The 564,507-nt window shown below is 44.6% G+C and overlaps 13 protein-coding genes and 4 long non-coding RNA genes across 37 annotated transcripts in view; 12 read left to right on the forward strand and 5 right to left on the reverse strand.

Annotated features, from left to right (window-relative positions):
• ANKRD17 (ankyrin repeat domain 17) overlaps positions 1 to 29,132 on the reverse strand; it is a 93,757-nt gene extending 64,625 nt beyond the window's left edge. For 2 of the 6 annotated variants that reach the window (XM_064450734.1, XM_064450733.1), the window contains exon 1: positions 28,584 to 29,128. In XM_064450734.1, the coding sequence (XP_064306804.1) occupies positions 28,584 to 28,937 (354 nt within the window). In that variant the 5' untranslated portion in view covers positions 28,938 to 29,128. Of the gene's footprint in view, positions 1 to 8,268; positions 8,434 to 28,583 lie in introns of those variants that run through there. The other 4 variants (XM_064450738.1, XM_064450737.1, XM_064450735.1 and 1 more) reach the window with 3 other exon arrangements.
• A 25,846-nt stretch (positions 29,133 to 54,978) lies between these two features.
• On the forward strand, positions 54,979 to 67,806 carry LOC104045477 (albumin). The gene is made up of 15 exons (XM_009505452.2): positions 54,979 to 55,112; positions 56,657 to 56,717; positions 57,550 to 57,682; positions 58,610 to 58,824; positions 59,551 to 59,683; positions 60,743 to 60,840; positions 61,908 to 62,037; positions 62,822 to 63,036; positions 63,582 to 63,714; positions 64,522 to 64,619; positions 64,760 to 64,898; positions 65,427 to 65,650; positions 66,167 to 66,299; positions 67,325 to 67,381; positions 67,614 to 67,806. Exons 1-14 carry the CDS (start codon positions 55,028 to 55,030, stop codon positions 67,373 to 67,375), a joined length of 1,848 nt encoding a protein of 615 aa, XP_009503747.1. The 5' UTR covers positions 54,979 to 55,027; the 3' UTR covers positions 67,376 to 67,381; positions 67,614 to 67,806.
• Positions 67,807 to 67,902: 96 nt separating this feature from the next.
• Positions 67,903 to 100,098, forward strand: LOC104045480 (alpha-fetoprotein). Of its 2 annotated transcripts, XM_064450741.1 has the most exons (19): positions 67,903 to 69,701; positions 70,724 to 70,871; positions 72,673 to 72,794; positions 73,578 to 73,833; positions 74,647 to 74,778; positions 85,228 to 85,354; positions 86,836 to 86,896; positions 87,123 to 87,258; positions 88,206 to 88,408; positions 88,927 to 89,074; positions 89,919 to 90,016; positions 90,594 to 90,723; positions 91,350 to 91,564; positions 92,484 to 92,616; positions 93,255 to 93,352; positions 94,423 to 94,561; positions 95,356 to 95,579; positions 96,492 to 96,624; positions 97,609 to 100,098. In XM_064450741.1, the coding sequence occupies exons 3-19, from the start codon at positions 72,760 to 72,762 to the stop codon at positions 97,651 to 97,653; spliced, it is 2,313 nt and encodes a 770-aa protein (XP_064306811.1). In that variant the 5' UTR covers positions 67,903 to 69,701; positions 70,724 to 70,871; positions 72,673 to 72,759; the 3' UTR covers positions 97,654 to 100,098. The 2 variants fall into 2 exon arrangements, with proteins under 2 accessions (XP_064306811.1, XP_064306810.1); XM_064450740.1 differs by lacking the exon at positions 70,724 to 70,871.
• A 987-nt stretch (positions 100,099 to 101,085) lies between these two features.
• RASSF6 (Ras association domain family member 6) lies at positions 101,086 to 120,854 on the reverse strand. 2 transcript variants are annotated; one of them, XM_064450742.1, is made up of 11 exons: positions 120,697 to 120,854; positions 116,074 to 116,163; positions 109,833 to 109,911; positions 108,504 to 108,655; positions 106,471 to 106,562; positions 105,840 to 106,024; positions 105,311 to 105,412; positions 104,088 to 104,139; positions 103,130 to 103,248; positions 102,947 to 103,044; positions 101,086 to 102,183 (listed from the first exon to the last, which is right to left on the reverse strand). In XM_064450742.1, exons 2-11 carry the CDS (start codon positions 116,142 to 116,144, stop codon positions 102,108 to 102,110), a joined length of 1,026 nt encoding a protein of 341 aa, XP_064306812.1. In that variant the 5' UTR covers positions 116,145 to 116,163; positions 120,697 to 120,854; the 3' UTR covers positions 101,086 to 102,107. The 2 variants fall into 2 exon arrangements, with proteins under 2 accessions (XP_064306812.1, XP_064306813.1); XM_064450743.1 differs by lacking the exon at positions 120,697 to 120,854 and adding an exon at positions 120,455 to 120,509.
• Positions 120,855 to 126,206: 5,352 nt separating this feature from the next.
• On the reverse strand, positions 126,207 to 128,635 carry LOC135313305 (uncharacterized). The gene is made up of 3 exons (XR_010372921.1): positions 128,489 to 128,635; positions 127,143 to 127,948; positions 126,207 to 126,550 (listed from the first exon to the last, which is right to left on the reverse strand). It is a non-coding gene; the product is annotated as an uncharacterized LOC135313305 (long non-coding RNA).
• Positions 128,636 to 134,362: 5,727 nt separating this feature from the next.
• LOC135313306 (uncharacterized) lies at positions 134,363 to 223,443 on the reverse strand. The gene is made up of 3 exons (XR_010372922.1): positions 223,353 to 223,443; positions 135,364 to 135,467; positions 134,363 to 134,496 (listed from the first exon to the last, which is right to left on the reverse strand). It is a non-coding gene; the product is annotated as an uncharacterized LOC135313306 (long non-coding RNA).
• Positions 148,922 to 150,204, forward strand: LOC104051163 (interleukin-8). Its single transcript, XM_009512171.2, has 3 exons — positions 148,922 to 148,982; positions 149,166 to 149,301; positions 150,117 to 150,204. Exons 1-3 carry the CDS (start codon positions 148,922 to 148,924, stop codon positions 150,202 to 150,204), a joined length of 285 nt encoding a protein of 94 aa, XP_009510466.2.
• Positions 154,328 to 158,782, forward strand: LOC104051164 (interleukin-8-like). The gene is given in 5 exon segments (XM_064450776.1): positions 154,328 to 154,383; positions 155,154 to 155,294; positions 156,078 to 156,102; positions 156,104 to 156,165; positions 158,662 to 158,782. Coding segments are annotated over 5 exon segments (405 nt in total).
• On the forward strand, positions 162,651 to 165,929 carry LOC104051162 (interleukin-8). The gene is made up of 4 exons (XM_009512170.2): positions 162,651 to 162,774; positions 163,526 to 163,661; positions 164,433 to 164,516; positions 164,995 to 165,929. The coding sequence occupies exons 1-4, from the start codon at positions 162,714 to 162,716 to the stop codon at positions 165,023 to 165,025; spliced, it is 312 nt and encodes a 103-aa protein (XP_009510465.1). The 5' UTR covers positions 162,651 to 162,713; the 3' UTR covers positions 165,026 to 165,929.
• On the forward strand, positions 193,216 to 194,977 carry LOC135313221 (alveolar macrophage chemotactic factor-like). Its single transcript, XM_064450777.1, has 4 exons — positions 193,216 to 193,285; positions 193,454 to 193,580; positions 193,657 to 193,740; positions 193,923 to 194,977. The coding sequence occupies exons 1-4, from the start codon at positions 193,216 to 193,218 to the stop codon at positions 193,939 to 193,941; spliced, it is 300 nt and encodes a 99-aa protein (XP_064306847.1). The 3' UTR covers positions 193,942 to 194,977.
• A 6,074-nt stretch (positions 223,444 to 229,517) lies between the features above and the next one.
• LOC104045807 (methylenetetrahydrofolate dehydrogenase (NADP+ dependent) 2 like) lies at positions 229,518 to 284,261 on the forward strand. Of its 4 annotated transcripts, XM_064450745.1 has the most exons (11): positions 229,521 to 229,765; positions 240,108 to 240,292; positions 241,604 to 241,726; positions 246,437 to 246,589; positions 247,380 to 247,487; positions 253,153 to 253,245; positions 259,938 to 260,063; positions 272,742 to 272,855; positions 279,044 to 279,164; positions 279,936 to 280,088; positions 280,397 to 284,259. In XM_064450745.1, exons 1-11 carry the CDS (start codon positions 229,620 to 229,622, stop codon positions 280,449 to 280,451), a joined length of 1,377 nt encoding a protein of 458 aa, XP_064306815.1. In that variant the 5' UTR covers positions 229,521 to 229,619; the 3' UTR covers positions 280,452 to 284,259. The 4 variants fall into 4 exon arrangements, with proteins under 4 accessions (XP_064306816.1, XP_064306817.1, XP_064306815.1 ...); XM_064450746.1 differs by lacking the exon at positions 253,153 to 253,245 and having other exon boundaries at positions 229,518 to 229,765; positions 280,397 to 284,260; XM_064450747.1 differs by lacking the exons at positions 272,742 to 272,855; positions 279,044 to 279,164; positions 279,936 to 280,088; positions 280,397 to 284,259 and adding an exon at positions 268,253 to 269,968 and having other exon boundaries at positions 229,520 to 229,765.
• A 19,967-nt stretch (positions 284,262 to 304,228) lies between these two features.
• On the forward strand, positions 304,229 to 315,332 carry EREG (epiregulin). Of its 2 annotated transcripts, none has more exons than XM_064450750.1 (5): positions 304,229 to 304,251; positions 312,570 to 312,653; positions 313,108 to 313,231; positions 313,792 to 313,938; positions 314,927 to 315,332. In XM_064450750.1, the coding sequence occupies exons 1-5, from the start codon at positions 304,245 to 304,247 to the stop codon at positions 314,985 to 314,987; spliced, it is 423 nt and encodes a 140-aa protein (XP_064306820.1). In that variant the 5' UTR covers positions 304,229 to 304,244; the 3' UTR covers positions 314,988 to 315,332. The 2 variants fall into 2 exon arrangements, with proteins under 2 accessions (XP_064306820.1, XP_064306818.1); XM_064450748.1 differs by lacking the exon at positions 304,229 to 304,251 and adding an exon at positions 305,625 to 305,768.
• Positions 315,333 to 332,501: 17,169 nt separating this feature from the next.
• AREG (amphiregulin) lies at positions 332,502 to 340,413 on the forward strand. The gene is made up of 6 exons (XM_064450751.1): positions 332,502 to 332,639; positions 332,770 to 332,952; positions 335,556 to 335,739; positions 336,190 to 336,348; positions 338,106 to 338,208; positions 339,158 to 340,413. The coding sequence occupies exons 1-5, from the start codon at positions 332,516 to 332,518 to the stop codon at positions 338,191 to 338,193; spliced, it is 738 nt and encodes a 245-aa protein (XP_064306821.1). The 5' UTR covers positions 332,502 to 332,515; the 3' UTR covers positions 338,194 to 338,208; positions 339,158 to 340,413.
• A 37,389-nt stretch (positions 340,414 to 377,802) lies between these two features.
• Positions 377,803 to 425,399, forward strand: LOC135313211 (uncharacterized). Its single transcript, XR_010372847.1, has 7 exons — positions 377,803 to 378,189; positions 389,127 to 389,215; positions 389,971 to 390,171; positions 391,577 to 391,661; positions 424,173 to 424,251; positions 425,043 to 425,143; positions 425,236 to 425,399. It is a non-coding gene; the product is annotated as an uncharacterized LOC135313211 (long non-coding RNA).
• Positions 425,400 to 426,799: 1,400 nt separating this feature from the next.
• On the reverse strand, positions 426,800 to 463,016 carry USO1 (USO1 vesicle transport factor). Of its 6 annotated transcripts, none has more exons than XM_064450753.1 (26): positions 462,821 to 463,016; positions 462,191 to 462,277; positions 462,003 to 462,067; positions 455,726 to 455,805; positions 453,554 to 453,565; positions 450,046 to 450,146; positions 448,051 to 448,153; positions 447,841 to 447,896; positions 447,101 to 447,221; positions 445,556 to 445,734; positions 444,670 to 444,810; positions 443,765 to 443,853; positions 442,892 to 443,046; positions 442,435 to 442,640; positions 441,592 to 441,612; positions 437,512 to 437,622; positions 436,734 to 436,852; positions 436,176 to 436,357; positions 435,125 to 435,246; positions 434,054 to 434,192; positions 432,642 to 432,805; positions 432,015 to 432,104; positions 431,168 to 431,254; positions 429,692 to 429,790; positions 429,015 to 429,230; positions 426,800 to 427,826 (listed from the first exon to the last, which is right to left on the reverse strand). In XM_064450753.1, the coding sequence occupies exons 1-26, from the start codon at positions 462,884 to 462,886 to the stop codon at positions 427,749 to 427,751; spliced, it is 2,889 nt and encodes a 962-aa protein (XP_064306823.1). In that variant the 5' UTR covers positions 462,887 to 463,016; the 3' UTR covers positions 426,800 to 427,748. The 6 variants fall into 6 exon arrangements, with proteins under 6 accessions (XP_064306823.1, XP_064306822.1, XP_064306824.1 ...); XM_064450752.1 differs by having other exon boundaries at positions 442,435 to 442,646; XM_064450754.1 differs by lacking the exon at positions 453,554 to 453,565 and having other exon boundaries at positions 442,435 to 442,646; positions 462,821 to 463,015.
• Positions 463,017 to 466,054: 3,038 nt separating this feature from the next.
• G3BP2 (G3BP stress granule assembly factor 2) lies at positions 466,055 to 495,881 on the forward strand. Of its 2 annotated transcripts, XM_064450758.1 has the most exons (12): positions 466,055 to 466,254; positions 474,133 to 474,251; positions 479,055 to 479,136; positions 480,178 to 480,351; positions 481,236 to 481,326; positions 482,263 to 482,365; positions 483,879 to 484,059; positions 485,032 to 485,130; positions 489,553 to 489,655; positions 491,724 to 491,852; positions 492,046 to 492,164; positions 492,940 to 495,881. In XM_064450758.1, exons 2-12 carry the CDS (start codon positions 474,157 to 474,159, stop codon positions 493,210 to 493,212), a joined length of 1,449 nt encoding a protein of 482 aa, XP_064306828.1. In that variant the 5' UTR covers positions 466,055 to 466,254; positions 474,133 to 474,156; the 3' UTR covers positions 493,213 to 495,881. The 2 variants fall into 2 exon arrangements, with proteins under 2 accessions (XP_064306828.1, XP_064306829.1); XM_064450759.1 differs by lacking the exon at positions 485,032 to 485,130 and having other exon boundaries at positions 466,057 to 466,254.
• A 3,816-nt stretch (positions 495,882 to 499,697) lies between these two features.
• Positions 499,698 to 503,578, forward strand: LOC135313213 (uncharacterized). Of its 4 annotated transcripts, none has more exons than XR_010372850.1 (4): positions 499,698 to 499,766; positions 500,677 to 500,911; positions 501,436 to 501,605; positions 502,852 to 503,578. It is a non-coding gene; the product is annotated as an uncharacterized LOC135313213 (long non-coding RNA). The 4 variants fall into 4 exon arrangements; XR_010372851.1 differs by lacking the exon at positions 499,698 to 499,766 and adding an exon at positions 500,425 to 500,442; XR_010372849.1 differs by lacking the exon at positions 499,698 to 499,766 and adding an exon at positions 500,458 to 500,584.
• The last annotated feature ends 60,929 nt before the right edge of the window (positions 503,579 to 564,507 follow it).

Here is a 564,507-nt window from a genome sequence, read left to right on the forward strand (position 1 = left end):
GACAGGATGAACGCACAAACAGCTACTCTGTTTGAGTCCAACTCAGAATTCCCTTCGGCATGAATGAAACACTGATGTGTGCATGGGCTTGTTCACAGCAATACAGTATCAATTTGTGTGCAGAGATGTAAAACAAAATGCAGGAATGCTGGGACAATTTCTTTCTCCCTGCAATGCAATGCGTAGCTTAGCGCACTTGCAGCTTTTCCCTTCCCGTCAAAGTGATTAGAGCATCAGGCTCCCGTACAGGGCGCAGGGGTGCAAGTATAAGATGACTCCATCCCGCTCTTCATGGTCTTAACGCAATATGCTATCCCAGGGACTAAAAAAAAATGAAAGATACCTTATGCACATCCCACAAGTCACCTTTCTGATGCTAGCGGTAGCTCCTTTAGTCAAGCCCCGTTGTGCTAAGTGACCAACAGACAAGACACGGGGACACTAACACACATTAGAAAGAAGCAAAACTACACATAGTGGCAAAAAACATATTGTTACTGGAAAGACCAAACATTTTGTTACTACAACAAAAGAAAAAAAAAAAGGAGACACAGCAGACACTGGCATTTTGTTTCCAAACTCCTCAATGTTTAAGTAGAATTGCTATTCTGTTTAGCATATGCAGGTTTCGCTACCATTCCCTCCCACCCTAACTTCCAAAGGTAGGAAACACCAAAGAGACCAGCCACGGTGCTACTGCCTCCACGTCACCATCGCAGCAGAGCCAGGAGACTGAAGAATGGCTCCTTCAGGAAAGCACTTCCAGTCAAGATCAGCAAGCAGGGTTCAACCCAAGCAAATCCAATGCTACATGCCATTCAATTGCATAGGGAACCACAGAAATCCCTTTTTTTATCCTGTGCAGCTGACAATTAGCAACTTGCTAGTATATACTGCCTCCAGAAGTTCTGGGGTCTGCATCCAGCTGAACCCATCAGGAGCAGGGAGGGGAAAGCACACGTCCTTAGAGGGATTCTGCTTTCCTTCATGTGATTATCCTGCTGAAAACTCCCTGCACCATCCCTCATCATGCAGCATAGCCAATTCCAAGTAGCATGTAGAGACTTTCATGAAGTTAGCCAAAATCAGTTTGGGAAGATATAACTAGTTAGGTCAAGAGCTTGGAAATTATTTTGAGTCATTCCAGTCTTGTTTATTGGTATTTATTCTTGTCCTGTAAATTAAATGGAGAAATAGCTACGCAACTATCCCAAAACAAGTGACCGCACCTACCAACATAAAAACTGAGCCCAACAAAAAAGTGAAATGGAACAGACTGAAACATAAGGCGGGTTTCCTTTCCTTTTTCAGAATTTACAATGGAAGCCTTTTTTTCAATAAAGGAACTGGCATGGCCTAGTTAACCAGTCTTCCCTTCCGATGAGAAGGGAGAGGATAAAGTTACAGTAGGAGACAGTCAAGTTCAGTATCCGATTAGAATTCCTATTGTTACTGCCTGGGGGACTGAGCGCAGAGGGAATTATTTCTAATCATTTCAACTCTTTTGGTTAAAATTCTGACAGGCTTGATAGCCACCGAATTCTTCCTTCAATACAAACTAGTGTTAGGCATACCTAATAAATGAATTCCAATTTTTTTTGCTCTACTTGGCACACCCAACCGAAAGCTTCTGCATACTGAACAGATTTGAACAGTTTTTCCAGACGGTAAATTAACAGACTTGTGAAAGTAGCTCAAGCATTTGACTAAATCCATATCTATCTTTTTCCCCCTCTTATCAAAAAGAGGTCCCATCAAAAAAAAAAAAAAAATCAAGGTTTAAGGACAGAGCAAAGACAGCAATTTTAAGTGGAGTCCTTCATTTTCACCCTTTGCTTTGCATGCCAGATGTAAACATCAATGTGCAAAGTTCCTTCAAACCACTACTACAATTTTGATTTCTGCTCTCCCCTTAATGCTTCTGATCACATCTGTTCCACAAAGACATTTTAGCATATTTATTCGATGTTTACGTGAACATAGCTCCGGTATTGGCTTCTCAGTAGGACAAATTGCATCATGACTCGTTTCCTCCCCTTTCCTCCCTGAGCACAAACGACATTCAGATCACAGATAAAACCCCTAGTACAAAGTTCCTTTTCCTATTACAAGACGCTTGTCCACAATGAGAGACAGGAATAACACATTTCTTCCTATAACAACATCTAAGATGTTCAAGTCCATCATCTACTAGCAGTAATGTTGCTGGTTCAAGTGCAACAGAATTGAAGAAACCCTGCAAAAACTGTGCAACACGGGAGATGGTGGTCAAAGCCACAAAGAACCACCACTATTTACGCTAGCCAGTTACCGACATCTCTTTTTCGCACGATTTCGATGCTGAGGCCGTATAATGGGTTGTTTTGAGCGTGGGTTACAGCTTTGGTGCACGTGACTTCCTATCACTCAACACAGCCAGCAAATTCCAGCATGGCAAAGATCTGAAGAGATTTCACGCACACGCAGGAAAAAAGGGACAAATACCTTTGCCACAAAAATAACCTTTCACACATTTCTACAGAAGTTTAAAGACAGGATTGGGGGGGGGGGGGGGGGATCTAAATTAATTCACCTGACTAAAACGTCTCTCTCAATTCTCTTACTGTTTTTGATTAAGTGTCTGATTTGAAGGAACAGCTTGAAAGACAGAAGACTCTGGGTTAGAAAAGGCCTTTGCAGATCACCTCATCCCACCTGCTAGTCAAGGACTTTGTTAGGTTATCCCAATTAGCAAGACACTCACTGGCACACACAGCCACTGAGTAACAGTGACCTTTTCAATAGTGGTTACCCAAGTACAAAGTTACTTACTGCCTGAAACGTTCCTCACACAATAATCGCATTTTCATATTACTGTATGAAGAACAAATGGTTACTGAAAAAGAGAAAGCAACAAAGCATATGTAACAAGAATGGTTTCCAATTGTACCATCACACTTGTAATCTCTTCCTGCCCATGAAGGAGAAACAGCTTAAGACCCAAAGAAATCACATCTACCAGCTTTTACTTCTTGTCTCACAAGGAAACCCAGATCCAGCAGCTGAAAATTAGATCCTTGCCCTGCAAAACAGCCCTAACCAGCTAACTGGAAGGGGGGAGTAACAGAAATCAAAGATAGGATTTGCTGTTCTAGAAGACTGAACGTACACACTTGTTCTAAGCTCTTTGCCTCACACACCACAGGAAAGGCTGGCAGAGGCGGCGGTGTTAGGAGGAGAGCAGTTTCAAGGGAAGGGGAATCACCTTCCCATGCTTTGTTTGAAAGCACTAGACAACGTACAGAAAAAGCCCTTGGGAGCCAGCCAGGCAGCTTCACTCTAGTTTCCACTCACCTTCGCCAAGCTGCAAAAGGAGGAGCTAGCAGGGCCTGGGTGATGCCATCACTGCTCCTCAGTCAGACTGACACCATTCTGTCAACTCCACCGAGCCAGGGGAAGAAGGCAGCAGCGCAAGGATTTTGTGCTACATAAACAGTTGCATAGTAGAACAGTAAGCTGCGCAGAGTATCTCAGCCCTCAGAAAGCCCTTCTTTTCTCCAGCTGATTCAAGGAAGGGGCAAAATAAAACATATTTCTCCTCTAAAATTTCCTAAAAACTCATATGACATTACCAGCCAAACAGAGACATGGTACAAGTTCTAGCATCCTGGTCTTCCTACTCACCTTTGCTGCACACATACACACTAGGGGGATTAGTGCCACCTCCTAAATGTAAGGTGCCTGATGGATTTTGGCCTCCTCCGTTAGTATCTTCAGCTTGCTTTCCTTCAGGCCGGTTTTCTTCCCTGAACAATGCTTCAGACAAGGCATGTTCAGCTACCTTCAGTTCCCCCTCACACAGGCAACTCCTGGAACCTAAGTTCACCTCAGAACAATTTAGTCCACACCCTGAAACAGCAACCGAAACTACTCGTTTTCCTTTAAGTTTGGGCAAACTAGGGCATGATCAGCTAGCTATTGACTAACACTAGCACACTGACCAGATGCACAAAACATAAGGTCATACCCATTCTTCAGCAGAACACACACCCCGGGAAAAAGTCAATTTCTACTTCAGACAACAGCACAACTTCACAGCACCACAGAAAGGAGGAGTGCAGCTCTTGTCGTACTTACAGAGCTCCATACTCTCCATACAGAGCACCCTTGCTCCTTTGTACCAGCCTCAACTAAACATTTTAAAGGTCATGGTGGGGGGGTGACATCACAGCATTTAAGTGGGGGTCATCTTGTTAACATTAGCTCAATATTCCTTAAGAGAAAACCCACTTAAGAAGAATCCTACTACCTTGGACGCCGTCAGGAAGACAAGCTGTTCATCACCTAGGGTTTGGGACTAGATACGGTCCAGTCTTAGTAATGATGCCTTAATGAAAGGAATACTACAGCAGTGCTCCTACTTACTTGGAAATAACACGTGAAGGAGCTGTTGCTCTGGCAGACAATGTATGAACAGCTGCAATGGATCACTAGGCAATGCTGGATCACATTAGTAGCCAATGGTGACTTCATATAGGCAAACTCTTCAAAAAGAGAGGCAAACAGGTAGAAAGTAAACAAAGCAAGATTACCAAGAAAAACTATAAGAAAACAGGGAAAGGATTAGCCTGTCTAAGAGCTGGGACATGGGAAAGCTACTAACGCCCAAAACGGAGATGCTGTAACCCCAATTTTAATCTTCTGACCAGGAGACTACAAGGTTTATCAATATTAAAAGCCTTGGCTTGCTAAAAAAAGTTGCACTGCAGAGGCCTCCCTGATGCCTGAGCATGCATTATCGACATTACTCTTCTACGCCATGTTTGCTCTTCCCTCCACTGCTATTCCATCAAGCACTCCTGTACTCAGGCAGGATAGTCTCCACTTTTGGTCCATATAAACTACATGCCACTGTCCACACCGTGGCTCAACTAGGCTACTGAAGGTGTAACAGATGATCCTTCCTTATCACCTCACTTCTTAGGGACATCAGTGGCAGCTACCTACAAAGCAATACAGGTAGGACCTTAAGGGTTATTAACATCCCTGTGACTCTAATATAAAATTGAAGCAACTTCTGCAGTTAGAAAATACTCCCACTATCACGGTAAGAAATGAAGGTTTGTACACAATGATTTTCAGTTTCAGTTCAAGGTCAGTGAAAGATGTTTACCTTAAGCTAGGAAGCTAAAGGATTATTTTAAAATTCACTTACTAAGGACACAAAGAAATTGCCACATGTGGGCCTGTGTTATACCCCAGTCCGCTTCTCTTAAGTCAAGTGCAAACAAGCTTTCAAAGAACCTGAAGGTCAGAACACATGGTTGCTTCTCTTGCAAAGTCTCAAGTCAACACAGGGAATATAAATTCACCCCTCTACTGTCATAAGCTTCTCAAGAGGTTTTCTGTGCTGTCAGTCTGAGTTCAGGACACAATACAGACCACACCCTCATCTGTCACAACAAAACATATCTCCTCTTCTCCCAACCACAAAAATGTTTCTGTTGACTAGCTCAAGCACCAAAAACACACCTATGGGTTTATGCCTCTCTGAATACCACAGCAAGGTCTCCAGTAGCATAATTTTTCCTTCACCAGCATATGCGAGCCAAAAACTGAAAAGTTATACCAACAAAAAAAACGCCTTGCTGCCAGTTAGGTCACACATCAATGAAGAAGTATGGCCAAGATAGACCTATCAGAAGAACCAAATGAGCAGAAGCTAACTGCAGATTAAACCCATGGTACTTAAATTTTCTTCAACTGTATTCCCCCACAGCACTCTCAATACTAGATTCAAGCAACGGAGCCAAGACCATGTTCCTCTTCAGCTGACAGCAGCAAAGCCAGCTCAAGTTCTGCATTAAGTACACCTTCTTTGAAGGTGGGCTACATGCATGGCAGCCAGAACGCCACATTAAATCCTCCAGGCTGACAACCATTCCTCCCTGCAGCTGTATTGAACTTGCTCAAGAGCTGTTTTAGTTTTATCCGCTGATATAAAAGTAGTAGGTGGGAAAAATTATTTCTAACAGAGTCCTGCAACTTTAGTAATGCAATAAGCAGAGACTATGCTTTCACTTCAACTTGTTTCGTCGTCTCCGCCAAATAGTAGCCTTCACCCTAGGGCAAGCTAGAATGTGTGAACTACAAACTACTTGATTACTATCTACCTTTTTAACTCAAAAGTGATTTTTTGCCCCAGCAGCACCCATGCACTTCTTGCAGTAAGGACCTCTAACACAATTTGAACCTGCCTCTATGCTAACTGAACCTAAGTGTTTTAAGCTACAACGAACTTAGAGGTGAAAACATTCTTGAAGATTTTATGAAGAGGCAAGGACTGATCCCTGCAAATTTTACTAAGGACTAGGCAGTACCAAGTCTGCCCAAAAAAACCAGAGACCATAGATTCTGCTGCCTAAGCAAGAGTTCTTCTCTCAATCTTCATGCTGCTGTCTTCAAATGAAGATCAGACACTGCTCCACAGGAAGGAAAGAAAAAAGGCCCTAAAACATGAAATAAAAACACACACTATAAACACATTGTTCAAAGTCACAACAGAAACAAGTTCTGAGAGAAACAAGTTTTACTTCTCGACCCATATTTTGAACACAAGACAATTACATTGCTTCTACTGAAGCACTAAGAAGCTATGAACAGCCTCCACTGCTACCACGGTATTTCAGAGATTGCTGCCTGAACAACAGATTCAGTCATAGTCTACTCACAACTCAACTAGATAAGCCATACTTGATCTTTAAAGATGTTTTACCTGGATACGGTCAGTCTCACAACCAGGAAAAGAATGTGTGATGAAATTACCAAAAGATAAGTCCGCATCCTACTCTGAGAAGTAAAATATAATTTAGTTCACACGTACAAACCCAAAACGCTGCTATACTGACAGAATTAATTTGCCTTTCCAAACAAGCCTATTAATAAATACCAAGTATTTTATTTATTTGACAAATTACGGAGCTGCACATGACAATTACAGTTGAAGTAAAGGAGGGAAAAGAGGAAAAAGCTTTCAGCATTCAAGGAGACAAGTACTGAAATATTTGTCTGGTGGCAGAAAGCCCAGTTGCCTTTTGGTCTTCCTACCTCACCACAGAAAGCCAGCCACACAGACTGATACTGGTATAGATGTCCTGTTCATCCACCTGTACCAGTTCCTTAAGCACACACTGAGCAATTGTATTAACATTCGGGATGCAATTACACTGAACAGTTCCAAAGTTCACAAGGAAGTTAACACCAACACAAAGTAGTTCTATTGATTTAAAACGTTAGAGCAACATAAAGAGCATCACGGAAAGCACAGTTTCGTTTAAATTTTGACAGGGGCTAACAAGGTAGCAGCTTCTTGTTACAATAAGGAATACATGCAAATGTTTTGAGGAGTCACCGGGCAACAAAATCATGGGTTTTTTTGCAAAACCAGAAAAACCACAGGTCAACAACAATGAAAAAATATATTTCCTTGAACTGTTACAGCTAATATGATCTGGAATAGAGATCTATGTCACTTTGAACCGAAGTTTCACTTCACGGTTCCTCGGCAGGGCTCTCTTCGTTCAGCCGAAATAGCGTTTTCAAGTTTCACTCACACAAGGAGGAGAAAATGCCATTTATTTCATAATGCAGGACCTACTTCTGCAGAGGAGATAAAAGCAGACTATACTTAAGGCGACTGGGAGCACAGTAACAGAAATTACACAGGCCTAAGACATACTTGGTGCAAAGAAATAGGGATGCTAGCAAAAGTAATAAAATAAAAAAATAAAAAAAGAGGAGTTATGACAGGCGCTGGTTCTGCAGAAGGGCCGAGGCTGGAGCGGTCTTACTGCAATGTCAGCCGCGGGCAGGCAGAGGGGCTCCCGAAAGCGCTGCCTGAGGGCGCAGGAGGCCTCTCACCTCGCCCCGCGGCGCTCCCACACCCGTGCAGGGGTCCCCCCCCTACGCGGGGTGCCGGCCCCCAGCCCCGCCGGGCGCCCGGCCGAGAGCGGCCCGGGGGGCCGGGGCGGGGGGAAGGCGGGCGGGCGGCCGCGGGGGCTCGGCGCTCCCGCCTAGGCCCGAGTCTGCCTCCGCTCCCAGACCCAACTCCCGCCGGGCCGCGGGGGCCCGCCTGCCCTGCGGCGGGACGCACGGAGGGAGGGAAGGACGGCGGGAGGGGCGGGCGGCCGGTGTCCCCGGCAGGCCCCGGGCTGCCCCCCGCCGCTCCCCCGGGGCTCCCCCCGCCGACCCCGCGCACCCCTTTGTTCTGCGGCCCTCTCCCGCCCCTACCTCCAGGATGTCCTCCAACACGTACGCCTCCATCGCGGCGGCCGCCGCCTCCGCCCTGCCTCACCGCCCGGCCATGCCTCACCTCCCTCCCTGCCGCCCCCCGCCGCCGCCGCCGGGACGGACGGACGGACGGACGGACGGGCTGCCGGCCGCCCGGCAGCAGCACGCTCGCCTTCCGCACCACCCCCCCGCTGTCAGCACGGGAACAGGAAATGGACTGTTCCACGCCGCGCAGGGCGGGCGCCTACCACCCCAGCGCGGGGGGGCCCGCCAGCGGCCCCGTCGGGGCTCTCCCCCTCCCCCTTCTCCTAAAGCACCTCACTATTTAGAAAACAGAAAGAAGAAATAAAGAAAATAAACCCTAACAAAACTAGCATAATGCGTTCCACCGCCCTCCCCTAGCCATTACCTCAGCGGCTGGGGCTTTTCCTCACCTTCCTCCCTGTGCCACCCACTGTTCCAGCACAACCCAGCAGAGCTCCCACCTCACACAAAAAAAAAAAAACCATCACCGGGACCCTCAAAGTGTTGCCAAGGCCTCGACCAACTCATGCACCCCAAAACTGGGCACACTGGCTGGCCCAGCTGCCGCCACCAGGTCCCCTCCCAACAGGAGCGCCATGCGGTCTCCTCAGGGCACCCCGGCCTGCTGACGGTCCCTGGGTGCTGCGAGGGCCTGACAAGCTCTTGGGGTGCACACCAGCAACGCTGGGGATGCTTTGAGGTGCATACTCATTCTGACCCCATAAAGTTCACAAATCCATTTCTCGCCGTTTTCCTTGGGCCTATTTATTGCCATCCTATCCTAACCACTCTTGATAACAAAGCACACTCCTCAAAAATGTTAAAAAACCCCCAACTCTTAGATTAAGCAGATCTAGAGCATGGCTCACAGATTTTCTGTGCTATGATCTGACTTCCCATTACAGCAAAACCTCCTAAAACCAACTAACCCACCTCAAGCGCGGCTTCTAAGACCGCCCCATCGTTCCCTCCTCCACTGCTCAAGGGAAATGCAGGGTGGCAAGAATTCCACGAACAGCCTGACTCCAGTAACAACGGTAGTGACCATGTCAAACAAGGTCTCCACACAGTAATTTTGAGAACCATCATCATCTCTACACTTCTTGGCTTCACCCAAAACAAGCAGCGATAACTTGGACCAAGAAAAATGAAGTTTTACATGCTCCTTCAAACACTAGGTGACAGTGATACTCATTCTGCACCTAGCAGGTCTGAATCAGTGAGCAAACATATCTGCAGCTCTCAAAGCAGTTAATTTTCCAGCTCAAAAAAATATAGCATAATAAATCTTGTCAACTCTACAAAAAAACTCCTCTCTCATGAACTCATTTTAGCAGTTCACAAAAGGGTCTAACGGCCAAACCAATTACAAGTCACATTTTGACTTGAATAAATGCTAATAGTAATCACTTCTTTTAATCGATATCGTCTTTTTTTAAAAAAAAAATCTCTAATTATAACAAATACTCTCATAACAGCAAAAATACTTTTACCTGGCTTCAGACTGATGACCAGGCCGACTGCTAACATGACAATGAGAATTTCTAGTTCATCAGGCTAAATTTTAGGCACAACCACGTTTTTCTGCTAACACTTCTGTCCTTTAACCTAGAGAAGTGGGAGATACATCCTGCTCACCTATCAGAAAGCCCCTCATTTTACACAAACTCCACACCCGCTCAGGCAGTCCATACTGGTTTTCCACCCTAGGGAACACCCTGATTTTACACTGTTTTTACTAGAATTCATTCAAGAAGCACCTCCTCTGTGGACTGTTTATCTTTGACACCATACAACTTGTCTTGAGCCTGTTGCTAGAATTTATTATGTCCTAAATAATTCGTGTCACAGAAGACTTTTTATGCTATTCATCAAATACCTTACTGATTTTGCCTGTTCAGGTGGTCAGGTTTCCTTTCAGAGGTACTATACTGGAAGAGTTAACTGATAAATCCAGCCATTACTATTCTGTCTGCTATTCAGCCAGATTTGGTTTGTTTGTTTAAGTTCTAGGCAATATACAAAGAAAAACCTAATGACTTATCCTTATAGATTAACTCTGAGGACAGGACAACTCTTGTCAACGTTTATCATAGACTTCAACTCACTTAGGTTTGTCTTCAGAGTATTTGCCGCAGGATCACTTCTAGTAATGCCTTCCTATCAAACGTCACTGGGCTTGTGTACCTATGGAAGCGAAAGCTCAGCAGTCTAAAGTTAGATAGTCAGGAGTATTTGTATGTGTCTTAGCTGCCTTGAGGGAAATGAATCATACAGACATCTACGTATCACAGCCCACGTTCCGTAGGAAACTGTTGTCCATGCGAAGAATCACAGGACAAAATTCCATGGTTTCTCACAACTAGTGTTTTCAAGTCAGCATTTCTAATATCCTTAGCAGCCCCTTGCAACTGATCCTGTGTACCTGCAACCTAGCACTTACACACTAATATCAGCCCCAATACAAAGCTATTCCTGCCAACTTTAAGGATTCCTTTACTTATATATATATATATTTAAAAAAAAAACATGAAGAAAACACCCCCAGAACGCAAAACAGCCATCACCTCTTACCTAACACTCGTGTCTCAAAAGACTAGCTATTGAGTCATTTGAGCATCAGAAAGGATTAACAGATACCTTGTCCCACACACACAAGCATAAAACACACAACTAAGCACTGAGAATAAGATACTTAACATATAACAAAAAAGATTTTCAAATGGGAAGATGTCATAACACAGGAACAAAAGAAGTTGCCTGTTCCACACAAAGCAAACAGAATAGCATCACCTTCTTTTCAGGAGAAGGACAAACAAGCTCACCTCAAGAGCTGAACCATTTCCCGTCCCACTTGGAAGACAACAGTTCGTTCTGTCTGCAACAACATAACGTCCTTCACAAAACCATAACCAAAAGCATAATCCAGATCTTCTCAAGTTGTCTTACACCATCAGAAACGCGACAAGGAGTCAGGTTTTACGTGTGAGCAATGAGGGCAAACAAACAACCAAACAAGCTAGATAAGCCGCTGAAGGCAAGACACCCTCAACATTTGGTTGCTTTCACACTCAAAATCCTGATACCCCAATCCCCTTCGTGCCCCTGTTGCTCCCTCACTCCTCCCCTCTCCCGGCCCACCTTCATCTGCAGCCCTTTGGTGCAATCTTAGAAGTAAGCATTCATTTGCCAAACAACATCCACTACTTCACTTAGTACTTCAAAAAAAATTTGTAGTCTGGAACACCAAATGCTAAAAACACCATTCCCAGTTCTTCAGTAAAATGTAAAGGCTATAATGCAGGCTTCCATTCCATTCCTACATGAGAAAGAGTTATCGGGGGGGGCAGGGAGGGAGGGGGAAGAAAATCCAAGCAAACAAAGAAAACCCATCTAGATACCCATGATTAATTTCTTTCATATTTTGACTGTGTGACTTTGCAAAACTTCAAGATACATTTCCTGACCTGAGCATAAAACCCAAAGGTGAACACAAATCCATTTCTTCCTGGCTTTCAAGTCCAGCTCCATAAATTACTGCAACTAGCTGTTTTTAGAAAAAAAAATTGTTATCCTTTTGAAACATCTCAACTTCTATTTGAAAGCTTGTTATCTTTGTTTTGTCTTACTCTGAAGGGCATGATCTAGTCAGTGCTCTCATCTATTACTACCCACTACTAAAAAGCAGCCGTCTGCACAAGTGGTACCTTAAATCAAAGCAGCCTTCCAAGTCATGCACATCCATCATGTTTTCTTATTACAGTCCCCTTACATTCTGTAAGCCTGAAACGCAAAAAAGCCCTTATGTTCCCCACACAGAAGGTGGGAGAGTAAACATCTGAAGTGCAGCTTGAAGAGACAAACTTAGCACGACACTGCTTAAAACCAGGGGAAAGTGAGTCCTATTTCAAGCTATGCTGAAGCGTGTTATACCAAAGGGAATCCCGAGATAGCATTCTGTGAAAGCCAAAGCCAGGGCTGAGTTACAAATGGAGGTTGGTTTACTCTCCGCTGTGTTTCCCATACAGCACTGCTAACTACAATTAAGTGAAAAGCAAATGATTTGACCAAAGTGAGAATAAAAGCATCTGCAAGAACACAGTTGTTCGTGCAGGGGGAATTACACAACGGAGCTATAAATGCTCAAGTGCTAGACAGCGGAGAGTTTTTTAAAAGATTCTTAGTTTCATCTTCCAGTACCACACAGGCCACCACGAATTTTGAACTAGCATCGCTCAGATTACGTCACCCTGAAACACGAGCATTTTATCAATTGATCCGAGACAGATTCTGGCACCCAGAAACGCAGGCATTCGAACAACCGATCAGACAATTCCCACTCTTATATCACAAAAGCACATTGTTATCTATTTACAACCGATCAAGCAGTACTGGTCACCAACCGCCCCAAAGCATATAAACACACTTTTTTGTGTGTTTTCAGAGTCACAGAGCTCAGTGTCAAGGTTGGGTTATTTAAACTGTGTCCCACGCGATGCTAACACCTTACTCAGCAGAACCATGAGGTGCATTCATTACTAAAAAACCAAATCATTCTGAGATGGAAAAATAAGAGTTGGAAAGAGCCCCTTCAACACAGTACAAACTCATCTCTCAGTCATCCCCTTTAGCATGGCTTTCCCAAGTATTTCTCCTTCCAGCAGTAGGTACAGTCCTAACAAGGTGACTTCAGATAGAAGCAAAAAGTGCCTGAGACCGTTAAGACCAAAATGCAAGGGGGGTTTCCAGCCAAAATTTTGCGACATTCCCATTTTCTGCTAAGTGCAGAGCGCCGAGAGGCAAAAGCCCCACCACTGTCACATGAAACACCTTGCAAGCTGAGGCATATATCACAAACAACATGTACTTGAACGTTTTGACTATGACAGCATACGTTTGCAAAGAGAAGCCTGTCATATCATATGGATTAGAAATGCCCATGACATCAGAAAATTAATCCACAAAGGGGAAAATTCCATCATTAAAACTTTCAGATGACCAAGTTTCCTCCTAACACAAAACAAAAAAAACATCATAAGATACATGAGCACTCACTTATATCCTAGAGAAACATTCAGTGTGCAAGTAGATGTGCAGATCACTTTTTCGAAGGCTGCTTCAAACTTGTGGTTGAAAGACTACGTGGGTCAGAAGCACACCCAAGTTACAAGCAGTAAAGCAGTGAATATGGAGGTGTAGTACGTCAGAAAGCAACCCGTTATAGATTCTGTCCCGAGCTTTATCATTAGTACTGGGAGACTGCTCCTTTTACTGCCCAAGGGGAGAGCAAAAAACATGTTTAAGACACGAAATCACCTACAGAATAATCAACAACAACAAAAAAATCAGTCACATGCCATGACAAGTCATCACACACTGAAGGGGTGATTTTTTGTAGTCTGCACTTCCTTTATTCTGTTTTAAAGGCTGCAGAAGTGGATGACCAAACCAGCACTTCAAACGCAACCACCTCATAAAAATCTAGGAAGCCAGTCTCCCTCTAAAACAGATGCAGTTACTGAAGCTATTCTGTTTTCAAGAATATGCAGTCATCAAAATTATCGTAAAGATAGCACAGGGAAAAGACAAAAAATAAAAAGCAAGAACCCTAACTTAATTGGGCAACACACTAACAAGTAAACAAGTCAAAATGACACGCTACAATTATCTACCACCTAATGTACATCTCCTTCTGCTAATACTAGCTTTCAGCTCTGTGTTGGGCCCATTTCTTCCTTTTTTAGAAAGTCATGATACTCCTACCCACATTCATTTTGCTGGACCGAGCCAAGTTTCTCCTATCTGCTCTGAGAGTAAAAACGCAGTTTTTCAAAACCCTCTACAACCAAGTCAGAACTGAATGTTTCTGCAAACCGACAGGGTACGCACCACATCAGTTCACTGCCTCGGAAAACTGCAGTAGTATTTATCAACCTTCATCACGAACTACATCCCCACCTGTGCATATACCTTTCATCACTCCATCATATCAGTAGCTAGCTCATATAGCCACTAAGACACTACACATGCTCTTCTCAGGTACTTCTTATACCATCAGGGTTTTGGGGTGGTTGTTTTTTTGAAGAAAAATCTCATTATACTGCAAAAGTATGACCTCATCTTTTCAGTAGTTTGCATCACTTATCACTTGGTGCATTTTGTTAAGTCCCTTAGTTCTATGTGTACACACACACAAAAATATCTTTAAACCTACCATTTCAGCTTCTCTCTCCAGACAGATTCGTCAAACCCCTACTCTTGATTCCCAGTGGTTAGCGATTACATGAAATCAAGTCAGTCCAAAACCGGACCTCAGGAACCGTCTCCAGTCATGACCCCCACCTGTTTTTTCTATTTTCACATAGTAAACTGTTTTCTTTTTCTTCACTTCTTACAGCAATCACACCCCCGCAGTTGTCAACCTGACTAGATTTCCGACATCCTTCAGGTAGGTGCTTTAGTGAATTTCAAAGCAAAGAAATCTACTTTTTCCCTTTCCCTCTTCCTGAACATTCCAGACTTTTCTGCCAAAAACTGCAGAGGAGCATTCACTGAGTTTTACCATCACAACATGATCCTTGCTGCCCATCCTTACTATCACACCACCCTTGTTGCAGCTCCCTTACCTCCCACAGATAAGGAAACTTACAGAACAAAAATATGTGGATTCATTACCCAACAACTATGTAACAACTTTTTTTGACTGTCCAAGACTATTTCCCACTCAAAAACTAAGCTTTCTCCCAAGACTGAGCTTTCATTTCCATCCAGCATATTCTTCAGTTGGCCTAGGGCAGCAGCAAGGCACTCAAGAGCCTTCTGCCGCATTCAGTGTTTTCTGTTCATTTAGCGTTACTCATTTTGGTAAGCGTACAAAACTGGAGAAATTCTACTCCTCAAGGGGCCTTAACATGGTATTTCTGAGACCTAGGTTTTCCAGAGCTCCAAGGAAACTACTGTCTTTGAAAGGCGTCTGTACTCAACTACCTCTGAAAGCGCCAAGACAAACGCATTCTGAGCTTCTTATGTCAATTTAAACCTCTGCATAAAACTAAAAAGGTCTGAAGACTGACTGCTGACAGCAGACTCAGATGTTCATGACCTGTCTGATAGAATAACACTGCCCGATTCCCTCCACACAACCCTCCTCAGAACTGTTCTCCCTTAACAGAAGGACCACACCAGCCACATATACTTGGCAGCTTGCGTGAGCTATCAGGTTCTGGTGGCATCAGAGATGACGACACCTCCATATGCACAGAACCCTTTTCCAGTATGTATATTATCTTCTCTCAGCAAGAGCTGGGGGATGTCAGCATTCAGGTTGCATTACCAATTCATAGAAGATTTCTCATTTGAGGGTCAGTAAAAAAGGCAATCACTTCCACAAGTGAAATAATTTAGTAACATAATGCCAGGAAACTAAGGAGTCACCAACAGCACACGGAAGCTCCAAGCAAAAGCATTCAGCTTAGAGCACTTTTTCCAGGCACTGAAAGACAAGGGATGTCAAAAGCTAGCTCGGACTGAAGTGAGATTGCAACACTCAAGTCAAGAGTCCTAAACTAACAGTCTTAAATTCTATTAGCAACCTCTTATTCTCACACCATCAAACTCTAAGCAGAAGGTAGATGCACAACATAAAAATATTCCTGAGATAAGTCTTCATCTATGCCTAAATGAACCTGACATCTCAAGGGAGTTTTATAGCGCTGCAAATATGCAGCATTCTGGCACAGAGTGAGAGAAACCCTTCTAATCAGCAGAAAGCCTTTTTCCCCAGCAAGGGCTTACCTCAGCCCTATTATTTTGGATTTCAATTCGGTAAGGCAAATCTAAGCACGGAAAAAGAAGGAAAGAAAATATCTTGACTCATCCGTAGCACTGCCCTGAAGATGAACTGAGCTGGAACACCATTAAAAAGCAAATGTGTCAACATACATTGCTGCGGTTCTGCCTTCGCTTTTGTCCAGCACGTTTTCTATTTTCTTAGAGGAGCCCCGACGGTTTTGCTCTGGAGGAACTGCCCAGTGCAAACTCAAGCAAAACTGACACAAAGGTGCAGAAGTGAGACCAAGTTCCATAGCATTACACAGGCATTTTAAAAGTGTTTTTCACCAGAAGCGTAAAATTACTGGCACAAATTTTTGTCTAAGGGGAGCTTTTTGTAACAAAACTCCCTTTAAGTTCTCCGCTTTAAGTAGTCCATGTTTTCACCGAGTAATACTTGTTCCAAGCCTTTAGTCCAAAAACTTTCAATTTACTAAACACAACTAAGATGGGCAACACGTTCAGAAAATACAACATTTTGGGACAGGGAGGATCCTTCTCCAAACACATTCAAATACATTCCTTTCTCATTCCGCACATGAAATATTGGTGACAGGAAAGCAATGTATAACGGAAGTGGCATTTGAATAGCCTCTAAACAGTAATAATTTCTCACATGTAGGAGTCACATACAGTCCAACAACATTCATGCTAACACCTCTTGAATTCTAACAGAGGTACTAATCCAAGATATCTTCACAGCAGTGTGTAAATTTGAGTACAAGCTCAAAACAATATATCCTCATTTAACATACGCTCTAGCCGTGCACTCTGTTTGATATAAAGATGCCAGCTTCGGGAGAAGCTGCCCTTTATTTTCAGCCGGTTAATATTGGTATGCGAGCTCCCAGATTTAGACACTCTCTCTTATACGTGCTGTAACACAATAAGTTTTTGGCAATTTTGGCTAGGCACTCGTAGAACACAATGAACAAATAATAATGCAAGACTCGGTGACCATAAAAAGGACTGCAAGCAACATGCAGGAGGCTAGTTCCTTACCTCCAGTTCTTCAGTCATTAAGCTTATAGGAATATCCACTGGAACTTGTCTAATGTTTTACATCTAAGCACTTTTTGCAGGTAACAGCCGTAAGCCACTGGAAGCTCTTGAATACTTAAGTGCAAATACATTCCCCTCAAAGAGTTAGGAAACCTTTTGCCAGAAAAAGCCACTTTCTAGAATGAAGTCTCTCCTTTTTAGAGTGGCCTAGTCCATCATTTTCTTCTATCCATAATAATCCAGTTAAGCAAACACCGATATAAAGTATTTCCGTGTCAAATTCTAATTCAGGATCTGCTGGGTTGGGATGTCCCCGACTCCTTTCTCCCAGCTGGGACCCAGACAGTTGTTTCAACAGCTCTGCATTCAGGTAGGCTGTTCGAAATTAATTTGGACTTGGTTAATACCAGGTTTTGAGACCTTTCCTAACTGTCACGGAAACAAGCAGGACCAATAACAACGTAGTCGATGTTTCGTTCTTTGACAAAGCTCTCAAAATCCAGAGTTACTTAGCTGGCATCTTCAAGTTCATGGACTAAACCAGCTACAAAACCTACTCTGTTCATTGACAGCAACACCATGCCTGCAATTTAACAGAGCAAACTGGTTGAAAAGGCTGAAGAGGGGAAAATATGTAAATTCAATAAAAACAATGAGAGACTTCTGTGTTCTCTACGCTCTTTCAACATGGTTGTTGACTTCTTGTTTCATCTGAAGTCACTTGGAAGATCAAGTCAGACTGGGGACCACACACCAGAACTCACAGCATTTATCATCAGTACACTTGAGCCAGCTGCCAGACTGAAATACTTGTAGCTGAACACTGCTTGTTCACTCAACACCTCATTTTCCCCACCTCTTCTTTGCTGTGTCTCCAGGAATTAAATCACAGGTTCAGTTTATCTGAGATTGCCAAAAGAAATATACAACAATTAACTTGCAAACATCTGCACTTCTCAGTTCAAGATGCACTCACAATAAGAGCTGATTTTAGCCCAAGACTAACCCTAAAGGCTTGCAAGAGTCCAAAATCTAAAAAAATCTTCAGCAGTCTTCAACAGCATCGCTGGACAACTCACCACCCTGACCCTGACAGCTGAGGTCCCCTTTCAATCCAACATATGTGCACCCCCCTCCCCATAGCAGAACCTCTCCCCCTCCGCTGGCATTTAAATTGAATCATACACACCGAGCCTAAAGGAATTATTTTCCAGTAACAAAATTTAATAAATGCATGGGAATATCACAAAAAGTTAAAAAAAAATAATTTAATTATATCCCAGACTATGCACACAATATTTTTGTTATAAAATCGATTGCTCAAATGATTTCTATTAACAAGTACTCCAATGGTTTAGAAAGACTGCGTACTCTGCAATACCCATCTCTGGATGACAGTAAAAGAAACCAAGGAAGACATCCACCTTCCTTGAAAACATTTTGGGTTTTTTTTTTAATGTAAAAATAGGGGGCTTTTAATTAAAGTTCATGGAGCGTACTACTACTAACCTTATTTCAAGTCTAATTCACTCAAGCAAGTGCTTTCTAGGTGGCACTACTTCACACACTTCAAAGCCAGTACTGTTGATAGTTATCGAAAGCCAAGAGATTTGCAACCTTGTGGAGGTTTTGGCCATACACTGACATAACCAAGCAATGCTGGGACAGAACAGCACCCAACAGGTCCAAAGCAGGGGAGGAATTAACATCGACATCAATTTCACAACAAACCCTGCACTCGGCAGAGCTGTTTTGTCAATGCTCAGCTAAAGAGGCTACACCAAGTCCACAGAGACGAACAAGGCACATCCTGAGCTGATACAACACACGTCCATTCCAGGCTCCGAAGAAAAACCAACCAAAGAAAATAATGCACACGGCTTTCTCCCCCTTCCCCCCCGTACCCACGTTACCACTGTTCAGACAGACCGCAGTCCAGCGCCCTGCTACGGAGATAGCTGGCCAAACAGAAGCGGTGAAAGGGCACAGCTGGGAATAGCTCAGAGGGAGAGATTCCCCCTGTCGCGGCAGAGGTAAGATCAACTCATCACATTACGCCATCTCATATCCTAAATATTTTTGCAGAACCCAGCTCTGGAGCACCTACTAGCACACTCTAAAAACCCACCTCAACTCGAAGACACAAGTACACTTTCCCAACCCAGCCACACAATTACATTTAGAGTGGTTTTACAGAGAAGTTGTGTAGAAGCATAAACGTTTCCCCCGCGTGCACGCTTTAGCGAAGACCTTCTTCAAAGTTTAGCACATAAAAGTTTGCCACTATATTTATGACTGCGGAGATCCTTTATCAAGCTGATGCTTCACAAAAATACCAGCATGCTGTTATGCCAACTTTCACTTCTGTTCATGACTGAGATGGACAGAAGGCATATGTTCATCTATCTAGCAGACTGCTACGTTCAAAGTGCTCTTTTCCGTTAAACTAGCTGGGCTATTTGTATTACGATTACCACACTGATCACATTTGTGCCTTGTGACCATTTTAGGGTAGCCAGTGGACGAAAAGACTCCTTTGCTGCACTGCGCTACATGACACCAGAGCGGCGACGGCGACGCTCACAAGTGCAGCAACATTTTAAGAAAATACTGCTTCATTCCTCTCTCTCCCTATCCTTGATATGCTGCTCTCAAGAACCTTAACAAATAACAGAGAGTAACCAAGTCAGTGCTGATTTTATCTCAAGAAGCTTTCAAGTTTTAAAGCTGCAAACAAAAAAACCCCCGACTTTCTGCACTATTTATCTCTCCAGGACTGTACCAGCCACTTTCAAATGGAAGATCCAAAGGAAGTGTCAAGAGGGCCACTTAGCCCCTTAATACAAAAATTGTCACAGATCTGTACCATTCTTAAAAATTCGAGTCCTCAAAGGCAACGCAAGTGTTATTTTGACAGGCGTTTCAATGAACAGTTCCACTAAAAAAGGCACTCCTTGTCCCTCCTCCCTGCCCAAGTTCCTGGCTCTTCGCTGTGTCAGCACAAGCTCTCGTGCGACTGCCTGACAAACTGGATCAAGGAACTGATCAACTGTAAACATGCTTTTTCTGTTGCTGAGTTTTTTTCAACAAGATAATTTCCCGAGAGGCTGGGAGGAGCAATGAATGCCTTTTTTTCCTTTTTTTCTCTGGCAGCAGCGTGCTCACTGCAACCTTCCTGCAAGCCCAATTCCCCCGACTTCGATGGGATTAGTACCCACGCTGACACAGGGGCTGAACAACACTGAGCGCTTGAGGAGAAAAAACTATGTCACATCATGACTTGAAATATTAAACTTCATTAAAGCATTGTTCACCATTCTGTGGAGGAGAGCAATTCACACCTGCAGAACAGCGTAAAAAGGAAAATTCCACTGGCAAAGCATTTCAGGACAAGATGGAACAAAAGGAAAGAAATACCTCAACTTTTTAAACAGCAAAGCTCAGGGACAGGAAAACATGTGAGTCACCAGATACCTGCCAGATACAGATGTACTAGGAACAACCAGCTTCTCGTGTTTAGTCCTATTCCTGCTCGCGGAACGAACTGGGAGGACAAAAACAACCTTCCTCCTATCATCTCTGAATCACTCCCTGCCCTAGAGAGGCTTCAGATGTTCCCCTTCTGCTGAGGCTGCAATCCACAACACAGTTCCTGCGAAGGGCAGACGTACAGGCTAAAAACAACCATTCCTTTTTCATTAGGGCAAGGGGAAACAAACCTGAGCTCAAAGATGAGGCAGCCTCCTTAGCAGTAGAAAGAAGTTATATTACTGTGTGAAAGATGCCTTTAATTTTAACCTAAAACAAAAAACCAACCAATCCAGACACTTAACTTTTTGACTCTTTCTAAGTGAACTTGAAGAGGACAAAGGCCAAAACCCCAAACTGATATTCTAAATAATGACATTTCATCATACTTTTAATATTCCGAACTTCTTCCTAGCATCTCAACAGCTGCGTACGTGGACATGTTATACATTTTTAATGATTAACACCAAAAAGACCTAGGATATCGGGACAGTGCAGGGAAAAAAAAACTAAAATCAAGGTTTATTTCAGGTCATTTCCTAGGATACACCATTATACTCCTAAGACTTGAGGATTCAGCTAAAATACAGCAGAGGAAAAACACCTGCACATCAAACTACCAGTGATTTGTATTTCTCAAAAACGGCTCTGGGTAACGCAAACAAAATCACCATAATTACAACACTGAGCCTAAAAGAAAGTACTGCAAGCACAAACAAATATATATTAAGGACATACTTGGTTCTGTGGCCGATTTTTAGCCTGGTATACAACTATTACCTAATGTGAAAACAAGGTGACACAACAGCTAAATAATACCTCCACATGGCTTGATCTGTTCACGTTACTTATGAGCTTAGGACTGCACGTAGTGGGGTAAAAAACGTGGCTGAAAAACACCTCGAACACTGATATAACCTCTCTGAGTACCGATTAACGCAAAGAAGTAACTGCTTAGTGGAAACAGAAAGGAAATGCTGCCCTTCATTGGTCAAGCTTGGTTGTTTGTTTTTTTTCAAATATTCCTGTTGACGCCGCACAATGACTGCATAGAGGTCACCAGAATTCACACACTAACACCAAGACATGTTTGCATTCACTGGTAAGGCTAACCGCACATTAAGGAAGACTTCTTTTTTTCCCCCCCTAAGTACATGCGTCACTTTAATGACCTGATCCAAACCCTTTGCTAGAGTTAAGTCCTTCCCCACCCACACAATTACTATTCTTTCTCGAAACATCAGAAGTTCTTGACTTAACCAAAAAGTCCGACGTAGGTACAGAAGCTCTACAGATACAGCACATCTTCAGGATGTTATTTCAACTTGGTCACCTAAAATGCCGCACCAGCAAGTAACCAAAAGCACATCACCACTTCTGAAAAAACGCAGGTTGCCTACCAAGGCAACCATAGATTCTGCCTCAAATAGTCTAAAAAACTAATATCAAATTCGTGCAATTCTTTTCCCCTCAACGCTAACGGGGCTTGTTTTTTTCACCTCAGAAACAAAGCCTTCTTACTTATCTTGGATCCACAGCATTGATTTTTCAATTCCTAAATCCCATTTCCAAATCAGCTATATCCTACATAAGCACAAATAGTTTTGTTTTGAAAACACAGAGAGAGGAAAAAAAAAACCCCAAACATACATAATTCCATTTACCTTTAAAACTGACAGAAGAGGAAATGCTCTCGGCTAAACCTCTTCCAGAAAAATCAGTCTCTTTAAAGAGCTAAATTACTAGCATGAAGTATGGGGTGCTTAGCTCCAGCCTGCACGCAGCAGTTATGTTTGTAAGGACATTTCCTGCAGAAGTACCTGAGTAAGTTAACAAATTCACGTGGTGCCACCAATACCTAACTCCACCGTCTGCAGTGGTCATTTTACGCAGGGGCTTCTTTTTAAACCCAGATATTCAGTAATAACTTCAATTACATAGAGCAGACAAATGTTTAGGATTTTTTTTTTTCAAAATATGCTCTCAGTCTCACCAGACGCCACTTATCGGCTCTGTATAATGCACATGAAGATACTACGCTTAACCTTTGCTTACCACCTCAGCCAGTCAACAGGACGCTCGATCTCCTAACTAGCATATGAATTCTAGTCACGTAACTCCCTTAGATAAGGGGGCATATGCTAGTCATCATCCATAGGGTGACGCGAGGAATGACTGAATGGTGGTTAGCAGGGAGTGGCGAAGCCAGCCAAATCATCATTCCATCTTTCCAAGCTGATTTGGCTGGAACATAACCTAGGGAACAACAAGGAAGGGATGTTAAATGTTTTTGGCTAATGCTTCTTGGGGTCAGCTATGGCAAATTTCACTATTGTGGAACTTGGTTGCGGGATTCACTTACCAACAGCCCTGTCATCTCATGGATTTTTCAAAAACATCCTTTACATGCTTCCAGGCAATCTCCAATTCTAATCACCTTCAGAGACAATTAATGGATGCTAACTCCTAACAGTTACATTACATCATACTTAACATATCCCTCCCCCAAAATAAAACAAAAATAGCACCCATAACGCCAACCCTGTTAAAATATTTTCTCTAGGAGCAGGCTTTGTGTTGGGAGTACGGGCCATAAAGGTGAGAATTGGCCTTTCTCAAGTGGCACGATACGGTTCTTCCTAGAGATGGAGAAGTGGTCTGCCGCGGTCCCTGCTGTGGTTCACCTGCTTTTTCAGTCACATCAATTCAACTGATATGAGGTCACTATTGCTATGCTGAACTATACACTGGAGTAACTATACTGACGAGGAAAATGCCAAAGTCACCTCAGGTCTTACGCAAGTTCGGCTTTTCTCGTAAGAGATGTCAGTATTATTTCTTCTTTTGTACGGAAGAAACAAAGCAGTACAGCCAAAAAGCTGTCAAAGACGACAGATGGAAAAGAATTACAGCATTAAAGGCGGCACCAGAATACCAGACTGAACTGTACGTCAGGATGCCACACACTAACAAGGACAGAGCCCGGTTGGTTGCATGTTCCATCCCATATTTGAAGATGCGAGGAGATGAAAGTCATGGTATAAAGAGTATGTATCATATGATGGTCAAGCGAGACATACTGGCTCTTCAGCAGCCCTACGAACCCAAGGGCCTTATTCCAGGATTCTAATTCAGACAGCTGGGATTTAAGAAAAAAAAGAAATTACAAAATAAATTCTGTGTTTCAAATCAACAGCTTATTTCAACACTTAAGCTGTTCAAGCCTTTTACAATTTAAATATTACAACCGTGTGCCTGTGACGCCCTTGAAATCACACCAGTAAGCCCAAGTTTTCGGATTAACCCCTTACATCTGAAGCTCAAGAAGTTAAGAGCAGCTTCTTTGGCAGGAAGAACTTTTAGAGGACCAGTGGTGTTTTCTTGTTTTATTTACTTCATCTTACTAGTTCAGTTAAGTGATTAATTCAATTGCAGCTGAAAAAACAAAAATGAACTTTGAATTACAGCAGCTATGAGGCGCAAGTAAAAACAAGAACACTTAAGAAACAGCCAAACCATCTCAGTAAACATCCTTTGCATAGAGCAGCACTTTCAGGTACAGCAAACGTTACTGAGGATTACATTTAGAAAGCTAATTTGTACATCGTATGAGAGTCCAGTAACAAACGATACCACTCAGAGGAAAATGAAAGAGAGCAAATAACACTCAAATCCAAGACTGATCCACATCTAATCGTCACGAGACTTTGCTCTCACAGACAAAACTGACCTTACAAACTCTTGAAACAGATACGATATTAGGGAAAGCAATTATAAACTTCACTGCCAGCAGCAAACACCCTCTAAGTTCAAAGACTTGAAATAAGCTTGTAAACAGTTTTTATTATACAATTAAACCTGTGTTTAGTAAGAGAAGCCCTAATGCACTCTGGACATCAGACTTTTCAGTAGCAACTTGCCACTAGGACCTGGACATTTTTTGCACTATTTCACTATTTATCGAAGGCAAATGTTTAACAAAATCAGTACATAGCAAAACCCTTTCAAGAAACCTGCATATTTATGCTTTTTTATCCAAGGCCGTTCAAGAGGAATGGCTAAACTATGTTTTCATTAAAAAAAAAGCAAATAATAAAGTTCCCAAACAATATTAATGTTCCCAAGCTTTGCATTATACAACACCTTTCATTTGTCTGACATCCTCCCTCTGCCTTTTTTTGCCTTGGTTTGGTTTTTTTTTTGACTCACGTCCTGAAAATCGTTCTTTTAGGCAGCTGAGAAGACAGACCTTTGACTTGCCATAAGGCACAAATTGGACGGGCAGTTGTCTTCGTATTTGTCTCGCATATTTACATATCAATAATAAGCCATGCTAAGCGGAGGTGGAGGGTACACTGTACAAAGCCCCACTAAAAAGCAAAAACACCTTCCCGTTAGGGATGCAATGAATAGACTGACCCAAGAGCTCAGCCTTCTTCAGTGACACTCCTCACAGAAATCCGCTCGAGAACAGAGGTGTACCTTGGTCTCACCCTTAAACATCTAACACGCCAACCAATTACATTTTCCATGTGTCACTGCAACTATCCAATTTTTGCCTGACTGCACACTCCCTGTGAGTTATCGATCAACGGGGCACCGCAGTCCTATTTACCAACAGTACAGCTCCTTAAACAGCTTAAGAAGCTACCTCTATGAAAACAGAACCCTTTTGCTGGTACCTGATTGTCCATAAACTAAGACCAGAACTCTGCCAAGAAGCATGCAAGCTGACCTCCCCCAGTGCGTAATTTCTACTCTCGTTTTTCTCTTTCTTTAAAATGCCTTTTCCTGGGCGCTGAAAAGAGTTGCCATTTTTTTATTAACTGGCGGCCAGGGAAAAGGCCATTTGCCATTGACAGTACTGGACCATGCTACCTAGAACCTTGAGGTTTGGCAAGCAGCGATTTGCTGCAATTTCAAAAAGAAACCTTGGAGGTTGCCATGAGCATTGTAGTAGGAGCTCATTAAGTTGTTGGTATGAAATTCCAGATCGACTTCTCCCAGAGCTCTACCCAGTGCCTATGCTTCCACACTCAGATCTAACAGAGTTTAGAAGCAGACTGAGATGAAAACATCCGATTACAACTTTTTATTCCATTCCATCAGCTCAGCAACAACTGAGCCAAACAATGGCTTCCTGCTCCTGGGGTTTTTATGATTTAGTATCTGCCAGGTTTCCGATTGTAACTCCTTTGACTTGTTGCTACTGTACTCCTGAATTTTAGAAGCGGTCTCATTAGTAGTCAAATCTTGAAGTACTTTGCTTCAGAGACTAGAGAAGCCTTAATGTAATGTAATGTAATGAAGGTCAAAAAATAGCCTAAGACACACTGTCTTAAGTTTACAGAGATAATGAACTGAATGGCTGGGAGGGAACACCATCTTATGCAGTGTTTCCACAATAGTTTCCATTTACAGCAAAACCATAAACTTAGATTTCTTTGTGTTCTTCCTTCCAGACTGCCAGTGGTCAGAAGACCACAGTCCAACTGCTGAGAACTACATAAGCTTTGCACATCTCAAGTAGGTCTGAACTGAGAAAAAAAAATTTAAACCCAAACCAAATAAAAATTCCTCAGTGGAAACAAACCCCCTTTTTTTAAAAAAAAAAAAAAAAAAAGGCTTCTAAAAGGCAAAATTAAACATCAGGTTGCTTTCAGACAAGGAAAACTCCCTTTTGCTGAGAACACTCAAAACACATTGCCTCCCCAGGAGCTGCTGGGAACTACTTTGAAGTTAGATCCTCTGCTCCATTAATCAGGCCATCCGCATGTTCACATTCCTAAAAACTATGATTTCAGCTGCGCATATTCTACAAGCTGGACCATTTCATCCTCAAGTCAGCGGGAGACAGACTAAAGCGTTTTTTTGCAAGCAACCTGAACGATCAAGAAAAAGAATTACTATAAATAAAGCTAATATATGACAAAATTCATGGTATCCTGAACTTAAACTCAGTATTATTAACTTGTTTATCGCACACTCACTTAACCCTGCTTAATATTTAATCCCAGACCACCCAGAATGGGAACACCTTCACTTACTATGATTACAATGAGAACATCAGGGAAGCTTCCAGATACCAAAACTGCCTTGACAGCTTCTGGTACCTACAGCACATGTCATTCTGTCAGAAAAAAACGTGAAGCATTCTTCCGCTGCCTCATGATACTTTAATGATCATTTGCTTTTTTAATCTCTCTGCAGGTCTCAAAGGATATTAAATAGGAACCTACGGCTGCATGAGGCACAGCATGCAAGCTAAGGCTCACCTCACCTTACACTACACGTGTTCCTCGGTGGTCTCTGCCCTTCTCATCACTCTATGCCATCTGATAGCTATCAGTTTAAGGAGGCTTTTAGAAAGATGGCTACGGACCGCAAAATAAACCTGCCTATGATTCTGCCATCAAGTCTCCTTTCACACAAATTCTGCTGAAGGTTGCCATCACGTGCAGCTCATCTCAACGCTCAGCTATCAACCGATACATCTGCTAAGTCATGAAGGGCCTTCACCCCTTCGCCACACACCACCAGAGCGAAGCTCAACCAACTGTGGTGAAGGTTACTCTTCAAGCACCTGTAGGACTGCTAGGTAGCACAGTTCAGCATACAACTGCAGCTGCCTAGCTTGCAAGTTTTACATCTCAAAGACTTCTACCTACAAGAAGATGCTTGCTTTCCTAAAAATACACATTATTGAAACAAAATGCCAGGTATAATAACTCATTAATCGAGACACACTTAGTGTGCAATTTATCTCACATTAGTTGTACAAAATGCTTCTTGTATCAACTCCTGCAGAAATGCAGAGTGCTTCTTAACCATGAAAAAGTCTATCACCGTCTTACCCCAGCCCTTCCTTCAACATATCAGACTCTTCCTTCCCTTTCTTCCTGCTCATTTTATTTTCTAGCACAAAAGTAGATACACCACTTAAAAGCCAAACTGCTTAGAAATCAAGTTCAAAGAAAAGCTTACACACTTCAAGCAGACTTTTTTTGAGGACGCTATTCAAAAAAAAGTGGAAGTGAACATTCAGCTTACAAGGTTACAGAATTAAAACTACTCAGCAAAGGAACTCTGTGAGACTGCATATGCAAATAAGAAACGGGCTTCAAGTCTTGCTTGGCCTTCTCCAGCGATACCTACCTGAAAAACCCAACGTTAATCGAGAGCAAGTTCGTAACGCTTCCCTGTGCATGTTTCAGCATTACATTGGAACTGTGGCTGCTGTCAGGTTCAGAGAAGGCGGAGGATGACAGCAAAACGCCCCGGGCTCTAAGGAAGCCTTGGCATTAGCTGCACTCTCACCTGCTTCTCTTCAAGATGATCTATTCCCACGGTGGGGAGCGCACACCGCTTCCTAGCCAGGCACCCGGAGCCCAGGCCTGCCTAAAAGCCTCAGCACGGGCATCCTGCAGCGTGCCCGCCGCCACGCTCTCCAGCGAGAGCCATCCCAATCGCGCCACGGCACGTGTAGACGCAAAACGCGGCGTCGAGGAGCACCTGCAACACGCCTCGGGCCCTTCCCTTCCCCAGCGCCCGAAACGGGGGAGCGCGGCCGCCGCCGGCGCAGGCTCCCGGGGAGCCCCCGGGACATCCCCTCCACCCAGCCCCGGGGCACACCGGCGCCGCCGCCCCCGCCCCCCTCCCGGGCACCGCCGGCTCCCCCGCGGCGGGAGGTGCACGGGGGGCTCCGGTGTGGGTCCCCCCGCCCCGGTCCCGGTCCCGCCCCCGGGCGGCGCGGTGCTGCCCCCTTCCTGCCTCTGCGGCAGGGCCCCGCGGGAGGCGGGGGCGGCGGCGGCGAGGAATTATGAAACCGGATCAGTAGGGCAACCCCCGGGCCGCCCCCCCGCCGCCCCCGCCCCGGACATCGCCCCCCTCCCGCCCCCCACCCCCGGGGACCCCGCTCACCCCCGCCGTACCTCGGACACCTCCTCTTCTTCCTCTTCCTCGTCGTCTTCCTCCTCCTCCTCCTCCTCGCTGCCGTTGTTGCTGCTCTCGCTGCCGCCGCCGCCGCTCTCGCTGCTGCTGGCCGGCCTGCCCGCCCGCCCGCTCCGCTTGGCCTTCGCCGGCGCCGTCGCTTTCTTCTTCAGCAGCAGGTCGCACACCCGCACCAACCCCCGCGGCGCCGCCGCCGCCGCCGCCCCGGGTGAGGTGGGTGAGGTGCCGCCGCCGCCGCCGCTGCTGCTCAGCCCCTCCGGGGGACCGGGCCCCGCCGCGGCGCTCCCGCCGTCCCCGCCTCCCTCCGCCGCCGCCGGTACCGCCGCCTTCTCCATGGCCGCCGATCGGCCTCGCTCAGCGCCAGCACCCCGTGGGGAGGAGGAGGAGGGGGAGGAGGAAGGAGGAGGCACCCGGGGCCGCCGCCGCCGCTGTCTCGGTCACCTCTAGCGCCGGCGCCGCGCCACTTCTCGCGATATTTGTCGCCGCTGCTGAAAGCGCTCCCGCCGCCCCTCGCCCGCCCCGCCCCGCCCCGCTGCCGCCGGGCCTGGGCTCGGCCGGGCCCCTCACCGCGCTCTTCCCTTCCCTCCCGCCCCGCTCCGCTCCGCTCCACCGCGGGTCCCTCCCGGCGGCGGCCCCTTCCGTGCGTGCCGCGGTCACCGCCCCGGCGCCGGAAACGGCTCCGACGTCATCACCCGCCGCAGCGGCGCCCTACCGCCTCTCCTTCGCTCCTCGCCTCACCTCGCCGCCGCTCCGCCCGCCCGGTCCGGCCCTCAGCGGGACCGGCCTCGCCGGTCCTCCCGCCCCGCCCCGGTGGGGAGGCAAGGGGGTCAGTCAGGGCAGCCCGGCTCGGGGCGGAGGGAAGCGGCGCGCGGGCCGCTGGCCTGGCTGTGGCCTGAGGGAACGGCCGGGAGAGCGGTAAGGCTCGTCAGGCACCGCTCGGGGCGGGGCGGCACCGGGGGGAACCTCCTCAGGGAAGGACGGCCGCGCGGCTGAGGCCTCCCCCCGCCACGGGACGGCCGCAGGCGCGTTCCCGGCTATGAAGCCGTGTCCGTTGGGGCGGTCGCGGGGCGCCGCGCGCGCCAAGGCCGCCTCCCGCGCGCTGCTGTGAAGGAGCCGGCGGAGCGCCGCTGAGGAAGTCGGAGGGCTCACGGTGCCCGTGTCCCTTGGACCACACGCTTTCGTTACGCCCTTCACCTGTGTCGCTATACCCCGCTCCCTCCGTGAGGGCCCCCGCCGCGGGCTTTCGTCCCAAACACGCACTTGGGACGTTAATGCTCAACTGTGGTTTATTTTTTGTCTGGTGAAACACTATTCCCTCTCAGATCCTGCCGTAACGAGAGTCTCGTGGCAGTTCAGTTGAACATAGGCGGTCGATGCATGCTCACTGAAGGAATGGGCTTTTTTATTTTCAGACCTGATGGAACAACAAGGAAAATGTTTTTTAACCACAGAAACACATGATCGTCAGGATTGGTAACGGCTCTGATGAGCTGGTACCCTATGGATGTCTTGGAATTGGTGTTTCAAGCCAGTACCACCTATTCCACTTATATTTTAAAGAAACGCAAAGAGCTTGTCATTACTTCATTACTTGACTCTTATGTCCTATTTGGATAATGTTGGAAAGCACCAGTCATGTCTGCAGGGCCTCTGAAATAAAAGATAGCTTTTAAAAAGAATTCTCTAAGAAGCAGCACTCATCATGGCAGCAAGTCTACGCAGTTTCCCCCCCAAATCTTTGTGTTCCTTACATCCCACCACAACTTACCTCTTCTTATATGCCTCTATATGTCCTTAAGAAAAGGACTACCTAGTGGTAGCGGCACCACCATTAAATTACAGCGTTATTTCTAAATCATCCGGCTGTAACTGTAGTTCTTCACCTCTAATCTTCAGGTACGACGTCTAAGCTGAACAACACATTTATAAATAAGGCGATAGATGACAGTTTAATGGGATCCAGGAGGGATAAATGGAACATTCCAGCGCCTTCCTACTACTTGCTGGTATGACTGCACAAAAAAATCTCAAAAATGGCTAAAGTTGCATGACAGCAGATCAGCGAGAGTAACGCGTACGTCCTCTTGTGGCAAGCGCACTGAGTTTTACTGATGTATGTTGAGATACAAGCACAAATTAAGCATTTGTTCTTTGTTGTAATCACAACAAGCGGGAAAGAGAATTGTAAGCAAATAGAGGTAACCTCAGCCTTACCACCTGAGATTCGTGGTGTGTGTGTGGACAGGTCGTCACTTTTTTCAGGTGATAAGCCCGGAAAAGTGACCTCCTCTTCATGGTTTGATCCACAAGGTGACTGACTTCTTTAAACAAAATACGCCTTAGATTTCCTTGGCTGGAGAAGCAGCCCGGCAGAGGGACAGGCTGTCCAAATGCACCAAATTCACCTGCTTGGAGTCAGGAAGGGCGGCTGCAGGACTGGGATTTTACCCTTTGAGCTGTTAGCAAGGAGGTGCCCTCTTTGTCCCTTTCTGGTGCAGTGTAGAGTTGGGAAATGGTGCCGAAGGATGGGTCCGCCACTGAGGCGGCCTAGGCTGAGCAGGGTTGCAGCAATGCTCAGTTCAATTGTGTTACAGATGTGCGTTTTAATACTGAGCTTCAACCTTTGCACATTCCTGCAAGTAGCCATTTAAGTTGTTAAGCTTGGAAAGGGTCTCTTGAGGCATCCCGTCCAGTTTCTTGCTAAGGAAAAGAACTGTGTTATTTTATGGCTCTGCATTGTGTTCTCAAGCCCTGAATCAGGTGGAGTAGTTAGAGAACACCACTTCTGTTGGCACAGGCAGCATGGCCTATCAGAGGATATTTGTTCAGTTCCTTTTATGATGGTGACCTCTGTTCTGATCAAAGAGTTGCTCCTTCTAATCTGGCAGGGTAGAGCAAGGCGTTTTCTTCCATTTTTATAACATACAGTTTATACCTGCTCTCCCTGCCACCCGTACTAGTTTGAGCCTTTGTGAGTACAACAGCAATTAAAGTACTTGTGGCCTTTAGACAAGCTTAGCGTTAGATTCACTGGGCTTATAAGCCCAGTTTTTGTCACGGGCAAAAGCTGCTAAGCAAAGTCAGCTATCCATCTTGTGGAGCTTTGAACGAGAGCGTGCCTTGGGAAGGCGTGGAACTTCTCTGGGTTGCGTAACAGCGCTTTAAATTTCAGAAACCCAAAATAAAATGTTCTTGTAAACACCATTGTAATCATCAAGATGGGCTTATAATGAAGGAGTACATAATTAGGATAATTTTTTTTTTGTATCCCAGTTTCCATGTGGGTGCATGACCCAAAGCTGTGTTTCCTGTTCATAGGGCTCTTAGGTTATGGATTGCATATGGATTGGTCACATATGGAAATCAGTATAGGCCCTAGTCAGGGACATAATACCTAACAAATACATTTCCTTTTGAAAGTACTTGGAAGTACTGAGTGATTCTGTGAGATTGATTGGCTTGGAGATTTGGTTTTGTTGCTAGCATAAAGCTGCAGGAAATCACTGAGAAAAACGGCAATCCTTCGTTATCCCTTTGACCTGTGACTGCTACTTCGGTATTTGCTCAGTTCCTTTCTGATTATTGATTATTCCACTGAACACTCAGTATGAACAGTGGGAAGACCTGAGCTCTGAATCCAGTGAATGCTTTCAGGAACTGTCTGCTGTGTGCCAGATTCCTTAAAAAGTTCTACGGGACAGCTCACATGTTTAAACCTATGCTGTGGAGTCACTGTCCGTATGGATCCGCTTTCAGTTTCGTTTATAACTGCTGGAAGCAGTATCATTGTCAAAGTCAGGAAACAGGGATTTTGAGTTTGGTTTGCAACTTACATAACTAAGACAGGAACTGGAAAAAGTTATTGCTGGTTTGACTTTCAGTAACCCCCTCCAACGCACACGCACGCACACAACCCCGCAAGGCTGACTTTTGCGTCCACCTCCCCTTCTACCCTGATCTTACACGTGCGTGCTCTCCCTCCCCGTTCGCGCACATGTCAGCTGAGTCAGCCCGCCCGTGCTCTGTCCCCTGCCATCCAGCTGCCCTAAACACGCTCTGTTCACACTCAGCTCTTGTTTCATAGGTATTTTTCACCCTAGGGGCTCCTGAACCACGATTAGAACTTCTGAAATTATCAGTTGAGGGCTGGAGGAAAAAAAGGGTGAAAGAAGGTATCTCATTCTTGATGTGCAAAGATTAAATAATCTAGCTTTTAGCTTTGATAACTTTTATGGTAAATGGACTAAAATGGCACTTCTGAATCACTGAAATGCTTCTCTTTTGGGGAAGGGCTGAATGTATTTTCTCTCTGTATTTGTTTTTGTGAAAACTTCTTGTACTTTTAACCCGAACTCAGGACTGCTACAGCTGCCACAAGGCTACCCTTTCCCGTTGTCTCACTCTAGCAGTTTCAGTATCGATTTGGCGCTCTCTGTGAACACAACTGCTTCAGTTGAGTTCCTGTAAGTGCTAAAGAGCAACTGCCTCTTATGAAGGGTGAATGCTGTCAGCCTAAAACCACACCCCGCCACATTTTTCTCCCTTCATGTCAAGACTGAATGTGTCTAGTTTTGTCACAGTAAGAGGCACACAGAAGTTCTGCATCTCCAGGTGAGATGATTGTCCAACTGAGCCATGAAATTAATCCAAAAACCAAATCATACCATTCTCACTGGTTACAGAATGAGTGATTTCTTTGGTTATCTTTGGTGCATACACTTTTGCGGTTGTTGCAGCTTCTCTATGTGCTGCAATATTTTTTTTCATATCATTCTGGGAATTGTGAACCCCCAAATGATGATATTCCTTCAACACGTGTACCAAAAGGACCAGCTCACTGATCCTCCTTGATGCATAGTGGTGTCTCCAGAAAAAAGTTGGGAGACCCAACAGAGGCAAACTAAAATTAGACCATCATTAAACAGAAATAATAAAATTGGAGTTGTTAAGCAATTAGGCACTTACTGCGGACCAAGCCAAAGGGAGAAAGAAGGGAAAGAACACGAAGGTCTCCGCATTCAGAGAATTACTGTTTTCTGTGATATATATTTTAAGATTTGTCTAAAACATTCAGTTTTAATAACTGTAAATTACATGTGGAAATGAATTATTAAAAATTGTTTTTATGCAGCTACGGCTTTAATTTACATTTTTTAAATACCTGTATCCCTCCATTACAGCAGGTTTCCTGCGAGCACCTCAATCGGCATGGCCTCGTGACTAAAGACAGTAAAGAAAATCCAGACAGACTGAGAATGTAACACAAGCGGTGCTAGCCTGGAAGAACTGCTTAGCGTCGAGGGACAGCACCTCTGTACGTGCAGAAGGTAGAGCATTTCCATTGCTGCTCAGGTACACCCAGTGTGAAGGCCCGTTTGGACTGACTTCTGCCTACATCTGGCAGGGTAAGCCAAGTGATTTGGCCATTTGCTGTGCTTATCCATCATCAGTGTCAGCTTGAGATACATGTATATCCTGCTTGCGTGTCCTGAAAATTATTTGTGTTCCATCTCACATACTGGTATTACATGTTCTGAGAGCTGCCCTTAAGCCTTAATACAACATCATGCCAGCTTTGACCACTTCCTCACAGGTAGGACCAGGAAAGTAAAAACAAGTCCAGAAAGCAAAACCTTTTAAAGATTGATTTACTGAAGAAATACACAAGTGCTCTGTTAAAAAAGAAAAAGTGCATTTGTTCTACAGGAAATGACTGCTAACAAAGACTAACCTTCTTGTTCCTTTACGATGGCATCACTATAAGCAATCAACGAGATTTTAAGTTGTCAGATACCAGGGCATTTGCTGGGAGGCCATTAGGAGTGCTGGAGACATTCAGCAGCACGGAATGGTTCTGGTTTGGATCTGAATGCAATAATGTCTCCCAGTACATTTGGAGTTGGTTCAGATAGTTCAGTGGGACCTACTTGCCGCTGCTTCTGGTGTGGTTTTGAGGGACAGCACTCCCAAGGTTGGGGTGCAGTTTTTTCACCTTGCTGTTCTAGCTCGAGTGTTTGGGCGGAGGCATGCATGTTATCGGAGCGGTGAGCTAGCTAGTCGCAGCCATGCTGGCCATGTTTTCCAATGAATCTGGCAAGTGTTAAAAATAGAACAATGGCACAAGAGTAAATAGTGATATATACTATACCAGTACTATTTTGGGGGCTGGAAATTCAGGCTTCTACTTAGAGGCGGGAGACTTGGAAACACTTTTCCTGTAAGAGTACTGCAAGCAAAAGACTACCATCTAAGATAGCACTTGAGAAATCTGTGCACAGTGTAGGTGATGCAAGGAGATCGACTCTGACAGAAGACTGGGCTGAAACACTGATGGCCCCGGGCAGATGTTAGGCAGGCACCCTAAGCCTGATGTGGCAAAGGGAAACAACAGCTTTTGTATTAAACTTAAGGTATTGATGTAATTTTTGTACTCTGTACTTTTTACTATGAGCTTTACAAACTGGTCACTATTTTATACCTTCTCTGTAGTCCCAGTACTACCCAGCATATAGCAGTATTTTGAACTTGAAATTCTAACAATTGACCTAAAGTGTTAAGCTAGAATGGCATTTATTCTGTAATATTTTTAGTACTTTGGGAGTCTCCATCTTATTTTAGGAATGGCTTAAGCACTTGGAATCCTAAAACTTATTAGTACTCTGGAAGACTCACATTTTTACATGCATAAATGATCCTTAAAGTAGTTTTCAGGTTCTTAATTTGCTCCACGTGCTTTCAAGATGTTTACCCTTTGTGAATATAAAATTGAAAAATACCGTGGCAAATGGAGGCAAATAGCATCTGGCTGAGATGCTGTATTTCTTTCTCTTAAGTGCTGTCGATGATAAAAAAATAAAATAAAATACAGACAAATCATAAGATAAAAAGAAGTTTTTGCGTATTTTAGGCATAAAGGATCTGTAATCCAAAACTGTGATTGAGACCTCTCAGCCAAAACCACCTGTATTTGAGTATCAAAGTTTACTTGTCAAAAACAATTTTATTATTTGGGTTTGGTTTTTTTATTACTGGCTTTTAGGGTAGCATCAACTGTAGACTACACAAGAAGCAGCTAGGAGGTTAAACGTTTCTTACGTTTCATGTTTTGCTTGAGTCCTGCCAGTCCATAATGATAATTTCTATAGTAACGACTTTTTAAGTAAACAGTTGATTAGTTCTGAAATTAGTCCTTGAAATTGTTTCTCTTTGTGCAGCTCAGGAGATCTTAATGCAGGCAGCCTTCTGCTGGCATGCAGAATAACAAGGTTCAAGCTGTTGCTTTTCTATCTTCATATAAAGTGCGCCTAGAAAATATTGATACTACCAGGCTAGTTTATCTCTGGACAAGAAAGGGGGTGAGAATCTCCGTGTAAAACTTTTTAGGATCTTGGTTTCAGCGAAGGCAATGTAAGAAATTTCTTTGGTATCTCAAAAAGGTATGTGAAGTGGAAGAAAAACATTTTTCACAGAGTTCAAATGATAACTGGAAAAATTGTCTAACAGCCCTCAAGCGTCTAAAATTATCTAACCTCCCCAGGATCCTGTGGAGCCTCTGTTTTTCAAAACAGAGCATTCCCTACCTTGTTTATTGTGTGCTATTCTACTTACTGGCTCATGTTATTTGCCATTTTGTCTTTACTTCAGTGCATTTCCTTTCAACAGCTATATATTGCTGTTTCCTGATCTCCTATTTTAGAGAAAGGTTGGGATACAGGTTTTTTAAAAAAAAACAGGGAAGATCAATCGTTCTGTTAGTTCAGTTTGACACAGTAGATGGAGCTAGAAGCTGGCAATTCCTCTTCATCTAAAACTAGTCAGAACTGAGGGCCATGAATGCCAAATTCTTACTCTCCCCAACATTCTGGAAATGAAATTTTACTAAAGCATTTGATTCTTAAATATATATGTCCTAAAAATATTTTTTTCCCCATTCAACAGTAAATATAAAGTGGGTTTTTTGGTTATTTATTTCCAGCAGGCTAAACAGGGATTTTCTTCTTGTGTGACATTTACAATGCCATTGAGTTTAATGCAAGCTAATGACAAAGCTAGGTGCTGCCTTGAATAGCTTTGTGTTCCTGAATTAGTGTCCTTTTCAATAAGCATTTCGTGGACATGGGAGGAAAAATGCTGATGGGGAATTTTCATTTTGTCACCTGCATTCTCTAATTTTCTCATTCATGAACATGAATTGGGTTATATCGCTAACTGAGGAAGTACCACGAGGCAGTACCTGAAAAGAGGGCTGCAGTAAGTCAAAATACACGTTTATTTATATAGATGCCTGGTGAGCAAGCTTATCCGTGTCTTGAAAGGTAAATCTGGATCATTTATCCTCATTCGCGAATTCTGATGCAGAGGCTCGGCCTAAAACATCTAATTTCTTTTCTAAAGCATGCAGTTTTCTATTATACACAAGATATTGCTTTCCAGTACTTACCATCGTATTCCAGAAGTCATTCTGAACACAGATTCATAAGCTTCACTTCAGGCATCGCTACAGTCTCTCCATGTTCAGCAAAGCTCTTCAATGCTACTTAACTTCAGTGCGATTTAAAACATCTGCTTCAGCCGACCAGCATTCAGCAAAGCACTTCACATGTAACCCTTACGTACCCTAATTCCGAACCATGCACACTTCTTTGTTAGCCAGGGACTGTTACTAGCCAGAAAAGCTGTTCCTAATTTTTAGAACACTATGCTTTATCACTGTTAACTAGTATCTTGAACTTTTCAGGTTCTATATTTCAGATATCTTTCTTCAATTTAAAAAGACCCATGTAAGGACAATGAAAACATTTTTCAATAAAAGTACTTCCAAAAGTCTTACACAAATACTTTGCGATAAGAGCACCAAATAAATCGCACATCCTTATTAATCAACAAGTCTTCTCTTCATTATTAATCAAAATCCCAGTGAGAGCTGATGTCTTTGTTATACACATCATTATTGCAATTTTTAAGACTGTCACCAGCATATTACACGTGGGTTTTTGTTCTGTGTGCTAGAATGTTCTAAATCAGGTGTGTTACTTACCTGCCTATGTGCACTGTCAGTCCCAAGCATATACACCTCAGTTTTGTTAAACAGATTGTTGTAGAGACAACTGCTTGCTTAATGACTATTCGACTCTGAATTTTAACCTGTCATGGAATTACTTCCTGTGCTCTGCTCATTTCTTGTGTGTGTTAGCCAGAGGATTTGCCCCTTCAACTCACTGCAGACAGATCCGGGTACCTTTAGCTTTTGGCTTTTGTTTTATTTTTGAATTCCAACAAATATGCACCCACTTTTAGCAGGCAGCTGTTGCAAAATACTACCTTTTTAGCATGAGGTACTCATGCTAATCAACGCAATGGCTTTGCGTTATATGTGTTGTGATTTGATTCGACCGTTGACAAGCGAGGGAAGACTATTGCAAACTCTTCATACTGCCATTCAGCCCCCAGCACCGACAGGGACAAAGGTGCACGTCAGCCTCCCAGAGGCCTCGTTCTTCCTACACTGAATCCAGTAGAAGTGTTCGCAAAGTGTGGTCAGCAGCTTGCGCCCACGGGCCTAGCTGGCCCAGGAAAGGTTTGATTGCTACAGATCAGATCCTTAACAAGGGCCTGGCTAGGGGAAATGCGTCTTTTTAGGATACAGTTTTCATCCATAATGTGAAAAAGCTACGTGCTACCTGACTCAACTGTGGTGTTGGGGGCTGAAATTCGGAGTGACTACGCTATAAAAAAATTGGTTAGTGTGGTAGTGGTAACTTTTTTTATATGCTGTCTCCTATAAAGCATTTCAGTTTAGGGCCATTCCATACGACACTTAGCTACTAATAATTGTAAGCATGAGGTGACTACTTTGCCAACAGAATTGTTGTGACATCTATGCAAATCAGAAAACTCAGAGCTTGAGAAAGCAGCCTGAACCAAAATTGCAGCGCTTAAAATATGGAAAAAAGAAGGAAAAAGAAAATTTCCCCTTCTGGCTGGAAGAAAGGGAATTTAAGAAATCAACAGACAGCAACTTCATAGCCGAGTCCTGCACTTCTTCCGCCTCTTGTATCTATATAAGCTATTTTTGTAGTTCAAATTGAATTCATTTTCCTTTTCTAAGCAACACATGATCATTCCCTACGGTGTTTTAATAATGTTCAATTTCAGACAGCTTAGCTGTAAAAGAAACTGTGATGATTTAGAGCTAAGGGAAAAATCAGATCCTTCCCTGAACCGTGGTTATTGCTCAGTGTTTGACAAACATCTTGTGCTGCGTGTATTCCCCAGTGCCAAACCAGAGGAAGCTAAATGTTTTTGCTACCAGAGCGAAGGCGGGAGATTTATAGATATGAATGCTTCTTTTGCCACACATTGTTCTACTTCTCTCATTTAAGATATCCCTCACCCCCTCAGTGACCGCATTTTTAACAGATGCTGTGATGGCAGAGACATTAACCGCCTGTATATTTGTGTGCGTGTTGTGCGTATTCACAGAAACGGACAGGTAAGAGCCATGTGCTTTGCGAATCTCTGGCTCTGCACACCTATATGAGACAATACAAGCAAAGTCAGTGGTTCCTAGCTACAGTGTAGCTCAGACAGAGTGATGATATTGACATTTTTTAAAATCTTTTCCCTAAGAAAAAAATCAGATGACATGTTGAAGTGGTATTTTATACTGAAGAACAGACAACATTTCTTCAAGGAGCCTTATTCCATCAGGCTACGGCTGGGTATTGGTGGGGCTCCCTGCACGGCCAAGGAGCAGAACGCCAAAGACCCCGCCAGCCCAGTAAGAAAAGGGAAATTGCATGGGTATGCCATCTTTCCATACTTCATTAACACATCAAACCCCTTATCATCATCTGATGCTTGTTGAATATAACTATTTAAAGTAGCAAACATTTCTGCAAAGTTCTTAAATGCAGAAAATGCACAAATACTCAGACTCCTGACAACACTGCTGTTCTTGAGCACCCCACAATTTCCCTATTGGTACCATACCCATCCTTTCTGATAGGCAGTCCTAACCACAAATATTGGTGCTGTACAGCGATAAATCTTACAAAAGTTACGAGAGGAAGCAGATACAAAGAGGTCTAGTGAAGTAGAAATGGTGGCAGAGAACATTAAAGGCAAAGCCAAGAATGGGACCTATCCACTGCAAATGCTTTTCCTCTCTGGTTTTGTTCCTGTGTTTCTACCTTTGACCGTTTGCTGTAATAGGTAGCTTGCAGGGTTATTCCAGCAGTATCAGCCTGATCATTTCTAGCCACCTGTAATGTGCAATTATAGATTCAATGCTTTTACTTAATATTTTACATGATAAGAAAGGGAAGAAAGTACAATTAGCAGAAAGCAAATTCTTACCCTGGTGTAATAGTATGGCCCAACTGCTGCAGTACCTGCCAAACTAGCACAAATAACTGATATCTATATGTTTTTAGATGCTGCTGAGGCTTTCTTATGTTTTAGTGTCTTTCAGCAGTCAACAAAGTATGGAGAAACACCTCACAAGCTTTTTATGCTGGAATAGTTTGTAGCAATGATGTCTCTGATTAACTGAAAGCATCGCCCTTTCTTGGCCCACAGGAACATCACGTTTTTCTCAACATTGAGACCCACGGCTTCTCTTGTGCAAAAGAGTTTTGTTAACAGTAGGTGGCATACATCTCCCACCGGAGTACTTCAAAAGACTTGCTGCACGTTAGTCAAGGCTAGCTCTTAGCGAATGCTGATACCTGTTTACTTCAGAACACACAGCAGCTTTCTCTGCCAGAGCTTCTTTTTAGGAAAGGATTAGGCTTGAATATCGGTTTTACAATAATCTCAATCTAACCAGAGGTAGGCCTGCTTTTCACTGTCCATACCTGTGCCTTCTGCATTTATGCCAGAGCTCCTCCCAGCCTGGACTTTTCCCACAGCGCGTTGCAACAGCCTTTTGATCTGTTACCGGTGTGCTGTGTGCACTAGTCTTCACCTGCATTTTGAGTGGGTTGCTTGGCCTCACATGCAGGAGGTAATTAAACCCATATCAATTCTTTGCTGCGTGGCATAGACGTTTCCTACTCTTCTGCTAACCAGACTAAAAATATTTGTGTAATTTTGTGTGAAATAGCTTCCTTAAAATATTGTAGAGAGCATCTGAAGTCCAAATGGAGAGATCCAACGTATGATATCTCTTGGCAGTTTTGTAAATTAAACCCCTGCCTTCCAAAACCAAGGCCTAATAAAAAGCCTTTTGCATAAAGAACAGCAGCCCACTTGTAATTGCATCCACTTGTGTAAAATAAACCATTTCTGCACTGTTCATGCTAACCAGTGCCTCTGCTGTAGCTTAACCTTGCCTACATTGTCGACTTTGATGGGGCTATATGTTGTGCACACAATTAAGTGCACGTGTAATTTGTATCTTTGAAGACCCACTGGTATAAGGGCTTGCTTGCACAGACCTCGTGGCAGGAAAAAGATTTTTATTATGACCTGATGTGAATGAATCTCTGATTTTAGATATTACTTTACTCAAAAAAAAGTTTGATTATTGCTTGATTATTCGGCAGTTTCTCATCTTTCCTTTGCTAGCCAGTTTTCTGCTTGCAACTGAGGTAAAGAATGAGTGCACTTTTCAAAAGCACACAGTTTTATCTAACTCAGGTTCCAGTGATGTCAGGTGAGTTTTAACACTGGCTTCAGCATGACCAGATTTAGGCCACTGCTGGATATATTTCAAAATCCTACACTGAGGACCTGATAACCTTATTGAGTTGTCAAATAGCTCCTTAGGCAATATCAGTGCCCAATAGACAGGAGCCCCTGCTTTGTCTCATTTAAATCTGTCCTTACCCAACTTAAAGTACAGTTATTTACTAAAAGGAGGAAGGGAGTACTTGATTTTCTTTTCCGAAGTGGGAGGAGAAAGATTGCCTACTTGATAACCAGGAATGAAATAAAATAGTATTCTTTTTCTCTGGGGGGGGAACCAAATCCAAAAAAACTACACAGAAATTCCTTGGGAAGCCTAGTCTAAATTTCACCTTCTCCATGCCATAGTTTTTAGTTCCAATGTTACATTGTTCTGTATTGAATTTTATAACCAGCTTGATCACGAAGTTTTCTTTCTGTGGGTGGCGAGATAAAACGACCTAAGTCCATGTCAGTGGAGTTTTTGTTTGTTGCCACATGGTACAATAACTGCGTTTTTTTTCCAAAGAACAGAAAACTCAGTGCAAAGTTTCATGAATAAATGCCACGAGGACTGATAAAAATACATGTTATCAGTAAAACAGTGGAGGTTACTAGCCAAGGGCTTCCGCATTTGTTGTTCTAAAACCACAACAGCTACAAATCTTTTATAGGGTCTGTGTCTGAAGGCCTTAAACAAAAAACAAAAGGTCATCCTTGAATTTCCACAGAGATGATATCTTAGTTTTAGAGGCAGACCTGGTGACAAACTTTTTGTTCTCTTGATTTTATACTTGGTTCGGATGGTCAGATTTTTAGTGGAAGGTCTGTTTACAGGGCATCGTCTTATTCATATCTGACTATGGCGCGATACCGAACTATGGCACCTGACTATGGTGCCTACCAAACCAGTTCAGTTTTGCAGGTATAATTCACATCGCATTAGTCTCTACTCATTCCGTTTCATGGAATAGTGGGTGTAGGACAAAATGGGGGCTGCAGGATCAGAAATGTTTTCTATTTTGTGTTAGTGGGAATGGCATTGAACGTTCTGCACTTACACTGCTGATAACAATGGGTCCTGCACCTTCCGTATGCAGGATTTCAACTGAAACCTCATGCACATCCAGTTTTGCTTACGTTGTCTTCCTTTTTATACAGAATTTCTGACAGAAATGAAGTACACGAGGAACATGAGGCTTGGTCTCTTTAAGACATATTGAACTTTGTATATTTTCCCCTGGAAGATCTCCAGGAATTATATTAATCATCTTTTGGGTGATTATTTCCAGCCTTTCAAGTTGGTAGATTTAAGTTTGTTCCTTATGATTGGCAGGATAAATTCAAGACTCAGATTTGCATTTACAACTTGGAAGACATGGAGTGGGAGTGGGCTTACATGTCTGAGAGTGTCGCTGGGACTAATACAATGTAATCTGCACATTCCTAGGAGTCTGAAGAAGAAAATAATAACCACTCTAAAAGGCTAAGCCTGTCACAAAGAGCCAGTCTTGGTCTGTGAGAAGAGACCTCAAGGTCAGGCGCGTTGTTGGACTCTGTCATTCCCAGTCTGAGAAATGGGCATTTGTCCGTGTAGGCCATAGTTGAATATTGGTTCTAGCGTAGTTGTGTCGTAGTTTGTTAATTGGTTCTGAATTTTTACTGGGCATAGGTCAGGGTTAGCAGATTAAAAGATGTTTGTCATTGAAAAGGTTTGAATGTTTTAAACATTCACTCTTTCTTGAGCTGCTTTGACTGTAGGTCACAAAACACCATCCCCAGGGACAAAGAATGCATTCGGAAGGGTGATTTCCCATGGGTTCGGTGCTGCCGTAGCTCAGACTCCTGTTGGGAGTTTTACTGTTGTCTTCAGTAGGAGCAAAGCTGTGCTGGTGATATTTCTCATCAAGCGACCATTATGACATAAAATAGACCTATTTATTGCACAGTTCTCACGTGAAATGAATTAATATTTCACTGGAAACATCAGGGTTCTGATAAACTTTCAGGAAATGCAAAGTTGTGTTTCCTGTAGAACCATTCTGGCTTTAACAAAGCTGCAGGGAGGGAGGCAGGCCTTGTGCTTTTAGTTTTCTAGCTCTGGGGCACCCAGTCAAGTGAGTGAAGAGCCTCAGTGTCATGGGATGCCAAAGCATCCTTCCCAAAACTCCTACAGTGCTGACAGCAATGAGGCTACAGTGCCCGACTGCGCAGCAGGACCTTGGAGACTGCGAGACATGGGTTCATGTCAGCCTCTCAACATTTTTCAGGCTTCCTGTTCTTACAGCAGGAGCTGAGTCCTAGGTCTTGGCTCAGCGCTAGGCTCTCCGCTCCGCCAGTAGGAACTGTGAGAAATTTGGTTCACCACGTAATCTGTACAGCTTCCAACTTCCCTTCCCAGGGAGCCAGGAATCTGGCAGCCTTAGGCAGCCCTGGCATGGAAAATCCTGTCACCATAAGGGACACAGGGCAGGATTCCTCTCTTTCTAAATCAAGCACCTACTTTTAGTTAGATGACAGGCGTCCTTCACTCCATGGCTATATCGACTGGATCTGCACTGACTTGAGAGGAAGCCTCGAGTCTCTTTGCACTGAGAATAGCTCAGGTGCCTGTGTTGTAGACACCTGAAGATCAGTAAGGCGAATCCCATTCTCTGTTTCCAGCACTCATAGCCACGGAGAAAAGTCAGAAACCTAAATTCATTGAAAAGCGCAGGAGCCAGATAAGGGCAATTCTACATCATTCTTATAATTTAATTTCATGAGTTATTTGTGAGACCTATAGGTAGATTATGAATGTGCTTGATTGGCAATACTGAACCACCGTTGGAATTAGAATAAAAGGCATTTGAACAGACAGCAAATGTCAAGGACTGTGAGCAAGAGGTTGGAGGGCAGAATAGAGGAATGGCCTAGCGAGTACAGGCACTGGCTAATTGATCCAAAAGACAACACTAAAAGCTTCATGTGCAAAGAGTTTGTTAATGTTTCTTTTGATGACTTGAGATGGATTCTCGGGTTAGCATTCAATTGAAAAAAACATAAAACAAAACAACACAGCTATTCTGGCTCTGCAAAGCCACGGTTCTATCTGGTGCCTCTTTAATTCCTTTGATGCGACTGTCTGGACCAATCAGTTTATTACTTATTTAAGAGAACCGCGTGAACCATACAGATCTTTGCTAAGCTTAATCACATTTCTTGGTCTCGGATGAAATTTTGCTAATTCTGGGGATGTCCCATGGAACCTGTCCTTTAAACTCACGTCTTCCTGAAGGCTTTCAAATTAGGTACCCCAAATCACTTGTGTCCTTTGAAAATCAGAGTTTGCAAGCACTACTCTAAAGAAAAAACAAGCAAACGAAGCAACATTTCCTCAGTTTCATACTATGTTTAGTCACTTCCTTAACAGTGGGAACCCCAGGTTTCCAGTATTACATGCTATATTGTAACAAATACAAGTGAAAGAGAAGAGCAACCAGAAGACAGACAGTGTTTTGTTGCTGCTGTTGCTGCAAGTGGATTCCTCTTGTAAGAGATCATTACGTGCAAGTAATATCATTGGGAGTTGGATTCACGTTGAAGGTAGCGCTGGACCTGGAACTACAAGCCAGAGATCACCTAATAAATGTGCTCTGTTTGAATGCTGCTTGAAAAGCCTTTAGCTGTTAAAAACAATTGATTTTTTCGGACAGAAAAGTACACATGCTTAGGTTTGGCTAATTGAACTTTGCTTCTGAGGCTAAGACAAAAATGTTGAAATATTTCGCTGTGCTTTTGCATTTCACCTGCAGGGACAGGAAGCTTCACATGTAATTCATGGAGCCTCAGAGTTCGTCATAGCAGAATAATATGCAGAAGTGGATTATATTTTTATGTCAGTGAGTAAATGTGGGTGCCAACTTCCAAAATGTCTTAACCTGCCTGCTTTGAAAGAATGGATGAGGCTCAGTCCTAGCCATGGCAGGCCTGCTTGGTGGGCTGCAGAGCTCTGGACCCCATTCCTTCCTGTTCATCGTTACCCCCCTGCTCTCAGAGTTTTAGGGATCCCTGCCGTGATGTCAGGAGGGGAGTCCTACCCTACCAGATACTGGCTTTGAGGAAACTGAAAACCTCGGTTCTGATAGGCGTGCTGAAAAGAGCAATATTTTTGAATACAACTGTCATAGAACTTAGTTCGGTATCTATGGGACTGAAAGGATTCTTGCCTACGCATTCCCCTCTCTCTCTTGCGCTATGAACAGTCCTCCAGCGATGAGGACCTACAAATGGCTTTACAAACATCTATTCTCCTGGTAAGGTGGTGGTTCAGGCCCTGACTCTTACCTAAAGACATTCCGAAGGCAGTACGGGATATTTGGGGAGGAAAATGCCACTCCTGCTCCAGGGCTTCATTTAAAATAACCATCTCTCAATTTTTCAAAGTTTTGAGGGCTTTACCTTCAGAAACTGCTTATTTGGGAAGAATTCCATGAAATATGGAATTTCCTCCAGAAATGGAGGAAAGAATGAGAACAGGATCACTCTCTTTTTCTCCTTAATGCTTGAGCAGTTACAAATTGTCTTAAATAGATCGACTAGTATCTTCCCAAGAAACAAACCAACATAAAAAAATCCAGAGGCCACAACAGACATACCAGCACAAAATCAGAGAACAATGGTAGCAGTAACACAGATTCTGTTTCTTTGGAGATGGACATGAGAGAGGAAATATTTATCAGCTCTAAAATTTTTAGGCCAGAATGGGAAAACTGTTAAGTTTCCAATGAAACTAAATGAAAAACAGGACAAAGTAAGAGAGCAAGCACTGCTGAGGGGCAAAGGCTGTCGGTGATGCGGTAACACCTGGGTGCATCAGCTGTAGAACGGGGGAGTCTGTGTAAAATCTCAGAAATTTTCCAGATGTCCCACAGCCCCACTAGACATAAAGCAATTTTTACAATGGTAAAAGTGCTTGAAGTTCGGGGCAAAACCAATGGCTCCCAGAATCATTAGTTCATTTTCAACATGCTTTTCTTCCAATTTTAGCAAACATGCCTGCTTATACTTAAAAAAAGTTTGTTGCCACGTTTTTTATGGATTGGAGGTCGCAGGTAAACGCCTTAAAAGAATTCCAAACAAAAAACCGTCCAAAACTTCCTGCCATTCCTCAGAAGTTTTCAGTATCTATTTCATTGCTAAACCTGAAGTCGCCAAGCCTAGGAAAGACATATTAATGCTCTCTGGCCAAACAAAGGCTTTCAGCTTTGGCTCTTGACTGAGCTGTGTTCACTGAACGGTTCTTCTATACTGCAAAAGACCATCAAGCCACAGAGGACTGCAGTTGCACTTTTCCAGGCACAGTGCCACCAACGATTTCTTTGAGGTTGAATGCCATTTATTAGCTATCGGAAACAAAATAGCCGCAACGGAGATGGGCTGTTGAAAAGGATGAACTGCAGAGACTCTTAGTGAGAATTTTCAGAGAGCTTCCAGCAGATCTGTTAGGGTCATTAGAAATACATGAAGTAGCTCCCAGATAAATATAAGAGTAAGTAGAACAGATTCAACAGCAGTTTACCAAACATGAAAACACATGAAAAATATATGAAAATGGGCGGGAAGTGAAGCAGAGAAATAAAAATAGCGTTTAAATAAAGTCAATGCTTTGTGTGCTATTGAAAAAACAGACCTATGAAATGTATATAGTTCCGCATATATCAGCTACGCCAACTGGTTTTAAACAGCACCTTAAAGAAGAATGCAAGCAGCCCCTGAGAATATGAGCTACTGTGGAGATACGACATCGGCGGGATACAAAACAGCAAATAATAGGTGGATCATAAAACACAAGAACTCAGGCCGCAAAGCTCAGGTGGCAGCATGGAAATTGGAAACCGAGTGCCAAAACGTTTCTAGGGCACAAGTGAACGTACTGGATTCCAAAGGCCTCCCAAGAATTATGTAAGAGGAAGAAAAAAGAATGCCACCGACGGTTGTATCATGAAACAAACATCAATCACACTACTGCAACAATTTAAATTCCAGATAGCATATCAAACAAATTTGTAAAAAATACTGAAGCAAAAGGTTCTTTCTGGTAAGGACTTAATGAAAACTGAGTAACGCTGCACCTAGGGCAATTCTTTCCTAGATCTATTTTGTAATTAGATGTGCACTTCACTCATACCAAAACTTTGCTCTGATGTTTTCTGAGTGACCTTATAACTAGAAATGGACAAAAGGATCAAGCCAATACCTCCTCTACTTTGCAGATTACCTACTTGTATTGATAGAAAAAAAAAAAGTCACGGGGACACAATAAAAAGAGACTAATGCTGAGAAGTGACAGAACCTGCCAGCCAATAGCCCTCACAAAACATTGAAGGCTGAAAAACTGGACAGGTTCAAGCAATTTAGCGCATTGTAGAGGAGTCAATGTGAAACGGCTATGATCAGTAAGGTATTACCTCATGAGGCAAAACAATACCGTTCTTGTACTCGCTGCCAAAGCACGACACTGGCAACATTTACTTGATAAGGAAAACAGCTACATCACCACATCGTGGATTTCGTGAGGCAAATTGGTAGGGATGGTAGAATGCCGTAGGGATCAAATGCACAGGATTTGAAAAGCAGGACAGGCAACAAGACTCGCTAACAGGACTCAAACACTTCAGAGTTTAATGCTGAAATGGGGAATACTTTGGATGCAAAGACAGCATAATAAGAAGTGTAGCAAGGTATGAACTCAGTCTCTTCTCTCTGACTTATTTAAATAGGGAACGTGGAAGAGCAAGGTGATTTCTGGCTCGTTGCTGCACCGTATATGATATACTTGCTAACTTACCCACAGCTTGCTTTCAACAGGTAACAAGAACAAAGAAGATATCCCCCATCTAAAAGATATTATTATGTCCTATAAAGCCTTCATTAAAAAATATTTAACGTGGTTTTTCCCATGTCAACCTAGTGTATATAAACCCCCAGGAAGAGTAGGAAATGGGTATGCAAGATACGCAGTTCATCCAAACGATAAAGCAAAGAGCAGGGACTAGCTTGCCCATTCTCAAGTTCAGTGATATTCTGCAGTGTGAATGACCAGACAGCTGCAAAGCATGTTGCTGCCAAGATGGGGATTGGGACATTGTTTCTAGAAATATGGCAACCAGGAACTCTCATGTTAATTTTACTAATACCCATAGAAAAACGTACGTGCGACTGAAGGATCTTGCAGTCCCCTGCATGTGTAATAAGCTCCGCCAGCCTAGTGGGGAAGGAGGGTCTTCAGAAACTGCTGTAAGTAATCCGAAGGTGGTTTTATGAAGGACCCCATGCACCCCCAGAACACTGTTACACGATGTTCTTGGAATAGCAGAGCTAAACTGAGATGCTATGAGACGCATAAATATGGTTTCTCACACAGCAGTCCTAAATCACAAAGAGAAAGCTATGAAAAATGCATTTTTTCCTAAGGGAAACATCATTTAAAGCTACTGTATGGGAGATTGAATGTAGGAACTTGAAAGAACAAAAATAAGCTTTGATCAGAGGGTCATAATTGTTACCAGCATCCTAAGGACACTTGGAAGATCTGCATATGAAAAAAAAGGCATCATATAGAAGCAATATACTATTAAACACATATTCTGGAGAAAAGTCATTCTTGAAAATATACGTCAGAGCCATTTTGACTTGTCGTATGCAGGAAACTAGAAAAGAGATGAAAGACCTGGTAAATAGCTGTGTCATGCGTAGGAGAACCCAGGGCCATGAAAATGTGCAGCGTTCCCAGTAGAGCTCAGTATACGTTAGGATTACTGTAAACCATTATCTAGGTTTTTGGAAGTGATACCTGTAGTGAGATACTGCTGCAGGGGTTACCGTAAGCAAAGCAACATAGCATTTCAGTGGATACTCTACTACAGTAACTGATATGGAGCCCATTGATGCAACTTGGCTGGAAACCGACATTTAGTTACATCTCCATTTTACCACAGCCAGGCAAATAGTAAAGGTGAACTTCTCACTGGTGTAGTAAAGAGCACGGCAACAAAGAAATATACACAAGCGCCACAGTGAATAGGATAAAGCCGATTCAGAAGCCTGATGCTGGCAGTCTTAATATCACTACTATTGCCAGTAAAGTAAAGGATGAAGTAGGAGGAACAGGGAAAGCGTGTATTGTCTGAAGCCTAATATAGCCAGAGGCAAACAGCTTAGCAGAAAAATTCTAGCAGAAGACCACACATGAATCATTTTCAAACTGTGCACACAAAAGGATGTGTCTGACAGATACCCGCTTCTTCAGGGAAGGCAGCACGGAATATACTTTAATGAAGCTATAAATCCTTATAGTCCCATAAACGAGAAACAGTAATGTTGACAATATAGAGCATAGTGAAATAGGGAGCCTACTGAGACCTCGTCAACAAGACACAGAAACAAGAGTGGCTTGCACTGGCTTCTCCTTCATCTGCTTGTGAGGCCTTCCCAAGGCCTTTAGGGCCAGCACGGTGTGAAAGAACCTTTTCCAAGCCCTGCCACAGTAAATGCCTTGTTAACAGGTAATTCGGGGACTACCTAAACAAAAAGAAGGGAATAACTACAAATAGCAGAGTCATTTGTGTGCGTGTGTGTGTCTTGAGATGGACTTTGGAAGATAAATTGTCAAATTATGCAATCAGGTTATCAAATTCAAGCTTAATTTGGCAGTCTGGAAAGCATATATCCACCATACCTAACAATACATATATGAAACATTTTCATACAGATATGAAAACCTTTTTTTCAGTATGCTTCTCAGCATAACTTTAAAAATGTCTGCTTTCCAGATGGACTTGATGAGAGAGAGGACAAGGAGGTCCGCACGTTACCCTGTCTGAGGTCTGAACAGAAGCAAGCACCGAATGCTGCACCTTCTGGCCTTGTCTGTGTTCTGGATTTTGGTGTGAAGTTCAGGTTTGCAAAACTATCTGGGTGTTGAAGGTGCAGACTTGTGGTGTGTTCCTGCAGAGGACTACAGGAGTAAGACAGTAAATGACAAATCAAGCTTATTGGAATTTGGTGTTTGAATTATTTAGGTGCAGCGAGACTATAAATAGTCATTCTGGATGACTGAAAAATGCTTATTTTAGTGAGAGGAAACTCTGTAAAACTGCAGATGAGCGGCTTATCATCCAAGATGAATGGCATAGCATCAGAACTGAGACTGTGCCCAGGGAATATGCCCTGTCATGGAATGCCGTTAGCTACACCTTAGCAGGTCTCTGCCTATTCTGCTGCAGTGATCAAACCCTTTCCATGTTTATCTTTGCTCACCAGACGGGCCTTCTTGCTCATTTTATATCTGTGAGTCCATCTCTGTTCAAATAAAAGGCATATATCTGTTCGAGGTGTTTGACTTGTTTTGCACGGGAGCCAAACATCAGCGATAAGAATAGCAAATATAATGCACCAGAACAGGAAAAGACTAGTACCTGAGCATGTGTCCAGAGCTACAGACATTTATTTAGAAATATACTGATAATTAGAGTTATTCAGAAAAAAGAGCTACTGTCCAATGTTTAAAAAAGCCAACAGCTAAGCCAGATGTCTGTAGGCACAGCACTGGAAGTAGGAAATGGCGACCCCTTCTTCAGCATTATCTCACCCCCACCTGCAGACAGATGAGAAGTAGCATTCTTTTTGCTGGTTCCATCCGCTTTGGCAGAAGGTTAATTTTCATTCTGAGGCAGAAAAAAACCTGCTAGTTGGCCACCTTCCTTCATGTTATCATTAGATTCTTAAACAGCCAAAGCAAAACAAAGAACAAAACCACCTCCAAAACAGGACTGCGGTTACTGGTGGTGGTTGTGATCCTGGCACACGAACGCCTTTAGGTTTGGTGTATATCTCACGGTCCGCTCTCACAAACAAAACTTTTGATCTTTAAACCACATAAGAAATGGCAGTCAATAAAACTGAGGGCCACAAAATTAGAGGGTTACTAACAGTCTTTGATTTTTGAGAGATCACTTTGAAAAGGACCTACTTTCCAAAAATGCACAGGCAGCTGTTCATATGATGATCTTTCAGATTTGTTACTCAAAAGTCTCCTGCAATTTTAGTACATTTCAGTCCACATATGTGTAACTTTTAGTAGGAACATTAATCCAGTGAAATATGAACAGCTATCCCTTCAGTTTCTGAATGCTTTCCACTCTCCTGCAATTACCTTCAGGTGCAAACCACCTGAATGTAGAGGTGAATGGGTGCGGTTTTTTCTGATAAAGGAGATGTTACTGTAAAATTCATGGCTCAGAAATTCCTCAAGAGCTATGGCTCTACCACGGCATCTTTTCATCCCTAGTAATTATGTTGTATCCAGCCTAAGAAAGCACACTGCACAAAATGAAGCAGACAGAAGTTGGTAAATAGGTATCCCTGAAAGTATTTCTCCAGTGGGAGTCTGAGAATGCAGCAATCCCCTTTGTATCCACTCTTTCGCTTTGCACAGCACGGTATGATGGAATATTTTAAAATGGGGCATCCTTTTTTTCCCCCAGGTCAATTACTCTTAGAATAACTGTCCTCTGGTCCCCCACATCTACGATAAGACTAGTTACCACCTGTAACTTTAGACATAAACGTGTGTGAAAACGCATTCATCTTAAAATGCAATTGGTATGTTCTTTTCTGTAATACCAGGGCAACTTTGTTGAAAGTATACTCAGCGCAGTATGGAAGAATTGAGTAACAGGAAGCTCAGTATAATATTTAATATTGTTAAACAAACATCAGCATTGGAGTTCAGATCTTTCAGCAATTATATGAAATGTTGGCATGAAGTACAGGACAGACAACAGAAGATATCTAGAAATAAACATGGACCCTGTATTACAAACTTACATATTAACTCTAGGGGTCCAGTAGTGTTCTTGCTAACTCTGCACAATGCTGCAGGGGAAAATTCCAGATAGCTTTCAAGATGCAACATTACATATTGAGACTTCTTCTTGTGCTAAATTTCAGTGTAACAGAAAATACTTTCCCCTCCCAGTCCTTAGCTGTCATTTTCCAAAGACTGCTTTGATAAAGCCCGGGACCATTTCAAGAGCTGTTCTGAGGCATAACTCACCACTACCACAATTTTTTCACCACTTTGGCTTGGGCGGTGTTCCAGTCTGGTTGCCTTTTACACTGACTTCATGGTTATCAAAAAGACACCTAATTGTATGTATCTAAATCACGGAATGCTCTGTTAAGATTTGAAAGGAGTCACAGGTTCAAGACACAGATAAATCAAACTGGCGTTTGTAGGAAAGTTATGTTCTATTTTTACAGTGGCTTCCATCGGGTCAGAATGTACTTGTCAGATTGCTGAGTCAGCTCCTTGCGTTTATTTTATCTGAGATCTTGGAAAAGTATTGTTAAGCCCCTGGATCCACCATCCATCTCTCACCATTTATATCAATGCAAAATGCGCACAGAAGTATCCAAACTCAGAGTGCTGATATATCCAAGCGTCATTGATTTCAAGGACTATGCCAAAAATTGCCAGGTAGTCTTCAGCCATTCTGAAGGTTGCAGGTTAACCAGAAAGATCCACATTTTCGTGATGGGTTCTTCTTTGACAGAGGGATATGGTCAGCAAAACCAAGTACAGACTGAAGTGTTTAACCAGCTCTTGCCTGGAACGTTGTTAGGCTGAAGCAGCGCAGGTCTGAAAGGCCCAGATTGTTCATCATAATTCCCATCATTCTCCAGAAAGTTGGGATTTTGCTACAACCATCTGAAAACAATCCCTATTTCTAACATTGTCACTAAAACTGGGGTGCTTTTCTGCAAATTTGGCTTTTGCTCACCATCCTTTGTGTACAAGTTATCCAGGTAACCTTTCATTCCTCAAAATAGAGCCTTGTTCCTTTAAATCACTAACAAGAATGCTGTTTTTCACCTACAAAGATACCAGGACTGGACTTGGGAAAATGCAACACTCTCCCGCAAAAGCAGCAACTAGGGCAAGTCTCATTGTATCAAACTATGCTGTAAAGTCATTTGAGTTTTACATGGTTATTTATGGAGAACAGGACGGTCTTTCTGAAAGGCGAGATGCAGTGCCTTGACATATTTCTAAATGAAAATGGCCTGCAAATATTTTATGCTTAGACACGTCATTTATTTAAGACATGTTTAAAAACTCGAGTTCAGAAACAAAGTGAACTTTGGGGTTTTTTTTGTTTTTTGTTGTTGTTGGTTTGTGGGGTTTTTGGTCAAATTTCCAGAAAGCTGAAAATTTAATTCCTCACACTACTCTCAGTAGGCATAATACAGAGTTGTGGTAAAACTTCCCACTTGCAGGAAAAAAAAAACCAAAACCAACAGAGTAGAAAAGAGAACCTTAAGGACTAAGGAAGAGTTAGAAGACGTTGCTGTAAGCTATAGGGGGTGGGTACTTGCTGCTGGAAGCAGTGGGTTGCGAGGCAGAGCATGACCTGCAGCAGCGCACTGAGAATCGTTGTGTGGGTTGACATCCAGCCACCAGAGAGAGAAGTTCATTAAAAGCAAATCACAGTATTTCCCACCGTGGAACCACATCACTTTGCACTCGGTGAGGATCCAACCTTATACTTTTTTTTGGGTGTGGGTTTTATTTTTTTTTGTTGTTTTTTTTTTTTAACCTGTCCCTGAGTGTTGTGGAAAACTAATTTCAACTTTATTCCATGTCCCGGGGCTCTGTGCACAATTCTTCCTGGATCTGATCTCCTAAGTTACTGACTAATCAACAGAAATTTTTCAGAAGAGAGCGGTGCTTAATTAAGAGATTACTCTTGGGAAGATGTCAGCGCAAATGAGGAATTGCTAAAATCATGAAATGACGGCTTTTGCATATTTACACATGTATTTGGAAGTTTTCTGGATCCTGCTGAATAGCAATAGCCCCAGCAAACCAGAACAGGACCTAACAAATCAGGTGCTCTCATCGGCCCTTTGGCTGCTTGAGCAGCTTTCCTCTTGGACAGTACCCTAAGCGTATGTCCCAAAATTTAGAGTGAGATGCAGTGTTGAACAGTGTAGAAGTTGAGTTCCAACTTACTGATGCAGATCCGTCGTCTGCATGAGCTAAAGATATAGTGAGATTCAGACTTCTTGGTACCTGTTCCACACTTTCACCTTCCATTTCTTTAAGAATTCAGAAGCCAATTGAAAGCAGAGCTGCTGTTTACCTGTATCTTTGTGCTTACTGGTATAAAAAAAAGTACGAATTGGTAAAAATACAGCAAAGTCTAGATGAGCCATCTCTTTTAAGTGATTTAAAACTAATATTGTCTAATTGCAAGCAAGTATGTGGACTGAGTCCTAATCTGGGTGAATTGTTACTGTATGATACCAACCTGCTTTGCTTTTGGACAAATACTAGCGAAAGAAAAAAACATAAAAAGCAGAGCTTTAGGATTAGACTGGATGACTTCTTTGTCTGATGCCCTGAACTCATTGTTTGTCATTTGATAAGGAAATTTACGCAAAACTTTATCTATTTGGGTGCTGGAAGGTTCAACCTTTGCAGGACAAAAAGGCCCAGAGTAACACATAATAAACAAATAATATCAAATTCATTTTTGACAAGGACAGTCCAAGTTTTGTAATCTTCTTCAGACCACATGGAAATCTACAAATGCCAGTTCTATGGTTAATATTTTACAGGCGCAGGTAGTAAAGGGTATATAAGAAAACGCTTTCCCTTCAATCTTCCTAGCATTTCTGAGTAATTTAGCCCACATCATAATCTGCAATCATGAAGTGGGTAACATTGATTTCCTTCATTTTCCTCTTAAGTTCTGCTACATCAAAGAATCTGCAGAGACTTGCTCGAGATGCAGGTAAGAACGGGCTAATTGGTTGCTATAACAATGGCTGCAAAGACTATGTCATGACTTTAATGCAGTTTTGTGAGCAATTCTTGCAAGCCTGATCCAAAGAGAACCGAAAAAAATTGGTTGACTTAAGAAGAGACTAAATGAAGAAATGGTGAGGAGATGGGTGGAGCGCTCCAGACAGCCTAACTTAATGGGGCGAGTAAGTTGGGTGACATCGCTTTGCAGCCTCAGTGTAGTACATGAACGGAGGTTGGTTATTCAGAATCTGTTACTGTCCAGCATAGAGAAACTGGATGCACTGTGCTTTTGGAAGTGCTGTCTTTTGAGCGGTCATTCGTAAGCGAGCTCCTCACCAATTAAAGGCAATGGTTTTTGCACGACTAGGTCAAAAATCCAAAAAAAAATCTACACCTCAGTTGGCTATAAGAAGGCTAGCCAAAAGCTTCCCATCGTGTCATTTCTCCCTGTGTTATAAAACTGTAGACCCTGGTCAAATGAATATTTCTGCAGGCAGCCCTAGAAATTTTTCCAACTAGTATTTTTGATTTTTGTTTGAAACATGAAAATACCCAGATTTAACAAAACTTGAGTTTTCAGGAGCCGGCTGGTAATGCCAGTGGGCAGCAGCAAAGAGTCTTTAAATTACAATTTTCTGCGCCGAAACCTTTATTATCAAAGCAGGCGTATGCCATTAGGTAAAAGAATGACTCTTCACATTTTCTATATGTTCCTGAATGGTATTTCCAGAACAAAACGACTGCCCCATTCCAGCTCATTCGTTAGTGTGGCCATATGACTTGGTATCTGTTGGGAAAATCTTGCGGGAGCCTTCTCTCCAAGAGCAAGGTGTAACTGCAGCCTGTATTTATTACCATCAGGACCAAGTGCGTGGATTTATCTGCTCTCCTTCTCTTGAAAAGCACAGCTGATGGGCGCTGGGTGGAACAAGAATATGAATCTGCCCAGTTCATAATTTTGTGTTCAAAAAGAGGAAATACTGCTAATGCTTGCTCTAATCAAACAGCAGCTGCATTACTTTATTTGTAGCGTAGGCACAATATGTTGTTGGTTATGCGAAGGACATGCTTGCTAATCCTTAATAGTAAGCTACAGCACTCATTTTGAATATTTGCATTAAGTATGTGCTTACAGAGGTAAATATTCTGTTAAAATCCTAAAAATCATACACTTGGCTTCTTCAGAAAGATGAGCGTGCATAAGAGTTAGGTATCTGCAGACAAATGGACAAGGATGGTCTTCTGAGGCAGGAAAGGCTTCAAGGTGGCTCAAGGAAAGCTTTAGACTGAAGTTCCCAGAAAAGCAGTAGAGATTACCCAGTATTGTGTACGCAATGGAGGGGTTTTACAGGTGCTCAGCATTAGCTGGGTCTGTTTCAAAGCCATGATACTACCCCCTTAAGTATAAGAGCTGGGTGAGTACTGACCACTTCTGAAAACCTGGCCCAAGGTGCCCGGAACGCGTGCTTTAAGGGGTCTCACACAGCCAACGTGACAGTGAGCATCGTTGTTCTCTGTTTTTCTTCCTAGAGCACAAGAGCGAGATTGCCCGTCGCTACAAAGATTTGGGTGAAGAGACATTTAAGGCCGTGTAAGTGAATGTGCAGCTCATGTTTTCTAATCGTTTTCCATCTCTGTTAATATCAGGCAAAAAAAGGAAAGCTGAAACACACCGTATGAGCTAGTGAAGAGTGTATCTGTCTCACTGAAGCATGGCGTTGACTTAGCCTTCTTACTGTTAGTATACAGAGCCTACAAATATTTTAAGACTTGCAAAAGTCAAGATGACTTTCTTGCTCTCTGGGAAAAGACCTCCCTGCAAACCTTATGTGGGAAGAAAATAAGCCTGAGTAAGACAGTTTTGATAACCGTAGGACAGAGAGGAGTTATGCTGGATTGAGGTATTACAAAAAAAAAAAAAAAAACCAAAAACAAACCCCAAACCAAAACTAACCACCAACCTCAAAAAAACAAGCCCGTGACAGGTTTTCTGAGACAATTCAATTATTTCCTTTTGAAACTGGTTTTGGGAACAGCAGAGGGCCCCGACAGGAGCGTAACTACTTCTGAAAGAATGCAGCCTAAAGATCGTCGTTTGTAACAATAGCGAAAACCATTGCCATGTTTATGGCAGTTACAAATACACTGCTAAAAGTAGGAGAAAACTCAAAACACTGGCTCTGCTGTTATCCTTCTACTAGTATTCAAGACTCTTGTCCTTGGGAAGGAAGGTCAAAAGCATTTTTCAGAAAGGAGGTGAGAAGAGGAAGGATATGGGGTGCGATACTGTGCTTTTCGTGGTACTCTGTTTAAGCATTTGTGCATGCCATTTGAACAAACAGTTTTGAATCCAGAAGCACCTTCAGAAGTATTGACTGTTACGTTTCTTACCTCCATATTCCAAAATGTGCTTTGTGTTCCAGTACGATGATTACATTCGCCCAGTACCTCCAGAAATGTTCATATGAAGGACTGTCTAAGCTGGTGAAGGACGTCGTTGATCTGGCACAGGCGTGCACGGCCAATGAGGATGCTCCGAAGTGCACAGACTCACTGGTAGGCAGTGAATCCTTTGGTATGGGGTTTCTCCTCGTTCTGTGCAGCTACCACAATCATCCGCACTGAGGATTTAAACCTGATCATTTCAGGTGTTGCTGTTGTCAATGGCCAGGGCTCAGATTTTAGTGCTGAAGCAAAGAACTTGGTTTTGCCAGGTTCTGAAACTCTGCCTTTCAGAAGTGCCTAAACGATGTGCGGAGCCATATGTTGGAGCACAAACACAACACTTTGGCACGATAAATTTAGCATTGTCCGGAAATAAATAATAGCATTTAGTACAAATACCCTAGCTGTAAAATACATGTGTAATTCTAGGTATTGAAGTGACCAAAGCGTGTGGGTTTTCACACTGGGGTGACCTGAAAAAGGTATGTGTGCTAATTGAAGGTGCTTCGTTTAATAAAGTTTAAGAAAACTCCCCTAAGAATCAAGTAACAAAACGAGTTCGCAGGTATGTGAGATCCCTGGAGGTCTAGCAGGTTTGGCCCGGCCCTCCAGGAAATTAGGTGCTTATGCTCTTGCGAGCTCTACCATTCACCAAACGACATGACTACCTTAGTCCTCCCTAAAGGTTTCCCAAGCTGACCATCAAGTAGATTATCAAATCCTGCTATAGTTCACCTGAAAATTCAGCTTAGTCAGATTGTAAGGAAAAGGAGATGGCTCTCTTGCACAGAATATTTCAAATTTTGATTAAAATTAATTTTTTTCAATAAAGCATTGTCACGGTTTTGGTATCAGACCACATAAGACAACATTTTATTAAATCATATTGAAAATAATGGATTATTCTGAATTGTGGTCTAAATCTTATCCGGTAAAAATCTATTTCCTTTTCAATCTGGGTTTTCTTTTACAGATAAGTAAAATGTACATTACACTGTCTATACAGAATAATTCTGACCCTCAGCATCTCCCATACAGCCCTCCATTTTCCTGGGTGAAATCTGCGAAGTAGGACAGCTCCGAGAGTCCTATGGTGACATGGCTGACTGCTGTAGTAAAGTTGATCCTGAAAGACATGACTGTTTCCTGTCATTTAAAGTTCACCACCCAAACTACGTTCTGCCATACCAAAGACCAGCTTCTGACGTGATATGCAAGCAATACGAGGACAACCGGGTGGCACTGCTGGGAGAGTAAGAAAAATGGCCATTTTCTACTGTAGAAGTATTTAATCGTGCAGAAGAGGGATCCCCAGCCTACACAGACTGTGTGGACATGCAGGACATTTGAAAAAGTTGCAAGTATTCAACCTCATATCTGCACGTATAAAACAGTTGAGCAATCACTAAATATTCAAAGCTCTGATCACTTTTTTTTCATTCCACGCTAGAGCAGTTTTTTCCATCCAAAAATGGGTTTCAAGGGATCACATTTTATAAGGAAATTATATTTATAAGTTATTGGCTGCCAAAAAACCCCAAAAAACACAGTGTTTCCAATATTGATTTAATAATTTACTTGCTCCAGGTTCTCACTCTCCCCATTGTAATTGGAAAGGACAAAGAAAGATAACAGTAAAAAGAATAAGAATTGGCAATAAAATCTTGGTGAAATGGCCACAGATTCATTTTTCACACTCAAAATCAGATTTTTCATGTATTTGACAATGCATTTAATAAAAACCAGGTGTACATAAACTAAGTGACTGACAATATAAGGAGTTCATCCTTCCATCATTGTTATTGAGTCCTGCTTTGGAAACGGTGAGATTTTTGCAGCCATTTACCATTAGTAGGCATTGTTAGTAAAGTAGATTACATGTCTAAACTAGAAATAAAAGTTATAGAAGTTGTAAGAAATTTAATGCCATTTGCTGCAGTCATTGGAACATGTGACTTATGTTTTCCTTTTCCTTATAGTTTCATCTATTCTGTTGCAAGAAGAAACCCCTTCTTGTACGCCCCAGTAATCCTCGGCCTGGCTGCTGATTATGAACATGCACTTCAAACCTGTTGCAAAGAGAGCGATGTCGGTGCTTGCTTGGATAAAGAGGTATGTCAGGTTTTTCACTGCAAATAAAAACTAAGCGACTGGTCTGCTACATACAGGTCCCTTCTCATCTTAGCAGCGATTCTCTTTAAAGCGAGAAATAACTTTAAAAGGCTAATGTTAAAGTATGGTTTATAATTCCAAACTTGTGCTTTCCCATGGTGATTTTCAGTAAACATTTGCATAAGGCTTCACAGGAACTGAGATGGTAAAAAAAAAAAATACGGGTTTTTTTAAGTGCAAAAACAAAAGAACCAAACTGTAGATAACTAAGCTTGTCCTTTTGTCCCTTTGCTAATACATTATCAGGCAGCCATGAGTATTGTGCAGATGTGCTGAATCCAAATAACGTGTAGCACTTGGATTTTTTTCATCTGTGGTAAAGTGTAGGGAGAAGGCATGCTGCCGAAGCGGTGCTAGGGAAAGACAGCTCTCCCTTGGCAGCCTAACGTGCCATCGCCACGTCCAACATGTAGGTTTATGAGAGGTCTCTCCTATTCTTCCCCTATTTGTTGCCCAGGCAAATAGAGGAGAAAGAGTGAGAAACAGGTAGAATCTTCCTGTTGGTGCAAATCTTTGTATGAAGGACTTCTAGAAAAGGGTCAGGATTGATCATGTGTTAGCCCTGTGAATCAGTGGCAGGTGACTTCCACATAGCTTTGCTTTTTAGAGAACTGTAGTCAAGATTTCACGTTAACCTTGAGAATGGCATGAGCCAAACTTTCCCTTTGCCTCAAACTCAGTCCCAGTGAGTTCTGAGGAATCACTGAGGGCTCTCAAAAACAACTTCACGCTCCTTTGAAGCCACAGGGTTTCAGTGAAATTGTATCGTTTGCTGAACCGCAGCACCGTGCCGTAAGGCATAGTGTATAGACTGGAAGTTAAACGTTGATCGCAAACCAGTTCAGATGGCCTAAGGAATTCTCAGTTGGCTTGGCTTTTCATCAGAGCTAACTGGACCCAAACCTGCTGTGTTTCTGAAGTGGGATTTGCAGATTTGCTTTTCTCTAGTCCATTAGATGTAACGAGCTTAATGTGACAATGTGCATCCTGTTACTGTAGGCAGTTGCCATCAAAGAAAGAGCCAAGAAACTAAGTGTGAAGCAGCGGTACTCTTGTGGAATCCTCAAGCAGTTCGGCGAGAGAACCTTCAAAGGAAAGTAAGTTCCAGTCAGTTTTTTATGAAATGTAGGCTTGTTCATCTAACCATGAAACTACTCGAGAGAAAGATATCAGCATATATAATTTGCTTCTGTACACTGAGTTTGAAAACTGCTCTCATGGTACACTGTAGCATACTTTTGGCTGAGGACTATTGGCCTAGTGTTGGAAGACTGACCCACTGATCTCTATTCCGTTGGACAACAGCCATTTCTTAGCCTTTTTATTTAGATGTAGAATTTAATTCTGATCAGGTTTCTGCATAAAGACTGGACGCAAAGGTGAACCCGTGTATTCCAAGCTGATAGTGAGTCCTAGTAAGAAGATCAGCCGTGAGAGTTACAGAGAAATGAAACCATCTCTAGAACCAGTCCAGGAGATGCAGAGTTAACTGATACAGCGTCACTCGGAACCAGAGACTGCAGTGTATTTAGTCTATGCTTTTGCCAAAGCTGTGCCCCGTTCTGATGCTTGCAGCTTCTAGTGATAGGCATGTTGGTAATCAGCAACCTAAGTTGCTAGTTTGAACCTTAAACCAGTCAAAGAATCAAATTTAGCAGAATCATAGTTGTTGTCAAAGGTGTGTTTTTAAGATTAAGAAAGACTTCTGCAATTAACAAGTGGATCACCTGCCTAAGCACACAGAGAACTGCTTTCATTCTGTGGCTAGTCTAATACACTAACATCGATGAGGATTGCCTTACTAGACATAGTCAGCTTTGATTTAAAGGTTTAATTAGGACTATATACATGTGTGCCAAGTGATCTAGGGATGCTTTACAGTCACTCAAGAGTCAAGGGGAATTCTAGGGTGTGATTCCCACATAGACACCTCAGATGGAACAGAAGAATTGCAAACTTGTTTCTGTTGATCTAAAGGAGCACTGGGTACTGGTGGAGGTGCCAGTGCCCTCTTCTTCTAGCCGCCAGAAATTAGATGAGAAGAGTGAATGAATACTTACTTGAAACAATGCTGATTGACAGGATCGTAAGTGTTAGTGACTTGCAAGGTTTCTGTTCAATACGGAGCTTTATAACAACTGTATTTTTCTTCTTTTCCGCCTAGTAAACTTGCTGCCCTGAGCCAGAAATATCCCAAGGCTCCGCTCCCAGAAATTCTTAAAATCCTACATGATGCTAAGGACCTCCACAAAGAGTGCTGTGAAGGGGACATGGTAGAGTGCATGGATGACATGGTAAGCCCAGTATTTTTCCAAAAATGTTTACATACTTGAGAAACGTTTAGGAAAACAATAATTTGTGCAGCTACTCATTCCCAGTCCAGGGAACTTCTGCTTAACCCTGCTGGAAGTTTCCTTGGCCACTGAAAAACCCATGGCCAGCTCAGCTGACGGTTACTGGAACTAGGTTTTGGACCAGTTCCTGATCTAGCCCTTCATGATCATGAGGGCAAGGAGCCGTAACTTACAATATGGCATGTGCGTTTGGTTGAAATCAAAACGTTCATCAGGGAGATTGCTTGGTGGTATTGACCCATTTAAAATCAACCATAAACAAAGCAAAAGCAAGCAGAGGCAAAAAGGCCACACTTGTTTTTGCTGTCCTGTTGTCTGTACTGCCATTAATCCAGTGCTGGCTTTTTGAAGCTCTGGGGTTTCTCATGTTTTGCCCTCTGTCAGAGCTGGGCACCTGACAGGACTGACAAGATCAATGAGGCATCCTTGTGACAGACCATTCAATGACTTCCCTTGGCTTTCAAGAGTTTGCCTTCTTAAAGTCTCTATGGTCAGGGAGGGAACCTCATTCTTCCCCCTGCCCTTGAATGACACTCACAGGATGTGCTTGTCCCTCTGATTTTTTCCTCTTTGCATGGAGACAGCATTTCTTTAGGGAAGTGCTAAGTAAATAGGTGCCCTAAATGAAAAAAGGGAGGAGTCTGAAAAAGAGAGGGGAGATGAATTAATCTACCTGTAATCTGTTATTTCATAGCTTGTCTGATAACATGTTTTCATTTTACAGGCAGATATTATAGCCTATATGTGCTCTAAACAAGATGTTCTCTCAAGTAAAATCAAACACTGCTGCGAGAAGCCAGTTGTGGAACGAAGCCAGTGCATTATAGAAGGAGAATTTGATGAAAAACCTGACAATCTTCCCTCACTAGTTGAAAAATACATACAAGATAAGGAAGTGTGTAAAGCCTTTGAGGCAGGCCATGACGAATTCTTATCAGAGTAAGTAGTGCCAACAGTACGTGTGCCTGTATTTGAATGTTCCTGTAAACTATCCTCTGTCTTCTCTGGGCTACGGCCTTTTGCACCGCTGGAAAAACTGTCCTCTTGGGTGTTTTCAGCACGTATGGAGAAAAGATGTGACCACATGGAAGTCTGATGTAACTAATGTAGCTTCAGCCCTAGCTGAATCCCTAGTTTCTCATTCATGCCTTGTGACTGTTTCTGTTCAGCGTTGTCCTGCTTATCAAAGCTAAATTTATCAGCGCCTTTCTTTTATTCGAGGGCTTTGTGCATACCCACATATATTATCTGCTTAAGAAGTATTCTGACCTGGGCAACTATTTTGTTCCTCTCACATATGCCCCATTGGCAGACACAGAGTGACCAAAACAATCCTGCTAGAACAAGCAAACAGCATTCCAGTCTTGTCGTCCACCTTGCTTGATCCCATCTGAGGAACTGTCATTGCCAGTTACTGTGTTGCACGTGACGAAAGCAGCGTGTTATTCGAGCACTCTAATTCTGTCAGCTTGTGTGTCTTTCAGGTTTGTTTATGAATACTCACGAAGACACCCCGAGTTCTCCACGCAGCTGATTCTGAGAATCACTAAGGGATATGAAACACTCCTGGAGAAGTGCTGCAAAACAGACAACCCTGCTGACTGCTATGGAAATGCTGTAGGTACAAAGCTTTGTTTGCAGACAACTAGAATGTTTGCTTGGTACCTATCGTGAAACAACTAGGTTGAGCAGCTCCTATGGAAAAAAGCATTCTGAGAGACTTATCACAGGGGAGGTCAGTGTTCTGATGGGAGATGAAGCAGTCCAGGGCCCATGACAAAGATGCAGAGTAACTTCGTTGGTCACCTTAGAAAGTTTCAGTCTAGTCTCACTCAGCTGCCTGGTGCCACTGTCTCTCAGAAGTGATTCTGCTTGTCCTGAAGATGATTAATAGCTGGTTAGCTGAATTATTCTGTGGGTTCCACTGCCTACACCGAGTATGGCCGCTCCTGGATTATGATGGCAACCTGCATGGCCGGCTCATGTCGAGCTAAACTTAGGTCTCCTCATTGTCCACTGAATTGCACACAAGTCACAGCACAAGTTGAGTCACTGACAGCTTTGGCCAAGGGCTAGAAAGAGGATGTTACCCTCGTGGGTATAGCCTATACTTGAAAAACATTCGGCCGATTTAAACAAACAACGCCCCCCGACATTGTCTAGAAAATAAGTGCAAAAGGTAATTAATTTAAACTAGATTTCAAGAATCTTCCTGTCTTTTTAAATTGAAGTTCTGTTAGAACTTAAGAGCCACGTGAGAATCAAGTCCTCCCAAAGCCATCCAGGCTATATGGAAGTGGCTGGCCTGGCAAAACAGGTATCTTATAGCTAATAAGATGTAGAAGAGGTCAAAAGGTATATTTCTATGACTGTTACCAGGATGTCCTGCTCTAACGTTACTAATAAATTCATACTTGTCTGCAGCAAGTGGAATTGGAGAAACATATCAAAGAAACTCAGGATCTCGTAAAGACAAACTGCGAGTTTCTCAATACCCACGGCGAGGCAGAGTTTCTTAAAGCGTAAGTACTTTCCGATAAATATTCTTGAGTGCAAACAATGATGGTGGCTGCTTTGGGCAGATTTGATCTTCACTTCTATTTTCACTTCAGTGGTCTAGCATTCTTCAAATGCCAGAGTCATTTTGATATTACTTTTTCAGACTTTTGATCCGCTACACTAAGAAAATGCCTCAGGTATCAACTGACGCATTGCTTGAAATTGGAAAGAAAATGACAGCCGTTGGTACTAAGTGCTGCCAGCTTCCTGAAGACAAACGTCTACCTTGTTCTGAGGGATATGTGAGTACATTTCTTTGTTGTCCCTACTCCTCTTGGAGATTTCTTCTGTTCTCAAAAAAGTTGATTTCTGGTGAGATAGTAAACTCACAGTGATTTTTCATAAACCCCGGGCTAAGCATCTACCAAACACAGTTTGAAGTCTGTTCTTTTTTAATGGACGTGAGAACCTAAAATAGGTGTCTTTCAGTAGCTTGTGAAAATCTTAGCTAAACTTTGCTCTCCCGCAGAAAGCAGAAGTCAGTCGATTAGGTCTGCAGCAGCTTGCATTTGGAAAAGCTAAACAGCCTCTTAAAAAAGAAAGTGCTCACTGATTGTAGCCCAAAGCACAGGCCATTTGCAGAGGAAAAAATGCCCGACTCCAGGAATACATTCTTATTTTAAATTTTAAGACCATGCCATTTCCAAGCAGGTGTTTAGATCCAACAGGTTCCACTTCCAGCTGTGCTATTGTGACACAAAGATCACATATTTCTCCTGTTATTGTAGAAGGTGTCGCTCATGTTTGTCCTTTTCCCATTCTCTTTTCAGCTGAGCATTGTGATTCACGACATGTGCATGAGACATGAGGCCACACCTATAAATGACAACATTGCACATTGCTGCAGAGACTCCTATGCTTACAGGAGGCCGTGTTTCACTGCACTGGGCGTAGATACCAAATATGTGCCTCCACCATTTGACCCGGATATGTTCAGCTTCGATGAAAAATTGTGCACTGCTTCTTCTGATGAACGGGATTTAGGGAACATGAAGTAAGCTAAAAGAAATACCTTGTAGAAAAACTTCTGAAGTGTCACACTTCAGATGGGGCAGAGGGAAGCTACAAACCCCGTTTCACCATCTGACTGGGACTACCCTAGCAACAGGGAGAAAACCAGATGGAACTATGTGTTTGTACTGAGCTTGTCAGTGCGTAACATCATGTAGAAGAGGCAAAATAGGGTATTTTCTTCAAATAAAACCAGTGTCTTCACTGACCAGTTTCATGTAGATCCCCTGCCGTTGCAAGTCTTAACATGTACTTAATTAAAACAACATACAGATCCTTTCAATAACATTTATTCCCCCTCCTGTAACCAGGATAACAAAAAAGCGAACAGATGGTTGTGGTGCACTGGGAGTTTGGAGTCACAAATAGGCAGAGACTCCTCTAGATGTGACAAAAACAGCTCATAAATGAGCTGTACCTGCATAGAATGGCATATTTTAAATTGGCGAATCAAACTACAGCAGGTAGCGTCAACTGTGTATTCTGGCTTTGTTTTCAGATTGCTTATCAACCTCATCAAACGCAAGCCCCAGATGACAGAAGAACAAATAAAGACAATTGCTGATGGTTTCAATGCTATGGTAGAGAAGTGCTGCAAGCAATCAGACGTTGAAGCATGCTTCGGGGAAGAGGTACTTCCTATGTCCTTTTGAAAAACAAAACAAAAACATATACAGGAAACCGGAAACTCCCTAGGAAACCATGCACTACAAAAGCGGTTCCGCTCACTGCTGCGGTTAACTTGTCCCTGTGCCCTTACAATAAATTGACCTGCGGAGTAGAGCATATGTTGACTGTACAGATTATAGTCAAAGATTATATCACTGGACAACTTCACGTGGAAGGGTTGTCTGGAGGTAATGTAGTCCAGTCATCTGCTCAAAACACAGCTAAATCCTAGATGAGATAAGGTTCTTTAGGGCCTTGTACGGTAGAGTTGAGTATCTAAAAGCCACAGTTGAAAATTATGCGTGTGTACAATTTAAACCATATCTCTAGAAATAGCAGATTTCCTTTTGTGCTACAAATTCTTATAGAACTGTGAAGGATTACCAGTAAAAAGTGCATCTGGATCAATTACTAAAGACACCTAGCAAATACAGATAAACTGGCAGGGAATCCAGCTGGTTACACCCTATGAACAGTCATTCCATTTTTTTTTCCAAACTCATCAACCACACATACATTCGTTCATTCAACATTCACTCGTCCTGGAAAGAGCCACAGGAGATGTTTATCTGTAGCCACGCCGGTGAGCAAGCACAAAGCATTTACAGGAGCTATACGTGACAGTTTCCAACAGGAACCCATTATCATTTGTAGCGTAGAACTGTATTACTATTATCTTAAACTGCTTATTGACTGAACCCTTTTGTGCTTATAACCAAAGTATTTCATAGGTAAATTTTTAGAGCGAATCAGAGGCAAAATAATTCCTTCCTAAGTCTTCCTAATACATTTATTTTTTACCGGCTCAAAATTGAAAAACACCCAACATAGAGGAGTGCAGAGATCCTAACGTTAGGAAGTACAATTAGAATTATCCTTCGAACCATCAGACAGACACAAGTTTAAGTTTGTAAAAATTCCTGCTCAAACACTGTACACTTGGCTCCCTTGGTTTCTGTCTCACAACTGTTTGTCTTCCTTCTCCTAGGGTGCAAACCTAATAGTCCAGAGCAGAGCCACACTAGGAATTGGCGTTTAACACATGGTAGGTAACAGCAATGATGTTTATATAATTGGGTCATCTATTGATCTATCCCTCCCTTCCACCCGTGTAACTCCCTCAACTCAAAAAAAGCATCTAGCTCCCCTTAACCTCCAGGCGTTCGCTTCCCCGAACAGATGGCTTACCGTCTGCCGTTACGTAGCATACGGAAAGTTGAAGTGCTACTGGTATGCTACCATTTCACAAAATAACCCTTCTTGTTTCTCAAATCTAGGTTGCCAGTGGGAAAAAAATGAAGAAAACTACTTCTGTGTAACTTCTCCCGCCCATTTCCTTTTTTCCTTTGGTGTTAAATGAGTGTTTCATAAATCTTCAGTGTTTTGTCAAACCACATGCTTTCCCAGAAACTTTTCAATTCTATTACTTTGAAAAAAATGAATTATAAATAAAAGCTTTATAAATCTGCATCTGTCCTTGTCTGCCAGTGACTACCACAAGGCGAAGCTCTGCAGTGCTCCCTAGACCAAACGGTTGCTATAAGTGTTACATATGGGCAGGGATTCCGTTGGGGTTTTTTTTCCTGTTAATTACTCTTGTAAAGGAGGTAGGAAAGAATATGAAAGGTTTTAAGACATGTAGCTAGACTTGAATGCTCCGATTCAATTACAGGTTCATTTTCACTTTACTTCAGCCATTGTAATTACATATTAAGAGCATGTTCAAAGGAACTGTTCAGTCTAAGATGACTAGCAACAAGCTCTTATAAAGAATTATTTTTTTTATATCAGCCACAAATCAAGTATCTCGCTCCTTGAGAAGAGTTGCAAACACACCTACATTTAGACACTTCTTTTCACATCATAAGTTGTTTTTAAAACAGCTATTGACTTTAGAAATGTCTTTTGAAAAGCCCACCATCTAAATCATGCCTTTAATTGCAAGAAGCTTCTAAAAGAGAAATTTTTTGGTTCTATGCCACTAAAGCGGCATGATCTTGTAGTACATATTTAGTTTCAGTCCATAAACACAAAAAGCTCAAGTCTTCTACACTTTAACAAGGACCCTCGCATCATTAGAAGAGCCCTTGTGTAATAAAGCATTTCATAAGGGCAGTTTTCTTGGCCTTGAGACTCTCTGTGCCTATAGTTCATGAACTGGGAATCTTCTCCAGGAACATAGAAGTACACTCAGAACGAAACATTCAGAGATGTTGGGTTGAAAATTTAAAAGGAAGAATCATCAGTCTTGTTATGATTGGAGTGTTTGAACATTCAGTCACTCGACATCACAGTTATGTCTCGGTTCGGAAGAGTTTATGGGACCCCAAGGCATTCACAAACATCTCATTCAAGATTTAAAGTTTTGTGAATTGGAGCAAGGATCACTTCTCAGTTGCAGTTAAGCACCTTTTCCCTTAGTTTAAGGGAGCACAAACAGCCACTATAAAGACCATTCCCATGATCTAATTCACCATCCAAAAGGCTGACGGACATTCACTGCAGGTAAAACAAACCTGCTCTAGCACAGCATAGACATAGTTAATTAGGACAAGTTAAGCTTGTTCAAGGAAGTGGTTCACTGAAGAGCTCAGGCACAGAAATCAGCAGCCCCACAAATCTATCGAGAAGTGTGGGTTTCTCATTAGATTTCCAGCTAAGCCCCATGCCGGATCACGTTCAAATTCTTACGAGTGCTGGGTAGCTTCCCGTCACATCTGGTATGGCTTTTCAACTGCACGTTGAATAATGCCAAATACAAAGCAGGTTAAGGATTCCATCAAGATTTAGTAATTGAAAAGGTGTTTATAAATAATGTGTTTGCAATTTTGCTGGCTCCAGAGAGATACAGAATTAATATGTAAATTATTTCCAAGCTGCCTTTATCATTTATCAGTGCTGAAGAGAGTAGTGTGTCAAGAGACTAGGCTCAAGTTGAATCTCAATATACCATAAATATGTGAAAAGAATTTTTTTCCCCCCGACCCCATCCCCATTTCTACAATTCATAGGAACCCATCTATTTCACTCTTGCATGTCCCAGTGTCTTTCAGTTTGCATAAAGACAGAGCACTGTGGCCAAGCTGCAGCACTTAAAGAAGTATCCTAAGCCTCAGTGTTGGTCTAGTTTTGGAAATTACTTCTTAAGAGCTGTTGCTCCCATGCTGAGCAACCTTCCATGTATTCCCAGGTCGCTCTTGTGGCTGTGGTTTCCCACAACTGATGTGTCTTTGTCCATCTGGGTTTCTTTGTAATGAGGTGACTTTCCTTTTTCCCTTGCAGAGTCCCAGTTCAGAAGGAAAAGGAACAACCACACCTGCAGCTGTAGCTCAGGCTGCACTTGTACGAAGGTGTTCGTTAACCACGTAAGTGTTGCCTGAAGAGGGAACGAAACTTCCCCCTAATTACCTGCAACATATTTAAATACCTGCTACCCCACCTGATCGATGGCTTCAAATTTCAGGAAGGCCAACTGTTACGGTAACTATTGCCTACGACACCCGTGACTTGCTTTCATGCAGCAGCTTTTGTTAGGTTATTGCAAGAGTCTTAAGTTTTATATTCCTTCTATCACAACTTCTAGTCCCTAGAGCTCACTGAAAACTACACGTGTAATCCCGAGTGTTCAAGGGGGAGAACAAAACAAAAACCAGCACATCGAGTTGAAGGCAGACATGAGGTTATTTTGAAAGCCCCTCTCCTTGCCTGCGAACAACTGAGTTTGCGAGAGCACGCCCATTTCCCATACTGTGACAATTCCCTTGGGACTTCTGCCGGCCTGCGATGGGCCCTGGAGAGGCTGACATTTACTGTCTCTGTCTTGCTGAACATAGAAACGCCCTCCCTGGGAGATGGTGTCCCAGGAAACAAGATGATAACAGTGGGAATAAAGATCTAAAACCGCCAGACATTCCTGATACGAGCAATTCCACACCTTGTAGTCCGCTCCTGTTTGTATGCACCATTTACCTTCTCTTTCCTCTACAGCACAGCATAACAAACAGATACGTAGTTGTAGTCTGTGACCTACTGTTACCCCTCAATAATATGCAGGCTAATTTTGACTGCCTCCATTTTCAATTTTTCTGTATGCCCATCACTCTTTTTCATGCAGCCTCTATAAAGGTCAGTAAAGCCACAGCCAGAGAACTTCTAATATTCCCAAGAAACAGTCCCATAAATCAAATTTTCCTATCCTTAGAGAAAGCCTGATGGGAACTACACACCCATCCTTTACAAGAAATGCAAATTTGACAGCACCAGCCATTAAGACTAAGTAACAGAAATCTCCTCAGGCTCGACTCCTCTAAATTAACATATTTACTATGTGCAGATTTCTTATGCTAAGACAGAAAAATAAACACAAAATCATTGATTCTTAATGAAGGCAAATCCTACCGTTGCTGCTCAAAGAAGTTCCATCTGCAGATTCCAGACCTTTCAAAGCACCAGCCAGATTCAGAAGATCACACTCTCCTTTTCACTGAGGGAACTAGAAGGCAAGGTGTTTATTCCACTGCTCCTAGGCTGGAAGGGTAAGGGGCTACACCCATTTCCTCCTGCCTTCTCCTTCAGTCTTTAATTCCTTCAGCTGACCACATACCACCTGCATCCATCAGACTCCCCTCCCGCCTGCCCTAAGCTCCTTTCTGAATTGTTCAGCCACCTTCTCTCCATACCTGTGCCACATCATAAAGGCACAGCTGTCCTGTCTGTAAGCACAGTTTCCTGTATCTTCTAAAACAGTGGATATTGGTAGTGGTCTTTGAGGGGCATCCCCGAAAGCTTTTGTTGTCTGTTGGTCATGGCGTTTCCGTGTTACTGCTTGATCTCCTGTGGTCTCTCTGAAGCTGATGAAATGTCATGACCTCCAGGCCCCAGCTGCTCTGCCTTCGTTGCTGATATTTGGGAGCTAGGGTTAGTATCGTGACTCTGGGGCATCTCTTGTAAGAAGGCTGCTAGCTCTGGCCTGCGGGAGTTCCTTTAATGCATACTGCAGATTTCACCTGAAACACTCATCCATTTCATGAGAAAGCAAATAGAAAAATTATCAGGGAGCAAGAATGTTCTTCCAGCCCTCTGTACCAGCTTACAATGCTGATCTCACAGCACTCAGCCTTAATAAAAATACAGCAGAGCGCATCTGGGGCTTGGTAACAGGCAGTGGCTTTGGGCCAGGGCACATTCCCTGGTTTCTGAAAAATTATTCTTGGTTACCCAAGCGCTTAGCCTGTTCCTGCTCTCAGGTAGGTGTCGTGAAGCCTTCTTGACTCAATCAGATCAAAGAAGTGCAACGCTTTTAAAATGTACAAGAAAGTCCGTTGCTAATTTGGGGTGTATATTTTCTTAATCTAAACCCTTACAACCTATCGGGCTGCCTAGGGCTGCTCTCCGTTACCTCGTACGAAGGGTATCGCTTGCCTCGCTGCCCAGCAGGGGACACACCTTTTGTGCTAGTTGCGAGTAAGCATATCCCAGGAGTCAGCGCTGTCGAAATGACTTCATTGGTGGTGGGTTCTGATTCCTGGTTTATTACTGTCTTTGCCCAAAGACTCAATGTGACTTCGCTGCAGGCTAGCACTAGTAACTGCACTTCAGCTAACATAACACTGCTACATGCCAGGGGTACCAGGATTAAAACACATGGTATTTAGCTTGGGTTGCAGCAGTGGCTCATTTGAACCTGCCAAATTTAACTGGATTCAAGTATTGAACCAGATCTGCAAGCACATTCTGCATGGTCCGGGCTTTCCTGTGAGCAAGTGAACCTCCACTTTAATTCTTTCAGTGGAAGCGTGTAAAGCACCAAGAACATGCTAACGAAGCCGTACTCAGCCGCGTAAAGCAATTGCAACTGGAAATTGACATTGTAAGGATTTGCAGCCCTAGGTGAATTGGGACGGTGGTTCTCACCTCTGCCTCAGCCATTAATTGCTTGTACAGAGCAGTACTCAACAAAAACTGTCTTCTCTGCTGCCTCCCCCCCCCAAAAAAAAAAATTCCCAAGGGGCAGAAGAGAGCACAAATCTAGGATTAGACCAAGTTATATTTTACATGAAGGCTTGTATCCCACTTCTTACTTTGCACAATTGCTTATGCAGCTGGGCAAAGCGAAAATGTGAATTCACAAGGTCTTTTCAAAACTGCTCCCTCTAAATGTGAAACCACATATTTCATCAGGCCCCCTTTTAGCCAAGCCGGCTTCAGCCTGGGAGCCCTCTCCAAGTCTCAATGGAAATTTACAGCAATTTACATTCGTATGGTTAATTGTTTACTGACACTGGTTGATAACAGCATACAAATTACTTCATTGCCTTCAATCTTCTTCGTTTCCAGGCTCCCCTGCGTGGTCTAGACCTGCAAGTAATCTGCAATAATGCAGCAGATACTGTTTGTTTCCTTTATGTCCACCAGTTTTGCTACATGCAAAAATCAGAAAAGACTTGTTCAAGATGTAGGTAAGAGCATTCTGGTTGAAGACCTTTCCTTCTGCTGTTGTCCTTACAAGCTTTGCAACTGTGTCAGTAACTGGTTGGAGTTCATTTTGCATAATTTCATAATGAACATGAAATGAAACACCCTTATTTTTAGCCTACTGGAATACATACAACATGCTACCAGTGACGAATTAAACATTATAGTTGAGGTTTTTTGGTTAAGGGTTTTTTTGTTGTTGGGTCTTTTTTCTCCTCAAATGGGAGACCATTGGGGTCTGAAGACACAAGGTGGCATACAGCAACGTTCATGATCAATTTGGGCCATTAGCAGATGCAAAAATGGATCTTGTTTATTTTCTCAGTAAAATACTGCTTCTTAGGAGCTTCCTTCAGCATTATAATGGCTTTCAAATTTTCTTTTGATTACGGTTACATTCATATGGTTGCAAGCAGGCCTGCTTCTCTTTATGCTCCTACACTAGTTGCGGTTGTCAGCTACGAGCGCGCAGCTGAGAACTGCTGCAAACAGCCTAGTCCCAGCAGTTGCTTGAAAATCAAGGCATTATAGTTTTCTCCATCTAAAAGAACAATGTGTTTTGGTTTTGTTAAGAGCTTCTGTTTGTTGAATTTTCTTCAACCTCAAGTGCATTTTTTTCCTCTACTGCAATGATTTAAAAAAAAAAAACCAAACTCCTCCAAATCCAAATCATGTCAGATTTATATAAGAAAGTAAGTTTTCAGGGGTTGTCTCTATTCATTTGTGAAACATGCTCATTTCAACAGCTACCTTGCTCATTATTGTAGATTGTTCAGATATGGAAAGGAGTCAAGGAATTATAACAGGACTCACAAGTACAACTGCAAGACTCTTAAGAAGATTGGAGAGACAGGTTTCACAACAGACCGAGCACCCAAATGCCATTTAAGACAGCTACGTGGACCGGCTGTCCCAAAATTTGACAACACGGCGGAGAACAGAGGCGGGATAATCTGCAACTCGCACACCATACTTAAGCAGAAGATTGTCCAGAAGTGTGTCCATTGTTCTGATGCTGCTGAGGTAAGTCCTTCTGATTTTAATGGGGAAGAGAACTGATGCTGAAGCTGTGTCTGTTACTGTAAATGGAGGGAATAGCATGTACTCCTAGTTAGAAAGGAATGTTACAGAAGTATCAGCTACAGCAGCTAGATTTAATCAGTTTACGAACCCAGGTCCTCCTCTCACCAAGGCAGCATCAGGGGATTCCTTATAATACTGCAAACACTTATGCTGCATTTTGGCAAACTTACTGTCCGTAGGAGTTGAATTTTATCTAAAGCTTTGGTCACTTCAGTAGAAAACAAAATTAAATATCAACTCTCACAGACAACAGTGTAGGATGACTTGGAGAGCCTGCCCACAAAATGGGTCTTTTTGTTGTTGTTGTTTTTTATTTACATGTTTGGCATTTTGGATCACATTTCTAGAGACTCGTAGGCCTTACAGTTCCCAGTGCATCCAAGCACGCTGGTGGTAGGTAGTGGCATTCAGCTGAGAACAACTCTTTAACCAATAGCACACAGAGTTTCTTATCGATGTATCTCAGTTGACGAGGCTGAGGTCTGTACCCCAGCACATGTAGGTCTTACTGATGGGCTTACCTGAAAATATCAACATGTACTCAAGAACACTATTCCACTGCTCCTCCTGCTGTGAAGGGGAAGGAAGCGAAAGGGACAAGGCAGCTGTGGGAAAAGCAGACACAAAGTGAGACAGAAACGGAGCTGCAGGGGCAGCCATAGCATACGCCCTTCTGGACACACGGTACAGTGACAGACAGATACGTCAAGCTGCAGTAACTAACCCTAACTGTGCATTTGACTTCCTTTCCAGAGTGCTGCTTCATCTCGTCAAATGCCACCCCCGGATGACAGACAGACAAGTGAGAAGACAATTTCCAGTTTTACTGCTATGATAGACAAACGCTGCAAGCAAACAGATGCTGTGACGTACTTGGGGGAAGAGGTATTTCATATCTTAACAAACCGCTTGACAACAAAAGCTGGCATAGCAAATATCTGCGAACATTTGCCACTCCGAGTGGCTGTTTGTACAGCTAGTTTTGCCACGCGTTTGCCCGCAGAAAATAAACTACACCTTTGTGTACACACAGACAACTTAATCTTTACATTGCACTGCAAAATTTATGTCACCCATGACACATAAGGTAATTTTATTGTGACTGATCCACTTCCGGCATCTCACACAGGGAAGTTGAAAATTATGGGAAAAGATGGTGTATATAAAAGGACCGCAACAAACAAAAACAAACAAAGATGAGGTGATTGTGGTCTTGGGTTACAGAATCCATTTTTTTTCCCCAGCTTCAACCGCGATCATTCCTTTAACCCTGCTATCTCTGCACGCCGTGTCAGAACAACCCAGCAGGAGAAATCAACATTAAAACACAAAACAAACCTACGTGCAGCTGCTGAGTGGTCTCAAAGCACAGTTTGAGAAATAGCAAATATCAGAGTCTAAGCCTAAATTTTGCTCTGAAAGGAGATTAAGAACTTGACAGTATTGCATACATTTTGGTTACATTTTCCTTATTATCCTGATCCTTTGGTGAGAACACATGAGCTCCAGAGAAAGTATTCTATGCAAACAATTAAGAAAATTTGTTTTTTTCTGAAAAATCTCTCTAGAAGGGTGTGTTCTGTGTCTCTTGACACCAGACTAGCAGACATCAACTGTAGGCAAGGTTGTGCTCAAGGTTCCCGTGGACCCTCTCTCTGTGCTGTGTTTGCATTCATCTTCTACGTTGCAAACCTGGTAGCCCAAAGTAGAGCCATGTTAGCAAATGGTACCCAAAGCGCTGCACGTAACAGCGGCAACGTCCCATTACTACACATAAATATTCAGACCATGTAGATTTAAAGTTAAATGCAAAATTTCTGTGCTAAAGATGTGAAACCTGATGTCATGAGACAGCACGCCTCGGTCCTAGGAAAAGGTAACTGCAAAACAGGATTGTAGAAGAGAAGATTTCAAGACCTAGCATAAAGGGCAGGAACCTATTGTCTTTTTGTAAATGGGCAACGAAGGATCACTTCACAAATTTCCATTGTTCCTGTTCACTGTTTAACTCTGTAAAGCAGAAATGAACAACTCGAGCAATGCAGCAGCAGTTTGATGTGAGAGCAGAGATGGTAGAAGGGAAGGCCATTGCCTCCTTATTCTTCCATGTTGTTTCCTTATAGAACACCTATATAGGTTTGATCATCAATTGTAGCAACTGTGGCTACTGCCACTGACTAATTTTTAGCAGGTAGGCCATTTTAGACTCCTGCCACTATTTTTCTTCCCCTACCACGTATTTCTGCCAGGTAGACATACTTGAATACTCCTTTGTAGGGGGGAGCAATTTTACATACCTTTCCCCCTACAGACAGACAAGCAAGCCCTTAAGTGTCTAGAAACCTAAGGCTTTTATGCTTTTCTGATTATACACGCATACAGCAGCTACAGGTATGATTCAGTTGCCTGAAAGTAAGCATCTGATGCCATCTGAGGTACCTACCCTAGGTAAGCTGCACGGTCTCTACCTACTACTGCAGAAGTTCAGAGGTCTCCTGTGGGCAAAGCGCGGCCTAGCCAAGCCCCACACAGCATTGCAGCTACCTGATGACAGGTCACGCTCAGCTTCTGTGGTCAGGGAACTCAACCCTACCATGCGTGCTTCCATCTTACACCCAAGCACGGCACACACAGGGAGCGCTAATCTGTGGAAAATAAGGAAATGTGAAAACTGGTAAAGTCAACATATTTTACTTACTTTCTTCAAAAAGAAAAAAAAGGAACAAAGTCAAGTGCAGGCTTTCATCTGAGATGACTCCTTATCAGGGCTATTGCAACTGCTCTTCAAAACTCTTTATTCAACCATAAACATATTTATTACATGAACAGCCTAAAAGTTGTCAGGAAAAGGTGAGGATGGGATAGGCGCCAACAACCCATTGCGGTGTTGGCCTGTTTAGGAAAAAAAAATCATGGGGTAAAACTCCACTGAGAAACAAGGCCCTTGACTGGAGGCAGTGTCTCCTACAGACCTTTACTGAAACCTGCTGGAGTGGAAGAGGAAGTTTCCCCTTGCAAGTGCAAGGCAAAGAGAGCTACTATGTGCACTCGAACCCTTTCAGAAAAGGATACGAAATGTCAGGCAGCATGGCTTCAAAAGGGGATTCGGACTTGACAGCTCCCTCTGCTCTGTGGGCCCACCCTAAGAGTCACATGTGAGGGGCAGGCTGCAAACAGAGCCGTCTTAGGAGAACTACCACTGTTAAAAAATGACCCAACGAAAGGACAACTCTGTCCGAAGAGAAAGCCTGGGCACGGCAATGCCAGAATTTGTACTCCAAGAACTCAAACTCCACTAGATGGAGAGTGAGCTGTACAATACTCCACACCTTGGGAGCAGTGCCTTTCACAAAGCAGCTTCAAGGAATTAATCGGGGCTTAGTCAAAAGCGCATGCAAAACAGAGCGTTTTGTTCCCTGTGGGCAGATATAGTCAGTTCCCTGCCTTACTCAGAAGTGCTGTGTAAGCAGGTCACCGCAACCTAAGTTTGCCTTGCGTTAAGATAACAGTGATTGTGTCCTACTAAGATAACTTGTTTTGACGTTCAGCGATGGTGTTTCACTTGGCTAGACCATCACGCCTACAGGTGCCAGATAAAGGCAAGGACAAGCTGTAAATGTCACCCTTTGTACTTTGTTGTGTCCAGTTCAGCTGCAATCAACCCATGGTGGGATTTGGAACATAGATAAAAGGAGTGTTTTGCTTGGGAAGGTAAGGGGAGGGTGGGCCTGGGGCGAAGGATTTTAACTTGAGGAATTTCTTACCTCTTCCATTCCAGATGTTGTGGGTTCATCCTGTGCTCTCATAATTAGCTGGCACATAGGCTTTGCTTCCCAATAAAGGGCATATTGTGTTGGCAACAAACATGTACGCAGCAGCCTCTACAAAACGTCACTCCTTTAAAGCGTTCACACTAAACACTGGGCTGCAGATCCCCCTCCCAATAGCCAGGAATCCCCCAGGATCAGTGATTAATTCTTTCCTCCCTCTTAGGAGGTGCCAGCTACTTCAGTCCAGAACCTCCAGAAGGACATCCGTTGTGCTAAACACAGGAAGTGTAAGAGCCTCTCCTGGAAACAATACTCACCAAAGGCAGAAAAATGTTATACCCAACGAAACCATTTCATTATAGTGTGGAAAAAAGCATCCTGCAGAGCAAAAGCAGACACTCAGTTCTCTTGATGAAGCCATATTGGCACCAATACCTCCCCTTGAACTTGAACTCAATAGAGGTGTCAGTCCTCCAAGTCCAAGATAGGTACCCGTTTTCTCTCCTTTTTTTACTGTCAAATACATTTGCTATAAAAGAGACTGCCTCCGAGGCGAGCAACAACTCCTGGAGTTTCTAGAATGTTTCTTTTCTACCTATTAGGAGAGGCAGTCCTGGAATTAGGGGCAAGTAGAGTAGTGCAGGGTGGAAATCCAAGTAGTAAAACTAACAGGGTACAACTCGGTCCTCATGTCATGTATGTGACCGAACTGCACTTTAGATGGAAGCTTGACAAGCTGTAGTTGGAAAGACTGAAGCAAAAGTCCGGCTGCCTGCTGTGTGGAGGAAGCGGGAGCAGTGCGGTGGAGCTCCCCTTCAGCAGGCAGCAGCGGTGGGATCGTTGCTTTTCCCTCTTGCTCTTGTTGCTTAACAGCATGCCTGGGACGAAGGCACAGCGTCATGCAACTGAAGCTGGGAGAATAGCCTCGAATATGGCCAAAACCTGGATCTTTCCATAGTAGCTCAGGAGTAATTCCCTCAAGACCAGGTCACCCAGGAATCCTTCACCACGTATAAGTAACAATCCCATTGGTTAGGGCAATGAGGTGGTCTGTCACAGCATTTCAGTCACGGACGGAACCTCTTCAAAAACCCGAGGTGGCTCTGTCCCCCTGCTACCCAGGCTGCAGCACACAGCCTGCAGACCTCCTGGAGAGCAGCCGCCCCGCTTCCAGCATCCCACCAGCGTCACAGCAAAAAGGAAGGGGAAGAGAAGCGGCACGAACGGAAAGAGAAGTCACACTGCAAGAAAGGTTGTTTTAAGTGAATTTATTTTGCAACGAGGGCTACAGAGCCTGAGGCAAGCAATACATCCTGTACGCGAAGGTCTAATCTGTCAGTTAGTTAACAGGCTTTAACCTCCTTGTTTCAATTTGTAGTACTCCAGAAAAAGTTACCAAAATCAAATAAGCTAAAGACAAGGCAGATTTCTGGTGCTTGACCTTAATAAACGCAATAACACCGAAGGACCAACAGCATGAGTGGCAGCCCACCAATCCGGTGAGCTTCACCAGCCCCTGTGATGGGCTAGGTCTTACAGGTGGTGCAGCAGGACAAAGGAGGGGAGCACAGGTCTCTAACACTAGACTTCCCTGGGGCCCCTCTCGGGAGCACCCACATTTGACACACAGGGAGATCTGTTTAGCAGACCTAGACTGCAAAGAAAAGTAAAGCTTTCTCCTGTGTTGGCATGCTAAGACTACCAACACCCACACAGACAAGTCCTCCTGGGACACACATCAATTAATTTCCAACGCTGGGGCCACGCAAAGCGCCCAGGGCGTTTTCCACCCACACGCCACTCTGGCACAGAACACGCGGCACATGTGTCCTCACAAGCCTAGAGACGAACGGGACAGACAGAGGCGCTGCCAGAAAAGCGGTGAGAAAAGTTGTTTCATTCCCAGCCAAGTGACTCAGAGGAACCAAAGGACAGAGGAATTGGTTGCCAACTTACAGCAGCACGTAGGCGTGCGTGGCCTGGGCGTGCTCCCACCTGCGCTGGAAGAGGTTATCCTGTCTCCTGTGCCGACACGCTCGTACACCCACAGGGTGAACACTCCTGAAGACAAGGGCTCAAGGAAAAACTGCCAATTCGTATCAAACCAAGGGGCCACACTGAACACCTAAGAGGGGCTAAAAAGAAGGGAGAAGCCAGACATCATACATTAACCTTCTCGTTCCCTCAAATTAAAACAATTTCAAAGGGATCCCTTTGGCTAAACAAATTATGGTCTGTGTTACACCATGTACGTCTTCTCAATGGATGTCAGCGAAGAGGGATGGCTGGGGAACAATATAATATTTCAATACTGTGTCAAAAATTGCCTGGTTCCCATGAAACAAGTCATTCTTCGCTATGTCTTGATAGTCGTGAATTTATGAAGCCTTTCAAAAATAACAAGGTCTGGATTACGTATATAGTCAGAAATGAGGTTAAGACATACACTTTTGGCAAAATATACCCACACAGGAAATAATCTCCAGGTCAAACAGAAGTTCATGTATTATTTTGATATAATTAGTCATTTGCAGTGGCTGAAAGAGCAATTCTTACCATCAGCCTTCCAGGCATAGCCAAATAATGTTAAATCATTTGCAGTGATGAAGCTAACAACTTGGATTTCCATCCTGTATTGCCTCCAGGCTACATATACCAGAAAACATTTGCTGAATATACAGATAATGAAGTTTTGTGTAACACACCTGATGCCATGCCTTAGGTTTTGAGGCACAGATTCGGCAGCGAGTGCCAATTGTCATACCGTCGCAAGCGCTTTCCAGAGAACACCTTCCACTCGCTTCAGTGAGCGTCCAAGCAGACCCTAAAACCCAGATACAAAACTCTGCTCTGCTTCAGTAAGCCTCAAGCTGTAGCACTCCAGCCAAGGGCTCTCACGTGAATTAGGCCGGATCTGGCCCATACTACCATCATATGCAGAGTAAACTCAGTCTAATTTAGCAAGAGGAGCTGAGCATAATCCGAGTTCAAAGCACTTGGAATGCCATTCACACACACACAAGGGGCAGGGAACTGCTGTTGAGTTTTGTGCTCAATATTTGCAAGAAGAATCAAATAAATTCTGTGAAAGTGAGTTTTCTTGGGGAATCTGCAGTTAACTAACTGAACAACGTGGAAAAGTTGAAATGGTTTTGGCTTTCAAAGGATAATTCTGTGCATTCAACCACAAAGCAATTACTGGAAGACGAGGAGGAAGGGACTCAGGGTTTTTAATGAAAACTAAACAAAGCAAACCTATAAAAATGAACCAGACAGTGCTGCATTTTTGGCATTTAAAACAATGCTTTCACCCTTTTATTTTTAAATCGAGTCATTACAAGTTCTTGTTCTTCAGAGCAGGGAAGTACTCCTCATTTCCCAAGAGGCGGAAGGTTCTGCTGCTAGGGCAGAACAGCTGCCACCTGGCACCCTGACAGCACCTCTGCTGCTGCTGTGGGCGAACGCGATCAGCGGATCAATAAACGCAACCTGCATCTTGCACCCCGGGAGTGTTCCGTGATACGCATCAACCTACCTCCACACCAGCCGGACTCTTCGTTATTAGCGATACAGAAAGGGACTCCCTATGGAGGAGATGTTTCAAGGGCAATCTGTGACCACCTCCGTTTAACAATCTGGAGAGAGTAAAGGGTTAAAACAACTAGGATTTTTTTTTTACATTAGTATACACACACACACACACACACACACACAAATCCATCTCTGTTATATTTGTTTATTTTGGTCTTTAGACACAGCTGTTTACAGGAAGGCAGTGAAGAGCTGCACCAGCCACCCTTCATTCTCCAACGCTCATCTTTTGTGTTTTTCTTCCATTTCCGTGAGAGGCCAAAAGAGCGTGTGAGATAAGGGCGGACTTACAAGCCTTTACTGAACACAGTAAGTAGCAGGCTCAGCCCTACAAAGACAGAACTAAGCTAGATACAGATAAAGCTTTTGCAAACAGCGAAACAGTCGAGCCCCTGCTCAGTGCACCAGGAAGTTTAAGTTGGGAGACCCCAGGAGTGGAACGTAGGCCTAGCGTACGGAAGGGCCCGGGCACAACTGACCATCTCTCCAGCGTATAGTCTAAACCTTATTTTTCCTGGCTGTGCAGATAAATGGCTTGAATAATGAGGGTTCAACAACCTGCAGGTTAGAGAGAAACTCGTACTGCGTGGCTTTCTGGGAGATGGATCTACAGAAGCTACAGAAACAATAACAAGTTGCAACTTATCTCATTATCAAGTTTCCAAATTCCTTTTCTTCCCCCCCTGCCTTTCTTTTTCATTCTTTTGGTTTTATTTAGGCAAGAAACATCCTAGGGCTCCCTCTTCAGATATTTACAATGCTGCAAATAACATCCCATTTACCAGCAAAGGCTGCTTTGCAAAAAACATGGTAGTTACAAAGATTGTCCTTTACATGCTAGCCTATTTGCAGTTATTAAAGGAATGCTGCTTCCCACTGCCACTTCCAGTTCTCCTCGGCCCAGCCCGTGCCCCAGCTGACCAGCAAAAACCCCGAAAGCTGTAACATCATAAAATTTGGCCTCGAATCTCAGCTAAGGTAAAATGGGATAATTACATTGCCTTCAGCAGAACCAGTTTACACAAGCTGGGACTGTCACTCCTCATAATTAGTATACATTTCTTCAGAACATCATTTGATCCCTTCTGTAAAATTAAACCAACCACTCAGCCAGGGCTGTCGGTTTCGCAGGATGCTTAAGGAGCACAGCCTAGCTCCCCAAAACCGACGTCAAGGCAACCCACAGAGATGACTCGCTCCTCTGGGGCGAGGGGGAAGTGCTGGAAACTTGTTCTTGCCGCCACCAAGTGGCTCTGCACACCGAGTCAGAGATACCAGAGCTGGAGAACTGCTCATGTCCCACGTAGCACCTGAACACGCACCAGACGGTGCTGAGCTTACCTACCTGCCATAGGCTCCCCAGCACGAGTAAAGAGTCCATTACCGAAGGAACTCATGAGGCTTGTGGTGATGTGGGTCTCTAACAGAGAGAAACACTGGTGAGGAGGAAGGGGGAAATCACCAACTCATGTTTCAGAAGTGTTGCTGCATCCTTTCTTCTCCAGGCAGGAGACCCCTGGACCAAAACAAGACATATTGAAAAATACCTGATCAGAAAAAGGGTAGCCACCTTCCTTTCATAATACTTGCATCTAAAAACACAAACAACTTCATCTTTAGAAAAGAGTTTATAATGTTCCAACATGCCTATTATGCAACACATCCCAGTACTTGAAGTTACTTACATGGAAATAAACACCAAATATCATATCAGAGCAGCACAGGTATTTTTATTTTTTAAGACAAACCTTCTTACTAGTTGGGAAAAAGCCAAGTTGTTCTAAGTGCATGAACTGCCCATGAACATTAGCCTTTTTAGAGTGAATGCACAGGATTTAACACAAATGATACTCTACACCTATTAAAAGAATAGTATATATAACTGAATCCTGTAAGCACACTACCAAAGTTACCAGAAAACAGCACTGTTAAAATTCAAGAAAAAGAATTAAAGTATCAATACAATTGTGAAGAAATCAACCTAAGGGAAAGGGGGATTCACAAATTCTGCTCTCGTTAGTAGGTGGAGAAACAAAATATCGCAGCTCTGAGCAGACAGGTTTGCCCTTATTGGCCTAGTTTCAGAATGAAAACCAATAACTGAAACCTACCATGAACATACACCAACCTAATACAGACCCCCTCACCAAAAGCCAGTAAATATTATGAAAAAGAAACACACACTCAACACTAACTCACCTCTCTGCCATGTAACACACCGAGCCCAAGAGCTCCACACCAGCAACTGCCCAGGCAGTTCAAGAGTGCACCGAGCACCCGCAGCGACCACCCCAGCTGATGGCAACTCACACCTCCACACCCTGAGAGCCAGCAGCTGCTTCTAGCTCTAGCTTCACCTTGAAAGACACTTTCTCAGAAGTTCTGGAAACACCTGGGTCCTCAATAGTTGTAAAACTGAATCAATCACCATGGCTTCTGTACTTTGAGGAACAACAGAAACTTTTAATGAGGGATCTAAGCTCTTCCTCAGATCTCATTTCTACTGTTAGCCATGCTCTTTCTTTCCAGTTACCTACTATACAGACATTTCCCTCCTGCAGACAGAGTGTTCACTGTAAATAGGCAGATTGCCACCTGAAGAGCAGCAAGTATTTTCAAAGAAAAGTGACAAGTGCTTAATCATCCTGCTGAGTGTGGAAAAATCTAATTTAAAGGATTTTCAATGTAGCAGCCAGGTGCAGCTTCCCGGAATGCTCAGGACAACACAGCACCCATACATAATCTCTGAAACACACTCTGCTGGGCCAAAGCAGAACCTGCTGTACAAAGCCTTTGACATCAGTGTCTCTGCTGTTTCTGCAGCTCCACCTCCAGTAATACACCCCCACCTCCTTTATCCTTCCAGATTACAGTAACAGGGCCGTATTGAGGCGTTATTCTGAAAAAGACAGGATCAATCTGCTTCTTTCCCTGCTGCTTCTGGGGAAAATGTAGAAATATGGTCTGTAACCTCCAGACCCTTCTTTCAGGTAGATTCTCTATTTCATGTGGGGCTTTTTAGTTAACATTGTGACAGAGTTTATTTGTGTCTTCCTCAACAGATGTAGTTTCACCTTAGACTTCAGATCTCCGGCTCTGGCAGCCGTGCTCCCACCCTCCCCCTCAGAATCCTTTTGATACCGTCTCATGTGATAACGAGCACGCCTCATCGCCTTCCTGCAGCGTGGAGCGGGCAGTATTGCCATTTTTCTCTCCAAAGAAATAAAGCGCTGTCTTTGCCTCTTCCTTCAGACCAAACACATGTATCCTTGCCCACCTACCTCTTTGTTACCAACACCTGTGGCTCTCTAAAGGTGTTCTCTCAAAAATGTTGTCATTTTTATTATGCTGATGCTCACAGCAAGCTTTTTAAAACGCCAGTAAAATAACAGTATTAACTGAAATTTTCCCCTTCGTTCTACCGGTTTGGAGTTGATTTCGTTTCCACATTTGGAGACATTTTGATGGTAATTGTTAATGCTGCAACAATATTGTAGCAGGTACTTAATTCAGCCTTTTCACCATGACACCTTGGGAGCTGGAGCAAGACATAGCTGGTACAGCAAGGCAGGATACAAAAATATCAGGTTAACAGCTGGACTAGGGATTTTCCAGTCAACAATGTGTTACGAAGGCATCTCCTGCGCAGCAGTCACCTTTGAACAACTCTGTAAGTCGATGAGCTCAGTATGCACAATAAAAAGGCCAAGGAGTGTTTAAACTTCTTGTTTGAAGTGTGATAAGTTTAAAATGTCTAAATTTTAGGGGGGAAAAAAGCATCTCCAAGGTCCTTCCTTTGCAACAAGCTGGTCAGTTCCTCATACTGAGCAAATAATGGCATGTCTAATTATTGTGGGAATATTCCAAAAGGGCTAATGTTATATATGACTGTAAAAGGGTTTTGATTAACCAGAAATCGTCTGGAAGAGCATAAAAGTAACTCTTTGCGCCTAATTCTTTCTACCTTTCACAGCTGGACCAAACTCACCCCCGGCCCCTGCCAAAATCTGACAGTATGAATTGGAGAACAATAATATATGTGATTTTATCGGTGAGCCTTACTGTAGTCAAAGCCCTGCCTAGAAGTTATCGGGACATAGGTAAGAATATATCTCCTGTTTTTACTCTATTCTTTTCTATAATACTGATGGCTGCAACTTTGCAAGCGCGGTTATTTGGTATGTCACTGTGCCACCGCCAGGTCTACGTGGGCATTTGCGTACGGGTAAAAGGTACACAATAAAACTGTATCTGCATAAATGTGAGTTGATCAGCCTTAGCTGTGTTGCTGCGTAAGGGCTTGAGATTCTACGTAGCACGCAGGACAGCCCCTGATTACTCAGAGGAAGTCTGTTGAAGGGTAATTTAACACACAGGGATGTGGTTGCACGACTGATTTTAGGTACTCCAGCAACTGCTTTAGGACAGGCTGTGGTTGTTCCAGCCTCCCTCCACAGTCCATGAGGAAGCAAGGCAGAGACGTGCCAAGAGGGACGCTACCTCCAGTGGCTATTCAGAGCAGCCAGGTAACGCCGTTGCCCTGTGTTATCCTTCAGAGGGGCCGTACTCTCTCCTCACTGACTACGGAAGGAGCCTACAAGGACCAGGCTAAGGCTGAGTGCCTAAAATGAGACAGCTGAAAACCTCTCATACTACACGGTTCAGATGCTTCTCTTGCAGTACATACTGTTATCATTAGTCACCTTTTTTTCATCTTTATAACTACCAAATGCACTAAATGCCCTAAAAGTGTAAATCGGAACAGATGATTGTGTTATTTACCTCACGTTATCATCACAGCTGACACCCCAGCATTACTGGGAGGGAGAGGCTGGCTTATTTCTTTGACCCTTTTACACCGATCTCAGCCCTACTGACACAAGAGTGAGATAGTAATGTCTTGACCTGTGAGCAGGCCCCTTGTTTTAAAACTATCCTCTCAGAATATTCTCTGACAAACAAGGAACTCAAGAAATTACTGCATTTAGGTTTGCCCATTAATGAAGGCCTAGTGGCAAAGGAAAAATATTTGCACGGGATCTTCACATAGATTAAACACACTTGTTTTCCTCTGGGCCGGTTCCCAAGATGGGCAGAAGGATGCAGCTCTGTGAATTTTTGAGGAGCTTTGCCTACCAACATAGTCCTCAACTTATCCCATGTTTTTTGCACAGAAAATCCTTCAGCTGTAGCTAAAGAGCAGTCAAGCACGCCTTTAAATAGCTGAGGCGAGGTTAAAAGGTGTTTTGTAAGGTGCATATTTAGTCACGTGACGCGCATCATCGAAGCAGCTGAACGCCCTCCAGGTTTGAGCGTATTCCTCCCCGCAACACTTGACCTAGGCAGGGAAGTTAGCTTGGCCCTATTATATCGTAGGGCAGAAAGAAATAGCTTCTCATCCTCATGCTTAAGTAAAAGAGGAAGTTCAACCTCGTGCCTTCCTACTCCCAGTGCTAGTACCCCAGGCTCCAAACTGTTGTCTTCCTCCAAGACTCCAGTACGAAAAAAAACCCCAGCCCACCAAAGGTATTTGATGAAGCACTTAGTAAACACTTTTTATTCAAATTTTCTTGTTTTTCAGAGGAAAAAAACAGCATTGGCCAACGTTTTTCTCAGCTGCAGGAGAAGAATTTTAAGGCCATGTAAGTTGTCCAGATAAAACGTCTACTTGAAAATTTCCATGCCCTGAGCATCCTTGTGTCACTTGGGAATGAACACGTACTGTGCGGCAAACGCTCACCCGCTCCGCCCACCCGCGCCAACTCAGCCCGGGGCGATACGGGTCCTCTTACTGCCTCGCCTCTACAAGTCATATAATTAGTTTTTAGGTAGCCAGCAACAGATTTAACGCTGTGTGTTCTTCTCTAGTGCCATGATCATGTTTGCTCAGTACGTGCAAGGAGGCACGTTTGGCAAAGCAGTGAAAATGGCCGAAGCTGTGACAGACCTTGCCAGAAGCTGTGCCGCTGCAGCCAGAGACAGCCCCGAGTGCCTGAAGCCTTTGGTAAGCGTGCTCGTGCTTCCAACGCAGCAAACATTTTCACAAGTGACTTGTAATTTCAGAGACCTGGTATGTGTTTTTCCGAAGAGGAATGAGTACCTTGTTAAGAAATGTGCCTTTATTCACTCCTCCGTTCTCCAGGCTCCCATCTATAAAGCATTTCAAGCTAGATGGAGGAAAACAAAGCCCCTCTCTGCCTGCCCACCCCCAATATCACAGCATCTTTTGAAATCCTTGACCTCTATCTTTCTAAAACATGTTCAGGAAGTTGTGCTTTTATGGCTGGTGTAACAACACTCAGGAGAAGCGAAATTCGGTGTTTCCAGCAAATATGATGGCTACAGGCATCAGCTCCACTCCATTAACTCTCATCGCTGGTTTTTGATGGCATCTGCTTCAACCCTCTTTCGGAGCTGACAGATTGAACCATGAAACATGAATGTCAGTCTGTGTTACGATGCACGTCTGATTTGTTAGCCACACTGAAACAAACCCTATATTAAAAGACTTCCCCGCTGAGGCGTGGCTGACAGCTGAACCTGAGCACTGCTACTTGAACAAGAAACAAGGCCCTTTTCATTGGACAAACCTGACTGTAATTAGAAAAGCATTGATCCTGCTACACTGCGAACTGCGGTCTGCAAATCAAACACTCATCTCGATTCTTATCAAGAAAAAGGGTCTGAATATCGTTTAAGGTCAGAGTGTTTGAAAAACCCTTCCACTTCCAAGTCTGTCTTGGCGTAACAGTAGGTAGGAGCCCGAGAAGTCATCACTTATAGGTTTTAGAGGTCAGTCTGGTTTTCACTGCAGTCAAAGCAGGAGGTAATAAAGAGAGAAACTGAGTTTATGCAAGTCAAGGCTCGTAGGTCTAAAGTAGCCTCCTCAGAAATCTCCCAGGAGTAAAATGGACTCCTCACACAAAGCAACTTTTTTCTCATTTTTCACAGGACAGGATTTTCCTCGATACAATATGCCAGGAGGAAAATCTTCCTAAGTTTACTGACTGCTGTGCTAAAAAGGATCCTGAAAGAAATGACTGCTTCCTCTCCCTTAAAAATTCATCGAGAGGGTTCATTTCTCCTTTCGAAAGGCCAAATGTTGAAGCTGCCTGCAAGAATCATTCACAGCATCAGCATTCATTAACAGGATAGTAAGTAAATAAATAATCGATTCATTGCCTAGCTATGGTGGTTACAAGCCTAAAGTCAACAAATGCAGCATCAACCAAAAGTTCAGTCTAAGGTTCTCCATAATCTCGTACTTCTTTTTTTCCTCCTAAGGCAAATGGTCTGCATAATTCATCTAGCTGTAACTGTCATTATGTGAAGCCTCTTCTGCCACCTCCTGCTTTGGCTATAGCTCCAAATGACAATTTATTTTGGTCTATGTAAAAGGCTCGTCTGAAACCAAGGGCATCCTGTTAGCCTTTAAAAGGCAAGCGTATGTTCTGCTGCCTCTAAGCCAGAACTGGCAGGAATTGAGGCTTCAATTTCCAGGAGAACATCAGCCCCGTCAGAATTTTTCCAAGATAAACACGGCACTATACAGCTCGTCTTCATGACAGGAGAACAATCGCTTTTAGTAGTTATCATTTAATATATGGAAGATGCTGCCCCCTGCGTGTAAGGGCTTGCTTGGAAACTAAATGCATTTCTCTCTTGGTTTTAGTTTTATCTATGAGGTTTCCAGAAGACATCCTTTCCTCTACGCCCCGACTATCCTTTCTGTCGCTCTCCGGTACGACGAGATGATGAAGAACTGCTGTGGAAGTGCTGAAGGCCACGCTCATAACCTGGAGGAATGCTTTCGGAGCCAGGTATGCCACCGCAGGGCTGTAGTCTATGAATGTGCAACCAGGGACTTTCCTATAGCTAAACAAATCCTGAAGCAGAAAGATCAGCTGTTTCTTTTTCAGCATCTGAACCTGATACTACAATTTTCCTTGTAAGGACAGGCTGAAATCATTCTTAAATGCTCTCTTCAACTATAACTTGACATCCTAAATAAAAGCATGTGGCGGCGGGGTGGTGGGCAGAGGCAGCTGTACAGGGGGCCCGAGGCACTCCCCACGCCCCGATTCTGCCACCTGCACCGGGTCTGTCGTAAGGACGCGAGAGAGGACGTGGTGCTGTGCGTAGTGCAGAAGTCTGGGGTGTGTTTTTCCTGTCGATAGCCCCATGACACTTCCGCTCGGCCGCGCATTTGTGCTGCCGATACAGGCCCCACACAGAACCGGCGTCAGAAGTTCAGAGCCAACTAGCTGGAACGGTGGAAAATAAGCACGGGCAACCTGCCCTTGCTGAATGGCTGAGTATGCCTTTCATGCAGCTTAGCTGGGCTGCAAGGGGTGGCACAGTTTAACATTAGCTCATGGTAATGCAAAGCCAGTCACGTAGCTCCCAGATGATGATTTCTTCCCCTATGCTAAAAACACTGAACTATTGTCTAAAAGGGTTCGGGTTTCTTTTCACAGAACACTTGATTAATAAACACCAGTGACTAAATAGCAAGCACAACAGTTAGTTCATAGTGCAGCTTAGACAGCAATTTTCTTTCGCTGGTAAAAAACCCCTGTTCAAACAACCGTCTCGCCACAGTAGTTTTAGCATAAAGCGTTGAATTTTCTTCCACTTTCACGGTCTGCAACTTCCTTCTACCAGGCACCAGAGGTGGTGAAGCCAGTAAGAGAAGATGGGCTGAGGCAGGAACACACATGCGGAATCTTGAAGAAGTTTGGAGAAAGGACCTTAAAAGCTCTGTGAGTCTTCCCCATGTTTATCCTTATTTTGACATAAAGGGTGGATGTCGCATATTAGCCGTGGGTGGCTCCCCAGCTGCACGCGGCACGGTGACCCCGAATGCCAGCCACGTCCTTTTTGTGTGCCGGTCACCACTAGCATCTAACAGGGAATATAGACGAGGAGTACAAATTTACGCAGGACAGCAGTCACCGTTTCCTTACAAACTGCCATTAGCTTTCAAAATCTAAACCCAGAGGCTGAAACTAACACATCTCTCTGTGACCAAAGTTAGAGTGATTGTGAGCAAAATGCAACTCACCTCCCTCACCCGTTTCTGACACAAGGTTGCTCCTGTGATTTCATGCTCCCCTACCACGTGGCTTTCCACCTTCTCACACTGCGACTCACCCAGCACCCGTAGGTAACCCTGAAAATCTCAGCTATTGGCTTCAAGGGACGTTTGTTGGTTAGCTTCAGTGGGAGCAGGGAGAGGCCATTCCTGCGCAGTGTGGATACCCCCTCCGCAGGAGAACGATGATAGCTGTCACAGTTTCACCTGTGAATATCAGCAGTAACTGTTTTTCTTTGTTGTAGGAAACTTGCTCAGATAAGCCAAAAATTCCCAAAAGCTGATTTTGTTACTGTTACCAAACTTGTGACGGATATCACTAACATGCACAAGGACTGCTGTCGGGGAGATATGCTGGAGTGTATGCACGACAGGGTAAAACTCATTTAATGCTTGTTTGCAGACATCAAATGCTTTTTTGTTGTTGTTGTTGTGTAAAGATTTTTTTTCCCCTCCCGTGCTGTCCTGATTGCTCTCCAGAACTGGAGTTTAACTTCAGTCTAAAAAGGTGCTTGATGTTCCCATTTGACTTTTCCTGGTGTGACGCCATCAGCAAGGGCAGAAAGATCACTTTGTGACTAAAATGACCTAACACTGCCTTCAGCAGATTTGGTTGCAGCTCCCAGCTCTGCCATATCATGTCTGTACAGCTTTCGGCAAGACACAGTATCTGCCTGTCCTCCGTTCTCTACCTTCTAAGATGCCACATCCATTTGTCTCACCGCTTGTCTGTGGCGGGTAGCAAGACAGCTGCCTTCTCGGGATCGCTGGGTACCTGGGAGCACCTATCAAACGGCAGGCAAGGGGCTGCAGCAAACAGATCAACAAGACTTCAGCCTTCTTCCTTGTTCTGCCAGGTGCCTGCCGCACAGCTTGGGCCAGCCACCTCTTCTCTTCGGGGGTCACCTCCTCTGTCTGTAACACGGGCATGAAAACACTGATTCATAAAAAAAAGACCAGAACCTGGTAAAATGTCTTTCCTTCTCCTTTTTGCTTTACAGGAAGAGATTCTATACTACGTCTGCACCAACCAAGACATCCTCTCAAGTAAAATCAAGAAGTGCTGCGAAAAGCCTCTCTTACAAAGAAGTGAATGCATAGTTCATGCAGAAAATGATGACAGACCTGCAGGTTTGTCGCCCCACGTCAGGGAGTTTATAGAAGACAAAGGAATATGTGAACGTTTTGCCCAGGAAAAAGACGCGCACTTAGCCAGGTATCGTGGGTCGCCTTCTGCTCTTCAATTTTGCTGTTTCAATACTTGGGTTAAAAGGTGACAGTTTGGACATTAAAGCCCAGCTCACCAGCCTCATGTTTGTCTGTCTGTCAGCACGTAGGCATGGGATGCTGAGCAGGCTGATGTTAGTGCAACGCCGCTCAACCCTAGGAGGTATGGAACAGGAACAAAGGCAGAACAGGGCACGACTGTTATTTTGGAGACAAAAATTGAAGAAATGTGTGTGAAATTTCGGCACTATCAGTTCTGATCTCAGGCCCAAAATACAGCTCTGGTGCACTTTGAAGTGGGAATTCAAAAACACGTGTTTAAGTCAGCCTCGCGACTTGATTCAAACAGGGTCAATCCATTTCTGTTCCAGCTGTGTTCCTTTGTGCAACAAAGCCCGGATCCTACCTGTAGTAAACTTGGGCAAGAATGCCACAGGCTGTAACAGAAACAGCATCAAGCCCCAGAGAGAGACAATTCACTTCAAATAACATACATCACTTCCATCTATGAAAAGTGCAGCTAATCCGTTGGGTACGACGGCTGTGGAGGGTGGCTGCTTCCGCACAGCGTGTCTCCCCAGTGTCTGCTGAGACACGGTTCTGTAACTGGAACTTATTTCTGTGTCATTCAGATAGGATGAAAAAAAGGGGCAAAACCCAAAGCCACACAAGGCTCTAAGCTTGACCCAGGCTAACCCTGAGCTGGGACTGTTACATGCAAGGCTGTGCTCAGCCAGCCACGTTTCATTCAGGTTCAGTCCCGGGCTGAGATGCTGTGAAAATCTCTCTGTTCCGCCAGACGTCAGCCAAAACCACCCTGAGAGCACCCCTGCTGTCCTTCCCATCCCTGACCTCCTGGGGGCACTTGTTTGGTTTCTCTCTAATTCCCGATACCCCACATATTGCAGGTTTCTGTATGAATACTCCAGGAGACACCCTGAGTTCTCTGCCCAAATGCTTTTAAGAATCGGTAAAGGATACGAGGACCTGCTGAAAGAGTGCTGCAAACCCGGTGCTCCGGCCGACTGCTGCAGCAGAGGGGTGGGTGCCGTTGTGCTTCACACAGCATGCTGACCGATTCCAGCACGTGACCACGTGGCTGGGTCTGGTGAAGCAGTGAATATCCCTGCTCCAAGTCTAGAGCCAGTATCCACAGCTCCTGCAACGAGCCTAGCAAATTTTACATGGCCCGACTGATTCCCATATGGAAAAAGCACCGGAGCCTTCACCATCTTCAGTTGCGAAGCAGTTTAATACGGATAGATGGATGCCGGGAAAGGAACAGAGCTAACATTTCTGTGAGCCCCGCTCCCTTTTGGCCTCCCTAGCAGTGCCGATCGCCCTCTTGCAAATGTAAAAGGTGCTTATGGTTGTTGCCGCAGCTAAAGACAGCGGCATTGTAAGTACCTGAAGTTAGGAGCCACCCTGTGCCTCTGACCTACCCTTCCTCCAGTGATAAACAAGTTAAATGTTTCAGGGTGGTTGAAGGTGGCCATTTATCACCTTCAGGCAGTTTAGAGAGGTTTCAGACAGATGAGGACATTCTAATGCAATGAAAAATGGGTAGTGTACGTACCAGGTGACAGGTCACTGTAGATATCCAGGCCTTATCACGAGGCAATAGGGCTTTCTGCATTCCCCCTGATCCAGAGACTCCTCAAATTTATTTATTTTTTCAGGAGGAAGAACTGAAGAAACATATTCATGAAACTGAAAGTGTCATGAAGACGAGCTGTGACATTTACAAGGCGAAAGGAGACTACTATTTCCAAAACGAGTATTACTTTTTTATATGCTTACATTACTCCTGTACCAGCCGGGCGCAACTCGGCTGGAGTAAAGCCACACATGTCAAAAAAAAGCTAGGCTGCAAGGCACCACTTGAATATTTGGACCAATATATTAATGGCTTTTAGGATTTTTTAATCAGCTTCTCCAAGACAAGGTTCTGGCCTCTCACGAGTTGTCCCCTTAAGCCAGCTCACAAAGCAGCGAAGTGAAACCTTGATCAAGCTCCTGTCCGTGTTTGCCGTGATGTTCTTGCTTTATAGCTGCATTTTCAGCTGCGAGCTCTAACTTGAGAGACATAAATCTGGCCAAAAGACAGGTGCTGAGTCGTTTGCAAGAGACTTCGCCGCACCCAGCTCCCGCAGCAGATGTAAACATGAAGAATTGTAACAAACATCTGGCTACAGCAGGCAGAGCAAAACGCGGCTACCTGAGCCCTGTGCTGTGCCTAAGTGCAACACGCAGGCACGAGCCTCCCGCAGGAGCTTCGGCCCTGATTTGCGACGTTCATGAGCACGTGCCTGACTTGGAGCGTGTAAGCCGTCTCGGTGAAACGTCTAAACTGCTCGTGTACTCCAAGTTAGGCTTCAGCAAGCCTTCTCTCGAGAGATATAGCGGGCTTTTTGCACTCCCAAGCACGTTTGGTCTTTAAAAGACATTTGGAACTAGAGGTTTCCAAAAAACCTGGTGGGCTGCTTCTGCCTGTTGTATCAGTTGTTAAGGTTTTCCTGGCCATGATGGTTAATAAGCACAGTTTCAGTAAAAGAAAAAACAAGGGAACTACCATCTGGTAAGAGAGCCCACCAATGTGTAACTGGCAATGTTATCACTATTTTTACTTGTTTAGCCTGGTAAGAGACTGGTCAGAAATAGGGGAGAGCACAAAAAGGACCCTTACACTTGCCTACCTGAGTTTATAAACACCAAGCTTAGTCCTGCCCTTGGCCTCCTGAGCGTTCTGTGGGGCTTGGCTGGAGCTTTACACATGCGAAGGCAGTGGCTTGCTCACTGCTGCCTGGTGGAACAAAAATACCAGTATCAAAAAAATTATCATTTCAGGCTTCTCATGAGCTTCACCAAGAAGATGCCTCAGCTGACATCTGCAGAGCTGATAAAATTCACCAAGCAAATGACTACAATTGGCTCCAAATGCTGCCAGTTAAGCCAGGACAAGCTACTGCCTTGCGCCGAGGAAAACGTGAGTATGTTTCTTCCGTACCTCGGTCCTACTTTTTTCTTGAAACTCCGCCACAAATTCTGCTGCCAGCAGGGTCCAAGAGCTTGGAGTAAAGGTAAATGAGGGAAATGTTCGCTGAGCCATACAGCTGGCCCAAAGATGTACTTCCAGATACATGCCTCAAGTACGCCTAACTCAGCGTCACTGAATTAATGTTTGAATTAATCTACAGGAGGATCAGGCATTGCCAGGCTAGTGCTAGGCAGTTAACGGTTACGCAGCGCAGGCGGCCCCGACCCTGTTCCCTCTGAAGCTAATGATGCCTTGGCTGAGTTCATCCTGCCTAGGTGCCTGAAGCGGTAGTACTCCACGGAAAGGGTCAATTTTGTGTAACCCCTCCGTAAGAATTCTCCAGGTCCGTAAACCAAAGTGCTTAAAAAGCTTCGGCCTGTCCTCCAACCCCCCATTTGTGCTTCACCACCTTTACAAGAACAGCCAAACATACCCACAGAAATCCTGCTGATGGAAACAAAGCACACGCAAGCATGGCTTTATCAACAAACCCCATCACTTCTGTGCACAAAGAACAGTTCCTAAAACTGCATATACATACTGCGGCTGCAAATCTGAGCCATTTTTGCAACGGCAAAAATCAGCATTCAGTAGAAATATAAACTGTTGTCTATCTTACAAACCAGGTTTAATTTCAATTCTCAATTATTTTTTATACCTTTAGTCAGAGCAGCATGTTTTCCAGGGATGATTGAAAATGAAAAAATAATGTAAAATTTTTTTTTTCACCTCTCTTGGTAAAGCTGGATCTCGTGCTTGGAGAAATATGCAGAAGACACCTGACTGACCCTATAAACGCAGGAGTTTGCCACTGCTGTAGCAGCTCCTACGCTCTCAGGAGGCCGTGCATGGGGAAACTAGAAATCGATGAGAATTACGTGCCCTTATCGTTGACCCCGGGGCTGTTCACTTTCCACGAAGACTTGTGTACAATTGAAGAGGAGAAGTTACAGCACAAGAAGCAGGAGTAAGACATGCCTGGTTTACTCTGTTTACCCTCTGTTTCTTGTTCTTATCCTGGCAGCGTTCGCCCTTCCCTCGTCCACTCTGTCTGGCCTTCTCCTTGTGCAATGTGCCGTGGAAAACCAGCCATAGCCCCCCTCAACCCCTCTTCAAAGCTCCTTTTCTTACCTCTCACGCTACTCCCAGTTTCTTCTGGTATCTGGTTCAACCTGCATTTACCTGCCTTAGGTGAGAAGGTGGTCATTTTTAGAGGTGGGTAGCTCCCCTGGGACGTACGCCACCAGCATGGAAGCAAGAGGCATCCAACGTTAGGCCTGGTAAACACGCCCTCCCGCTGTCCTCTATGGGAGCGGCACAAGGCACTGCATAAAAGATACCAGAAAAACGAGGAAGCTACTGCCTGAGCTACTGCATGACCTTTATGGCTTAATTAGGGCTCATTTCCCAGAACAGGAAAGCCCAGGCATTTTTTCTTATCCCACACACTCCTTCACTCTGAAAAGCTGGTGTTTGGTTGCCTTGGTCAGAGAAAACTTGCATGCTGGCCCCTACTCCACTGTCGCTGCAAGGAAAAAACCCTCCCTGGCCCTTAACTTGTGCTGTGGCAAAGCCATGCCATCCTGGACCCTCCGGAGCCGTGCACAACACAGAAACCATCTGCACGTTTTATTCATAGACACTCACGGTGGAGCTGCTCCAAAAACGAGTGCTGATACTCTATTTCCCAAGGGAACGGGGCGCGTCTTTGCTCCCTGATGCAAATCCCTACCTGGGTGGGGAATAAAAATGAAAAAGCTGTAGAAAGGAAGCGGGCAGTGACCGAAGAGGGACTGTGTAGGAGTAGCATTTGAGAAGCATTGCGTAGGGTGTGTGCTCACCCCCCAGCTTCACGGGGTGTGCTTCGCTTTTCTTGCAGAATGCTCGTCAACCTCATCAAGTACAAGCCCCAGATCACACAGGAACAGCTGACCTCCGTCACAGCGGCCTTCGCTGCCATGAGGGAACAGTGCTGCAAAGACGACAGCCGCGAGGCATGCTTTGTGAAAGAGGTATCGTCACTGTTCTCACCCGCACATTCCCAATCAAACCAGAAACGGGGGCGGGGGGGTACCCAGGAGCGACAATGTCGCCATTAAGCAGCCAAACCAAAGCGTGACTAGCCGGAATCCCTGCAGTTACATTTCCAAAGACACTCTTCATTGCCTGCGCAAGTGGATGTGTGTACCAGCCGAACGATCGCTGGGGAACTCACCTAATCAGCGTTTTGTTTATGTGCAGCAGTGTATAGACACAGAGCTCAGCTACAGCTGTTGCTTCTGGGGAGCCACTGGTACTTGCGCTGTTGAGGATACGGGTGAACATTGTTCCCTGGTTAGTTCTTAACTGAATTTCTCCTGAAAAGTTCTTCTGCAATAGGGAGAGAAAAGGTATATTCAAATTCTAGATCAAAGCATTTTCCCTATTTGTTCTCCCGACCTCTGTTTTCCTCTTGCATTTCCTACGTTATTTGAGCTCACTGAACTTCATACCATGGAGCTCCTTCGGCTACTCTTTACCCTCCAGTAAATCTGCTGCTGGCTACTTCTCCTCTCTCTCTCTCTACGATATATTCCTTAACTGAACGTTAACACGCCATCCACGACCCTTGAGCCTTGCTCTCTTTCCCTAAGTCTTTGCCTTGCTTTGCTTTAAATGGTAAAATACAGAAAATTCTCTTTTATTAATATTTCCACCTCTGATTACGCCCAGACAGCATGCCTACAAAGAAGCGTTCCACTACATCTCCCTACTAGAACTGTATTTCAGTACTTTTCCGAAAAATACCAAATCTTCTAAGGCAAACTGAGTTGAAAAGGGAAAGCAAAACCTGTATTCGACTTAGGGATATATATGCACTCGGCGTATACGGTGTTTGTACATAACTCACAGAGATTATAAAACATTACCTACGGCTGCCACACTCAGTTAACTTGTTCCCAAGTACATCATCCTCCTGACTGTACTGCTCATCGGTATTTTGCTTTTTTTCCCAGGGTCCAGAACTTATAAAAAGAAGTGAAAAACTGTTGTCGGCGTAAAGAGCTTGCGTAACGTATTGCAAGGTACTTCTGAATTACAGGAAGTCACACAAACCTAACAGCGAGCGTCTCTTTTCCAAATGTTCCTGAGGTATAAACAGGATCATATTGTTTGTCATAGCAGAGAAAACCTCCTGGTGGCTCTTTACTCACAAATCTAATGACGGGTTACACCTGCCACGGTTCTGCCACTCTGATCTGCTGCTGGGGGCAAGGTAACACAGGTGCCTCAGAATAAAACGTCAAATTTCCACATAGATTCTGCTGAGCTGTGGAACTGTAAAGCCTGGTCTGCTCGCAGAGCTCAGCTTACCCCAAAATTAAACATGGTTATCTGTTTTATTCAGATGGGGGAGAAACCCATATGCAAGCTTCGCCTCTGGCTTCCACCACTTTGATTCAAAATTATTAAGGATACAAAAAATTTAAACGAAAAAAATAGCCTCAAGCCATTTTAAGTCCAGAGAGAGGGTGCATCACCTAAAAGAAACTGACCAAACGATTAAGTTAAATGGATGGAAATTCAGGGCTTAGACGTGGCCACCATCTTATGTTACAGAATATTATCTCTTATACCAAATAGTCACAGACACCAAGGAAAAAAAAAGTTATTTTAAATCTTAAGGTTTCAAAGCATAAACATAAATGAAATCAAGTTAAGAAAATCTGCCTGTAACTGCCTCTAAATTATTTTTCAATCACCAAATAATTGTTTTTGCATTTTTATAGCACTGTCCTTGAGATACAACTCACTGATGTGGGCTGCTCTAAGGGAGTTGCCTTTAAGCACAGGAAAAGATTACTTTGGGCATCCCAAAGAGGGTGAGAAAAAAGTGAAACGAGCGAAATGTCACAGAAAGGACAGATGAACTGCTGAAACGCCTGGTCAGCAGACGAGCGTTTGGGAAAGCAGCAGAAGGCTGCCAGATTTACACTCCAGGTGGTTTGGCACAAAACCAGCTTTTGGGTTCTTGATTTGTTTTTACATTAAAAGAAGCGAGAAGGCATGTTAAAAATCATATGTCAAAGCCAGTATTCATAGCAAGGAGGTTTTTTCGCTGGAAACCTTTGACTCTAAAGCAGATACACACAGGTATCTGATTCTTTTGGTGGATATCCCTAGCAGTAATTATCATAGGAGCATTTCAAAATATCTGTAAGGTAAAGAAGCATTGCCCAAACAAACATCTCATAAAATTCAAACCCAGCTTAAAGTATTGCAGTCAGAGAAGGTTTCAGAGTCAGCCTGAAGAGGTCGGCCAAAGGGAGTCCCACTGGAATCTATCCTGTATATGCTGCTAGGCAATATTTTGATTAAGGATATAAATAATGAGAAGAAAAAACATTCGTTAGATTTGTGGCTGGCAGCAAGGCAGAGACACACTGTTTCAACTCCCTTAGTGAGAACTAAAATGTCAAAATCATCTTGGCAAATTAGAGAAACAATCTAGAAAAAACCCAGCTATGTTCTATGAGGACAAATGCAAGATGTGACATAGGTACCATTAACCAGCTGCACCATTTCAGCACAAAAAAACCTCTTAATTAGAGAGTTGCACAGATAACACAGCTACAACAATCCACAAGCTGAGCGAGAGCCACCACGTGTTGCTGCTAATTCAAGTCTAACACCGCGCTTGCAGACCAGGGCGTAGGCAGAAAAACAGATGAAACAAAAGCACATATCATGGTTTCATTTCCTCGCCTCCAGTAAGGCCTTTGCCAGAACGCTAGGACAACTCTTGGGTACCTCACTTCCAGAGAGCATTTCACTGAGAGGAGAACAACAGTAACGGTCAACGAGCCAGAAAACACAGAAAGGCAGGCTAAAACAGACTGGGGTTGCCTGGTTTAAGAAGAAAGGCTGCAGGAGCTTGGAGATCTTCATATACCAAAAAATGACTGACCCCGGGCCAAAAAGCAGCCAGTCGGTACCCCGTAAGGGGAACAGAGCACCGGCATCAGCCAGCAGGGAATGGTGGGGAGCCGAGAGGCACCCACTAATATTTCACAGGCTTTACCCACGTATCAGTGATGTTCCCAACACCAAAACAAGGATTAGGTGGCCACCTTGGGCTTCTCTCAGCACTCTCATTAAGATTTTATGTTCTAACAAAGATCTCTTGTGGAATTTGGGGTAGGTTTCGGGGTTTCAATTGGTTTTCTTGGGTTGGGTTTGGTTTTGGTTTTTGTGTGTGGTTTTTTGTGGGGTTTTTTTTTGTTTTTTTTTTTTCTTTAAATCCAGTGATGAGTTGGGATTTTTCTCCTGGGGTAGCTTGGTAGTACAAATTCAGCTAAGATATACTCTAATTACTGTCTTGATCAAAAATGGCTTAGGCTCCGAAATCAAAAGCAATCCCTGTTTTGTCTGTCACCACTGTTTGCATTGCTGTGTTACCTTGAATATCCAATAATGTTGTGGAATAAATTCTTCCCGTCATTGTATCTGTGAGCAACACTTCATTTTAACAAGCAGAATATTCACAAAGAACTAACACCACAGTGGAGTCACAGCTGTATTTCACTAGCCCTTAAAACCCAGCAGACTCCAGATCATCTGTGCTATCTTCCATAGTTACTTTCAGCATCTTTTGATGCCAATTCAGCAGGACAAGTGAAATAAAGATGATTCAAGTATTTAACATCAGAGGGTAGCAAGAATTGCTCAATTCAGCAATTGTGTGCATACAGAGAGGGTTGGAGAGCCGGCTTGAGAACACTTTCTCTTATCCACATGGTCTGTGCCCTCGTTTCTCTTTTCATCTAGACTGAGAAATTATTAATAGTTTATATCCTGGTATTTTCATGCTGCACCCTCACACAACTACATGGCTGAAACAGGCAACTTCTGCTTGGGGTCGGGGAAAGGAACTGGACCTTGGCCTACTGCAGACTTACCTGAAATTTCACCTTACCTCCAGGTATAGCCTGTCACGTGTTAGGGTGGGTTTCACCCCTCCTAAAGCTTGGCTCACATTTATTTGAATGGGTGCCCGGGGAATTTCTGTGACCCTTGTGTGCATACTTCTATGGCTTCAGGGAAAATATATTTGCACCTCCAAGGCTACTGTTACGTAACACCACGCACCTTGAATGCTGAATTACTTTTATTTCTGCCCTCTGTGCTTCCTTACCCGTAACTGTTCTCCTTGGCAGGATTATAAATAGACCGTAAATCGAAGTAAAAGCCTTGCCCCAAGCACAATAGCTTCAGTTAGCACACTGACTTTTTTTTAATTACCATCCAAGTAACATGATCTCAGACAGTGTTAAGTTTTCCACATTCGATTTATTCCACATGATTTCTAGGCAACATTCTCTGCACACTGATTCCCTCCCTCTCACAGTGTTTATCTTATCTGAGTAAGCTAAAGGTAGCTCAGGCAAAACACAGTTACCATGTACAAAAACAAAACTAATACAGGAGGGCAATTAGTTGTACACAAATTGGATTTTATTTACATCTCTACACTATGAGCTTTAATACTCAGCACGACTCGACCAGACAGGACCCGATGGCTGGCTACTGTACACTGCGCTGGGGCCGGACTGTCCCAAACTGCGCCTGTGGGAAGGCCAGTCTGGCCCTGGCGGGGCTGTGAGGCTCAGCCTCTCTCACTGCGCACTTCGCACTTCCATCTTCCAATATACAACACAGGAGTAACACGGAACCATTTGTTTTAACAGCAGCAAATGCTGAGGTGCCTTCCAGGACCCAATCTAGTAGACACAACAGTATTTAGCGAGAGTTCTTACTTAGCAGTTCAAGAGATTTTTCAGAGGTTAATTCCCTCTTATGTTTAAGACCTGAGTAGCTATTAAGTGGGAAGGTTTTCATTTGTGTTTCTCTAACTGCAAGTCAAAGCTTAAGCAAGTTCAGCCTCTACCGATCTGAAGGCAGTGGGATCTCAGGTCTCTTGCCCAGGTTGTGGGATTTTGGTTTTTAAGTTAAGTGAAAACCCTAACAGATCTTAGCTACATAAATAACTTTTGCCCACTTACCTCTGCTGAGAAGCTTCCTCCTAATATAATTCAGCATTTCTCTAGTACAAGGAAAACCATATACATAATTTCTGTATTTCCTGCACAATTAACACATCAGTTATTGCAATAGTTTTCCTCTATGCCAGACTTTTGGTAATGGCTTGTAAATTAGTAGGTTTTAAAGCTTTGTGCTTTACTGTTTGGTTTTTTTCCCCCCTATCTGAAGCGTAAGGCTAGACTCAGCGTCTGTCTTTGGTGGGATCTAGTGCATCTTCTTAGGCCGTTCCCAACTTGTATTGCAGAGCTGCAGAGGAATGGGTTTGGTTTCGGTTGCGTAATTATCCAGAGAAGTTTAGCACTTGGAACACCCCTGTGCTGTAAGTGCTCTTCAGTCACAGCACGTTGAAGCAAACATACTGACTTTCCTCTGGCAAAGGCAGCGGGTGGGTATTCGCCATAGGCCATGCACATCACACAGTAGTCTCCGTTTTTTTACCATTTCGACTACGAAGCTGCTGCTCTATCATAATCCTCTCTTTTCTGTACCTGAAACGGAGAGGGAATGCATTTAAGTAACACAGAATTTTGCAAAAATTGAACTCTTATTCTAATGTGCTAGTTGAAGGCTGGAAAATATTGTAATGAAAGCTTTTCTGATAGAAAATGGCAATTGTTTTCTTCCCCCTCGCCTTACATCTCCTGGCCACTTTGATTCAAAGCGATTATCAAATGGCCATTTGGTAACAGGTCCATAGCTGATATAGACTCCCATTGCTTTTGACCTCAGGGCTCCAAATACATATTCAGAAGCACGAGTGTATTTCTAACTTGTACCTGTTGGGCATTTTGAGCTACCATCGGAAAAAACTTAGGCCATTTAACAGAAGTGAAGTTTTAAAGGGAGTTGAAGAATATGCCACTAATCTAGTTTAAATGCTATGCCACCTAACTAGTTACCCCAGTACGTACTGCATTTAGACTTTCCATGGTAACGAACAGCAAAAGTAGAGACTGAGGAACCAGTCTAAGGCTCCAGAGATAAAGAAAGTACACAGAAGCGACCCCGAGGTCTGGATATTCTGGGATGATCCCCCCTGTGTATGCAGCCACTATTTAAAGCAGCAATGGCTCATCTGGGGTTGCAGGTTATCGAAAGGATTATAAATCCCACCAAGTTTCACATAAGTACTCACAGAACAGTGTTCTAACTGCACTCTGCTCCGGCAATGCATTCACCTCTTGAGCCAACCCATAACTGGAAATGTTCACCTGGACTCAGAGTCGCCCCCCTCATTTTACTTCTATTTACCTTGCAGTTGTCTGCTCAATCTCAGCATCTTCTTCTTTTTTTAGTCTGTGCAGAATTGACTCCAAAAAGGGAAGATTAAATTGAATATACTGAGCAACCTATCAGGATGACAAGAAATGCCCATTAGCAAGTACACTTACTGGGAAAGACACTGTGAACTCTTAGAAGTGATGAGATACGTACATCACTGCTAATCTCTTCCACATCACTGTCCATAAGAAAAAACTTGGCAACCTTGTCCGAGGGCCCCTGCAAGAGTCTGTGCAGTAAGGGAACGTCCCCACTCCTCAGCTGCTTCTTTTCTGGGATTTAAAATACATGCCGTGATGTGCAGAACATACAACATTGCCTCTAGGTACCTCACACGATCAGTAGTCTTTTCTTGACAACGATCCTACATTCGAGTGAAGTGCAATTGTTAGATACCTACAAGTCTCAGAAATTTGCAGGAGGATGTGGCACTTAGCTTACACTATGCATTTTGAAAGAAACTGGCAGATGCAACACCAAGGAGTTGCAATTTGGGCAACCAAGTAAGCAGTTATGAGACAGATCCTAGGCCCATCAGCTTGACCATGACTCTGTAAAGCAAAACCTATTTCATGATTTTCAAACAGCATTTTAACTTCATATTGACATTTAGAGTATATGCCCTTCAGTTGTCTCTCCAATTCTGTCAGGTATTCCTTCTAATAAAGATATAATTTCCTTTTTCCTGAAGGAATACAGTAAGCTGTTGCAGAAGTAAATGTTTTCCACTAAAAATGATTACTTGAAGTAGGCACCTGCGATCCAGGACTACCATCCAAAACAGTCAACTAAAATATCCCGTAACACCGCCAGCAGAACCTGCCACCCCACGGTTGCAGTGTGGCTGTGAAGAGCAGAAGTTACAGGAGAAGACCACCATCTTACACACGGCCTGTATATACAAAGGCCTGTTTAGCTGAACCACCCATACCGGCAGCACGCTGAAAGCACCCAGGACACAGTTACTCAGATTTTCCTCTCCCTCAGGGGACAACACATCCCTAAGGGTTCTTCAGAAAAGCCACAACGCCACACTGCACCCACTCTGTCTGAACAAGGACAGATGGCTGTGACGAATCCTGTCACCCCGAGGTCAGTGCTCCACACTTACCTCCCGATGCATGGATTATGTAAAGTGCAAATTCACATGGGCTGTTTTCGATCTGTTAAACACAAACAAAAAAGTCCACTCAGACTGACTGATACACTTTCCCAGCATTTCACTGCCAGCAGACATTCGCTGTGCTCTCAACTCATTTAGATCAACGCCTGAGACTGGGATCTTGCCAGTCGAAAGGTTAAAAGATACTGGATTTGGGTAATGTAGCAAGCTATGCTGCCATGGTCATTACCCCCGTTCCCCACTACTCATGATCGCTTACATTACGGTATTGCCAAATCAGTGCCACACCCTCTTAGACAGCAGCAGATCTTCAGTCTTGTTTCCCTGGAGCATCACCTGATTGCCAGAAATACTACCCTCAGGGTAAAACCCTCTGTTCCCTTCCCATCCACTTGCCTGCACAGCCACCTTCAGAGAACAGCAGTCCTTCTGAACACCCGTTTTTCAACTTACTTTCTACAACTCTACAACCTGCTCTGCAATTCCATTCCTTATATTGTTGTTCATTGAAGTCAGCTTCTCTTTTTAGTATTACACTACCGAGCCTAACTGTACAAACTGATTGTGCAATAGCAAGGCCTCTAGACAAGTTGAAGAAGTTATCGAAAATTGTACACTAAGAAGCTACATAGAATAAAGATACTGAAAAACATACAGCACCGATGGTAAATATATCTCTGATTGTTGAAAGATGGTACAAAGACACTCAAAAAAAAAAAAGCCATTTCGGACAGCACAGCACTCATCTTGAGCACTAGTTTTAACTGACTTTCTGGAGCTTTCTATGTGCCTGGATCTAACAGGAAGGGTTTCCCACCACTTGTATCCAAGAGGATTCCCTTCTGTTGTAAGCAGGGTGCAATGACTAGCGCCCATCGCTAGAGGGCAGCACGGCCGCGCGCATTAAACCGCGTTTCCCCTGTTCGGTACCTGCCGGGTGCGACTGCATGGAGCAGCAGTTCTGGAGGTGTTCGTTCACTGCCCACTACACACCCAATACACCTTCTCTAGACTCAAATCGCCATATAACAGCTGTAAAACTAACCCAACCCATTCCTTAAGAACGGCCATGTGGGTTTTTTTGCTCTGCTCCATTCCATGCACTCTCCCCCTCCCAGTTATTTCCTGCCTTGCACGCTGCACTGGTGCGACGCACAAGTTAAAGTTGCTAGAAGATGGCTGCACTTGCCTTTGCAAGCACACAGAGTTACCTTAAACTTCCGAAGCAATTGTTCTATTACTTGTCTTGTTCTCATCTGGCTGTTTATTCTTATTTTGGTTTCTGATGCAAAAGCTGGAGTAAAAACTGATGTCTATGAAAAAAAACCAGCAACAAAAGGGGATGAGTATGAGGACTGCTGTGCTCAGTGGCTGGGACTGCAAGGGGTATAAACCAGCACAGCTCCAGTACGAAGCCAGCTGTCAGGTATGCTGCTACCATTGCCATAAAGCAAAGGGCGGGCGGCGTCCTCAGGAGCACACCCCGGAATGCGGGACGATTGTGGGCCGCCACCATGCAGTGCCCACGCACCCCTGAAAGCCACCCGGAGCAGAGGCCAAAAACAGACCCCAGGGGTTCAGCCCAAAGCCCAGTGACACCAGCCTGGCCATGCAGGGGGGCAGAGGGGAGAGCCTCTCTTGGCTAAGGGGTGCAGGGGAGGTCCAGAAGCTTGCTGGACATATTGGTCTGTACCCAGTACCCAACCTCGTGTGATCTAAGACAAGCATAAAGATTCATACCTCATAGTTGTAAAAGTGGCCATTAATTGAAAACCTGTGAGTTTCTTCTTCTGCCCTTGCTATCATGGGGAACTTGGTCCTGTTGCGCACAGCCGCAGCCTTGCTGACAGCCCTGGGCAGAGTAGCGCAATCATGTTCCTGCTCGCCCTTGGACTTCAGAGTATGGCTTTCATAACATGAATAACCTGGACAAAATGAAACCGCATCAGCACGTTACACAGCTGCTCTACCCTCCTTGCCAGCATCCCCACAGGAAGGTTCGTGGTGGAGGGCTTGGGGATTTTTTCCCATTATTTTTTTTAGTCAGGGAGGCAGTGGGAGAGGACCAAGGCCTGGGCATCTTGCACAAAGCAACAAGCTGTCTGCAGTAGCCAGTTTGCTACCGTGTTCACTTCTTGGGCATGATTTCTCTAGTGAAAGCACAGCCCGTTAGCACTAGCTGTTTGAAAATTTACCTGCACAGCACTGTTTTCAGTTGTCAGTCATGTGTCAGGGTTTCATTATCACTAAAGATGTTCAGAGACCAAAAAAGATTTCCCTTTACTGGCAGGGAAGGCCTAAGGCATCAAATTATTTTTGCACAGTCACAGAACAAAGAATTTGTGGTGAACTTAAGAGCACCGACACTAACTTTTCTCAAGGTTTGGCTTTTCTTCAGTGGATCTCAATGTCTCCCCACTTAGATGATGTAGATCATCAAATTCTCCCCAGCGCGTCATTCCCCTGGAATACCAAACATTGATAGTTGGTTACTGCTCATTAACACGGTGATTTCAGTTTACCCTGTAGCCAGGCTTCACGTAACACATTCCTACCCCTGTTCAAAACTTTATAGAACACAGCTACAGACTTCGGTGTGGTATATGAAGCCAACATTCCACTTTATGTGATAGTACAATTAGTTAGTAAAATGAGGTATGACTAGGGATCCCACATGTAACACAACCCTCTTTAGAGCCCATTGCACATGGAGCATGATGTCCGTCAAATAATTGGCAGTTATTTTTGATCTGATAGCAATGCCCTGGATTAATTGCGTGTAGGATACCAGGCAGGCATACCAAAAACACATAAATTGGGGTTTAAATCTTCACAGGACACATCACATCTCTTATACAGATGGGGATATGAAAGATGGAATTACCATACTAGCCCCTCGTGCTGTCCAAACCAGATCTGCACAAGAGCAGGGAATTCTATCCAGCATGCTTTAAACCCCAAATTTCTTTATGCCAATATTGCCATAATTCATTGCATAAACTGTAGCAGAAGGGCTTTGGCCAGTTACTGCTCTGACTGAGAATAAACCAATTTGTAGGAAAACATTAAATATTCATTTCCTATATATATTAAAAAAAAAATTCAACTACCTCCAATGAACGTGCCAAACAACAATCTCAGTTGTGTTCCATGCATTTAAAAAGTTCATTTCAGATCTAACAGTCAAGCTGCTCTGCATACCTTAAAGCATGTCAGGGCAGCTTCACATTGCTGTGATGATGAATTCATATTTCCCTGAAGATTCAGATCTCTACCAGTCATAAGTTTTTCAAGAAATAAAAGGCAAAGCATAACTTCAACTGCCAGACTGGACCCTATGCTACAGGTCACATGCACCCCGTACCAGTAGGCCTGGCCAAGGTAAGCTAAGAGAACCGGATTCGCCTCAGACTCGAGTTCTTCGCTGGTTACCCCTGTCAGGTTACACACCTTATTTTCAACAGCAAGAGACAGGGAGGAAGAGTGTCCCTGACTTCACTGGAACTGCACAGCTGCAGTGATAGTAGAATTAAATCCACAATTTGAACATGTACTACATGCAATCTAAGACAATGCATAATTAGGAAAACAAGCTCTGAAACACAGAATTTATCAGAGAGGCATGCAGGGTAAACATTGGCTCAGCCTCCACATTGCACATTGCTCAGCTTCAGCTCATCAGATAATATTCAAAATTCACCATCCAAGGCTGGGAAACAGTGTTCAAAACAGGAAGAAGAAATGATTTAAGAACCTACATCAGTTTTTGAAGAAAGAGCAAATCTAGCAGGGGTCAGAGCAGCACGATGCACTCAGGAAATGTCACAGGCAGCAGCCTGAAGGAACACCTGAGCTGTGTGTATTTCTAAGGCATGTTAATATTAGACTTCGCACAGACAAAGCCAGTATTTGTTCCCTGGCTCCACGTTTGCCCTGAGAAGCGGTGGCATCCCACCTCAAGTACCTGGGAAGGTAACCTGCTATAGACAATCCCATAGCACTAGCCTGCCAGCTTTTCGCTTCTTGCTGTGGGATGTGCACTGACACGAGGTCTTTCGGGGGCTACTAATGTTATCAGGTGTACTTATATACATGGGGGGTATCTTTAGTAAACTTTGATATACATAAATTTCCCAGTACTTGCATGGGAATAGCCAGTATAGATGACAACAGCCTCCTTCACCTTCTCAGCTCTTGTTAAGCTGAAAGCCAGACAGAGATACATCCTTCCACCCAGCAGCAACTGTTGCAAGACCACACCGCATAGAGAGCACTGCTGTGCAAGCGACCACCACAGCCTTTGGGCCATCTGGGATATACAACCAGTCGTATCCATTGAAGCCAGCTACTTGAGCTCTCTTAAAATACTAGCCTGCCTGCTTGTTATGGAAGTTAACACATTACCTTTTACTGGGGAACAAACCCACTTTCTCTGTTGACTTCAGAGTTACAAAAGAGGGTATCTGCTTCTCATCCTGAATTTTTAATCGGATGGGATGGCGGACTCCCCAAAATATTGACAAGATTCCTTCAATAAGTGGTTTGCTTCCTTCTTGCTGGGGAAAAAAAAAAAAAAAGGAATAAGGAGTGCTGCATAATCATTGAGTAATAGCCGTCATCAGTTTCACCTCCGAGTAACAGGACTATGATGAAATCTCTAATGCCAACAGAGCCCTGGAACATGTCACCTAGAGAGGCCGTGTAATCTGCATATGCAATATAGTTCCAGAACAGCTAAAGCTGACGCTGACCTGATCTCATGTCAGCCGTAGCCCGACTGTGACCAGGAGGTTTTCCAACCAACAAGTCCGTAACTCCATAGAATCGCAAGTCAAATCCTATTTGTTCGACTTGGATGACTAGCTCTCTTGAACCAGGGTGCTGAAAATTTGGTGAAGGGGAAGAATGACTGTTGGTAAAAGAGGAAGAAGCAGTTAATGAAACAGTCCTTGTTGACGCAGGGCACTCTATCAGCCCAAAGCATGGTATTGGTCCCCGTTCCTGCTGACTTAGAACTCCACCACTGCAGAACAAGCTGGGACAGACAAGTGAGGACTGCCCTTTTTCAGGGTATTTTTGCTCAGATTTGTTCTAATGTCCTTTTGGGTCTTGGTATCAGCAAAACAACAGAAAGGCAGCTTGTGAAGGACAAGGAAGCTCAGGCATCTAAACCAGGGACTCTGTGGTATGAGATACAGATTCATGCTTTCATCTGTCCTTCAGCTCCACAGAGGATGCATTCCTGGGGCTACACTTATGAGCGTTTCCTCTGTATTGGAGGTTCACATCCGAGGAGAGCATCATAGTCTCCTCTTGACCTGAGTGATAGCAGTCCCGCCATTATATGCTGGAGGTTCAAGCAGAAGGTGTGGGGGTAACTGCACCCCATAGAAACATTTGCAGTACTACTCCCTCCCAGCTAACAATTTAAGACTGAAAGATCGATTCAAAGAACGATTTCCCGTGATACTCCACGAAATGGGATGGCAAGGAGATCATACTGCTCAAAATTTCAAACTCCCACTAGTCCGAACATACCTATTTCTGCCCTCTTCTCCTCACAGCATTTGACTCTAGCACTTGCCGTAGCATTTATTAGTGACACATTTAATATACTAACACAGAACAGGTGTTCTACACTGTTCAGTCTAGCTCCATTCAACATCAGCGCCCATTAGTGCTTTTCCTACTATTACATTGTGCTTTTTAAATTACTTTTGCATACATCCTTACCTGGTTATGTGACAGTTGCAGATTTTCTTGATCAGAATAGTAAGAGTTATAAGTCTTCAGCAGAGAACTGAGCTGCTCTCTAGAAAAGATCACAAAGGGAAAATTAATTTTAAAAAATAATTTCATCACTGTAAAAATCCAGGTGGGAAGTGGCAGGGTAACACTCTGTACCTGTGTTGCCCACTGCATCTTTGTACACATGTTTTAATGATTAATACATCACTTTCCAGAAGTAAAATTTTGTCAGGATACTGGGTTACTTCTAATTTGACTCTTTCAAGACCTGATACACAGAGGAAATGGGTCAGTCAGATGTGACATTAACAACATTTCCCAGCATAACCTGTACTTTGGACTTCCGTTACAGTCACACAGGGGAAGCAAACAGGAACAACGCTCCCATGCACCAGTGTTGCAGAATATTTCAGTGAGGTTACAATTTGTTTTCCCAGCATGATGGTTTCCATTGGGGTTTTATTTTGTGTTTTTTTCAGATACTCTTCTTACCTGTAATTATCTACAATAGGCTTAGACAAAATATTTCCATTTCCTTCTGCTTGAACTATAATAGCTTTGGACTAATATTTGCTCTGAGGAAAAAGGATGGAGATGAAGGGAACTTCTGCCAACAAGCAAGGATTATAAGCCTGCCCATCATCTCTGATGTCAAACAGAAAATCATGATTCAATTCGTTAAAAAACCAGCATAACATTCTGCTTCAAAAACACTGCACTGAGGCAGGAAGGCAATATGAGGCACAGTAGTGCTATTTATGTTTAAAACTTCATGTTTAAGAACCACCATGGGAGATAACTATGCCTGTCTCCATCCTTGATAAACTTAGAACACTGCAGAAGAGGATTTCAGAAAGTGTTTCCAGTTTGATGGCGTTTCAAAATAACCCAGTTAGAGCTACCGCACATCCCAGTTTCTAGGCCACAGCCACCTCCTCCTCCCTCTGGCAACCTTGTCTGTAAAGAAATAACTTCAGCGACTGGATCTTAACCATGTGATTTCCAAACCTCCTGGAAAATTTCAGCAGAGACTGAAGCTATTCAACATCCCGAAATCCTGAGCAGCCCGTGGGTGCACTGACAGCACTGCTGCAGCATCCCAGGTGGGTTAAAGTCATAGTGAAGGGCAACAACAGCTCTCCAGTGACAGCCAGCCAGCACAAACACCGCTCCCACCTGAGCTAACAGCAGCAGCGCTACGGGCAGCCCACATGACTGACATGCCCATATCGCCCTCGTAAACGAGTAAGAAGCAATAAACACCACGTTGCACAAACATAGGCTAGGGGAGGATTGCTTTGGCAACAGCACTGTGGAAAAGCACCTTCAGGTTACTGCTAAGCAACTGCTGATCTCAAGTCCGCAGTGCCATGCTGTTGTATAAGTAACCACCATACAAGGAAGTACGCATAGAAATATCCTTTTCAGAGCAAGGCTGCTGGAATTACAGCTCAAGGCCAGATTTGGCCGAAACACTCTGCCTTCTTAGCACTACTTTTTAAGGAAGATACACACTAATTGGACAAAGCCTAAAGAAGAGCAAGGAGAGTGATAAGACACATGAAATGCGAAGACAAAATCTAGTTGCAGCTCGGGCTAAGGAGGACCAAAAAAAAAAAAAAAAGAAAGAATTGATATGTATTTCAGGACCATATGGAATGAAACATTCTTCCCCACACCAGGTAAACACCAAATATTTAGATAGCAATTTAAGAAATCAATATCCACCAGCAGAGATAATTAAGCATCAGAAAACAATTGCATGAAAGCATTATTTCTTCCTCGCAGACAATTTTTAAGCACAAAGATGCCTAACATCAGGATGGTTTAGCACACTGTCTTGCAGTGGTCAGTGAAGACACCAAGTTTGCTTCCAAATAAGAGTCTAGCATTTCCATGCTTTTGTCTAGTATGAGATACTGTAACAGCTGAACCAGAGAGCAAAACAGACAGCATTTGCAAACTGTTTTCACAATAAGTTCCACAGAAACCTAGTGAAACTATTCAACACCCACGTACAGTCAGAAGAATTATCCCAAGTACTACACCAATTTTAAGTACAACCAAAACAAAACCCCAAAAACAAAACCAAGAATTGACTTCTAGCGCCATCCCTGGAAAAGCAGTCACGCATGGGAATAACGCTCAGTAGAAATTACATTTTAATATTTCAGTCAGAGTTCAGCAAGAACATCAAAGCAATAGCATCGGAGGTGCACGAATAAGGGGACCAAGACTATATGCAAAGTACTTCACACCACCTTCTGTGAGAGACACATTTACAGACAAACTTTACAGTACAGCCTTGGGCCACTGGAAATGCTGCCATGAATAGTTTCAGACTTTTTAGCAGTTTTTTTCCTGTAACAGTCACAACACACCCACGTCCCAGAACATGAGGTCATTATTAAAGGTAACAGTGTCACCCTTATCAGAGAAGACAAGAGCAATCTCTCTCCTAGGAAAGAGATCAGCTTGCCCATCACAGCAAAGAAGTTCAGAAGGGCATTTTCAGGGGTGAAGTGAGTATTACTTCATAGCATCTCTCACTGATCAGATTGTGACTCAATTTACTCAAACTGCCTGTTTAAATAGCTGCACAGTTGACTGTGTAAACTTAAAAATCACCGTTGCTCAGGGGTATCTGCCCTAAGATATTAAGAAACTCCAAGAGCTGAGTGCAAGAGAATAGGAAAAGGATGGATTACACCAAGAAATATGACTCATTTTGGTTGTTAGCTCCTAAGTACGATTTTAAATATAACAGACAACAAAACTATCTTCTCCTGGGACTGCCATAGTCTTAATCCAGCAGCATACACCCTCTTCTGTGGCTTATGACACACGGGCTCTTCTTCCACCTCACATCTCCCCCATGTACAGCCTCAGAGCTCAAAGCAGGTGCCTTCTGCAGGATTGTGTTTCTCAGTCACCTCTTACCATTTATACATATCCAAAGCACCTGGACAACACGGTATCTCTGAATAACACCAAGCAGAACTCTGTCATGATGGGAGTCTCCACACAGTATACAGACCCTTAGTATCTACTTCTTCCTTCGGGGCAAGGCGGGCAGACACTGTGTCAAAGCCGGGTGCTCAAGCAGGACTGACAGACACTGCTGCCCAAAAGCTGACATTAAGCCTGGTCAACAGGAACATGGCCTTCCCCCAGGCCTGGCTGCTCACGCACTGGAGAGGGACGGTGGGGAGCAGGGAGGCCAGTTAGCCTGTATATGTTGATTTTGGGGCCGAGGGGCCAACAGAGGGTGCAAGTGAGAAGCTTTCCCTGGCATACCCTACCCCTTCCTTGCTCCACGTAAACTGAACTTGTCCTGTTGCTCAGTGAGCCTTTTCCTGTGGTGAGAAGAGAGAATATTAAGAGGGCTTTTACTCAGCAGGTAATATTAGGACAAGGGCTGCACCACTAAACTCAACAAGGTTAACTGCATTCCCTTCTAATGCTCTGGATGTAAATTATTTACTTTGTTACCTTAGTGCAACTCCCCCCAAAATATTTTTAAGTGGTTTTATCAACCAAGTGCTGGGCTCCAAAACAGCATTTTCAACATGTACTTCAACTCACTTCGATCTTAAATCCTAGTAATACAGGTAGTAAAAACCTTTCTTTCCATTGTGTTGGAATAGCTCATTACAAGTTTTTGTGCCTCCCAAGCTATAAGGGATTGTATTCAGGTCATCCCACCGAAAGGGAAAGTTTTAATAGGCTTATACATGAATCAGATACAAGCGAAATTTTCATCATGCTGGCTGAAGGCAAGCAAGATCAAGCACATCTTGGCCTCATACAGAGGCAAATCCACATGCAATGCAGAAGACACCTAGCTTTTGCTCAAATGTTGTGACAGACCAGCTGATATTGCTTCTGAGGTGCTTAAAACCCAAGTCTTTTTATACTTATCAACCTCACACCTTTGGCCATCATTTTATTGACAGCTGTTATTTTGCAAGCTTTTTTCAGGTAGAAAGTTCCATTCCCTGAAGACAGTTAGGGCACACTTAAGAACTTGGGTCACACTCTGAGGCCCATCTTAGTCCATGTTGGCTGCCAAGGCAAATAAAATCATAGGCTAAAATTACTAAGTGATGCAGTAGGGGTTATCTCCAGGCCAGATTCCCTTTTTTCAGAGCAAGTTCTCAAGATTATAACTTAGTTTCTTGCCTTACCTAGAAAAACTTCCCATTAACTTACACAGAATTTTGCACAAATAAATCTTTCAGGTTTTACTCTTGTGTTAGTGCAGCCAATGGTGACAAGGCACACAAGCCATTAGAAAAGCCCTGAGGGACAGATTCACCAGCAGTTCTCACTGACTTGTTCATCCTTGTGCAGTGGAAAGACACTAGAAATGAGACCCTTTCTTCTTTTAGCCCCAGAAGGAAGTAACACATTTACCAGCCTGCTCATACCAGAACTCGTCTTATTTTAACAAATCTTCACTACAAAGGCCAAAGACTGCCCTAACCTAGAGGCACACGGCTGTCTCTTCAGACCTAAGCTGCCAGGAAATCAGCAGCTCTGCTGTGTTGCAAGGCTGTCCCTCATAGCACAGCTTTGTGACAACAGCCAAAAGCAGCCATTACCAGAAGCCAAAGCTAAGTAACTGGTAGAACAACTTAGAGAAAAACCCAAAATAAGTAACATTTACTGCAGATTCACTACTTACTTCAGTAATGAAGGAAGGATACCAAGCTGCTGCAAGGTCAAGCACCCTGGTAGTAAACCACAGAAGACCCCAGATTGTGTTCACTCAAAACACTAATCCAGGACAATTTACCTGTGTCCTCTTTTGCCCCAAGCTCTACACACTTATTCATGCGTATTTATGGCAGTTATGCTTAAAGACTTAATAGTTCAGCCAGCCAAATAATCCCACATGCTTTTGTCAGCCTTTTGATCCAGCCATTGTGCAACTCCCCAACAGCAGGCTTGCCATGTCAGCAACATCTGCATGATGCAGCTCAAAGATGAGTAACGTAACAGCAGAATCAAGGTATAGATGAGTGACAGAAGTCTGGAAAGAACATTGGAAGCAAGCTTGAGTGCATATGGAATATGTTAGCGATTCTTGAAATGCTCGTTTTTTCAAGGCAAAGCAACTTGAACAGTACTTCAAACCATGACTGTAATGCAGAAGGTTCTCGACCAGGATACACATTTTACTACTTGAACAGGGAAATATAGGGGAAGAGAAACCCAGAGACATCAGTTCATCTGGTACCTTTCCAAATGCTTTTGTATGCCAAGTATATCTAAATTAACACAGATTAACTACCTCTGACACTAAAGCACTATGTCTCAAAATAGTAGCAGTATAAAAGGAACAACCCTTTAGAAGGGGAAGCACACATTTATTGCCTATGTGCTTTGGGCAAAACTTTGTCACCCTTCCTTAAAAAGGGAGAAGTCCACAGCACTGCTCATGCCGCTGAACAGCATTGGGATTCAGATGCAAATACCTATCGCAGCATGAGAAATTCTATCACAGGTCCCATCCCTGGGTGCATTTACAGTTAGCTTCTTGTCCCAGAAACGTCAACAGGGATGGAAATGAAGTGGGAAGAGAGGCCCCTCTTCCAGCTCCTGTGCTCTGGTCCACAAGGGAAAAATTAATCCCCTAAAAAAAAGATGGAGCTATATGTCAGGAGGCCCAGGGTCTATGGCAGCATTACAAAAACTTCCTACCAGCCAGATTTAACTGTGGAAAAGCATCCCACAAAAGACAGTTTGAGTGCAATTCAGAGCTTTTTACAAATAGTTTCAAGACCCACTTTCACTGGCCACAGAGTAGAGCTGGCAGCCTGATAGGTCTTTCTGCAAAGAAACCCTGCCATCTGGGACTACAGACCAAACCCCATCCCTCAAACAAGTGGAGCTCGAGTTAAACACTGGAACTCATCTTCAGTCCCAACGCATTTCAAAGATAGGACAGCAGTCTTCTCTAATCTGGAATTTTTTCAGTATCCTCTGTAAGTGCTGTCCTACCTAATGAACAAAACCCACAGACCAAAAGGTTTAATGCTCTGTTCTTTGAAATCCACATAAAGAGCAACTTTGCTCTGTAGATCCTTCACAGGAAGCAAGTTGTAATAACTGCCGCTGCTACCAGCTCAGCTCTCTACAGGCCCCCCTGTTAATGAATAAACATGGTATAACTTGAAAGAAAGGAACAAGGGCATTAATTTTTTTCTTTTTAACACTTTACCTGGTTATGAACTTCTCCTCATTGATGGAAACAGAATGTAGATGCTGTGCTTTCATAGTCACTTTCTTCATTTATTCAGAAGAGATGAAGCTAAAAGAAAGGTTAAAAAAACAATTATATCCACTAATGCCACTAAGAAATACTAAACGGTAAACACAACAACACAGCCTTAGTTTGCCAAGTGAAACAGGCTCAGACACTCAAGCTAAGGGCTAACTATACCACATTTTGACTACTTCGTACTCAGCCATAATAGCCAAATATTTCCTGCTCCTAGTAAAAAAAGCCATTAGCCATTCTCACCAAGTATATCACAGTACCTTAAATCCCAAGGACTACATACACCAGGACTTTCACAAGCAGTTTTAGGACTACTCTACAGCTCCACAATTATAACTGCCTGGATAGTAGACTGAGACTGCAACCCGTTCATTGGCTCAGATTAATTTCTTAATTATGGACAGAGCATTGCCCAGGGTCACCAAAAAAGAAGTGACTCAGCAAACCACCCTTAACCAGGTTCATAACACTAGACAAGAGAAGGAGAAGTGTTGCTCATTGGCAAAGTCCTGCAGCACACAAACAGAGCAGCTCAGATATTAAAGCGAGAACAAGGTTATAATTTAAGTGATGTAGCAATATAATTTACAGATCACCATGTAGTGATTCCAGCACGTCGTGTAGGCAACAAGCCAGACCTATAAAGACTCCAACAATGCATTCTTCAATCGGCTTAATTAAGGAGTCTTGGCTGCTTTCTTTCCCCCTCAGGTGGTAGAAGTAAAGGCAGACTGAGGAAAGAACTGAAGACTCAGACTCAAGGTTGACAAGTAAGACTAGACTGAAAAACCTTATTCTCAGCCCAAGAAGTGGCATCACACAGATGGGTGGAAAAAAGTTAATCCCACATAAAGCAGTAAAATCTCCGACAACTGCACTGGAAGTCGATTATTCCACTTTTATTACTCTCTTACTTGGGCATGATGACAGAGGAATTTGCCTAACAGCACTTGACATCCCTTCTCCTATACACCAGGAGGTTGACTCGAGTCTGATTTCAGACTGCATGGGACAGAGCCTGGTTAAATATGTCTGAAAAGTCATCTATTGTCTACAGTAGTAATAACAAGTAGCCTTCACAAAATCTATTTAGAAAAGAACTTCAAGCTTGAAAAGATCATGGCTGAAGAATAAGTGCTTAGCTCCTGTGCAAGGGATCGTACACTACTGAGCTATTTTAGACAAAGTTAAATCAAGTTTCCACAGTCTTAGATGAACAACTTCTTAAGAGGTGTGTCCAAATGAGAAGTTTGGCATAAAAACACATTGTTTTCAACCTATAGGTTATTTCATAGCTCTAAAACCAAGGTGGACTACCAAACTGAGCTTTACGTGAGCAGCTTGATCAGTAGCTCACTGAAAAAAAGCGGGAAGGACCCCACATAGCCATTGTCCTTCCAGTTAAATCCATCAAGGCAAAACCACACTCGGAAGCCAAAGAAGGCCAGGCACTTCTGTACAGACAGGAGTTTTTATGTAAGGAAGAGATTGCTGTACGCCAGTATAATAGCATTGGTTTTTTTGCTTCTGATATGAGTTCAGTAACCATTTGCCGCACCTTGAAATCTGCTTTTATGTGATTTACTAATACCTGTATCTGAATCAACTGCCTGTGCCAATGCAAGTTCAAAACAATTTTAAAAGATGTGGAGTGGTTTATGTACATTGGCACCTGAATAACTGCATATGCACTTAAGCTTCCTCCCATCTGTCAGGAAACAACATGTTAAGAAGAGCAGATAGCCAAGTCACCACTATTAAACATAGAGCAGCGACTCTAGCAAGGTCTAGCACCGCTTCATTGCTCATGCTCGCTTTCTTTTCAATAGAATGTGACCTTAAAATGGTTCATATGAAGGAAAAAGCTGATCTCTACAGACTGAGAGGAGTGATCTTTACACAAAAATAAGAGAATTATCACTGAACTACCTGTTCTGTTACACAGTGAATGGCTCTTACTACAAAGTTGCCTTAAATCCTTGAGCATATCTTAAATCAGCTGGATGCCATTAAAATGCTGGCAATGAAACAAACGGGAAGCGTGGTTGGCAATGGGAATAACTCTTCACGAACACCACCCCCTTCTCTCCCTCGCTGCCCGATTAGCCTGGACAAAGGCCGGCCTTTTCTTCTATAGCTGGCACAAAACACACTTGTTACATTTCCTCAATTATGTGACCAGTTCTGCTTATCAGGCCTGAACAAAACATTTCCACACCGCCAGCTCACCCTAGAGATAAAACACCTCTCCGTGTACCCTTTCCCAAGGTGCATTTTGGCTACACACATCGCGCAGCCCCTACTTGGCTAACCCTGAGACCTGCGGGTTGCGAGCATGCAGGGAGTTCCCCAGCACAATTACTCGACACCACAAGTGACAGTATATCTACAGTGGCACTCCATGAACCCACAGACCTGCCACATTTTCTATCACGTCCCGGTATCTCATTGTTTTCCATTTAACTTCCCCGAAGCTCTTTTAAGGAAACAAACAGGAGAAGTGAGCTGTGTTTTTTCCATTGTTCTCTTTGATCTGAACTTACAAAAACGTGTTAATTTTCCAGCTCTTCCAACAGTACACGGCCATTTATTCTAAGCTATCTCCTGACTGGCTTAACATCAGGCAGATGTCTTCAGCATTTTGTTCAAGTGGACTAGACCCACAGAATTCTCAGATACGTAAGACCTTGCAAGTAGGACCTTGGCTGGACTAATCTCCTGGCCTGAAACATTTTCCAAGCATTAAGTTCCATCTTGGTTAAGACTGACTAAAGCATAAAATACTTTTGAAAGCAAAGCAAAGAAACAGAAAGGAAAGACAGGACTAAATCAGAAGTGGGGCAGATGTAAAACGAGCAACTCTAGTGGAAGGCAGCAACTACTGGAAACATCTGGGAAAAGGAGAGGGAAAAAGGATCACTGCACAATCCCAAAGCTGCGCCAAGATTAACAGCTACATCAGGGCACAAGACCAATCTTACAGAGGTAGTGAACTTTACTTTGCTCTAAGATTTATATCTTATCTGCAATGGTTTTTTTCCCCAAGAAAAAGTGTTAGTGGAGAAGCAGATGAGAAGACTTGTTTAATTTTCTTCAGTAGAGTGATTTTTAAGTTATTTGCTTAAGGGGACAACAGAAGTACAGGACAGCGGAGGAATGACAAAGCAAAGGTAAGAGCAACCGGCTACACAGATTTTTTTACACAAGGATGAAAGGGGGTAACTGTAGAGGAGGGCTGGAAGGAGAGGGACTTTCAACATCCAAAGCTGAGCCAAGCAGGAACAGCAGAGAAGCATTTTAATTTATATTTAACAGCCTGGATGTGCCTTTGGCACGTCCATATATTAAGACAGGGACTGCAGAGCAAGCAGTGTGCTACACAAAGCTCCTGCCAGTGGTAAGAAAAACTAAAAACCCAAACCTCCCCTAAGATTTCCAGGTATTTTAACCCACTGCTTCCCACAGCTGTTCCAAAACCACAGGAAATCAGGATGGGGTGAACCTTCTCAACAGTATATATAACCAACCCATTTTCTAACCACTGAAGCATCTGGCTTTTAGCAGAACTTTGGACCATTATATGTTTCTATAAAAAATGAGTTTTGGATTAATTCACATACATAATAAACTCAGTATCAGCAGAATACTTTTACTAGCCTTTACCTAGTCACACACTCTAGTTATATGAGCCTTCATGTTGGGTGTTGGGTTGTTTTTTGTTGCGCTGGGTTTTTTTTAAGTGTGATGCCCTCACCACCAAAGGAAAGGTCTAATCAAAAGGAAGTACTTATTGCAAGCACTCATGTATTCCCCACAGAAAAGAAGGGGGCTTTTTTTCTTTGTCTTGCAGTCTTCTTGACACTTCATTTTAAAAATCCACTGCTACAGCACAGGCCAGTAACAGCACTACTTGATTAAAAAACTCTGTGTAACCTCTCTGCTCAGGCAGGTTCAGAATTGGCTTTGATTACTGAGGACAAATATAAGTTGGTATTTATCTAAATATGGCCCCTTAACTTCCCGAGTCACAAAGGACTAGACGCACAAGCTCCCTGCCTTCACACAAACAACGATGATAGAGCAGGGCTTGCACCAAATCTATTTCAAACACTAAGTAATCCATTACCATGAAGAGTAGTTACTTTCTATTTCAGGTTGCTTAGGAAAGATAGCTTTTACCCGCTAAAAAGAACAGACAAGGTCACCGATGTAACCTTTAAAATCACACCGGCAATTGGCAGGGCAGCAAAGGCTTATGCCCATGTACATACGGAGCAGCGGCACTTATTATCGGCCCGTTTTAATCACGGTTCTTACTCACCCAAAGCCACCTCGACATTTAGAAACTTCTTTGACGAGAATTTCTGAACGAACATTTCTCCTTCCCTCCGGCACCCTAATTACCCAAAAGGAATTTGACTCAAGTTCTGGGTGACTGCAAAGAACCTTGCTTTTCTACTGACACTGCAGGTTACACAGCAAGCAGAACAGCAGCTCCGGCTTTACGTTTCACTTACCTGTACACACGATCAGAGAAGGAGAAGCAAGAGGAGTTTCACATACCTTTCACTGAGCCTTGGACAAGGCATGACAGTATTGCACTGCCTGACAGCTACCTCTGCTACTTCATGGAACCCGCAGAGCTGCTAATTACTATTTTGCTTAACAAACTGAGAATGCTGGAAACCCAGGACACTCCCCACGCCTCGGTGCATGTCGGGAATATTTACCTACCCACTTTCGATCCTCCAAGCAGCTGACAGGAGCACTCCCTTAGTCACTGTTACACCTACGGGGAGGCTCCAGTTAACACTTTAATCACTAACTGTGTAATGAGAGGCTACCTGCTGACACCCCGTAATTATTTGCTGACAGGGCATACCCTAAAGCATCCTGCTGCGAACACACTGTTATGCTTTAACCTCTTGTCTGTTTCCTAATCCGTAGGGTAAAAATCCCTTTTCCTTCTCCAGATATACGCCAGGCTTTAGCATTTACTGGAATAACTAATGCATAAAATCAGGTGACACCCAAGTGTTAATATATAGATTTACATTATGACAAAAAATCTGACAACACGACTTGATCACTTAATCATGTACAGAGGTACGCACAATGTCCTGCTTCACTGTATAATAACCTTATGAACATCATTCATTGGGCAAGAGTTGTCTGTAAGAGAGAATGCACAACTGATGAGCGTAATTTCTCAGCAGCTAATCATGTAAGCAGATGTTAACACTGCAAAAATATTTGAACCAACACATAGCTTCCAAGTTCCTACTGTTTGTCCATCTATTTATAGCAAGAGATTTATTCACAGCATCAAGCCTAAAACTGAAAGTCATCAGGCCACAGAGACAAGAGCATGAAAAATACTGCGCCTGTATTTGCATTTGTACTCATCTTACTGCATGGTGGTTTATATCAAGCTACTTCTGGTTTACGTAATTTTATGTCAGGGAGAGGCAGAACAGACCCTTGAATATTGGATTCCTGATCACATCATTATCCTCTGCTGTACTCCTTTCATGAGCCAGACTCATTGCTGTACACACAATATACTTGGTATTTGCCATTACAGTTAATGCTGCAGTATCTAGCTCTGCACAAGACGACTAGTTAATGTTTTATATACCAATGAAACCTACGAAGTCTCTAAACACAGGAAGGAGACAACATACGCAGTTTTTGCTCAATTCACAACAGCCTAGAAGCTCCATGCTGTGGTGGGCTTGGAGCTTCACACCAAGCTCAACCTCTGGTGCTGGTCCGTCTCTTCTGCAATTGTTTAACACAAATCCATACAACTTCCCAACTTGTTTAAAGCGAGAGGTTTGATTTTTCCTGTCAGAGCTTCAGACACCTGAGCACTGCCTGGCGCTCTGGGATCAGAGAGCTAGAGGAGACTAGGCACAGCCTGGCGCCTTCAAGTCTCTAAGCCAAGTTAATGTCGAATCTACCTGTTTCTGACAAGCATACCACCCTGCTGGACACTTCCACTGTAAAGCTATTAGGGACATGGAGGTACCTGAGTATTTTTGGAACTGAAGACCACATTGTTACCTTACAACATGATGTTAACCCTTCAGCATAACTCAGGCTTCACCCTGACTCCCAACTTCTAAGGTTTGGTTGGTTTTAGTTTTTTGAAGATTAAGTTTTTAAGGATAGCTTTGTTAAGTTCACAAGCAAGGTAAAAAACACAAAGCTTAAATTACTTACACTCATGGAAAGATTCTTCAGTAAGAAATTAATACAGTGAAGTAGTAAAAAATCCAACTGTAACAAAGGACTCCATTTCTCATTTCTGGTTAAACCAGGTGGGTTGACCTTTACACTGGCTTAATGAACACAGCTCAGGTTTGTTTCTAGTTTTCACTGTCATACGTGAGCTACTACCAATGCCCTAGTTCTGATCTCACTTCTGTCATGCACAATTACCTGCCAAGTACTTTGCAGACACTGATCAGTGCAGACTAGGTATATATAAATAGAATAGGTGTTGCATCAGAAAGGAGGGGGGCAATGTCTTTAGGGCTACACAGCAGGAATTAGTTTTCTGTATACACCAATAAAATTAGGAATGTTTCTATTCCTTTCACAGTAAATAATCAAAGCACAGGGAGCGTGCTTCTTTCCTCTTTCTTAGTAGACATAGCTTAAATGCCCTGGCAATCTAAGAACAAGACACAGCTTGGTTAGACTACTTAATCCCTTAAATAAAATGGTAACCATTTGTTTAGAACAGTCAGGAAATGTGATGCTCCTTCAGTCTTTAAAGGCTGTGTTACATTTCTGTCTCCTTGCATGATTAATATTAAGATAATTTTAAGTTAACAAATAACTGCAAGTTGAGGATCAGCTGTTTAATAACTTGGCCTCAATTCATTAACAAGCACACTGCTAAAGCTAGAAGAACACCTCAAACAGGAAACTAAGATTCCTGTTCTACTTTTGTAGTACACAGTCATAATAAGCAGGCTGGCCATGGCAAGATCATACATGCGTGCTGGACTTCACTGGAAGTGTTTTTGATAAACACAACAGGACATACATTAGCTCACAACAGATTACTTTATGGTAAAAAGGAAAATCCCTGATATCATCTGTAAACAGCTGTTTCTGGGCCAATTCAGGTGATTAACTCCAAACATGGAAAACACTTGGACTTTCTGAGCCAGCTACTGCAATGCAAAGTTAAATCCTCAACTGACAAGATCTGAAATTAACATAGGACAAATGATCAGTTCTTCCCCTTTTATTACAACCATTACCAGGCAGATAGTGCTGGTAACAGCAACAAATCAAGACATTTAAAACAACTGGATTCACCCCACAAAGGGCCTCCATTCTTTAGCAAGATTATTTTCTGCCATCACACTGAAGTGTCAACAGCATCGCTTTTGTGCCAAGATGTGTTTCGCAGACTTAAGTGATCAGCATGGGAAATAGAAACTGGGAAACAGATGATGAGCTCAGATAAATCCAACTGTAACACACACATCCACTACAACGACCTGTTACCTATCATGGCCCATAATGCCTCACACACACCATTTTGTGAATTTTGGGGGCCACAGGTTCTTAGAGAGTAAAAAAAAAAAGCACAGCTGAGATTAGCACTAGTACATGTGCTAAAGGCTATGGTTTTTGGCATCATTAAGGGAGCTGGAACCTCCCAGGTACTGTCCTTTACCTGTCTGAAAAAGGAACTTAGAGATATCACTGTCTTTATCCTCATGAGCCGCTGTTCAAGGGGCATATCTTACCCAAGCATCTGAATCTTCATTAGTCATACATCCTGTCTCAGCACTGGTTGTACACACCCATTAAGTCATCCATTTGATATTGCAGAGCTTTATGAATCCACACAAGGATTTTCATTGCTTACAGCAACAAAATATTATAAAGGGCAGAACCACAGAGAACTGCCCTGTCCCAAAGAGCTACAATCATACAGCCACTCACTCCCATTAAAGCTCAATTACAAGTAAAATCAAAACCTCACCACACCCAAGCACCTTACACAGCACTTATAAACCCTAACACTTCCACATTAAATGTTTCCAGAAGCAGATTTTTCTCAAATACAAGATTTCCATAAACATTACTTCCTCAAATTTCTTTCTAGATGTGAGTTTAAATCCAAGGCTTTTTGTGTTCAAGATACAAAAACTGTCATCTATTTTCCCTCACAGAAAAAAAATATATACCCTTCAGCAACACTCTCTTTACCATCCTCCCGCTCACAATACAGGATCCTTATATGCTCCGGCCACTCCTCTGTAATGGTCAATTGAGGGCCATATGACCGTAGCACCTGACTCCCATTTCCAAAATGTTAATGATTTTTCTTTAATTACTTCTTTCTTAAAGCACTCAAGTCATAATGTGGGCTGTCCCTTATTTTCTATTCCTTTTAAAAACATGAGATCACTCCTCTCTACAACCAAACAGTCATACCGCATTAAAAGTAAAGTTTTGAGGAAGCTTCAGATTTTAATTCTGACTTGAAGCTATTACCATTGTTCCTGTGACAACATACCCAGCTGCTGCAGCTGCAACTGCCCTTGCAAAACAACCAGCTATTTCTTCTGTTGCTTCTAAGCTTGCCTTTAGATTGCGTACAAATGGGAAGATTCAATTTACAAAGTATTGTATGACTATTTGAGAGGGGACGATTATTGTGCCCAAATTTTCCGCATACTCCTGTCCTAAGAGGGCCTAAATTGTAAAGCAAACTTCAGCAATAACTCTAATTCCAATATATTTTGCATCACAGACATACACATGCAAGTTTATATTTATTTTCTCCATGAACTCAGTGAAGAACGGGGAAATGTTTCAGCTCCACTGAAGATCAGTCCTAGAGTCACATTATAAATACGTGAACCTTACATAAAAAGGTCTACCAGTAATCACTCCAAGCTTAATTTCTAATGAACACAATGCAAATCACACATTGTTTTCATGATTTGCTGCAGTACATGGCACTGTGTAATGAAACGCTTAAGCACCTCTAGCATAGGGTCTGCAGCACTGCCCTGAGCCCTGCCAAATGATGCCTGCATGGTACTGGGATCAGGGAGGCTGTCGGTGTTCCCTACCCTACTGGTCAGACTTCAAAGACATTATCTCTTTTTCCTCAGACTTTAATCTTCTGAATATTTACACAGTGCCAGATCCTGATATGCTCTGAGGTCACGCAAGTCTCTAGCAAATTTCAGAGGTGACCTCAGCAGTAAATTGTTTTGTGTGTAAACCACAAGATGTACTTGAGGAAAATGTTTGAAGTAAACTGCATTTCAGGAGCGTCACTATTATATAGTGTAGTACCACCTAAATGCAGTGTAACGTACTATTAAACTAAGATAAATATTCTTGCTTCATAGCAACTGACGCTGAGTCATAATTATGAAGCAAAAACCACCTCCTAATGTTACATTAGCTTAATGCTAGGCTGGATATGGGTTAAAGAGCACTTGTGTGAATACCTTGCTATTCTCTGTGTAAACACTTTAGAGGTTAACAAAAGTAGTCCATATTTCTAGATAACATTCTCTTCACGCTTGCCAAGAGAAAGCACAAGTTTTTCACACAGTGCTCTGCTCTGGGACACGAAATGGAAGTCACTTTAAGAAAGAATGACGACCTGTGCTAGCCAGCGTTGCTAGCACTTACATACTTCAAGAAAATGGTAAGGACAAGAGAGGATATGGAAATGGATTTAGTAGATGTTTTACTGAGATTGAGATTATAAAGCTATTTTAGTAAAGGTGTGATACAAAACTACGTGACATCTCCACCGTATTTTATGTGAATGTACTAGACCAAGTTTCCTGATGGCATAAAATGATGCAACTCCATCAATACTGAAGGAAAATAACCTTTTAGATTACATGGCATCATTAGGGGACCTAGAAGATTGAACCTCAAGTCACCTAGCAAAAGCTCAGCTCCTCTAATGCGTTCTTGTATCAGGTGTCCAGATAAAGAGTATGAAGAGCACACTCACGCTCATTTATTCTAGCATCCATTCTAGAAGAAAATCAGATTTCCTTAAAGACCCATTACACACCAGCACTTCTCCTGTACAGATAAGGACCCAGTTTGTCTCTACTGCAAAGCACACTGAAATAAGTTCCAGTTATCCTTACATATGTGACACTTTGTGCATAAAAGTGTTCAGGTTGTAACGGAATAGCGTGAGAAACTACTCTCTCGTTGTTGCTCTGTGATTCCAAAGCGAGGAGTCGGAAGCTGGTGGGCATGCAGGGAATGCATGGCAATTGCAGCCTGCCTGTGTCTGAGCAGCCCACGCTCCTCTGCTCACAGTCGCTGCACAGCACAGACATTCTTCACATTGTGTCCCGGTGTCTCTGCACGGCACAGACAAGTTCTTCATTGTAAGCTGCTGAGTACAAATAACTTGAGTGATACATCAAACTGCTGAGAAGCTAGCATAAAAACAGCAATGTGCAAGATTTAAAAACACTTCCCTAATGAATATTGATTGCATAAGCAAGTAACATCCCTTAAGTGCATCATAAAAATTGTTCCGAGAGAGAAATGACTTTTTAATTTTTTATACTGCATTGGACATCTAAACAGACAATAGAGCGGACAATCTGTAAGCATCTGTAACATTTCTTCATTAACTTGCTCTTGAAAATCTCACACAAGCACAGAGAGCACTGCGAAGGAGAAAGGGCAAAGCAAAACTGATTGGGCTGACTCACTGAGGTTCTGCCTTGGGTTTGGCGGTTTGAAGAGGCCTCTGTGACTCCTCAGTTCTCTCTAAGAAAGCTCACCCTCTGGCACTTGGACACTCCTCAACTCTGCTCCATCTTCTTCCTGAAAATCACCCCACAGACACCGCAACGGCTCGCTCTGGATCACTCCTGTCCTTCCATAATGCTGCTTTTCTATTACAATACCAAATAGCCCCTTTGGGTGCTCAGCTGCCTGACATATTTTACCAAGAGTAAATACATTTGGGTACTTACTGTGCCATATTCATATTCTTCTCCAGAGTGTCTGATTGTATGGATCACATCATTCTCCTCATTCAGATATCCAGGGCACAAACTCTTCCGAGGAGGGCCCTAGAGCACAGTGAGCGCTGCATGCTATGGTGCCACTTACAAGTCAGCTCGGTTGCAGAGGCGGTGGCATCTAGGTGGTGCTGGATGAAAGAACAGCGTCTCTAGCTTTGAAAGGCTAAATCTTCTTTCCATGCTTGGCTAACACATTTACAACCTACGGTAGGTTTCGTGGGAATTTACAAGGCTAAAATTTGATGCTATCATTGAGGGCATCTGCATGTCTTTCTGGTCTAGAAGAGCTTTGGGAAAACAAAGCCAGATGAGAACGGAGGCATACGGAACAGAGGTATATAAAATCACTATCTGATTTGGACTATGAGATCTGCATGTTCCTGTGTAAGGCAACATAAACAAGTCAATAGCTGTTTGGGAGATGCTGAAATTCTGGAAAGATTCTTCCCTGCGCAGTTGTTTGCAGGGTGTGTCTTCCAGTTTGGAATTCGATCCCTCTGAATGTCATTCTCAGCCCTGCAGGTGATACCTTGCTTCTAGCCGGTACTCATGTCCTTACAAGTGAAGAATCTGAACAAGCTGCCCACTGCAAATGCAAATTCAGCCTCTGGGATGGTGTAGTCCCAGCTTCCACAGTATACGACACACAGGAGAAATGTACCATGCTTGCAGGTAGCAGACCTCACCGCAGGGAACCACGGGCTGTTGGGTGACAGAGGCAGTCTCCAATGAGACGATGTTCATCAGCTAAAAAGCTGTAGAGAAATAGGAGTGTCTTTAGGACTGTAAGTTGGATGGTATGCTCGCCCAGGTCTGTGCAGGGAACACATGTTCTAACAGGTGCAGGAATGGAAGCAATTTCAGGCATGAAATTTTATGCAGAAGTTATTGCAGAAACAGGAACCACATCTGAGTGGTAAATGTCCAGCTGTTACTGGAGCCATGTGATCAGGGAGCTGAAGGCTCCTCTCCCAGAGCACCTGGATCTGCATATATCCTTTTTGGCCACTGGGCGCTTCTGTAGCCGTCAGCTCAGTAGCACTGCGAGAGTTGGCACTAAATTTTCAAGCCTTCATTTATAGCAATACGTTTCATAATTTCAGACACCTTTGTGAAAAAATAAGGAATATCTAGTGAAATACCCTGAAACTGAAGACTCACAGATCAATGACCATTTTTACAAAACTGATGTGAATATTGACATATAACACCACAGATTTGCACTTAAACGATAACGCTTTTCAAAGAGAAACAGTCCTTTGTCTCTGCTGGTCATGGACAGCTGCCTTTGTTACCTGAAATTTCTTCAATGGTGATGTTCTTCTGGGGTTGGAACCATTTACTTCCTCTACCCCACACCAACAGGCAAGGCTCTGCCAGGTGTAGGATACGCTTTTTCCCTGCGTAATGGACTTCATACGGCAATGACACATCCATAACTTCAGGCTGTAAAAGGAAAAGTAAGATCTTTCAGTGTCTGCACTGAGGGCACCAATTCACCTTAATGATCCTGATTTGCCTCACCTGGAACCTCCCTGCCCCCTGACCCAGCCCACAGACCCACGACCCTATTTAAGCTCAGCCTGGAGAAGTTGCTTACTTTTTGAGGAGTGTTGTATGAGTGGGTGTTTTTATTTCAGTGGTAGACTAATCTATGCTTGGCTGTAGAACCTACTGATTTTCTTCTGCAGAGTGCATGGTTTTTGTTTTACTCTTGACTTGATGGGGAGGTATAGGATGATCTGATTGTGACTTGGGGATTGATTTCTTGTCCTCGTTTTGTTTCTGTTTTATCACCGTGCTTTTGTTTAGTACCTTGGTTCAATGTGGCTACAGCCTCGAGCTCTGCTCAGCCTGCCTTGTTAAGGTACTATGGGAGACTCTGCAATAATCAATGGAGGTGACTTAGAAATCAAACTTAGATTTTTAGACAAGGTACAGTATTGAAGAAGCTTTCAGAGTGGAGTGCAGCTGACATGTGAGGAAGTCATTCCATGGAAATGTTGGCAATGCCAGGAGAACTTGGTGTACTGACTCTAAGAGGAGTTGTCTTGGAGGGTGGAGTGGTATGGAGGTATTCCTTCCCAAAACCTATCCACCTCTAAGGTGCAACCACCCCTCACTGGCTATGCACCTTAAATGTTTCCAGTCTACATCTTCTTTTAAAGGTATGTATGACTAGAGTCACTCAAGCTCCACCTGAAAGGTAAAAAAATAGAATAAAAATAGTTTAAGAGAAAGATGGTGTTAGGGAAGATACCATTGTGTTAACACTCTGACTTCTGGGACCAGTTGATGGGCTGAGGGTCTCTTCTCCCCTCACTGGGATGCTTTTGGCTAATATTTGAACACTTGGTTATACCAAGTGTTTCCCTGTGAAAACTTAAAAATGTCTCTAGAGACTCACTTTAAATCTCTAATGCAGGAGATAAATTTCATATTTGTTAATGTGTTTGTAGCCAAGCAGTGTTAGTCACCCTGAGTATTTGTGTGCCTTTTAACTAGCAAATTTATTGCTGGTAATCCAGAGAACCTGTGTATCTGTTGCTTTAATCAATTGCACCACTTATTAATCTAGCTGTGATTGTTACTGAATGCAACTGGCCTTATGTTAAATTGGGCATCTGCCAAATTAGTGATTAACAACAAATACTCTAATGGGTGGTTACGTCTATGATCCCTAGAAAATAAACCGTTGACCAAGTCTGAGACTAAGACTGGACTTAGCCGCACCTAGGCTCCTCTTGGAGAAGGAGTTTAGAAAGCAAGGGGGTCCTGTCTGAACCTCGTGACTCAACGGGAGGGTCTCCCCCAGCCACTCCTCAGACTCTACTATTAATGCAACAGACTCATAGCAGGTGAGATGACCAAGGGGTCTGGGGAGCAGCTGAACTGCTTCTAGGGAAGTAGTGGGGCAGGGAGCCTGTCAGGGCCAGCTGGGCTTGGGCTGCAGGTAGTTTGCAGCCTGGTGTGGTGAGCTTGCACTGGCCCCTGTTGGCTTCTGCAGCAAGTGCACCAGAGACCTAATGTGAGTCATGGCTATTCTTGCTCTGCTCCATCTCCCAGGCTGCCTACGGCTGCTGTGCCAGAGACGAAGGCATTCAAAGATCTTTGTCTACACTGGGTTTTTTTGCTTTTCTTATATTACTACTACAAACAAACACAATGGCAAATCTAGTTAAAAAGGACTGACCTAAGACTCAAATCTTGTTTGTATCCAGGATCTTACTTCTATGGCCCAATCGCATGTGACAGCAGCACTTAATTTTTACAGACTGCCAAGGGCTCTGTGGAATGAAAGTGATGGTAATCATATGCTGTTAAAGTATTCTCAAAACTGGAAAAATGTTTTCATTAATGCAGTTATCTGTTAAAACACTTGTTACAAAGTAGAGTTTCATAACTTTTTCTTGTAAAATGTATAATTTGGTGTTGAATTTACCAGCTGAAATAAAACCCAATTCTGGCTCTTGGATTTTGTTACGAGTGTAAAAATACTTCCTCCCAGCTCTCAGTTTGTTGATCTTCATCTCTTCTTGAGCTCTGTTTTTTACAAAGCCTGTTGCCAGAAAAATGTGTTACTGTAAGCTTTCCCTGACACATAAATGGTGTAAATGCTGTTGCATTCAAAAGGTGTATGTAAAGATGATGTACTAATAAAAGCTATTTGATATGCCAACTGTTTTTCTTAAAATAGGCTTGTTCCTTAGAACTTTATCTTGATTCTTTCTTACCTCTTCAGATTATAGATGTTTCTGATACCATGACCGAGGCTATCAAGTGTGTAATCTAAAGAACTGGGAAAAAAAATTCCAATAAAACCTCTTCGACTAGCACTCATAGCTAATTGAACTCAACAACACTACAATATAGGTAAACTTTGTACTTTCAGTAGTGCCTGCCCTGTAACTGTAGGATAATTAGGATGCAGTGGAGTGGAAGTACCACAAGGTGGTGTAGGCCCAAGAACATCTCTGTAGGCCTGACAGAATTCATTTTGACAAAAGCTTGTAGTAACTTGGCAAAGCTGGAAAAAAAAAATCACTGTCCTACAGGTGGAGGGGGGTCACACCTGTCAGTGTTATTATATTGGAGTTACCATGTGTGAGACTGCTCTATGGGCTCTGGAGTGCAGAAAAAAAAGCTTCAATTTATCTTGTAATTATATGTTAAGAGGCCTTGTAATTAAACAATGTTAAGGAGGCTCTTCCAGTGGAAGGTAGGCAGCTTCTGTGGTTTAGGCAATTGTCCAAGGGATACAAGACTAAAGGAGTATGGTCTCTAGCATGCTACATGTGGAGCTGGAAGACTGCAGACATGCTGCCTCTCATTTACACCTGTGTTGGTACTAGATTTCAAAATGGCCCAGTTTTAAATGTAACTTCTCCAAATGTCTGTAAACTCTGGACAAGTTGATGCCACTTTACCAGGTGAATTACTAGAAAAGAGAAGAAAGAATAGAGAGAGTGATCAAAGGGCTACACTTTAAAAAGGGGGAAAGGGTTAACACAGCTTTTCTTGGCAAAAACTGGGGCTGAGGACTGCTAGGATGCTGGCAGGCAGTGCGGCCCCAGGTCATAGGGATACCCTCGCTCCCTGGAGGACACCAACAATGTCCATCACCAAATATTTTTCGAGAAAAGAGAAATTACTTGTGTAGAAGGATAAAAAGTTAGAAACAGAGTGTCACTTTTGTTTGTTGGAGAGAGGTGCTCTGAGTCCCCCAGAGCTACTGTGGGACCTGTGCTGTTTGATATGAAGCAGATCAGGAAGGTGAAAGCCTCCATCTTAAACAGCTGAGTTACACCTAAAGAGGAAACAGATCTTGTCCTCTAAAACTCATCACATACAATATAAGTATGGTACAGCGTGTATCAGTCAGATGTCATCAGTGACCTTTTGATCCTACCTAATACTACGAATATGGGATGACAGCTAGGGATAACTGTGGGGAACAATTTCAGTCACAACACAGCAGTTGCTTCCAGGGTGGGAGCAAAACACTCTTGTACATAAGTAACAGTCAGGTGGAAGGAACTCAATGTGGATGAAAAGCACATTCCTAGACATACAGATTGTGGATTTGGTGTTGAACTGTCTCTTAATTGAACTAGGGATAGGATGAGGCGAAATGTCCTCCAGCTGCATCAGATGAGGCTTAGATTGGATATTATAAAAAACTTCTTCACTGCATGAGTGGTCAGGCGTTGGCACAGGCTGCCCAGAGAGGTGGTAGAGCCACCAACCCTGGGGGTGTTCAAAAACGTGCAGACGCGGCACTTCAGGGCATTGTTTAGGTGACATGGTAGTGTTGGGTTGGCGGTTGAACTTGATGATCCTAGAGGTATTTTTCAACCTTAATGACTGTGATTCTAATATCGTTAAGAGCAAGCTCTGAACGCTCTCAGCGACAAAAGGCTGCTGTATCAGACATGGCCGCTAGGTGGAACTATGGACCTGCCTGGACCCACAAGCGGATAGCGGTCGCTAAAAGGGCTACCCACGTTTCTCTTGCTGCATACAAGAGAATTGCATTAGTTCTCTTAATAGTCTCTAAAATAATTATTGTATCAGCATACATTGCAGGACAGCCAGGGGATCAGGCCCAGACAGCATGGGTTCATGAAAGGCTGGTCCTGCCTCAGCAACCTGATTTCCTCTGTGACCAGGTCACCTGCCTGGTGGGTGAGGGAAAGGCTGTCAATGACTGCCTGGGCTTCAGCAAAGCCTTTGACTTTGTGTCCCACAGCATCCTCCTAGAGAAGCTGGCGGCTCACGGCTTGGACGGGCATACTCTGCTGGGTAAAAACTGGCTGGGTGCCCGGGCCCAAAGCACTGTGGTGAACAGGGCTAAACCCAGCTGGTGGCCGGGCACGAGCAGGGTTCCCCAGGGCTCAGTGTTGGGGCCAGTCTTGTTTGATGTCTTTATCAATGACCTGGATGAGGGGATGGAGTGCACCCTCCGTAAGCTTGCAGATGACACCAAGCTGGGTGGGAGTGTCGATCTGCTGGAGGGCAGGAGGGCTCTGCAGAGGGACCGGGACAGGCTGGATCCATGGGCCGAGTCCAGCTGTGTGAGATTTAACAAGGCCCAGTGCCGGGTCCTGCCCTTGGGTCACTCCAACCCCAGGCAGCGCCCCAGGCCTGGGGCAGAGGGGCTGGGAAGTGCCTGGCGGAGAAGGCCCTGGGGGTGGGGGCTGACAGCCGGCTGGGCATGAGCCAGCAGTGCCCGGGTGGCCAAGGAGGCCACCAGCCCCCGGGCTTGTGTCAGCACTGGGGTGGCCAGCAGGGGCCGGGCAGGGATGGGGCCCCTGTGCTCGGCCCTGGGGAGGCCCCACCTCGAATGCTGGGCTCAGGTTTGGGCCCCTTGGGACAAAAAGGACATGGAGGTGCTTGAACGTGTCCAGAGAAGGACAGTGGAGCTGGGGCAGGGTCTGGAGCACAAGTGTGCTGGGGGGCGGCTGAGGGGGCTGGGGGGGTTTAGCCTGGAGAAGAGGAGGCTGAGGGGAGCCCTGCTCGCTCTCTGCAACTGCCTGAGAGGGGCTGGAGTGAGGGGGAGGTTGGCCTCTTCTCCCAAGTTACTAGTGATAGGATAAAAGGAAATGGCCTCAAGCTGTGTCAGGGGAGGATTAGGTTGGATATTAGGAAAAATGTCTTTACTGAACAGGCTGCCCAGAGGGATGGGGGCGTCGCCATCCCTGGAGATGGTCAAAAAAACATGCAGACATGGCACTTTAGGGCATGGTTTAGGATGTCTGGGAGTGTTGGGTCGACAGCTGGACTTGATCCTCTCAGAGCTCTTAATAATTCTACGAATCTGTGACACATGCCTGCACTCACTGCAACATCAGGTCTAGGAATTGCTTACACTGTTTGTATTTAACAGAAGAGATGGTGGAGGATGAGACTCAGTGTGGGTTCCTGGGAGAAGGATGTTTCATGCGTAGGCACTGCTGCCTTACCAGTCTTTCGTATACCACCTGGCTGGAAGATGCGTGGGGAAAAATTTTACTTCCTCATTAGCCTGCCTTAGGAAGCATTGTCATTACATTTTATTGTGCTGCATTTTACTGTGGTGACCTGTGGCAGAAAAGAGGGAGGGAAGGAGAATAAAAATGCGGGGAGGGAGGGGATGGACTTCAATACATATCTTTCATACACTCTCCACAGTACACCAGTAGCCGTACCAAATAACCACACTTAGCGTTTCCCTACAAAAGGCGTGCCCATGCTAAGTCTGAGGCTGTGGGAGCAGATGCGAAACAGAGAATGACTCCATCCTTAGGGACATCGGTAGATCTTCCTGGACAAGAAATAAGAGCAGAAAAGGGGCATCAGATATCTGGGTTTGGTTATAATCTTTACAATGGTTCAATGACAGAAAAGGTAACTAGGCCTAGACAAAGAAGCTGAAATGATACTACAGTCTCCTGCTTGCTTGAAGTTGTTAGTGAAGCACTTGCAAAAAGAAATCCCAGTATTCCTAGCGAAGCCAAATATTAATAAAGGAAAAAAACTGGACCTGAGTCCTGGACAGCCCGTTCTGGCATAAGTGCAAGAGGCTGCTGCTGCCATTTTTGTGAATAGGAAAATATCCTTTCTTTTATCTTTCAGACTAATGAGTTTCTAGACTTCAGAGAGACAAAACACTCTTTCCCACCTTACTTGCACTTTATCACATACCAGAAGAAAATATTGGCAGTGTTTTTCACTTAAGCAATCTTGTCGATGCGGGGGAGGGGTGGGGAGCAAAATATCAGATTACTGTGTCAAGTAATGCACAAGAGAAATAAATCATGCAAATCCTTCACTGGAAGTGTGACATGCACCAGCTTCTGGCAGGAAGTTCAACTTTCAGCTAGTGTCTATAACTGGCATTACTACAAAAACAAAACAGGTTGCACTGAAATACAATGTGTCACCTGGAGCTGAATTTCCTGGCACTAAGGTGTGGAGCAAAACCATAATCCAACTCAAATGGTTTTTTTTCTGTGTTAGTTTATTTGTTTATGAAATGTGATGAGGGTGAAATTTGCTTGAATCCTTTCAAGAGGCTTATATGGTGGATTTATTTCAGAAAGGAAGAAAGCAAGGCTCTCCCTCTGAATTACAGATCCTGTTTCCATTTTGAAAGGTTAAATTGCCTAAAGTGTTAAAGATAAACTCTTACCTGTAATTTGCATCTTTTCAGCAAAATGCACAGAATGGAAGTGATGTTTCTTTCAAAGGTCTTCTAGATCCATACTTTAAAGTACACTTGGTAACTCACAAATTCTACTTTTGCAAAAAGAAAACACAGTTTCACTTACATTGTCTGAGGTCTGTACTTGTTGTGTCTAAGAACTGTGCCGATACTTTATTTAATCACATAACCCATGGCAACCCTGTGCTCCTGTTTGATAAAGTGTGTATGATCTTTAATAAAATAAAAATATTAATCACTCTGTTCTCAAGGCCTTTAAACTAACCTTCCTCCATGCTGTTTCTTTTTCTGAACCTCTAGAGAAGAGTCAATGTAACTCAAACACATCTCCTGGGAGACAGGCAGCTTCAAACTATGCAGCTATGTAATTTCATAGAGAAGTCAGGCACAAAGACATAAAACTTGAATCTTCAGAGGTAATCAACTTGCTCTGGAATGACCTTTGAGGATGACAGGCTCATCTTTGATGACATCTTTGCAGATCCTGGCCTAATCGACTATCCCAGAGTCACAAAACTCTGCACCACAGCCAAGAGCTAGACTAAAATCTCCGGGATTCCAGGTTAATGCTTTAGGCATGTGACTGTCTTCTCCCTGAGTTTATCCATCTTACACATCACCTACATGCAATAAATCTAATTTACCTGCTGATTTTCTCCTGGGCTGTCTTTTTATTTTTCTTTCCTAAGGGACTTGCCTTAAGCTGAAAATTCCTCATTGGTCCATGCTTTCATGTGGCCACTTCTAAAGAAGGAAACTGAAATTGCCTTGATTATTGCTCTCACAGATACCCAGCAACTTGAGCAGCAGTTACAAAAGTGAAAATGAGGCCACTTGTTTAAGTATCCACTTGCATATTCAAGGCTACAACTCTAAATAGCAAAGGCCATGCTGTTAACTTGCCTGCAGAACATTAACATCACATCCCAGATAACACTAGCTAGAAAATGGGCACATCTTGATTTCCTCTCACAAAGTGATTTCATATCCTTGGGGTGAGCCTTAGACAAAATTTCTGTATTCAAATACTCCCCGGGGAATGCAAGCTTCGGATCCAGATTCTGATCTCAGCTTTGTGATTCAGGCCTCTTCTTGGCTGCTTGGAACAACAGCTTGTGCAAGAGCGTGTCAGGGTGTGGAAAGGCCCTGTCCGATTTTGAAGAGCCATGGCTCAGCAAGAGGGCAGTGTGCGCTGAGTCACCACTACTAGTACTCATTTTTGCTGAGGCAGTGTGCCACAGCTCAGCTTCAGATAAGTAGCCCATTATTTGAGATACTATTCAAAAATAGGCTGCTTTCTGGTCCTAGAGTCTTACAACCTGCTGTAAGCCCCACACTGAAGGCTGTAAGATGCTGTCGGGTACGGCTGCAAATGCTGCTAGAAACCCTGTATATGCACTCTGCCATTCCTGACTTTTACAAGTGTATGCTGCCTGCTGGATTTATGCTGGAAGAGAGGATCTAATGCATCCACTCACCAATCCTTTTAGGGGAATGATGATTATTCTGAACCCAGTAATGAGCTACACTGGGAACTTACGGTGAACAGTGGTGAAATGCCCCCTGCTCGGATCAGAAGCATTCTCACTTAGCAGAAATGCTAAAATGCTGATTGCTGCTCCTAGGCAGGAAGCTCCCTTGCTGACTTTAAAGGGGGACCATCACTGCTCTTTCAAAATGACAGCGTCCTCGCTTGCATGCCATTAGTGTAGAAACGGCTTCTTGCACAGGGCTCCCAGGATGACACTGTGCAAGACAATGAGATTGCAACAGGACACGGGTATGATCTTATTGCCTGCTGGAACTCATTACGAAGTTCCTGCCTCCAAGCAAAAGAATGACATGAAAATGACATTTGGATGTCCCCACAATGAATTATTCACTTTGAAACTAGCTATGGCTAGTACATGGGCTTGAGGATGCGGCCCTGAAAAACAGCAAAGATGCAATGTACCAACATTGCCTTTTGCAGGTAAACAGCCCAGGGAGACACATTCACAGCCTGAAAGACACAAGGCACATCTGTGAGCAACTCACCTTAGGCAACAACTGCTCTTCTGCCTCCAGCGTGCTTGTTTTGCCTTTATACCATAGCAGTCACATGCAGCACAACACACTAGCTGTAATGCTGTAGCTGTGATAGAAGATGTAAACTAAAAAGAATAACAGTATAGTCTGACTGTAACCAGAGCGATGGAATTAACCAACCATGGATGTTGCTATACTCCTTGTACAGCCCTATCCAACTGGACGTTAAGTCTGGGGACATGGAGTATGCCAATAGTGTATCTGTTGATCCGCATTTTAGTCCCTAGGTAATCATTAATGTGAACGAAACAATAGACAATGTGATTCTGTCAGAAAAGGATGACAAAACGTGGTTTCGTGTAGCAGACTGAGAAAACTAGCCAAGACTGCCAAGATTAAGAGCCAAGAAGGTAAAAGGTAATTCCGGCAGGGGGAGATCGCGACCACCGACTCACGGACCACCACCGACCCAAGTAACACCACCTACTTAGAAGAGAGCAATGGAAGAGGACAACCGAGCCTGCGCAGTGATTTACATACGGAACGAGCAAGTTTGTACCGATCAGTAGACAGGACGATAACGAATATGTATGAATACGTAAAATTTTGATCTGTAAATTGTATGGGAAAGGTGTGTAAGGTACGCACGTTAGGAGGAGCGATCCCCAGTGCATCCAGTGCTGTGAATAAAGAATGCCTGCTCTTTAATACTAAATTGGTGTTAAAGAGTTGTTTCTGATTTTACCGCGTTTTTCTGTAACATGTCTGCTTCCTGAGCAGCACCGAGTACCTCCGACCCTTGCTGGCTGCTGCTGAAGTTACGGGATTCAGCATGTTGTTAGAGATATCCAACACTTCCTTAACTCAGGCCCATTGCTGCTAGCAGGAAAAGCCAACATGACTGAACTTGCCATGAAATGAAGTGACCTACATGTTAGTAAGGCTTAATAGAGACAGCTTTTGTTCTGTGGTAAAAATGTCATTACTTCTTGTAATTCCATTGTGTCATATAACTTAATTTGATGGCGCCTTAGTTCTTTAAGGCTTTAGAGCAATTGTTGCTAATCCTTCAGATATTATCTGCCACCTAATACAGCATGTCTGATGCTTCATACAATGGATTACAGTAAATAATTTTCTAGGCTATGTTGTTACAACTAAGGATGTAGTTTGAGACATACAGCCTTGGGGAAGCCAGCATAAGAAGTTCCTCTGCCTTCCTCAGCCCTGGACTCTTGTTCTCACCTCTGCAGTGCAGCTTTTGCACCCTCTCTTCAGTTGTTTCACTACCACTATCATAGAACCCCCCCTCAAATAAATAAGGAAGAATCAGCCTAAAATTAAAATGACCAGAACTGGAGTGAAAAAAAAAAACATGTCTGTAATAACAAGCACCTCAGAAATCCTATTCCCTGATCTCAAAATAAGTCCCCAAAGTCTTCCACTGAAACTCGGATTTGACTGCATGTGAATGAGAAACACTATTCTTTTCTGGATTAATCTGTCCAAAACATAGTAAAACAGCACAATAACTGTTGGTTATTGCAAAATGTCTTTGATTCAGAAAAGAAATGAGATGACAATAAAGGAAGGTTCCGAGGAACTCACTGCTTGCCTAAACAGTAAAATGTAATTTTTAGTATCTTCAGAACGGAAGCAATTTATTTGTTACCTGAACTTGTGCTACTTGCCTTGCACTTCTTACTGTCAACAAATCATATAAGTACTCAAAAATAGTGTATGAAAATCAAACTTCTATGCTCTTATGCCCTCTGCTACAGACATATGCTTTTCATCTGGAATTTCCTTTGGGAAATGATTACCATAACTGGCATTTCCTTTCAGACTGGGTTGTGAGAAGAGTAGGACATGAGCCGGCTTATACGAAATTACAAGCATTCCTTTCAGAATGCATTATGGTGAGTTTAAGGTGTGACACACAATTTTTAATTCGTAGCTTCTTAAGCAAGTATCACAAAAACCAAAGAAAAAAGTACTTGATGAAAATTACTACTGTGATAAAAGCTTTGGACACGATCATCATCTTCATCGTGGCAGGAGTGTTTATGCCAGAGCATCCAAGAATACATCATCTTTTTCATTCTGAATGCAGAGAGTGCCTCAAAGGTCAATGACAGATTGAGCTCTACCTTGAAACTGGGCATAAAAGACTAAAAACTTCAATGAGTTATGCACTCCAGAACTCATTTCTTCCCTTCCTGTCCAGTTCTATACCTTACTACTTAAAGATTCTAACAACAAAGGCTATGATTTCAAGCTTAATCTGTAGCTATTTCCTTCCCCACACTTCTATAACGTACAACAAAAATTCATGTCAAAGGTGAACAGACTGACGTTCAAGTCAACGAGTGCACATCCTGCTCATTTTGCAACGCTAGCTGGAAGGAAATTGTTTACAAACCCTGGTTCAGTAGCCATTCCCTGATGAAAATACAGTTACATCTCCCTCACTAAAGCGCAAGCCAAATCTTTATGAACTAATAACTGCACAGCGGTTTACAACTATCCTCCGCTTGTACGGAATGAGATAAAGCACTTGAGCCCCTGTCATTGCTCCTGGTACACACAACCGGACAATTTTATTAACGGCAATACTTTCTAAAGTGACTTTCATTTCACAGAGAAACACAGTTAAAAATTACAGAAACAGAGCTGAGAGGTGCAGTGTGGTTACAGGACCTTTGCAGTTCCGCACGCATAACTTAAAGCTTTCACCAGCAAGCAGGAAATCAAGCAAAGTCAGCAGGAGGCCTGGCACGGATGAACAAGGAGCTCCTGACAAAACTCTAACCTAAAATGAAAGCATACAGAGCTTGTGAATTCTCCATCCTTAGAGATACTCAAAACTCGACTTGACAAGGTCCTGAGCAACCTGCTCTAGCTGACCCTGCTTTGAACAGTTAGGACGTGTGTGCGCGCACACGTATGTGATTGCATGAGCACAGACTGGGCGTTCTCCAGAGGGCTCCTCCAACCTTACTTTCTCGTGTCTTCCTTTGAAACTGTGATTCCCCACCTGGCTCAGGAAGAGGTAATAATGTCTGGTTAGATGATACCTGCAGTACTACTGGACATCAGTTTTTCCAACCAAGACTGTTCATGCAATGATTTGTTGAGGAGGTTGTCTGAAATAGGGCGTGAGAAATGTCTCAAGTCAGACATGGGTCATACGAATCCAAATAAATCTGTATGATAGCTTTGGGTGATATAGGGAAGTAAGGGTCTTTTTCCAAAACAAAAGGAAGCCTACAGACAGTGTAAGGGCTACATTTTTGAGATGGCAGACAGCGAACCTCAAAGTAACATGGTTTTATTCATGTCAGCTTCAGAGAAAGGGAAAACATTTTTAGTTGTGGTGATAGATTTGATGCTAGCAACAGAAAAAGGTGAATTGGGGAAGTTCTCGCTCTCAGGGTTGTGTTACAAATCAGACAGCGAATGGTGAGCTTACAGGGTTGCCCTGTTTATTTCCTACCAGCTCTGAGGAATACCCAGTCTCTAAGGTTTGCTCCATCAGACTTCCTGGGTAGTGGGAAAGTCAGAGTTCCTTTTGGACCATCTCAAAGATTCCTAGGAAGGACACACTAAGCATGGAGGAGAAAGAAATTGTCTCCAAGTATCTCGAGTCCCTTAAGACTGGCAAATCCTTAGTGATTTGGTGGAACAGAACTTGGCCAGATGCCTCAAGTAGAACAGTAAAACTACAATACATGAGGACAATCTTTCCAGGAGAAAACCTTTTAAACCTCATCAAAGCCAAAAAGTAGAAGCAAACATAAAGTCTAACCAAAAGAAAGGGGTCCTAGGTCTCTTGCATTTCTCATTTACTCTCTGACAGTCTATGAGAAACTCTTCTGGAGGACAGCTTACTCCCCAAGAAGTTTTTGCCCTCCAAAACTGCAGAAATCATAGAGATTTTGCAAAAGCAATGGAAATCTTTTCTGAAGAATATGTGTGACTGACAGGATAAATCTTAAGAAAGACTGTCAGCCAGTGTGCAGTCATGCATGTCACTTCAAAAATTAAAATGATACAAGATATACTGGAATAGAAACTTACAATGACTCTTAACCATTCCCAAACTCTCCAGTGGTTGTTAGACTTAAGAAGAATGGGGAAGGATATTGTTTTGTGTGGGTGGTTAAATATTTGGCTCAGTGACTACCCCCAGTACCTGCCTTACACTCATAATGGATGGTTTCCTGGTTAACTGTACCGGGACTGGATACCTCAACAGGTTGGACTCAACGAACAGGTATTGGCAGACCTTCTGGAAAAAAGTGCTGGGGAAAATCAAACTCTTTGCTGTAGGTTTAAATCCTTGATCTACATTAAAGATGCAGGTGTTTGGGTTTGGTCTCTGTCAACACAGCTGTCTATGCTAAATTGAAGTGGGTAAATTCCTGTATTCTAATTACATTACTTTTTAGAAGAGTGAATTAGCACTGGGCTGCAAATAGGATAAACAGTGACATATAAGAGTAATTTTCACATCTTTCATTGAATCCCAATGACAAATCCTTTCCCTACAATAAATAGGAGAAGAATCCTTCCCTTCAAAAAGAATCCAAGCCCAGAACGGACAAACAATGAAGCATAATACTGAAGAGAGGGTAGGGTGGGAATGGCAGGGGGAGACTAGGGCTTTCAGAAGTTCGGCCACACCTTAGGAGTTGCTAAAGGTATAAAACCACTTGCAATCCTAACTGCGACAGTTCAAGCTAGCTCAGATCTTGGTTGATGGCGGTTTGGTAAACATCAGACCCACAGGCATACATTACACAAAGCAGTCATCCTGAGATAAGATCTACCTCAGATGAAGATCAGTCTGGGTAGGAAGTGTTCCGGTCAGACCACAGATCACTACTTTCAACCATCAAGTCGCTTTCTTTTGAAGAGTTAAAGAATAGCTCTGTCACTTTCCCCGAAGCACCACGGTGAATTGCAAATGCCCTAGAAACTATAAAGGATGAGGAGATATGATTCAGAGGACGACTACCAAGATGGTTAGACATAGATTTACACTGCTAAACAATGGTATTTTTAATTTCAAGTTCACAAAATCTGAGAAACTTCACACACAAATAAAGATGCTTTCCAAAAAGTGCTGTAATACTGCAAACAAACTGTGGAGGCTAAAAAAATATGAATACTGTGGCCAGCAGGAGCAGGGCAAGGATGGTGCCCCTGTGCTCGGCACTAGTGAGGCCGCACCTCGAGTGTTGGGCTCAGTTTTGGGCCCCTGAGCACAAGGAGGACCTTGAAGTGCTGGAGCGTGTCCAGAGAAGGGCAACAGAGGTGGGGCAGGGTCTGGAGAGCAAGTGTGTTGGGGAGCGGCTGAGGGAGCTGGGGGGGTTTAGCCTGGAGAAAGCCAGTGACAAGAAAAATTAGTGTGATTCCTCTGAAAACTATTACCTTCCAGCATAGTGTTACCAGCCAGAAAAAGTACATGCTGGATGTGCTGCCTTTGCTCTTTTTTCTTGAGGAGCAGAACTGGGTGGGAAGAGACAGGACCTGGGGTCTGTTCCCATCTCAGTCGACTTTCCTGACTTCTGCCCAGCATCTGTAACAACTGCAGGAGAAAGCGGAATAGCCAGGTGCAACGGCATTCCAGATCCTTATTTGTACCTATTAATAGGGGAATCAATCTCTTCCACAGCAATACCACAAAGCAGAACAAACAGAAATAGTTAATCTGCAAAACTCAATGCCCTGCACTCAGCAGGGCAAATATTTATCCTGTAAATAAACCAATGGCAATGAATCCCCGGGGAAGAGTTACCTGCTTGGTGTCAGCTAACATTTCTGCGGTGTCCAACCAGCAGGACTGCAGCAGAAAGATTTCTTAGGATGTGCTTGTTCCCTTTCAGCCTCCAGTTTGGCACTTACTCAGGAGTATTTTCCCTCAGCTCCAGTGTCAGAGGTGTTTGTTTAAGGAGCTAAAAACTCTGTCTTGGTTTCATGTGATGTAAAGGTAGATAAAGTCTGCTCAGTGATGATCAGTCCCGCGAGGAGCTGGCTTCCCACACAGTGGGGATGGGCCCTCGTGGATAATATGCAGACCGCAGTTCCCTTCCTCTCTGAGTTCTTCTGTCTTCACCCTTTGCTCTCTCAGATGCAGGCAAGAGGCATACATAGGAGCCCTCTAACTCCAGTTCAAAATGACTTTTCTCCCGTACTTGAAACTTGGGATATAAAAAATGCCTTGATGATTTACACTCAGGAATTGGAGGCCAATGCATCCTCTTCTGTCTCCTAGTAGCTGTTGTGCTTCACATCATCTCACTGCCTCTGAGTTCAGGACCCTGTTCTCTTCAGATTTAGATCTGATGCTGAAGCGTGACTCCATTGATTTTCATTTATTCCTGATTTACACTGGTAGGCGGACGATTGGAATTGCAATACTCAGGTAGCAAGGGGTTGTTAATTCTGCTTTGCTTTGCAATAGGCTTGAAAACACAACAGCTTTTGAAAAACTGTCACTATTTTATCCTCTTCCCTCAAGTAGATAAAGGCTACCTAGAAAACAGGCTTCTAGTTTTGGCATAGCTGACGGGATAGAAACTTGCAAAGCGGAGGCCGGGCACTAAGAGAGGGAGTGTGAGCAAGTGTGGGTCCTAAGTATCTTCTCCAGACCTTTCCTTATTCACAACTACCGTTTCTGCTCAGCCCTGGAAGTCTTGGCCTTGACACGTTAAATAAAATATTTGCTTGAGTCACACTTTGGTTCATGTATTGTAATTGGTTTTCAGTTGCTTATGATGATTAATGAAAAACGGTATTTATTTAATATGAAAGACAACACATGCTGATACTAGCTGAAACAATGGAAAGTCCCTGAGTAATCCTTCTGCAATTTTTATCCCTTTAAAAAATGCATCTACTAGAATTACAACATAGTGGTCACTTCTTCGAAAAAGTTGCTGCATGTTGAGTATCATGAATACCTTGGTCATGCTTCTGGCAGCATCCTGTCCATTTTCTTTATTTTCTTCTTTTTTGCTTTTTTCCTCAATACTACTTCCCTTTCTGGAGATTACTTCATTTCCTATGCAGTTACTACATACAGAGGCAAACCCCAGGAACATCAAAAGCAGGTATTTTCTATCAAACCCAATCAGAAAATGGCTTTTGACTGCATTGTAAAGGCCACAGAAAGGAAGGACTGCAATTCTGGATTCCTTCAGACTGCTGAAAACTGTGAATAAAGTTCTGAGTCAACCATAAATGTTCTGGTTGAGGCTCAGGGACTTTGCTTAAGTGATGTTCAACATTGCCAATAATGAATTTTAGCACTCCAGCTGCAAGGGTGGAGTATGAAATGCATAGCGCTAGGATCCAGAACAGCTAGTGAGATGAGCAAAGGGAAATTAAGCTGTCTAACAGAAAAATCAGAAGAAGTGATAGCAATGGGCTTAGATGTGTTATAAAATTGTGTATTGCTGGAGCACTTGGTTGTGCTGCAGGGAGATCCACGTGCCAGGTCCTCTCGAGAAAGACCTCAGAGGTGCTTCTCGAGTCTCTAAACCAGAGATTTCATCAGCAGTGTAGGTGGAAAAAAGTATTCACCAGCATCGGTGTTGCAAGATACAGGAACAGGGATCCATCATCTCCTGTGCTGTGAGGAAGTAGCTCTGTGGTACAGCAAAGCTCTGCCTCTCATCCTTGTTGTCAGAAGACACTGTGCAACCTTATGACTAATCAATGCTCCTTTGTTAAAGCGCTCACATAGTGACCTTTGTGACACCTGCTCAGTATGCACCCTGCTGCTACTTTCATTTAGAAAATACACTTCACTTCAGGTCCAGCACCTCTAGAAATAAATTAATGCAATTTCCATTTTTGTTAATGCTGGTAAATATCAAGAATAAACAGTTTCAGGAAGAGGAGCAGAGGCAACCACATGAATTTCTGTCCTTCCTGAGAAGAACGGCTCATCCAAATGAGCAGGGATTCCAGAATTGCTTATTAACTGAACAAAAGAGAAGGAATATTTTTGCAGAGGGCTGACCCAGACACTACTGAAGCTGGTCAGGAAGATAGGTACTAAACACGTATCTTATGGCTGCGTTTCTGCTTACAGCCATGTATTCCGTATCTTTCATATAGAAGTCATTCAGTGTGACAGTTGGCAAACTTAAAATCTTGTGGGTTTTGTGGCTATCTAATTATGTAATAGTTATGGGGAAAAGACATAGGCTTATGGTATTTGAAACTCTAAGTTCTCTGTTTGGCCCTCTCAAGTCAGTAAAGTGGCCTCAAGTAAGGTTCACAGCAGAGACTGTCTCATCACCAAAATACAGATGACACTGAAGAGCCAGCCTGCCAAAGGCTCAAAGAAGTTGAGATTTTTCCCTATGCAGATCAAAAGTGCTCACAGATTTTGCATACAGGGTCACAGAAGTATAAGAAAATAAGAGGAAGAATTTGCCTGAAGAAAATATAAACCTCAAGCAGGACTACCCTTTCCTGCGGAACCTAATTTTCTTTAAAGAAAACCCCAACAGGAGTTGTCATATTCACTGACTTAGCTGCTCTGCTATTTCTAAATGATCTTTTACATGTTTGGATATAAAATTCCAGGCATGAGGCAGGATTTCTAAAGACAGTGGTGAGCAATCGTTGAGGGAGATGAGGACAGAGCTGTGCAAAGGGTGTCCTGGGGAAAAAAAGTCCCCCACTGCTCATGAGAGCATAAGGAAATGTAAAGCTCCAGGTCGCTCACAAGTCAGGGAAAGTTGGGGAGAAGCATACAGAAAATGGTCAGAGAAACTCCAACTTTTTCACTTGGGTACCTCAGGCTCTCTCCTGCGCTTTGCTATGCCATAGCATAACTGATGCAGAAGTCTTGATCAGTGGAATTAGTGAATTTTATGCCTGCGGTAGCACCTACAGATTGATTTTAACTCATCTAGCACACACCAGTTCACCATGTGATTGGGACAGGGACTTCTGTACCTCACATTGATGTCAAAAGTTGGATGGGGCACAGTCTGCATTCCCATCCGTCATCTATTGCTCATAAGCCCAGCACTTCTCAGAAATCTTATCACTTGCTAGGTGTTAAGGCACTCTTAAGCCAAGAAAATTGAAGCTTCTCAATAACTGTATTTATGACCCTTATGACAAAAAAGGTGTTTATTCAGCTGGAGGCTACCAGATATTGTTTACTATAGTTATACCTAAGGCTTCGGAATTATCCTCTTCAGTGAGAAACTGTACGCATTAGAAATTGAGCAGCTTTTAACACACCTGCCTCACGTCTCCAAAACTAGGTCCATGTAACTAAATTGAAACAGCGGCTCCTCTCTTTTGCCCAAATCACAACAGTTTACAATAAAACTTGTGATCTTTTCATTTTTGGTTCATCTTTTCTGACTTCTCTCTGTAACCACAAAAGGAATTTTATCTTTGCTGACCGTGGGGTTTTTGCATGCCAAGTCTTCCGCTCACTCCCTCTCAAATTGCAAGTCAAAGCACAGGCTCCAGAACTCTACTTGGTTGTTCCCATGGCTCCATATCAAGATTTGTTTTACTGTAATTATTATGTCATATATGTTAGAAACAAGATACCTAAGCCCTTTCTTTATATTGGAGCAGTAATGTGCAAGAGCCATAAACGTCTTATCTGTCTGCATCAAGAAAGCAGAGATAACACTTCCTTAAAACACAACAGGCAGTAGGTTTGACACAAAGAAGACAAAGAATGACACTTTTGTTGCATACACAGTACAGAAGTAATAGTTTTGCCTTTGAGTTAAAGAAAATCATTAATGAAAATAAAGTCAAAGGACGGTTTCTTGGGTTCATTTGGAAAAGAGGTCTACACTCTTCAGGCAGTGCAATTTATACTCATAAATAAGTATCTTTTCTCATAAAAGAATCAGGAGGCATCAAATGAAACCAGGCTCAGAGTGGGAGACTACTAGGCTTAATTGTCAAACACGCCCGATCTTTTCATACATGTCCCTAGACGTCTGCTGATGGCCACAACTGAAGAGAGGATACGCACTAGGCAGACCTCTGGTTTGACACAGAAGGGCTGTAGTTAAGTGCTTATGTGCTCACATTAGCTAAGCCAGCTATGGTCACTGCAAACTGAAAATTTACAGGAAAAACAGGTGCCTAATTCCATGTCTACACATCTTGTTAGGCTACTATTCAGAACGCATCCTCTAAGAGTATATAATCTTAATTGTGTAAAACTACAGACACTGGTATATATGGTAATATTAAGTCAATTTCAGTCTGGCACACATAAATCCCTGTGTCCTTCATGATGCGTCACAGAACAACAAACCCATATTCATTCATATCTGGTCCTATGCTTGGTTCCTTTGACTGTCTCATAACATTCCTCCTGGCAGAGGAACAATAATAGCATTCTTTGATGTTTAACCCAAAAAAAGCCCACTTGTGTTTTAGTATTATATTCTATTGTTAATAAAAATGATTGTACACCTCTGACTTTATTGGAATAATCATCTTTCATGACCCCATATTCACTTTTCCTTTTATTTTATTATAATCAGAAAAAGTCTTCTCTTTACAGGGTCAAATTTAAATTTGCAAACGTTCCTCAATTTATTTCAGACGCAGAATCCTGCAGCAGCTTTTAGAATTTTCCTCTGCCCAAATTCAAAGCAGCAAACAGTTCTGGCTGCAGAAGAAGCAGTCATCCTCAAAACAAATCCACCTGATTAGGCAAAGCAATTCATCATATCATAGTATATTCCGTATGCTCTCAGTAGTACAACAACGTCAGTCTGCATTCTGTTGCTTATTTCAGTGATGCTAGGTTTAATGCATTAAAAAAGTACTCTAAGTATTTCTGCAGAAGTTATCTTGACATATAAAGAAGGATGTTTTAAAATGTAGTTGCATATAAGGACAAGGGGAGCTCATAAAAATCCAGTTCTAGTACTTCTCATTTCTACAAAATATTAGCCCCCACTACTATCATGTCTTAAAATGAGAAAAAAATCAAAGCCCAAAGACACATAGATGGAAAATCACAGATCAAATGCCTTCCACCAGAAGTGGAGATGTAAGAAGAGTTACATAATAACAACAGCAAAAGTATGAAGGTACAGAAGAAAAGTAATCACAAGAAAGAGAGTATTACAAAACCCCTAGAGATTCTGCAAAGCGAAGAACAGGGCAATTTTGTACATAGTCTATGTTTTTATATTTATTTAATTAATAACGTGTTTTCTGCTAATGAAAAGCAATTTCATGGTCATCGAGAGAAAGGGGCTTACCCACTCCCCTGTGACTCATGTCACGGTAGCGTCTTACAGATTCGGAGTTTCCGAGGGCATGACCCACCCGTGATGCTGGAGTGCCCAGGGGAGGCCGAGGCAGTATATAAACACGGCAGGTCCCAGAGCACAGGCACGGCACCCTTGGGCTGCGAGTTCACCTTACCACAGAAACAGACCCAGGAGACACAAGGAGGAAACACTCTTGCATCACGATGGGCAAGGCTGTGGCTGCTGTCCTGACACTGCTCCTGATCTCAGCGGTTGGAACAAAAGGTAGAGGAATCCTTCCTAAAGCTCTCCTAACTAATTGCTGGTGTAAATGCCGACGGGGCAGCTACTGTGCTGTCTTACAGGGGCAGCAAGTAACTCTTCTAATACCATAAGCAAAAACAACATGTTGTGCTTCCTGTGGGAACGGTGAAAGAGTCCACCTTTTTTTTTCTCCTTGGTTTACAGGTAAGGCCCTGCCACGCTCAGCGATTGAACTCCGGTGCCAGTGTGTAAGCACCCATTCCAAGTTCATCCATCCCAAGTTCATTCATAACGTGAACCTCATCCCCAGTGGACCTCACTGCAAGAACGTGGAAGTCATGTAAGTGCTTTTGTGAAATCCTCCCGATGACTTAACAAGAAGGAAACAGACTTTACATTCAGGGTCATAAAAGTGCAAGGCGCAACAAGCCATCAGGCACGGCTTCACAGAATGCAGAACAACGACGCTCGCTGCTCTTACAAACAATATGCTACGTGTTACAAGTTGTGTGCTGGTTTTGCCAGCCACTACTTTTTAAATGCCCCATGCAATATTTCAACCTAAACCTGCAGTCATCAGACAGCAAATAACTTTCTAAAACTCTGAATTCTGCCAGCATGTGAGAAGAGAATTAAATTCACGGAGCCATGCTGAGCAAGCGATCAAACCATGAATTTGGACGGCTAGGTCAAAAAAATGATCATGCTTCTACTTAAGTCAATGAAAAAGCTACCATTAGCATACAAAGCATATAATCCGGTCACAACTCCAGAACTTGTACTGTAACAAAATTCCTATGGACCAGGCAGTACAGTGTCTGAATCAAGATGGAAAGATTTAGCCCTTCAGTTAAACACCATCACAAATACAAAGCCAGATGGGGAAAACAAAAGAAGAAATTTCGAAAAGAGTGAGAGTCTTGCAAATGATTTAATGCCTTCAAACAAAGAGATATGGGAAGATATGACACCATTAAAAAACCACCAAACTTTATGTTAGGCTACAGCCTCACCTGATACAGCTTAAAGTAAAGGAGAACGCATAAGCGTGTTCTTGTAAAGCGTGTAAAGGAGAACACCTAGAATGAGAGAAAGGGGAAGTTACCTTGGAATTCACTAAGTAGACCTTTTCCCTTCCTTTTTTCTCTGTTGCAGAGCTACCCTGACAGATGGCAGAGAAGTGTGCCTGGAGCCCACTGCTCCCTGGGTGAAGCTGATCATCAAGGCGATTCTGGACAAGTGAGTAATTTTTTCTCAGTGAGCACGGCTTATCAAAAAACTATTTTAAATGAGCCAGCACACACGTACAGCGTAAAGCGTTCAAAATGCTGTCTCCTCAGGCAGTTACTACCGTTTGTGTTCATTAACTGAGACAAACACTGTGATTGCTTTGAGCTTTAGTTAAAGTGTTTAGGTCCAATCCCTTACTGTGCCACACCCCCCACATGAACGTTAGCTCCATCTCTCGTAAGGCACAAGCACGTTGAAAGCCTGCAGCTCAAGCGCTTAGCAAACCTAGGCATTAACGGACTGGTTTTCTCTCACTTGCAATGGTAGAAAGAAACAATCAGCTTTTCAAAACTAAGGGCATTTAGATCGGTGGGGGAAAAATCAGGCTCAAAATGTGTCAAGAGAAGCATCAAACTATGGAAGCCAGCAGTTACTGAGTACTTGTGAAGAGGCCACAATGTACCAGTGTACCTTAGGTTCAGTAACAGCTTTGGGGCTTCGGCACAGAAGCACAGACCCTTAGTGGTGGATTTCATCTGGTTCCAGCGAGTGATACCAGTTCCATGGACAAGTTCTAATTGTCTCCTTTTCCATTTTCTTTCCTCCTAGGGCAAACGCCAAACCTGAGACAGTGTCCTAAGATGAAGAAGAAAAATGTCCTAACTCTTCCAGGAAGGCAAAAATGGGAGAGATGCTCATCCGGCTTCTGGCAGCTCATCTCCTCCTGCCTCCTACATTCACACTTCTAACAGCATCTAGAGAGCATGGATTCCCTGTTTTTGTAGTTAGCCAACAACAGTACTTTTAAGTCTTTTGAAGAGGTCTTGTTCTGAAGGAGAGAAACCACTGACACCAGAAAAAGCTGGCAGAAAAAAAGGCTTGTGAAAGGAGATGGAGACGATTCTGGAGTCATTTTTGCTGAACACAGCTGGATCAGTGCAATGCGCTCTCAGCGGAGCTTTCACTAAATGACACCCTCCCTTTTTGATAACAGTTTAGGAAAAGACCAGCGACTCCTCTCCAGGAAAGCACGGACAGGTCGCATCAACTGTACCTAGGTCGCGACACTCAGGGTGGGCTACTGACTGGAAGAGGGTGTCTGCAAAATTACGAAGCCAAAATTCTGAGACATCAAGATTTGAGCCATCATTTTCAAAATATTATTTATTGCAAATTGGTGTTGTGAAGGTGTAAACGTATATTTTAATGCCATCTTTTGGTTAGAAAAAAAAGCACTTTATTTATTTATTTATTTTTACTTTTGCATATTTATTTACTTTTGCATAATAATGCAGTTGGTCTTTGGTATTTATTTATTTAGTTAGTTAGTTAGTTTTGTATGGAAAGTATTTATGTTTATGTACCTAATAAATGCTGGTTGAAACGTCTTCACTTCATTATTGTGTGTTATTAACTTCCTCAGTGAAACACAGTACTAAAAGAGAATTCATTTCCCTTCATTTTGTATCATGTAATGGGTTCAGAAGGGCAAGTGGTGGCTCAGCTGGGGCTGGGGAGCTAACTACAAAAGCAAATTCTTGCCCCTGGTGAGTGTAGATGGAAACCAATAGGAGGAGTTATAAAAATGATTTACTCTTTCTTGCCACACTCAGTGTTTTCAGAGGTCTGGATGATGAAATTCACAGATAGAAAACAAGGAACAAATCACGGTTAGTCACAGAAATTCAAAGGCCAGAACAGTAGCGGTGCTCAGACAGCACGTCAGCTGAGCATCTGGCACCAAACAAGGTTTTTCATAGACTTAAATAAGCGGGGAATTGTGATCAACATTACGGAAGTCACTGAGCATCCTCCCTAATTCCAGTGAGCAGGGAGGGCTGCATGAGGAGAAGTCCTACAAAACAGAGCTCCGGTTGTGCAGCCACGCACCTGCCTGCGACACAGCGATTTACAGAGAAAGCAGCAACCCTTGAGAAAATGGCAACGTTGAGCAAATGTTTTGATATTTTTCTTCGGTTTTTTCCATCAAGGAGCCACTCCATATTTGGCACAAACAGCTCATGTTTGCTCATGGTGCAAGACAAAAAGGGAGTTTCTGGTACAGTTTGAGCAAGCTCTTGTGCAAGATGACAACTATTCCAACCACACCTTGCTCGCTAACCCCATCTCTGCCCCTGTCCCACAGCACTGCATTACGCAGCCTGCTAGACCTCATCCTCAGCATGTAAAGGAGACAAAGTTTGTCAATGGGACAGGTTTTGTTCAAACTTGTCTTACACCACTAAGCGTTCCTGTTTTCTGAGTGATTTTTACAAGCTGGCTTCTTTCAGAAATCTAATTTGGAGGTAAGCACATCAGATATATCAGCCAAGACTGGGGAGGGGTGGGGAAGAACCACTTGATTATGCATGCCCGTAAAAGTATGTGTGTATCCTAAAGGAATGGCACCAGTTTTAGTGCTATACAGATACTTACAGTAAGCATGCAACCTTTGTCACTGGCAAAATCCTATTCAAGTTACTAGAAGCTGAATCAAGGCCAAGGAAGGGCTCTTCTCATAAATTCTTCTGTCCAAAATGTCAGCAATGCCTGCGCGCCCAGGACCCCAGGCAGGGCAGCTGCACGGCAGCTGAACCGTATCCCTTCTTTCTCCAGAGGTTATCGCTCATCAGTGAGATGTGATTCAGAGGCTGGCTAGAAATGATAAAATATTACATTTCTCTTCCATGTGCACTCACAAAATACTTTTCTCAGTAACACAATGACAACCCTCACACTTCCAAAAACGTGTTTCGGTGCTCTCAGAGGCTGCTCTGAGAAGCACAGAAGAGCACTGCTGCTCTTGTGACTCGATGACTACCATTGTCAAATGTGGGCTGCTCTTCCGTGTTGTTTCTGCTTTGCTAACACATCTCTCCAAAGCTGAACTCTGACTCCATGAAATTACTAATTCTCCTGGCAAAGTATTTGTACGTTGAGACACTTAACAATTAAACCAGTTATGAACTAGTTAACAATCCTAGCTAACATATCCAAAGTGCTGCCCTGCTCCCCAGTGAGCAAAAGACAGACACATCCAGGATAAACTGCCATCTCCCTTACAATAACGAAGGCTCTCATTTGCAGGATCCTTCTTTCAAAACCCAACTGCTTTCTTCATTTTGGTAAAGTACTGAAATTCACGTGGATGACATATTTTATCAGATCACAGTTTGGTCCAGTTTCTTTCCTTGAGACCACCTTTTTTTCACCTCACAAAAAATAAGAATATCCAGTATCCCAATGACTAAACCATACATACTCTAGAAACGGATTCCTGAGGAATACTCGAGAGATTTCACTTATGACATGTCATTATGTTCTGTTTTAAACACCTATGATTATTCTAAATACATGAGGTTAGAAAGAAAAACAAGTAACTTCCTAAGTGCTTAGTTTAATCAGGTGTTACTACAACTCATTAAAAGATACTTTCTCTTTTCATATTCTGAACAAAGGAAATTTTCAGAAGAGCTTAAGTGACTTAGGTGACAATGCCTCGGTCATTTTAAGTTCATCATTTCCTGTTCAATGACTAGAGAAGCTTTTCAGTACAGAATTAAGTCCCTTTAGCCAATCTGATAATGACAAATTCCTTTCAGAGAACAATAGAAACTAGTTATGTCTTGCCTTCCTAAGACACTGGCTAAATAATGTCAATTTCCCGTAATTATGTTGGGTAAACGTTTTTGCACAAGGCATTTAAACTCAGTGCAAAGAGCTCATCAGAAATTCCACATTCAGAGAGTAGGAGGAAAACTCTTTATTTCGGGTTGGGGATGCCTGCCAATGCCATATTGATTTCCAAGTGCAAGCTCAGCATTGTTGCTTAAAACTAATACCCCATTAGAAGTACAGAAAGTGATGGAAAATAGTCATAACTTAAAGAAACAATTAAAAACTCACAGCAGCAGAAGCATGGCAGGCAATTCCGAAGTGCCACTGAACGGCTGTGCCGAAAATTGGATTTCTTAGGCAACACACTCATGTTTGAAACCTGTGTGTACAGAACCCCCATGTTGTGCTGGGCACTTGGTCGGCGCTTTGGCTGCTGGGAGCGCACCTTTCCGTATAAAACCTGATGTGAGACAGAACCAGAGCAGGACGTTTGTCCAGAAGAAAAATTCTGCACAGCAATGGATGGCAACTCTGTTGTTGTTGCTTTGGTTCTCTATCTGGTCTTAATGGCGGGGTCAGAAGGTAAGGAAATTATTTCTTAAAACACATCTGCAAATGCAGGTGGGCTTATGTCGTGTTAATGTTGGCTTTTTGTACGGTTTGTTTATCTGCAATAAATTGTTGTTCAGAAATAATTAAAAAAAAAAACATTTGTATTGGCATCTGTTAGGATGCTGTGGCCATTTCTGGGAGTAAAACATGCTTCTGTCAGGAAATTAGTTTATTCCTATGCCATGATATTTGCCTAACCCTAGATTTTAAGAAATGTTTGAATTAAGACGGGACTTTTTTTCTAAATGTGTCTATATGTCTCTTTTCCAAATGACAACTTTCTCCTACTTGTACTTTTATTCTTGGTAGGCAGGTGATGATAGTGATTCCTCAAAGAAAGAATTATGCAATTTGCAGAAGATAATAAAGAGTACAAGCAGATGATCATGGCAGAAACTAGTAAGCAATATGGGGACATAGTTAATGATGTTAACCTACTTCATTCCAGACAGGTAATGTAGGTGTAGAATCTGGCCAGGCACAAATGCGCTGTGAAAACATCAAAGTATATTCATTTTGAGATACAAGTTTAACTTTAAATGCATCTGTATACCAACAGCTCTGAAAAGGTAACTGCCGCTGTTGTGCAGGTGAGGTTAATTTTATCTCCAAGTCTTCAGGAAATCAGTGTCTGAGTAACAAGAATAGGGCACACAGAAAGGAATACTCTGCTTGATAGGAGCAGATAATGAGATTGTTCATTTACCCAGACAAAACTTATTTTTGTTCTAGAGGTAAGGCTCTGGTGAAGGCAGAGGACGAAAGCTTCCGATCCCTGTGCATAAGCACTCATTCCGAGTTCATCCCTCCCAAGGCCACCCGGAACGTGAGACTGAGCCAAAGAGGACCTCGCTGCAAAAATGCGGAAATAATGTGAGCGCTTTTGTAGATGAGCATTTCCATAGGAGGAACTGACTTGGCATTTCACAGCCTAGCTACTTAGTTACTTCGGGTAGGATTACACATCCCTTGCAAAGCCTCACAGATGCTAAGTGTAAGGTATTAGGCCTTCTATCCAAAGGACTGAGCATACTGAGCGTTTTTCTGTGCAAGGAGCGTGGAACTTAAATTGTAAAATCCATGTGAGTACACAGTGAAAGATACGGTAAGCTTAATTTAAAATCACATCAGGAACTATTCACATGAACTGGATCAATGCATTCATGTAAACAGAAGGGAGCTTTCGTGTTTTTATGCTTTCACTATGGTTTCATAAGCAAATAATACTTATACGATCACACCCTCTGCGCAGAATTGCCTGGCATCCAGTTGCACCTCACGAGTAATTGGTAATTTCAGCCAGGCTTGACTGAAAAAAAAAAAAAATTCCAAGATAATTAAGTTCCTCAAAGATCTGCTAAACTATGACCAGATAGAGAACAGAAACCATAAAAAATTCATCACACTCATTAAAAAGATTGTATCATAAGCACCTATATTGACATTATTCATTAAAAAACCTACAAACTTAAATGCTCAAGTACAGGAAAATAATTTTTCCCCAGTTCTCTCATAAATGCTAGCTGGAAAACATCAAACAAGTTTAATAAACGAAACTTCGTACCATGTGCTCCAGTTACTTAACTGATGGATAGCTAGGATACATTTCAAAGCATTAGGAAAGCAGCCTGGACTGCTTTGCTTCTTTCCTGGCAGAGCTACACTGAAAGGTGGCAGACAAGTAAGTGTGTTTGGAACCCACTGCTCCTTGGGTCCGGCTCACCGTAAAGGCTATTTTGGCCAGGTAAGTTGTCTTCTGTACTAGACCAGCTTCAGTTGAAAGCTACTTTAAGAAAGCATATTTTAATTTCTTGGTGTGAAAATGTTCACTCTGTTCAGGCATTAGTAATTCTTTCCAACAGTTCTCTCTAAATCTAGATTTCTAAATACCTGGGATTAAAAGAGTTTCTCACCTTCCCTGTGTGTTGAGCCACCCAAGAGGCCACAGGTATGATGCACCATCGCTGAGAGACAGCACAGTCTGGGTGCGTCTTTGACGCTTCCAAAAGTCAAGCTCTAAAAGACTCACTTCCTCTTTCTGGGTGTAATTCAGAAGCACAGCTAGTATTTCTAAGCTTGTTAGCTTCCACTGCTGTAAATGGGGACAATCGTGTCCCTACTTTGCACAATTTTGACATAGGCATATGGAAGTCATTTCTGCTGGAGCAGTACTTGTATAAACACAGGATTTTTTTGCCTTTGCACATATGTCAACCTGTTGGTACAGTAAAAATCTGTCATTAACAACTGGTGAGCACCTGTTCCTCTCCCTGTAGCTTGTATTAGTGGTAATAGGTTCATTAATAAATTTATGAATTCACTTTATACTTCATCTAATTACAGGGCCAGAGACAATATTGAGACACCAATCAAAGAAAAGTCAAGGAAAAATATACCTTGGAGTCTGTCAAGGATATGAAATGAGAGGAAACACTGGCTGATGAGAATGTCGAGGAACAGACCCAGCTTCTGCTACATTACTACATTTGATTTTTTTTTCCCCCAGAGGGTTGCTGATTCTACTTACTTCCTTTACTGTGTCTATGTCTAAAACTCTGTCTGTGATGGATCAAGGAGTTCAACTTCAATGAGTGTGTTTTAGTGCTGTAAGGACAGGAATAAACAACAGGAAATTAGTTACCCTTAAACGGCCTTACTTGAAGTAGAAATAGAAAGGATACAATTAATAAACACGTGAATAAACATATAATAAGGAAGAGTCTGTGTAGCTTCAAAAAAAGTAATCTTTCACATGCTTGTTACAGTTCTTTGAAGGTGACAAGTCAATGGATGTGGAAGGGCCAACAGGCATAGTCAAACTTTCTGAGATCCTTTCACATCCCTCACCAAACATTAGAAATAATGAGGCTAAGAAGAAAGTATTGGAAATGGATACGTAACAGATGAGCACAGAGCAATGAAGGACAGAGTGAAGAGGTCAGCTTTTTTTGATAAAGGGACATCACTGGCTTGTGTGGGGTCCTATTTAGTTCGGCATATCCACAAGTGGTCTGGGAAAGTAATTTGCTACGAGCTGAAGTATTCTGCTGGTACTAAATGAAGAGTAGTAAAGACTAGGCTCAATGATAAGAAACTGCAGAAGGCCTTTAGCTAAACGGTATCTGACTGGATGTAGCTGTAACACCCAGATACTTGCAGCAAGCAAGTAAGCGTGGACTGGCAACTAAGCTGCCTCCTGTGAGGTGCTTTGCTATGTCTCATCAACAGTTCTAAGTCACTGCCAGCCTCGGGGTAGCCTAATGACTGTGAGTTAATGGCTTTCAGAAGGAAGCAGCTAAAATTAGAGATACTAAATTACCTGTGTTACTCTGAAGTAATACTAATTGCACTGTAGTTTCCAGGCGCAGGCAGAGACACACACATATACATATGTACAAAAAGAAGTTTAGAAGTTTAGAAGAAAAGAACACACCATTTATTTTAACATAAGGGGAAATATTTTGCAATATTTTTTTCTCTCACATTAGTTCTACCCGATACTATAATAGAACACATTTTTACCTTTGCAAAAAGATTTTGCAGCTTGCATATTTATTAGGTTAAATGTTACTGCTCAAGGGTCCAGGAGACTGCTTATAAGACTAAACTTCAGTTTCACGTGTGAATTCCCATTGCGCTTACCGTTAATTTCTTTCTACAGTCAAAAAGGGTGTTAAAGATGTTTTCTCTTAATGATTTGCTACACGTCACTTATGCCTGGCAATATAAATCTAGTTTCTGAGGATAGAAAGCACTGAAGTGCAGATTCTAGCAGCAATCACTAGACCAGAGATACATGGTCAGAGCAACGGCAGACTGTGAGCGAAGATAGCATGATTGCCCTGTGGAGTTTGACTTTCTGAGATCCAGGATGGGAGACTGGGGTTTGGGGGGTTGCTGCAGGCTACACAGAACATCAGACTGCAAACAGACACGTGGGAAACTCTCAGGACAGTCTCATTCTTGGTAGGGACTGACCCCCACTGGAGCCTCCAACCCGAGCAACTCTGGATTCAAATCTGAATTTGAAAGCTGACTGAATACATCGATTGTTCCTTCCCACTGCTGCCCCCCAAGTTTTGGTAAACAGCGAGATTAGATCTACCCAGCAGCTTGAGATCCAATGGATCGGAACTTTTACATATAACAGCTTTTATGCAATACAGATCTCATTTATAATACTGAATGGTATATTTTTATTCAAGCTTCAAATGCTTACATTTTTGAACTTCTTTCACAGGCAGGCTATCTACCTTCACCTGAGTGCTACAGAGAAACTCTCCATCTCTGTGCACACCCTACCGCGGCTGCGCTGCCAGGAAGTGTTCAGGCTATCATCTGCCAAGCTGCAGTGGCTGTAGTGTAAGCAGACAGTTAAGATGACAGAAAGTGGAATTTTAAAAGTCGGAGATGAATGCATGACGTATATTATGTCTACTGACCACTTCTAATTTAATCAAAAGTTCCCAGCACAAACTTCTTAGAACTTACCATGTGCTTCTGCCCCCCACTTCCATATCTTACTTCCACAGTCAGAAAATGCTTCCTGCCAAACTCGTGAAAGGGAAATGCAACTAAAGCAATAAACGCAGCCCTCACAGAGCAGGTAAAACCCCAGCTGCTGCTCCCTAACAATTCTCTAGTTGGACTTAGTATCTCCTCTGTTAACAGCAGGTAGATCGAATTTATTTTTAATATGAGTATTTGTTAATAGTTGCTAATTGCTTATGTTAATATGATAATGAATATTGATGTATCATTTTCTAGTATTGCTAGATACCTTATATTAATATTGCCAATGACTCTTCGTATTGAATTGGATCAAATGAAACATTTCATTTAACCCACAACAATTTATTTAAGTGAAAACGACAATACAGAATTGACTGTTTTCAAGCAGAGCTGAAACATACATAACAAATAAATATGTAGTCACACGAATACATACTTCTACTACTATATTTATGAATGCATAAAGTAAAACGCAAATCACCTAAAAAGCTGTACTGCTATTTCGTGATTCCATAGGGATTCAGGAAAGTCCAGCACTTGCCATGATCTGACCAAGGGTATGTAACCATCTATATTTAGACACTTCAGTTTGAAAAAAACCAGAAACTGACCTAAGCTTTTTTCCTTTCTTTGCCATCACTTCCTTATATAGCAAGTGAAAAACCAGACGTTTAGGAGACATTCTGCTTTTCACATATCTGCTCCCTATGCTTCTGCGTCAGTGTAAACTTCCACAAGTGTTCCCAGCCGCTGTATTTGCCCCTTCTGCTCTCTGCGGGTCAAGTGGAATGCCAAGCCCTTTGTGGGGAAAAGGAGGTGGCTTCAGAAGACAGTGTAGGGTTTTTCCCCTGGGGAACAAGAGTAGCCTGATAGAGAGGGCTCACAGGAGACAGGAGTTGACAGAGTTCACCTTGCGCAGGCTGAACCCTCGTTCCAGGGAAAGCTTTGTCTCCTGGCCTTTGGGCTTTTGTGTGCACAACTTATCAAGCGAGAGGTTTGAATCTGTCTAAAACAAGATTCTTAACTTGGATTCTTAATTTTCTTAGAGAGATTAACTTTATCAGTCCAGAGGCTGGAGCATTCCTCCGGAACTGGGGTGACTCAAAAGAGTAAGGGACTGGAGCCCAGCTCTCCCCCATCCCTCATGCTGCTCTTGGTCACCAAAGTACGCATGAATCCCCCTCACTGTGTCCCTTCTGTTAAGGCGTCATTTGCTATATGCAAAGAGTCTAGAAGATCCCAGTCAGGATCCCAAAAGATTCCCTTTTGACTTTTGTGTTCGCTAGGCAAGGCAATGAGTCATGAAGAAGAAAAAAAATTTGTTTCCATCCTGCAGCACGGAGACCACATCCTATACCCTGCCTTAAAACACAGGAAAGGGACATATTTACTTCCCTTTTCAGCACTCTTTCAGTAATCAGACTGTTGCATAACTGTTGTTTTGTTCGTTACAAGCGTGCTTTTAATAGGGTTAAGCATGGAAGGTTTCTGCTTGTGGCGGTATCAGCTCGCTCGGTGATGTTATCCTTCAAAAGAAGCAGCAATTCCATTTGCACAAGTCACCTCTGATAGCTGGCGGGAAAACACAGGCTGCCAGAATCAGATAATGCATTTGGAGTTCCCATAGGCAGGGGCTGGGACGAGATCCTGGGCAAAGTGTGGAAGGGATGTAGGGAGAACATGGGCGAAGCACGGCACTCCCAGGAGCACAGGATTGGAGTGCCTGGCCTTCGGGCTTGATCTCAGGTGTCAACGTTTTTATGCCAATATGGTCTCTATTACACCCCTTTCACAGAGTCTCGATGAAACTGTGTCACATCAGAGAAAAAGCAGAGGGAGAGGAGATGCTTTAGCTGTCAGAAAAAAAACAGTGGATTTTCACTCCATTACAAACTACCCGCTCTTTTAGTCGGATACTTACTCTTAGCCCAGGGGCAGGGTTAATCATATAGGTGGAGTAGGCTCTTGGTTTCACTTTTGACCTGGGGATTTTTGCAGATCTGTTACACTCAGGAAATAGCTGAGAGTGTGGTAAGGAGGACAATCAGTCATTGTTTTTACTTGGGGATTTGAGGGGGAATTTTCTTTTTTTGCCTTGTACATTAATGACATTTCAGCGCACACTAAAATTAGATAATGAAGCTGCAAATAGTAACTAAGAAAAGTGAGATCCCTAATCAAATCTTAATTACCCTCTGTGTGTGCATACATATGTAGAGACAGAGAAAGAGAGAGAACGGAAAAGAAAAGAATCAGCAAAACCTCGTTCCAAGTAACCTGGTTAAAGCTCCAACATCTACAATCTGATGCCAGAGAAACCACCCTGTTAATTTAACATAACATATACAACATAACACAACATAAACAATAAAACATAACCTTCAGTACCTGGTAGAATCCTCTCCTTTTTCATGTCTTCAGAGGACTAAATGGCATTTTTCAGTAAAGCTCTCTAAGACATTATGGGCAAACATTATTACTATAAATAAATTATAATGCTTTACATGCTAAAGATAATTGAGGTTTTCTGGTCTCCTCGGGGTTGGGGAGCAGTACGTCTATAAAGCCACAGAGCACAGAAACATGAAGCTTTGAGGGTGCAGATGACAAGCAGCAAATTCATCTTGATCAAAAGTACATTTTTACGGCCCCGAAACAGAACGGTGTCTTATCACACACACTCCGTGTGGGTAAAAAACCCAAATCTTTCTTTAAGCAACAGATCAGCATCTGAGTCCAAGCTTTCCCTTGAAATTCTACCAGCCACAGCAAATAAATATTCAGCATCTGTGTAACAAGGCTCTTTAACACAAAAGTCTATATCAGCGCCAGAATACTTAACGTTATTTCCCTTTGCTAAAACCTAGGACTACGGTCACTGAAAAAGATTACAGAAAAGACTTATTAAAGATATCTAGACTTAGAAAGGAAACAAAAGCAGTTACGGCCAGCAGGTCAAGCTACCTTGTTTGCACACAAAGCTTCCTCTGTTTATCGTTCATTAACGTGTGCGACATGAAAAATGCAGGCTTGATTTTCAAAGCTGTTCGGAATTTGCTATCTGCTTCCCACGAGAAGCTTTGAAAGCCTCAAATGAAGCCTCAAATGCTTTACCGAACAGATAGTATTAGAGATGAATTTACTTTGTAAGATGCCACTTGAAGAGGGAAAATGAAAAGAACAAAAAATTAAAATAATTAACATCAAAATAATGCTGAGGTAAAATCCTGACGCCAGTGAAAAAGCTTTTCAGTGATTTCAGCACTGCCCGATTCCCACTCCAGTGACTTAAAATCAGACAAATAGAAGCTATCACCATAAACAGAGATGATAAGTTAAATATATCAAGTCTAGATCTGGCACCCCTACGAAGAACAGTTATTACCCTGAAGAAAATAATTAAAAGTTACAACAAAATATTATATTACTAAATGAGGGTATGCATTAGAAAAAGCACAAAATTCACAAAGGTTTACCAAAGAAATCAGAATGCATGGCTATTATTTACATTTTTAAATAAATTATTACGTTATATCATTCTCAGCAGAAAAATTCCTCGTCATCCAAAAAAGAGTTTCACAACAGTCATGTGGCTCATTTTACTGCAACAGGGAAATTCCTCTAACGCAATCTCCATGCTAGCAGAGCACCCTCGCTGGGCGCCGAATGGTATATAAACAAGACGGATTGCCCAGACCAGACATCAACAGTCCTCCAGGAGGAGATCACTGCCTCACAGAACCAGAGCTAAACAATCCAGTGAAAAACTCCTCTTGAATCATGAACGGCAAACTTGTGGCTGTCCTGGCTCTTCTTCTGATTTCAGCGGCTATGTCTCAAGGTAAGGAAATCCCTCCCAAGATCCCCGTGGCTGTAGTATTGTCTGGGCGTCTACCGAGATGCTCCTCCTTGCAGAGCAGCAGCTTTATATTTCTTTCAGCAAATTAGTTTCTTTTGAGAGATTTTCAGCAACTTCTCTTTGGTCAGACAGCTACCACACAGCCCTCGTACTGAGGAGTTACTGACATCTTGTGGGAAAAATTATAGGAATGCAACTTAAATGTGCTTTGTTTCCATGTTTCACTCGAAGCGCATGCAGCTAGAGACAGGGTCTTCTGCTTAAGTGTTCGAATGTTTCTCTCCCTTCCCACACAAAGAGCAGTTTATGATCTCCTATTTGTTTCTTTGTGAACATACTGCCTCAAGCAAGTAATACACAGCTGGGAATGGAGAACAAGCAATATGAACATATAAGCATGGACACGCCTCCAGTTAATGAAAAGAACCAGGGCTCTGTCTTCTGCATAGCTGCCAGTTTGTCAATCCAGATATTAAAACAATGCACGTAACCGTACAGTGGGACCATGACAAGTAACCACAAAATATGTGGCTTTATTTCAAACAGTTGTGTTAACTGAGTCTTAAATGTACTTGGAAACAAATAAGCAACTGATCTTTCTACCATGAGGATTTAGGCAGCTTGGATAAATGCAGTATTTTAATTGAAAATATCTATAAAATGGAGCACTTGTGCTTTATACACCGATGATAAGACCGCCTCTCAAACCACGATCTTCCCTTTCTGCTCACAGGTAGAGCCCTGGCAAGGATGGGAACCGAGCTCCGGTGCCAGTGCATAGCCACTCATTCCAAGTTCATCCCTCCTAAATCCATTCAAGATGTGAAGCTGACACAGAGCGGCCCCCACTGCAAGAACGTTGAAGTCATGTAAGTAGCTCTGCAAGAGCCTCCCTCTTCTTCACCTACACTTTGCTGCTGCTGCAGGGGCTTTTACACTTCGTGACAAGTACAACAGGTAGCAGGCTGACATGATGGAGTTGCATTTAGTTATTCTTTTGAGAGAGACGGTTTTAAGTAATACACCAGGTATTTCATCGTCTCTATGACCTTATGTATTTGTGAACCGATCACTATTTACCTGTCATGGGACATATTAAATATTTCTGATGGTAACATATGAATTTCAAGGACGGGTCAGCTCTTATTACAAGAAATAATAAGGTAGTTTAAATCCTGCATTTATTTGGCAGGCATAGCTCCCATTAAAGCAGGCTGAGTCAGTCTAGGAAAGAAAAATTACGGGAAACAATGAAACTAATCTGGTATTAAATAGCATAGAGGAGGAACTGAAATGTTGAAATCCTTACCTGCTGAAACACCTTTTCAGCACTGGAGGTTTCAACCGTTGTGTAAGGAAGCTGTACTAAGGTAAACAAATGCAAACCAAGTACCCATACTTACAGAGAAAGAAATTTCGGAATGTGTGATGGCTTTGAGAGCAGGCACACAGACTCACACAACTTCTGGATACTTTTAGTCTCCCCAGCTGTGGAATCCATATAACAAAACGCCCAAGTCTAACCTAGAGCAGTTGGGATGAATTTGTACTAAGTAATCTAGCAATGCAACATTACATTCTGAGGGTAAAACAAATCCACGTAGCAATCCCCTGACTTTTCTTTATTCCCTGTTTTGCAGAGCTACTCTGAAGGACGGCAGAGAGGTGTGCTTGGATCCCACTGCTCCCTGGGTGCAAGTGATCATAAAGGCAATTTTGGCCAAGTAAGTCCCATTCCCTCTCAATTTGGGCAGCTGAACGGTAAACCTCCCCCAAAAACGCCAGTTTAGAGGATTTCTTAGTGATACTTTCCAATTTCTCTTTATCAGACCTAAAGAACAAGGAAACTTGCTGCTTAATTATAGAATCAGTCGTTCTGACTCTGCTGCAGGGTCCTTGTTCAAGCCGATACGCCACTACTAAACCTTTGAGTACCGGCAACTCTGTCTGGAGGGAAAGGAACGCAGAAGTGTTTGGCTCCCTTTTTAAAACAGGGCTTCAAAAAATTCATCTTCCCCTTAATTACAGTGGCATATATTAATAAATCATATTTCCAAGTTAATGAGTTTTTTGATGCGAGTAAACACAGAAACTCATGCTGCAGAAGTTTCCCAGCTGGCCACCAGATATACACACGCTGGGATTCAGAAATAAGCAACGATAACCAATCCTGAACCGCCTTTTAAATTATCCTCTTAACAGGGCTCAACTCAATTCTGACTCACCGCTCTAAGAAACACCAGGACAGAAAAAATCTGGGAACTGATCCCACTCCTCCGTCGAGAGAAACATTCGGGAAAAGCATCGTTCGTGGCAGCGTACCACCTGCCACCTCCTGCATCAGTGTTATTGTCTTAATTATGGATGAGGTTTTATTTATTTATTTATTTGACTGCATCTACTTAAGGAAGTCTTTCAAAATGGTCAGTGTTCTCTCCAGGACATTCACACTTCATTGACACTGAAGACGCTGAATAGGAGAAGTGGTTTGCTAAAGGAGTTGAAGAAACCTTGGCAGCCACTTCAGCCAAACATGGCTGATTAAGTGCAATGCACTTAACAGCACTGCTTATTTACACTAAGCCTCACTGTTTTGCTACTACACCAGCAAACTGATAAATCCTCCTGCTCCCCCGGAGTGCACTAGTATGTTGTGTCAACAAGAGTTTCCTGATTCACAGCCAGCCTGTGGCTAGACTGTGAACTGTGATTCCTGTAAATGTGATTTCATTTTAAAACGTAGCCTACTGAAGCTGTAAGACGGTGGATTTGGTATTTATTTATTGTCATTGCCACGGTATTTATTAATGTATGAATTTCTTATTTATAAACTTTTTTCTAAATTGTTTTTGTAATTGTATTTCTAATCTGATTAGATTATTTAATTCTAATTTAAAGAATTGTAGTTTTTATACAAGAGAAAAATGATGATAAAATTTCTCATTTCTACTGGATTTCCATTTCTATTATTAATTTCTTAAGAAACATTCATAGTCTCATTGCTCTGTACAAGGACTCGATTGTACATCTCACTAACCATTTGATCAGCTAATGGAAAAACCGCATTTTACATAGACAGAATTTGCTTGTGAGAGTGTAATTATTCCTAACAATGTGTTATTAAATGTTTTCTACCAAAAAAATCTGTTTGTTGTTTTACATCTTCATTTTCTTTATTTGGAAACAGTCTGCCTCATTTTTGCCACCTCAGCCTGATTCCTGGGACCGAAATGAAAATTTTTAGTACGTGGTACCATAACCCACCCTGTTATGGTAACCTGGCATTACTGAATGCAGTAACACACTCCTAGGATAGGGTAAAATGCTCACTCTCCTCTCTTCATGCTATTCCCAGTCCTTGGGGACTGGTGGGCTGCAGGGCAAGGCAGACAAACAAATTTTACCCCCAGATACCTAAACACTGCCAGTGTCTGGATCAGCACCAGAGCTGTAAATCTTTGCTACATCAAAAAGCCAATATTTGACTATCAAAATGGGAATCTGTGAACTTTACTTCAGGTACCCAAATATCAAGCATTTGCCCTTGTGTAACAGCCACTTCTTATTCTGATCCCTGAAACAGAGAGTGCTGAGTACACAATGCCTCGGCTATTCCTGTCATGCACAGGCACCGATGCTCGGCCCCTTTGGGAGAGAAGCACTCATACTGCATGTGAACACCGAGGAAGTATTCTGGCAGATGCACTGGGATGCTTCATATTGTTACCACCCCATCTCCGGTCCCACTTCAGGGCTGTTGGAGAACACAGCCTTTATGGGTCTAATAGTGTCTTCCCACAGGAGTCCCGGTGCAGCTCATAAGAGTAGTATAAAACATCCACACTTAACAATCCTTTGAAATCATCAGCTCAAAGTGCAACAGTGGCCAAATGAAACCCAGCAACACGTTCAGCATCTTCTGGAAGGCAACTGAGAGTAAGAGAGAAAAAGCAAGAGGTTTAAAGCCTATTGCTCTAAACTAGTGCATACCTGTTCATTTGAGGCATGCACATTTGTATTTCACTTTTACCTATGATCCAGACAGTCTTAAAACAGCAGAAAGACTTTTTCCAGGTAGCTTTGTGATCATAAAATGAGAGCTGTCTCTGGGCAGCCTGTGCCAATGCCTGACCGTTCTTTTAATAAAGACATTTTTCCTAATATCCAGCCTAAACCTCCCCTGGCGCAACTTGAGGCCATTTCCTCTCATTCTATTGCTAGTAACTTGGGAGAAGAGACCAACACCCACCTTACTACAACCTCCTTTCAAGTAGTAGTAGAGAGCAATAAAGCCTACCCTCAGCCTCCTCTTCTCCGGGCGAAACACCCACAGCTCCCTCAGCCGCTCCTCATAAGACTGCTAGCTGCCAACCAGCACCCCCAGGGCCTTCTCCGCCGGGCACTTCCCAGCCCCTCTGCCCCAGGCCTGGGGCGCTGCCTGGGGTTGGAGTGACCCAAGGGCAGGACCCGGCACTTGGCCTTATTAAACCTCACGCAACTGGCCTCGGCCCATGGATCCAGCCTGCCCTGGTCCCTCTGCAGAGCCCTCCTGCCCTCCAGCAGATCGACACTCCCACCCAGCTTGGTGTCATCTGCAAGCTTACGGAGGGGGCACGCCATCCCCTCATCCAGGTCATTGATAAAGACATCAAACAAGACTGGCCCCAACACTGAGCCCTGGGGAACCCTGCTCGTGCCCGGCCACCAGCTGGGTTTAGCCCTGTTCACCACAGTGCTTTGGGCCCGGGCACCCAGCCAGTTTTTACCCAGCAGAGTATGCCCGTCCAAGCCATGAGCCACCAGCTTCTCTAGGAGGATGCTGTGGGACACAATGTCAAAGGCTTTACTAAAGCCTTTGAAGACAACATCGACAGCCTTTCCCTCACCCACCAGGCAGGTGACCTGGTCACAGAGGAAATCAGGTTGGCCAGGCATGACCAGCCTTTCAAGTTACTGTTCTTATAATACCAAAAGTGTATTTCTTTCTAATGTATACATGCTGCAAGCCATTGAGGAAGTCATTGAAAGTAATACTGGAAAGTCCCTGAAAAATACTTTTAACTCTTCCTTAGAAGAATGGATAATATAAACATTGGTTTGCTGGCCTTACTTCTCTATCTTTGCTGAATATTGACTAATACAAACATCCTGATTATGTATCACGTGACAGATGCATTATCCACCCTTTAATTGCTTTTGTTAATGGATTGCTTCTCATTCTGGAGATGATTACATTTCTTATGCTGTTATCACAGAACGGGAAAATCCCAGGAAAATTTCACAAAGCACTGGCCTGGTATTGCAGACTTGTTCCAAGGGTTGCATTTATCCTTGTTTATAACAGGATATTATGAGCAGCCCCACAGGAACTGGATCCTTTGGAAACTATACTAATTGGCATGGAAACTTCTGGGTCAGCAAACAAGCATTTTGTTCCTGCATGCAAAAGTGAAATGAGGATTTTGCCACGTACAAAAACAAGCCTGATATCTCTGTTGTTGAAAACCACCATGATAGTTTATTTTTAATATTACCTGCAGTTCATGATTTTTAATAATAACCATTAGTCCCAGTCAGTGCACAGATGACTTCACAATTTCTGTGGCGCTCTAGAGAGGAAGATACTACACATGGAACAATCTGGAAGGTAGGCTGAGAATCTAAGTGCAATTTGGAAATTACAAAAGGAATAGGCTGGTTTCCTTCAGTCAGATCTAACACCTAGCCAGAGTTCAAGCACAAACTCTGCACCGTTACAGCTCCATACCTACAGCACTTGCAGTGCATTTTCTTCAAACCCATCATGACAATGACTTCTACCGTTTAATCGGTACTGTAGGAGTACACACACTAGACACCTGGTTGCTTTCAACATGGTACACTGAAAGCCATATGATTTCTCATGTTTTCCTTTTTTATCCCCCTATAATTCCTAAATGCTTCCTAAAACTCTATACGTCTTTTTGACTGCTGTAAGACATTCCACATAGTTCTATCAAACCATCCAACCTGTGACACCCAGATCCATTTCCTCAGTGACAATAGCTACTTTACAAGTCCTCTGTGCATGCCTAGTTAGGTTATAGGTATACTAGGCTCACTGCAACTAAGTTTCATCCACCCTTCATGAAACAGGCAGCATTGTGACATCTTTCTACAACTTTCTGCAAGCAGATGTCAACGGAGCTATGCTCAGTAATTTTGCATCATTAACAAATATCCTTTATTGTAAACAATTATCAGCCTCTGACAGGTCCAGCTATCTTATTCCAAGAAAGATAAAATTCACAAGGAACAAGATCAAATTTGGAGGGAAAAAGAAGTTGTACTGATTGACCAGATCCCACTTGCTTGTATCCCCATGGACTCAGGCAACGACTCTAGCAGATAGGTGAAGTAAGACCTTTCCCTCCAAAGGGCGCATTGGCAACTCCAGTATCAGACTATCAATTTCTCCTATTCCTTACTGGATGATAGGCAAACCAGGGAAAATCCAATATTTTTTTCTTTTGCAGAGCACTTTTTTCATACAAGTACACCTTATAAAAACCTGTGAAAGTAAGAGGTCATTAGACAAGTAGCTTGTTCTGAGAGCACATTTGGACCCAGTTAATCACCTTACCTAAAAATGAACCTTCAACTTTTGAGAAGGCAGTAGAAAGAGAAGAGCTAAGCAGCTTCTCTGACTCAACTAATACAAACTGCCAGAATGTCAAAACTAATTTCTAAGCAGTGAAGCAATGCTCACACTGAGCTTGTGAGAGCTCCATAGCTCATAAGAAAACCAAATGAGTAAGTCCACACTCTTAGCCTGGCTTTTGTTCTAAAGATACTTATTACATGCTTCCACAGAAATAATGACACTTCAGAAATACTGACAATTCTTCTTTTCCTCCTCTTTCCTTGAAGTCACTTATTTTTCAAGATTGCAAGCAGGCAAGAGAATCAGAATTCAATTCAACTGCTCATGCTAAAAACAAAAGATCAATAAAATTGTAAAAGCTTAAAATTTCTACTTACCTTTAGGGAACTCCTCTCTAAGTGTTTCTATCACATTCATTGACCTTTTTGTTACATGTTGTGGTTTAACCCTAGCCAGCAACTAAGCCCCTGTCATCCGCTTGCTGTCCAGTGGGATGGGGGGGAGATTTGGATGAGCAAAAGTGAGAAAACTCAGGGGCTCAGATAAGAACAGTTTAATAATTGAAATAAAATAAAGTAAAATAGTAGTAGTAGTAATAATAATAATAATATACAAAGCAAGTGATGCATTATACAATTGCTCACCACCTGCCAACCAATGCCCAGCCTGTCCCTGCGATCACCGCTTCCCCCGGCCAACTCCCCCCAGTTCATATACTGGGTATGACATCATACAATATGGAATATCGCTTTGGCCGGTTTGGGTCAGCTGTCCTGGCTGTGCCCCCTCCCAGCTTGTTGTGCACCTGGCAGAGCATGGGAAGCTAAGAAGTCCTTGGCTAGTGTCAGCACTACTCAGCAACAACTAAGCCATCAGTGTCTTACCAACATTATTCTCATCCTAAATCCAACTCTCAAGCACTATACCAGCTACTACGAGGAAAATGAACTCTATCCCAGCTGAAACCAGGCAGTACCTAAGGATATCATGGAGAAGGAAGCCTTCTCTGATATCAAGGTGCATGGATACACATTTCAACTTTTTCTCTTGCCACCAAGTCAGGGCAATGAGTGTATTTACAGTTCTTGGATTCATATCTGTTCTTTCTTGACAGTTTTGTTTTGCCATGTAAGTGGGATCAAGACACAAGTGGAAAAATGCTGACAGGATCTTGAATGAACTACTAGCATTCCCAGGATTAAGAAGGAAAAACCCTAGGCCCCCGGGCTCCTGCTCCCCGCTCTGCCCTCTGAACTACGCTTGAGTCTGTGACAGCCTGTGCAGGTTACCTTGATGGGCCAAAAAAGATCAGAATGCTGCGTTTGCTCCACAGGGGATGCAAGCCCAGAGTTTCAAGGGAATGACTTGAGGATTGTCCTTGTAATAGAGCTGAGGGGTGCTTGGCCTTTGGGTTTGTGCTCAAGCCTCTGCCACCTAAGCTACTCTCTTATTTATTTCATCTCACTTCTACTGTCTTACCATCATGGGATGCTTGGGAAATTAAAGGAATTGGGTGGTGCCAGGGAGAGTTTCCCTCTGGGAAATAAAGAATGACTTAAGAGAAACTGAAACATGGGCAGATGACAGAAAGACAAACCTGAAATCTGAGGAATGGAGACAATTATTTTTTTAACTATTAGCTGTGTATTCTTTCCTTCTTTACCATTTTAGGAAGTGCAGGACGCATACACGAGGCACACATTTGCCTGTCCTCTAGACTACCGTCTCTCTTTGATTATACACTAGCAGGACTCTAACAACAGCAATCTTCAGCAGCGAATACTGCTAACTTTTGACTGGACTTTCTATGTCTCGCTTTGTAGTGACTTTTTGAAATCCAGATAAGAAGGAACACATACGCTTTGTGAAAACAAACTTTGTCCTCTTCCATTTGCTTGAAGAAAGCTCTGTTTATGGCTATGAAGCATCAACACCAAGGCAGTAACAGAAGACACTCTTGCCTCATTAGCTGACTGCTAAAGCATTCAGTGGCAGATTTCATGAACGCTAAGACTGGACATGCTAGTGAAAGTCTGGATTGCATTTGTTTCTTTTTACTTGATGCAGAACCTCTAGAAGGAATAAGACTGCAGGAAAATGAGCCACTGTGTGGGGGCAAAGCACAAGGGCCAAGGAAACAATTAAGGCCATGATCAAAAGGAAAGGTCTTCTAACTGAAAGCCAGTACCTATTTACTTATACTCAGGAAAGTACTGCCACCTGCTATAATAAGACATAGTTAACCAGTATACCTGCAATAAATGAGGGCCTTACCTTCTCCCTTTGGTCAGGCTTTCACAGAAATATAGGAGAAGTAATATGTACCAAGCACAAGGAAGGACCAAAGAGCAGAACCTGAAACATCACCTGCCACCACCCAGTCTTGGACGTGGGACAGAAGTGTTGCAGTATGTTTTCTCATATCGAGAAATCTGGTGTGAGATCCTCCTCAGCCTCTACAGCACTTCAGATTTTGGCCTCCACTGATGTTGAGCTTGGGTTTTTCCACTAAGTGGAACTACGCAAAATTTATGTGAATTAAAACAAAAAAAGCCACCCCAAACTCATTGGAACCATGAGTTATCTCAATCCTCAGGCAGTTTTAAAAAGAACAGCCAAAATCCATTTGCAGAGACATCTGAGATGCCTATCTTGATTCAAATCTCCTGGGCTGACAAGAAATCATTGCTCAGAAAGGGAAGGCTGTCCAAACAGAGATAACTCATTTCTGTTTGTTTAGGTAGGCCACTCCTCCCTTGCCACGTGTTTGAACACGAAGTAGCCTGCTGTAGTTACTTCTCATAGGTAGAACAAAAACGTAGAAATTGGCTTTATGTTCAAATCTGTGACACTGGTTTTGAAACAAAGTTCTGGCACTTCCACCATAACAACACCTTCCGCAACAGCAAAAAAGGAGAAGTCTTAAAAACTCTTGACATGTTGAGAATACAAAATGGCAAGCAAGGATATGGAAATACAGCACCAAAGAAAATAAGCTACTGAAATCAGTAAGTGAAACTATATTGTTGATACAACGTAAATAGATTTTTTTCTATACACTTGGGCCTGTCTTATGTCTTGTTACATGCCTGTCCTGAGCAAGGTGTCTAGTGTGAAGCAGCAAGGTCCTTACAGTCCAGGGTGAGATGCCACCGACAGGAACATTTTATCTTTTGCAACAATCCGGAACTTTTTACAGCTTAACCACCCACTGAACACGAAACACAAATTCTGAGGGGGTGATACATAAAAAGGATGAATTATACTTCCCAGGTGTCCATAATGCTCTGCAACAGGTGCCACCTGCAGAGATTGAAATCTCTTATCTCATCATGAATGGCATTGGTGCTGCCCTGGCTCTTCCCAATATCAGGAGCTGTGTCTGTAAGTAAGCAAATTTTCCCAGTCCATATGACTAAAACCAGAGTAGATTTCCAAAAACACCCCGTGACCTACCTGTTAAAACCCAAGCATGTGTTAGTACACATACACAGTGACAAAAAACTGACTAACAATTTCAGTTTCAACAGCCTACACTCATTGAGAAAGCTACCTACCCTGCTCAGTACTTATGCTGAGCTCCTGGCATGTATCTAAAGAAACAGTCCACTCACATAAAAAAATTCTTTGTGTCCTATTTTCTACTTGACTGACCTCACACTGGCTCAGATAATGTTTTCCTTTATCCAGTATTCACTTTGTTAACTTCGTACAACAGAGCCCCAGAATTTTCATCTGTTTTTCCACTATAACAATTATTCTATGTGAGAAAGGATTGTACAAACAGAAGAAGCATCTATATACATGCTTCAAAGCAATAACAAATAAATATTTGGAAATGCATTAATGCATATTTAATATGATATAATAACCATAAATTGTGGTTATATCAGATTCCAGGTGCTTGAAAACAAACCTTTAGGGTTTTTAAAAAAATATTTAGGCAGTTTAGAACAAGGATCAGAGGCAATCTTTTATTCAAGTTTTGCCAATATGAGAGTATTTTCTAATGTGAAAACTAGGGCCATTGTGTAAAGCTAAAGGAAGCAAAGTTCAGACAAACAGTAAAAGGTGGTTCTTCATGCCACAAATACTTCACCTGGGGAACTCCTCGCCAAAGGACTTTGTGTATTTCAAAAGTGTACAGAGACCAAAGACAAAAGTCAACAAAAACATAGAAGAAAATCCACTGAGGACAGCCAAATGCATGGAAATGTCACCTAGTCCAGGAAATCCCTGCCCTAAAATAGGCTAGAGCGTGAGGATATTCTGGACAAGCAGCCCCAAGTGCTTGTCGTCTTCTTTTCCTATTTTCCAAGGTGTCCCCAGCCCAGGAATAAAACACCAGCTTCGATGGACCTTTACTCTGATCCTCAGTGGCCATTCCTACACTTTCTGGTGTACATCAGAATCTAATGTGATTTAAGGAGGAAACTTCAAAGTCACACTGGAGATGCAGGAACTGGGCGACCTGCCTCAACCAGTGCTAGTGGGTCTAGTGCTAGTGTCTGACAGTACCTGCTTAATGATGCTAACAAAATATTCAAAGCTTATTGTCCAGTCAAACAGAACTATTATTAAGTGTCAAGAAATCAGACAAAGCACAAAACATGGAATAGCATTTAGTGAACATTCCTGCAGATGCTCAAAAATGAGCAAAATTAATTCCTGTGATATTAATCCAATTCCACCCCAAGGACTATGGGCATGACATAACAGCACCGCTAACTCCAGCACTGACCTGAGCTTAGGGTTCTACAGACTACTCCTTCACCTGTAGGGACACAAACAACAGCAGAAAACATCTCACACCGCTTCACATGTCCTGCTGCTAGTAAATTGTCATTCTAGTTCTTAGGAGCTATGAATTCTATATGTTGCTGACAAACAGCTGTCTCCATCTATGAAAAAATGCTACAAGTCATTTCAGATCAACATTTTAGCCTCACCGTTGGGAATCTGAAGCTAAACAACATTCTTCCATGGACATGTAGTGACTGCTGTCAAGCACATAGGCTTAGTCTCTAAAACAATGTGACTCACTGACTCAATTTGCTTCCTTTTCCCATATCAGCAATCAAATATGACTGATAAGAAGCGTACTTTGTGACCCTGCAATCAAAAATGTCCTCTGAGCTGCAGTGTTGGAAATCCAGCATTTTCTGCTTTTAAGAAAGGCTGTAAATTAAATGGCCACATTCCGAATATTTCTGAAGGCCATGTATTTGAGCTGAACGAGAAAACACATTTGCCTACATTAATTCTTTCCTGTTTTACACTGATCTTTAGGGTCTCTGAGAGCTTAAGATGACAAATATTCCCCAGTTAAGTCACTGTGAATCAGAAATTACTATAATGCCATTAAATTCCACTACAGTTGTCCCCTGATATTAAAAATGCAGATATGTATTTAGGGGAACTTTGTCCCCAGCACTTAAAGGGCAACTGAACTTAATCAAGGCACATGCTTAATGCCAACTGATTTCAACCACTGCACTGTGGGAGGTTTCTGATTCCCACCCAGAACAGCCTGCAAACAATACCAGATCCACAAGATAGGCCAGAGATACAATGTTCCCAACATGTTCAAAAAAAGCTGCTTTTCGCCTGCTACATTAAGAGGTCATTTTACTTTCCTTCACACTTTCACATTTGCATTCAAGATCATTCAGGCTTGTTTGGATAAGGATAGCATCAGCAAACACACTAATCTCTTCTGTTAACAAACCTCCTCTTTCTGGCCAGCCTCAGCTCTTCTGCATGGTGAAGTGCCAGTGCAGCTCCATGCCAGGGCATTTCCTTCTGAGTGAAATTTAAAAGTAATTTTTGACATCGCTGCTGCTTTCAGCAGAAGCTGCTATCCTCCTTCTTCTCCAATTTCAACTCCACATTTCCTCATGTCTTCCAACCCTTCAGCAGCGTAACATGCAGACACAAATGTTTGTGCTGCTGCACGGTGCATCACAATTCAGAACTGGTAACTGAACAATAACATGGCACAAAATAAGAGTGAGCTCCTTTGTCTTGACTCGTTCATTCTACGAACACCTGTGTCAGTGTAATCAACAAGAGGGAGTCAAGGCTAGGAGTGAATATCTGTAGCAGGATGGGGACCATTCAAACCAACACAAAGACCATTGCTACCAAACAGTGGCCTAGGATTGTAGCCCTCTGGTTTCATCACATAATAGCCACACATTGGTTTGTCCTCATTTAGAAGTAGAGTGAAGTGAGAACAGGATTTGAGCTATAGCATTTAATTACAGCATTAATAGCTTGGGTTTGGGGCATGGTGATGCCCTGTGATGATCTGAACTTGTACCAGTCAATGCAAAGGCTTTATGCAATCCTTATACCTTTACCTTTAGGTTTATTTTATTTTTATTTCTGACAGCAATGTATTAACAGCTTCTAGACTCCTTCACAGAATCATGACTCATAGAACCGTTTAGGTTAGAAAACACCCCTAAGATCTTGAAGTCCAATAGTTAACCCAGCACCGTCAACCCCACCACTAAATCATGTCCCTAAGCACCGCATCCACACAGCTTTTAAATACCTCCAGGGATGGTGACTCAACCACTGCCCTGGGCAGCCTGTTCCAGTGCTCAACAACCCTTTTGGCGAAGGCATTTTTCCTAGTATGCTATCTAAACCTCCCCTGGCACAGCTTGAGGCCATTTCCTCTTGTCCTATCTGAGATGAAGTACACAGCTACAGATGGGGTATTTGCCTTCTCCATTAGGAATCCCTGACAGCCCGTCATATTACCACAACCCAGAAATAAAGTATCTCATACTAGCATGTCATGCTGAAAACTGCACTACCTCAGGAGTAGCCTAGCAACTGGATTCAGTGTCCACACTTTGAGGGTAGGAACCTTTTTCACTGTGTCAGACTAGATTGCTGAACAGATCCAGCAGCTCAGTTTTGATTCACTGTCCCAAGTCTGTCAAGACACGCAGCCCCCTTATGTAGATAGGAAATAGATATCTACGTACCTTGGATGATCTGTGTCTCTGAAATATTTGTTTTCAAACAAATAAACTGGCTTTATGAACAAGACTTGCTCCATTTATTTACTCCACAAAGACCTTGCTTCAATGCAGGTCTAGCCTCCAAGTACCTACTTACCTACCTGAAACAAGCATGCTCTGGGACGTTTCCATTCTTAACGCTTCTTAAGATGAGGACTGGACTCCTCTTTATACCTGCTGCATCAATGGCTCTCCTAACTATAACTGCAGTGGTTAGCCCTGCAAATGCCACAGAAACAGCACATGAGAACTGACTCCTGGAAAACTTACATAATCTGTGAAGAGTTCTATATAAACACAAGGATTTTTTCATCGCAGGTGGCTTTTTATCGCTGGCTGCCTCACGCTATACAGGCTTGTGGTGCCAACATTAGAACTGGTTTGAAGAGAGAACAAAGAGGAATGCCTGCGTGTGGATGCACCAGGAAGCATGGCAGAAGGACTGTAAAAACAGCATGTACGATGGCATCAAGATCCCAGCACACCTCCATGTGGCTTCTGAGATACTGATTGAGAAGACAAATGACAGTGAGTAAATACAGTATATACAGCGTCAGGGGCTAAGGTGAAATCGTACTGAAACTAAGAGATATAATCACAGTCCTTCATTAGTGATAATTCTAATCACAAGTTAGTACCTTCTCCAGATGAAAAAAATAGCAGCAAAACAAAAGCCCATTTTGACATGCAAAACAAAGACCTGTGCAAAACACACACGGCAAAGGGATATGGCTGACTGCCTTCAGCCAGACTGGGTAATACCCATTCCCAGCAGCTCCATCTGAAATGACGGTTTTGAGAGTGCTCCCCCACTCTTAGAGCTGCACAAACAATTCAGCTGCATCCCGACTCCCTGTCAGGAAAATATCTGGATTTTCATCATCCCCTGCTACATCCTAGGCTCCACGGGAAAGCAACCTGGACGTGTAGGGAACAGGATCAGGCACCAGGCTGGAAAACATCTCCCATCTACTAGGAAAACAAGGTTGGAGATTGAAATTAAGCAGGATATAAATGAATATGTACGTTCAGCCAAGAAAAGCACTGAGAACATGATCCTCAGAAAACACTAGGGACACTCTGGGCTAACTGCTGTGTGAAAAAAATAGCGTAAACATTTTTTTTACTGCTAGCAGCCAGGCAAAAATGAACTAGTGCCTTCTTTGTAAGCAAAACCAATTTCATCAAAAGTAATATATGACTTCATTGCAACTTTCCCATTTTCGAATTTACCTCCGTGAACCCTGAATTTAGGTCTATCACTTGGCACAAAAACCGATTATGTTATTTTCAGGTCTCAGTAGGTTAACTACAGGTTCTGCAATGAACTACAAAGGGAAATTGGTCTATTGAGGAGGGAATGCAAATAAGAACTTATCCGCTTGGCCCTGTGTTGTGGTTTAGATCCAGTCAGCAACCAGGGGCTACACAAGTGCTCACTCACTCCAGTAGGATGAGAGAGAGAATCAGAAAACCAAAAGTAAGAAAAAAAATCATGGGTTGAGATAAGAACAGTTTAATAATTAAAATACAACAATAATAATAAAAGTTACACAATGAAAAGGAAAATAAGAGGGGGGGCAAAACAAAAAAATTAGCCAACCAACAAATTATGCAAGCTCTCACCACCAACCAATGCACAGCACCGGACCACAATGCACCATTGTTTTCTTCCCACCACCCACACGTACCATACCAGGCACAATATCACATGCTATGGAATATCCCCCAACAAACCCAAATCAGCTGTCCCAGCCAGATCCCTTCCACGCCCAGCTTCCCACACAGCAGCAGAGCAAGGGTAGACGAAAAGCCCTTGACGGCTAGAATCACCACCTGGCAACAATTAGCACCAAATCATCAGTTACTTAGCAAGAACCTGCATCCCACCGGAATATGAGGAAAAACTTCTGTTCTATGTGGTGCCAGAGCAGCGGCACAGGCTGCCCAGAGAGGCTGTGGGGTCCCTTCCCTGGAGACATTCACCCCCCGCCTGGACGCGGCCCTGTGCCCCTGCTCTGGGGGTGCCTGCTCACGCAGGGGGTTGGACAGGATGGTCTCCAGAGATCCCTTCCAACCCCAGCCATTCTGGGATTCTGTGATATGTAAGAGCATAGCCGAGCTCTTTCCTGGCAAGTCAGAGTTCACTGGAAGCTGACAGAATCTTAGAGGCACAAACCTGGGGGAATACATCTGTTTGCTTCAGGCCTCACAGGTGCCTCCAGTTCTACTCAGTACGCAGTAAGAAAAATTGGGAAGACTTCGCAAGTAAGAAGTTAAAGGTTCTCAGCCATTCCTGCCCCTGGAATTGACTAAGCAGGGAAGATGACCACTTCTTGCTCTTACTTCTGCAGAGGCAGGTCACTTTTTACTTCCCATATGTTATGGGAACATTTTATTAGCATGTCTCCAAGAATTTAAATCTGGAAAACAATTCATATTTGGAACTTAATTGTCAAAGTCCCCCTACATTATCCAGGAAAAAGACAGAATCTGACTTCCAAGTAAAATATAGGTGAAATAGAGAAAGAATAAATAAAATTGACACAAGACACAGGAAAGAGCCTTCACTAGCATTTAGTTACCTTTCTCTGAATAACTAGACAAGAAAGACTGCCTAAAAGAAACAGATGGTGTTTTCAAACTAAATGCATAGTGAAAAATGATCTGTACAACTGATGAGAGGACCACCTGTAGAACACATGAAAAAGTGCCACCGTAGCTCAAACAACACATAGCCCTTCCAGCCAGCAGCTTGCCACTCCACCTGTTGCACTGAATGCTCTGCTGACGATTCTCTGTGAATCCCTCTGCATCCCAATAGCTTTGCTATTACTCTTTCTTTGATGCAATGCAGGAAATCTCTCAGAGACATTCAGGGGTCTGGTTTGATTTAATTGTTTATCCCCAGAGTCAGGAGACTCATGCCTACTAAAAAAAAATGCACAGACAAGAGCCAGCAGTAGGTGGTGACAGCAAGATATTGTTCATCTTCCCTCAGAGGCAATCCGATTGGAGTGCAGCAGTCATGTCTCCATGCTGAGGGTGGGAAATGCTCACACTGCCAGACTATACAGGGCTCAGGGTGTAATTATGTAAGTAATTGGGTAATTGCTGTCTCTCACATTTTCTAATCCAAATACAGGACACAAGAACACAGAAACAGTCAGAAAGTACCATCAAAAAGAAAGGCTGAGAGACAGGCCTCAAAAAACTGCTTTGTGGTTTAGAATAAGGTCAGATCATTAAGACCAAAAACCAAAAGTTGGTTTAGGCCTGTACAATCCTCCTGTGAATCAGGAAGAGTCTTGCCAGTGTTTTGTTAAAGTTGCACAGCACGACTACGCAGGCCGCTCTGCCATGCCCCAGTCGGGACAGGCTGCCGTAGCCCAGGCTGAACCCAGCTTTGTGGAGAGCAGCCATGGCAGCGAGCTCAGAGCTTGGCGCTGCACAAAGGCTTCCTGCCTGTCTGGACGCTAGTGGGAGAAAGGGAGCACATGCAGAAATCAGGTGGGGATAGCAGGCAGGCAAGCACACAAGAACCTCGCAAACAGAAGAGCCCAGCACAGATGGAATTAGTGCAGTAGAAACAACCACCAAGACAGGGCTTTTGCCAGACACTGGACAACAGGAATTGGAAGTGGGGAAACTACTACATCTGGCGTTTGGCTCCTTAAGGAAGGAATGCTTTGTCCATTATAATAAATACATGATGTTGCATGAAAAATATCTAATTCCACCCACAGATCTTTTCTTCTGACTGAAAAAGCACTTTGAACCCCCAAATTTTGATTAATCACCAATAAAGAGAAAGGGTGACGCTGGTATGAGCAGTAGATTTAGTTTGCAAAGTATATACGCTGTCAGCTAGTATTCCCAGTGGAACAAGATAAGTGAAGGAGCTGGTGGGGTTGGGTGGGGGTGGCTGGAAGAAAACACAAAAAAGGAATTAAAATCAAAATAAAGTGAGACTATGAAATCCAAGAGATGAAGAAGGTTCAAAATAAGCTATGATGTTCTAAAACAGGCTGGAAGTCTTCCAAAGAAAACTGCAAGATGTGTGCTGTTAGAGGTGAAAACATTTTTTTGGCATAGCAATTATTAAACTTCTGTTCTGAGGGGAAGGATGGCTGCAGACTTGCCAGTTCAGAATGGAGTAGAAATTAAGGACGAGATGGGTGAATTGACCTTCCCTTCAAATCTAGGGGGGACAGTAACTTTTCATTTAGTCTAGAAATCACCAGATCTAAATTGCTGGTCAGAGGCGGCACAATTTTTTTTTAAAAAAAGAAGAAAGTAAGTTGCCCCAGAAGAACTACCAGTGAGAAGGGGATTTCCACTGCAGGAGAAATTTTAAGCTATATAGGATTGGCCAAGTCTCCACAAAAGTCCAGAAGTGAAGTTTGATAGGTTTCTCATCCTGTTATGCAAGACTTATGTTGGAATTGCTTTTATTGCAAAACTATTATACTGGGTGAGTGAAAAAGGTCAACATTACATTTACTCAGCAGTTTTACTAACCAAAAGAGCTCCTGACCTGAATTGCCCATATTTCCAAACTTCTCTCACATCGGATGTAGATGCTAATGCCTACCTTAGGAACAGTATTGATTCAACAACCTAAAGCCCAATCTAAGGTTTCCTCCCCAAAACAATTTCACCCAGCAGAAGCTTCTAACCAACTGTACTCCATACTTCTCACTGAGAACTCTAAGTTCTTAACCTTTTTGTTACTTTTTGCATAGACAGGATAGATCTCACCTCCTTGCATCAAAATCCTGGGACAACCTCCCAACAAGGAAGGCACAAACTGCAGTGCTATGATCTTGGTATTATTCACAAATCCAAGCACAATCACAATAGCGCCAGTACCGTGCCTAACTATCACTGCTGTGCTAACTGCTTCACAAAACGGCCTGGCATTGACCCTCCAAAAAGTTATGTTGCTGGGACAGTAGCAGATGGCCCTGTACAGTAATTATTCATCAGACCTGGAGATCTAGGTGCTAAACAAGCATCAAGAGTATCTCAGCAAGTTAATGGATTCTAGTTTCATGAAATACATTCCATACCTGCATGTCGCCACTTTGTGCTGGAAAGGCTCAACAGATCTTGGGGAGAGTGAAGCACCTGCCTCTGCAGAATGAACCACAGGTGCAGGAACCAGCATATGCCATTGATTTTAAGAATTTACTGAGCATCAGTGAGTAGGGATATAAACCATGCCGCCAGACAGCTTTTGTCTGGGCTTCACCCAGCACCTAATGTAACAGAACTGGTGCAAAACAGGTGCAAATAAAATCTGAACATACCCTATACACTTTTACCTCCTTCCTGCCAAACCAGAACAAATGCTCGCTATATCTGCAAGCAGAACACCGGAGCCAAAATTTAATTTGCACCTCACTGTGCCACGTGGGGTCTGGGAGGAGTTTGTAGATAGCATACTGTGACTGGAAGCAGAAGGGATGCTTTAAATCAAGCATGATCCGCCATGCGAACACACAGGCTCTATTCTCTTTCATTAAAATTATCTAACTATAGCCTGTACTCAGCCCAGAACTTCTGGACCATCAACCTCCACAGTCTTTCCTTAAGTACTAACTTGTATTTAATGAGCTCAGTTGCTCTTACTGAAAAAGTAAGAGTTGTCTGTGCAGGTGCCAGATCTTTGTGTGAAAGGCACTTAGTCACCCAACACAAATAATGAAAAGAGAGGGACTCTGAAAGCTCTATGTTTGAATTATCAATAACCGATAAACAAATGCACGGCAATCTGGGCTGGTTCATGGCTGACTAAGCCCGACATTGCCAGCAGCAGACCAGTAATCAAGCCAATAAAAACCTGTTTGCTGACTCAGTGAACTCCTGTTCAAAATTCTATCAACTCCTCATTTTCTGCTAATTCCTTTTCCAGAAAGTTAAGTCAGGTGGAGTCCCTGTATCCTCAGGCTCCTACTGTGATATGTAGAGTACACGAGGCCACACTGACTCCTGCTTCTCTCTCATTCCCCTCTGGGCTTTCTCTGTTTGGTACTTCACCGCTGACAGCAAAGAATGGCATCTACAAAAGAGAAGCAATTTACGTAATTTACCGCTAACCATGACGACGATTTTAATAAAAAGAGCCAAAGAAAACAAGCAGTATTGTAGCGAGTTCATACTGAACACTGCAGCTTCACCCGCTCCTAATTAGGATTAACATTAAAAAAGTGGTTTTTTCATACCCAAATCTTTCCCCAAAGTCATCACAAGACTAGATTGAGTACAAAATGTGACAAAGAGCTGTAAATCAATCTGCACACCCTTGACCTGTCGGCAGGCCGAATGCTATAGAATAATTTCCCTGTTGAAAAATTCTCATAATACTATTCCTGCTTGGAGGAAAGGATAAAGGAGAGCATGCAAATATCTTCTGATACTAAAATGACTATTAGAAGAAACAGAATAAGAAGCAAATGTCTAATGCTGGCTGAATAAGGCCTACAGGAGTATGTTCTCAGTGAGAGTACTGAGTACTGTTGGTTTCAAATTATGTGTACCAAAGCTGGGCTGTCTGGATGGAAAGTGTGCTGATGGAGCAGCACTCCACTAGAAAAGTCATGATTCAAATAAACTGAAAAACTTCACTTGAAAGCAATGATTTTGTCAAATTCAAGCACATATTCAAATGTTAATGGTAAACCATTTATCTAAATTAAGCTACTCTGATCTCACAGCAAAACAGTATTTGGAGATAAGCGAAATGATTCTTTCCAGTCAGTGTCCTGATCAATTTAATTTGGGGGGAATTTTGCTTATATAGAAGAAAACCAAAGGCAAAAATGCTGAATTTCAGTCAAACCAAAAGCTGCTGTTTTCAGTAGCCTATTTTCTAAAGAATCCCTCTAGCTTACTTCTGCTCTCTGTGTGTACTCCTGGCACCAGCACTCACTAGCAATTTTAAGAAAGAAAAGATGATGTGCTCACAATTGTTAGCGTAATTTTTAGCACGGTCTCCTTGCATATTCCTGTACCCTGAGGCTATTTGAAGTCAAGCAATCAAAAAATTTGAAAAGGAGAAAGAAAAATAAGGAAGAATAAGATAATGGGGAAGATAGCCATTGAAAGTAACCTCAGTGGTGATGGTATTTATCAAAAATGTCATCAACGTCTTTCCTCAAAACACCTTCTCTAAACACCTGCCTTTAACAAGCCGAAATGAATACTTGCCTCTCTTGCTGTTTCATATGCTATTTTGGATAATTCACTGAGAATTAAGGAAACTTATCAATATTAGTTTTTCCTTCCTTTCAACTAAATAGCAGGCATTTTTTGTTGCCAGGAGCAATGTAATCAATTTTACTACAGAGTCCAAATATGCTGAAGAACAAACCTGTGCATAGCACTCAAAGTGCTTCAGGAAAGTATTCCCTGAGATGGCAGCTTTATTATCTGCTAGGATGTAAGTCAAGTATGACTTCTTCATTTTTCCTCCATTGCAACATGACCAATGAAAGTAACACAGAAGATTAAAGTGTGAGTGTCATAAGAGAAGACTTCAAAGATTTTGTGATGATTCCAAGAAGTGTTCCCATTTTCATGTGGTCACCGGTCTCGTGTCACTGCTTTCTCAACTGATGTCAACACTTCAACCAAAAGACCACAACTATCCAAAGCACAGTCTCAAAAATTACTCAGATCCACTGAACCTGAAAACCTAGTAGGATTGAAATTGGCTTAAACCAGGTTTGGGTTTTTTGTTGTGTTGTTTTGGTGTTTTGGGTTTGTTTTTTTAACTGGGTGAATAACTCATTTCTTAAGAGACTCATATTTGCTTTACTTCTAACTATTGGCAGATGTAACAAATTTTTAGGTATTTATTTTGAAACAGCTCATTTCCCAGTTGAGGAAAACCTTTGCTATCAGGCTTGAAGTGTAAGGATGGGAGGACTTCGTTTTCAAAGCTTCTTTGAGGTGTCCACTTGGGAAGCAAACCCTTCATTTTAGTCAACAATGCCCTGAAATGAAGCATGCATTTTACTGCTCATGAGCTGCTCAGCTTGAACTAAAAATACTGTTTTAAGTCTTCAAATTGAAAAAAAAAAAAGCCACCACCTTTTTTCTGTGTCAGTCTTTATGCCTTTCATGAGTCGTTATGACCTCAAAGGCTTATCAAATGAACAGCTATGTGGGGATGGAAGGAGTCACCCAACTGTAATCTTTATCCAGCCGCTAAAAAGCGTGGGGGTTCTTCTCCCTCAGCAGGGGTAGGAACAAATCACCTAAACAATTTGCTCTCACTCTCAAAAGGACGCTCCTCTTGCCCTTCTATGTTAGGTATAAAATACCAGAACCAGTCCATCCACCACCAGACAGTCGATTTATACGCTTTTTTAAATTGTTGTGTGTCCAGGAGTCACATTAAGTAAGGTCACCATGTGGCAGTAACTACATTCCCATTAGCTATCTCAGAAAAGGTAAGTTGGCACTTGAAACTGAAAAACGGAGAAATGATTACCAAAAGAACCAATGTCAAAGCCAACCCTTTGTATTTGCTAAGGTAATGCTTGAGCAATACAAACACATTCCTTTGCAACTGTTAACGATGTGTTTGTTCATGCTCTTATCGTCACCAATGCGCACAGCTAAAGGAGATCCTCCAGCTCTGTTGGGGGCCAAAAAGACAGACCTAAGGACTCCAGAATGTTAAAATCACATGAAGATCCAGGAAGACAGGTAAGAAAATACCAACCATCATTTGCTATAGATCATAATTTTAAACGCAAATGTTAACATCTCAAAGGGTATTACAGAAACGAGTGCACAGCGGTGTGTGACATGTGCCACAACACAGTTGACAACACTGAGTTGAGATCCTTTGTGACACAATTAGAACTATGGGACGCTTATATTTCTTCAGGCATTCAGGTATTATTTTCAAGGGAATATGGACTGGAAACAGTTCCAAACTAGAGAAACACACAAGGAAATTCAAGGAAATAAAACATCTGATCGATATAAAACCTATTTTGCACACAATTATAGCATGATATTGAAATTTGGCTCCAACCTCCAGCAAATCTTCCTGGGGATTGAAAAGCCACAGTATGGGCTCTCTGAGAGCAAAGACAATTTTTGTTTGTACGTTATGACAGGGCTGGATCCACAGGAGGAGTCGTAGGTGCTAGGGCAGAGCACCCTATCATAGCTAGGGAATACTATGAAACCTGACATCAATACAGGGAAAAAAAGGTAACATAATAATAGAGGTAAGAGGGGATAGCAGCAGTATATACCCTCTGGCTGTAGACAATAGCAAGTAGCAGTGACTTGATGTTTTTCTAGCTTTCTCTTACAAACTTTACACAAGAACATAATTAATTCCGAATCAAAGCACCAGAGGGAACACCTGACTCAATCAGAAACACCCCTGCCCCTTCAGAGATCGCCCATGTTAAATGGTTTCTAAAAAAGTTGACCTAAAACTTGTATCCGGGACATATCCTCCAAACACATTTTTGTGTACTTTGCTAAAGTCCTCGCTTGTTGAAATGAAAGAGGCATTGTTTCATGTTCAGTTGCCTTTTAGCTTTTTGGGGCTTGTCACCTATGAATGCACACTCTCATGACAGATGCCAAGCCAAATACCTGCTGTGGAAAGGCAAGTAGCCAAAGTGTGCAACAAAGCAACGGAATAACTTCCTGCATTTAATGAATTAGCAACTGGATAACATGAAGAAGTTTAAGTCATGTGGCTAGTAATACTCCACATGCATTTCCTTAGGGCCTGCCTAAGCTGGGCCAGCTTTCTATGCTCCAGTAGCCCTGAGGCCCACGCTAAGGACACTGAGGGTTTCCAGAGTATCTTCACACAGCAGCTCCTACCAAAGAACCTAAGCAAGGTTGGTAACTCCAGCAAGGCAAATACAAACACGTTGATGAGCTCTGTCATAGATATACTGACACCACTACTCAGCACAACTAATTTAAACTTAACTCAAGCACGTCTGTACCACCTGCAGCCAATGCATGACAGACTTATCTACAATGACAGAGAACTGGCAGCAGGCAGGGAAGAACTCAGCTTTCTAAACTCTGGCTGACATGATTCTTTCTGTTGCCTGTCTTTTTCTTATTTTCAAAGGAAATGTGCCAAAGGCAGTGAGAGGAGCCAGAGGAAAGGGTAGAATCCAGGAGAGTTCAACTACAGCTCAGCCTTGTGGCTGTTGTCATCTGGACTGGAGAGAGCCCACTGACATTCACATGGAAGGTAGCCAGAGGTGATCTGCAGGTCTGCAGGTACAAAGCCTTGCTCAGGCAGACGGTCTTGCCTTCTGAAATACTCCCACAGATACCCATTTCCCTTGTGCCAGGCCTATTTGCACGAGTAGTGACTCACAGGTTCAAGCTCAGTAATGAGCTCATTTCAGCATGTTCACGACCTCTCTGACTACTGCTCATTTCACCACGTAACTGCTGGAGGCCTGGCTGCCGAGCTTCACACATTGCTGTTCCGCGTCCTAACAGCCTCACAGTTCAGACCCCAGGAGGCTTCTTCTGGAATTTCCTCAGCAGTAACCACTGTGGAATGAGTCTGACAGTTCAGATGTTGTGAACAGTCACCAAAGCATAAAGCCCAGCACTGTCGCATAAATTCTCCTTACTCATGCCTACTGCCCAAGAACAACACGTAATCTGACTGTGCATGAGTGAGTGACAATGTCTTACTCAACAGATCTGCTCTCCACATTTACTCAAAGTTGGATCTCCTAATGATAGTTTCAGTGACCTGCACTGGATGTGCATCATCCTAACAGTTTATTGCCTCAGTTTATTACAGCTGGCTAAATCCTTCTTCCTGGTAATACTGCATAAACCTCAGTTTTGCTGCTCAGCATGTGAGGGCTATGTTTAGCAGAAAACTATTTATGGAGACACAGAGGTCTACGAGGGTGGAATAGAGCACCTGATTCCCATAGATTGTGGCCACTCAACTGTGTGTGTTCTTATCAGTGTAGTAATGCACTTATACAAATAAAATCTGCTTTCATTTGTGTTGTCCTGCAAAGAACATGGCGCTTCCCTGAGGCAGCCACACTGGGAATTCCCATTGCTCATGGTGCTATATCCTGGAGGGAATATCTCAAGGGATCTCAGGGAAGGCTGCTAACTTTTCTGCTCAGTGGTTGCCCCTAAGCACCTGTGGGCAATTGTCCATCCTTAGCAGCTGTGTTTCCTACAGTTTTCTTAAGGAATCCCTCTTGTTTTCAAGGAAAGCATGCCCCTGCTTCTCCCTGGGTCCTTTTCAGTTGCCGCTCTGCCACTTCAAAAAAACCATACAACACTACTTACCAGGGCCTACTATGACTGTTGCTACTTAGAAGGGTAAGTCAGACTGCAAAAACAGAGCCGGGAAGACCACCTCTGCTACAAAATTTCTGTCCTGAAGACAGAAGCCAAGCTACACGATGCATCAGCTTTGTGCACCGTTTCATATGCACATCAGTGGAGAATTCATTCGCATTAACAATAATTTATTAGTTTTCAACTAAGAAAAAGAAAGAAAGGGCATATAACCCACGGGAAGGTAGCAGGCCCAGAGCTAAAGATGTATGCGTCTTCCAATCCACTCAGTGCCACACCCTCTGGACTCCCACACAACCTCCCTGTCCCCTAGCAGACTACAGTCCATAGCTGCTTCTCCTGTAACCTCTCCATTTCTCCCCAAGACCATAAAAGCCGCTCCACGTTTCCCCCGTTTTCTGTGTTCTAATCACACTTGAACAGCTGAACAAGAGACAGCGCAGGAGGTAGCTAACTCCGTGCTATGCACTTCCTGCAGGCAGGAACATCTGGACTGGCCAGCTGGCGAGGCGGAAAGAGCAAAGCTTGTGCTGCAGATTTTCCCCCAATGGCAGTGCTGGTCTGGCGTTCTCTCTCCCTCCATCCAACATTGACTCGCCGCAAACTTGTACTAACTTGGCTGATACCTCTTGACAGCTCTTTGTCAAATCTTTCTGAAGTCGGACAAATGACACAAACTTTGCTGGAGGGGTTAAACTGGGGAGGGGGGGAACGACAGAGCAGGACAGAGAGACGTCTTGATCATGTAATTTCCTTATAAGACCAAACTACAAGCCAAGAGCTTCCAAGCATGTCATTGCCAAACTGCAATTGGAAAGGGGTGCAAATTAGTCATTAGATATTTCCCGACTCCATGGGACAATCGCCATTTGCTTATGACCTACAATCTTCCTGCTTGGCTGATCTCCCGAGGGACGAAGCCAGCAGCCCCATGAACTATCTGATCTCAGGAGTGAGAGTCTCCATGTACCACTAGGCTGCCACCTAATTAAGGTCTCACTGGGACTGATTCACATCACATGCTACATCTGACCTGTTTTGAGCCCTGACTTGGTTTTGTTTTCAGACAGTAAATCTTTTAATAGGATTACTGTACTGTGACACTTGTAATTTCAAAAATCACTTTATTTTGCTTTCCATCTTGGCACCCCTGCCAGTGTAGTTTTACCTACAGTTAATTCCTGTTCTGTCCTGTTAATGTTATTATACAATCATTACTTGGCTTGTCTCTAAAAAAAAGTAAATATAATCTACTAGCTGTCGTGGTTTAGCCCCAGTCAGCAACCAAGCCCCACACAGCCACTCGCTCACTCCTCCCACCCCAGTGGGATGGGGGAGAGAATCAGAAGAGCAAGAAAACTCGTGGGTTGAGATAAGAACATTTAATAATTGTAATAAAATAGTAATAATAATGATAATGGTAATGATAATGATGATGATGATAAAAAAATGAAAAGGAAAATAATGTGAGAGAGTGAAATGAAAACCAGGGGAAAAAGTTAACAAATGCTGCAACCGCTCATCACCCACTGACCAACGCTGCCAGTCACCAAGCTGCAGTCACTGCTTCCCCTGGCCAACTCCCCCCAGTTCATATACTGGGCATGATGTCATATGATATGGAATATCCCTTTGGCCTGTTGGGGTCAGCTGTCCTGGCTGTGCCCCCTCCCCTCCCAGCTTCTTGGGCACCCAGCAGAGCATGGGAAGCTAGAAAAGTCCTTGACTAGTGTCAGCACTACCTAGCAACAGATAATCCATCAGTGTGTTATCAACATTATTTTCTTACTAAGTCCAAAACACAGCACTCTACCAGCTACAATGAAGAAAATTAAATCTATCCCAGCCAAAACTTTATTCCATACCATTTATGTCATGCTCACATCCCACACTATCCAATACAACTTCAATAACCACCCACCCCTTCCCATCCTTTGATAAAATACACAGATATTATTTATCATTCCCTTAGTCTAGGAAACACTCCTGTAAAATGCCCACAAAATGTCCACAAAATGTCCATTGAGTTCACCCAGTCCATGGCTTTGGGCTCCATCTAATGTAACTGTCTTTCAGGTCAGGAGAGGCAGCGTGTGTGGTGTCTGATTGTTGCATGCCGAAGTCAGTCCTTGTTCCATCACCGCTGTACTTTGCTTGGTTTAATCAAAGTTCATTCTTCATTAATTTGGGAGATTCCTACTATGATACCAATTGATATGGCATATAGCAACCAGAGTAGTGATGACATACAACATTATATAGCAGTTCGCATTATGCCATTCAGTTCATTGGCTGTTTTCACCCAAAATCAAACCCCCTTGAGGCACACACCGGAATTCTCCCTCCTCCTGCATCACCCACCAAGTGCACCCAGTTCCTCAAGATAAAGCAATCCCATGAACGGGTTTGCCTTTGCCTGAGGCAGGAATAACCCAGACTGTTTTCCCCAGCATATTTTTTATGTGCACTACAGAGACTTTATTCCCTTCCACAGTATGTAAGTGTTCTGATTGGGCAGGGCCAGCTTGCCTGGCAGATCCCCTCGTGTTGACTAACCAGGTGGCTTTTGCTAAACATGTATCCCAGTGCTTGAATGTCCCACCCCCCATTGCTCTCAGTGTAGTCTTTAACAGCCCATTGTACCATTCTATTTTCCCAGAGGCAGGTGCATGATAGGGGATGTGATACACCCACTCAATGCCGTGCTCTTTGGCCCAAGTGTCTATGAGGTTGTTTCGGAAATGAGTCCCATTGTCTGACTCAGTTCCCTCTGGGGTGCCGTGTTGCCACAGGACTTGTTTTTCCTGGCCCAGGATAGTGTTCTGGACAGTGGCATGGGACATGGGGTATGTTTCCAGTCATCTGGTGGTTGCTTCCACCATTGTAAGCACATGGTGCTTGCTTTGGTGGGTCTGTGGGAGTGTGATATAGTCAATCTGCCAGAGCTCTCCATATTTATGTTTCAGCCATTGTCCCCCATACCACAGAAGCTTTACCCACCTGGCCTGCTTGATTGCAGCGCACGTTTCACATTGATGGATAACCTGTGCAATAGCGTCCATGGTCAAGTCCAGCCCTTGATCACGAGCACCATCTGTATGTTGCATCTCTTCCCTGATGGCCTGAGGTGTCATGGGCCCACTGAGCTAGGCATTTGCCCATACTATCCCACATGCCCTGCCACTCATAACTATCAAGTCTTAGAGCAGATCTCTGGATGATATTCTTAAATCGCTTACTAACCTTAGACAAATCCAAAACAATATTCCCAAGTAATACCAATAGAAGTATCTTAACTACTCAAGAATGTTCAAGATACTGAAAAGTTGTTGTAATGAAGGAGGAGGCATCATAGAAGAAGGTAGCTAAGGTGCCATTCTGTACTTCCTCCATAAAAAATCTCTCAGAGGAAGAGGTATAATTGCTAATTGTCTCCATGAGGTGGTACCCAAAGTATAGTAACAGCTTCAACACAAACCCCAAATACCAGAGAAAGCTCAAGGCCAATGTTGTAATAACAAATCTCCCAGGCAAAACATCACTAATCCCAGCAGAGCACAGCAAACTACAAAACCAGTAGAAATCTTTAACATGTACAGCAAAAACAAGAGCATGCTGTAGGTCTGATAAACTAATACTGAGAACAGATGGATCAATGCTGTGACCAGCAACTGTTATTATCTCAAACCCTTCGTGTCCCACATTGGGCACCAAAAAGGACTGTCATGGTTTAGCCCCAGTCAGCAACTGGGAGCCACACAGCACTCACTCACTCCCCCCACCCCAGTGGGATGGGGGAGAGAATCAGAAGAGCAAGAAAACTCGTGGGTTGAGAGACAAACAGTTTAATAACTAAAATAAAAAAGTGATAGCAATAATAATAATAATATAATGTAAAGGAAAATAATGAGAGAGAGAGGGGAAACCTCGGGAGGGGAAAAAAACCAACCAAACAAAAAGTGCTGCAACCACTCACCACCCGCTGACCAACCCTGCCAGTCACCAAGCTGCAATCACTGCTTCCCCTGGCCAACTCCCCCCAGTTCATATACTGGGCATGACATATGGTATGGAATATCCCTTTGGCCTGTTGGGGTCAGCTGTCCTGGCTGTGCCCCCTCCCCTCCCAGCTTCTTGGGCACCCAGCAGAGCATGGGAGGCTGGACAAGCCCTTGACAAGTGTAAACACTTCCTAGCAACAGCTAATCCATCAGTGTGTTATTATTTTCTTACTAAGTCCAAAACGCAGCACTGCACCAGCTACAGTAAAGAAAATTAACCCTATCCCAATTAAAACCATGACAATGGTTTAGTTGCAAGAAGCCACCTCTGTGCTGACAGTCTTCTTATAAGGAAACAATGTCAATTTTCCCCTGAAAATCAAGTCAAGCCAGTTAAAACAGTCCCTGTACCATGCTTGGTTTCAAGTCATTCTAATAATGATTCATGAGCAGTTCTCTTCTTCACAAACCAGGAATGTTTCGCTGAAATCTGACTGGGCTTATCTGATTTTGAATTAGCGCTCAGAGTTTTGGATGTGTGTTCTACAGCAAACAAATATTTATAAAGTAAATAAAGATTAGGAAGTTGCAGGGGAGGAAGATCTAAGAACAAACTTGCAAATCTTAAATTCCTGCATAGCCATAAAGATGTCATAAACCTAAACAACAAGGGTACAAAAAACCCGACCTAGAAGCTTTAGGGATGCACAAGGCATTCCAGTTGTTGGGTCAAGACACATGGCAGCCTGACCCTGGAACAATTTGATTCCACTCATGTTCACATGTGCTGGTGGAAGAGACAAAAAGGATCAGCTGCAAAAACAAAGATGTGCAAAATAATTTTTCATACCAAAATGAATTACAAAAGAAAGTGCTTTGGCCATAACTGATCTAAACCTATGTAAATGAAGGTCAGAAAAATTGCACCTCATTTATTTTATAAGCTACCAGAAAACTGTTTATTTTGCTGCTTTATAGCCAAAGTTAGCAAAATGCCTTGACAGTCATGATGTCAGAGTGACCCAACTGTGCAGAGGAGTGGAATAGAAGGCTGGTATTACTAGGAGTGTAGGTATGGAAATTTGAGTGCCTCCTAGTTGCAGGAAAAACAGATTTCCAGTTTTCAAAAGTCAGGTAGGTGAAGAAGGGGTGCTCAGGGGAGCAGCCCGCACCGCATGAGGGTGCGGAGTTGCACGGGGTTAGCACCCGACAGCCGGCGGTGGAAAGGGGCCAAGGCGGCCGGGGAGGTGGGGAGCCCCACCAAGCACACCCCCCCGGCTCCACTCCGCGCCCGGGAAATTCCCCGGCAGCTCCCGCCGGGAGATAAAAGCCCCGTCGGCCAAGGGGGCCGCTGTCACAGAGGGCTCTCGCAGCAGCTTCGCCGCCAGCGCCAGCCATGAGCCCGCACCTGCGCCGCCGCCGCCTCCTCCTCCTCGTCCTCCTCCTGGCCGCCGCGCTCTGCCGGGGTGAGCGGCCGCGGGCTCGGCCGGGGACCAGCAGGGCTGCCAGCCGCCGGGGCGGGCCGGGGTCAGCCGGCGGGGGTGCGCGGGGCGCCGGCGGCCCGGCGGGGGAGCGGGGCGGGCCGGACCGGGGCGGGGGGCGCCGGGGCTGAGGCGCCTCCCGCCCGCCTCCAGGTGCGCCGCTGGCCGGGGAGCTGCGCTGCCGCTGCCCGCGGACCGTCTCCGAGGTGATCGCGCCGCGGCGCCTGGCCCGCCTGGAGCTCGTCGCCGAGGGGCCGCACTGCGCCGTGCCCGAGGTCATGTAAGTGCCCGGCCCCGGCCCCGGCCTCGGCCCGACCCGGCCCGGCCCCGGCCTCACCCCCTGCCTCGCCCCGCAGAGCCACCACCAAGCGCGGACAGACGGTCTGCCTGAACCCCTCCGCACCCTGGGTCAAGATCATCGTCGCCAGGGTCCTCGAGAGGTACCTGCCGGCGACGCCGCGGGGGGGTCCCGGGAGGGAGCGGGGCGGCCCGGCCCGACACCCCCGGGGGAAGCGAGGGGAGCCCCGTGCGCCTCCCGCGACGCCCGCTCCCCAGCAAGCCGTAGGCTCGCAGGTGACGGCAGGCTGTGCTCATCTCTGTTTTCTCGGCTTTTTGCTTTCAGCTCATCGCAGAAGAACTGACGGGGGAAAGCAGCTCGCTGGCGGGGAGATGACACTGGGCCTGGGGCTGCGGGGGCTTCCCTCTCTTGCAACGCACTTTAAGCTCCGCCTATTTATTGAGTACTTTGTTTAATGTAATGATATCTGATCGTATTTATTTACATCTTGCATAGTACTCGCAATATTTATCTTCAGTTTGGACATTGTCTGCAAAGCACAGTTCTAAGTGCTGTACTACTTCACTGCCTCTAAAACCTTGCTTTGGGGATGTTAGGCAGGAGAAAAGACACAGGGGGTACCCTGAATTATTTCACAGGAAAAAATTTGCCTGGGCTGCAGCATCAGCAGCCACTGCTGAGGCTTCGGCATCAGCGCAAGGTATATTTCCGTGCTACGTGCCTTTGTAAGGACATGAGTAGTTTGCATAGAAACATTTATTCTGTGCAGCAGCTCGGAGTAGAGAACTGCTGCCGCCCAAAACACGTCTCTGTTTTGGTTTGCACATTGTATAGCTATGTGCCTGGAAAAACTCTTGCCCAGCTCCTGTGGGAAAGCCATGCAGGCTGCTCCGCCACGCCAGTCCAACAGCCACTTCGGTTCCCTTCCCTGCCAGAAGCGCGGCTTACCCCGTGCGTTTGCGTTTTGAGGGAGGTGGTGGGCTTTGCTCATTGCAACCTCAGACATATGATGTCTCTTTTTCTGTATGGCATAATGTCATAATTTATATAAAGTTACATATAAGTGACCGTGCTGTTGTGTTGATGGATGTTTATTTATTCTAGTCCAAATTCCTCTTGGAATTGTGTATATGCAGTTTCCTCTGCTCTTCATGTTTCTATCCAGCAGAAGATTAAAAAGAAGTGGTATCTAAACCACTTTTAAATACTGGTATTTAAATGTCATCATGGTGAGACCATATGATTTCTATTCATCTACTCATTTTCCCAAATGCCGAAGAAGTCCTGATCGTTATATACATATAATCATCGTGCGGAGGTATCATCATACATCCAGAATAACTGTAATAAGCTCCTGTAAATCCAATGGAATATTTTTCCTTATTTTTTATTACTAACTCTGTTTCCTAATTAAGAAATTTTCCCTTGTCACTTAGAGTTTTGCTTTTCAAAAAATAAATATTGTTACACTTGCTTGGTGTCTGTTTCCATATGTTAATGTTGCAGGCAGATCTTGCAACATCAAATCTTCTCAGTTCAGTTAATGGCTTGTATAAGCTGTGCCCATCAATACACTTGCACCACTCCAGAACTACAATCCTCAGCCTTCCTTTGCCTGAATGAGAGCTATGGTGTGAGAGCAGTAAGACCAAGCCTCTTTTAGATGGTCCCATTTGCAGGGAAATGAAATAATTTCAGAAGGTGATGTGAAAAGCACCAGTGCTCCATTTTCCTCCCTCCCACTTCACGGCAGCCACCTAGAAGTTGAAAATTTCATGTGGAGCAGTGAAACGACTGTTTCTCACACATTCCCCCTAAATCTTTGTGCCAGTTTCTGCTCCTTTTGAAATGAGGAAAAGGACAGGTTTAATTTGGCTAAATGGCTTAGAGCTTTTTTCAGTGAGGTTTTTACCTTTCCATCCTCTTGCTGTGCTTGAAATGAGCTAGTACTGCCCCTTGGAGAGGCTGAGAAGAAACCCATGCCTTTCGGCAGATCCCTGGGAGGGCAAGGGCAGGGAGCAAGCCTGAGCTGGTTTAGGTTGAATGAAGTCAGCCAACTGCTGTCCGGACAGCATGGAGGTCAGATAACCTAACTTCATCACCAGAAAACAGATTGGTGCTAGTTTCAATATGAAGCTGTGTGATTGTCCCGGCTTTCTCAAGCCCAAGAGGCTCCTCCTTCTGTCTACTGTCACACTTCTGTCATTTCACCTACTGCAAAGGAGCAGCACTGTTTTCACAATGTATTTTTCAAACACATTCACCATGAAAACGCAGCAGGAGGCGGTAGGCTGCGGGTAAAGCAAGGGCGACACTACCTACTTCAGCCCTGATTAGCCTGCTGCTGATTTGTTCCTCAGGCAAGCTCTCTCCTAGGTAAATACTGGTCATGCTGACATTTGTGATGGCTTCATAAAGTTAATTCCCAGCCTCTGTGAAAAACATGGCCAGGCTGGGCATTCTTTTCTCTAACAAAAGGGAAATTGTTGGGACTGTGGAATTTATAGTGTTTAAAGAATGCGTTTTACAAATTGCCTCGTTGTTCCAGTAGCAAATCCACCCTGCAGACGTGCAATTGGAGCCTTGCAGATGTACTACAGTATCTGTTGTTTGCAACACTTTGCCTTCCCTAGTTCATATGGATGGTTGTGACTCAGCTCTGGAAGCCTTTTTTTGGGAAGAACAATCCCGATCCCTTTGGTCCACACTTGCGCAATGCCTAGGGCTGAGGCTCCTGTCCCTGTTTGGGGCACGCATGCGCTGCCTTAACACAACTCTGGCTGCAAGGCCATTGCTCCCAGCAAATTCTGCCACTGCAAGAGGGAAAGAAGGCATGGTCCTTCCTTCCTCATATTTACATTGGTCAAAAAAGGCTGGAGATTAGAAAGTTCAAAACAGAGAAGCGAAGTGGGCAGGTTTCCAAAGCTGTTTGGTGGAGTGAAGAGATGTGGCCGCCCCAGCGCTCCCTCTGTGACCTCTGGAATCCTCTGGCTACTGGGGCACTTCTAGGTGGCCAGAGGAGACTGTGAAGGACAAACTGAGGGAGAGCACAAGTCTGACAGTGATTCTTGCCTCACTTTGGGACTGGCCGCAGGATTTCAGTGTTTTTGTCCTCATCTGAGTATCTTTCCACCTCCACGCCTTCCCCATCTCCTCAGTGCACACAGATTCAAATAGGTTGGGAATGGCTGGACATCCTTTTCACACCGCCCCTGCTACACGTCTGTAGCTTCCTCATACCACGTGGGGATTTTCTGTCTGCTCAGCTACTTTGCAAATACGATCACTTTATTTGGGTGGCTGCCTGGGAGTGGAACAGTACTGAGATCCAGTTCCACATCTGTTTGGCAGCACCTAGCCTGGTTTCCTTAGTAAATAAAGTCTATTATGTGACAAAGCTGCCTTGATTGTTCCCTGGGAACTTGTGAGTGTTGGCCATTTTCAAAGTATTAGGATCAAAGATACTCACTTTCTACATGTATTCTGAAAGTCTGTGGGTAGCCGTAGAAATTGCCATTGCTCTCACCGAGGAAAAGACTGCAGCGTAAGCATATAGCACACTTTCATAACACGCTGCTAAGGCAGAGGGAGAAAGAGAAGTTACGAGTGCCTTAATCAGGGGAAGTTCCTTGGCTGGACTGTGTTCCTAATCAGAGAATCCTATCGCAAAACTCAAGTCCATTGAAAACCAGTTTCATCAGTCCTGCTACTTGTTCGCTGAAAGCACCTTAATCATCCATGGCAACCATCCTCACCTACTGGGAGCAAGGGTCAGGTCTATCATGACACTGTCTAGGTGAGGTTAATGTTACTCGGCCTTCCTCTGATTTCCTAAAAATATCGTCCATGCAGAGCAGCAGATCACACATTTTCCTTATGTTACGACACACGTTCTTGTTCTCTTTGTGTCATCCAACAGGCCTCTTGACACACTAACCTCATCACAGATAAATGCTTTTAAAGTTACTCCTTATCCTTGGGCTGCCTTGATTCATACTGACTGGCATAAGACAATTATATGATCTGCCTCCCTTTCTTATCCCTACTTCCAGGAGGCACCGGAGCAAGAGGAGAGCATACCTATGGCCTTTCATTACGCTGTCAGCGGACCAGTCAGCCTCTCATCTCTCATCGGCAACTAATGACCAAGTGTGACCAACTCTCTGTGTCAATTAGAAAAGGGATGGGAATCTCCCCGCAGCCGGAAAAGTCTGGCCAGGAGGTTGGGCTGATCCCATTTGCAAAATTCAGCCAATTGCCCAGGGCATAATCCTTGAAAGAGTTCATTCCTTTGTGATGATCCTGCATTATTCTCCTCTTAACTTTTCTGAGTCTATCTAAAAGTGACAGCATGGACCACATTCATAATTTCAGCTGCCTCTTAGTCATAGCCTTCATTAAATATTATTGTAATGGCTCCAATACAAAGTAATGGTTGCAGGACATTCTGAGCACCAGTGCAAACAGCAGAAGGTGTCCTTGTTTCACAGGGACATAGACAGAATAAATGATGCTCATCTGACTTTTTATTGCCTTTTTTTCTAAAACATGGTCCTGATAATACTGCTTTGAGTGTACCCTGTTGGAACCAGATGTGTAGGGTTAGCCTAGCACGGCTTAAAGGGAAGTGACTGAGCAATGCTCCTGCGCATGAGACCTTTTTTCCAGTCTTCGTACATTGCGAGTTTCCTCTCGCTCTGTTGTTACGGCAGGTATTTGCACAAGACTTTCCCAAAAATCTACCTCAGCTAGCGGTCAGGCCAGCTGTTGAGGAGTTTGATATGTCAGAGAATGAAGACATTCTAGTCCATCAATAAATGTTCTTGTGAACGTCAAACACAATGGTTAATTACACCACAGGAAAATGACTGAGCGAATAAGCTTCATAAGCACTGCAGATGTTACACATTTGTCAACATGCCACATTTGCTGACTGAAGAGTATTTCCTTTCTGGCATGGTGAAGCAATCTCAGAGCTTCTTCACCTCTTTCTGCAGTGAATTTCTGCTACTCCGACACGTCGTTATTTCATTGTTATGAGCCGGTCAGTGCTCAAATCTCCCTTTAAAAGCAATATACCCTAACAGCTTATCTGCTGAATTAATACTGAATCATGTTAGAATTCACGTCAAGACCAGTCAGTGGCAAATTAATTTTTCCTAGTTGAAGAATGGTAAAACAGATTGCTTTGAAAAGCTGGATCGGCACAGGGAGGTGGTGTTAGGCCAGGAGAACCTAGGCATGTTGTCCCGTTGATTTTATGAGCCCTGAACAGATTAAGGTCTAAATCCCACAGTCACCTGCCCTCCAGATTTTGAATACAACTGTTCTACTAAAAAGATGGAAACCCCCCCAGTTCACAAGAAGCATAGCTTTAATTGAAGGTAGCTTGTTTTTTTAAGGCCCTCTCAATTATTTGTTACAAAATCTCCCACTGGAGACATGAAAGGCTAGCAAGAGGCTTTCCAGATGTTTGAGAAGGCAAAGGAAAGTAATGCAATTTAAGATCCTATTGATGGAGTTGATAGTTTGAAACTTACAGGACAGAAGGCCCACTGAGGGGTTTCTCACTACACAGGGTGTTTGTCACTGCTGTTTTACCACTTGCATGTTTAACTGCCAAACTAATGCAATCATTGATATTGCTACATATTTCATTTAGCTCAGTCTATTCCTGGACATAAATTCCTGCTGAGAGATTTGGATTACAATGAAGTGGTTACTTGAATGAAATATGCTCAGTTAATGCAGATTTCTGTGTGACACGAGGCATTGGCCACCCTCTGCCAGAGAAATCCTTTTCCTCCATGAGTCAGGCCCTTAATGTACCATCCGGCACAATTTCCTAAGAGCTCAGCCACTGCTGCCCTTCATGAATTGCTCAAAAAAGGGGTAAAATGCAGGTCAGCCCCAATTGTTCTTCTATACCTGGTCTACATAAAGTGACAACTGAAGTCAGCGATGAAAAGCCGGCTTCATCTAAGTTGCCATTGACGTCAGTGCGACGAGGACTTCGCCCAGCAAGTGAGGTCTTTACCCTGAAATCCAAGACAACTGCGTTCAGAACCAGGCTGCTACTGAGCTGGCGCTTTCCGAAGCAGAAATCCTGTTTGCACAGAACTTTGCCACAAAAAGAAAAACAAACTGATAGCATAAGAAAGATTTTCCCAAATAAACAAAAGGCAGCACATAATGCTGTATCTTATAAGCAGCCACAAGCCAGGAAACATTCATACAGGGGGCGGGGAGGTTGAGGGGAACCTGAAATATGGGGAGAAAAAGTCAGAAAACAGCTCACAGGGATTATATTCCTCAAATTTTACAGCTACTCCATGTCTTTATGATCCGTTTGCAACTTGCAAACCTAGCATGTCACTTCAGGTTCTGTTCCTAATATTTTGTATTGGAGAAGCAGGATTCTCAGCATGAAAATGTCATTTTTCCCTTGGCACCTTGAAAGGAAATTTCACAATACTAGGCAGGGCTGTAGCTGAGTTTTGGTGTCAGGAAGCGAGGACTAGCACCCAGGCTAGCATTTGATGGCTGGTGCTTAGCTAGTGAGCTAGAACCTGTAGTTCTTTCAGAAAACCCATGAGCTAGGCAGAAGGAATTACAGACAGGTGAGAGTTGGGTATTTGCTCCCTAGCCTGCGGCAGACCAAGCACAAAGAGAAGCAGGCACTTTGGAGAGACACACAACCCCTACTGCTCTGAAATCTTCCCCTCCCGGTTACTTTAGCGCTTTCATAACTTCCTGCAGCGTGGCAAATGTGAGAAATAGTCCAAGTACTCCAAGGTTTACAGATCTGATGGACGCAGAGCCACAGAGAGTGCACTGGCAATGCCCACATCGGTGAGTTCACACCTGGCTCCGAGAGGAGGGAAGTCGGCTCATTAACAGCAAGGCAGTCAGTTGATCAACGTGCAGGGAAATACCTGATGGACTAATTGTGAGCACAAAGTTATGTCTGTTCTCATCTTCCTTCTTCCTGGGAATATTTTGTAATTAAGCAGAGAGCTGATTTACAAGCTTGCAGACACTGCACTGATCAGTCTGTGTTGTCATCTCCCCCTGCCCAAATTAAAATATGAAAGTGGTTCTTTTGCTGCCCAGACCGAGGAAAAAAAAAATACAATTATTACATCTTTGAAAAGATCTTAGAGGAAAAATTTTAATCACTCTTCACTATTCCAGAAAGCACAACAGCAGCCCAAAGTAAAGCTTGGGGACGGAAATAAAGCAGTGCATGATCTCCAAAGAGTGGGAAGAAAGGATGGCTGGCTGGGGCACCTCTGGACTACACCTGCTGCTCAGAGGCACCCTTGGATCCTCTGGAAGACTTGAAGACTTGACATCTTTCCAGCCCCTACAAATCACTGCTTTGCATAACATTCACGGGTTTTCAGTTGTTGCTTTTCAGCTAACAACTAAATCCACAGTGAAATTACTGTGTGCTGGGCAGAGAAAGCCAAGTGCTAAAATTAAATGTGATCCTATCCCTAGATGCAGAAGAAAAAGGATTTTGTGTCTCAGCTTTCACTAGCATCTTTCAGGCTTACAAACGTCAATAAAACTTGGGCTGCGCTAAATTTAACCTCCAAATTCTGGTGTCTAAACGACAGTCCCTTCCTGTATGAGGTCCCACCGCTGGCTCCCTGGCACTGCTGGGCTCCCCGGTAAGTGGAGCAGGCTGAGCAGACACCCCCGGCCAGAGCAGCGGGGCAGTGACACCGGCCGGGGTAGGGCACCCGACCCCACAGCCCATCCCTGCAGAGCCCGCAGGCTGCCGGGTGCCGGGCGGACCGCAGGCTGGGAAGAGGGCGAGCAACGGCCGCCGGGGATGCGCAGGGAAGAGAGAAAGATGCGTGACGGCGTGTGAATCACGTTTCTCCTGCCCGGGAGCTCCCGCCGGGAGATAAAAGCCCCGTCGGCCAAGGGGGCCGCTGTCACAGAGGGCTCTCGCAGCAGCTTCGCCGCCAGCGCCAGCCATGAGCCCGCACCTGCGCCGCCGCCGCCTCCTCCTCCTCGTCCTCCTCCTGGCCGCCGCGCTCTGCCGGGGTGAGCGGCCGCGGGCTCGGCCGGGGACCAGCAGGGCTGCCAGCCGCCGGGGCGGGCCGGGGTCAGCCGGCGGGGGTGCGCGGGGCGCCGGCGGCCCGGCGGGGGAGCGGGGCGGGCCGGACCGGGGCGGGGGGCGCCGGGGCTGAGGCGCCTCCCGCCCGCCTCCAGGTGCGCCGCTGGCCGGGGAGCTGCGCTGCCGCTGCCCGCGGACCGTCTCCGAGGTGATCGCGCCGCGGCGCCTGGCCCGCCTGGAGCTCGTCGCCGAGGGGCCGCACTGCGCCGTGCCCGAGGTCATGTAAGTGCCCGGCCCCGGCCCCGGCCTCGGCCCGACCCGGCCCGGCCCCGGCCTCACCCCCTGCCTCGCCCCGCAGAGCCACCACCAAGCGCGGACAGACGGTCTGCCTGAACCCCTCCGCACCCTGGGTCAAGATCATCGTCGCCAGGGTCCTCGAGAGGTACCTGCCGGGGCGGGGCTGCTACTGCTCCCTGTTCGGGGTGGGAGGTGGGTCGTGCAGCAGCTGAGGCTAAGCCAGGCCTTTCAGCGGCCAAGCTTAGCCTACGGCTGGGTTTGAAAGCAGCACGGGTGTCGCAGGAATAGCAAGCCACGTTCTGGCATTGATTTCTCGGGGGCAGTCTGTTTACTTATGCCACAAACTTGCCCAAGAAGTGGCTTCTTTGTTAGGAACAGAAAACCCCGCGGGTCAGGTAGAATATCCACAGCATTCAATGCAAATCTAGCTGTGGTTCCGGGGCCAGTGTGGTCCATCACCATCAGGCATCTTTTCCAGAAGACACATCTCCTACGGGACTTATTATCAAGTGCATGCAAATAGACTTAACGAAAGATTCTCTGACTGACTTTATCACTTGAATTCTGCCTGTTGCAGTTCGCATAACCAGCTCTGAGGGAAGAAGCATCTCCAAATGAAGCTGCCTGCATTTGCTAGAAGATGCCAGGAAATGGATGCTGAAAGAAGATAATAGCCTGACTAGTTTTGATGAGTTGCAGACCAGCAATTCTATGTTCAATCCCTCTAAGAGCTTCCCCTCCCCACCCCTCGTATTTATTATTGCCTATCCCTACGTATGTATTATTGACGGAGGCAGAGTGATTGAATCCGATTGATAGGAGACCACTGGCTTTGTGAGGCACCTCTCGGCGGCCCCGCTGCAGTCCTCACAATTTGAGTAGCCCCACCTTTGTGCAAGATTCTTCTCTTTGAACTCTATTTGCCAACAAGGTCTTATACATAGCATTAATACCTGAGAAGAAGGTGTGTCCGTCATGGAGACCGCTCTGCAGGTGTCTGCAGCAGTCTGATACTGAGCGGATTGAACAGGTCATGGCGATGGCAGTGGGTAACACTCCCCTTGGGAATAGCAAGGTCGCTAAGTTTGAGTGCTTCTGGCACTTGGCGCTTGAGCGCCCGCACAGGACTCCATGGGAATACAAACTGGTTGCGGCAAGTGCAGTGCTGTGCTGCCATGCTCCATCTGCTGCCGCCAGCACCTAAATGAGCCTCAGGCTCAGAATGTTTTGCTAAATCTTTTTTCCCCACTGAAACTTCCTCGCATTTACCATAGAATGCCTAGCATCCTTTTGCACAAGACCCTACACAAGGAAGTTACAGAAAGCTTGCTCCTGAAGTCCCTCTCTACTCAGTGCTTCTGATGGCTTAAGAATTTCCATGAATTGTGGGGGGGTCATGCCGAGATTATTTTGGTTTCTAATGAGATAATGTTGGGGTTAGTTCTTTGTTGGTTTTTAAATGAGTTTACATTTAATAATTTGGTACTTATACACAAGATGTAAAGGAACAGTAAATGTTCTGAAGAGGCTTAGATATTTCATGTCTACATGTATGACATACTGTCATAATTCATATAGAATAAGTAATTTTCCTTATTCTGCTTTGGAAAAATATATTTCTGTAAAAATGTGGATGTATTATGAAATGATAATGTAATGGAATATAATGCAATAAAAATGTTCTTGTTGAAAAATATACTGTGTTTTTTTGGTGAATCCCATGCGGACCTCTGTACCTGGGTCAGTCTGGCTAGCTGGGAAGTGGGGAAGCAGAGAAGCCATCACCTCCGTGTGCCCAGGCCTCGCTGGGCACACCTGCACTCAGCTCTCTCTTGAAGTGTCGGGGCCCTTTGTACTGAGCAAATGTGCTTTTAGATTCAGAGGCACATCACTTACTTAAACCCTTCACTCAGAGCTGCCGACGTGAAGAGAGATTAACCCCAGGATGGGTGTATGGAATCCAAGTAAGCCCCTGCAATCTGCAGGAACTTGTACTCTGGTTTAACTTAAAGTGGGGCTGTGTTTAAACATGTTTTGCTGGGTGGGAAGGAGCAACCGTGACAGCTGTGGTAAGGAACCATGACAGTTTACAAAAGTAAATTTGTTTCCAGAAAAATTGTTCAGGTCCCAGATGTAATAAGAAGCCCTGACACCTTTTAAAGCAAAGAATCTCTACCTCTGGGTTGTTATTCAGTGCACATTCCCAGTGCAAACGAGATCTTCAGTCACTAGGTACATAGCACTTACTTAGTGACAGAAAAATCAATCCCTGTTTTCTCATGAAATTCAATAGAACCTTATCTGAAGGTGTAACAATATCCTGGCCCTGTTGGCATGTCTAAGAGACACCCAGTGCTCTCCTGTGACACCTGAAGAAAGCTGGCTTATCCCCATAACACAGCCTAGCCTTTCTTTGAGAGAAATCTTTGCAAAGCAAATTCCCAGGAACAAGGATTATCCTTGTTCCATATTTCTTCCTCTTTACCTAGCAAGTAACTGGATGCTACTTTTTTGAGTTGTGGACACAGAGAAAAACCTTACTCAATTTTGAAAACTTCTCGATGTATGAAATAGCTTTTCTCTCTGTAATACCAGGATTTTAAAGTCCAATACTTAGGCTATTGTGGTTAGGAGAAGATGTTACATCACTCAGAAAAGGAGAAATAATTATTTTATATTTTTAGTGATACCATCTTCCTACTGTTGCTCTTGAAGGGAAAAAGTCTTACTATATTAAAAACCTTTCTAGGGAAAATAATTTATTTTGCCTGACTTATCTATCAGATGAGTGCAGAAATTTAGAGTAGTAAAGGGCTAAAAATATGCCCTGCATCTGAGAAAAACAATTAATCCAATTAGGCAAATTTGCATATTTAAAGAGAGAGCAAATTAGGGGAGAGTGTAAAGTGAACAAAGCTACAGCCAAAAAGCAACAGAGAATGGGAAGGGTTACTTACGTGTATGTATATAATGAAATAATCAGAATGTCGATCAAAGGGTGGATTTTACAGTGTGACAACTATATGTGTGTGTGTATATATATGCATGCATGTCTGCTTAGATCAACCGCATATTATGAAATCACAGAATGACTCAGATGATAGATATTCTATCCCCAACTGGCTATTCCACTGGGTCATACTGTGAACTACCTCAAAGCTGAAGGTGTTTGAGGGACTAGTGTTACTGGTTCAGTCATATGGTGAAATCTAACCGTAAGGAAAACCAGCAGATTCCAAATGACTGTGATACTATTTGTCAGACAAAAATATTCAGAGTTTTCCCCTGTAGTCCACATTGCTAAGAGGGGTGGAGTGATTATTTACTGTCTTCTCCGAGAACATCTTCCCAAAATTTATGCTAATGGACTGTTTCCTCTTTGCGTTTTTCAACCTTTTGCCCTCTTTGAGACTATATTTCCCTTTTTATTAGTGAGAAAAAGAGAAACTTTGTCCTTTTTCCTCTCCGTGGGAGCTCTGTTTCACTGGGGGTTAGGTCCCCATGCCATTTGGCATCTAAGCCAAAGGTCGTCCTTGTAGGGTTCCTGACTGAGAGACACCTGTGCATTGAGGAGTCAGTGACCCACGTAGCTCAGTTAAGCGGAGCAGGCCCAGGCCCCCGCTGTGCTGTGCTGTGCTGCACGCCCAGCTCGGCCTTCAGGCCTGCACCGCACTGCACGTACCCCTCAGCTGTAGGATAAACATAGCCAGCTCCTTCTAACAGAGAGGTGTGCAGGGAGCTCCCATGCACTGCTGGGGATCTGCTACGTGTCCTTGCTCTTATGTAAAACTGCAGCAACAAATTCTCATGTGAACATTCTTCCTCTCTGACAGTAGAAATTATAAATAGAATTGTTTTCTATTTAGAAAATCCTCAAAAGGGCTTGAATGACTCTCAACAGGGTAACCTTTCTGCACTCAGGATCTGCACAGAAAGCTGTGCCCTGACTGGAGCCCTGTTCGATACCGCAGAACTTAGGGTTACCAGCACCTGAAGGCACAGAAAACTATCCTTATTAGCCTTTTCTCTTCCATAGTGGTAGCTCTAATAAATGGCATTTTAGGCAACACTTGACAAAGAAAAACAAGAGCCTGGCTGGCTTTTTTCCTGGCATTCTAACAGACTGGCGCTTCCTGGTTCAAAACATCCTTCAGGAATCGAAGGAGGCCATTTTCAAAACCAGACATACACAACAAGCTCTGCGGCTGGACCTGTGCTAGCCAACTGCTTCTTCCACACAGGTGATGTCAGTTCTACTGCAGACACACAGAAAAACAGTGTCATCTGTTACACCACCATACAATAAGACCTCGCTGCTCCAGGCAGTTCCTGATGAGGCTCACCCAGATGCTGAGGCAAGTCTACTGGATTTCCCACTTCTCCTAGCAGAGCAAAAAGCTCCCAGAAAGGAAGCACGATGACAAGTGACCTCAGGCCTCTTCTGTCTCACCTTCAGTCACACCATGTTGGGCTGCAGAACCAAAGCTGTGCTTGGCTTCTCCTTCCTTCCCTCCTTCCCTCCCACCTCTATTGCCCAGCTCTTTTTCAATCATCCAAACACTAGCACAGAAACGGATGCCTCTTTCCAAGGCAGGACCAGTGCAGTTCACATTGCCAGCAGGCATCATTACTATGCTGAAACCCCTAGTCTACCCTCCTGACCATACCATTGATGCCATTTGTCACTACATGCCTAGAGCTCAACCTTGTTGGTTTTGTGGAGGTTTCTCCTGTTCATTGAGCAATTCCACAGAATACTCCTCTGCTGGACTCAGAGCACAAGTCTCTTGCCAGTCCCAGAATTTATGCCTTGTCTTGCACCCTATTTCTTCTCTTTTAAGGACAAGCTTGATATGATACATTTTCAGGTGGTGGTAACAAGCCCATTGGGCTGCGGATACCTGACCAGGAGGTGCAGGTTCCTCCACTGATTACAAAAACGCAAGTATTAGAACGTCACAGAAGTGTTCAGATATAGAGGAGCAGCCCTGCAGTTGACACCTGCTGAGAATGCAAAAATATGTGCCTCCACATTATTTACAAAGGGCTGGAGGCAAACTCTATGCAAATTAACATATGGGCCGAAGCGGAAAGGTTATTTTGCAGGAAATGTTAGCAGCTTCTCAGAAAGACGTATATACAGGCACACATAGAACAAGTCTTGTATCCTGGTCCTTGCAGTAACCAGCGGTACTCTTCTACCGTGAGCTATGCACGTCACAAAACCCATAAAGTTTTCCATTGTTTTATGAAATAAGCTCAGCTGAGAAAATAATCTTAGAGCTGTAGAGTGGCAAGCTTTGCTGCTTTTGAAAGCAACTGCTTTACTAAATAAATACATACTTTAGAAAAAACTTCTGATTTGTATTTTTGACTCAATAACCCAAAATTTTGTAATTAGGTACTTCTTAGCATTTTTACCTATCGTTTCAGTAATTTTCTAAAATTATCAACATTTTAGTCTTTTCATGAAATGACCGATTTCACAATATGCAGATAGGCACACAAACCCACAAATATCTGTTCATTTTGTGAGCAACCGCTGACATGCATAACAACGCAAAATGGTTCAGTATCATCGACTGGATAGGACCGAGTGCCTCAGTTTCAGGAATCCTTCCTGAATACAATATTTTAGGTATATGAAAATCGTCAGCAAGTCATTACAAGAGCAGGCAGGGCTGGACTGGGATGGAGAGCAGTGTGCACATCTGGTCATAGGCCAGGAGACAATGACCAATGGTGTGGCAAATGCACACACGCATTTTTTAGTATAGATCTGAACTTTCCTCTTGGGAGAGACACCTAGAAAGAAGTGGGGAAAAGAGGTCTGAAAAAAGAGACGTATTCAAATGCAAAAGCATAATAAGAGGCGGCCTCTTTGTGCTTGCAAATCTGAAGGGACTTGCAAGAAGGAATTAAATTGGCATTGACCAAGAAGAACAAAGAGAAAACAAAGAGGGCTAAGGGCACAGAAGGGAGCATGAGGAGATGGTGGCTGTTCCCAGCATTTCCACAGCTGTTTGTTTTTTTGTCTGTGTGGTGTTGCACAACAAAAATCCTCGTTAAACGAAATCGCAAACCACACATGATTAATTCCCTTTTAAAGAAATGGGAGCTGGAATGACAGAGTTAAAGCACAGCTTTAAGTGCTTTCTAAAACACCACCTAATATTCAGAGTGGTTGAAAACGCCAGCCTTCTTAAAATCTTATTTTTTTTTTAATTATTACACAAATAAATATATGCAAGAGGTGCAAATAAATGCAAGAGGTCAGGAGCTGTTTTCTGGCCATCAGAGCATGTGGCATGGCATGTCTTGTCCATACAGCTGATGTCCTCTTTCCTACAGACAAGTGTCTCTTCAGCCACAGGAAGTGTCCCCGGCCTGTTCCAGCCCATGAATTTGCTGGGTGTTATATGGGATAGTGGGTAAGTATATGTGAGAGATTCTTGAAGATCATTATCTTAATGTGATAACGCTATGACTTCCTCATCCTATCCAAATATCACAATTACCTAGCTTTTTGCCAATGTTCTATTATTACATTCATTCCACCTTGTATTTCAGGACTGGGAGAAAATTAAGCACTCAGCTTTAAATGGTGACAACCAAGGAAGCTTAATACCTCTCTCACTGCTTTAACCAGCATGTAATTCTCTCTTAGTATTTTACTATTTTCTTGGAATTAAGAAGGAATCAGCAAGCAGAGTGGCTCCAACTTACTGCTCAATTTCAGGTGTATTAGCACAAGCTGTTTCATCTCAGATCTTCCCACTACTTGTTCCAGTTGTGACAAAAGACAGGAGCAAGATTAATTCCGTCTGTACGTACATGTGCACTGGACACAAATCCCGGAGTATAACAGTGTTAGCAGTCCCATGTGGGTCTGAAGACACAGCGGAGTTTGTTTTCATTTCACCATCAGAAGGCACAGAGATCAGTCATGGATAGCAAGACTCTCATCTCCCTCCTGATTCTCTCTTTTCTGGGAAACTTTCCTGGTAAGAAAAATCTATTTATTTTCCTTTGTATTACAATTCTTCTGCAATATGGTTTAGCTAAGTAGAATGTTTTCAAGGTGCGTACGACTTCCATACTCACAATGTCTTTGAGGTAGCAGGTCAAGAAAAACATATTCACGGACTGTCAGAGTGGGCCTATTTCTTGTCTCCTATTATTCTCCTGCTAGCGGAGGTTCACTGACGTTGGTGAACTTGTCCCTTAAATATTCTGAGAAAAATGAGATTACAGCCAGGGCCTCAGAAATGATAGCCTGCAATAACTGTGTGGTGTATTGCATCGCTATCACTTTTCATGCTGCTGTTATGATAACAGGCCCTGAGATGAAAGCTTGGAATATTCAACTTAGTTTGAATCAATCTGTTTCTAATCAACAGCCATCTGTGAGAGCTCTTCCCTGAGAAGCGTGAGGCTAAGAAAAACAAACTCTGCTGGGAAAAGTATTTTGTGGGCAAAAAGTATGCCAAGTTTAGGGGTCTGGAATGCTCCCAAGCCTCAACACGGTGCGGATGCTTGCTCCTACTGCGTCCTGCCTTCACACTGGAGTGACACACATGTGCAGTCTCTCCTGAGCCAGAACTGAGCTGGATGTGGCCAGCCTCAAGTCTGGACAACCGGCTGGCAAGTTGTCTGTCTCATTACACGCACCTGCAGTGAAGCCCTGGCACAGGATTTGGGAATCCCATAGGTAGGGAGGTGTTGGTCAGCCAAAAGAAGCACCGGTAGATTCAGCTGGGCAGAAGATAAGTAAGGAAGGGAAATAGGTGCATGACCGTATCAAGGTACAAGAATTAGCACAGGGTGAGGTAAAGGGGTTCTCTGTTTGGTCTTAAGGAATGTCCAGACTACCCACAGGAAGAAAGGACTGATGAACTGACTCAGATTCTGGCCCCTGCATCTCAGTAAGAGTGTCCGTGTGCCCCACATCCATTTATCCAGAGCTTGTCTTTGCTTCTTGTTGCTACTGCCCTCAAAGTACTGAATCTCCTCTTTCAAATATATTCCACAGTTCAACTGTCAGGAATTTCAAGCTGAAAATGCAGCTTGTCTTAGTAGGAAAAATGGACAAATGTGGAGTTGTGATTTGGTATTTTAACTGGAGATATCTGACTTGAACACAGGAAGATATCCCAGTGTCTGCAGTGGGTGGAGCCAGGAAAGCCCTGGGCTTCATGGCTTGTGACCTTGGATAAAATCCGTCACCTCTCCAGTGCTCTGTGCTCAATCCCTAAAGCTGGGATAACATTTTTTTTTTTGCTCTGACAGGGCAACGTGGGCGTGGAACGTCTGTCAGGCAACAGTAAATTCAGTCCATGGGCTTGGGTGCCGTACAGTGTGTAGTGTAATTTAACCAAACTCCATCCCAAAGCTTGCTGAGTTCCTTGCTCCTCATACTTACCCAGAGTTGCTTCCTCAGAGGCCCCATACCTTTCCTACCATCTTGATTAGCTTCTAAGCTGAATATTTTTGTGGCTTTTTCACACTGATACCAGTGTAGAATTTTAGCCCAAACAGGTTTCACCTCCAGGATGTATTCATGGGGAACAGCTGTCTGCCTCTTCAGCTAGCTTTTTCTTCCTCTTGTAAGATAAGAGCCCCACACTTCCAGTAGCATTTCATCACACTTGATATCCTGGGATGCCAAAATAATCAAAGCAGTAGTGGAAACTTATAAATTGTTACCTGTACAAAGTCTGCAGATCTCAAATGCCCTGTTCTTGTTCAGTGAAGGTATTACCTTAAACCCAGAAATAGCAATCCATTTAGACCTTGAGGCATGAACTTTTTAACCTTTCTACTTTCTCTAATTAATAATTTCAGTGTTAGTTTGGGTTCAGTGGCAGACATTATAGGCTTCCCTTTCCTTTCCTCACAGAGATGATGCTGGCAGCAGAGCTGCGGTGTCGCTGCATCCAGACTGTCACAGGATTCATGTTGCCAAAGCGCCTGGCCAACGTGGAAATCATTCCGAAGGGCCCATACTGCAATGTTGTGGAAATCATGTAAGTAAAGCCAGCAGGCGAGAAGAGTTCTGGCTTTACAAATGTTGAAGAGTTGGCAGCCCTCAAGCTTATAATCCCCAGTCTTGTCTGCATCCTCCTGTGACCACTTCAGGTGCCAATATCAACTAAAGTGAAATATTCATTCCACTGCAGAGCAATGCTGAAGAACAACCAGCAGATCTGCTTAGATCCCCAGGCCAAATGGGTGAAGATCATCATTAACAGGATTCTAAACAGGTAATTGCCAGGATTACCTAGTCACTGGAATTATTCCACCAAAGGGCATATTTTCTCCAGTATACACTTAAATGAGCATGTCATCCTCAGAGTTCTTTCTCTAAGATGCATTTAAGTAGTGCAGGGCTGGGAATAGAGGCGGACTAGATTTAGTTGGTCTTTGGACAAGGGAGAAGCAAGGCGTGCCTGGCATATCGCGGTCATTTAAAACAAACAAACTGTTAAGTGTCATACTTTTCAAACAAATATATTGATGCAGGGCTCCTCAGGGCTGTGTTCAGCTCCAATTGCCAAGGGCAATGTTTGGCCTTTCTGGAGGGACAGTCTTAGAAGCAATACAGAAGTGTTGTTTAGCACTGCCCTGCGCCAGCTGGTCTGCCCAAAAGACAAGACGATCCTTAGGATGAGCTTCTCTTGTGTCTGTGGGTGGGTGCATCTCCTCTGAGATAAATCACAAAAAATAGCCATCTTAAGCAAACTTATTCTAGAATAGTCTCAAGTGACTTCCCCCTAGTGAAAATAAAACAAACATTCCACAAAAAGAAACAAAAAAGAAAATACTTTGTTTCCTTTTCACTAAAAGTGAATCTGTTTTTGTCTGGTTTTGATGTTTGTAAATGAATCTCACTGTTTTGCGCCTGCCGTAATTCATTACAATATCTGTATTACAGTTCATCCAAGAAGCGGCATCAGTAAAGGAAACAGAGGCATCTCTGCAAACAAGAGAAAGCCGCACAGGAATGCCATGAGCCTTTCAGTGTCTCCAGGGTCAGAGTATTCATAATTTCACTCTAGCTGTTTCTATCCTCACTGCTCTCCACGCACAAACTGTTCATCTGCAAAAGGAAACTGCTGGGCTCAATAGGCTGTCACAACACTAGCACGCTCCTGTATTTTATGGCATAATTTTACATGGTGCTTATCTGCAAAGGCATTTAAAGCAATATCAAACCAAACCCTAGCCTTGCATTGGTCACCAGGAAACACCTGCACAGGTTTAGCAACACCAAGGATTTGGCATTCACCGAGCTGGTAGTTATACCAAATCATCTCTAAGCTTCATTCTGAAGGACTATGAAGTACAGTTTTGTCTAGTTTAAGAGGGCTGTAGTTTTCAAAGTAAAGAACTCTTAACCAAAGGAGATTCTTACTGAAATAAAAAAAAAATTAGAAAGCAAAAGAAAGGGAAAAAAGGAATTCCTTGATATCAATCAAAACCTTGCTTAGAGGCAATATGGTCAACGAAGTGAAGCAGATGCTGTAAGATTTCAGTCTTTAAAACATGGGATTTTTTTGTCTTACACATATTAAGTACACCTCTAACCTTAAAACAGGAGAGTCACAGTAATTCTGTTTTGGTCACCAAGCTATCAATGTCACAAGGACTCTTCCATAAAAAAAAAAAAGGGTTTAGAAGCCATCAATTCAAGTTTTCATAAATGAAATGTGATTAAAATGTTTGTGAAATATCTCTAATGTTTTCAAACATGCTCAGAGTTCTGCCACCTGCAAACCATTTTTTAGGGTTTATTCATAGTGCACGTGGGCTGAAAAGTAAATAGAAATCTACAATAAGTACAACAAGACTGTAGGTAATATTCTGAATCGCTATGTTCCTGTTTTTACAAGAAACATAATACGTAAATGAGATTTTTTATTCCTTTTCAGTAATGACAGTACATTTCCTTTTCCCTTTAAGTAACATATTCACATAATATCTTGTTTTCAAAAATAAAAGTGCCCATTCCTCATCTCAACACAGATGCATTTTGGGTTCTTATGTACGCAAGAGATCATGACATTGTCATTGAATACTAACACCGTAGGTCTCCAAACACTGTTTAAGTGCATTGTTGATGGTCATCCAGAGGTAAGAGTGGGTTTCAGCAGAGGCAGTATTGATGACTCTTTTACCATCAGGCAGCTAGTGGATTACAAATGAGAAAAGGCACAAGCCAAACCACCCTAACAGTTTCGAAGTATCCAAGTTTCAAAGGATGTGGGAAGTAATCTGGCCAACTATGGGAGGAGGGGAGGAGGAAGGACATCTGTACAGTAGAACAAGATAGAGTTTGGAGGAAAACAACAAAGGTAATAAGAGTTATAGGACAAGAAACAAATAAGCAGGATAGGTTTTTTTAGCCTGGAGAAGAGATGACAGAGGGAACATGACAAAATTCTCTAATGCTGTAAATGGCATGCTTAAGGAGAAAAACGAATGATCAATCACTGATTCCAATCTAACAGAAAAACAGGTCAAAAAATTAAGGTAGCAGGTGGGACGTTCAGCAGAAACTAAGAGAATGTGTTCTTACAACAAAGACTTAAGCTGTGAGATTCTTTGCTACACCTATTTGTGGATATCAAACGCTTCCAGGTGTTCAGGCAGTGAGCAAATTAATGAGGGAAAATCCTGTAAGGACTATTCAACACAAAGATCCTGTATTTGGCTCAGGAAGTTCCTCGACTTCAAATTCCTGGCATCTGGAAAAATATTGAGGAAAAGTCATAGTGTACAGTCTCTTTATAAGTTTCCCTATCCTTTCCCAAGCATTCTTTATTGGTCACTCTAAGCATCAAGGTACTGTTCTCGATGAATCTGTAACGAGACCTGACGCAGCTGTTGTTACGCGCTTTTGTCCTAAGGCCCTGAAATGTCACGGCATTTCCAGAATACAAAACAAGGCCTATGTTGGCTTGCATTTTGTGAGCAGCTAGAAAGAAGTGTTCTGGTAGAAGAACTTTTTCCTATACACCAAATGAAATGAAGGAGACAAAACAGAGCGGCTTATTTCACAAAGTATGCTGAGTCAGTCTTCCAGTCCTCACACTGCTGATTTCATATCCTACACTGCCTACAGGAATAGCAGTGTCAGCATGAAAAAAAGGAAACTATAATTTCGACTGTGGAAGGATGATGTAGAAACTTCACAGCATGATGATGACAGTAACTATAGTCTTGAAAGATTACACCATTACTGTGTATCAGAACCATGTTGGAACTGGTGCATTAATTTTGCTTGAATTAATCATGTCCAGTAAATAATAGTAAACGTAGTCTTTCAGAAACTTCTTCCACTGATTAGGATTGGGTTTCCTTGTTCCTGGAACCACAACCCATTTTAATGTGATTTATCTGATTAACACGCACATTTATCAGTGTTAATTTATCACTCAGCATTGTTGTTGTTTGTCCTCTGTTTCTGGGAGCCAGCAAGGAGGGCTTTCCCTAGGTGTTTATATTGTGCTTGTAGTAGCAGCAGACAGGAGACACCTAATTAAAGGTCAGTCCCTTTAAACACAAAAAAGTTCAGGTGTTCAAAGTATCACAGGTAGACTTTCCTCTCTTTTTAGTCAATTTTGAGGTGATTTGAAAATAATAGCTTTGCCTCTATATGCAATATTTCCACTGACATTTAAAAACATTCTCCTCCATCTTGGGTGGGGGAGGAAATAAAAATCTTTCCTATGGACAAATCTTTTCAAGCAGAACACAGTGGCTGGCGTTTTTTGTTTGGTTTGGCTTGCTTTTTCAAAAACAGCAAATAAGAATTTTCAAATCAAATAAAGAGAATTCTTCATCACCGTAATTTCCCAAGTGATCAACTGGCAGTCACAATAAAAAATTGCTCCTCATTCTGAACTCCAACATGGTACAGCAATGCTGTATTCAGTCTTTCCTGGGAAGCTTTGCCCATCTTGACACAAGTACCTGCACAATTTTAACCTCTCATGAAATCATTTACTTGACCCAGGGTTATAAAAAGCCAATGAGAAATATGAAACAAACTGTCCTCGTTCAGACGGTAACCATTCCAGTGCATCTTTTACATCTGCACATTCTGAGTAATGTAATAATGATGTCACTGAGCTGAAACCACCAAAAACCAAGGCCAAGTTATGAGATAATATTGGTGCTGAGTAAATTGGTGTGATGAATGAAAACAATTAGCCACAGGTCCCCAGACACTTGCTAACACAGATGCTAAATGGTGCCAACACAAAATCATACATTATACCACGTTGCCAACAGGGCTATTTAGGACCCTGAAATATAGCATCATTCACATACTTTTTTATGGGAAGGTAGCCGCAGAGCCTGAATCCTGCACTTCCTGTCCCAGCATTCTTCGTGTTCCTCATGCCAAGTGTGTGTAAGACTGGCCACCCTGCTAAGCACCACAGCAGGAGCATGCCTATGAGCACATAGCTCCAAGGTGAGGTCACATTCAGACCGGGCCTGCTGAAACATGCTTTGTAAAGCCACATACAAGATGCTGCATCCTTATTGTTGTTGCAATCTGTGCTGTCTTCGGATGCCTTGAGGTTTTAATAAGGCGAGCTGCTTTATGACTCTTTCTCAGTGAATTACGAGAGAAATCTTTCCATGAAAAACAGGAGTAAGTGGTCATTCAAAAGGCTTAGTGTGGTCACTGCAAAGGTGTGTGTTGTCTGTGAACGAACCAGGTCAGCATTCTGAAATGGATACAGTTAATGAGAACGAAAGCACCAATAATTCTGCATTAAAAGCCCTTTTGTTAAGTCTTTAGCCTTCTTACCTCCTTCCACAGGCTTCACGTGAGTCCTCCAATTCTAGGGTGTTCTACCTCCCAGCTACACATTACTTCCCAGCTCAGATAATACAGGTTCCACAGAAAGAGCTCATATGAATAGTTTCTTAGAACAGCTAAAGAGGAGATTAATGGGAAAAACTGACCCAAAGGGGAAAGCAGCTGGACAAGTCCAGACTAAAAGAAAGAGAAAGAAGGACGAGGAAACAAAAAGGAAATTTAGAAAATAATGAAATAGTAAAGATTCCTTAGAGGGTGTGAAATCTTCCTGCTCCCATCTGCACTGGCCATGACTTATTATAGCATTAGTTTTAGCACTCTAAATTATTACCCATGTCATCATATGCCAGAAGGAAATGTGCCATTCCGATGCCAGATGTAGGAAATTATGTAGGAAATACTGATTCACTGCAAGGAAAATAGTATATTCATAAAAACCCACCATAAAAATAGCCTACTTTCAGTATTGAATTAAAATGGTAAATACGCCTGCAATTCTTCAAGCACACGCAGAGTCAAAATCAGAAAAGAAATGTAATTTTTTTTAGCCATTTTGCTATTTTGAATACCAGCACTTGGGTCTGAAATGGCCGCTTCTGTCCAGTGCTTCATTCTAAGCCATGAGGGAGCAAATGTCTGTTGGTCAGCAAGACAAGGTTTCTTGGTAACGATAATATCTTTATTAGACTTATTCATAATGATAATACCTGTACTACAGCAGCTACTTTATGAGGGAGAAATAAGTATATGGACCTCAAAGCCTTCATCTTGCTACTTTTATATTTCCTTATATAGTGAAAATACCTAGGTTGTGTAACTGTTCAGTAGAGTTTTGTATTTTTTTGACAGAAAGCTGAGGATGCCTTTCGAGAACAACACTCTCAAGCCACTGTGCACTCCGTCACATTAGTACGATGACAGAGGTCCACATCAATGTATGACAGCAAAAAAATACTCTTCTGAACGTTAGAACCTTCTTCAGTGAGGAACTGAGTCTCCGCTCTACAGGAGGTAATGAGCTGTTATCACCCCCGGCTTAACGATGGGGAAACTGAAGTCACAACTATCCCAGAAGTGTGACCAAGGTCTCCACCCTTCTAAAGCCATACACCACTGAAGGATCATCCTCCCAGTTCCTTCAATCAGCAAATTACCACATTCAGGAATCTTTCCTACAGACACAAAAATCTTCCCTTGTCAACAAAATGGACCGATGTGGTAATATGATTCAAAAATTTTATAGGCAAACATGTGCCCTCTGCCAATTTGTTCAGCCTAAATGGAAGAGAAGAATCTTCCACTGGATTTTTTCATACCATCCATCAGGGAGGAATGGTAAAAACAGATCTTACTGAGGAATGCAATAAAACACATATACATTTCTACCAAACCTCTGTTCTTATTTTTTTTCTTACTCTGTTTGACACACGAGCTTTTCTAGCAGAAGGATTGCATCTGAGTTGTACTATAGCTAAGTCTTGCCCTTTTTGTTTTGCACCAGAACTGTAGCTTAGCACTCTTTTCCATACAAAATAGCAACGGGCCTTTGCTGTTTGAACAATCTTTCCTACGTTAATAGCCTATTTTCAAACCCTGTGACGGAAAGTTGGTTAGTTAAAGGATAGGTGTCTGGTGCTAACGAGAAAGACTTCCCTAGAGCCCTTCTTTAGTACGTATGCTATGGCAAAGGTTTCAATTTCAGATCTGAATTATTTGTCTACTTTCCCAGTGACTTTCTGTCCCGCCCCACCTGACACCTGACCTTGTGACATATCTCAGTCACAAGGTGTGAAAAGTTACACCAGTATCATTAGAATATAGTCTCAAACTTCATATTTACACTGATATTAAACAGAAAAGTTCAATCTAGAAGTTGCTCCACTGCAGCCAATAGAATTATACCACAGGTGAACACAGTTGGAAGATGCTTTTGCCTCACAACTGCCATATATCTAAGTACTTGCCCTGTGGATTTACTCACTAGTATTCACTATGAATAGATTACTGAACTATGGAAAATACCAGTTCTATCTACTTCTCTGCAATAGCAGTTTTTCATTTCAGGGTTTTTCCAAAGACACACCCTATTTACTAGTCATCGTCTCTTAACTATTAGCAACATGTTCCTTCCATGGCACATGAATAATAGTATATTGCAATGGTAGGAAGCATTTTGTACCTTAAACTTACGACTGGGCAGGAACTGGGTAGCACGTTATGATCAAGCCTGACTGTCGTTTCTCCTTAAATTCCACTTTTCTGTGGGAGTGCTCTTAGACGAATTACTTTTAAGATTAAATTGCCCCCGTGCTCATTCTGGAGTATTTTTACACAGAAAATTTTAGTCACATCTTTTCCATGACAGATGAGTTGTTTTATGTGAAAGTACAAGTAACCCCTGATGCACGTAGAACACCCACCCCCCCCCCACCCCCACCGCCAGTAATGCTGTGGTTAAATGAAAAATGAGAACGATTGAAATTAATAATATGAGAGCTGACACATCTTAAAAACCTACTTAGATAAAAAGGAACCTAGTGAGGAGATGGATCGGGGAATGATGACAAAAAATAATTGTGATTTGAGATGAAAGGTTCCAAATATCCTCAAACATTCCCTTGAGTAAATGTCATTTTCAGAAGCAATGCAAGCATGTAGATGTCTAAGTCACACTGGAAGCCAGCAGAATCCACGTGGCTAAGACTGCTCATAGGTTATTAATTTAAGATATGAGTAGTATTTGGTGGTAAAACTTGCCGAGGGCACTTATTCTGAACTACAAATGACTTGTTCCAGTTCATTCTTACCACTTTGCAAGTACGAAAAGGCCAGTGTTCACATCTGTTGTAACACCAATGAAGTTATTAATACTACAGTTATACCATTCTAGTTTGCCTTCACATTTCCCTGTTCAGAAAAGCAAAGCATCACATTCAAAAAAGAGAGGTATCTAATAATAACATTATCACATCACAAGCTGTCATTGATTAGGAAATAATTACTTAAATTAAAACCATGACAGTACATATTCAGAACCACAGCTTTATTACCCTTTCTGCTTCATCTGTACCCACAACACTGCGTTGAGGATAGAGGTACTGTTCCACAGTACAAAATTGGGTTCTGTGAATAACACCAATGTCTTCCAAAGATCTGAGCATCCATCAGTTCTTTCCAAAGTCATAAGAATGATGTGAGACCTAATATTCAGCCATGTCACTTCAAACTTTGGCTGAAGTGACAAACCCTCTTTAAAAGTTAACAGGCCCTCCTGCATTTTGAACCTACTTCAGAGATAAAATCAGAACTGGATGAGCATTAAGGGAAGTTCCTCATGCTGAACAGCTAGAAGGACTACTTCATAATTCATTCAAAATCAGCCTTCCCTCAGTCCAAACGCAGCACATGTGACTGTCACTGGCACGGGAGGATATACAGGCAAAGAGCTGCTTAGGACTACCCCTCGCACAGCATCTGCACTGCATGAAAACACTTCAGCAGTGAAAAGGAAGAATCTGCTTCCTCAGCGTATTAATATTTGAACATTATCACATAGAAACATAATCAGAGGACTTTTTAATAATGTTAGCGGGGTCATTTCCCTATTCTGTCCCATTTGCCTGCTGCAACGTGGATTGATTCATGCACAAAAAATCCAGTAGACATAGCTGTCAGACCAACTGCACATATCCCAGGTTAGGCAGACATAGTAAAATAGAACAGACCCCCTTACGCTAGGTGATCAGTGCCGGTTGCATCGTTATTACACTCACTGAATCCTGATATGTTCATTTATAGTGTTATGAGGTTATGACAAATACAGTGATACAGAAACAATTACAAAATAAAATATACGTTTCTGCTCTTTGTGTATCCTGCTACTTATTTATTTCCCATTTGGTTTGCCCCTGAGTGGTTTGCTTGAAAATATTTGCAGTGTAATACAGATAAATTTTTCTGCATGGATTTACTATGAGAGGAGCTCCATGGGGCATGCCAGCAGGATGAATGTCCTCTTGGTTTACCATGTGAGGGGCAGGAAGGCCCAAAATCTGGCACTTTAGACTAGAGTGACAAATAAGGTTCTCCTGGGAGAGCATTGGGACATTCCTAAGAGACTGGAGAATGAAGTGTATCCTATTTAAAGCAATGCTACGTGAAGATATTTATACCAAAAAGCCATCATACCAGGCCACCCGCATTTAATCTCTTGTGTGTCAATGCCTCAGGATTGCACATAGTCAGCTGCTTGACTGCAGCAAACAGGCGGGAAACCAAAGGAAGGTGGTTAATTGCATAACTTGTAGCTAAGTCAGAGAAAAGGATGTTGTAAATATTAGGAGCTTACAAGAGTCTCCTGTGGATAACATGCAGACATATGGCAAAAAAATCCCAAAATTGTTGCCTAGCTTAGGCAGTCCATGAAACACAAATCGTTCGTATGGGAGCAATTCTGGGAAACTACTGCCATGTGCCCAGTCTGTTCCTGCCACCTTTCCTAGAAGTGAAAGTTGTTGTGGTAAGTTTTTGGTTGCCATCCAGGACAGGAAGCTAGGCTAGATAGATCTTTGGTCTCATCCAGAGTGGCTGTTCTTAGGAAAGTCACGTGTACTTCACTCTGCAGTCTACCGCTGTTAGGAGAAGCTGGATTTGCCCCTCACACTCTCACCTCTCTGGCAAAAACCAGGCACATGGATAGGTGGTGTCTTACTGCATTGCAACGACAAAGCACTTTGCATTTTGATGAACCAGGATAGAGCAAACTACGGTGTATGAAAAACTGTCTCCTTCACCGGCACTCAGGAATTGCTGTAGGTAAGGAACCCCTGTCCCCGACCTCGGCAGTGCCAAAACACACCCATGGATAAATGGTATGAAACGTGTTCTTTGCTTTCACCGCCAACCATTCCCTTCCTGCCATTTACAGGTGACCTGAAATTACTGCTTCCTCTCCGCAGACTTGAGAAAGTCCTGTCTGCACTGGCTGCCACTCAACAGGTTCCAGTGCACCTGCACACCTAATAGTCTTCCTCCAGGGGACGGGGCCTATCAGAAACCACTGTCAGCACATTCCTCTCCTGCAACACCTCTGTCCCAGGAACAGCGTGGATTCTGGTGAGAGCTACATCTGGCTTCACTTGACCAGAGCGGCAGATATTTGCAAAATCCCAAGCCTCCAAGGCAGAGTTTTCACTTTCACTGCTCAGTGCACAGTCCCAAAGACTAAAAGTCTGACAACATGACTGGGACTAAAAGACTGACAGCATGACTGGGACTAAAAGACTGGCAACAATCAGTTTCCCTCAAGAGCCAAGAGATGTAATTTACCTCCCGGAATAGATGCCTATCTTTTATGTTATTTTTTTGAAAACTGTGGGTCACTGAAGACTGCTGCAATTCTTCCCTCCTCGTCTATGTCATATGTTGTATTTTTTTTAGATGGAAGGTAACCTACTAGAACAGCAATGGAAATATCTTCTTGTGCAATTTGGGATTTTTGCCTCCCTCCCAGTTTTCAGCATGGAAGTATATTGCCCAACAAGAAATGCTAGTAAAACAAGACACACCAAAAGCCTTTCATTTTTATAAAGTCCTCATGGGACTTTGGACTTTCTCTCATCAGTTCTTTGAAATTCTCAAATACTAAGCATGAAGAATGTTAAGCTTTACGGTACCCTAGGAGCTTCCGATAAATGCCTATAGATAGTCAAATGTACGCAGTCACATTAAGCCTATTTCTGCAACTTAATCCAAATCTGAAAAACTGGATTTAACCCTTGCAACTATTTTCTTGACATAAAAAGTGGAACCACAAAGAGGGTTTCCACATAAAGTTCCAGCGTTGTATGGTTAGCCTGATAGCCTTTGTGCTGTGTTGTAATAAACGGGATGAACGGAAAGAATTTATAAGATATTTAGAGGAATGGCTAAGAAATTGCTTTGTCCTCCACAGCTGCAGACTGTGAAAGCAGAACGCCTTAATGGAGAAGTCAGAAACTGCTTATTCTACTCAGAGATGATGACTGTTACCTCTGAATTAATGTCAGTTGTTGGCAATGACCTCTGTGGGTAGCCAGGAAAAATTCTTGAAAAGTATACTCCATTTCGCATTAAAAATAGAGGAACACCTACTTCAGCAAAGACACAGCCAGGCGTCTTGCTCCATGGATATGAGTTCACTAGCCTCCTCCACGCAGAAAAAGCACAGTCAGAACTCACTTGCCAAGCTAGCAATATTTGTTATAGGGTTTGGGGAATTTTTGTGCCAGTACTATTTGAATAAAGCAACACTGTGATGTGAAGGGGCTGTATTTCAAGGGGTATCTGCTGTCAAGCTAAATAAAAAGCAGGCTCTCATGCCCTGCACAGAAATGGCTCTGCACAAAAAAGAAATGGCATACAGGTTTTCCACGTGAAACACCTGGTGTCATAAATACAGCTCACCGGTTAGGATAAATTACTGATTTGCGTGTCAGCATAAATCTGACTTTTCACCTCAGCCCAGAATTTTCTTTGCACTCTTACCTGCTAGCCGCACAGCTTCGCTTCTGATACCACCACTAGATATGTAAACTCAGTTAAGATGCTGTACTTGGTACCACATTTGGTACTTCTCTTCAATTGGTTTTTGATAACTCCAGTATCTATTTTTAGGGTGTCTGGCATATATACTTCTATAGTGTTTATTATATTAGTGACCTTTCAGTAAAGTGCAGATTTCCTGTCAGTTTCCAGAATAACACTGTTTCTGTAATATTTAGACAATAAATACAGTACACCCCACGGCAATTAGTTTTATTTCAACAAGCTTGCTAGTCCTCTTTTCCTCACTCAAAATTACCTGTAAATTTAATCTATAATTAAATCTAAATTAAAGTCCCAAAGCGCCCAGTTTGCACAGCAAGGAAAATATAATTACGTTAGTGATGATTTTAAAAACTACAGGGAAAGCAAACAAATTCAGATCCAGAGAAATGCATTGAACATGGGCTTGCTTTTAAAAGGCCTATTTATTCTTTCTCCAGCCCTGTTCAGGTTACATCCCAGATTTTTTCTAAGTTTTACTTGTGCTTTCACTTTGAGCAGCATTTTCTGATTTCCAGGAACACTGCACTCCTCACTGTAAGGGTATTAAGCTAGATTTTCACTACTACACCATCACGTAAAATGGACCCCTTGTCTTTCTACACTTAAAACAAGCCAGAACATTTTGAGACATTTCTTTCTAAGTTTTCTCCCATGCCCTTGTCTCCAAGAGACAAGACCCAAGATCAAGTACACATTTTCATAGATTCATTTAAGCATTTTTTTCTGTAATTCTCCTGCTGCTCCTAGATGGCTGCCAACACACACGCTCTCCTTAGACGCCAGATACCAGTTCACCAACCCTCATCAGCACATAAAGGTGTCTTCTGAAGAGTGCTCAGAGCAACCTAACACAAATCTACCTCTGTCTCTCCCCAGCCCCAGCCCACCACGGCATTTGTCGCTTTTCCCCAGGTGATTTTCAGCATTTTACAGCCCTGCTCATAATGTTCAATCAGCTGCTCACCTCAGTCATAATTGCCAGCGTTCCACCGTTTGCTCAGAGTGAAACACCTCTTCAGCCCCCAGAGGCAAAACTCGGGTAGGAACCATCTGTCTGTCCCTGAAAGAAAAAACACAGAACAAAGTCAGTGATGGAAAGGCAGAGGATTGCAACTTTCTGTTGGACAGAAACTTTGTACCATAAAAAATCCCAAACCAGATATGAAGACACATAAACTTTGCACCAGTGGCATATTACTGCTGCTATGTCTCTAATACCCTGTAAAAAAGGATGGTGAAATTGTGAAGATATGTAAGAGAATAGCAACTGTGATATGTAGATGACAGCTATTTTGGAGTCTACATACTTGTCAGGAAGATTTGGGATGAGATTTGGGACAAGATTCGGGACAAACACAAGTTTTCAATAAAGAAAATGCCATGAGCTTAGAGAGCCTCAGATCTATAACATTAGCAATACAACATCTCTTCTGAATTTTTAACATGAAAACCGTATTAAAAATTGTAACCTGACTATATAATTTATAGGTCTTTTTAGTTATGCGAATGAACTGGAGAGAAGTTACTTCCTGGGATTGTCTACAAACGAGTGTTTTACCAAAAACTTTAGTCATCGAGTGATTAGATCTATCAAAACCAAAAACCGCTGAAGAATGGTTTGGCAAGTGACAAGAATGAAGATAATTAGTGTGGGTTTGCTGGGAACTTCAGTGTGCATTTATCTTTTTTTAAAATCATAAAGACATCTTCTGCTGACTTCAGTAGCAGTGCTAATTGTATTTGCACACCAAAGTAAAAGCAACATAAAATGCTGGCTTAATGTTTTGCTGATGTATGTTATCAGAAAAATAATTTTCATTTGCGGTTTTCTATTTTTAATAGCATAAGCTTTAACGTAAGATCCACAGGAAGATCCCTTTATCAGACACAACTTGTAATGTGTGATTAAATGATATGCTAAAAGTCTTGGCAATGTTTATGATTCTTAATGATTATTTTAGAATAACCTAAAAGAGAATAAAAATGCAATTAAGATATGTCAATCAAGCTGAAGAGAAGCTTCCCAAGGCTGAAAATCCTTGAGCAAAGAGCTCAAGCACCAACCTGACACCTCATTTTCACTCGTGCAGAGTTCTATAATGAGTCGAGGTATTCAAGAAGAGTTGTGGCAGAGCAAATATGCCTATGAGCATATGAGCAGAGCAAATATGACTATTACAAATTTAACTTCTCTAAACTTGACTGGGAAATGACACAGCTTGAGCAGAATTTGCTTAAACTTACAGAACATATTACATTGCTTGCCATTCAGATAGACTTCTTGGTTTGTCTGGCTAATATTGAAAAGCAAAGAAAGAGTCAAAATATTACACACTTATGCAAAGATATTACAGAATTTGAGGCTTGCTACTATTTAGGGATAGCTGTTACTATTAATAATAGTAATCGGCATTACCATCTACCAATGATTTTGTAATAACACAAACTGTTGTTTCACTTAAAATAAAATAAAATTAATTTCCTTGTTTCTCCATGAACACATAGATTTAAAGGATCCGCCAATATTTATGAAAGGCATTATAAATATTTATCTCTGTGGCTAATGACTCCTACTTTATTTACTTTTTAAAAGTAATACCAGAACCTTTGCTCCAGATTTGATCCCACACCAAATGCTAGAATTTTCCCTTTTCACATAAAAAGGTACTTTCTATTGCTTCCACTGTATGTTTCTTTAGAGTGCAATAGTAAGACAGGGTGCAAAGAAAAGGAAAACCTTAATCTATTTTAATCGTGCTAGGGAAAGCTGAGAAAAAAACCCATCCTCAATATTTAGGACCTCCATAGAAATACAATGCGCTGGTACTGAATGACACAATCTACCTAACTCACGTCAGTGCTTCCAACACTGTGCTCACTTAAGAAGACGTTTCAGTGTCAGACCATGCCAGACAATAAATGCTAGTTATTAATCAAAAATGCATCTATCCATAAACTTTAGCACTGTGAGAACATTGGTTTATTGCCTTGACATCTGTAGAAAGGGATGCCAAAATAAGTGAGATTAAAAACTCTCATTTAAATGGCCTGGCTCGGTATTATTTCTTCAGTTTGTGCCTCAAAACTGCATATTTGAGCCAAGATTTTTCTACACACGCCATATTGACTGGTAGCCTGAGAACTCCTAATAGCTGCATGAAAAGCATAGGCAAAGAGTTTTTAAAAGATTGCCTGTGCTTTGACATCTATGTTTCACTTCAAGACCCTAAATATGACTTTCTGTCATGAATCTAGTTCTCTTTCATTTCCTACAAAATAATTCAGTATGTGTTTTCTGTTTCAGCTGACAGCTACAGTGAACATAACTTGTGTTCCTGTTTGCTTCCCTGCCATGATCATCCGGGAGCAGGTCCTAAGGGAAAATAAGATATTAAAAGAAGCGAAGTGACTGGAGGCTCTATTATACCTTTCAGAAAAAATGACTACGTAGCAACAGATGTAGTTAAGGCCATCGCTAATGAGCGTCACGACACTGAAGCAGAACGTTGGCTTCCCAAGAAGCGCATTTAGGAAGACGGCAGCAGGAGGGCTCGGGTAAAACGGGGCTACCGTGTGGCATGAGTGCCTCCCGGTGGCCAGCTTCCCAGCTGGCATCGCAAACCACAGGCGGCCAACCCTTGCCTCTCTAATTATCCTAATACATCCTCCAGACTTTCTGTATCAACAGGAGATGAAGGCACAGTCCGGATTACTGGTGCGTATTTTAAGACAGCCATGGCACATAGCAACACACGTGGACACATGCAGAACGTACTGATGAAGGAAAACCCTTCTAGCTTCAAGCAACATTCTGTGCTGCCTTCTTTTCCCCCTTGCACTTCTCAAGGGAAGCCGAGTGATGTTGGACCAAGGTGCAAAATACGTATCTGTTAAATAAATCCGTACCACATCCTTTTTCCTTTAGTATCTCTCCAGCTCCAGCAATAGCCGTGACTCTCACTATTGGTTACATTCTAAAAATTCCCTGTGTTCTGCTGCTGGGCCCAGCTTTTAAACACAGTTTGGTGCTGTAGAAAGGAGACTCAGCAGCAGGTGCTGAAAGATCATGGGACCTGGAGCAGGGTTTCTTAAAACACGGTAACATGTTCGTCCCAAATACTATGTTCATCCCCAATATTAGTGTTCTCTGAAAACAGAGGCTGCAGGTGGGGTGGGGGTAGGTCTACTCAAAGATTAAAAAAGGCCAGCAAACAAATTTTCTTGAAATACAAAGCTTCCCAAGGGCCACAAGATCTTTTCTTAAACTAATTTTTTTTTTCCTAAAGGAAGATTATTTTTTTCCTTAAATTAAGACTCCAAAATACGAGGTGCTTCACCTCCCTTCTCAGCATCTGTCTCATACAAATGTACACCTTCCAGCAGCTGGGAAGGCAAAACAGAGAAGAAAAAAGAGGAGAAGTGGACCAAACGTCATAATACTCTCCCAGGGTATAAAAAGAAATTACTCACAAAGGTTTTTGCAAAGCAACATTTCCTGATACAGGTTTTCAGAAGGTGAGAGAACAACGCTTCTTGCTAAACCACCATGTTTGACTTCCTCTTCACACACAAATAATTACTAAGAGATTATTTTAAGTAGATTGCATTGTTCATGCCCAGGACAGTATATTATAACTATAGTCCTTAATCATACATACATTAAAATATATATTTTACATTACATTAAAATATATAAAGTATAATAGACTCTGAAACAACCTTTTTCAGAGCTGACAATGCCTAACTCTGCTTTGACTGTTATGCAATTCAAATGGCATATTTTCAGCTTTATCCTTTGTACCAATTTCACCAGTGTATTTTTGTGGATCATATGCACACTGTTATTTATTATTGTAGTATTTTCAGAAGATTTGCTATACAATGTATCCAGCAGATCTTGAGCAATAGTAATGTGGTCACTCTTTGTAGGCTATGCTCTGCAAACTGCTAATTATAAATATTGCTCCTACGGCAGTGGTGAGCTTTCAGATTTTTTTTTTTCAGGAATGATACAAAAAGGCAGTATACCATTTTGGTGTAAATGACTGATATTGGTAGCATTTTTTTATATGTGCATTACTACACGTAGCTTCAGGGTCAAACCTGAGGTTGCCAGTATGGTGCAATTTGACTGGTGTGAAAGTTAGTTTAAAATGTGGTGGTTTGGGTTTATTTTAAAGTTGTAGTATTTAAGTTCCAAACACCAATGGGATCTAAAGCCTAAATAGTTAACTCAGGTCAACAAAAAAAGTTTCGCCCTCATATTACTGGAAACCAATTTTAATTTGTCTGTAGGGGCCAGTATGAATAGCAGGAATCCAATTGCTACAAAAGGTGAGTCTGCATAAAAGATAATGAGCAACTTTTTTTGTTGCTGTTTTCAGCATCGCTGACTGTAAGAATATGCTCGCCTACATGTATCAAACATTTTGTAACTGGTGTACTTGTGAAGTAAAGCAATCCTTCAGTCACAACTTGCATAGCACATTTTATCAACTGCTTTTATAATACAACCACTTTTTTCTAGTGTACTAATTTGGTAGAAATTATGTGGTGGACATTTGATTTGCGGAAAAATTTTAATGACAGCAATTCAAAGTTTTGTAGTTAAATATACAAACCTTGCATTAAAAAAAAAGAGTGGACACTTTTTAATTCTAGACAAAAAGAAACTTTTGATGGAATTCTCCTCTCTGTAATACCAACTTTTAGGACTACTGATATTTTTTTCATTTCCCCATCATGTTTTCTGTTATCCTCTTCAGCTTTTTTTTCTTTTCATATCTTGTCTATTCTCTGTGTCATATATATACCTCCTTCAAGTAACCTACTCCCTTTTTTAGGATTACTTGCAATTCCTTTTCCCACCACCACGTAAAGTGTCAGTCTATCTGTATTTGAACATCTCTGTTTTTATGGAACTGTCGATAAGACAGTCCTAAAAAAAACAGCATTCCAAAAATGGCTAGATTTTATATAAATGAGCTTAAATATTCAATTTACATTCATAATCTCCAGTTCTTTAGAAGCTGGATTGCATAGATTAGCATTTGAAGATCTTTATTCTATCTTAAAGACCTACTATCTGTTCAGGACTGTAAATTTTCACAGGACTTCCTATATCCTCACATTCATTTTTGTCCAAACAGGATAGTAACAAGAAATAATCATGGGAGTAAGTGTAGGTAACCATGCCAATGAAGCTTGGATAAGTGTCTCAAAAAAAAGCTTTATTATGAATGCAGGACGTATGCGCTAGTTGGTGTGTGAACTTTGTTGCTGCTATTGTTTATAAATAAGAGATGGCAACCTAAAGGGGAAGATTTAAATAATATCGACAATACTGGAAGATAATAAGTTTCTAAGAGAACAAGTCATTAAAAATCAGTACGCACATTGTCTGTGGAAGCACCTGAGCCATGTTCCTGAAGCAAACACCTCACCAATGAAAAAATTTGCCAGTACCATAGCAGAAGCTGCAGCCTCAGTAGTCTGTTGCATCTTTTCGAAGCTTTTGCCAGCTTCATAAAGGATTTTGCCAACTGTCAGGAGGCTCAGTATTGTAGCTAAGGTGCAGTTAGGATTTTGGCATGCTTTGCATATGCTATTTCTGATCGGTTTTTCTTCTTCCCCTCTACACAGAGGAATTTCTCCTCACTTTTTAGTGAAAATTAGCCATAAAACATGACAAAAAGCACCAATATGTGAGTTGCAAGGAAGTCCAGATTTCCCCTGGGAAAACACGAGGGTGCAGCTGCGCCGATGTTTGTCTGGGTAGCTCTGACTCGGTATCGGCTTTGCCCATACCCCGTTTTGGCGGGAAGAGAAGTTCACAGGAATCCGAAGGGGCAAATGAAGGCCGCCTCTTGCGCCGCCATCGCCCGCAACACTGCAGGGTGGCAGGGGCTGAGGAGGCGGGCAGCGGCTCTGCTGCTCGCCCCCTCAGCCACAAACCCGCCGGGTTTACCAGCCCCGGGCTCGGTTCGCCACCCCACGGGCGATGCCCTGCCGACGGGTGTGTCCTCACAGAAGGCGCTGCGGCCTCCGCCCTCGCCATTCGCCCGGCGCCTCAGGCCCGCCCCGCTCCTCTCACAGCGGCCGGCAGCTCCGCCCGGCCCTCGGCACCGCGCCCTGCCCCGCCCCGCCCCGCCGCGGCCCGAGGCCCGCTACTTGCCCTGGCTCCGCCTCTCGTCGCTTGGTTGCGGCGGTGTTTCCGTCCGTCGGGACCGACATGGCGGCGGCGGCCGCGTTTTCCTCCTTCTCCTCCTCCTCGGCGCTGCGCACCGGCTTGGCGCCACTGAGGACATGGCGAGCCCTCTCGCGCCCGCCGTCCCGCGCCGCGTACAGCACCAGCAGCTCTCCTCGCAGCGCCGCCAGGTACGCCCCGCCGCTCTTACCGGCGCGTCTTCATTCTCCCTCCTCCTCCTCCTCCTCCTCCTCCTCCTCCTCCTCCTCCCGGAGTGGCGGGGAGCTTTCTGAGGAACGGCGAGCCGGGCGCGCGCGCCGCCGTTTAACGGGCGGGCTGGCAGCGCGCGGCGGGCAGGGCGGGCGCCAAGCCCTGAGGGGAGGGCGGCGGGGGGGCTTCTTTCCCGCCTCCGCCGCCGCCCGCGGGGTGGCCGCCCCCGGCCCCTGCCGAGCCGGGGGGCTCCCTGGGAAAGCGGGGCACCGCGGGGTCTGTGCGGCGGGGACGGAGGTTCGGAGGGCTGCGGCGCTAGCCTTGCTGATCCAGGGGGGCTTTAAACGGTACGTTGACATGGGGGGGCCGTTGGGATGTGGCCCTCCTGCTTCCTCCCCGAGGGGAGTCTGCCTGTTAAACACTGTGCTCCTGGTACCTTAGAGAACTTCTCTGTTGGTTTGCAGAGAATTACTGCATATATTAAATTTTTGGCATCTGTGATTTTCGTTGATAGCTTGTAGGTGGGTATTTTAATCTTTGCTTAAAAATATCCCTGTCTGTAGGAAGGGATCTGTGATGGTGATTGCATCATACACTGTTCCCGACTGTTATCCGCAGCGTGACAGATTGTTAACGTGCTTCACTGACAAAGCGCCAGGCAGTTAACATATACCACAATTGTATTATATTTTCTGTTGTCCTTAAGCAAGTCACTTTATATAGTAAGCCCAATACATAATAAGACAGAAATTGGTAGAGCAAGATACATGAAATTGAGGGAAGGGGAATATGACCTGCTTGGTGGCCCAGCAGTCCGCAGCAAGGTCAAAGGCGATGGGGTCTCAGAACAGCTGTGAGGGAATTCCACCGAGTTACTGCCAAGCTCCGATTTTATAGCTGGTGTGAAGCCCCCAGTCCCCACACATCTTTGTACCCAGAGTCTTAATTGCCACAGCACACCCTGCTATGACTCCTGGAGCTGAACGGGGCGGGGGGGGAGCTCTTAGAGCAGATACATGAGGGGCAAGGAGGGAGGAGGACCTCATGGTTCAGCGAAAATATTCACGCTTCTATAATTTAAGAGCAGCACAGCTAAACCTTCAGCCACGAGTTGTTCTCGTGATTAGTGTTTAGCTGCGAGAGGGTGACAGCTTCTTGATTCAGTTTAAATACTTCCCCAGATGTGTTTTGTTAGAAACTGTCTAGGCTCTTGACATAAGTTTAGGCCTAATTTTCTGGCAGCTGATAAGCAGCGTAGGAAGTGGCAGAGGCATGTTATTGGAGTCTGCACAGCTGGGGCTAAGCAAGGGGTGACCACGAAGGCTTTACCTGGTTCTGCTCCTCATCTCGGCCTCATTGTGGCGTTCCCCTGTTCAGCAGATCCCTGTCATGAGTCCGGTCCCAGGGTTGGGACCCCATAGACAGCCTGTCCTGTTGCATCTCGCTGTCCTCAGCAAGGCAGGTGGTGTGATGCTCTGGTGCTCCACTGTTCCTGAAAGAAAAAAATACAAATTAAAAAAAAAGAGATAAGTCTAAATAATAATAACAACTTATATAAATAAATAAACCCCACGTGGTCGTGCAGTGTCTCACGTAGCACTGCAACAGGCAGGGGTCTGCCAGTGTTTGCTGAAAGCCTGGATCCCTAGAGCGAGCGGGATGCACCCTAGCATAGTGAGGACCAGTCTCCGGACCTTGTTACCTCATGTGTTTCGTTTAATGTGCTGGCTGGAGCCAGCAGAGCCTGCACCTCTTGTATCAGTGGTGCAGCACGGCAGGTAGGAGTGCCTGTCTGTGTGTGGATGCGAGGGTTTCAGCTGAGCTTGTGCTTGTCAGGATTTTCATTTGTACTGAAATTGCCTTAAATACTGACCTGAAAGTTTGCTCGGTTCAGCAGGTCAGAAGTACCCCACACTGAAAGCATTGTCTTTGCGTTGTGTTTTCAAACATGAAAAGATTAGTAAGTGTACCATGATGATTGAAGTAAGTGTCTGACCTCCTAGATATTCAGCATATCTTGCGTAACAGAGGATTCAATTCTTCTAGTTTTGGCACAGATAGCTGTATTTCTGGAACTGTGCGTGCCCCCTTCTGTTCTGTGCTGCTGGCAACTGTTTTTTCCAGTTCTGCAAAAAGTAAATGTTCCTGTAATAATGATATTACAGAGGTTTTCATGTGGCATGTATGGGACTGACAAGATCCCATTGTGATACTCCATATGATTTTTGGGCTTTTAGTGTACAGGTTGATCTAAAATAGCAGATGACGTATTTGTTTCGGTAATATCCTGCAAGTCACTGGATGCACTAAATAGAAAGATTCGGTACGTGAATTGTTCTGTTGTAAATTCACACAGAGGGTCCATAAGTGGGTAGGATGACAGTGGGAAAGGATGGCATAGTAACATATAACAAATCTGACATTATACCTGGTGAAGTTTTTCATGTGGATAAAATTTAAAATAATACTTTACTTCTTAACTGCAGTGTCTTGAGTAGTTTGCTGCAGTGTAACCTGGCTGTACAGCTGAAGCTTTTCTTTTTTGTCTAGTTCATGTATATTTCCATTGAAGGATTTAAATTATCTAGACTCTAAACCTAAGACACATCAACATATCATAATATTTGCTATTTTTATATTTGACAGTTCTGAAAAATTTTCTTGAGAAAGTTGTATGCACAGTCTTTTTAATAAGTAAATAAAAGACTTCTAAGAGGATTACAGTGCAACTAAGGAAAATGGCAAGGTGTTGGAAATTTTTCCTTAGCTGTATATTTCAAGCTTGCTTTTTTGTTCCTTCCATGAGAGTTAATTTTATAACTGGGTGGTTTTGCTTAGACAGAGTTCTGAAGGCCCAAGTACCAAATGCGATAGTGTCTGTGGAGTTGTGGTGAAATATTCTTCTTGATATTTATTTCATGTATGACAATACTAGTTGATGTGTAGAAGACAAATGACAGTTGAATTCAGGAAGTCGCAGGCATTTTCAAGGGGGTCTTTGTTTTACTGAAGTTGCTAGAATTGGAAGGTGGGCTGAATTTAAGTGTGTTTTGTGCCACAGGTGTGTACGTGTATACTGCTGCTTCATCTTTCCCTGATAAAATCTCAGCACCCTATGTATCACATCTGGAGAAACGCTCAAAGCTTTAGTGGTTGTTGAGTAAATCTAGACATGTGTGGTATGAATAGGTGGTGTAGCAGAAAGTAGGTTCTTGATGCAATATACTTCATAAAAATAGATGAGCTATGTCACATGAAAAGTGATGTTAGTGCAACTGTTTCTTACTTTTGGGAAGGTAGTTTCTGGAGTATGAAGGATAGAGAGTAACCTTGGAAGGAGGAGAATTAGGAACTTCTTGGTCTGGAATGGTAAATGAAAATGTATTGCCATCTGATTTGTTTCCTTTTTAGTATTTGCATCTGAACCCAGGAACGGTTTCTGCTTTTTAGCCACTGGCATTTAAACAAGTTTCTTTCAGTAACTTGGTAGGTGGTAGTAAGAAGACTGTGGTGGTGTTTTGGGTGCAGTTAAAACATGTAGACATTGAGGTGTTTTCCAGAAGTGCTGGCAGCAGCTGTGTGCTTCCAAATATGATCTTATTTAAGCAAAAAGTTCTGTCAAGAAATGGATTAACTATGTTACGGGTGGGATGATGGCCCTGGCAGTTTGTTTGTATTTCTAGGATTATTTTCTTTTTTTCCTCCATCTTAAAGACTCGCAGATGAAAGAAGTTGTTTCAGAGCTCACCACTGGGTATTTCTTCCATATGCTATTAGGGTAAAATTTGGGAATTCTTAATGTTCTATCATCAATGTGTCTATAAAGTTTAAACAAGTGTTTCTGAATAAATATAGTGTCTGCTGGCTTTCAGATATTTTCCCCGTGTTGAATTGTTAAACGTTTTTCATGCTTGAGTATGCTGATAGACAGACAAATATGCATCTTATGAATATAATAAAACATTAATCATATGTTGTGTTACTCCAGTTGTGTAGTCTCTTATAGTGGAGACCGAGTGCAAAACTGGTTTTAGACAATCTTATAAAGCACGGTGGTTTTGGGGTTTTTTGGGGCTCTTTTTTTTGTATGGTTTTTTTCTCGCCCTTGCTGATGTTCTAGGTGCAGACTTGTTCGTTCCCCAGAATATGGTACAGAAGAAAACCCAGCTGATCACAATTGCAGTACTTTGAGAGCTGGTCTAATTTTAACATAAACCAGGAAGCTTTATTGTTTTTGCAAATGACTCTGTACTACTGTCATTGTGGCAAACTAACTCAACATATATCAAACATCAGTGTTAAACGTGTTTGTGTCCAGATATACGTTAAAGCTTCGAGCCTATCTATTTCCAGAGAGTAATGAAATGAATATTCAGGGTGGTCGGGTGAAGAAAAAGATTGCTGTCAAGCTGTTATTGTCTTAATACCTAACCACACATCTTTTAATCTACTAGGGCTTTTGGGGCTTTTTTTTCTCCTTCCCAGGGAGGTTTTCCTTGGAATTAAAACCAGGCTTCTGTTACAAATAGGTCATGCATACTTCCACGATATAGTGAAATTGTACCCCTGTCTTAAAATTCTAGATGAAACTGTAAACCCAGTAGAACTAATAATGATCAAGAGACGTAAGTACTGCTGTCTTCCTAGAAAACAGAGGCAAAATGCCATGACATAATTTGCTTATTTTATCTGTCAAGCAAAGTTCAAGCAACAGAAGTTGAAGCAGTCAAACACTACATGTAAGAATGCAGTAATTCATTAAGGTGATTAAATTTCATTTATTAAAATCTTTCATAGCAAGAACAGTATGTTGTGTAGCTGGTCACCATTACAGCAGAGAGAAATCATCATGAAGACTGAGATAATTCATTTTAGGACATGGCTAGATGATCTTAACTTGTACCACCTATTGAAACATTGACGTTTCGGTTTATTTAACTGAAATACATACGGTTAAGGGTAAGCACTAAATAATTGTGTTCATTTTTTTTTTTTAAACTAATAAAGTAGGCCAGCAGAATCGTAATGCATGAATAGCTGCTAATTGTGGAATATCTAACTGTGTAAAAGAACAACATAATAATGTCTGTATTCTAAGTAATGTAATGTTTTACATTGGTTTACCCTTGGTTTTGGCCTTGGACTTGTGAAAAATAAGGTGTTGGCTGATTTAGGACAAAGCTATTTGCTCTATATGATGGTGACACAAGCTTTCATATCTATTTGAAAACTTCTGCTAGGAAACATAAGACATGATGATCATTTCAACGTAAGTGGTGGTTCCTGCAGTAGTGACATTTACAGCTTGGTTAAAGTGATGGCAGTTCCAATGCAGAGGTAACCTAGTGGATATGTGGAGTGCTTTTAATAGCCTGGGGCTCATGACACTGGGGCACTTTGCTTCCAAGCCATTCTAAAAATTGTTAGTTGTGTTCCAAAGATGATTTGCATTAGCGACACTGTACTGACATTGGGAAACTATGAGCACATGTGGCTCAAGACAGGTGTATGATCAGATGATGGGGGGGAAGCTTTCTTGCCTTGAACAGTAGAGTTCAGAGGAGGGGGAAAATCGTCATGAGATCTGCTGTTCTTTCCTTGAGAGAGAGAACAGTGCTTCTCTAACTTGACAGGCTCTTTGTCTGTAACTCTGTAAGATACAAAGCTGACCTTTCAGACTCCATTTTTCAATTATTTGGTTATTAAAGTTACTCTGTGGTTCATGGTCAGTTTCCAAAGCGAAGGCTGAAAGTTCTAACTGAAGATTTCTTTCCTGTGTATTTAGTCTTCACTGAGATTCTCCCTGAGACCTGGAGTCACTTTCATAAACATTTACAATAAATATGCATGCTATTTACCATTGGCCTTCCCAGCACCATTAAGTTACGAATACGAAAAGCAGAACTGCTCTTTGCATTGATACGTTTTTTTAAACTTCCTCAAAGTATCCTTTTTGCTGTTGGCATGCCAGAAGAGGGTAGCCCTTTTAAAATAGGCCATCCCATAACTTCTTGCTGAGGTGTGATTGTACTTGTTTGCTTTGGAATGTATGAACTAACCTGGAATAATTTTCATCTTCTATACCTGGGCTGCCCCAGAGCATTAAGTTTTCAGAGTAGTCTTAACCTGCAACACATTTGTTTTAAGGCAAGTTTTTGTCTTTTAGAATTGACTTTGGCTGAGGCTTGTAAAGCTTCAGAAAGATCCAAGTGTTGAAGAGCCTTATCACAGCGCCTCCTGGCTAGGTTATATTATGTGCGCCTTGGTCCTAGCTTGTAACGTGTGTGTGTGTGAGGGTTTTTTTTCATTCTCTATGTGTCTGTCTATGGTTTTGTGTTTTTAGCACTGTTTTTCTGTTTGTTTGCTTTGGTTTTGGCCCTCGGATGACTGAGAAGATTGAATGTGCTGACGTGAGAATGGTCAGATTTAAGTGAGGAAAGATCTTGAAAACCTAATGAGCCTGTGGCTAGATTTTAAGGAGGAGGCATGCACTTAAAATAGCCTAAAGATTAAGAGAACGTATCTTTGGGCAACGTCTTTACAGTTAAATAGCATAGAAATGGGGTACGCGTTCATACAGATGGAAAATATTTGTTGGCACCAAAATATTGTTAAATCCTTGTGTTCCTAAATGTTTGTGACATTGCCACACAGATTAGCATTAATTGCTTGTTTGCCATAAAGACTACATAGAATTAAGTGTGTTGTGCCGAAGGCATGTATAGTTAAAACATAAATAATGAAGATGAGAGCGAGACATCTGTGAAAATGAGTACATACAGAGCAGGCCATGCAGGAAAACAATAAAACCACATCTGTTGTCTTAATTATTTTTCTTTACATAAATATATTTAAGTTAAACAGGACAGAAACTTGTGTTTGGGAATCACAGAGTCCCAGAACGGCAGGGGTTGGAAGGGATCTCTGGAGATCATCATGTCCAACCCCCTGCTTTAGCAGGCACACCCAGAGCAGGGGCACAGGACCGTGAGCAGGTGGGGTGTGAATGTCTCCAGGGAAGGGACAACTCAGCCTCTCTGGGCAGCCTGTGCCCCTGCTCTGGCACCCGCACAGGGTTTTTTTTTCTCACATTCAGGTGGAACTTCCCGTGTTGCAATTTGTGGCCATTGACCCTTGTTCTGTCATTGAGCACCACTGAAAAGAGTCTGGCCCCATCATCCTGACACCCACCCTTCAGATATTTATAAGTATTGATCAGATCCCTCCTTGGTCTTCTCTTCTCCAGGCTGAACAAACCCAGGTCTCTCAGCCTTTCCTCACAAGGGAGATGCTCCTGTCCCATGATCATCTAGGTAGCTCACCACCAGACTCTCTACAGTACTCCCCTGTCTGTCTTGAACTGGGGAGCCTAAAAGTAGCTAGGGCTGGTGTAAAATTGAAGGAAACAAGGTATTGATGTTTTTTGTGTGCTAAGTACGTTTCTAATACTTCGCTTTCCTGACAAACAATTGGATAAATTGTTCTCAGTAGAGTGGGGTTTCTGTGGTGTGGTTTTTTTCTTTTAAATATTAGGCAATGTGATTTTTCCTTCCTTCCTTTTTTTTTTTAAAGTTTAATCTTGCTAAACTATGTCAGTTACAAATGCTAGTCATGTTGAATTAATTTATTCAATTCAAAGCAGGGGTTACAATCTGTGTGTGTGTCTACACATGTAAAGCTCTTGACCTCAAAGAAGGAAGTGAAGGATGTTTGCAGAAGGGAAACCCTCTCCTCGTCAGGCTTACTTTCTAGTAAGTAAGATCAAGTGATCAGTCGGCGGCCTTTGGTTAGGAGCTGATGAATTGGGAGTGTGTCTGTTATTACAGTGCAGCACAGTTGTGCTCGTTAGGGGAGGAGTGAACTTGTCCACTAATAACTTTGTGTTCTTGGCAGTTCTGCTTCTGGGGAGCTGGCGTTATTTTACTGCATTTTTACAGACAGGGTAGTATTTATTTTCTTCTTATATTATTAGATGATTGTGCCAAGAAACTGTTAATTATATGTATGTAGCACGTTACGATTCTTGGAGTTTCATTGAGAAGATGGGAGGTTCAGTTAGTGAAGGAGATAGTGTAGATCAAAGCTTGAACTGTGGTGGAATACGTCCCATGGACGTGTACAAGATGAGAAGTACTTAGGCTTGCTTACAGCGAGCAGACAGGCAGGAGGATGGAGAAGACTCCACAGAGCAAGAGAAATAAACAAGGTAAGGTAACACCTGTGCTTCAGAGATCTGAATGAAATAGTACTTGTGAAAGTGCTGTTGAGCGGAGGTGCCTTCTATCTTTGAGCAGTCAGCTGGTGAGGCGAGCATGGGAGGTTGGCAAAAGACATTAGGAACTTTACTGAAGGGTAAGTTTTAATATTATTGTCACGACAGTGTCATTCAAGGGTAAGGGTAGGGCTTATAAGATTAAGTAAGGAATTTTACTTCTGTTCCATTCTCTCTGTGCCACCGGAGTGCCGTTAAGGTTTACCTCGTATGCCATTTGAAAGAAACTTTATTTTAAAATCAAATTTTGTGTTTGTAATGTTACTGCTTACAAGTTGTTTGTTTATTTGAAGGGCTTGAGCAGTAGTAGAAGTTAGGGAGTTGGATACTATTATTTCCAATCCAGAAAAATGTATTTTCAGGTGTCTTGCTCTTCCCTAGGTAGCAGAGTCCTCATAGATCTGTTCTTCAGTAACCTAAAACGCAGACTGGATATCTTCATCTGTCAGTCAGATACAGAGGTTACGTTTGGATGATTTTTTTATGTAAGACCATAGATAGTCTGTGATTTTGGGTGATCGTGTGGCTGTCCTGTCCTGTGTTGTGTCATTGTTGCTGCTGCTGTTCCTCCCCCACCTTCCTTCTTCCACACCTGTGTGCATTTAGCTTCTTTGGTCATGAAGATTTATTAAGAATGATTGAAACTGCACAAATTTTGGAAAGAAGTGAAATGCAACTTACTCTTTTTGGCTGCTTGAAGTTATGGTTTGCAATCTTATAGAACACCATATTTTAAATCAGATCAGTGAAAAAAAATTCTTGCTTTCTAGTGTTCTGTCTCTTTCTGCTTTCTCCCTTCTAAGCACCACCACCACCAAGCAATGAAGTTAGTGTTTAAAGGCTGCTTACCGAATACAAAAGGAATTAACATCTTGGCATCTGAAAGTTGTGTGTGCTGGACACTTGTTGCTTGTTTTGTGTTGGGGGGGTTTCCACATCCTTGGCTGGTGTGATGATCCGGCGATGGTAGAGGGGGAAGAAGGGGGGCTGAGGAGTTCTGGAACAAGCTTGCTCTCTACAGCTGCCTGAAAGGAGGTTGTAGTGAGGTGAGTGTTGGTCTCTTCTCCCAGGTCACTAGCGACTGAACAAGAGGAAACTGCTTCAAGCTGCATCAGGGGAGGTTTAGATTGGAGATTAGGAAAAATGTTTTTACTGTGAGAGTGGTCAGGTATTGGCACAGGCTGCCCAGAGGGGTGGTGGAGTTGCCATCCCTGGAGGTATTTAAAAAACGTGCAGACGTGGCACTTCAGGGTATGGTTTATGAGAGACAGTAGTGTTGGGTCGACGGTTGGACTGGATGATCCTATAAGTCTTTTCCAACCTTAATGATTCTATGATTTTGTGATTCAAAGTCGAAGGCACGAGATTTTTTTCTTGCTTTTCCTCTGCTTTTCTACATGGGCAGGGCAACGGCTGTGGGCCCTTGACCCAAGGAGGATGTGTGTCTGCTGTAGTGCTGGTTGAGGGGCAGAGGGAGGTTACTGGAAGGACAGGGAATTGAAAGGACAAGAGTGGGAAGGGCATGACAGAAGCTCCTGAATTAGTCACCATCAGGTTATGTGAGTTAAGTCCTAAGAAAGCTCAGAAATAGTATCATCTAGGCTTGGACAAAAGAATACTGTGAATAATCCTTTGTCAAATAGTATTTTGAAGGAAATTTGGGAAGGGAGGTGTGTTTAAAAAAAAATTAAAAAAAAATCCTTAAACTAGAAAAACTTGAGGGCGTAAGAATGTTCTCATGTTCTGTTCCCAAATGCAGGAGTTCCACTTGGCTGGCTACATGTGTTGGGAAGGTGAGGTGTGGCAGGTGAGCTGCGCTTCTGTGTGTACTGATGGCATGCTCCTGCCCTTCAAATAAGAGAGTGGGGGAACACTTCTTTGCCTGGGTGGATATGCAGTGTCTTAGTGTATTTCAAATATGCTATTTGAAATGCTAGCAAATAAACTAATCAGAGCATTTGCAAATATTTAACATGGTAACTCACGCTGTTAGAAGTGTCTTGTTTATGAAATTTTAGACCTAAATATTGTCTATCTTTTTGTCTTTATAGTGATGAAGCAACCATTATCTCAGGGACAAAGCTTGCTAAACAAGTTTTGAAAGAAGTTCAAAGGGATGTAGAATCATGGATATCGTTTGGAAACAAGAGACCTCATCTCACTGTCATATTAGTAGGAGACAATCCAGCTAGTCATACCTATGTCAGAAACAAGATAAAAGCAGCTGCAGCTGTAGGTACGTGTTATGTAATAGAAATAATCCTTTAGTAAACACAAGATAGTGTTGGTAAAAAACTAAATCAAAGCTGGGGGAGCCCTCTTTGTATCTTAATTTATTAATTTGGCACTGTTTTCTTCCTCATCTTCTCTGAACCTAAAGAAAAGTAGTTGTGTTCATATGTGAAGAAGCTAGTTTTAATGGCACATAAATAGTAGCCATAAGTTCAATTTTGTATCTTAAAATGTTGTTGTGAAAGAGTTTGCACCCTTACCATTACAAACTTGAAACTAAAGGAGAACACTGGGCAAGTTTTTTGACAGTTAAATGTCTTAACTGGCTTTGAGAGGTTTGGTGAATGAAGATAATCAGAGAGAAATTATGTTAGTTTTCAGTTGTTTCTGCAAGACATTTGGATTATTTTGAATATTAAATAATTGCTTAAGAGCTTGCCTCCTCAGTACCTGTTAGATTCCTTCTTTTATATGTGGATTTTTCAAGCTGTGGTAGCAAACCCTACTACCCCAGAATTGATGGGAACAGTGATTAAGTAACCGGTTTCACAGGAAGATATTAAGAACCTTTTTCTTCATAATGTCAGTAATTTCTTCATAATTTTAGTCTTCATGTTCATCTGCTCTATCTCATGGAATATCTGTCCTGTTGAATGCTTTAGGTCCAAAGCAGAGCCAGACAAGCGAATCCAAAACCAAGGCTTTACAGCTCTGAATATGAAGGGCAGAATTTCAGACATAATGAAATCAAACAGTAAATCTAAGTGACTGATTATGTGGGATAAAGGCCAGTCACTACAACATCTCATCTCCAAATGAGAGAGTATCGTAACCTAAACAGTGAACTTCAGTCTTGTTGCTATCAGTGAAACAGCAATCTTGTGAAGTAACTTGAAAAATTTTCTTTTATGATAGTGAGTTTTGTCCCACAGAAGCAGGAAAGCTATCAGGTAAAATGCCAGTAATGCTAGCGTAGCTTTATCTGTTCAGTTTTAGTAGTAATTCTCAAGGGCACATTTGTAGAAAAGTTACATGCTTTATTTTCCAAATATTTTTAAACTGTTGTTTAATTTTGGAGCTACTGTGTCCAACTGTAGATCCCTGCCACCCTCTGCCATATGTTTCATTGTAAGATTATACTTGGCATCTAGAAATACAGCATTAAGACCAGCCAGCGAAAGCAGAGTTTTTAGCAAGTCCTCCATGTTTAAGACAGTTACTAAGCGTTGGACAGATTTTTAGACAAAATGACCAAGCTGTCCATAGGTCCATCTCCTTATACTAATACGTGTCTTCTGTTTTTGTTTTTTATCAGGCATTTCTAGTGAGATCATACTGAGGCCTAATGACATTTCTCAGGAAGAACTGTTAGATATGACGGTAAAACTCAACAAGGATTCAACAGTTAGTGGTGTATTAGTTCAGCTACCTCTCCCAGGTAGGTGCCATCTTTTGTCCCAGGCCTCAATGTAAGAGGAAAGAGGCAATTTAGCCTTGCAAGTATTTGTTAGTGGCATAAGAACCTGTTGAAAGAGGAAATGCAAAAGGAAGGATTAGTTGAGATAGGGAATTTTTTGTTGTATGCTAGACTTAATTTGCTTTTTTGTTTAGCATGAATTGCAATTATGAGAATCATTGCATGCTGTCAACCTTGCCTTTTCTGAAGTTCAGTCAGAATGGTATTTCAAGGAATTTCCCTCAACACACACATTTGATGTGGTTTATTTGTAGTTTTGTTTTGTTTTTTTACCATGTTGCACTGTTTTGTCTTGAACTCCAAGACCTTTTGCCATATTTTCATCCCCTATATCATGCCAAGTTATGCTATCTAGTGGGCGATGCTCCGGCCTTTTACACTGACACTGGGTTTTGCCTTAAAGATTTGTTGATGTTTTCTATGCTGTCCCTAATGTTCCAGGTGAGCTTTGTGGTACGATCCTTATAGCATCTATTATATTCTTCGGTTTTATTTTCCTTCTCTAATTTGTAATAAAATATCACTAAAACATCACTTGGCAGTTTAAATGGTATTTTGGCAGTGATAAAAGTTGCAGTTTTCATCCAAATCTATGTTAACTTAGTTAAACCACTGTATGTTTCCTAATGGAGAGGTACCTGAATTGCTGGAGTCATTGTAATAAATGGACTGGCACGCTTGGTTTCCCCTGTCTCTGTGTTTCCTACTGTTGTCTTGTATCATGAGTTTATTCCATATGCTCTGAAGGGCAGGAGCTGTCATTTTGGCATGTGTATGCATTATTTCTAGCACTAGCTGGGACTCCAGTTTATACAGTTTATAAGTATCTCTGATGACAGTGAAGCTAAACTTTTCTTTCTACGTAAACTCTTCGTTTCCTTATTCTATTCTTATTCTTAGTCTTGGTCTCCACTTTGAGATAGTTCTTGCTGCCTTTATTTCATACCTACAAAACAGCAAAAATTGGGGCAGGTGTTGAGTGTTATGAAGGAAGAGGTGCTTTGTTTGTAATAAACCTCAGAGTTAGTGGTGAAGTTTTGCGCTTCATTTTGTATGAAAGCTAACTGAAGTGGGCCACTTGTTGAAACAAGTTGGCCACAAGGTGGAAGTGTAACTCCAGTAAGGAGACAGAAGTCTTGAATACCCAGTAAGGAACTCTGGCAGCTGATGGAATGTGTTCGGTTTACTTGAAACAAACACCTCTCCCACTTAGAACAGATGAGGGGAACAGGTAGCCTAGCAAATGTTCATTTCGGTAGTAAGAACTCATGCAAAAGAAGGAGCACTGACAGCATAGGGATGGAAGTCTTTGTCTGAATTGTCTAGCAAAGGAAGCGCTCATCCACCGGACTCACAGACCACTGCTGTGCTCACCAGAAATGGGAGGTGTCCTGTGTCACTCACCTTACTTGTGTGGATACTTGGTAAAATTGTTAGGTACAGCTTGCAGAAATGCATTTTTTGGTGAGTAGAATATCAGGTTATCACAGTCTGCTCTTGAGCTGTCTGCCTTCATCGATACATAGTTCAACAACAGACTTCAGTCTTGAAACTTAGTGAATTTAAATGAAAAAAAAAAAAACCCTGAAGGCAATTCTAGATACATCAGTACAAACGTCTGATGCTAGTACACTTAGGTGTTTAAGACCTTAAGTAATTGGTTGAAGATTTTCCTGAAGAACTACAGTACGCCTATCACAGTAACTACATGCAGACTAATTGGCTTTCCTCTGGCCTATAAAACTTGCTGGTTTGTAATTTAATCAATAGTATATTTTTTTCAATATTGCATTCTCTGGATAGGCAAGTTAAATATGCAAGTCATCATGAATGTTCAGGAAGCTCTTTCCAAAACAGATGTCAGACATAATCCTGATAAATGAATTAATTTTTTTTCCTGCAAAGGAACTTCAGAAACGGGCGGCAGCAAGCTAAGTCAGCTCATTTTCCCAAGTTCTGTTGATTTGCTTTGCAATGGAAGGAGTCAAAGCCTAGAAGTTGTGAAAACTTCATCAGTGGAGGCTGCTTATTCCAGAGTTGGGGTTCTTGTGTGGGGGTTTGGGTTTTTTTGCAGTAAACCACACACAGGTGTGGCTTTTGATCAACATTGGGGTAAAAATAGAAGCAGAAAACAGCTTTGTTCTCTTTTACTTTTGTGAGCTGGAGGAACTTACCTTTGAGGATTGTAATCTTTGCCTGAGGAAAACTAACTTTCTGTGCACCTTTTGAGTGTGTTACTTGTGATGTGGTAATAGTGTTGTGGAGAGTTTCCTATATCTTCTTTAAATTGCCTGGAATATCGCTGTGAAATGTTACAATCTTACTTGAGGTAGAATATGAAAATGTCAAAATTTTTTTTGTTGGAAACAGCAAAGAAGTATGAGACAAATGAGTACAAAGATGATGTCCTTCTGCTGTAAAAGGCTGTGCCAGCCTAAGCGCAGCCTGCTTTGGTGGAACTGACTGTTAAAATCATAGCGGTGCCTCAGTATAGCTTCTCAAAATTATTTCTGGGGAGCTCGTTGCTGCTGCTGAACAGCTTCTTCCTTGCTCTGTGTCTTGTGTTTCTTGATCCATGTAGTATGTTTTCAAATGGCTTTTTTCTGTGTTATTATTTTGATTGAAAACCAGTCTGTTTTTTGTATGTCAACATTAGAGGCACATCTTGGTTTTTGTCTAAATAAGAGTTTCTCTGTGTGCATGCCAGAGTAGCTGGGCAAATGATGCCTGGTGTCACCCTCTAGGTTTGGTATAACAAGTGAAAGGGTGAGTGCAGAGAGGAACGTGGCATGGAGAGTTGCTTGGAATGACAGCAAGTAGGTTTGCATGAATATCAGCTGAGAGGAGACTAAGCATGTTCTGTGAGACTGGCAGTAATGTGCTTAAGAAATTATTTTGTTCCTCTGGAAATAAACGAGGCTATTTGCAGTCAAGTGGAAACAAACCAGGAAAATAAACTTCTGGAGGCAAATAACATCTACTCATTAAGTAACACATTTTGAATTGGTTTTGGTTTTTTGTTTGGGGATGGCTTGCCCGAGAGAGTGTTTTAGAAGCCTCTCTGAGGGAGCGAAGGCATCCACATCCTCTGTCCTGAGGCCCGTGTCAGCCTACTTGTCCCCAGCCATGCAGCTGCATTTCTTCCCAGCACTTTGTGCACTTTCCTGAAATTCCGCAAATCAGTTTGAGGCAGGGGCGCGGAATCCATCTAAAACATTCATGTAATAGGGAAAGAAATCATGCATCTATTATCTGCCTATTTCTGGAAGGCTGGAGACAGACAGCAATGAGGAGGTGTTTGTCTGAGGAGTGTTCTGTCCTATCCCAGGCACAAGGAAAAGCCTGGCTGCCAAGTTTTTGTTTGATGAACTAGCCTGCCTAAGGTGAACAAGTTTTCTTCTGCAAAAACTGTTTAATAGGTTACTCCAGATCTCTTCTTTGTTTTGGGGGTTTTTTGTTTGTTTTTATTCCCCAGGTTGACATAAAAACAAGATTATGGTTGCCTTCAATGTGGATTAGGCTAGTTTGACTTGTAAGAGAGTCTTTCATCAATGTACTTAACATCTTAATTTCCACAGACCTTTCTCATTAGGATCCAGAGGGAAACTTCCTCCCATCAGAAATGGGAGAATTAGATTGTAAATCATAACAGTCGTGTTTAACTCTAGGGTTTTTTAAATTGGAAATTTTTAAGAAGAGATAACCACGTTTCAAATTTCATAACATGCATGATATCTTTTAATGAGCTAGCTCCTTCTAATACAAAAATCACAAAACACCTAAGTAGAGCTAATTGACTACTAAATTCAAACATCCCATATATGTCTACAAAGTATTTTTACTGGGAATGTCTGAATTTTGTACTGAACACTAGTTTGCTTTTATTTGGCTTTTTTTAAACATCCCGTTATGCTCCTGGAATTGGACGTGGGGATATATTGCCTCACAATTGCAGAGTTACATTAGGGATCTAGCTGAGAATGGGCGTTGTATTATTAAATAGAAGATGCAAAAAGTAATCACTCTGAGATGGAGGTAAAGCTGGAAGTGGAATCTCGGAAGCAGTTTGGGACATTATTACACAATGAAGCGGTACACTAAGATGTCCCTGCCCATTGCAGGGCTGTTGCACTAGGTTGCCTTTAAAAGGTCCTTTCTAACCCAAACTATTCCATGATTCTGAAATTGTGACTGAGGTACCACTGGGTTAATATGTTTGGTAAACCAAGTTTGTTTTCTGGGTCAGTACGGGGATGTTCTGAGAGCTGTTCTTCTGGAATGTCTTTACGTGTGCAAGCTTTAGACTTGGGTTTGTAACTTTGCAGATGTTGGACTTCCAGAATGCAGAAGTGACTCTGAAGTGTCTTGCTTAAACCTTTATTTTAGTAGTTACCAAGTCATCATTCTCAGCAGAATATCAGCCTCTCATGTTTGGGCTGAGTCTGTTGTATTAGCAGTGTCACAAACTGAATAACTTAATTTTCAGTAGATGAATTAAAAGGTGAAGTTGTAACTGCTGCCTTTAGAGGGGGAGTGTAGTTTGTTCATAATGAGTAATAATAATTACCCTAGCTACACCAAACTTGTGTGTTTGTCTGTGTAATGATTCAGGTAGTATTGATGACACCTGACAAGCGAAAGAACTGTAATTGAAAGCAATGTGTTTCCTAGATCACATAGATGAACGAACAGTTTGTAATGCTATCGCACCTGAAAAGGATGTGGATGGATTTCATGTTATGAATATTGGGCGTCTGTGTCTCGATCAGCCTTCTGTAATACCTGCCACTGCTGCTGCCGTGTGGGAAATCATAAAACGGACAGGTAAGAAACTGAACTATACTGAAACTCTTTATCTCAGAAGATGAATGAAGGATCAAGTCAGGTGTGAGTTAAAAGGTCTAGGTTATCTAAATGTATTGGGCTGATTGAAGAACAAACATTTAGAGGATGAATCTAAATAATAAGGAGTTGCCAAATAGATGTGATCTTTTGTCAGTAGCGTAACTCTTGATTAAGCGTAGACAGTAGTCCACACAGAATACTTGGTGAAACTTTGGTAGCTAATTTTATGCATTTTATAATGTTGCAAGAAACTTTCTGTGATACCAAGTAGAAGATTTGAATGCGTAAGTTGTTGTGTGGGAAGAGGAAGAAACAAGAACAAAAATGGGAACATGGAATTCAGTACTAGAAGGGGAAAAGAATGCATATGTATGTGATAGTTGTTATTTTATATGAATAATATACTCGTACTTATTGGTAGACATAAGAGCTTCCATTTCGCTTTGTAGTCAGAGAAGAGAAATTAAGTCCTTCCAAAGGGTAATTTAGTTAACCTAGATGAGTTGCCAGTTTAGTTTCTCCAAGGTGAAAGCTGAAAGCCTTTTTAATGTTTTTGGGTTTTTGGTGTTTTTTGGTTGGGTTCTTTTTTTTTTTTTTTTTTTTTTGTGGATTCATCCCTCAAGCTTAGCTTTTCATAGATTTTCAAGTCATGTAGATGTCAGCAGTCCACAACAGCAAGTAATTGTATCTTGGGGATTGAGAAGAAGAGTTTAGGTATATTAAAATAGCAGAATAAAACTTTTTGATATCTTTTCTTTTTTTCTATAAGGAATACAAACATTTGGAAAAAACGTTGTTGTAGCTGGAAGATCTAAAAATGTTGGAATGCCTATTTCAATGCTCCTACATACTGATGGAGAGCATGAAAGGCCTGGAGGTAAGTCTATGAATGTTGTTTTAGCGTTTCCATTTGTGAAATCACTAAAATAAAGGCGACCAGAGGGTTCAGATAAAAAGAGTAAGTTTTTCTCTCTTGTACGATATTTGCAACCAGAGCAACAAAATAAATTTAATAATATATTTCATGAGGTATTCTCAGCAGGGCAGTTTCTGGACTCCCCTTTTTCTGGTGTTATGTCATCATTTTGTCCTCTGTTTGAAACATCTACTGTTTAAACATGGTCAGCGCTGAATGTTGAGGATAATACCTGGCGGCATGGCCTTAAAGAGCTACAGAGGTTCATGTGATGTTTATACAAAGTAATATAGCTATATGCCTTACCCTCATGCTGATGTGATATTAATTTCAGCTTCTTCATACACACACCCATATATACACACATACATGCATATACATATATATGTATTTATATAAAAAAATATTTTACATAATTCCTGTGTTATGTGACATTAGTTAAGTGGTGATTATGAAAATATCCAAATGACCAACAAATTAACTTTTCAGTGTGAGCTCCGTGATATTACATGTTGGTCTGGGGGATTTTTCTGCAGTGCAGTTGATATCCCCATGGAAATTGGGGGTTGTAATGGAAACGTTAAGTAATTCTAATGACAGAACCATGCATGTGCTGCTATAACTGTGCTGTAGAAAGTAAGGCCGAACATAGTTTAGGCCGAATACTGTCTTTCTGCATCTTCATTTTGATGTTAGAAACTGCCAAGGTGGTGTGCGCAAATGAGGTAAACATGAATGTTTAATCCCAGGTATATTTAAGAGGAGTGGAGTGAAATCTGTTATTAATATAATAAAACACTAAAAGCTTCTTACTAATCATAGAGTTGGTTTTTCCATTCAGCCTCTGTGGGAAAGTTGCTATTTGAAACTTCTCTTAGTGTTTGAATTGTAATTACTGTTGGTGCGTAGTTCTGGTCTCATCCCCATTCCCAGGAAAATCACTAGCATTTTAGCCATTTGCTGCAAATATTGGGCTATACATACTACTGTCAGTGCAGTTTGGTGTTTGAAATAGGCTTTATACAATGCAGCATTATGTTGCAAACTACTTGCATGTTTCTCAGGTGGAAGTGAGGAGATTTAGTGACCTGTGATTCTTTCAGCAACTTGTTACAAAACCTGTAGTAGTTGTATGGATGTTTTTTAGCTGTAACTCGCTCCTGTTTTGTAGCTTCCAGCTTTTGAGTGAGTTGGATTTGTGGCTTAATTCATATTCACTTGTATCCTGGGTTTGGATGTCTTACTTGACTGCCTGGTAAGTAGGACTTGTTTTGCGGGGCTAGTCCATGAGTTGGGCCTATGAATTGAATTTATTGTGCTTCACCGTCATCTGCCTATGTTCTGATTCCTGAGGTACTACACGATACTGCACTGGCAGCGCGATTTACTGGCATGGTCATTGATGATGCTAAGTATTGCAGGTAGGGACAGATAAATGTTCAGATACTGCCTTACTGACAACACCACTAATCTAGATGTTGAAAGAGTTAACTCATTGAAGGTATCTTCACTTATTCTGAAGAAATAGATTTATTTTTACAGTAGTTTTTCTTGTTTTCCAGCCTGCCAAGTGGTATTATACAGCATAAAGCAGCTGCCAATGAGAAAACCAAGGAACATCTGTATTTCTTTCACAATAAATTAGCATTAAGTATGTGTTTGTCATGTACGTGGTGATAAGTACTCTTCTAGTTGGGTCGTCTGGTATAGTTTTCATTCCTGACTCACAGATTGGGCTGTCCTTGAAGATCTCGTTGGTCTTCTGCAGTTAGCTTTCTTTTGCTTGTGCTCTCACAAACAAGAGGCCAGCTTGGACAGTGCGTGGTAGGGAAGGCAGGCTAGGCTGTGGTTTCAGCTTTATCTCAATGGCTATCGGAATTTCTGGGTGTATCGTGGCAGAGAAGAAACTGAAGGCATTTGAGATAAAGCTGAGATAGACAGTGAAGGAGAAGGCATGAAGCTGAAGTATAATGGCATCAGGGAGGTGGAGCTAAAGAAAAGATTGGAAATGTGAATGTAATAAAAATAATAGCTTAAAGAGAATAATCCTTTCCACCTGTTTCCTTAGTGGCTAATAGCAGGACAAAATGTGTGTTATGATTAGGGACATCTGTCATGATACAAGATGAGGTACCTTTAGCACGTGTGTCAGGTTTCTTGATGAAGTGTGTTTTGGAGTTGAAAGGTACACCTCAGAGTTGCTACTTGTATTTTTTACCAAGCGAAGGTGGGCTTTCTTCTTAAGCACAGGTTTTGGAACATTTTTAACCTGTTAATACAAATGAAGTGGAAGCTTTTTTTTTTTTTTGAAGGGGGATAGGGACCAGACAAGACCTACAGTTAAGTGCTGAGGTTACCAGTCAGGATAAAGTTTTATCAGCAACTGGGCTAATTTGAGGAAATAACTTTTATTGAGAAGTGATGCAAGGGGTGTGTGTGTGACAGTGTTTTTTTTTTTTTCTTTGTTGTAGGTTTTCATTGTGTTTTTACAGATCACGAGCAAAAACGAAAAGCTGGGGTCTGTTTTCATCTGTGATGTTTTGTATGTAGAAACTGTCATGTCCTGCAGGTGGCAATATCTGATCAGATGGGAAACTTGTGTTTTGTGTAGGCAGGTCAAGAGACTGTCTTTATTTCCTAAGCTAATGAATTGACTCAGCAGTATCATGTGCAGTCTTAATTCCTAAATATATTCCTCCTCTTTCAGCAGAAGAAGCAGTTGTTTGTTTTCTGTTTTGGCATGATCACAAATAAATGGAAAACCTTCCCTTTCTGAGATGTCTGTAAGCTTCTGGACTGCTATTCTGAAGGTAGGGGCTCCACCCCCAGCCCCTTTCCTTTTCTCCTTACCTTTTTGGTACTGAGAGCAATTACTTGGTTTCAGGAGCTGTCTACAGACACATTCCTCAATAAAATTTTGATGGGACAACAGCACTGATTATATTTCTCAGAAGGTGTGAATATTTTCAACTTTGGATTTTATCCACTGGTTTTTCTCAGCCTCTCTGCTAAGTAGAGGATAAGAGGTCAAAAGAATCTCATTAAGTATATATTTTTGGAAGGAATGGTTGTGATTTTTGGCAAGACATTCTTCTTCTTTGGCTTAAAATAGGTATGAGAAGGCTCCTCTCTTCTTTTATTCAAGCCTTTCTTTGCAGAATCCAGTGATAAGTCTATTTGCTTTTCATGTGTGAAGGATGGCCCTTCAGAAAATCCCTGAGTTTTAGCACAATTGATAGAGCATTAGCTAAGAAAAGGCAAGTGTGTCACAACAAAGAATAGGCATGGTTCTTCTGCAGGGGACAAAGTGGTCTGTTGTTAATATGTTTGGAAAAGGAGGCCTCCAAAGAAGGAAGACTCGGACCATCTATACAGCTGGCATGCTGCTCACTCAAAAGAGTATGTGCGTGGCCTGCGTACAAAGGGATCAGCAGCTGGAGAGACACTGCTTTAGACTAGCAAAATGGGGAGTATCAGTGAGTAATACTTCGGTCCTGTTCCAACTGTTCTATCTTTGAGTTGTTATTTCACGATCCCAAAGGTATTCGAGGAAGAAAGCTGCAGGAATCTTGACATGCAGGCTTCAGGTACTGGCTGGGATGTTGCTGTCACAAGAAGGATTACTGCGGGGAGATGTTTTAAAGACAATTAGTTGTCTAAGCTCTCAATGCACTTAAACTCATGGGAAGTTATAGAAAGTTGGTGAGAGTTATCTAACTTCCAAAAATTGCCCTTATTTCATGGAATTGCTTGTGCACTTCTGTACTTTTCCGTTCTCATTATCTGAAAATGTCTTGATCTGGTTCTCTTTGAGGAGGTGATATGCACTGTAGAGACTGAAGGAGAAGAGGGATCAAAGACGAGGGGAAAGAGCAGAGAAGTCAGAGCACAGACAGGTTGAAGATGGGATGCTTGAGGAAGAGAGTTAATGAGCTGAGATGCACAGATCAGATCAGTTAGATGCGTTCCAGAGGAAGCAGATGCGGTGGTAACGTCTGAGATAGCAAAAGCTTTTAGTTGAATGGTTAATAATGTGGCATAGGAGCCTATGATGAGTGGAAGGTGGAGATGGGGGGATGCAACACCTGAACACTGTGGGGTACAAATAGTTGACATGGAGAATATTGGGAGGAGTCTTCTTTGATAGCTGTTATCTTTGCTGTTTTCTTGGGCAGCCCTTGAGGGATCACCACGCTTGCTGTTGCATGCAGTATGAGACTTCAGTCCCTACCCCCGTGACAATTTATTTTGTGTGTAGTGGTCTCTCCTCTGGATCTCAGTCAAGAAGCACAAGGTTTTTCATCTCTTGCTAGGAGGGTTTATTTGTAGCTTCTTGCCAAGAAATGTGGATATAGGCAGGAGCAGCCCCCAGATCTTCTGAGTGTGCCCAAAAGGATGCGTGCTTCTATTTGTGGTAACTTCAAACACTTCCTACTCTGGTGTGAAGTAAGGATTCAGCTGTCCTTGTTTTCTTGGGAGATACAAGAGATGGTAGGACACCTACAAAAATCTGAGCATATTTTCATCCAGTCTTTTCCATTCCTGTTTTTGTTCTTGAGCTATGTAAAATGATGACATGGAATGCTTTGAGCGCGTGGAAAAAATATGCGTTGGATGTATTGATTCCTTAAGTGGTTATGGTGAGAAATCTGTTTGGATCCCTCCTGTTGGAATTGTGTAGATAGTGATGCTACTGTTGATGGTGTTCCGTATGTGCATTCAAGAATGTCTCTCCATGATGAAATCTGATAGCGTTCCAGTCAAGAGAGGGATTTTGCTGCCTGTCCGTTGCATGCAATTCTTGGTTGGCAGGGTTTCTAAGGAAGACCCTTAGCTCAGGAGCATCCTTGTTTTCATAGCTACTAGAGGCATTCCCTACACAATTGGGCCCTACAAGGCGAAGAGCCTCAGCTGTCGTCAGCTGTTGTTGGCCAGATGATCAGCCGTGCTAATTCTTGAGAGGGCGAATATCAGTGAGAAATAGTGCCACTTCACTGAACTTGAATTACCAATTATTCATTGGGCACTCAAAATCTGGCAAAAAAAAAAAAAGAAAAAAGGCCAAAGACTAAACTTGGACTTGAGAGAAACACTATTATGAGGTTTGGTCACAGGCACAGGGAAGACTGGTTTTCCTTCCTGTTAATATAACAGAATGTCAAGGAAGCATATAGGGAGCTTTAGGACCGATGAATGACAAACGTGGGTGAGGACAGAGAACCGGCCATGGTGATGCTGTGCTTGAAACTTTAGTTGTGACAAACAACTGAGTCCTATGGCACACTACACAAATTGTGCTTAATAAGGTAGACGCTGGCTTCAGTGCTGGGTTTGCTTTGTGTAATTCCACTGAACGTAATGAAACTGATTAAGGAATAAGGTAGTCCACAGTGTATAAGTGAATTAATCCTGTGGGAATTTTTAAGAATAAACGTGTTTTCATACATGCGAACAGCAAGTGTTGTGAGTGTTCTGCCTATGCTGAAAGACACGATGCATCCCAAGAGAAATCTGGTGATCATCTGTACTGGTTTTCATGTACCAAAGTCAGTCATTTGTACCTGAAAGTAAATGCTGTACAGCCGTTTTATATGTGACAATTAATTGATTGTGTCTTACATTTCAGGTGATGCTACAGTGACCATTACTCACAGATACACACCAAAAGAGCAGCTCAAGATCCATACGCAACTCGCTGACATAGTAATAGTAGCTGCAGGTAAAACTAGTTGTTGTTAATGCTCCAATCACAATGCTTAAAACCTAAAAAGTAGTCTTCTCTGTCTGTGTTGGTGGCACCACTAGCTATTTGTCAAATAATGGGTTCTCATGTTTGCCAAGGGTGTTGCAGTAAGTAGGATTTCTTGCCGTAAGAAGGGCAAGTGATTTGGCTCTTTGTTCTTGCCCTTCACATTTGCAGACTCATAAACAGTTTCTCGTCACATGTGACACCTTTCCCTTAGGGAGACTTTAGAGTGAACTCAAGATTGGGAACCAGTCAGTGCATAGTTTATACAGGTATAATTATGTAAATTAAAACATTCTCTGTGCTGTGCAAAAATCATGAGTCATTTCAATTTTGACAGGAGGGTTTCTTCAAATCAGCTGGAGGCTGCATTCATAAAACAATGGTATCATTCCCTTGCTGTTAGAATTAAGGGCAACTGCCAAATTCACTGGTAGTTTTGGTAACTTATGTTATTAATGGCTGAATTTATTTTTTTTTTTCACAAGTATCATGTGAAGAGGGAGAGAATGGTAGTTGCATAGAGGAAGGGGTCTGAAAGATCAGCCTCTATATTCTTAAAGCAATGCAGGGTGAAATACTTGCAGTTTGACTAGTTTAGAACTAAGAAACAAGCAGAACTCCGCTTTTAAGCAACCTCTGTTTTTGGTTTACAGGTATTAGAAATACAAATTAATTGTAAAAACCAAACCTGAACAATCCAACTTTATAAAAGCCCTTGTAAAATTCTGTGTCCCCTCACAGCTCAGGATATCCTCCTTCTCTCATACCATTTTGGAAGACTACAAGATTGTGTCTTTTCTTTTTACTTTTCCCTGCCTCCCTCTTCACCATCATCAAGACCAAAGTCTTGCTCATTTATTTTCTAGATGAAGACAGATAGGTACCTGTCTTAAGCTCATCACTTCCTGTTGAAGTGAGATGTCTTTTGCTTCGGGGCTTAACTGCACTGTCTCTTTCCCATGCCAGGTCAAGACTAAGAAACAGCTCAGCTGTCCCACATGTGATTGCTCAACTGTGGGCCCGACCAGAATTCACACACTGTGAATGGAAGATAATAGTGCGTGTGCTAACTGGGAATGAACTATTAACTTTTCATCCAAATTCACTGCTTCCAATTTAATTATCACTTCAGGTTTTTATGCTGATCATAGTTTGTCGTCAGTTTGCTTGTGGTTCGGTAGCAATTCAGCCGTGTTTGTTCTTCTGTTTTCCTTGTGTCATTTGTAACAGGAGCGTGATACAACACATTACACAACGCGAGATATACCTGGAATGATGAAAAAACCTAGGGCTAGATTGTGCAAACAGTAAGCAGCCCTGCCCCAGTGGGTGCTCTGGGGAAGATTACACTTTAGAAAGGTGGAATCCGTCCAAGATTCCTCTTGTTGCTTGAGAATTGTGCACATTGCACCTTTGGGATCCCGTGTTCCCCAGAAATGTGTGACCTGTTCAGTGAGTGTTGCAAAAATGGTAACTTCTACCCTGCCAGGTGGAAACAGCTGCTGTCCTAGTACACTGTGTGAGATTTGCAAATGGAAAACAGCTTTTTCTGTGTGTCTCCTCAAAAGAGCAGGATTGCTATTCTCATTCTCCTCTTCCCACCAAATACTTATAGAAGAGCCATCTGCATTCTGGCTCCTGGTTCGGTGACTTGTTGCAGTGAGTCTGTTCATTCTGATGTGGTAATCTATCTCTGAGTTTTCCGTTCACTTGCCTTCATGGTTTTTGTAATGCTTCAAGTCAGGTGCTTCTGTTTCACTCTTGAGTTTGAGCATACCCATTTTTATATATTGTCTTTCAGTCATCCCTAGTTTTCCTGCTTACTTTGAACATAACTATCCATGAAGTTTATACCTTCCCTCTGGTTTCCTCCCAACTCCTTGCATCATAAGTTTCAACAATGCTGCTCTTGTCCAGCCTACCCCTCCCTAAAATCTGTGTGTCTGCTCTTTCAATACTACGCAGCTTTTGCATCTGAAGCCAAAGCATCTTGTTTCCTCCTAAGGACACCCAGCTCTTTGTATCCCACCAGAGCCTTTCCTGTCTTTCCCTGCTATCCCTGCCTATACAAACACCCCACCAAGTCTGTTTGTGTTATTGGCCCACACCCGTAATAGAAGAACAAGTGCAGCTTTACCTGTGGTGCTTGTACAGCTGCTGCAGTACTTCCAGGGCGGTGATGGAGGCATAGGAAGTCTTTGACTGGTCCGCCTTGTGCTTCTACTGTCTTGGCTTTCCAGCCTGCCTTGAGAGAGGAGATCATCTACCTGCTAGGTTTGGAGAGAGGGTAAAGAGGAGAAGTTACAGGGGTGCCAAATGCAAGGTGAAATTCTTCTGGGACTAGTTGTGCCATCCCTCAGCATGTGGTCTGTGGTCCCCTTGTATGGGAAATGCTGATTTGTCAGACCCTTTTATTCAGATAGTGGCTAGTTAGCTTTGTCAAGACATGGCTATTACAGTCCTTGTACATAAACTGGGGTTAGGTAGGGCTTTGTTTCTCTTTCATTTAAACCATGATTCATAATTTTCTACAAAAATCACCACTGGAAGATTTTTCCCACATTCTTCAGTCGGTGCATTTTAGGAATAGCTGCTCTAATGCTTATCTCTTCCTACTTGGTATGTAAAGTAGGCTTAAGTAAATAGAACTGCTTATTTGGTTTGGGGGTTAGTTTATTTGTTGCTATTAAGTATTTGGCCTATTATCAAACCATTTTACAAAGGGTGTAACTGTGCAGCTTCCGTTAATATGCTTCCATCCCTATCACACATGGATCATTTACCCCCATAAGGCTGAGGCATTATCCAATTACCAGCCAGCTTGCAACTGATTGCATAAGAGTGTGATGAAGTAGACACAGCCAGATGTTATCAAATGGCATAGGAAAGAATTTGAGGTCTTGACTTGCTCAATGTTGGAAGCAGAGTTTCAAGCTTGTGTCCTATGGGGGAGTGAGAAACGGAGAGCAAAGAAGGCTCTTGCATTGCCTGTATCTAAATGACTAACTGGCTGTGATCCAGCACTTTGAATGAAGCCAAAGCCCTTGTATACCAGGGCTTGCCTCCAATAAAACTGCAGTCTCAAACCATATGGATTTGTTTTCTTTCCCTCTTTTTCTTTTCCTTCTCTCCACCTGAGAGAAAGCTGCTTTGCTGGGGGGAGGGGAGCTTAGACTCCCCCTTCGGAGGTGCTCTGTTACTGGGATGACCATTCCTCACAGAACATGGAACTGACAGAATTGCTCAAAAATCAAGGTGAATTGTAATTCTGAACTTTGAATTTCCCATCACTCAAAGTTGGAGGTTGCATGGTAGAAAAGAAATCTAGGAGGTCATTTCAAGTGAATACAGAGAAAAGATTGCTGCTGTTGCAGGCTAAAGCAGATGATCTGCAAGGACTTGATATTCATGGCTCCCCTATAGCATGCTGTGACTTTGGTCTCACGTACTGCCTTGCCTTAGCATCCCGGGAGATGCTTCATTTATTGTGACTGTGCTGGCGTAAACTTTCAGATGTCTGGTCACACATGATGCTGCCGTTTGTAAACAGCGCTAGTACATTTGTTCTGAGATAGCCTTTCCTGCAATTAAAATTCCTCTTGGCAAAGAGGGATCTTGCTGAACTCCTGTTCTTGAAAGGGAGGCCATCTCTGTGCATGATGTGGAGCTGTTGGCATGCCACAGAGGTCTCACTTTGAGCTTCAGCACACTGGGGAAGCTAGATGAGATTGATCTCCTCCAAGTAAATGTGTGGTGCTACCTGCAGTTTGACATCCCATGCAGCAGTGATCTTTACCAAGTGGAAGACATTTACTGCCCACGGCTACTGCCTTAGAAAATGGTGTTTTGCCACCCCCTTCAGTAGGATCCAGGTCAGATTTTGTGTGTAATTCAGTTGTCATTTTTGGACTGAAGTTGTTTAAGTACCTAAATAACTGCGTTGGTGTCTCTTGCTATGTATATAGATAGCTCAGCTCTGCTGACTGGAAACCTATAGTTGGTGACTCAGCTCTTCATCTGGAACTTGAAGTGATCTTTTAGGTGTTTTGGGTCCTGACTGCTGAACATCTTAGTGATGAATATCAAGATACTTTACATATAAGTGTGCTGAAGAAATACGGTGGATATGAGAGAGCTGAGGTGACTTGTTGCAGCAAGGTGGAGTTTCTTAATAGCAAAAAACTTGTACTCCAGGACGCTACATGAATATAGTCCACCGAGAGATGATTAAGGTGTGTTGTCCTGAGGCCAGGCCTTTTTTGGTCAAGTGGGGAGGTCTCCCAGTTTGCTACAAATAACAGTACATGGTGTTGTGTAGAAGCTCCCCTGCGAGAAGTCAATGTCGTGCACTGGGATTACCAGTATCACAGTTAAAATAGCTTATTAGTTGAATGTGTTTCCTAACCCCAAACCAATCCCATTGTACAACTTCTGGGTTTTGTGTTTGTTTGGTTTGTTTGTTTTTTTTTTTTCCCCTGTAGTACTAGTAGTAACTGACATAGAAAAGCCTCGGCTGTCCCAGATTCAGTCTCAGGCTGCTGTCCTCCACCATTAAAGAAATTTTGGTTAATATGTTTGCCAAGCATCAGTGGTGTTGCTGTATGCTTCTATGGGAGAACTTATCTTGGGCCCCATATCTCCGGGACACAGGGCTCTACCCACCCTGGGGACAGTGATGCACAGACATCAATATGATGGATACAAAATGTCCGTTTATTTAGCTGCGTCACACGCTTATATAGCTCTTGCGCTTCCTGTTCCTGCCACTCCTATGGGGAGGAGTCTATCTTTCTGTCACACGCCGTGATCTTCTGGTCGCCGATCCCTGTCCACTCCCCTACACAGTGGCTACTTTAAGGATAATGAGAGAGTGGTGTCTCCTGCACATTGGTAACATTTGAATGTAGGAGGTCCTCCCGGTTCCTTTTGCTGTGTCTATGTGGAAATGGTGGAAAAGCAGTGCAAGAATGGTCTTTTGAAACCCCATGTAGTCCATACTAGCGCACCAAAGGTGATACGTTGTGCATACTATTTCAATCTGCTTTTTCAGATCTTCAGTGATAGAGACTACCTTAGTCTCTCCTCAGACTGTTTGCTTCAATTTTTCTCTGTTCTTGTGGTTAAAAGGTTCTGGACAGTGCAGCAAGGGAAAGAAACTGTCTATTATTTTGCGTCACGTTGGCCACGGAGATGGAAAAAAAAAGCGTAGTTCTCCTTCTTGTGCCAAAGTTTTTAATATTCTTGAAGGCTGTCACGAGATCTAAAAGGGTCATTCTTTGCCAAGTTTCCTCATAATCCTCATTGTACTGGGTGTTTTATAGAGATGTGAGCAGACGGATCAGAGGAGTCTAGCACTCAGAGCGAGAGTATGATGTCCTGGCTGATGTCATAAATGGAAGGGATTAGGGCTTCTATGTGTGTCTTGCAGTAGCATGATTGCGTCTGTGTGAGTTCACTTGATCTATCTTACCCCACGTTCTTTTGCTGAAAAATTACAGCCTACCCAGTTGTTTGCTGTGTTGCCTTTGTGAGGGATAATTATTTGGATATTAACGTGGTGTCTTTCCTTCCTCCCTGTTGAATGTTGAATGACTTCTGATGCCTTGCTCCTTCTTTTCCAGTGGCACTTGAAATATAAGTTAGTCTGTTTAAAGTCCTCGGCAGCTTGGTGTCATCTGCACCTTGTGCCACTACTAAATCAGTGTTCTCCAGCATTGCATTAGTAATGTTATAAACACATACCTGGCCCTTCTGGTCCTCCCTCCACACATACTTTCACTTCTGTGAAGTAGCATCGGAGCCTTTTACCCAGGTATAATCACCCAACTGGTTTTCTGTCCAGTATGTTTTTCTTCCTTGCTTACAAGATCAGGGGGAGAAAGTTTGAGTTGAAAAGCAGTTGCTTCTCTCGTAAAGGTTGAGCTGGTGCTTATTATGGGTAAATCTGAGTTGGCCATTTTATTTCTTCTTGTTGTCTATCTGTTGCTTACAAATGACAGGAATCAAAAATAAGATGGCAGGATAGATCGGATTCTCTCACAAAGCTAGCTCTTTTTTTTGTAGTTGTCATATTTCATGTAGTTTTTGTTCATTATTTAAGTAACTGCTTGAATCATTGTGCAGCTAACAAATAATGTATATGAGAAATCAGAGAATTGAAGAGTAACAAAAATCCAGTGCAGATATTTAAAAAAAAAAAAAAAAAAAAAAGGTTAAAGACACTGCCATGAAGGTAACCTATGCAGCTTGCTTCAGCAGTCGACAGGACTTCTGGATCAGCAGATCTCTGGCAATACTAACGGTTTCTTGTGGCTTGCAGAGCATCCAGCTTTTTTTTTTTTGGAAATGCTGCGAAATGGACTTACTGCCACAAACCAACAAGTACTTTCTTTACTGACATCATGTTGGCTACATTAGTGACAGCAGGTTTAGCTGGGAATATTTAGTCAAAATGAACAAGTATCACCTTTTCTTCTCATAATTACAAACTGTGTGAAACTCACGAATAATTGTTTTCTCTGTGTGATGTATCAAGAAAAACTCAAGTGAAAGAACTGTCTTTTTTGTGCATACATACAGGTGCATGCACAGCCCTTGGAATAATTGGAAACTGGTGACCTAAAACCACCTGTCCATGTTAATCAAATGTATCTTGATTCCAGGTATCCCAAAGTTGATTACGACTGATATGGTCAAAGAAGGTGCAGCTGTGATTGACGTGGGCATCAACCATATCCATGATCCTCTTACAGGAAAGACTAAATTAGTTGGCGATGTGGACTTTGAAGGTCAGTCAAACACTCCTTATATAAACCTGCTGGATAAATGTATCGAAGTTTGTGGGATTCATTCACGATAAGTACTTGGAATAAGCCAGTGTTTCAAATGAGGCAACACTTACTGGATTTGTTCTAATTTATTTACTTAAACAAGAAAACAAACAATATTTTCGTATTTCTTAAGAAATGGTATGTTATTTTAGAGAGGAAGTGTTACCTTTAATTACACATATGATGTTTAAGAGGACTGGCAGTGTGGTGGCAGAAGATGCTTGTCTCCAGGTTTCTTAAATCTTTGTCTCTGAAGTGTTTCAAGAATAAGCAATAAAAGCAGTTTCTCTTCTTTCGCAAGTGTAGGGTCTCCCACTGTTAATGGCAAATATTACTATACCGCAGCTTCTCAAGTCTCCTTTGACTCTCTCACTCTACGCTTGTATGTGAAAATGTTATCTTCTGCTTTAGAAGTATCCTTTATATAAAGCTAAGGCTTAATGTGCGTTTGTCTTGGGCTGTTGAAAATCTCGGTCCAGGCAAGCCTAACAGGTAAAAATTGGTGTTAATATATTGATCTTTTTATGTTTTATGTGTTGCAGAGCAAGTTTACAATGTAACTTGATTAAGTATCTCTGCTCTGGAGGAGCTCCAGACTGGAATAGCAGGATTGTTGCCGTTGAAAATTAAAGCTTATTGGCAGAGTTGCGTGTGGGAAGCTTAGACAGCATTTACCCACATTATTAATGGTTCTCAACAGTTCCTTATTTTGATAAGTATGAAAATCACCCACGGGGGTTTGTTTTTTTTTTTTTCATGGTTATTAACATCTTGGCAGGCATAATGTCTCAAAGCTTAATTATATTCAAAATGTTTCTAGCCAGCTGTATGGATTTGTAGTTGCATCACTCCCTTAGTTCCTGCTGCTTTTACTCATCATATGTGATACCTGTCTGTTAAAGTCAATGAAATTACCTGCATGAGTGTAGCGAAGCAATTGTCTCGGCATGCATTTGCAAATGCATAACTGTATGGGAACAATAGAGCTCCAGTAGAAACATATTTTTAGAGTGCAACTTGAGGTCTTTTTTGTTTTGTTATCTTACTTGTACTATGTCAAGTGAAAGGTTATGTTTTCCATTTTCAGAACGGAAGTGCAGAGAATTTTCAGGATTTTTTGTTTGTTTTAGCAGGTGTGGGAGGAAAAAAGCTACAGCTTAGAGAAACATGAAATTTTATCCTTTGTGTTTGGTTTTTCTTTAAAAGTGAGACCTTCTGAATATGATATAGGTGCATATAGGTGTAATATAGTGTAACGTAGGTATAGGCAAGGCTGTGATTCAGAGTTTCAGCAATGCACTGTATATGTCTCGTCATGTCTGCTGTGGGTTGTTCTCAGGATTTTACCTGGGGGGAGGGAAGATCCAAAAAAGAGGCAGGAACTTCAACTTGGATTATGCCACTACAGTTGCAAGTAGCATTTCACTGTGCGTTGCCAAAGGGAAATTGTTGTTGGTTCATTGGTATCGGTGAAAGTTTCACTAAATCTCTAACAAGAACAAAAAAACCTGTCCCAGTGTATACATTTCTAAATACTAAAAAGTAAATCACCCTTGCCACGTATTTGATTTGGCAGCTAGGAAATAGAACAAGCTAGTGTATTCATGTAGCAAATCATTTTATCCTTTTCCTCTGTTTGATCACTTGACTGAGTTGATATCTAAGCCTAAGCGAAAAATATTTTTGCAGGTTAAAGCTAGGTACATAAATGGCTGGCCTGACATACAGCACCTGTTTACCATCATGTAGCGCACCAAAAACCTATTGTCTCATCACCCGCTTCTTGAAGGAGAAAGATGTGGCTGTGGGGAGAGCAGAGATTTAACTGGGCAATCAGAGGTTAAATTTGGTTTATAAAAAATAGATGGAAATGGCTTACTTCATCAGGTCATCTGACTGAAAGTCTCCTGTAGTGGAAATGAAGCTTACTAGATGGGTGGAAACTGGTTTGACTCAGGTGTCATATCCTAGCAGTACTTGGATGCTATCCTCTAATCTCTAGGGGCTAGGTTAAACACTGAAGTTTATTTTTGCCTCTTGAACAACTAAAGGATGCCGCTTCAATTTTTTTTTTTTAATGTTGTTCAGTATCAAATTCAGTGCAATAAGCTCTTGGAGGAAAAAATCCTACCACAGGCCAAGAGAATTTGATAGCTGCTGAAAAAAATGGGTTTTGAAGTTTTGAAATCTGTTATAAAAATCTGCGTTTGAGTCGCATCTGCTCCTGCTGTATGCGACAGCTGCATGCAGTCACCCGCAGCCAGAGACCCTGCCCTTGACAGCGCTTCCCACAGTGGGCTGAGGGCTGACTGCTGGCATATGCTGGTGTGCATGTACACACTCTCAGGCCAAGGAACACACTTGGGCTGCCCTTTAAAGTCCAGTAGATGAGGGGGAGCAGCAAGATTCTTTAGTTCGCTTATAGAAGTTTAATAGTATTTGACGTACGCGTATCGCTATTATAGCTGTTGTAACACTTGGCTTGGTACCTCTCTGGTATGGCATTGGGGTGCCTCTGTGCTTGTCAGGCTTAACCATTTAGAGGCTGTATTATCGAATATCTTTAAGTAGTATTTGGGATTTCCCCCATCCCTGCATGTCCTCCTTAGTTTGACACTCCAAACTGTGTCCGCATCAAAAAGGGGATGATTGTTGGTTTTGCCCCAAATAGTGTACTGTGCAGTTCAAAGGTACCTAAAAAAACAGGACAGGAAAACACTGTGCATGTGGAGGTTGGCTGTGAAGCACTGAGGTACCTAGCCTGATATTGCTAGGGTGTCTTAAACTGAGCGTGCATCTATCCATATATAACCAGCACAGCATGTTCATTGTACCCATATTTATGTTAAGAATTTGCAAAAACATATGGCCTGGGGAGGGGGTGTTTTGTAGCTTCTGGGAGCCACAAGAGGGAGGGCGAAGTGACAGGGAGGAGGAGGAGAGGTGGCATCCTTTGATTACGGCCAGCACCATTTTAGTTACTTTCAAGCAGCAAGTTGCAGTCACAGAAAGGAAGACATGTTGTATGAACAGTGTAACTCATGTGTGGGTGTACTTGGCTCTCTTTTATAGGGCTTTTGTTGCCACAGCAGTAATGCTAAGTGGGGAGGAGGGCTACAAGGGCCAGGAACATGAAATAAAACTGCAACTTACCGAGAGCATTTAACTGGAGTGCCTTTTTCAGGTGGAGCACCATTTCCAGGAGTGACTGGTAGAGCAGGGTACTAACCTTTGAAACTGGAACTGGAAATGCCCGTGAAACCGAAGTGTACGGAACTCGAGTGGGATTTGCTTTAAACGCTGCCTATATTTCTTTGATTCCTCTCATATCATTGAGATGCAGATGGTAATGCTGGGGTTTGGGTCTTTACTGGATGTCTATATAGAAAAGAAATCCTTTATGTAAGACCTTCATAGGTGATGTAGTTGCGATACTAGTGGAGGGGTTAATTGATGAGAACTGTTCTCCCGACTCATCTGTTTTGCACAGCCTCAGCAGTGTAAAAGAGTTTCTGGAAAGTGGGTGCCAGCAGGAGCAGAGAGGTGTTCCCAGTACTGAATAGCAGAAGAGAGAGCCTCAACAAATGGTCCATATGGTGAAGGGGGATGGGCTTATATTATGCATTTCCTTTGAACGAGGGATAATTGTACATAGTGAATGCAGGGAGACCGGGGAAATGGTGTGTTGAGTACTGTTAAGGTGGAGAATGGACCAGATTCACATATTGCTTCTGGAAAGACCCAGTGTACCAGAAAAAGAATTAGTTGAATGAAAACTGAGGAAATGCATCCTGTCGTCATCAGCTACAGGACTAATGACTACAAAGTCATCGGGCAAGTTGACAAGTCTCTTGAAACTTGTTCACACAGTTTAAGAGATTTACCATGATAATGCTCTATTACAATTTCTTAATGGAAATCATGGTCCTGCAGTTGTATCTCAACTACAGTTTGCAGGAAACCACGCTTCGTGACAGCAGTCGCTGCTGATGGTTGTTTGCTGCCGCTTTGCGTTTGTTGTTTTACCTTCCAGGCTGTAGGCTTCTCTTTAGTTTATTGAATCCTTTCCAAATTATCTCGCTGTGCAGCTTTTCCAAACAGTGGTTGTGAAAATAGAACGTGGATGTTCCAGCTGCTTTTGCTGTAGTTTTTGTTAGTTGACTTCTCAGTTGATTTTGAAGACCTGGCATTCATTTCACAATTAACAGAAGTCCATTCTGTGTAAACTTGTCACCTGTTGCGGCTCTGCAGAAGTCAGGAGAAGCATTGCCCGTTGTTATGCTCCAGCAGTGCAAGAAAATAAGAAGGTTGTCATTAGGCTGTGACTGCCAGAAGGTCAGACGGACTGGTTGCTAACTGGTGGCAGTAAGCTGCTGGATGGCTGAGTCTAGGTACTCCTCTGCAGAAAAGTAGGTCGTTCAGGGGTCTAAGGAAGTCATCTCTGATATCTTGCATTTCTGCTGCCGCTGCTTCTTATCCCAAGGCCAGAGGGATATCCCATCCACCTGTCTGTGCTAATTAGCAAAGAATTAGAATGCGAAGAAGCTGTTGTGCATAACTTGACGCTGGGTTTTTCTGCCCGAGATGCCTCTGTTGCTTGGCTTTCAGAGGTACCGGAGGAACAAAGTTGTATGTGCTGTTAGAGTTACAGTACTGTGCCATAATTACTTGGTTTTCCTTTATATGGCTGTTAGAATAGCTGCAGTAAAAGAAACAGGGCTAACATTAAAAAGAACTATGAGAAATGGGGTGGATGCTTACTGGTTGGTATCCCACAGCGTGTAGTGAGAAGAATCCCAGAATGTGTAGAGCACAACATGGGATATCTACTGTGATCGCTGAGCACGTGATTTGCACTTATGCAGTGCTCCAGGGATGGAGTGATCCAGAGTAGCTTTACAGGGACTAATAAAGCTTTGTGGAAACAGTGCTTAGGCAGGAATTGCTCTGCATCACTTAATGCAAATGCACAAGACCCAGAACTGCCTTCAGGTTGAGACTTGCCCTTGGCTTGTGTGATTAACCCTATTAGGTGTCTGATGTCCTTAGCTTTAAAGGAACTTAGGAATGAAGGGCTGTTTCCAAAGCAGTGGATCCTGTTTTTCAAGGAAACAATCTACATTTCATTTCTTCTGAAGAATCAAAGGAAGATTTTTATGGTCCTACAGAAGCTGCAAAATAGCAGCTCCTCCCCCATAGACACCCAATTTGCATAACAACGTTTTCAAGATTGGCAGAGAAATGCTTTGGAGAACAGCATGCATCTCAAGAAAGCAGAGCGAAAGCTAAGGACAAAGTTATGCTATTGCTGAGAAGCAGAAACAAGACATTCCGAAGGAACCGACGGTGTAGCACCTTACTTATGACATGAGATCGGTCACACTGAACTGCTGTTTTGGAGCTGTGCTTTGGCCTACTACACTTCACAAGGAAAGGAAACCAAAACCTAATTCCATGTTGAGGGCCAGGTTATTTTTCCCCCTTTGGTCACTGGCATTCAACTTGGAAAATTGCATTCACAGTATCTGTATTTACTCTTACAGATGGAAACTTATCAGATGGTAGTTTCCCAACATAGACACCTGTTGTGCATTTAAAAATCTGGATCAGCTCTTTTGAATAAACTATCCAGGTGGTTTTATGCTAACTGATACAAAATGTGTTTTATGCCACACTGACCCACAGGGATTGCCGTAATGATAGAGTATGGGTAGAGAAAGTCCTCAACAACTTGTGAGAACACTGTACAGTGTGTTTGCTGCCGGGTATGGTTACCAACACTAGAGGCAATGAATGTTGTACACGAGATTCATTAGAAGGCTTTCTCTAGGTGAGGCATGGTCCGGTTGTGGATTGTACCTCTTTGGAAGCGAGATAGGAGTAGTTTGAATAATACCGCAAGAAGACGTATGTAACATTGCCATAGAAACAAACTTATTGCAATTTAAAATGCCTAAAATATTGTTGTGTTAATTACTGTGTGTACTTCAGATGTGGGTACATTTCAATAATTGTGAGATTAATCTGAGAATTTGTAGTAACTGTATTGTCCGTAAACACCAGTCTCAAATGGTAGTTCAAAATAGTGTAACTATTAAAAAGGCAAATTATTTGTGTTTGAGAATATTAAGAATAACTGTTGTAAGAAATCCTAATTAATTTGTTAGAATTTACATGTTAAAAAAACCGCATTGCAATTTGTTTACCTTCCCAAATACTTGAACAGTGTATCTGGTGGTACCAGTCAACTGAGTAAATAAAACCCTCCATCGTTGTAATTGCCATCTGTCCTCAGTGAGGCTTAATCTTCCGTTCCTTGCTTCAGTGAGATACTCGCCTTTAACTTCTGCGAATGCTTTTGTTGGGTCCGTGACTTGGTGAGTTCAGACGGTGGGCTTTTTATTTCATTTTCTCCCACCCCCCTTAAAATATAATAAATATTCTGTGCAAAAAAACCCAATACCCAGCTTTTAGAATTCTGTAGCAATAATTCTTAGAGTGAGACCATGTTGGTCTGACAGCAAAGCACCGCATATGTTCAAAATGAATACACTTAAAGCAGAAGCAAGTTATCTTGTTTGTATCGCAATCAAGGCACATAGTTCTCTGTCCATTGATCTCTTCTCATAGCCAGGTATAGGTGCTGCTTTGTAGTGACTTGGGTGGGAACTTAGGTGCTTGTGTCGGAGTAGTGCTTGCTCAGGTTTCTCATGTGCATGTGTTTGCGCCTTTCTAAAAACAATGCTTTTAAAAGTGGGGTATGAGTTTTTGAGAAATGATTTCTAAGCAAGCAAAAAAACCCCAAACTAACAAACAAAAAACCTCTCACGGTGGCACCTGAGGATAAAAAACCTCTGTAGTGATCAGGTTAGTACTATGCCATTTGGACTAATTGTTATTAGCAAATAACTGCTCATTGGTTTGTCAGGCAACGAATTCGGGCCAGTTGCATGTAATTCCTTTGCAAACAACCTGCAATTCCAGTTGATTGTGTTTTGCACAGTAGATAAGAATATCAAGTCGGGGTTTATGGCTACGTTATGCAGATTGCTCGTACAGAGGTTAACTTGGCAGGTGTTAACTACAACGCTTAAAAAGAAAAAACCCATACATATTTACCTCTTAGGACAAGCATTCAGTGTGCATACTGACTTTGGATAGTCTGATGTGGTTCATGGTTGGAGCTAATTCAGCTGTGAGAGTTTCCTTTGTGTTTGAGACTTTGGGAGGACCTGTGCCTCCAGATCCTAGTTCATTATAAAAAAAAAAAATCTCCTCTGGAAGAGCTGAGTGTTTATGGCTGAAGCTGCAATGGGACTTTTACCACTAGAATCTATTTTTCCTTGAAGACAATTCTCGGTTTTGTTCTTAGTATATATGGTGAAGCAGAAGAACAAAACCAGGAAACTACTTTCTCCTTCTGTGGTTTTGTGATCATAGAATGTCTTTGTTAGAAGGTGCAAGCCAGTGTGGGGGAAAGAGGCTGAAGAGGAGACTTTGCTGCTGCTGGTGCTCTGCTGCTGATAGTTAGAGCACACTCCTGCTTTGCAGGCCGCTCCTCAGGAGCACCACGGTTTGGGGGCTCATCTCTTTGCCTACAGAATGAGATCCCCAGCTGCCATAGCTCTCCTGGATACTGAAGGTGCAGTGTTGCGTTTGGCAGATGGGGATGATGCAAGTCCGTGCAGCCCTCGTGGGGCTGTCCTGCCCTGGTGTCACCCAGACATTCCTGAGCCCGCTGGTCGGCCAGGTCAAACAGTCAAAAACTGCCCCTTACCAAAAACATTTGGCGGGACTAACTTCCCATCTGTCTGACCACAGGCTGCATGAGTGTGTGTTGCTCCCGTGAGGAAAGGCCAGCCTGCTGCAGGCAGATTAGCTCGGGCGGGTTGTGAAACCATGCCCCAGAACTAGCCCTTGGGTAACAATATTCAGATGAAAACAACTGCCTTGCAGCCCCAGTCCTGACTATTCTGTCACTACCGTGGCTGTAATAAGACTTCTGCCGTAACATTTCCCATATTCTCCAGTACTTGCCTAGTCGCAGTCCTTCATGCTCACTGCCAGTTAGGCATACGTGGGCAACTAAAGGGAAAAAAAGTTTTTGGAAACCTTCTTAGTCAATACCTTTTTCTCTTTTCTCTTAGAAGTGAAGAAGAAGGCGGGCTTTATCACTCCAGTGCCAGGAGGGGTAGGACCTATGACTGTTGCAATGCTTCTGAAGAACACAATCATAGTTGCTAAAAAGCTCATTTATTAGAGCACGTGCGCTACCCTGGAAGAAGAAGCCAAGTTGTTCTATTTATTGATACACAAAACATTTATTTTTTACTACAAATATATTTATTTCTACGTTGTATTTATTTTTTCATGTAAAGTATGCTAAACCTGATGGTTTACAAAATGTTGAAATACTTTTTGTTACCTCCTACTGACTGACTGCGAGCAAAAATGAATTGAGAATGCAGCCTGTGCAGATAACGTTGTTCGTGGTCAATGATGTGTGTGAAAAAGAAGAATGAAGCATGAATTACAAATATACCTGTGTATCTGGGGATGGGGTGCAATTACCAAGATCTTTTAAGAACATGGGACCCTCGGTTTTTATCAAACAGTATAAAAGCTATGTTTCAACACGCTAGATAAATTTAAAAAATACAACTTGGGTTCTGAGGTCGTGAAGCACTCCGGGTGTAGTTAGAAGTCTTGAAATATTTTGGGTTTTTTTAAACACTAGGAGATAGCAGCAGAAATCTTGAACCTGAAAGGCACTAAAGACTGAAGTTTTTGTTTTGGCTGTCAGGTTGACATGAGTGCAAATGTTCAGTACATGTTTTAAAACAGTCAAGTCAACTTGAACGTTGGTGAAATTTGGACCTTAGACATGTACAAGAGGTATGCATAAGTAGTTAAAATTGCGGTCAGAATTATTTTCTTTCCATGTCTGGATTTGTTTGACAAAATGTTTTGTGGGATGAGGGTATTATGCACCAAATAAACCTGAATAGATGACTGGGCTGAATCAGACTTTAATTAGGTAGAATGTAGTTAAAACTACTATGTATGTATATGATGTATAAGGGGGCAGGGGTAGAAGAGGAAGAGAAAAGCCAAAGTGTATCCCTGCTGAAGTGTTTGTGCTAGAATCTTAAGCCATTTAATTACTCTTATTTTCTGAAACTGCATGATGAGGTTTTTGTAGTCCATGATGTAAGACTCAATACTCTGACTCCTGGGCTACAATGTTACATTGCTTAGGGAGGACTATATGGGATAATAACATCAGTATGTTTCTGTTCCCAAGAAGTTCAGTTCCAAGGTGGATCTAAAATAGTCTCAGTTGGAGTGGAGTTACTGCTGAGATGCCAGTGGAACCAAGCGTGTGCACTGTTGATGTGAAGAGCCTACCCAGTCCCTGCTGAAGTCAGTGGGAGACAGGTTGGACTTTGATCTTTGTGTTTTTATCTCAGTTGGGGCCGCTTTGATTTATTTTCATCAAGAGCCTTAGGTGCTTGCCAGTAAGCTATAGATAACTTGAAAGGGGGGAAGAAAAATTGTGGCTAAATACTACTGCCGTTAAACAAACAACAGTGCTTACTATAATAAAAGAAACAAGATGGAGCATCACTTCTGTGCTGATTGTTCTTGTGATGGACTTTCTGAGAGTTTGGTTCAATGCAGTGTCGACAAAAGAAGCTGACAGAATCATGACTAAATATACCGTGCCAATAGTGCAGACACTTGCTTATCCGTTTGAATTTAAACGGTAGTATAAATGTTAGGAAGGTCAAGGTGCCTATGGAGGTAACACTTAGACCGATCAACCCATCATTGACTAGGACAGAATAAAACTTGTTCACTGATATGTTTATCTTGGTGACAGATTTGAATACAGTTTTGGTGGTGGTTGTGGTTTTTGTTTCTAATCTGCCTGTTAAGAGTGCAGTGAATGGAGGGATTTTGCATGTTCGGTCATTACTTCATCTGTTGATGTTGCTGTTCTAGATTAATGTTTGTGTTCTGTGATTTAACTACAATCATTTCTGCATTTTTTTTTTTGGCAGAATAACAATTTATGGTGTTTTGCTTATATCTCTTGGGTGAGTCTGCCTCTCTCGTGTCCTACAAACAGTTTATTGTGCATCTTAAGCTTTTTTCCCTCTTTTGCCCTATGGCGGATGGGTTAGCATTACACAAAAGCCAGCAAGACTGAGGTTTCACTGACCAGTGTGCTATTTTCAGGGCTGCCAGACACTTCTGTGAGAGTATTCTCCACTGGGAGAATATCCAGAGGGAGCATCCAGAGGGAAGGGCCTATTAACCAACCCAAAGAGCACGCTCCTGTGCCAGGCCTGGTCAAGTCCAGTCCAAGCATGAACACCCTGTGGCGGACAGAGGCATGGCCTTACCCACTGAAGCCTTCTCACAGGCCTGCCGCGCCCAGCTGTATTGCCTAATGATGAAGCCACCTCTCGGATTCAAGCGGGATTAAGCTCCCATTGTGTAGATGTATGTTGAAAGCAAGACTCATGAGACTTAGCCCTGGTTGGGACTGATAGCAGAGGTTATCCAGGTAGGCAGAAACAGTCCTGTCGATCCGGGGAGTGCGCAAGCTGCACTCGATCAGTGTGCAGGCATGCAGCGATTCAGGATAGCAAAGGAAGGGAAGAGCCTGCTGGAATGCCGTCCTTGAGCAGGAGAACGCTTAATTAAAATGTGCATAACTAGCTTGTGTTTTTCCTTTAACACTTGAAGCGGGTAGACATAATCCTACAAATCACTGAGGAGAGTGCAGCAGAGAGGGAGAACTGGAGCTGACCAGAGTTGTTACAGTATTTATCAGAAGATTCTCAGTTTTAAAATATAGAAATTGTGAAATGTTTTTGTTGCTTGGAGCTCACAGTTGAGAAAGCAAAAGTTGTTGCTGGGGTGAAGCGCGTAGCTCTCCTTGGGTGAGAGCCGGGTTGTTGATGTGTGTGTATGTTACTGAACTGGGCCGTTTTGAGGATCTGCTGTAGTATGTTTGGCTGCGTAAGTACCTTTCGGAGAGACCGGTCCTACTTGTTCCAAGCTGCCTGTGACCAAGGAAGTTGGACAGCGTTCGGGGCTGTGGAGAGTGGTTTAGTATAAGAAATGTGCTTGGCCAGGTATGGCTTGGAGACCTACAAACGCTTTATGTAAAAAGTACGATTGTTCTCATTATGCATACCCGCTTCCTTGAAAGGGCAGAGATGGGCTGGCAGAAGAGTGGCAGGAGTAATGAACGGATCGCCTAATACAGGAGGCAACAGCTCACCTGCTCTTTCAGTCTGTGTTTTCTCCCCACCTGTGCTTTGCCAGCTCTCGACTTCTGCCTCGCGCGACCGCGTGTAGCTCTAGCCAGCCATCCTAGGCCTTGCGCAGGGCTGGTGGCCTGCCTCGCTTCAGAGCATTGTGCACACGGAGAGGCTGGAGAAGTGATTAGCGTGGCCCTCGGGCTCAACAGAGCATGTGATCAAAGGCCTCTTGCTGGCAGTCACTGATGGAGAACATGATCCATTATCTTTGTGTCTGATCCCTTTCTAATCTCAGCACTAGCTGTTCTCGCAGTTCCTCTTCTGGATGGCAGGAAACTGAGTTGCAGGGAGAACTGAGGAAGGAACACAGGCAAAGCAGGGGCTGATCATTGGACCCTGAACTCTGGAGTAGCATCCTGAATGCCGACCATCCTGGAAGTAACACAGGACCTACACTGCTAAGGGAGAGGAAGATTACGTTTGTCACAATACGTCAATTTTCATTTTGCTCGCCTCTGTTTCGTTCATCTGCTCTGGCAGATACCAGGTCTCTCTTTAATACTGTATCTTTGCATGCACAATTATGCCCACAGGTAATAGGAAACCAGGGTTTCAAAAGAAAACCTGATCCCATTGCTAGATAATAGCAGTTTCCTAAATAAATGTGTGGTTGCCCCCGGGGTTGAGGTTGTTGCCAGATGCACCTTTTTTTTGATTGGTGAGAACAGCAGATGACGCTTCATGGCATATAAGTGCAAGAGAAAACACGGGCGCACAGATAAGCAGAGCAAGCGAGTCATCTGGAAGGAAGAGCTGAGAAGGTGTTAAAGCAGCTGCTTGCCATGGCGTTTGGAATGCTAATCTATATTTTGCTGAAAGGTAGGTTTGGAGGAGGGTTTTCCGTGTCGTAAGGTACAAGGGTTGGTTGAACAATAGTTCGCTCTTTCTGAAATAGGCAGTAGGGGTGGGAAGCATGCAAAGACATTGCGAAGCAGAATGACTTCAGCAATGTAAACCTGAATGAAATTTTAACTGATAGGGTATAATTTAAACTCTTTGAGAAGAAGCTACTTAGACTGGTAAACAGGTGTAACACTGTAGCGTATTGCAGGTATCTGTGTTGTAAATTATGTGAGGTAATAGACTGCAGAATAGGATAGGTATGTATTTTGGAAATTTGCAAGCAATAGTTAGTTTCCCCGCAATCGTAATTATGCTGTGGCAAAAGGAAGTTTGAGACAAGAATGTTTTCAGTGAATTGTTATTATATTGCTGCATTGTATCAGATTTGTATTAAGTGGGTACATGTTTTCTGGGTGAAATGAACCTTGAATAGATATACTGAGTTTTTCTGTTACAGTAAGCATCTATTTGCATTACACAGCAATGGGGGCACTGAGTGAAGAGTCAGCTGTTACTGTTTCATCCCTCAGCACAGACTTATGGAATAATTGGACAAAAAACAACACTGAAGGTATTTTCTTTTTTCCTGTTTATCTCTGTTAGTCTGTCACAATTTAAAAAAAAAAAAACCCCAAACCAAAAAAACCCTCAACAAACCCTGTTATGGTGGTAGCTGCCGTAACACTCCTGTCACTTGGACTCCGGTGAATTTTGTCTCTTTTATTTGTGAAATCAATTGCTTTCTTCCTGGAGCCTTAAAAACCTTGCTGAAGTAATAGCTGCTGCTCAGCTGGGATAGGCTCAGCAATGACGAGCTAAAGGGTCAGTTATTCAAAGTCAGTTAAAATTTGGAGAAAATATTTTAATGCTAATTGGGATAGATGATCTATGTTTCTGATGTCCACTTCTGTTACTTTTAACTAGTGCTTGGTTTCTACCTCTCTTCAGTGTGAATCTTTCTGCACACAAGTGAGAAGGCAGCAAACATAACTTCAAGTGATGCCTCCCAGTACTGTTACTCAGTAGTTTCTTTCTTCGTTGCATTTTGCTTTTGGCTATCACAGCTTCCACATCCTTCTTCAGAGTGCTAGCTCTCTCTTTGCTTTCTCTCTCTTTTCTGACTGAAATGTGAACTCAAGCTATTTACCTGCCAACATCTGACACCAGAGCGCTGTGTTTATCCTGCAAGCGGCATTCTTGATGTTACTTCAGGTGCTAATGATGTCATTACTTTTGGAGAACGGTGCGATCTGGAACTGAGGTTTTGGCAGGTCAGTAAAGGAGGAAAGGATTTCACCTGTCTTACTTATTAATGTCTTTGTACTTTAAAAAGAACATAAACATGCATACAAATCATCTTCTCTTAATTGTAAGTCATCACAGGATTTTTAGTAGATCACAGCTTTTTTAGTAGACCCACCAGCTTTTTATTTTTCTCTGAACAAGTCAAACTGTGCTTTTCTCTAATTTGTCATAGTGGTGCAGTGTTACAGGTATATGTACATTCATCCATACACATACTATATATGTGGGTTTCATATGCAGGTATGTGAAGTGGAGGAGACGTTGATTTCTGACTGCAGTAGTTTGATTTGTCAGCGCAGCACTGGGGTCTGGTTTAGTGGCTTCGGCTGTGAAATTATTCTTCCGGAGTAGCACACAGCAAGCAGGAGTATAATGAAGTAGAAATATGTTGTCATTCGTGAAGTACCATGTTTGTATTACTTAGAAAGCAGGAGTTGTTGGTTTTTTAAGAAATCAGAGGCTTGTTTACAGGGACGCAGCCATGTCTGTAAGTGTGCCATGTACCTTTATGCTAGCTGTGGGTGTGCAAGACACCAGCACTTTCAGTTGAGTGTTCCCCTCAAAGACAGAAGCAAATTCACAAATTTACAAGCACACGATTACACGGGTGGTTGAAAGTGTATTTTGGTGGACCTTGTGCAAAGGCAATGAAAAGCCAGAAAACAGCATTTCCAGAAAGAAGATTTAAAAAAAAATGCTTCAAGAGTCACCAAAGAAACTGGCTGTATCTCTCTGAAGTTGTCTTGTAGCTCTTGTTCCCGTGCAAGTTAAGTTTATAGTAAGGTTTATAAGCAAGGTTCAGTAATACTGGATCCTAGGAAAATGAATTCCTGGTTAAGTGTCACTGCAGGAACAGGCAGTTCCTTGTGGGATTGCAGGTCCTCCAGGGACTGAGGTGTAGTTTGTGGACAGCCATTAATTTTTGCTCAATCCATTTGCCTCCTATTTAAAGGATCATGTCCTATTTCCTTGTTTTATGTTACATAGACTTTATTTGTCACCAGTGCTGGGGCTGGGAAACGTTAGGCTCACTGACCAGCTGGGGGAGAAAGGTAATGGAGAGGATGCCTGGCTGGGAGCTGACACGGCAGGGATAAAGAACCTGTGATGCTGTTTGGGCTGAAGGGGAGCCTTGGTAGTGAAATGGGCAGCTAGGAGTAGGGAAGGGCTTGGTTTTACTGGGGTTAAAAATGAGATCCCTTCATTGCCGTGAGCTGCTGCTTCTGTGCAGCCTGTAAGGGAGGCCCTGAACCTGGGGCTGACCCCTTCCCTCCCTCCCCTTTCTGACTCTCCTGTTCCTCCCCGGCGCACCATACTTGAAGGCTGAGCTGTCATGGTCTTAGTGGCTGACTCTCTTTGTTGCCCGTCTGTCAGTTATGGCATGCCCAGGCTTCCAAATACCTGTAGTCTTGATTTCATGTCAGATCTTGCCAAGTGTATCTGTTTGAATGACTCAGTTGCAGGCAACTGTCAAGTGCTTACACAGCATGCTTTTCTTTCCTCACGTGACATGAAAGGGCACATGGATGAGTTTATTCAACAGGTTATTTAGTATCTAGGTGGATATTATGATATGAATTAGCATAATGCTCTGGGATGGGTTAGAAAATCATTCTTTTAGTTTTCAAGACTCATCATTCTTTCAGAGGTAATTTGTATTTTTGCAATGTCAGAATAATTAGCAGTTAGGTTTTCTGTGTGCACATATAAGATGCGATCTTGCAGCCCACAATGGACAAAGCTCTTGCTCGTAACAACAAGAGAGGAAATGTATTGTTAGTTTGTTGCCTGTGCAGCAAGATGTTGGTCTCAAATGCTTTCTAGTGTCGTGGTTTAGCCCCAGTTGGCAACCAAGCCGCAGACAGCCACTTGCTACCCTCCTGCCCCAGGTGGGATGGGGGAGATAATCTGAAGAGCAAAAGTAAGGAAGCGTGTGCGTTGGTAAGAACAGTTCAATAATTTAAATAAAATATAATAATAATAATTGTAATGGGAAGGAAAACAAAGAGAGAGAGAGTGGAACAAAACCCAAGAAATACAAGTGATGGAACTGCTCACCACCTGCTGACCAATACCCAGCCGGTCCCTAAGCAGCGATTGCTGCTCCCCAGCCAACTCCCCCCAGGTTATATACTGTTCCTGACATCATATGGTATGGAATATCCCACTGGCCAGGTGGGGTCACCTGTCCTGGCTGTGCCCCCTCCCCTCTCAGCTTCTCGTGCACCCAGCAGATCATGGGAGGCTGGAGAAGTCCTTGAGTATTGTAAGCACTACTTAGCAACAACTAATCCATCAGTGTGTTACTAACATTATTCTGATACTACATCCAAAACACAGCATTGTACCAGCTACAGTGAAGGAAATTAACTCTTTGCCAGCCAAAACCAGGACATCTAGGCAGGTTCCTGCTCTAGGCCAACCTTAGTTGCTAATGACAGTGCTAACTTTCATAGCACTTGGGGGAAGAGGTTTCGCATACCTGCACAAAGCAAGGTTTCTTGCACAGGTTGGTGGGTGGAAGGCTGCCACCTCTTGGCAGCGGTGGGGTAAATGAGGAGGGATGTTCTGGCTATGTGAATCCATCTGGTAGAAGTTTGAGTAGAGGCAGCTGGGAATTTCGTGCCTTTGGTGTACAGATTTGTACCTACCTTGTTTATTTTTTGTTCCCGGTATGGCAGAGATAGAAGTGAAGTATTAAACCTGTGCAGTAGACATCTTCTCAGGGCCCGGTAGCAGAGTAGTGCTTTGGGCGGCTGGCAATACTCATTAAGGGGTCCCGTTGAGTGGTTACGTTTAGCAGTTTAGTAGTGCGCTGTTCAGCCCCCTTTGTGCCGAAATGGCGACTTGAAACAGTTGGTGTGTAAGTGTTTGAGGAGAGGCATGGGGTAAGTGTGAATGTGCCGCTGCCTATTTCCTGATATTCTTCCTTGCAGAGCTTTGGTAGCTGGTCTGCAAGTACAGTAGGCTTAACTGAAAATGGGCTTTTGCAAGTCTCCTGCAGGTCTCCTGCATCCTGGATCTTCTTGGCACACTGAGCTTTGCAGCTGTGTTTACCACGTGCTTTGTTTTCCATTTGATTTCCCCAGCAGTGAGCATGGTATAGTCTTGCCGTGCAGAAAACAGTGTCATCCATCCCTTGTCATAAAATCAGTCTTTTCTTCTGGAAATCTGTCCTTTCTTAAGTTCTTCTCTTCCTTAAATCTGTCCCTCCAAGGCCTGGTCCTGAGCTGACTATGCTCTCAGCCAACAAGCCTGTCCCTGGAGCTTGTCGGCAGCGTTCCCAGAGCCATCCAGAAAAGAGCCAGGGCTTGATACGAGAGCTCACGTATAGCCAGCGCCAACTTCTTCCCTTGCAATTGTGTGGTTCAAGGCTATGGGCGTGTCTCCCCTGCACAAGGCTTTCTATAGCAGATGTACTGAAACCAGAATGGTGTATGGGGACGACGTAGCGGTAGTAGCACAGCGCTCACTGCTGGGTGATGCTGCATGCAAATCTGGCCTGTGATACAGGTATTCCAGTGCCACATCCTAGCGTGTGATAGAGAAAGGGCCTCAGTCTTGGCGTATCCTTCGGTGTGTATGTATTATCACTGGATTGCTAGGCCAAAACTGGGGATTTGGTTTTCAGTTTCTAGTGTTGTGTTTCTAGCTTTTAGGTCTGCCATCTCCACGGTGTGAAGAGAAACTCGTGAGTTTTCTTCACAAGAATGGATAAGATGTCCTTTTCTCAGCCCAAAGAAGTTCATTTTAAGACAAGACATGTTTCTTTCCTTCTCTGCAGCTTTTCCCAAGCGAGTGTAGTAAGACATGTTCTTTTCATGCAGACTTGAGTTGTTACTTGTTCTCACTAAGTGTCTTGATAAGCTGGAAGTCTGATTACTCTGTCAGGTTTTAGAGGGCACTGTTTCCAAAGTAGTGCTGTTTGATGTGAGTAGCAGTGATAGCATCGTGCTTCTTAGGTGTCCAAATGACATGAATCACAACCTAAGCAGTGAATTGCTCTAATGTGCAGGCGTAGAGTAGAGCAGCTGTTTACCATCACTTGTCATCTCTGTGATGAAGCTGCATAAAGAATAATGGCGGGGGGGGGGAACCCCAAACCCAAAAAATGCTTAGTTGAGCGCACGGGGGATTCCTGCCATTAAATGACTCAAACTGGATTTTGATCAGGAGTTTAGGGGGTTGTTGGTGTTACTCCTGAAAAATGTGCCGTGGGATCTCGAGTTGCCAGCAGGACGGGTAGAGGCTTACAGGTATGACAGTCGTTCCATCAGCGTAATGTCTCCAGACCTTGATTCAGCACTTAGTCAGAAAGGAAGGTTTCTGCTTGCTGTACCATTGTTTAGTCATTCTGAGCAGACACTGTCACCTTCCTGCATGATGTTATTTTTCTTGTGGTCATAACTAAAAGCTGGTGTTGACATACACTCAGTTAGGAAATCACCTTCAGCCATCGCTAAAACAGTCCCCTGAAACAGTAAGACATCGTGTGGACACCCCACCCCACCAGCAATTCCCGTAACTGGGTAGAGACACCGGTTCAAACAGATACTTGCTTTGATGGTAAAGCTTTTGAGCTTTCTCTTTGCTTGCCGCACCCCAGCTCCCATGTTAGCGATTCATGCCAGCCTCTGCAGTCCTGCACAGCAGGGTTCCTCCCTCCTGGGCTCAGGTGTTCTATCAGGATGTAACATTGATACAAGATCCCCAAGAACAGTTTGGACTTCCTTTATTCCCATTACAGCTGCCACGGTTGGGAATAATATAGTAATTTTCTATGCTTTTAAAGCAGAAGCACATGTACTGACCTGGATGCATATCATTTTGCCCAAGTTCAGAAACGTAACAATTGTGGACCATGCTTTTGCACAGAAAGACCATCTGGGCAGTCTTGGGTGCTTACAAGCATAACTGGACACTCTGCTAACATTAGACCGTGGAGAATGGATGGAGGGAGCAATCCCACGAGTCATCACTCACTCACAGCTGTAGAGCTGGCAGGCAGGAGTGTTAGAAATGTAATAGCTTGTCTTGTGATGGGGAAAAGAAAACAGGAATGAATAATTTGAATTCAGACTGGGAAGCATACTGGGCATAATTCAACGCGCTCATTGCGTCCTAAGCCCCTGCTATTCCTGGGGTGGTTTTCCTGATGGATTTCAGGTTGGATTGAGCTGATGTTACTCCGGGTGAATGTTCCATAATAATTTCTATATGTGCTTCTCAAAAGCATGTAATTTATTAACAGTTTGTTCTTTTTCTAAAGCTCTGCTGGAATGTCGTAGAAGCTTGTCTGCTTAGCGGTGTTTGAATCTGCTCATGAGACACATCACAGTATTTCTATGTATTAAGTGTCATCTGCAGGCAATGCCTGTTCAAGTCGAGTTGTGAAAATATATTTAAATTATATGATTTTTCCTCAATATAACATGACTTTTTTCCCTTTCACAGTCGACTACACAGAGCAACCAAAGCTCTTGAAGCTTATGCAGACCTGTCTTGAAGAACACCACAGCTATTGTATCAATGGGCTCTGTGCTTTCCACAGCGAACTGAGGAAACCCATATGCAAGTAAAGAATACTGCTTATAAGTATCATACTTACAAAATAACAGTAGCATTGTTTCTTTGTCTGCTACATGTTACTAATGCCATGTGACTAATGTGCAATGTGCAGAGCGCAGCTTTCAAGTGCCAGTCAAGTGTTTGCAGGCTTAGAGTTTGGCACGGGCTTGAGTCCTGTGGTGGCTGGGGACTGTTAACGGGGCAGTAGTGCTGTGCTAGTGTAATACTAAGGAAGGGAGAGGGCAAATTCACAGCTTCATAGGTCACTGCCACGATGGCATCTCAAATCACAACTGGTGCTAGAGAAAGTAGTAGAGCAATAAGCAGCTTTTCACAGTAGACACAATGAAGGGGACAGGATCTTGCAAGATGTCAGCTGTAATTCCCGTATTCTGCAACTGTTTACACACCAGTCGGGACTACGGTGTCCTTAAAATTTTCTAGAGTCAGTACTGGGCAGCTTTGGCCTTCAGAGACGTTATGGCAGCTGAGGATCAGCAGAGCACAGTGCTCTTGGCCCACACCCTCTGTGATGAGGGTATGTTTAGCCTGCTTTTGCTGCTGTGACTGCAGTACTTGAGCTAGCTTTAAACTAGATGGACTGGGGCAACTGGTAGTCTTGGTGGAGCAAAGAGGTTCTGACTGAGCACCAGACTGAGCCCATCCTCATTTAGACTTGTTTGAAATTTTTTAAAGCTGATGAAAAGTAACACGTGTTTCTGAAATACAAAACAAAGAGTTCTGAATAATTTTTGCGTGGTGTATATTTATTTTGTAGGTGCCTTGCAGGTTATAATGGAGAGAGGTGTGAACATTTAACACTAAATTCATATGCACATAATTCTTACGAACGCTACATTGCTGTGGGCATTGGTGTAGGAATACTGACAAGTGGGATACTCGCTATCATCTACTGCTACGTAAGAAAGAGGTATGGGAGATATGTAACGTCTGATTACATTCCTCTGAAGTACTGTGGGCAGGAATAAAGAGTGCAGAGTTCTGAGGGCACTGGGAGTGGGTTCTTGCCTGTTACTGATCTACGGTGTGATCTTAATGGAAGTGACACTCGACACCTCTGCTTTCTGACCTGCCAGTCCGCTCAAATGGTGCGTTTGTCTGAAACATGGTTTTCATTGGGGCTGCATAAATGAGTTAGGTGATTAGATTTAGGTTCTGTTCAGACTTCTGTGGTGTTAGAGTTGTCTGACGAAAATCATGTGATGTTGTCCATTTTAGATGCAGGAAATTGAAATCACCTTACAAAGTCTGCATGGGCGAGACAGCGTTGTGAACATCCAGCGTTGGGACACCCAACCAATTTGCCTGTAAACGAGAGGAAGTTCTGCTGGGAAGGCCACCCCGCCCCATCTGGCAGGTACCCCAGCCTCGCCAATGATATGAAATAAAGGGAATGACAGCACAAGTACATAAAAGGAACTCCTGCAGAACTGACGGGCTCCGTTCACTTTTGAAGAAAGACTTCCTCTTTTTAGTAAAGGTTGCTAGATGAGCAGGTCCGAGCACCTAAGGATACTTGCAGCCCTCTCAACGCTCTCCTGTGGCTGATATTTGCTGAGGGGAGGTTTCAGCTGTTTTCAGTCATTTCAAGCCCTAGTACAGTGTTCTGCTCTTGTCTTTCCAGTCTTTTTTTTCTTTTTTTTTCTTCTACTTTTTTCTCTGGAGGAAAAGCACAACCTGTCTCGCAGTGGAGTTGTATTCCGAACATCACTGCTGACAAGAAACCGTTTGGGTTCTGATTTCAGTGTCTGCTGCCTTTGTGTGTGGATAAACAGCCCTCTTCCAACACAGCAGTTAGCTTTGGTGTGCTAACGTGTATAGGCTCCTCTTGCCATGAAGGACAAAATCATGAAATGCTTTGGACTGAGGAAAGTGGATGGTTCTCAAAAGCTTACTTAAACTTAGGAATAGAGTGTAAGCAACTCCCGGAAAATTAGATCATGACACCTCTGGGCATGGCAAGTTCCTACTGTTTTCATAAGCAAAGTAATCGGACATCTTTTTCAAAATGGATTATTGAGTGTGCTCATGACAAAGAACTCTTCTCTCCCCTAACATCGCATAGCAGCTCATCGCATGCACGGAACTTCAGGCAGAACATGGCCTTGCTGCATCGTGATTTCAGCGCAAGACTTCAGTTGCTAGAGAAGCTGGAAATCTGTTATGGAACTTCAGTATAGCTTTGCCCAGGAAACAGGCTGTCGTTGTTCCGTTCTCACATTATGTGCACAATGTAACCGCTGAAATAAGAAAGAGATTGCCATACAGGCTTTGTTCCGCTCTGGACAAACAGATTAAGTATCAGATGCTTCTTTATCTTCACATTGTCTATGACGAATCACAAAGGTAAAAAGGTTTTGTTAAAGGAGAAGGGAAGAGAATTGGTTCTGAAGACAGTGGCACTACCTGTGACTTCTCACTGACAGTTGGAGTGTTTGCCAGTGCTGATGAGACTGGACATGGCTCTGAGAGGCTTACATTTCAGCTGTTGCACATTGTAGACACATCTGTTATGCTTATTCATCTACAGGAAAAAGGCAGTTGGGTACTTCGCGATTTTATGGGATGATATAGGCTCCTAAGTTTAGGTGCCCTGCTGTTATGTGAGTTAATTTTCACAACAGGATGCATGTCATGTTGAAAAAACCCTTTGTATTTGTGAGACTACAATGATAATGCTAAAATGTGTATGAAAGACTGGGCTTTGAAAGGGTAACTGTGCATTTAGCCCTAGAGTGTTATGAAGTTCAGTGGGCTTCTCACACAGGGGGAGTCCTGGTCAGTAGCTGAGTCATCTTGGCTCTCCATTTGATACCAGTAAATAAAGCAACATGTCACACACAGTTTGGTCAGAGTCCCCGTGCCACAGTCTGGAGCAAGCGACAGGTTGCGTGCACAGGAAGGGTTGTTGGTGAGGAGCTGGATGGAGGCAGACACCAGTCCTTTCCTCTACACATTGGCCTGAGAATTTTGTAAGAGGCACTGAGCTGATTTTCCAACTCTCAGCCTTTTTGCTTTCTTCATGTCAAGTTAAATCTTCAGATTTCTGTAATTTTTGCTCCTTTCCATTCTTCTGACCTTTCCTAAGTATTCACTGAGACACAACTTCTGCTCTTCAGGATGTTCCAGTCAGCTTTCAGTACTTGCCGTAATGTCTTCTGTCACATGCATGTACTGAGATTGCAATTAGATGTGACTTAGACTGTGCGCATCCACATGCAGACACACAAAAACCACCCTTCACCCTTCGCACACATTGGACAGACTGAACAGAAATACCTATTAGAAACATGAATGTCATCAGGAAAACACAGGTGAGAGATGGTTCTCCTGGACCTCACAGAAAAATTTAGAGCTAATAGGCCAAAGGATGAAAAACCTCTAAGCTTTTGTCGTATGGGTGAAACTCCTACTCTGCAGTGGGTTGTCTCTTCCTGCATGCAAATTGCGAGCGTCGCATTCACTTCTGGAGGACCAATCCTTCTGCATCACAGAGGCTGTGTCTTGGAGCAGACACGCACAGTAACACAAGTGGCTCAGGGTGTACGTGCAGTTGTTAAAGGAGTTCTAAGGGCAGGAGTTTGAACAACTGGACTTGCATTTGTCCAAAGAAAGCTGTCGGGGAGAGACGGATTTTGTTTGGTTTTAACCATTTGCATGTCCTCTTACTGACTTTTTTGGCACCCTTTACATACCAGTGGCCAAGGAAGCACCTTGCAGGATATGCAAGTGCTTCTTCCAAAAGTATTTACTCATTCCAGCAAGACACTCTGTACCTATAGAGGCACACAATTACTTCCTTTTTTGACTGTTTGGTTAAACATGATCAAAAGGAAAGTTTGTTTCAAGGCTACAGTTTAGCAGGAGACTTAAGAGTAAAATACTTTTTCCAGTTTGCTTTGTGGTGTAAGGCAGCTTTGAAAGGGCTGCCAGTATAAGTTTGCTGAGAGTTTGCTGCTGCTGGAAGAAAAGCTCAAGCGTGAAACTCTAGATGAGTCTGTGCCATGCAAAATGAGACTTTGTGTAAGGGCAGGATGAGAATAAAATAGAAAGACAAAGATAGGAAGAAGGAAGGAAAAGGAGATCTGTGAGTTATTTTAGTTGTCTAAGCAGTGTCTGGAGGCTTCTGGAAGTCTGTTCCTCTCTACCTGGGTGCTGTACGCCCTTCGTGCTGAAGCACAACCTCAGACCGGGTTACCAGCTTCTTAGACGTCCGAGGCTGGTGGCACCAACACAGATGACAGCTTTCTCCATCAGTCTGCAGTGTTAACAGGCTGTAGCCCGTGTGAGAGAAGAGTGTTGTCATTGCAGTTTTAAGGGATTTCATCAGTCCCAGGCTGTGTTTGAGGCATCGCTGCACAAATGAATCACTCTGCTGTTTGATGCAGTGACCTGGCTGAGAAAGTCTGCATTGCCTCAGATAACTTCGTGGAGTCAGCCGTGCTGAGCCCTGCCTTGATAAGTGACAGATGCTACTGGGCCAGTATGGTGTGTTGGTGCTTACAGGGCTGAATTTCCTGCAGAACTGGCCTGTCAGAGGATCAGGATTATCTTTCCTGGCTCATTTATGAGGCTCAGGCTCCTTCTGTAATGGCATAATTAACAGGGTCAAGCTTCTGCTTCCTATCAGCTGCACGTGCCAAAACCTGTCATTTCAGGAGGAGACCCTGTGTTTGTGTGGCTTTCAGGCAGACCTGCATCAGCTTGGTTGGGGCACCCGCTCAGCAGGGCCAAGAGGAAGGTCTTAAAGACTGGGACATGCTTTTCCGAAGGACAGAGCGCTTGCCCTGCGTATGATTGTGGCTGATGGAACCACACTGGCTTTTCATGCAGCGCATCTCTCCAGCCTAGTTGCCCTTAAGCTGCCCAGCCCTCTGCCTGTTTCACTGGCACCTGCAGTCACCGTGCGGGTGTACTTTGTTAATGCTTGGCTCCAACTTGAATCCCTCCCCTGAATTCAACACCCATTTTCTACTGAAGCACATGGGTGGCCTGCAGTTTGCCTGAACCCAGCAAGGTCTGTTGAAAATGACGAGATGCAAGCCTGTGGAAAAGATGACAGTCCTTTTAATCTTGGAAAGAAGTGTAAGGAAGCGTACCTGTTGAATAACAGTGGTGCCCGTGGTGGCATAGGGCTGATTCAGCAATCTGAGCTGCGAGGGCAAAGGAGCAGCCAGGCCGCTAGCCCATCTGGTCCGATAGCCAGCCAGCGACTGCAGACAGTGCCAGAGTCTCCTGAAGAAAGTCTTAGAGGCCTGGTCAGAGGCAGGCAGGTAGGAGACAGTTTTCCCTCAGAGAATGTTTTCTCTATTCTCAGTAACCGAGAGTATGTTTTGCATAATAACACAACAGCGTTTCTGGACGTTCCCACTTCTTATGGCAACCCAGCTTCTTCTAGTGCATACTAAAAGTGAAAAACGGGTATGTGCTTGCATGGCTAGCACAAAGCTAACTAGCCTACGGTCTGAGTGTAACTATGGGCCTGTGTCCTCAGGACTAGCTGTGAAACTGGTTACTTGCTAGTGACTCTGGGCTTTATGCAAAAAAAAAACCACAAAAAAAAAAACACACCCAAAAAACCCCAAACCAAACAAAAAAAAGTCAAACCCCCTGAAACCATATGGCTCTCAGCAAACATTTTTATTTTATAACTTTAAAAATGTTCTAGCTTTGTCATTCTTTACACCCATTATCTGTTTTGTTTAATTTCTGAACCATGACATACACTTTAGCTATAGCTGGAAAAGCGTTCCACAAGGAGAAGGCTAACTTGGCAAAAGCATTGATGTAGTAATTAAAGTTCAGAATAGCTTCCATGACTCCTGAAGCTTGAAGTCCTTAATGGTTTTGTCTTTAAAGGATCCCAAGGAAGCAAGGCAGTGCTTTGGGGATGGTGTGTTGGGAAGAGCTAGGACAGGGAGGGGTTAATGTCACTTGAAGGAGAGGCATCTAACTTTTCAAACCTGCTCATAGCACTGTAGCCGATAGATTATTCTTCTGCTCCTTGGACTTATTTTAAGAAATTTGTCTGTAGTAGATGGGTAACATGCTAGCGGTACCGAGAGAGGCGAAAGAGGGGGCAGTCGTAGTAAAATGAAAGTTTGATGGCAAACAGCAAGAGTTTCTTTTTCAGTAATCACTTCAACTCTATATTTTTTATTATGTGAGTGCAATTTTTTCTGTTTGAACTTTTGGAGCTATTCAGATAAGTATCCTGACAAAATATTAGTATTTAAAATCAGACAATTTGCATGATATAGCCAAAGAATCTGAAGGCTGTATTCAGTCAATGCCAGCCCATCACAGGGAGAGTCCTCAGTAGCCCTGCTTGTTTCATTAATACTGCATGGAACCGAACAGCTTCATGGCAGTGGGGTAGCGGGATTCAGCCTGTAGAAACAGAGCTTGAAAAATGCGGAGTGGGGAAAAACGCACTGGTTACGGCTTGCATTTGAAGATAACTCTCCGGTGGCCCGAAGGTTCCTGTGTGCACCTTGACCTGCCGAGTGAGAGGCTGAAAGTTCTCAAAGCACCAAGCTGTGCAGAGAAGTCTCCCTGTGTTGCAGGGCTCTGACGGCATCTGCAGTGATGCATGGCTGCTTGTTAGCATCATGTTACCTTGCTGGGAGGAGGGAAAGGCCTGTAGAGGTCCCTGTTGTACAATAAATCCAGGAAATTATTTGGGACTCCTTCTTTAAGACCCAGTTAACAAACAAACAAAAAAAAAGTGCAGGTACTCATTAAAAGCTCAGTTTAAGTAGTCATTAATTATCGTGCCAGCAATAAAATCTTATACTATGACTAGACTTTGGGCTGCTCCTACTCTCGCTGAATTGAATGGGAGCAAGAGCAGGCGCTGTAAGCAGCAGCTCTTGGCAAGCTGAAGGAGGTGCCACAGGACAGCCAACACCAGAGATTGGTGCAGAAGAGGAAAATGTTTATTGTGCTATTGCTGCGAGCACTGTTACGCCAGGCCCCTTTTGCTGGTTGCTGTGCGGATGGGAAAAGCATGCTGTCACGTGACTGCTGGGGTTAGAAGCTAGGGCATAGGGTGGTTTTGGTCGAGAGTGGAGTTTGACTCAGTATGTAAGGCCATTGCCTGTGTAGGCAGGCCTCTAAATGAGAGGTTAGATAACTACAGGGAGAAGAGGTGAATGCCTCCGTTGTAGGAGGCTGGGTGAAATGATACAAGAGGAAACATAGGCACAGGAAAGGGCAAGCTGCTTTATCTAAGTCAAATGAAGCCAGTTATTTGTGTAGATTCTGGGCCTTTGGCCTACCCATCCAGGATCTAGGTGACTGCTGGTCTCCTGTTTGCAGACCGACATTTTGCCTGTACGTTTAAAGGAAACAGCAGAGGTCTAAGGCCTAGAAAGATAGCCACGTTGTCGTTGGCTGGATTTGGTGGATTTATTGTTAGTGGAAGGATAGAAATTGGTAGCACCAAGGTCTAAATCTTTTTGTCCGTGCTGCTGGAGCTTTTAATTGATAAATGCTCATATAGAAAAGGAAGTCAAAATGTAAGCAGTGAGCGACGCACAAAAATCGGCATGATACTCAGGCAACTTCTGTCATGGAGTTTTCAGAGTAGCTGATTTCTTAAAGATCAGTTACGGCCCGTGCCCTGCTATCAAGTCTACACAGAAGCAACAGTTCACATCCCAACGTCGAGGCTGTTGTATATAGCCAGTCCAAACCAATTATTAGGTTGTCTGAGTCAAATTAAAATTGTAACTTCATTTCTTTAAAATATAAACATAAACATAGTTTGTGAGACTAAATGTCACAGACAAATTAGGTTAAAAACTCTTTGAATGCTCATTGACTGGGGCAGCTTAAGATGAGCTGAATTTGGGAGTCAAGACGTGTCTTGCAGAGCCATTTTGGGGGAGTTTCCCATCTGATGGTTTGGGGTGGGTTTGTGCTATTGTGGAAATAAGGCCACCTGTAAAAGTGAGCTGTAACTTGGGGCTCAGTTTTCCACTTCATAAAAAGGGCAGAGGTGTCCAAATACAAGGCTTTGATTCCACGTCTTACATTGAGTCACTTAAATCCAATGTGAAGTTTTAATTGAAAATTAGTGTTTATCTGATGAATGTTGGCAACAAGTTCCCTTGTAAAGATTCCCTAGTGACATTTCTTTTTACAGTGTGTTGGCCTTTAATAAGCAAAAGTATGGTTTGCTGTACTTTGAATATCTGATAATCTAATGTCAAGCTGTGTTTCCTGGTGACGGGTGACCAAAATGCAGCATGGTGGCATTGCTGTTGGCTGATTAGGGACAGGCTGATGGAGAGCCAGCCTGAGGTTCCAGCGTGGGAAAGCTTCCTAGGCAGGGTTTGTCTGTGAGCCCGGAGTTGAGTGCTCACAGCTCCTGCCTCACACCTGAATTGCTCCTGGAAGTCCAGTCTTTGGAGTAGCTGTTGCTGTTTGCAAATTGATTTGCTGTCACCTTCAGCTTCCCAAGCCTAGGAGCCACGTTACAGTCAAGGGATGGGAGCGTTAGAGCTTTGTCACTGTCACTCCATGAAATATGTTATGTTCTTTGCTTTTTTCTTTTTGGATTGTTGTTTGAGGTTTTTTTGGTGGGGGCAGTGCCGTGGGAATGCAAGAACCCTTCCTCTGTTTTCCGTGCTCAACACTGGTGTGCAAAGTTGCCTCTCCATAGCTCCATCTGACAAATAGTACAACCAGGGTTGAGACATGAGAGGACAGGACCGTGATTTGCAAGAGCATCTGACTAACTTGGGCAAAGCTAATTTGTTTGACATCATTTCTACACGTAAGACTAAGTCTGTTTGTGTCCCATTGTTATGGCAAACCCCATGATGAACTGTGTTTTATTGACTTCTGCTGGCCATTTGACAGAGCCCAGCAGCAGATTTGAATATGGGCGCTGTTCCAGGAAGCTGTCTTAATAGATCCTAATTCAGAATTTAAAGGTTGCGGGGCAACAGATCGGCCTCGCAGGTAGCTGTGACAGCTTTATGTAACAGGGAGGGCCTGGGCACTTCGGCATCCCTGCTTTGCGAGCCTGGCAGCCCAGCAGCCGCCCATTGGGTGGGTGAAGCAGGCTGAGATGAGTCAGCGGCAGGCAGGGACAGCAAGGGGGGATGCTGGGTTACAGGCCATGCCACGTACCTAGAACATGCAGGCTAATAGTTTTGTGCTTTCTCCCCTCTTTTCAAGGCTACAGCATCACACGTTCATGTGTGTTGATCAGAGGGTTGCTCTTCAGGAAGAGAAACACAAGGAGGGCCCCCAACTGGCCTTATCTGTGTTTGTGATTTTTGGAAATTCTTAGCATCTATGGTGTTAACTCTGTTGGGCACAAGTCTTGGTAGCTGTGGCATGACACTCAGTGGACTCTGGTAGCTTAATTTGCCTTCTGTCTTTAGCAGTGCAAGCACTGAAGCTCGCCAAGCTGGGATTTATCATCGCTGTAGATATGGGCAGGGGAGGAAGAGGAGCTGCTGGCAAGAGTGGGAAGGCAGATGCTGCATCTGGACTTCTGAACGGGACATTGTCTGCCCTGTCCAGATGAACAGGACTTATGTACGTGTTGGTGCCAATCTTGGGTGCTTTCAACGAATGCAGCCTTATTGATGTTCGGCAACCCTGCTAACAGCTAGAAGTTAAAGCATCGTGTTTTCTCATTTTCCAGCTAGAAGTAATTTTATAGGTTTAGCTGCCCATGGATGACTTCTGTGGTGTCTGCTGCCACTCTCAGAGCAGTACCCTTTCAGGCTGTCAGGTGTACCAGAGTGAACCGGCACACTAAAATGCAGGAAGGATTCCTGAGGAGCTGAAAGACGGGAAATTCTCCTGCCCTTTCCCCTTGCCCTGTTAATACTTCTCTTGACTTTTTTGGTCGCACATTCACGCTTTCTCACGTGCAAATATAATTGAAAGTTCTCCTCCCTCAGGCACTTCTCAGCCATCTCCTGAATTCCTTCCTCCATTGCTAACTGCTTTTTCCATCTAGATTACAGAAGCAAAAAATTGTTCTCTATGGGCTAGGTGCTCCCTTGTGCATGAAAAATGTGTGCAGGAGCCAAGATAGACCAGGAGTTTTTTCCTGATTGTTCCCAAGAAGAATGGGGAGTGACACAGGCAAAGGGCATGATCTTACATGACGCACATACGCTCTGAGGCCTGCACAGAAATGGCCATGACCTCAGCAAAAGAGTAAGGGGTTTGGGGGTGGTCGGACTGAGTTGTGTGGTCCCTCACGTTCCGCCGTTGCCCTTTCCTTCTGGTCCAGGGCAGTTCCTTTCAGGTTTGTCCTTCCTAGCGTCCCCAAAGCAGGTGTTCCCTCTTCCCACCAAAAGCCAGTCCCTAGCTGCAGAAGGAAAATACTTAAGTTTACTCTGTAGTGATGATCCCCTTGAACGGGGCACTGGGGAGAGCTGGGAAGGTCCATTTTAACCCTGGTTCTGAGCTCTGCCAAGGGTTGTTCAGGTTCACCCACTGAGAATGAACTCTGAGAGGCCTCACGGGGTTGGGAGGAAAGATGGAGCCTGCTGTCCTTGCTTTCCCCTCCTGTTACTCAGAGCACATTTGCAGTGGTTTGACCTCCTCGGTTCTTTTAGGCAGAGGGAGGATACCCCCTCCAGTCCAGTGCCCTTTTGTAATTCAGGTGCCGTAGTCAAACTGCAGCCTGGAAGGTCTTTAAAGGGATGTTTAAGATGATTCCAAGTAGGGTTAGTTTGAGTGTTTTTTAAGCCATTAAGTATTTGTGCAATGTAGCAATTGAGTGCCTCCAGTTGAAGGCTTTTCAAGAGAATTCATTGTCAAGTAGGGATCTATGATTTTTCCCAGTTAGCTCTGGCCTAACTCCAAGTGTTGCTGCAGGCTGTAGTAAAACATCTGTTGACTTAAATGGATGCAGACTTAGGCTGCTTGCACCATCTGAGTCCTTGGGTATTTAGGCACTTCTGTATTTTGGGTGCCGTGGGATTCTTAACAGTTGCCATTTGTGGTGGTTTCTTTAGTAAGAAGTACCATGATATACAAGAAGAGCAAGGAAGGAGATACAAGCCAATGTGCTAGTCAGTAACAGCAACTTGTAAATATAAGTGTGCTTTGAATATTACTAGAAGGTTGAAGAACCCTGGGTGCAGGAGAAAACTTGGGGGCACTTGGCTCTGCAGGGGCACAGTTTGGATAGAGCCTGTTGAAATCCTGGGTGTTTTTCCATTGACTTCATTAGGCTTTGGAGCAGACTGCGAGGGGCTCGTGGTTCCTGTGACACAGGAGAATCTGGGGGCATCTGTCGCGTTTGGGCCCTGGCCTCTCCTCTTAGTGCAGATGAAACTGTAGCAGAACTAACTTTGTCAATTTTGAGCAGTGATTTGTGAAGTAACACTGGCAGCAGTTGGAATTAGACGTTTTGTATTTTCATAGGATTTTTATAACAGCTGTCCACCACTTCTCAATGCCTGCCACGAGACTTCTGAGACTGCATTATTCATAATTTACGTGAATTAAAGTGAGAGTGCTTCTTTCCTTCAATACAAATGGTTGTAGCTATTCGTATTGAAAGAAAATACGAGTGGCAGTGATAGGTTAGCGGTTGGACTCGATGATCTTAAGGGTGTTTTCCGACCTTAATGATTCTATGATTCTATGAAAATATGGTGCAGCTAGGAGCCAAACGCCCTTTGTCTTCAAAACATGAAATAGGTTTGTTGAAGAAAGTGCATTGCTTAATTATTTGCTCACTCCCCTTTCAGCGCTTTAGCTGTGTGCTGCTACACGCAGAATTTCTGTTATACCAAATGATATTTTTTGTGATGAATGCCTAGTTCACATCGAAATATATAGTCAAATGTTGATAAAGCTGCCCTGCGCGTAGGATAGACAATCTCTGGCTTCCATGTGCATGCCATACCTCGTGCTGATGCAGAGCTGTGGCTCTGACTTAAATTTCAGGTGTTTTGGTAATGTTGAACAGCAAGTTTGTCTTTTATTTTTCGTAAGAATAATCTTCATTAACCTACAACTTGGGTTCATGCAGATCTGTACATGTGCAGAAAGCCCTACAGAAAACATCCCATTGTCCTTGAAAGAACTTGGTTAGGGAAAAACCCAACTAAACAAACCCAAAACCCAGCAATGTGGGTGAGAGTTGGATCCCCTGTGCCTGCTGCCGGGTCCCTCCCGAGCCCCATAGGAGTGTTTGGAGTGGAGGGCTCTGCAGTGGAGCAGTGGCAGATCTGCATGCAAAAAGGTGCAGGTCAGGGCCTGCACGATCTTTATATTCAGCACAAAAATCTTCAGTCTAGTCCCTTCCACTCATTAAGTTCCCCCAAGGTTTATGGTCCTATGCAGAATGCAAAAATGCTATTTAATAGGAATAATGCCAAATTACAATTCCATATGATTTAATGCAAGTCACTGCCAAAGAAATCCAAGCGAAGGTTTCCACATGTCACGAGGAAATAGGTGGTGCAAAAGCAACTTACGTTTGCTTCAGGAGGCCTGTTAGTTCAGAAGCTTGAGCTCAAATACGGCTCTGTCTCATACTGTAGACCTTCTAAATACATCTTTTCTTGTAAAGCAACAAGCTACCTGGTACAAGACATGAGCTAAAAGTTTATTTGGCTTGTGCAAAGTGTGAGGAAGCAGCAACAGGTAAAACGTATGGGCTGATTCGCTGAGACCACTGTGCACCGGATCTGGCATGTCCCTGCTTGCAGAATAAATAGGCCCAAGGGAGAAAGTAGTTGTCACATTTGAACCTGACAGTTTTGCCACTGTTAAATATCATTCCCTGGTCAGCTTTGAATTATCATTCTGTGGCAGGATGGATCGAGGATCAGGAAAAGGAGTCCGGGGACCAGCCAGTGCTGCTCCGTCTCACCGTCCGCAGACGAAGCAGTCTGTGAGAAGGGCAGGAGTCTGGATGGCAGGAGGTGCAGGTACGAGTCTGCCTCTGCACGTGCATTTGATAAGTTGCGGATGCTGGACGTGCCTCGGTGCTGCCATCGGAGGAGTATCAGAATAGCTACAGGGATGCTACAGGGATGAAAGCATTGCAGGCTGCGAAGGTAGTTCGTAGGTGCTGGGGGATGGTAAACCAATACGTAGTCCTTAAGTAACACCTTGCATCTGTAGACCAAAAACCGGTCTCGCCCTCAGCGTGCACTGTGGGAGCACTTCAGGGAGCATTTCAGCAGCCAGCTGAAATTATACAGAGACTCCCCTGGCCTGTCACACTGCAGAGAAAGGGAAGGCTTCGCCGTCTCTTCTTCAGCTTTTGCCGCTTGCCTCCTTCAGCCGTGCCATCCATAAACAACTGGGGGGAGTTTCGGGTGTTATTAATTTTAATAAAGTGGTTTTAGGAATGCTTTGCCTCTCTGGAGCTTTCATAACATATACTAATAGAGGCTTTTGGCAAAAGCAGTAAAGCAAATTGCTCCCTCCCTCTCTTCGCATGTGGTAAGCAGTCTCTATCCCAGCAGCCACGTGACTGAAAGTCTGAATGCAGCACAGCACCTGGTAAGCTGGGAATGCCCTGGTGAGGTACCCAGGCTACTCTGTCCAGCACAGAAGCGCCAGCCTCTGCCCTCCCACGCTCGCTTTGCCCGTGATCACTGCCAACTCGTGCAGTTCTCCAGAGCTGCTTATTCTTGAGCCAATGGGGAATGTTCTGTCATTGGGGTTGCACATCCTTGCACCATGGTTGTCTCTAAGCCTTAATTCCCTTTTCTTCTGAGGGCTTGCATCAGACTTTCAGGCACTATTGAACAGAGACATTTGTGTTTATCTGCTTACCTGGTAAGGGAAAGGTAAGCAATTTTTATGCTTTAAATGCCTCTCATATCTCCCCAAGGGCATTTAGTTATCTCATTCCTTAGCTGTAGATACACTTCTAGTGGGTGTAAGTTACAGTTTCCTCCTGCTTTATCTGCAAAGCAATCTGAAGCCCAGCTGGGTTCATAGTGCAGTACACAGTGATTTGCCTTAGAACAAGTAGCGTCAGGACTTCACACAGCTGCCTTTTCCGCATTTTTTTAAAGTAAAGAAAAATTTATAATCATTTCGTTCACAGCGAATGCGTTTTTGGGATGCATTTGGCTGTGTTCAGGTGGTGCTAATGATGGGTTAGAGGTATGAAAAACAGGCCCGACGTTTCCCACTTGTGGTGGCAGCAGGAATGACACCAGAGCAGCCTATGCCCCCACATCGGTACAGCCAAGGCAGCTCTTGAAGCCAGAGCAAAGGCTTCTCTCAGTGGCTCGGAGTACGTCAGGAGCAGTCTCTCCTGCCCTCCCATTCCTTTCACCCAATGGACTGGCACAGGAGAAGAGGAAAGGAAAATGGGGTCCTCTCTAAGAAGGTTTTGGTGACACCGGCCCCACTGAGGGTATCCTGGGAATCAGACTGAAATGGGGCATGTTCGAGTTGTTTCTTGCTTGTGACACAATATATGACTCGTGTCCTTTTTACCAAAGTCTGGGGGAAGTGTGCGTGCAGGGGGGAAGACATGCAGAATGCCAAGGTCATGACACATGGGAAAGATTATCGCAGTCCCCCCTGGAGTTTTGTGCACCATTGACAGGACTAGCAAGTCCAGTGCCTTTTTCTGATAAATACTGAGGACCGTTGGGAAGAAAAACCATTGCAAGACCACCAGGTGCCAGTGTGTATTTTGTGCTGGGCAACCTTGGCTTTACGCACTGCCATCCTCCCCAGTTGCCGGTGAGGGTTGTGATCAGACCAAGCAGCAACTGAGGGTGATGGCTGAAGGGGATTGGAACGGAGGGATGGGAGGGGATGGAAAGGTGCTGATGACATAAAAGATTTGGCTGGGAGATGAGCTGTGCAGCATCCAGCTGGGAGCAAAGGGAAGAGAAAGGCTGGGTTTTAGAGCGGGCCCAGCTAGTAGCCAGCAAGGATTGCTCCATGCCACATATGCCGGTAGAGGAATGGCACTGCTTTGTGAAGGAAGAGCCCACAAAGCTGGGGAATAAAATACAGCCATATTTCAGGGACAGAGACGTAGCTAAAGGGCTCTCGTGGCCCTTGTAAAGAGGCCAGGATAGTAAGCTGTGTGCACTTTACCTTCAGAATGATCTTCAGTGAGGGCAGTGAGCTGGACTGGCTTGGACACACAGCTTTTCCTGCACTGCACGGCTTGACTGAGTATCTCTGTGTGGGAGGTAGCATCTCGGTTGGGAGGCCTTGTATGTTCTCTGGTCAAGGGTACGACAGAGGTAGGGGTGTGGTAGCTGGGGGAAGTCAGCTTGACTCAGAGAAGCATTGAAGTCCATGGGACAGTGTTAGGATCTCTGTTAAGTGCAGACCCCGGGGGTTTGGAAAGAAATACTCTTATCTTCAAAGGGCAACAGGTAGCTGAGACAAGATCTCTTTCAGGTGCAACACATTTGGAGGTAGCAACAGCATATGTTCTTATGAGAACTCTCTCACCTGCCCAAATAGTATTTAAGGTTGGGTCAACTGTTATTTCCTTAATGCTTTGCTGGCATCTGACCTTACGGTAGCACAGTTGTGGTCTGGCATTACACTTCTTGAAGGCGCTTATTTTGGAGCTAAGGACGTACTGTCGGACTGCTTTGCATCAGCGCGCTCCCAGTAGCGGGGTGCTCACATGTGGATCAGGAATGACACAGCTTGGTGATTCTAATTCTCCTATGCCAAGGGTCCTTACTGTTGTTGTTAGGTTTGCTTGCAAGCTGCAGTTTCCCTCTGCGGGAAGGCAACTCCTTTGTCCCCCAGAGCTAGCTACCTAGCCAGTTAAATACGTGCCAGCTGGCGTAGGCGTGCATGGCCCTTAATACAGCGTTTACCTTGGAAGGAACTTTTGGCCTCTCTGTAACTCTGCTGAGAGGCTGTGTCCTGAGGTGGACTGCTAAAACATGAGAGGTTAGTGTTACGACTTCTTTTTGAAAGGTATTTTTAGATTTAATGCAGAAAACTTGCAGGCTTATAGACAGGTGTCTAATTATTGACCACCAAAACACCCTATTTTGCAACACTGAAGGAATTCCTAAGAAAATTTTAGATTTTTCTGTGTGCGTGTGTCTGTGTGTGCACATGTGTTTTACCATCTTCATTCAGCTGGAGTGGAAGTTTATATGAAAAGAAAAAAAAGCTTAGGTAAGATGTAGCAACAAGAATTCAGAGCAGCGTAATTCCCTTGCTTTCTCTACCCAAATGTGCACCATGCAGCATAAGCCTATGGAAAATTATGGCAACAGTTACGTATCATTTTCTTTGATTTATAGTTCCCCAGAAAATGCTCTAAAGATGTACCAATTTCACAAACAATTTGTAGCAGTTGTGAAGTAGAAGCATTGGTGCAAACAATTAGAGGTAATTGTTGTGGTCAGTAACAGTTGTGCAATGTTACCAGTGAGGTTTTAGTAGAGAGACTTACTACATATGTAAGACTGGTCTATTGTGAGCTTGCAAGTACAGCTGAGTGATTTCCAACGGGATACTTATAAATTATTAATATCCTGTTTATGAAAACTATGTAAACAAGCAAAGGCCATTGCCCAAAGGCTCCAATGATATTTATATCTACGCAAAAGACAAGTCCAACATTTGCAAGGCAGTCAGCAACCCGGACGATATGTGACACGGCAATCAAAGTTGCCCCGATGTAATGAAATGCATGCAGCAGTGCGCAGCACGTTGCATAAGAATGCTCTGGGGGAGAGGGGAGAGAGACGTGCTTGGAGACCTTTTTTAGTTTAGTTAACCTATGCGCCCTTTAAAGTGGTGGATTTGGAAAGATGGGTAATTAGCTTTGTGTACAGCAGTCCTTCCTGGAAATCTTTCTCCTGGTTCACATAGGGGAATGTTACAGGAACAAAACAGGGGGAAGGGTTGAGAAACTGGGATGGAGACTAAAGAGCAGGGCCATGTTCTGCGTGGGCTCTCGTGCCTGGCATGTTTCACCTAAGGTGGGCCATCTCCTATGCTACCTGAATGGTCTTGGTTGCGGTTGATGTCAGGCTGCTTGTGTGCTTGGTTTGGCAGGGTACCTTCGCCTGGACGTGCAGCTGGAATGTGAGTGTGTTACGTGTGAAGGTGTGACTTCTGCTGTAGGCGTGCTGCAAGTCCGTGGCCAAAAGTGCCTTGTCCTGAGCATCTCATGTGCAGCCTTTGTTTGGACTCACAGGAAAAAATAGTTTTCAGGGGTGCCTCTTTCCTTTGCAAGTACTGTGGAGAGACTGTTATTTTGAGGAGTTTAACCAGATTTGGAGATCTAACTGGTCTTTGGCTGCTTTGGCTAATTGACCCTTACCCATAGCCCTTTTTTTCACGTATGAAGGACAACGACCATGGGTGCAGGAGTATTGATCAAAAACTACCAGCCCTAGCTTGGTGCTGGTTTTAATTTAATAACTGACACCAATCTCATTAAGCACAGCCTTGGCCTTTTTCCTGTCCCACTTGCTTTACACACATGCGCTCCAAGTGTCATAAAGGAAACGTTCTCCATCTCTTAAATAACATCAAGCTGCAGGAACGAGGATGAGGGGGTGGATGTGTAGATACCATGCAGAGGTGTTACCTGTGGAAGTGTCGCAGTTGGCTGCCCGGCTGCTGGCGCCTCTCCCCCAGGACACGCAGTTGCAGATTGCCCTCCTCGTACCATCTCCCATGCACGCAGTAGGAGACCAGCACCCTCCCCACCTATGGGTGGAGAGGTAGGGATGATGAGTTCCTGGGGGGTATGCCTAGACCTTTGCCTCTTCTCGGCCCTCGTGCAAACTGACAGCTCCTTGCTGAGAGAGCAGAGAAATATGCAGGGTCTGAATGCACTTTGTTTTGCTTTTTAGTCAGGGAGGAGTCTAGGCTGTGCTCCTGAGACGGGTTGGGGAACACCGGCTCTGACCAGAAGACTGGGGTCTGTTTCCTTTCCCTGTGGCTGACAGCGGCCAGACCTGCATATGTGGGAGGAAAAATCAATGTTGCAAGCAGACGGTTTCCACCTGTGCTGGAGTTGTGTCTATGCCTGTCTCAGCCCCAGAGAGGCTTACAGTCTTTCCCTGGGGCCCCCGGTTGGTACCCAGGCTGCAGCTAAACTGGCTAATCCATTTCTTAGATCTGTGACCTAGGAACGGTGTCTAGGGAGGCTTGGATACATGAGGTGATGTTCAGACTGTGGATGGGAGGAGAAGGTGACTAGAAGATGAGTTCACATAGCCTTGGTCATTCCCAAAACAAACCCTAGAGGTTTCCGCATACCATGTGACTCACGGTTGGCTCTCGGGAATTGGTGGTACTAAATTCACTGGAGATCAAAGAATATGGAGTTTTATAGCAGCTTGGGCCCAGACAGCGAAAACATAGGATGGGAGCATCTTGTTGAGTGTTGTGACCCCCAGGTATTCCTCATCAGCTTCTTTCCCTTCTAGGTGCATCTCAGCAGACAAGAGAGCATGATACGAACAGCCTGGCTCCGAGCTGATGTGAGCCGGAGGGAGTGCCGTGGCTTATTTTTGCTCAAGTTGTAGGGGAGCTTCATTGTGGACCACAGTGCCCTAGTTTGAAATATGACTAGTGATGAATTGGGCACCCGTGTTTATAGGTTCCCTGGGGCAGGCTGTCTCATCACCTCTGCGTAACAATAGCCAGCACAATAAAGGCCTGATCCTGACAGCTTTTTTTTTTTTGGTCACTTCAGTAATAGTAATGATTAACAGTAATTATCAGAACAGTAATGGGAGTGTCCCATAATGCTAGTGGATGGGGGAATTCCACTAAGTGCATCTGCTTCCATGCCTAGCGCTAGTTACCAGGCCAAACAAATACACCGTGCACCCGTGCCTCTTTCCTAGATTTGGTTTCTGGAATGTGTGCTGGCTAAGCTGGTTTCAGGTGAATTGCTGTTTACTCTATCATCCCTAATGACATATTCTTCGTGGCGAGGGTGCCCCAGCTCCCCGTGCGCGTGGCTGGCATGCAGGTGACAGTTACCGCTGAGTCGCAGCCAAAGCGTGGAGTCTGCGGGTGGCTGAAGCCCCAGTGGCCGCACAGGTCCTGATGCACAGGGCGAGCCCCAGCTCAACGCTGCTGCTTCCGATTCAGCAGGCCATGCACAGGACCTCTGAGGCTGGGAAACAGCCCGCAAGTCAGCCTTTCCTCTGCTCTTGCCCTCCTTTTATCTCCTTACCCGCTACTGCAGTGGAATGGGCAAAATATGCTTGCAAAAGGGATTGAAGCCACCGTAGCTGAGGCCTGCGTAACCGCTCAGCTGCCTGCCAAGGTTCCCAATGGAGCAGGCAAAAGGCAGAGGGCTCTGCTGATTACATGTGTGCATCGCGTATTGTTAAGCTTTAGCGCAGGCCTTGGGGGCTGACGGTGCTCCAGCCCAAGGCACGTCTTTCGTTCCCTCTGATAGTGGCTCTCATATACAGAGTGTCTTCGTCTTGTCTTCCCCATGCTAGTGCGAGCTGGCCAGATGGAAGATACAGGAGAGTGATGGAAGGTAGCGGTGGAGAGCTTGTAGCTGGGACTGTGAGCTGTGGTGAGGACCAACAGGAGCTGGTGAGTGCCTGCTGAGACACGCCAGTCCCCACAGTGGTGGCTCTTGCTGTCATTGCACTCTCCTGAGACAGATGTTGCTCTCGGGGCAGAGCTATCAAGCAGATGTGCCACATGGTTAGCCACCAGGAACACGCTTTCACATAATGATTTCAGTTATATTGGCCACTGGTCAGGGGTCTAAATGCTGCACCCGTGTGTACACATGGTGAACCATCAGAGAGGGCAGTCTTCATATTTGCATGTGTTCTAGCTGTCAGTGGCTAACTCTTATCTTCCCGGAGAATGAAAAATACTTTATGAACTCAGAGGAGGTGCTGAGGGACAGAACAGCACGCAGGATTGATGGGTAGGGCGCTGTGTTCTCCCAGATTGGTTGCAACCTGCTACGTGCTGTGGGGAAAATCACTTTTCTTCCGCCTTGGTCTTTCTCATATTCTTAACAGATCACTTGGAACACAGAGAAACAACTACCAGATAGATGGGCAATGATATGAGAGGGACAGAGTCCCCTGGGAGGCAGTCCTGAAGGGCAAGGGAAGGCTGGACAGCCTTCAATAAGGAAATCTTAAAGGCACAGGAGGAGCAGGCCGTTACCATGTGCTGAAAGACAGGCTGGCAGGGAAGAAGGCCTGCCTGGCTGAACAGAGAGCTTTGGCTGGAACTCAGGAAAAAAAGGAGTTTATGATCTCTGGAAGAAGGGGCAGGCAATTCAGGAGGACTACAAGGATATCGTGAGGTTATGCAGGGAGAAGATTAGAAGGGCCAAAGCCCAGCTAGAACTTAATCTGGCTACTGCTGTAAAAGACAATAAAAAATGTTTCTATAAATACATTAGAAACAAAAGGAGGGCTAAGGAGAATCTCCATCCTTTATTGGATGCAGGGGGGAAACAGTGATAAAGGATGAGGAAGAGGCTGAGGTACTTAATGCCTTCTGTGCCTCAGTTCTTAACAGTAAGACCAGTTGTTCTTGGGGTACCCAGCCCCCTGAGCTGGAAGACAGGGAGGGGGAGCAGAATGAAGACCCATAATCCATGGGGAAGTGGACACACAGAAGTCCATGGGGCAGGATGGGATTGATCCAAGGATACCGAGGAGCTGATAGAAGTGCTGACTAAGCCACTGTCTATCCTTTATCGGCAGTCCTGGCTAACCAGGGGGCTCCCAGACAACTGGACGTTAGCAAATCTGATGCCCATCTACAAGGGCTGGAAAGAGGATCTGGGAAACTACAGGCCTGTCAGTCTGAGCTCGGTGCTGGGGGAAGTTATGGAGAAGATATTCTTGAGTGCCATCACGTGGCATGTACAGGACACCCAGGTGATTAGGCCTATCCAGCATGGGTTTATGAAATGCAGGTCTTGCCTGACTAACCTGATCTCCTCCTATGACAAGGTGACCCGCTTAGTAAATGAGCAAAAAGCTGTGGATGTTGTCTACCTGGGCTTCAGTAAAGTCTTTGACACTGTCTCCCATAGCATTCGCCTGGAGAAGCTGGTGGCTCATGGCTTGGACGGGCATACTCTGCTGGGTAAAAACTGGCTGGGTGCCCGGGCCCAAAGCACTGTGGTGAACAGGGCTAAACCCAGCTGGTGGCCGGGCACGAGCAGGGTTCCCCAGGGCTCAGTGTTGGGGCCAGTCTTGTTTGATGTCTTTATCAATGACCTGGATGAGGGGATGGAGTGCCCCCTCCGTAAGCTTGCAGATGACACCAAGCTGGGTGGGAGTGTCGATCTGCTCGAGGGCAGGAGGGCTCTGCAGAGGGACCTGGACAGGCTGGATCCATGGGCCGAGGCCAGTTGCGTGAGGTTTAACAAGGCCCAGTGCCGGGTCCTGCCCTTGGGTCACACCAACCCCAGGCAGCGCCCCAGGCCTGGGGCAGAGGGGCTGGGAAGTGCCCGGCGGAGAAGGCCCTGGGGGTGCTGGCTGACAGCCGGCTGGGCATGAGCCAGCAGTGCCCGGGTGGCCAAGGAGGCCACCAGCCCCCGGGCTTGTGCCAGCACTGGTGTGGCCAGCAGGAGCCGGGCAGGGATGGGGCCCCTGTGCTCAGCCCTGGGGAGGCCCCACCTCGAATGCTGGGCTCAGGTTTGGGCCCCTTGGGACAAAAAGGACATGGAGGTGCTTGAACGTGTCCAGAGAAGGACAGTGGAGCTGGGGCAGGGTCTGGAGCACAAGTGTGCTGGGGGGCGGCTGAGGGGGCTGGGGGGGTTTAGCCTGGAGAAGGGGGGGCTGAGGGGAGCCCTTCTCGCTCTCTGCAGCTGCCTGAGAGGGGCTGGAGTGAGGGGGGGGTTTGGCCTCTTCTCCCAAGTAACACCTGATAGGACGAGCGGAAATGGCCTCAAGCTGCGTTAGGGGAGGTTTAGATCAGATATTAGGAAAAATGTCTTTACTGAAAGGGTTGTCAAGCATTGGAACAGGCTGCCCAGAAGGGTGGTGGAGTCACCATCCCTGGGGGTATTTAAAAGACGTGTAGACATGGTGCTCAGGGACATGGTTTAGGGTGGACTTGCAGTGTTAGCTTCAGAGTTGGACTTGATCTTCGAGGTCGTTTCCAACCTAAACAATTCTGTTCTATGATTCTGTGACTTGGTTGATAACAGCCTTTACAAGGGTACAAATGAAATGCTTGCACAGGTTTGTAGCAGCAAGTAAAGGCAGAAGCCTCGAAAAGACTCCACTAATGAAAAACCTACAAACCCCTCGGAGGCTAAGAAATCATTTAGCATGGAGCACTGAGCTGTAATTAGGAAAGGGAAAACACCAGCTGAGCATTATGAAGCTCTTCCTGCCAGTGAGATGTGTTGAGCCATTCAGGAGTTGCCCAGGGAGAGTAATGGAAATGTCATACAAGCGAGAAGAATGAAGCTTTAAAAACTGCCCTGTAGGGAGCAATCTGGCACGAACTGGCAGATCTGTCCGCCTTTTCATCTCCCATCTTCCGAGACACATCGAGATGGATGGGAATTAGCTGTTGGTGGGTTTTTTCTTTCATTTTTAAATTGCTAGTTAGTGCTGACCCAAGAAGTTGGCTAAGAAATCAGTGAATTTGGGGGATTGTTTTTTGTTTTGGTTTTTCTTTTTTTAAAAAAAAACCAGCAAAACATCTGTGTTGTCCTGTAGCTTTGACCTCACCCTGCCTTTACAGGAAGATGCATCAGCCACTTTCAGCCTTGGGGACAGTGTTTTGAACTCTGATAGTTTATAGGAAAAGCCTGGTTGTTTAAGAACATTTGACCTAATTCATCCCTCACATACATGGCAGATTTCAAACTGACCTTTATATGGAGTAAGTTTGGCTCAAGGTTTTTTCTTACTCCATTTTCTCCGGACTATCTCATCTATGCATCCCAGTTAAATACATGCCCTTCTTAGGGCATTTGTGCTCACATGTGAGCCCCATGCTTTTTACCACTCATGATTTTCATACTTGATCTTCTGTAGTTGAAATGAAAATGCTGTCAAAGGAGCTGCACTCCGATTAGCCGTCTGATCTTTTCAGAGTATTTCTTGAGGATCTCTCCAGCTGTGCAATGAAAATAAGCGAGTCTTACACGCGTACCGACGTACACACTCGTGCTGTTTTCAAAAATGCTGGCCGATTTTTCCCAAGAACTTATGAAAATGCGGCTTTTTATTACTTTGTGTGTGTGTAACAGTGCCAAGTGCTTCAGAGCTAGGCTAGGAATGATTTCCTTCAGTTTCAAAAATGCTTTCTAACAAAAAAAAGTTGACTTAGCAAATAGGTCTTATTCTCGACAGACAAAAACAATGCTGATCCATACCCATAAAGGCCATGCGTAAAACTTGATGCAAATCCTACAGAAAGCAGGGAAGATAACTAGTGTAGTCATTTGTCACGTATAGTATTAGCTATGTAGAAACACATACATAAAGTGGCAGTTCGCTGCTTGAACTTCACTAAGTTCGAGCAATGAACTTAATTCATATAATAATCGAATAAGGAAGGTTATTCTCTGAATATCCAATTCATAGAGTAAGGAAGCTCGTTGCATGAACACACGTATTCTTCTGCAGCAAATCACCATAAGGAAAAATATTTCTCAAGCACAGAAAAATGTACATTTAACTTGTGTTTTTTCCACTCTAAATTGAAAAGGGTATGAGGTTTGTAGAAAATCCTTTGTGTCGGCAGCGGTAGATAAACTAACAGACAAAGCTCAACCGATACCCTTTAAATGATCACCGCTATCAATCTGTTGCTCCGTCCACAAAGAATAGAGATGACTCCCTGTGATATTGAAACAGGATTAAGCACAACATGGTCTTGAGCTGAGCCTGTGTACTTTGTAAATAGAGAATTTCTTTAAAGAGGGTTATTAAGCTATGGCAAAGTAATAAAAGCAATGAAGTCTTTTGCGTGAGTTCTTAAGGTATTTTCTCGTATTCTTGTTAGACTTTGTAAAGAAGGAAATCCGGAGATGTCAAAGCATTCTGGGGACTACAGGCTGGTCCAATGCCAAGTGACATGAATCCATTGTTGGCTTGACTTGGGCATGCCACTTCACCCCCGCTGAAATTGAGGCCACTAGCTGAAATGCACCCGTGATTCTCTGTTGCCCAATCAGTGCTCCCTCTCAGCATGTACAGCCGTGTCACTCCCTACTCAGATGTGTGGGGTGCAATCAGTTGACCATACAAAGAACCTACCGGTGCAGGAAGGCACTACTCCATGTGAATAGCCTCTTGGAAACTTGGCTTTTAAGGCGTGTGTCAACCTTATTCCAGGAGGCAGCCTCCACATGGAAGAGATGGTGAAAGCCGCAAGCAGGGATGCCAGATGTGGGATGGCATGCCGTGAGACAAAGAACAATACAGAAAGATGAAACAAAGATGTGTGTATGATACTTGTTTTCCATGTATTCAAATCTGAAAGAGGAAATTCCAATGAACTGCTTCAGTTGTGTCAGTGTTACTTGGTATCTGGATACCGGTACAAGACTATAATTAAATGCTGTCTTTCAGAGGATAAATCATGCAGGAATTTAAGGGTGAAATTAATTATAAAGTGGAAGTTCTATGGTGATGGTGTTTTTTAATGCATCTGCATGCCCACACGCAGAAATGCTTTACTAATCATTGCAATTCCTGCCTTTACTCAATATTATCCCGGAAAGAGCAGCCAATAAAATCCTTTAATTAGGGGGATCAGGCCAAATTAAAGGGGCAACAAAACCAGTCATGTGGCATCAAAAAAAGCTACCATCTGCTAATCTTCAAGTGGTATACTGATTGGGGGGGGGGGGGGGGGTAAGCCATGACCCTAATGCTAGGGCGGGGCAAAACGGGACGCAGAAAAAAGATTCTGGCTATTTCGTGTCCCATTCACTTGTGGAGGACAAACTTCTGAATGCTACTTTCACGCTGATCTTTACCACATTTATTTTGCTAACCCTCATACTGTTTGGATAATTAATAAATGGTGCTGACATACAGTTCTGTAGTAACATGTTGGCTTTTTTCATTTCAGCATTTCCACAGTTCTGTAGACTTGAGAAAACCCTCCCAAAATCAGCAGTATGATTTGTAAGTACCAGGTCTATTCCAGCTCCCTGAATTAAGGTGTTTATTACTTTTAACTGCAATCTGAATATGGAGATGTAGTATATCGTATTCTGCAGTATCTGCTACAATTCACTCTCTTGTATCAATAAGCATTTATAAAATGGAAAAACTGTGGCTACTTGAGTCATCAGCTGTTAAACTGCACCTCACTGTCAATATTCAAATTCCTTACGCTGCGAGATAGGCTTATCAGTTCTGCAGTAAATTGGGTATCACCTTGCCTTTTTTGACAATGGAAACTCATAGGCAGGGGCAGAAGTTTTTTCCTTTAAAAGGAAAAAAAATAACCACTGTTGTTGAGCGGCTTGTTGAGATAAAATGCGTTTGTATTTCAAGCAAATGCATGTAGTAGGGATTCAGGGGTGGGGTATCCCTCAGCTATCTGATGATGGGATGTAAGTGCCGAAGGAGGCTTTGCGACACAGTGACGGAGCGCGGGGGTTTCAACAGGGATTTTTTAAAAAGTAGCTGTAACCAGTAAACTGCTGTCCAAGTAACTGGACGATCTGTTGATATCACAAACTGCCCTGCTGCAGGGCTGCGAGAAGGCCAAAGGCCGGAGGGGCAATGTGGCGCAAGCACCCGCTGACCTTGAGACCGTGGCAGCCGGTTCAGGGGCTGGGTGAGGTGCTGGCATTCCTGGGGCCTGTGCTGTAACTTAATAGAGCATTTCTGCCCCTAGCATCGAGGCTTCCTGGTCACAGCACCTCTGCACCGAGGGTCGCTGCAGAAATGCCTGGAGCTGGGAGATGAAGGAAGGCAGCAGGTTTCTGGCTGACCGTCCTGCGGTGTTTTGCGAACGCTGGTCTACAGGCAAGCAGTGTTCGTGGCACTGCAGTGGCCCAGCTGTCCTTTGTGTGTGGCTGAGCCCACCCGCGCAGCTGTTGGCGCTGGGTCCATGCTGCAGCGGCAAGGTCTCATGCCCGTATGCCTCGCACCGATACGTGGAGGGCAAGCAGAAGGCAGCGGGGCCAGGGCTGTGCAGTCAGCTGTGGGCATCCGTGGGGCAGGCCTGGGCATCGCTGCCTTGCCCAGATTGCTCAGAGGGGATGGGCACTTTTACGACCCCACGTCCTATTTGCACAAATGCTTGCTAACATCAGGAAAATGAAATGTCCCCGGAGAGCGGCCAAGGGCGGGAGGTGTTAGGGGGGAGCGCCTGGGGCCGGGCCGGCCCTTCTCTCCCGGCTGGGCCGGGAGGGCCCCTGCCCCGCCGGGCTCGGCTCGGCCCGGCCGGGGGCGGCGGGGCAGGAAGCGAGGAGGCCGGAGCTGGGCACCTGCCCGAGCCGAGCCCGGGGTTTCATCACCGGCGAGCCGCGCCCCGCCTCCCCGCCGCACCATAAAGTCCGGAGCGGCGCGGCCGGCACCCACACCGCTCCCGCCGCCTCTTCCTCCCCTGCCGCCTCCTCCTCTTCCCGGGGACGCCAGGGCGATGGACGCCGGCTGCCCGCGGGCCCGCAGCTTGTTGCTGTTCCTGGGTGAGTGCCGCCGCCGCGCCCCGCGGGTGGGCGACTGTGGGGGGCCAGCGCCCTGCTCGCGCGGGCGGGGGGCTCCGCGGCAGGCGGGAGGGGATCGGGCGCGGAGGTGGGGGGCTGGCGCCTTCTCTCGCTGCTAGAAAAGCTCTGGCTGTGGCATAAAGCTTAGTCTGCTTTCGAGCGAAGCTGACACGTTCTTTCTCCAAGACGAAGTTGCAGGCAGGGATGCGCGTACTTGGTATGAGTCGAGGAGCAGAGCACACAGACCTTACTCGGTGGTGTGTTGTTATGGGGCGCTTTGTTGCTTGTGTGACGCCCAGGTGCTCCCTGTGACTGAGTGAAGGTGAACGTTTGTTGCCCTTCCCCATAACTCTGCTCGCAGGGCAGTCTGCTTGAGGCACAGAATCAGAGTGGTTTAGGGTGAAAAGGACCTTTAAGATCATCAAGTTCAACCGTAAGCCTAACACTGCCAAGCCCACTACTAAACTGTGTCCTGGCAAAAAGGCAATGCTCTCTGTTCTCTTCCACCTTGACCTTTCTTGTTTGTAGTCCGGTCCTGCTGCCTTCACATGGGCCATGCTCAGGGTGAGCTCAGCAGGTGAATCCCCACAGCAGCAGAGACTTCCTTATGGTAACAAAACAGGTTGTGGCCTCCTGCTTGACACTTCTCCACTGGGAGTGTGTTACTCTATTGCATGACATAAGCTACCTGAAAGTCCAAAGTGAACACGTGTATCCTCAGAGCATCAAGAGTCCTGGAGCCTGGGTGCGCTGTGAAGCAACAATTCATCCTTACCACACACCTCCACTGGGCGCTGTCAGTGACAGGCAGCGACTGCCAAGAGCTGACCCTGTGTGGTGACTTGAACTGTGTGGGCAGCAAACGTTTGAGGCAGGATCGCGACCTGGCCCGCTCGCACGTCTCTTTAATGACAAGGCATGTTCTTGCGCTTGTGATGTTGGGCTCAGGGTTGCAGCTGATGGGGAAGCTCAGTTCCCAAGTCTTCTCTTTTGGGGCAGATGTTCTCTCATCTGCTAAGCCCGCTGCAGCGTGAGTTTCTGTTTCTCATCTTGGCCAGGTGTTTCCATAGCAGCTTATGGATTAGCTGCTGCAAATCATCTTGCTTGCCAGTACAGCGGGCTAAACATTTTGTAGCCTGTGACTCAGCCACGCTTTGCACTAAATTGGCACTGGAAGGAACTGGTATGTCTTCATGGATTTGTATACAGATTTATTTATTTCCGGGGCAGGCACAAAATTCTAATAGTAAGGGGATAGATTAGTCATAGCTGGATGGCATCATAACAAGTGGTACAAGCACTTTACTGCCATTCCCTCCCAGGTCAGTAGTGTAAGCAGAACTCAGTGATACTGGTAGAAGCTGGGCAGACTGTCTGTAGCTGATGTTATGCCAGACTTTAAGAGGTTCCCTGCTGAATGGCTGATGCCTAACTGAAATGACAGGCTTTGTCAGCTTCATATCCTGGCTATCGTGGTCTTGGTGACTGCACAGCAGAAAGGCAGTGGTGGGAGAGAGCCGTTGCTCACCCCTGAGGACCTACAGTGTCATGCCAGCCACACAGTGATGTGGCAATGATGGAGCCAATCCCCCGCCCTGCCTTTTCCGTGAGTTACTGCAGGAGCCTTGGCACCGGTCTCCTTGCAGTCGCTAATGGCCACTCGGTGGGGAAGGCAGGCCTCGGATCTTCAGGCTCACTGGACAGTTTCAGCAGCTGCTGACGTTATGTTTTCCTGCACGTTTCTCTGGCCATCGTCAAGTGGGCTGAACATAAAGGTCACTGAGACAGGAGATGCAAAGGATGTCAGTGGCAAATGTGTCTGGCTGGAAGCAGTAATAGATTTCTGCTTCTTCTGTGGTGTAGGGACGTCTGGCCCCCATGCCTGTGGTGGAAAGCAGAGTGGCCCAGGCACAGGGGTAGCATGTGAATATGGTCACTGGTGTGTAGGTCTCCTCAGGGGTGGATGCAGCACTGAAATGACTGGATGCACGTAGTGCGTAATTACCTGCATTATCTCTGCTTAGGGGTAAGTCCTGGCACAATGCTGAAGATGATCATGTGGGCCTGTAGCAGTTTTGGAGCTCTAGTTGTCTTGTACAAGCTGTTGTTGCCAGGGCTACCTTAGAGCTGCTCTGGCCTGGTCCTGGGCATCCATGACATTGAGACAGCAGTTGTGAAGTCATGGGTACAAAACGTGAGATGGGGAAGCCTGGATGGTACTTCCCAGAAGCACGTATGGACACTTTTGTTCAGGTGCCCTAAGGGCAATTTATTTGAGCATATTTTTTCTCATTGCTGTCACATCTGGTGCCTCCATTTGGAAAACAGGCCAAACACAGGCAGACCACTGTGGCTTGCGGGGTGGAAAGGGCTGATAGCACTTCCTTTGCTAGGTGAGAAGAGCAACGTGCACATGTTGTATGTCTCATCTCAGAGAGAGGAGTGTTGGGCACCTGCCCTGATGGGCATGGCCAGGCAAGTAGGCACTAGGTACATCCTACATCAAGGATCATCAAGAAGAAGCCAGATAAAGTACCCTGAGTGCAAGGATGGGTGGGTGTGCTCTGGTCTGAGGTGCTCTGTCTGAGGTGGCTTGCTCTTTCCCAGGAAAAGATGCTCAGCCTGCATGGATAACCTAAACTCTAGAGATGCTGTAGTTGATGTGAGCAAGGGGTGTAGCTGCACAGCCAACTGTTCAGTGAGTAAGCTGTTTGCAAGGCTTTCCTGGCTAACTCTACATTTTTGTGATCCTCATCTAAAGGACAATCAGCTACCTAGCCTTTATTGCCAGAGGTGCTTGCTTTGTCTGAGGTGGCCTGCAAACGTCTGTGGCTAGCTAGGGAGGTTAGCAGCGGAGAGGCATGGAAGGCGATGCACTAGAGTAAAATGGTGGTAGAGTTAAATGGCAGTAGTAGCAGTGCTCACAAAGCCAATAGGACAATTCCATGTTTTCCACTTAGTCTACAGGAAGAAGGCCTTAGACAGTCAGACATGTTCTGGGTGTCCAAAACCAGGTGACAGGGATCCACCTTGATCTGTCTCTAGAGTTAAAATGGGCACATCTGTGCTTGGCATTGCTTTGAAAGTGCAACCCATGTGAAAAGTGTAGGCGCTACCGCCGTGGCAGAGATGCCAAATGTCAAGTGGCATCATGGGGTCTTCTTCAGATGAACTAGTACAAGACTAGCGACCTCAGTCACAGGCAAAGCCAGCTCAGATGATGACTGGCAGAAACCTGACAATTCCCCTTTAAAATGAGTGTAAATCTTGCAAAGAGACTAATTCTCAGTTACATGTATTCTGTATGTGCATCCTTCATCCTTAGCAGTCATCCTCTAACTGGAAACTATAGCTGGCTTTCAGTGGACGAACTGATAGTTAGCCCTTGTGGGTCATCCCTGATGAAGGCTGCTCGAAGCTAAGGCAGCCAGACTCTGTCCCTCGTTTTCTTTTCGTCCTTCGTGGAAGGACAAGTAAAAGCAGCATTACTCCCATGCCAGTAACAGCCACTGCTGTCAGCATTAACCTTACAGGAACACCCGCAATACCAGGCGCGCGCATGCTAGTGGCGTAGCGATAAGTGCAGCCCTCACATTCCTGCAAGGCACACGTGAATATCTACCATCTCATTCCTGTTATCTTGTACTCTGTAGAGTATTTGCTTAGTGAACAGCGAAGGAATAAAATGTAGCTACCTCTTCCAGGTCCTATGTTTGGTATACCTCATCTGATAATTATTCCGGGAAAGGCTCTCCTTTGCCGTTGCGGCGTGTGGGTCCCTTATCCTGCCGCAGGATCCCCCTCCCATTGATGTCAGAGCAGAAATATGTGCATGGGGGAAATGGCAAAACGTAACAGTGGAGAGCAGGAAGAACTTTGCCCTAATGCAGAAAATACTGCTGGGTGTCAGCAAATATTGATACTTGCACTGAAGCCTTTCCAGCCTGTGTGTCTGCAGTCAGGCAGAGGAGGCTATCGGTTGTTGCACATGGCTGGAATGGGGCAAGCCTTTGCTTGGTGTTGTAGAAGGAGGTTATTTCTAATTTGTCCCTCACAGGTGTCTGAGTTCTGGGCTTTCCTCTAGCTGGAAAGCACTGCCTCCTTCCGGAGCAAACAGAAGAGCTGACCCATCTCTTTCGTGTACCTGGGTTTGAGTTTCTCAAATACAAAAGCCAGGTTCTGGTAACTCTCAAACTGGGAATGTTAGATTAAAAAGCAACTACTCAGATTACACTCAGATCAAGGAAGTATGCAAGCTGAAACAGAAATATGTAGGCTAAAGGAGATCGTCAGCTGGCTTAATCCGTCTACTTACCTAAGTATGAGAGAAGTGGCTATCTCAGGTACCTCTAGCGTATTTTGACTTGACTTAGGTTCGTTACTGTCACAGGGCCCCCAGACCAAATCTTGCCATAGCAAGTCACACAGAGATGATAGCAGTAGTATGTGGGGAACAGGAGGGAGCCTCAGGTCACTAACTCTGACTAGTCTCAGGATTTCAGCATCCCTTCTTGCAATGACGTGGTGTATACTTAGTGGGACAGAGCTGTCCTATGCCACAGCTGCTCCCTGCCAAGGGAGCAGCTTAGTCCATGGAGCACTCCTGAAATGTTCCTCTGCTTCTTGGGAAGGACTGCCTTGGTAAATCTTCTTTTCCCAGCACCATTTGGGATACTGGGTCCCTGGCTGAAGCTCTAAGCCTGCTGTTCTAGCAGTTACTGAGCTGCCACCATTTGTCAGCTGATGGTCTCATCCTTCAAACACTTTAACTTTCTTTAACTTTCTGTTGTGGCAATTCAAATTGGCCTTACAGAAGTGTTAAACTGCTTCTCCTGATGAAACCTATAGTGAGCACAGCAATGTTTAAAAAAAAAAAGTAACCAAAAAAACAGACATCCCACCCTGAAAGTAAACTTGCTGGTCCTGCCCCACTGGAGTGAAAGGCAGGTCCTGCTGAGTCACACGAGCAGGCACAGATGTCTCCAGCTTACCCTCCTGTACCAGTCAAGATTCTGGCATCGTTGGTCTGTTGCTGTGGCTCTCACTTGGGCACACCTAGTCTTTGTTCCTTCTTCTAAAGCTTGGTGGAAACTTGGTTTATGAGCTTTGCAAGAAGTGTGGCAGGGAGGAAGGCAAGGAGAAGGAATGGTGTTTTTAAAGAAACACAAAGAAACACACAAAAACCCCTGTCCCTCTAAGATGGATGTTCCTGCTGTTCTTGTATTTGTCTGGAATAAAGCTTAAAGGAAGCCTACTATTCACCCAGAAATAGATGAGCTGCAAGAAATCTATAAATCACTACTAGATTTAACTCTGAGATGTAATGAAACTTTCTAATAACTGGAGTTGAATTAGAGTGATCAAGAAATTATGAAGGCACACTCCCTCCATTAGACATGCATGACCTGACAAGTTAATAGAGGCAAACAGCCCAAAGACACAAATTACAGACTTCTGTGGAATGGGGCTGATGACTAAGCAGTTCATGAGCAGGTTAGTTTGTGACCACAGCAGGAGTGTTAGTCAAGTGCATTTGATGGCCAGCTGGGGCAAACATTGGCTGCTCCTCATGGGCTAGCCAGGAAGCTACAAGTACTTGTGTTGGCCTTCAAATCCTGTCTGGAAATGTTCATTTAACTAGCGGAATACCTGAAAGCTGTGCCCATGCAGCGCTACACAGCCCAAAAGCCGTCAAAATGCTTTATAGGCTGAATCTCAGAGAGGAGGGAAGGAGGGCCCTTGCTCCCCAGGGAAATGCAGCCACCACTCCGGTAGTGGAACTCCTCAGCCTGCCTGTTGCAGTCTTCTGTTATGTCTCGTACCCACACCAGACCTGCTGAGCTGCAGGTTTTTTTAGTGTGGATAGTGAAGGAAGGACAGAAGTGTACCTGTTTTCTTCTGGGGTTCTGCTGAGATAGGTAACAGTGGCCCAGGATCCTTAAAGTGGTCAGTATCCTCTCCAACCCAGTGACCAGATGAAGAGGGTTTGGTTTCTTGTGTTAGCTGTCTTTGTGAGTGGGCTTTTAACTGAAAAACTCCAACACAAGAGTGGGTGTTAGGGCAGGAACTGTCCAGCCTTTCAGGCTGGTTACAGCAAGCAGACAGCTGAGGAGCTCTTTGCTGCTCAGGAGCAGCTTTCGTGTTAAGCCTACCTCGAGCATTATGTGGTCTCTGAATCCAGTGGTGGGGTGCTGAGCCTGGCTCAGCACTGCCCTGGTGTGCTGAGTCACCAGCTGTTGCTGGACTTGCTGAATCCTAGGAAATTCTCTCCCCGTGGTCTGTTGTGACTCAAGGGCATCTTGATTTTGACCACCGAAAGAACTCCACTTGCAATGACTGCTGGATTGTTGTGCCTGATTGTGGAACCCCGGCTGTGTCCCTTGCACAGGTGCCATGCTAGACTAGTCAGAAACCTAACATAATCAGAGCTGGCCTAATTTCTGCCTCCCCTGTGTAATCTCTCCAAGCCTGTTCCTGCTCAGTTTCACTCAGAGTGTGAGTGATAGGGTGGTCACAGACCCCGGGTTTCTGTTTGATCTCTGTTCTACATTAAAAGTTTTTATTTCAGAGATGTTCCTTTCAGCTGCCTTATATAATTCAGGCAACATGTCTCTCGGACCTGTGGTTTTTTCCGCCTGGTAGTAAAGCACTGGATTTGTTTACTACTAAGATAAAAAGTTTCTGTTCTTCTTGTATTAACTTAACGAGTACACCAGCTGAAATACTTAAGCATACTTGAAAACCATCTAGTTTTGACACTTTTGGTTTTTAATTCTCTTATAGGTTACCTATTGCAGGCAGTCCTGGGCACAACAGTGATCCCCTTATGTGCGCCTGGCGAAATGGAGAACTGCACAACGGCACTAAGTAAGTGTACTGCACAGCTTTCTTTGTAAACAACAAGTCTTAGGTTCCTGTCTTCCTTGGGCTGGCAGCCTCACTGAGGTGCCCTTGCAAACCATTTTTCTGTTAAGCAACATTGCCAACATCCTGCGAAGTGCTCAGTGTGGTTGAGCAAGAGCCATTTTTTTAGCCTCCATTTCCTTTAATATTGCTTCTTCAGCAGAAGAGTTCTGTCTGAGGTGAGAACCCTGCTGTAAAAGCAGAAACAGCTGCTGTAGAGCTCCCGAAGGAAAAGTCTGTATAACTCTGGCCCGGGAAAATCCTCTCCCTGTTGAGAAGGGTCGCCTGCTTTAGTGCCTACTGCATTGGAGGTGTTCTGGTAGTGAGAATATGTGTCCTGCTCATCAAGCTTGTACGTTGTTTGGTAAATACTAAGGGAAAATAAGGCTGATGAGATGCTAACAAGACCTCCTTGCAGTCCAGACAGAGAACAGTCCGCGTGTGGCTCAAGTTGGGATAACTAGATGCAAGCCTGAAATGAAAGACTACTGCTTCCATGGACAGTGCATGTACATAGTGGACTTGGATGAGCACTACTGCAGGTATGGACCGGGTGCATTGCGTCCTGCAGCCCTCCCTGAGGTGGGCTTTGATCTCACTGCTGTTGACACTTAGGTGGAACGCCAATCGGGCTAAGTATTTAAATGCCCACAAGAACTTGAAGAGGAGCAGTATATCTATAATACACCTCAGCTGCATTTAAGCAAGTATTAAGCACATGTGCTGGCTCCAGTGAAACCTGGGTGAGAGTCTTAGACACCTGAAATTAGTCACCAACCCAGCTTAAACTTGAGACACACATTCTGATGTGCTTCCCTGTTCATCTGTGTTTATAGTAGTGTGAGACCCAGACCTCAGGCAAAGCAACAAGGTCTCTCCTTAGATTCAGCCTACAAAATAAAGACCCTCTAGGCATTTTAATGGGTATTTCTCGTTTACTTGAAGAATATGTAACTGTTTCTCGGACCATATGGGCTTGATTTACATCAGTTGAAATTGCTTGTCCCTGAGGGAACGGCAGGCCAGCAGTATAGCGTGCTTTGCGGACTGCTAAAGTGTAACCACGCAGCTATGTCTCTAATTCTGTGTCTCTCATCCTCAGGTGTGACTTGGGCTTCTCTGGTGTCCGATGCGTGCATTCAGAACTTGTCAGACAACCCCTCAGTAAGGAGTACGTGGCACTGACAGTTATTGTGGTTCTGCTTTTCCTCATCGCCATCTCTATTGCAAGCTACTACATCTGCAGAAGGTAAGAAGGATTTTCTTTGTGGCTCAGGAAGGCTCATCAGCTGTATGTGCAGTAAGACGTCTGCTGAGTACCTCCAGATAGACTGGGATACCTGCACTCACCTGGCTGCCTGGAGATACTTTGATATACAGACTTGCTAGCCTGCACTTAGCGAAGGGTTCAAAAAACGAAGTATGCGGACTGCATAGCATAACCCAAATTGCAGGCTAGGCAACAGTACCTTCAGATGCCTTTTAGCCCTGACCAAGGGCTGTATGGGTTAGTTCGCGTCTGTCTTAGAGGGTGTGTTGAGGTAAAGGAGAGAGCAAACAGGGAATAGGAAAATTCTAGTTCCTTTTCTTGGTCATGCCATTTCCCCAGTCATCAGGAACTGGAGAGCAACTGGATCAACACTGGCTAATTTGTTTATCTGCCGTGTTCTTGTGGTGACTGTGATATCACAAGCATTGCCTTATCAGCTTTACCATGGAGGACAATAGTCTTCTCCATTAACAGACCAACAGGCAGCAGAAATTGTTCTTCAGGATAATAACTAATCATAAGCAGCTGTCAGAGAGCAGAAAAGGTGGAACAGCCCCCAGAGGGAGAGCTTGGCTTCACAGATCTGATAGCCAGATGGTGACCACTGTAATTCCTCTTCACAACCTGAACGCTCGATGGCGCGTCATCTCCAACAACTGGTTAGGGTACTCAGCCCTATTGCAGGGAAGGATCCAGCAGGATTTCTCAAAGACAAACCTAGTATCCGCAGCAAGACCTTAATGCAGATGTGAAATCTTCAGTGAAGAGTTGAGAAATGAGACTGCATGCAAGTTATCTCAGACCTGGAAATGAGCACAGACAGAGCCTAGCTGCTAGAGGTTTAAAACAAACGTGAGGAGGTCATACAGCATTTTTATTCTTCTTTCACCACCCCCCCTTCACTCCCCAAAAAGCCATTTGGAAGAAGTGGCTTTCCAGAACTCACATTTCTCTTCTCTACTTCCAGGTACCAAAGCAAGAAGCGACAAACAAACATCAGGGAATACAAGGAAGTTGGCACCCTGTAGAAGAAACGGTGGCTTCCTTCAGTGTTCTGTTCATCTGGATGGACTCAATGGCTTCCCATCTATTTAAATGTTATTTTTATTAACAATATTTGCAATATTTATATCCTTTTAAAAATTTCAATTGTTTGATGATCCAATCAGTATAGGTCAAGCATTTTATTCAGTGTTTTATTTTTTTATTAAATAATATTTCCTAATGAGAACCCCATCTCAGTGGTTCTGTGGGATAGAGATATATTTTTATAAAAACTCCTCTTACTCTGAAGAGTAATTTTGTATTTATTCTTGTGAATATACTCAAAACAATTCTACTGCTTGAAATAAAAGTTCTAGACAAAGTCAAAATGTCTGTGTGTGTTGATTGAAGTGAAGCTTGGCATGGCTTGGCTGAGCAGGGTGTGTTTGAAGCCCCAGCAGTTATTTTTGGACAGAGAAACCATAGTATTGCTAATAATCTACATCAATGCACCTTATTTCCAATGAACATAGCTATTAGCTGGCGTAGTTGGAGGAAGACTTGAAGGAAGAAAGAGCACAGCTCCTACCGCAGCCTATCCAACAGGTACTGCGGTGACAGCAGCACGGACCTCGGCTCCTCCGTACCCTTGGGGAGGTGGTGCAGGGTATGTTTTGTATCACAGCAGGGAGGCGGCAGCACAAGTTGGTCGGTCTGTGCAGCTGAATGCAGTAACACGTGGCAGCTCAGGGTATGAGTGTAGCTACAGGGAGAAAGCTTCCTCAGAACCGGTACCGGCACTCGAGTCTTGCCCATAGCGTTTCTGCCACAGTGTCCGTCGTACAGCTGGGAGCTGGGGAAAGGAAAGGTTTTGAGTTTGGGCTTACTGTAAGTATCTTGTTGGCCTAAAATAATGATAAAACAGGCCGCTGGGTTTAGCTGCACACCACGTGTGGCCCTCTGTGAACAGGAAGGATTGTTGCAGCATCTGAATTGCCTGTTAATCCTATCACTTCTCACACTTTCAGAAGATGTGAGAAAAAGCGCAAGCTTTACATCGTTCCCAGTCTTTGCCAGAAGTCCGTGCAAGCTGCGTCGGCCTGCATTGCTTGGTGCTTACAGGTGTGAGACCTGTGATTTCTTGTCCTGTGCAACAGGATCTTTGTAAGGAAGAGTGGTGGGACCCGAGAGGTCACAAAGTGAGGGTGCTATTTCAGCTGCCCTCAGGCAGGCAGAGGCCCTTGTGCAGGAGTAAACTGGCTCTTTCCCTCTCTCCTTAAACTGCCCTCCTGTATTAGACACCCTTGAGATCAAGCAAATGAAAGGAACAATTGTATTATCAAAAGTGACTTTCCCTGCTTTTTTGTTATGTGTTGTCCAGTAACAATTTTCAGCTGAGCTCGTAGGTAGCAGGGCTTAAACCTGCCTTGCATCATCCTGTAGAGTAAAGCCTGCCCGTGGCGTGCCATGAAAGGGAACCTGTGAGCTTGTTCACACACACGTACAGCACTCCAGCAGAAGGAGGCTGGTTGTGACAAGTCGTTCATCCAGCAGCGGTCTTTGGGAGCGTAGCTGTTGGTCTCCTCTCTGGAGAACAGTGGGGCTGTGAATGGGAACTGAGGAGGGTTCCTGTAGCTGGGGCTGGGAGGCAAGGTGGGAAAGGCTCATCCGAGTGCTCTGTCCTGGCCATGAGGTGTATACCCCATTCTTTGGAAAAGATGAGTCATGAGAAATAATAGCTTTGCTTCTTTCCCATCTTGATACTCGCTTCCTGACTTAGACTTACTTTCCCAGCTATCTTTCCTCTGACAAGCACCAACTACAGCAAAGGTGTGGTCAGGCTGACCTGGGGCGCGATGAAAAAGCTCTGTCCAGAATCTGCCAGCTTTTATTGAACTTCTCTCCCCAGTGGGGAGTAGATGAGGTGAGGAGGAGGAGGAAAGATGTCTACTTAGCAAAATGAAGGTGTAATCTGAGCAGACCAACATTACACGTGATAGATCGCTCCAGCAGCGCACAGCAGGAGAGCCCGCATGCTCCAGGGTGCTGCATGTGAACTCTGGCTGCAAGGCTACAGGCTGGGACTCAGTTTCTTTCTGTGTTGCTCATTCTGCTATGTTCGCTACAGACCTTCTACCACACACTACTCTCGTGATCTTTCTCTGGCAGATACACCACCATCTTCTGAATGTTGCAGCCACAAGGTCATTTCTGCCTGCTACAGGCCTGCTGGTAAATGAAGTGCAATCAAGGCTTGCTCAGCCAAAGTAAACAATGCTTTGCTCATCACCACTTCTCAGGAGGAAAGCTTGAGCAAGCAACATGGACCACAGACAAGAAAATCTCCCAGATCAAGTATGGCAACATAGGGGTAGAAGGGACCCTCTTTGCATGCCCTTATGGCTGCAGGCAAGCTGGCTTTCGCTGTTTGACTTGAGGTCTGCCACGGAACAGCCTGTGTTGATCTGACCATGGGATATCTTGCCCGTCTTTTTCAAACACTGCGTTATCTTGTCGGGTTTATGCTTGGTGTGCTGGGTCTGTGCAGGTAGCCTGTGGCTACATTCTGCCATCTTCTGAGACAACTTGAGCTCTCATTTTTGGCAGTGCTACAGACCAGTCCTTATCCAGCCCTCAGTGCAGGTCAGTCGATGTTTAGGATGGATTTTGTTGGTACAAATTTTTCACTGCGCTGCCTGGTCCTTTGTGTCTCCCTTCTGCACCGAGTTAGTCATTCCCAGTTAACTGGGTTAACTCTGTGTCACAGGGCCCTTATTAGCTGCTCTTCAGCTTTTCACTTCCTCTCTCCTTCTCCTGTAATCCAGTTGTCACACAGGAACCTGTTCTGCTGGGTAACTGGTGACAGGTAATGGTAACCCCAGCCACAGCCTCGTTGTTAGCGCAGCCTTTCCCAGTGGGAAGATGGGGCAAAAAATGGATTCTTGGAGCCTCCTTCCATTCCTGCTGTGACACAGTTAAGACACGTGGTGACACATCATTGTTTCCCCCTCAGCCTTAGCCGCCTGTCCATGAACTGCTCTGGCCGGCCCCTGTTCATCCTCCAGAAACTTTTCCTGGACTCCCCAGAGAGACTCAGCCCAGACGCATGCACAGCCCGGCTGCACTTTTGCTCTGACTCCCACACGCTGCCCTTTCTGCTCCTCTGCTCCGCTTGGCGGGAGCATCACAAAAGGGGACTCTGTCTTCTCACCCCACCTTTTGTAAATGATGACCTCACATATTTGAGGTCCCATTGCTAGAGCTCCTGTGGCCAAAAGGCTTCAGACTCAACCCCTGCCCTGCTCGCTGCCAGCCCCTCTATGCCTGAGCAGCCCCAGCAGCTAAAGATGCATCTTTCTGCTGCAGCACTTGGGTCCACATGCCTGTTGCTGCCCTTGCAGAGGTTCTAAGTTGCAGTAACAGCAACAGCCTGGGGTTTATAATGCCTTTAGCTATTTGGGTCAGGCAAATCTAAGAGGAATAGTCCGCTTTCAGGCCTGTGCAGGGTTTGTTTGGTTTCTTCTATCTGTCTTAACTTTTAGCTGACTGTCTTGATTTGGCTTGGGCTTTCTCCACCTATCCTGTTGCTCATCTCACTCCCAGCCCATAACAGCCCTTCCAGACCCTATGTTTTTCTCACTCCTGCACATGATTGAGCAATTGAAAAGCTTGGGGCCACATACCAGCCTGCCACCTCAACAGCTTGTGCCGGCTGGACGTAGATTGCCAGTCCGGCAACCACGCAGCCGAGTCCTGATGACACACCCCAAATAATTTGTCTCAGAGAGTGAACCTCCCTCATTCTTTCCACGGTTTCTGCTGGCACCACCTCTATCCCGCCAGTGCAGCTCTTCCTCACCCGCACCGCCCACCGTCAGAGTCACCTTTGGCTGCAGCTCTCTTTCTGCTGGTGAGAGCGCCTGCGGTGTGCCTCCGAGGCTGCCCTGCCTAAGCCTTCCTTCAAACCGCTTCTCCTCCTGCACGAGAGTTACAGGCTCCTGCCAGGGCAGTTCTCCCATGCCCCTGTCAAACTGCATCACGGCAGAGTAGGTGCATGAAACAGGCAGGGACGGGGACTAGAGACTGGTACTGGAGAGACCCACCTGGTACCGTAGCCATCTGCGTGTCCTCAGGGCCACCAGCATATCGCTGTGCAGTTTATTTGCCTGTGACACTTTTGCTGGCAGCTCTCTGGAGGACAGAGCAACAACAGCTCCCATCAGCTGCAGTGGTGCTCCATTTGACACCTCCCTATCATTTTAAAACTTACCCCATCCCAGACCTGCCCTGTCAGTAACCCTGATGTGGAGTTCTTGCCCACAAATCTGTGTATTCTATCCGAAACCCATTCCAGCCTCTTGGGATGCAGGCAGAGGACTACTGGTGCTTGCTTTCAAGCCTGGGGCTGTCTGACCTAGAAATCAATGGCAAGCCCTCCTCCCTTGGTGCTCTGTGGAAGGACAGTGCTTTTTGGAAGTAAGGCTTACTGTAAACTCTCTGAAATGCTATGCTTTTGTGCAGACTTCACTGTTGTTAATATTTCCCCTGGTCACAACATATCTGACTTTTTTTTTAAGAGGGCATTAGAAGAAAAACCTTTCCAAAAGCAGCAGCCTGCCACAAAATTGCAAAGAGATCAGAATGGGACTAGTCCCAGAAACTTAAGCCATTCATCACCCTATCAATTCTCGAGGGAGAAGCTTTTTCAGTGCCTGTGGTGCGGCCACTGTTACCAAACCTGAAATTACCATTACTACAATGTCCGTGGCTACCGCCGGGGTTACACCCAAACCTCCTTTAGTACACTCTTCATCCGTGGCCCACACTACAGATGACAGGTCAATGCATTTAACTTGGGAGGCTCACCTTTCTCTCTCCAGATGCCGTCTCGCCTGTTGCGTGCTTGACGGTAATGTCACTAGAGGCACTTTGGTAATCTCAAGCCTTTGTGAGTCATGTGTCCCCCTCAGTGGGTTTCCTTGGAGTGCGTCAGCTGGCCATGTCACAAGTTTGCTGAAAGCTGGAGGAAGCCTCCACGATGGTGTTGGGTTACATCACAGAGGCGGAGGATGTTTGGACAACTAGTCCAAGTCCCCGCTGAGGCAAGCCCCAGATTGCACAGTGCATCTGGCATCTCATCTCGGGGCTGCTCGTGAGAAGGGGAGACGTGGAGCACAGGGACGAGAGAGAGGAGGTTAAGTGGGCTGGGAAGACTTACAAATCACGCACTCGTTGCAAATCTAGGCTGGGTCACTAGCAGTCATCCTTTGTGTTCATGATGAAGAAAGGATGGTTGGATGTATGGATGGACCAATGAACAGACGGCAAGAGGGAAGAAAGGATGGATGGAAGGTGTTCCAGCAGTAAATGCAGAAGTTTGGTCTTGCACAAATAGTCATCATTATTTTAATAAAGCCGGTGCCAAACCTGAATTACTCCAACCCTCCCATTATATAATCCCATCCTGTATGATTAAAAGCTTTCCCAGCAAACTGGGAGATTAAAACAACTGATCAAAAATTATTGAGAAATCTCTCTGCCCTACCCTGATGTCTTCCAGTCGGATCCTTCTGACCCAGTCACCAGAGGGCATCAGCCTCTGGGTAGGAAAATATAGTAGGAATTTGGGAGATGAGCTGAAGTGGACAGGCACCAGCCCCAAAAGGGAACCACCGTTTGTCCATGGACGTTTGTCAACGGTCCCCACTGGTCCTATGATGTCCTGAAGGTCCGGTGGCTCTTTCTATTCCGGTTTGTCAGGCTGGTTGTCGATGCCCTTCATTATAACGGGAAGCCAAGGCAGTTGTACAAGCCATGCGAATGAGGAGGAGAAGCCAGTCTAGCTGCCTCTCCCAGAACTGCTGTCATTTAGGCAGTAGAGGCAGGGAAATAGAGGTTAACTTCAGGAGAGAAGGCTGTCTGATGGGAAGTGGATATCCATCTGGATACACACAGCAGGGGAAAAAGCCTTCAGGTCACTGCTGAGAGGGGGGCAGCGGGAACCGGACCGAAGAGTTGTAATGAGGGGGCAGAAAATCAGAGAAGAATAGGGTTTAGATGAGGGCAAGAAAAGATGGTGAGACTTTTGAATGTAAAAAAGACACAGTATTGAAGCCAGGAGGAAGCAGGAGAACTCACAGAACTCAGAAAATCAGTGTGCCTCTGGCCTCCCAGACATTTGGAGCTCATTCAGGAGGTCCACCTGCTCAGCCCACCCACACCAAGAACAAGCACCGCTGAGACAGCAGAGCAAGGCAAAGCAAGTTTCAGCCCCTGTAGAAGGCTCACCAGGAGGACAGGAGCATTTAAATGAGGAAGGTCAAATATCAGAAATCAGACTGGATTTACGACGACTGGAAAACTGAGCCGGGGAGTCCACGACATCCCCGTGCAGGTAGCCTGACACAGGGAGGCAAGTCAGCCGCTCCACTCGTGGAGATGCAGGGCTCTCTTTATGCAGCAATGTTTCGCTGGGAGTTTTTCCATCCAAAGGATTTTTCTGGTGGAAAATACAGGTTCTGAAACAGACAAGTAATCTGATTTGGGATTATTTCTTCTCCCAACATATTCAACTATTTATTTAGTTTTCCTTTCCGCTGGGATAACTGAACTGGGCCATTTCATTTCAGTCAGTTCATCACTACTCAAAACGTGTTGTTTTTTTTCAACTCACCCAAGTTGTTTTGTTCCAATGAGCTCAAATCAAGCAGAGGGGAAGAAAAAATCCATTCACCAGTCAGTATTCCCGCATAGCTCAGTGCCCCACGACATCTCTAGCGCTGGTTTCATTCCCACCTAGTGGTCACCTCGAAGACTACATCCCCCGCTGCCAGATCCTGACTTCTTTGCGTGGGGCATCGCGAGTGCCATCCCGCTCTGGTGTGCGTGGGGCCCAGATATCGGACTCGATGGAGCAGGGACGTAGGGTGGGAGCACAGCCTCCCTGCCACGTCCTGCCATGGGGAGTTAGCTGGGATATTTCCTGTGGAAAAGCAGTGTTTTGTGCTCGTCCTCAGAACAGCAGAGAACATCCCGCGCTGACAAAAACTGATATTTTTGTACGCATCAAAAAAATGGAAATTAAGACTTTCAACATTTTCTTAATGCAAAATTTGGAGCATTGCCAACCCCAACATGGAAAAAAAAATTATGGCATTTCTGGTGTAACGCCCTGTTTTGGAACAGAAATGGAAGCTGGAAAGCCAGACTTCCCAGAAGAGGCAGGCACGAGGCTTTGGTCAGTACTGATATGAAATGTACAGCAACTCTACAAGGTTCTCCTTGCTCCTTGTGCATGCTGGCCTCGGAGTGGTTAATCATTTCTGCAAGGCTCAGTTTCCTGATATTTACCAGCAAAATCTTCCTTTCTTTCCAAACCGAAGGCTAGCATCAGCCACCAAAGAGCTATGCAGCCACTGAGAGTATTTTGTCAGCCTTGTCCCTCACAGCCACAGGTACCCTGACCCTCAGCCTGCCTTCGGTGGAGGCTGGAAGTGATGCCAAGTGATATGGTGGATTTTATTCACCCCACAGCTGCCCTTGCTGCAAACTCATCAACTTCGAAATGAGCTGCTCAAGCTCATGGTCTGAGAACACAAGAGTCACCGTGTCCTCCCAGGGGTTTGGCAGTGACCTTGGCCCTGATGCATTTAGCCCGCTGATGGACACCCAGGATGGCAAAATCTCTGATTGCCGCGGCGGTAATTTGGCAGTGGTGGGTGGCAAGAAGATGGCACACGTGCAGTTTGTAGTTCTCATAGCGTGGGGTGTGGAGCTGTGTCAGAGAAGGCTGTCCCTTGGAGTCCCCTCTCTTTACTGATGAAGTGATGCTTTACCTGTCTGTCTCCCTTGCAGATTTTCGCCCGTGGTGCAGCAGGGAGCCACCGTTTCCAGCACCCAAGCTCAGGGGTCGTGGAAAGGCTGCCCTTTATGCCCCAGTTGCTGCACCGAAGGTCTGGCTCCTGGGATCGCCAGGTGAGGGACAGCCGCTTCAGGCCTGCTGTGGAGCACAAGGATGGGAAGATGGGTATGTGGTGCCTGGCAGCCGCAGGCAGCGGTCTGACAGGCAATGCTCCATCAGTCTGAAAAACCTCGCAGAGACCCGGGGACAGGCTTTGGGGAAGGGCTTTGGGGATGGGAGCAACCACCCCAGCAGGGCTAAGGGCACAGGCATGACGGCTCTGCCTCTGTGGGAGCAAGCCAGGAAAATACTGATTTTGCATTTAGCAGTGGGGATGGGACGGAGCCTGTGTGAAAACTGCTTTTGCGGAGGCATTTCTAAAGTTGAGTGCGAGGCCGCTTGTTGTTGTAGTCAGTAGGGCCCAGAGCAGCCTCAGCTCTCCTCCTTTCGGTTCCTTCCAAAACATTTAATATGTTTATTTACTGTGTCACTTAATGTGTAGCACGTAACACCTGTGAAATGAAGAATTTTGCATTCTTAGGGGTCAGGATACTTGAAACGTGACTCTTGAATTGACACTGTACAGTCATTTCTGAGTTTTTGTACAAAGTCTTGTGCATTTTTTTCAGCTCAGCTCCTTCTTTTAAATGCTCTTTACTTTATTTGCCACTGCTCTGCTAATGTGGGGGAAAAATGGCTTTCTGGCTGCAATCCTTAGTGACCTGTTTTGGGCATGTTAAGACAGTATGTTTTTGAATCCTACAATAATTTAAGTGTAGTCAAATGCCATTGATTTTTCTCTCTCTTTTTACACAGAAACACATTAGTTGTGGGCAACTTGAGCAAGCTTGGGAATAACTTTCCAGAGTTAAGAATAAGTGAGATTGTTCATCATCAGTGAAGCAGGTAGAGTCTTGAATAAAGATTTCAGAAGACACTGGGCAGGGGCGGAGGGGCACAAATCCTTTTACCAAAAGCTTGTACATTAAAGGGGTCCCTGGGGCAGATAAATCCTTCCTGCTCCTCTGTAACTCAGAACAGTGTCACGCACGTAAGAGGGAATAGGGACAACAACCTCTTTCCCTGCCAGGCAGCTGGTTTTGACACAAATCCCTCTTGCTCCCAGGATCTCCTCTCACATTCTGCTCTCCGGCACTAGCTCCTGCACTAGTCAGAAACCAGTTTACTTCACCCGCTGTAGCTGAGTTACCTCTCACCTTGGCAAGTGAACAGAGCTGAGCTCTATACTTTGAGGAAAGCCTTGAGTGGTGAGGACCAATGTGCTCAGCCCTGCATTTGCCACCTCAGGGTTCCTCCCTCCCCATTCAAAGCAGAGCTCTGCTCCTCCTGAAGCCTCCTGGGTGAAGCCTACAAGGAGAGGAGGAGCCGTGCAGACGCTGGTGCACTGGTGATGTTGAAAAGCCTTTTAGGAGTGGAATGAGATCTCTTGTCAGCAAATCATGGCCTGTGTTAGTGGAATACCGGAGTCCAACTCCAAGCAGAGTCTCAAACTCCACTCAACAACAAACAACAGAACAAACAAAACCTCAGAAGCGGTTTTGCTTCAGAGGGGCAGAGCGTGCCTCCATGCCGTCAGACTTGGGCGGACCCAAACATGCCAGGAGGACGGCGTTGTGGCGTGCCAATGTAAACTGGTTTCTGTCCAAGGACTTCAAGAATAGGGTTTTTCCTATATGAAGGCAAACCTATGTACAGAAGGAAATGAGACTGTGCCTAGGAAACCTCCTTCACAGCGTGAGCGTGCAATCTTTACGCAAATGAGACCTTACTCATACAGTGTGTCTCAGCAGTCCTCTCCTGGGAAAGCACTGGCCCCACGCTCCAGCCTGGTGGGGACACACACAACGCGCAAGGGAAGGGGGGCACGAGGTACACTGCCCGCACAGGTTTTGCTGACGGATGGACATGTGTGACTGGAAGCAGCCTCGCAAAGCACTCTCTCACCGATCCCACTTCAGCGCACTGAAATGAATGCCCAAACTGCCAGAACTGATTTATTGCAGTGGCATCTTTCTAGTTTGCCAAACTTCATGCTTATTTGCCAGCACCTTGGCAAAATTAAAGGCAGCCAACATCACGAGGGCACAGCGCTTGTAGTCAAAAGCAGGCACTACCAGCGAACAATGGGATTTCCAAGGAAGCATAACAAACATGCCCATGAAATAGAGTGTTCTCCTGAGCTTCTTTGCTTGCTCATGGCCTGTGAAAAAAACAAAATCCAGAGAGATCTACGTAATCATTGTTGTGCGTAGGAAGGCTTGCCTGGGCTTTGTTCTAGGGAAAAAATCTAGCTTTGGCAAAGGTGAGGGGAAAGGAGGTTCTAATTGCTGTAGGCTTCTCTTTGTGATTCATTCTTTCTTCACATAGGAAATGACTTTAAACAGGTGAAGAAAATTCACCTCCTGATGCACTGATGGGAGGACACTAGGCAAAAACTCAGCTGTGGTAAGGCAGTACCAGATGCCCTCCTCTTCCCGATTGTGGGGTGAATCAGAAGGAAAACCATTCACGTCAGGGTCTCGCTTATGCCGAAGACCCTTTGCTCTGCTCCAGCTGCAGGGAGCTCAGCAACACAAACCTGCGCGCATCTTGGACTGGCAGTAAAGGGCCCGCCGACAGCCGGGCAAAGGGCCTTTCGTGGGGAGCAGTGATCAGCCCCAGACAAAAGCCATATTGGCCTAGAGGAGGATCAAGTACTTCTTAGTGCCCCGTTTCTGCTCAGTTTGCCCCCGCCAGGCCTGAATTTGACCTTTGCCTCATCCTGCCCCTCTTAATCTAAGGTCAGAGAGAGTTGGGGGCGCTGGACCCAGTTTTTGTCAGGCAGGAGACAGGCAGGGGATGTGACCCCCCAGTGACCACAGTGGACGTGAGAGCAGGGGTATGTGTTTGATTCTCACATCAGACAATAGGACTTGAGCACCGACAAACTAACAAATGCAGCAGAGAGGACAAATAGGCACGCAGTGACAAAACTGCAGCCCCTGTCTCATGCCATGGGCTGTATGTGTCTTTGTACAGATGCTGAGGCAAAAAGCATTCAGTTTGGATGGAAGGGAACCCTTCTTGGCTGATGGCATTTGCTCGGGATCCTGCAGGGGATGGATCCAGGCAGCTCACAGCATTTTCCTACTGGAATTAAATCCTTTCACACAGGAGGACATCCACACTCTGTTCATCTGTGCATGTTTACCTGCCTCACCAGCTGCTCAACTTGGGATCCAGGTTGAAAAAAGCATTGTGCAAGGAAGATTATGAAGTAAAAAGCTAAGGCTTTAGCTCTACTTCCAGGAGAAAATCCCCAAACAATCCTCATGTGTCCTTTATTTCTCTATTACTCTGGAGGCTATTGGAAATAACATGCGACACAGAAGAAAAACATCACGGTATTTCTGTCACATGTTTCCAGCTCTCATGTGAGACTGCAATCGCTCGAAATGCAGTACCATGTAATTTACTCACATGCTGTGTGCTTTCAAACGAGTTGTGATACACATCTGCAAGGTGACTTCATACCCAAGCCACCAAGGTGAGGAAAGGGATATATTATTCACCCCACTTAACAAACTCAGTTAGTCAAACTACCCACTGCAACTTTCATTGGCACCAACACGCTTTAGGTCAGCCCGACTTACGTGCCAAGATCCTCTTAAGGGAGCCTTAAAGGTAACCCCAAATTGTTGCTGCTCCATCTGCGCGAGACCGTCTCAAGGAAATATGCCTTGCCTTGTGACTGTAAAGGATTGTTCCTCCACTGTTACAACTAGCTGTTCTGTTTGCCCTGACTGTAGTACGCAGTGCTCCTTAAAAAGAAGGCTGCAGTCAGCATGTGGTAATTAAAAACCACCTGTGCCCACAGAAAGTCACTTTATTACAGTAAGGAAAAGAAGGGCTTGTCCAGAATTTGCATGGAGTGAAGAAAACACAGGATTAATAGCTAACGTTACAGGTATTAGAGGTAACCATGTTTTAGCTTTTAAAACAACCATGTAGTGGCGTTTTGTTTTGTGGAGGTGTTTTGGAATATAAAGATTTCTGCTCTGGCTCATTTTCAGCTCAATCTCTAAGACACCAGAGGAAAAACACCATTTTTCCAACAGCCACACCACACACGTAATTACACACATTCTCAAAGCTGAGTGCATTCTGTGATTGAGTAGCAGTCATGCAGCTTTTCCTACCTTGGGTGCAGCTCCACATTTAAAGATTTTTTTTCTCTTCTTTTTAGAATGAGTACTTTTGGAGCACTTGCAGAATGATCCAGTAGCTGCGTATGCCTTTGGAAAGCGATGAGGTGGGAGTTCTCCTCTGCAGGGACAGTGCTGGCTTGCAGTCCTGGAAACGTTACAGAGAAGAGAGATTTTCAGATGATTCTGCCCATCTAACAATGACGTGGTACTCTGAATATATAAAATAACGTGCAGCGCAGGGGAAACGCCATCATATTGAAGGTAAAGGGCCACAGTAACTTGCTTGGGTACATCAGTGTAATGGCACTGACTACAACAGCTGAGCTATGGCCTCAGTTTCTTTAGGGATTCCCGTCGAAAGCACCTATTCCTTTCTGTCCCCTGGGGAAAGGCAAGCATCATCAGGAGGGTGGTTTTGCATTGGGGTACCATGGGGAGCCTGCCTTGGGGGGACGTGGGTAGGGCTGCAGAAGTTTCTGCGAATCGCCCGAGGAAATGGAAGCAAGAGCAGCAATTTTAAGTGCTCTCTGGCATGGCAGGACGTGGTATTAGGGAAGGAGATGGTTAGCTGAGGGACAGCTCCCCGTTCTAGTGTAAATCCAGTATTGCGTCACCCAGCTTGCGGCTTCAGGTCCTTACAATTACTGCTGGGGTCAGGATCTGCCCCTGAGCATTTGCAAATTGAGCTATTGCTCAAAAACGAGTGGGTGAGTGCTGGAGGATGTGTTTGGTCAAACGAGAGCTACTCGGTGCATGCTGTGTGGCAAATAGAGCAGTCAAAGCCCAGGGTAGCGTGCTACCAGCAGGCAGCTTCCCAGAAACCTCCTGGCATGTGGCAGGACTGCTGTCCCAGACAGGCTTGCAACATGTTCCCCACCACCGATGCAAAACTGAGCCCAGCCTGTCCTGCTCAGCTGTACCTAGTGCCAGTGAGCAGGCAACAAGAGGAGCCACAGCATGGCCCATGATATTCTGCAAATTATCAGGCCTTGTTCCCCATTGCCCGCCATTTGTGAAAGCCTGTGGAAAGCAAGTGTAGAATCCCACTGCTGCGATTTGGTAGCACTAAACTCCTTAGCACCGCTGCATGTTTCATGAGCTTAAGCAGGGATGCTCGGGGTTGCTGGAGTTTCTGTTGGCTGAGAAGGTACCCCTTAGGTTTCCAGGGGGACTGTTTTTCATTTGTATTGGTATAAATGAGAAAAAAGCACAGACCGGGTCGTTGTGGGGGGCAGCAGATGCTGTCCTTTTTGTTTTTCTCTTTAGACATGCTCCGAAAGATTTTGCAGTCAAATGCAGAGTGACTGAAAGCACATGGCACCGGGCAGTCTTCCCCAGGGTGAACAGCTGATGCAGTGCAAGTACATAAATTATTCCCTTTCTGGACAGATTTCTCTCATGCAATCACTGCTTCAGCCTAAATCTCAGGGAAAGGAGCAGAGCACAGGGGGAACATCACCATGCTGAGGGCTTTCACAGCAAGGACACACGGCCATCGGAACGCCTGCATATCTCAGAGGCTAGCAAAATCTGTACCGATTTCCCCTTCCCTCCTCGCCAACACCCCGACTACGCATCTACATCCCCTTTATTACAGCAATCTTGATTTACATCAGCAGGAACCGGAGTCACACATGCCTCACTTCAAAGCTCCCTCCCTGCCTACGAGGGAGCTGCTGATAGCAGAAGATACTGCAGATCACAAGTCAAGTGAAAGTCTGGTGAGCTGCCCAGACACTGCTCTGCTTTGAGTCATTACCCTTTTCCACCTGTTCTGAGTTGGATGGATGAGAAGGGATAGCTCATGTTCAAACACCCGGGTCAGCTGTGCCCACCCTTGCAAAATAAACATTTGATATCAGTGAAGTAAATTGATGGGCAGGTATTTCAGATACTTCCTTTCCCTTCACGCATTTCTCGGGGGTTTTTATCAAAAGTAAAGAGAGTGAATAAGGAGATCGCAGCTGGCAGTCTGACTCTTCTGGAAGACACGATGCCCAAGCACGCTCCGCCAACGCCAGGCAGCTGTCAGCACTGATGTCGCTTCACCTCCACAAGTCCCTGCCTACGCCCCGAATGCCACGGCATGGCTGGGGAAGGGACGGGCCGTGTACTGGCCACCCCATCTGGGGTGATGCCAGGTGGCTTTTCACCCTGATCCCTGGGGTGGGAGCGCAAGGAAGTATAATCCAAACACTCTGCCAGTCCAGGGGCTCGCAGTGCAAACGGGAGCTGACAACATGCAATTTCACATCCTGGGCACATCCTTCCTTTCTAGTCATCTCAAGGTGACAGTCCGTGGTCAGTGACGACGGCAGGTCCCAGCAACGGCCAAGCAAAAGGAGAGAGCGCATTAACGTCAAGTCAGCAAAATTTGCTGGGATTCACCACAGAGTGGGAGATGCTGAACCACTGCCTCAGGACATCAAGTCCTTGCTAGGGTGGCCTTGTGGCCCCAGGGCTGCAGGTAGCCAGGTGATGCACTGCTCCACAGCAGGAAACACAGCCACAGTCTTCATTGCTGGGACTTTTTCTGGAGGTGAGCCTGGGAGGAGAGAGGCAGACTGACGGGGAGAAACCTCCCTTCTGACGTGGCTGTGGTGCCAGATTCCACAGACACAGCCGGAGACCAGAGGGGAAAAATGTTGGCCACCTGCGCTGGGTGCTGTTGGGTGCTGTCTGAGTCCAGGCTGCGCTGAAGGTTTTCAGGGTTAGCAAAAAGGTGGTCAAGGCACAGGAAGGAACAGCCTGGCTCCCAAGGCATTCATTTCTGCCTGCAAGAATGGGGCAGCATGCCACCGGCCCATCTCCTCCCACTGCACCGCCGGACTGTGGAAAACAAGGCCTGGTTCAGGGCATACACCAAGGAAAGACCCTGGCTGTGCCCGTGCGTGCAGCTCCCTGCACAGGCTCCCTGCTAATCTCTGCGGTGCGCCCTATTGGGCTTGCCAGCTTTTGGGGAAGCTCCCTGGCCTCTGGGACTGGCATGATGGACCAGCCGGAGTGGGCAAGGGCACTTTGAGCAGCAGCCCCAGCCTGGGTGTCCTGCTGGAAAACCCCGGGTGCTGCTGGGAGCGATGGCTCAGTAGGTGGCACTCTGCATCCACGCGGAACCAGCACCTTCCCAAAGGTGAGCCCTGCCCTTGCCGGCCCAGCAACCTGCCCCACCGGCTCAGCTGTAGAGGGGCAGCCCACGGGGGTGAACCTTGCAGTCCCCTCCAGGCTTCTCCTCCTTTCACCACTCCTGGGGACATCCTCCTTGGGGTCAGCCTGGGGGCAGAGTCCAAGTGTCCTTCCAGCCCTGGAAGAAGGCCACGGTCAAGCTTAGTACCTCCTTCCCGACAGCACGCAGCAGAGCTGGGGCTTGCGGTGGGAACCCACCCTCAGTGTCCTGAAACACGTGGCCTCTGGAGGGTGTCCTCTCGGAGAAGCAGCCAAGCAGGGCTTTGCCAGGACACTACCATTTGGGAAGAGCTCCTGTGAAGTCCCACCTGAGCCTCTCCATGCACAACCGGTGGCCATCAGCACCTTGCTGCATTTTCTGCATGCCGAGGAGCAGTGCTGCGTGCTGCCAGGCTGCCCCTTCTTCTTCAAGGAAGCAGGAGTGGCAGGAGGAAGTCGGCAAAATGCCTGACAAATTCAAAGCATGCCGAGCCAAACTCCTCGCTGCTGCCAGGCAGTGAGACAGAGCCATCGGCGGGAGATTGGAGGAGAGAGGGAACGTAGTGAGTCAGGCGCTGGATATGCCATGTTTGGTCTCTAAACAGAGCAGGTAACATGGGCAATTGCACTTGGGTCATTCAACCTTTCCCCCGCTAAGCTTCTCCTTTCAGTTGCTTAGCAGTTCGCCAAGCGTAGCGCACGGGGCTGAAATTTTCAGTGCTCGGTATATTCCTCTGACTGACCTTAAAACAATTAATTGGAAATGTTTCCAGTGAATCTCTGTTAAAAAACTGGGAGAAATACTTGATTTTAACACCTGCAAAAAAAGAAAATTCATCAGGGAAGCTGCACTGCCTCGCTGAGGGAACAGGCCTCGAGCGCAACAGGCAGGGGGGAAGGAAAACCCCTGGTTTACAAACCTCCCTTCAGCCATTCTCACACATCCAACCCCACATTTTGACAGAAGAGACCCCGAAATCTCTGCCTTTGGAGAAACTCCACTCACACGCACTCGGTCTGTGCTAACGTCAGGCCCTGGGACTTAACAGGGGTCTTGTGGGAACTCTGGTCTGAGGGGGAAAGGTGGGGGCCCTGTCGAGGCCTCGGCTGCCCCCAGGTCATGACTGAGCCATAGCCCGGGTGCGGCTCAGCGACTGCCTGCCAGTGCTGCAGTGGGACTGAGCACTCTCTGTCCCAGGGCTCGGCGGCCAAGCTTTGTCTTTTCTCTGCTATAGACACTATGAGGAAAGGCATGGAAAAACGAGGGGAAACGCAACGATAAAAAAACCCAACAGTAAAGCCGTGAGCTAATGAAAATCAGTTTTATTTGCACTACGCACAAAGGGGCTGACGGTTTGCCGCAGCTGTCTGTCACAGGTTAACGTCTGAGTGACTGATTCAGCACCTTCTTTTCCAGAGCTCTTGGGCTTTCTGGGATTGGCGTGACCCAGCAAAGAGGGCACTGGGAGCAACATATCCTCCTTCGGCATGTATGGAAGAGGGGTAAAGGTTTAATGACTGAGCAGCTTGGATCCAAGCCACCTCGAGCAAAGGCTCTGTGAGGTTCCTGAGCCGTGTGTAGCATTCCAGCCAGGTCACGCAGATCCTCCTTTCCTGACCCTTGGCAGCATTGCCTTCGCGGAGGCTTTGCGGGCACCGGAGCAGAGGGGTTACCCATCCCTTCGTCCTTGCACCACCTGCAAGCCATTTCTGGGTTCCCCCCGTACAGCAGCACGTTACAATGTTCCGCCCTAGTTTCTTCTCCCCTAAAAAGTAGGTCTACTACAACGCTGCCTTATGCAACAGCTCAGGAGCGGCAGCCGCGGTAAGGCACCCTCCGCTCGGGGCTACCGCGGCCATGCGGAGCCCAAGCGCCCCGGAGGAGCGCATTTGCCTCCGCCTGGACGCGTGCCCACCCTCCTCTGCACCGGTTACTCAGCCGTTACTCATGGGCCGCTGGAGCAAACCCAGGCGGACCGAGGCTAAGGGCCGTCACCGCAGTTAGGACCGTGAAAGGCTCCCGCCGCACCTCGCCTGCCTCCTCCCGGCGGAGCGGTAGGGGGGCACAACAAGGAGCGGGGGCACTGCAGAGCCGTAACTGCGTTTAAAGCCCCCCGGCCCGTGGGGCTCCCTACAGCGGGGGGGGCGGGACCGGGACCGGGAGAGGGAGCGCGCCCCCCGCCCTCACCTGCCGCGCCGCGCCGCCCCGCCCCGCCCCGCCCCGCCGACGCCGCTCCACCTCCGGGCGTGCGAGCGAGCGGCGGCCGCCTATAAAGCGGGCGGCGGCGGCGGGCGGCTCCTCATGGACCGTCGCACGCCGCCGCCGCCGCCTGTCGCGACACCCCTCTGGCCGTCGCCGCCCGCGCTCATGCCGATGCCGCCGATGCGCGCCGTGGCGTTGATGGCCGCGCTGGCCGTACTGGCAGGTGCGTGCGGGGGGTGAGCGCGCGGCGCGGCCGTTGGTCCGGAGGGGCGGGAGGGAGGGGGTGTCGCGCGGCTGGCGCGCGGGCGGCGGTCGTCTTGTCCCCTTGCCCACGGCGCCATTTTCCTCCGCAGCCTGCCGGCCTGTTGCCGGGTCGTCGCCCAACGCCACGGAGCCGGGGCGGCCCGGGGCCCCCGGGCAGCGGGAGCCCGAGGCCCGCGAGGGCGAGGTTGTGTCGGGTGCCGACTACGAGGAGGATGAGGAGTACGAGGAGGCGCTGCCTGTCCACCAATACATCGTGGACGACTCGATCCGAGGTGAGGCGGCAGCCGGGCCGGGGCCGGGGCCGGGTGTCAGGTGGGCTGGTCAGCTCGGCGGTGCCGGCCTTGAAGGCTGTCTAGGTGTGATCACCCGCTTTTTCTTGACTTGTTTCCCTCGTAAGGGTGCTGCGCGTTGCTCCTAGTGTTTGGAACAAAAGCGTGCTTCTGCTTGAAACTTTAATTAAAAATAGGCTGTCTGGGATGAAAACTTATCAGGAGTGTGACTAGAGTGTGTGGAAGCTGCAGGATAGCTGGTTGCCTGCTGTACTGCTCTCCTCTGATAAACATGACAAGAAGGCTGTGATGGGGCAGCTACTACCTACTTACCATGAAGAAGCCTCAGTGGGGCTTATGGATCCTGGCAGTCTCTAAAGGTGGGGTTTGCATCAGATCGTCTTTAATGTGGCAAGGAATCCCTCGGTGTTTCCTCATGATGGCGTATTTAGGTTGGAATTGCCTAAAGTTCTTGAGAAAGTAAACAATTAAACCCTGTAAATGGCTACAGGAAAGCTTATTAAGGGTATTTCAGGCGATGTTCTGTCAGTAGGTATTGTGTGAATTGATTGTCATTTGTCCACTCGTAAACTGTGAGGAGATCTGAATAGCCCACCTGACTATGAGGATGGGATGCTCTTGTCAGTTCTGGCCTAAGTGTAACTGTAATACGAGCTGGGTACCTACAAGTGATTAGTACCTCAGATGATGGTAGTAGGCTGGTGCTATTGCCCTCTAGGGTGTATCTGGGTACTATTTTTCCTCAGAAACACGCTAAGACTTGAATGAGACTAAAGGAGCTCTTAGGTGAAGAGGGACTGTGCTCTCTCCAGGTGCTCAGTCAGGGGAATTTGTGGACTCTTGCTTAAGTTTTTCATGAGCTGAAGACTTCCAGGGGAAACAGGAATGTCGGAGTTACTGAGCAGTTCAGCCTGTAAAACTACTGGCTTGGTGACTTAAGTGTTGTATAACTGCACAGGAACCAGAATTGTTACTGAAGGTGGTTGGTTTGTAGACCAGCTCTTCTACTTGGCGTAAGGTTTATCTTTGGAGCCTTCAAGCTGTTATGATTCAACTGCAGATGGCTTTCCTGGCTGTGCAGCTTGCAGACAGGGACATGGAGATCAAACTGAGCCTTGAGGAGGGAAGAATGGAAACAGCCTCACTTAGGAAAGTGTGAACCTAAATGTCAAGTTGAACTGGATAGAACAGGGACCTCAGCTGTCAGTAGTATGCTCACACTTCTAGGAACGGGAAACCTTGCTGCAGGAACAGTGTTTGTCGTTTACATACTAATATAGCTTGTACCATTTGAATCAGACTTCTGGTTGCTGAAGGCGTTTTTGCTTTTAAATAACTTCAAGCCAGGCTTGTTGCTCTAGAAGTTAAAAAGATCAGCTGTCTAGACAACAGTGGACTACACCTTGTTTCTTTGTGCAGGCTTTCCTCTTGTCACTAGAATTACAGGGTTAGGAAGTAGTTGGGTCAAGTCGCATCCTTTTGTGGTGATTGCATAGTGCTCTGGGTAAAATATTAATACTCTAAAAGTTACTTTGATTAGGTCTGCAGAACCCAATGGGAAAATTGAAGGGTGTTGTAAATAGCTCTGCTGTTCTTAAGACCTGTTCAAACTCACCTGATTAACTGTTACCCTGAACAGGATAATTTGCACTGAGAAGACTTGGCTTTATGGCTAGCAGTGAAGGGGTGGTTTCTTCAGAGAACCAGTATTTTACCCACTTGCTCTAAACCAATGATGCTGAGCTTAGACTGCTGCACAGAACAGCGACAGAGCTTATGACCCTTAGTCAGTGACTGACTTGAGCTTCTTCTCCCCAGCGAAAGGCTGATGAGTGCCCTTGCTTAAATCTAAAAGCTACCAAGTCACCATCATTTTAAATCACGTTCTTCTAGAGGTTTGTCCTAATTGGGATAATGAGGGGCAACAGTAAGAGCAGAACAAATAGCCTGACTGTTGTGGACTATCCTGCTTTCACTCCTTTGGTGCGCTAAGCATGTCTCCCGAAGTAGGAGAACTGGAAATTAAGTATCTTCTGCTGAAGACAGCACTGCAGGTTATTTGGGAGAAACAAGTATGCTAACTGGGACAGCAAGCTGTCCTGCCTCTGCAAGTGCCCAGGACTATCTAGTGAGTTGTTATAATGCCTTTCATCACTGATGCAAATGGAGAGTTTAGAGCGATGGAGGCAGTTAGCCTTATATCTGAGCTGGCATAAAACCGGTGGATGGCTTGGCGCACTGTGAACTGTTTTCTACAGGTCCTTGCTTGAACCTGTATCGTTTCTGTCAAGTATCTTCCACTGTGAAATGCTGCAGCCCTTCAGCTCTGCTCTTCCCCTCTGGTGGCTCTCAGCTCCTCTGCTTATACTTCTTTTGGCCTGTATTGTACAGACAGGACTTAATGGTGGTGAAGTTGTGCTTAATGAGTTTCTAAGCTTGCTGCCTACGTGCAGGGCATAAAATGCCACTTGCATCCTATGCTTTGGGCGCAGGCTCTCCTGCTCCTCACCAGATCCTGTAATTCAGTTTTTACAGAATCTAGCTTTTTAACATTGTTAGACTGAGTCATCTTGTCCTTCTTTCAGTTGAACCTGTGGTTAAACCCAAGCCAACAAAGAGAGGGGGCGAGAAGAATGCTGGCAAATCAAGAAGGAAGAAAAACAAAGGGAAAAACAAAAAGAAAGGGACTCCCTGTGAAATGGAATACAAAAACTTTTGCATCCATGGTGAATGTGTATACCTAGAACATCTCCAGATGGTGACCTGCAAGTAAGTCACTTGTACCTTGTCAGTTAGGTGTGATTGGCGTGAGCTGGTGGCATATGAGGGCTTGGAGGAAAAATCAGTGTCAACTTGGCGTAGATACATCTCCTGCGGTATTTTGACTGAGAATCTTTCTGCCATTTAAATTAAGTGATGATGGAATCTGAGATGCATAACAAGCCACTGAACTCATCAGTTGGTCATAAACTCAAACCAAAAGAATGAAAAGGCGTGTCTTCCTGGAACATCACGCCCAAACTAATCTCGACTTGTTGAAATGCTGACAAACCTTGTGCTAGAGCAGTGACTGCATTTCATGAACATGCTCTAAAGGGAGAATCCCAAGATTCATGGGAAACTCTGAAGATGGCTAAGTCAGGTTTGAATGTGTGTGGGTGTCCTTGGCTCCAGACAGCACTGGAGCTGATAAGAACTTCTGTTAATGTTTACTTGCAGGTGTCATCAGGATTTTTTTGGTGAGCGCTGTGGTGAACAGTTCATGAAGACTCAAAGGAAGAATGATGTGGCAGACTACTCGAAGACTGTCTTGGTAGTGGTAGCTGTCCTGCTGTCAAGCATCAGCTTCATTACTGTACTTATCATTGTGATAGTGCAGTAAGTATTATACTCTTTGTTCTCTGTCTATCTTAAGTGTGAACAGGGCTTCTGTCTGGTAGCCCTGAAATGTGCATGGCTCATCTGAAATACCTGTGTGGAAAGTGTTCAAAAGGGCTGTGTTCTTATCCCAGCTTGGATATGTCTTGAGCGTGGGAGCAAGGGCTGAGGAGTGCATATGTGACTCATACTCCCTCACCCTCTCTGGCTATTGGCTGTGGGGACCTGTGACCCTTGCATTTTTGAAGACGACCTTTCTGCTCTTGCCACCCCCAGAATAGTTAGTGTGGCACAACATCAGCAGGAAATGGAGGAGGAGCATGAATGCTGACACACCAGTGCCTTCCCTAATCCCGGTAGAGAAGCCTGCACACAGTAGTGTAGCAGCCTTGTGCATGGCTATTATCCAACAACTGGGGGCACAGCTGGGGGGAAGGAAATGGTCCTCTAACTGCCCATGTGTTAATGGAGGTTGCTGGGCTTAAATACCTACAGTGGAGGGAAAGCCGATGGGGGAACAAGCGCTGTCAGTTACAAATACTGTACTGCTTGCTGATAAGATGGAGGCAATGACCATTCCAGCCCAACCAACTGCTGACTGTGCAGTGTGATGGGTAATCAGAGTCTGGGGTCCTGTTGTGAATAAATGACAAGAGTTTTTCTGAGTACGTGTGTCAGGTCTTGTATCAAACTCTTCTTTGTACCTGCTAAAAGCGGTATGCAGCATCTTATGCCTGCCTGTGCCTTTGCGTCTTGCCAGTGTGTTTGCCAGGTGTTTGTGCTGAGGTTATATAGTCAGCATGGGGAGCCTGACTCCAGTGTTTCCTGAGTACGGGAGCAGTCCTCCAGGTCTGACATTGCTGCTCCACCACTGTAGGGCTTGGGGTATTGTAGGTGAAACTCAGAAGTTGAGACTAATTCTAGATCTTGATGAAGCATGTGAGCTGAATTGGGTACGTGCTGTACCCTTTCCTGCAATTCAGGAAACAAGGTGTGCGTTTGTCATTGCACTGCTGCTTCATATTTAGATCTGAACTTGAGGAATGCTGGGATGAACACTTGTTCTCTGAACACTGCCTCATTACTCCCTGCTTGGAGGGATAACCAGTTCTGTAGTGCTGTAAGAGCATGTGATCAGCGTTAGCTTCTGGAGCGAGCCACGGAATAGGATTGCATTTGTTTTGTGTCCAGAACCCTCACAGGCTTGAAGCATGAGGTTCATTCATCTGTACCTTCACCCAGAGAAGGTAGATGGTGTGTGTGGAAAGGTTACTAGAGAAGACTGGACAAATTGGGAGAAAATTAATACGCAGCTTACTCTAGGATGTGTTCAAGGGGACAGGGTCTTCAAATACTTGAAGTCCACCAGGCTCTGCTGTGGGGAGCAGGAAGGCAGTCTGGTCTCTGCAGCTGTTTGCTGAAGTCACCCAGAAATCCATACCCCGGAAAGCTTCCTGGTGCTGTGCTCTGTTCTAGCAGTAAACCCTCTTCATCTATCTACCTGTTCGGGCTTTAGCCAGGAAGCCCTGGCACGAGGCAAAGCTGGCAGTACGTAACTCAGGCTTCTTGATGTTACCGTCAGATACTGCTTGATGCCAAATATTTAAAAACTCTCTTGCTTGAAACTTCTTGGCACTGTGGAGTTGCTTGAGGATTCAAAGGACATGAGTCCAAATGCTGCAGAGGATGTGGGGGCTGGTAACAACAGCATGTATGTCAGCGTTCAAAATGACCTCTAACATGCCATAATTCCACAGGGTCAGGAAAAAGTGTCCTCAGTATGAAGAGAAAGAAGAAAGGAAAAAACTTCGACAAGAAAACAGAAATGGCCATGTCGGTGTGTAAATGAGGAGAAAGCAGGTATGAAAGCTGACTTCAATCGCCTTTCAGTCCTCCCAGGCTGCAGCTACCATATGGAAATTGCATGCATGTTTTGCAAAGCTAGCATTTCCTTCTAACACTTCAAGTGCCTTGAAACACATAGGTTACATGTGAAAGGCTGGCTCGGTTTTCTGGTTTCTTGAAACCAGCTGGGTTGTGTGTGTTGTTCAGCAGCGCTGTTAGCTTTCTGGCTGCTGTCTTAAAGGGAAAGTCAGGATAGGAAGCTGTACTGTGACAAGTGGACTTAGGAAGAAAAACCCCAAACTAATATCTCGGCAGAGGCAAGTTTAGTGCAAGGAAGCACCGTAGGTTTCCATCATGGAAGGTGGTGCAGCAGCCAAGTGGATCATCACCCCTTGTAAGAGAAGCGCTGAGCGTTTTAATGCCTTCCCTGCAAGGCATCGGGGAGTTCCTGGTGCTTAGAGGCTGTAGACCAGGACAAAGCTGCCAATTCTGTGAGCACCACAGATAGCCTCTCAGTCACATTTAATACTATCACAGCAATTGAGTGCCAAAGCTTCTCGGCCTAGGTGGATCGCTCCTGGGAGAAATGTAGTGGATTTCAATGAGCAAGCAAGTTGGTCTCTTCTGAGCAAAAGCGTGCCTAACAGCAGACTCAAGGAGCCTTATTGAACAGGAGTTATACGACAAGCTGGAGGAGGAAACTGTAAAGGATAGTCATGAGAAGTTCTGGCAGAACTCAGAAGTTTTGCTTTGCCACATGTCAGCTACAGATGTTGTCCAGGCTTTGTCCAGTGACAGTTGGAACATTTTGCTGAAAGCTTATTTGAAACTGAGGAGTAGCAGAGTGTCCTCAGGTGTGTGCACACACTTAACCTATCCACCTCAGATGCAGATTTGATGCAGTTTTAGTACAGAGTGCTTGGGTCTTGAGTGGTGATTAATGTGCCTGGTCTGCCCCTTACAGAACAGTTCTGATGTGGCCACTGCCAAGCTGCAGGGTACCTCTGGCTACCTGACACATCCACCGGGACACTGTGGGCTGGAGCTGTTGCCACTAAGCCCTGATTCATCAAGGCAGAGGCTGCTGCAAGGAGATGTCAACATGCCACTTGCTGCTGAGTCGCTTGCTCCAAGGACAGTTATCACTACATCTTGGTGCAAGGATGTGGAAGGAGCTGCCACTATGGGGTAGAAGACCTGCTGTCAAGACCTGCTAGAAGCTACTGCTACTGAGCTGGTTCGGTCAGTGCTGGAGCTCCAGTCTCTGCGGTTGTGTGGATGGACTTTCTTCTGTTAGCAAGTCTCCTTTGGCAGCTCTAGCCCTAAGGGAGAGAGCTTCTTTTGGCTTTCAGGAACGAATGGAGGGGAGATTTCCTTCCCTCCCAAAGCTAAAAAGGGAAGAGCTCTGGATGGCTTCTCTCCCCAGACCTCAGTGGATGAAAAACCTTATTCTGCTGTCACTGTGCTCCCTGTTGATATCAGCTTCCAAGAACTTCGTCTCTAGTTCTGACTTGCAGGGCGTTGGTGACAGATCTTTGTCAGCCACACCTGGCTTCTGTTACTGTATGTGTGGAAGGTAATCCCTCTGAATTCAGTAGGACTTGTTGTGTGAGTGGAGCTCTCCATTTGCATGTGTGCTAGCCTGAGTTAAAATTAGTCTCCTCAGGATGCTGACACAGTAAATGCAAGATCTGAAGCTCTGTATCTGAAGGAAAAGATGCATGCTCAAGCAAGCTGATAAGCCTGGACCCATCTGTTATAAACACAAAGCTTCTTCTGTTACCCGTATCCTTGATGCCTCTTTAAGCAGCGCTTAAAGTATAAAATGCTTCACATCAGATCCAGTCAGTTGACCTTGACCAAGAACCTGTTCCTTTGAAGAGGTAAATTCGTGCACTGACACTGCAAGCAATGGTCTCTTGTGCCCTACCTTTCTGGTGTGAAGAATTTGACTTACCTCAAAGTTTTCTGACCCCGGTGTCCTTGGTTTTGTGAACAGTCCATGCAGTCTTGAGCACAGAGTATTATTTGCGTTCAGTTTCTTCTTGGAAGAGTGAATGTGTTCTGTATAAGCAGAGCAGAATTCTCCTGGTAGCAGAGAATCACCATTAATTGTCAAGTCATACCTGTAAATGTGTAAATATTTATTACTGTATTTAATATTTAATGTTTCCATAACAAACTTATTTATTTTATAATTAAACTTTTTACATAACCTAATCATGGTAAGATTTTCTTTCTTGCTCTCAGGAGTACATATAAACACTTAAAATTAGAGCTTGGTTTCTCCTCAAAGCAGGAATTTCAACACTGAAGAGCACAAAGCAGGGCTGTGAAGCACTACAGCTCTGTGTGAAGTAGGAGCTTGGTGATCTCACAGGAGTGCAAGTTGTTTGTAAACAAAATGTGCAAATGCAAGTACCTGTTTCAGTAGGAAGTCCATTTAATTCAACTACAGAGGAATCTTTTAGTTACTGGATTAGGGAGGGTCTAAGTCACGCCTTGTTGGAAGCAAAATCTCAAACTGAAGTTTGAGCAAATGAGTAGCCCTTTGCTCTGGACTCCAGAGCCAAGAATATTGAAGAGGGGAGAGCCTTTCATCTTTGTGTGGTCAGAGCAAACTTGGACAGCGGCTTGAAACTCCATCTTAAATAAATGAGGAAAAGCAGAATAGCCTCAGGCCAGTGCCTCCCTAAACAGAAAGCGAGCCTTGGCCTCTGCAGTCTACCTTGAATTTCTTTTCTTCCCCAGGTAGTTATTAGTCCAGCTGTATGCTGGTGTCCCCTTTATGTACAAACAGCAGTGCACTGAGGTCTAAGCTCTGAGTTGCCTAAACAAATGAGTGTCAAGGGGATGAGTCTGGCTTTAAAGCCACAGTTTTAAAGAAAATTGAGAATGTTGTTTTGAGGCTTTTCTTTCGAAAGCATCTTCAAGAGGTGTTGCTGGCTGTGGCTTAGCTGGGAGCAGAGAAGGGTGAGGGGAAAAAAAAAACCCCAACAAACCAATAACCAGTTTCAATTAGGACCCAAGTTATGCACACAGGGTAGGAGTAGAGCCTAGTCCTGTCCAGAGTAGCTGAGATGCGTTTGTCTTGGCCTCCTGACTTAGCAAAGTAGCTCTGAGTCTGAGAGCGGCCTGTATGGTATGTAGCTGAGGTACAGGTAAATGTATTGCAACATCTTGGGAAGATTGCAAGACTTCATTCCAGGGAACACGCTTCATTACCAGAGTAAACAGCACTTCTCCAAGTGGCTTTTCCACAGACATTTGCTATTAGAGCTCTGGCAAGAAGAGCTGTTTCTGTAAGTCATGCCAAGCTTTTTGCTTTGGAGTAAACAAACTCAATCTCAGTGGTAACTGAGCCGGAGCCTAGTGAGACCGGGGATGCATAACAACTCCCATTTGGAAGTTATAAGACTCTTCTTGCAGAAACTCTTCTAGTTGTCTTTCTGCGGTAAATATCAGGTTTTTCTTCTTGATAGGCTAAACCAATGCTAGCTGAAAAAACTGAGCTGTTCTCCCTCTTCCCCCCAACCTTGAAAGCCTAACAGGAATGAAGCTACTAGTGTAACTTGTAAATTCTGTTGTGTAGCTTTCAAACTCTGATTATGGAGTAGAAGGGAGGGTGTTTTCCAAAAACAGGCAGTTAGGAACTGGAGAGGCCCAACTGAGCTATTTCTGGGAGGCTGGACTCTTGAAAATTTGAGTGTTAGCTAGCATTGTCCTGCCTTGGACTTAGCTCATATTAATAATCAGGAAGGAAAATTGTTGCTGATTTTCCTTAGCTGAAGGTTTGAAAACAGTGGAGGGCAGTCTTCATAGAAGATTGGTTCCTCTTCAAGCATTTAGGTTACAGCCAGGCTTTCGGAGAGGTAGGCCAGCCAGCAACTCCACTGTAGAGAATACTTTTGCCATGGGTCAGCCACATCCAGCATGCTAGAGTGCTTGCTAGCAAGCAGTAGTACCTTTTTTTCTACTTGAGCTATGGCCTTGACTAATAACAACTTGCTACCAGCTTCCTAATGTAAACTTGATACACAGCGCTATGAAGACCCACAGGGCCCAGCTGGTTGGTTGCTTAAAAAACAAGACAACTGGTGGGTGGAACTGGATGTCTGGAAGTCTCTTGCTGTCCAAGGATGCTACGCTTGTGTGACAAGCAAATCTGATCTGCTACAGGGCAAGGCCAAAGGTAACTTTTATTGTTGATCTTGCACAGCCAGGTCTGCTTTTCAGGATTATATGTTATCTGTCTTTTAACCTGTTTCCCTCACCATGGAGTTAGCTTAGTTCCATTAAGCATGCCTGGATTTCTGGTCCCACATCTTATTAGTAAGTGATGACCCCAGATTTTTCTTGACCTTCTGGTGACAATGCTACTTGGACAGGAGAGTTTTTGTGTCCTTGTCACTTTTAGCTGCCTCAGCTGAGACCCGGAAAAGTATCTTGATATTCTTGCACAATTTGCTGCATGCACGGCCGATTTTGCAAGCTATTTTCGATATTCAGATCGGGATCCGGGAATTCTGGTAATGTGAGGGTCATGTCTGCTTGCACAATTCCTTTCTCTTTCCCGAATGTTTTGTTCTCCATGATTATTGTATTTTGTAGAAAAAACCAATAGCTTGTCAAGGTGTTTTTCTCTCTTGTGCATTTTTGGAGCTTTTGAGCGTTCTGCAGTTGTCTATGACCAGGGTAGCTCCCCATCTATTTCTGGGCTTTGATGCCCTCCTCCCGCCCTCCTCCCAGCATGCCCCTTTTCCCTCAGAGCAGTAGCAGATGTTACTTTGAATCTTGGCCTACTGGAAATTATAGGAAGGCCAGCTCTACTCTGTCCCAGTGAAAAGGTGTAAGTTTAAGACATTTCCTTTTCCTTGGTAAATCTGGATATACACAGACATCTGTGGAGGTGTTTGTACTGGCAGTGGCTGCAAGTAGATGTTGTGCAGTGGTTTGCCGAAATCCACCTTTCAGCTGTTCCATGCCATTTCCAGTAACTGGTGTAAAGTTTCAAGTTCTTACTATAACTTGGGGCAGTTTTTTGTATCATTATACTTACCTAGCCTGTTAGCCCGACAAGTACTTCAGTAAACTGCCTGAGCAAACATGTCTGAAAGCAAGGTTGTTAACTGGGACAAATGCTTGCCTCTTTTGGAAGAGGTTTTCTTGATGTACTAGCGGTATGTCTTGCTTCAGCGAGCAATTCGGCAATCGCTTGGCTCTCAAGGCATTATCTTTGATAGGGAGTGATGGCTTCGCACTCTTGGTGACTGCTAAATGCAGTGAGTGAGTGTGCTCAAGGAGCAAGGGCCAGTTGTCGGTGTCCATGTTGGAGTCTGTTCACATGAGATAGATCAGCGGACAGAAGGGTCAGATGGCCTTTAATAAGCAAACCTTGATTCCTTCTCATTCTGTGAACAAAGCTGTACATTCCTATCGTTCCTCTGCTGGTTACACCTTCCTTGAGCGAGTAATCCTCATTTACTGCAGGTCTGGCTTTGCCTATGACTCGTGAGTTTGCTCAGTTGAGACAGCTACGCCTGCGATCGTCAGAGGGAAACAGCTATTGTTTGCTTACTGTGGATCTAGGCCCAAAGCCAAGGAAGCAGGGTTTGTGCCTTTTTCAACCAAAGGAGAGCTGTGAGGTGGGACATCTTAAGTCCAAGGTAAAGAAATGCTTTCAAAATCCATTTTCCTACTAAGGAGAGTAGCGGTTTTTCTTGAGAAAAACCACCTTTTTGTTCATGCACTTTTTCTGTCAGACACCTGATTTTGCATATAATTCAGAAAAAAAAAGCCACTGTTCAGCTCAGTGTTTTTTGACTGAAATAATGCAGCCTGTTCTCTTTGCCTTTTGGGACAAAAAGCAAAGCTAAAAAGTCTGAGAGTCTGATCTAATCCAGCATTTCGAATAGGTCTTAGCCTAGATGTCATACCCTCATTCCATCTCCATGCACGCTAGGTCAGGTAACACCATCATTACTTCTGACTGCCTTAGGATTCTTGCCTACCGATGCTTTGGTCCAGACATTGGAAAACAGCTGCCGCCTTTGAGTCTGATTTCCCTTACGCAGCTGGCAACGAATTTGTATTTGGGTATCAGACAGCAGTCACTTACAGACTGAATTATTTCATGGGTGGTGCTTGGAACCTGCTAGTTTTTCGGAAGATAAAGTACATCAGTTTCAGCATCAGTTTTGTTCTTTTTGCTTGGGAAAGGAAATCTCTTCAGTGCTGCAGGTAAGTAGTTAAAAACTGGTGGAAATGGAAATGACTTTTAGGTGTCTAAAGCAATGACTGTATTTTAAAATGTCTCTATTAGAGCGTCCGCACCTCCTGTCAGTGTAGGGTCTGAGCACCTCAGAAACAATCCAGATTGTGTGATGTGCTGTTAGACCTGCATTTCGCCCCATATTTCACTGCTGGGATGGTGAGGTGGGTTGGTGGTGGTGGAACAAGTGCTGAACCTGGTAGCTGTCCCAAGTTTTAGCCACAAGACTTCCCTTCTTCATGCATCCTTTGCCCTCACATTTCTAAGCAGCGTCATTTATGTTCAGAAATTATTAAGGTGGACACAGAAAATGCAGGTAGAAAGAGTTACAAATGAAACTTTCAAATGTAATTTCCACAGGCACAGAGTTAGTGTGGCTCCCATTGATATCTGCACTGCTTTCATACCGTATCTGCCTCCTGTGGATCTGGCTCCTTCCAGTTAAAAGCTACTTTCCTGTCTTATGCTTCCTGTCTTATGATTACTGTCAGGGATGAAAGGCAGACACCTTTTGGGTGGAGCAGAACGGAACAAAACCAAACCAGGGCTTAGGGCAACAAATGTCCTGTCAGGTCTCAGTCCCTCTCATTTTTGATGAAAGCTTTTCAAGAACATGAACCGTAGCTGCCTGTCTTAATCCTGTTTAGATGTTCTATGCAAGCGCTAGCGTTTTGCCTAAAAAAGACAGTGGCAGCTGGGATTTCAGCTGGAACGGGTATTGAGGTGGAAGGGTAGAGTAGAGGAGTAGAGCAAAATGGGCCAGAATAAGTACAGGATCTTACATTATGACTCCCCAACAAATACCCCTGCCATGGAAAAATAGTAACTGCCCTTTCAGTTTTAAACACTGGTCTAGGATAACTCCCGTGATCACTGTTATCACCTATGAAGGATCTCTTGAGGTGCTAAATTCAACCAATATCTTTCTCATACTGCTACAAATATTAAGGAAGGGCATAGTAAGGAATATTAAGGAATAACAGGGAATGGCCCCTGTGCTCCGTAAGTGCATACCATAGTGCCAGCCTTTCCGTGCTTTTGTAGGCTCAGCAGTAAGCACCTCTTACCTCTCTGCAGGTTTGATGGGGTAGTGACACAGCAATGCATGCTGTGGCGTGGATAAAAACAGAAACCATTTCCAGGCCTTTGAGAAGTTTGTATTAGCAGCAGCAATAAGAAGGAAGGGACCTCCTTATCATGGGTGCACACTTACTTTTCTCGCTCACATTTACCATCTTCAAGTTTATGAGACACCACATAGAAAAGATATGTTGCCATTAGCCACATAGCCATGCCTTTAAATGATAAAGTCGAGATGTGAAAGAACATGAGGTCCACGGACGAAAATGCTCATCGTTTCAAATATCTGATCAGGTGCACAGAAACTGCTGTAGCACATACAAGCTTGGTGATGGCACTTGCAAATAGGTAGCCAGGGGAATTTTGTATTTGGAGTAGTGTCTGCAGATGCGAGGGTAATTCTGCTTGTGGTGGAAGATACCCAATGACTGCTTTTGTGCCTGGTCCTTGGTTTTCTATTTTTAAAAAAAGAAAAAAACTCAGGATCATTAGCACTTCTCCTCTGTTATATGTCCATCCCAGCAGTGCAGACTGGAATTTAACTGGTTTTTCTGTGGGCTGGAATGATTTACATAAGAAATCACTTACTGCAACGCTAATGAGCAAGCAGTGCAAGACTCAACAGTGTGTGTCTGTTAGCAAAAATATCTCAAGAAAAGTTGGGATGGGGTGGTGAATGCTGATGGTGGGGAGCTTGTTAGCCACCCGTGCTGTCTGATCTCAGTCCCAGTAGCATCAGCATGAGTTTTGTCACGATTTAGCGGGAGCTCAAGGAAGACAGCAGTGTTCAGAAGATCCCATCCTTGTGCTGGGGTCTGAAAAGTTCCGCCTTAAGACATGATTAAAGCATTTCGTAATTCTCTTTGTCGAGATTATCTTGGCTTGTGCTAATAGCTGCTTTCGTTCAGAAGACATACATAGGTAACTGCGGCCTTCCCAGTGCATCTGGAACATAGTTTAAACACATGGTTTGAATTTGCATCTTTCTCTCTGCTAAAACCCTGTTTCTGGTTTTACCTGGTTCTGGAGCGTACTTAAGCTGGGCTCACCGTTCAGCTAATTCATCTCCAGGATGCATTGAGGTCCGTGCTCTGCTGCAGAGCGTGTTGCATAGCTGTTACACACTGATCCCCAAGTGGGAGCAGGAGGAGTGTTGCCACCAAAATAACTCTGTGCTTTACTGTCTCACACTGATGTTGCACAACAGTCTCTAAATGAATCCCACTCACGCATCCTGAGCGATTGGCTACAGTTCCACACTGTGATTCAACATCCACAGTCTCGCAGTGCTGGGGAGATGCTCCACAGAACGGTAAACTCGCAGGAAAAGAAGGCAGCTCGTGTTTTCTTGGGAGGAGCCAATTAATAACAAGCATTATCTTCATCAGCTTTAATGAAGGCCGAAGGCCTTTAGTCCCCTTGCTCAAATTTCATCATAGCCATCCCTGGCCTGGGCTCAGATGTGAGCCAGACTGGAGGGAGCTCGCTGGAAGGCAGCCAGCAGGTCTGCCAGGAGATTGGATCCAGTTGCATCAGCATGGGAGCAGGAATGCTCCCGGGGCTGGCGGGACCAGTTCTGACTGGTTTTCCAAAAGCTCCTCCCACAGGAGCTCCTACAGGGACATCCACTTAAGGCACCAAAACCTGGGTGATCCGGGGATCCTGAAATTAGAACAGCTGTTACCTGGCAAAAGCAGGAAAGGGATTAACCCTTCCCTGGGCTTCAAGCCCGGTGACAGAGTGAAATGATAAGAGGAACAGCACCAAAAGTGCTACCAAGCCATGCTATCTTTCACCATCACGGCTACACAACTGTCACAGACAAACATCTACCAAAACAAGGATGAGCCAGGCCCTTGTTTAGTGGAAGATGAAATCAATTGGTCTGTGCTGATTAACAGCTGATGATACAGATAACTTTATGGAAAGCACTCTAGCCTTTCAGAAAGGATGTCTCAGACCGACTGCTTTGTGCAACACTTGTGACTTCACTGTGAACCTTTCCATCAGCGATGGTGCTTCAGGGAGGAAACAGTTGTAGTTCTTGGTCTTTTATATTCACAGTGTTTCAGTAGGAAGCTTTGGAGGAGTTAGAAGTATTTTTTACACGTATTTGTACACGTGCACATCAAATCTGAGTATCTACAATTGCCTGGTACTGTGGAGGACTAGACGAGGCAGTCCCTTCAGGGGCCCAGTCCCCTGGAGATGCTTAATGGTGTATTGCACAAAGATCTGGCTCCTGGCATGGAGGCATGGCCTGAGAACCTAAAGTTTCACATGCCTATTTTGAGCAAGGACATTTATGGCCCCTTGGGCCAGAATGGGATGAGTTCAGTGTATGCAGTAAATGTTACCCTAAAGGCTTTTGAAAATAGCAAGACTTACTTTATTTTGTCTCCTGATTTTTAGAGTCAACATCATGATTTGGGAGGCCCATCTACCAACTGTAACATGGCTTAAGCTGGCAGCCCGAGTCCATGAGCGAGAAGCCGTCCTCGACCGCAGTAGGTAAGTTTCCATCTCCTATCCAGGCAGCACAGGAGCATGATACGGGTGGACATTCCAGCCCTACTGATCTCAGGTGCTCTGAAGGAAGTAGGGCAGGCAGCAGACAAACCCTCAGGCCACTTAATGAAATATTCCTGTGCAGTAGCTCCCAAAGTGGAGTGTAGGGAGGCTCACACTCAGCAGGGGAGGAGGAAGTAGGGGTGAGGGGGAGGCAGTTTGCGACTAATGCCACAGCCTATGCAAAAAGAAACCTGACAATTGCTTCTTCACCCCCCTGCCTTGCTAATTACTGTTGGAAAAGCTGTCTCCAATGCAAAGCATCTGGGATGACTTAGTGGCAAGAGAACATTGATTAAACAGATGGTATCACCCATGAGCATGGCTAAGCCGGTGACCTTGTACATGTCTTGGGGAGAAACAGGATATGCCACACGAGAGCGCTTCGCACTGGGTTGCTGTGCCCACACACCTTCTGCCGTGGCCTGGTGTGGCGTGTCTGCCTGGCCTCCCAGAGGACACTCACTTGCAGCCCACAGATACGCTGCTGTGGCTCACATGGCTAATCGCAGCTCAGAGGCCTGGCCGATGTGATTGGGGCCACCGAGCACAATGACAGGGCACTGGGCAAGAGACAGCCACTGGACTTGGTTTTGTTCTCCGTGCTGCCCTGCCAGGAGTGGTTCATCCTGCCTGGAGTATAGCCTCCTGGTGCCTCTTGTTCCTCCTTGCCGTAGTCTCTGTCCTGTAGGCAGTGTGGAACCACCGCGCGTGTGAATAGCTGTTCCCCCCAAAAGACGTGCCCTTCTGAGCTGTGAGTTGCAGTCTGTGTCCCCAGGAACCCAACCCTCTGCTTTCCCTTCCTTAGGCAGCTGAGACTGGTGGTGCTTCACGCCTTTAAGCATCCTTTTCTCACCACCTTTCCTCACATCTGTGAGATGTACTATGCCTTCTGAGAGAATCAGCACAGCTAAGTGCGGGATTCATCCCCGGCAAGGACAAAGACCTGACAGTTTCCAGAGACTCAGTTCTCTGCGCACGTTCCTAACTTTTGTGATTCACTTGTGACTGTTAAGGGCCCTGTCCGTGTATTAGCACCGCTGTGATGTCCTGGCCCCGCTGCGGTGTGATGGTGATGCCTCCCCTGGGCCTGTTTGCTGTCTCCTTCAGGCTTGTGCTCTCTAAACTCTTCCCTGCATTTTGTCTGAGGCTGTGTGCTCTTGGCTACTGATGTGAGGGCAAGGTTGGCTGGAGGTGCCTGCAAGATGCAGGCACATTCTGCAGTGTCTGGGGTGTTACCTCACCCTGTGGAGCCTACCTTGAAGATATTAAGCAACCAAGACCTCATCACAGTGGTAACAATAGCGCTATGTGACCTCCTTTCAAAGCTGTAGGAAACGAGCAACAGGGCATTGACCATTGCCTCATGCTTCCGTCAGCCTGCACAGCTCCTCAGATGCTAATGTAATTTGTAACTTCCAGTGGATAAATCAGGATTGATCTGTTCTCTGTAAAGAATTTTAGACTGATGCACTCTTGTTCATTGAGGCGTAAAGGTTCTTTCAACAAAATCAGAAAACACTAGAAGCACAAGAGTTAGTCTGGAGATTTCAGTCCACTCGGTGCAGCCTCCCGGAAAGGTTTCTCTCCTCCTCTAGCTAGGCGGGAGCAAGGCAGATTCTCCGTTAGTGAGGTGCTCTAAATACACATGTTTCTTCTCCACCTCCCAGCTGATGAGGTGTAAGCTACAGCTTACAAAGGGGGCACTGAGCCAGGCTTGGCAAGCCAGCCTCCCTTTTCATATTGGCTTCCTGATGCAATCTCGCACCTGCCTCCCAGTGCTGGTGTAACCAAAGTGTGGCCGCCTGTGCTCACTGCTGGGCCTAAGCCGTATCAGTTACACTCATACGCAGTACTAGCTGTCAGAGTTGAGCCCCCTGAAGAGAGGGCCTGGTTGAAGGTCTCAGTCAGGTCAGGCCTTTCTCAGAAATGTCTGCTGCAGGCCTGTAGGACTTTTGGTGAGTCAGAAAACAGGCAGTAAAGAGAATTTGCTGTGAGAAATGCCATGCAGTCATCTATTCCCAGCCTACCGTTGTGGGTTTGTTTCTTTCTGTGCTACCAGGACAATGTGTAGAGTCTCTATAACTGGTTCTCACCCATCCACTATTTCAGGATCTAGGTGTATCTACTTAGTAGCAAAAATTTATATAGGTTAATTCCCACACTCCCAATGAATGAATCATTAAGGGAACAAAGAAAGGTGCCTCCTTTAAAGTATCACTGCCACCTGCATTATGAACATACGCCCAGGTTTACCTGTGCATATTTAACCCCTTATCAGAGCAAATAAATGACAGTCAGCTCTGGCACTGGCTCCACCTCTGACATGGACGGCAGGAGGAAACACGTTCCTGCACTTGAAAGCGGTGTGCAAAACTCAGAAGAATGCTGAAAAAGAAAACAAAACCCCATATAGTATTAATTTAACTAGGCAGCTAGACCTGGCCAGGGGTATGTCCCACCTCCCACACCCCTCAGTTTCCAAACACGTTGAGGAGAAGCGATACCCTGTAGAAATCCTTGGCGTCTGGAAAAATGGAGCTGGAAAAATGTACCTCCCACCAGGAAAGCTCAAAAGCCGCCTTGCTAGTAATTGATGAGCAGTCTGAGTGGAGCAGCTGATGGTCAAAGCCGAAGGATGCAATAGCTTCCAGGGAGAGCAGATTCTTTCCTCCTGAATGCAAGTAAGAACAGCACCCCCTTCAGCTGAGAACTGCAGATTGGCCTGAATTGCAAGGGGGAGGAAGGGGGTCTGCCGTATCTCCTGTGTGTTTTTCCCACTTGGTTGGGTTGTCAGTATACAGGCTGTGAAGAGGTGTGCCCCAAGGATGTGAAAGGAGATAAGCCACTGAACTGTATTAGCACATGAAAGAAAAAACAGTGGGAGCTTCCAAAGGATGGCAAAGGTTCAAAACCCGCTCACAGAAGCACATAGTTGTGGATGATTACTGCAGCACACTCCTCCAGCCGGAGGTGTGGCAACGTAGTGTGAGATGAGAACGTAGCAGAAAGTGAGTAATGCCACTGCCATTCTTAGTAAGGAATCCTATTTTTAGTAAGGATTGGCCTGGAATATAAATGGTGTTAAAATCAAAGCGCCAGTGAAAGGAGAACTCCAGTGAAAGGTGCTGACTGCAAAGATAAAAGTAAAGCCTCCCTCTGAGGATGACCCCGAGACACAGGGTGGCAGAAACTGAACCGTGTGGGCTCTTAGGCCCAGTGCTCTGTACTTGCGCTATCTTACTCCCATTTCTTTCAGGCACCATTAGAGGCAGGATCCTGGACTTTTGGTCCCTGCACTCTGTGAGCACCCAGTAAAGTGCAGTGCAGCCAGGGACTCCTCTTCATCCAGCTGGGGAGATAGAGGCACGACAAGACATCAGGCAGCAGACCTACACAAAAGGTGGATTGTCATCCTTGTGCTGTATCTAGCTTGCCTCCAGAGGAAGGACAGAAATCCCATCTTTAGTTCCCATCAGTGAATTAAATACAGAGAGGAAGCACTGCGGTGAAATTTTCCAACATGCCCAGCACTGGGCACTCTGAAGGGTTCGGTTGCCTCGTACCTGCTGAGTTTCTGGCACTGAAGGGAATATAGTGCCTAACTCCTTTTGCATCCCAAGCTACTCAGAAAACTAATTCATGCAGGAACAGTGGCCGGTGCTGCTATCAAATGATTTGCAATGCTCGGATCGTCATAAGCTAATAATTGTCCTTTGGTGTCGAGTGTGTTTCACAGGTTGGCTATTTCTGGTGGGGGTGACAGGACGTTTGCCGACACGTGTTGGGTTATAAGAGCTGCAGTCTTTGTAAGGCCCAGCTTACTCAAGGCAGGAAAGAGACTGGGAGAAGTGCTGCAAAAGTTTGTTTCTTTCTCTGGGAGAAGAGGTTAGCCTTGGAAAGGCTGTGACATATCCTGTTTCCTGTGGGTGATGGCTGGAAGGGGTCAGCTACCGGCATTGATCCAGCAACAGACACAACTGAGGCTGTTGAATTGTTACTACTATGCAAATACTGTCTGCGTGGAAAGGAATGCCACCACATGCGTTGCTGAAGTGCGATGCCATTAGTCAGGGCTGTGCCAGAGGTAGTTGGGTCAAAGAGCTGTTGCCATCCCGAGTCCTTCTCAACACAGCTGTTAAAAGCCAACTCCAGCAAGCTCCGCTTTCCTCTGCTGCCCCTCTGTGCCTTGCACTCCAGAGCCCTTCTCACTCCCTCCATCACCTCCTCAACACTGGAGCAGATTTTCCAAAGCCTGGGAGCCCATATGTCTGAAATGTCTCTTCAGAGGAGGATCAGAGATTTCAAAATACTCAAAGCTTCTGCTGGTTTGAGACTAACTCCCATGTTTGTAGCATACTGTACAGGCGTGAGTAGCGACCTCTGCGTGTCCCTCTGGGATACCCCAGGTCTCCACAGTGCAGCGAAAGCAAGACATCTCCAAATGCCCTGTGTAGGCGTACACAGACTTTCCACAACTGTGGCAGGATCCCAAGTTAACCAGAGCTTTGAGGTGGCTCTGCCTAGGCCCTCTCTGTATCACCACCTCTCCAAAGGCGGCCAACAAGGCTTTAAAACTCCAAAGCTGGTTATATTAGAACATAAACTAGAATAGTTAACTTATTGAGTAGAACAAAAAAGTACAAAGAGCAGGCTGAAAATAAAGGCTGTTATTGGCAGTAACGCCTCCCCCCGACTCACAATGTCTGTCCTCACAGGGGCTTGCTTTCTGCCAGCCCAGTGGCTCTGGACTGCAGCAAACTGCAGCATCCCTTCTGCCCTACAAGAAAAGCAAAAACTCTCTTTCTTATCTTTGGGGTCTAGCTGTGAGGCCAGTCCTCTGGGCAGCCTGCCTTTTTTAAAGAGCACAGCACTCAAATGAGAGCCAAGTAAATAAAACAGATACTGTCTCTCACCATGACTCAGAAATGGGTAGTCTGGCTGGTGGTCTGTACACGTGTTGCAGACATGGCTGTGATTTCTGGAGATCTAATGCCCTGACTCATCTGTAGGACATCTAGAAAACCTGGGAGAATGTCCAGAGGCCTCACATTCTACCTGGACACCGTTTCCCAGCAGAAAAGGAGAAACAAACTAAGCAAACCCTCGTAATTTGTAGGACCTACTGTATCCTGCATGCAGATCTGACCTGACCGCTGCTCTGGCTGTCACTTTGACTCGGTTAACAGACATAGAGATGTCTTTACCCTTCTGGTTCCTCGTAGTCTTTTAGTGTAAACAGGAAAACAAAAATACACTCCCCACTGTCATGAGAGAGTCTCATGTCTGAGATCCAGGGCACCTTTAAGAATGGATTTTGCTTTAAGAGCAGCTGTTTGGATGTTGAAGGTAGAGAGATCTAAGAGGTGGTTGAGAACCACTTTGAAAGCCTGTGGTGGAGAGGGAACAGCTTGGGGGCTTCTGGTTTTGTTTTTCCTTTGCTGTACAATATTAGAGGGTACCATTTGGGATTTCTCTCCTTTTTTGACTGGTGAGACGTGGAGCAAAATTAGGAAGTTTAGTCTGGCTGGGCAGTAAGGAACCATAGCCTGACTGAGACTGTGTGATCAGGAACTTGTTCTTACATGCATAAACTGTATGTGGTTATTGCCATTGCTTTTTCACTGACCTCTGCCCTCAGACTTGGGGAGCTTCTCAGAGTGAGGGCTCTCTTTAGGAGTTTGCAAAATGGCAACTGTGACTGTCAACGAGGGATGCTTTGCTCTGGTCTTTGCTGGCCTTCCTTACCCACCTGCAGTGAGCCCTGTCCCAAGCACAGCCAATGTGATGTGCAGCACTCGGGTTAGCAGCAAAGACCCCGAGTGACCTCCCCACTGTTAGCACCTGCAGCTGCAGGAGATACTAATGTTCATGTGAGAAGGTTCAGGTATGCGAAACAATGGGTGTGATCTGAAGGCTTGTGTGTTTGTTTTAGAGGTAAAGAAACACAGTTTAATACTTCAAGTGCTTTCCTTTGATTAGCATATAATCTCACATGGGGAGACTCTGCAAAGGAAATTCTGCCCTAGGGTCAGCAAAGAGGGTTATTGGTAGAGTGTCTAGCTGCTAATCACTGACTGACATTGCAGGGGGGAGGTATTTCGGGGAGCATACTGCTTTGCTTTCTTCTGATCGGAATGGCTGTCTAGCAGATCCATGAAATTAGTCCATGAAGAAAGGTCTAATTTCACCCTTTTTAATAAAAAAAAATTTTATTTATTCTAAAAATGATCATTCAATTTTTACCAAAATTTTTTTTCTCCATTTATTGTAAAGTGAAGAAATCACTCAAAGAAACAGAATGTTTTGTTCTGAGTAGAAGGTGGCATTTTGTTTGACCTGGAGTTTTGTCTTCAGGTGTGTTTTCATTTGGGTGAGAACGCAGAGGAATATCCACTGTGAGGTGAGGGTTCTCCAGGCTGCCCAATGGGCACAGAACACAAAATCTGTATGTGCAGGTACTTACCAGCTCATTCGCTCGTTGCTGCTGATGATTTAAAGATATCTTTGTTTACAGGAAGGTGGCCTGGGTGTATGGCTTTGTCCTTGCTGCTTATCCACCCAAACACGCCTCAAAGTAAAACACAAGTGACCATAAATAGTTCAGGATCCTTTAAGACAAAATACAGGTGCAGTGTAGCCACATTGTTCGGTCCAAGTTTCACGATGGCAGAAGTAGTCCTACTGAAATCTATGGTCAATTTTCAGAAGCCTGGAGCACACCCCGAAGTCGCTAACTGTGATGTTTTCCCGCTGATCTCAACAGGGCAGAGCTGGGCCCGTGCTGAAGACTTCTGAAAATGCTGCTCTGCAATCGTGGATGTGGTCCCATTGCCTCTCGCGAACTCAGTAATCTTCCACCACTGTAAGAGACAGCAAGGTCTGGCAGCTCTACTTGTCTCCAGCGTAAGTGCTTAACAGGTACTGGTTAATAATAAATATACAGCATAATTGCTGCAAATGCCAAAGCTCTTAATAACAAGTATTGTTGAAGATTTATGCAGTTCTTTTTCCTCTACTGGGGAGTCAGGAAAGTACAGGTAGCTGCGCACGTGTTGGGCCAGTGGGGGTTTACCTGGGCAGTTTGCAGTGTACCAAGTCCTAATGTTTGTTTGTCCTTTGTTTCCCCCGTGATTGTGTCCGTGTGCAAATCCCTGGGGCTTTCTTAAGGAGTACTCCAGGAATGAGGTGAGTGAGAGGAGCAAGCCCTGCTGGGAGGGCAGAAGCAGGACACAAATGGGCTCTTGGTTTCAGTAGGAGACTGTGAAGAACTGCTGTCGGTCTGGGTGTGGAGGAAATAAGTCAAGACTCTGAGCCAGGGCTGCATGGCACTGAAAAGCAGGGAAGGCAGGAACAGAGTTGGTAGGGTCTTGGTGAACCACCTGACAAGTACATCTGAGGTGGAGCAATACCAAGCACTGTAAGGCCAGCCCACAGAAAAGCAATGTGATAGTGGGGAGGTGGAGACTGAAGAGATGGGCAGAGTCAGGAGTGATACCTCTCCATGTTAGCGCAAGGCAGCTCTGCTGCTGAGGGCAGATGATTTCGGTCCCAGAAGTTGTGCTTTTGTGCTGTCTCAGACTTGGAGAAACAGGAGGAGAAGGGTACTTTGGGCACCAGCAAGTTCCACTTGGAGATGCCGAAGTGTTTAGTTTCTGCTGGGCTGATCTGGATGTGGCAGTGTTGCTGTAGTGCTGCCTGACCTTCCTCTGCTCTGAGGGCCGAGCTATGCAGCCAGGCCATGTTTCTTACAGTGCTGCAGCCAGACAGCTACAAGTGGTCTGAGTGTCCCGCAAAAAGGAGATCAAAAGCCACTGTGACGGCCCAGCTGCAGGTTGAAATAAGGCTTTGGTTTTGGTCGAGCAAACCATTTCATTTGGCTCAAAACCAGGTCCGAACAAATATTCTGGGAATACTAACATTTTCTGAGGCAATGAAGGAATTACTTGGCTTCCTTTTTTCCCTCCCTCCCATGTCTCTTTACAGGGGAAGGTATTACTCAGGAGAAAGGAATGAGGAAAGTGCAAGACATTATCTCCTTATATAAATGACAGGGCCCATCCTGTAGAAAGACTCATGCTCTTCCATCAAGGTGGTTGTGTGGGTCCTGGGAGAATAGGACATGCTGATAACTGGCTTGGGCTGGACAAAGAATAAGCTCTGAAACCTCCAGCCCCTTTTCCCGTGAATGGGAAGAACCTAAAATTTTTCAAAAATGATTGAAAAGTGTTGTGAAGTGAGGGGCCAGTGAAAACATGGGTGACAGAGGGGACAGGCCACGTATTCTTGCTTTAATGCAAGCACGTGTACAGGAGGTGGGCTTGGCCTCGCTGCAATTTATCCAAGGCGTGCACAGTACCCAACGTTTCTGAAGGCTAACTCGAGTTTTCATGCAAGTCACCATACAGTTTTTTTGTAGATTTACTTCCCCAATCCCCGTAGGTTCTGCACTGGGCAAGGACTCTGCATTTGTCCAGGTTTGGGTTTTTTTTCTCCTTCCAAATCTGCAGTCTGTCTGCAAGGGAATTAAGCAGTAGTCCTGTGTGTATCTCGGTATGCATGCACACACTGTCACACACATGTATGCAGACATGATTAATCTGCGTTGCAGGCAGAAACTGAGTTAAGGAAAGGCCCTGTGTGCACCGTAACGACCTGGACGCTTTCTTGCCCTGTAATGCTTCAGGTCTGCAGAGATGCTCGGGCTTGCTTACGGAGAGAGACAGCAGGGAGGTGCCACCCCCTGAGGATGCCAGTCTTCCTGCGTCCTTGGGGCTGGCTGGCCTCACACCCCCAGAACAGCCCCACCGGAAACCACGCAGAGCTGTTGCTAGCTAGAAGCGAGCAGAGTCAGGAACAGGTCCCTTGGTTCCTTTATCCCGGCTTTACTGAGATATTTCAAGCATGCATGATATAATGACAGTGTGCTGCAGCCAAAGGTGTGGTGGAAAATCTGGTTAAGCATGCTGTCTGAGCTGCTCCATGGATCCTCAGGTGGGACATGCTGTAAGGCACAGCTCAGCACTGTTAGCACAGGGAAGATGAGAGCTGCTTCTCTCCAGCACGAAGAAACTGCATTTTTCCATTTTGATTTTTTTCCATCAGTTCTTGCATCCCTACATAAGCTCTTGCACATGTGTCTGTATTTCTAGCTATTAGATGCTATCTTATATTTTTATTATGATCATGTCTTGAAGCCCCATTTGGGATCAGGAGCGCCTGTTGCATGAACCTGCTCGTTGCCTTCAGACGCAGCTTTTGGAGGCAGGTTATTCTCTCTCAGCTGCACAGCCTCTCCAGCATGTGTCCACAGCCCTGCTCCGGGGTCTTTGGCAAATTGGAGCCCTGCAGTACTGTGAAAGCCCAGAGGGTCTGTCTGCAGGGAAATTATCGTAGGGTCAGATGTCATACCTGGGGTGTAACATGAGCTGGAGACTCAGAAACCAGAGAGGCGATCAAAATGATGCTAGAAAGATATGATCTGCAGCTGTACCCTCAAAGGACTCTGCAGGCCAACTGCCTTAACATTGGAGGTCAGGATAAACAAGGGTGTCCGGCTCCACAAGGGTAAAAAAGGTGCAGCAATTCTTGTCAACACCTATATCAGTCCGGCCCTGTTCAGGCTTCCAGAGACTTAACATGGCATCTTGAGTTGGAGCAAACTGTCCTGGTCCGCTTGGGCCTGTGTGGAGATGTGACTTGGGGAGGATGCTTCAATAAGCACATTTTTCTCCCTCGAAAAAGAATTACATTTTTTCTTGTACCAAACCAAGTCCGACAGCCCCTATTTATTTATGTAACATAAATTTCCAACAGACTATCGCATGGGAAGAATGCGGGGATGCAACTCAGACTACTCCGTCTCGCTTGCACCAACCTGAAATACTTCAGTGCAAGTCAGATCGATATTAAGCTGGATTTTCCCACAGCAGCACATTGCTTCGTGAGCATTCCTCGCCGCCTTGTACCCTCTCTGAACCAAGCCACATGACCACATCAGTCATAAGGTGCCCAAAATCATGTGATGCCCTGCTGTACCATGCAGAGGGAGTCGGCGGTGCACGGGAGGGACGTTGCCCTCAAGGGTGTATAGGGCTGATGGGGTTCAAAGAGGGGAAGGATGACCTCATCTATTATCCCAGTAAAACAAAGTCCAGCAGAGAAATCCAGTGGTGTATTTTGCTCTGTTGGTTGAAAGTTCAGAGGGAGAAAAAAATGTTTGCTTTTCCTGAACTAATCAGCTCGTGTTTTCCTTGGAAAAATCGAAACCTGTGAATCTGCAGAAACTGCAGTTGCAATAGCGACTGCGAGTTTAGGAATGTACATGTGTTACTGCTAAGAATTTTTGAACAAAGGGTTTCCCTTAGGAAACGGAGAGAAGCCAAACTTTGCAGACCTCTTACCTTGGTGTCAGCGTGCAGTCTGACCTAGTGACATTAATGTTTCCATTTGGAGTGACCGCAAGTCCAGCGTGGTTTGGTATTTGATTTGGGCTCTCCCGGTTTGTTCGGCAGCAGGGAGCGAGGGCAGCTGCGCCGAGGCTGCCGTGGCAGGGCACGATACACACCTGTCTGCTTTCCTGCTCCTTGCCTTCCGCTGGCTGGCAGGCGGGGGCTCACCCCCAGAGGACATGGTGGAGGCATGCAGCATCCCCGCAGACAGGGCTGTCTTGGCCCTGCAGCTGTGTGGAGAGATCAGAGGGACTCAGATAAAGATCACAGATGTAGCTGGCTTCATTACCTTCATTAGGCTTCTTCCAAAGACTGCTGGGTCTCTTCGGCTGCCTGTCTCTGGGCTGCACCATTGTCTGGGAGTGAAAAATCCAGGCATCCTCCCTCCTGGGACTTGGGGGAAGTACTTCTTGTTCGTGCTCGTGATTTTCCATGCACTGAAACCCTTCTGGAGGAGAGGAAATGAGTCTGCCAGGCCCAGTGGCTGGCATAGGGATTGCTACTCAGGGCAGCAGGCTTCCTTTCAGCTTCTTTTTCTGCCACCTCAGTTTCCCTGTCTGTAAAATAAGATTAATAATCTTTGTCCTGTAATTTCTTTCCTGGAAGAGGAAAAGGATGAGAGTGGAGAGAGGTGTAGGCGCTGGAGCAACACACCTGGTGTTCTTAATTCCTGTGTGCCAAGGAGGCTGTGAACGCACAGAGGCTGTACTGAGAAATGGGAGCAGATTACCTGTGCTTCCAAGTGTTGGTTTCTGATCCGTAGCTGAATTTCTTACCCTTAGAGCTGCCCTTTTTGCTCACTTCCACTGGAGAGACTGTTTCCCGCTCTGTAAACACGCATAAGTGCTTGCACAGGGGAAAGTGGTCCACATCAGCCTTCCCCACTTTGTGCTCCTTCTTCTGATAAGGCTTCATATTTCTTTACCTTCATCTTCTCAGGCACTTAGGGCTCTTCCCCATCTCTGCACTGTGAGCTGTTCCTGCAAACAATCCCTTCATTCTGGCATGCCTTTACTTAAGTCATCAGAATAAAAACTTGCATGGGTGACAGGAAAAGGGAAATATAACACCAGAGCCATCAAAGGAGGCTTGGAGGAGTACAAATGGCCCGACTTGCTTCAATTCTGAATGCACACAGACCGATTTGTGTTAGGGCAGTGTTACTTGGTACTGGGAATCGAAATTCGTTTGCATTCTCTTTGGCAGATGGAGGGCATACACACCTGAGGCAAGCCTCGCAAAGCCCTGTTTTAATCAAAGGGTTTTGGCTCAGGCCTGATTGCAGCGTGTGGCAGGGGCTTAGAGCAGGAAAGGCCAAGGCCAACTGCACCATGCGCAGGCCCAAGATTTGCCTGTACTTGCACCTGGGCAGAAGTTTCTGCTAACGTGAGCAGCCGGGAGGTGCTTAGCGATACCACCCTTTGCAGCTAGAGTCAAGTAGAACAGAAACCCAGAGTCCTCCTGTGGAATTTATGCAGAAGGGGACATTTTCCTTAGCTCAGGAGCTTGGAGCTAGGAATGCGCTTTTAAATCAGCCTCTTGATAAATGGACCACTCAACAACTTCAGCTGTAGCAACTTGGTCTGGAACTCTGAACCCGTGACAAAAATCTTAGAAATTTGCTTGTGTAATGATTACAGGTGTGGACAGACTGATGGCCATCTGCTCATATGTATTCCCTTCCTGAAGTCACGATTCTCTGCTTGTGACAACCATTTCTGTAGCAATGCATAAATGAGAGTTAATAGATTTGCATTAAAAGGGAAGAGTATCAACGCGCAGGTTTTTTAAAAACAAGTCCTGTGAAACAAGTCCTCTGAGCAACCACCAGCAGAAAAGAAATGCAAAAGGGTGGCTTCCCATTCAGGAGGTGGCATCATAGCTTAGGAGCAACCTTGTTCAGATATATTCAGGCTATTGTGGGTCAAGTTACTCCCTACCAACATACTTGTACTACAGTGCTCATGATCTAGACGTTTCCTGTGCGAGTTGGGCAAAGTCTTGAGGGAAAAATCTCATTTTGCATGGGGTTTTTTTAGTTGGAGTTTCACTGAGGGAACAATTTCTGGGTGAGACTGCCATGGGACTTCTCCTCCCTTAGCTGTTTGTACAAGGCCTAGGTATGAGACAAGGGAAGACCCGCTTGCTGCTTGTGACGAGAGTTTCATTGTGCTATTTACAGATGGGCCAGACACAGGAACTCTTCCGTTGTTTAATTCTAAAACTTGTGTCACTGTTTCCTCTTTGTCCATAATCTCCTTTATTACACCTAAGAATGCAAGTATTAACAGGTCCCGTATTGCTAAGAGGAATAGTTATTAAAATCAGTCATGGAATTATTATAGCCCCAACAAAGTGAATTGTACATGTGCACGGAACACCAATGTAATATTTGCATACAAATGAATTTACATTGTTTATATTGTGTTGCTGTTTACTGTGAGCGACGATAATTGCTGGGCTGGGCAGAAGCTGTATGGGTCATTTTCAGCTTGGATTCTGGAGGAGGTGAGTCTGCACGAGTACATTATCTGCCTCATCATTTGTCAGTCTCCTCTTAATATCTTTTGAAGGCATTGACTAATTTCATCTACATTTGACACAGAGGTAGAGGTTTCTGTGGTGGGGAGATTAAGGGACAAAGGACAGAGGTACCCTGTGAACGCTCATTAATTCCACTGCTCAAAGAACGACTTGTTTAGAATTAACCTCAGGAAATGCTCTTTCACTGGGCCCAAACTTTCCTGCAATTCTGTGGTGATTGTGACAATGTTTTACTTAAATCACAGGAATCATTCTATTTCAGCTTGCTGGACAGGGATGTTTGCATTTACCTTCCAAAACAGGTTTTCACCTACATGTTTGTTAAGTTTTGAAAAGCCAAATCAGATCAAAATTCCTGAGCTGATTCAGAGAGGAGGGACTTTCTTACAAGTGTCACGCTCAGAGGGATTAGAGGGGGGAGATCAGGAAGAACTACTAGTCTGTTCTTTAGAATAATGCAGCATATGTAAACGCAACTCTGTCTTTAGAAACTGCTGATCCTCAGTGCTCTTAGTAGTTAGACAGAACTTGTATAGGCCCCATCCCTCAAGACTAAATCAGATATTCCTCTTTTTCAGTTTGGAAGATGCGGGTATTCATAAAGCCGTGCTGCAAACCTGTTTCCTGAAATGGCCGTCATGACAGAGAAGGAGGGGACGGAGTGGTTGAGTTATGGGATGGGACATCCACAGTCTGCCTTCCCAGCTGAGGGGACTGCATGTAACCACGCCTTCAGTAAGGTCCATGCCGGCGTAGAGTAGCTGTGACCACTGCATGGGCAGACCAGCTGAAGTGAGATGCCTTTGAATGTGAGTAGAATAGCCAGAATATGGCAGTTCATGTAGAATAAGAGACTGTTTTTATCGGGTAAGGCTTGCCGGTAGTTTGCAGCTCCTCCAAGGAGGTCCAGATGGCATTGCAGACCAGTTTCTCATCTCAAGGCTGTGAAGTTGTTCGTGACTGTTACCATGACAGTAGGCGATCAGGTCTTGAGGCTTTTTCCCTTTCTGCAGCACTACAGACTCCCAAATTATATGCAACGCAGTTACAGTCATGAAGTGGAAACTAAAGAGAAGTAGTGTGAAGTACTCACATTTGAATGCTAGCGTCACAGGTTTGGAGTGATTTCTTGAAGTTTTTACATGAAGCCCTATATTTCATTGTCATTGCACAAACGTCAGGTGTGTGTCTGCAGGGAATAAAGCAGAGATTTGACTTCAAATGGCAGGAGCAGTCCGCTGGAAAGAGCGCTGCTTGCGAAGTGACAAAAGGTCGCTGCATCCTCCTGTAAGAACAACAGACTCATTTGTACCCAGATGCTGCTTGTGCACAACCACTCCTCAGCCCTATCCCAAGGGCAGAGTGAAGTGAAACTTTACTTGTGATCCCGGTGTGGATGAGAAGGGATCTAGGTGGTCATTGCTTGTGAGCTTGCAGCCTTTAATTTCTCACAAAGTCAGTGTAGTATCTTTTCTTGCCATTAGAGGTGGAAACCGTTGTTCTGCTGCAGGGTCCTTTCTTTATCTCTCTTCGTCTGTGGATAAGTCAGATAAATGAGATACAGTTCTGTCCGCAATAACTTTAGTAAAAAAGAAAACACCTGTAACAAAAAAATACATTTTTTTGAGAAAACTTCTAAGCATACACCTGACATAGGGCTGAATGAGTTTGTTAGAAGAGTCATAGTTGCACTGAATAGTTCAAAGTTGCTTTTTTTCTCTCAGATTCAAAACATAAACTCACTTGACACTTTTTCTGGATTGCTTCATGTCTTTGTCTGAATTTCCAGTATAACCAGAAGTGTTCCTAGATGGAAATAGTAGGAGACCAGAAAAGATTAAAAACAAGGCCAAATGACATAAGGGGAGGAAAGCAAAAGAGGGGAGAACAATAAATGGGGCGGGGGGGGAGAAAAGTTGATTTTCTGTCTGTAAAAATATTTCAGTTAAGGGCTTTTCCCCAGCACTTAGACGATGGGAAGCAGAGAGAGGAAGATGCATTTTAAAAGTAAAAAAAAAATAATACTGTAAAATAGCTATTATTTATTATCATGCTGCTGCTGCAGCTATTTTTCTGGGTTTCTCAAAGCTGAGATTTGAATGGGGAAATGTAACAAAATTAAACTCTCCCAGAACTGAGCCTTTGCCTTGTGCTTCTCGCCGAATATCATCAGCCTAATTCCACGCAGTGTGAAGGCTGTTATTTGACATTACCTTAAAGGCAAATTTTTATGCCAAATTTGAAATAAAAGGCTGTGATTTTTATTTCCTACGTTTCATCAGAAACAGGGAACGTGCAAATTAAACAGAACTTGCTGTTTCCAACCTTTCAGCAAGTGCATGTTTCGGTTTGTGTTCCTCTCCCATTGCAGAAGGGGAAAAAAAAAAAAAAGAGATGCACTTGAAAAAGGATGGATCCTTGCCTTCCTATTATGTCTGCAAGAATAAGTATCAAACATGTCTGGACATGACATGATCTTAGTAAGGGCTTTGATTCACAAGTGGGAACACTTTGTATTGGGACAGCTGTTGTTATTCCTGCCCGAGCTCTCTGCTCCAGCCCTCAGAGGATACCGCCTCCGCTGCAGGGGTGTCTCGGTTGGTCATGAAGCAGCTGAACTGCCACAGTTTATAACCAAACAAGTTAAAGTAAAGCCACGCTGGTTTCGCCTACCTCACAATGTGACCAGATGCACGAGAACTCCATTAGTGTCAGATCTTCAGCTCGTGAATATCCCCCTAAGACATCAAGTAGACACAGCTATTCCAGTTATACCAGCTAAGTATCTGGCTTGTGCTGGGTGGCCCACCCGTGAGAAGCAGCACTAGGAACCATGCAGAAATTAGTTGGTGTAACTCATAATAGAAGATGAAATTGTAAAAGAATCAGCGTTCTCAGCTCTCTGCTCCTTGTCCGCTGTTGAAGGGACACCATTGTGCTAGGCTTTTATTTTAGAGATGGGTTGCCAGTTAAAGTGCTCTTTGGAAGAGGCGAAGTGCTTGGACACTCAACATTTAAGCCTAGCTGCCTGGTTTTTGGAGTGCACAGAGGCAGAAATACGAAACGTAATGGAGGGGACAAGTCTCACAACAGAAAACAGCACCAAATGTGCCCAGGCGCTGTATTCATCATAGCTACTAGAAGTGGTGGAGATAGATCTACAGAGAGAGTCTTGCAGCAGCTAGGGATCGGCAGTGGCCCTTGGTGCTTGTCTTTTAAGGGGAGCCATAGGCAACGTGCTGCCTCTTGGTTATGTTTACTGTTGTAGTCATCTTTTGACACAGTCCTGAGCTGCAGAATTTCTAAGGCAAAGCAGCCAAGCTCTCCGGTGCACCTGCCTAGCACTAGCCTTTGTGGCATGTGAAGTATCACCACGTGGTGGGTCACACGCGGCGTGTCCCATGGCACTCCCATCCTCCCGCATAGCACTAGAGCAGGCATGGTGGAGGCTGCCCGGCCCAGGATGCCTGCCGCTGCTCCGTGGCCTTTCCAAACTCCGGTGTAACGCCTGAGCTGCCCAGCCAGCTCCAGGAGAGAAATTACCCGTCAGGCTGTGCATTTCGGTGCAGCGATCAGCAGTAGCATGGTTAATAGGCTGGTGTTTAAATGGCTGTAATTAGGCTTCAAAGTAACCAATATGATGAAAGGGGGAAATCTCACATTCCTCTCCGCACTATCATTTCAGGGTGTCTGGCAGCACCCCAGAAAGACAAAACTGCATCACTTGATACCACCAGAGGTACCTGTTTGCAAGGAACATCTCACCTTTGGTTTATAAAGGCTTTTTTTTTCCAGGGCAAAAAAAAAAATCCATGCACTTTTGAATTAAGTATTCTGTTCTCTCCATTCCTGTGGGTTGTTATCTACCCAGTGTGTAAGCATTTTGCAAATATTTGACTGGAAACAACAAGAGATAAGGACAGGTGATAATCTGCTAGTGCTGCAGCAGGCATGCCCCTACCAAGCTGCACGGGAACTGCAAGGGTATTTCTCAGCTTATCGTATCCTAGAATGAGTATGGTCTTTACTGAGAGCCTGCCTCCTGTATTTAGTAATTTATCCACTGCAAATTTCATTTGAATATTGGAAATGCTGACACTTATTTATTGCACTAGTCCTCTTTGTCCCCCACTCCGTGCTTCAGACAAACTGGGTTGCATAGCAGGAGGAGCAATAAGGGTGATGCTGCTACTGTTAAATGCCGGTACTGGCTTAGCACTGGCTTATTCCGGAAGAGGGCCTCTATCTTTCTGAGCCTCTCCGCTTTGGGAGGAGAGCAGGTTGGGGAATCTCCGCTCAAGTGCAGTCCTCTGTGCTGTGCTGTTTGTTCCAACTCCATTTTGAAGGATATTAGCAGTTTCCATCCTCCTCCTAATTCCACTGCCATAAAACATCCTTCTTACTCATGAAGTAGAATACCTAGATCCACCTTCTTGCCTCCTGGCTAATTACTGTCATTATCTGGCTAGACAAACTTGTCACGAGATTAGCATCTCCTCACAAAACAGGGTCATCTCAGGAAGTTCTTGCTATCCGGTTTTGTGTAAATCAGTCACCTCTGCAGCTAAAAGGCAGCTCAGATTCTTGAGAATTCACACGCTCCCAGGAGGGGAGCAGGAGAGCATTTCCACATAGGAGCTGCTTCAAAAGGCACTGGGCGTTCCCACTGACATCAGTGGGGCAAAGACTACGCCTACTCTCTTGCACCTGCTCAAGGAGTTGTCCTTTAAAGATACTGAAAAGTACTAACCACTTGCATCAATTTCATTGCCTGGATGTATCATTAATGTAATAAAGTCATTATATTCTACTTACTGTATCCTTCACCCCGGTGCGTTTGCAGTTTACCTCAGCATAACTCCGCAACAAGCTTAGGCATGCAGGGAGTAAAGGCAGAACCCACAAACCAGGCTGGTCATTTTTTTGTGTTTTTTAAGGCTTCGGGTAATTCCCGCTTAAGATCCCAAACTAAAAAAGAATTCAAAAACCCATTTAAAACACAAGCTTGTCTTTGCGCTTTTGTGCTGTAGGCACCGGGTGGCTCGCCCTTAACTCTATGGGGCTTTTACACTGTCTCTTTTGGGGCTGGTTGTTTCAGTGTGTTGAGAATGTAGGTCTCCTCGCGCTTAGGCAACTGAAGAGTCAAGCACCTCTTACCTAACTGCCCTCCTAAGTAGGCGAGTAGAAGGAATCCTTCCTCCCATAAACCTTTGGTGACTCCACTTTGCACACTAGCCCACATACAGCCTGCCATGCCAAAGAGCAGTATGTCACTAATACACTAAATAACTGTATTGCGTTTTAACAGGCCTGTGGCATCAAGGAAATTTATATTACCCCACCAATGCTCAGAAACGGAAATGCGTGCAGTTATAGGCTACTGTAACCATAGCTACAGCTAAACAAAACACTCCCTTCCTCAGCTATTGTACTGACCTAAATTATGGATGGTTCCGGCTGTCCTATACATCTGCAATGCTTCGGTGACTCTGCTTGGGCTCAGAGACCTGCCTTGAAAAGATGATTGACTTCCCAGCTATCTGCTCAACATCGTCTCTGTGCAACAGTGGATCGTCCAGAATACAAATCCTGGAGGCAGAAAGTTTCCTCATTAGTTTACCTGGGAACAGACAGCCACAGAGAAATGGGCTGTCCTGGAGAAGCCTGGTGAAATTGAGCAGAGACCAAAGTGACTGGGAACAACAGAGCTGAAAGAAGGCACGGGAATAGTGACTGGGAGGTGAAATAGCAAAGGAAAGGTGTGCTGCGCGAGCTGGAAACCCTGCAGCCACGCTCGAGAGAAGGGGGCATCAGTGCCCAGGGTCTGGAGTATAATGAGGCCATCCAGATGTACTAATGCCAGTTTTGCATTTTGTTAATTGACTTTCACCTGCCTGCGCCCTAGTTTCCAGATCAGTAAAGTGAGGATAACAGACATCTCCTTTGCAGAGTGCTTTGAGGTCTCCTGATGGAAAAATGCTAGATTAAAACGTGAGTGGTTTTTATACACCCCTGTGCCAGATTGTGGAAGCAGCTTCTCATTTTCTAGGGAGAGAGACATGGCTGTGGTGGAAAAAGGGTGCTATGAGCCGGCATTTGGTTTAAGTTCTCTCATTTAGCATGTGACCGTATCCCTAGGCCTTGCTGCAATCCACTATTCAAATTGTACCTTGCAGACGAAACCAATTTTATTCTCGTTGAGCTTTTCTGTGCCCTTCATCCCTTTGATACCTGCCTCTTTTGCAAGTGTCTTGTTGAAAAACCCAGAGATGTTGGACCCTATTGTACAGACTAATCTGAGGCTGGTAAATGCTAAGCTTAAAAAAAGGAAGAACATTCTTTCCTTTCGGTGACCAAGTTTCCTGCATTTCTGCAGGACCAGTGCAAGGCTGTGCAGCTGAGCGTTCAGCAAAGGGGTACATGCACACATCCTTAGTGAGCAACCCTCAAAAATTCCGGTTCGTTACTTTGCTCAGCGGGGCAGGATCGATGCCAAGTCCTCAGGGCAGCAATTGGCTGCCCTAATCCTTTCTCTTCCTGCAGATCCCTGCTTCACTTACACATTATTGTCCAAATTCAGCAGATGTTGAAGCTGGGATGCTACAGACAATAGTCGTCTCCTCTGATTCATCCTCAGAGCAGGCCCTGTCCTGTGTAGGAAAGGAGGCAAAAATAAAATATTACCTCTGTGTGTAATGAGGCTGTTTCATAATGCATACACACAAGGCAGCCAAATGAGGGTTGTACAGACATGCTATTTCCAAAGGTACCCAAATAAATAAAGCTTCCTACTTCCTTTATAATGGCCCTATTTGGCCAGATTTGTGACCTAACCGGCTCTGGGGTGAATCCTACTGCTTGGCAGTCTGTACAGCTTGGGAGTGAGTACGGTGGATGAGGGTGGTTGTCTCAGACCGCTGAGCCATTCTTCAAGTAGTCACACTTCAGTACCTTTGTATAGCGGTGCTGTGACTTGTCCCAGAGGGAAAGGAGAGGGTCAGAACCGAAAAACCCCTGGATGCTAGTCAAAAGGTCTGTCACCTCAGCTTGGCTGGTCCAGGAAGAGGCTTCTTCCAGACCACTGGTTCTTAAATCTAGTTTGCGTGCCCGGAGCAGAGGATCTTCCTCTGAGTTCTGCACCTCTGCCAGAATGTTGCTTCTGGTGCCTCCAAAACAGTTAACCTCATTTTTTTCATTCTGTCATAGCTGATCTCCACTGCACCAGCACTGCACTGCACCAGCCAGTACAGCCGAGAGGGAATGGTGTACTCTAGGGAACAGCTGGTAGTTGCAAGGATTGCTGGGCAGCCTTCAAGAAAATGTTCTTAGTGAGGTGCAGACTAAGGCTTCAACTACCTCTCATTCATGCTGAGAACATGCTTATCAGCAGGCTGTTGACCCGGAGGGAGCCACTTCTACCTCTTTTTCTCCCCTTGAAGTGCTTCTACTTTGGTTTCATCAGCTCTTTGTAAGATCTGAGAGATGCTCAGGGTCACTCCCTAAGCCAATAGCTGCACCATGTGCCCTCAAACCGGGGCCACTCACATCTAAATTCTTACCCGCAGCTCAGCTTCTTGATATTAGTGGAGAGGAACAGTTAGATCAGAGGATACTACTCTGGGCATGCCACATTCGTAAAGAGCAGGTCGTTCCTATCTTCTAGTGAGCTCTGGTGGCAGCCTAGCTCCTGACACCTCTGTTGGACTGTGGAGTCAGAAAGCTAAAATAGACCACTAAACACTTCATGGTCAAGGGCAGCTCCAGCAGAAAAGTCTGAAGGAGAGAGAAAAAGCCCCAGTTTGCAGCCCGTTGGTCTAGGCACCTGCCTGAGATAAAGCACTGCTTCAAGTCCCGTTCTGCTGGTTTTGGATCTCAAGCGATAAATTTCTCCCAGAGCTATGTCTCATGGCGATGGAGCTGCTGACCTCCCAGGTTGTGGTCCCCCTTCCTCTGTATCACCTCCAGCTCTTCTGTTTGGTGCCACGATACCATCAGGGGAGCGAGGGCTTCAGTGCTGGCTTCTGAGACATGTTGCAACTGTTGGGCCCTGTAGGGTGTCGAGGCAGCAGGAGCAGGTATTTCTCTTTGTCCTGACAGGGAGGGAGAGGCCCTCGAACAGTGCACTGAGAGAGGTGATTGCTGCAGTGTGTTTTTACCTGGGGAATGGTTAAACAAAGATTTGTAATCTTTGCTTATGCATGAGGGGAGACAGAACCTTGAACTTCAGTCTCCTATCCTCCTTTAGACTTCTGCTAGCAACATCTCCTTTGCTCTCCATTGTAGCTAAAGAGGGTAAAAAGAGGTAGGATAAGCGCGTGGTACACTGATCGGGCTGTTGGGCCAAAAGGAACGCAGAACGACAGGCCAGCTGCCTGCAGAGCAGCATCAGCCTTGCTACCTCCTGCAAGCTACAAAGGACCCCCACTACTAGAGCTTATTCCTCTGGATGGGATAGGAAGAAGGATTTCTTGGTTGCCACTTCTCTTGACCCAGGCACAGCTCTGTATGAGTTGTTCTTACGAGCTGGAAAAATGGGACAAAGCAAGCTGAAACTTGCCTTTTCAGCCTGTACCCTACAGGCATACCTCAAGGGCCAGTTTCTCTCTATTGCTTCTGGAAGTGCTTTAACATCCAGAGTGTAAACATGTGTTGACACACATAGCAACCCAAACCCAAGTTACCTATCAGCTCAATGTGTAGGCTTTGCATTCAAGATGCAGAATAAATTAGACATCAAGCCACTGGTGTTGGATGCACAGTACCCAGATTATCTGTGAAACTTCCTACGTATCCACCGTGATCTCAGCTGTGACTTAGAAATGAAGAGAACAAGAGATCAGTTTGTATTCTGGCATTACCTAGTGTATGCTTGTTTGTGGAGAATTCTCTGGGGCCTTCCGATGAAAACGAAGCAGTTTCTGGTGTCTGCAGACCTGAGCACTCACATTCTGTGGAGAAATGAATAATTTTAGGGTTTGTTGGTTTGTTTTATTGTTCATTAAATGCAAAGTAAAAGCACTGTCTAATCCCCTCCCATTATTTTGGCTAAACAGCCTCACCCTCAGTTCAGAGGCATGAGGTCTTGACAGAAAGGTAGCACCCCTGGCCTGGCTTTCCTTTTCCGTTGTTGACTTTTGTGGAGGGATCACTGCCTTTTGAGAGGACCATTTGGATTTAGGCTGGGAAGCAGCGCCCCAGCACAGACACCCTGGTACTGCATCCCCTGCTTTTCATCCTCCTGGCCTGCATTTAGGCACCTGCCTCCCAGGAAAACACATATCTTAACGTTTTCTCTTCAGACAGTAGGACCTCACGGTAGAAAACTGAGCTTAATGCTGCAGGGCTGCAGTCACCCTCTGCTACCCTTACAGCCACAGCAGAAACCTCTTGCAAATGCACTGACTGTAGACTTTTCTTCCAGTGTCTGAGTGAAACTGCATGAAGTGCATTCGTCTCACTGATGAGGCATGTCCGCTACATCGAGCTTTTGAGGCGGAATAGGCAAGTACATTGTTCGCACATTGCAAGTGGTCCTTCACGAATCACGCGCATCTGCTTCACGCAGAGAGCTCTTCCCCTCACCCCAATTTCTCTTTCTGCTGTGGAAAAGAACAGCATTAGTTTCCCACACTGCTGCGAACAAAACACTTGAGGGTCTTATAAGATTTTCTCGTTTTCTGTTATGTTACTTCCTTCTCCTGTCTGGAGGATTTAGAGTTTTGCTCTGGGGCAACTGATCTCCCTGTGCCCTCACCTCTCTCTCTAATCACTTACTACAGCCAGTCCCATCTCAGCAAACCCATGGGAAAGTGATAGGGAGTGAGGGATAGAGAAGAGTTAATGTCACTGCTGTAAAACCACAGTATATTTGAGTGTTTATTTAGTACTTCAGAAACCATGAACCGTTCTGGGAGAGGTGCTGGAAATAGAGATAAATGAATCTGAGTAACTTCACAGCCAGCATTATTGGTTTTGCTGGGTCTTTGAGAGCCCTCTTAGCCACTGGAAGCCATGTTGCCACCTGGTAGATACCAGCTCTCCCTTGGACTGGACACTGGTGTTTTGTATCCTGGACCATTTTTGGTAATGACCACGTCAGTGCAGAGGCAGGGGTCAAATGTTTATTAGTTTATGAGTCCAGGACCAAACATGTTACAGTGACGTGGTCACATGCCTTCCTAGTGATCAGCAGTACTTGAAATCCAAGTTACGGTGACGCACTAAGTTGAAAAATAAGGAAGGATCCAACGGATGAAAACTTGCAACACCCAGGAAACACTTCTGGGGCTGAGCCCAACTTTTTGGGACAATATATTCCCTCAACTTGCTGACAATGCATGGTTCTGCCAAACTTTTTGGTACCTTGAAATCTACTTTATGGAGAAAAACATCTCATCACATCCTAACACCTCATTGTTGGCTCTTAACTATTGTGAAACGTAATTGCACCCTATGGCTGAAAGGCAAACAAAAGAAACCATCTCTCAAGCCCAGAAGTAACACTGAAAACTTGCATGTCACAGCAAATGGTATATACGCTGAAGGAACAGAAGGGGGAAGGCAGGAAAAGAACGAGGAAAAAAGGAAAATAGAAATACTAACATAACACTCACATCATTATCTTCACTAGACTTCGATGGTCCCTCTTTGAATTCTTTTAGGTAATTTTTTAACCAGTTTATACTTCTGACTTTCACTTCAGGCTGTGGCAATGAGTTCCACGGGTAGACGATGCACAAAAAATGTGAAAAAGAATGATGGCCCCAGTGAGCCTATTCACGCAGCAGTCTTGGAGCAAGTCACTGTGTGGAAAAGCTCTTCTATATCAGAACTGCAGTGTGATAATTAGAATTATTTTTGCCTGCTTCCTGGGTTTACAGGAGGAAGTGAAAAATCATTCCCTGATCACATTCTGTGCATCACTCTGGAGCTCCAGCATGTTCACCTTCAGTCATCTTTTCAAGTGAGAGAGGCCTAATCTATTTCTTCTCTTCTGTTGCTGAAGCTGTTTTACATCCCTCATCTACGGTATCACCTTAGACCTTCCTAGTTCTGAGGAAAAAAGAGGTCATAGCAATGGGATGACTAAGACTGCAAGTGGATTCGAGATGTTACTGCATTATTAAAGTGCGCTGTGGCATAGCTATTTTTTCTAAACACCTTCTAATATCCTCTGGGCTTTTTTGGCCTCTGTACGGCGCTGTGTAGGAGGAGGAAGACTCGTGCTGCATCCAGGCTGGACAATTTTAGGGTGGTCTTTGAGTTTTACTGCCTCAGTCTGATGAGACTGTAAAGAAAGAATAGGCAAAGCTTTTGGCAGCTTGGCGAACAGCGATGTCTAGAGGTGGACAGGATTCTGCTCTAGGAAGACATCTGAGGGAGGTTCACGAGGGGAAGGATGAAAAAACTAAATAAAGCCTCCTTGGTTTGGGCCAAGGTAGGCCTGAACACAAGAGCTAGAACATGAATCAAAAGCTTGAGTGTACCTCAGGCTTCTCCCGAGACCTTAAATAAAGCTGCTATCCCCAATTGTCCTGTCTAGACTACTGCTGCCGGAGCATGGCTTGGGCCAAAGGGCACTGTGGGATCTAGGACTGCCAGCACGTCTCTGGTTGTCGGATCTGCACTGTGGCATGTCCTGCAGGGACCTGACACGTGCAGTCTGTCTCCTTTCCTGCAGCTTTAGGAACAAGGGGAAAACAATCCCTCTCATGCCACTTGATGCAGCTCCCTGCAGGGAGGTCAGTGCAAACATTTTTTCCAAGCACTTAAGATACATAAAGCCTGATATTTCTGTTGCTAGAGGATTAGATAAGCTTAAGTAAATTGTCTTGACCACCTTTTCTCCCCAGGTCTGCTCTTTTCAGAGCAGCGGTGTCCTCTGAAATGGGCAACCTGAGCAGAGGAGCTGCTGCTGTGCTGCTTTCACTGTAAGAATTGCTATTGCTCCAGATGTGCTGAATTCCTTTCGGCCTAAATCCTGGAGAGCTAAGAGAAAAAGGAGTGGCTCCCTTCCTGTTAAGAGCTTCTTTTCCTTCCCCCAACAAGTTTCCCTTAAACTGCCCGTGCGCAAATGCCTCCTGAAAGTCAGTAATTAAAGTCCGTGGTGTTCCATCGGGATAAGTGAACGCAGTTTCTGATTACTCTGCATTACAGAGCGCATAAAGGGGACGGACATAGTCAGGAGTCTCAAATTGCAAGTTGCATTTGCATTTCTCTGCTTGTAAATAAAGTGTATTTGATATGGAATTGCTGGGACAACAAGCACAGCACGCTTGCCTTCTGTTACCCAGCTCAGTGTAAGTAAACCCTCATACTCAGAAATCACAAGTAGAGCCTGCAAAAAGCTCTTCAGGTTCTTGTAAACTTGATGTGACGTTGTGTTCTAGCCTACATGTAGTGAATTGCATTTATTTGCTAATCATCTTTCAGAAATCAGGGGTCAAGCATTTTAATATCTTTCTGTAAACCTGTGGGCTAGAAAGGTAGTTCTTTTTCCTTTCTTTCTTTAAAATCAGAGGTGGGAATCTTGTATAATTGCAGGAGTTGCAGCTGTGTAAGGGAAAGATAGCTCTTAGATGAAGAGCGCTGTCACCATAGCTGGCGATGGTACAGATTATTTTCCGGGAAGTGCTGGACTAGGCCCCTCCTCAGCCTTCTGGGAAGCCCAAGTTGCTGATTCCTCTTTCCAGTTTTGTTTCACGTGACTTCTCTTTTCTGGTTGAAGCCTGTGTTTGCCACCCCTGAAACCGATGACGATGTCAACCTGAGATCAAGGGCAGCAGCAATAGGCTCCAAGCCGGTAGGCAGACATGCCATTAGACAGCGCCTCAGTCTGTATTCATTAGCTCTGGCTCTCTTCTCTGTCAGCAAGGATGTGTTTTTTCCTGCGGACCCGGCACCCCTTTAACCTGCAACACTTGACATACTTCAAACAAGTATCGTTGCTGTCATTATGATATAACCCTTCAGCCAAATACCCAGGGCAACCATCAGTCTGTCTAGGGCTCTTTCTCTGCAATAAATGAAACTGTGGCTCCATCTCCATCCCAGGACTTCACCCTCCGGGAAGGACAGCTAAAACCTTCCTAGTCATTCAGACAGCTTTCCTCCTACTCCTTACCCCTCCCCAGCTCCACAGTATGAAGAGCTTGTTTTCAGTTCCTCTCTGCACAGCTGGATTTATTAAAAGCTCAGGGTGGAATGAATGCTGTTGTTATCACACCTGCTCAACCCACTCTACAAACGGGCAGACAGAGCAGACGGAGGACAAAAAAGAGAGCCTGTCAGCTAGTTTTGGTTCCGACAGACAGACAGACCTGCAGTCTTGCAGAACAAAACCTTTTTCCCTGTCTTCTCAGACAAACCCAACTTCCTCACTCAGCTCGAACCTTTTCTTTTGTACAGTCGGAGTGACCTCTCACCTGGGGCTTGGCTGCCCAATTTGTAAGCCCTTTAATAATGCTAATCCATTATCCTACTTTACACATCAAAACGCACACAGGCTCCTCCCAAACAAGAGAACTTGGCAGATGTACCGTGGGTAAAAAGCACAATCATTTATACAAATGATGCTATTCAAGGGTATCATTTCCCTTTCTAGGTTTCTTTCCCTCCAGATCTTACAGAAGTAGTGTTTATAATTAATCATTGCAGTATTGGGTTTATCTAGTCACAAGATCTCTATGCTGTGGATGTACCATGTCCTAAGGATGCAGCTGGCAAAGCTTCACTGTGTCCCAGTGTCTCTCTAAGACCACTTTGGAGGCGGCCTGGGCGGGGACAGGATCAAAAGTAATCAAAAGGCTTTCCCTTGCTGCAACACAGCGTGTGGTTCTCTCCACTGCATCGTAGCCCTTTATAACTGTCCTAGTTTTTGTCTGGCTCTAAAGGTAACTCGTGCTTTATATGATTATGGAGCATCTAACACAAGAAGTCTCTAATTTGAGCTGAGGATTAGCTAAATGTCTGTGGCAAATGCTTCATGGAGGAAATACAATAATCGCAATGTGTTCCGGCTTCTTTTAGGGATGATGGCTTCTGATACCATGCTGGGGTGGGCAGTAGGAAATGGCAGTGAATCTCTACACATCGCAGTCCTCGTAAGGCACAAATGATATATATTAGAGCTCCTTTGCATCCTGGGACTGAAGGAGGGGTTCTGCCCTGATGCAGACAGTGCACGCATCGGATGTGCTGTACTCTGCCAAGGGCTGGAAAGGATTGTTGCTGCAAATACATGGGCCGTTCGGCACAGTCCTTCTTCATTATATCGTGCCACTTCAGTTGACGCAGCTCATCATGCTTGCCGTATTGAACCTGTTAGCATCTTTCAGATCTATGTAAATTCTGGTGCTGATGAATTCAGCAGCTTCCTCTTGAAAACCTTTATTGGGTGACTTTCACGCTGCCCCCACAGAGCCCTGTTCCTTGAAGTCAATGGGAGATCTGGGTGTGGTGAAAAGTCAAGATCAGACCTGTGAATCAGGTGATAAAGAGAAGTGAATCAGTAGGAAATGCTCTTGGGGAACAACATATTCCTCTCCCATCAATTAAAAGCACAGGGAATGGCTCAGGAATAGCTTCCCTCTGACACGTAAGAGAGTATATTTCAACAGGATAATGGTCTAACAGAGCTTTCTAATAGGTTGAGGACATAAAAGCACGCTTGTGCTAGATAAAGTGTTCAGGCCATCTAATCAAATCCATTTCTGAAGAAGGATATGCAAATTTGTGTGTTTGCTCCAAGGATGTTTTCAGACCACTTGTATAGTATTAGCATATCCTGTGGCAGAGACCAGTCCCCAGCAAATTGACATGCAGTGTGCTATGCCCCAAAAATGTTTGATGTGGCTTTTCAGGCTTCAGGTGCTCAGCCCTAGGGAACATATTCTGCTGTGTCCAAATCGCTGAGGTGCTCTGAAAGCCTGCCTTATTCAGTGGCTCCTCCCGAAATATCCGTGTTAGGTCACTGTGGAAATTATGTGCCACTTCTGTCCTTTTGGTTGCTGAGTTTATTTAATTAATGTTATTCCAGCTTTCTTCCTGACTTTCTTCTCCCTTCACTGTTTCACAAGCCAGTGGTACTTAGCCTGTTGTGGGTCATAAGTCATCAAAAGGTTGCCCATGACATCACTGCAAATAAAATAAAAATGCATAAAAGCGTGCCCATGCATGCAGAGAACCAAAGTGGAGAGACGGAAATAGTAAATGAAGGTGCAAGTTTTCATTGACAGCAGTCACAACGTTCCTAGTGCTGTTTGCTCATGCGAGCTGCGCTGGCACAGGCTGATTCAAGATGAGGTGGGCTTCCATTAAAAGAAATGGAAGATTGAGAAATGCCGTTGCCGGCGCTGGATGTCACTGCTCGCGTTGCCAGTGCTCGTAGCATTTCCCATGCTCCTCCCTTGCCCCTGTTACCACAGCTCTGCTTCTGCCACCACCCCATCTTGGGACTTTCTGTATTGCTTATGGGGCAGTGTTTGTGGAGCCAAGTGCCTTTTCATGAGCTGTTTTGTCATGTTGCTTGAATCACGAACAACAGCGGGGCTAATAAAAGAACCTTTGAATGCTCTGCAGATGGAAGATGTCATACTGGGAAAATCAATCCACAGATCTGCTCTTTGATGGAATATAGCTGCAGGCAGATGCTTTCATGTAGGGCAGCATCTTCCCAGACAGATTATTTCCTTGCTCACGTTGTGTACAGTCGTGCTAGTCCTGGGATAAGCAGCCTCGCACTGCAGCACTTTCTCATCCAGGCTTCTTCCCTTTGGGGGTGTTTTGGGATGGACAAGAGAGAAAACAGACCGGCAGCGACCATCTGACTCCGTAAGCCTCGTCCCTGGATTAACAAGTAGTGATTCCACAGGGGATTGCAGGAGCGACCCGTTCGGCATGGGTGAGCTGCAGTCACCCCTCCACCCAGCCCCCAGCGCAATATGCACTGAGGTAAAAGAGATGATAGAGCAAATATCCGGCATGTCCAGTTGCTCAGAAGAAAAGTCAGGGAGTGTTTTGTCAGCATTTCCATTTAGTTTCCTCAACATTTTTAAAGGTAAAAAAAAAAAAAAAAAAAGAAGTACAGCCACCTCCATTGCTAGGAGTGAAACGATAAGGATCAGATAGGAGCTCTGTTCAGACAGCTGTGCAGAAATGGTCTGGAGTTCTCATCAGAAGACGAGACGCATTGAAACATGTTGTGATACTTTCTTCTCTTACTCATTATTACATTTGCACCTAGAAACAGCATGAAGCTCACAACAGGCCAAGTGTTACACATGCCAACCTCCCAAGAACCTCCATAAAGAGAGGAAAGGGCATCCCTTTATATATGCAGATCTCATATCACACACTGAAACAATAATAAACCCAACCTGTGAACTTGTAACGTTTTTATGACCCTATATTTTGGGTAGGAGTTTCTTTTTAGTGAGATTTTGTTTGGTATCCATTTCTACCAGCTAAAACTAAAAATAGTAGATTACCACCTAATCTAATCTAGCCTGACTCAGCTACTTTCCTCCAAGTTTATTTGGGTTTTATCGCAGTGTCAGTTATTGGATGTTAACAGCCTTCCACAAGAGAACCTCTAGACAGTGCCAGTCCAGGGGAAACGCAGGAATATACAGTGTAGCGTGAGGGTTTGTGAGCTTTGTTAATGAGGACTAACTCTTGTAGTGGAGATCGCCTCCCTTCCACCCATAGCTGTCCTAAACACACCTTGTGGCAACCTGCAAAGGCATTTATTTACATGGGAAAAGCAACACAGGGATAGTGCCAGTATGCTCTGTCTTTGGTGCGAAAAGCAAGCCAGTTTTGTCCTTTAAAAAAATTTGTTTTATGGTTCTTTTTTTTTTTTTAGCTTTTCTTTCTTTTTCTACTTTTCATCATATGTTTTTCTCCCTGTTTTGCTGCCCACAGCCCTGGAAGTTCGTTTCCACCAGGAGGTGCTGCTGGGTATTACCCATAGACTGAGTGGTTGGCTCTGCTCCACATCACGCATGAGAGAGACTTAACAAAGAATGGGCAGAGTGAAATTCCACCCAAGGCGTTTTCATTCAGCCGTCCCCAAATTCCCATGTAAGTACTGCTAAAATTTAAACTGGGTATTACTATTTGGCAACTCCAGCTGTGGGGCACAGCACTATATATATATATATATAGATATAGTATAGTGTATATATAGAGGGAGAGTATATATTAAAAATATATACTACAAAACTATACATATATATATATATAATAGTCTGTGCATCTTCCCTACACAGCACTTCAGTGACTTCCTCATAGCAGTTTGGTCTCTTTATTGCTTTGCTGTTTGTTCTTCCAAAGTGCAGAAAGGTTATTTCACTTCAGATCTCAGAGTTAATGGCAGACAAAAGGAAGTGGGTGTGAAGTAGCTTATATGCGCACTGTGGAAACCTAGTGCCCTTTCTATTTATAGCTCTACTTGAACTTTCATTCATTTAGTTGCTATTTTGGTATGGCAAACATTCCGTCTCCTGGGGGAAGTACGTTAGCAGTGCAGGTTAGCAGGAGGGAGAACGCACCGGTCATGCAGACAAATATTTAATGGCCTAGAAATCATTGCTGTTCCCAGAAAGCATATATAACCAAAGCGATACTGAAGTCAAGCTTCCCTTGCACAGTCATTAAGCTAATAAGCAGAGCAATGTTTTGAGGTAAATCCAAACCTTTTTATTGACTTCCTATCTTTTATTAAATTTTAAGTCAATGGAAGTTTTAATGTTTCTGTTCTCAGTGAAATAGCTTTGTCTGATGAAATGAATACCTTTGGTCGCTTGTGCCATGCTCTGCCTCCTGGGTAGAGAGCTGGGCAACAAGCATTAAAAAGTTACAGGTGGGCTTTTTAGTCCTGGCCAAGGGGGTTTCTTTAGCTGTTCAGTGTCTCCCATCTTTCTGTGATAGTGCAGCCAGGGTCAGCCCGGAGACCAGATCACTGGGCAAGTCCGTAGTGATCAGGTGGGTCTGAGGTCCGGCAGGAAGGCGGCCTGTAGGTTGGGGTCGGCACCCAGACCAGTGGAGATTGTTACTTACCTTCTAACATGGCTACGCTGAGGTGGAACAAATTAGGTTCCCACGGGTAGCACGAAGCAGAAAAGCATGGGTTTCCAGTGACCCGTAGCCTTTTCCCAAGAGAGACACCATAACAAGTTCATGCCTGGATGGTCTTACCACAGTGGGCCAGGAGCACACATGGGTGTGAGCTGGCTACCTCCAGCTGCCCCACAGCACTCAGCCCGAACGACCAGGCACCCGACTGCATCTATTTGAAATAAGAGCAGTGTTACTCTTGAAACAAGCCTCTGAGTCATTGTTAACCAGACCTGTGCTCTAGTAGCCTCTGTGACACTTCTGAAAGTAGGGGATTGTCCCAGTACTGCTTGCTGGCAATGGTGGGACTTCAAAATAAGTGGGTGGTAGGAAATAGGTACTCCAGAGATAAGCTGTCAGCTGTAACTTGATGTCAACTGCATTGCCATCGTGTGTTGCAGAAGGCGCAAGAAACTCTGTGAACCCCTTTTGCCAGCAGGTGTGAAATGATCGAAGTTAGAAGTGCTCATAAAAGGGGTTTGGTCTGTGTAAGATAAGCAAGGCAGGTGTCACCCTGGCACAAGCTGTAGCCGTAGCCATGCTGCATATGACAGGTGCGGTTGCAATGTCAAAGGGAAGGTCAGAGTTTCACGGCAGGTGGGCTGGTATGAGCCCGCTCTCAGCCTAATAGTCTGTGGGCTGTGTCATTTACTGGTGGAAATCCATCTCTCTGCACCTATGATTTTCTCTGGCCAGAGCTCTAGCATCTTTCAGAGGCTAAAATATGTTTAAGCCCAGCATATTTCTTCAAAGAGAAGACGGATAATTTCAGATGAAGGCCGAATCCTGCCTTTGCGCTGTTGCTGTGTACAGTGGTTGATGGTGATGCTGTCACCGGAGTAGGTGGAGAGTTTGCTTGCTGGATCCACTATGCTTAAGGATCTCTCTAATTGAGTATGTTGGGGCTCCCTGGCCATACTTCAGCCATATTTGCAATTAACACCTTCCTCCACATTGTCATTATTTAGCCATCACAGTCATAATGTCTTAGATTATTCCTTTACTCACTCACTAGCTTGTCTAATGGATAGAAGATATTTTAAAGGAACCCAGAACTGTTTGCTCCCACCTCCTTTTTACTTTTTTATGCAATAATAGTTGTACCCACCAATACAGACCTTCTTGCACACTCACATCCCCTCTGACTGAACACCTTTGTGGACTTGACCGACGTTTACCTGCTGAACAGGCAGGGCTTCCTTCAGAGAAACAGTCTGGGCCATTGGCTTCAATCGAAGCAAATTCATGAAAGAAAAATCTAGATGTAGTCTCGTGTACCCCGTACTTCAAGGCCTTACGTGAAGCATGTATGTGAGCAGGCAGAATACTCACAATAATTATTGCTCTGCAATAATACTGCAGAGCAAGCTGGGAGAGGGAACGGCAATAGTGTCATCTCACTGGGGCTTGAGGCAAGCTTTTCCAGAGAACCGTTTGCTAGTCTATAACGGGCCAATCTGAACCCCACTGGATTTAGTGAGAAACCAAGAGACTTGGCATGTGGCACTTACTGTGTGATAAGTTACAGATATGTTTAGGATGAGCACGTTAGACAGCCAGGCCACATACTTGAAGCTCCTTTTTGTCCAGCAAGAGTTAAAGGTCTTAGTATCTTTCAGGATCTGGCCCTTCTCCCATACTTTGGAGACACCCAGATGTGTTCTCATATAACTTCATGTCTCAAGTTGCAGGAGGCTTCCATATATTTTTTGTGTGTCAGTTATTGTGGAGCTGTTAGGCCGAAAAAAAAAAAAAAAAAGAAATAAAAAGGAGAGAGGAGTAGAAGACTGCTTTCCTAATTCGTTACCCTTACTGTCTCTTCCTTGGTGCACGGAGAAGTTAGTAGAAAAGCATGTGCCCTGGAATTTCCTAGATTGGGGGTGAAGGGTTTGATTCATTGCTAATAAAGACAACCAGGACTTACGAGCCGGCTTACCGATTGAGGGGCTCCTCAGTGCTTCTGGGACAGGTACTAGCATCTGTCGCAAGCTTTATCCCTTCCTATGGGAGAGGCACCACTTGCCACGTTTTTCTCTCATCTAATCCTGCCTGCTCATACTCACAGGTCTTTGTTTACCAAAGCTGCCTTTACAGGGTTAGATTAATCACTTCAATCAATGTTGTAGCCAGGTTAGAAACCTAGTTGTAACACAAGGCACACTGACTGCTGCTGAAGGTCTCCCTCTAGCTCAGGGGAAAACATTTACTTGAAATGTGAACACCCACCCTGCAACCATTTAACTGTGGTCTTTCTTTCAGCTCAGGGTTTTGCAGGACGTGTGCTGGGCCTGTTGACTGCTTGGTTTCATATTCCTTCCAGAACTTCCCCAGGTGTCATTGGCAGGAGGTTTTAGGTGCCCGCTTCACCTAGAACCTATCTCCAACTTCTACCCCCCATCTATTTCCTTGCATCTCCTTCAGAATGGGCTCTGCACCTCAGCTGGGACAGGGAGGAATTCACATCAAGCAACTCCCCTCACCCCTCCAACCTAAGCCATGAGTTTGGGCTACAACTGCCAAAATCTGCTACTCAGTGAATTAATTGACTGCTGTTTTGATACACATCTTTTCTTCTGGTTACAGATGCAAAATAAGGACTTTTGGCTCATTCCTGGTAGATACTGAGATGCAAAATGCGTGTGCTTCAAGCTGTTTGTTGCTTTATAAAAAGAAGTTGAATATACTCGGGGATTTTATGACCGAGAGGACCTCTTTCTATTTAATACTGGGAGGGTCGCCCAGTCGTTACGTGGGAGATACTATAGTGGAGCCACTAGTCTCAGTTTGAAGACAACAGAGAACCCGTTACTTCGACCTCCCTCTAATTGCATGTGAGTTTATCTGAAGAGGTGGAAGGTCTTCCACTAGAGGGAATAACAGAGGAGCATTTCATTAATCCTTTTCTGCAGTCAGTTTGCAGAAGCAAACAACTTTGCAGGCACGTTGTTCAACAAGCGTTGCACCTTCCCTCCATTCTGGGGTTAAGATCTGAGGGCAGAAGCAAACATTGAGAAGAGAGCCATCCTGTGACTAGAAACGAAGATGTGTGTATTGATACTGACATCTCCTATGGCTTGAGCAATCCTGGACATGGGGCGAGGTCATTCACACTTTCATGTGCTAGCCAGCGAGTTGAATTCTCACACCCTTATCTATTATACTGGCTAAGGCGTCGCTCTGTTTTCTCTTCTATCTGCATAACCAGGTGTTGAGCAACTGGAATGTCATTCCAGAAATTCTGACTGGCTTGGGTGTGTGCTCCTTGCAGGAATTACTTCTGGGAATCGCTCAGGAGGGCCAAACCATATGGTTTCCAAAAGTTATGTTACTGTACAGAATGCATTTAAATTAATTGCATAATTTAGCCAAACATGATCCCTCTATTGCAGGGTAGCAGGCTCCCCTGCCTGCTATCCCAGAAAGCGATCCAGCTCCTAGGAGCTGTGTGCTATTTACATAGTTATGATGTTTATTTATAGCATGTATATGTGCCAGCAGGGAATTAGGGTTTATTTAATATTTTCCGTTGTTTCAAAGCTGCAGCAGCACTCTTCATCCTCGTACAGCTTCATGTCTTCATAATTCAGCCCCATAATTCATTTCAGTCACCTACAAGCAGGACACATTCCCAAAGGGAAGTGACACTGCAACAGGCACAGTTGTTGGGAGAGGGCAACCTTCAACACAGTTAAACACTCCTTTCTGTGGCTCTGGGCAAAACCCTGGCATCTAGAGCAAAAGACTGCATCGTGGTGAGCCAGTGGGCACAGCACACAGAAAGGTTGGCGAGCCAGGGAGCTGCCTTCCTGCTGAGCCCTGATCTCTCTGGGTACGCCTGTGGGGAAATCTCCTGCCAAGAGCTGCTGCAGGGCAGTCCCCAGCCAGAGTCAGAGGGCAGAACGAACTGCACATCCCTCCCAGGCACCACAGTGGCATCAGGAGACCCCCAAACTGGCCCAAACAGGCGGAAGGTTAGGAGCAGCCTTGGACAGCCGAGTCTGTTGTCTGTTGTTGCTGCATCACATGGAGTTGCTCTGGCTTTGCCTACACCGCATCAGTGTCTGAAGGCTACATCTCACTCGCTCATCAGCTGTACTGTTTACAAGCTGGCCGGCACTTTGGCTTTCACCTGAAGCAAATCAGCTCACTCTCCAGGGAGGAAAACTCACTCCCCAGAGTAAGAGCTGGTCACACAGATGCTCCACCCTTACTGGCAGTGTGGCAGTCCTTGGCCATCGGAGCAGCAAAGCCCAGAGTGACAACAGCTGCCAGAAGGCACATGGATATAGCTTCAGAAAAGCATAGTGACGAATTCTGCCCTTCTGCTTCACTTGATGGCTTCCCTTTTTAAACTCTTTTTTTCTGGTGCTTTAGGGGAAGCCAGGGGATCTGACAAAGCAGCCAAGATAAGCGGGACTCAAAGGAGAGCAAAGCTGAAAACTTTGGGTACCTGTCATCAACTTGCAAGGGCCAGTTTGAGCACTTGCAGCTTGAGGCTCAGGACACAGAGAAGCGCCTCCTGAGGGAATTACCCTGCGTGTTTTTGCTGGCAGGGAGCAGGCGGTAGAGAGGTGTTTGCTATTCAGCGCAACATAGAAACTAAGTGCTCCATCTGGCTTGTACATACAGAGTTCCATTGGATGTTATCTGATGGCCCTAGGATACAGCTGGCCTTATATTTTAAATATGGTCCAAAGCTTGTTTATCTGAAGACAATGAAAAGCATTTAAATGAGGCTATGACAAAAGAAGAGAAACATGGCCTTGAAGAGGACATAGTTAATATTCTCTTAGCAAGCCAACGGGATGAGACAGATGCACTGAGTCATGAGAACTGACCAGATCTGCAGAATATGAAAAAAATTCATTCTGCCCTTGTGTGCAACACACCAGGCTTTAGAAGTTTTTTTGAAGGTTGAGATTTCCATTTTGTTAGCAGGGTTCTGCTTACGCTCATTGGCAGGGCTGACATAAGCGAGGGCTGACGTAACCTCAGCAGCTGGCTCATTGCTTGTGGGGCTTCGGAGACTCCGTCTGAATAGCTACTCACATCACTGCACCTAGGACTCCCTTCAGTCTCTCCCGCTTTGAACCTCGGTGCTCAGGGCTCCCTGAGGGTTAAAGGATAACATGCCATCTTTGATGCTTGAGCTCCGTGTCAGTGAGGTGACCAAGGACCTTCTGGCGGTCTAGATTTTGCTCCTAAGCTTTTGCACACAGAGGGCAATGACGAGGTGAGCTCATACCTCCTTCCAGACTGCGACCAAGCGTGCAGCATTTAAGCGGAGGATTATGCTAGGGTTAGTGGCATGACTTTGTGATACCTTGAAACATGGACCCCTTCAGAGCATTTAGAATCAAAGATAAATTCAGCTGTAATGGTAAGGAAAGTTACTTCTTTAAAAACTTTGACTGGCAATCGTACCTCATATAGCTGGGTTATGTTCTTAGCTTACTGTACAACCACATTTCAGCTGTGCATTATGCAACTGCTATTAGCATTAATGAGTTACAAGGGTAATGCACTGATACTGTTCCTAGAAGCAGTCTGTCCGGGAGTGCACTCTTTTGGACTAGTTAGGGGAGTTAGATGGAGCAGAGGGGCCCTGCATACCTTGACACTTTATGGGATGCCTGGATCCAAACCCAGACATGGGTCTGGTCTTCAGCTGGGAATTTAAAAAGTGAAATAAAAAAAAAAAAAGCTGCCTCTGTCCAGGGTCACATTTGGATTCCTGTTAGGAATAATGTCTCCCAGATGCTGATGAGTTTGATATCCAACCTGATGTGGATCTAGGGGACAAATTTAAAAGCTACTATTTAAAACCTACTAACTAAAGAGCAAAGTAAAAATCACCTGCAGACCATGAAGATAACCTTCCATGGAAATCTCATTTAATCCTTATTTTGAGTCGGATGAAAATAACTGTCAAATGTTAACATTTCTACTACTGGTGTACAGCAATTACACTTACCAGAAGCCTCCTGGCTTAAAAAGATCTACAAAGGCCATGAGTGTAGCTTCACCCATCTCTAATAGATCACTGATGCTAAGAAATTGGCATTGGTTTCTAGTGACTGAACTTCTTACTTTGGGGCTAGCAAAGTAAACCCCAGTTTTCTGGGTCTGGCAGACATGAAATTGAGGTCTCGAATTTGTATTCTCTCCGAAGGCTGCACTTGCTCTCACCAAGGACTATTTGCATGTCCAGACTAGGCAGTGGTGCAGCTGTGTACTTAGCTGCACAAACCGGTACTGATTCTGCAAAATGCAAATACCCTCAATTACCTGTAGAAAATCCTCGCCAAGGCTTGAGATTTCTGATCTGCTTGGATGTGGCACTTCCTATCATGTGCACCGGCAGCTGCGCAGGTCTTCGTTTGGAGGAGAGCAGGATGGGAGACAAGGGAGAAGATGGTAGTTTTAGTTGAAAGGCAAACGGATCAAAGGCAGGCGATTAGCATCAGAGTCTCTCATCAGGACAGGGTGTCTGAGTGCAGCCTTCGCCTGTATCGCACCCTGTGAGACAGGTCACTCCTTTGTTTGTGGGAAAGCATCTCGGGTAAGGGGCAGCCTGTGCATGGGTCACACATCAAACAAGCACAGGCAGGAGCCCAGACCAGCCACGTGGCTGGGACCAGCAAGATGCAACTGGAGATTCCCAGGACGCTTTCGGCCAAACACGAGACCTGAAAGACTGGTGGGAGGCAGGCAGGTAACCAGAGAATAAAAGATGGGGTTCTTGAGCACGTAAACAATAGAAAACACAAAACAACCACACTTACTCTGGAAAATGGTGCCACACTTTCGGGGCCAAACAGCTGGCCAGATGCTCAGGCTTGAAAGGCAGTGACTCAAACCCCTTACCAGTCTCCAATTCGCTGCCTCGTGCCTAAAAGCCACGGCATCCCGTAAGCTATTGCATAGTGGTGTTGAGGAGAAAATTGCCCCGTCGTATCTCTGTTGTCTGCTTTCATGTTGGAGATATTGCATGACAGGCTGGAGTGCTAAGCCTAATGCTGATCTGTGGATATGGATCAGGAAGAGCTTGGCTAAAGCAAACAATTATTCCAGAGTAAGTTGGGAACAAGGAAGAAGTCTGCAGACTTCATTCACATGTTCTCACGCCGTTTGGCAAGCCTGAGCAATCCTGTTTTCCATACCCAGACTGCAGAAGCGCATTTAGCTGTCTGCTCATAACTTTGTCTGCGGCACCCAAGGACCCTGTGCTACTTTGGGGTGTTTATAGAGATTTAAGGGCTAAGAGTTAGCTGGGGGATTTTCTGAATCACCAGAGTAGGTTAGGCACTCAGGGCTTGATGAAAGGCTGTCTGCCACATCAGTGCTATAGTGGGTGGTGCTTAGAGGAGACTCCCTGAGTATATTCACTGCTTCTCGCCTATTCCCTTTGGGTTAGGGGAAATGTCTTGAAAAAGCCATGCCTTAAGCACGTCACCCCAGGCCTGCCTTTCTCTAATTACCTCCTTTATGCCTCACAGGGATTATAACCTTTTCCCGGCAGAAATTTAGCTATAAACATGTAGACAGGGTGCTCTGGTGTTAGCCAAATTCTGCCGCCATTGGTGTCACTGACAGCTCCGCTTTAGAGCAGTCAGAACTGGACCTCTGTGAGCACAGAGGGAGCCCTGCCCTTCATCTCTCCACCTAGCCCCTGAGCATTCCTAGGGCGCAGGATCAGGCCACCCCTTCAGCCATCACCTCTGCCAGTCTGCATACATTAGTGTGGTCCCCATAGCTTCATAGTGCACACCTGGTACCCTAGCATTAGCCGTCAGAAGTCTCCGCTGGTTGTCTGCTGTCAGTGGAAAGGTGGAAGGTTCACCCGGAGGGCAGTTCGTTGCCCTGTGTCAGATAACTACCTGAGGACGGTAGTCTGAACTCTGGGAAGATGAGTCTCCCTGAAACAGAGATTGCTGTGTGCGCAGAGGTGGCTGGGGACTTTCCACAAGTACTCTTTTCCTGAGATGTGTAGCGTACACAGTTTTACAAGGTACTCATTGTTCACAAGTGTTTATAGTTTGGAAATACTCTTGTATTTGAAGATTGGCAGGGAAAAAATGAGAGAGGACAGTAAAAATGGAGAAAAATCTTCGGTAGGGCTGGGCATATACCTTTACCTCCCATTTTGAATCTCCACAGCCCTCCATGCTGGGTATGGCTGTGGGAAATATTCCCAGATCTGTGTACTTACGCATAGTCAGCGTATACAGAGCTACACGTGTATGCCCAGCTCCCATTGTCAGCAAAAAGAACACATGCTCAATGTTGTCTTGGGATAGACGTGCTCTGAGGCACATGTCTTTGGCTGGAAGTAAGCTACCTCTCCACAAAAACCTGTCAAAGGAGAGTTTGACATGTAGGTGCCGCAGAAAAACCTCTGTGTTCAGGTGGTTTCATATGCCCATACGGTTACTTTTCAAAGGACTGGGAGAACCTTCACTGCTTCCTGTTCTAAATTTTAGGGGAATCTATTAATTGTGGAAGTGCTAGTAAGTAATGGCTTATGGGTGTCAACCTCTAAACTTCTTAAAGCTAGGCAGCTGTTATTTTTGTAAAATGTGAGGAGCAAAACCAGGCACCTAAAATATAAACTCAGCTCAAACCTTACTGAAAGCAACATGTTCCACACAAAAATTTAAAAAGATAAAGCAAGACTCTGAGTTTTTCCTTGGGCTGTGGACAAATTCTGTTCTGGAAGGTGCTACCTCACGTGGTCTTCACCAGCCACCCCAGGTGCCTGTCTGTCTGTCGAAGCCTGCAGCCCCACCAGTTCTGATACCGAAGAGGGAAAGGCCTGCCTTCATGGTGGGTGCTTTTGCAACCCCTGTGACCAAAAATGTCAAGAATAGTTCATACCAGGGGATTAGCATTGTTACTACCATGCTGCCACACATCCATAGAATCGTGGAAGAGGATGCGTATTCCCCACAGGATACACTGGCGAAAAGACTGTGCACTGTGCTGAGTCCACTGATGGCCAGAGTTGACTGCAACTGGCAGGGTTTTGCTTGTCTCGGACGGTACCATTTATGGCCTGAAGGCCAGTGGGATGCAGTCTGAAGTCTAGATGTAGGAAGGGAAAGCGGTCAATATGTTTGTCTATTGCCGTCTTGTTCTCAAGGCACTTTTATGACAAGTCAAGCACAGGGGTTTGCACATCTGTGAGCCGGCCCTGTTGTTCACTCGAGTGGAGACATCAGAAAAATTTAACTGATGATTGCCCAAAGCGTAGCAGGAAAGTCTTCTTTCATGGCAAGTACATAGAAGCGATGCCCAGGTCCTTTAGACGCCTGGGTGATTTAGGTGCCTCTGGCCCAAGTGAGTCAGCAGAAACTAAGATGCCAGTCTCTTCACAGTAAAACAACCTGATCCCACTCCTTCACAGCCTGTTCTCCTGGTGTCTCCAGGGACACCTGACCAAACAAGACACAATGCTGTATGGGAAGTCCCGTGCCAAATCTAGATGGCTGCCTGCCTCTTGAAATACATCTCCACTGAAAATGCCCCATCTGGCATCTGAGAAGGAGACACTGCAGCAACTTACTTCTCTCTCTGCTGTGTCAGAAAGGGTCTATTTGCAGGAATGCTGTGCAACAGCTTCCAGAAAGGGGCATCCCTGCTGAAATGGTCTCTCAGCGCAAGGCCACGGGGACAAGCAGATAAGGTGATGGGGAGTGAAGCAGGAGGCAGTCTACATCTGTCAGGGAGTTTGAGCGGAAGCAGCATGGTTACTTACCATCCTCCTGCCGTGTTACATCCCCAGGGATCCCTCATATTCAGAGATACTTTAGGTTCCAGAAGAATTTACCACAGTGAGCTATTTATTAAAAAGGAAGTATAACCTTGCAAAATTACATACACGCGCCGTCTGTATATTCCAGCTCCCGTCTGCCAAGAAGCGCATCGTTTCCTTGTGCAGACCAGAATGTGCTTTTTTGTAGTGGGACCAAGACCAGCCCAGAAGGAGCAGGTAAGGTCATGCGATTGTCTCTTTTTCAAGTCATAGAAAGCATGTGTGATTCTCAAATGAGGTGCCTGCCCTTAAAATGCATATGCTTACGCAGCAGGGGGATGCTTCCTGGAGCCTAAAAGCACCCCTAAAACCACACGTCTTTCAGGGCTACGGGTGGGAGCCCTGGCAGAGCAATGGGGCTGGTGGCTGCCACAGATGTGGTGGGAGTTGGCGTGGGCTGAGCGGGGCCTGCTCTGCTTTGCAGACCATGGCGCCGCTCTGTGCACAGATGGCTCCCTTTCCAAGTCGTCTTTGCTTGCTCCAACTGGCCTGCTTCTCAGGTACTACAGACAGGCTCGGTATGGTGTTTCCCAATCCGAGCAGCAGCACATAAATGCACTGCAGTGGTGTGTGTCGTATATGCAGAGGAAAAAAGAAATGGCTGAGAGCAGAAAGGGGAAGAGGGATTCTCCTGACATCCAGATGCTTGGTGTTAACACAGTTGTTTGCTTCCTGCCCAATTAGAGCCTGATGCTATTTACTCTTTTCTGTGCCAGTTTTACAGTCTTGGATACAGCCTAAAAATAACTTGGGAAGGAATTATGATTTTTTTTTTCCTCGGAGACCCAGATGAAGCTTAAAAAATGCTTTCTGTGGCTGGTTGCCAAACAGTCACAAACAAAAACCACCCCCAAACTTAGAGGGGAAAGAACCAGCTCTGCCCATCTCTGGTGATAAGCCATTGGCATACTTTTCTCTCATTCCTTCTGCAGGTTGGCTACTGATGCTCTACTCTCTAATTAGGCCCACTCCAGCTTTGTGGAGGAGGTGAGAGCCTGCATATGCAAAACGTGTACACAACAAACCTGTGTCTGCTGTCCTGCTGTGTTCCAGTCCAGAAAGACCGCATTCACTGGCACGCCTCAGTGTCCTTTGTGGAGCTCCTAGGATATAAAAGCGACTCTCTCTGCCAAGTAAGATACTGCAAATGAAATGTGGTTAGCTGCGGTAGCTGGTTACAGTGAAATTCAGCCTACAGGTCCAAGGGATTCAGAGACGGGGCCACACTGTGTAGCAGGCTACATTATCTGCCTGATAATTCCTCTGCTCTGCTACACTGTCACTGCACTGGTGACAGTCAGGGGCCTTTTCTCAGACAAAATTCATCAAAATATTAACGTTTCCTGACACTGGCACACCAAACAAGCAACCGTTACTATGTGACCAGCTCAGCTGCCCTGACCCGCAAGGGACATGCCCAATATTGCCACAGTTATCAATATGGATAACAAAACCCCACTATGCCTGCACAGGAAGGATGTAAAACTACATTATCTTATCTGAGGAAGGCCATGGCCAAGCTCTAAATGCAGCAGCTGCTTGGCCATCGGAGCGCCCTGTTTGCATTCCGTATGAAATCCTTGCACAGCTCCAGACACCAGTGACCTTACCAATAATTAACGATGGAAATTTCATTCCCACATGCCCTTGAATAACAGCAATTTAAAGGAGGTGTTTTTCTTAGCCTGTCAAATACCCAACAGGGTGTTGTAAAGCTGGTTAATTTTATGAGTGCTGCGCTTGGGATGAACGCTGTTACCTAAGAGAGGGTTGAAAGCAATTCCAAGCATCCATGATCCTCGGGAGAAACCTTTCCAGACAAACTAGCTCCCTCAAAAATTGCCACTCTGTACTAGTGCCTAGCTCAGCAGCTGTAGGGGAAAGTCCATGTTGTTGGCCATGTTGCAGGATTGAGCTAGCCCTCCCCGTGGTGCCAGGCGATGCGTTTTGTCCACGCTGGTGCCGACAGGAGTTGGATGTCAGGTGTGCTGGTCACAGAGAAGCAGCATGAGGAAAGGCAGAAATAAGACCTTCATATGTGAGGCCTTTTGTGGGTGGTGTGTGCAGCAATGTCTTAGTGTTATCCATTGGGCAGGTGAAAGGATGGCGTAGTGCTTCCAGGTGGGGCCTGGCATTGAAAAAACAAAGGTTCTCTTTCTTCAGTCAGCTTCTCTTCAGAAACTCTTGAGACGCACAGGTGGTGGGGCTTTTCGCCCAGGGATCCAACTGCATATAAAGGGCATGCGAGGGCCTTCCGTATGAACCAGTTCAACCCAGATCTGCCCATATCACACCACGTTTGGTGCCAGCATTGATATAGCGAATCTGAACTGTACTTGGCTGCACCCAGATGGTCGCGGTGGGGCTGTGAGGCATGTTTTTCGTCAGGTAGTGGGTCATCAAGGAAACACCAGTGTTGTGAGAAAGTGTGCAAGAGCAGATGCATGGATTCTCCAGAACCAACAATCACTGAAGGTGGAAAAAAGCCAGAGGGATTAGTTCTGACGTTCACATTTTAACTGTACCTTCTCTTCCCAGGGCAAACAACTGACACAGAGATGAAGACAGTGTGTCTTTGTGGATGGAGCAGGCAGCGGAAGATGAAAGATGACAGTGAAGGCAAGTCCCCACTTTTATGAAATGTCCTCTAGTAATCCTCACACCACAGCTGGCTCTCTTTGGAATAACTGCAGTAATGAGACTCTCCCTCTTCATACGGGAAAGGGGCAGTGGCACTCAGAGCAGCGGTTCCCAGGCTCGGGAGATGACAGCTTGAAGCAGGCTGTCTTTGTGGTTGTTTCAGATGGGAGTCTGATAATGAAGGAGCAGGAGAGTCTGCCAGAAAGTGCAAGGGCCAGCAAATAGAGCTGGTAGTAGCTGACTGAGAAGGCTTGGGAACTGTTACATCTGACATCACCCCTGTCATTAGTCCTCTTCTGTGAAACTGGGCAGGCCACTTAACCTCTCTGCAGACAAAGTGAGTAGCGTGAAGGTCTCGACTTATGGTCTTTTCTGACCAGTATGTTTTAACTCCCAGTCAATGGACGCCTTACAAAGCTTGTCACCAACGCATTTAGTGAAATCCCAGAGATTTCCATCCCTAACGCTCACGCTGCAGAGCCTGTTCTGAGCTACAGCTTTGAATTTTGCGATCTACGGTGGTCCCAGGAAAGTCCTGCCAACCCCCTTACTTCAGGCAGCGTTTCACAGAAGTCTCCTCCCCAGGCGTTGTCCATGCCTAAATTTGTAGTCTATCACTATCACCACTTTGGGGCCTCAGCAAAGGCCCTTGCATAAACAGCAAATCCCCGGTGACTAAGCAATCAGCTGCAATTCTAGAGTGAAGGTGTTTTGAAGATTAGGACATGTTTGACTACGTGGAACAAAAACAAATGTCTCCTCACTCGTGGACTTGGCATTTATAGACCTGCATGCGGCAGATTCTTTTGCTTTGTGTCTCTTGTTTTCTCTTTCGTGGTAATAGCTGGGCATGAGTTTGTGGGTTTCCTTGTTTGTTTTTAAAGGCAGTGGATGGAGTTGGAAAAGGTTTTCTGTGCAGAGGGTGTGAGCCTATTGGTTTAGCTCTGAATAAGGGGATTATAGAGTCAGAAACATGGGGAAACCCTGTTCTGGTAGGTCCTGTACACATTCCTTCAAACTGTTTTGGCGTCTCTCCAAAACCAATGGTGATTTATGTAAGGTATTGTGAGAGAATGACAGGACCGTGAATATAAATCTGCCTCTCGGTAAGAGGAGAAAATATGCTTGCTATTTCGTTCAGGTTTGTTCAGGGGTAGAGAGAAGAGTAGGCAGGCATAATGCTGAGTAGTGAGGTAGGCGTTGCCAGTATCCACTGAGGAAATCAGGATGGTTTCTCACATTAGTGATGGCTCCTCCTCCATTTTCAGGTGAACAGTTCGAAAAAATTCAGCTCAACAGTGCCTGAAACTTTAAGAGCTTTGGGGAGGGGGTCCAGTATCGTAGTTCAAATCAAAACTACAATGGTTAGGAACACCTTGGGTTGAAAGGACGTGAAGGGTGAGGCTGGGGTTAGCTAGGCTATTGTAGCTGCAGCTGAACCATGTAAAGAGGCTTCTGCCCCTATTGCTCAGCACTGTCCCGCCCAGGTGGAGGATGTTGCCTCCCACCAAACTGATCCCTCGGGGCTGGTCCCTGATCCTGGCTCCAGAAGGAGGCAGGCTCAAGGAAGCAATTTCATTCTCCAGCAGCAGCCTGTCTTGCCTCTTTTGTGGCCAGACCCAATCCCCCCACTTTCTTGTTCCACCTTCTTTGAGGAATGAATGTTGACTTGCATCGTGAAAGCATTGCCCTCTTCATGGGCGTGTGAGTTACATCCTGCAAAAAGCTCAGCTAAGTTCTCTTTGCTCCCCAAACCATCCCTTTCCCAAAACACAGCTCGCATGGGCTCCACTTTCTTCCCTGCAGCAAATTTCCAAAAAAAAAAACTAGGGAAAACCTATGCTGCTCCCTCCTCCTGCTTACCATATGAATGAGCAGTGATCCTGCTGATCCAAACCTCTCCCAAAGTGCCAAACCCATCCAGTTTGTCTTTTTAATTGTATTGGTTGTACATAAAGATCCTTTGGAGCGCACAGGGGTCAGAGATGCTGGCAGTACCTCCTGGGCTCTAAATCTCGGCCAGCCCACCAGGCCACTTGTTGTCCGGGTCAGTTGTTGTAGCACTTTGTCATTGGCCTCTTCGCATCCCGGGGTGAAGTCTCACAGCTGGCTTTGACCAGGCTCTGCACTTTGTGCCAGGAGAGGGGTGCCTTTTTCCCCAGTGCTCAGCATTCCCCCAGCACCTTCCACAGGGTGACAACTCCTTGCAAAGTCAAGGTGAAGGCTGCCACCTACTGAGTCACCAGAGCTGCCTCTAGTGACACCTGAGCATGCCTTTTGGGGTTTCTAAGCAGGCAGGCAGGCGCACCATGGCACGGTGCTGGGGGGAAGGATCTCAGTCAGTGCAGGGTTCAGCAGGACCCTTCGATCTGAAAAGCAGCATCAATCTCTTGCACTATGTTTATATTTAGACACATTTTGTTTGTGTAGAAGGATGCTGGTATGAGTTTGCTCCATGCAGTCTTGCTTTTTAAGGAAGAATCATCTTCAAAACCACCCCAGGGACGTTACTTCATGTTACCTGTTCATAACACGGGGCTCCCACAGGAGCTATTAAAAACTGCTGCTGAGTTACAGCCCAGATGAAATACTGGGGAAGCCAACTGCAGAGTTAATCAGGTAAACACTCCTGAGCCTTAAGTGCTGATGTTCTGACCAAAGTGATGCTTGACGATTCGAAAGGATCAGAAAATAAGAGCTTTTCCCCCCCCTCTCAAAATCTGGAGACTAAAAGCCTTTGGTCTCTAAGAACTCTGATTGATCCCTGTCAGTACACACACATACATGGAGATAGAGTAATTCCTCTGTCCCCAGCTCTGCCAAGTAAGTTTTTAACTCTGTGAGGAATTTATTCTACTTGGAAAGTGCCTCCTCAGGGCTGCATGCTGCCTGGTCTGGTCGTGCAGATCATTAATTGCATGGCTGCTGAAATTTGCAGATTTACATTTCAGTCCCATGCATACTCACAGGACTTTGTACCAGTCAGGCAAATGATACTGGTCCCCCCACTTGGAGGCTTCTTCCACAGTGTTAGGATGAGGCATCAGTCCCCTTGCACTTCTCACATCAAATCCTATGCTGAAGCAACCTTCTGTTTATTCTCATATTCGGGTCCCTGTGCACATAAGGTGGCTTTATTGTAAGCAACTTCAGTAGTCTATAAGTTAAGCATCTCGTGCCTATCCTCCTTCATAGCCAATAGAAAGAAACATCTCCAGTGGATCATTCTGCTGGATTATTTTAGGTATCTCATTTTAAATTAATTTCCCTGTAGGAATGCCTCTCCTTCACTGACTTTGGTTTGGTACCTCTCCACACAGTGGGTAAACACAGGGTGGGTAAACACAGAATTGGTTTCTACAGATAATTCAATACTTCAGAGCCCACAGAAGTGAAAAAGACCACACGGGATAGACTGACTGTGTATAGCAGCGGAGATGTAGCAACTGAAGTCTTTAACATGAGTGGTACTAGAGGCCAGATTTACTAGAATCATATTCTTAAAGCAATTAAGATCCGATTGTATAATGAATGAATTGGAGATCACCGCAAAGCTATGAGTTTCCCACCCTTGTTTCAAGTTGCAAAGACCTGGGATCATCTCATTTAAGCATCTGTTGCAAGTACAATTTATTGTGCTGTTGCTGGGAGGATTATGATAAGGGAACAAAGCTGCAGAGTTAATTAATTAATGGAAGTCAGCAGTGGGTGGGGAGCACTGCGAGGCTACAGGGTTCTCCGGTTCTCGTACCTCTCGCAGGGCTCTGTTACCCTGGAATGTGCTCATGGCTGCTGCCGTGCGTTGGGATTGACTTTGATCTGCCGACAGTCACAGGCCTGCTTACAGCCAGTGGGTGTGTTACCACTATTCTGTCAGGCCTGATGGAAGGAGCAATTAAACCCCATTTATGGAGGAGAGAGCCTCAAAAACGAGAGAAGCCGACACCCCAAAAATCACATGACGTGGCCTGCACAAAGCTAGGCTATATGGGTGGCTGTAAGGGTCTTGCTCTTCAGCTTACATTCTCTGGGGGAAAATATACCGTTGCTGTTTATATTAAGCAAACTTGTTCAGGAAAAGATTGTTTTCCTTGTTTTTTCCAATGCCTGTTCTTAATCAATAATTGAGTAAGCCCAGATGTGTTTAAGGTGTAGCTGAGTGGGTCTGTAGTCTGACTATCTGCTGACAGAGCCAAGGCTGAAACGCTCTGAGTGACAGCACTGAAAAGGGAATGATAGCAAGGTACTGCCTTCAGAAACTTCAAACACATCACTTTTATCAAAGCATGATTCAATACATCACTCAGCAAGTTGCTACAGACATAAGTTATCATCTGAATACCAAGCACATTCCAGTAACTGCCTCTGAAATGAGGAGAGCGAGTGCATTTCTTACTCAATATTGGTCAATGTTACATCCTTCCCCTTTTGAACAGATGTGAGAAGAACTTTTTTTTCCTAGCAGAAACGACAGGCCTGGGATCCTCTGCAAGTTCTGGGAACTAGCAAAAGCTTCTAGCAAGAATATTTTTAAAACGCGTCTAGTTGTTTACAAAAAAACCCAAAGAATATTTGCAAAAGCCACGGCATTCCAGTGAGGAGCCTGAACTTTCAGAGAAAGAGAGGAACCATGGGAGCTGCTTCACTACATGCACGTATGGACTGGTTTGCACTCTCCTCTCCCTGCAAGAGCGGTCTCCCCAGGTTCAAACCTGAACTGACCAGAGCAGGAACCAAGGGCTGGAAATGCCCTTTGTTTCTCTGCATGGATTATTGTGCAGTGAGTCACAGTGCGAGGAGAAAGGAGCTATGAAGGGCACAAGGGATGGACAGCCTGCCGCGGGCACAGTTCTATCCTGACCTACGCTGCCCTGCACTCTGCCCACCGTGGGCAGGAGACATGATCGTGAAGACCACCCTTACACACCTTCCTCCCCTCTTTGGAGAGAGAGCTGCCTGAAGCTCTCGTGCCAAAGTGCTTTGCGGTACAGAAACCTCATGTTACTCAGTGAAGCCACAGAAGGCCTGCCACAATGCTGCATCGCAGTGTGGTATCTTTAGCTTATTTTCCTAAGGAAATGAGTCTTAGCTATGTGTGCGTAGCGTGTCTCTCTCAGTCCTCCTCTAACAACAGGCCAAATTCAGACACACATCAGGGATTTCAAGGGCTTGATGTTTGTGTCTGTGTCGTAAATACAGCTCACTGGAGAAAGAACAAAATCCCCCAGTGCCTCCACTAAGTAGAAACTGGCAGTGCAAGCTCACCTCAAATCGCTCGCAGGGTCCAGCTATAGACATCAATGCAGAGGAAATCTGGGATTATCAGTCCCTGGGGAGCAAATCTAAACAGGCAGTGCAGGGACAGGCAGAGGAGTGAAGATAAGAAAACTGTAGGGAAAAGCCTTTCTGAAGCTCTAGGCCATCCTTCCTTCATTCTTGCTCTGATCACAGTGTTTATGCAAAAAATTTTATAAGCCTTAAGAAGTGGAACTGGTTGGCTGTCCGCTTAAGCAGTTCTAAGCTCACTGGCTGAGGGCACCTGCTGGTCTGGCAGGATGAAAGGTGAGTGTGCAACTAAGGTCTGGTTTAACACTCCTGACCTGTGTTGGCAACACAAACCAGAAGGTCAGGAGAACTTCTCCCGTCACCTTTCTCGCTGACACCAAGCCACTGTCTTATTTACAAGGCTCCGGCAGCTCATCTCCTTAGTCGCAAAGCACAGTTGAAAGTGGTCAAAAGAGCATTCAGCTACATCTGTATGTTATATACCACATCAAGCATGTAATAAATAAATGACGGGGCCTCATAACCTTGATACTGCATAGACACTGTATTATTCTCACAAAAATATGTATTACACTTTCTTATTTGCCAACTGATTTCTCAGCTGAAATGAAAAACCTCAGCAGCGCATGAAAACATGCTACTGAAATCATGTTTTCAATTCTTTTTGTTAACACCCCTGAGGGAGTGAAACCTGTTTTAAAGAAAAAAACAGAGATTCTGACGTCATTCAGAAAACCCCATCTTCTGGGGTCTTAAGGAGCATGCAAAATATTGCCTAGCAACTAGCAGGAACTGGCAATTCTAGGTCTAATATGTCAGAGCAGTTTGCCTGGATTGTGCATACATGTATTTATGCTATGCCAAGCGTTTGGTCTCCTGGACTGCTTGAAATTTACCTGCTGCCTGGAATAAAGTTGCTTGCTCATCTCAGAGAAGCAGCTGCAGACATGGAGATGGAGTCCTGGGCATCTAAGGCCTGTGAAGCCCTGAGCAAAATCCTCCAGCTGTAGAAATAGACTGGTATGAAGCACTTCACTCTACATACTGCACGGGATTCAAGGTAGTGCAAGCAATGCACGGAGCCAGCAGTAACCTGAGGTGAGCTGCACTCTGTGTGAGTGGCCTGTGTGGCTGGGGATCGCATTCGCTCAATGCACAAGCAAAGAGCAGGGACTATGTCTGAGCTGCCAGGGTCCTGGGTGATTGTTTGTCAAATACATTTTAGTCAATCCTATTAAACTTGGCAGCCTTACATATCTCATCAGCAGTCTCCTCCCTCCTCCACTCAGGGACCGATTGCCTTTAAACAGTGGACAAGATTCAAAATAAGAAGCGCCGGAAAACCATACTCTCACTAAATGTGCTAAATGGGACTCTATGGACAGGTCACAAATCCAACTGTGCATGCTTCAAAGAGCTTCTTTAGAGAAGATAAGTCTTCTGGATCAAGGCCCTGTCTGTTCTCCTCCTAATTTATGAATAGCAGAAAGCAACAGCATCCTAGCTATGCACTTGGTGGGTGTAAAAGAATGACTCATTAGCTTAATGGAGAGTTATCTGGGCAATAAATGCATGAATAAGAATATGGGACAATGAGTCACCATTTGATTGTATGCCTGGGTGGAACAGATGCAGGTACCATTTTGCTAGGGATTGGTGTAGGGCAGAGTTCAAGATGGGTTCAGGCAAGGTAAGATGCTTTTTTTTATAGCTTAACTAAAGACCTTTAGCTGTAAGATACAGTTTCCAAGCTTCCCTGCGTTCACTTCACTAGCAGTATCACCAAACAGGGTCAGTCTTGCTGGAGGGAAAGGTCTCAGAGCTACTTAGCTACATTTCCGTGCAGGAACTACCTGCAGGGCCTCACAAAGAAAGCCCAGTCTTGTCCAATGCGTGTCCGAAACAGGAACCAGCTCTGACTATCAGCAGGCCGATTTGGTACAAGCTGTGTGGAAGTACTGAACCACCAAACTCCCCTGCATATTACTGCACCTCAGGCCGAGCAGCAAGCCCACCCCGGGGTTGCTGAGGCTGTAGGCTGGAGACGGCAGGTTGCCATGCGGTGTGATTGCAGTCCCCTGCGTACAATCCACAAGCTGGGGAGGTGACCGTTGTGCCCCCGCACCGTGGCAGACTCTCCAGTTTGCTCATGGCCCCCCGTTGCGCTTACACTCCTGATTGCCAGCAGGCAAACATGCACCGAGCTTCTCCTTGCCACCTTGCTGACAGTCCTGCTTAGCCCCTTCAGCCCTATTGGTGGTCTCCTGAAACAAATACATAAATACAGAGGCCTCCCAGTCCTTCCCTCCTTACCCAACAGGCAGCAGCAGTTCAGCTAATGCTTGCCAGTTGCCCACAGCGTGCAGAACAGCCGCCTGATGCAAGAAGAGAGATAATAAGCTGATAGGAAACACCACGACCAGACTTACTCCTCAGAGGCAAGGAGCCACGCTCGTCAAAGCAGACCCGTGGGACCACAAATCTGACTCAGCAGGCAGGCCAGTGCCAGTGTAGGGCAACAGGCGCCCCCTTGCCATGCTGTTTTTGATGAAGGACAGCATGGGGCAGGATTGCTTTGAAGAAGGCGTTTTGAGGTGACACCCAGCACCTGCCTGTGAGCAAAGTCTGGAGGGAGCTGCAAGAGGAGCATAGGCTTGTAAAACTTCTATCAGACCCTCTGTGTTTGACCCTGCCCTGTGTCCCTGTCCCCCCTCACATGTTAGCCAGCTGGTTGAGTGAGCTTCAAAGCCTGACACAAGGCTGAGAGTGGTCATATTTTGGTGTTTCCATAAGCCTGTGAGCAGTGCCAGAGCTTGTGGCCTCCGCCGATGCTGGCAGGTGGCCTTGGGTGTTCCTAAGCTGTGCCCCTCATGCCTGTGGCACTTCTGTGCCTAAAACTTGTATGTTGAGGGAAGGATGCATGTGCCTCCTGAAATCCTGGGCAGGGATCTTCATCTAGGGGCTCAGAGCTGACATTTTGGTTCAGAAGGAGCTTTTGTGGCTCATCTTGGGCAAGTGTTAGCTCTGCATCACAGCCTAGGGCTTTTGGAGCAACGCACAGTTTTGATGCCTATTATGAGGAGGAGGTTTGGGGAGGAGGATTGTGCATGCCTGATGAGATACCTCAATCTAAATGTTCAGCAGTCATGAGATCCTGGGTCACTGGTTGCTTTTTAAAGCTCTGGCCTGGAATTTCTGATGGATGATAGATGGCAGAAAGTGAAATTACTCTTGTGATCAAGTGAATCCTCCCGGTATGTGAGGGAGTTACAAAACTTCATTGGCACCATTACACAACAAACAATTGCAGCTGGTTTTGGGAGAAGAGTCTCCACCCTGAAGTATGGTCTGTACCACTGCTCCACTCACGTTTTTTGATGGACTGAACTGGATTTGCAAGTGCTGATAAAGTTGCTTTATGTGAGGCCGTACAGTAGGCAGGGGCTGGCAGCTGACCTGGTTGAGTTTGCAGCGATAACCATGAAAGGAGGGCAACCAGACCTAGTGATGCAAGTGTGGATGGAGGACTTCACTTCTATATGGTTATGTGACGTCTCTTGCCTCAAGCTTAAAGCTGACTTCTACGAACTCATTTGTGGTCAGTACTGGTGGGGCTGGGGTATCATCTAGACTGGTGGTGTTAGTCCTGAATCACTGTGCTACCCGTGTTAACCCCGTATCATTTACAGAGACCCTTCCCATCATTCTCATCAGTGCAGCAACATCTTCTTAGAGGGTCATCCTCCCCCAGCAAGCTGAGCCCAAACCCCCGGCCTGCCTGAATCCCAGCAGGGAGTAAACAGGCAGCACAATGCACATGTGACTCCGAGTGCCGGTGTTTGATGTGGCTCGCTTCCCCAGAGCCAGCTGAATTCCCACCTCCCATGGCACTTGGGGTAACAGGACAAGCAAGCAGTACCGACATGACAGCACTGCCAGGTGTTTTGACACTAAGGAGTTGGGGGAGTTCACAGTGGAATAACAATCAAACAGCACTGATGGAAAAAGTACTTTCCCCCCTAACAGCTGTGCAAAAGCCAAAAGACAATCAGTCCAAAGTGCCACACGCATATTAGGTCTTGGTAATTGAATGAAATCATACGGCCTTGTGATGACAGGGCATAGAAGTCTATAGGGCATATTGCTCAACCCTCTTAGCGTCTTTCTGTATCTGGAGCGGCTACTCTTCTAGGGGAGAACTGCCAGGGGTATCTAGCAAGGAAGTGGCCAAACTAATATGGCTTGTTGGAGCAAGTGCCTTCAATCAAACCTCAAAATTCAGCTCAACATTTACATCCACCAATGCTGTGTGTGTAAGTCGTGGTGTTAGTGTAAAGATATAATGAGTAAACTTTAAATACTGTCTGATTTCTTCCTCCTGTGCCACATCTGTGCAACATCCAGTGAGGTCAGGAAGCCCTTTTACTTAGGTGATTTAATATGTATTTTAGGCTTTGTGTAGGAATACAGGACTGGAAAGTCATTCCTAATGCATCCAGTCCAGCCACTGGCATAGCAAACAAATACATTGTAAACTCCGGTTAAATCATTTATCATGCCTCAGTTGAAACCCAGTTAGTTTTCCTGCCCCAGCTTCTCTTACTAAGGGGCCATGGCAGAACATCAGCATGCACCCCTGCTGAGAGTCTGCACACTTCTTACTCTCCATTCGACTGGTTTTGGCTACAGGTTTGGTCTTTAACGCACATTCCACATCCACCTTGCTGATTTATTACAGACTCAGAAATTCACAGGTTTTGATTAATCTGAGCTTAAGAGTTTAGAAATCCCTTCTGCAAAAAAAGCCATGCCACAACAGCCTATAACATTTGACACTCCTGCTTATCAGAGACTCAAACGTCATTCTTTGTGCTGTTTTGTATGAGCCTTATACCTAAAAGAAAAATACTCATAGCAAAAATGCAAATACTTCATTTCTACAAAGCCAACACTCAGTGGAGGCAAAACAATTACTGGCTGTTCCAGTGCTTTCCATATGGCAGTGCTATAAACAGCATTTAGTCTGGATGAAAGCAGACACCAACAAGAAACTCAGAGATAACAATATCAATTAATTTCAAATAAGCTTTTCATTGTCCCCTCGAATAGTATGTCTCAAAGCTTAGTAAATGTGGTACTGATTTAGAGTTTTATGTACAAGGTAATGATCCATTTTTAATGGTGCAGTTCTCCTCTCTGGGCTTGATTTTCTAGCTATTTTACGTCTGTCTTCTGTGATGCACCCTAGCCCCTTTTGTTGGCAGATCACGAGCAATTTGTCTGTAAGCTGCTTGGTCCATGAAAAAAAAAAGGGACGTGAAATGCACTTTTTTATTATTATTTGGGACGGTTTCTTTTTTTTTTTCCTTCTCTTTATGTACCACAACAAATGTTGTGGTTTGTCATTGTATGATCTTGCTCTTTCTAACTACTCAAAGAAATGGTGATAACATCAGTGGACTGCTAGGGAACAACCTCATTTGATGTCTGCCACTGGGCTGGTTAGGGTGTAAGGGTACAGTCTAGCTCTCCTGAAGTCAGTACAGAAATTCCCACACATCTCTGGGAGGATCAGACCAGTATTGCTAAAGACAGGTTTTTGTGGTTTGTTTTTTTTAAAAGGCCAGGACCCAGGAGCATTTAATGTGAAGCACAATCAGTGCATGGGCAAGTCATTTGTTTGTGCACACAACTGCAAATGAGACATGTGATGGTTGTGGTAATTATGGGTTCAAATCCAGTTGCCATTAAAGTGGGCATTTTCCACTGAGCTTAAGGCTTCCCATGTGATCCAGCGTGAGTCCAGCAGACAGACTCCCATCCACAAGCCCATTTCATTCACCTCTCTGCCATTTCTCATGTGTCACGAAGAAGCCAGGAGTAAACTACTGGGGCAATGCGTGTCTACCAAACAGCTGATTAACTTCTCTGGCACCTATGAACAGTAACACTTACTGCCAAAAGCTGTTAGCGCTGCCCCTGTGGGAAAAAGGATGTGCGCCTAGAAGGGCAATTCACCCGGTTGCTAGTACGGCGAGGAGCAAGGCAGAGACCCACGTGCCACCACTGAGAAAAGGGAGACCAGGAGGACTGAGGAGCATACTGTCACCCCGGCTGTGAGCTGGCACATCTCTCAGGGAGCTGACCTTAGCTGCCAAGGGCTCGAACTTGCCACAGGCCGCCGTTGCCTGTGCCCTGAGACGAGAGGGGAAGAAGGAGAAGAGGAGAGGGAGAGGGAGAGGAAGAGGGAGAGGGAGAGGGAGAGGAGAAGGGGGGAGGCCTCTGCTTGTGCCAGGAGTGTGTCCCAAAACCTGCAGCTGACCCCAGTAACTTGTGGCTTCACTGGGTGTCAGACAGGCCCCGCTCTGATGAGGTTGGTGGGCACGCATCAGCCCTGCAGGGGTGGACGTAAAGCAAAAATCAGCGTGCAAGCCTGAGGATCAGGGCCATTTCCAGAGAAAAAAAAAGAAAGAATTCCTCTCCCAGTGCTACACCCTTCCTTTCCAACCTCTCCCCTAAATCCAGGTTACCCAATTCCAACATGATTTAGCTCACAGCTGCCACTTTGAATGGTTTCCTCCTGTTACCCTTGTCTGCCCTTCACTATTTCTTAACCACTCTGTCACATGCCTTGCACTGCATGACTTAATCATTTGAGACTTTGGACTTGATTTACATATATAAACAAATATAACTTTGGCCAGCTGGCAACTGCCTGAGCAGTAGCTGCATTCCTGGATCATGACATTTAGCAGGGCAACAGATGAGACTTACACAAAGTGCTCCTCTTTGATAGCCATTGGCAGCAACCAGTGCCTTTGATCCCCTTGGTCATTCTCCCATGAAGATGAGGTACGGCGAGAGGAAAGCACCAAATCCAGCCATCTCTGCTCCTCTTTGTGCAAGCACCTTACATCTGCTCCAGCACATGGCCCAGGAAATTCAGCCAGTACTGCGGGAGCGGTTGGGAGTCACCATGCAGGAATGGAGATGCAGCTGTATCCCAGTCGTACACACAGGAGCAAAGGCAGGGCATGTCACTGAAACCTCACTGTCTCCGTCTGATAGCTTGCAATGGGAAAGGGGAATTGGAAGGGTGGGATGAGAGAACTGACACACTCATGTCAAACTTTGACTTCCTTTAAACAATTAGCAAACCTCCCTTTGCCTTCCGTATATGGGCAAAAACCTCAGCTATGCTGTCTTTATAACCTGAGCCGAATAGGAGCTGTGGCCCAGGGTACCCCCTTTGTCCCTACCCCATAAGCTGTTTGAGCATTTCATCTCAGCTGTAAGCTTATATACAGCTTGACAAATGCATGTTACCATCAAGGGCCACTGTCAAAGAGTTCTGATATTTAAGTTCAGCGTGCGAATGTCAAAGCTCAGCTCCTGTCTTGAAAATCTTGACAAAAATGGTTCCAGATATTACAGACGCCAACTGAATGTGGCTCAGAGGCAAACAAAAATCTGTGGATAGCTATTGCACTGACAAAATCCAGACATTTCTTCCTGCAAGACGTAAAAGAAAAGAAAGGTGTGGTTAAAGCCCAGCTTAGTTTTAAGGGCACATTTAAGTGCTGAGCAATTTCTGATGAGGGATTTTGAGTATGACATGTGAGGCACTGGGCTTAATAAATGATCAAACATGTTTTTAACAGTTAACATTTCTTGGCATTGCGTGAAAAGCATTGGTATCTTCTGTGGCAGGAATGAGAGTGCCCACATGTTTTAAGTCAGGCATGTGCCTGAACACTTGAGTCAATTAAAACTCCAGGGCAGCGCAAGTTTCATTAATAATAATGCAGTGTTTCACCACAGGATACTCTTAATTGTTCCTCATCAGGAAGATGTGATCCCAGGGACAGGAAGATTAAGCTTTTAAGAAGCTCAAATGATAACATTCAAAGCGCTACCCTAAGTGATAATGGATTGCCTGTTCGTCTTGTAGACTTTGATGGTAGCAACCAGAACACATGCACGTTGGACAGCTGGTTTTGGGGGCGGACTTCCCCTGGATTACAGCAAATCACCGGACAGCAACCTATCACGGTTTAAGGAGTCCAGTATGTCATGATACTTCGCTCTTCCAGTTCAATTTTCATAAGACCCTTGGGAGCTTTGCGACCTGGTAATTAAGCCTCTCTGTTGAGAAATAAGGATGTAGGAGCAACACGGCATCTCAGCTTAAGCAATGAAAAATCTAGACGATTGATGTGATTTGGGAAATCCCGTGTATAGATGGCATCGGTCCCTAGTCCCAGGTGGCAAGTCTAAACTTTACCCAACATGGTCATCGTTGCCATGTGGTAACTGTGCAGAAGGTACTGGCTTTGGAGATGCCTTTGGAATTAAAACAGCAAATGAAAGCAACAGAGATCACCAAGAGAGATCAAAACTGTCTCAGGGACATCTGGGGATGCTTTCTAACTCAGGATTCGTTCTCTCCACCTAACCCCTAGCCACCCTGGCCTTCTCTCCGCACTCTGCTCCTTGTGACTCAAATACCTTTAGCCGGGAACTGTGCAGGAAAGATGTCTGGAGCCAGCATGCAACCACACGTGAGACCAGTGTGTGGAGTGACTTCTCCCTCTTTGTTTCTCACACTTAGAAAACCTCTCCCTGCCTCATTTCCTCTAACCTCTGTTGGAGAACCAGCCATCCACTACATGCTGCAGCATGAGGTGAGGCGAGTGAATATCCATGACACAAGCAACAAAGCAAATTGAACAATTGATCATCACGGTCTCTTCTCACCGTGGGCCTAGAAGGCATTTACTCCTGTTCCCTGCAGGGTAGATCAGACAAGTGGCATTTGGGACCCAGCCCCAGGTGGTCTGCCTCTGAGGGGACACGGGCAAGGACAGCTAAGCCTCTCATTAGCACTCTCAGCCAGCAAGTTACTCCTCTGGCAGGATTTTATCCTGTGTTGCGTTTTAAGCTAACACCAAGAATTCTGCTCCTCGTGTGCAGAGGGCTGTAGGCAAAAGCTGTGTCATAAAAAGAAAAGCATCGTTCTGTTGCAATAGTGCAAGTGAAAGGAAACTGAAAGCAAGGCTGTGAAACTGCTGGGAACTAGACTGATGAACAGGAGAGCTGCCATAGATTCAAGGGCTTGGAAAGATCTCCCCAGGCGTGTGTGGTGCTGTCCAGAATAGGTTGTGCAGAGAGGAGACGTACCGACGGAGCACTTACAGGTGGACGGTACAAAGAGAACACCTGGTGTGGGTAATGATCGGAGCTTAGCAAAGTAATTAGCTAACTAGAAAATAAAGGATAAACACATGATAGAAGCTGATAGGAGGATACGTGACAGAAAGAAGATGAAACAGTTTCAACCTAGATGAAGGGCGATCATGGGATATATTCAGAGGGCTGGGCTAATGGTACCCTCTCCACGTGCTGATCAGCCACCGGCTGTCACCTGTGTCACCCTGAATCAAGGAGCCTTCCTGTCAAACCCTCTTTGGAGTCCAGCCTTATGGCTGGGAAGGCCGGGAGAAGTTGGATCAGAAACTGTCTCTGGAGCACCTGGGCTACGGCCAGTGGAGGAGCAGCTGCCAGCTGGGGTGCTGATAATGGGAGGGGCAGACCCTGGAAGCAGCAACCACCAGCAGCACCGCGGCATGTCAGCACAAAGGACCCAGGCACCTGGCTCTGTTGACTCACTGTGACAGCAAACATGCCCTTCTGCACTGAGAAAAACTCTGGGGATCCGGTCCCAAAGGCAAGGGCTGCTGTCCCCACGGCTGACACGCAGTCCAGCAGCAGCTGTACTGTGCACGGAGCAAGGAGGTGAGCGTGGAGGGAGCCAGGCAGCTCGTGGGGGTCTGTCCAGACCAGCGCTCCAGCAGTGGGAGCTGAGATGTTTTCCCAGGGCAGGTTAAAGCCGGACAGAAGTCATCATTAAAGACAGATCCAGAGATAAAAAAGCTCAGATTTACATAGATTTACTTTGCCACATCATTCACAAACAGACTTTGATCTTGAGTCGTCTGTTGCTATAATTACTGAAAGATGGTGATGCAAGCACACTTCCAACTGTGGCTGGGTCACTGCAGCAGGGACTTGCTTGCTCTAGCACTGACCCAAGTCTGCGTTACCATTCCTTTCTCTGTTCAAAGGGCTTCATGCTGAGAGTTATCCGACAAGTAACTATCCTTTGGGTACCAAACCTTCTTGACTGGCAGTGGGTTAGCCCTTTACCATGTATGTGAAGCAATTGCTGTGGAAAGAGGCTCTGGTATAAGGGAGAGCTGTAGAGAGAGCTCATCATGGGCAGACAAACTACTGAGCCATGCCTGGGGGTAGCTCAGGATCAGACAGTTCGGGTGCTTATCTGCGGATGATCGCTGCACCTTTTGATGTTCCCCTGGTGCTGTTAGGACAAGCCCATTCAGGAGCTGCTCCAGAAAAGCCACTCCGCTTTACGGTTTTAGCAGAGTAAGACAGGATCTGATCCTCAGTGTAAACACGCCTTCAATAAAACAGGTGCATTTTATCTTCTGCAGCTCCCTACCTTGCAGCCTCCCTCCGCTAGCGAGGTCAGTCCTCCATGCCTCCCGCTGCTCCCTCTGCCTGCGGACGCCATTCCTACGGGACAGGCCACAACTTGCTGTCGTTTTCTTTGATGCTGCCTGCAGGCTGCAGAGGATATGCCAATGCGGGGAGGAAATTGCTGCTTCGTGAAAAAGTGAGAAGGGAACTCATTGGGAATAAGGATGACAACAGAAGAAGCCTCTAACCTTTTGGGGACAAGAGAGAAAGGAGGTACTTTAGAAATGCTGTCTCCCTTGAGCTGCCATGCAACCGTTACTCCAGGGGCTGGAGTTTAGTCTTAATTAAAAACAATTTTGGACTCCAGAGCATCTTCATAGAGAAGCCAGCATGGTCAGGTTTTGTCTTGAAATATGGCTGGTGCAAAATGAGTACCAACACAGCCCTTGGAAACAGCCAGCGTTAGGAGAAGTCATCTGCACAAGCACAGCAGCACGGTGTGCTGAGGGGCAGGCTCACACCTGTGGAGGGTCTGCAGGGTTGGTATTGAGACACAGGCCCATGTGTCCCTAAAGGCTGCCTGAAATAAGGATAGTGTTGCTCATTCCACAGGCGGGACCAGAACGACATGCAAATGTGTCCGGGCGCAGCAGGGAAGAGACAAAAGCCTGCGGACACACCACTCACACATAGGGCCTTCCTTTAGTAACCACCTGAATGTTAAAATACTTCCAGCAAAATATTCTTCTCCGTCTCGGGCTGGACACCTCCCCATCTCGGTGCGAAGGTCTTTCACCTTCTACTAAGCATGATGAAGCCTCGCAGAGAGACTGCAGAGCATGGCAGCCACTTGTAGCCAGGATGGAAGAGGGGATTTGACTCCCGTTATTTTCTGTGGGGAGGGAGGAGGAGTTTTAATGAGGAGGTGGTCAGGGAGACCGGACGCCGCTGCCTTCCTAGAGTTTGTTTGGTGTGCGACATCCCACCCATTTAAAGTTAGAAATTGCCTTGGTCCTCTCCGAACTCACTGCTCTTTCTCTCTTTTTTTGCAAACAGCAGGAATGACGTCAGGGGCTCTGAGTCATGAGCAGATGTGCCCTAGACTCTGCCACGTTAGCCCAAACGCTGTGCCCTCTGGTCTTTTAAAAAAACACCTTCCTAAAGCATGTCTCCGTCACCCATATTAAAGGCAGGCGTACCAATGTAGTCCGCTGCCAATCAGGAAAGGAGAGGGCTTTTTATTGGTTTTATCAGTTTGCACTTTGCCGTATCAGTAGTTTCCGTTTCCACTTACTTGCCCATCTCGTCCATGCCGTTTCACTTGCTCCTAGGGCAGTTACAGGCAGATTATGTATGTTAGCTGTTCCCACATTGTGATTTGACTTAAACAAATAACGTTACAAGTAGCACACAGGAAATGAGACAGGAAAATATTTATGGGAAGTGTAATTTTGGAGAAACAGGCCACTTGGTGAAGTTTGTTTCAGATGCTCTGTCTGGAGGCTCTTCTGCTTATATGTCACATAATTTCTTAGAGAGGAGAAGGGGGAATTCCTCTGTATATGTAACTGTAAGGTTTTAATAACAAAACTACAGAAGAGGCTCAAATGGGAATACAAACTTTGAAAGGCCAGAATTTCACAAGCAGATGATCCATGCTGAAAGTTCCAGGTTAATCCTGCTGTTGCAGTGGTGATATAATCTCTAAGAAGAAGAGCCTTTTCTGGTTTTCCTTTGCCTTGGATCAAAATCTGACTAGCTTGTTTCAATAAATCACGGTCCAGAAAGCCTGCAGCTTGTCCGAGGCCTCAATACATCTTTGACATCCTTGAACCTGGGCAGCAAAGCCTGGTGTACCCGTGATCTAGAGCTGGATGCGAGTTCCTCCCCTTCCACCCATGGCTTGAGGGTAAGGGCTCCCTAAATAGTTCTGGAGTTGCAGTCCCGCCAGGCCAGTGAGGAGGCCAAGGGAACTAAGGGTGGTTGTTCGCAGTCATCCCAAGCAAATCCACAGGGATATCAACTGAGCAACACCATTCACTGTTCCAGCTGCGAGAAATCTGGGTCGCACTTCGCTCCCACACCACCCAAGGCAGCTCTGCCCACTAGAAATCAAACCTGTTCCTGTAGAAAATGTCAGGAGTGAGGTCCTGAGGGAAGGACTCGACATAGCGCTGGCCCTTCATTGCTTCCTGCTCCTCTCCCGCGTCCTTCTGTAGATCTTCAGCTTCCTTAGGGCACCCTGAATCCCCTTCTGCCTGTTCTCCTGCTCCCGTTGTAACAAGACAAGAAGGATCTCTTACAGGCCCAACCTGCTCCCTCCCGAGACAGCCCTCCCAGGAGAGCAGTTCTCTAGTCCCGCCACTCCCTTGTCTCTCACCAGTTCTGTTGCCACGCACAGGAGTCAAGCCCGTGCTCCCGGGCAGCCAGCTCTAGGCATTTTCTATTTCGGTCTTTGCCCCTTGAGACGCACAAACACTTCCTCAAGGCAAACTGCTTTCTTGGGGCAGAAAGTTGAGATGTAGGCTGCAGTCTGGGATCACGACTCAGTACGGGAGCATGCTCATCTTTCACGTCAAGGTGAATATATGCACCAGTGGTGACCAGGACAGATGCATCTGCTCATCATCCAGCTTCTGCGCTTCCCAGCCACTCTCTTGTGCGGGGTATTCCTCCTCTTTCTTCTCTTCAGGTTTCCTTTTCATAGGGACTGCTCCCCATCCCTCATTCTACCTCCCAAGGCTGCAATTTTCATGGATTTGTTTGTGTTACACTTTGTTTTTCACAGTTATATCTAACACTGTCTCAGATCTTAAATGCACTATATCATTCCAACCTTTTGACAGACACATTTTTTCACCCCTGTCAAAACAGAGAGTTTATGCTCTTTAGGATTCTCGTTCTGTGGGAAATTGCCAGGTCTGGAATTTTGATACTGTCTGACCATGGTGAATGCTGCAAAGTCACTGCTGAATGAAGAGAGGCTCCACAGACTTAAAACCCTCACATTTTTCAGACATCTCCAGTGCCTATTAACACAAATCATTGAATATGTATTACCTAGGTCCGTTCCAATTCAGCTGCAGGTTCTTTCTGGAAGGAAGGAACATCTGAGATCTCTCATAACTGAAAATAACTCACTTTGCATTAGCATCACCTAGCTGTTGAAGTATTCCAGGCCAAATCTGACCTGTGGCTTCGCAAAGATCGGCCTCACTAGAGCTCATATATGTTGTAACAGCCTGGTTACCAGCTCCCTGGTAGGAAAGCAAGTGGAAAAGTACTGCTGAGACGGACTTCCCTCACCTGCTCATCAAGGGCCGATGACACAACATAGCATGCCTGGCATCCTCCATTTCTCAAGCATCCTCTGTGCTAGGGAGGGACCTCTTCGAAGTCTGCAATAGATGGAGCTGATAAGGCGTACCCACAGAAACTACGAGGAGCTGGTAGGTCACGTGAGGCATAGCTCGAGATGGCAGCATCAAGGATTATGTCACATTTGGTTGATCCACGTATCACCGCCTCGATTGCAGAAAGGATCAAAGCATCTATAAATAGTTTAAGTAACCTGTACCCTTGTGAAGGACTGTAAGGAATACTGTGTTTTAGGTCACAAAACAGGCAATTATGTGCCAAGAGGAAATTGCCCAAATATTTGCAATGCGTTGTTGCTTTTCTTAATGTCACCTTCATGGTGTGTCAGTTCCAAAGGGTCAATTACGCTTCCAAAAGATACATGTTTCTGTAATTATACCGGGTCTAAGCTTAAACTGAGATGTGGCCTGCAATTTGACACCTGACTTTGGGAAATACTGTGGGTATGGGTAAGGCAGGCCAGGTAGCCCACGAGCATCCTCACGTAATGACTACCTGTCATTTCATCTAATCGCTGGTCTGCCTTGAGAAGCACAATGGCTTTCTCAGGCTGACAAAGAGCCAAGGTTTCTGCCTCTGCTCTGTGCCTTGATCATTTCCCAAAGCCCATCAGGGACGCAGGTTTCTGGGGGTGTTGACAGGGGGTAGTGGAGAAACATCGTGGTGTTCTGAGCCAGGAGTGAATTTCACTGGGAGAAGAAGGGAGCACTTTAAATAACCGTGGTCCCAGAAAGATGGCAAATGGGATCTTATAACTGACACAAGGCATCTCACCTAAAGGTATAAAATTCCTTTATGTTTGATACTCAATTTTTAATTCACTGGATTTGAAATAGCTTGGGAAAATAAAGGCATGTGACGCAAAAGAAGGCTTGGCCCAAGGTTCACACTGAAGGTTCTCCTGGCTCACCCTGCCAGCATTCGCAGAAAATAGCTGTCACACGGGAAACCGCAGGCCATGTTTTCCATCTTGTGTGTAGAAAGGGATGAGTGAAGGGTGGCATCTCCCTCCAATGTCAGCATCTGAGCAGCGAGGCGGTACTGAGCTACTGAGCTAGTGTCCAGACAGCGGCGTGGGGCTGGCAGTACACGCCTCTCCCAGAGGCCAGGAAGGCAGTGGGGTGGTCGAGCAACCCACCCCACTTGTTTCCCTTCCCCACTTGTTTCTGCTCTGCCTATTTAGCCCGTATCCGGCCAGATGTGCATGTGATGCGCTGGCCTCATTGGATGTGAGTAGTCCTGCTTCAGAAACAAGTAATGCTAAGCGAGAGAGAGCTGATAAACAGCAGCCCACTCCGTGAAACTGTGTTTACTCATGGCACCGCTCTTGGGAATTGTGTAACTCTTCCAGCCTCTGCTTTGAGACCTGCTGCTCCAGCCTCTTCTTTCAATATTGGAGGTTTTTTCCTAGAGCTTTCTCGTGGCTCATGAGGCTATTCTACTAGGACACAAAGGCAGGAGAAGCCCACCCATGGGGAGAGCCTTGACGGCAGGAAGCAAGTGATTAGCAGGTGGCATTCAGATCTCCCACTGCTAGCCAGCCCTTCCCTACCGAACGGAAGCACTCCTGCTTTGACGTTTATTTGGAAAGCTTTAAAAATACTTACTAATTGCGTTGCACAGACCCAGTGATATAGGAGGAACACTTTGCAGTGTAAATATGCTCCCTTGGTACACTCAGAATTAGATAACAAGACCAAGCTCATACCTCTTGTAGGAACATAGCTCGTCACCACCGCAGGCTCTGTCTCCAGAGGCCTTGAGTTGTTCTTCCCTTTATTCTTAGCAAGTGGTTTCTGTGCCGAAAGTGTGACGTGTGAAAATGTGTACGCTTGGTGCCTCTCTGATCAGTTTTATGTCACACTAGCCAGCCATGTAGCACTAGCCAGAGAACTCAGAAATTCACCCAGCCCGGTCCATCTTTCTCAGCAGACAGTTAAAATGAGGTCCCATTTCCCAACAAAAGCATACCCAGAACACAAAAGAAGTAACTGGCCATTGTAGAGACACAGTCCTTCCCTGTTCCGTTGCAGGGCCTAACCTGTGGCTGCTGGTGCTGGTGCATGGAGCAGAAAGCCGTAGGAGAGTCTCCAGGAGGACGGGGGGGTCACGTAATACAACGAACTGTAATGGAGCCAGGTGCCAGATGGGAGAAGGTCCATAAACCAGAAAACATAAGTGATTGATTGTTTCTGCAAGATAAATACAGATAGTTAGCTGGAGCCAGTCTGAACTAACAAGGGCATGCCAGGGCAGGGGAGGTGTGTGAACAGGTAAATGAAAAATCGACTGCTAGTGAGAGTGGGTGGATTTCAGAAAAGATGTGTTACTCTAGCGAAGATTCAGGCCAGGTGAAATGGGATGCCAGAGAGAAAAGAATGGGACTGGTGTTCCAGCCAGCTTCCTCCTTGTGAGCATTGGCCATGTTTATGACTGTTTTGCCTTATCCGTAAAATACACACCTCTGTCTGTTGCCCTGTAGTCTTTGTCAGCTTTTGGATCTCTGTGAAGGAATAATAAAGATGGGAGCAAACCCATTTTATGCAAGCAGCAATCCTTGAAACGTCGCAGCCTAGTTCTACCAAGAAATGTAGCCTTCCTTGCAGCTCATGGACATAATTCCCTTTCCTCATCCCTTAGCCAGCCCTGAATGCCCTGAGACTGTGAGCCAGCTGGAAAGAGATATACTGGCTGCAAAAGTGGTCCTTTGACACCTGCATCATGATGAAGTGCCATTGGCTCAAGGAGATCAGGGTCAGGTCTTGAGGGAGGAGAGAACCTACCAGTTAGAGGAAGCTGGTCAAGGTAGATAGCAAGGACTGATTCTTCACTCATTTGATAACATTACTGTAGAACTAAGGGAATGAACGTCACTCACATTCAGTCATTTGCAAATAATCGACCTAAAGTAAACCATCCTCAGTTACTTCTCCTTCAGATGTTGACAACTTCCAGGTCCCGGCTGGGTGGGGGATTTCCTGTCTGCGTTTAGTTTGTACCTCTTCCAAGGCTTGTGGTTTGCCGGGTGGTTCGTGCCTTCCTTTAACACCTGCTGGATGTTTAACTAATTTTTAATTTTACGACTGGGGGAATAAGTCCTGACTTCTGTAGCTGGCAGAATTCGTCCCGGCACCTGAGTCTGTGCCGCCTTCCTCTGCTGTGAGCCAGAGGGTTTGCGCGGTTTTGTTTCACCGAAAATTACCTGGATAGTATAGAAACGGAAACCAAATAGACTGAAAGAAAAGGAGCAATGCAGGAGCATAGCTTCCAGGTTATCTTTGTTCATTTGCCAACGGCCTATGCAAAGCCTTGCATTCTTTCTGCGGAGTCTAAAAAGCACCCTCCATCCTCCCAGATAGAAAGTAAAAGTCATTAAACCTTCCCAGTCTACACATGAAGCTGCTTCAAATGAGGCCGGATCGTAGCACACTGGGAAAGCTTTTCCTGAGCACAGTGAAGGAACCAAAATCTTCCCTTTTCCTAAACCCCTGTGCGCTGCTAGGATTTATGACTTCACGTACTCAGCGTGTATTCTGAGCTAATAGGGAGCCAGCTTAACCCTGTTTTTACCCAACTCAAAGTCATACAAGATCAGCAAGATCAGCTACAGCTGCCTTCTCTTTGGAGCAAGCACGGCACAGAAACTCGCTGGCTTGCGGATGCGATCTGAGCGCTTCGTCTCAGTCCACTTTCGGTCGAGCAGCATTTGCACCTCATAGTCTGGTGGAGCTGCAGCAGCTTGGAAGTGCTCCTTTTGTTTTCCAGTGTCTGCTTCACAACCTCACAGGCTGTGAATAGATATAGTTAAAATATGTCTGCTGTGAGTAGCTCTATTTAAACTGCTAGGTATTCTTGTTATGGTGGAACCAAAAAAAAAAAAAAAATCCAAGAAAATACTGTCTTTTTCATCAGCCTGAAAGCACATTTTCAACAGAGTGAAAGGAAGACTCATAACAACTTGTTTTGGTTTTGACCAAAACATTTTCTTTTTTCAGCATCTAATCCTAGCTATTTTCACCACAAACATATTTAAAAAGAAAACAATCCAAATGGTTTCCTTAAAAAGAGATTATATGGAAACAAAGTGAAATCAAAACGAAAAATGTCACCCCCTCCTAGTCCTTGGCTCAGCCAAATGTATTTGCCAAATCCAAGCTGTAGTCATTGTTTCCTGAAAAGGTATTTCTTTGAGTGTATAAACAATCCCCCAGATTAAAATAATATTATTGCATCCAGTGGTAGTATTTAAATATTTTCTTGCCATAGTGTCTTTTCAAGTTTCATGCCACAATAAAGTTCTTTACGGTTTTGACAAATATTAAGCCACAGACTTCTCAGGTCCATGGAACTCTTCAACAGAAGCTGTGGGTTTAGCTGTGGCCCAGACATACTGATCCCCTGGGGATGTCCTGGGTGCAGTTAACCCCAGCACTGCAGTATTTCTCTTTCCAGATAGATACTGAAGAGCAGCCCCCTATCAGTACAGAGTTTCTGAAATAACAGGGAGGTGCCCCCCACCCTGCTGACGCTAGCTAAGATCTTAGCCTGGACAGGTCTGTGAGGCACTTGGAGGAATTTCATCTGACCTGCAGCCATGGCAATCAATTCTAGAGTCCTGGGTGGTTTAAAGGTACACTCACGGATGTATGTATCCATGGTCATGCAAAATCCATCTCTGAGGTGCAGCGTTTCCATCACATGCCATAAATCCATCTCCAGCGTGCATTTCAGTCCTGTATCATAAATATGCAGCTAAATCCAGAGCAGTCTCACTTTGACTAACGTGGGTCTTTTTAGCAGGATAAGCAAGTATGTGTGTATATATATCTATACACACACACACATATATATGTATTATAATATAGTATATATGTAATTGGTTTTGTTGGTTTTTGGAAAACTGTGAAGTCAGGTTTGCGAAAATATACGCTCGTTCAAGCTTCCTCGCTGATACCAGGTATGACTCTCAAGTTCTGGCCTGTCAGTGTTAACAGCCCTCCCCGGAGCAGAGCACAGCCCAGGTACAACAAAACTACTTGGCATGAAGCCAGAAATCCCCATAGACCGGAAGCACACCAGAGGTGCAGTTGCCCTGTATGCCTTAGTGGTCCCCTGAGCTGTCAGGTCTGCAACTCCCGGGAGTCTTAGTGCTTTGAGGAATACAAAAGCCATGATATAGGAAGGCAGAAGTGCTTCTTGTACTCTTGCTGTCTATTCTTTTGTCAGTGTGGGCTGTGCGAGATGTCAATATGAAGCCATATTACCTGTAAGTATCTATTCTGCAGTGGGTGGAAGTTTCTAAAGAAATCCTCCACCCTTTAGGGCTGGGGCAGTGGGAGCACAGTTGAGTCAAAGAGCAGCTCTCGGTGCTGGGGTGTGTGTGGCGTGTGAAGGATGTCTGGGTGGCTGTATGTGCTCAGCTCATGAAAAGGCAGTGGGAGGGCTGGGATCTGTCCAAGCAGCCCAGGGTTACCCAGTGCCTTTGTTCACACAAACCAAGCAGCTCCCCTCTGCTGATGGCGATGGGACAAAACCCAGCTCCACACGGAACAAACACCACAGCGGAAGCTGTGCTTTTACAGGATACCTCCCGCTGCCAAGATCTCACAGGAGATTGCTCACCATTTACTCAGTAGACAGAACTTGTCCTTGCCCGCTTGGTCTTCTGCCAGGCACTGGCTGCTGCCCCTTGCTCTGACATGCTGACTGTTCTCCAAGGTGTTATGGGAACCCAGCTTGCATGGGGCCAGCTCCTTGCTCCCTAATTTGCCTTCTGGTTTGATCCAGAAAACACTGAGCAGGACCTCTCCTGTTCACCTCTTTTCTGGCTGAGGTATTGGAGGAGCTGGGCAGCAGAGGGCTGTGCACAGCCCATGTGAATGACATTGTCTTTAGGCCAGAATTGCAAGGTGGTCCCTATTTCTCTCCCCAGAATTGCAAGGTGGTCCCTATTTCTCTCCCCACTAAGGTGGCTTTCCCATCACACCAGCAGCTCTCTCTCTCTCGCTATCTCTTGTTCTTTGGACAAAGAACGGAAACATGAGGGGTTGAAACTGTTTTGCTCTGCGCTTACCTGTGTCCGAGGGAACTAGACCTAAGGGGCTGCTGTGGAAAGCTTACGTGTAGCACATGCATGGTTTGAGACCTCTCAAGAGAGAGGCCTTTTAAAGTGGGGCTCTTCCCAGTTCCCCCTCTGGTTCTTTCCTGAGGAGTCTAGGACTCGGGTGTTTCTTTGGGGCCTAGAAATCTGCCTGGAAAACCACAGACAGAGATGAAGGGAGAAACTGAGCGTGGGCTTGACACTGCAAGAGCACCCTTCCCTCCGAGCTTCCTCCTTCCTTCCAGGCAGCATGACGGCCTCTGGCAGGTATGGGTTACGGGCACCATATGTGGGCAGACAGTTGAGGAAGGCCCCCAGAGCTTCAGTCAGCTCACGCTCATTGCTGAATGCTGGGCGCAACAGGCACTTAGAAGCACATCTTTGCCAGCATCCTCCAAGGGAAGCGGTACAGCTTTCCACTGCTGGCAGAGAGACTAGGTGCAAGGAGTGGCTTTGGCAGAAAGCAGGGATCCTTTGTGCGGTTCCCAGTCTCATGCTGACTTATAGCTTCTGTCAGTCCTGTCATCTTCTCAGAGATGTAAGGATGTGCTACATCATCAGTCCTGTTGTCCTGACACTTCTTTTAGGAGCTTCTCCAGGGAAATACAGCAGCAAATCTGCAAGTAATAGATATTTGTAGATAGGTCATTCTGAAACAGTAGGTCCCTGGAAGCAACTGTTTTGACTAATGTCCTGTTGCATACCATGAAGCAACAGGGAAGGAAGAATAACAGTCATGTTATCTGCTCAATCAGAAGTGGACACAAACCTCTGATGAGGAGCTGGGAGCGCCACCAGGAACATTCAAACAGGAGTTGAAGGCTGAAGAAAAATACTGTATAGCCAGCCCCATTGTAAAAGCTGCATTTCAAGGGTAAAAGCAGAAATGGGGGAGGAATTTCTCACTTGGTCTTTTCTGCTGTCTGCTGAGGTCAAAGCAGGAGGTTTCCAGAGCAAAGGGCAGACATGACGGAAGCGTAAATGAAACTTCACCAGGAAATTGTCTCAGGTCCCACAGTAATCGTATCAGAACACTTCACCCGCAGCACTGGGCCTGGCTCAGACACTCGCACACTCTCTGTGTGCACAGGAGGAGAACACCTCTTCAGACGGCCAAGTCAGTGATTTGTACGGATGATGCAACCAGCCTAAGATTGCACATCTAGAGCATAGCTTTGGATAAAGGGCATCTTTTTGAAATTGTCAGGTGTCTGACATAGCTGCTGTAAGTCCACATGCTTCTGTGGACTTGCAAATCACAAAATAAACTTCAGTGCAAGTTGTGACACTTCTTTAGACGTGCACTCACATGTGGGAAATAGGCAGCCACACAGGCTGGAAATCCCAGAGATGCCTCTAGATCTGGTCTTGGATTAAGAATAATGTGTTGAAAATATCATGGGGAATGGAGGCATAATCCCCCTGCTGAAAGCTTCTACCCTCTAGACGGTTCTTGTAGCTTCTCGTACAAGAGAGCAGAAAATGGGGGACAGAAGCAGCAGTTGCTCTAGGTCCATAGAGGTTGCAGGAGCAAGGCAGACCTGCTCAGCCTGCTGAGAAGGTGGCAAAACTCCCAGCAATTCAAGCCCCTCAGACCCCAGTCTGAGCCCCATTTTTCTGGCACGGCAGCCAGTCCTGTGGCCTGCAGGTACACATGTGTTTAGAAATACTTCGAAAAGCAGGCAGACTGGGCCGTGCCAGGAAGAGGAGTGAGTAATCGGCTACCTGCAGCTGAGGTTGCTCAGAGTGGAAGCCTTGTATCAGTTGCCCAACCATCACCCCCTTCCTTCCCATTGAAGTGCATAGCGTGCAAGATAAAATCAGCTCCAGACGGCTTATGACAAAAAGTTGAGTGTTGGTGTCTGAGAGATTTAAAAAAAAATAATAGAGAAAGTGTGTTCTTATCCAAGCGGATTTCCTGGAGTGATGAGTGAGCCTGGCATGTTTCTGCTCTACCTTTGGCACGTGCCTGTACATCTGGGCGGGCTGGCACAACCTCGGCCAGTTCTAACTGAGAAAAGAGCAGTTACCCTTACAAGTACTCTGTTAGAGCCTGCTCTGTCCTCGCCTCTGCTGCACCAGCTGCAGCACCAGCCCTTATGCACGTTCGCTGTGCACCCTCTGAGAGCAGGGGCGAACTAACCTGCATGAAGAGCATCTTGCTGCTGTCGCCCTGGGGTGCCATACCTGCTGTCTTTGCTTGCCCAGAGCAGGGCCAAAACCGATTGCTTTCCACCACAGACAGCTCCAGTAAACCAAACCCTGGGCAGCCTCCCATATTTCTGCACTCACTCGTGGTCATGACAGGCCAGAGAAGGCCTTTGCTCATTCACCAGGCATCTTCACACATGCTTTCTTCTCTAGCCACCTGGGAAAACATTTTCCCACCAACTGAAGTTTAGGAAAACAGCTCCCCCCAAAAGAAACCTAAAAACAACCCTCCCAACAAATAAATGACTTTCTGCATTTAGATCTTTCAGGCAGTCCATTCCAGTTCCTGGTGTTTGCGTGAGCAGAGAGAGACTTTGACAAATTTTGCGTTGAAAAACGTGGAGCAGTTAGGATTCGTTTTATTTCCAGATTTTTTTTTTTTCCCATTTTGTGCTTTAAAACAGCTTAGAAACCTTTACGAGATGTCTCAATCACTTTCGCCTGCCACTCACGCCCTGGTGATCTCAAGCATGCCGATATTTCCGGTCAGATAAAGCTTTTCATTCCACCTGGGTGATTTTTTACTAACTCTTTGATTTACTGAGACATAAGTAAACAAGCAGCCCTCCAGTCACCTTGCAGTGAACTCGGGAACAGCAATTTAACAAAAAGGAGCCAGCAAGAGGGAAGAGGAGAGGATGGGAGCGCAGCACAATGCCTGAGCTTGTCCTTAGACTGGTAGCTAGCTGCTCCTGCCTTCTCGCCTGCATTTCCCCGGAGCCCCACAGCCACTGATGTTGCCTCCATGTCCACATACAGAGCCACATACATCACTGAAGTTTGCAAAGGCCCAGGAGAGAAGGTTGTGTGGAGGTTGAGGCGAATCAAGCCACTCATCTGTGGAGGTCGCACAGTGGAGCATTGGCAAAACGGGTCTTCTAACTTGGTCCAGCACTCTCCTTAGACTCCGTTGCTTCTCCATCAAAGAGTGGAAAGATGGGCCTTCAGGTTTCCACGGGTGTCACCACAATGCTGAACAGGAGTTCGGAAGCTTTGAACCCGACTCGACACAGCACTGGCTTCAGCCTGATGCCTGGAGCATAAACAGCTTTTTTTCTGTTCCACCTAAGGCATAGGGACAAGGGGACCGACCACCTTGCAGCTGCCAGGCACATCTACCTTTACTAGGGAATTCAGCAGAAGAGCCTTGTTTTCTGCTTAACAAGTACAGAACAGAAGCCCCAGGCTTTCAGAGGTTACTGGGCGGGAGCACACTAACGGGGAAGTACTGTGGGCACACAAAGAGGATGCACTGGAGCATGGAGCCCGTGGTGGCCATTCTGTTCTGGGGGGGTGCAGGCTCACCGAGTGCATCCCGGCAACCAGCACAGCTCTTCCCACGGAGCTCGGCCCTTGCTGCGGGAAGCCCAGCCTACGGCACTGTGTGTGCGGGCACAGGACGGCCCAGCTGGCTGCTCTGCAGCTGAAGTCCAAACCCAAGTTCCATTAGGAGTTCTTGTTTCAGATAAACTTAAGCCTGCAAACTGTGCTGGCTGCTAAAACTATTTCAGCTTGAGAATTATGAGACTTAGGTAGCAGGAGAGTAAGTTATAACATACCTGTTTGCCTTACAGCTCTGTTTAAAACCAAAAGCAACAGTCTAGTTAGCTTGGCAGTCCTTCCACTCACGTAACCTCTGTAGCTGCAACGCTTGGGTTCCCAGCCTGTAGCTCAGTGCTGCTCTGGCTGGGTTTCCATGCCGTGCGTGTGAACACCATGACCTCTGGTGGCCACGCTGGAGCTCGGCAAGCGTCAGGGCGTCTGGTAGCAAAGCGTTCCCCAGGATCGTTGTGGTAGGCCCAGATGGCTACAGAGACATGCCTAAGGATAAACAAGGTCTAGCTAATTACCTCGGCAGCTTTCTCCCTCCCAGCCACACGCATGCCCTCCCGGGCCACCGGGAGAAGGATGCAGCCTGCAGCAAACCCGCTGTCCCTTGCGTCATCATTTTGGGAGCTGAAAGCATGCAGATGAGAGTCTGGGGTCCACCGGGAGGGCAAGTGGAGACACAGCTTGTGACTTTGTGCTGTCATTACCCAACTTGCTTGTGTCGTGGGAGATGACGTGACGACAACATTTGGCTGTACTTTGGTCTCAGTTTAGACTGAATCTCACTGTGAGTGTTCAGCAGCGAGAATCTGTCACCAAATGAAGTGCAGAGAGACTGGAGCCAACAGCTTAAACCAATACATGTTCCCTCATTAGTGGGGAGTCCCCATTTCTCCTTTGCCTTTGGACCGTGTGTGTATCCAGGAGCTAAGCTTTTTACCCAGTGACATTTCCAAATCTGTGATGGATTTACTGGTGTAAGTACACACCACAGAGGGAGCCTGTAGAGTTAGAGATGTGAGCGTGCACCAGCCTGGCCTTTCCTCCACTGAGGCAGCAGACAGCCTACCATTTTGCACCTATTTCATCGCTGAAGCTGCAAAGAGCAGCTATGCAGAGACCCTGTGTTCCACTCTGCGCTTTGTTCTGAAAGAGGAGGTTTGAATAGATAGGACAGGCTAAAACTTGGGGTAAGTCAGATACAGAATGAGTAAGAAAGGTCTTTCAGGTAACATCCCTGGAAAAACGTTATGTTACAGGCAACAAATCTGTCTGCAGGGGAGGATCAGGCAATAGGGCGTTCAAGAAGCAAATTTAGAGTCATGCAAGTACCGGCAAACCTCCTTAGACTCGCACGCTTCCGCAGGTTGGCTGGGGCCAGCATGATTGTGAAGCGCGTAAGCACCAGCTGTGCCTTTGGCCCCGGTATGGCCCAAACGGAGAGCCAGGAAGCTGAAGAGCAAGCTGTTTTCCTGTTGCGGAGGCAGAACTTGCCATCCTCGAGCTCACCATGTGGCTCCTTGGTGTAAGACAGGGTGTTTAGAAACCCCTGCCCTGCCAAGAGCCCTGGCTGCACCAGACAGCTCAGCAGCCATCAGGGAAGCTCTGGGAACCCCTCATCGGTGGTGAAACTTAGACGAGAGCCCTCTCGCTCTCTGGATGTGGGGTGTAATCCTCCCACACTGACTGTCTTAGATGAGGGAAGAGACTGCAGAGCCGGGCACATCTTCCACTGGTTTTATTGGCGATGCCTCCAAACACAGCCAGGGACTTGCAGAAAAGTCAGGCTGTTCTTCCCTCGCCTAAATGGAGGCGCTGCAACAGAAGAGTCAGAAATGGTTCATTCCTGTAGCGTGGGCCTGATTTTGTGACCTGTGTGCTTGGTGTCAGCCCTGTGAGCTGGGAAGCACCTCTCTCACCCAGACTGTCACGTAGCCTCAACACCCTGGGTCAGTAAGGAGATACTGATCTGGCTGCAACGGCTGTGTCTGCTGACATGGCTGGGGGGTCTCAGCTGCCCTGCTCCTCAGCTCTCACTGACGAGCAGGGTGAATTCATTTTTCTTGGTGCTGAGCTCATCTGTCGCTTGCTCTCACAGGGGTTGGTCTGAGGCCCCTCTGTAACACTAACCCCAGAGCACGTGCTTTCTCAAGGACCTTCCCATGTGTAAATGCACCAACCTGCATGAGCAACGGCTCTTCTTGACTGGCGCTAGTATCTCCCTCCAATCAAGCAGGCTGTCTGCCCTGTGATTTATTATACTGCTTCTAGTGAAACACGTGCTGCCTGCGAGCAACCGTTAATGACCACTGACTCCCCTTTTTGCCCAGCAGTGAAATTTTCAGCTTCAAGGCACAACACTATGCACCAGTGGTATTTCCAGCCTTGGCCTGACCTTCACATAAGCCTCAGGATCCGAGTCCATTGCAGCACACTTGTCCTTCATCAAGAACAGTCCTGTAAGGTTATATAAGTGGTAGGAAGTCATCACAGGCTTATCCAGACCCATTTCTTGTTTCAAAAATCTCATTTCAAATAAATGTCTCATTTTCCACCTGCTTCATGGTGCAAAGGAGGCAGACATATACAGAAAAGCCTACAGCCTTCATGACAGGGCTATAAAATTAGCAGAGGACAGTTTGTCAGTACCACAACTACCTGCCTAGTGACATACATTCACCACTTGCCTCCACAGAGAGGGCCTGTGGTTTTATCAAAAATCAATTTAGTTGGATCGGCGTGCCAGGTGAGCTACACCACCTCGCATGGTGGGGACTCGAGCTGTAGATGTCAGTTCCCAACCCCCATTTCTGCAAAAGGGTCACTGATGAGGCTGTTTCATACAGACCGCATGCGACGCACAAAACAGTGTCATGCAGGTAGGAGGTATGATTTAGAAACGTGCCAAATGGTGTGACAGAGAGAAATAAGTAGCATGACAGAGTCCCACCTTAAATAGCAATTGAGAGGGATAGTGAGCAAATCAAAAATGTGTTTCACTTCTCTTTTTCACAAGGGAGTTGTGCTACTGAAGAAAAGCACACAACTTGGCCAACAGGGACGGCTGTCCTTTTGCTCATGAATGCACGAGGCCAGGGTAACCCAGTCAGCTATGTATTTAAAGCAGAGATGCTGTTTGGTAAACACTTGGGCACTCAGGAGGAAAAAGAGAAAAGGTTCTGGTTCTCCTCCAGTGTCTCTTGGGGGCTGAGGGAGGAATTACTTTGTGGAACAATAGCAAACCTTGCTCATGGGATGGGTTGGTTCAGTGAGCGAAGTGGCCCGGGGGGTGCAGAGTGGTTAAAAATCCTCTTGATGGAAGGGAGAACGATGCTGCAGGTGGTACGGGGGCACCCAACCCATCCCAAGAGGTGCCAGGTTTACCAGCATTAAGTCCTGCTCACACCACCGAACACCGACAGCTGGCTGAAGGGCTTTAGCGAGCAGATGTGTTTCAGGGACACCCACACCCGCCTTACCTGAGCACCACACAAGCTGGGGATTCGATTGCTCAGCAACCAATTTCCCCCCTCAATCAGTCTCTACTCTTTCCTCACTCAAACTTTCCCTTATTCCTACAATTAAAAAACAGGGAGGCATTCTTTCCACTAAAGCATTTACAAAAAAAAAAAAAAATCCCCTTAGCCTGTATGTACTGCTGAACTCTTAGTTTCAATTTTATTTTCTAGGAAGAACCTCACACAAACTAAGAAGGTTTGGCAATTTTTGACCTTGCAGAAGACCAGCAGCAGGCAGAGGCTGCATAACACAGGTAAGGCCACCTTTGTTTTCCTGAAGTCCGTACTTTGCAAGCAACTGATCCAGGAAGTGGTGTAGCAGCCGTCTTAATGAAATTACAGAGACTTCCCATGTTCATACCAGGCAGCATGGGACCCTTCCTGAAAACCCTTGCATGAAGGCTATGTTTGAAGGGACCAACACTTCCTGGTCTGGACATGGGGCTTAAGCGCCAGCTCTGGACTCCAAGCAGGTTATGGTGTTCTACTGTTAGCATACAGTAATCAGATGACTTGCTTCTGCTCTTCACTGTTGGCACTCTCTGCAGCTCAGCACCTCTTGGCCTGTGTAGCTGTATCAATGTCAGTATGTGCAACAAGCAAGCTGGAAATCCGTCATGTATTTACCTCCTCACTGTCATCAGTTGCTTGCTTTGAGAAGGAGACTATATGGAAAGGATCCAAATGCTGCGCAGAGTGAGGAAAAACACCCTGCATTCATGATGTCCCAGTCACAATGAGATAAGATTCTAAAGAATTAAGAATAAATCTAATTTTCATGACACAGCCAAGAATGCAGAGTCGAGTGAATACCTTCAGGGCAAAGGCCACCCATTTGACAGTAATACGGTTATAATCCAGACACATCTACTACCAACAGAAAGACAGACCACTAGGATGGTGCAATAAAATAATCAACGAAACAGGTTTTCAAATTGGGCTTCTTTAAAACCTGTTTGTAACTAGTTTGTCTGTCTCCTGCACTTCCTACCCCACCTAGTTATATCTTCCTTCACTTTTTGCCTGTTTTTCAAACAATCTGAAGTTGCATCCAGAAGGAAGACCTTCCCAAGCATAGCACTGCAGAGAGTGGTAACAAAAGAATGTTGCAGCACACTGTCTTTCGTGAGTGGCACTGATGTCCAGGTAAGGTTGCCAGACTGACAGCTCCTGATCAAGTTTAGGCCAGACAAGCCTTGTGCTTTCACACACTGAGTCTGTTCATCCTTATTTTTCAGCTGATTCCATCTCATCAGTGGAAGGAAAAGGTTCATTTTTTTTCCCCTTCCCTCTACTCTAGAGATGCACGCTTGTCTCCTACAGCGTGATCATGTACTGAAGAACAAAATCCTCAAATATCTGTTTATTTCTGCCTACAGCATTTTTAGAGACCTCGCAGAAAGGCACCCAGAAGACAGTAGAGACATATGGGGCAATCTACAAGGTGCATAGAATAGACAAAGAGCCTGTAAAGTCACAGATCACCTAGTGGGACATGGGGAGGGAAGAGCAGATTGCACTGCTGGTCCAGCTCTACAGGCCACATCAGGTTGCCAGGCTCTCCATAGATGACAAAGCCAGGAGCCTTCCTGACACCTGTCCTTCTCCATTGCCACCTCACTCTCTAATGAAGGATCCAACACTCCCAAAGAAAAGCACTGCTTCACAGGACAGCTGACAATGATAAGGGAAAGGGTTCAAGCAGATTAGTAAGTAGGCCTGTCTTGTCTAAGTAGGATAGGACAAACTGTCACCAACGCCCTGGGGGAGCAGTACTGCTGACAGCAGCAAATGGCACTGCTAACACTCACAGGACACCTGGCTACTGCAGCTGTCCCCTCTACCAGGGTTCATAAAAAATGTGCTTTTATTGTATGGTTCAGCCACACTGGAATAAAGTCCAGCCGAAACAGTTAATAAGCCTTTTACCTGGTTAGGAGAGTCAGCACACAGTAGCAAGCAAATACAGCTGGAAATGAGACTAGAGCTATCTAATGCTTAAATACACAAGACAGCATGCCTGGTTTCCACTACACAGTAGTAGTTTAGTTTAAAGCTTGCTGAAGACATTGTGATGACCAAATTGAATTTAGGCAAACCCAACCTAACCTGAGTGTTAGAGGACCTGACAACAAATATGATCTACAGCATTAAATAAAACCTGTAGCATCAAGTCCACATTTAAATTCCTCTTCTTTAACAGACTATAGGCACCACACTTTCAGGCACAATGCAATGGGAGTGTAACACCCTAGTCAAATAAAATTTAAGGGACAAGAAATAGGAGCTTGTATCCCTTCACACAGTGGGAGCTGCATACTAAAATTCTTCAGCTATTTGTATTAATCCCATCTTGTGACTGTAACACCTGTGAGTAAGGACGCTATCATGACTTGTAGTAAGTCCCAACCCAGGAAGCTTGGGCTAACTTTAAAACCCGTGTAGCATCGCCTCTTGTCCTTGCTCTTTCCTGCCCAAATCCAAAAAAACACCTGGCCAAGGACAGAATGCACTAGCAGAACACCATCCATTTCAATTTCCAACCATTTCACATTTAAACACCACTGTGTGTATGAGGTGAGCTTGAATTAGTCTTTTGGCCCTGCTCATCTTCCAATTACCAGTTAAGCTATGATTATATTTCTAGAAGAAACTCTGCATAAGTGAAGCAACTCGTGAAGCGTATGTTGTTGATAAATGCAAAACCTGAAGCAGCACACCTGTTGACCTATGTGATGAGAGCCCAGCTATGTGGTACACTTACCTTCCTCTGCACCCTACACTGGTTTTAGACAGTTTGACTTGTGTGTACTAGTGTATTTTATTGAAAGAGGAAAAGAGAATTACATGACTGGAATAAGGACATACCTGTTTTTATAACAAAAAAATGGAATTGATGCATTTACTGTTTTCAGTTTTTTCTTTTAAAATTTTATCTTTTATTCACTTGTCAAGAGCCAATAAGTTATACAAATCATAGTACTTCTCATTTCCTTACTGAAGTAGTCAACAGAATTTTAACTTGTTATGCTGACTCAGTAGCACATTAGATCTTCTGAAAGAGTGTATTGGTCTTTGTTTTTTTTCCAGAGATTCTTCTTAAAAACACTACCTTTCGTGCACAGGTTTCCGTGAAACCTCTTCCACATTACTAGCATAGCATTGCAGCTCCCCTGGGAGGTTCTGAATGCAGCCACATCAGGTGTCAAGGCACTCGACCCTGTGCAGGTCCATTTGTCCCTAGAAAATGAGCCCACAAGGCCAGCGGAGTGGGCACCACACACCACAGCCATCCCAACCCATCCACCTTGCCACTGCTCTTTGAAGGAAGCCACAAATTACACTGAAGCTCCATGCTGAAGGCAGGGGCAGTGACTCCCTTGACGGATACTTTTTGTATTTCATTATGTTAAGAGCTCCAGAAAGTTACAAACCAGAGACAAATGCACAGAACTCTGTCAATGACAACTAACTGAGGCAATGTTGTCATCCCCATGCTTTAAACGATGTCTAAAGCAAATTTCTAAACAAGTACAATTTGGGATACTCATGTAGAACTTGAACAGTGATTTTTGTTTGCTTTACTTAGTATGCAGGGGTTTCAAACACTTCAGTAACGTACAACTAGTCCCACGGTCGCCATTCTCCAGTCTGCTTTTTGTAAGCAAATATTTTGCTTGGTATACCAATAATACTTTTTCCCCCCCAATAATGACACAATCTAGTTGTCATGATAACACACAAAAGGATTCTAGTCTTGCTCCTCTTCATCCCCATCCTCATCTTCATCCGCTTGATCTCCAGATTCAATATCATCTTCATCTTCAACCTGCAATTAAGGAAGATATGCTGTGAGCACTAACATCCCTTACTCTGATCCAACCTTGTGAAAGCAAGACAAATGCTGAGGGAGTAAAAACAAGCGTAAAGCTGATGTAAAAACATCATGTTGTATCAATTAGCACTTAAAGGCAACTGTCATCTTCTAAGGCCACAGGGTTTCTACTTCTCTGCTAAGGATGGCCGACCACTGGGAACAAGAGCCTCTGTTCAGCACCATCAGTTCTGCTCTGTACATTCAAGGAAGCAACTTCACAGGCACTTCAGTTTCCCATGCAGTTGGGTGAACTAAAACCCACATATTCTTCACCGAATAGGCTGGAGGAGGAACACACGTCTGTCCAGTGCTTTGCAATACCACAAGTGAAGTTGCTCCTGTCTTCTAGGGTACCTTCTCCCTATTTAAGTCATTTAAACATTAGACTCAACTACACTGACAGTATCAGCACTTGCTACAAATACTTTTCAATACAAATAATGCCTCCAGCCATCACAGACTGTTTAAAATCCTTCTCCTGCAGCTGAAGCTAAACCAGATGACTATTAACTACCAAAATATAATCCTTCAAGGATTGCATCAGTGACAGAATGCTTGCCTCCCAGTAGGAAACTCAGGCACTAGCCTGGTGTTCAAGCACATTAAGTGCAGCACAAGAGCTAGTTATGTCCACCTTACAGTCACATATCCAGCTGCGAGCCACAGGGATTCTTGAAACAACTGCCCAAAGACAAGGCTCCCAGAAACTGCCCTGACACCTGCCACACTGCTGAAAGCAGCAGACTAAAGCTTCTGAGTTGTTACCTTGTTTTATCTGTGGAACAATCCCTTAGTATTATAACACCACCATCACCTTCTATCTAGTAGGCAGCCAGGATAAGCTGCAGCAAGGCCAGGCACGTGGTCATCTTACCATTCCAGACACATCCATAAGTGCTTTTCCTCGCAGCAGTTTGGCAGGTACCGCTCAGCATACCTAGGCTGAATACTTCTTTCAAGAGGCAGCAGTCATCTTTTATTGGTGGCTGCCACTTTAGGTTCAAAAAGCAGCTTGGTAGATTCAACAGCCCTCTACTTATAGGAAGTCACCTCAGACTTACTGAATCAAGTATTGCCATAGTCAGACTGCTCAGACCTGCACTGGCCCTGAGAACTAACTTGACCCATTGTTTTGCTTACCGGTACACCAAGATCCTTCAATTTTATCTTGAGTGCAGATAGCTTCTGATCCTGGTCAGCCAGAAGCACCAGAAGATCATCCTGTTCTTTCTTGGATTCTGCAACTTCTTGTTGAAGTTTACTTTTCTCATCCTGCAAGATGGCAACTGTACTACTGGATGAATCCAGGTGCTGTTTTAGTGATTCTTTTTCTTCAGAAAGGGCTTTGACTTCACTCTGGCAACAGAAAAAATCCCGCACGAAGTTACACCATAAGCATAGGAACAGCTGAAGCCTTGTTTCCTACAAACACATTCCACGGACTACCTGTAACAGCTCCAACCCCACCAAGTGCCCTGTGGCCTTGCTTTCTTACCCAAACTCCCCTTACTACCAACCAGGAGTAAGGTACATTCAAGTTCTAACAGTGGCTACCTTCCTCCCAGACTGGATTGTCCATGTCAGAGTAAAGCTTACTTCCTAGACCGTACATACCAACTCCTGAAAGGCAGACAGGGCCTACATTTCCCAACTGAAAAATGCAGGAGAGACACATCCAGCTTCCCCTACATAGCCTGGAACACTGAAGACACTGAGGAAACAAGCCACTTCCACCCAAAGCTTTTCCTGTCGTATAAGTCCTCCGAACTGAAGGCTGGGTATTAAGTGACTTGGGTTGGTGTTCACCCACCACCAACCTTCAATTCTCTTATTTCTTGCTGAAGTCGTCCCTCCAATTCTGAGCTGTTTACTGCTGTTGCACCACTGCCTCCAGACATGGGATCTGCAGCTGTATTCTGTGGACAAGCAATTCAGCATCAGAGCACTGAATGCCTCACGTACAAAGGCAGCAAGCTAAGACATTATACAGTCAGTTGTAGAGTTGAAAAAGGTATTTTCATCCTACAGCATAGCCAAGATGTGGTAGTTATACACATCTGCTGCAAGGCATCATGAAACAGGTCTGTCCTTCCTGCGGTCTCAATGAACACACACACAAGGAAGATAACACAAGGTACAGCCCTTATTTCACAGTCTTTGAAGTCTAAAGCATCTGTTAGGTTTTTTCCTAGGCACTGTCTACTACAGGCCACCAGACTTCACTCAGATGCTTAAGTACCTAGTATTTTACTTCAGCAAAATAGCCAACTTAACTCAAAATAGCAATGGTTTTGTCTCAGCCAGCCCTATACGAAGTTATTTCCAAAACGCAGCTGCTGTCTTTTAGTTAAAACTGCAATATGGCATGATATGAAGAGAATTGCTTCTCCAGTTATAGCAAGTTTAAGCTGAATCTGTAAGGTAGGCAGTCTGCAGGAGAGCAATGAGGTGTCTACTGACAACTGGTGGCAGCACAGAGCACTTCAATGCGCCTCTGCCTCCTGACCACACATGGCCGAACATGCAACGGCATCTTCTATCAGATCAGCTGAAACTTGACAATGCAAGCATTAAAAGCCTTCCTCAGATTACGTGTACAGCCAACACTTCACATGTTCCCTGCACAGGTCCTTTTTCTTGCAATACCCAATTTAGAACTCAGTGCACAAGTCAGAACAAGCCAGGCAGAAGCAAAAGTTCATTCAAGTCCAGCTACCCTCTTCTTTATAGCCATGTTGTCAAGCAGGGCACACAGGAGCTGTGCTCATTCTGCTTGAGCACCAAGCATCACACATTGTCATTGTTTCAACTGTTTATGCAGCCCATGCTCCTGCAGCTTTAGCTGTTAGTGCTGCCGTTGAAACATCTATAATATTTTCATGAAACACTCCTCAGGTTCTCTAGCTCAACATGCTCTTTTTTATGTCATTAGCTAGTTTTGAGGACACAACTGTGTTTATTAAGACTTTAGGTAACATTTTCAATATACACCTAATATTAGCTCTGAAGCATTTGGAGGTCTGCACAGGCAGAGGCACCTACCATTTGGCCTTCAACTGTATGTGAGATTAGTATCCTCAACTGTTTAGAAGAACAATGAACCTGTAAGTCCCCTCATTCCCATGAAGGATTTGTCTAGGTACCATGGTAATTTAAAACACTGTTGGAATTACTTGCTGATACGTATCCTTAGAACAAGCTTGGTTTAGGATGATAGCTACAGACAGCATAAGCAGTAAAGCAAAGACTTTAGGATTTAATCCCCAGAGAAAGTAAGCAACTTTCACTGATACCATTACTTGTAGCTTTTGATTCTCCATCTGAAGCTTAGAGATTTCTGCAGACTGTAGTTGTGTCTGACTCCTGAGCATTTCCAGTTCCTTTGGGAAACAACGAGAAAAACATACCTTTAAGTTAATTTGATGAAGCAAAGTCGTTATTCACATTAAATTTTTCTCAAATTAAATGCCAGACTTTCATAGCAGCATACATGAGAGGAAAGCTACATTTCTCAATGAGAACACAGCAACCATTTGTAAGACAAAACTAGTCCACAACACGCACCATTTTTCTGCCCTACTTTTCCAAACACTTTCCTATGGAATGCCCAAGGCACCTGTCCAAGCCTCAGCTTTGTTTTAGTAGGTGCTTCACACCACTAGCACTCCCTTTAGCATCCTCTACGTGTTACTGTTCTTGGTGCCAAAACCCATTATGACTTACCAATCCAGACATTAGGTTTTTCCTCAGAGAAACCCTGCTAGTATTTTCTGAGCAACAGCTACCTTAAATTACTCAATCTGCAGGTATTTTAGGATTTAATATAAGTTGTATGTCTAACACCTGAAAGCTTTCCTATCAACATTTCAATCTATGTTTGGCAACAGACAACCAGATAGGTGCACAGCTGAAGAGTTGAAGTGTCTTCTGGTGGCTCACACCTGCTTAGCAAAAACAACTGATGCATATTTAGGTGCATAATCTTGATGCTCCAACATTCAGACCATCCCTACATAGCAGTACACCATCGAACACAACATGCTCAGGAATCAATGCTCCTCCCTGAAATTTAAGAAAGCTCCCATCCCATCCCAAGCTACCACTGTTCACTGCAGCTTTGCTGAAATACCACAAGCTCACCTTCTGTAGTTCACTATTGTGCTCCAAGCCACCAGATTTGCTGGTCTGTGAAGACTGCTCCGTCGTTCCCATTTCCAACTGTGAAGACTTCTGTAACAGCAATAGGCAAATCAGCCATAAAACTAGACAGACTAGATGTAGTCACTCTGTCAGAACACAAAGCTAAGCTGTGTGTTTGCATGATCAATGTTCCCAGCAGGGAAGGTGCCAACAGGCTATGAAATGCACAAAGCTCTTCAATTATTCCAGAGCAGCTGGATGGTCTCCTCTAAGGTAGATGCAAAAGCCTCTTTCACCAATTCAAGTGCTTAAGTCATGCACAAAATCAAAGCAGCAAGCGACATCCTGCATTTTGACAAGCTGGCCACCAGAAGTGTCTGAGACATTACCCACACTAAGATCCTAGGGGACACCTACCATTTTTTCCCCCACCCAAAACACACTGAAACACTGATTCTACAGTTCAACAAGTCAGCGGCAGAAATTACTCTTGGGAATAGCGTGAAGCAGAAAGGCTCCTGTTCAAGCCATCTCCCACCATATTTCATTTTACATCTTAAGGCAAATTACATTTAAGAACAGGAGTTAGAAGCTGCATCAAGTTCTGCTGAGACAGGTAGCGCTTACCAATTTCTCAATCATAGAATCCTTTTCCCTTAACTGCACTTGCAGCAATTCATGCTTGTTTTTCCATTCTTCCAACTCCTCTTTCAATTTGCTCACTTCTTCCACTTGAATGCCATTCATCTGAAATGTATCACTGTGTGAATTATGGTGCTGAGTGTCCTTTCCTAAAAGGAGTTTATAACAAAGGTCAAACATGAACATTATTTTCAAGTTACCTTCAAATACACCAGTTGAAGTATTTATCGTCTGCCCTCTTCCCACCCTGCAGGCCAATACAAGCCATTCTAACTCAAGAAGCAAAGCCGAATATGTAAGAATTCTCTATCAAAAGCTGAATCAAGAGCTCTACTTCGCCATTTCTCCAAGTACGTATCTGTGGCTGTACCTGAATGCTGCTTCAGTCATTCAGTTCATCCAAAGTTCATAGATAAACCATTCTATAGAGTAACAATTGTTTCCTTATTTTTAGTCAATCATCCTGACAGCAGAATTACTTCTTTGCATTCATGTCATTCAGCTTGTCAGCCATCTTGATCTTGGAGTAATTTGAATATACTGTCCTGATTTAAGCATTTAGTTGGCAGTCTCTCTAGTGACAGATGTAGGCCTCATCTTGCACATCTGCCATACCACAATTTTTCCCCAATTCATACTTCCATTCACAGACCCTATCTTCAGCACACACCATGGACCATCTTTGCATGTTTTAAGTCTGAACGGACAATGACTACTTCGGGCTAACTGAAGAAACAAAGGCGTAGCAAGGCTCAACCAGCAGCTCCCTGGTAGCCAACAGCTCCTCCAGCAAGCTTCCACACCCCTGCAGTCAAGTGGCTAGGGTAGCAAGGGAAGGATTTGCTTTTCACCATGGGCAAAGCGATACCAGGATCGGGTCAGAAGCTATCAATAATCCCAGTATTTCTGTGTGTCCAAGGGAACTGTGATCTACAGCCATCATCTTCAGGTGCTTCTTTTCCCCATGAGTAGGCTTACATGGCAGACAGGCCCTAGCTCAAGTGCTCAAATGCCTCTTGCTGAAAACAGTACTAGGACTTCAAGAGATCCAACACTTCAGCACAAAGCAAGAACAAATAATACCTCTTAGACATTTTCAAGCTGTCCTGAGTTACCACTATGCTTTATTCTCTAAGTTTGAAGGCACTTAAAGCAAAACCTAGTATTTAGATAATAAAGCAACCTGATGCTTAAGGAAGACCGTTTGCAATGCTCAACATCAACTTGCAAGAAGTGTGTTTTATCTCCATGGGAACTTTTCATATGCTGCAGAACATACAACACCATGCCTGAAGTTATAGAAGGTTGTCTGCTGGAGCTGTTCCATAGCTTGCAAGAAATCACACAAGATCTTTGCACTACTGAGATTATTTTTCACTAGTCTTTCTGAAGCCTACCTAGCTGTACTTTAAGAAGATTATATTGGTCCTTATGCTGTTGGATCTGTGACACTTGCTGTGTAACTGTTGCTTGGAGCTGTTCATTTTGAGATGTTAAGGTGTTAATTCGTTGTTTTAATTCTTCAAGCTCCTGGTCCTGTGAAAGGGCAAAAAGGCACTTAGTACTAACACTTTTGCATACAATACCATCAGGAAGGCAAACATGGGAAAACCTCAAGTCCACCATTACACGCTACTAGTTAGTGACGCTATCAGAGCTACCTGTGACAGATGAGCAGAAAAGGGTCCTGGGAACCTAGGTAGCTATTCTTAGGAAAAAAGCCTGGGAAAGGCAGAAGCAGCCTGTCACAGCAGACCAATGCATTCCGCATCTTTTGGAGACCTCCAGTAACCCTACATCAGGGACAGCATGTTCAAGAAAAAGTAGACAAAATATGACCAATTTTTCACCATCACACTGAGGTGTGTACCCATTTGGTCTATCTCACAAGTCTTTAAAGAAGCCATGGTAATTGCAGTCATCACACTTTTAATCAAGCCTCACTGGCAGTTGAGAAGTGCCTCTTAATTCCAGATGCCTGAACTAAAGCCACCTGCTTCAGTTCCCCAGTAGCTATATAAGGTCATTAACTCTGATCCTCTACTTCACAATCTAGGCTGCAGCAACAAGTGAACTACCATTGGACAACAATTTTTTCCGAGTCCAACTGCAGCAGGTATACCCAACTTCACTGACAAACTTCCTTTCTTCCTTCACCTGCATTTCAAAGGTGAGAGCACAGAACTAAGCCCTCTTTGCAAGGGGGTGCAAGTTCTCAAGTTAGTCATTTGCCAAGAAACACTTAAACACAGAGAAGACTAGACATACCCCAGGAAAAGCATTAAGCTTAACCAGGATTCTAAGCACTAGCATCAGTTCAACCAGAACTTGGCTTAAGTATTTCTAGAAGTGTTTCTGCATTGCTATATTCCTTGTTAGTTGTTTTGGAACATCTGGCTGTCACAGTGCAGTTTGATACCCAAACAAACAACTTTGGGAGGCACACACACAGTGTAACTCCCTCTTACCTGCTCTCTGATAACTTTCTTGTAGTGAGTCACAATGTTGTCATGCTGTTCCAATGTCTTCTTGACCTCCTCCTCCTTTTTATCTTCCTCACTGGACTTGTAAATAGCTTTACTTATGACACCTGTCAGAAACGGTTTCTGTCAACTAAAGCCAGTTCGCATACCTTTTGTCCTCAAAACATTCTCACAACCTCACCCAGTTTAAGTGAGTTCATAGCATTAGAAAGGCAACCTGTGCTTCAAAAAAGCTATCGCCACAAACTGGTTTAAAGAAAACATGGATCAGCAACTGCTTTATAGCAAGGTTTCCATACCTGCTTCAAGGTTTCAGGAAAGCAAATGGCTGTTTTGAGTCTTTCCTATCAGGAAAGGTGTGTATTACTTGGGTTACAGCTCCACTACAGCCATTGCTCAAGCAGTTGTGCAAATAAGTGAAAGACTTAGGACTGCAAGGGCAACATGGAGATGAAGCATGACTGGGTATAACTGTTTATGCAGTTGCTGCTTCAAGGTTTTTTCCTTCTATAGACTGATTTAACTTGGACAATATTTATCAACAGGATGTTAGATGTTAGGCACAATCACAACCTGTCTCTTGTGAAAGACAAAAATAGACATCCCTATCATTTTCTAACAAGCCAGGAAATTCAGCATTTATTACTTTTCTTACTGAATCATAGATACAGCTAATGTCTAGATTCATAATTCCACAAACTGAGATTCTACAAGCATCACATGTGCTCAATACTGAAGTCTTGGCATGAGTACAGGTGAATACACCTCTTGGCCACACCATGGTAACTCTCAGCCCATATTAATAATATTTTCACATGAAAATATCCAGGGTTTTTTTATTTACCTAAACTTTCACCTAAAGTTATCCAGTTAGGACAGGCCCCAATCACGGGCTTGTGCTGGGAGTATTTTTACCCAATACTTAAACTGTGAGCTTTATCATCACACTGCTTTTAAAGATGATTACATTAAGCACATTAGATAGTTGAGTCATCGATTCATCACAGAACATATAGAAATGAGCCTAACATCTCACCTTCCAATTCCTTCACAAGTTTGGTAAATTCATGATCAAACATCATGTGGTCTGGGCTAGAAAAACTAGGCTGTGGTTTCTGAGCAGCTCTGGAATACAGTTCATGTTTGCTAATGAAGCCAAGCTTCTCAATGAAGTTCTCCCTGCCAATCCTCTTCTCAATCAGCTGTTTCAGCTTCTCTCTGAAAGGAAGAGAAAAATCCTACTGCAACACTTGAAAAAAGCAAACCCATCCTTCACTGAAGGTGGTTTTTGCTGTTACAACGCTATTTATCTGTCTCAAGTCTTCACCACACTAGATGTTTTGCATTCAAGATGCCATTTTTCAGTTGCCACCAACATATGCGCTCAGCCCAAGAATACCCAGGTTAGGAGAATCTATGCAGAACAACTGTCTTTGCCTCACCAGAGGTGGGTCAGTTATTTTGCATCCCATAAGGAACATGCATAGAAAACAATCAAATATTCTCAACTGCAGCACCTCAGGTAAAAGGTTCCTAAGTGACCGCCTGCCATTCACAGAACCTTTCCCTGCGGTTCTTTCTACATCATACTTACTTCCTATAATTTTCAAGGGAATTGTCATTGTAGTAGATGGAGATGCCAAGGAGAAGTGCACACAGGCCTTGGACGAGCTGCTCCTCTTCTCCAAGGTTTTCAGCTATCTGCCCTGTGAGCTAGAGCTCTTGTTAAGGATATCAGAGATAGTTTCTAAGCATAATACACGTAACTTACTTCTCCATGTATAAATTCCCCATTTAAATTATCTTCAAACATAAAACCAAGCTTGATTAGGAAGCAAGCAAAAAAGCTAGTGAAACCTTCACAAAGCTAGGTCCTGTTTTGAAGAACTTGCATCATTACTGGCTTCCCTGAAATTTCTTTTCCCACTATCTGCTTAACAAAAGAGATTTAGTTGATCCAAACTAGACTTTCAGTTTAGATAAGCTGACAGTTGAGCCTTGTGTACTTCAGTCAGATTTTTTCCTGAAAAGCAAGCAGAGAAATAAGCTTCACCGGAAGGAGAAAGGATTCTTCCTACCTCTTGGGTAGAAGCATAAGTCACTAAAAATATCAATGGGCTTGTCGTACCAAAAAACACACTTTGCTGGCAGAATGACATAGCTTTCTGCTGTACTTCAATTTGCATGCACATCTTAGGTCAGCAGACAGAGCACTGTCAACAAAAGGCTGGTTACGTCTCTTGCCCCAGTGCAATTGCTTTGATGTCATGCAGCATCCCTGCAAACTGATCTAAGTAGCCCTTTACCTCAAACATGAATATTCCAAGTAACTTCTAGGCAAGCGGTTCTACTTGGAAGCGTGTCAAGGATACAAAAGGTACATTAGCTGGATTGTGAAGGAAGTGGGTGACAGCAATCGAGCAGTTGCTTAGCCAAGTGCAAAGCAACATCAGTAGTCCAACCCTGGTCTGTACTTTGCTGCCCTGTAAAGAATAACGCCCCCATCGTTATCTTTCCACAGTGGAGGAATAAAATACGAAAACATACCGATTTCAAACTGACCTGCTTTCACCTCAATTTTAAAACAAGTAATGTCTTGCAAAATACCCATTCATTAGTTATGCTGAACACTGCTTTAGTGCTTCGGTGATAAGTATTAAACCATTCATATTTAATTGTTTTCAGAGCAAAATGACAAGCAACATCAATGTGTAATATGACAATGCAAATTAGCCCCAACATAAAATCCTAACAAGTTAGTTCTCATTCATGACTATCACTAAGGTGATACGAAAGAACATACGCACAACCCCTGGAAAGGAGGAACAAGGTGTAAATTCAGTCAGGTAAGGATTCCCTGTAAGAAGAGATGCGCCTTTAAGACTTGCCTTGCTGACTAAACAGCGCCTTAATTTCCTAGTATTACTTTCCAAGTAAGGGAAGGTAACACCGGAGCGGCTTTTGGTTCAGATCAAGTGCACATTAATCCAGCAAGAGGAATGCTAAGAGCAGCATTTGTTTTTGTTAACTAGGGAAAATTAGTTTTTATCTGCAAACTGACTGTCTTCTCAATTCTGTCCCCCTTGTCTTTGCTGCAGGTATTGTGGGCACAACAGTGTTAAGACAGGATACATCTCCTCCAGTAGTCAACATTCAGAAGGCAACCAAGATAACCGTTTCCTGCACGGAAAACTAAACTTCACACAAGCACCTAATAAATTGGGAAGCTCAAGTCAAGTCTCAAAGTCAAGATGACAATATAGTCAAAAAGGGGCAAGAAAATGGGCTGGAACAAGTGGTCACAGCGATCAAGACAGTAGCAAGAGAGAACTATTTATCAAAAACAGTCTGCACCTGAGTTACCTGTGCTTGAGTCACTGACCTTCCATTACATCCTTGCCTCAATAACCCCTATGCCTTAGAGCTGAAGGCAGTGGTTTTTTTAACTTCAGCTAAACATACTAAAAAAGCATATCTTTGAATGAAGCAGTTTATCCATAGAAACAGCCAGTAAGCAGCAGTCTGGCAAGCAGCTCTTCTGAGCAGGCTCCCCGCTACCAAACTGCCACTGTAGACCAGACGACAGAAATTGAGTGTAGCAACTCTGGGAGAAGAAAAACAACCTTGGAAGAGACTGCCTTGCAGGACTTAATTCTGAGGCGCTGCGATTTGCTGCAGGATATCACCTTCACTAAGACAAAATCGTCTCCTCAAAGGAGAAGAACACAGATCATAGAGGCTCTGGCAGCCATTCTTAACACTGGACACACAGGAGGGAGCGCCTGGCCCTTTTTCATCATCTGCCATTACTTCCAGAGACCCAAGTGAACAACGCCAGAACAGCAGTGAAGACAGCCGTCACCACCAGCTGCACAGCACCTGCCTGTTGTGTTTTATGGTGAGTACTACATGTCCTGCTCACAATCTTTGTTTGGCCTTTGCTATAGATTTGTTTGTAGCTTTGTCGTAACCCTGTCATGCTACTGTATTAATACACAGGTTATCTTCCTTGCTGCTGCTCTTTCAGCTGAATGTCAGAAGTGGTTTCCACTGACCTAGACCTCACTGCGAGTTGCCTAGTCCCCACCAAAGAGTGTTTTCCTTCTGCCTTTTCCTTTCCTCTGGACCTGTTAGTTCAGCTTTCCCCATCATCACTGTGCATTTCCCCTACTCACCTTGCACTTGGTACTAGCTAGCGACTTGCATGCAGCACAACACTGACAAATCCCTGCTCATGAGGTGACCTTTATTTCCAAGACAGTCTAATGACAAGACATGTTTAAGAGCTATTCAATACATCTAGCACACTTACCCACAAAAGCAAGACAGGATGCCCCAAGAACCATCTGACCACGTTTTATTACCCACTAGGTAATGCTAAGTGCTGTGTTCACACTCCAGTCTTCAGGTGATGCATGAATTAAGACACAAGGTGACTCATTTTGTGTCTTTCAAGGTCATACAGAAAATCATCTGCCACGCCACACTGCTATGGTGAACTGCAATACAATTGTCTTGTGAAGCAGCTTGGCTGAAGAACCTGCTGACCACACAGGTCCTTTTTGTTTAACTGAAGCATCTAGACAGGCTATTTGCTTCCTCATTGCCATCTCACAGAACTACAGGGCCACTTAGGTTAAAAAGGACCCTGCAAAATCACATAGACTGTACCCTGCTTTAGCACAAGAGGGCAGCATAAGCACCAATTGTGCCAGAATTACTTCTGGATTAGATACAGTAACAGACTCATGACACTACCAACTGTGGAGCTTAACCTGTACCAGAAACCCCTTTGGTGAAACATGATCATAGCACAGCAGCCCTGAAGGACCCAGTGTCCTTGCATCCACCAGACAGATGAGGCATCTGGCCCTCCACACTTGCAAGTTGTCCCCACCTGCAAGAACCATTATGCAACAGACCAGGAACTGCCCTTTTTCCCCCCCACTCATTGCTCCTCACACCTCAGGCTGCCTCAAAACTACCAGGAATACCATTTCCCCAGCCCTTCCACACTAGAGCAAGAGCTATGCCCCTCCTTGTGCTTACCCTTAACGTCTCCAGCCCACCTGAGAACCAACCACTTCACTTGACCAGCTCCACCAAGCTCCTACTTCCACAAATGCTGAGTTTAACTGCACTTAACCAGTTTTATTGCTTACAATCAGCATTTACTCCTCCAATAACCACCCATACAACTCTGCTTTCACCCTCATGGGACAGACAAAAGTGACTTGGAGCAACCAGAATCAGTCCAAGGAAGCTGTGACACCCATCATACACCCTAAGGCGTCCATCATGCCAACTTACTGTTTGTCAAAGGATTGACCAAAAACCAAGCAGAACAAGCAACACTAGAAGCACTTTCCCCCACACTTATGTTTACAAGCACAGGCTCGTACTGTCCCAACACAATTAGCCTGTTGGTATGCACCGGGAATAATCACAAACTGGCAGTCCTGCCCTACAGCACAGTGGCACACCTCATGCTTCTTAACACTTATAGAAGCATCGCTTATCTTGTCGGAAAGAAAGTTTTGCTTACACGACCTGGCATTTACAGCATGCACTATGTGCTGGAAGCAGTCGCAAACCACATCAGTTCTCAAGCAGTACATGCTATTCTGTGGTCAAATTCACATGTTCTGTATAACAACTGCCACAGTCCATAACATGCTCTCCTAAAAAAGGGAAACCCCACACAGCTATTTTCTAGTCATACCATGGTAACACCTGCTGTGATACTGATCTCTATGGCTGCTGTTCCACAGTTCAGGGCTGGTAACACCACCACCCCCCCAGGAGAACTGTGATCAACGTGGTAAATAGAGCAGACAATTCCACAGCAGCCGTACTTCAGAACTGTTTTTTCTGCTGCTGATACTTAAAGCACTGCTAAGTTACTTAACAGTCAAACAACTCACTTCAGGAGTCACTTTATAGTAATGAGACCCCTGCTGTTCACAAGTGGTAGCTCCAAGGTTAAAACTTTTGCTGTTAATTAGGACACAAAGTAGCCAGAAGGCAGGTTAAACAGTTTTTCTTTCAGCATCCAGGAAATCATCAGCATGTTCCCACTTCAGATTGCACCAGCTGTTTTCTGCAGGCCAGTCTGAGTACACAGCATTTCTAATGGTTTTTATTTTTCTCACAAGAAAGCACATCTGTTAAGTGAACAGATGGTGAATGAGTCCGTCCCACCACAAAGAAAGCACCCCTGCTACCCAAGATCTTCACCCCATAGCTTTGTGGAGGACCCCCAGAGAATCCCCTGGAGACACAGAAAGAGCTTGTTATGCTAGGAGAACACCCCAAACCAACTGCAAAACAAAGCTGTAAGTGTAAACACATCAAAAAGCAGTTAGAGAAAACCTCCCCAGCAAAACCCAAGACAAGAGGAAAAGGCCTGCTTTTGGCAAGAAAATGCCAAAGCTGTGCCAAAAAATACATACCCGTCTGTCGATCTTATCACCCTGCAAGTTACACACACATTACTTGAGAACCTTGAAGTGGAACACATTTCAGAAACAACCCCCCAAAGTTTGAGTTCCTTGTCCCATTTAAGGCTGAAGAGCCACAAGCAGTTGTACTGACTCTGATTTACCTTAGACAAAAGCCCCAGGAAAAGGCTAAAAAGGAATACTGTCCATTTTCAGGTAAAGCAGATAAAAGTCACATGAACCAATTGAAAACTCCAGCTTTCTGCTATTAGTCTGAATTGAAGGAAAGTCTTAATTGCTGCCCATTCACTAGCTAATTACAACCACTGGGAAGGGGAAGTATGCATAACAAGGAAGTGCGGGCTAGGAGGTAAAGTTCACTTGTCCTTTGCGAAGCCAGTGTTTATGTTAAAGTTGGAAAAAGCTTTTAGCTTTGAATAGCAAAACTAAGAACAAAACATGAGGCCCTGGTATTTTCAAGATGTTTCAAGTTAGCAGTTACAGGTTAAATACTAACCAGGCACGTTTCTGGGAACAAAACATGATTTGGGATCCTGCCAGTTGGCCCTGTCTTTCAAACAAAGTTTAAGCCTTAGATGCTTTAGGACTCCCCCGCCTACTGAGAGTAGGCAACATCAAGCAGCAATCCCTGATGGAAAGGCAAGATTTGCTGCTTTTCTCCTCTCCCTCAAGGACAGAGTGCTTTAAGCAAAGCTCAAAAACAGCCTGCAGGAGGGAATCCTCCCCCTCATTAAGGAACACTCAACATCTTCCTGCAATGCACCTCCACAAGAGCAGCATCCTTCCTGGACACCCAGAGTTTTAACCCAAAGCAGGAGGCAGGCGTTGCCATACCTGCGAGAGGATGTTGGTGCACTGCTGCAGCAGTGACACTGGTGGGTTGCCGATGCTTGTCGCTAGCTGAACTCTCAGGAGCTGTTCTTTCAGAGTGGGATTTTCCTGTAACGCATGGGCCAGGGCCACAGCAGCACACCAGTTTGAGAGAGAGTCCGTGGAAAAGAGGCCCCCGCACAGCAGCTGACCAGCTGAGACAGAGCTACCTGTAGCTACCAGAATGGCCAAGAGGTACAAGTGAGATTAAAACCAGTCACAAAATGAGCAAGATATACAAGATATCAACATATAGTTAAAACCCAGAGAAATGAAACAAGTTTGAGAAATTACAACCCAAGCCATCTTGCTCGGATCAGACACTTAATGGCAAGTAAATATAATTTTACAAGACATCAGTCAATGTATTAAACATTTGTACTAGTTCACAACACACTGCAGAGATGTCAGCTTTGCGTACCGTCAATAGTAGATGGCAGAAGCGTTGAAACGATTTCTCCTTGTCCTTTTTGGTTTTTATATAAAAAGCACTGGAAACAATAGAGAACAGCACAACGTAGCACAAAAGGCTGCCTTTCGTTTACCATAGACATCAGCAGTACTACAATTGCAGGCCTGTTTGGAAAGGAAAGATAAACCGTTAGGACCAAGTTGTGAATCAACACAACCACAGGTCCCTGAAGGATACACTCCTAATTGTGTAAGGAGTGACACATTTGCCTACTCTGTCTATTACCATTTCAAACACTGGACATAATCCTTTGATTTTACTGAAGTTTTTCAGCTAGTTAAAACACAAAACCGTAGATTTGTTATACATGACTGCAATGCGCTAGTGTTCTTCCGCAATACTTTCCCACAGAGTCCCCTGCTGCTCCCTGCTAGCTTCAGTCATGCTGTACAGGATGCCTCGTAAGGCCACTAGCCATTTTGTAACACAGAACACTACCTACCCTCACCCTCTTATTCAAATGTTGAGATTCAGATCTCATTAAGCTAATGCTTGCTGTTCCCCAGTCTGAGTAAATATCAATTACCGATTTTCATAGCCTCTAAATCCTTTTGTAGACTGTCCTGTGGCTGACAGTGGCAGCCTGTCCCAATCTAAGAGTTTCTCAACTATTGCTTATTCCCTCTTCAGGTAACAAACGAAATCAGTTCTAGGCCTCACACCTGAAACCTTCATGCTGCATCTAATACACCCAATGTAAACTTGAAGCTGTAGCTCTTATTCATAATCCCAAACTCTAAATTCAAACAATCCTGTGGATTAGACTCCCATTGCCCATGCCAAAACATCATTGCCCAAAACAGTTAAACACTTCTCCCCTACCTTGGTGGATTAGAAGGTGCATTTACAGAGGCGAAGTAGTCTTGATTCATCTGGCATCCTCGAATGACCTCTGATACAGTATTAATGGTCTACAGAAAGGGCAGAATTAGTTACAGGGATAGTTAAATGTGAGCCATCATGTACTACCTAGGTAACTCGAAACTACAACATTACCCCTACACCTCAATATTGAAAAACATGTACCATGTCTCATCATAGAGAGTTAATCAATAAAACCATTTCAAATGAACTGCTGACAGCTGTGAAGCATGCTGAGCAAAGGTTAAGGGGCAGAAAGCTCCGACAGCTCTGTCATCCCCAGTTACCTCCAACTTCGTATTCTATGTCAGATCAGTTTTGCTATGACAGCCAGTTAAACTGGACATTTATAGGAAGATGAAATGTGAAACCTTTTAAGAGATCAAATAATTGCAATGGAGGCTGCGCCAAAGGAACCAGCCTAACCTCAACCAAAGTACGTCATTTTATCAAGTGAAAGAACACATCATCCTATACTGCTTACAGGGCTTTCCAGAATCAAGAAATCCCTCATCATTGGATATCTGCTGAGTCAAAACAGTTCTACAATCTCTCAAAGATTAAAACCACCACCAAAAAACCCACCCTCAAAACAGAAAACATGTATCAATTCAGCCAAAGATATGCTGAAATGCAACAGAAAAATAAGAGCAAATCCAAGTACCTTCTGGTTGTAGACTATCATTTAAAATACTATCTTACATTTACATTGCCGACACAGGAAGCTGTCACCTCTGGCATCTGAAATACTTCCTTTGCAAATACTGTAGTTTCAGTTGGTCTCTGCAGCAACCAGTTACTCCCGTGGACTCGTGCTTTCACCCATTTAGTTGCCCCCAACTCTACATCTATTTACTCCCTCTTACTTCTGTCAGTATGTCAGCAGGAACTCCAGTTGCCATCAGGATTGTGCAGAGCTGCTGTAACAACCCACAGTGAAACATTGCCTTCTGACAACTGCTGGTAGCACCAGGAGGATTTGTGGGAGACACCAGTACCCGCACAAGCTAGAGAACAAGAAACATTTCTATGTAAAGAGAGCCCGAGACCTTCTGAAATGTCAAAAGAAAGTGAGTTTACTCATTTCAAGTTTAGCCATGAAACAGAACTGCTCCTAAAAATGTAACAATTAAACATGATTTTTATCTCTACACTATATATCCCGAGCTCAGTGAAGCCCTCTAAAATATTCAAATATCTGACCCCATCGCAACCATTGCAACTAAGGCATGAGGTCAAGCTGTAACTGTTCTGTTATTTGGCTCACCATTTGTCAGAACTGCATTTCAGAGAGCAAGAATCTATGTTCATCATTAACATTCAGCTTCCACAAAGTGCCATGGAACAGGAAAACCTCATTTCATTTTTCCTGGTGGGGGGGAGCCAAGGGGAAGATGCCCAACAATCAACACTGATCAACCCATAGTCAAGGCAGCTACCAGAACTTGGTTAATACACCACAGCCATACATTAATTCATACAGGATTCTTCATATAGAACATGCCTCATACTGCATTTAACTGAAACTGCTCTTACATCTTAAGTTACAGGAAATAGTGATATGCCGCCATTACCAGTCATAATTTGGGAACAGTATTTGTGCTGAAAGCAGTAGATCACATGAACATTAGTAGCTAATTCTGAGCTCAAAACAACACATGGATTTCACAGTTCACTGTTACATTACCCTCATTCTTTGCAAGAAAGTTAGAAACTGACATCATTACTTAGGAGTTAGATGAAGTGTTTCACCTGCAGCATTAGGTGAAGGTTAGTTACTTTCTGTGCAGACCACCCACAGTTGTCATCTCCAACTTCAAACCAAGGCTTCATACGCTGAATGTATGAACCTTCTTTGAAGAAATTCTGATTGGAATTATTGTTCTTCAACAGGTTTTGTAATAGGAGGAGACAGTCTTCCACTACTATACCTGGTGAGACAAAAAAACGAAAGATTTGTCAAAAGATGACAGCTGGAAAAATAAGTAGCTTCTCCACACACTAAGTACGTTGTAGATGGAACAGAGCACACTACTGAAATCTTCCTTAACAAACATTAGATTTGGACCTAGGATTGTGAACCTGGCGCATAAAAAAACAAAGGTCCCTGTAAATTGAATATATCTATGTTGATCCAGTGTATTTCCAAGGAAACCATCATTACCTTTGTTCCCCATGTCTGAAGCAAAAACATTATTTCCAGAAAATATACAGTTAGAGATAACTGGGTAGGCATGGGAAGAACTTCAAACAAAGCCTCACAACCACTGTGTCTTGAAGCAGCCTGCTTCTGCACTACTCGTATGCCGCCAAAACTGGACTTGACAGTAAAGATCGAGTTTTTCCTTGCACTTCTGAAAACACACAGGCATTGCCAGGCTTGGGAGTGGGAGAACAAAGAGAGCAGCTGCCACATTCCCTCCTTCCCACTCCTGCTGCAGAGCCACAGCTGGTCATCCAGCCCTCAACAGGGCCACACACAGGAGGAATGGGCACGTAGGAGGGGAGAAGCAGCAAAGTCTTAGCACTTAGGAATTTACATACCAAGTCTCCTAAAATTATTAACTGCCTAAAAATAGCAGCTTTGAACCAAAGGTTTGCTTAATCCTTCCATGCCAACATACCTGGAATAATTCGGCTGGGAGAGAAGCGTTAACTGCTTTTGCCACCCACAAGAAGGTCATGGAAGAGCAACCTGCCTTGTTACTGAAATAGATCCTGTAGCAAACTACAACTGGTTGTGACCTCATGTGTTGCCAAGAAAAATTTACAACACCTTACTGCATCATTTTTCCTCTTTTTAATCCTTCTCTCCCCCTCTAACAGGTAAATGATTTGGGAAGGAGCTGACCAGAAAACAGGTTATTAGTGAGGCTGAAGAAACTCAGCAAGCTGTTACTGCCATGCACTCCAAGCATCCAGGGACCTTACAGGATGAATGCACACGCTTAACTCAGTAAGTGACAAATGCAGCATACACATATCTGGCACTTGCATTCAAAGCATATACATGCACAGAGCTCAGCCCAACAGGAACACACTAACTCATGTACACATGCTCAGAGAAACTGACTGATCTTTTAGGTAACTATCAAAAGGCTTGTTTTGAGAATATACTGAAACCCTGCCTACTTGCTCAATCTGTTTTTGCTTCTTTTGTTGCAACCAGGCTGTAAATTTTGATCCTTATACCCACTGACCTAGCTCCAATGACATACTAACATCAGGCTGTAAACACTGTCACCTAATAGTTTGTGCAGAAGCACAAGACTACTAATGTCTTGGACTTATCTGTACCTCCATCGCTGTTCCCTTCTTCTGTTATGATATCCAGAAGTCTCTCAAAGGCATTTTCAAAGGCTACAATCTTCTGTATGGCTGCATTACTTTTTGTCAATTGCTGTAACAACAAGACTCCCTTGACAGATTGGGGAGAGAAGAAATTAAACTTAGTTGTACTAGAACTTCATTGTTTTTCACAAGTCACAGCTGTTAGAAGGATGCTCTATCAGGAGCATAATCCTTGGCCAGAATCACAGTACAGAAATGCATGTCCTGCAAGTCAGCACATCTAACAAAACCCACCATGCACACCACACAGCAGTTCCCTCATACCTCACTGCACTTGAAAATACAAGGCCAATACTTCTAAAAAGGATGCTAAGTGGCTATACGAAATAAAGAGGGAACTTGTAAAGCACCTCATCTCAGGGCATTTTGCCATCTGGCAAGTAAAGAGGAAGAACTGAAACAAACCTCACAGAAGGCCAGGAGAAATATCAGCTAACTTACTAGTAAAACCCTACACAAGGGTCAACACTTGCATTCAATAAACAGTAACAGTTTGCCTTTCTTACACCACTTGTGGTGAGACATCCAAAAGCCACCTAACGCAACTGAGGAATGAAATACTCCCAATTTGCAACCACAATTTCTTCACATGCATTCGTTTAACTTAATCCAAATTCAGCACAAGTACTAAGCAATGCAATTGACAAGTTACTATTTAATAGGATAAGCTGCCATTCTGTACTTACATCATTTCGTATAACCTCCCTAGAGTCTGCTAGTAAATCCATGAGTCTGGAAACACCTGCAGGAAACATTTTAAGAGAGCATAAAAAAGGTGCAGCTTTCTCATGCTCGAGGTCTTTCCAACACCTTGCTTGAGACTCCTCTAGCCCTCCACCACGATGTTAGCTGAGCTTCCAGCTCCAAGTTTGTCAGCAATAAACTCAACCACTTACCCATAGGGCTGACAAGAATTATTTGCTGCACTTGAGGTCCTTGCTGCTTTAGAAGAGATGTAAGTAGCTTGACTCCAGGCCAACGAACATGGAAATCGAATTCCTGCAAAGATGGGGAGGAGTACATTAAGTAGTGAATTCCTCAGTATTCAGCTTCCTCTTCTAGGTACCCATTATCAATAGACATGAAGCAGGTAAGGAGTTCTATCTCTTGTCAGTTTTTCATCCATGCTATGACATCACATGATCAGCAAGTCACACTGTCCTGTTCCACAGTTTTCTATTTTGTAACAAACATGAACACCCAGCAGCCTCCTTCCCTCTCCCCTCTGGGTGGCTTTCCTAGCTTGCTGCTCTTTCTAATAACCAGTCAGTCCGATCCTCCAGGAATCGGCCCATATTCCCCAGAAATCCAAGAGGGAAAGAAAAGCTCTTTTCTATCTTCTTCCTATTCCCACTTAAAATTGGGTCTAGTCCGCAAGTGAAAGCTCAAGAACTAGTAGTCCACTGATAGACTTAACAACCATAGCAAACACCTGGGCTCCCCAAGTCACCTCAAACTCATTCAGCAGCTAGGGACCAGAGCCACATCTCAGAATCACCTCACAGAGCTTTCATTACTTCTAATCCTGCCGGTTTTAAAGCATCACCTTGATCTAAGCCAGTAGATCACTTATTTGGACAATTGATCTTATTTTAACACTGTTTCTAGTTACAAGTGTGAATAGAGGGCACGTCATCCTTTCCTCAGCACCCACCCTACCTCAGGCACTGGCCAAGATTAACATCTCCGCTCTCCTTGCTGTAGGAGAGCAGCAGTAGCTCATCAGTTTTCTAACCATCTCGCCAAACAAGGTAGATGGTTTATAAAGCTTTTTCTAAAGCTGACTCGTACAGGACAAGTGCTGAACTGCATGACATGTCTAGCAAAGAGAACACTGAACTAAGGCATCTGCAGAGAAAGAGACCGTGTAACTAACATTGCAAGCTTCCAGTTCTGCATAATGCTGTATACGTTTTTATCAAATGCCAATTCTGTGTGAAACTGCACACCAAGCTACTTTCAACAGTCACATAGCCTCACATCTAAGTTTCAGCTGTCTTGAGGACAGACACTTGCTGGCTTGAACTTGCAGATCTCAGATTTGGATCAACATTATCAACAGAACCCTGCCACAAAGTAAAGCCCTCGTCTAAATTTTAACAGATATATCCATCAAGTATATCCTGGATTTTCCTTAAATACATGTTGTATTTCTGCATCTCAGGAATATGTTTATAAGCCAACTTTTCATACTAAGTAGCTTCAAAGGACTGTCAGCCACAAACAGGTTTCAGAAAGATAATTTTACTGACTCCCTAACCATTGACTACAACGCCGTGCTCCTGATCTGCATTTCCATCTACCAAGGCCTAAATTCACCACTCAGTGATCAGCCCCCAGATATAGTGACAACATCTTAATACTGCTGAAAGCATGACCTAAGTTCCATATGGGAAGAGTAAAACATCTTTTTACTCAAGACTGACTACAAAGAAAAAAGTAGAGATACATGTGGCCCTCTCTTTCAAGCATAATCCTGTTCTTTGTTTGGAAACAAAATTTATAACAGTTGTGGATGAATAGGCAGCCCTTGACAATAAAACCATTGGAAACTGAGTTAAACATATGATGTTGATAGAAAGCAATCACCCTTCTACTTGAACTGCATCAGACATTGATATGTTGCTATCAGTTAATGATCATCTGAAGAGTTATCCCTTGTGAGTGACGACAGTTGCTGTCTGTGGAGCAGTCTTCTTACTCTAATCCAGTATCTAAAAACTCTTTCAATGTTACCCTACTTTAAAGGCTGCACTAATGGCATTCATCCAACCCCATGTTGACTATGTCTAAAATACCTGACATATGACATAGGCTTTGCTAGAAAGGCACAAGCCTCCCTATACAGTGCTACTTACCTGTCAGTAACCAGCCATAATACTGTTACTCACCTCCACAAGAGTCAACAGGAGCGTGACATTTTCTTGCTGTTTAATGAAAATCTCTGTGAACTGACTTCCCAAATTATCAACTTGCTTTGGTAAGTTTTCTTCTGTAAGAGTAGAAAATAACGTATTACAACACATGATTAGAATAACTTCAGGTAGTTTGATTTGTATTCTTACTATAATAGGCCCATGGTTGACAAAAAGGTTTAGAGTCACTGCTATAACGTTAATTGAATTATTTTCAAAACAACCAGTGACTAAGCTTTGCACAAAGGAGAAGACCTACACTACTCTAAACGTAATTTTTATGGAGAGGTATTTTGTTCTCGAAGCAGGAGGGAACTAAGAATCTACTAGATTTGATTTCAGCATTCTAAGTATTATTTCCATTTATCATACCAAACCAGATCCACAGTTCTCACCCCCACTGTTGCTTGTTAGAGGTACAATCAAACACACCGAGTGAGCCAAGAATTCAGAGAGAAAAACAGAACCCTCCCAGCAGAGGAGGAGCACAAAGCCTCAGAGTGGCTACTTACACATGCAGCTGAACTGATCCAGTAGAAAAGCTCCTCATAACAACTATTCACCAACATGCAAAAGCAAAGTACGTATCATACTAAGAGGCTTGAAGGAAGCAGTGGGGAATATAAGCTATCTGAAGATAAATGGCTCACACCTTTTTTTGCTTTAGCAATAGGAAAGACGTGAACATCAGGAAAAAAAGAGTAAGCTGGAAACAGATGAGCATCAAAACCTCTCAGTCCTGGAATACGAATTAATTTCAATACAGGAATCAAGTGCCCATCTGATATTTACTCTTCAGTTCTATAGCACTGGGGTAGCATATGATTTATCTTACACCCTTGTTCCATGCATCATTGCTGCACAAAAAAAACCAACGCACAAGTATACCAGAAAGTAGCACAAAACATGCAAACGACATCTCTGCACCACTGCTGTTTTTCTAGGCTAAGTGACAATTTACAAAGCTGTTTCACAAAACGATCATAGGTAGGTACTAGTCATTGGCATAGTTCAAGAACTGCAGTTGAAAAATTGAGGAGGAGCAATCCTAGTTCAAGGGGAATTTTTTATTATACTTCCATTTTGGACAGGAAAAGATGACATGTAAGTCCAGCCCAGGTTCCGAGACCTCAGCTTTGGAACTGCTTAGCAGCAGCTCAGATCAAGTCCCACTCTACAGGGGCTGGAATTCGGTTATACATTACACCATTGGCATATGGAATAAGTCTCACTGAGTTTAAAGAAGAGGTTGGTTCTTTGATTGTGCTCACATCCAACCCCAGCCAAGCACCCCTTTCCCTATAAAGCTTCCCCTGAACAACTTGTTACTTTGCTGCCTTCTCTCTCCATAAGCTCAAGCCCCTCCTGTCCCACAGGGCATGCAGCCACCCTCCCTGCCTTTACTCTGTGTTCTCAGCAGTTCAGAAGGCCCAAGGCTTCACTGAAGAGCCACAAAGGCACTGCTGCTCATCATCTAAATCGGGTTACCCTACAAACCATGCAGATGCACATTCAGCACTGTGACACCATGCCATGCCAGCTGATAAAACCACAGGCAGAGGAACAGCTTGAAGCATAAAGCACAAAATACGTGGTAAAGCTACTGAATTCATGTGGACCAAATCCAAAGGTCCGATTTGGTAAAGTGAAGGCAAAACAAGAATTTTCCTCCTCCTTCAACTGGCGGAATTATAGCCTTAGCAAGGAGTCGCTTAGAAGCCATTAACAACAGAGCAGCTATAAAAAAAAGGTCAAAGACCACACGTAATCTTCAAACTCTTTACACCTTGCTAGGGGTATGACAAAACAGCAATCAAAGGACTACCATAAAAATCCTGGGTTTGGTGCCAATAAAACAGTTTTAATTCAACCAACTCAATACCAACTGTTGGCGAGGGTGATACACTGAAAGCTATCGGTTCATAAAACCTAATTTTTAAGGATTTCCAATACAGAAAGGAGGTTTTTGTTCGGCCTTTCAGACATGAGACAGTAGCTGATCATTTCCCTAGTGTAGTATAGCTATAATCCTGTCCTTAAGCAGGCTTATCAGTAGGTAGCTTACAAGAGGGAGAGAGAAGCAGCAGCAGCCTGATATCAATTTTTAGCTGCAGAAGCTATGAAATACTAACAAGATAAGAGGGAGGACAGACTGTGTGCAAAACTAACTCTAGCCCAAGCATGTAGCATCTAGCAGAACAGAAGTCCAACAGTGAACCCTCTGAAGCTGAGGGGCTTATCAAGTCTGGGTCACTCTTGGTTTACATGAATTAACAAAAAACCCAAACCAGGTGAGCCAACTCCACAAAATTACCATTGCTGCACTTGCTGCTGTAGAATAAAGGGCAACTCAACCAAGAATCACACACAGGTTGCACAGGCTGTAGCTTGCTGCAAACCAAGGAGAGCCTGTACACCTAAACTTAAGTGTCTCTTTCGAAGACACACAAGTTGAAATATTCCGCTTTGAATTTCCCATTGGCTGTGAATGAATATCTTGGCTTTTACCCCAACTGAGCTACAAATATCAAGTGTCTGAGCTATGGATTCCTCCTAATCCCAACTCTTGTCCCTGGCACAAGTTCTGGGTGCTAAGGCAAAACCTGAACAGTATACACAGCTTACATAGCCTCTCACATGTTTTTATTTATTCCAAAAGCTTCACTGTAGTTCAAGATATTTAGGATTCTTCTAATAAAGGGTCAACTTTAAGTTGTCTTTTCCCCCCCCCCCCCTCAACTCTTCCTTTTTCCCATGAGTATTTCTAAATTCTAAAAGAGAGAGGAGCTGGAGAGGAAGAAAGGGGCCAAGCAAAACTGCATCTTCTATTTATGTGGATGCACCACAGACCTTGCAACCGGACTTCTACCCATAATTGGTCTTTCAATATACACATTCACAGGACTCAAATAAAGCTAACTACTTCATCTATTAAGATAAGCTCTTAGTGATTCACTAACAAGCAGCACTGCAAACTAGAATTTCATCTTAAAGAGGTTAAGTGTATTTTGATAAAACCAGTTCAAAAAAAGGAGAATATACAAAGTGTTAGTGGTAACTTATGGTAGAAGTGAACACTTTTAACATGCATTGCTTAACAGACACTGTGAAGGCTGCCTATGTGCAGCGCATTGTTTGTGTCAGAATTCAGGGCTCCTTGGAAACAGAAACTGCAAACTTTAGCCCATTAAAATGCTACCAGTTCTGGAGCTGCGCACTTCGGTGACATCCTAAACAAGAGTTTATCCTTACTACAATCTCTGTAGATCTGCTGGCATTTAACATGCTCAAATCCCATGAGATATTAAATTGGGAAGACACTTCAGCTCCAGAGAAAACTAAGATGACAAAGCAAAAAGCTTTCAGTAAGCTCCAATGCAAGTCTTCACAGTGTCCTTTTTCAACAGCAGCAAGTGTTATGGGTGTAAGTAGCAACTAAGCCTAAAACTAAGTGCCATATTTATATAAGTAAAGGTTCTTTTACCTTCAGAATCATCTGTCAATGCAGACAAAAGAAAAAAACAAGAGAAAGGTTTACAAGTTTACAAGTTGAACAGCACAACCAATAAGTTCAGAGTTTCAAAGTAGCCATCCTAGCTTTCTCCAGCAGCAATTACTCCTTCAGGTAATTCTGGTGGAAGAGGCCAAAGTAAACAACCCCACACCCTTACAACACTGGTGATCACACATATGTACCTCAATTCATCAATTCTTTGCTCTTTGTAAGAGACTGCTAGTAACCTTCTTGTCAAGTACATAATCAAGGGCTCTACCACAAGCATGGATTCACCAGCACCATGAAACTCTGATCTTGTTCAAAACCTCTTTCAAGATGAGGCAGCTGGATGAACAAGGCAAAGAAGGGCAAGTAAGCAAAGCAACAATTTGAGAGATGGTTAGGAATAACAAATCAGAGAGGGATCTCAGCTTGCAAGTAAGTCTCTTGCAGCTACATAACATGATAGAGTTCATTGCAGAAGGCACTGTGAACTGACATAATGCACAACATAATGCCAATATACCGGCAAAACCACTTCACATTGGAGAGCCCTCACCTACTTCCCGTAAGATTATTTACTCACTTAAGGAACCTTTGAAGAAATACCATGGGGTAAATACTGCAGACAAGACTCAATCAGCAGTATCACCTCACATTTTGCCCATTCACAGGAGCAGTTGCACTGCACTACATGTAACGGAAACTGAAAAAATGAGATCAAAGTGCTCTCAAGGAGTACAAACACTCTTGAGGTCCATGGTAAATGCAGAACTTAATGAACCCACAGATATGCAGTCTTAAGTGTAGCCTTCTGCTCACTCCCAACCATAAGTCTGACTGGGTTTTTTTTGACAATCTGGTATGATAGATTTGGATGTACATTCACCAAAAGCAGAATGGATATCCTACAAGCCTTTTAATTTGCTCTTGTTTTCCTACCAAAACCTTTCAAGGCAAGTACACAGCCATTTGGCTTAGATTACTCATTTAAACAGTGATCAAGCCAAGACCTGATTTGCCAATAGGAACAGAGTGGTTTTCAGAACACCTGCAACAAGGCACAGGTGGTACATCAGAAAGGTCAACTCAAGCCCCCACCTGGCTCTACTACACACCCTGGCTTCAGTTTAACAGCCAGTAACCCTTCTGGCAGAGTCACCTACTCAGCAGTTGCCTGCATGACTAACCAGTTCCTGGTCTCCATTCTCCCCAGTGACTGTGGTGAGAGCAAGGGCACACAGGCTCAGCATCTAACAGACATTGCTCTCAGGCTGAGGCCTCCTCCCAGGCTAGCACTTGCACAGCCCTCAGCCAGATCCCATCCCCATTGTTGAGACATCCTTCATATTAGGAACAGGCAAGCTTGGCCTGTCCTGCCCTCCACAAGCCTGCAACTGATATAATCCACAGCTGTTTTACTTGTCAGAACCATCTGTGTCTTCAGTCTGGCAACTCACAGCTCCTTTTGATTCATTTAGTTTTAATAACATTCTCCCTGCCCAAGCCTCATTTGGGTTACTGCTGTCATTTTATTCAGATTACTGATGTTTCTGTGAAATGTGGGGACATTTTTAAGAGCTGTAACCATTTTATTGGCTTTTGAGTCCAGTTTTGATGGCCTATCAAGCAGGCCTTCAAAAGTAAAGGCAGGAGGAACAGCGAGTTTCATAGCCTAGGAATATAATATCTACTTCTACATCTGTCTTGGGAAGGACAGGCAGCATCTTTCTAAAATGCCACAGCAGGGCTAGGAAATAAGGTTTTCAGACCTTCATGTAGCCACATTATCACAGACACCTGAAATAATCTCTCAATATTCTTACTACTTCAGATAGTGTCTCATTTGACAGAGCCACAACTGTCCTTTCCCAATAGCAAAAAAATGACTTCATCTACAAAGTAGAGAAATCACCAATGATTTATCCCATCCCAACCTGGCTGCTGTTCACAGAACCTTTTTTTAAAATAGTCCCAAGAGATCCAGTATAACTTTAATGGAAACTGCAGACAATATTTTTAGCATTGTCATAACAGCTAAAAACAACAAAGCAATTCTCAGCATTAGTAAATCATCGTGCATTATGGTTTATCATTTCAACAACACCCCCAAGCAAAGGACCCTCACAGTTAATACAACTATTACTACCAAGCACTTACCTTGCTCCTCCTCTTCTAGGTCATTCGATATTACATTGTAGAGCGTGTCCAGGGCATAGCCAATTATTTCAGAATCTGAACTGCAAATGAAAGAACCACTTTTCTTTAATGACTTACTTCCAACTACTTACAACACTTTTTTCTACACAGCATTAAGTCAAGCGAGAGGACCAATATTGACAGACCTATTGTAAACAACGTAACCATGAGCTGCCCATCCCCTGAATGGAGTGAAACTCCTTTTCCCAGTTCCATTCTCTCAGGTGGTCCCTTCCAGAAAGTCTGGTCACACAAGATGACCACAGGAGGATTCACAGTAAGCATGAATTCCATTTCCTGAGTCACTCCTCCCAACCTGCTCATGAAGTGTACAAGGGAAGATCTCTGGGAGGGATGCAGACCCCTTCACAGAAAGCCACCCAACAAAGCTGTAGACAAGCTTCAGCAGCATTGCAAGGGAATACCCTCCCCACTACCCCATCAGCAACAACCAGGAGCCAAACACTTGCACTCCACATGAATGCAATGACAACAGCTGTGGATTCTCCTCAACAGGCCAGCCTCCCTGTCACCAACTCAGACTACACCCAGTTATTATGGGTTTTTCAACTCCAAGCTGCTGGGCAGCCAGTCGAACCCCAAAGCATTAGTTCACCTACTTCCACCAAGACTCTTCTCTTATTAAGCCCTGCTTTAGGAGACACACGTTTCTTCTACTTTATGAAGACCAAAAAATCTGTAAATCCTATGCTACAACAAAGACAGTGCGAGAGTATGCTGGGGGTATAAGTGCTTGAGTAAGTTTGTACTTACTACAATAAGTACATGTTTTTACTGCTTAATTTTTTGTTCATAAACCAGAAAAGTATGAAAGCAGAGCTGATCAAAAAACCAAGGAAAATAAAACCTAACATCACAAAGGAAGGCACCTCAGAGTGCTTGAGGACACACCTCACAGCTATTTTCATGTCTAGCCCAAGCATCAGAAGAATAGTCAAAACAGACTTCTCATTCAAACCTCCAAGTATTTGCTTCCACTAATCCAAGGCACATGAAGTAAGGCCTCCACAGCAAAGAAATTTGTGTTTTAAGAAGCTACTGGGCCAGTTCAGAGCAGAGGCTTAAAAACAACCTAACCAAGCCTGAAAGCCAAGCCTTAACTGAGGCCAGCTATCTCTAGTCAACCACTAAAGATGACAGACCTCTAGCAGTTGTTGCAACCAAGAAAACAAGAGGTGCCTCAAGGTGATCCACCAGCTTTGAGAATACAGAATGGAGCAATCCATACCTGCATGTCTTGCATCACTACCACAAGGGCTTTAGCAAGCTGTATAAGTGACACCTCACCTCCCTTTCTACAAGTCTCACAGTAAATCAAAAGCTAGAAATCATCAGAGATCTGTGCGATTTGTTCTTTCACATCACATTTACAACTGAATCCTTGTCCTGCCAATGTCCTCCCAGGACCCACGTTTTTCCTGTGTGCCACTCAACTCATACCACCTGCTTTTAAGCTGGGTTGTAATGAAACAAAAGGGGAAGATTATCTCCTCCCTCTTCCAAACTGTTTATCAAAGTACAGGAAGCTTTTAGTCCATGCAAACAGTCTCATCCAGCAGGTACACACAGATTTCCAGCCTGCTTATATTTGCCTTTTAAGATATTTTTATTTCTTCAACGCAACACTACCAAGCCTATGGTTTCCTTTTCATGTAACAAACAATTCCACATCTGAAAAAACACATAGAAATTATTTCCTGGAGACTTAAAGAAAACACAAAGCTGCAGCCTTGCTTTTCCTTTACCTTGTTAGGGAAATAACAGCAGCTACAAAAGACTAAGCAAATTTTATGCGTATGTGGGAAAAGCAGGCCTTGTTTCACTTGTCTAAAGAGGAACATACCACAAAATGAGGCCAGCAGCATCCTGTCTTTGCTGTTCACTGCCTTGCTACTATCTGCTGTTCACCATACATTTTTATTCTAGTCAGACCAAAGCTGTGCAGCTTTTGCTCTGTTTTAGAAATCAGTCAAGAAATAAGACTAGTAAAAGATACAGCCTTCACGCAATGTAACACTCCCACCTAAGCCACCTCAGGCATCTTCCCTCCTCCAGTTGTGCTTTTATGTGGCACCCGACCAAGATGTCAGTGCACCACTCCCCTAAGTTCAAACAACTGCAGAGAAGGCACCGATGTATTTTTTTGTCCAGGCAGGATGTCTCAACATTGCTTTTAACTTTTCTTCTCAAATTATGGCATTTCACTGTCAAAATAGAGGCAAGCATCATCTATATGGTCAAGACAAGCATGGCAAAGCAGAGTGCTTCTATCATGTCTTCAATCACAGCATGCCTAGAAAGGAGGGTGATTTGTACCCCTAAAAACTCAAGTCAGACAAGACTTGAGGGGTAATAAGATTTGTATTTCCTCTTACATAAGTTTTGAGAAGCATATTACAATTTGAAAATTTGGAGCTAATAGCAGATCAACAACTGAGGTTTGTGCCTTAATAAAGTAAGGTTTCTCTTAAGTCCCTATTAGGTTTTCAACTATTACAATCGTCACACTGAAATGTGAAAAATCTTGTTATGTATGTAGAACCAAAGCAATTAAGGATGAAGTTGACTTCACTCTAGTGTCTCCTCCAACACCAACAGTTAGTGGTACTGGCCTGTTCCATAGTCAACACCAATTTTTTTTCAAAATAATCCCTGGTAGGATGTGGCAACATCTAAGACAGCAAGTCAGGAAAAGTCCTCTAGTAGATCACATTTTCTGCTTCATATTACAAAATAAACAGATGGCGTAAGAACACTGGAACATTTAGAGGCTGACTCAGGAGAGTTACAAGGCTCCAGGATGGCAGATGTGCAGAGCTCAAACACTAGTGAAAGAAGGCAGTTTTCTACAGAAGAAGTCTTAAGTACTCGGGCAGGAGATAGAGCTTAAGACAGTTTATAGTGGAATGCAATGTTCATTTAAGAGACAAAAGTGGTGTATTTCTGTTCCAGGATAAAGGCTGTAAATAATTCCAAGCAATGGTATAATATGTGAGGACAAATGACAATAAGCCTCAGAAACACTCACCATTTCAGCACAGCCACACAAACAAAGCCTTTTCCCTACTCAAGTTAGATGAAGATGTACATCCCTCTCACTTTGTGCTAACAGCTTCAGAATTAAGTAAATATCAGCATGCCTTATAACAAACATAAAACAAGTGCAATTCATTACCAGGGAAGCAAGCAGATGATTAGCACAGCAACCAGGCTGCATATGCAAGGAAGAAAAAACTACTACAGAGCCAATACAGTACTTGGACTGATCACTTCAAATCATAAGAGAAAGAAGCAGTGAATCACCAAAATCAGGAGATGCACCAGATACCAGAGACAGCTACTTTTTTACTGAAGGGCTACATGAATAATAGCTAATAATTCTCAGAAAAGCTAGGAGTTGTGCTATCATACTTGGCTGAGAAGGTCTTAAAATCAAATTACTTTATTGGATACTGGTCTTACAATGAGCTTGTTTGCATTAGGAAATAATATCTCACCAGTAAAGTTACTTCAGTTTTTCATATTACTATTACATATTCCAGTAGGAAAAATGCTGCTGAAGATCAAACAGTTGTGCATCTTTAACTATTCAATTCATTTTTGGTAAATATACAATAGGAAAGCATGTTTGTGCTTGTCACTGTTCTCACATTACGCTACTCTGTACAACAGCCATCCACTCCACACAGGCACTCAGGCTCTCAGAATTCAGAGAACCCTGCCTGCTGCTGGCTCCTCCCCCATAATTCTTTCTACCCAAACACCCCATCCCTGCAAAAAAAGGCTGAAGAGCAGTTTAAGCCTCACCTGACAGAGCCTAACCAAGCCCTGCTTCTACTCAACTGCAAATTAAGAGGGGAATCCCATGCATGATATTCACTATCTGATGCGCACAAAAACACAGCAACTATGGGTGTACATCTAAGCCAACAGGCAGATAGGTGTGTAACACCTCCTGTCAGTGAAGTAACAGTCAGCAGCTTCATAGCCAAAAAGCTTCACGTCAGGACCTCAGTCACCCATCTTCAGGCCAACCTAATAATCACTGAAAAAGCATACTTCCCTAAAGCTAAGCTACAGAGGAAAATAGAAGTCACTATTTTGCCTTCAGCATACTCTTCTCCTGGTCCTTCTGTACTTCTAAATCAAATTCAACCTTCTGTAATGTTAACCACTAGAGCACCACAGTCAAGGTACACGACCAACACAGGCGAGTCACTCACATGACTACAGCAACATGTGAGAAGACAACTTGAGTCAATCTTTGACTTCCGTTTTCTCTGAAGTTGCATTGCTGCTTCTCAAAAATAATCTTCAACAGCTTCAACAGAAAATAAAGCAGAGAAGGGCAGGAGGAGCCAGCGAGTATTTTCCACTTCTGCAAGAAGCTTCAGGGCACCAGCAGCAGACACTGGAAAGGCCCAAAGATCAGACCCAGGGGCACACACTGAAACAGCCACAACAGCACTGTCCTCTGCCCAACAGCCATCCTTGCCAGTTCAATACCCTAGTCACACCGGGGACAGCTGAGCCTGCGACTCGTTTGTCAACCTGTTTTTCAGATGAGCTGGCTTTCATTTCTATTCCCACAACTGAGTCCCCAAAGCCTCACCCCTACCGACACCAAATGGTGCACTCACACCACCTCTAACATATACCTGAACTTATCAGGCACAGGGGACTACAACTAGAGCCAGCTGATGTGCAGGTACACCATCAAGCCAACAACAGGACATCAGTCTGTCTACATTTTGTATAAGACAGGATTTTTTCACCTGAAAACCCAAAAGCCAGAAAGATATTTTGAACCGCAGCCTGCATCACAGAAGACATCTGCACAGAGGCCCAGCACACAAATTCCAAAGGGACAACTGGAGCCTCAAAAGCGGGGACGCTCTCCAGTTCCTGACCTGAAGGGTCCAGGCTGGCATCAAAAAGGGAAGGAGATCAGCAGAGTCCTGCATCCCTTCTCAAAGTTCAAATCTGGCCTCAAGAGCTGCTAAGTGGATGAAAGCAGGCTCCTTGACCTCATTTTTGAAGGGCTTCCCTCTGAAGTTAGTAACAGTTATTCCTATAACCTTCCCTCTTACTGTTTGCATCCTACAAGTTGCTCACAGGCCAGGCATGCATTTTTAACTACCCAGCCAACAGAATAGCAGTAACAGTAATGTAGACACCAGCCCTATACCTCCTTCCCAGGCAGCATAACTGGCCAGGCAAGAAGGCCACCAGCAGCCTTCAGTTCAGCACTGGAGTTTCTTGTCCTACATACATAAGCTGAGCAAGTAGCCTCTCCTTCTAGACACTGAACTGCTGCTTTCCTAGTTCTCCTTTGTCTTGACATTAGAAGACACACTCCTGCTTCCTCTGTACGCACATAAGTATGCCACATATGCCCTTAAGACTGGGGGTTTTTATATATTATTTACAAGCTTTACATTCAAATCCAGATGGAAAGACTGTCACAGTGCACATGCCTGCCCAGGCTCCAAGAAGAGGCACTATTTGAAGCTCAAAGCAGAGCACTGCAAACAGGTCCCAACTTACAACACGCAGGTACTACCAGGTACAGGAACGCCATCAATTGCAAAACAGGATGGATAGCAAAGATGTTTTAAATGCTGGATTGCACAAGTACTACATTCCAGTCCACAAAATGTACTTAGAGTAGTGCTGTCTGTCTTAGCAGCCCCCAGAAAGCCCAGCTCTCCTATTTACTTGAGCCCTTCAAGGCAAATGCCTGCATTACTCCATGACAGAATTACTCTACCAATTCATCTGATGACACACATCTGAGAAAACACACATTTGCTGACCTCATTCGTTTCCTCATGTTTCTGTCTAATGCACCTTTTGCCCACAGTTGCATTTGGGCTGTTTCAAATACTCTATTTCTTTAATATTGTCATTTCTGTTTTGCCTTTCCCCAGCAGTGGAAACTGACCACTGCAATACATCGAGGTACACTTTGGTACCACCATTACTCTAGCACTGGTCTTTCTGTCCCTCTCATCCATCTTCCTGCAATTCGGAATTTCACCTCTGCATGATTAGGTCTGTCATCATAAAAAGCCACCATGACAGAAGGGTTACTGGAAACCCAGGTGCCCTCCTGGCTTCACCAGTACAGAGCGAAGCCCATGTCTGTCAGTTTCAGCAGCAGAGAAGGGCCAGGTTATCAGCTGGAGGTGGCTGTAAAAGCCAGCACCACACTTACCGGTCTGTCTGAAGAACATGGATGAGATGCTCCATAGCCTGGATGCCCACCTCCAACCTGTACTTCTGTTTGGAGAAAGATGGACAGATGGACAACTGTCAAACCCAAAGGCCAAAGAAAGCTTCTTAAGCAACACATTGCAAAACCATTCCAAACCCACATGGCTCTTGAGGCAGTGCAGTACTTACCTTCGATAATGATTTGAGAGCACGTACAGCATCCCTTCGGTCATCCAGTAAAGTGGAAGAAGCTACTCGGTCACACAACTTCTGAATCTGGAAACGTGCAAGGCAGGTGTGATCAGAGATGACAGGCCACGACTACACGACAGAATCCAGAAACTCCGCGCAGTCTGAGTTCAGCAATGGCGGGGCAGCGCTGCGAGTTCGCCACCGTCTAGCAACAACCTCACGTCTCGGAGCAGCGTAGGGCGCTGCACCTCCCGGCCGCCAGAGCAGCCCCCGGGGCGCGGGGCTTCCCCGGGCTGCCCGGCCCCAGCGCGGAGCCGGCCCGGCCGCGGCCGACCTCAGGCGCAGGGGCTCGGGGAAGGGCGCTGCCCGCCCCGGCCCCATCTGACAGCCGGCCGCCCGGCCTCGCTCCCGACGGCGCAGGCCGAGCTGTCACCGCCCGCTGCGGCGGGCACCGGGGCCCGCACACCCACCGCCCCGCGGGGAGCGGCCCCGGCAGCGCTGCGGGCCGTGCCGCCGGGAACAACCCGCGGGCAGGGCCGAGCCGTGGGGCGGCCCCGCTCCCCGCGGACACCCCGCCGCAGGCGGCAACAGCTAGGCCCCGCCGGGCTGCGGCCCAGCCCCGCTCACCGTCTCGGCGCCGGAGGGCTGCGGCCCGGCGCTGGGGCCGCCCATGACGCCCCGCAAGAAGTTCATGGCGGCGCGGCTGGGCTGGGCTGGGCGCAGCCAGCGGAGCTCGCCCCGCGCCCCCGCACCGACCCGCCACGGACGCGACCCCGCGCCTGCGCCCCGACGTGGCGTCGACGTGGCCGCCGCCGGGCGGGGGGCGGGACCGGGAGCCACGCCCCAGGGCCACGCCTCCTCAGGCCCGCCCGCAACCAGCGCCCCCGGGCGGCCTGGCGGACCCCGCCGGCGGTTCCCAGGGGCGCGGCGCCCCACCCCGACCTACTCCTCCATCCCACCCCGCCCTCATCATCATCATCTTCAGCCTCACTTGGCTCCGAGGTGCGGCAGAGCACGGGGAGGGAGCTCAGGCCGCCCTCCCAGATCCGTCCCAGCTGATGACACTCTTGGCCATTCCTGTTCACCACCCACATCTCCACTTCCACTTCTCACTGGGGGGAAACAAATAACAAACAGCTCTGAAAACCTCATCCATTAGCAGCGGGTTTTGTTACATATTTGCTCAAACCGAGCAGCAGATCCCCAGGGGCTGCAGACATTTTACCTGCCCAAAACCTCAGCCCAGCCCACCCCCATAACCCAGATCCCCCTGCACCTCAGGGCTTGCGCATGCAGAACAACCCCAAGATTAACCCTGAGGCTCCAGTTTCAGAAATGGCATTTGCTTAGTATGGGAAAGACCAACGTGACACTAACTCCTCACTAGAAAAAAATTTATAGTATATTTTTGGAACACCACCAGCTCAGTGAGAAACAGCACCTTAGCCAGACACCCATGACAGTTCAGTGAAGGGAAGAGCACTAAGCACTTACATTTCTTGCAGATGCTGAGTCTCCCCTCGCTGGGTGCTGCTGCAGCGCTTCCTGCATTCCTGCTGAGGAACAACAGCCAAGAACCAGCACTCCAGACACTTCGGGCACTGCATCTGCACCTCAGCTCCCAGCCTGACGCAGCCCTCCGGATGGTTTCCACTGGGGTTTCTCATTTGGTATTACTTTACTTTTTCTGCATATCACATTACAGCAAGTTTTATAGCAACAATAGCAAATTAGCACAGAAAGGACCTGATCATGTTAATGGGGACTAAAACTAGGTGGGGTTTTTTAGGCAGAAAACCCCTCTCACATCACAACTTTAAGGGCTTTGGAGATTCTTTTCCCCATCAACTAAAGAATAAAATGACTAATATCATTTAAGCAATGTAACTGAAGCTAAACATTTACTCTTCCTGTACTCTACAATCCACAGTTTCCTCCCCCATCAAAAGACACCAAAAATCACTGCATTTCTCTAAGAAGTTGCAATATCACTGCAGTCACTACTAAATAGGCGCTTTCATTCATTTCTAGCTGCAGTTCTTGTAGCATCAAAAATGAATTTCAGGGCACCTGCAGTCCTTAAGCAGCTACACAGGTTCTTGGATGCAGCAGACCCTTCAGCCTAATAGGAAGATGCAGAGCAGTCTCATCTCACCTCTGCAATACTTATCACACCCACCCCCATAATTCATCTCACCTGCACCACATTCTCTGAGGGAAGCACCTTTTCAAAGCACCTGCTTTTTCCCCCACATGACCTTCCATAATGGGCAAGGACATGCAAACTTCCTCTAAAACCAGATTTCTCCAGTGCTCTGCTGTGCCACTGGGAACGAACCAAAACAACCTAGCTTTCATTTTTCCACCAACCCTGTTTTTCCCCCTGCACAAACACCACCTGGCTTGGACAGCAGAGGATTCCTGCCTTGCTGGGCAGTAAGGAGAGCTCCCTGATAAAGAAAATAACCAAGTGCTTTACAGCAAACACAGCCATGTCAGCAGTTTCACGAGCTGCACAAGGACAAAGCCAGCCCGCAGTCACAGCTCACACCTAACCGTGCCTTCCCTCCACCCTCCCCCCAAGGCAACACAGCAGGTTGCACCCCGAGGGGCTGTGCAGCGCTGACACCCTTTACCCATTGCCCTTTTCCCACAGCAAATTGATCCAACAGAGCTGAGCTGGAGCCAGCTCACACACAGCTGTCCCAGCCTGCAGTTGCTAGATACCCTCTCACACCTCATTGCCCACTAGCAGAAAAACAGGGTTCTTCAGAAAAAAAGAAATCTTGATCTTCAGTGAAACAGCTTTGGGTACCATAAAGGCTAAGAATCCCCCCTTCCCCATGAGGTGGTTCAAGTTATTTACCTTCCTGGGCCTGTGGCAGACACACACCAGAACCCACCAGAAACATGCAAGCCAGGCACAAGGAGACACCAGCCCTCACCGAAGGAAAAAACATCTGAAACCAGGTTCTCCCACAAAACAAAGTTCTTTATTTCAAAGTCTTCCATCATTACACACACAGCCTTACAGAATTAGAGTTGGTTTTTTCTGATGAAGATATTTGACATGCCCCGACTGCTGAAGGCATTTGCACCTCAGCAGTCCGACACCTTGCAGTCCGCGGGACAAGGCAGAGTCTTCTCAGAGACAGAGCCTGGGGACACAGCCCATTGCAGGGTCCCGCCTCGGTCGCTTCAGGAAGGAATTAGTTGACATGTGACACACGATCGTTATTTCAGATCCCACCATAACACCAGTATCTATTTCAGGGAGGAGCGCTGAACTCTTGAGTTACGAGTAGAGGAGAACCTCCGCGCGGGAACACCGCCGCAGACCCGCGCCCTGCAGGTCGCCGCAGCCCACCGTGCAGCGCGGGCCGCCGCGGGCGGGCCGAGGACGCCCACCCGCGGAAGTGAGGTGAGAGGAGCGGGACGCCCCGGTAACCCCAGGGAGCTCACTGCCCGCGGGCCCCGCCCGCCCTACCGGCACCCCTGCCCGGGCTGTGCCGCGGCCGGCGGCGCACACGTACCTCCGGCGGTACCGGGGGAGGGAGAACGCTCGCGAAGGTCCTGCGATAGCTGCGGCACGGGCACCGGCGCCTGACACCCAGCAGAGCGGTTACCTGCCGCCATTAAGAGCAGCTCGCCCCGCCCACCTTCTCCCGGCGGGAAGCGCGCGCTCCGGCTGGCGTCACCGCGGAAGCGCGGCGACGATTGGCTGAGCGGGCACGGAGGGAGCCCCGCTCCGCCCTGCGCGAGCAGACCGCAGACAATGGGGGCTGAGCACACGCGCCCGCCCCGCCCCCTCTCGCGGCCCCTCCCGCCCCGTCTCTCCGCGCAGGCGCGCAGGCACGCACGCACAGGCACGCGCGCACGGGCGCCCCGGCCGCCCCTCCCCCGCCCGGCCGTGACATCGCCGCCGCCGCCGCCGCGCCCCGGCCGCCCGCGCCGCCCCGCCCCCGCCGCGGGACACGCCGAAGGACACGCCCGCCGCTCCCGACGCCCAGCAGGCCCCGGGGGACGCGCCCCGGCCCCGCGCACCCGGACCTCTTCCCTAGGTGAGCGGTGAGAGATCGGGGATAGGCCCCACCGCCAGGGCGGGCGGGCGGCGGTTTAACGGTCGTGCGGCTGAGGGGAGCGGCGCGCGGCGGGCGGCAGCGCCCTACGGCCTGGTCCTGTCCTCTGTCGCCCGCCCCTGCCGGGCTGGGCCGCTGGGGCCCGGCCCGGCTCCGAGCCCGCTGCGAGGCGGCGGCGGCGGGGGGGGCTTTTGTTCGCCGTCACCTTGGCGGCACGGCGCAGCGCGGCGCCCGCCGGCCATCGCTCCATGCCTGGCGGCGGGGGGACGCTGCGGAGAAGCGCCCCCGGCCCTGCCCCGCTGGGCGCTGGCTGCGGCGCCGGGCCCCGCGCCCGCCTGTCCCCCGGCCGGCCTCGCGCCTCGCCTCCCGGGGGCCCCCGGAGCCGTCCGGGTTTGCGCGCGGGCGGGATGCCGCTCCCTGGCCTGGCTTGCGCTGCAGAGCCGACCTCAGTTTCCCATCGCGGCCCGGCGACCCCTCCTCTTCTTTTACCCGTCGGTACTGCGGTGGCATCGCTGGCTGCAAGACCTCTCCCAGCTCTGCGGACCTCGCCTTCTCCGCCTCCTCCTTCCCCAGTCGCAACCTGAGCTTCCCTGTTTTCACATGTAATATGGCTGAAGTTGTTGCGAGCACCTTTTATTCTGCAGATCTGGATGCCTCGAGTAGATCTTCTCCGGGCTTCCCTCACTTGTCTTCCAAGCTGAGCTCGATGTGCTCTCCTTAGCCTTGGAGGGCTAAAGCAGAGGTCATTGCAGTCCCAGCCTGAGCACACAGAAGCGTCCCCACCACAAAGCTCTTAAATCCCTTGGTTAGTGAGGTTACCCTGGATCTTGAGCTCCCTGCCAAGTACCGCTCTGTGAAAGAACTAACGCAGTAGAGAGTGACCAAATATGAGATTATTGTTTGGTTTCAACCAGAAAGACTTAGTCGGCCCTATAGGTTTTGTTATTGTGGCCTTCCGTGTGGGTTTGGCAGTTCCCGAACCCTCTGTTGTATCCTAGGCATTTCAAGTGTTCTGCTTTGCTACAGAAAGAAGCGTAAAGATACCCAAGATATTTTTGAACTGCTAAGAAGTAGGGTAAGTTATTTTGCTCTGTGCTCAGTCCTTGTGCAGGTAGGCTACTTATACGCAACCTGTATGTATAAAGCCAGCGCAGTATTGTTTGGTCTGTAATGGAATAGAGGAATACGAGGGGAAAGATACCCTCTCTCAGTAAGCATTTATTTTTTGGTAGAAAGCACTCTCTGCTGTCTCAGATATCTCAGGTTTTTTTCTTCTTTTCTGTTACGGACACTTTTAATTAGGGACTAGTAGCAAAATGAAGATCAGTGACCGCCTTACAAGAAATGGTTGCTCTGCAGCAGAGGCCGTGCCGTCCTGCTCAGTGCTGTGCGGCAGGCTTCACGTGAAGTAATATAGAGGAGGCGCTGCTATGTACACCCGAGCTCCTGAGGGTAGGATAGCTCTATTATCATAGCACCTAGGGGCTGTCAGCTTGCATTCTGAGCCGAGGTGTTGGTACTGACAAACTGGTATAGCTTCTGTTAATTCATCATTAACGAGGCGTTCTGTATTCATTGTGATTCTAAGTATGCCTACAGGGCCATACCTGCCCTAGGAAAGCCTTCTCATTCTTAAGGATTCCTTCTTGTTGTGGACTCTGGTAGCTTGGGTCTAAGAGACTAATCTTGGTTTACCATTTGAAATGCTCTTGTAATGTTCTAATTGGCAGATGCGGGCTCAACGTGTGGGATTATGATCTGGATTTTATGATTTTTTCCATTAGCAGAATGTCTGTGATAGCCAGCTTAAGCTGAAGAGGAAACAGAAGGAGCTGACCATCCAGGCTACTTATCTGCTGGTGTCCTTATGAATAAAATGTTTTCCTTTCTGGAACTGAAGTTTAAAAGGATACATCTATGGTCACACTTAAGGAATATTTTAGAGTGCTAAAAATATGCTGAGGAAATACAGCATCTTAATGCACAGTGTTGATTTTGAGTCTGCCTTCTTACTGTAGCAGTTGTGACACTGGATGTCATTTCTTTTGAGACTATTTGACAAATGAAGAACTGCATTGCAACTCAAGGAACATGTGAAAAGATTAATATGTCAGAGTAGTAGGTATATCGGATGAGGTACCAGAAGAAAGGGACCGAACCTGGCTTTGGATGATGACGGAGGGATGGAGAGAGATGCCGTGGCTTCCCCAGAACAGGGGTGCCATTAGCCGCAGTTGCTATTGTTATTGCTGTTCGGGTGGGTGTCATCTCTTTTGCATAGTGCAGCTTAACTGCCCAGAAGATGCTCCCCTATAGTGGTCATGCCCCTAAAATATGGGGTGCTACTGAGGTCCTCTCAAAAAAAAAAAGGAAAAACAAAAAACAACACCCAAACAAAAAACTGCTTCCGTGCTGTGCCTTGGGGCTGGGCCGATTCCGTTTGTAGCAGATTAGGTGAAAGAGATGATAAAGTAAAGGGATTCTGGTAGATTATACAGGTTTGCTGGCCCTTACTGCAGATGGCGGATGATCTGAGTGCTTACCTCGCAAAGCACTCAAGAGAAAAGGTGGTTTCAGTACCGATCTGGGTTGTTTGGGACTTTCAATTGCTCTTTCAGTATTTTTTCACTTCAGTTGATGCTTATTTTACTTTACCATGGACTACTCGCCAGCCATTGCTGCAGGGCTCTATTACAGGTGCCCTGGCTTGTGCCACTGGACTGTGAGTTGCCATTTGTTTTTTTTTAGCTTTATTCAAGGTGCAGGTGCTCACACAATGTGTTGCAGAGGTGGGATCTCGGAGTCAGCCTTATGGATAGTAGTGGTAGCAGGCACCCTCCTGAAGGCGTTATTTGTTCGTCTACAATTGGAAATGCTGTTTAGAAGTGATAATCTGGATTTAGGAGAAACCTGTCCAAGGTTGTGAAAGCTGCTTTCCCCTTCCGTTTTGTTTTCCCTCTGCTCCTGTGGTTTGGAAGAGGCACGGTGTCCCTCGTGGCTTTGCCTAGCATGCTCCCTGTGTGGGGAGCATCTTTCTAAGTTGCAAGATCATTTTGCCCAATTTTAGTTTTGGTGTAAGTGGTATATTCAAATCTGATCAGCAGCTTGGACACGAGTTGCCAACTTGTGGATTTAAGAACAAGCCACGCTGTTGCAAATGTATGTAAAACTAGAGCTCGATGACTGTGCGCCTTTAGTCATGAACAAATTGTTCTGTGGAAGAATTGTGCAGAGGACGAAATTTGCTTATCAATAAAACAAAATATTTTACTTGCACATAATTTTTTAGGAGAACAAATGGTGAGGCCTGTGTCTCCCTCGCAGACCTTAAAAGTTTGTCTTGATGGAGGTTACCGTCACGTGCACGAGACACTTTCTCAAGCTCCTGTCAGAACTTAGTTAAGCTTTTTTTTTTTTTTTTTTTTTTTAATTAAGTAAAATTGGTGAAGCAGCCACACAGCGTCACTGTCGTTGGTCTGTCTTGGAACAGGATGGAGGTGGCTTTGAACTGTCTCTTTTGGCAAAACCAGAGACTTTGTGCCAAAGGCCAAAGCATGTTCTCTGGATACCTGAATTTGAGCACGTACACCACCGTTCTGCAGCTAAATCGTCACCTCAGGTAACTGAACGCCTTGCCACAGATGCCTAGTCACACTTCCTTTCTCTACAGGATAAGGGAAATAATAATGAGAAAGCTTACATATATTTTAGGGGAAAAAAGGCTTCTGTAATATAAGAGCTGCTTATTGAGCAAGGTGCATGCCAGTGAACATTTTGACTGGTCAGTGCACAGTGGCCTTCAGTACATCATCAGAAACAAATTACTGCTGCCCTCCTGTGCAAAGTGATGGGTGAAAGGTTGGGTTTGTTTAGGTTAGGGGTTTTTTATATATATAGTTGAGAAAGTGACCAAAACAGTTTAATAAATACCATTTTATGTATGAAGATGATTACAGGCTGAGTGAATTTCCATGCTATTCATTCAGTGTGGACTTGAGAAATTATTGTAGCAGTTGGTTCCCAAATAGTTCAGCATAACTGTCCTAACATGAGCGGTGTCTCCTCCTTTTAGCCCTTAACAGTTTCATCTTCTTGCAGAGGCTAACTTCTTAGTTTATTTGTCACGGCTGGCATTTGTTATCCTGGGCTATGGAAAGCTGGTTTTTGCAGAGCTGAGGAAAGTCTGTAACAATCTTGTACCACAATGGAACAGAATGTAGCTGGGATATTGGCACAAAGTGGAACGAATGTTACCATTTATTTTCAGCACTGTCCTGCAGTTGTGCTTGATGTTGCTCTTCTGAGGAAAATAGCCTTTCTGCTTTTGTGCGTTTGCTTATCTTTGCACGCAAATAACAAATAATTGCCTTCTGTGCTAACTCTCCCATTGTTTTTGTTTTATTGAAAGAAGTGACCGTGGAAATAACTCCAGATAGGAACGTGGTTGTTTGAGGTAACGGTGACAACCTTATCCACTCCCTCCTGTAGGCTTATGTTGTTTTTAAGTTGTTATGAACTTGAGTCACATTGATTAAAGGTGCAAGAAGCCTTGTGCTGGCACCTGTGCGTCTTCTGTCTGTTGTGGAGTCTGGTCCCTTACCTCTGCGCCTTGCCTGCACAAGAAAGAGATGCCGTGCTTTGTTTAGTCCCCCAGCTTGCAAGTCTGTTATGAAATATATCACGTGGCTGCCGGTTCTCCTTGGTTCAAGAATGCGCTGCAAATCCAGCATCCCCTCTTCCTAGCAGAGGAATCAGAAGTACTGAATACGGTGGAAATGAATTCTTGTCAATTAATCATTATGTCAGCTTGATGTAGGCAGGATTACCTGTGGATGAGTGGCGATTGCATGGGTATTCGTGTTACCCTGTCCGTGTAGCTTATGGCTTTTATCAGTGCACATAATGGAGGGGGGTTCTTCAGCGATACAGTGGCACCATAACAAAATTAGCAGATAAATTTATTTTATTTTTGCTGTTTGCCATCTCAGTTTCAGTTTTTTGTTCCTGGCTAGCATGTACATGAGTGCCTCGAGCGACAAGTTCTCATTAAGACACTTTCCCAATGGCTGCTCAGGCTGATCTGAGAATGTGGCTCATTTTATCCAAGTGAGGAGAGTGCTCAGATCCTTCTATCTTAGCTGTTATTCCTTGACTTTTGAGTATGTACCGACAAAAAACGGAAAAACAGCTTTTATAGAGCTTTTACATGTGGCTTCCAGTAGTGCCTGGTAAAATATGGAGAAACTCTTCTTTTTAAGTTTGGACTACTTAAATTGTTGACGTCAATGCGTTGGGTTTTGGCTTAAATTTCACTGGTGCCTTTACCTCCGCACCCCTCGGGCCCAATAAGGCTCGGGTCCTTGACTTTTAAGGAGGTGCTGTACTAATTGGGACACATGGAGATGTTAATCTTTTTTAAACCTGGTTTCATGGCACCCATGTTGATAGCAAGTGTACCTGCATTTTTATTTTACTGCCTTTTAATGACTCACATGCCCAAACAGTTCATTAAGCCTCTGCTACCCCTATTGAGATCTCTGAAGAAATAATGAAAGGAAACAATACTGAAACAGGTCAAGAATTGTACTGATACATCCTGTAAAATACTGTGATTCTGTGGTATAAATCAACAGTGCTGCCGCTTGAGATAGGGACAGAGGTGAACCGTGCTCATCTCTGAGCATGTAAACCGACCTCTCTTTCAAGTCGTTAGGGAAGAATTGGCTGTGCGTGATCATTGCATACTTGCCTTTCTCAGATTTTCTGAAAGGTTTCGGCAGCCTTTCCTGAAATAGCACGGCTTCCAATGAAGAAAAGATCTAGTGTGATACAGATCTGATGTAGTGTAATGACTTGTCACAGATTATTATGTTTTGTACCCAGAGGCATTTTCAGTGTTCCTTGTGGTATGCCAGCAATTTGTTAACATACGTACTTTGCTTATTGCTATATTCATAAGAATATGTTCTGGCTATGATCTGCTTTTTAATAGGTTCTTTAAAAAAAAAAAATAGTGATGAAGCTCTGTCCTTGTGTATTCTCACTAGTGCTTGCCGTGAGGATTGTATCGTCAATTTTGTGCTCCTCATCTGCTTGTGGGGCAGGGGAGCAAAAAAAGAGAATAGTCTCACCTGTAGAAGCTGAGGTCCTTGTTCTTTCAAGGTTGGTTTCTAAGTAAAGTTCGCATGTGTGTGCCATTGCTGTAGTATAAGTCATGTTAGGAAGATCCCCAAATCGCTCAGATTTGGTTTCTTTGGGGGTTCCCACTTTGAACATGCACAGGGCTCAGGCCTTTGATGTCCCATAGTATTCCCGACGTTTGGTGTGGGGTCTGGTTATCGAAATTACTTCCCCTGGTGCCTTCCCATGTGTCACAACTAGTACTGTGTTTTGGACTCTTGGAAAGTTATAATAAAAATTTCAGATAATCCTACAATCAAATTTCTGATTTCTTATCTCCAAGTGGAAAACGTTTGTTTTTGGGCTTTGCCTGCTGCCTTGCCTGCAAGTTTTTGAGACCATTGCTTCACATGTGATTCCTGGCTAACTGTATTTGGGAACAGTTCTTGGTACAGTCTTGTGGCTTGGATTGCTGGGTTGAGATTGTTTTGGCAGTCCCTTGAGCGTAAGTTGAGCCAAGCACTTGAGCTTTTTTCTTCAGAGTTCCTGTTTGATGCAGGTTCTGACATGTTTGTGGCACCATTCCTGTGTACATTTTACTTTTATTACAGGCCTTTCTTGAGCCGAGGTTAATGCCCCAGTTTTACCTCATGTGCTTTATGTCCTGTCCAGCTGTAATTGCCAACAGCCCTTTGTATTGGCCCTTGGCTTGGATTGATGGGTCGCCATTATTTTGGTAAGAATACAAAAATCTTATCGTAGGATTATCTCCCAAGTTGGAAACTTGGCATTTTGACTTGGTCTTCTTTGCCGGCTGCCTTGCCTACTCATTTGTTTTTTGAGAAAGGAGATCAAGCTTTCTTTAGAGAACCGGAGGAAATCTCCTGATTGCAGACACTGATATTAATGAGTGAGTTCAGTCTTCCTGACATGAGCTGGGAAAAGCGACATGTTGGGTGCTGGCAAGCCAGCAAAAAGGCTTCCAGAGCGCTGAAGGTCATTTTATAATATGATGATCTGCAAGACAATATGGATGGGTAGGAGCATAACAAGTAAAGCTAAGAACCGTTGGAAGGAGGGGGAATTATAGGTTGGCTAGTTTCTCCTTGGTCCCCAGGAAGGCTTGTAAGGCAAGTCCTCCTCAGAGTTGCATTCAGATCCATGAAAGACAAGAAGGTGTTTGGAAGAGCGAGCATGGATTTACCAAGGGTGAGTTATAACTGACCAGCTATCTTGCCATCTGCGGTGACACAAATGGCTCAGTGGGTGAGGGAAGTGCAGTAGGTGTGGTTTCCGTAAGGCCTTGAGTTTATGTACTATCTTTGGAGCCAGACTGGACAGATAACCTATGAGGTGGCTGAGGAGCTGTCTGGACAGCCAGCATCAAAAGGTTGTGGTGAGCGATAGGAAGTCTAGCTGGTAGCTGGCTGCTTGCGGGGGTTCTTTGGGAGCAATACTGGGTTTTGGTGTTGGATCCTTGGGGCTTTTTTTAAGCACCTGTTCAGTAAGGGTCTTTGTTTCCATTGTTCCCTCTTCCTCAAAGTCACACATGAATTGACTGAAATCTTTGTACTCAGAGGAGTTGGGGGAGGGTGTCCTGAATTGGTGGAGTAGTTCTGTGTGAATTAAGTTCCTGTTCACATAATTGTTTCAATTCTAATCTCATTATGCTCATCTTTTTATGGGAAGTTGTGGTATATAGGGCTGTCTTCAAACTAACATGACTGTTTTTAATTACAGCGTTTGACACTGTGTACCAAAGAAATGGTGATGGAGAAGCCAAGTCCCCTGCTCGTAGGGCGGGAGTTCGTGAGACAGTACTACACTCTGCTAAATAAAGCTCCTGACTTCTTGCACAGGTAACACTTTCACCCACAACGTGACTAACGTTTTCAAACAGAAGTGTCTACTGTTCATTATAAATCAGATAAAGGTTAATTTCTGAGTGTGGGAGGAAATGGACGTAGCTAACTTTTGGGCTCCTGGAAAACTACTTCATCTTACTGAAAACTCCTTAGGCTCTAGAACCAAGTGTGATCGTACAGAGGTATGGCATGCTATCAAGGTATTTCCTGCGTGGAAAAGCGAGCTGCTTCTCAGCTGATAAAATGGTTATGTGGACGTGTTCCAGAAACACTTTTCTAAAAAGGCAGAACAGGAAAGAAAATGGCAGAGGAAGCACTTGCATTTAGTACCTAAGTCAAGCATGTTTCAGCATACCATATTTTGCATTGCCTCTGAGAGGTTTTTATCCAGAATGTGATTGGAGATTTAAGTATAAATGTTATGGCCTGGGCAACGTAGGTGGAAAATACAGTAGGGTTTTTTTTTAACCTGTGCCCCCTATTTACGTGGTACTCTGAATGCGTTTCTTCCTTCTTCCCCCCCTGCTTTTTTTTTTCTTCCTTCTTTTTCTGGTTTTGATTGCCTACATACAGCTAGTCACTGAAGATTTTGCTTATCCGCATTTGGACTTAGAGCAGCATGGACTTGTAGTAGAAAAAGGTGAAAGTAGCTTTGCCAGTGTACAAAACAGGAAAAAAAGCAGTCACTGCTTGGGTTGGTCTTGTCTCAGAACTTGACCTAGGTTGATGGTGAAAGACCAGACTGTTTGATTGAGCACAAGTTAGCGCTCTCAGATGGCTTACTGAGGAATTCAGTCTTATGAATAATGCCTCTTTTCATCTGTAGCTTTGAGGTATGGAAAATGAATGGTATCATTTTTTACTTAAATCACCAAACTGCTCTGGAACCATGTTGTTTCTATGTTTAAATCTATTTTAAGGTGTCTGAGCAGTGTAATCCAGGCTTTCCTAGTCTATGTTTAGTAAACTAACAGAAGTTAACAGCAGGATTTTTAGCAACTGCAGAATTTTTACTCGCCCTCAAAACTTGAGCAAATGAGTCACATCAGATCAACAACTGGACGAGTATGTCCATGTAACACATCGATACCCTATACACAAACTGACAGCGCTCTCTGACCCGAGCGCTGCATTCCTTAGGTGCATATCACGCCTCGGTGTTTTCCCCTGGTGGTCTCAGAAGGGACCCCTTGCCTTGGAGTCAGCTTCAGAGGCATGTCTAGGCACGTCTGTCAGCACTTAGCATCTTGTTGGTATCCGTAACTATCCATTGCCTGTAAAGGTCAGGCAGTTGAATTCTTTAATGAGACTTAGAAAAGGTGTGACTATATCAGTTTTTCAAGGCAATAGTTATGTTGTAAGCAATTGAAGCAATACAAATCCTGATATCAGAACAGCAGGGTCATTTTTGAATGATAGAAAAGGTCAAGTTAGTAAGACAAGTTTCTTGTGAAGCGTGCTGTCATTTTGCTCTGAAACCCAGAAATTCTTTGCATAAATAGAGACAGGGAAGAGTTTATAAGGGACACAAAGGCCATGCCTCACAGCTTAATACCAAAAGCAGACGGAGGATTATATCTGTTCTACAGTGATGTTGCCTTTTCCTTTTGTAGTGTGTATTTTCAATGGCAGTTGAACTGTATATTGGGGTAAATCACCCATGCCTCAAACTTGTGGTTGAAAATAGTCTTTGATTTTGCTCGTAAGAGCATTTGCCTGTAATGATAGTGACTGTAACCTTGGCAGGATTTGGAGTGGGGCAGGCGGGGGTGTGTTTTGATTTAGGAAGCAAAATACTGTCAGTATGTTTTTCCTCCCTAACTTGTTCAGTCAAAGAAGAGCAGCCAGCTGTTCCAGGTCTGCCTTCCCTCCTGCTTTCCCTTAGTATGGCAACATTACTTCCATTGCATCAATAACAGCACGTGCTATGGGAGCATTATGGGGCTGGTGTTCTGGTACAAGACTGGTGTTTCCAGATTGGGATGATAGGAAATTGGCAGAAGTGTACATGTGAGGAAAAATGGCATCTGTGGAGACATTTAGCCTGTTGAAGACGATTTTGGTGCTTTATAGGACGTGCTGGATATTACTCCCACCCTTCTAAAAATCAGGCTTTACTCGAAAAACTCTGAAATGCAGCTTTCCAAATGATGCTGTATGCATGGTACGTTGAGTGGGAACAGGGAATTGTCCATAGATTTTACCTTCTTGCAGGAACTGTGTTTCCATCAAGGACTCTGGTCCAAAGGCTAATGTTACAGAATTTTTCTTTTATGAAGCAGAGGGGCTGTTGATGCCTGGCCGGTTAACTGTCTCCTGGAACAGCCCTGCTCAGGTCAGGGGAGCTGGATAGACACTCACAAGGCAAGCTCCCCTGGTGCAGGTGATGCTTTGTGCTCACGAATACTCTGTCCCCTTGAAAGGTGGCGCAAGTGTCCCTAACAATAGCATCTGTGAAATTTCTCTTAAATACCTTTGCACAGCAGTGGCCTAGAGGTTTTGATCTGTTTTGGTTGAACCATAGCTGATTCTTGAGCTGCTTGTGTGAAATGTCTTCTAGCCCGTTTTAGTCTCTGCCACCGCTGTCCCTATTTTGGGGCTGCAGGGGTGGCTATTTTTTTCTAGTCAGGCTCAGATATGGAGGACATTTGCCTTTCTGTTCTTTGGCCCCACCTTGTTTATGAGTGACATTCTTCTGAGAGGGCGTTCTATCTTCCCTCTTTCTCTTGCTGTTAGTCTGAACGGCAGCTTGCACACTGCCACAGAAAGATTTCAGTTTTCGTGCCTGCGTGATACTTGATGTGCTCCTTCTTGCAGCAGTAAGGGAGTCTGGACAGCAAGTGTTAAAGTCATTGGTTTATCATACTAGAAGCTTGAGAAGAGCACTGAGTATCCTGTTGCTAGTCGTTATTCAAAGCTTATCCAGGAGCTATGGGTAAGCAGAGATCAGTTGGCCCTCTAATGGATGTTACTCAGTGTAGTTTGCATGCCTGTTGCACTTCAGGTGCATTTGTATGGCGTTGCTGGCCCCTTAACTGAAAGTCTGTAATTCCACATAACTGGGGACTTAACGGTTACTCCTTTTCTAATCTGCAGTTCCCACTTGTTAGGTTTTCTGCCTACCAAAGAGTTTGAACAGTTCCTTAAAAGCAAGTTAAAACTCTTGGTCCCCCCATGAAAGCACTTCATAAGATATGCTGACTTTGGAATTTAGAGAGTAGAAAGATGTTTTCTTGTCTGCTTGTGCGATGCTTCAGCTGAACTTCTGTTTTCCCTTGCTGTTAGGAAGTGCTGGACCACGCTCAAAAACATGGTTATGCAGTTGGTGCCAAAGAAAACAATCTAATATTTCCCGGGCTATTTTCTGGACGTAGTGACAGGAGTTAAAATCTTGGGTGGGTCTTTTCAGGAAAGTAGAACTGGAAAGAGTTTCTAGGTTTGCTAGGATAAACCAAGAAATGGCAAATGTGGAAGTTCTAGTGTTTAATTCTGTATCTTAATGCTGACCCTCTGCATGGGCTTGTTTAACTGGAGAGATACGCTCTGCGTCCTTGCTAATCTGCGTGCCAGTGAGTTGATAGAAGTGCGTAATGAAAATTTTATTTTATATATACAGTACAAGGGTGGATAATAATGGTATCTTGTAGAAGTAGGGCAAGTGTTAGCACTCACACCTCATGGCAAGCACTCCCAAGGCAAAGCATGCTTCAAAGTAAGAAAAGGTGTGATATGATAGTTTTGTCTGATCTACTCATTTAAATGTACAGAAAATAATAAGCATTTGTCACATGCTTTATAAACTGGCAGAATGAAAGTGCAAAAAGAGCTCTGAAATGGGAGAAAAATAATGGAAGCGAGTGTACGTATATTACATTTTAAAAATTTGAGCTTTTGCAATCCAGTCCAGCAACTGGATCAAGATAGGGTTTTCCTTGCAGCGGTCGAGAGGTTTGTGCTATCTACAAGACCAAAACCACAACTGCTACTTGTTGGGTCACATAAATATGGAATATTAGCTTTGTGTCAAAAGTTGTACAGTGGAGGCTACTCTAAGGGGTGATACAATTATTGTACGCAATGATGCAAATAACACAAGTTAAATACTGTTCACTGCCTAACCGTAAGAAGCATAGAGAGAATGCTGCTTTTGGGCTACCTCTAGTCCTGGATCCATTCCTTGGCGTGGTAGCAGTAAGGTGCAGTTTTGTTGGGCCTTCTGTCATTTGCTTCTTTTTTTTACACTTTTCTATTACTTTGGAGCTTTGTAATGAGCTCGCTTCTGAGAAAGCTGAAGTGTGAAACAAGAGCCGTATGTAGCAGAGAGACAGGATGGGTGGGGAGGTGGGTTGGCTGGGGAGACGAGGTATCACCACAGTCTGAATCCAAGGCAGAATTGCTCACTGCTGCCTAAGGCTTTGAAGAGAACGAGGGTTCAAAGGAGAGGCAGGCATGTTGTTGCTCCCTAGGCTAACGCCTTGGCTGGGTAGCACAGCTTTAACACAGGCGATGATTTTGACGTTGGGCAACCTTCAAGGCAAAATGGCCGCGTTGCTGAAAGGAAGCAAGTGAAAGGTTGAGGTTGATCTAGGAGCTTGCTACATATCTTGGGCAAACTGGAATACTGATTATTAAGCTTGTTTGTTCCGTTTTGGAGCCTGGGAAGTGGAAAATATATCTCAAACTGCTGTTTGTGCTAAAATTCCTGGTGCATTGAGCTCTACAACTTTTGGGTAAACTACTTCTTGGTTTCAGTTCTCTTTTTTCGCTGCTGTGACTTTTACGTGTGTTCAATTGCAGGTTTTATGGCAGGAATTCTTCTTACGTCCATGGAGGACTGGATGCCAGTGGGAAACCACAAGAAGCAGTGTATGGTCAAGCTGTACGTATCAAAATCAGCCCTGTAGTCCTCATTAATGTTCAGAACTTACTGGTATAAATCAGTCTCTTTCTTTACCAATTACTTGGACTTTCTTATCTGGTAAATAACGTACTGTGATACTGCCTCCTGTTCAGAGGCAGATAGGAATTTATTGGCTTGAATTTTTTGGTTGGAGTGTTGCTGCTTTTACTGTGGGTTGTCTGTGATTCGTCAGCTTTGCATCTGGACTGCAGAAAATATATTTAGGATGGGGAAAAAAGCCAAGAGGACCTGTGACGCTTGTGCTATTGATTTTTGTTATTTCAGTTAGAAGTGGTTCCTTGGGAAGGGAACTTTGATCTTTGCGAGTTTCATGGAATTCTGTATGTTACAAATTCTTCTGTGAGTGGAGTTTTCTTAAAGTAGAAGATAACTTTTGAAGAAGTGAATTAAGTCCAGGAAACACAAGTTTTCACTTTGGTTGTAGCTCTTTATCAGAATAAGGTCTGACACCTAGGGGCATCTGTGCATGTGGTAGCCACATCTTTGAGCAGTGTGGCTTTTAGCCCAGGGCAGGTTTGGTTTCTTCTCCTTTCACCGGCAGAACCTGATCTGGCAGCACAAAAACCTTGGCAGTGCAGATGTTGCCCCCTCCTGAGATGTTTGGGTACTTTGTGGAGGTGTAGAAGGTTGGGGTTTTTTCTTTGGGGGGTGATGGGTTTTTTTAAACATAAGGTAAATCCTGTCCCTCCCACAGGCCGTTTAAAACTATGAGAGTCTCAAAATAGGTCATAGGTTGTAACACAGCTGGAAAAATTGGATAGCAAGTTGTACACTGTTTGACTACTCTGAGAAGTACTTCAATCCTGGTAGAAGACTTTGGAATAAAATTTAGATGAGCTCAGGTAGACTTTTCTCGGTGAAAGACGCTTCTTGGTTCCCATATTTACCTTTTGACCTTCAGTGGAGTGCTTTTTTGTGTTAGTTTGGTCTCAGGTATTTAAAAGGTGTAAAGCTCTGTACAAAACTCAGCGTAGCTGAAATTGTACTCTCTATTCCTAGGAGATACACAAGAAAGTGATGTCATTACAGTTCAGCGAATGCCACACCAAGATTCGTCATGTGGATGCTCATGCTACCCTGAGCGATGGGGTGGTTGTGCAAGTAATGGGAGAGCTGTCAAACAACGGGCAGCCCATGAGGAAGTTCATGCAGACTTTTGTGCTTGCTCCAGAAGTAAGTATATGTAAGATTGTGTTTAACTTCAAATAACGACCACAGAAACCTGACCTGTAGCTACAATTTGTCATACTGGGGAAAAAAATACGATCTGGCTTTTAGAGCTTGGCTTGGAGGCTATCATTTCATGTGCCACAGTATGTGAGTGTGGAGAAACAAGTGTATTGGACCCATCCTGAGCTGTTTTATTTTCTTAGACTTGAAGTACTGGAGCAATAATACAAAGCAAATTGGATCTTGCATTTGGGAGCTGCTATTGGCACTAATAAAAAAAAAAAATGTTCAGCTCTGCAGATCAAGTCTCTAGTGTAGTTCTGCACTTCCTTCAAGTCTGCTGGCAAATGTGAGCATGGATTGATGCTGCGCAAGTTACTGCTCGAGTTTAGCTCTTAGCAGGAGCAGAGCTTGTAAGGGTAAAGGGTGTCCTGTGTTCTTTCCAATTCTTTCCTCCCGCTTCATCACAAACTATTGTGTGGTTGGTGATTAATGTTTTAGAGTCATGTTGAATTTCTTTGGTGTTTCCCTATGCAATGCTGTGAGCATACAGTCACCCCATGAAAGTTCATTCTGTTTTTTTACTGTAAAGTTTTTGTAATAGGGAAAATTCAAATTCCTTCATGAAGCCGAGGGACTTGATGTTTAGTTAGAATCTGTGGTTGCAGTGGCTTAGCAAAATTGGTTTTTTTCTGCTTGAAACTTCCTTTTTCAGTTGGGCGAAAGTTACGATCAGTTGTTTGCTTAGAGTAGACGTAGCACTTGGAAAGGGCTTCAGTGAAATAGTCCTATTCCACAGTGTTTTTGTGTATCTATCTCTAATCCATCCTGGCTGTTGACTGCTCATACACCCTCTATGCAACTAAATGCATGTTGCTCTTTTACAGGGTTCTGTTCCAAACAAGTTCTATGTCCATAATGATATCTTCAGATATGAAGATGAAGTATTTGGGGATTCAGAAGGAGAACTTGACGAAGGTGAGAAGAACTGTACATGCAGAGTTTGTCTTGTTCTTGCTCCTGTACCCAGAGGAGGTGGAAAGACGCAAACTGTATCGCGTTCTCATGGAGCATCGTCATTTGGGAGGGGGCTGAGGCAGGGTGTATAGGCTATGTTGCTGAACTATCTGCTGGTCCAAAACATTCTGTAAAATGAAGGTCGTATAGTAGTACCTTATTCCTTGAAGGGCTGAGCTGGCACAGGATGGGTGAGGCTTGGCAGAGAAAGGAAATATTGAGCGTTCTTACTTTTGCTGCCACTAGTTTCATCAGGAAGACTTGATTTCTCTGAGCAGTCGAATCTTTAGGTGAAGTGATTGAAGAAAAAATCTAATCGGCTTTCAAATATGACATGTAGTTCACTTTATCATCATCACATTCAGTAATTCATTTCTGTTCAGGGGCTGAACTTGACCTGCGTATTTTTTTTCCCCCCTCTGTTCACCAAGGCAAAGCAAATCAGAGTACAGCCAGAATGTACGTCCATGTGTTTGCTGGACAATTTCTGGGATTTTTTCATCTCAGTTCTGTGGAACAAAGCATCTTAGGCAATCATCCTTGGTTTTGAGGTTAATCTTCTTAGTTTTCGGTACTGAGATTTATGAGCTAGTAGTGCAATCTTTCTCTTCTACTGCCTCTACATGAAAAGCATCTGCTGCTTTAAAAGACCCTCGAAGCCTCCTGCCAGAACTTCCTAGCAGCAGTATGTCTCTAGTTTCTCTTTTGTGAAAACGGCAAGAAACAAAGCCTCTTGAACAAGTGGAAGGGTCTTCTGTCTTTACTGACAGCTGATTTTGCCTTATTTTGTTGATGAAGCTTTGTTTCGATTACTACTAGTTTAATATGCTTTTATTTTAAGTGCTGCTTTGTGTAGGCTTGCAGAGATGTTGAAGGAAGTATTTTGTTTTGTGTCAGAGTCTGAGGAAGAGGTGGAAGAGGAGCAGGAGGAAAGACAACCATCACCTGAACCCGTGCAAGAGAATGCAAGCAGTACTTACTATGAAAACCATCCTGTAACGTAAGAAGTCCATTTTATTATATGAAGGGTTTTTGGTTTTGTTTTTTTTTTTTAAATAGAAATAACAGAATTGCCATGGCTTTGGATTCTGGATGTGATTTAACAGGTAGTTCAGGAAAATACGGTTAACTTGATAACAATCTCTGTTAGGCTAACGTTATCTTACTTTGAAACATGGCTTCTTGAATGGAGAGAGGAAGTGAGGGATGTTCTTACGTTTGTTAGTTACTTTCACTTCTGATTTCAAATGTGAGGTGAAAAGGTAGCAACCATGTTTGTGTACAGACTCGGTGGAGCCTTTGTTATATAAACGTGTAACAGCGAGTTGATACGTTGTAATTTGTGTGAACAGATGGGTTAACAAAGGAGTGGTTAATGATGTTTTACTCCTCAAATTTGGATAGGGCTTGAAACTGAGAGGAAGGTCTACTTTTTGAGAAGTTGCTGTACAGCTGTATTGGAAGAATAGGTCTGTCCTGAGCATCCTGAAATCTAAACGGGATTCAAGAAAAAGGTTTCTTTACGTTTTTATAAGAAAAATACATTTTATTTGAAAGAACCAAACAAACCCCACAGGCACACAGACAACACCCAAACCCTGTGGTTTTTTTGAAACATAGGAATGCCTTTTAAAGGGCTGGAACTGACTTTCTGGTTTCCGTGTTAAAAAATGAAAATAAAACCACCCCACATTTACAACATCACTAGATGATGTCTGTTAAGTGCGTCAGTGATAACGCTAAACCCTGGTCACATCATGCTTTTCATGAGAGGGGAGTCTGGTGAAATTCTGGCAGTGACTTGCTCAAGATAATGCAGGAAGTTTTTGACTCCTAAAAGCGTTATGTCAGGTCTTGTTTTGGGGTTTCTCTGCCAGTTGGAAAGAAGTTGTAAAGGCAGCATTCATCAGATAGTCACTTAGGCAGATGCTAACCTGTGGCAGGAGCTGCGCCGGCAGAAGTATTTGGATTTTGGTAAGCTTTTGGGGTGGCTGAAGAGAGAAGTGAAGAACTTTGGATCCCTTGCATTTCAAACACACAGGATAGAGAAGAAGTTGCTGTGACTTTCAGTAAACAAGACTCACAGCTCCTTTGGTAACAAACTTGTATGGCATTTTTGTAAATAAGCTGCGGGTTTCATTCCAAAATTGGCTTCGTTTATGTGTATGGCCTAAACTTCCATTGGTCTCTGACTGTGCTTCTGTTCTTTTAGGAGCAGCAGTTCTTGGGTTTAGCACCTATTCCTTAAAGGTTTTACATGTCTGTGATTTTCAGATTCTCTGCAGAGAATTGTAAATTATGTCTTTGCTTCAGCAGGAGTAAAATCTGGCTTTGTATGCAACTACAGGGGTGCAGCACAACTTCTCACAGTATTATATATGTAGGTGCCATATGGTAGCAATTGGAAACAGAATGATCTTTTTAATACCAGCCGTTACCGTAGCATAGCTTATAAAAAGTCATAAAATACAAAGCAATCGATAAACTGCATAAAATGCATTTGATTATTGTAGCAATGGGATAGAGGAGGCGCTGGAAGAATCATCTCATGAACCTGAGCCGGAATTGGAATCTGAAACAAAAACTGAGGAGCTGAAAGCTGAAGTAGAAGAAAAGACCCTTGAGGAGCTAGAAGAGAAGTCTCCATCTCCACCTCCTGTAGAACCTGTTTCACTACCACAAGAACCACCAAAGGTTAGTTAAAAGTCATATCTGTGCTTCTAGGCGCAGATGGTGAACCAGACGATTTGGTTTTAAACTTAGCCTTTTTGAGTGGCCAAGCCGGTACCTCTTTTCAGTGTCACACTGTATGAACGGCTAGACTTGAACCTTGACCTTGTAAAAACGCAAAGTTTCACTAAAAAGGAAAGAATGTAATTTTTCAGTGCTGCTTAAGTCATCTATCATAAATTTAATGCTTTGCCCGTAAAGTGTGCGTGTGTGGTTTTATGCATGTGTAAACCTTTTTAAATGTGGAGTTAACATATGTTAAGAAAACATCTCAAGCTACCGTCAACAAAAACCTCATACAATGGGAACCACTGCTCTTCCTTGAAAAAAAAACATAATGCATTGACACTTGCAAAATTGCTGGCAGTAGAGGTTCAAAATCGATACGGGGGCACTGACTGTCTCCCTTAGAGGTAGGATGCCCGATCCGAAAAACCACCGTGCGCACCATGCGTCATCTGGTATGGTTACACTGAGGTAGTTTGAAAGAGATGGGAGGAACCAGTGAAAGCTGGAGAGAGGTCATTTTCTAGCTCCAGCGTCTCCCGTATTTTTTTTTCCAATCCCTTCTCTCTTTTCTGTTTTTACTTCTAACTTCTGGCATCACTTTCTTTCTTTGTGCAGAAGACACTTAACACTACAGGGTTTTCAGTCCTAGGTTTGGTTACATCACAGAAAGCAGTGATTGGGGGATGCTGAGGGAACTGGGCTCACTCGGGTAGCGATAGCGGGCACAGTACACACTTGCTCCACACCGTTGGAGTCCACAGACAGCTAGAACTGCAATTCCTTCTGTATCTTCGTTGTAATGCTTGCACAACAATTATTTAATAGTCAGATATGAACCGAAAGTGTATTTTCAGCAGACGAGTTTCCCTGTAGGAATGTCAGTGCTTTGCCATGATGAGTAGCCTAGGTTTGTTGCATTTCCTGCAGGCTTTCTCTTGGGCTTCAGTGACCAGTAAAAACCTGCCTCCTAGTGGTACTGTTTCTTCCTCTGGAATTCCACCCCATGTTAAAGCACCGGTCTCACAGGTAACCCATCTGTGAACACCTTGGATTGTCTCATTACTTCTGCAAACTGCTTCAGTTTTTAAAATTAACAGATCAATTTGTTTGACTGAAATTGCACAAATTAATTGTGTCTTAAATGTTAATGCACTCACCTTCTTGTCGCAAGCGCAGGCACGTACACGTAACAGGTGTAACTTTGGGTGATGGTGATGTTAAAATCTGTTCATGTGGAAAGAGGAAATCCCTACTGAATTTTCTTTGACGTATCTTAATGGGATATGGTTTGGTTTACAAGGGGGAAGAAAAAAAAAAAACAACAACATAAAACCAACTCACCACAAAGTGGTAGTTTTCTAAAGCATGTTTGAAAGGGGTATTTCATTGGCAGAAGTGCCCTGGCAGTAAAAAGGCATAGCACCATTTCTGAGAAGGTGCAAGACTGCCTTGTAAGGCTAATGTCTACAGAAGCGCGCTGGATTTCATTATCCGTTAATGATTAACTTGTCGCAGAACCCTGTACCAACTTATGACTGTGTGAGGAATGGAAGGATTCACATTTCCTTGCCGGGACAATGCCATCTTCCCATTCCTAGGCTGAACGGGTGAGGAGGGGAAAGAGGAAAAAAGTTCAACTGGGTGATAGCTCACATCCTGCACGTGCCAAGCTGGTGTCAGATAGTGTGAGGTGGTCTGAGACTCTCAATTCAGCTGCTTCCACGTGTATAAAATTCCCTAAAAATAGAAAACGTGTGCTTTAACCTTTTCTGCTGACACTGCGTACCAAAGCACTGTATGGTGTGGTAGCTCGTGTCCAACCTTTTCCAAAGACTGCACTTTTCAGCAGAGTGACCAGGTTATTGCAGCTGTTGGTTTTGCACGGGTTTCTTCGTTTTTTACTGACAGAGAGAGGCCTGTCTAGGATTGCCATTCAGCCAAATACATGTTTAAAAAGAAAACAGGAAAAAAAAAAACGACAGAAGAACAACACCTTGTATGCTGTTGCTTCGGGTCTGACAGGGCTGTCATGAAAATCAGATAACGGCTATGTAATAAGTTGGGAAGCCTGTCTGTCTCCATCAGTTTCAACAGAGCTTTGAGCACTAGGTGGTCCCTGAACTGTAAAAACTGTGTTTGTTCTAGTACGGAATAGATTTTCCTCATGCAAAACCAAGATTGACTTTGATTTATTTGTGGAAGAGAGGGTGGATTTTTGCAATACGACTGCAAAAATCATATAAAATTATCTGTACAAGAGAGCAGAATACAGCTTATAGATGTCCCCTTAAACTATTTTGTGTTCCCTCTGCAGCTTGTCATGCTTTCTGTCTTTTAGATGACTTTTGCTGTGGTTTTGTCTTTAAGTTATTCTGTATGGAAGTTTCTCAACAATACAGAAGAGGCAAGAATTTCAACTCTCAGCTCTTCTGGAGACAGAATTAGTCAGTTCGTAGCTCCTTTTCTTGCACACTTTTCAGACATGGGATACAGAAAGCTGGTAGAAAAGGCACTTGAACAGTTTCTGCAAGGGGTTACAGATCAGTAGCAGCCTTTTCCTGTTCTTTTGGATCCAGTAATGGCAGATATTGTGCATGTAAACGAGGACAGTAGATTGCACGAGTGGGCGGGTGGCTCCTTTGGGATGCTGTTCTAGCCAGCACCAGCGATGTTACAAAGCAGCTGTGACTGGCCTTCTCATTCGTTTCTCGGCATCGCTCCTGTTTTTCCCCCATCTTTTATCAAGTCAAAAATATAGCCTCTGTAGTATTAACTCAGAACCCCTGCAAGGACTGCACACGTACTGTTTTGGATATAAACCAGTTGCTGTTTGTTTACAGCTGTGGACTTAAACAAGTCAGCGTTTCTGGCTCTTTTTCTTCTTCTGGGTGATTAGAAACCAACCCGCCTACACCGATAAATCGGGCCTTCTCTTTGTAGCACGTTCGGATATTCTGACCTCCCGTTTGCATTAGCACATCAGCCGTTGCAGGGGTGCCAGAGGGGCGGAGGCAGGCAGGGTGCCCCCTGGCTTTGTCTTCCAGCTTGGAAGTAGGGGGTTTGGGGAACTCTCTCACCACCTTAAATCTGTTCAGACTCTGGATAGACAGTCTTCTATAACCTATGGCGCCTTTGTGGAAGTGATTGATGAGTGCCTTTAGTAAATTGTGTGGTCCACATTTACCTCAGAGACAGTGCGGTAGCTATCTGAGGTATGCCTCTAGCCTAGCTACTGGAATTCAGGTGAGATGATGTGGGGTTTCTTCTTTTGTTTCATGTCAAGTGTGGTTTCTTGTTTGCTTGCTTGGCTAGTTGATTGTTTGCATGCATGCATTTTGATTGTGGCAGGCATCTTACTCTAGGGAAACTTTTAAGCCTTATAACATTTCAAAAATAGAGTTGTACCAGCCTTTGGAGCCATCTGTTGCCTTTTTCCTTCTCTCCCATCCTCCCCTATTTCGGGGGGTTGTTCAGTCCCAAAGTCGGTGAGTAAAGGCTGACTTGTGACTGATTTTGCTGGCATTGCCAGTAACGTTGCTGTAGCAGGGAGAGGTCCCTTTCCCTCCACGTGTGAGCTCCTGAAGAGAAGAGGCGTCACCTTTTCCTCAATTGTTCTCAAAGCTCCATTAGGCTGAGGTTTGTGGCATACTTTGCTCCTGGGCCGAGAGGGCTCCTTTAGTCGTTGTCTTGCAATCTTTATTCTGTGCCTTTCAGTCCACTTTGTGTGCTCTCTGTGAAATGAGAGTTGCAATTAGCTGCTGCTTGGGCTGTAAGTGGCTGCCCTTAATAGGCATCTTGTGATGCTGCCAATAATTGCAGTGATTTGGGGGAGCGCAGTTTTGCGCAAGCGCCTTCCTCCTCAGGCAGCTCTGTAAAAAGGGATGGTGCTGATTAAAAAGCTACTAATGAGATTGGTTGTTTGTTGTTTGGGTAGGCAGAGAGTAGTTGTGTCATAGATGAGAAGTCCAGCGAAATGCAAAGCAAGCGGGTGAAAGGTAACTGTTAGTCGGAATTTAATAGGAGGACATCAGTGACTTAGCAAGTCTTTGCCAGGGTCGAGAGGAGTGTTTAAGCCTGATGGCCATAAGTATCGAAGAAATGGGGGTATGAGGGTATTGAGTTTCACTTTCGAGGCATAATTTATAATGCAGTAAAGAGATGGCAGGGGAGCTCCAGTGACCCATGACGAGATATAATGAAAAGAGATTTAACAGGAAGGCTGATTTTTCTAGCTTATTTTTGGAATTGAAAAAACAATCCTAAGAGGCTTGGAAGGACAAGCTAATGCCTAGCTGGGTAAAGCACGAGTGACAGGAGGGCGGAAACGTTTATTTGGTGTGTAACACCTGCATGTTTGATGTAAAATACAGTCATTTTACCCCTGTGGGGACTCTCTGGCTGGAACCATCAGTAGTCTTGAGTCCTCAAAGGAAAGTAAGCAAGATGTTTAGTATGAACTACTTGTCCACAGCAGTGTGGGCCTATATCCGTTGTCCTTGTGTTAAATCTCCCTCAGAATTCCTTCCTAGTGTTCTTCTTTACGCTCCTAAGGGTAATTTTGTTATTCTAAGATAAGAATAGAGCACAGCAGCAGCTGCTGGACTGTCGTACCAAAAATGGAATTTAAAAAATGTCGGAAATTGCTTCAGTCACCAACAGGCTGAATAGAAATATTTTTTTATTTTTCTGTCTCTTTGTCTCTATTTATCTTAAAAAGCACTATTTGCTTGCAAAAAAAGAAAATGGAGTAGGTGTTCTGGTTCCTGAGAATATGAAAGCTGTACCTTGAGCATCACAGTCTTGACATCAGGAAAGCTGAAGAATATCCTCAGGGGGTAGTCTGTAGAAAATGTCATTTCAGGTGGCTTTATTGCATCAGCCATACTCATTACACTTCTGAGGGCTTTTGGTTTGTTCTCCTCTTTCTTTTTGGTAGCTTCCATATAGTTGTTCTGCACTCGGGGAAAAGAATCCCTCAGGGACTCAGAAACAAAATCTCATTTGTCCATCTCTTCGTGTTCATGTCGGGCTGCCTCCTAATCTGTGAGGTCTGAGCTTCGCACGAGGATCTATAATCTATGTGGGGTTTTTAGCCAGGTCGAGGGATTCTTTAATAATGGAGCATTGGGGTCTCAATGCCTGGTCAGACATGGAAAATTCACCTTAGCCATGTTTTGGGAGACGCTCTGATTGAGAGATGTTTGCTTTGCACCTTTTAGCAGAGATAACTGAACACTGCAGTCCTGGATTGGTACAGAGGAATTATAGAGGTGAAAAAATGCATTCCCAAACACATTGAAATGGATGTATATCTTCTGGAGTTAGTTTTGTGCATGCCACTTATCTGTGTCTCGTGTTGTGGGTTTTTTTGTTTTGCTGAGTTCTGGGGTTTGTTTCTTCTTTTTTTTATTGGGCTGCTGTTTAATAATGCGTGTTCTCCTGTTTCAGCCGAGAGTTGAAACTAAACCCGAAGCTCAGTCTCAACCTCCCCGTGTACGTGAACAGCGACCCAGGGAAAGACCGGGTTTTCCACCCCGAGGACCTCGACCAGGTAACGTGGATCAGCTTGTGTGTCTGCTTGGGACTATTTAATGAGAGGTGTCTCCTTGACAGGTCTTGTCTGTACCTGTATTGTGTTTGGCTGATGATAACCTGTCTGCTCCTGCTGCCTTCAACCAGAAATGGGGGGATACGATTTGGAGCCCAAGCTGGTGATGACTTGTTGAGAAGATCTGGCATTATTTCCAAGCTTCTGTTTTGTTGAAACATTTTTTAGCAGTCAAGCCACTCGCTTATACGCTTGAGTGCTTTTCGTGTGGCTTGATGCAGTTCTGAAAAGCTGGTAGGGATATCTGATTTTTTTTTTTTTTCCATGTTCTCTAATTTTGCTGAACCTTGGAAGTGAGAGCTCTACATACCTGTTGTTGCTCTTTGTTTTGGAAGAAAACCTTCCCCCCGTGTCAGCCTCAGTCAGTTAATAATTTCATACATATGTTTCCATCTTGTGTAATTGTCTAAAATACCATTCTCAGTTTGGCTGCCTCATGTTTGTCTTCATTTAGGAGCAGCCAGCTCTCTGCATTTTCTTATTCACACAGAGTATCCAAGCCTGTAGGATGGTCTGGCTAGAAAACATGCACGTCACTTGACGGTTGTCAGAAGTGATGTTGAGAGCCGAAAGCCTTCTGAGCTGCTTTCATCAGTCCAGCGTGGTCGCTTGGCAAACCTCTGCGCGGCACTGGGCAAAAGCTAGTCAAAGGCCCAGAGTTACAGGACGTTGATCAGTTTGTCGTCTTCCCTAAGTCACGAGTTCTAAGGCGTGGGGTGGTATTTGCGATTATCCTGCAGCGGTAGCGTAAAGCTGGCAGGAGCTGGCAGAGCGCTGCCTGCAGAAGTGGTTAAGACTCAGTGGCTGTAAGCGTCTCCACCAACTCCAGCTAAAATTGGTTCTAATGAAGGTTTTCAGTAAGTGCCTGCCAAACGGCGGTACGGATTGGGCTTGAAAGTGCTGTCGGCTTTGATCGCTGCAAGTATATCTCCTCTCGGGGACAACACTGAAACTGAAAAGGACTTAAGGCAGCGAGAAAGAGCCATGACATCTGTTACAGGCTAACATTTCTTGGTTTTATGACATGTCATCTGCAACGGGGAGCAAAAGCTGCAACTTGTGGCTTAAATCAAGTTGCAAGCCTGCATTTCTGCTACTCTTGGATGTAATGTGAGTCACGCAGAAAACGCGTAACAGAGCCTGAGTCTTTTAATTCTGCTCTTACACTGCGGGGTAGTAAAGGCAGGGGAGAAAAGGCTGAAATCTCAGGTGACCAAATGGTGGTCAGCCCTAACATCTTGTTTTCAAAGGAGGTCCGTGGGCCCTTTTATGTGCTTAAGGAAACCTTTCAAAGGAGCTAGCAAGCTGGCTGTGAATGGGCTTGTAGGGGAAGCTGAGGAAGGGGTACATGCCTGCATAATACTTCAGGGACAAGAGGGATAGCGGTGTCTTGCTGTCACACTGCCCGTCAGGTAGTGATTTAGTAGGGAGATACTGGGAAAGATTTTACCTTTCACGCTGCTAAGCATGCTGATACTTTGGTCGATCGGGAGAGACCATGAGGAACTCTCACATGTATTTGGGACCAAATGGTGGAAGATGAAAGCCAGAAGAGGTCACTGACAAACATTGTTCTTAATATGAGTGCCACAGTAAGCATACCGTTGTTGTGCTAAGGAATTGATGAAGAGGGGACCTAAATCCAAATATTTTTAAAAGAATGTTTTAATACGTAAAGAACTGCTCTTCAGTATAATGTTTTAAGATAAAAGAAGAACCTCTTAAACAAACTTGCCCAGTATGCCAGATGTTTTAGTTAGCATGGATTTATTTAACCCAACCAGGGAAACCAGACAAAAAGAAAACAAATAGCCTGTGGTATTATCCCGAAATTGTCAGGACTGTGTAAAGAGGAAGATAGTCTCCTCCCCGCTGTGTCACCCACTCAAGAGTTGAAGGTACAGAATTGTTTCAGTGAACGTGCTTGGTGCAGTTCGTGGTTGTGTTCATCTGAATCTACGCACGTCTTCTCACCTCAGTGGTTCTTCCTTCTTCTTTTTGTTGACAACAGGGAGAGGGGACATGGAACAGAATGAGTCAGATAATCGTCGAATAATTCGCTATCCAGACAGCCACCAGCTCTTTGTTGGGAACTTGCCGCATGATATCGATGAGAGTGAACTGAAAGAGTTCTTCATGAGTAAGTAGCAATTTCAGCTGCGGAGACTAAGAAAAAAAACTGTGTGGAAAAGTCACGTACCGTTCACTTAGGGCCACACAGAGCAACTTTTACTTGCTGTAACGCTACAGGTGTTGTCCGGAGCAAGCGGAGGGGGGCGTAGAGCTGGCACTGGGGTTTTTGGTAACGTGGCTTTTCCCTTATGTTTTCCCAGGCTTCGGAAACGTGGTAGAACTTCGCATAAATACTAAAGGAGTGGGAGGAAAACTGCCTAATTTTGGTTTCGTGGTATTTGACGATTCTGAGCCAGTGCAGCGAATTTTAGTTGCAAAAGTAAGTATTGGCCTTGAGTAGCCTTCAAAGGAGGGATTGAATGCCTTAAACCCTAAGCAGTGTGGGCCATCCCAGTTTGCCATGCTGTTGTTTCCAGAGTTCATTCATAAACAACAGTTGTAAGAAAAACATAGTTTTGGCACGCTCATTCTGTCAGGAGTGTTCTGTAGCTTACGAAAGCTGTGCCAGCGTTCCTCAAACCACGTCATACCGAGTTCAGGTGTTTTTACCTCTGCACGTAGGCGCCACATGGAGCTCAGCACTTACTTTTAGAGATCCTTTTAAGCTGAAAGTTGAGGACGTAACCCTTTGAACAGCATCGCATGGATCTCTGAATTCTGCGACCTGGGGCTGAGGAAAAAGAGCAAGGTTATTTGTGGTTGTGACTTGAGGAATTTGAGAGGAGAAAGCAGCAGTTGCCATTTCTAGTGTGTGGGGGCGAGACCTGGTAGAGGAATTCTTCAGGAACTTTAGCCCTGAAGTGAAAAGGCTAAAAGCAGCAGCGAAGAGGCTAAAGACAACCCTGCCCTTACTTCAGAAAGACATTTTCATACCTTGCATGCCACGTGAATTTTAAAATGTTGTTCCATTTCCCGCAGACCTCTAGGGCTAAGGTTGTGTGCTGCAGGGAGCCGTTAACGGCTCATTTTTGTCTTTCGCATGCAAGTGAAGGTAGGCTGAGGCAGGCGGCCAATGCAGTGTTTTCATATGCCTTGTATAAATGGACCTTGTGAAATGGTGACTAACGTGTGCCTTGAAAACTTTTCCCTATAAGCCTATAATGTTCCGGGGTGAGGTGCGCTTGAACGTAGAAGAGAAAAAAACAAGAGCCGCTCGTGAAAGAGAGACCCGAGGTGGAGGCGACGATCGTAGGGATATTCGTCGCAATGATAGAGGCCCCGGGGGTCCCCGTGGAATAGTGGGTGGTGGCATGATGCGAGACCGTGACGGAAGAGGACCCCCTCCGAGAGGTGGCATGGCACAGAAACTCGGCTCTGGACGAGGAACCGGGCAAATGGAAGGCCGTTTCACTGGACAGCGTCGCTGAAGTCTCCACTGTGGGCAGACAGTCTTGGCAGTGGTACATTATCCATCGTGTTTGCATTCTTGTTAATTTTTTTTGGCTTTGGAATGTGACACAGCCCTTCTGATCATTTCTTTGATGTGAAAGCATCCTTTGGTTTCCAGTTTAAATTGAGGTGGACATTCTTTCCCCAGTTTCACAACAGGAGTCACACTGTTAATTTATAAATGTAGACTTGGAGAATTGAGGACTGAAAAAAAAAAAAAAGAAAAAAGAAAAAAAAAGAAAAAAAAAGACCGGTTAACTATCTGCAACAAAAGTGAACTAAAGGACATGCCCAATAGAATTCAGGTCCTTTTGGTCACAAACCCTCTGCTGCACATTTTGTGTAAGTGTTACTGTTTCTGCTTATTACTGTCGGAAACACAAATAGTGCAATCTGTCCAATTGGAGAAGCTTGCCTTTTTTTTTTCCTTCTTAGAACACTCGGCTCCAAACAAACTCGTGTTTACGCACTCATCAAAATGCACTAATGGGTACTCTGAACTCATATTGACATCTGCAGGAGGCATCGGAGGAAAAAAAAGCCTTCATCCTCTTATTCAGACAGAATAGCTTGTGAAACGATGCGGGCATCTGATCTGCTTGCTGTGACCAACATATGTACACACACAAACCTTAATAAGACTACGAGTTTATTCCAGAAGGAATCCATTTAGCTGTAAAGTAAACAGAACCCAGAGTTTCAAAGTCGTAGCCCTGAGTACGCGACAAGTTTGATAGCTCATGTCAGATTTTTCTATCTGCCCCTCTTCAGTACAGGGATGGCTGCTCAACACACTCCTTCCTCTTTCCCCTTCGATAAGCATTGTACAGTGAAATTTGTCTTGACTGTATTTGAGTTCTCTGGTAATGTAATAAGCATGATGGTGCCTTCTATGAATACATCATTCCAGTCTTGCTGGTGATTTTGTACAGTATAGTGTATGATCTACTGTGCTGCAAAGCCAGTCGGCTGCAAAGCATTTAAAGGAAATCATTGAAAACTGTATAAAAAAAATTGCAGTATCTTTCAAACAGTAAACGTTGCTAAAATTATCATCCACCTTGCTCTTGAATTAACAAGTTCGCCTGTTCTTTTGCAGAGGGGGTGAAGGGAGGAAGAAGGCATCCGAGTAGTCTCCAGGTTGTCTCTTCTCTTTAATCAAAGTTAAAGAAAACGGGGTTGAAATCTCCCTTGGGCATGAATGTCAGAAGTCAGTCAGGAACGGTGAACGCTTTTGGCCAGCTCGTGATCGGTAGAACTGAGCATCCTTTGTGAGGGTGAGCTTATCGAACGAGGATACTGCAATTTTCAGAGAACAAAGCAGCAGCTCTTAAGTCTTTGCATTTTCCAGTTGCGCTTTTTAAAAAACTCTTACTCATTTTGCACATAACTCTCGGCTGAAGTTGACGCTTATGTGGCTCCGGACTGAAGGACAGAAAGGAGACGTCCTCTGCCTCAGCTCGGCTGGCGGGCTTTCCCAGTGGAGAGGTCCGTTTCTGGATGACGTTCTGGAGCGCATTCCCGTAAGCTGCAGCTGCAGCAGAGAGTCCAGTTCAGCTCGATGCCGGGGCGTGCAGCAAGCGCCCGGCTCCGAGTGTCAGGAGTAACAGAGGGGGTGTGTCTGTGTGTGCGTCCGTGTGAAAGTGTGACCACTTAAAGCTGCTTCTGAGCATGGAAGACCTCAAATAAAATAACTGCAATTCCAAGCAAAAGCAGATAGGGCATCAGAGCAGTCTGTCTCTGGGTTATGCAATCATCTGCTGTTTCGAGTAAGTTGGAAAATTTTGCACATACTTTTCTGATACGTTAGGCAAAGTGAAGTGGCATCTGTCTGTTTTCTCCCAGACTCGAGGTCTTCTGTGTTGGATGGTAAGTCTTGCACTATTTTCATACCCCTTTTTTTCCGGGGCACGTTTCTTCCGGTTGCCATTTCCATATTTCAGTTTTCCATTGAAGGTCTTGCATTTTCAGCTGTTACCTGGAAATCTGTAGTACTTGAACTGCTCGCCACACGACACCACTACTTAGGTTTGAAGCCTTCGGACAAATTGCTGTCATCGGTTAGCAGTTTGCCACCGGTGTGTTTTGTGTAGCCTTCCCCCCCCACCCCCTTTTGTCGTGCTGTGGTGTTTCGCCGCCACCAAATCCATTTGTGTGGCAAATGGCACTGGGAATAATCTCGACAACAAAACACGGAGTATTAAAAAGAGCTACTGAGCCATTCTGCTTTCTGGCTTGCTTCTTGTTTAAGTGACACGAACAACCGTTGGAACATCATCCCGAGAAGTTTACATGGTGATAGCTCACCTGCCGTACTGTGGACTCTTACATGTTCTCGACCCTCTCGATAGTAAATGTACCTCTTAGAGCAAAGGAAGGGATTCACTGACCATTACTGTTAGTTGCTGATTTGTGGATGGTGGGAGTATTTTGTCATTACGGTTCTATTTCAACAAACTTGGCTGACCATCTTGGCTTTAGTAGGTATACAAGACAGTGGATTACCATCTTTATTGCTGTAACGTGTCAAGCATTATATGCTAGTAGATTCTAGTTTAATTGTTGCAGGTGGAAAGTATTTTTACTTTTAAGTTTCCATTCTGAATGTGTTTTGACTAAACATACCAATAAACTACTGATGTCTGCAGCATTTATCCATGTCCCTAATTCTCGTGAATGCAGGTCGCTGTAGAGCACTCTCATCCCTTGCTATCCAGAAGACGCTTTTTTAAGAACATTGTTGCTGGCTTGTCAGGCGGCGGCGGGAAGCCGTGGTGACGCAGCGTCACGTACTTCAGGTGAAGTGTTTGACTTGAGGAGAGTCGATAAGCTCTGGTTTGCCGTGGCTGTATAAACTCTTCTCCTGGGACGCTGGCGTAAGAAGGCGCAAGGGTCAGAAACCCTGCCAGTGCCACTGCGAACCCGTGCCTGGTCGCCTCGTGGTTTGCCAGGGGTCCTGGCTTGGGTCGCCGGGCCTCCAGAGCTGAAAGGCAAGGAAGTCGGACATGGCCTGTTCACGTTGCAGGTGGCCGGCAAGGCGTTGCCCTCGGCGCGGCTCGGCCCCCTCGGTTTGGCGGCTCCTCTGGCCATGGGGTGCACGTGGGCCAGGGAGGACACGAGCTCCTCTCAGTTGTGTCCCAGGTGGGATTCCTCCGGGCCATGGGGGCCGCGGCGTCTGGCTTCAGGGGTACGGCTTGAGCGGACGCTGCGATGGTGCTGGGAGGAGCGTGAGCTGACAAATCCGGAGTTGCTTGCTCTCCATTTCAGTGTCGCTTACTCTTGATACTGTGGAACTGATTGTCGTGCTGCACGGTAATCGGGTCTTTCCCTTCTTGTGTCTGGTGGCATTGCCAGTGCCAGCATTTACCCAAAAAGGTTGGGAGAAGGGTTATTCTTAGGCTGCTTGTAGATAAATTGCATCTCTGCAGAGCTGGCTTGCTCTGGGCGAAGTTCCTGGTAGCTGCACTCTGGTGCATCTTGAAGTCCCCTGCAGAGTGTGTGTCTTGGCTGTAATATTTTCTGCTAAGTGACAGCTGGGAAGCGTCTGGGAAGTTGCATGGTTGTGTGAGTTGAAATACTGGAATGAAAAAACGAGATCCTGTAAAAGAACCTGAAGCCCAAGTCACGAAAACCTCCTGTGGGGAGCAGCCTCGACAGCCATGAGATCTGCTGGAGCCAAAGGTCCCCGAAGAAACGTGATATCCCCCCCCGCCATGCTGTCCCCTGAGGGCCTGCAGCATCAGAGCTTCCTATCGCTTTATGAGATAACTAGGAGTTTGCAGGGCTCCACAGTTTATGTGGGGCTGGGGAGGAGGGGAGGAAACGGCAGAGATAACGGTATCTGAAACCGAACAAGGTCAGCCAGGACCTAGTTTTACTTGGGCCGTGAAGTCTTACGTATTTAAAGTTCTTCAAAAGCACATTTTAACAGCACGTGAGCTGATGTTTAGGCTTCGTGAATGACTGTGCCTATGATCAGCATGTATGGTTTTTTTCTTCTTATCTGGCTGAAATGGAGCAAGGTGACAGTAAACCCATGTGCATACCGTAGTGCTAGCTGGGGGCAGCTGAAGGGTGGCCTCGCGGGTTCCTTTGGCGGCAACTGCGTGCCGACACAGCCCACACTAAGGTGCCATTATATGTTTATGTTTTTGTGGACGTGGTTTTAGGAAGGCCTTTGCAGCCACAGCGGCTGCTGGGGCTTTGCCTTTCATGTGGAGAGGCACAGCTCGGAAAAGTGGATTTATTGAACGTGATGGAAGAAGAGAGCAGGCTGCCTGATAGTCCTTGGCAAAGCTCCTCCGGGTGTCCCTGCTTAAAGTTTGGCCTCTTGCAAGGGGAAGAAAACCAGCCGGAGACGTGAGTGTACCTTTTGCTCAGGTTCTGAGTGGTGCCTCCTGGGCTTGAGCCGAAATGAGACTCTCAGTAATGGCGCCTCTGAGGCTGGCTCTGCAGCACTTGCTGTTCCCGCTGACAAGTGGGAAGGGCGTCAAGCTGTGTGTGTGTGTGTACGTGTACGCTCTGTGAACTACTCTCTGGGTGTTTGTGTACTCAGTGTGTGTGTGTGTGTACTCTGTCATATGTGTGTGCACTGGGTGTGTTTGTGCACTGGGTGTTTGTACTCTGTGTGTGCGCTCTGTGCACTCTACTGTGTGGTTGTTCACTCTGCGTGTACTCTGTGTGTGTAGTGTCTGTGTGTACTCTGTACGTGTACTCTGCGCACTCTGTGCACTCTGCGTGCACTCTGTGTGTGCGTGTACTGTGTGGCTGTACTCTGGGGTGCACGCACTCTGTGTTCTTGTGTACTCTCTGTGTGTCCTCTGTACTCTGTGTTTGCCTGCGCTCTGACTGTGTGCACTCCGTGTGCGTGCACGCTGTTTGTGTGTGTACTCTGTGTGCGTGTGTAATGTGTGTGCGTGGCTGTACTCTGCGTGCTCTGCGTGCACGCACACCGTGTGGGTGTGTTTGTGTACTCTGCGTGTGCGCTCTGTGTGTACTCGGGGGGGCGGGGTGTACTGCGTGCATGTGCACTCTGTGTGTGCAGGAGTACTCTGTGCACTCTTTTGGTATACTCTGTGTATTTTTGTGGGTGTATTCTGTACTGTGCAGACTGTGTGTGCGCTCTGTTTTTACTCTTTGTGTGTACCGCAGTGTGTACTTTGTATGGGTGTACTGCATGTGTACTCTGTGAGTGTGCCCTCTCTGTGTGTACTCTGTGAGTGTGTCCTCTGCACTCTGTGTTTGTCTGTACTCTCTGTGTGTGTGCACCCTCTGCGTTTGTGTACTCTGTATTCTTCTGTGTGTGTACTCAGTGCTGTGGTGTGTACTCTGGGTGTAGTGTGTTTATGCTCTCAGCGTGTAGTCTTTGTGCGCACTCTGTGTGTGTTTACTCAGTACTCTGTGTGTGTACTCTCTGTGTACTCTGTGTGTGCACTTTGTGAGTACTCTGTGGGTGTGCGCTCTGAGTTTGGACTCTGTGTGGGTGTACTGTGGGTGTGCGTACACTCTGTTTGTGTGTATGTGCACTCTGTACCTGTGCTCACTGTGTGTGTGTACGGCGTGTGTACACGCCATGTTGGGGTGTGTGTGTACTCTGTGTGTGTGTGCGCACTGTGTACTGTGTGTGTACTCTGTGGGTGTATTCTTGTGTGGGTGTACTCAGGGTGTACTCGGGGTGTGTACGTGCACTCTGTGTGTCTATGTACTCTGTGTGTACTCTGCACTCACTCTGTGTCTGTACTGGGTGTGGGTGTACTCTGTGTGTGTGCACACTCTGTGTGTGTGTGCTGTGGGTGTACTCTGTGCTCTCCGTGTGTGTGTACATCTACTCTGTATGTGTGTGTACTGAGTGTCTGTGCACACCGTGTGTGTATCTTTGTCTACTCTGTGTGTATTTTTGCATGTGTATGAATTGAAGTTGTGAGCAGCTTTTGCAGATGCTGACACGACGCTCTTCTAGGCTGCCTTATATCAGTGAAGTTTAATTGCAGACCTTTTCGTGACCTTGAAATCCTTGAGTCCCCTGAGGGGGGCGGGACGGGCATTAACCACAGAGGCGGTAAAACAAGTTATGAGCTACTCGTGGGTTTCGTGCCCCCGGTGAGACCTTACCCACCCTGCTGGGCCCTGCAGCATTCTGGAGGTGCAGCTGCTGCAGTCCTGCTCCGGGCAACGTGTTGTCACCGGTTTGTCCCGGTGGGCGGAGTACACAAAGGGGCAGGAGCTGTTGTGTCAGCGCTCGGCCCCTGGGACCGGGCAGGGCCGGGGGAGTCGGTGGCGCTGCCAGGGCTGCACAGGAGCGAGGGGGCAAGTCGTGGGGGACTGTTCGGGATGTGGAGTAGGTGATGAGTGGGGTGACCCCGCCGGACCCAGTCCCGTCCCCCAGTGGACTCCTCTCCGCCGCAGAGAAGACACCAGAGGCTGCGCGGGAGGCCCCTTTGCAGCAGGCGACAGCTCTGCCACGGGCAGCGGGTTCCCTATAGCAAGTGCGGGCGCGGGTGGATCGCAGCCCAGCCCAGCCCCCGCCCCCCAGGTCGGTCCCCTGCCGCAGGGGTGCCCGTTACCGCGGCGGGGGAAGGGAGCTGGGGTCGTTTCTATCCGCCTGGAACAAGTGCCAAACACGGACGCTCCTGGTGGTGGGCGGGGACGCGTGCGGCCTGGTGGCAGCGGGCAGGGCCCCGCTGGGGCGGTGGGGGAGGCTGCCGTGTCGCGAGACAGGGGCCCGGGCGCGGGCTCGGGCATCCTCTCGGCGGGGCCTGGGCCGCGCCGCGGGGAGATGCGACTCGCCGGGCGCCTGACGGTGGCCGTGGGCGCGGCCCCGGCGCCAGCGGCAGGGGCGGAGCGCTGCAGCGCCGCCCGCAGCCAGCAGGGGGCGCTGGGAGACGAGGGCGCCCGAAGCGTCCGGTGGTGCGCTCTGACCGCCAGGGGGCGCCGCCACGGGGAGGGGGCGGAACCGGCACCTGCGGTACCGCGTGCCGCCCGCCAGGGGGCGCGGCCGCGCCAGGGGCGCGTTGTGCCGCGGTGCCTCCGCTAGGGGGCGCCGTCACGGCGGGGGGCGCGCGCTGTTCCCAGCTCCGAGCATGACCGCCAGGGGTCGCTGCCGTGATGCGTGGCGGCCGCCAGAGGGCGCTACTCTCGGAGCGGCGCGCGCGGCGTGCGGCGGGGCCGAAGGGGGTCGTGGGCCCCCCCCCGCCCCCGGGCTGTGCCCGGTGAGCGCCGGGGCGGGGGCCCTCGGGGGCGGGGCTGCGGGGCTGGGGCGGGGTAACCGCCGCCAGGCTCGGGGCGGGCGGGGACTGCGGCCATCAGGCGCCTGCGGGGGACAGAGCGGCCTGTAGGCGGCCGGGCCCAGCGGTGAGTACGGGCGCTCCCCACGCGTGGGGGTACCTCAGCCGGCGGCTCTCGGGCTGGGCTGGGTTTTTCCAAGCCTGTTTCTGTTTGCCTAGAGCATCTCGGGAGAAGCTGCGCAGAGGGCTGCCAGCCCGGGCCTCGGTGAGGACCGGCCCCCCTGCCGCACCCATAATTGGGAGAACCTGGGAGAAGGCTACCTTATTATTGCCCTCTCCAAGCGAGCATGACGGAGGGCTGAGCCTCGCTACCGGGCGGCCTCGCCTGCGCAGTCCCGCCCCGCGCCCACCACAGGGAACCGGAGCCGCTGCGGGAGCACCGGGAGAGCGGCAGGTCGGGCTGGGAAGAGGCTGGGGGCGGGCGAGGAGCTGGCGGGGGGCCTGCAGCCGGGGCAAAGGGGAAGGAAGGAGGCTAAGTCTCTACTCTAGCCCGGTGCCCCGCCCGGCCAGGGGGAGCCTCCCGAGGAAGGCCTGAGGGTTCCCCTTTGCCCAGAAAGCTGCAGCTACCGGGCGTTTAGGAGTGCAGGCCTGGCCCCTACTGCAGGGAAAAGGACGGGTTTGCTGCCTGCAGGGAGCTAACGTGGGAGGAGCGAGGGAATCCCAGTTGCTGGCAACAGCTTCTGTGTAGCCGCGGTTGGGTATGGCTGGGTGAGCAGAGTGGGGTGTCCTGGGTGGGTCCTCCAACAGCCCCGGGGTCTCGGGGAGGGGCATTCCCACCGGGCACCAGGGCAAACTAGGAGGCACACTGCCTCTTGGTTGGCTGTGGTGTGGGCTGGAGCTCTTGCTCGAGCAAGACCTTGGTCCTCCCGGCTGCGATGCTGCAGCTGCTTCTCCTTGTGACAAGATTTTATTTTTCAGCGCAGGGGAGTAGCCGAGTAGCAGACAGGCTCAGGGTGAGCCGGGGCAAGGAGCATGGCCCCCACATGGGCCATGCCAGGGGACACCGACACAGGAAGATGAGCCTGGGTGAGGAGCAGAGCCCCAACACAGGCAGCGCTGGGGGACACCAACATGGGAGGAAATGTCTGGTGAGTGCTCTGAAATGGGTGGGCGGTTTCTGGTGCTGGTCTTGTCGCGGGGTGGTTTGGGACTGCAGCAGGGTCAGGGTTAGGTTGGGGCTGCACCTTGTATCTCTGTCGTGCCTGGCTATTGCTTGGGAGGAAAACATTTCTGCTTGTGGCTTCTGGCTGTGTTGTGTGTCCCGCTGCAGAGCAGTTTGGGGCTGTGCCCCATGGTGCGGGGGGAGGTGAGGGAAGCTCTGGAGCCAGAGCTGCCCCAGGGCGGTGTCTCCCCACACTGCCTGTGACTCTGCAGCCTGCACACAGCAAGTGTTAGCACTGGTGTGGCTCTGGCCGGGCTGGGGACTGTTTGTCTACATATAATCCCTATTCACATAAACCGTTGACCAAGTCTGAGACTAAGATTGGACCTAGCCGCACCTAGACTTCTTTCTGAAAGGAGTTTAGAAAGCAAGGGGGTCTATTCTGAACCTCGTGACTCAACGGGAGGGTCCTCCTTATCACCTGCATCCACGATCCCTCTGAAACAGAGGTATGGAGTCACCATCCCTGGAGGTGTTCAAAAACCATCTAGACGTGGCACTTCAGGGCATGGTTTAGGAGACATGGTGGTGTTGGGTTGGCAGTTGGACTTGATGATCCTGGAGATCTTTTGCAACCTTAATGATTCTATGACAGCCCCATCCTGTTCCCCTGTGGGGCTCCTGGTTGTTCTGGGTCCCTCCTGAAACCCACTTGGTTTGGTTCAGCTTTATTTGATGTTTAGCAGTGGGCTCACCTCAGCTCAACTGTATTTGTTGTTTAGCACTTTGGTTGGTTCAGTTTTAGTTGATGTTTAGCACTGGGTTTGGTAATGATGTTTAGCAGAGGCCAAGTACATCCTGTGGCTGCCCCGGTCCTGCTCCTGGGCAGGGTCAGGGTGAGGGTGGTGGCCGGAGGGGCGAGTGCTGTGCCAGGCTGAGCACTGGATGGGAACAGCCCATCCTTGGCCCCAGGGTTACTCGGTGTTTTGTGCCTGAAATGCTCTTTTCTGAGCACAGGTTTTCAGAAAGGTGTGTGTTCTCACCTGCCCTTCTGGGGAGGAATGTGTTGTTTCAGGCGGAGGGCCAAGCTCTCCCCTCCCTCTCATGCATGTGTGGTGCTGGGCAGCCTCTGCTGAAAGCAAGGGGCAGGTGGGAGGGGGACAAGCAACTCCCATGGGTTGTGCAGTGCACCCCAGGAGTGCTGACTAACTGGTTTTGCTCCCTTTTTGCAGGTACGGAGGAGACACTGATGCCACCTTGCCTGTGTCCACCTGCCCCGAAGATCCGGGGGGACCCCACCTCACTGCTGCCCTTCGGAATGGGAGTGGGAGAGACCCTCTGTGCAGAGAGAGGCATTTGGCATGTATTTAATCCCTGATGGAAGAGGCAGGCTCCCTGCTGCGATCAGGCCTGCCTGTGCCTGATGCTGGGCAGCCTGCCTTGTGCCAGCTCCCGCTGCGAGATGTTCCTGCTAATAGTCACTCCTTCCTGTTACTGGTGCAGGTAAGCACCTTACCAGAGGCTACACGTTCGCCAGTTCTATGGTGCTGAGAGTGCAGCCCTCGCACACGGATGTCACAGCTCCAGCTAATGGACACTCCAGCTGTATTCCAGTTTTGGATAAGAGATGCTCCTGCTGACAGACTCTCCAGTGTTTCACTGACCGGGGCTTTGAAGCGCAGAACACCTTCGCTTCCTGCTCATTGTTTCAAGTAATTTCAGTTCTACCTCTTGGACTCCGCAGTTTGTTGAAGTGATGATTCCTCTTCTTACCTGCTCTGGCTTAAAATATACTATTGCTTTTTGCATGCCAATTCAACTTTCAGCAAGTTTGGCTTTTTGCAAAGTTGTAAATAAATCACTGTCATAATGGTACGTTGTTTAAATATGGAGTAATAACTATCCTTAAGCATACCTTGAATAAAGAGGAAAAAAAAGGCCTGAAAAGTGCTGTTTCGCCCAGAGACTATCTCATGCGTTTAATTTTGCCTGGTGCATGCCGGCGTCCCTAAGTTTGGGGAGCAACGCGACCGGGCCCCCACCTCCGGTGAGGGCCCACGCACCTGCCCTCCCACACACGCACCCCCCCCCCCCACTCCAACCCCCACCTTCCCCTGCCTCCCACCCAACACTCCCTCCCCCTCTGCCTCCCACCCACCTGCCCCCCAACATTCCCACCCCACCCTCACACCCAAAGCTCCCACCCACCCAAAGCTCCCACCTCCCAAAGGCTCACTTTTGGGTACTGAAAACAGTGATCTAAACCTCTGTTTCCAACTCCCAAAAACAGAGCACTTAATATCATCTCTGAGTCCCAGAAACACAGGACTTAAGCTGCATTTTCATGCCCTGAAAATGCATGACTTAGTCTCTTTCTGAGCTTCAGAAATCTAGGGCTTTGCAAACCCAGACTCCATTTTCAATACATGAAAATGTAGTACTTAACCTCTCTTTTTAGTCCCAACACCCTAGGACTTATACTCCATTTTATCGTACTGAAAATAGATGACTTGTAGTCCATTTCTACACCCCAAAGCCAACCCCCTGAGCCTGCTTCCAAGACCCCAAAACAGAGCACTTAGTCTCCATTATGCAGGTTGAAACCCAGCACTGAATTTCTGTTTTGTGACCCCCCATGTGTGATGTGATGGGGGGAGGGGTGTAACCCACCCACAGCCCAGGGGCCCCACCTCTGACTTTAGGGAATGCTTGGGCACTGGGTTAGAGGCACCCACCCTACAGGGGGTCCTCTGTAGGGCAACAGCAGCAGATGTAGGGTATCACTTTATTCAGTTTTATTTCACCAGCACACCAGCCCCAGGTCATAGCCTCTGCAGCCTGCCCACCCCATCCCCCCACACACTAAGTCTTGCCCAGGCACACCAGAAGCACAGCCTCGCCCAGCAAAAAAGGCTCCTTTCACAGGCACTCCCTCCAGGGAGAACCTTCCCCCACAACGAAAACGTCCTGAAAAAGCTTACCCCCCCCCATAAAAAAAAACAACCCTCCACTAAGAACCTTGCCCCCACCTGCCCTGCAAGAAAAAAATAACCCTCCAAGAAAAGCTTTGTACCCTTCCCCCACCCCACCCCACCCCCCCCCCAAGAAAAAATAACCCTCCAGGAAAAGCCTTATACCCAAGAAAAAAAAAATAACCCTCCAGGCAAAGCCTTATACCACCCCCGCCAAGAAAAAAACCCTCCACGGAGAGCCTTGCCCCCCCCCCCAAAAAAAAATATACTCCTGCAGTGACACCCTTGCCGCCTCCCCAAAAAAATATGCAACACAAACCCAAAAAGTAACCCTCCAGGGAGAACGTCTCACCCTACACCCCCAGGTCCCCTCCAGCAATCCCCGACGGCAGCAGTCGAGGGCCTTCCCCGCATCCGCGGGCACCAGGACCCGCCCGGCGCCGTAGGAGCCCACTGGGCCCCCGCCAGACCCAGGCAGCCGCGGGTGGGATGACAGGGCTGCCCTCGCTCCTCCCGTGCCTGGCAGCGCCCGGCCCGGGGCCGCCTCTGTGCCCACCGGCCTAGGGAACGCAGAGCCCAGCCTGCCCGCGGCAGCTCCATCCCGGCAACGCGCCGGGCCCTGCAAGCCCTCACCTCCTCCGGCGGGGCTCCCCGCCCCCAACCCCGCCACCTCCAGAGCGGAGACGCGCAGAGCACACAAAAACACCCGACCGCGCCGGCTGCTGCGGCTTTTCTGGCCGCGCGCAAGCGCCTCCGCCCCGCCCCGCCCCGCCCCGGTCCCGGCCCCGCCCCGGCGCCTGCCCCGCCCCGCCCCGGTCCCGGCCCCGCCCCGGCACCCGCCCCGCCCCGCGCGGTACCTGCCCCGCCCCTCCCGGCCCTGGCCCGGCAGCCGCCCCCGCGCCCACCCAACGCGGGTCGCTGCCCGCGGCCGGGTCCTGCCCCCCGGGAAAGGTGGGAGCCGCGCTCCCGCCGCGCACCGCCCGAGCCCCTCGATGCGGCTGGGCTGTCGCCGCTGCCGGCTGCCCGGCGTCCCACCCCGGGAAGGGGGCAGCCCAGAGCCCCACCACCTCACCCCCGCCAGTGCACACCCCTTTCGGCGGCCGAAGAGAAGGGTCCCGCCATCCCGGCGCGTCAACCTCCTCCTCCTCGGCTCTGTCTCGGTCAGGGCACAGCCAGCCTTGCGGGGAGCCGGGGGCCTCTGGTGGCAGCCCCGCCCCTGTGTCCTCAAACAGCCGCAGCCGCTGCCCACCACCGCATGTGCGCAACACCACCTCCAGCGGCTCAGTGGAACGCCTTGGTGGGGGGAACAAAGCGCAATAAGTCATTGGTTAAGTGTGTCGAGCAAGACTGGCACTCACACTTTGTAAGGCCAGAAATTACCCGAGCAAAGCCTCCCCGCTGCAACCCGGAGCGAGGGAGCCTGAGCACAGAACATCTGGGGACACAGGGGTGGTCCTCAGCGTGTAAAGGCCTGAAACGGGGAACCCCTGGACACCTGCACTGCAGAAACTGCAACAGAAACCAAAGCAATCTCAAGCTAACCATAACAAAACAAGAAATACAACCAAACAGACAAACCCAAACCAAAATAAACAAAGGCTAGATGAAAAAACAAATCTCCCTGGGCAGGCATTTGTCCTGGAAGATCACCAGCCACTCACCAGCTGCCTGAGCGCACACACCGGTCTGACAGACAGCATGCCATCCAGCACAGCAGAAATTAAGTCAGCGTGGTCGGTACTGGGGGGATGTATCTGGATCGCCACAATCTGGAGAGAAATCAGAAACAGAGCAGACCATATCACAATTCTGGCTCTTCAAAACAGAGGGAAAACTCTGGCATGTGATTAGTGGGACAGCCAGTTAGTCCTGGAGGGTGCAACTGCTTTGAAGTCTAGCTGTGTATGTAGGGTTTTTGGTATTCTGTGTAGTTGAGAGATCTGGATGTGTCTCCCCAGCTCAGTCCCAGACCCCAGCTGGAAGCAGGGCCGCAGTAGCAAGGACCTGCCACATCCCTCCCACAGGCCCTTTGGCAAGGGCTGTCCTTTGGCAAGGGCTGACACATCAGCCTCCTCACCAATATGAAGGTAAAAGCCACCCTTTTGCTATCAGCTGCCGCTGTGGAGAAGCCTGGGCTGATGGACGTGGTACTCAGGGATATTATGAGCTTGTGGACAAGAAGTTGATGATGATGTGTAAAAAAAAAAAGCAACCCTTGGCTATGCAATTGGACATGGTGACTTGAAACCAGGGTGATTTTATTGTCTGGCCAAGACGGTGCAGTGCACCCAGTCACAGGAAATCTCTGTTTCTCTGACCATCCTCTGAAACAGCAGGCCCCTAAAAATCTTTGACCTTGCTACTGCCAAGCTCGAAGCTCTCCCTGTCACCCATTTACCACAAGCTACCATCTAACCCATCTGCAATGCTGTGTGATGGCCCAAAGCAGAGAAACAGATCAAAATTGTTTACTCAATTTCCGCTCTCTCTCATGGATCTGAGTGGATGAGCTTCCACTGTAGAAAGGTCACAAAACAAGGGTCTGTAGGAAACCACCAGAGAAATTAAAAAATTGCTAGCAAAAAGCTAGCAGTCTCAGAGGCTAAGGTAAGCTCCTGCAGTGTCAGAAACCATGGGCTGGGAGGGAGCTGCCAGGGCCCAGCAGCTGTGCATGGTGTCTGACACCCATCTCTCACAGCCCTGTGAAGCTGCACAGCAGGGACAGGCCCCAGCAGCATTTCAGTGCCAAGGCAAACGCTGGGGATCAGGGACACCTGGGGCACATGGCAGCTTTGGGGATCTCTGATGCTGATGCATGGTCATTCAGGGACTGCCTGCAGCCCAAAGGAGCTTTTTCTGCAGACCACGTAACAAACAGGAGTCAGGTACTGTAAGAAGCCAGAACTGCTGCAGGATCCTAGGATAATTCAGGTCATAAGAGAAAGTGGGAGGTCTCTAGTCCAAACTCCGGCTCCGACCAGCGTCAGCTATGGGAGCAGACTGCACTGCTCAGGAATGTATTCAGTCAGATTTTGAAAACCTCCAAGGATGGGGATGCCACAGTCTCCCCAGGCAACCCGTTCCAGTGACTGACTGTCCTCCTGATAAAAACACTTTACCCTTACATGCAGTTGGATGCAAGAGCTGCTGGCAGGAGCAGAAACTCGCTGTTGTGTAATTCACAAGCAGCCCAAAGACACCCTGCAGCAGGAGTCAGTAGGGATGCCTGGGGACCTCACTTATCAGGGCTCCTGGATTTTATGAGCTGGTCCCTTACCCCCTCACTGCCAAGTAGTTGTGTAAATGGTGCAGCTGATGAGCTGTGTCTGTGAGATACCCACAGCCAGGCTTTCAAGCTGGAAAGCAGTTAAAGAAAAGGCTGGTCAAGCACCACAAGCTGGGCTGCCTTTCTGTCACTGCCTTTTCCCCACAGCCTCACCGAGCGTCTCTGTCTCCACCGTGAGGCTGGGAACACACTGGTACTGGTGTGTGAACAAGGAAACCAGCGGCTGTGCAGCAAAGGCCGTAAGCCAGCATTCACCGAGACAGCCACGTCTGCTTTCTCTTTCTCCCTGCCTCTTTGCCCATTCCTACGCAGCACGAGCAACAAAAGCATTTTTGAGTCCTCACGGTGAACTGGATCAGAGAGCCGACTGTCTTACAAAGGACCCAGCTCCTTCCCCTTTGCTGATGTAGCTCTGTGCCCTCTAGTTCCCCAGGGGGTGTCACCAAAAGGCTGCACCAATGCTGGCACTGGGGCAAGATGAGGAACAGAGGGCTGGGGAAGGGATATCTGACTGGCTCAAGGAACTCAAATGCTGCACACTTAGCACTAGAGGACATGGTCTAATGGGGGCTGTGGTAGATGTGCTTTGATCTCCTTGGGATTTCTCTTTGCCATTCAAATATTTCTGAAAACTTGCTATCTCAGCTTCACTTGATCTCAAGTACTTCTGCATCACATCTTGCATTGCCCTGCAGAGCAGAGAGGACAAGAGAAAGAAGCAATGCTGATCACATTTGGCACAAAGATCAAGGTCTCTTTGGACCTAAAGTTACTCTTGCCTGAAGGCCAAGTTCAAGTTCTCACAGTTTGCTCTGCCTTCTACCTGCCCCCACTGCACTTTTGTGGGACCAGCAAAAGGTGGTTTGAATGAAGTGGCTGTGCAGCAAAGCTAGAAACAGGCAGGTCCTCTGCCAATGGCCATACAGTGCCCAGGCAGGTCAGCAGTGGTAGGAAAAACTTCTGGGAATATGCTTTCTAGGAGTGTCTTTCATTGCTTCTACTGTTTCCCCTGGATCAAACCCGTGCAGAGGAGCAGAGGGGACAGCAGCACAGAAATAGGAGAATGCGTATTTGCTGCGTTGTTAAACTGAGCAACTAAGTCAACATTCCTGACAGACTGAGCTCATGCCCTGTCTGGGATTTGCTTCCCCACCCCTGGGCATCCCTCTGGTTTTCTGTTTCAATTGTCTGAATGCTATCGGGAGAAAATGAGGTAAGATGATACTTATGGATTTCTCTCTCTTTTCCCCTGCCATATATAGCTGTCAATAAGCGTCTGGTTTTCCTCCTGAGTGTTCACTAACATTGCTTTACAGCAAAGCCCCAGTAAGAAGAACTGCAGTCCTTTCTGTGTGTGTGGGACAGAGAGATGGGTGAGAGGAGGAGGAAGGAAACCCATTCTTTCTTGCAGGCCAATGATTAATTGTGAGTGAATGAAAAGTAACTCTGGTACCAAATCCACCTCCTACTTCTTGTCACAGGTTCATCTGAGAGACTTGTCAGCTAAATATCTGCTATTTTTATGAGCATCAAAATAGTGTTCAGTATCCTCCTCATAGCCCATTAATCCCTATATGTGTCTTCCCCTCCCAGTGTGCTGAAGAGCTGAAAAACGTCATCTGGCAGAGCATGATGTAACTCCTTGGTCAGCCAGATCTGCATCAGCTCCGCCAAGCTTTGAAAATACGGCGCGTGTAACCAAAGCTACTTGACTGACATGTTCCAGGTCTTTATTTTTGTATGTGTAGTACGGCAGGACTTAGCTGCTGCCTGGCAGCATCACCCATATGCACGCCACAGCTAGGGAGTCCCTCTCCTGAGCACCCCCATCTCCCCAGCCAAACCAGGGTGCGGACAAGAGAGCGGTGCTGTTTCCACAGGCCTTGCTTCTCTGCCAAAGGATGCGAGTCTGTCACCTTGCCAGCATTTGTTTCTTGCTCGCTTCCTTCTGCCCACATACGGTGGGTTACTTCTCGGGTCCGTTGTGCAAACACCGGAGCTGTGTGGGAAGGGGGTGTTGCAGGAACAGAAGAAATGGGCGGCCCAGGGCCAGGGGTACAGAGACACCGCTTGTTTGCACCGGCTGCAGCTCCCGGACAGACAGACTCGGTACCCCGTCTGGCGGCCACCTGCCCAAGCTGCCTTCCACTGCCGAACCACACCCCGGAGACCGGGCCTTCCTGACCCCCTAAGCGCATCTCACCAGCAAGCACCGCGCCTGAAAAACTGCCTTGCCTCTGTTAAAGTCTCGGCCTCAGGTGAAGTTACAGACAGAGCAAACCGGCCCTCTGCGCCACAAGCAAGAGTTTCGGGACGCTTTTATCTCCCTTTCCCCCAAACTGTGCAAATTCTGCCTTTCTTGGTTGGGTTTCCCTGTTATTAAAACAAGTTTTGCTACCACTTCATCTTTGTGATGTTTGGTTTCATTGATTGAAGCCAGTTTGCCACTTATGAAATAATAACAACTGCCACGTTCCCCCCCCCCGCCCGCCCCCCGAAATTCTTGGCCACCTTTGCAATGTCTATCAGGAACGTTGACTTAGTTGCTCAGTTTAACTACCCAGCAAACATGCGTTCTCCCACTTCTGTGCTGCTAATCACTCCTCTGTAATGTCTGCAGAGAGAGACCTCAAATAAAACAGGCATGAAGATTAAACATCTGTGCCGTTACAGTAAGAAATGGCATCTGCATTAGGACCAGAGTTTAGGCAAAGGAGGGAAAAGCTGTGCTGCTGTCTGCACCTCCTCTCTGACTAAGCAGAGCATTTAGATATCCAAAGCTGTCAAACAATAATAGAAGTCCCACTGCCTGAGAAATCTTTCAGTGCTAAATGCATGCTAAATCAGCCTACTTGTCATCTTTCTTCTAATGAAGAATTAGCATTAGTGTCAAAGCTTTTTAATGCGATATAAAAATCATTCTGTGAATGTATATGTTACGAGCTCAATTTTGCAATGTTGCTATACTGAATAATGTAGGAGGAAACAGTGACTTTCAGTTATCCTTACGCTACTATGAAACATAGTCACTGCAGTGTCTTGATTGCCTACATATCTAGAACTCTGGAGGGGAAGACAGAATATTTAAAATAATGAAATCTTGGCATCACAATTATTATTTCTAAGTATGTATTTCTTACTTTTACCCTTGGTTGAAGTAATTACTCTGGATAGTAATTTCTACCTCAGGCAGCAACCTGCACATATCAGCTTCCTCGTGAGCACGTATCAGCACGTTCCTAAAAGGAGCACGTTAGCTTCTGTTAAACGTGCCATGGAGGGAGAGCAGAAGTGGTGCTTATGCAGTAATATGATCACATGACTCTCTGCCAAGCCGTAGTCATGACGTGCCAAACACCGGCACAGAAACTTGCGGCTTTAGCTTTCAAGCACCTTCAGATCTGACTCCAAATGAACGCTGACTTTTCTTGTCTTTAAATGTGTACCTATACCCAACATTAACAGCAGCACTTGATCATCCAGAAAAATGGCCAGGACAGATTTTTCAAAATGAGCTAACAGCTTGGTGCCCCACACTCCAACAGACATGTGGCATCAGTGTCACCACCGCCCTGCCAGGGAGCGGGCTGGTGCAGGGAGCACTCGTAGCTTGGGCAGGGCACGCAGATGCACTTTTCTGTTCATGACACCCCTCCAGCAGTCCTTCTGCCTGGAGTCCCAGTCAGGCACAGGTGGATACTGGCAGGATTGGGTGCTCAGAGAGCAAAGAGCAGCTGCGGTTCCCACCAAGGCTGTCTGGACCTATAGCTGCTCACTATGACTTTAAAACATCCAGCCTGTGACAACCTACGTAGGCTGCCCAAAACTCAGATACAGCCAAAAGTAGGTGCCACACTTGTTTCTGTAGTTGACTCTGGCGCTACCCATATTGACTTACATCCTTTTTGCCACATATCTTTCCACTGATGATCACCCATATGACTTTGTCTAGCCAGGAAACTTGCTCTACTTGCCTCTCTATGTAAGAAGTATTTGAACTTGACTCAACCATGTAGAAACTTTTTTCTTATAACATTGATACTGAGCATTAGATCCATATGGCCCCAAACTGTGTTCGCTAACCACTGCTATATCAAATGGCTTTTCCTTTTTACCTGCTGCACCCCATTGTGCTTGCTTTCAGGTAACCATTCACCCGTCCCTGCAGATCACTGAACTATGGGGAGATCAGTTAAGTCACAGCTAGCATAAAACCATTCTCTTTTACCATCAACTGATCTCTTTTAGTTCTTTGAGATTTTGTACGCCAGCTACGCGCAGAGTCTTCATTTCGGCTAAATAAGACTCAAGAATCATAGACTCATTTAGGTTGGGAAGGACCTTGCAGATCATCGAGTCCAACCTCTAACCTAGCACTGCCAAGCCCACCACTGAACCATGTCCCTAAGCACCACAACCTCATGTCTTTAAATACCTCCAGGGATGGTGACTCAACCACTGTCCTGGGCAGTCTGTTCAAGGGAAGAACCTGAAGGTTCATTTTGGTTTTCACAGCACAAACCTTCTACAGTGATCTTTTCTCTCTATGTCAGGACCAAATCAAAATAGTTTTCCTTCAGTCTAAAACAGAAAGTAGTAGTCTGAGACAAACCTTAAAAGAGAGAAGGGAATGCCATTTTCCCATGTTTAGAACATGAAGAGGTTTTTTAAAAAATCCAAAGCCTGTAAAAACTAAATACGTCCTGGCCCCCAGGTGGATAGTTTGGTACCACACCTGCTGATGCATGTGATAATACAAATACTTTCTTACAAAAACGCATTATAAGAACCACTATGTCATAGTACCTCAATCAGAAAGGCCCAAGGGTGGGTAAAGAGGTTTGGGAAATTATTAACTCAGCTATGTTGATTGAGTTTGTTCTGGTAATTCATTTTTTGCCTCAGTTTCCATAAGAATTAAAAATCTTTCCTACAGCCAGGCAGAAATTTCAAGTCAGGGGACTGGGGACATCCAGCCTTACATGCTTGTGCCCAGTCTTCCATGCTCATTGATCTTCTGTGTGTGTGTGCGTGTGTGTGTGCGTGTGTGCGTGCGTGTGTGTGTGCATGTGTGAAAAGCTGGCTAAAGGTACTTCTTGTGCCTGTAAAAAACGCACCTGTTTTTTTAGTGGCTATTTGACTCATTTTAAACACTTCTGTTATCCACAGGGCATGGCAGAATAGGTGAAAGTCTACACATATATGAACATCTCAACAAGGAAGATGCACAAGTACAGTTAAATGAAACAGTGCCTGAGCAGGAAGAACTTTTGCTGTGAGATACAGAGACTTACCTTTGGAAACAGGCCTTATGTGATAAAATGTTACATTTGAGCAGCTTGAAAATAGAGCAAGAGTATAGAACCAAAGGATTTTTTTTTTCTTATTGCTAGAAGGTAGTCAAATAAACGCTAGAAAAGGTAAGCTATAAGCTCACATTATTAGTTTCTCAAAAACCTGTGGCAGCACTTTACTCCACAGGTTTCACCACCTGTTAAGACTCATGTACTTTTGCAAGTGTAAAAACTGAGTAGCACAAATTAACATTTTTAAATGCCTGAGAGGAAAGCTAGCCTTCCACTGCAAAACAATGCAGTGATGCTGTTCACATATGAAAATTCAAGTTTGGACTTGGGGACTTTGAGCTCACATGGATCATCAGTGTGACACATGTTAGGACCTTCTCAATATCTATTTGTGAGGCTGCTTCTTCAATAGCGTTGCCAGTTCCCGCAAGATGCTGCAGTCAGATTCCCTCAGCTTTGTCGGCAGGAGGACTTTTCTGAAGCCCCTATCTGGAGAGGTAACAGGGTCCCTGAAAGCTTTCCCAGAGAAATGAGTGGGATGGAGCATTGGTAGCCATTGTCTTTCCTAAACAGTGATGTATTAGTACTAAACCCATAGTTGCTACTTGTTCTACTGGAATTAATTCAAATATTTGCCTCACATGTAAAATTGCATCGTTAACAATACCAATATTTACACTGTGTTCATAGTCGTGGAAGGGGAAAATATTTCTCATTATACAAAAAATAGAAATCCATTAATCTTGTTTTTCACAATAGTTTAGATGTCATTGAAACCCAAAATGAGGATGAATTCTGCATTTTATAATGACTTGTACCAGCGAAAAAAAAAAACCAACCAACAAACCACGAAGGTTGAAGTCCAACTACTAAAGCAGCAGCAACAATGCAGAGCTATAGAAACCCCCATATTGAAGGTTCTTCTCCTAGCTTTCAGAAGAGAAAGAATTTGGAGGCTGGTTTGTGGTAGATCAGATCTAACTTTGGAGCAGGGGAACAGGGGGTACAATGCAGTGACAATGTTCTTGTTCCTTTTCCCTCTGAAAAATTCTCTACGATGCTGATGAGAAGTGGGTTACAGATGAGAGTACACTCACCACAGTTCTGTGCTTTAGGAGCAAACCTCAACTGAAACCAATCACACAATTCAATTGAGACTGGTTTGTGACATTTTTATTGCGATTATAATTTCTGCAGACCATCTTGTGGCATGCTGAATCTAGGCATGAGCTGATAAAGGCAGTAACAATGTTCTGTCATCACTGTCTTAGATTTCAAAACCCTTAGTGTTTAGCCCTTAAAATTTCTAACATTACTTACGAAGATGGACCACACTGCATCACTTTGTTTAAAGAAGCCTTTAATGAGACTGCAAAGTGAAACAATTGTTCTAGAGCATCGTTTGCCTAGCTGAGTACTCCTGAATTCAGAATCATTATGCCCTCACAGAGCTGAATAAGTATCTTCTCCACCTTTACTGAGGAAAGACAGGAGACCTGGTCTTAAATCCTGCAGCAAATGTCATTTTCCCTGTTCTCTCAAAGACAGCCTGGATCATGGCACAGTTCTAACACAGTAGTGTCAACATAAATACAGCATACAGACCAGATACTGACAAAACCTCTGGCTAGGTGACTGCATTTCTGCTGGGCACCACCACGGCTCATGGAACATACTGCGCAAAATATGCTCTCTGTCCAAAAGATGGCTGTAATTACAAAACCTTCGCTGGAAAAAACTCTTCCCTTCAGGAGGACTCAAGTGCTATTGCTGGGCGTCATGGTTACAGCTATCTTGCTACTTGCATTCTCTCAAGAGGTGCTAACTTGAAGTGTTAAAGATACAGCAAGATCAGGGAGCTGTTATGGTCCGACACTCCACAACAACTTCTGACAAGCGTCCCATGACAACTCTTGGCTGTGTCCTACACCCGAGTCCTTTTCATGTTCACATTAGATGGTAACTGTGCAGGTTTCTAGTCTTGGCTCACTGACTGGTGTAATCAGTGACAGAGTGAGCCAGTTTGTGAGGAACATCAAGTAAGCACAGATGCTGCAGACCCACTTCAGAGACTAAGTACCCTTTGGGATCTTCCAAATCTCCTTCCCCCTTCAAGAGTTTGGCATCATTGCATTTAATCCATCTGCTGTACTGTCACACTAGGATTTATCTGGAAATTCTACATATATGTGATGCACCTACACCTATACAGAGCTTTGATGTTACCTACATATATTCTCCAGTGGAACTCTCCATCATACCATCGGATCTTCTTAAGCTGGCTGTGCTAAATAATGAAGCTAAACTCAGGTGACCTAGGGCAAACCCTTCTGCACATACTTGTTTTCATTTCTGCAGTTTAAATGAGAATCTTTTCAAGGTAATCTAAAATATCCCTGGACCTAAATTCCTTAGAAAAGAAATTGCAGCTGGATATCTTAATGAACTTCGCAAACAAAGCCTTCATTTAAACTTAAAAGCATCAGCTACAATTAAAGCACTGCTTTGTTTTGATAGGATCTGTTTAAAGCACTGCCAGTCAAATCATAACAGGGGCCACCAACCTTCCATTCCTAACAAGCAATTAACTCTAACAAGCTTTCTAAAAAATGTAGTCCTTCAGTAAATCGCGGGGGGGGGGGGGGGGGGGGGGGGGGGGGAGAAAACAGCCAATAGGCAAGTCTGACCAGTTTTATTTCTTTAGAGGATCATTTTTGAGTTGTGAATTCCATTTAAATAATTACAAACATCCACCCATCCCCCGCCAAACATCTACCCAAACCCAAGAACTTAGCAGTTGATTTTTAAAGGAGAATCAAATATCTATACCTCCACACATCAGCATTTAGGGCAAAAATCCAAGAAGCAGGTGAACACAGGCTAACAATAGCAGAAACTGATTTTCAGAAAAATAGCTGGTTTTCCAATACCAGCTAGAAATTCCCCACAAGTGTTACTATGTTGTGGTTCAGTTTGTTTTGTCTTTTGGGCAGTCTCGCATTACTGAAGTCTGCATGGCCCCACTGCTGACCATCTGTAGAGGAGGTAACTGAAGATAAACACTAAATGAACACAATACTATTAAATTTCTCCTGTTTACTGTCATTTACTCCACAAAGCTCTTAAATGTTTAAGTGTAAAATTGCAACACAGTAACTGCTTTCTCATTAAGCATCAGAATAAACAGATGCTTATTTTAACACGTTTCTTCAGGCACTGCCTGATCGTTATCTTGCCACATGCTGTGGTCTGGGTAAACTGTGCTTAAAAATCATCAGAGGCTGATTCTGCCAAGTACAAAGACTGCGGCTGCCTGCAAGGTAAAAGCGTGTTTGAAAGTACTAACAGCCCTTCAGCAGCTGTTACAGCATTAAGAAAATGGGGCAGCGGAAACAGTAAAACTTCCTCCAATCCAAATTTTCTAGCTGAGTTTTGTCAGCTAACTGCCTAAACCCTGGATTCTTTCCCAATAAATCCACTAAAATTTGAGTATGACATTCTGTGTTGGATACCACCTCGGTGCTGATAAGCAGAAGTCACTTATTTCACTAGCCGTGGAGAAAGTACGTAGGAGATTTAGAAGTTTCAGGATTGTCCCAATACCTACTATCATAGCAAAAAGAGATGGTGATTATTGCAAAGAGATTTTGGCTGCAGTTTTGAAACTGAAGGTGTAAGCGAAAACAGATAGGCAAGCGCACGGAAATGTATTGCTCTGGCCAACGTAAACCAAAGGATATGGAGGTTAAGTAAAATTGGACACCAGTTCTGCCCCTCCAAAAGAGAACAGCAGTTAGCTGATGATGCAAGAGGGGGTTTTTTCTCACATGCGGGCCAAATTGCAAGACCAGTCTTCTCATGGCTGCAGTTTCTGCATGGTCAATTCCACTTCAGTACACGTATTTCTGCTCACAAAAATTCTCCAGAAATAATAATCCTTCTGGGAGCTTCTTTGTTGTCTGTTTTTTCTTATTGCACGAGTGTCTGTTTCTGATCTCATTCTGACCTCTCATTTCAGTTTCTGTTTAGCTGATTGTTACCTTGGGCAGGCTGTAAAGGAGCTGTTCTCACCAGCCCATACTAGAAGCCCCCTAAATCTAACAGCCTATCGCAGAAGGGAAATAACTGTTACTGTGGTAGGAAAAGTCATGCTGGTCTTTTTTTAACTATCACAGCTGTAATACAAAGTCAGGAAGGCTTCCACACCTTTGCATTTTCTCCCACTATTTTACATCTCTGCAGGAGGGTTTGGACACTGAGTTGTCTCCTACTTGCTGGCAATCTTACGACCTTCTACAAAATACTACCACAGGAGCAGACAAGATGAGTACTTGCTTTTTAATCTCCCAGTTGCCAACTCCAGTCAGGATTTCATGAAGGCATTCAGCACATCTATTTAAATCTATACCCTGTGTGCAACCTTGCCACCAAGATGTGGGAATACATTTAAGGAAAAACTAAGTCTGTGATGCCTTGTCTGAATTTCCCTGTCTGAGCTTTAGCACACTGTCAGCATGAACTCTTACAGGTGGCTGTGGCAGCCAGGGAGAGCCAGAGGCAGCTTTGCAGGCTGGCAGCAGGTGGTGTCACCTCACTAGAAGAAACATGCTGGGGATGGGACATAAGGTTATGCATGAAACTGGGAGAAACAGCCATCTGGCGAGCTCCACAATACTCCTAGATCCAGGCTCCAGTTTCTCTTCTAAGAGAACTGCTACCAAGAACATGTGCACATCCTTGACTCCAGAAAGGCAGTTACAGAGCTTATGCATGTCACACTTCAGGTAAGTAAAGGAATCAGCACTGCTGTCAATCCTAAACTGTCAGGAAAAAACCCCAAAGCAATTACTTAGAAACCAGGGCAGGAGAAGCTTATGTTGCCATTATCTCAACAAAAAACTGCTTAAGGAGCTTCTGTCATCTCAAGTAAAACAAGAAATAGTTTGACTAGTAAACTTATTTCTGTAACAGGAGGAACCAAACCTACAGCAGTACAGTTCATATCTGCCTTTGCTACTTCCTTAACCCTTATGTTGACAAAGTTTCTTGGGGCAACAAGCTGTTTTTCAGGAAGCCAGGAAGTGATTTTCTACTTCTCCAGCTAGTCCACTGTGACCTGTGGAAGGCACCACACTGCTCAGCACATTGTACCCATTAACATGCTTTGCTGGCACTGACTATGCCCCTGAGTTGCCAGCGTGCAGTAAGTCACTCTGGATTTTCCTGTACCCTCGCTCAGTAGCTATACCAGTAGCAGAGACCCCCTGAAGACTGCCTGCCCCCCTGCAGGCAAGCCAGGCCTCTCTCCAGCTCTGCTTCAGCAGTACAATTTTTCCTGGTTCCCATGGTCTGGCAGCAGAGCGGGTTACTCAGTCCAGCATTGCGCACAGCCTGCTGCAAAAGCACACCCTGCCATGTCCACGGACTACTGCTGTCAACTCCTGTAAGCACCTCTTGAACGTAGTAGGAGAGTACAGCAAGGCACTACCCGGCCATATGTCTCACCTAGTTTCAGACACATCAGAGTACCACACAGGGCTTACATGGGCAGGCCTGGCTGCAGACACACAGCATGGAAGTCCCTCACAGCAGTCAAGAAAACATTCTCAGCAGGAACACGGAAAGACTAGCTAGTGCGGGCACCCATTTAGAAATCCTCAACTGCTTTGGTGCCAGAAAGCTGCATTAGATGGAACATATTTTCATGGCCGTACTTGAAGGTGCAGGGCTTAATCCACACCTTCCTGTTCTAGCATGTTCCTTGCTGATTGTGGTGGCCTTTGAATTAAATCACACAATCGCTGCAGCTGCTTTTTAATCAAAGTCATCTCCACTAAATTCCCTGTAGATCAGCTTTGTAAAACAATTACTTTACTTTGTACCAAGGGGTGCTGTGTTTATTTCAGCACGAGATGTAATAAAACAAAATAAACCACTTCAAAATTCAGCAACAGGTTTCTCTTCATGGGGCTGGCTTCCACCTTGACAAAAATCCTTGCAGGGAATAGAATAAAAGAAACAGCTGACTAGAAATTGGCTGAAGTCTCTGGATAGGTTAACACTCCACTTGCGTTTTCCTGCTGCAACTTAAGGGTTGTACTTAACAGAAATATCCTCCCCATGACTTGAGTGTGATTTGTGTTTCTTCCTACACGCACTCCCTCTTGGGGCAACAGCTCTGGCTATTAGTATTGTCAGTTAACTTGAACTTGCAGAACCCAACACGCTCAAAGAGCCAGGAAGGGGAGATTTGCACTAAACTGCACAGAAAACAAGAGGTTATTTAAAGACTCTACAGAAAGTTTCAGACTACTTTAAAGATTTTCCACTCCTGCTTCTTCGTCTCCTATTCCCTCACATGTTCATTAACAAGTGTAGCAATATTTTTCCAGCAACGCAGGTAGCTATACTTGCACATTTTCTACAGCAAACTCCACTTTCAACCAGTTGCAAAGCAATATCAAGGGAGCAGTTACCTGAATTATCAAGGCAACACGATACAGCTCCCAGTTCCATTCCTGAGTTGACTAAAGTGTTACAGCACTTCACAACTGTGAAAGGATCACCAGAGCGCACCCACGGAATGACCTCGAACAAAAGTTAAATTCTGTAGGGAGCTTACAGGTGCAAAATCATGTTAGCTAGCGAACTTCTGGGAGAAAGGAGCTTTCCCTACCAATTAGATCTGAAACTCTCAAAATAAATAAATCCCAAAGCTCCCCCTGCCACTTAAGCACTCGGCTGCTGACAGACTGCATGACATTTCATAGTAAATGACCCCAACTCACATCCTGCTTAGTGAATACACCAGATTGCAGGAAACTTTCATCTGTAAGGTAAAATGAGTCTCAATTCCCCCTTTCCCACACCATGAATACTTGGCAAAAACAAAGCTTGATGTCATTGTTGGGTGAGTGTCAGCAACTTGTTTAAGCAAGCCATTTGATAACATGTAGAGCTTCCTGCAATGCTGCTACTGTTGGGAGTAGTGCATTCCTTTCTCGGAAGATGGGGATCTGGTGAATTTATCACTGAGAAAAACAGGGAATTAATCTGCCTAGTAAATACTTTTGCTCTTTGTAGGTCAACATCTGGATTGAGTTATCACTTAAGTGAAACAACTTCACAGGTCCTGCCTAGAACAACATCAAGGACTTAAGGCCCATGTGTTTTACAGCTCATGTGAACTTCAGAATTTTTGCTGATTAACTTCTGTAAATATTACAGTAACCTTACATAGCTAATTAGTTATCTCTCAAAATTTCTTTTGTTTAGTCATCTGTTTTTTATACCTCATAAGGAAAATATAGCCTGTCAATAAATGGAACAACCTATCAGCACATATCTAATTTCTCTGATTCTCACCATGTTTCTCAAACAGATGACTCAACTAAGCTCACCTATACAGCCCTTAAATGAAATAAACCAAGAGACTAGCTAAAAAAATATTTCATTGCACCAACCAAACCCATAAATCATACAACTCTTAACATATGAACAGTAATGGGATAACAAAGCTCTCTAAAGTGGTTATTGAGTCCTGTTGGATATACCAACCAATATAATGTGATGACAACTTACAGAGAAATCAAATCCTCATTTACAACTACACTTAAGCTTAAAGTATGTTTGAAAACACAGTGGTACCTTACACTTCACAGCAAGCGCTGATTTTTTTCTTAGACATTTTATTTAAGCCCTTTCTTTGTTACCTACTGCCAGTGATGGGTCATACATAGAAGCTTAGCATACCTATACAAAGGAGCAGCAAAAGCAGGCTACTTGAAAAAAGCAAAGCAGGATTTTTGGCTAACTGTTAGCAGATAAAGTCCATGTCCTCAGCAACATGCAGCACAATCCCATAGTACTTAAGTAAAGCAGCAAGAACAAGTCTAACGAAGACAATCGCCGCAAGTCACAATCTAAAGCGACCACCCCCATAAAAACAAAAAAAAACCTGAAACAGATTAAAAGGAGCATGAGAGCAAAACACAGACCAAAAAAAAAAAAAACCAAAACCCAAAATCAAACTAAAGAACCAGCAGCACACCAGAAAACAAACAGGTGTCTGAGCCCGAGCTTAAATAAGGCTGCTGGGATAATGGGCAGAGGGTGTGTCTTAGAGGCAACAGGTGTAGTTGGTCAGGACAACTAGGGCCAGCTGGTGCCCTCAGTGCTCTGATGCCTTTCCTGTCAGGTGTCTAGAACAAATTCTTACATGCAGGAATGGAAATACGGAGGTATGACCTTGAACCAAGCCACCTGACCTGTATGAACACCTCCTGTATCTGCAGTCACCGTGATCCAAGCAGCATGTTGCAAACTGCTGATGTGCTGTTCTCTATGTTGCCTGTAGAAACACAGCCCCAAAATGCAGCAGATGATGCAGCCCTAGCCATATAATTTAGCCATACCTCGGGAAAGAAACAAGAGGTCTACTAACTGGACTGTAGTCCAGGAGAATGGAGTAAGACTTGCCTCTGTGGGGATTAGTGATATTCTTTAATGCCTGTCAAGTTTCCACTGTGCTGAAGTGACCCTTGATTTTTCAGAAAAAAAGATGAAAATGTCTTTATGTATCTTTAGATCTTCATTAAGCTGCTACATTTAGCAAGAGATTTTGCCAAAGCGCCTCAGAGGATTGGGACATTCAATTTCTCTTGGTTTAATTGAGTAGTCAAACCCCCAGCTACCTTTGAAAATTGTGTCTTTAAAGCTTTGCTCATGCATAGGTGACTCGCAGCTACAAAAATGGTAACACTGTCTCAATTTATGAAAAGAAGTGACTCTATTCAAAACTCACAAGCAATCCCCTGGGGAGGGAGAGGAAGCACAACCTTGTGCAAGTATGAAAAGGGAAAAAGTCTATGTAAAGGCTAGCAAAAGCTGCATCAAAGCACAGCGCCTATGGATTTCTGTTTAAAGTCTGCAAGTGTAACATGTTTCCATAAAACTGAGATTTTGTTCATGAACACGCTTTTCCAGTGGACCGATTCTGTCACTAAAACAGAGCAAAACCATTTATGGAGCTTCTCTTTGTCTTCTTGCCTTCGATATGCAGAGGGTGGTTTTGCTCTTTCATCAGAGAAAGGAAGGTTTGCCTAAAATCCCAAAGCAAAAACAGGATAATAGCATCAACAAATAAATAAAACAGACACATGACGTTCTGTTCCAAGATTTACAGGTGCTTTGAAAGGAACGTGTCTGTCTTAAAAGCAGCGCGAAAGTGATGGGCGGGCAAGATTCCTCTGTAGGTGAGACAAAGTGCCAGAAAGTTTCTCTAGCTGAAAAGCGAATTTATAGAGATTTGAACCATTTGACTTTTCACACTACGAGATCTCTACCGTCAGAAGCAGCTGGCATGGCACAGATGGGTGTCCGTTTAACTCCTTGGCTTATCTGCCTATAGCACATGTCATGACCTCAGGCTTAACTCGTTCTGACTTAGTTGTAAGGAACAGGAATGTCTCCTTGAGCATGGGAACAACTTGCAGGGAGCTCAAGAAACTGCCCACGGGGTCCCCCCAAGGCAGAGCAGGGTGTTGTGCACTGGGGCACTAGGCTGACTGGGGACACCTCTCTTTTTGGTTCAGCAGTTTATAGCCTGTTGACAAGCAGCAGCCATAACCAAGGTCGCTCTGATGTGGAAAGTCATCTCTTTTAAACACAAGCTGGGCACACTCAGGTAATTCGTTCCCTGGTGAAAATTACTACTTACAGGCTTCCTCAAGGCCTTGTTGAGATGCAATCCCTCTCCAGAAGCTAATAGCTATCTGAAGGTTAAAGTGCCCTGTACCGGTGCCAATGGACAGATTAACAAGCCAGTTTTGTACTTTCTGGTGTCACTGGCTCCCAGAAATCCCCCTTCAGCTCTCTTTTTACATGGGGAAAGTTTTCTGTGACTCATAGAATGTTCTTTCATTTCCTTTTTTTAAAAGGAAAATCCTTACTGTCAGTATTTCAGCAGTTTGGTAGTGCCCTGTTTTGCTCAGGAGGGCTGACAACTTCGCAACAGAGTGTTTTATTCATTGGAAAACTCAGCTAAATGGAATGAAAACTTTCTGCATTTCTATGATGGGAGGAAGAATTCACTCTTCACTGGAAGAAAATGTTTTGGTCGCATATATGGGAACGCTTCTGTCCCTTCTTTCATCACAAATGAGAGGGTACTAACAAAGTAGAACCTGGACAGGATATTTCCGTGTGAGCAAAACACGGTGTTTTAGTGGTCCCCAAAGTGCTTTTTACCTCCTGCCCTAAGGCAGTCTCTAAAGAAGACAGCTGCATACTAACTGGTCTGCCAACTTGACTGCCTATCCCTGCACAGTGTGAATACCCTTTCCTCATTATCTCTGTGCTTTCTTCCAAGTGACAGACAAAAGTAAAGACGTGCATCCAGTCACTTGGCTGCACGCTTAATTGCTCTAAAGTAGGAGACAAGTCCCTTTATCTGAATGTATCAGTTCCTCTTCTCCAAAACTAATTTTTACAGGGAAACAAGCAAACAAAAAACCACAGGGAGCACAAATGCAATAAAGCCTCATCCACCAATTTACTGTGGCTTGCTTGGCTCTGTAGAGTCTGCCTGTGTCTCATCTGGTTGCATTTGGTGCCGTTTGGGGCTAATTTCTCCAGGACAGTGTTATCTCCAATGCCAAATAACTGCCCCCGAGCTTTATAAGATAGTTCTGTTTTTCAGAGGATGTGAGTTTTCCTGCATTGGCAGTTATTTCAGCCTTCCTAAAGGCTAAGAAGATGTTAGCAATGTAGCACACGGGAAGAATTTTTTGCAGTGAATCCTGTTCTGCCGGTGCAGAGTCACTTGTCAAGGACAATAGCTGTTGGCAGAGCATTAATATGACAGAAATGGGCATGCTGCCAAGGAAAGCAAACTCTTTTGTGGTTTATGCAATGTTTCGCTGGCCTGTCAGTTTGAGATCACTGTGGATGGTGAACTGAAAACTGCCTTTCACCATTAGTAGGAAAAAAAAAAAAAAGACTACTCAGCAACATGGATAACAGACTTTGCTGAACCTCCACAGCAACAAAAGCCGGTTGGGTAGATCATGCACGCATCTGTCTGCATGTGTGTTTGGGTTTGTCTTTCTTACAACAACTACTCTCCGTCTTGGAGGAGCCCCACACATTAGGCGAAAAAGATTTACCCTCTACAAAATGGAGGTTGGAGTGAGGTCCCCTTTACATTGGCTTCTGAGAAAACTCAGAGATTATGTTGACTGCATGAAACAAACAGTCTTTCAACTTTGGAGATGTTGACTACAGGGCCACCTTTGTACTTGGAAATTCTGCCTGTTTGTTGTTCCAGCTATCACGGGATTATCTAAATTGTCTTTAAGGAGCTGACTTGCTTTTGCACAAGACATCTCCTGGCATTTAACAAACTAAATGGACAGATGGACAGTTGCAACTGAGGTGCATAAAGTTTCCATTATTTCATGAGATGTCTGATTTAGGAAGAACAGTGCTTATTGATCCTCATCCTGGCATTCATTCACAGGAAGTACCCATGAACGCTTGGAGAAAGGCTGTGTCTGAAAAGGCTAAATGTCTGTAAGGATTTTAATTCACAGCAGGAAGGAGCTGTGTGGCTGCCACCATGCCAAGGCATTAGTGATATCTGTGAGGTATCTCATTTCACATAACAACCTGATAGACAAGGATTGCTTTTATCTGTACACACTAGACACTTCTGACCTTTCCTTATTGCTCACACTTTTAGTCTCCTAACCCTTAAAAGGGAGTCTGCTTCCTCTCTACATACACATGCACCAAAACAAGGTAACACAAATAAATGGTACTTTATTTCTAAATGGGAATGTCCAAACTGGTTCATTGTGATCCCATTGGTTCACTGTGATCCAATTAATCCATTTTATTTTAGCTCATCTATGTCACAAGACTCTTTCTGAGTGTCCTGGGGAAATCCATCTGAAGTGAAGTGTCAGCTGAGGCTTTTGAGGCGGCCGCTGTACAGCAAGCCCCCGAATAGTATCCTAACAGCCAAACAGAGATTGAAAGTGATGCTGCATGATGTAGCCTATCTTATTGGACAAGCTGCTTCCAAATACGTGGAAGAGCATATGCTACTGAAGGATTATGACCAAGCCCCATCTCTTTCTAGCCACAACCTGAAATGACATATGCAGAGTGCACACATTAAATGAAAGTGTGCATGCTCAGGGCTTGCTGTCAGGAGGCTGGTTCCTCAGTCCAGCTCCTTGTACAGCAGTAGTGCAAGCTGCTGTAGGCTGTGCCCCTCTTTTTGGGAAAGGTGCAGTAGTCCATATGCTGCAGAACATGAGCTTTAGGTTGCTGAATCAGCAGAAAGCTGGCTTTCTTTCACCTCTCTCTAGCTGCCTGGGGTTTCGTAGAAAAATGTTTTTAAGAGAGCACTGAAGCATTTCCTCTTCAGCCAGAGCTTCCTGTTTTGCCTACGTGGTCTGCCTCCATGCTTCGCACTGCCCCCTCCCTTCCCTTCCCTGTCTGGAATGGCTCTTGCTTTTTGCACCTCTAGTGTCAGTGTGCTCACTGCATGAAGAGAATTGCAACACCCTTTCCATCACCCAAAAAATAACCATCTCAAACATTGAATTCTCTGCATTGTTGAATATCAAGGTGGTTTCAAAGCATGAAAATAAAAATCTTCTGTGGCTTTGAGTAGATTTTATCATTTCATTGCCAAGCCATTTTTTCCAAATATGTGATTTGATAAGGGAAATGTATTGTTATAAAGAGGACTTGCTGGGACAAGCAGGTGTTTGTGTCTGTTGGGTGCAGGTATACAAAGAGACTCTGAGTTCACAAAGCATGAAACACTCTTTGCCCTCGATTAAGGCATTGTTCTTAATTGGGTGACTTTGCTTTTAGAATCATAAAGTTTACACACCACGGGATGACACATAACGTGCTAACCTGTGTGAGCAAGAGACTGCCACCAGCTCTGCCATCTGAGGTTGTGCAGATCACTTTGTTTAGCCATGTCCTGTCTAGAAAGCGTAACAAAACCTTAGAAGGGAACACTATCTTACAGTTGCAAAATGACTCTGCTGCTCTGCTTGACTCTATGGCTCAAGGATGGTGGTTACCTACAGGATGGAGCCCCAACTCTGCTGAGGGATGGCTTAACTTTGGCTACAGCTGCATGTGATTTAGCCCAAGCACCCTGCCAAAGACTTTTGTGATGGTTTTGGCTGGGATAGAGTAAATTTTCTTCACTGTAGCAGGTAAAGTGCCAATGGTACATTGATGCTTTAGTTGCTATTAAGTAGCGGCTAAGTGCCGCTAAATAGCCCCTATATGGGCATGGACTTGCCCAGCTTCCCAGGCTCTGCCACCTGGGTAAGAGGCTGGGAGGGGCGGGGCCACAGCCAGGACAGCTGACCCCAACTGGCCAATCGATGTTCATTCCATATCATGTGATGCCATGACCAGTATATTAACTGGGGCAGCTGGGACATGGGGTTGTTGTGGTTTGTGGAGTGGTTGTCTTTTGTGGTGAGTAGTTGGGTTTTGTGGTGTTTGTCTTGATTGTTCTTTGATCCTTGCCCTGGGGTTTGTTTCTTTCTCTTTATTTTCTTTTTCATTCCATTGTTATTGCTTTTTTTTTTTATTAAACTGTTTTTATCTCAAGCCATGAGCTTTCTCACTTACCATCAGTTTCTCTCTCTTACTTCACTGGTTGGGGAGTGAGTGAATGTCTGTCTGGGGCTGAGTTGCTGGCTAAACCACAATAAATTTCTAATGTGTATGAAATAGCACATGGGACATCAAACAAGCTGGTATAAAGGGAGGAATGAAAGGGGTTTTGTGCTAAGGGCTGAGAGCCTCAGGAACAAGAGGAGGTGTGACTAGGAGATACAGGTGTGTTGCACTAGCACTGATCAGTGACGCAGTCCAGTTCAGATCCCTTTGTGTTAGTGAAGAAAGCTTTTCACCATAGATGGAGTCTGTGAGGAACAGACTATGGAAGTGACACCGTTTGGTTTTAACATCCAAATGGCATGTGTAAGGGTTTCTACTCCTTTACATCTGGCATGCCAAACAAGCAGCCAACATTACTGTAACTCTCAGTATAATTGTGTGAGTACCTCTTGAAATGCCTGTTTTCCTCCAGAGCAAGGATCAGTCAGGACCCTAGATCTGACCCATGAACGTTATAAAGGGGCTAAGGCAAGTGAGCAGCTTTCCTACTTTTTACTTTGTTTGTGGTGAGTTTGCTCATGGGACATTATGTCTGTGACTTGACTCTCTTCTCCTGTAAGGTATCTGTGTAACCTCTTCTTATATGTAGAGCTAAGCTTGTGCAATGCCTTCAGACTGCATTGTAGCACTGATGCCTAGTGCAGTTGGTTCTGAACTAGTATGTTTGCTGGCCTGTGTTTTGGTTATATTTCTAACTGAAAATTGCTCCATTAAAACCTTAAGTTGTGTAAGCAAGGGTATCTCATTACTATAACCCTAAGGATCCTGTGTTCATTTTAGGGGCAAATCTAATTAGGGCTACCAGTTTCATTACTGCTGGTAGCTGCTACCTGCTATCCCTTTAGCAGAGCCTGCAGAAGGCATCTGGGTTTGTTCCTGAACTGAGGAGATTTTGTTTAACTGACTGGTGCTGAGTGTTTGGGAACTGCTGGACTTGGCACTAAAGCAGCTGAAGGTTGTTTGTGTCAAACGTTTTGTTCTTCGTGAAGGGATGAGGAAGGTGGCCTTCAGCAGAGGTAATAAAAAACCGTAATGAATAGAAAACCCTAGAGAACATAAGTACTAACACAGATATTGGCTCAGGCTTTACTATGGCCCTGATTTAGACAGTCAATCTATTGGAAGGAGCATTGCACCAAGAGATTAGTGAGGTGACACCCAAGCCACGGGGTGACTTGTGTCTCAGAGCAGGGAGGTTGTTAATGCTGATAAATGATTATGGCATGCTGTTTTCTCCAGTACTCCAGGTAGGGCTTGTGCTGTAACTTATCTCCGGCATAGGGAGAGCTAGACTGTACTTAACAAGGTAGAGATTTCCCTGAAGGACTTATGTAAATAGGGAGCAAATGACTTGTACTTCAAAGTAACAGTGCTGCAGGGACAGAGTTAAAGGAGCTCAGAGAGGCAATCGGGGAGTTAGTAACACCTTTGATGTGTCCTTATCTTATCAGGATATGCAGATATAAGGCCTCTGTAGAGGCTGGCCAAGTACAAGTTGTTGGTTGTGTAAAGACTGAGTTGCTGGGCCTTGCTTCCTTAAAGTGAGCAAGTCCTGGAGGACTTTAATCCTAGAGCATTAGAAAAATACTATGACCTTGCAAACTATGAACTGTAACTCTTCCCCCATAAAGCAGCAGATGTAAGAAGATGGGGGAAAGGCCTGGGCTGGGATACATGCAGTGTGTTGCACCCTTAGGGATATTTCAAGTCCTCCTGGCTTCTGAGGTTTGAGGTCACCATCCCCAAATTCAGATGGGCACTATTTGTAAACAAGATCATGATCTACTTGCTTCAGTTAATACACAAGAGCCAGCTCTGGCTGCCTGCCAGCCAAGAGCCTGGCTTATACTATGCTGGAATAGAGCAAACCACTCTAATTTTCAGTAAAGGGAGACTGGGCTTTTGGCTTTGTGAAGCACTTGCCCTTGAATCTGTTTGCTTGTTTCAGCCCTCCAGAGGAGAAGTGGTTAATGGGGGGATAATCACTGGAAGGCTTGAAGGCTTTACTGTTTTTTCGTTTTTTGTTGTTCTACATTTTGTGCTTAGCAGCTGAACCAAGAAGGTTCTGTCTACCTTTGTAGTTTTGTGATGCTGCCACCCTTATCATGTTAGAGGCTATATCCATGCTGCTCCTGGGGATGGCTCTTTTACTGGAAGACAAAATGGGTCTTGGAGCAGCATCACTTGTAGACATGTGTTACGGTGCTCTTCCTTAAGTATCCTAAGATTGCGGTGATTTCTTTCGATGATGTCAGGGAGAGAACATTACCTCTGAGAAAACAGGTCTCCTGTTCTTTGGCTTGTTAAATCCTTTGCAGTGCTTCTGATATGCAAGTGACACTAGGCATGCTGTGCACTGATGACAAGTGTCTGCTTGGATGCACTGGGCATGTGCAAAGGTCTGTTGCAAGGCTGAGCCTCTGTGTGTGTACAGCAGTTCGCAGAGGTCAAGCAGTCTGCCCAGCACTAGTGCTCTGACCAGAGAATCTGGAAATCTGATCCAAAATGTAGTGGGAAGTGATAGGGGCCACTGGCTCTTGCCTTCCTCTGTGCTAGGGTCTCTTCACAGCAGCAATTTCTTGTCATTTTTTTTTTTTTTCATTTTAATTGCTACAGGCTCTGGATGAGCAGAATCTTCAGTAGCTAAGCTCAGCAGGCATTGCTTTATACCAGAATGGAAGTGATATTTTTTCAGAGACTGTCTCATTAGGTTTGTTAAAGGTCTGTTGTTTCTTCATGTATGGATGATCAATATTCTAGTGTCAAACTTGCACTATAATATCAAGAATGACTTTGGGAGTGACAATCAACCAAGAAAGGCAAGTATCTTACTAGTTCTCTATTGAATTATTTTCTGAAGAAATATCAGTGGGATCTTGCCTTCATGACCAAGGAAAGGTAATGTGTTGTTGAAATGAATATTACTCAACTCACATAATCAAGGCAAATTCTCAGAGAAATACGTAAAGTTGTCCTTTTCCCTTCAAAAAGGGAGAAGGCCACAGAAAGGTGCCTCATCTAGGTTAAGACATTATCCAGGAAGAGACATGGCATACATCAGAAGCTACCTTCTGAGCAGGTGACTCTGAGCATAGGGATTGTGTGCTTCATTGCCATAGTTGTATAACTAAGACAAATAACATTCAGGACGTGGCAGCCTAATATGGGAGGTGCCATCATTTTCCCTCAGACCTCCTACTTGAGCAAAAAAGGATGATTGAAAAGAGAATGTCCTGGTTATCTATGTTGAGATGAGCTTATCTTTTCAAGAGCTTTCCAAAGATAGCCCAAGTGACTCTTGAAACAATGTGTGATTGACTCTTGAGCATACAGTGCTTTCTCTAGCTGCCTTGACCACTGGCAGCTATCGGTTCTCTTGGGCATTGTGTTCTGGGCTAATCACTAAGCACAAGCAGCCAAGGTTATTTGGAGAATCAAGAGCAGAGGGAAAGGCTGGATACCTGCTGCAGTGCAAGGTACAGAATCTCTGCCTCAGAACCTCTAATTAAAAAGCTTCTAATATTTGACAGCCCAGGCTATGCAAGAGCTTCAATAGTTTACTTTTCCCCTTTCATTTGTAAGGGGAAAGACCTTCCCTTCCAGTTTGCTGAAGCAGCGAGTCCAGTACTGTATGAATTAGTGGCAAGGTGCTCAAGTGGTTAAGTCTTGTTTTCCCATCTGCATGGGAAAAGGACTGTTCCTCTGAAGCTATTACTCTGTGCAATAGGCTGCTGTCCTTCCTGACTCTCTGCATCTGGCAGTAACTTCCTCCCTTCAGATAAAGTGAAGTTTAACTATAGAATTCTTAGTAACTGGGGGAGCAAGCGAGAGGGGCAGTCATGAGACCTGCTGGTACGAGCTAACCTCAGAAAACTGAAGCTCAGCATGCCTTCCTTCACCAGTGCCCACAAGGAAAATGTCTGGGTCACCCAGCTCTGAGTTCTTGCACACAAGGTTGTCATGCTAAAAAGTTTAAAGCAGCATGTTAAATGCAACGCAATAGAACTGTTAACACTGCTGTCTCAGACTTGGTTTGTTTACTGATGGTGGGGTTAATAAAGGAAGAATGTTGGGCCTCATGTTCTGCTTCTTATATTTGGATTTTGTGACATGTTCTATAGTCCTTAAAATGCATTGCTTGAACCACATATGTAAGCACAAATTATATGGATGTGAACTGTGCACCTAGCTTCTAGTCCTACTGTTTGGTCAGGAGTCAAAGGTCAGGGTTCTGGATGATGTTACAAGTTCAGCTTAAAATTATGCTTTGTGTTTTTGGCTAGTTGGAGGCATTTCAGCACTAGGTAAAGAACAGGAGGGAAAAAACTGAAAAAATAAACAGTTTCAAAATGCTCTATAGCACAGATAAGATTAGGTGGAAAATTAGAGTTGCATTGCTCTGGTAGTGGCACGGGCTGTCTGAACCCTCAGGACTCTGGATCTGCCTTTGGTCACCCAGATAGCTGGAACTGATTGCCATACTGTTGTGCTTAGGTCTCCACCTCCCATATAGAAGAAAGAAATAATTGTCTCTAGTCATGTTCCATGTCCTCACACTTTCCCCAATACTCTGGTTTTTGGCTGCTATTACAGGGCCCAAGTCCCATGGTGGGCAACAGGAAGAAGAGTGTTGCTTAGTGTACTTTGGATCACAGTTGTGGTTTGCCTGGGTGAACTCTGTCCTTGCTGCAGTCCCATTATCTACAGATGCTAGTGGCAGCTGATGGTTGAATTCAGAGCCCTCAAAGGAGAATATACTGTCATTCATAGGAAAGATGCCCAAGATGGAGAAAGGGCTGTGACAACAACTTCTTGACAGAACAGTGAGGCTAACAGGCATCTGTTTGGATGGACTTCACGTGATACCGATGTCTTGAGGAACAAGGAATTTATTTGGTTCTGTATTCCTAGGACCGTTGGTTTCTCTTTGCAGATCTATATCAGATCATATGTCACTTAACACGGGTCTGATTCTGCCACCTCTTCTCTGTGAAGGCTAGCAGCTCCTTGAGACAGGTGTTTCTTCTGCTGTGATACAGCCTTAATGTCATTCTGAAGAAGCAAGTTGTCTTAAAAGAGGTAATGTCATTTATTTGATGTAAAGAGGTTCTAAGACAAACACTCAGTGGCATTCTGGTATTACTTCTCTATGTGTGTTCTAATTGAAAATGAGTGGCTTTGTTCTGGCGATAGAATGCTTGTACTCATTTTCTGAGACTGGCGTTAAGAGTTTGTGCGTGGCATTTTGTGTTGTACAGTGGATGATCAGTACCTGCTGCAGCTGGTGCTATAGAAGGCAAAAAAGTAATTACATAGTAAATAGCTCTGAGGTTCCTGTGGCTGTGCTCCAACACTCTCAAATGTCCTTTGTTCTCCAGTGTCTGACAAGATGAGAACACTTCAGTGGGGTCTATGGAATGGTCTCTCTCTTGACTGCTCCTGATGTTAACAAACATGAATAACCTTAACATCTTAGAGATGCCTGTCTAGTGTGAGTTCACCTTTCAAGCCATGCTTCAGAAGGATGTCATCCCTGCTGGCAGCCGAGGTAGGGACTTTGGTTAGGTCAGTGTCAACTGAAAGTGTGAAGGAAGCCAATGGGCAGCTTTTACTTTTTGTTTTTGTCCCTGCATAACCTGGATTGGTAAGTTACTGAAAAGGGAAGGGGAGGAGGTAAGTAATGAAAACAGCTCTAACCAGCTGGAACTAGATCTCTCCTAGCTGGACAGTTACAATTTGTCAGACAGAAACAATGCCTAACTGTTTGCCTTGTGAGTAAACATGACTGGAACAAAGCCTCAGCTGTGTGTGTGTGTGCTTGTGAACCTCCTTGCACTTACTTTACTGGCTGTCCATGTGCTGGTCAGTGTGTGGCTTGTATCTTTAATCAACAACAAAAGGAGAGGGATGGGCAGGCAGTGACAGGCAAACATAACCCTTCCATGCACTGGGAGACCTGCAGGTTGTCTGTGCTGAGGCTATGGTATGGCTCTGGTGGGTCTGAGAGACTTCAGTATGTAGCTCGACATATTAGAAAGAGTGGAGTTGGCAAACAACTTCAGATGAATTGGGACCAGCTACAATAGCCTCATAGAGCTCTACCAACAAAACAGCTATCCTAGTGAGGCTTATGAGCATAGCTAATTGGGTTACTAATGCAGTCATGAGGACTGGGTGGTGAGAGAGGGTGTGATTAGCAGCTTGGTGCTACCCATGCGCCTTCATTCTACATGCACTGCAGCACTGTTCAGCTGCCCACTGTCTCGCCTAGCATGTTGGGCAGTTACTTTGCTGCCTGAGTAGTCTGAAATTCCCCTTTGATTTTGCATAAGGGAACATCGAGAGCATTTATCTTCAGCTAGTAAGGCACAGAGCCGAGGTTGCTGATAGAAAACCCATTCCTGTGCCTCATTGCTCTTGGCTCACAACACAGCTACTCTGTTCTGATTGTGAAAGCTGGAAGCAGTGAGGTTGATGCTGTATTTTCCAATGTCGGTTTCAACTGTGGAGTCTAAAAACAGTAACAATGTGTAAGTCGTTTGCCACTGCTCCTAGCCATGGGAGGGAAGAATGAGGGGAATGTGTCCCATGGTGCCAGAGTGAATTGAAAACAGACCAGTGAAATTCTGGTTAAAAGAAATAAATCAGTGTAATTAGCTTGTACACTTAATTAAAACTATTTTCTTTGTATTGGTTTGTCCAGGTTGAGTGACATGAAGGGGGAAGAGCTGGTGAGTGTCTAGGAGCATCTGGAAAACTATGACGCAAGGCGGGGGGAAAGAGTTGGTCAGGGAGTAGTGAAGTGTAGGACAGGGAGCAGGGATGCTGGAATGAGAAAAAGAACTCTTGGGGGTGATGGAGACTGGATGCTCAATTTAGTTTAATCGCAGACAATGAGGGGCTTCTCTTCCAGGGGAAGACCAGATGACTTGATCCCTCAATCTGGACACAGCACTGAGAATAACATGTAAAGGCATTGCCCTCCCCATAGGTGCAGGGACAGGCTGTGTGTTTAAGTCCCTGCAAACGGAGCATTAAAATCCTCGCTCATTCTCTGTGTGCTTTCCAAGATCCTGGAGAAAGCTGAAGCACTCTGTTCTCTAGTCATGCCTCAGCTGCACTATTTTCTTAGAGCCTTTCAGTGCTGAGGTATCTGCAACAACAGTGGTCTCCTCCTCAGCTGCCACCTTTCAGTTTGTTTGGACCATGGAAGATGATGCCAAGTGGCAGCATAAAACTGATCTTTGGCTCACCGTACTTGGCACACCAACCCTGGAACTGATTAGCCTTTAACTTCACTTATCTGCTTAACAGCCCAGCTTTCAGAAGTAAAAGATGGGCACTGGCGCCAGCAGACTTGGGAAGGTGACACTGTATTGGCTCATACTGAGTCTATATCCAACAAGCTTCCTTTAGGGGTATAAGAAAAGCACTTCATGAAGGCTGAAGAATGAATGGTGTATTTTGTGTTGTGCATGGGACTAAGCTTGCCAATATCCAAAGGCAAGTGAGGTTTTTGAAGCTCTATGTGATGAAACAAAAGCCTAGGAGCGTTTAAATAAGCAAGGGTATGCTTTAATGGATTATAAAAAGTTCCCAGCACAAATGAGGCCCACGTAGCTTGTTGCATTAACCAGGTGCCCAGGCTTGAAGTCTCAGACTTCAGGAGATGCAGACAGTGCTCAGGCAGCGAACGAGTAATCTTTGATCTGTCTGACACAGGTCCTTCACAGTGTACTTCACTAATTTCCCTTTAGGTCAGCCCGATCCTTTAAGGCACTCACATCCCTTTTCCAGCCTGTATATTGTGAGTCTGCAGTTGTGCTGTTTGGGAATTTTGTTTGGTTGATCATTGTAGAAAAAGCAATAACCTTTTGAAAAATTACAAAATAAGAGGTAATTGTGTCAGAACTGAGAAACAGGGCATTGCCAGGCGCTTGTCATTGAGGGGAGAGAGAGCAGGACGAGGCGGGGGGGGGGGACACAGAGAGCGAGCACAATGGCGGTTAGTGGCGAGTCCTCGTGTGGAGCAAGGCTGTCTCCTGGCAACGTGTGGCAATCAGTGGATTGAGCAAAAGAAGCCTGAATGAGGCACCAGGCTCCATGCTCCATTTCAAGTATTTTGGAGAAATTCGCTGTTCACTTATTGCAGACCTGCCTAGTTTATTAATAACGCTTCCTTCTGATGTAATACTCGCTGCTACAGAAGCACTGACAAGAACTGTATGTAGGGCACAGACCTGGCTCTGGAAGAGTTGGGCAGCGCTTTTGCTTGGCCCTCTGATGGTCTTGTTCCTTGGCCATAACGTTTTGTTGCCAAGCATTTGGTTGCCATGCCAACTTTTCAGCATTAAATCATAATCTAAGCACAGCAGGAGGCCAAAAACCTTTTCAGGCCTAGCTCCTGTTCTCTCCCTGTTGATCATAGAACTGGTTGTGTGAGCAGGATTGGCTGGATGCTTAGATGGCTTGTCAGCAATACCCCACATGTGTAACTCACCAGCAGGGAAATGAAAGTTCCCTTTGGAAATGGGTGCAGAAGTTAATGGGAGTTATGCCTGGAAGATTTCTGGCTTCCCACCCTTGCCACCTGTCTGAAATCAAGCCCTCTGTCATTCAGCCTGCAGTGCTGCACTGACGTGAGCTGCTGTACAGTGCCAGGGGAGTACTTGCTCAAAGCATGTTTGGGTGCTGGTGAGCTAGGAAAGGCTTTCATTTTCCAGTATTGCCGTGGTCATTAATGCGTGTTTAGCATTAAGCTACTGCATAGATCTTCACACAGTAAGACTGTTTCTGGACTGTTGAAGACACGCTTCAGGTTGTGAGGATCAAAACAAGAAATAATCTGTTGATAATGATGTGTATTAGATCATTGGAATGCTGAAATATGTTGAGAGCACAGTCACCTATATTTTCCTTCCATAATGGGGCAATGAAGAGGCACATAGTTAATAATGCCAAAATGGCTCAAAGTGAAGAATCTGCTTGGGAGTGAAAGCAATGACAGGATGGTTAAACCCATGAGCTCTGTTTTAGTCAGACAGGATCTCATGTAATACGTATCGTGGGAAGGTAACTGAACGTATATCTTAATATAACTCTGAGCTTGAAAGAATGGGCAGCTGAATAAATGAGGGCTAAACCAGTGAGTGGAATCAGAGCAGTTCTGATGAAAAAGCACTTGGTTAAAAGTAAGGCTGTGTTTTGCAGAGAAGAGATGTGACCCCAGCTTTCCCTCCCAACCTCTTAAACTGCTTTGCAGTGGAAACATTTTTGTTTATGCCTTAATGAAACTGAATACCTGCAGCTTGGAAATGATCAGGTGCATCACAACACAAGTCAAAAAACAGGAAAGGCTTTTTAGACAAAATTTGTCAGAGGAAACAATTTGACTAGCCCTGTCTAAGCTGTAGTATTTCTACCGGGGGTGTCAGGCATCCCTGGGAAGCACTGCATAAAAGTCTGTCTTTTTTAAATACTTCAAAGCTCTCCCTTAATTTTGGTGGGATGTTTTTGCATTCCTAAAGTGAATGGAAGATTTAGCTTTGCCTCCCTCTGGTATCACAAGATAGGTTTGAAGATCATCCCCAAAATACAATTGCATTAGGTTTTAAATTTTGCCGTAGAGATTCCCATTAGTCAAAAATTACTTGGGCTGTCTTATACATGCAGAATAGGGTGAAAGAAAAGCAGCTCTGCTTCCTCTTTGCCTGCTTACTGTTATGTTGTTCAATAATGATCAACACGATCTCCATGTCAATCTGGCCTAGATTTTACCTGATTTTTCCACTTAAATTACTTAGCTAAAACTGCATTTGGAACTAAAGACAGTAATGTCTGTGCAAGAAAGAGCAACTCCTGTCTTGGCATTCAAGACGTTATTCTCTGTTGCAAGGGAGATGAGCTCTTGGGTAGCTGAGGGAGTCTGCTAATGCTGTTGAAACAAACAGGAAAAGGTGATGCAGTGTTTAAGTCAGTGAAAGATTGAGGGGAAAACTGGAAAACTGTGTCCCATAGATCAGAGGTCCTAAGTAAGTTTTTTCTGTGCTGAGTTTTTTTTATTGTTTGACATTCAGAGAGCATGTTTCTTGCAGTCCAGTCAATGGTATTAGTTTCTCGCTTAAGGATAATGTACCACAAGCCTGACCTTCCACTAGACCTTGTGCTGTAATTTCCACCAGCTCAAAGAGGGAGCACGAAGCACTTGGGCTGCTTTGTGCTCCTCTGGTGTTACAGTAAAGCCAAATGACTTCCACGGCACAATTAAGTATGGTGGAAAGCAATGGAGAATCTGGCGCTTCTGCTGCAGAGAATAATGATCTTTTCACTTGCTCTCTTGTCTGAAATGTCATCTTATATGTAAATTGAGAAAGAGAAAGAAAAGGACTGATGAATATGTAGGAGAGAAGGGTTAAGTAAGTGTGTGTGAGATGTTACCACTCTAGTGCAGATGAATTTTCATGTTTCTCTGCGCTAGTACAAATGACTACACAAAGAATAAGATATACAAGCAGGGGACAAACCTGTTAAATACAGATACTCATGGAAGCCTAATATTTAAGATGAAATGCAAGATGATAACTTTTGGACCTGGCCTGCTGCCTTGGGTCAATGAATTCACGCCATGTTTACAATGAACACCGTACTTCACTTGCTCTCACTCTCCAATTCTGTTAAAGAATATGCTAGCAACTGCTTGCATTGAAATACTGAACTGTACTGCAGGCATCAAGTGAAAGGGAGCCTAAGACTGCATCTCTTCTACACGGCACCTTTTATCTAAAGTATCGGTAAAAGAAAGGGCTCTCTTTGTCCCTAAGAAGGAAATAATCACGAATCATGCAAAAGGCAAGATCCTCTAAAGGACACTATTCCCATTCTGGTATATGACACTAGGTGAGTTTTTTCTTAAAAAACAAATACTGTGGCAGTTTACAGGAGCTCTGGTTGTGAACAAAGACCCATTGCACTGGCTGCTGTACCAACACAGAATAAAGACAGTGCTTTGAGCGTCCAAATTGTTTTTGAAGCTAAAAATACCTATTCAGAGGTTCCAAAGATGCTCCCACTTAAAAGTACGTGTTCTTAGAGAAAGTACTAATTATGTGGTGGATGTTAACTGTAAAGGCACATGTTGGGAAGCTCTGATTTCATGCTCTCTAGATAAGTATGGTTCAGTAGCTTGGACATGGTTTGTTCCTTTCAAAAACAGAAACAATCTAGTGAAGCATAAGGAGTAAAAGGATTTGGTAGTTTGATCATAACTGCAAGTGAAAGCTTGCATGCTAGTTGTACATATATTTTTTAATCTCAGCTTTCATCTATGATGTACAAAGGGTCTCAAGCAAAATCACCATTTCTGTTTGACTCTATTCTGCTTGTACTCTTATATGGTTAATCTTGACATATTTCAATGGATAGGGAATTACTAATGTATTGGATATACTTTAATGAAGTACACTGAGTTTTCTATTACATGAATTAAGGGTGACTTTGACTTAAAATGCTTTAAGTCATAATTGCCAGCATATCATTGTGTAGTCCTCCAGTGCTTGGCTCTTTTCTTATAGAGTAACCTTCTGTGTTAATACACTGATAGGAAAATCATAGTTACCTTATTAAAAAGAACAAGGCAAAAATGTTCAGAACTGTGGCTGACGCTTACCTTCAGGGCTCAGAAATCAGAAGAGTACTAGAGGGGGAAACCTCCTCAATTTCTATTTATGTTGTTTGACCGATAGCTTCGATGACTGCACTCTGAAAGGCTGATACTGGCAGTACATGAATGTGAGCCCCTGGAAGACACTTCCTGGACTTTTGCCACAGCTTTTGGCATAAGAGTCAGGTCTTGGCAATGGCTGACTCTTCAGGACAAAATTTCCTACTTGACTTTGTTAATCACTCTTAAGCTGTTGCGCAACATAATACTGTACTGAAAATACAGTGAGAAATCAGAGGAAATACCTGTAACATGGCATGGAGTAACTGCTGTCTGGACTGGTCTGTGTACACTGGAGATCACGTATCACAGCTTACCTGCATTCTTCATTTTTGTGGCCTACAGGAGATGGCTTATGCAGTCCCTAAAGCCAGAGTGCAGTCTGGGTTAGTCAACCCTGATTTGCTTCAGGGGACCATTTATACGCAATGTGCTAGGCAAATATGCAGTAGCCAGTTGTGATTCTGTACAGCTCCAGGTCTACAGCAGCACAAGGGAAGTGCACAATCACGCAGTTTCGTGACTGCTCAGAGGCATGGCTGGCAGTGTGAGGGTCTCCTCACCTGCAGACCGGTGTCCTGTCTCCTACTCAGGGCTAATTCCTTGAGTCAGGCTTCCCGTAAGCTTAAACAGAAACGCTGCAATGAAGACAGGGAGGTGTGGGGGTTTTCTTACTGTATAAAAAGAAATGTCACCCAGCAAAAACTCTATCAGAGGAAAAAAGGAAGTGAGAAGGAGATTGCCTTTATGCAGCAGCTCTGTTCTGTTTTGCAAAGATGTTGGCATGATTACAGAAGTGTAAGGAGGATCAAAGAGGCAGTCTTGCAGATGACAGCAGCTCTTGCCAAATCCTACTTCTTTATAGCCTTTGCTTCAGGGATCTCTGACAGCAGTGCTAAAGCTCTCTACTTATCAGGTGGTATGTTAAAGGAAAACTTGTCTTGCAGGCTTCACTCTGTAAATGCAAGTGCTTTTTTTTTTTTGCCTGTGGAGTGTGGTGTCTGCCTTAAAGCTTATGTGCTTTTATACACCTGACTACAGGGACGATAAATTTTCCTGGAGGGTTAGGGCTCCTGGGCACGGGACCTTCAGGAGAAACAGGATGACAAGCAAGAGGCTACAGGAGGCAGAACTATCCTGTAGGACTGGGCTATTTGAATGGCTGGTCATTGGTAATCCATCACTAAAGGTAGCTTCAAGACAAACTCCTCTATCTTGTGGGGGCCAAGCCAGGCAAACTACCACAAGCTTTAGCTACAAGAAGTTATAATCCTTGCTGTATAAATTGAAGTGTGAACAGAAATGCCATGTCAGTAAGGAATCATGGCTAACCTGGATGTCATTTAGTATCTTTGTGGGTGGAGGAGGTGACAGCAGCTGATTAGCCCATCCTGAAATGGGTGGGAAGGCCTTAATCAGACAGGCCCTAGGAGTTAGCAGCAGTGCTGTACCTTACATCACTAAGAGGCGGTCCATTACCAGTTGGAGGGAGGGGCTTTTCGCTCCAGTGTCATCTCTTATGAAACAGTTGAGCTACATGGAGATGGGGTCACTTTAGTTTTGTCATGCAACATGGATGAAAAAGGACTGTCCCTAGCTGGGTACGAAGTGCTCCCTGTATGTGAAGCTCTAGAAGGCTTTTTTGGAAAGCAGCTGTTGGAAATGTGCGCCCATTTCATTCATATGTGCTACCCACTGTCTTTGTAGCAGCTGTCTCTAAAGGTGTAAGCAGGCACCAGGCACAGCCTGACCACAGAATACTCAAGAGGGGCAACTTCCAGGGCAGGAACAGAAACATTGAAAACCACCAACGGATTCTCAGTGATAGTTACTTATCAAAGAGGAAGCATCTTTGGGCATGGCTCTGTCAGCCAAGCCAGGAAGCAAGTCTGGTTTTCTGCCCTTGCAAAATGCTGTGTGGGGCTTGACCTGATCGATTTGTGTGGGAGTGGGAGGACAGCAAGGAGATCTGGTAGTGTTGCTGGTGTAGGTTGTAGCTGAGGCACATGATGTGGAGTAGGTTACATCTTTATTATGTAAACCACATCAGTGCACAGATACCAATGGTAAGGCACACAAGGCTTTATTCCTGTCTGATGCAGAAGCAGGAAACTGCAAAACCAAACAAGTTACCAAGGGGTGTATGGGATATGTAACCGGTCAGACCCTCAGAAGTTAGGTGGTGCTTGCAGGATCGGTGGGGTGGTGAAAAAGTAGTTAAATTCTTAGGGAAGGAGCAAGGCAGCGCTGGGAAAAGGCACTGCCTGGAGAATGTAAAATAACTTAAAACTAATACGCTTGCTCCTGAGCTAGGGAAAAGGAGGAAGAAGGGGGAGGTTCGACTAGCTATGTAAAGGTGGGGTATGGGGCTGGTCAAAAACTGTATCTGAAAAACATACTTGTACCCTTGTTTACACTTGTAGAAGAAAGAAGGAATTGAAGCTGCTCACCATTCTGTGTCTCCTCTAGACTACAAGATAAGTCTCGAAGGGATCTCACAGGCTCATCCTGTTTCTCCGACCCCAGAGCAGAATTAACTACACCTAGTTGTCTAACCTGTTATGACAACCTCCCTGTGCTGGAAATATCACAGTCTCCCCAGGCAACTCACTCAATACTTAATTATTCTTGCAGCTACAAAATTTGTCCATGATGTTTAACCTAAATTTCATTTGGTATAATTTAGGTACACCTTCATCTGCCCTCATTATAGGGAGCACAGACTGTCCCCTTCCTATTTGCTGTTTTCATAAATAGACTTTGTAGTGACTCTGTCTTCTCTTTTCTGGACTAAACCACCCTTTTCACGTAATATTTACTTACAGGCCATGTGGTTTCCAGACTTCTGATGGTTCTCACTGCAATCCTCTGGAGTTGATCCTGCTTGTCCACACCTTGTTTTGAAGCACAATATGCTACTTGGACACAACACTCCTAGAATAGAAGGGAAGGGTTACTTCACACCTTTTGTATCCTTTGTTCTTGTTTAACATAGCCTTACTTAGTGGCTGACCCTTGGCAAAACCACATGGTACAGCTGACTTGGGTCCAGCCTATGATCTGCTGTAACCCCTTGAGGCCTCCCTGCAGAACTGCAGAGTGACTGGTCCCCTCTCTTCCCCTGTTCCAGTGCAGTGAACACTTTACTCTGCTGCACTCTTGTTTTTTAAGTCACACTTAAATCTTGTTCTAGTTGTCTGTGGTACGTGCAAGCCTCCTGGCTCAGCGACAGGCTTTAGAGGCATGATATGTTTCTCTTTTTTTTTTTTTATTAAAAGTATCACACAGAATTTCTGTGGAAATACTTAACAGTACTGGGGTAGAGAAATACCCCCCTGGAAAATTGCAAAGTACACTTTTCATTCTGAAGAGTGGACTATTAGGAGTTTTCTAGCAGTTATTGCACTTCCATGACAATTTTTCCTGTATAATGTTCCTTTTGCTTGTTCAGAGTATGAGACAGACAGATCCCAGGCCAGAAAGGGAATGCTGCCCTGTCCTCACTTATCTGTACCCTCTCTATGGAGTTCCCAGGAAACGATTCATAGGAGCTGCTGCTCTCCCAGCTGCACTGTCCTGACTGACCCTCACATGCCTACAGACTTTGATCCATCATGATTTTCCCGAGGTGCAAAAGCAGGAAAACAGTTGTTTGTGGAGTTGTGGATCTCTTAACTATTCATATCCCAACTAAACCTGATGGGATTTTGGGGGGGGGGGATAAGAGAAGGTACTTCTTGGGCCACAGGGCACATACCCAGACAAACATTAGGAAATGCTATTGTGCAATGTGAGGTCTTCTTTAAAGGTTCATTTGTTACAATGCAGTGTACCAGGTCAGCCTGCTCTTCCTTCTTTAGACATATGAGTTAGTACAGATGTTGTAGCACTTTTGCTGGAATATGATACTAGTATTGTTATTTCTCCTAAGCTTAAAGCAAAAACACTGTGTAAGCACCCAAACTAAATAAGATGTCACTTCGCAGCATTTCTCAGCAGCTGGATCCAAGACCAGTCTCTTCTTGTGGTTGCTGAGTAATGGGTTCAGGTTTTCACACAATCCTTGGAGTTGTCCTTAGCTAGTGTCTCTAAAGAAACTAGTTTCTCCCTCCTAGCAGTCTGTGAATGAGGAAGATGACCACATGTGACTGTTGAAGTGGAGTCCCATGCCAGTCCCCATTGTCACTGGAGTGGCTCTGGGTAAGAAAAGAGAACTTTTTGCTTCCATAAGAAATCCACTGCCTTGGACAGATCATTTATCACAGAAAGCTGTATCACCAGGGCCAAAGCCTGTCTATTTAGCATGTCTGTGTGGGGAAGGAGTTAGATTTTCTACCCTCTACCCATGCCCATGGAGCAGTAAGAAGGGATTTTAGGCTTGTTTTGTCTTGTGTAGTAGGAGTGATATTTACACCTGCAGCTACAAACTGACTGGCACTAGGCTCATGGCTGGGAGGCAACCCTCTTCCAGAGCTTTCCAAGGCTTTGGTTGTGGGTGCTTAGGGTTAGGTGGGGGGAATGTGTAATAAAACTAATCTGTAGTGATAGATTCATCTGCTGCTTCTGACGCAAGGGCTCTGTTGTCCTGGGTTCCCCTTCTCTTGCTTCCCTTAATGCTGATGCAGAGGTGTGGTATAGGACTGGATTGCAGCCTCTTTCCAGTTCTTGCCATATGTTGCTGGTGTGACAGGCAGCTCTAGCCTGTGTGGAATCCTAAGACTCTTTCCAGGTCCAGGAGAGTTAAAAGGTGGTCATGGACTTGACTAGTGTTCTTAGAGGGGAATATTTTTTTTAAATTCTCTTGTAGGCATCACATATGTGTCCTTCAGCTTTATTTCAGGAACACATTTTCTATGCCTTTTCAGAGAAGCAGTGCTAGGGTTTCCAGAATACTCTGCCCTAGCTGTGTTTAGCAAGCTTAGGGAATATAACAGCTGGACTTTCCCTCTGTGTGCTTCACGGTACTAGGAACCCTTGTTTAACCTAATGCCGAATGCATGGTAGGTCAGCCCTTGTGCTAATACAAGTGAATGTGGGAGGTGTGTGATGCAAGCAGTGCTAAATCTGAATGTGCATTAAAAAAGCAGCAAAACTGAGACCTGACTGCTGAGGGGGATGCTTTTGACCTCCCTCTGTAACAGGCTGGGGAGAAGATATCTGCTCAGGAGCTCTGGAGCACAGGGGGCAGGGTGTATGCTCCTTGTTCCCTCCTCTAATGTGCATGCTTGTCTGGTCAAATGAAATCTGAGATGAGCCATAAAGAAGGGAAGATATCTATGAGCTCCTGGCCTTTTGTACCCCACCCAGTTCTTGCTCTGTTTGTTTTCGTTCATTTCCAACTCCAGTGACTAAGTCTATGGTTGACCTTAAACCTCCTAAGAATTAGGGCTGTGGTTTGGAAACTGCTTTAGCACCTTCTAAAGTACAGAACCCGAAATCTAAAATAAAACAGATATTTGTACAGCAACATGTTACTTACAGTCCTGTAAAGTGGTGATTTGTTATGCCTCTGTTCTGTCTTTTCTTTATGTGACAGTCTTGGAACTTTCTACCTGTAAGGCTTATAATTGATGGTTGCCTGCACACACCCAAGGTTATACACAAGGGAGGCTACTAGATGATTTCGATGTCCAAGATAAAAGGTATCTGCCTCCCGGGGAATGGTCCTTTAATTGGAAGGCAGTCAGCTGTGTTACCTAGAGTGAGTGATACTGCCTTCTCTTTCTGACAGTAGATGATCTCATGCAGCTTTCACTTCAATTTCTGGAGGATTTTGTGCTTTACAGAGGGAAAAAAATACCCTTTGTAATGTCAGTTAAAGAATTCGAAGCTACTGAGAGGCATGGCAGGTTGCTATTATTTATTCTATCATTGTAAACAACACCTCATGCGAGTTGTTCCTTGTTTGAAATAGCAGCTCTGGAAATCTTATGGTTAAAGGAGAGTTTTCTGGGGAATTTTAGATAGGTCTCTTTCATGATGGTGAAGAGAAGCTGAAAAAGTGACTCCTAGAAGCACAAAATCCAGTAAGATAAGAAATATTTCTGCTTTGAAAAAACCCACTAATTTAGTGGGAGTTGGGATTCCCTGCCTTAACCATTACTTGAATACATGGTCTGCCTACTTAAGGCACATTTGAGTCATTAATGTGAGGATGTGGGCAACTCGGGATGGGAGGAATAGCCTAATAGTGTAATGCTAAGTCCTCTCATATGATCTGCCATTTGCCCTCAGATCGGTCCCTCGGTGTGCAGTCCAGCCAAGAGAGCACACCTAACTTATTATATTCAAGGGTCATGGCCTTGAGAACACTCAGAGCTGAAAAAAAATCTTTTTTGCCAAGAGTCACTTCTAGTATGTAGCAGTGAGGATATAGGAATCTGCTCTTTAAAGCAGAGAGCTAACAAACTAGCTAAGATAGTAAAATAAAGGCTTTTAATGTAGGGTAAAAGATTTCTTGAGTATTTATTTTCAATTAAAAGAGGTTGCTCCTGAAGTATTTATATAACCCTCACTTAAGAAGTCACCAGAATATAGTGAATTTAACCATCTGTTGGCTGTAACATTTCTGCTCTGCTACAGCCATCGATGCAGAAAGTGTTGTCCATCCCTTAGGAACACTTGAGCATCCTGAATTACTTTGAGGCTGGGCTCAGAACTGAGTTATTGCTCTGTGACAGTGCTCGTCTCTCTCCCACAGTTGCTTCCAGCTGTCCCTTGAAGAGAAGGATTTTGATGCTATTTCCAAGCTGACGGGCAGCTGTGGTGGCCAAAGAATGTCTCCACCAAAAGAAGCCTAAGACCCTATCATGTTCATTTTCTTATTCACAGCGGGAGTTTTGCACTGTGCTTTATGGAACAGTTTCTCAAAAAGCCTATTTTTAGTCTGGCACTTGTGTTAGAAGATTTTGAAATGCAGTCCTAGTTCTAAAAATGACTGGTGTTTTTTTGTTAAAAGGCGTGGGACAACCCATGTGGGCTCAAAGTGTCCGGCAGTTCCCTGTCTCCCTCAAGCAAATCCCAGCGGCTGACAAGCAGAAAATTTTCTTTTGTTATTTTTAACTGTCAATGTTGAAATGTGGAAGCTGACATTTCAGCTAGGTTTTCTCACATACATCCTGAAAAGAAAAAAATCTTTCCGAATTAATTAGCATCTCTCTCAGGTGAGATGACAGTGGAATAAAATTCTGCATGCTGTGAATAACAGTACTGCAACCCATTCCTTGACAATGTGAGATGAAAGAATTTTCCCTCCTGTTATGTTTGCTCTTCAGCTCCAAGAGGAGTAGAGAAGTAGGAGACCAGTTTGGATTAGTGAGTGTCTCTGGATTGTCACAGGAAAGAAACAAATAAACAGGTAACTCATCACACTCAAACTCTCTCTGCAGGGTTAAGCTTACACTCAAAATTGTGTAGGGAACTTATGCAATGGTTTTGTACAGAAGGAGGTGTTAGACCAAGGTCTTAGACTGAAGTCAGTGACCTAAATAGTTTTTTAACAAGATATGCACATTACAACATGACACGAACGGCTGATGTATTTCTAACTGGAACTGAACACTTTTGCATCCCATGTGTTGTAGTTCTAGCAGTTATTTCTGATAAAGTAGTCGCTTTAACTTAAAACCTGCTTCCTAAACAGCAAGCCATGTGCAAAATGGTTTAAGATGTGAATCTGACTGTCCACTCTGGAGTTGACGTAAAATAAAATTTCCCCATGGAAGTAGTGTTTATTTCATGTTAATGCTTTTATTTTTGCCAGTGTGGACTTTTTTAACGATAGAGGTGAACTGTATTAAGTGTTTACGGACATGTTTGTTTCTGACCGATCACTAGAAAAAGCCTCAAAGGAAATTAATCTGGCCCTACTTCTTTCAATGCCTTTAACCTGAGGCAGGAAGCAAATTATTTTTTTGTGTGTGAAAAGCTATGAAACAATTGTGAATCCTTGCAGGGGATCAAACACTGGAACTAGACCGTACTTGGCAAAAGAGACCTTAATTGCATGTCATCAGTTTGTCTTTGCAGCCCTGCTCTAACTGAGCTTTAGTTTATCTTCTGTCCAAATGCGACTCATTGATGTGTCCTGCTTGGCTGCACATTTATATTTGCATGCGTTCTATAGCTATTAGCTGTTTTGCTCTCTTCTCTCTCCCTTCCCCCTTTCTTTCCTTTCTATGTTTAAGCTTCTCGAGTCATCTGCTTCCTGTCCAAAACTCACCAAGTAAATTTTTGCAAAGCACTGCAATAGGAAGAGGTATCTAAAAATACGGTGGGTCTGCTACCTTCCCAACTGTTGCAGCGCGGAGTGCACAAAACTTCCAAATGAGCTGGTCAGAGGGGGCATTGCTACTTTTCGACTGTTTTTGCTGTGTGTCAAGTCTTGACACTGAGCCAGTCTGAATTGGCAGCAGAACTCTGGAATAAGCCATAGGGAAAGCAGCAAAACACAGTCATTTATCTTTGAAACAAAAGCACTGAAGATGGAATGTCTGATCCTTGTCTCGTTTAGACTGGTGTAAAGCAGGCACAACTCTGAAATTGAGAACAGAACTGCAGGAGGAAAGAACTAAGCTCTTGCACTATATGCTTTGGCAAAAGCAAAACGGATATTTTGCATGATAGGGAAAGATCCACTGTTACACTGGGTGGGAGGGGTGAATGAAGCAAAAAACCCCAACATCCCTTAAAGCTTTTTTAAGATTTATTTGGGGTTTTTTAAGGTGTATGCTCCCTACACTGCTGGTTTAAGTCCATGATTGGTGAGAGCTTATCTAGGTTTCTGATGGTGACACTGACAGATTGAGTTAATGCTATTGAATTCTCTTGATAGCAGGATTTCCTGTCTTAAAAGTGATAGACTTCGATAATTTAAAGCATGTTGTTCATACTTTTTGTGAATGAGTTTGGATTGGCTTTTCACACCTTCCATCCTAATACAAATCCAGAGTAACAATTGACTTAGTGATGTTTTGCTGGCTCAGTGCTGCTGTGAGATCAGACCCGGTGCTTAAAACCTTCCTGTGTTCAGAAGGGTGCTATTTTGAAACAAGCTGATCATGACTGCCAGTACGGACAATGCAGAAGTGAGAAAATGCTGAGGAAGTAAAATAAGCTGTTGAGTGACACAGATCTCATCAGATCTTAAAGGGAAACTCCAAGGTTTCAAAAGAGCTCTTCTGAGCAGCTGATGGCTCAGAGTAACACCTGTGAAACAAAAGTCAAATACAGGGATGGATCCTATACTTGTGCAACTCCTACAGAAGTCAGTAAATGGGACCTGAAATATGTATTACTTTGATTTTATGAAGAGGTAGTCAGCGTCTTTGCAAGACAGGGTTTTTTCCGATGTCATCCAGTGAATTAGTAGCAGGGACCAGTAAACTGAGTCCTGTGTCTCAGTAATGTGAGTACAGCACAGGCTGCTCGCAGATTTTCGCACCATAGCCTGAGTCTGAGCACATGATGTCGTGTGGTTTGCAGTATTAGTTTGTTTCAGCCTTTGTAGTCACCTTGTTATGTAAGAAATGTAGCTTTTCTGTGTGTGTTTATATACAGCCAAGTAACCTGAGTACCTGAGGAAAGGAAAAACCCTGAAGGCAATTCAAAACAAATTAAAGCATAACTGAATTTTTAGGTCAAATATGCCATATATGTTAGGTGAAATGTATCAAATAGTAATAAAACATCTTAAAGCAGCTCTTGACTTTTGGGGGGCTTTAATGTTGTTGTTCTGGCTAGAATTAAGTGATATGGGTGATAGAACTCATTTAAAAGGAGAGGAGCATAAAAATATGTGTTTGTATCTTATAGGGAACTGAGCCGTGTTTATAGTTTGTTCCAAGATGCTGTCAACATGCTAAAGCCTAGACTGTATAACCAGATCATAATTTTCAGCGTGCTTGCTTTGTCAAGTAGGCAGGAACTGGTATGACACAAAGATGAACCATCAACAGGCAAGCTATGCTTTCCAGTGGATAATTGTTTTGCTCATCTCCAGCATGAAAAAAATGGGGGGTTTTCCTCTTCTTAATTGCCTGTTTTCCAAAAACACAACTATGCCAACTATGAAATGGGCCCTGTACTAAGCACTGTACAAAGAAATTGAGAGCTTTGCCCTGACGAAAACCTACTGTGAGGCAGGCACAGGGAGAACCAGGGGTTTTAAAATACAAATTAAGCCAGGAATGTATCAGCAACACAGTTGTTGTTATGCTCTAGTTAAGTTTTCTTTAACTTTGCAGTCATGTGGGAGATGGCTTGTTTGCGACGATGCTCTGCTACAGGGGAAGTCAAGTCATGTAAGCTGAAGGGAAGCAAGTAGGACAAAAAAGGCAGATGAGAAGGAAGGTGTAGATTATGTTGTGCATAGCTGTCAGGTTATTTACATTTGGGGATAAGAGAAATGGGCTATTAAAAAAATATATTTCTAAGATGGTTTTCTTCTTTCACAGCATTTCCAGTATAATTCTGCAGAAAATGTGGCTTGTCTACCAAATTAGGAAGCCTCAAGGTTCTGAGATCAGACAATATGCATAGTGAGAATTAGAAAAGGAGTAAGAAGAAAGATATGTGCTTTAGACCTTACGTTTCAGACAAAGCAGATGTATACGAGTTGAGGTATATTTATTTAAGTGAATAACATTCTATTGTTCTTGGCTTTTGGGGAGGTGAGGAGGGGACCCTCTTTCCCTGAGGAACTGTCTGTGGCTTTTTGCATTTTTCAGTCTTGAACAAATTTATTATTTACAATATAAAAATTATAACTAAGCTGCACATTTTTCATTTTGACATGTGAAGGCAAAAGTAATTGTGCTTCGCATTAGTAGGCCAAGCAGGTAATATACTTCTGTTGCCTGGGTTCATTATTAGTTCAGGTTAGAGAAATTCCTTTGTACTGTGTTGGGTGGGTTCAAAAGCAATATTACAGACTTATCTCTGTTCCCATGACAGTGTCAGTAAAGGCTGAGAGTAACTTTGGCCATGTCTAGACAGTGGTGTAAGACATAATGTTGGCATGTGCCATAACAACCTTCCATTTAAAAATGAGGTCAGTGAGTGCTTCTGGCATTGCTACAGATAATTATCTATCTGAAAGTTGATAGCAATATCAACCGACAAAAATTTTTATAGGTAGTGCATTCAAGATGAATATGTAATTTAACCAGCTATTTGTTTTACTTGGTACCCCTTCCAGGGAAAAAATGCAAAAATGTTTTTCTTACTTTGCAGTGTGACTAGAAAAGAATTGCCATGCCAGTAGGGCAAATGATGACACCACAGACAAGAGAAAATAGAGTATGTTTCCTTTAAGAAATATTTGGCATGTAAAACAAAAGTCTCTTTGAAAATCTGGCAGCTCACCTTAAACCATCTTAAAACATGCGAGCAAGCACATCACCAACTTCCTGTTGCTGGCAGTGCTGTTTAAGTGTACCCTCACAGTATGGAGAGGTAATGCAAAGCCCATCTGGAAAGCATGCAGCAGCCTCTTCAGAAAGCACTTTGCCTTGGAACAAATCACATCCTATTGCTCTCAAAAAGCAGAGGACTATGAGAGCAATTTGTCTTCAGAGATTCTGCTCCCGTGGCAAGAGATGGGAGATGATCTTCTACTAAAAACACATGACTCTTCTTGATATTTGCAGATTTCATGGTAATGAAGTAAATTGATGCATGAAGTACTTTATTTTTGGCATAGGCAGCCGGATCACAGACTTGTTAGCTTCATGTCACTGCAGGTTGTCTGCAGAAGCAGGAAGAGCACCTGGTTGTCCTCACCGTGAGTCCCATGTATGGTTTGCTACACTATGCACTTCTCTACCTTAAATTTCCTGTGAACTGCAAAGTGGGGTGAAACTATATAAATCTGGTCTCTGCAGCCTGTATTTTTCACAGAATAGAAGTCTAGCAATCGTGAGCATGAAAAGCGTATAGCATGAAACAAGCTTGCAAATAACATTTTTTTTCCATTGTGGTCCTGTCAGAGAACTTGTGATCAAGGGAGGAACCTAAAGCAGCACTCCCTGAAGGGATAGAAATGCTGTGACATCTGAAAGATCCTTTCAGGAACAGTTATCGCGTTGTAGATGTGCAGAACAGCATTGCCTACATGTGACAGCTACTCTGCAACTATAGCCCTACCAAAAGACTAACTTTTTCTGGTAACTTAATTATCAGAATAAAATGTTTGGTTTAGGCATGACTGCTGCTTCTTTGGTCCTTCCTGTTGAGACCAAATTCTGAGTTACTTTCAGGGAAGCAACAAGCGAACATGATGAACATGAGGGCTGAGCCTCAGTCAAGCTTCCTTTCTGAGGTCAGTTGTACTGCTGCAGTTCTGCAAGACAGCATTCATGCTGATTAGAACCTTGTGGGATAATTTTCATTGGCTGGGGGAGTCACCAACCCATGGCAAATAAAAAAAAAAGGCACCATGTTTGACCGACCCCTGTTAACAGATGAAGTCTTTATAGCATCCCTCTTAGCACTGCTGTGGGATCTGATACTGTGGAAAATCATTGTCCAAGCCCTGTGGCTTCAGCTTCTAAGATGCACCTCAATTTGCTGTTGCTGCTGCCATCTGGGACACGAATCCCTCAGAAGAGAGGAGTTATGAGGCGTTAAAGGGGAACTGCAGATTAAGACCAGAGAAGCAAAAGCAAGAGTCAGGAAGAAGGGGTGGAAGCAGAAGGCAAAGTGCAAAATCTAGGAGAGGGCTAAGGAAGAAGAGTAACATGCAGACAACTGAAGAGAAGGATGACATAGAGAAGGCTTGGAACAAGTGTAACATTCAAGAAGGTATAGCTGAGAAAGAACAATGGAGCAGGAGGGAGTGATAACTGATGGGTTTTTCTCCTTGGAACAGCTTCTGAGATGAGTTACACTAAGTTTCCTCTTAAGGGAGGCAGGAAGGGAATGAGATGCAGTGGTTTCCTTAGGAAGATGGGAAGTTCCTTTTGCTGTCCCCTCTATGCACTTCTGACCTCCCATCTCTTCCCCACTCCCCATTATAAATGTCCTAATTATTATCAAACTGATTGCCCTACCCATTGAGAGATTTCACCCCTCCTCCTTAATGCCACAAGGCATTTTCCCCTTCTAGGCAAAACCATCCTGTCTGTGCTTGTAATTGTGTCTGTGTTGTTATGGACAAGGGTCTTTTCATTCCAAGACTCAGTGAGCTATTTTGGCCAAGCACACTGAATGAAGCATTTATTGCTATCCCTCTAATGGCAGTTTCCTTTAACAGGACAGTCCATTTTTAAAAAGCTGAGATAAAATAGCCCAGGAAATGTTCGACCAAAATACAACAGGAGAGACTGCTTCTCCTAGCATATAAAATGTTCCATGATGCTATCCCGTAGCGACACTGATACTCTTGCTGAGTCTGAGGCAGATGAGGTTCAAGAGACATACATGTTAAAACATACCACTTAAAACAAATGTGTTTAGATGAAAAGGCAGCAGGGAAGCAATCTGCTTCTGGAAGGGACTTTAGAGTGCAGAGAAGGGTTTGGTTCCTCTCTTTGGGAATAAAGAACTTCTAAGTCGGCATTTTTTTAAAAACCTTTTATATCAGGTTATTTTGGGAAATATCTATTTAAGGAGATCTGTGTAGGCTAAGTAAACTCACTTCTTAATCGTTTTCTAATACCCTCACTGGGACTAGATCTTGTGGTGCAAAATACATGCCTTTTGCATGCTAAGTTTCTAAAGAAACAGAGGCACTGGAAATGCGCAAGGCAACATAACTCACTGGAAGTTACAGATGAAACTGGAGAGTTGTGGTCTTCTGTCTCCTCCTGGCTTGCATTATGTCCAGTTGGAATATGTCATCTGTATAGGGAGTGAGCCAGTTATCGGCTCTGTCCCTTTTTATGTGCCCTGCTGAAAGCTTACTGCATTTCAGAGCTGTGGGATTGTCCAGAGGCACCCGTACCAGCATGCTTTTGTGCTCAGTGGGTTGTCACAGGCTCGAAGGGAGTTAGTTTGGAACCTGCTATTGCTGTCCCGTCAACTTTTTTTAAGGAAACCGTGTTATGTGAAGATCAACATACTTAAAGATTTTATCTCTGGGCATGTTTTGTAACATGGTTACTCCCTCTCCACCCAACCTCAGTCTAGGGTATCATGTTCAGGCTTGCACCAGCGTGAAGGGTGTCTCAGAAGTACAGCTACAGCATTGGTTTCCCAGATGGAGCTCCTGCCAAGTCAGGCAGAAATACGTGCCTTAAGAGTCAGAACTGGAAGCAAGATTTGTATGTTAATGTCAGATTTGGAAATAACCAGGTAGACACACTGCTGGTGCAAACGTACATTCTATGGCACTGTGTGGATTTAATTAGCTTCATTAGAGATGAGTGGGAAATGCCTGTAAAACCCTTGCCAGTAGTGCTGAGGTCTGCAGTAACAGCATGCCATCATCAGGATGGAAGAGACCTGCTGCAGGGAAGGTACTTGGATTTTATCTCTGGCTGTTTCAATACCGTTCTCCCAGGAGGAGGTCAACCAGATTGGCTCCTTCTGTCAAAAAGCAGTATCAAAGTCTGAAGTAGGACCTAAGCCTCAGGCTCACATAGCAGTATGTTTTGGCTGGGAGGTGGCTCTTCTGTCTGTCTGTGGTGCTTCCAGCGCTCTCAGATGTACAGGGAGTGCTTTTCCCTATCTTCCCTGACTGCTGGTTCCTGCAAAGCACTGCAAAGCTGGACAGCAGCTGTGTTGTCCCTCTGAGACAGTGCAGCATGAGCACCCTTCCACTGCTTGTTTCCTTGTCTTATCCCACATTTTTAGTGCAAGTAACTTGGACTGAATTCTTAGAAAAACTGATTAAGTTGTTGAATTGTTAGTTCTGATAACCCCATGATCATCTTTACTTTCAAAGGCGGGACTGCTGTCTTCCTTCGTTCATTTACAGAATGACTCAAGGAGCTATGTGCTTTCCCAATATGAGAAATTACACTCCTTCACAAGAGTTCACCAAAGAAGGGGAAATGTTGCAAGATGGAAGTTGGAGGAGAGGGAAAACTAAACAGAGGATTTTGGACAAGGTAACAGCAAACCGGACTCTGCCTCTAAGACTGATGTGAATATAGAAATGGTAGGGATCTTACATTCTAATATAGAGTATTTCATTCCCCTTTATTTGTTAAAGGAACTCCTCCTACTTGAATGACTTAGAGCTGATGTAATATTTGTGGAAACCTGAGCGTTGTGTATTTCCTATATTTGGGGAATGAGGAGAGAAAGGGCATTTAATTTTTTCAACCTCAATGTTTCTCTTAGGGAGTCTAATATTTTCTTTGCCATTTACTTTGTGGAGAGAAATTGTTTTTGAAGATACTAAGAATCCTTAAGTCTGCAAATAGTAACGAGTCTATATATATAGCGTCTGTACAAAATTAATTTCTGCAAATTGAAAGCATTAACTTATAAAACCAGAAACGTCACAGCAGCGTGAAAGGCAAATAAGGCCTTACATTTTAAATGGGAAACAAATGAAGAAAATCTTTGCCGACTTTAGTCAGCTCTGCCCAGTTGGTAGGCACTAACAAAGGTTTACTTTTCTTTTGGGCAGAGATGCTTGCTGGGGAATGAAGAAAAACACTGTGCTGTGGGAAGGATGAACCAAGACAGCTGTTTAAATTGCCTACTATAGTATTAAGCTGTTCTTTGTACTTTTGTTTTATTGTTTGTGCATTTTTTTTCCTGTAGTTGCCTAACATTGACTGGTGTATGAGAATAAAAAACAAACGGCTGGAATTATATTTGTGAACATGGCTTAATTCTCCACTTGAGCAGGCAGCAGCAGAAGAGAAGTTTGAGATGCACTGCCTGGTTTTACCATTGTAAGCCTGGCTGGGCAAAGGGAGCTTTGCTTGTTACTAGGCTAGCAATAATGGAAACAAAAAACAGCATAACAGAAGCTAGCTTGTGTGTTGATACTAGCCGAGAGAGACACCAGAGACATCAATCTTCATTGTTCAAAGTATAAATGGTTCACAGGAGGTCAAGGACTAATTTCTCCCCTAAAATAATGTTGCACATTTGCTTCCCTTATGCAGACTTGAATCCTTCTTTTAACTTTCTATCAATTAAAAGCAGACACTTAGACAAACTATCTTTGAGCTAAATGATAGAATAACAGTCATTGACTTTCAGGGTAAGGATGAGTCAAGCTCAACTTCTCTTGAAAAACAAACAAAAAAAAATTGATTCATTACAGATATTTACTCTGGGAATGACAATAGTCCACAGTGAAATTCCCACAGTGATAATGTAATTATATGTGCCACCTGGGGAGGGAAAGCCTAAGAAATGATAATGCCAATTTCAGTCTGCCACCTTAAGCCTGTTCTTTTGTGCATTAATGTGTCTTTAATAATGTGACATTGTTTCTCATCTTGAATATAGTGGGCAATTTATTCTACACTCTTAGATATGCTGTATGTTCTGTACTTCAAAGAACATCAAGCCGTTCTTTATCTACTTGATCAATGACACGCAAGCTTGTATCCTGCTTTTAATGATGCCGCACGTGCATTTTTCCAGAGACAAAGCATGTTTGGGGAAGAACTCCAGAGCACAGCGCAGCCGAAATTTCATGCTCCCATCAGATTAGGGTATTGTGGTCGCGGTTTATCAGGCTAGTACCCTTCGTAGCACAATTTATACCTTCTCATAGGCTTTAGCTGTAGGATGCTAATATAAAGACCATATGCAGCTAACTCTATGTTTGATGCTGAGTTCTCCCCCTTCTGTCCCAGGGGCGCAGGGGGAGTGGGATGACCGTGCACCATCTGCCTCGCTGGGATAGATGGGTGTAGTATGTGCTCTGGCCCTCGGCGTGGGGAGGGTCCCCACCATTGCATTTGTTTCTCAGTCATCACTGTGCTTCTGACTCCTTTGGCACCTTTCAGAACACCCAGGCTTGGCATTTGCGTGTTGGAATATTTCAATACCTGCAGATGTATGTGATCATCAGAGCTGATGAGACACACCAGAGCATAAGCTGCACCCCTGAAGGGGTATAAGGTGACACTGAAGGATACACTTGCTCTCCTTTCTGTGCCTAAATGATGCTGATGAATACAAACACCAGCTTTGTGCTGTGGGAAGAGGCTACAATGAAACTTGTGGGCAAACGCTTCTTTCTGTCCTTTTGCGGAAAACAGCGCAACCCCCTCAATCTGGTGTCATCGGTTAGCAGCATTAGTGTTCGCGAATAGCAAAACCACATTTATGGGTTCATGTGTTTCCAAGTTATGCAACCTGCCTCATTTCACATGAACAATGATTTCATTTGATAACGGAATATAGCTTTGAACCTCAGCCGTGGTTGCAGAGAAGAAAACGTGTGCTGCAGTTAACTGTCCTCAGTTGTTTTCTGTTGTGCATGTATTGACGTCTGTCCTGTCCTGAACATGTCCACGTGTTCACCGTGGATATGGAAATGTTTAAGTTGATGTCTTGTGTTACGTTCCTCCCTTTCTCAAAAAGCCGAGTTGGCATCATTGCACAAGTGGCGTGTTAGCTCCTCACACCTTATTTTCTTTTTTACACGAGTTACGTAGCACTAAAACAAAGAATGCACCACTTCTTCTCTGGAAAAAGTGGCAACTTGCAAATCTCTGTATCAAAATCTAAAACATCCAAAACGTCCAACTTTATTCATTTAGCCTTCATGGCAGGAATAAAGGCCTGGATCCCATTTTTGTAGACTACTCAGAAGTCGTACCATGAAGCTGTGACTTTTGCCACACAGTTGTTAAAAAAAGTGCATCATAATGAGTTTTTCTGGTAGACAAAGGCGCCTTCAGAGGCAAGCCTCTGCTAAGACAATCTAGGGTGTATATTCTTCCATGTCCTGAAGCATTTTATGTATGAAAGCATAGCTTTCAGAAATGCAAGCAGAAGTTTTCTTCTCATCAGCAGCTAAGGTTGATTTCCGTACCTTACCTGAAGAATAATATATTCCCAGCGTAATATACATTAGAAAAAGGGAACTTTTGCAGTGCCATGTACCAAATGCTACATCTGAGTGCCTAGTGTTACTCCTGGTTCAAACAAGTCAATGAAGAACTGAAGATGATGGTAGCAATAGTGATTCTCTAGACTGTTGCCTGCACTTACAAGCCATGTGATTGCATGTGCTTCATGCAGAAAGACTGCTACAGCTGAACCACATTAGCAGACTCAGAAAGAACCATGATTAAGGCTGAAAAGTTGTTCTTATCTTAGCTCTGGACAGTTGTCCACTTTAATAAAGGAGGCGTCAAAGGCACAGGAGGGAAAATGTGCCGAGCTGCCCATTGTGCTTTGGCAACGTCTCCCTTACAATCTTTAACTATTCAACTTTTCCTAGCTTCTGATTGTTTAGAGACTAGTGCAGTTTTTCGAGCTGTTTCGTGGATCTAGACCATAACAGGCAGCATCAGCAGGCACTGTAACCATAAGCTTCTCGCAGCCCACATTGTACATAAGTCCAGATCTGATCCTGTTCAAGGCTGCCGTTGCCTTCTTTTGTAATGTTATTTCACCAGCGATATTTAAGCATAGATGCAGCTGTCAATAAGCACTTGTTGGTGACAGAGGAAAGCAGGAGGATATGTAGGAAGGTTTTGCTTTCCTAGGTCACGGCCAGCGTTTTTAATTTCTGGATAACTCAGAGTTACTAACAGAAAACTTAAGTGTCTTGTTTCTTAAGGACAGCGGTGCTTGAAAACGCCTTTGGAAATTACGCTTACTAAATCAATGAATCCAAACTAAACGAAGCATAACTGTGACATTTTTTTCTCATTTCTCAAATTGCATCTAATGTAGGAAAGCTAAGAAAAGGATAACACTTTTTCCTTCAATAGAAGACAAATCCCCCCAACAGGTTTTGTTTTTAAATGAATGGACCATTTTTAGGAAGAAATTTTTAAATCTTGTTACTGTTTAAAAGTTATAGCGCACACACAGATGTGTGTTCTGCAGATAGAAGAGCTGTTTAGGTAAATTGGAATATTTATACAGCAATATTAAAACTTATTGTTGTATGAAGTATAATTTGGTAACTGACACTGACTCATGTAGACTTTGAAAGTAAACCATACCAGATGCTAAAAAGGAGAAAGTAAACAATATATCTGGAAATAATGAAGATGGTTTGCCCGTATCTGGAATGAAGCATTAAAGTTAATAGTGCTCATTAATGATTGAATCGTTTATTGAGCTGCTTGAGGTAATTGTGACTCTTCTCATTATCAAAATAGATGTCTCCTTTGCATGTACCTAAGCTCTTAATCTCCATAACCTGAGTGGCAAAGAGTTCTGCAGGTTGGTCCAGTATTATATACATACATAATATCGTTTCTACGTATATTTATGTATATCTGTTGTTTTACATTTCTTTTGCCAGAAGCAGTTTAACCTGTCTGCTTTTGGGCTTTATTACCTACCTTATTTTCAGAATATAAATACAGAGCATGCTAAATAAATATTCTTATATTATTCATTGTTTTATAAACCAATACCAGGGTCATAGCCTTATCAACTTTGCCCAGTCTGATCTTTACTAACTTTCCTCACATGATCTTTTCCTGGGGTTTCGTAGAGTAATGCTAACAGATACTAGCTATGGCCATAGCTGCCTTAGATTTCGATGCGGCACTTTGCTGATTTATTTCCCAGACATTTGAGTTTGATACAGGGCAAGATAGCAACAAATACACGGGATTGCCATGCTACTCTCCGGGTATACCCGCTGCTCACAGGGAACGGCGGGGAGAGGGAGTGATCTCTTTGATCACAGATGAAGTACTTGAGCGAGACTTTGAATAAAGATCTTGCCTTGATTGATTTAATTAAATCAGTTTAGAAACTGCTTGAGCGGTGTGCACACTGCAGTGATTTAATTAAGCTCACATCTAGACCAGTGCTGCTACACTGGAGTGAATGTGAGCCCCCAGAATCCAATCATGCTAGGCAGCGGCCAATGTTTGAAATAACAGCTAATGTGTAATGTGCTTTAATCATTGCTGAATGTTGCTGTCAATGCTGGACTTGGCACAGTGCGTAGTTGCGCTGTCCCTACAATTAAAATGAAATACCAAGCAGAAGTTCAGAGATTCCCCTTGCTCCCATAGGCTAAACAGCTGTGCCAGGCCTTGATCCTTTCTCTCCTAGTCGCCTCTCCATGTCGCTGCTTCTCTGATGGTGCACTTGTGTAGCAGCATAGCTGACACCGAATCATCTCCATTTTCCTGTGCACCAGCTCCCCATTCGTGTTGATGAGAAGAAGAGTTGTAGCCCAATGGAAGCTTCTTTTGCTACTAGGATTACTAAACTCAGTGTGGAGGATACAGCATTCCCTTTATGTCCTAGCTGGAGCATAAGATCACAGGTGATAATTGTGACTAACATCCTGGGCTAGCCGGCGTTTTCTTGTCTGATCCTGTGTATTCACAAATGGTCAGAAGTTCACAGCCTTTTAACTGCGGACAAAATGAACTAAAGATGATGCAGCATCTTCAAGAGGCAAGAGGTCTGGAATAGCGATATCACAGAAACTGTCATAATGCTTAGCAGCTTTTGACAATTCTGTTTGTAAGCTTTAGGGGGCAAAAAAAAGGTATGTAGAATTTAAATGCCAAAAACCTGTGCCTGGTCTGTTTGAAGGTCTACAGGCGAGCAGGAATCGCTCATGAACGATGAATCACTCGCTGCTGGAGAGCCAGGCTCTGGTAGTTGCAGTCTAAAATGCCCACGACTTTTTGTTTCTTTCTGCTCTTGTCAGCAATAACCATGTTGATGTGGGCAGTGCCCAGGTTTTGTTCACGGCTCGTTGGATTGCTTTTATTCACCTCAAGGACACTGCAAGTCTTAATTCATAACCCTTCGGGAAGATTAAAAGCATTACTATTATCTGGTGACACTCCAATTAAACAATAATGACTAGGTGTAGGCATTTCCTAGAGACTAATAAAAGGTTGGAAGGAAGTGATGGGCCAAGATCCTGCAGAGAAATTGTTATTGCAACTGTGAGCTTAGAAAAAACAAGGGAAAAAATGCTGAAAGGATTTTTTTAACGGATTACACAATTTTATTGGCATTGGAAAGCCAATGCACGCTCTGAAAAGAATGTATGTCATGAAAGCTTGTCAGACTGTTTCAATCATCTTTCAACTTGCTAGCCAGCTGAAAAAGTTAACTTGAAAAACATTTTATGCTTTTGCGCGTTTTAGCTCGCAGTCCCTCCTTCCAAGCATATCCTGTCACAAAACTTTATTTACGGGCCTCTGCTGGTATTTCTGCCGCAGGAGTTGTTTTTCCTTCTACTGTTAAAGCTAGTTTTCATGTGTTTTGAATGCTAACCTATACTACTTCACTGACTTTTCAATAAAAATTGGAATAATTTCCTCAGTAAAGGCAACATTACGGCAGTTTGAATGCCCATTCCAACCAAGCATAAAGGAACACGAGAGTGAATGAAAGCAGCCAGCACATTGCAGGCTGGGACCATTGATTCTTAATTCTGTGACATCTTTGTTATGTGTCACAATAAATTGGACTGAGTGAGTGTTTCCTTGCCCTGAATGCATACGTAGAAATACAGTTGAGAAGAATCTACTCAGCTCTTCTGTCACCATGCTCTAAGGAATATCATGCGTATCTACAAGTCAACTTTAATCTTTTCTGAACTGACAGTTGCCTACTTGCCCTTTAAAAGAAAAACAAATGAAATCTTTAAAAGTTGAAAGCTTCTACAATCTAGAGGTTTTAGAGGTATCTACAGATGGAGGTACTGTGTTTAATGAGTTTTCTTCTATTGTGCCCTTACCCTAATTATAGCAAAGGTTTTCCCACACTCTAGTTTAAATTTTCTCTCCTGTAAATTAAGACTAATTTTTCTTGTCCTCCTAGTAGTTAGTAGTGAGAAACATTGATCAATTTCTTGTAATTAACAGCCCTCCCATCACAGAAAATTAACTCATTCTTTTCTCCTCTTCTCCAGAAGAATATGACTTGTTTAACCTTTCTTCAGAGAACATCTTTTCTAAACTTTTTCGTATTTGGTGCATATCTCTGAACTAACGGATGTAAAATAACTTCTCTTCATGTGGGATACCCAAAATGGGATGCGGTGCTTCAGTCGAAGCCTCAGCAGATTAATTACCTTTGTGTCCTACAGATGCCATTTCTTTCAGTATGTGCTGGACTGAATTTTGCCTCTGTTCCTCTGTTGCAGATTTCTGCTCACGCTGTGAGCCGCTGTAGCCCTCAGACCATTTTTGATAGACCTGCTGCTTTGTCAGACACTCAAGAATTTTTATTCCTCTTGTCCTTAGCTATTGCATTTGTATTTGTTGAATCTTACCGGGATATTTTCAGACCATTTCTCCATTTCTAAAGGTCCCTCTGATTCTGGATTCTCCCATCCAGATTATTTTCAGCTCCTCTCAGTTATTGAGTCATCAATACATTTTGGAAGTGTATGTTCTTCCACAACCCAGGCTATCCAGTAATCTCAAATAAGATCCATTCCAGAGGAGACTACTGCAGTGCCCCAGTTCACAGTCAAACAGGCAACGGTAGCCCTAACCTGAGTTCTTCCACATCTTTATATAATCCTTTAAAATGCTTCCATCTCAGTTTTTTATATCGTTCCATTCCACTGCATCATAAATTTTGCTGCTAAGTCTGTCGTGTACCTTTCAGAAGTCACCAGGTGTCCTGCATTCCTTTTTTCCTTGGCTTGCTATTCCAAGGTCCCATCCGTAAGTATTGTGATACTTAACAAAGTTTTCTGAAGTCCCTCCCCTGTGCTTTGCCACTACTACTCCTTTCTTTGCATGGTGAACTTAATTGTTTTGTGATCACTTTCATTCGATGCACTTCACTCTTTCAGATTTACAACTACTTTCAACACGTTATTCAAAACCAGATCCAATATAGTTCTTCCCCTAATAATCTTCTCTGCTTTCCAGAACACAAAGTTATTTCCATCTCGTGCAAAAGACTTATCTATCCTATTTAATATGCTCATGGGCTGCAGAGCATGAAATGACACTCATTAGCATATGTTCTGTCTCCGTCTTTTTGCATAGCGGAACAACAGACTGCCTATTTCGGGAAGGGCTATTGCAAAATTATGAACAACTACAACAAAATTTCTGAACCTACTTAGATCTGGCATAAACTTGCAGCGATTCTCTTTTCTCCATCTTTCCCACTGCTTCTCTTGTGGCGGGTAACTTCAGCTACGCAGTGGCACATAAAATTCTTCCCTTTCCTTAGCCTGGACGCAAATGCTATCGGCTAAACAACTTGCAAAAGTCTTAGTGATTTTTCTAATCAAACAAAACTAAAACTAGAGTTCACACCTCCATAGTATTTGAAATGTACTTTCAGCTAACAGCTTGTGAGTGGAAATAACCTGTTTGCAAAATTAAACAGTTTATAAGCAACGTAACTGTATTTATAAGAGGGCTTTTAAAGGTACGAGTCAGCCAGCAATGACATCTGTAGTCATTGTAGCTATACCACCTCAATGTTTTAGTATACAGCAGCACAGAGACTATTCAGTTGTGACCCAAAAGACATTCTTTCTTCCCAGGCTCTCAGTTCCAAGGATTTTTTCCCCTCCTTTCAAGCTTGTAAGACTATATAAAGAAGTAAATATTTTTAGCATAAGGAGTGATGACCAGGGATATTTTTGCATTTCTCTAAGACTCAAAAAATACACAGGGGAAAAAAGGTCCATTGCTCATTTTATGGAACAACTGTAACAGGAAAACCTATCTCTGCAAGTAGGATAAAAAGAAGAATGTTGGAAATAAGATTATTTCTTTTAACTCAAGGGCTGTGGCTTTTCCATGACTTTTTAGTGCTACAAGTAATTTTGGGGCACACCAATGCCTCTGGGGGTTTTCAGTGACACTTGGATTTTTTTTTTTGCGCTATAAAATAATGTACTTAAATCTCAGAAGTACTTAAATGAAGGATGCTATATTCTAATTTGTTTGCCACTGAAACTAAGATACCATTCAGACTTGCCATTTGTGCTTGACCTTCACCTTCTGTCCTTTTTATCTCGGTAGCTCTTGTGCAAGCAGGAGAGTAGTATTAGTGTTGGATGTTGGGTATTTTAGTTTTCTTGTAACAGAATTCAGCTTTCGGGAAGGGGAACGTTGTGCCACCAGCCAGATCTCTGTGGACTATCAGCAGTCCCTTTATAAACTGTGTACCATGGTTTGAGAAGTCCTGAGAAAGGCCACGTGCTTTAGACACAGGCATAACTTTTTCAAGGAAGAAAGTCAGTGTCTAAGACTTATTTATTCTATAAGTTAGGATGGTGGCCTTCCTTCAAAAGGCTGCACAGAGCACACTTCATTCCTATTAGAGAAATTTAGGTATCTTTAGGACTGCAAAAGTTAGTTGTTAAGGCAAGGATGAAATCAGGTTTTGTTTATAAGAGAGAATGAAATCAACCAGGCTGCTGGGGTGCTGGGAACAACGAGAAACCTGGGCAATAGAAGGCAGGGAAGAGTTCAACTTCAAGAGGTCAAATATGGATCTAAGAACACTCTTACAAAGCAAGCAGGAATATGTCACCCTATGAAACGAAGCAAGAGGCCTGGTCATCAGAACAAACGTAGGAGCATGTTTTTCTCCAGAAAGGAAACAGATTACTATTAATGTGAAGCAGTTTACCAGGTCAAGATGCAAACAATTCTGAACCCATTCCTATTCCTTCCTCTAGGATTTCTACCCAGGACTCCCACAAACACATCCGCCTTTACGTTTTGCCCACTTCCCGTTGCTGTTTTGAACCAGCCAAGGGTTGTTGTATCAAGCAGCAATTTCTATTTCGTTCGGTCCCAATGCTGGCTGTAGTACAAATGGCCAAATATCGTGTTGCAGTGAAAGACTCTTGACCTCAGTGTTGATGAGAGTTGCGCCGGGTGTCACCAAAGCTCATGTCAGCTATTTATACCTTAAATATTTTCACCAGCTCGCTCCTCAGTTTGTTTCCATTTTAATGTCAGAAATCAGTGACTTAGTTGTTTTCCACAGTTCCTTTTGTTTCTTTCCTGATTAGAATAGCTGATAAAAACTGAAACCAATTAAAATTTGTCTCTGTTCACAAGGTCAGTGCAAAGCCTCTACCGCTGCTTAGATCTTCAAACCTGGAGGAGACGTCAGAGAACGCACTTGCTTTCTAGCTGATTTGGGACATCCCTCTGCACCAAGTGATTTCAGTCTTTTTTTTGGTTGGTTTTTTTTTTCCCCCACGTCAACATATTTTCCATGCCAACATGTTTCACAACATACCAAAATCTTTCTGCTATTTTGTATATATAATTAAGCAAACAAAAAAAGCCTTTCATTACTACTACTGCCTCCGAGATGCGGAGCTGGGATATGAAATGATGCTAGAAAAAAGCAAAAGCAAACCCAAACCAGTTGTCTCCTGAGGTTTTCTTAGCTTTTAGCTCATCATAAACATTTTGTCTGGTTTTAGTAACTGTGTCTAAAACAGACTCCACCAGGGTCAGTAGTACAAAACTAAGAAACAGTAGTTACTAAGATAGAAAGATTGTATAGCTACTTCTCTGTGTAAAATGATGTTTCTCACGGCTCCCAGGGGACCAAAAGGAAAACAAACATGCAACAATGAGGCGATAAGAGGGGAAAAAGAATTAAAAGTGCTTATTGGGGAAACCTTCTCTCTGGCAGTGCTTTGTTCACAGTGACTGAATTATTGCAAAACAGAAAATAACCCTCACGTACTGAAAAAGGACAAAAAAAATTTTACTGTAGGAATCGCTGAACGCTTGAAAGCCTGTATTACAAAGACACAGATCCATGTGTTTTAAATGAAGTGATGCTTTAAAAAA

Source organism: Phalacrocorax carbo, chromosome 4, assembly GCF_963921805.1.
Source record: "Phalacrocorax carbo chromosome 4, bPhaCar2.1, whole genome shotgun sequence".
NCBI classification, from domain to species: Eukaryota; Metazoa; Chordata; class Aves; order Suliformes; family Phalacrocoracidae; genus Phalacrocorax; species Phalacrocorax carbo.

What these genes read in the sequence shown, in the direction of transcription:
- EREG (XM_064450748.1), top strand. Translation starts at nt 305,723, where the DNA reads ATGGACGCCGGCTGCCCGCGGGCCCGCAGCTTGTTGCTGTTCCTGG. An exon ending in CAGCTTGTTGCTGTTCCTGG is followed by an intron (nt 305,769 to 312,569) that starts GTGAGTGCCGCC and finishes ATTCTCTTATAG; the next exon opens with GTTACCTATTGCAGGCAGTC. An exon ending in GAACTGCACAACGGCACTAA is followed by an intron (nt 312,654 to 313,107) that starts GTAAGTGTACTG and finishes ACCTCCTTGCAG; the next exon opens with TCCAGACAGAGAACAGTCCG.
- LOC104045807 (XM_064450745.1), top strand. Translation starts at nt 229,620, where the DNA reads ATGGCGGCGGCGGCCGCGTTTTCCTCCTTCTCCTCCTCCTCGGCGCTG. An exon ending in AGTTCAGCTACCTCTCCCAG is followed by an intron (nt 241,727 to 246,436) that starts GTAGGTGCCATC and finishes TGTGTTTCCTAG; the next exon opens with ATCACATAGATGAACGAACA. An exon ending in GGAAATCATAAAACGGACAG is followed by an intron (nt 246,590 to 247,379) that starts GTAAGAAACTGA and finishes TTTTTCTATAAG; the next exon opens with GAATACAAACATTTGGAAAA.
- LOC135313221 (XM_064450777.1), top strand. Translation starts at nt 193,216, where the DNA reads ATGAGCCCGCACCTGCGCCGCCGCCGCCTCCTCCTCCTCGTCCTCCTC. An exon ending in GGCCGCCGCGCTCTGCCGGG is followed by an intron (nt 193,286 to 193,453) that starts GTGAGCGGCCGC and finishes GCCCGCCTCCAG; the next exon opens with GTGCGCCGCTGGCCGGGGAG. An exon ending in TGCGCCGTGCCCGAGGTCAT is followed by an intron (nt 193,581 to 193,656) that starts GTAAGTGCCCGG and finishes CTCGCCCCGCAG; the next exon opens with AGCCACCACCAAGCGCGGAC.
- LOC104051162 (XM_009512170.2), top strand. Translation starts at nt 162,714, where the DNA reads ATGAACGGCAAACTTGTGGCTGTCCTGGCTCTTCTTCTGATTTCAGCG. An exon ending in TTCAGCGGCTATGTCTCAAG is followed by an intron (nt 162,775 to 163,525) that starts GTAAGGAAATCC and finishes TTCTGCTCACAG; the next exon opens with GTAGAGCCCTGGCAAGGATG. An exon ending in TGCAAGAACGTTGAAGTCAT is followed by an intron (nt 163,662 to 164,432) that starts GTAAGTAGCTCT and finishes CCTGTTTTGCAG; the next exon opens with AGCTACTCTGAAGGACGGCA.
- AREG (XM_064450751.1), top strand. Translation starts at nt 332,516, where the DNA reads ATGGACCGTCGCACGCCGCCGCCGCCGCCTGTCGCGACACCCCTCTGG. An exon ending in CGTGGACGACTCGATCCGAG is followed by an intron (nt 332,953 to 335,555) that starts GTGAGGCGGCAG and finishes TCCTTCTTTCAG; the next exon opens with TTGAACCTGTGGTTAAACCC. An exon ending in CTCCAGATGGTGACCTGCAA is followed by an intron (nt 335,740 to 336,189) that starts GTAAGTCACTTG and finishes GTTTACTTGCAG; the next exon opens with GTGTCATCAGGATTTTTTTG.
- LOC104045477 (XM_009505452.2), top strand. Translation starts at nt 55,028, where the DNA reads ATGAAGTGGGTAACATTGATTTCCTTCATTTTCCTCTTAAGTTCTGCT. An exon ending in CGGGTGGCACTGCTGGGAGA is followed by an intron (nt 58,825 to 59,550) that starts GTAAGAAAAATG and finishes TTTTCCTTATAG; the next exon opens with TTTCATCTATTCTGTTGCAA. An exon ending in TACCTTGTTCTGAGGGATAT is followed by an intron (nt 64,899 to 65,426) that starts GTGAGTACATTT and finishes TTCTCTTTTCAG; the next exon opens with CTGAGCATTGTGATTCACGA.
- RASSF6 (XM_064450742.1), bottom strand. Translation starts at nt 116,144, where the DNA reads ATGAAGAAAGTGACTATGAAAGCACAGCATCTACATTCTGTTTCCATC. An exon ending in GCCACTTTTACAACTATGAG is followed by an intron (nt 105,413 to 105,839) that starts GTATGAATCTTT and finishes TTTTTTTCATAG; the next exon opens with ACATCAGTTTTTACTCCAGC. An exon ending in ATTGAGCAGACAACTGCAAG is followed by an intron (nt 102,184 to 102,946) that starts GTAAATAGAAGT and finishes TCTCCGTTTCAG; the next exon opens with GTACAGAAAAGAGAGGATTA.
- USO1 (XM_064450752.1), bottom strand. Translation starts at nt 462,886, where the DNA reads ATGAACTTCTTGCGGGGCGTCATGGGCGGCCCCAGCGCCGGGCCGCAG. An exon ending in AGAAGGGAACAGCGATGGAG is followed by an intron (nt 445,735 to 447,100) that starts GTACAGATAAGT and finishes TTGTCTCACCAG; the next exon opens with GTATAGTAGTGGAAGACTGT. An exon ending in ATCAAAAGCTACAAGTAATG is followed by an intron (nt 429,791 to 431,167) that starts GTATCAGTGAAA and finishes GCTTGTCCACAG; the next exon opens with AATACAGCTGCAGATCCCAT.
- LOC104051163 (XM_009512171.2), top strand. Translation starts at nt 148,922, where the DNA reads ATGGGCAAGGCTGTGGCTGCTGTCCTGACACTGCTCCTGATCTCAGCG. An exon ending in CTCAGCGGTTGGAACAAAAG is followed by an intron (nt 148,983 to 149,165) that starts GTAGAGGAATCC and finishes CTTGGTTTACAG; the next exon opens with GTAAGGCCCTGCCACGCTCA. An exon ending in TGCAAGAACGTGGAAGTCAT is followed by an intron (nt 149,302 to 150,116) that starts GTAAGTGCTTTT and finishes TCTCTGTTGCAG; the next exon opens with AGCTACCCTGACAGATGGCA.
- G3BP2 (XM_064450758.1), top strand. Translation starts at nt 474,157, where the DNA reads ATGGTGATGGAGAAGCCAAGTCCCCTGCTCGTAGGGCGGGAGTTCGTG. An exon ending in AGAAGGAGAACTTGACGAAG is followed by an intron (nt 481,327 to 482,262) that starts GTGAGAAGAACT and finishes GTTTTGTGTCAG; the next exon opens with AGTCTGAGGAAGAGGTGGAA. An exon ending in ACTGAAAGAGTTCTTCATGA is followed by an intron (nt 491,853 to 492,045) that starts GTAAGTAGCAAT and finishes ATGTTTTCCCAG; the next exon opens with GCTTCGGAAACGTGGTAGAA.
- LOC104045480 (XM_064450741.1), top strand. Translation starts at nt 72,760, where the DNA reads ATGCAAAAATCAGAAAAGACTTGTTCAAGATGTAG. An exon ending in CCGAGTGCCTGAAGCCTTTG is followed by an intron (nt 87,259 to 88,205) that starts GTAAGCGTGCTC and finishes CATTTTTCACAG; the next exon opens with GACAGGATTTTCCTCGATAC. An exon ending in GAAAGGACCTTAAAAGCTCT is followed by an intron (nt 90,017 to 90,593) that starts GTGAGTCTTCCC and finishes TCTTTGTTGTAG; the next exon opens with GAAACTTGCTCAGATAAGCC.